Below are 574,165 nucleotides of genomic sequence, written 5' to 3' on the forward strand. Positions count from 1 at the left end.
AGCTGTCCTTGGCCCCACTGGGAAGTGCTTATAAATGGTGTCTTCTGTTGGATCAAAGGTTTAATGGGGTCGCTGTAAGTTTCATCTATCGAAAACATTTCCAAAACTCAAACCTGAGTTTGCTGGTGGACTTTGCAGGTGGAGACACTCAGCGTTTACCAAATCACCACTGGGTCCAGATTGCTTCCGGTTCTACAAACAGTAAGTTATCAGGTGAGAACGGGGAGAAGTGTGCACGTCGCTGGCAGGACTGCGAGGAAGCCGCTTAAACTACCGACCAGTGTCTGCAGGAGGAGATCACCCTGTGTGTCCATGACTCGGGCCCTGTGTACAGCTATTTAGAATAAGATATTTCCCTGGCTTAGGGCCGGGTGCCGTGTCTGAGGGCAGACGCTGAGTGAATCTGACTCCTGCTGGGAAATGTAAGCCTAAACTTTACTCCATAGCTGTCCAGTGTATAACTGCTATTTCAGAGCATAGCCATGATAAAAGAGAGGGTGCACTGGGGCAAACAGATGACGGCAGAAGTGAACACGTGACCCTAATTAGTAAACATGCTTATGTTTCCTTCTTGTTTCTCGAGATCAGTTCCAACTTGTTTGCCTTGATGGAGCCAAAGATAGGTGGGGGATTATACAATCATTGGATAAATTTTGGACTTTCCATTGGAACGTCTCAGACAGTGAAATAAGACCATCATTGTCCCAACATTTTTTAATTCAACCACCAGCTGAAACCTCTTTTAGTGCAGCCCCATCTCATAGTACTAGCCCTGTCCCTTGTCCTTTTGCCCATATTTAAGGCCACGTGTTCCCCCCTAGGCTTTTTCAGAATCAAATGTGTACAGTCAGTAGACGCAGAAGTCAGAGCTGCACTGGACCTCAGAGAGCCGTAGTCTACTGGCAAGAACCCAGGTGAACATCCAGACAGACCAGGTAACTTACTAAAGTGTACACGGCTGGTCAGTGCCCAGGGTAGCACCGTAATGCTGGCCTCTCCATCCCAGGAGTAGCCTTCTTTCCATGGGGACTCAACACTCCTAGTTTAGTTTGCAAGGACCCTTTGGTCACTTCCAATATTTGATCAGTCAAGTCGGAACCAGCAGTTTTGCCACTGGTCTAACAGTCTAAGATGGACACTCTGGAAAAGTATCTGTGTGATCTTGCCAATTACACATGAAGCTGCATCTACTGGCAGAGGTGATAAGCCGCCCACTGGGGGATGGAACCAACGCACGGTTCTATGGTCGCAGCTATCCCTGGAACTACACGTGGTGTTGTTTCCACAACATTAAGCGTTCTCACCTTCTGAGAACATGAAGCAGATTGCAGTTAGCGTTCTCCCCACCGGGCGTCTATAGAAACACAACTTGCTAACCATTCCTGAAACCCAGTTCAACTGAAGTCCAGGGACAAGAGATGAGAGAGGTTTAAACAAAATTGCTGCCTGTTTTTACAGCATAAGGAACTTTGGTTTATACAGGACCTTGTCAAGAGCCAGGCAGAGGCTGGGTCTGTAATAGACATGATCCCAAATACTGGGGCGCCATTTCTGTCGGATTTGTGTTTTGAGTTGGTTATCAGTGTGGTTTGGTGCCCCTTGAAAAAGATGGTTGTTCTTGGGGTCAATCACTCAGGAAGGAAACTGGAGAGGGGATCTATATGTCTCTCACTTTTCACCTCTTATCTCTGAGAAGTGGAGACATCCAGGTTGTGGGACTCAGGTATCAGGGCTAACGTGGTACCTACCACTTGGGGATATAAAGGCACCTTTGAGAACCTCATGAAAGCTGTGGACTCTGTCCCCAGGAAAACGCACAGGCACACGACCCTTCAATTCAAACTTCAGGGCATTGGTAAACTTCGTTGAAATTCATCCACGAACCTCCCAACATCCACCCAGGGTCTGACATAGCCACAAGCTGGGGACTAAAAGGAGTGCCACCTCTGCAGAGCGACACAAGAATAAACTGAAACAAAACAAAACAACAATAAAAAAGCCATACTGCGTACCCAGACTATCTCACTTGTGGTTCCTTTCAGTGTATATTTCCATTTTATGATCCAGAAGACTTGGGGAAGGTTTCCTTGAGGGTCAGACTTTTTCAATCATACTGTTAAGGGGAAGCGATGTGTCCATACTGAGACCAGAACTTGAGTGAGAAATCTCCAAGAAGGAAGTTCCTTTGGGGAGGACGAGGTGTGGGCTGTGTGGTCCAGCTACCCCGCACGTGGAGAATACTCCCCTTGGACAATCCTGGTTTTGTCTATTTAGGAAGATGCCCGTGTTTCACAGTTGACTATGACATCTCAGGACAGCAGTGAGGATACGCATACAGTGCAACCCCCATCACCAGAGGCTGCAAGAGCATCCTGGTACTGCGGTCTCACTCGCCTGAACAATCTGCCTCTCATGCAGGGAGACCTATCTTTGCTTCCAGATCTTGTTTCAGTTTCACTCACACAGAGTGAATAGAAGCTTGTGTTGAGTCAGACAGAGAGAGACAAATAGTGGATGGTGTCACTTACAGGTGGGATCTGAAGAGAAAGAAGAGTCGAACTCATTGAAAGAGAGAGTGTGGAGGTTGCCAGGAGCTGGGCTGGGGGCGGGGGGAGAACGGGGAGGTGTTGGTTAGAGGGTACAAAATTTCAGTTGCAAGATGAGTATATTCTGGTGATTTCTTGTGCAGCATAGTGACTGGAGTAATAACCCTGCGCTGTATACTTGAAATCCGGTAGGAGAGTAGATCTGAAGTGATCTCACCTCGAGAAAGGTAACTATGTGAGGTGACGGAGGTGTTAATTAACTTGACGTATATGCGCATCGAATCATCACTTTGTGTGCTTTAAATACATAAAAGTTTGCTTGTCAGTTATACCTCAATAAAGCTGGGGGGATAAAAGAAGGAAAAAGAAGGTGTCATTGGAAAAGCCCCTCCCCCCCGAGGGCAACTCTTCAACCTGCACTCGGGTCCAGGCAGCAGCAGCCTGAGTTAGTCACCCTCCATCTCTTGGATCTGAGGGGTGGAACTGAGTCACCTAAAAAAGGCTCCTTTTGAAGGAGGAAGACTCTCCCAGCAGCTGCCCTCAGACCTGCTGAGGCCCATGACATGCTGAATGTCAGAAAAGTGGCTGAGAGCTGAGGACCCAGAGTGACACCATGAAGGTGACATCCGTTCTGTGGATGCTCCCACCGGAGCGGACGGGAGGTGGTGACACTGAGTCACAGAGGCACCAGAAAGGCCTAGACGTGGGCTCAAAGGCAGGGGTCTAACATCAGCAGGGATCCTGCAAGGGCAAAGCTGGCTTCTGGGCCTTGGAGGTGAGGGGGGCCAGTCAGGTCACCCGGCAGGGACTCCACGACAGGAGACACGTGTGCACAGAGGCTCTGGGCTCCGAGTGAGAGCCGAGCTGGTCAGAGACAGCCAGGGAAACCTGAGAGTGTGCCCAGGAAGATAAAGGCAGCTGAGAGCCCTTCAGGGGGCAGAGGAGGAGAGATGCAAAGCTGGGAACCGGGGACCACGTGAGACACGCAAGGAAATGAAAGTCTCAGTGCCATTATAAAACGGGGATGGGTCTCAAAACTAGACTATCCCCTCAGTAACCTGCAGCGACCCCCAGTGAAAAAGAATATGAAGACGAATGTATGTGTGTACGTGGGTGACTGAACTGGGATGCTGTCCGCCAGGAACGGACGCAGCACGGCAAACCAACTACACTTCAATAAAAAAGAACACAAAAAAAAAAAAGAAAGAAAAGAACTAGACCATCCTGTGTATGACATCCTCCTTAACAAGCACTCCTGGTCCCAGGAAAGGTCAAGGCCCCATGGTAGACTTGTCATCAGCTCGACTACAGGCCGAAGTCAAACATCCACCGGAAAAGACCCGAGAGAAGCAGAGCGGGCCCCACGTGCGGCTCCCTTTCGAGGGCCGTGTCTCAGAGGTGCCCAGGATTAGCAAGCACCGTTGCCTTCACTGAGTCTGCCCTCCAAGCAAACCCCAGACTTTATTCTGAGCTTTGAGGCTATTTCTAACAATAGAAATCTGTGCTGCACTCGTCTTCCCCACCAGGAAAGATGTGGGGTGAACGTCGGTGGGGTCCCAGCGATCAAGCGCTCGGCCAGGTCTCGTGAAATCTTGACCCTTAGAGCAAATGCTGTCCTCTCCGTCGGACCTGGTGCAAATGGATAATCGCATGACATTCAGTACACGTCAGATTCTTCTGGCTTCCACTCAGAAGTCACTCCGCATGGCACTTCACCTGCTCGAGGGCTCTGCAGGTGGCCGGCGAGGACAGGTGAGCAGACAGGCGCCTCCTGGGAGTGCCTTGCCCCGTGTCTCTTCTTCTGAGGGTGGGTTTGAAAATCCTGCCTGGGGGATGTTGCACTGACTTTCCTCCACGCAGCTTCCTGCAAGGGACACTCAGAGCCACTCACACCAAAGCCCCCCGAGCGGGGTCCGGGGTCGCCGGGCTCCGCAGGAACCCTGCGCTCATCCTCAGCAACCTGTCCCCTCCGGCGGCCTGGCTCTTCCCGGACGCTCGTCTCCCACACGCCGCAGCTCTAATCGGGTCCGTGATTTTAGATCCTTTACCTCTTGATCTTATTTGCCAAAGATACGCTTGATGTTATGAAAAGCATTTGATTGCGCTTTCTGACCTGCGCCTGAAGGTGGAAATTTCATACGCGCAGCTCTTGGCAGGTGACGTCTTGGTGAGCGGATGGCCCCAGTTTCTACATCTTTTGGACTGAATTCCACCCAGTGCTTCCAGCACCAATGGCAACACAGCATTTATCAGGAAAAGCAATGAAACTGGAAACAAGTGAGACGAAGTTCAGCTAGGAAACGTCGGTCTGGGAGGAGATTTACAGGATTTTGAAAACTTTGTTCAGAATTTTATTTTTTCCATGTAGAAACTTTTAAGTTTCTAAAAGTCACTACATACTACAGAAAAGCAGGGGTGGGGGTCTGGGTGTTACGGGGGAAGACACACAAAAAAGAAGGGTCTCATAATCCTACCATCCAGAAGTAATACAGTTCCTTTTGGCCTATTTCTTTCCTGTCATTTTTCTATGTGTTTTGAGCACAGTTGAGAGAAAACTCTGACAGCATTCACCATTGTGTGAATATTTATGTAATGAACAATTTCCTACATCATTAAAAGTGTAACATAAACAGCTTTCTTAGGGATCACATAATACTCCACTGCATGGATGCTCCCTGACTTCCTTAACCACGACTCCAAGGACAGGGATTTACATTTGCAACTTCTCACTTTTATAAATAAACCTGCCATGGCCTTTTGTTTTGTTTTGCTTTTGGATCACTGGCCGTAAATCTGGGCTGTGTTTAGGATTATCTCTTCAGGAAATATTTCTAGGAAGAAGTTTACGGGGCCAAAGGAAGTGGACATTTTTAAGACCGCTGACACACGCTGTTAAACGGCTGAGCAGCTTGCTTTGGAAACAGACAGCCAGCGCGCGCAGTGTAACCACCTTGACTCCTAACAGGCAGAGCGGCCTGCTACGCAAGCGGGAGGGCAGGTCCCCATCCCACGAGGCTGACTCAGGGGAACAGTGAAATCAGTCAACAAACAGAAGCTATAATTATACCTTCCTGTGTTTTCCAAGTTTTATACAGAAAGTTGATAATCAGAAAAATGGCTGTGATTTTTTTAGAGCTGCACAGTAAGGCCGCTGCCCAGCGCGTCTCCAGCAATAAACAGAAGGAGCAGCAGCACTGCCCGCCTCCTCCCAGCACAGCTTACTGGTTTGTAAAGCCCCCTCCAGGGCATTTCCTTAAGGGACCCTCTCCACGACTGCTTGATCTAGGCAGCTCCGGTACCAGGTACAGATGAAAGGACTGGGCTCCCCCAGGTTCCAGCATCTTACTGGGGAATGGACAAGAAAGCCTTGTGGACATCCAGGGTCTAGATGAGTTGACATTCTTTGCTTTCGGCTCCTTGAACTTAATCTTTTTCTGGTTCTTGTTTGTGTGCAGTTTACACACTGCTATGGAAACAGAGCCCCGTAGCCCCCGGGAGCAGAAGTCAGAAAGAACAAGTGCGTCTTGCTCAGTGCCCCACTTGAACGTCGCCTGGGAAGGACCAGCTGCGGTCTTGACCCTCCTTCCTTGAACTTGAATAGCACGAGGGTGGACTGCTCTTTGCGGCACGTCCTTTCTCCACGGGGGAGCAGCAGTTGTTGGTATGAGGGCAATGGTTGCTGAGGGCTGTATAGAGAATAGCCTCGGGGAGGGGCAGTGGCTAATCACTGCCCCTTGTCCACGGGGACGCGAGAATGATGGTGACAAGTGTCCGTCATCCCTGGTATCTTTCTCTGCTGGGAAACACCTAACATGGGTAAGGTTCTGTCAACTCCTTCAGAGATAAAGACAGCTTCTTACATTTGACCCTCACTGCTCCCTGGTGAGGCCAGTATTGTTGTTACCTCCATCCGCAGAGAGGAAATGGGGCCCTGTGTGGCAGACACTGGCTGGATGCTCTGTCTCGGTAGTCAAGGCGACTGCCTCCCCCAGACTCCTTTGCGATTAAGAAGAGGTCACATGCTTGGGTCTTGGCCAGTGGGTCATGGGCAGAAGTGACAGAACTCATTTAAGGCCACACTGTGTGACCTCCTGGGCCGTCCTCCATGCTCTGTTCCTCTGCTGAGAGGCCACTTAATGAAGAGGACACAGCACAAGATTCCAAGGAGGCTCAAGGAGATGGAAAAGCCACCACGTGGAAGGAAACGGGACCCCCGGGTCGCGATGGGGAGGACAGCCTCCTGAGCTTTGCTGTCTGTAACGTGAGTGAAAACTAAACACTGATGGCACCACGTTGTAAGACGTGAAGATCTGTCTGTCACTGCAGCATTGCTTAGCCTAGTGTAACTCGTACAAAGGGACCAGCTCAAGATCATCTACCCGTGACACTCAATTTATACCACCCTCCTGTAACTCCTGCTGTGCAGCCCTTAAATAGGGTTAGGAAATTTTGTCTCCAATTTCCTTGCAGCTCATCTCCGCTTCATGCTGCAGTGGCCTGAAGGCTGGAAGCTAGAGTCATCTGACGCTCACCTCCACATGAGGGTGATGCCGGCTGTCGGCTGGGACTTCAACCATGGCTGTTGGCCAAGAAAACCTAAACGTGTCTTCTCCACATGGTGTCTCTACTTCCCCACAACATGGCGACCGGGTCCACACACAAGCATCCTGAGAGGACCGGATGGAAGCTGTGTCACTTTTTATCTAGCCTCAGAAGTCACACAGTGTCACTCCCAATACATCACAAGCCCACCTGAATTCGAAGGAGAGGACCACAAACCCCACACCTCAGTCTGAGGGCCGTCTTAGAATTGCAGCCATCTTGGGAAAATACAGCGTGCTGGGCCTGGCTGACGAGACCCACGGCAGCAAGAAAAAGCCTGGGGCAGGAGCTCTGATCAGCTTTCCCTTTTTTAACAAGAAGAAAAAGTGTGTGTGTCTAGAAAATTTTTGTACGTTTCACAAGAAACAGTTGACAATAATTTCCTCCAAGGAACGAGACTGGAAATCCACATGGAAGAAAACCTAGGTTTTCACTGCACGTCTCTCGACTGTTTGAATCATTTATCATGTGCTTGTGTTATTTTCATAACACTAAATAGAATTTTAAAGTGACAAAAGGGGATATTCTGAGTTGATTATACACATTTTCCTTTTTTCTCTATTGAAAGCATTAGATTCTTTTGGAGGCCAACCAAGTGATGCAAAGGAGGAAAAAGAATTTTCTGATTTTCAATCAAGACATCAATTTCCATTTTGTACTCACTAGATGACAATTTGGCAAAATCAGAATCACATTTGCACATGCAAGAAATTCTTAATTTCTCACAGCAGTGGTTACCCATCCTGGCGCACGTTCCAGTCACCTGGAGAGCTTCACAGAACGAGATCCCTAGCCCTGCTTCTGACTTACTAAATCACAGCTTCCGGGGCAGGCAGCCACGAATCTGTCCTGAAAGCTCTCCGACCTGATTCTGATACCGTCAGCCCAGCCCTGGGTTTTTGAACTTAGCTTTGGGAAGAACACAACTGGTGGCCCCGCCTCTAGGCGGGACCCGCATGGACTCCAGCCCGTCGTTCCCGGTGTGGGCCCCGAGGCTGCTAGGGGTGCAGAGTCTCAGGTCCCAGCCCAAGGCTGCCAAATCAGAGTCCACAGCTTGGAACGACCCCTCGAGGACTCTCATTCACGTGAAAGTGTGAGAAACGCTGATGAAAAGTGTGTAATCCCAGAAACAGGGAACAAAACCAACATCCTCATCTTCATGAAGCTTATTTCACTTGGGGAAGAAGAACAGTAAATAATAATGGGAATAAGTATTATCTATGATATATATATAATGATACTGATACGTCTATTTATAGAAGTTACATACAAATTATATGATATAAATATATTATATATGATGTGATATGTGTGTATATGCTAGCTACATACATCATATATGTATATATGTAATATAAATATAATTTGTTTATTTAAATGTTGTATGCAACACTGGTGATTTTGAAAATAACCAGTGACCAGTGGCTTGTTGGCCTTAAGTTAAAAATAGCATGTCAGATGTTGATAACTCAGTGCTAAGGAAGAGGAAAGGAGTGTGGAGGATACACCTGCATCTCTCAAGCAGTAAATGAGACAGCATGGAAGGGGGCAGGGCACAGCCATTCAAGGAATGACACAGCAACTGCCACCAAAATGGTGAGCTTCATTCTACGCTCATTGTAACATATTAGCATGGTGACTAACATGCCCACAGGTGCCATGACAGCCCCAAGGCCGACCACAAAAGGCCAAAAATGGGCGGTGGCCCAGTTCCTGGGAATCCCAGCCCCTTCCCCAGGGTAGTGGGAATGGCCCCACCTGTAGGCGTGTGAAGGTACTGAGCCCATAAAAACTGGCAACACCACGCCTGGCGGCCCTTTGTCGCTCCCTTCCCTTCGGCAACGGCCCACACTCTGTCTACGGAGTGTGTGCCAACTTTCACTTTAATCTGAGCACCCAAGCCCCACACCTCTTTCCTTGCCTTTCTCTTGCCTTATACACTAAGAAGTATGTATCTCTCTAAATAAATCCACCTTTACTCAACTGTGGCTCGCACTTGAATTCTTTCCTATGCGAAGTCAAGGACCCACACTTGGCGGGGCACATCCCAGGGACTCAAACCAGACCTGGGACACAGGCCAGCCCTCCACACACTCCACATCCATGTTTCCTGCATCAGAAAGACAGCACTAGAATAAGAGCCTGGAGGAGGCGAGGGCAGGGGTCCTGCAGAAATCCAGTGAAGAGAATTCCTGGCAGAGGGAACAGCCAGTGAAAAGGCCCTTGCAGGGAGCGGGAGCCGGGAGCGGGATGCATTGTAACGCCTCTGTCTTCTGCTTGGAGTGAGATGGGAGCCTGGGTAGGCTTTGGGGAGCAGTGACCTGGTCTAACTGAAGTTGTCAAAGCATCTCTCTGGCTGCTGAGTGAGAGCTCACTGTGGGGCAGCTGGAGACACGGGGAGCCCAGCACAAAGCTACTGCGGCAAGCTGGGGGAGAGATGGCGCGGCCCAGAGCGGGGGCAGCCTGGGGGCTGCGAGAGCCGATCCGATGCCGCAGCCTGCCCTACGGAGGCCATCTGTGACAGCCCCCTCTCCCCATGTCGAGGAGCTAGAGAAAAGCTGGCATTGTCTGTGTCACGTGGGCCACGGGGGGAAGCTACACAAAGCACAGGTAGTCAGTGGTAAGAGAGCCGAAGCTGTGTCTCATTTGCCCGTGTTTGCATCAGAGGGCCCTGCTCACGAAGGCGCTGTCTGACTGCCATTTGCAAAGGTTAGCGTGCCATGTTGTTTCACTGTTCTATATAAAGCACCGTAATGGTTGCCAATGGGGAACATTAGAGCCCCCGCAAAGCACAGGAGTCGTAAAAACACCGCCTAGTTCCCACCCAGGTTTGGCAACCTGGGTGACGCACACGCAGTCGCTCTTTTCACTCGTTCCCCAGCTGCGTGACTCCCATTCATCTCTACCAGCGATGGCAATTAAGTAGCACGACTGCGGCGGGGAGCAGGCCTGGGGGGGAGGCAGAGAGAGCGGGGTGCGGGGGCAGCATCTCCGTTAAGCTGTGCCCACACCGCCAGACCGCCTCACTGCCCACGCAGGCTCATTAAAAATGTTCTCTCCCTCGGGATCACCCTGGTCCAAACTCGACATCTTCCAACCACTCCAGCGCATCCCGGCAGTCACTCCCCTGCGTCTCAGCAGCATGAGGTTGGTGTGTGAGTCAGCAGGAAGAGCTCCTCCAGAGAGACTCCAGGGACAGACAGACGCTGCCATTGCTCGGGGAGAGGTGTGCACGTCACACCGTCAGTGAGCGAGGTTGTCCAAGACGAGAGGGAAGCGCAGGCTCACAGGTGCTCCAGACGGACCAGCTCTGCTCCCTGATTTCACCGCCAATGAGGAACACAAAGCCTGGGGAAGCTGAGGGACGGGCTCAAGGTAGCACATGGGTTGGTACCCGAACAGTGAATTAAACACGGGGCCCCTTCCTCCCAGCGCCAAGTGGCCCTTCTGTGTTTACGATGCGGGATGCGCTTACTTAGGTGCTGATCTGGCGCGGCTTCCTCCGCCACCTGTCAGTTAGTGCTTCCCCGGGGAACCCTGGCCGCCACCCTGGCCTCTACGGTCACACCCTCACTTTCTATCAAGAAGTATCATGAGAAAATCATAGCTGACGTCCAGGTTCCCACCTTTTTCTCTGCTACAACCCCCTTCGGGCAAGCTTGCTTTACCTTCCTCGAGGCCGCCGGCTGCCTCTGTCATCCTTGCCCCTTCGTCTCCCGCCTTCCCGCTTCTCCTGGGGAGGCCAGTGCGCAGAGAGACGGCAGGAGAGACACACGTTTTCATAAACAGATGAGGGTTTCGCTTGTCCCCGTTTGTTGGCAAAGCCTCTCTCCTTGATCAAACTTCCCGCAGGCTCCTCCGAGCCCTTTTCTCCACTAGGCCTCGGCCTTGGCCCCTGTCCTCACCTGCAAGAACCCTACTAAGTCCATTTAGAGAGAATCCCCCAGGCTTGCTATCTGGTCGGCGGGCCTGCCTCCAGCGAGAATCCAGTTAAGGCAGTTTAGCAAGAGCCACTCCCCCACCTTGACTTCCCCTCTTAGTAGCTCTCCCCGCACTGGCCCCGCTCACTCTGCTTGCTGGGCTGTAAATCCCCACCTGTCCTGGCTGCACTTGGAGTGGAGCCCAGTCTCTCTCCCCTACTGCGACAGTCTTGTCACCTCTTGCAATTGTCCTGAATAAAGTATGACAGCTTTGACAAGTGTCAGAACAATGTTTTCTTTACCAGTATATATATATATGAGGGAGGTTGGAAGTAAATCCACCAGAATATGAAGAATGATCATCTCTGGGTGGTACCCGATTTTATACTTTTTGGAACCTTTAAAACTTTGTTGTACATCAGTACAAAAAAAATTGGTTTCTTTATCATAAAAAAAACAAAAAGAAATGAAAGTATTATCATGTGGAGTTTGAGGAAGTCAACAGCTTCAAATAGCTCATAGCTATTGAATATTTTTAAATTTATTCTTAGCTTTTTAAAAATAAATTCTATTATTTTACACAAAGAAACACTCTGCCCACAGGGATTGACTGTGCGTTGAGCCACTGAATGGAAAGACATCAGCCTTTAGGGTCATGCTTGTCCAGAACCTCTTTTCACACGTCCCCCTGGCCGGTGACAGTCCTGTATGAAGGATGAGTCACCTGGCCAGAGAGCTGAGTGGTCAGGGGCAGCAGGAAGGGGGCAGGAGACACCGTCAGGGAGCGAGTGAGGCAGAGTCTTTGGTTGGGGAATATACGTGAGGGTCGATCAAGCACGTAAAGCAGAAAAGAAATGTTTCTTAACATCCCCGAAGCTCACCCGCCCAGTCATGACACGTCTCCAGCCTGGACGTGTCACATGCCTCGCCCTCTTCTACGCCGCCGTGCAGTTAGGACGGGGCCCACCACGGAGCCGTCCACCTGAGCCTCTATCTGAGATGGAACTGAACACCTATGTGCATCCAAATTTTAGTCATACTTCAAAGGGATCCTTCACTTCATGATTAGAGGAAAATGTCAAATTCTGTCCTTTTCTGGGCCAGAATTGAAGCTGCTTTATAAAAAGAATAAACACACCTTGGCTTCAAATTGAAAAGGACCCAGGTTCACGTAACATGACAGAACGTGCATTCCTAGGAGCAGATGGACCTTAAAGGTCACCTCACAGAAAAGGAAGCCAGGGCCAAGGCAAGGTAAGAATTCTCATCATTTCCTTTCGTTTTCTTTATACTGTTTGTAAAATTATATAAGCAATACAGCAAAGTCGACTTTCTTTAGAAATTCATGTAGTAGAAAGGGTATCACTTCTGATACTTGTCCACATCGGTAAGAGTGTGTGCAGAAACCTGTAATTCTGCTGTCACTGAGGCAGCCAGATAAATGAGGTCACACTGTACTTTGTACATGGTTTTTTCTTTAATGCCTGGTCTTGGACATCTTGCTATTCTAAAACATGGATCCACTTCATTCTGTTGTACCTTAGTTTACAGAATCACTCCCCTATAGAGAGGTATTTAAGTTATTTTCAACTTTGAGCCATTGCCAAAAAAAAAACAAAAACGAAAACAAAAAAAAAACCTTTCATCTCTAACCTCTTATGTTCAAAACTCAACTCTGGATGGCCTTCCCCCACTCACCCCAGGGGGCCCCAGGGAGGACCCTGCTCCACCTCCAGTGTCCCTCATCCAGGTTGACAGCTGAGGAGTCAGCCTTGATCCCAGGTTCAGGGTCGGGAAGTCACGTGGGTTCCGTCTGCAGACACCGCAGGCCCTGAGCCCCTCTCAGCCCTCCTGCTGCCGCCTGCGTCCAGGCCAGCAGCAACACAGCCTCCACCTGGGGCCCTTGCTTCTGTCCCCTGGCCCAGACCACATATCCTCTACACAGCCGCCGTCGGATTCTGGGAACACAAAATTCAGGCGGTGTAACCTTCCTTGCTCAAATTCCTGCAAAGCTCCCTTGTTATGTACAGAGTCAGCCGAAGTGCTTACAGCGTCCAGCAAGGCCCCTCGGGCTGGTGCCCCTTTACCCACGGTCTCCCTTTCCTACCCCTCATCCCTTGCTCCAAGTACACCAGCTTCTTTGCTGTTTCTCAGACATGCTGAGCACGCACCCACCTCAGGTCTTCGCCCTGCTGCTCCTGCACATACCTACACGACACCTTCCCTTTCCGCCTCAGGCCTTTGCTCAAAGCCCACCTTCTCAGTGAGGCCCACCCTGTCCCCCGCTTCCACCTCCCCCCGGCCCTGAGTACTTCTGCTTCTCCCGGCGGCGTTCAGGACACACTAACCCCAAACATGGCACCTTGGCACATTGCGTGGCTTCAGCTGAAGGCGTTTGAGAAAATGGCAGGAGCAAGAGGGTCATTCTGACCTCCTCCCCACCCTCTCCCCGGAAACAGGTCATAAAACCCTCATGTGAGAGGTGCCCTCCCCACACCCAGAGGAAAGGCATCCTTATCTCTGAAGACAAGGGGGGACCAGGACGAATCCTGACAAACGGGCCTTGCTAAGCTCCCCCCAGTTTACTACAGTTTCCTCCCCATCCCTAACCTGTCACATCCTCGCAGGGCTATGTCCTCACCAAACCCAGCATAAAAATGCTCAGGTCTTCAAACTATTCCTTCTGGTCTTCATCTCCTTACGAAGGTTCCTGTGTCACATAAAATATATTTTAAATAGATGCGTATGCTTTTGTCCTGTTAATCTTTGTTTAATTTTCAGGCCCAGCCAGGCCCTGAGAGTGTCAAGGAGAACGTCCTCCTCTCCTGTGCCCCCTGGTGCTTACTGCTGTCTAAAGTCCTAGAGAACTGACATGCTCCCTAGGTTCGCTGCTCACCGTCTGTGAGCTCCAGCGAGAACACAAGCTCCGTGAGGGCAGGGATCTTTGCCTGGCTTGCTCATTGATTTATCACGAGTGTCTCTGAACTCGGCACACAGTAGGCGCTTTATGAATATTTGGTGCATGAAATAATGATGCTTTCATGATTGTCCATTTGCACGTTTGTGAATACATTTCCTTAGGAGCTAGACCTTAAGTGAAATTGTTGGGCCAAAGAAGTTCGCATTTGAAATTTCAACAGACAGCACCATCTTGGACTCCAGAAAATGTGGCCAGTTTATACTTCCAACATCGGTGCAAGGGCGTCTGCTTCCTCACCCCGAATAGTAACTCATACAAAGGCTTGCGTTGTTTTGATACGGGTCCCGCCCCTCTGCTGGTGAGGTTGAGCGTTTAGTCTCACATTTGTTAGCCATTTATATTTCCTCTTTGAACTTTTTATCTTTCAGTATCTGTAACAGGTTAAACTTTTTAAAAGAATATTGCAATTTTTTTCAAAAAACAAAATGTCCAAGATTTGAGAATGAGCGAGGGAGATCCCCGCTGGCGACCTGGGTGTTGCCAGGTGACCGTCCAGGCATCACCTGGCTCCGCAGACGCGTGCGCCTTTCACTGAGTGTGCGCTGGCGGGGCTGTTTCACACCCGGCAGGGGCAGCAGCGAGACTGAAGCCAAGTGGCAGCCGTGTAAGTGGTTCTTTTGTCCCAGACAGAATATAACACTCTGTAACGCAAATTCTGATTTGAATCTGTTTCAGCAACCGACTGACTTCTTCAATATTTAAGGAGCTAAATAAAATCTCAGGCGCGTGTTCATTTTATATTTGTCATGATTCTAGCATCTTGAAAATTACACCTTAGCCGACTCTTCCCTAGTCAACGTGAGGAATCCAGCTGCCCTGGGGGTTGGGGGCGAAGGAGGCATTTTAGAATTATCCACAGTGGTGATGCCAAGAGTTAACACTCTGATTCTGACACTCAGAATAAGGTTTGAGTGAGATGATGGTCTCCGAAGGCAGGCATTGTGCGGAGAAAAAGGGACTGTCTGAACTCCTACATCTCCCTCCTTTGCCATTTCAGGAGCCTGGAGGAGCTTGGAGATGCAGAAGGACATGACAGGACATCCAGGAGTCAGCCGAGAAAGGAGGGTGCCTAGCTTAACTGCTCTGGGTTGGAGGAGTGGAGACACATCTGTAAATTGGGGGGAACATCAAAGGCAGCAGAGCATCAACCTTCTTCCCTTCCAGACGGTGGAAGGGGACGGCCTTGCGCTCACCCTCAGCCCCAGGAGCGGCGGGCACAACCAAGTCAGCCCAGTGTGCCCGGCGGCAGGAGGGCCAGGCAGGAGAAGGGAGGGCTGCAGGTAAACGCTCCCAAGCAGCCCTCGGCTCCCATGGGGCTGCTGTTGACAGATTTAGCAAATAAAAGCATATGCTGTCCAGTTACATTTGAATTTCAGATAAACAAGGAATAATTCTCTAGTTCAACCATGCACGATACAGTTTTTGAGACATGCAGTATATGGGGCATATTTATACTGAAAAAAAGCATTATTTGTCGTTTATTTGGAATTTGAATTTAACTGGCCGTCCTGAATTTTACCCGTCAACCTTACACGTGGCACTGATAGAACTCAGGGGAACCCGGCTGGCCAGCGGGGGAGCGTGCCGAAGGCGAGGAGGACACTCCGGCCAGGGGAAGCGGCTCTGGGATGGGCCACGTGGCTCGAGGACACAGGCCGACCTCGGGGCGGCGGGAGTGGGGCCCGGCCAGCCAGAAGGGCTGCAGGCACTGACCAAAGAGAGAGGCCGGAACCCAAGACATCAGTGCAGACCCGAGCCGCAGACGCCAGCGGGCAAGGGAGACGCAGGCACTGGACCCGTGGCATCTGGAGCGTCATCAACCCAAGGACTGAGGCAACACGAGGGAGCATCCAGAAGTCAACAACAGATCCTCTGCTTGTCCTCAGCATCAGAGGCCACACAGGCCCCACCTCACCCACACACCCAGCCGCACCTGAGGGAGGAAGCGGGCCGGGATGGAAGGAAGCCTAAGCATTTTATCCAGATGAGGCTGGCATCTACCTAAAGAGACCACGCGGTGTGCTGGTCCACAGAGTGTCTTGATTCACCGACTAGAGAGGACAAAATCATGGGGTCCCCACAGGAGCAATAAGATCAGGCATCGAGAAATAAAGTGGAGTGTATTTTGGCTACACTTCAGAGTACATGGTAATTTTGTGGTTAAGCCATGCTCATTTTTGCGGAGCATTGTTTTAGCTTTTTAAGGTTGCTCTTTGGAGCGCTTTACACAGTAAGTAATCATTTAACTGCTGTATGTTACAGATATTTTCTGGTCATTATATTGTTGTAATTCAAAGGTTTTATGCCACCACTTATGCTGAAGTTTTAATTTTGACATAATTTATCAAAATCTATCAATTATGCCTTATGAATTTTGTGTCTTGCTTAAGGAAATTCTATCTCAAGATTATTAACAATGTTCCCATATTTTCTCTAATACTTTTATAGTTACTTGTACATTTGGCTTCTAAGTTACTGTATATGATGTATAGGATGATGTCATGATTTATTTTATAGCTGATAAGGCAAGAACTCTAGAATACACTTCATCATATGCTTTTTTTTAAATTTTGTTTGTATTTTATGGATTAATTTTGTGAGAACTGAAAAAGAGATAGTCTAGAAACACGGCAAGTCCCTTCACTTACTCAGCTCTCTGCTGGTGATGTTTAATAAGGATTTGTAATTCTTTTCACATAGATTCTGCACGTTTGTTGCTACATTTATTACTAGATAGTTTTTAGTTTTGTGGCTATGGAATCTCATTCAGTATTACATTTTCTCGTTTATTATTGCTAGGGTTTAAGAAATCTTTTGATTTTTCTATGTTGATCTTATATCAGAACACTTTACAGAACTCTCACTGGTTCTAATAACTTGGTTTTCTTTGATTTTCTAAGTTATGGTATCATTTCCAAATGTCTCATTTTTACCTCTCGTATCGTGTTGGCCTCTAGTGTAATGCTTACTAGTATTGCCGATTGTGCTGTCCTTGTCTTGTTCCCAGCTTTGATGGAGATGCCCCAGGTATTTGGTAGATACTTGTAACAAGCTGTTATGCTGACGTGTCAATAGCTTGTCAGCCCGTAATATCAGCAGCTACCTGGTGCATCACCCTCCTCCCCAAGTACCCATGCTCCCTGCTCCCACCTGCCTGCTGCTACTTACGAAGTTAGGTGGCAGCCCACTTGGCTGCTCGAGCAAGACCCCATCAGTCACCTGGACAGATGACCCCAAGAACCCTTCCCCCCGCCTCCCCACCCGCAAGCTCGGCGCTCTGCTGGAGCCCCCCTGCAGCACCCCTGGGCTGCTCCCACGTTGAAAGAACCCTCACCTGCACATGTTTTGATTGGTGACCTTCACTTTCAATCTGACTTCATCTCCTTTCTGACTTTCATGCATCGCTCACAATTTCAGGTCCATGTAAGGTAATACATGCAATCTTACAGAGGGGTAGTGGATGTGTTTTATGTCTTTCCTGGAATTTCTAGAGATCTGGTGCAAAATGGGGCATGGTTCGCTGGTGCGCTCACTCTGGCACCTTTATCCAACCCTCTCTTCCCCAACAGAAGTCACGTTCACCCCTTCATCAAAGGCTCCCGCCATCTCAGGGGAGGACCCTTTCCCCTTGTCAGCATGTCATCCAGAACTTCCGGTGCTGGACACGTTTTCTAGTTACCCCCTCAATAAGCGCAAGTCCAGAGATAATGTGGAAAGAAATAGGTAAGATTCCACACTGACAGCCGTGACCGTAAAGGTCTGTTTTAGAAGCTCAGACAAGCTGGCATGTGAGCTCAACTCGGACCTCACAGAGGGACCCATCACTGGGACTAAAACTGCCCAAGAGAAATGCCCTCACGGGTCTTCTGTCAATTGCGCCACCCGAAGGGCAACAGAACTGGTACTTCTGGTTATTTAGAACCACTTTTGATCTTAAAAATTCATAATTACATACTGCCTGACTTTTGATATACCTTTGCTGGTTTGTAGGTCCTCTGGCTTGGTCTGATCTGCCTACTTGGGGATCACTTACCTGAAATCATTTCAGTCCCACTGGCTTTCCTCTCTAGGGAGCCACGGGAGAGTCAGGCTCAGAAAGAGAAACTCAGACAAGGGAGCTAATAAATTACTTTTACTCACATGCACCAAAAATTGCTGGTCCCAGGTGTGCAGACAAGTGGCTTGGTAGGATTTAAGAGTCCTCCCTAATTTGCTTTAATTAGATTCATTCTTTGCTGGCTTTACATTTTCCAACTTGCCAGGGTGAAAGTTTCAGAAACAAAGTAGCTATGGAGGGTCCTGGGTTCCAGGATGGGGATGTTAGCTTTTTGGAAAACTGAGTCATGGCTAGAAAAAGACTTTCAAAGCCCTGAAGCAGTGAGCCTGAAATTCATCCTCAACACAGGAGGGACAAGACGAGGTTAGGTTCCAACAGATATGACCGAGGCTTTGTGCCGCTTACCCCACATCCCTGGATCTGGCTTTACCTCCAAATGCTGCGCGGCAACCATGCACCCTCCACCCACAGAGCCGCCAAACAGGGCAAAGCTGGTTCTCACAGACTGTCCCTCCCTGCACTTCGTCCCGGCTGACAGAACCCCGACGATGCCACAGCACTCAGAGGGAACGCAGTGGCCCGAGCAGGCGTGGGACTTGGGGGACGTCCCACAGCAAGCCACTGGTAACTTACTTGCAGCTGGACAAGCAGACCCAAGGTGGACTCAGGCTCCAAAGAGCAGTGAATCCAACTTGCCTGATGCTAAAGGATGCAGGATATCAGAGGATCTGGTTTTGATTGATTCATCTTGAGTTGGGATCCCCCAGAAACTGACCCTGACATGAGAATTTGAGTGTAAGCAGTTTATCTGGGAGGTGGTCCCAGGAAGTACCATGACAGGAATGGGGAAGTGAGGCCAGGAAGGGAAGCCACCTGACAGAGAAGGTGGGACGAGTCAGGACACCCTGTGGGCAACCGAGATCAAGCAGGCTGAGCACTCGGAGGCAGCGTGCCACTCGGCGCAGAGCTGTCCCACCTAGGGGACGGGGTGAGGACGTGGGGTGCGTCCATCAAATACCATCATGGTTGGTTGAGGGCTGTTCCCAGGGGACGTTCACTTCTTCCTGCCCACCTTGACCAAGCATGCAGGAGAGGGCCCTCAGGTGGACAGCTGGAGGCACCTGCAGTGAGAAACCCCCAGCATGCACTGAACAGTGGCCCGGAGGCAGATGGGCAGGGCACTGGCCCACATGCAGCCCTGCGAGGTTTCCGCGCCTTGACAGCTGGGGTTCCCGAGCCCTCTGAGTGATGTGACTACCCTTGTCCTCTCCCCTGGGTGGACACGGCCCGACACTGTTTCTTGGGCCCTGCAGTGGCCTCGCTCAGGCCAGGTTCACTCGCTACTGCACGGCCTCCCCAGGCATGCCCTTAGTCACTGGGGGTTTTACAAAGGGTACTGGCATGTGTAAGGGAGGAAAAAGTTTTCCTCGACTCTCTTAGGGGCCCCATCTGGGTCCAAAAATTAAACTGACCAAGACAGATCAACAGGAGCAAAGCATACAAGTATTATGGAATTTTTACACGTGCACAGGAGCCTTCACAAGAGAACGAAGACCTGGCGACGTGAGCAGAGCAGGCAGCTTTGATACCTTGTAGCTGAAGAAACAATACATTTGTGAAGCACTGACAAGGCAAAGGGTTTGGGCTCGGGGAGTAAGTGGTAGAGAGAAGAGTGAGTGTAATAAGGTTTGTCTGTACAGGTTTCTTGGCTCCCAAATTCCCCGTCTCTGGTGCTAAAGACGTCTTCCCTCCTCCTGGCACAGGGAGGGCATCTTGCACACGGGAGTCCTATGGCCGATTTCAGGGAAGAAGGGAGAGCGGGTGGGCCACGGTGGCCTTCCTGCTTCGGCCGTCTTCTCTACTCCTCCAGCTTGGGCTAGTCCGTATGCCAAGGGGCCATCTTTGGGGCAGTGTGCCCTGAACCCCATCACGTCAGATAATAGAATCAGTCCCCCAAAAGAAAACCCTGCCCTGAAGACCCGGGAAGCAAGATGACTGCAGATTTCCAACCACAGCTTTTGTTGGCAGATCATTTAAAGAGGGTCCTGTCACTCGTTAAAGTACCCAGCACTCGCCCCACGCTGTCAGCTCCTCGTGGGCTCAGCTTTATGGAGCTGAGTTTTAAATAAAGCCACTCTTTATTCCAAAACTTGCCGCGGCTTACCATTCCCTGAAGAGCAAGATCCAGCCCTCTGAGCCTTCCAGGCCCCCACAGTCCACACCCAGATGGGCTTCCCAGTCCAGACGCCAGTCAGGCTCAACTGGGTCACCTTCAACACGCTCCCCTGGGAATACCCTCCATCCCTCTCTCTGCCCAACAAAAATCTCTCATCAAAGGGACAAGTCAAGACTTGCCTCCTCAGTGAAGCCCTCCCAGATCACTCCAGCCAACCTAGCCCGCCCTCTTGAGCCCCAGAGACAGGGCTTACCTGCACCACCTTCGTAAACTTGGGACACGCTTTGTGCTGGAGCCTCTCGTTTTATACAAGCTTTCTTAGCCCGCGGGGATGAGGCGGCCCTGGAGGGAGTGAGCACTGTGTCACGCTTCCTCCTGCCTCGTCAAGCTCCGAGCAAAGAGCAGCCGGGCACGTGGCCTTCTGTTGACGCTGCTAATGGAAGACGAGGCTCTACCAGATGCACTGGGCAGAGCCTGTGTCCCACACACGCCTGGACTCCCTTGGCCGGGTTAGCGCCAGGGCTCAGCAAGCACGGGGTAACCACCTGCTTGGTGAATTAGTCTGTGAGTCACCTCTGCCCTTGGCACTGATGGAATCTTAAATAAAAGCATAACTTGGCCTTCGTCCAATCCTCTCAGAGCTTTAGTCATTTTTGTGTTTTGATGTGGACCTCTCCACCTGCTCAAAAGGTCAACCTATGTCCCCAAATCTACCTTACAAAAAAGAATTCTGTGACCTTGATTTTACTTTTTCCTCCATAAAAAATAACCTTTGAAGGGAGAAAGCAAATTTAGGTGGCTTTTTGATTTTCTTCTTTGGTACTAAAAGCATGGAAATTTGGTACACTCGGGACCTGGCATCCATGGTTGCCATGGTAGCTTGTCCTTTGAGAGGGTGCAGGATCTTCCCACAATGCATTTTTCTGCAGACTCACAGGGACTGGGCAGATGGAGCACAGAGCAGGCCCCTGTGCTGCTCGTCTGTCTCCCCTGAAACTAGCCAAGAGTTCAGCAAACACGGGTAAGCATCATCCCAGATCACAGCTCATGGCTCATTTCATGTCCACAAATCGAGGAGAGTGACTGGGAAAGCAGGTCTGTACGCGACAGTGTGGTGGAAAATGACAGAAATGGACTCCAGCTAGCATCAGTCACACAGGAGGCTCGGCACTAGGATCCAGGGGGTCCCAAGCAAGAAAGGTCAGGCTGGGAAGGGCTGGAACAGAACCCCGGAGACCCGGGCAGGATTTCTCTCCACCGCCAGCCCCTGCTTCTCTCTGCGCGTGGCTGCACCCTTCTCTCCCCTTTGAGCCATAGGACCTTCCCGCCTCCCCACCACCCTCTGAGACAGACAGTTGGGACTCGGTGCCCCTGCCCCCATTCTCACACTCACATACCCCCAGGGTGATCTGCCGTGCCCTGAGAGGTGGGGTCGTAGTGGGCAAAAATGGCTGATAGAGGTCACCACTGTGGGTGAGGGAGGGCAGTTTAACAAGCTCACTGTGTGCTGTAAACATACCCCTGAAATGCATCTACAGCAGACCCCCTGCAAAGGCACACCCAAGGGGCAGCTTCAGAGCAAGGAGCACCAGGGCACGGGAGCGCACGGCCCAGACCCCCGAGTGCTAGGACATGAACCTCACCACCCGAGCCCGTTTCTAAGAGGATCAGCCCATCGAATTCCGTGGCTCCACTGAGGACACTGGAGGAGCCGGGTCTCTCCTGATGGCTTCTACACAGAATCGAACACTGCTGAGTGGTCAGCATGCCTTGTTTTTGTGGCATGTATTTTCCCCTGGCCTCTGAGTGCTGCTGCCGGTGGGGTGGGACCGCCCCAGAGCAGGGCGAAATGGCAAAGGGTGGGCGAGCAGTTTCGGCGAGGCCTCCCCGTCCAGCTGCGGCAGGAGAGGCTTGCGTTCCGTCTCTGTCACCCTGCGTTTCCTGAGTGCTGACACTCCCAGGCCTGGGAGCGCCGTTGGGAGCCTCGTGTGAGCCAGCGAGAGAGACCTTTCAGGGTAGGTGCCCCAGTTCTCCATCGCTGCTTCAGGAAAACCGTGACCTAAAACAACCACAAATAACTGTTCTGCTCACAAGTCTGCAGCTTGGGCGGGCGGCGCTGGGGCAGCTCCTCCCTGGAGGCCGGGGGGGGGGGGTCCACGCTGATTATGACCCGCTCCCCTCGTTCCCAGGTGGGGCTTCTGCCAGCTGGGAGCTCAGCCGGGGTGGCCGGTGGCCTTGGATCCTGTCCCCGGGGCCCCTCCCAGGCCACTGGGCCTCCTCGCAGCCTGGCAGCTGGGATCGGAAGGGCAGCCCCCAAGAGACAGGGAGAAGAAACGGCCTGGGTCAGAGAACTGGCAACACATCACTTCGGCTGTGCTCTCCTGGTCAAACAGGCACAGAAGCAGGAGCAAGGGAAGGGAGCTCAGACCCTGCCTCTCAGCGGGAGGAGTGTCAGAGGACTGCGGGCCTCACTTTAAATGACCACAGCTACGTATAGATGTAAGTGTGGGAAATTAACCTTGGCAGGGTGAAAGGTCAGCCTTCTCCTTCAGACCCTACTCCCCAAGGTCAGATGGGCCTCTTCCCCCAACCCCCCCCCCCGGGGACGGCAGCAGTCGCCCCCCCCTCCCCCTCCCCCCAGCCCTCGCCAGCCCCGGATTGGGGGTGAACGTCTGGACACACCCCCTGAAGTTTCAGCACCGAGGAGGGCTGGTGGGGCTGGCGGGGGGGGAGCGGGGTCAGAGAGGTGAAAGTTCAAGGAGTCAAGTCAAGGGTAGGGAGAGTCTTCTCAGCCATCCCTGGCGGTGCAGCCCAGCTCAGGGTGCCCCCAAGGGCCCCAGATCCGTCACAGGAGCTGGGACAAACCACAGAGCAGAAACCTCGCAGACTCCATACGGCTTGGATCGGGGATCAGAAACGTTTTGAGCTCTGCAGTAAAGTCCACTCTTGGCCTACGTCCCACACAGGACACGCCCACAGCCCCGGTTCGGCCCCCTCCTCTCCAAAGTGTGGTCCAGGGGCCCAGCAGCTCATTAAAGTGCAGGCCCTCAGGTCTGCTCCAGGCTTCAATCAGTCCTTGTTTAGGTGACGACGCCCCCAGCTGCCTTCTCCTGTGTCCCCTGCGAGTCGGACAGGCCAACAGGAAGGCCTCTGCTGCGGCCTGGACCGGGCCTCCCTTCCACCACCAGGAGCGCAGCCCAGGCCCCCCACAACCAGCAGGGGAGGGCTCTTCCCCTAAACATGACAAAAGTAGAGTCTCGCACTTTTCCACCAAAACATCTATGAAGGCACAGAGAACATGGAAATCACGCCACCATCATCATGGCTCGGGAGCGTGTCTGCAAACTGCTCAGCACCCCTCCCTCAGAGCTGGGGTCCGCTCCCCTGCCCTCCAGTGGGCTCACCCCAGGGACTCACTTCTTATTCCGCAGAGAGGCGGAGTCCCTGCCAGGCCAGGTGGGAGAAGTCCTGCAGCCCCTCAGGGTCCTCATGGGATGCTCGCCCTGGGGAAGGGGGGAGTGGGGACAGCTGCCGGCTAACAAGCCATCTGCCTGGAGACCACTGAGCTGCAGAGGCCTCCCAGAGGCACCCCGGCCGCCAGCCCAGCTGAGCTCCCACCTGGCGGCCAGGTGAGAAACCATCTTGGACTCCATGCAGAGAAACCCCACGTACCTGTGACCCCAAGTGACATCTGGGCTGGGGGGAGGACAGCGGTGGAGGGGGGGGAGGACAGCAGTGGAGGAAGGGGAGGAGTTTCCTTTGTGCTGCAAGCGAGTGTGTGAAGACAATGGCTGCAGAGAGGGAGAGGTGGTCACACGCTGGCAGCCACGTGCCTCGACCTCCAGCTGACAGAAATGGGCCTTCATTTGGAACCGACCTTGGTAAGAGTTACGTAACTGCAAAGCCAATTCACCAGGCTGTGGTGAGCTGGGCACAGCGTTCATGGCAGGGCTGAGTGAGGACTGTGGTGGCTGGTGCTCAGAAGACCCCATCTCCCCAGTGGCTTTCGGGGAGGGTGGAAGACAGCTGCCGTGGCCATGCAGGGCCCTCAGGTGCTGGGACCTGGGAGGGAGGCCGAGCCTCTGTGCTGAGGGGACAGGCTGAGGCGCTGGCAGCATCGGCCACACCAGGGACGATGGTTTTAGGAACTGACACTGTTAATCCAGGAGCAGAGAAGACACAGAGGCATGATCTGCAGTCAGGAAATTCCATTTGCTGGACAGGCCACTTCATTTCTCTGAGCCTCAGTTTCTGCAGCTGGAAAGTGTGGGTTAAAAATAACCATCTCAAGGGGACAGTCTGAGGAGTAACAGGATGTTTGGCCAGTCTCAAAGTATCTTCCACAAGATACTTATGAATTACAAGGGGCAAAGTAGCCACTTCGTAGGGGAGAAGCCTGGCAGACGCCCCCTTAGCTGAGTGACCCACGTTATCAGCCCCTCCCCCTGTAATGAGACAGATCGGAGCCCGGGGCTTCCTGGCAGCGCGCGCCTCTGTGAACTCCTGCTCACAGCGCACAACCTGAATCACATCGTGGGGAGACATTGGAGAAACTCCAAACGAGGAACAGGCTACAACAGAACCGGCCTACACTCTTCAAAAACGTCAAGGCGATGAAGGACAAAACGTTCCTGACTGTGGGAGATTTAAAAGACCTGACAACTGACTGCAGTGTTGGAGCCAGGGTTTTTTTTTTCCCTGCTGTAAAGGACTGAAATCCAAATGATGCCTATATGCAGGGCAGTATTCTATAAACGCTTAATTTCCTGATGTTTATGACTGGGTAACGGTCCTCTAAGAGGATTTTTGTTTTGGAGAAATATACTCTGAAGATTAAAGGGGTAAAGAATAAAGGAGCAGAGGGAGAGCATGTCTGTGACTTATTCTCAGTCGGGAAAAATATTCTTACATGTTTTCTGTAGATCTGAAATTGCTTCCAAAGTTTTAAGTTAAAAAGAAATCAAGCACCACCTCATAGCATTGCTGTCATTACTTTAAAAGGTGAAGCTGTCGCAAGGCCTCCGTCTCCGGTGTGTCCCCACCCCAGACTCCTGCATCCCTTCCTCCTGCCACTCTCCTCCCCCAGCTCTCCCAGGACCTCTTCACCCTCTCCGGCCAGCTGCTCTGCCTCCGTGTCCCTCCCACGCTCCATCTCCACCATGGCCCAAAAGATGTTTCTAAAAGGCAAAGCTGACCTTATTTAAAACCCTTCCATGCCTCCCCCTGGCTTACAGGATAAATTCCAGATGAATGAGAACGAGACCCTCTGTGACCGGCTGCAGCCCATCCCTCCACTCCCTGCCCTTTCTCGAGATCAGGCTTCTACAGCGTGAGGTGACCAGATGACTGGATGACCAGATGGCCAGATGAACAGACACTGTACCGTCCTCTGGACTCGCCATGCTGTTCCCGCTTCCTCTTGGCCATGCTATCTATTCTTTCTGGATGACTCTTCCTCTCTTTTCACCAAGACCCCCCTTTAACATCACTTCCTTAGTCTTCCTGACCCACCAGCCCAGGCCCCAGACAAATCCAGTCATGCCTTCTCCCTCCACAAACACACCTGGTGCAGCACTGACAAGTGTTAGAGGCTAATTTTTTAATATCCCAGCTCCCTTTCCCCTTGAGTACACTAACCCTTCTAGCCTCTTCTAGCCGTCCCCAGCAGACTCAAGCCCTAGGTGCCCACAGTGGTGGCTGAGTTGATGGCAAGCCCTCTCCTGGTTGCTTTCCCTTCCTCGCACCCTCTCCTGACTCCTCTCCTAGGGTTCCCCCCGCCACCCAAATAAAGCACTCGAACCCTTGTCTTAGGCTTTCCTTCTAGAGGAAATAAAACTAAGGTAGACAGTATATCTCAGCAATGTCAGCCCCATCCTTTTCCCCTTTGTCCACGTGAACCGATAAACCACACGGGCCGGCAAGCCCCCTCTAAGGCGTTAACCTCGTGGCGCAACACCGGGTGACCGTCATCTCATTTCCCTCTCCAGCTCTCTTCGGAACACTGACGCATAAAGGAAAGTACGTGCTACTGTCCTCATATGTGGGGGTGTAAACATCTTTCAGATTTTGTATTTCAAACTTGAAAATATCAAGAACAAGGTATCAAGGAGAAAGCGGAGGAGAGGGATAAATCAGGAGTCTGGGATTAGCAGACGCAAACTCCTACACACACAATAGGCAAACAGGGTCCTACTGCAGAGCACAGGCAACTGTATTCAGTATCTGTAATGACGTATAACTTAAAAGAATATGAAAATGAATACAAATATGTATAAATGAATCACTATTCTGTACACTAGAAACTAACACAATGTTGTAAATAAACTATCTCTCAATTAAAAAAAAATTAGGTACAAGCCTTCTTCACTCCAAGGGCAGAGATAAAGCACTGTTAACATGGTGCGTGAGTTCATTTTGGGTGATTTTTTAAAAAATATACTTATATTTTTAGAGGAGTTTTAGGTTCACAGCAATTGAGTGGAAGGTGCAGAGATTTCCCGTACAGCCCCTGTCCCTGCACACGCACAGCCTCCCCGACAATCAACATCCCCCACCAAAGTGGTACATTTGCTACAACTGAAGAACCCAAATTAACACATCATAATCACCCGGCATCCACAGGTGGTGTACATTCCATGGGTTTGGACCAATGTGTAATAACACGTCCCCACCATTACAGTACCACACAGAGCAGTTCCACTTTCGTAAAAATCGTCTGTGTTCTGCCGAGTCACACCTCCCTTCCCCGTAACCCTTGGCAACCGCTGATCTTTTTTTTGTCTCCATATTTTTCCTTTTGGATAATGTCATCTCATTGGAATCATACAGTAGGCAGCCTTTTCAGATTGGCTTCTTTCACTCAGTGATATGCATTTAAGTTTCCTCCATGTCTTCTCATGGTTTGATAGCTCATTTCTTTCATTGCTAAATAAGATTCCTTTGCCAGCATGTGCCACAGTTTATTTCTCCACTCACCTACTGAAGGGCAAGTTGGTTGCTTGCAAGTTCTGGCAATTATGAATACATTTGCTATAAACAGCCATGTGCAGGTTTTTGTGTTCATGAATTTTCAGCTCCTCTGGGTGAATACCAAGAGTGGGAGTGCTGGACTGTATGGTAAGAGTATGTTTAATTTTGTAAGAAACAACCAAACTGCTTTCCAAAGTGGCTGTACCACTGTGCATTCCCACCAGAAGTGAGAGGGACTTCCTGTTGCTCCACATCCTTGCCAGCATTTGGTGTCGTCAGCGTTCAGGATTTCGGTCATTCTAACAGGTGTGTAGTGGTGTCTCACTGTTGTTTTAATTCGCATTTCCCTCCTGACGTATGATGTGGAGCATCTTTTCAGATGCTTATTTGCCATCTGTACCTCTTCTTTGGTGATGTGTCTATTCTGATCTTTGGCCCATTTTTAATCTGGTTGTTCATTTCCTCATGAGTTCTAAGAGTTCTCTGTATGTTTTGGACAATAGTCTTTTATCAAATATGCCTTTTGCAAATCTGTCCTCCCCGTCTGTGGCTTGTCTTCTCGCTTTCTTGACAGTATTATTCACAGAGCAGAAGTTTTTAGTTTTAATGACTCCCAGCTTACCAATTATTTCTTTAACAGATCTTGCCTTTGGCGTTGTATCTAAAAACAATAGCCCTCCAACTTTGTCCTACTCTTGAAAAATTGTGTTGGCTATTCTGAGCTTTATACCTGTCTACTCCCCATGTAAACTTTAGACTCCGTTTGTTAGTATCCACAAAATAACCTGCTGGGATTTTGATTGAGATTGTCTTAAATCTATGGATGAATTTAGAGCTGACAGCTTGACTATACTGAGCTCCTACCTGTGAACATGGAGTATCTCTCCATTTCTTTCATTCTTTGATTTATTTCATCAACTTTTCCTCCATCCTTCACTGTGAGAAACTGGTAGAGTTTCTGGAGTTGAAATTCTCAAGTGTGAGATCCTCCCCAAGACTGCCTTCTCGTGAAGTTCTTACTTCTCAGAATTGTCCACACCAAGCTGCCAGAGGTTCGTCAATTACAGTTCAGGTTTTCCTACCCTGGAGTCGGTTCCCATGGATATTTCTGCTCCAGTAAGCTGTGGTTCTCTGTAGCCACCTCGCCATCTCTCTAATTTAAGGGGCAGCAGGTTGCTCTGTGAATCACTTCTCTGTTGACTCTAAGAAGAGTTGTTGATGTTCCAGTTTGTTCAGCTTTTTACTAGTTGTTAAAACGAAGTGATGACTTCTAAGCTCCTTGCATACCAGACCAGAAACCAAAAGTTAAGGATAAATTTTTTCAAAGGCAAAATTATCTCATACAGTTATAAAATGAACACATGTCAGAGATTTACTGAACTCATCAATTATGAACCATTAAGATACTGTAATCAGCTCAAAAGAGAATTCAGCAAACATCCATATATGTAGACAATATAAATCCTGAAATGAATTTTCACAGAGGTGCAAAACTGGCCAGTACCCTTTGGGCAATGATTAATTGCATCTCCGTCAGGCACAATTTATTTATATTTCTGTGGACAAGAATCATTTGAATTACTATAGTTTTGCTTAACTTATAGTAAAATAGCTCAAGGACAATGAAAGGCAAAGATAGCCTGGAAGGGTGCCTCTCTAGACAGGACACCCAGTGAGCTTTTCCCCCAACTCCAAAGGCTTCCCAATTTCTCCTGGCACAACTGAGCAGACAACAGTTTCTATTTTTCTATCACTTGCATTAATTTCTATTTTAAGTCCCACGCAGCTTAGATAGTAAAAACCGCAGTCAGCTGGGATTACCTCCTCTTTCCCAGTGTCTAAGTTTTAGGAGTTAAGGTTAGTGCCACTACTAGGGAAGTGGTCGTCTGGCCTTCAGTGTCATCTCTCCGCCCTGAAGGGCACTGCGGTGGGTATCGGACTGTGCATGTTGCCATGGAGACATCCCTTGTTCCCACCAGTGGCTCCCTTAGGTCTAGAAGTTCTTGATGTTATTTCAGGTGCCTTTTTTAGGTACATTAAAGTTCATCCTCTGGGACGGTGCCACGCTGAAGTGCAGAAAACACCACTAGGGCATCCAAAGCATGGCCTGCCCAGATGCTAGTGGGACCATTTCTACCCTGGCGACTTTCTGAGGCTCTCCCTGGCAGCAGAGTCCAAGACCACCCTGCGCTTATGGTCCACACAACCGTCTGGAGGCTTGGTCACCTCCCTAGGACGTGACCCAGGAGGCAGGACCAAGAAGCCTCGCCTCCTGCAGTCCATCACCGTCCCTCTCTCCTGTGATAGAAATCCTTTTCTGGTCTAAGGAAAGAGTGGGAAATAATTGCTCCTCCCATGAAGCATCTTCCTAAATCTTTTCTCTATGCTGGGTGTCCTTCCCATTCCCCCAAAGTATCTAAGGCTCCAAAACCCAGGAGCCAACAAGACAGACTCTTCCTCTTTTGTGTTTTCTGCTGCCCCAGTCCTTCCCTGAGTGCACAGGGCTGGCTCGGTGAGGGAGGATAAATACACTGGGGAGAGAGAATGGTTATTATCTCAAGCACATGGCTCTACCACCCGTGCGTGACTCTCAGTACAGGGCCCGTAAGGCATCTCCGATTCCCACAGCCCCTCGCGGTGCCTGCACATGGAGGGGCTCCATGTGGGCCAATGAATATGTGTCTAGCTCAGCGGCATCTAATGATGTCAGTTTCCCAAAAGGAAACCCATGGACATCATAGCTGACAGCAACAGCTGTGGAGTCGTGTAAACGCAATTCAAATCTTAGTCCTTCCATTTTTCAGTTGTGAGACTGTGTGCCCTTACTAGGTCTCAGCTGCTTTACCTTAAAATGAGTGAAGCAGCCTGAGTTCACAGCGCTGTTGTGAAGACTAAATGAGATGTTGTATGTTATGCTCTTAGCACAACGCCTGGCATCTGGCAGGCACTCAGCAATGCTGGTGATGTTTACTGTTAGCACCATTTCTCGGACTCTAATTATTTTTCCCGGGACCTATGCTGCTCAGATACCCAGTGATAATAGGTCCCTGCTGTGAAGTGGTGGCTCTTGCTGTAGAAGGAGGCCTGGGATGGCATCACTGTATCATCTGTCCCCCGATCCAGGAAAGGCAAGCCTTTGGTGGACTCCGGAGGGGAGAAAGCCCAACCTCTACCGTGGGGTGGCAGCAAGGAGACAGAGAAGTCTGTACCCCAGTCTCACCGTGGGGCTCGGACGCAGGCAGCCTTGCCAGCTGGTCGGAGGTCCCACGCAGCAGCAAACTGCAAAGGGCACAGCCACCACAACGCAGGACCGTGCGCCTGGAAGCATTCGCCGGTATCTAGAGAGAAGGCCAGAACCGGGGCTCTGCCCAACCCGAAGTGAAGGGAAACGGATAATGAGTTACTCCGTTCCAATTTGAGAGAAATGTTGGGCACAGGTCTCAGACACTTCTTGCTAGTACAGTCCAACCTCTGAGCCATGACTAGAGGAGAAGTAACCCTTTCCTAGGTCAATTGGACGAGACGGGAAGCTGAGACCAGAGCAATGGCTTTTAAGCGTCAGGCGACATCAGAGTCCCCGGGAAGGCTTGGAAGCACCTTCTGCTAAGCCCCAACCCCAGAGTTTCAGATTGCGTAGTTCTAGGCTCTACGCTGACCAGATTTGCTAATAAAAATACACGACTTTAGATTTGAATTTTGGCTAAACAATAAACTTTCAATATTTAGTCCCAAATGTCACACGGGGCATTAGACTAAAAAAACTCGTTGTTTATCAGAAGTTCTCATTTAACTGGACTTCCTGTGTTTCTTCTGGCAAACCAGTGGGGGTGGGGCTGGAACATCTGCACGTCTAACAAGTTCCCAGGTGACGCTGTCGCTTTGGTCTGGGAACCACACTTTGAGAACCACTGGACCACTCAGACACTCGCTTCAGCAATTTCCAGTTCAACTCTGAGCACTCCTGGTTGGAGCTTCCCACCCCGGAGGCAAATACATAGGTTTCATGGACACCTTCACGTATCGTGTATTCGCCTCCAGGGTGGGAAGCTGGCGCCAGAGGACCAGGTAAAGTAAGTGCCTTTAGCAGCTCCTGACAGTCTTTTTTTTTTTTTTAACATTTTTTATTGATTTATAATCATTTTATAATGTTGTATCAAATTCCAGTGTACAGCATGATTTTTCAGTTATACATGAACAAATATATATTTATTGTCACATTTTTTTTCCATGGGCTACCATAAGATCTTGTATATATTTCCCTGTGCTATACAGTATAATCTTGTTTATCTATTCTACAATTTTGAAATCCCAGTCTATCTCTTCCCACCCCCTGCTCCCTTGACAACCCCAAGTTGTATTCTATGTCTATGAGTCTATTTCTGTTTTGTATTTATGCTTTGCTTTGTTTGTTTGTTTGTTTTAGATTCCACGTATGAGCGATCTCATATGGTATTTTTCTTTCTCTTTCTGGCTTACTTCACTTAGAATGACATTCTCCAGGAGCATCCATGTTGCTGCAAATGGTGTTATGTTGTCGGTTTTTATGGCTGAGTAGTATTCCATTGTATAAATATACCACATCTTCTTTATCCAGTCATCCGTTGATGGACATTTAGGCTGTCTCCATGTCTTGGCTGTTGTAAATAGTGTAGCAGCTCTTGACAATCTTGATCACTGAGAGCTGGATCTCAAAAACTCACCTTTCACCTGAATGATTATAATAATTTCAACAACAGAGCTCATCCTCAAGGGACAGTCCAAACTTGATTCTTCTTGGCTGAGTCTGGGCAGACTACCCTGGAAACTGGCCCTGCTGGCTTTGAGAGGAGATGCTGGCTTCCTGGTAACAAGGATCTGCTCCTTTGCATTTGGAAGTCAGTCCTCATCTCAGTTTCCTGCAGCAGGGCCCCTCTGATTGGAGTCTGGCTCCCCCGCCCTCTGCTCAAGATCACTGGTGCTAAGAGACACACACGAGCCCCATAGGTCCTTCTGCATTTCCGCTGGCCAAGCGGTCATTCGCTCTCTACAATCACATGATCTCCTGAGAGCTGCAGCTTGTTACGGGGGTACTTCTGGTCCATTACCTTCCAGGTGACCCATTGTTTCCCACTGACGGTATGTTTTACATGCACAAACCATGCATAAAGATAAAGAGGGTAGAGCACTGAATAAAAAGAACCCCAAAGAACACCTTCAGGCGAAATCAACAACTGTTCATTGCTAATACACAGGCCTGGGATTGTCCCGTCCTCTGTCCTTGTCAATGACTGTGGACATTGGCTTTTTAGACCACTGTCCCTGGGTCCCCCTGCCAGAGGTCCTAATTTAATTGGTCTGGGTGTGGCCTGACCCAGGAGAGTTTTAAAAGCTCCCCTGGTGGGACAATCACTTTAGCAAAATGTCGGACAGTATTTATTAAAGTTGAACGTACGGTAGCTCTGGTCTGTGAGGTCGTGACAAACACTGACGTCACGACTCTGGAACCTCTGCTCCCGGGGGAGATACAGGCCGGGGCTCCCACAAGCCTCTGGTCACAGCATGCCGCCAGCCGACCCATACATCACCCTGTCCTACGTGTGTCTCTGTTTCAAGACACCTTAGCCTATAGAAGTAGTTGATTCATCAGCATCGAACTCGCGGCCCACGGCACGATCACTCATGCCTGAACGAAGCTCCTTTGATGCACGTGCTTTCTCCACGGGGCACATCACAGCCTCTTGCACTTAGGAACACAGACAGCACTTCAGCATTAGGCTTGCGGCCATTTTAAACACTGAAATCACCACCAAAAAGCATGAAATGCAAAAAAAGAAGAAGAAAAATGTGGCACTAAATGTATGGTTGGACAAGGACAGTTGTTTCTGGTCTGAGAGCTGAAATAAGAAAGCTGAGCATTGCGTTGTCAGACCTCGGCCAGGAGGACAACTCAGCAGGCCTGCTGTTCTGCACATGCCTGCAGACAGAGGCAGACATCTGTCTGAGTACTGACTTCTGGGACCACAAATCTATTTTAGCAAATAGGTGAATTCACAACACAGAATTGACGGATAAGTAGGACTGTATGCCGGCCCTCAGCCCCAGCAGCCCACTCCCCTGCTAGACAAGAGAGAGCAGATGTCCACTCACAGGCAAGCACTGAGCGCTCACAGCAGCTTCCCTCACAACAGTGCAAGCCTGGAAATCCTGAGACACCCACCCGCAGCAGGATGAATGAGGTGTGACATAGTCACACAGCGGAACACTAATCAGCAAGCTAAATGAGCCAGCTACCAACGCACAAGACAACCCGGATGCGTCTCAAAAGCATTTGAGCAAAAGAGGGCAGACACAAAGGACGACATATTTTATGTGAAATTCAAGATCAGGTGAAATTAATCCGTAATGATAGAAAACAGAACAGTGCTTACCTCCGGGGTACTGATGTGAAGGACATAAGGTCTCCCTCCGGGACTAGAAATGTTCTCTCCTGATTAGGACAGCAGTTACCCAGACATGCGTAAGTAACAATGCCTAAGCTATATGCTCTTTTCTGCAGGTCTGGTATATCTCTACTCAATTGAAAAAAAAAAACTGCCATGGTACTTCCAATGTGCAGCCAAACCTGGAGCCACTGCTTTAAAGAAATTTCTGAGCCCCAAAATATGTGCAGTGGATTGTGTACATGTATTTACATGCAACATATGGTATATGTGTAGTCAAACTGTGACAATTCTACCTAATAAAACTGAAAAATGAGGAAAAAAGAAAGACATTCTTGAGCCCCTGAGTGCCCTGGGCATCCCACGTTATGCTGCCAGTTCCACCTGAGGACCCTAGCAGCTTGCAGGGTGCCCCCTACCCAGTCCTGAGCTTATAAAATCAGAGATCAAAGACTAGCAGAGCTGGAAGAGAACTCAGAAACCATCCAGTGCCTGGACGACTGATCGGTTTCACCCTCAGTGCCAACTCCAGCTACCCCGTCAAGGCTGAATGGCGTTCTGGACTCAGAGTCCGAGACTGCACCAAACACAGCAGGGGAGAAGGTGCGCCCCCAGTCAGCGATGCCTGGCCTGTGCCCAGGTGAGCAGAGATGCATGTACTTGCCCTGTATCTGCCTCCTTTTTCACACGCAGATACTGGCACCCGGAGAAATGACTTACCCAGCTCCACACTGTGGTCGGTGCCAGAGGCAAGCGTAAGCCCAAGTGTTTTCTGAGCAGCCAGCATGGATGTAGGCTTCCCACTGCATGAGGTCCCACGGGGTGGAGGCTGGGAAGGATGGGCATTACGAGCGAGTTCAGCATGACTTTAACCAGACGAGAGATGCAATCGTCTGTGGGCAAAGACCTAGAAATTGCCCTTCTGAATATTCAGGGAGTTTGAAAGGACTCTAATACAAACATCCAGCTTCTGTTTCAAAGCTGCGTGTCCATGCAGTTATTCATAATTCTTCAGCAAGAATCTCAGCAGAAAGAGGATAAACATAAACGTTCTTTGCAAACCATAAGGTGCTTATAAATGTCAGCCATTTTTGATCAAATACTCTTTAACAATCACAGTAAACATCCCCCATATGCCCAGTCTTGTCCTAGAAGTTGTGGAAAATGTCACAAAAGTCAGAGACACAAGGAGTAGAGTAACAGATTGTAACCGTGGGACCTGGATGTGGGCACGATGCCACTCAGCAGTGAATGAGGTTGGGCTATGCACCACCACCTGAATCTGCTGTTCCAGTCGCCAAGTGCTAAGATCATAAGATCATGGGAGAGACTGAATGAAACATGAAATTACTTTGTGCAGCAGAACGACACTTTTATAGACAGAAGGTCCCAAAGTCAAACCATTTGGTCACATCACGTAGGGTTACAACTGGCTGAAGGGTGCTAAGTGTCAGTGACTGCTTGCCATCCCTTAGAGGGGCTGTCTTGTGCCTCTACTGCACTGGCCAGTCCATGGCCCACCAGAGAGAGTCCGGCCACAGCCAGATGGGAGGGCCCAGGGCATGTGGGTCGGGCTGCCTCTGGGTCTCCACAGCCTGAAAATTCTAGCTTGGAGAAACATAAAGTTTGGAGAAGTAGTTCTCGATCTTTAATCACCCGGACAGCTTTAAAAGACTCGTGTCTGGGTTCCACCCAGTGTCTTTTAAAGTTCCCAGGTGACATCCAGCGTGCAACAAGGTTGAGAACAACTGATACAGCGGATCTGTAGGAAACTGTGACGAAGCCTAACAGTATCAATTACACGGGTGAGCTGCGCTCAAACCCAGATTCCTTCACTCCCAGTGTGGGCTTTTCTTTAATTATTGCCATTAACAGTAATAGATACAGTGTTTATTGAGTATTTATGTGTTCCAGGTACCAGCTGCATTTTACATCAGTTAATGTCATCTTATCTCATATTACACAAGAAGGAATGTATTAAAATGACCACTTTACAGATGAGGAAACTGAGACTTAAAGGTTTAAGTAACTTGTCCAGACTCACATGGTAGTCTGCTAAGAGTGGCTGTGGGCAACACTGCATTAGAAAACATAGAGACAAGGAAGCAAGATGGTGGAGTCGAAGGACACTTGTAGCTCATCCTCTCCCACAAACACACCAAAACTCACATCTACAGACCCACTCAGCCAACCAGAGCACCTGTCGAACTCCGACAGAACATCGCCCTCTTCGAAAGACAAAGACATCAAAAATCTGGTAGAAAAAAGGAAAGAAGAAAGAAGAAAAAGCAAAACAGTGCGGGACCGGTCCCGCGGGGAGGGAGCAGCTAAGGAGGACTGGCGCTTGTTTGCTCGGTCTCCCCTCTCCAACAGAGAGGCCAGTGAGATGGAGGGGGAGCCTCCGAGGCTCAGATCTGCCCCGAGCACCCCTTGACCGACAGAACTGAGTTAAACGGGCACAGAGGGTCCCCGCGACACCCGGCCCGAGACGCGAGGTGGCAGCTGGGGCCGGGCCGGGCCGCCCGAGCCGGGTGGAGGACGGGGGCGGCTGCGCTGAGGTGGCCCCGGGGATTGCGGGGGGCTGCACGCCCTAGCTGGGAGGGGATACGGAGCGGGACAACCTCGATCCCCCATAAATTGCGAAAAATGCAGAGTAGCACTGCTGGTGTGCCCTAGGGGGAGGGGCGCCATAGCCTTTGTCTCCTCAGACCCGCGCCGCCATCACCGGCGCTTCTCGCGAGAAAAGAGGCGGGGCGGGGCCACAGCCGCCACCTCCTCCTGTGCGAGCGCCCGGGCGGGGGCGGGGCCGGGCCTGAATCCGCACCCGGGGCTCCGCAGCCTCCTGGGCTGGGCTGAGACTTGTTTACAGCCCGAGGCAGAGAGGATCTTTCTGCCCTGGCACCTCAGAGAACTCGCGCCGCCAAGACAAACAAGGAGCTGAGATTTGGCACGGAGCAGGGGCAGGGCCTTTCCATGGTCTTCCCCGAGCCCGCCTTCGGGTGGAGCGGGCAGCTGCACAGAGCAGTGAAGCAACCGGCGCTGGGAGAGGGCGGGTGGCAACCCGCTTTCCTGGCAGGAACGCAGCACCTGACCAAGGTGCCGGGAGGGGGCGCGATCTGCCCACCTGCCTCCATCTGACTGAGGCATCAGGAGGGGGAGTGACCCACCCGCCCACCGGATAAGAGTTCAGCACCTGACCCAGTGTTGGGAGGGGGTTGCGATCTGCTAGCTACTGGGAGCAGCACAGAAGAGAGCTCCAACAGAGGGCCTCTGGAAACAGCAAGCTGAGTTCGTGAAACAGGGCAAAGACACAAAGACCTCTCAATAAAATCATTAAGAAGAGCACAGCGTCTCCAGGAGAACTAGATAACTGATACTCCTTAAGCCACAGTGCTGGAGAGATATGCGCAATATGAGGAAGCAGAGGAACCACTCCCAATTAAAAGATCAAGAGAAATCCCCCGAAAGCACGATCAAGGAACAGACGTGGATGGCCTCCTAGATCAAGATTTCAAAAAAGGACTGACCAAAGCACTGAAGGAACTAAAAGAAATAGTGTTTAGAGATATAAAGTATGTCAAAAATGAAATAGAAGCTGTAAAGAAGAACCAAGTAGAATTGGTAAACTCATTTGCTGAGATGAGAGCTGACCTAAAGGCTGTGCAAAGCAGGCTAGATAATGCAGAGGAACAAACAAGTGACCTAGAAGACAGGACAACAGAAAGCACCCAATAAGAACAGCTGAGAGAAAAACCAATAAAAAACAATATAAGGGACCTCTGGGATAATATAAAGCATGTCAATCTACGCATAATAGTGGTTCCAGAAGGGGAAGAAAGAACAAAGGGGATTGAAAAGGTATTTCAAGAAATCATGACTGAAAACTTCCCAAACCTAAAGGAATCAATATCCAAGTACAGGAGGCTCAGAGGGTCCCAAACAGGAAGAACCCAAACAGACCCACACCAAGACATATCATAATCAAGATGGCCAGAGTGAAGGATAAAGAAATGATCCTAAAGGTAGCAAGAGAAAAACAAAGTGTGAGTTACAAGGGAACCCCCATAAGGCTCTCTGCTGATTTCTCTACACAAACACTACAGGCCAGAAGGGAGGGGCAAGATATATTCAAAGTCTTGAATGAGAAAAAGATGAAGCCTAGGATTCTCTATCCAGCAAGGCTATCCTTTAGAATAGAAGGAGAGATAAAGAACTTCACAGACAAGCAAAAACTAAAGGAGTTTAGCAACACTAAACCCATGCTAAAAGAAATATTCACAGGTCTACTCTAAATAGAAAAGAAGTAAGATGCTACAAAAATGAGAAACTCTTAACTGGAAAGGAGATAGCTGCCTGAATCACAAAAAGAATAAACACAAAATTGTAAAAGAAGACATCTAAATCATTAAGAGTGGGAGAGGGAAGCAAGGAAAGCCATTGTGGATAACAGTATGGACATTCCTCAATAGACTAGGAATAGACTTACCTTATGACCCAGGAATCTCGCTCCTGGACATAAATCCAGAAGGAAACTTACTTCAAAATGACACCTGCACCCCAATGTTCATAGCAGCATTATTTACAACAGCCAAGACATGGAAACAGCCTAAATGTCCATCAACAGATGACTGAGTAAAGAAGAGGTGGTATATTTATACAATGGAATACTATTCAGCCATAAAAACCGACAACATAACGCCATTTGCAGCAACATGGATGCTTCTGGAGAATGTCATTCTAAGTGAAGTAAGCCAGAAAGAGAAAGAAAAATACCATATGAGATCGCTCATATGTGGAATCTAAAAAAAAACAAACAAACAAAGCATAAATACAAAACAGAAACAGACTCACAGACGTAGAATATAAACTTGTGGTTGCCAAGGGGGCAGGGGGTGGGAAGGGACAGACTGGGATTTTAAAATGCAGAATAGATAAACAAGATTATACTGTATAGCACAGGGAAATATAAAGAAGATCTTGTGGTAGCTCATAGCAAAAAAAATGTGACGATGAATATATATATCTGTTCATATATAACAGAAAAAATGTGCTCTACACTAGAATTTGACACAACACTGTAAAATGACTATCACTCAATAAAAAAAGTTTAAAAAAAAAAAGAAAGAAAGAAAACATAGAGACATAGCAGCCAGAATGCCAAGTCTGTAGGCAAAGAAGCTAACACCTGCATGGAAGCACAGAGCCACAAGATGTGGGAGCAGGGTACGTCTCAACCAGCGCTGGGTGAACAGCCCTGCTGGAGGGACACAGCGCCACCGTCTCTACCCCATATCCCCCTTCCCCAGCTTCCTCTGAGCTGAAGGCCCGGGGAGAAGAGCAGAATTCTCATCCTACACAATCCCTGAGGCCGGGGCTCATGCCTGCCACGTGGGCCAGCCCATCACCTTCCACGTGCGGAGAGCTGCCCCCAAGGCAGGAATACTCTACATGGTGATGTGAACGGGAGAATGTCTAAAGAGAAACTGGATTCCACCCAGCTAGGGCACACTTTTTTTTTTTTCAAATTAAAGTAGAGTTAATTTGCAATGTTGTGTTAGTTTCGGGTGTACAGCAAAGCGATTCAGTTATACATACATATATATGTATATATTATTTTTCAGATTTTTTTTCCATTAGAGGTTATTACAAAATATTGAATCTAGTCCCTGTGCTCTAGAGTAGGTCCCAGCTGTTCATTTTATGTGTAGCAGTGTGTATCTGTTAATTCCAGACTCCTAATTTATCCCTGCCCCTCTTACCCTTCGGTAATCTTAAGTTTGTTTTTCTATGTCTGTGAGTCTATCTCTGGTAAATAAGTTCATTTGAATCATTTCTTAGATTCCACATATACGTGTTACCATATGATATTTGTCTTTCTCTGTCTGACTTACTCCACTTGATATGATCATCTATGTGTCCTTCCACATTGCTGTAAATGGCATTATCTCATTCTCTTTTATGGCTAAGTAACATTCCACTGTATCTTCTTTTTCCAGTCACCTGTCGATGAACATTTAGGTGGCTTCCATGTCTTGGCTATGGTAATGAGTGCTGCTGTGAACATTGGGGTGCATGTGTCTTTCTGAATTAGAGTTTTCATTTTTTCCAGATATATATGCCCAGGAGGGGGCTTGCTGGATCATACGGTAAGTCTATTGTTAGTTTTTTAAGGAACCTCCATACTGTCCTCCATAGTGGCTGCACCTGCATACATTCTGAGTGAATCCTCACTTAACAGAAGACACAGAGCCCCTACTTGATGGCTTCCTCTTAAGTTCCTCCTTTAAGAAACAATTGGTCTTAACATCACCAACTGTGGAACTAATGGGCATCACTTCCCTCGTGATACGATGCACTGGTAGAGACACACATCGCTTCTGGGGTATTCCTGCCAGAAACACATCAACAAATCTAATAATGAGGAACATCAGACAAACCCACACTGAGGGACACTCTACAAAATAACTGGCCTATACTCTTAAAAATACAAGGTTATGAAAGACAAAAATAGATTAAGGAACCTCTGGTGGGGAGGGTATAGCTCGGTGGTAGAGTGCATGCTTAGCATGCACGAGGTCCTGGGTTCCGTCCCCAGCACCTCCTCCAAATAAATAAGCAAACCTAGTTAGTACCCCCTCTCAAAAAAAGAACTTCTGCAGATTAAAGATTAAAGAGACATGGCAGCTAAATACAGTATATGATCCTGGATGGAATCCTGAATTAGAAAATGTTTTGACTTTTGATGTAAAGCATATTATTGACAATTGACAAAATTTGAATAAAATCTGTAAATTAGCAACAGTATTATACCCACATTAATTTCCTGATTTTGAAAACCATACTATAACTATGTAAGAGAATGTTCTTGGTTTTTAGCAAACACACCCTGAAATATTGGGGCTGAGAGAGAGAATGATGCAGCAAAAAGGATAAATGTTAACATTTGGGGTTAGGTGATTTTTTCGTACTAATGGGACTTTGGGCCTTTATGGGTAAGCCTGGCAGGATCCTCAGTGCTGCTGGGGAACTTCAGAGTCTGAGTTGCCTCAAAATCATACCAGTGAGAGGGGAAAGGAAGCAGGGGTATTAATCTACCAACTCGTATTCTGTGTTGGATTAGGGCTGCTTCTGGGGTATGAACTCCCCAACCCTCCCAGGCTGCCCCATTCATGGACAGAGCACACCAGAAGCCCTAAGACAGAGACTCACAAGAAGCCATGATCATCCACGAATGTCTGCCAGTGACCCCCAGGGTGGGCTGAGGATATGGACGGGGTACCTACAGTGTCCACTAGAGGGACCCAATCTAACTCCTGCCCTCCACGCAGAACATCCTCCACCCAGCCATCCGTCACCCAAAGGACATCCATCAGGCACAGAACCCATGAAACACACAGAAGCATGAGGCTGAGCTGACATAGATGTTCTCCTGGCAAACAAAGGCTCAGGTGCTGTGCAATGAAGAATCAGAGAGCCGCAGTGAATGGAGGGGATGTTCCAGTGTGGACTCTCCCAGGCACCGTTTAGGACATTCCAGCTCAAATAACTGGAATAAAGGTGTTCCAGGTGGAACAAAGGTGTTCTGACACAAGACACCAGCTTCGAGAGTTAAAGCCAGGAGCGAGGGTGGGGCTTCCAGGCGGGCTGCGCAAAAGAAAGAGCCCCCTGCCGCCTGAGGGGATGGCTTTTATCAGATGGAGGAGGACTTCAATCCGGTCTGATTCCAGGAGCTGAATGAAGCCACCTGCTCCCTTAAAAGCAGACAGGTCACCAAAGAGGACACACAGATGAAAGCACACGTCGAAACGCAGATGCTGCAAAGCTGCTGGACATCTTGCCGTCAGGGAATGTAAACCAGACCGACAGCAGACACCACTGCGAAGCCCCCAGAACGGCCAGAACAAAAATGTGGCAGCACCAGATGCTGACAATGACGTGGAGACGCCGGGCCGCCCAAGGGAACGTGAAATGATGCCTTCTTTCTGGAAAGCACTTTGACAGCTTCTTATAAAATTCATACACAGTTGATTCCGGTCAGGCTGGCAGAGTGGCAGGACCACGAGCTCGCCTCTCCTTGCTGCTACAACAAAACCACAACTGGCTGCTAAATAACCAACGAAAGAAGCCTGGAACCGAGCAAGAAAGATCTTGTGCAACTGGAAACACAAAGCGGGAACCGCAGCAGGACGGTAGGAAGGACGTGCTCATGATATAATTGGGCCCCATGCCCCTCGGGTGGGCGACCCACCAGCTGAAGATTTGTTATGCGGCAGAGGCCCCCCCACAGGAGTGAGAGCTCTGAGCCCCACGTCGGGCTCCCCAGCTTGGGTCCCGGCACTGGGGAGAGAAGGAGACCCCAGAACATCCGGTTTTGAAGGCCAGGGGGGCTTGGCTCTGGGAGCCTCACGGGCCTGGGGGAAACGGAGACGCCATTCGCTTGGGAAGCGCACACGGAAACTCACGTGCACCGGGTGCAAGGGCAGAGGCAGTGACTTCACAGGAACCTGGGCCAGACCTGCCTGCTGGATTTGGAGGGTCTTCTGGGGACGTGGGGGATGGCTGCGGCTCACTCAGGGGACATAAAAGCTGGTGGCGGACATTCCGGGAATGTTCATCTACAGGAGCTTTTCCGGAGGCTGGAGTCTTGATTGGATCATTAGCACCAAGACCAAGCCCCACCCAACAGCCTGTAGGGAAGCCTCAGGCCAGACGACATACAGGCTGGGAACACAGCCCCACCCATCAGCAGACCTGAGCCACAAAGGCCTCTAGACACAGCCCACCCACCAGAGGTCCAGGACCGAGCTTCACCCAGCAGTGGGCAGACACTGGCTCTCCCGCCAGGAAACCTGCGTAAGCCTCTAGTCCAGCCTCATCCACCAGGGCAGATACCAGAAATAAGAAAACAACAACCCCAAAGCCTGTGGAAGGAATCCACACACAGAAAGACAGACAATATAAGGTGGCAAAGGAGTATCTCCCAGGCCAAGGCACAGGATAAAATCCCAGAAGAATAAGAAATAAGCAAGGAGGAGATAGGTAATTTATCTGAGAAAGAGTTTAAAGTAATGATGGCCAAGATGATCAGAGAACTCAAGAGGAGTATAGATTCACAGAGTGAAGTTTTTAGCAAAGAGTTGGAAAATATAAAGAACACCCAAACAGAGTTGAAGAACACAATCACGGAAATGAACAACACACTAGAAGGAACCAAGAACAGACTAAATGAGGCAGAAAAACGGATCAGTGAGCTAGAAGACAGATTAGTGGAAATCACTACTGCAGAAGAGAAAAAAGGAAAAAGAATAAAAAGGAATGAGGATAGTTTAAGAGAACTCTGGGACAACATGAAGCACTCTAATATTTGCATTATGGGGGTCCCTGGAAGGGAAGAGAGAGAGAAAGGACCTGAAAATTTTTGGAGAGATGATCATTGAAAACTTCCCCAACTTGGGTGAGGAAACAGTCACTCACGTCCTGGACGCGCAGAGAGTTCCACACAGGATCAACCCAGAGAGGAGCACACCAAGGCACATGGTCATCAAATTGACAGCAACTAAGGATAAGGAGAAAATATTAAAATTAGCGAGAGAAAAGCAACAAATAACATACACAGAAACTCACATAAGGTCATCAGCTGATTTCTCAGCAGAAACTCTCCAGGCCAGAAGGGAGTGGCACAACATATATAAAGTGATGCAAGGGGGAAACTTACAACCAAGAATATCTATCCAGCAGACTAGATGGAGAAATCAAAATCTTCACAGATAAACAAAAGCTAAAAGATTTCCGCACCACCAAGCCAGCTCTGCAACAAATGTTAAAGGACTTTCTCTAGAAAGAGAAAAGAGAAAATAAGAAAAGAGAACAAAAAGAAGAAAGAGGAAAAAAGAGAGAGAGACCTTCAAAAGACTGCTTTGGCTGTTCGGAGTCTTTTGTGGTTCCTTATAAATTTTGGAATTGTCTGTTCTAGTTCTGCGAGGAATGCCTCTGGTATTTTGATGGGGGTTGTGCTGGATCTGTGGGTTGCTCTGGGTAGTGTGGCCATTTTGATAGTGTTGGTTCTTCCAATCCAAGAGCACAAGAAATCTTTCCATTTCTTTGTGTCATTTCGGTTTTCAGAGTATAGGTAACTTCCTTGGTTATGTTTATTTCTAGGTATTTTGTTGTTTTTGATGTAATGGAAATGCCTTTGCCAATAATAAAATTCTGGTTTCTGAACTGAAGAAACAAGTGAATGAAGGGCTGCAAATGGCAAAATATCCTTCTTTCTTATGGGTGAGATGTATTCCATTACCTATATATATGCTGCATCTCCGTTATCTATTCGACTACTGATGTGCACTTAGGATGCTTCCATATCTTGGCAATTATAAATAATGTTGGTGCTAATAGCAGGGTGTATGTATCTTTTTGAGTTAATTCTTTTTTTGTGGTTGGCTTTATTCCTTTGATAACTATGTAAGTTTAAAAAGCTAAAACTCTAAACGTTCTTAGAAACAATAAATAACACATATATGTAAATTTTAAAATATATGTGCAGTAAAAAAAATGATCTATCAAGACATGAAAGACATGCAAGAGACTTAAAAGACATATTACTAAATGAAAGAAGCTGGTCTGAAAAGGCTACAAACTGTAAGATTCCAACCAAATGACATTCTGGAAAAGGCACAGCTACAGAAACAATAAAAAGGCCATGGATCCCAGGGGCTTGGGGAGAGGGAGGGAGGGAGGCAGGAATGAATCGATGGAGCACAAGGGATTTTTAGGGCAGTGAATTTATTCTGTATGATAGTATAGTGGTGGCTACATGTCATTATGCATTTGTCAAAGCCCATAGAATGTACAACAGCAAGAGTGAACCCTGATGTAAACGATGGACTTTGGTTGATAATAATGTGCCCATGTTGGTTCATCAATTGTACCAAATACGCCACACAGATGAGGGACGTTGAGGGAGGGGAGTAGATATGTGTGGGTGGGGAGGGCTATGTGCGAACTCGCTGTATTTTCCGCTCAATTCTGTTGTGAACCTGAAACTGCTCTAAAATAATAAAGTCTATTTAAAAAAAAGAAAAGAAACAGTAAAACAAACAAACAAACAACAAACTCACCACACAATCACCTTCTGTTCCAGAAAATGTCCTCTTGGGCGTTTATCCCGGTATTGGGCTAAACTGGGCTAAATACATGAAAATTTATGTTCATACAAAAACCTATGCATGGATGTTCGTAGCAGCTTTATTCATAATGGCCAAAAGCTAGAAAGCACCCCGCTGTCCTTCAGCAGGTGCACAAACTGTGGTGCATCCAAAGTGTGGATCGTCCTTCCAGTAAAGAAGGCTGCACGACCGATACACTCGTCGACTTGGGCAAATCTCCAGGAAATTGTGTTGAGTGAAGAAAGTCAGTCTGAAGCTTATGTACAGTGTGATTCCATTACAAAAATGGAGAATGGACTCGTGCTTGCCAGGAGTTGAGGACTGGGGGGGGGGGGCCCAGGGGGAAATGGGAGAAAAATGGGAATTGGTATGAAAGGGCAACACAGGGATCTTTGTGGTGATGAAAACGCTCTGTGTCGTAATCGTGGTGCTGGACACACAAGCCTTCACGTGTGCTAAAGCTGCATGGAACTAGACACACACACAAAGGGGTACAAGTAAAAGTCAGGGAACCTAAGCAGATGGGTGGGGGGCTCCACGCTGCCGGGATCCCCATGTAACACTGGACCATCATTGTGCCAGGTGTCGTCACTGAGGGAAACTGGATGAAAGGCACACAGGATCTCTGCATATTATTTCTTACAACTGCAGGTGAATCTACAGTTACCTCAAAATTAACCTTTGAATTTTAAAAATGATACAAAAAAGAACAGATGCGTACTTAAAGACTGATTCAAAACCTCGGAAGTAAAAAATACAGCTGCGGGGGAAAGCAACCTTGCCCGGAGTCAAGGGGCTGAGTGAGTCTGAACCGTCAGGGACCAGGAAGAACATCTGGTCCAGGACGTGACGATTCGGGCGTCTGCGCGATACGGAAGCGTCACGGGGAGTGAAGCGGGAGGACCAAGGGACTGCAGTGAACGGGGGAGGACACGCCCTTTCTAAAGAGGCACCCACTGCTCACCTCCAAGATGGTTTTGCCAAACAAGGCAGGAAACCTAGTGTCACTAGATTTTCCAAGTTTTTTAGAAAAAGTAAAATCTGAATTTTAATAAGAAATCTTCCCATTTTTCAATGTTGGCAACTGATCTAAACATTCCAAAATGCTATGCAGTTCAAATAAACTTAACTGTGAGTCAAGTTCAAACTTTAAGCAGCCAGTTTCTGATGCTTCGTCTAGTCCAGCTCCCTTCGCTCCCCTCCATCTGATTCTACTCGTTATCCAGGCTTGCGCTCCCCCTTGGCCCAGCTCCGAGTCCCCTAAGCGCCTTGTTCTGTACTCACACAGCCCGCAACGCCTCCTTACCATTTCATTTCTCAAGTACTCATCCCACTATACTGAAATGTCTGCGTGCCTGAGAGCTCTGTACAGCCAGCTACGGCCACAGTAATGCAACAGACAGGTCAGCTAGGAAGGGGCTGATCTGGGCTGGGGGCTTTGCTGGCCTTGGCGTGGCTTGGCTTGCTTCTGTGTCTGTGTGTTAACCAGGGGGGCCGGCTGGCCGAGGTTCGCCTCGGCTGACGTGGCTCTGCTCAGTGCGTCTCTCATCCTCCTCCAGGAATCAGTGGCCTAACCTGGGCGTGTACTTCTCATGGCAACAGCAGAAGGCAAGAAGGAAAGCTACCGAGGCCTCTCAAGGCTTGGAATTTGCACACTGTTATGCCCACCATGTTCTATGATCCCAAGCAAGTCATATGCCCCAGCCCAAAATCAAGGGCTGGGGAAATAGACCCCTTCCCCGCTTCTTTAGTGGGAAGGACCACAAAATCAAAGGCAAAGAGGGTAGACACAATACAGGTGGGATGAAGAACTGGGTCGTCAATGCAATCCGCACACGGCCCTGAGGTGAGGGGCCTGGCCTGCTCACTTTGTGTCCCAGAGCTCATCCCTGTACCAGAGACACAGGAAGTGTGTGCAGGGGAGAAAGAAGGGATGAGTAAATAACCTTTTCTTTTATAGATGAGGAAACACTTTCAGTGCGATGGAAGGACTCGCCCAGAGGCACCCAGTTCACAGCAGACTCACCAAGAGAATCCGTATCTGCTGTCTTTTTCCACCAGCACGAGATGCTTGGAGATGAGACGTCGCGGCGTGAAACCCCCGTCCACACGTGGGTCTGCCGAGGGCTGGGGTCTGGGGCGGGCCTCTGCGGGCCAGCCCGGGGTCCCCTCGCACACGGCGGGGCCCTGCAGGTGCCGCTGCTGTGCTGCGAGCTTGTCCGCGGTTTGGGGCTGCCAACCCCCGCCAGCCTCTTGCATAAAATGGGAAGAAGAGACACTCGCTCTGCCAGCAGGGAGAACACAGAGCCAGGTGTCTCTGGCACCGCCGTCATCTCTCCTCCATACACGCTCGTCTCCCACCTCGGGGTGAAGGGGGCCGCTATTTCTGGGCAGTTTCCCGCAGTTTGATGCTTGTGTTTCTAACCGCTGCTGCCACTTGCTGCGTCCCTTTCGGTGTATTAATGGTGTATTAACGGTTTAATCCGTGTAACTTTCCTGTGCTTGCATCCTGAGGCTGCTTAAAGGGAAAGGTGGGATTTTATTTGCCTGGAAAACTAAAGCCCCCTTCTCCTTTCAGAGGAACTGGCGGCAGTGGCTTTATGGGGGAGGTGGGAGAGGTGGGAGTCTGAAATGTTCTGAAACTCCCCTTGGCAAAGGAGAGGGCCGGCAGCCAAACCTCTCCCTGCCTCTGCTTGAGGAACAAGGAGGAGTGACCAGGGGCCCCAGCTCTGCACAGTTTCATTTCTCTTGGCTGCTGCTTCAGAAAATAGGGTTCCAGCAACTGGCTATTTCGTTAGAGAGCTGTGTCACTTTAGAGAAGCTCCCCGACTCCCCTGCCACTCAGTCTGTACAACAAAGGGGTGACTAGAGGTATGTTTCTAGACAAACAAAACAAAACCAAACAGGCTCAAACCCCCCAGAGGTTCACCTGAGCGCCCCGGGCTGCGGGAGGGGCAGGGGTGGAAGGCGGCTGGGGACCTGGGGCCTTGAGAACATAGCCTGGGACCCACTGCTGCTCGCTGGCTGCTTCAGGCCACGCCCCTTGTTCCCAAAGTATGATTTTTCCACTCTTCTAACATTGCAGGGACTTGGTAGAAAAGTGTGAGAAACTCCACCATCCCCACCTGCCCTAACGTTATGAATCGAGAGACAAAGAACCACGGCCTCCCCCTGGAAAGGGAAACAAAGGCAGTCATTTTGGAAAACGGCTTGGCCGTGTCTTGTAAAGTTAAACGTGCATTTTCCGATAGCCCACCAAGCCCGCTGCTCGTTAACCAAGAGAAAAGCCGACAGATGCCCACACAAGCACTTGTACCTGAATATTTATAACAAACAGCCCAGATGTCCATCAACAGGAGAGTGAATAAACTACAGTCCATCCCAGCGTGGAATTCTCCTCAGCAATGCAAAGATGGAGCTAACAACACGTGCAGCCACTTGGACGTTGTGGGCTGAAGGACTGCGTCCCCCAAAATCCCTGTGTTGAAATTCTTAATGGCTGGTGTGATGGTGTTTGGAGACAGGACTTTTGGGAGGTAATTAGGTCATAAGGGTGGAGCCCTCACTGTGGGATTAGTGCCCTTGTTGGAAGAGACATAAGAGAGATTGCTTCCTCTCCCCCTCCCTCCCGCTGTCCCCACCCCTCGCCCTCCACCCCTCAGACACAGCAAGAAGACGGCCCCTGATCAAACCCTGATCTCAGATTTCCAGCTTCCAGAACTACGAGAAATAAATTTCTGTTGTTTGAGCACCCAGTCTATGGTGTTTTTTACAGAGCAGCCCAAACTGACCGAGACAGTGAATGAATCTCAAAATCATTAAGTGAAAGAAGCCAGATATGGAAGAACACATGCCGTATGATTCTATCTGTGTGAGACTGCTCAGGGCCATACAAAGCCACGATCGTAGAAAGCAGGAGAGGGGTTTCCCAGAGGGGGTGGTGAAGGAGAAGCGCATGAGAAAATGCTGGGGGTGGGAGACGTCTTCTACCGTGATGGGGGTGTTGGTTACACGGGCATAAACGTTGGTGAAAATTCGTTAACCTGTGCAATTAAAATCTGTGCCCTTTTACTGCATGTGAGTTATACCCCAGTTTAAAAGAAAACAGAACCCTCTCCCTCGCTGTGGGACAGAGACGCCCCTGGGAGTCTGAGCTGGCAGGGTCCCTGGAAGCCCAAGGAGAGCAGCAGTGTGCAGACGTCAGAGGCTTCTCGGAACTCCCACCAAACAGAAGGGCGATTTGAGCCGGAGACCTTGAGCCCAGGACAAACCCCTGTGTCTGGACCCAGCAGAGAGCCCGCCCAGCTGAGGGTCATGATGGACACATAACGTCATGGGTAAGGTCACTGTTAGCTGGGTTTCCTGGAAAGCAAAGTCTGGCATGAAGATTAGCTTGCAGGAGGCTTTTCAGGGCAGGCTCTTGGGATCAGTGTTTTGGGGAGGGAAGGGAAGGGAAGGAGAGGGAAGAGAAGGCGAGGGAAGGGAAGGGTGCCAATTTGAAAAGACACCTGCACCCCAATGGTCATAGCAGCACTATTTACAATAACCAAGACATGGAAGCCACCTAAATGTCCACTGACAGATGACTGGATAAAGATGTGACGTTTATATGTGTGTGTATGTGTATGTGTGTGTGTGTGTGTGTGTGTGTGTGTGTGTGTATACATACATATATAAATAATGTATATATACACACATTTTATATATATATATAAATAAATATATATAATGGAATACAACTCAGCCATGAAAAAGAATGAAATAATGCCACTTGCAGCAACATGGATGGACCTAGAGGTTATCACATTAAGTGAAGTAAGTCAGACAGAGAAAGACAAAAATCATATGATATCACTTATATGTGGAAAATTTTTAAATGATACAAATGAACTTATTTACAAAACAGAGACAGACTCACAGATGTAGAAAACAAGCTTATGGTTACCAGTGGGAAAAGGAGGGAGAGATAAATTAGGAATTTGGGATTTTCAGGTACTAAATACTATACATAAAATAGATAAACAACGAGGTCCTAGTATACAGCACAGGGAACTACATTAAATATCTCGTAGCAATCTATAATGGGAAAGAACATACGTATGTAAAAGTGAATCACTATGCTGTATACCAGAAACTGACCCAACATTGTAAATCGATTATACTTCAATAAAAATATAAAATATAAATAAATTTGAGAAAGTAAAACTATCATCAGTCAAAAAAATAAATACAGTTGTAACAGTCTGTGAGCAGCCACAGGAAACCAGAAAGACCCTCGGTCTCTGTAGAGTCATCACGTCTTTGTAGGACGCTCCCCTTCCAGTTACACCTTTTGAAGACGTAAGTAAACCCTGGCCAGCACGTGCTGGGGAAACACGGCTGACTTCTGTGTCCACCTCCCCCGCCTACTCAATGGACATAAAAGAAAACCTTGTCCTGCTTATTCTGACTCAATCCGAAGGGTGTTTTTTAACTGTCCCCGATGAAGCAGTTGACTTTCAAAGCCAGAGCCTGTTCCCAGGGCAAGTTTCTGTTTTCATTTACACCCTATCATGGTGAAGACACTGCCAACCCCTTCTTCTCTTAATAAAGTGAAGCCGCAGGGGCCCAGTGACACGCACACGCAATCAACAGTGATGTTTCTGCAGAAAAAATAAAGGCCACACAGGAGTGTTGCCCTTCAAGCCTGCAGGAACCTGGCTTGGATGCTGTTTGAATTTCCTGCAGCAGCCGATCCCATCCCTGCTCATGGGCCGCTGTGCTCTGGCGCTGGAGAGGGAGAAACAAGAGGCAGGGAGATCATGGCTGTCACCTCTTTTAGAAAACCAATCAGATCATCTTTTCCCTGAAAGATGAAGCCATTCTTATCCTTGGAAACGTCTTCTTACTATCCTGGCAGGGATCCATGGCTGTGCAAACTGGTTCATCAAACTGCCCGTTGATCGCCCATGCAACTAACCCGGAGCAGCGTTCCTTCCGAAGCTGATGCTTCCGAGCCTCCTTTTGCCCGGGACAACACACATCCTAACTGACTCTTTCTCAACTCTCTCCTCCTCCTGCTTCCTCCCTGGAAAGATACATTCTCATTTGTCAGAGTCTGGCCAGTCAACTTCTGCTCGCCCAGAAGCCGGGCACCAGTAATACAAGCTGCCCAAATGCCACCATCCCTGCGCAGGGGAAATGTCCATCCTTGCTCGTCAGAGGAGAGAGAGTCAGTCCTCTGTAGGCAGGGTTAAAGAAACACTGGTTTACCTGGGAAAAGCCCGGCTTATGCCTGTAGTCCCTGCATAGTTATTAACAGTGTCCCCTGAGAGGGTGAGAAATATGCGGTCATTCTGCCTAGAGCTGTTCTCTGAGGTCTTGGTCTGGTGAGACGGTCTGCAACAGCACCATGCTGGCAGCGAGTGCAGGCTCTCCACCGGGGCCCCACGCCCAGAGGACGCCCAGGCTCCAGGCAGCACAGAGCTGAATCTGATTCAGCCTCTCAAGATGCCACAGTGCTTGAGGGCAGCTTTTTCCAGATGCCTGCCCAGGAGGTATAGAACTGTGACCCCACTGAAGTATCTAAATGCCATTCCCTAAAAACAAAGTTATGTTTCTACTTTATAACAGACTCCTGAATAAATTCCAACGCCTTCAAGAGTTAGATGTAAGAGAAATAGACTCACAGACATAGAAGACAAATTTAGTTACCAAATGGGAAAGGTGGGGAGAGACAAATTAGGAATTTGGGATTAGCAGATATACATTACTATATACGAAATAGATAAACAACAAAATATTCAATATCTTGTAATGACATATAATGGAAAAGCATCTGAAAAAGAATATATATATTTATAAGCGAACCACTTTGCTACACACCTGAAACATTGTTAAATCAACTATAGTTCAATTAAAAATATTAAAAATATATTTTAAAAAAGAGTTAGATGTAAGAGATCAAACTACAAGATGATGAGCAGAGATCCTCACTGTCTCGAATAGAGAAGATTCCTCTGTGCACTAAAAGAAGAAACTGTGAAGAAAAGATAAGCCTGATTGCATCAAATTTAAGTTTTCTGAAGGACAAAAAAATCCATACATACCAAGCTAAAAAGTCAACTTCGATCCAGGAAAAGAAGATGTGCACACAGAGGAGAGACAATTAATAGCTTTAATATTGAAGGGTAATCCGACTGGTAAGAGTTTCCTGCTAATTGGCGCTGCCAATTAGGTGTAGCCTGTGGTGCAAAAATAATAACTAACACATACTGAGCCTTTAGAAATCCATTTTTCCTATAGGGCCTATTGAATAATGTCTGGGTTGTGAATCATTTGTATAATAGAGAAGTAAAACTTTGGAGACATTTTGAAATAAAAATAGACCTAGGTTTCCAAAAAATCAATTTTAAAAAATCCCAAAAGCAAAGGACAAATAAATAAACAATTTACAAAAGGAGAAATATAAATATCCGAACGAGCATATTGCCTTGGTCTGGTCATCAAAGAATGAGACGCAATCTGACACCGTCCTCCATGCCTCATCTCCTGGTGGTTCCTAGTGGGATGAAGAGTTGGGGAATGTCTCTCCCACACCCAGAAGACCGGGCATGGAGTCGACCTTCCTGTAGAGTGCAGCTCAGAGCCCTGTGTCTCTGCACAGCCGCTGATCCTTCATTTGGGTCATTAGAGCATTAAATAGTCACACCAGTGCAAATCAGACAGATCTCCAAGAAGCCAGGCACACCTCAAGATTGCCATTAGCACATAAGAGATTGCCTCCAGAGCAGTCTAGCTCTAATTTGAAAAGGCACTGAGTTCAGAACCTCCCAAGAACAGAAACTCACAGAAAAGAGAACTCCTCCCTGCTTGCCTCCAGTCCCACCCCCTCCTGTGGAGACCGCGGTTACAGGCTGCCTCCCCCTCCCGTCGCCCTCCCTCTCAGGGTTGGTGTTAAAAACAAGTTTGTTTGTTTGTTTTAATTGAACTGTATATATTGTATGTACACATGACCCAAGAGCCCTGGACTGTACCAGTTACCTCTTAAAAGAGAGACCCAGTTCTGCCTTCAGGAAACCTACAGCCAATCAAGAAAGATTGAAATAAATGTGTAATTACTGTGAAATCTGGAGGGAAAAGACAGTTTGCAGGTTCACCAATCCAACACACACTGTCGGCACACACCAACCTAGGTCGCTCCCCTGTCCTTGGATTCACGCTAAGGACACCCTATGGACCCAGGATGTGGATTCCAAGAGCGGTCATGTCATCCAGGAGAGGAGGCATGGCCAGTGGCGAGTCAGCCCGGGTTCGCACCATCCTTTCCTGGAGGACCGCCTGGGCTGGATCTCCCGGAGCACAGGGGGATGGATGCCCTGGCGAGCCCGCCCAGCCCTGTGGCTGGGAGGATGGTGCAAAGAAGCCAGCAGAAGCGTGTGGTAAACAGTCTCCAGGGAGGATAGAGGAGAGGAGTCTGCGGGGCAGGGGGACAGAGAGCCTGGGCTCCGCGTCCCCAGGGATTCTCACCTCCCTCCATTCATCGCCTGCCTTGTTCCTGATCACGGTTTTCGCTCCTGTCCACCTCACATCCTTACGTTAATTCTTCCAATTTGGGGCAATTTTATCATGTTGCATTTGCTAATTTCCCATTTAGAGCCACACGGAGGCAGGTTCCCACTGCTTCCTGGATGGCTCAGAAGCCAGCTGGACAGTCAAGACATGGGAGTTCTCTGCTACTGTCATCTGTCTTCTGTGAACAGTGTGGGCTTTGAAATGCAGACACACCAGAAGCAGGGGGCAGCTGCTTCCATAGAAAAAGCAACAGAGGAGTCAGGACAGAGGAAGCGGTGTTGAGACGGCTGATACCAGATAAACTACTAATCTGGGCTCTCAGCTCAGAGACACGGAGGGCAGAAGTAACCGCTCTGCTACTGCCCTCTTGCTCTTACTAAGCCCCATAACAAACGGGTTTGTCTCCATTCCGCCCACAGCAAGAAGTGATGGGGGCTGTGAACAGCCTGATGTGACCGCCCACCGTGACCTCGGACGGCGTTGCTGGGCTGCCCCAGCGCGGTGTATCAATTAGCTACATCTCCGCGACAAGTCTCTCTAAAGCAAGACCAGCTTACTTCGCTCACAATTCTGTGGGTCAGAAATTCAGGCCAGGCTCGGCTGGGTGTTTCTTCTGACCTCAGCTGAATGTCCTCGTGTCTGCAGCCCAACGCACAGGGCTCTGCTGATCTATCTGCCCCGCCCCCCACAGGCAAAGCCTCAGCTGGGACAACCTGGCTCAGGTGCAGTGGCCTCTCCTCCCCCAGCAGGTCAGCGCTGGCTCATGCATGGTGGGGTAGGTGTGGGCTGCAGGGCTGGGGAGCAGGGGTCTGAACAAAGCGAGCAGAAGCAGACGCGGCCTCCTGCCCCGGCCCAGAACTGGCCTCCCACCTCCTCCACAGCATCCCACTGGCTAAAGCAAGTGGAAGGGCCAGAGTCAAGGGTATGGGAACAGACTCCCCTTGTGATGGGAGGAGCTGCAAAGTCACATCACAAGGGAGATGGATGTAAAGGTGTGGCTCTTTCTACAGTCTTGACACGTTCCACAGCTGGCCATGAGGATGCTTTGTCTGGTCTTCACACAGTGCAGACCTATGAAAACGGACTCCAGATCTTTCATAAAACAGTTTTGGTCAAAGAACACCCAGGACTGCCCCCTCTGCATGGGCTTAAACTCAAGGCAGCCTTCACTGGGTACCCGCAGGGCAGCGCTCCAGTCTCAACACCACCACCTGGGCACACAGCAATCTTGCGAGGCCCACGTCTGGGCAGAGATGTGCCCTAAGCGTTCAGCAAAGCAGGGAACAGACACCATCTTCTAATTTCAAGAAAGGAGTTTATCAAAGTTGGAAAGATTAAAGGAATAAAGATAAGGCGTGTGGAAGCACCAGAGACCAGCAGTGGCAGGAAGTCACCACCATCCTGGGCCTGAAGTGGAGCCCAGTGAGTGCTGGAGCCTCCGAGGAGGGACCACAGGCCATGGAAAGACTCTGCCCCGTCCAGGCACAGCCCCAGGCAGACAGGAAGGAGGGAAGAAATACCTTGACCTCTGTCTTCTTTCCTTCTCGTGCCACCCAGTGACCAAACCCAGCTGGAAACCTGAAGGCAGGAGAGCCCAGTGGTGTGGCCCACAGTGGTCGAGACCTCAGGACACCCGTCAGGACAGAGAGGAATGGTTTGGAGGGGGGCAGGGAGTGAACAGCACAGCGCCACTGCTGCCACCCACCACACGACAGTGACACCAGCCACAGAGGACCCTGCTGTTGAAACTAACTGATGAGGGTTCTGTGGCCTCAGGGAAAGGGAGAGGTCCCATCACTGCTGCCACCACCCTTCCAGGATGGACTCTGCCCAGCTTCTGCCTCTGTCGAGCACCAGCTCCCAGGCCAAGGTTTGAAACTGAAGGTGGTAATGTGAGCTGACAGGGTCTAAACGCCCATGCCCTGGATGCTAAGGAGCATGGGAACCCAGCATCCAGCATTCAGCATCCGGGGTTAGGTCCTGTGTTCCACCGAGAGAAATAAGGTGGAACATCCTCCAAACCCAGAAAGGAGATGGTGACCGTGCTGGCCAGCCAAGAGGAACGGCCTCTACACAAGCCCCTGGGACACCCGTTCCCTCCTCCTCAGCCTTGAGACGTTGCAGGGACAGTGGAGCCCAGGATGGTGGCTCCTGAGTCATAGCCCATCTGCAGACGCCCAGGTCCTTCTGCTGCAAGAGTCTCCCACTTCCTCACAGCACGGAGGTCACTCAGGGTGCACAGGCGGGAACGGGGCTGGAGGGGCACCAGGAGGGAGCAGCCACCCTTCAAAGGAAGCTTATGGTGCCTTGGTAGGAGAGAGAAGGCAATGCGAGCGATCGGCAACGTTCTGCGAGGGCGAGCCAGCCCCCGGGAAAGCAGAGCACGGTCCTCCTCCGCCCGACGCGGGTCTCCTGGGAGCGCTGCCCTCCGTCGACCAAATCCCGGCACAGGGCTCGCCTCCCGCTGCCTGCCCACCGCGCTGGGTGCTCACATCAACCTCCCAAGAGGAGCCAAGGGTCCCTCGCCTCATCCTGACACCAGGCGTCAGCAGTGAGGGCTGACTCGTGGGCAGGGAGGGTCCACTTAGGGTCTGACCTGGAATAAGCCGTTTCGCGCATTTACTCCTTTGCACCCGACCTGCCCTACCGCCCACGGCAGACGCGTAGCTGGGAGCACTGAGTGCTGACACGTACCCCACCTGTTTAAGGGTTTACCTACTCACCAGAGTCAGCTTTTACAACCACTCTGTGCAATGGACACTCTCATCATTTGCCTTTTGCAGATGAGAAACTGAGGCTCAGAGGGGTCAGGGACTCGCCCAAGGTCATACAGCTGGTAAACGGCAGAGCACAACCTTCCCACCAACAGCCCCTCCTGCCCACGGCAAACGGTGGTCCAGCCCCACCCTGGGGCTCCGGAAGGTTCCAAAGTGTTTTCCATGTCACCGCATGTGCTTCGGTCACATTTACCTGGTGACAGCCTATTTTGAAAAATGATCATTTATATGTAATCATACAAAAAATTAGAATATTTTCCAGAGAAAAATATTTGCTGTTTGTCAGGGAAAGATGTGTTATTTACTGTCTAGCTTCCTATCTGTGTAGAATTTTGACGTTCGCCACATTAATTACACATGCGTCCCTCCCAGCCCCTCCCCGGGTGCTGAGACAGGGCCCTTCCTGCCACCGTCTTGGCGAATCCTCATGCCCGGGAGGTAGATGATGCTGGTGGTGATGATCCCGCTTCAGAGATGAGGAAACTGAGGCTCACGTGAACCCTTCAAGTTCATTACTTAGTGCTGTGAGGGCCCAAGGAGGCAGCCCACGGAGGCCCTGAGCGCCCTTATCGCGTGGGGCTTTCCCTCCTCTTTCCCACCCTCCATCCTCCCCGGGCCTCGGCCTTCTCACTGCCTCCTTTCTCCACCTTTCTCTCTCTCTCACCCCCAGGTTCTGCTCCCTCCTCTGTCCTCATCTCAGTCCTCCCAGCCAGCATCCCTGGGTATGGTTAGCCCCGAGGTGGGTGTCAGGCCCAAACAGCCAAGACCTCGTGCGCAAGGGCGCCGTTCCTGCTGGGAGCGCCCCAGGGGCTCTCGGCCACCGCGGTGACGAGCAGCAGGGCACGCGTCCTCCCGTCACCCTTCGGGAAAATGACCACCCCGACAACCTGACAGATTCAGACACAGAGATGCTGAGAAGCCCTGATACTTGTTCCAAGCTCCTCATAGACCATTATCTCAGCGGATCGAGGCAAAAACCACCCCGTGCAACAGGCAAGGCCCCCTGGGTAGGAGCTGTGCTGGGACGGACATTCAGAGTGCTGCGCCGGCCGGCTCTGACTGCACATTTCCTCCACACGCCATCGCGCCTGCACGCAAGGCCCCCGGCAGCGGCGTCCCCGCCACGGCTGCTGGTCAGGCGGCAGCCGTGGCACTGCTGTCCTGCGGGGCTTGTGTGAGCTCAGTCACGGCTCCTCATACAAAGGCCGCTTCAGCTGTGCATTGCGGGTTCTGTGCCTGTTGGGTTCAACTTTCATTTAAAATGTAAACTAAAGGGCACGGAAACGGGCAACTCAGCCTTTTCCTGCCTTCGCTGGGGTCTCCCTGCACTAAATGACTCAGAGGGTAGAGCCTGCAGCGCGTGGTTCGGCAGGCTTCCTACTCAGGGATCCTGTCTCACTGACAAGAAATTTCCGGGACTGTGGCAACAGGACATCCCCAAGACGAGCCCGGATTCTGACGTCCGTGTGTCTTCACGCGTGTGTTAAAGGAGGAATGCCAGAGAGGGCTGCTCCAGGGCCGCGTCACACCGGGAGGCTGTTGCAGTCTACAAACCGACGCCGTTAACAGTTACGCTCCTGGCAAGCCTAGGACACCTGGGTCTTCCGGTTACAGAGCAAATAAATAGAACAGTCCTGACCTCGAGTCTTTTCTAGAGGTGACCAGGACACGTCTGATCTGATCTCCCTCCCTAGATGGGGTCAAACTTCAGGAGATCAGTCTATAAATAAGCCTGGGAAATTGCTTGTAATATTCTGTTCAAAAAGTGTATTCACAAACTTTTTGGCAGTACCAGAGCGTAGACACACTCCATGACTCTGCAGTTCCAACGCCAGGTACACGCCCAACAGAAACGCACACTGATGTTACCAAAAGACATGCGCTGGAATGTTTGGCTTTTACTATTAGCCATAAACTGGAACTAACATCTGTCAACAGAACAATGAATATATAAATTGTGTTGCACCCATATGACCACAGACCGTGAAGCAACAAGAATGAGCTACATGCTACAACTATACCTACAACCACACACGACGACATGAAAGAACCTCACAGGCAGAACGCGGAATGTAAGCACTCACACTGTACGATGGCACTTATGTGAAGTATGTTCTAGTTATCTCCTGCTGGGTAACAAATGACCCCCAAAGTTAGTGACTGTAAGCAACCACGGTATTTGTTTGCTCACGAGTCTGAATCTGGGCAGGGAACAGCTCAGTAGGGAACAGCTCATCTGTGCTCTACGCCAAAGCAGTTGGGAAGAGCGGAGAGCTGGAAGCTCCCTGCCCACAAGTGCGGTGATGGCTGCTGCCTGTTAGCTGGGACCTCAGCGGGGCTGGGGTTGGAACACACACACACACACACACACAGAGCCCTGCCTGGGGCTGGGTCCCAAGGGTGAGCAGCCCCAAAGCGTCAGGGATGCTTTTATACTTTAGCCTTTTATAACTTAGCCCCAGAAGCCACATGGCATCATTTCTGCCACAATCACAGGTCCACACACATTCAAAGGCTGGGAACAGAGACCCCGCCCCTCAGTGGAGGAACGTCAGCACCACTTTTTCAGAAGAGGCGCCATCTTTGGAAAACACACCTGCCATGAGCACAACACAGGCAAAGCTAACCTGTGATCCTGGCGGGGACGCGCTGTGGTCGCCCTCAGGAAGGGGGTAGTGGCCAGAAGGGAACAAGAGAGGGCTTCCTGGGGTGCTCGTAATGGTCTGTATTCTGGTCTTGTGCTGGTTTGCTTTGTGAAATTCAGCAAGTTGTACCGACTTGTGTGGCTGTACACTATAATTTAGTAAAAGATTTTTTTGGAGAATATTAGCAACAATATTTTGCCATATTTGGTGAATTCAGTAGGTCCAGTCTGAAACTTCCTCAACAATAGCCCCCATCACTTCCGCTGGGATATGATGAGAGGTGGAGGGAGGCTGGCTGCTAGCCCTCTTCTTGGAAACTTACAACTTGCCAACATGGACCAAATGGGCTTCTAACCCTTAGGACCAGAGAAAGATTAAAGGCTATTTTGATGGTTAATTTTATGTGCCAGCGTGGCTGGGCCACAGTACCCGCATATGTGGTCAGACATTATTCCGGATGTTTCTGTGAGAGTGTTTTTGGATGAGAGTAACACTTAAATCAGTGGACTTTGAGTAAACAGATGGCTCTCCATAACATGGGCGGGCCTCATCCAGTCAGTGGAAGGCTTGCCTGCAAGGAAAGACTGACTCTCCCCAGCAAGAGGGAACTTTGCCAGCAGGCTGCTCCTGGACTTGACCTGAAAGACCAGCTCTTCCCTGGGTCTCCAGCCTGATGGCCCACCCTGCAGATTTTGCACTCACCAGTCTCCGCAGTTGTGTGAACCAATTCCTTAAAATATCGATAGACAGATAGACAGACAGACAGAAAGACAGACAGATACATACATGTATGCATGCATGCATACATACATACATACACACATACTATTGTTTCCTTTCCCAAAGCTCAGAGCATCTCCTCAGTGAAAGTGGATCTCTCCCGACACATCTCCAGGGAGCTTGCTAGGAAAGTAAATTTGTCCAAAACCTACTGTACGCAAAAGAGGCAGAGCCCCTCAGTCTGTGGCTGGCTTGTGACCGAGCCATGCATTTGAAACCGTAAAAAGAAAAATAAGCGTCACCTTTCCACCCTCCAGACCCCTTCCTGGGCAAGCTCTGCGGGCAGGGAGATAAATATTGAATCTCCAGGCTCCCAAGCCATTGAAAACAAACAGCAAAGGTCCCCTGGGCAATCGCCTGAGCCTTTTTCTGAATGAACCCGTGTCCAAAAAGCAAACAGACTTTCTGCAGGCGTCTCCAGGCAGCGCTTTACTGAAGCCATGGTGGAAAACAGAGCAGCCCTCCACCAGCGCTGAGTCAGGTTCCTGCGCAAACTGGGAGAAGTCAAGCCGGAAATCAGTCCATCTTGTCTCACAGGCTGGAGGCCTCCGAGAGTGGGCCTCAGAGCCGGGGCTCACCCTGCAAAGAGGGCCAGCGTGAGGGAGGCCGGGGGTGGAAGCGCGAGGCAGCGCAGACCCTCCCGGGACCGCTTGAGGCGGACTCTGTTCGTGACCAGACAATGAACACACCGGCAGCTCTCCCGGGTCTGAAGGCTGATGTTACTTCTACATTTTGCTCCAGAAAAACCACTGAGCTGTGTTCCTAGGTTTACTTTGGAGGGGTGTGGGGAGTGGAGCCATGTAATCAGTTTGCGCACAGTATTTCCAGAAAAATGAAGCAAAACCAAGTGTTCAGACACAGGCCACAATCTGTGCGCGGGCAGCGGGCCTCTGGAAGGTCCCGGCGCTGGTGACGGCAGAGCCGGCCCACAGGCAGCTGTGGGGCTGCGGAACTGCGCCGAATCTAAGACACACTAGTTTTCCCCTTCTTAACAGCTCTGAAGTTGAGCTGCATCTTATGATCAAAGGTTCCTACATCACCTCCCCCAGGCAGCAGTCATGTAGCAGCCGCGGCGTGTACACGCTTGACCATCAGAAGTACCAGCCTCAAAACCTGCGTGGGGGCCGGGACGGCAGAGCACCTGACTGGGGTGGGGGCGAGAGGAAGGGGGGTATGTGTTGGGCAGCCCTCCCACAGCGGGAACTGGACGCGGGCTGGCTTCCCGTAGCTGCAGAGCCAGCTGAGGAGCCCCAGACCAGTGGCCGTTGGCTCTCGTGCGGAGCACACTAAGAACTACTGCAGCAGCCAGGCTCTCGGCGGGCCTGGGACACTGCTGTCCGGGGGGCGGAGGGACCACAGGGCTCCGCGACTCAGTCGGAGATGGATCAGAGAACTCAGACTCTGAATGCTAAGAAATAGGGCACATTAACCAATATGTTTTGCTTGTATATTTTTATGTTCACCCAAGAGTCACATATTGTAAAATCTTCATGTAATTAAGTTTGAAAGCCCTCTCTCAGTAAGTTAAATTCTAAATGATAAGAAAGCAGGATGGCACCTTCTTTTTTTTTTTTTTTTGATGATGGGAGGTAATTAGGTTTATTTTTTATTTATTTTTAGAGGAGGTACTGGGGGTGAACCCAGGACCTCATGCGTGTTAAGCACGCAGTTTGCCACTGAGCTACACCCTCCCCGATGCCGCCGCCTTAACTGCAGTGTCTTCCCTCCCTTAGTGAGTCAGCATGCAAAGGTGCCCCTTAGACTTAGTTTGGGTTAAAGAAAGTACTATGTACTGGGCTTTAGCAAATCCAGTTGTAATCTCCCACTCCAGTCACAGTGCCCAAACTGGGCCGGAGGCAGGGCAGAGCAGAGCAGAGTCTATGTCAAAGTCCACACCCTTGCTTTCTGGCTTTTCCTTCTGACACAGAAAACCTCTTCCCTTAGGTACCAAGTGTCACTGGATTCCTGGTCCAGGTCAACTCTCAGAAGTCTTCTTCCCTTCTTCCCCCTGGACAACAAACGACATAGACGGCCCAAGAGAAAATGCCTCCCGGGTGCTTGCATTTTAACAGTGAGAAAGAAAGAGCCTCCAGGAGTGGGCTTCAGGCACCAGCAGTCAGAGGGAAGGCCCTTACCCACCACCCCTTGAAATCTGGCCAAGTGAGTGAGAGGCTGGAAGAGCCAATGAAGACACATGGGCAGCGTGGGCAGCCGGAGGAGAATGGATTTGGAAGTACAAGAGAAACACACTTCTTGCCCCCAGTTCTAAGTACAAGTTTTAAGAATTTCGGACAATGTCGAGTAATCTGCATGCTGGGGGAGATCGGCAGATGGGAAGCAGATCCTCAAACTACTGCCGACTGCCGAATGGACAGATAAACTTCAGGAAATTCACAGAATGAAATACGGCGCAGCAGAGAAGAGGAAGTTGCCCAAACGTGCACAAGAAACTCGTGGGCTGCACAGAGAGCACGCCGAACCAAAGAGCCCAGACGTAAAGCAGGCAGAGTACATGATTCTGCTTCTACAAAAAGCAGAAACTGTGGACAGACTAAACAATGGCAGTTTAAGTTGGAAGTTGTGGTTTCCCTGATGGGGAGTCGAGGGAGGGACTGGGAGGGGGCACAAGCGGGACGCCTGGGGTGCCTGTTTCTTGACCTGGGTGTTGGTTACACAGATGTGTTCAGTTTATGAAAATTCACTGAGCTGCTCACCTAGGACGTGTGCTCCCTGCATGTATGTGTGTGGTTTGTCAATGAAAAAAGAAATTTTTTTAAAGGAAGACCCCTTTGGTTTCTGAGAGCAGAGAGAAACCCAAACAGGCTGGCTACACTGACTGATGAGCTTCCATCAGCCTTTTATCAGCCTGCCTAAAATACTGCCCTAAACAAAGTACTCACTGTGTGTCACCACAACGCAGCGAAATAAAGCTTGGCAGACAAGGAGCTCCCCTGTGAGCCCCGAGAGGCAGGTTTCACACACATCAGCTGAGGCCTGGGAAGGTGTCAGCTTCCTTTTCTTTTCTCCCAGTTTACTGAGCTATAGCTGACGTATAACGCTGTGTTAGGTTAAGGTCTACGCACGACGATCTGACATACGTACACACTGCAACATGATTGCTGCAGTGAGCTTAGTTAACATCCATCACCTCACATGGCCACAAATTTTTTTTTCTTGTGACAAGAACTTTTAAAATCTACTCTCTTATCAGCTTCCTTTTAAAAGGAAGATCTGAAGTGCACACACAGCGCACTCAGTCACCTCTGGGAGCCGCACTTCGCGGCCTCAGCTAAACCATAGCTCTGTTGCAGTCGTTGCATGTGCCCGCTATGCGGTCCCCTCTCTCTCCCAGCCAGCGTTTACCCACTTCCTCCCGCACTCTGAGCCAAACTTAACAGTGAGCGGTTAGTTATTCGATCAACGTGAACTGAACACCTGCTACAACCCAGGCATGTGCTACGTGTTTGATATAATGTGACCGCAACCACCAGAAGCTGAGAACGGGACCGTTTTACAGATGGAGAAGCTGAGGCCCAGAGGGGTCACAGGGCTTATCCAAGGTCACAGACTGGGCAGCAGGTGGTGGAGCTGCTATTCACCCCTGAGCACCATTCCTTGCTAGCAACTGCAACCTTGATTTCCTTCTTATCTAATACTGCATAATGAGCTCCCCCCGCCCCAACCAAAATGGCTTAAAACAATCATTTGTTTTGCTCAGAATCTGGGGGTTAACTTGGCTCGGCTGGGCAGGCCCAGCTCAGGGAGATGCAGTGTCTGAGTTCATCTGTGAGGACTCCTCGCTGGGAACCTGGGGATCCCCAAGCACCTCTCTGGTCTCTCCAGGACTTCTGGAGAGATGGCAGGACTTCTCCCAAGGCCTGAGCATGTGCATGAGACACTGGCAGAACCCTAGAAAGTCACACTGGTGACTTCTGCCGCATTCTGTTCATTGAGGCAGTTACAAGGGCCCAACCAGGTTCAGAGCCCAGGGATCTAAATTCTACCCCTTGATTGGAGGAGCATTGAAGAGTTTGCAGGCATGTTTTGAAACCACCACAATCTGTCCATCGTAACAGTGGATAGTGACAATAGTTATTGTCCCAACATTTCACACGCTTCCCCCACCTCTGACCATGGAATGCACTTCTCTACTTCTGGTCTGGGTTTGGCTCTGCGACTCGCCGTGGCCAAGGGGATGTTAGCCCAGTGATGTGCACAGGACTGAACGGGCTTGTGTGGTCAGGTTTGCTCTCTGTGTCAAAACACACCCAGCTGGACCAGCCTGCTGGTCTGAGAAAGAGGAAGAATGGATGAAAGATGGAAGGGAGCAGAGCCAAGTTACCCCAGCCTAGATGAAGCAGGCCCACAGCCCACCCGCGGGTCGGGAGAACGAACAGCACCACGTCCAGCCGGAGCGCTGACATCGCTGTGAGCGGTGTGTTTGCAGCTATATGTGAACGGTCCGCTGCCCCGCAAAACAGGCATCGGGCTCACCTTCAGAAAGAAAACTTGGGAGAAAGCCTAAAGCCTGACCGGGTGTGAGAGTGCTGCTCAAGATGAGGAAACCATAAAGATGAGACAAGCTAACACGTAGCCATGCTAGTCAGTGACATTTCAGAAAGATTTCCAAGGTCCTGTGCCCGCAAACCCCACAGAATGGATCTCTCCAGTGACGTCCATCAGATCCACTGGCCGGGTCCTGCCCCGGACCGGCTGCCTTGAACCAGCAGGTGGCTGCCTGCGTCCCAGAGGGTGTGCGATGCTCGGGCAGAGGCGAGTGCCTGCTGTGTTCTGTGTGCCACGTGGGTAGGAAGGTGGGAGGGCACCTCTGAATGACTTGTAACCAAGAACAATTATAGGCCATCAGTCCCTGGTCAGTTGTCTTGGGCTCCGATACTGGCTATGTCTTTTATAAAAAAAGAAAAGAAAGGAAAGAAATTTTTATTTGCTCTTTATTAGATAAACTTCCCTTAGAACAGTGATTGCTTCTGCACTCCTGGTTCACTTACGCCACCCCATCCCTGGGGGGCCTGCCCCCTTCTGGTACCCCAGTTTCCTCCCAAGAGACGTGGGAAGTAACTCGGTGAGAAGAGGCTGGAATCAGAGTTAGAGAACTTTACATCTTGCAGGAGTGTGAGAGTACACCTAATCCAACTCATCTGAGTCCCTGAGAGAAGTGCGACTGGAGCCCAGAAAGGGCAAGGGACCACCTGGTGGTCACACAGCAAGGCTGGAAACAAGCTTGAAAGAGAGCTCAGGTCCGCCTTTAGGAGTTTCCCTGGAAAACTGGTGAAGCCTGTGGAATCACAGCAACCGTGGCCTTGTGTCCTTCAGCTCTCTGGATTTCAGTTTACTCTAAAAGGCAAACTCTGGATTAGGTGAGCTCCTAAGTCCTCTCCAGCTCTTGGGTTTTTGGTTTTCTTAAACCATTCTATGGGAGGAGGTCAAGGACACTCCACCCCTTCAACAAGCCATTTGGGATCAAACAGCTCTGTTTTCAAAACCCCCCTGACCTTGTGCCCTCGTGTGCGTCACTTGGCCTCTCCTACCCCCGATGACCCGGTGGGCTGAGCGAGTCCCTCCCACGGCCACACGCAGTTCAGAGGCATTCAGTGCAACTCAGAGGCCCTCGGGCTTTCTTTTTCCAAAATAATTTCCTGCGTGGCAGTGGTATTTAATGGAAAGATGCTTTCCTGAAGACCTCGTGTAAATCCCAGCTCATGTAAGTCAAGACCAAGCTTTCTGTCGTTTTCACAAAGGATGGTGGGTTTTCCCTTTACCAGATGAGTGTGGTCCCCTGGCCTGGACAGTAGCTTAAATACAGCTTACAAACCATCCTATCGTGATGGCCTTGAAATTCCCAACTATCTTTAATTTCTTGGTATTTCATTTTAAAATTGGGTCACAAAGTGTTATTATCCTTGTATTAAATAAACTATTTCAGAATCACATCATTCAAATCACATTTTTTGAAAACACACCAAAATGGTATATAGTAATATTTAAAAGACATCAAACTAGTCGTCATGGAGAAAAACCCAGAACCTGGTTGGTCTATCTCGCACCTGATTTATGGTTTAGCGCAATATTTATTTTCAGTTACGTGCCTTGGAAGTGGCGGGGAGGGGTCACTGCCATCTTTCCTGGCCTGGACCTTGGCAGATCTTCACCCTCCCAGAGGCAGTGGGAATCATTTCAGGACCTCTCGCAGCGGAGGTGACAGGAAATGAGGTGATGCACGTTAAGCGTGTAACAGTGGACATTTATAAAGGGAAGTGGGGGTCAGCTGGGGTCACGCCCACCATCATGGGGGTTGAAGAGGAAAGGATGGCATCACAGGTGTGGCTGGTGGTACAACCAGGAAGCCTCCAGCATCCCCTGACCCTCCCACCTGCTTCCCACTGCCCCAAGGGGCCAGCCTGCCCACCGCACACCACCGCCTTGCCATGCATTCACCATGGCCTTGAGATTCCTTTAGACTTGGAAGGAAAGGTGGTGCCACAGAGGGAACAAGGGCCTTTCCTTCTTCCCTCAGCTGTTTCTCCTCTTGAATCTACTTAGGGAAACTTTCGGCCATGGCCTGGACAAAGTGAAGCCCTCGGCTTCCTGGAGCAGAGTCTTGGGTTGAGGTCCTTTGGTAACTGTCCCTTCAAAGATGTCATAGAGCCACCTCCATCAAGAGCTTGGAAGAGTCTGGAGTCACAGATCTCAAGATAGGGGAAAATATTAAATCCTCCTGGAAATCTCAGATTTTCAAGTCTTTGGACCCAACTTGGAGAGTGCCATCCCCCAAACCCAATATTCTCTTCCAGAAACAGATAAGCCTGGCTGGCACGGTGTCCAGATCTTAGCAGGCACTGCCCAACCTCAGATCATACAAGGATCACAAGCAAAGTCCTGTCCCCAAACTAGAGGGCCGTGCGCAGGCTGACCCCTTTGCCCAGCCTTCTGCACTGTCTAGCACCGACTGCTGTGCTCCAGCCCCAGTGGCTTGGTCTTCTGTTCCTGGAATTTATCCTGCTCTGCCAGCCACAGGACATTTGCACATGCTGTTTCCGCTGCCTCGAATGGTGTCAGCTCTGTCCCACTTCCCACTCACTCCCCTGATCTCATTCCTCAGGAAGCCTGCCTTCACCCCATCTGGTCTACAAGGATCCCTTCAGCTTCTCCTTCCGAGCCCTCACCACAGGGTGTAGCCAGGTGCCACACTGGAAGTTCCCTGAGGACCAGAGGGGTCCGCTCTGCTCACCACTGCATTCTGTATCCTGGGCAGGGGGCCGAGTGGTACAGGACAGTTGTTGCTGATGAACGAACACACGCTCAAGGGATGACACCACCAATAGGTTGTCCCTTTCCTCGTGCAAAGAGCAGGATTCCAAAGGAAGGGGCAGTCAGGGAGGGGTGCTGTCCCTGGACTGTCTTCCTAACTCCAGACTTGTCCTCAAAGTCCCCTAGAATCCAACTCACGCTTCGGATGCACTTCTGAAAAGACACCTCTGTTTGAAGGGAGTCCTCAGGCTTCAGAGGAGTTCTGAGATCACCTGCCCTAAAAGGCTCTGACCCTGCTGCACAAGCCTCTGGGGTCTCAAATAAACCTGCTCAGCTTAAAAACCAGGGACTCCTTTGTCAAAAAAATGCCTTTAGCCACACTCTTTACTGGTGAGAAGACAGACAAAGCCCGCAGCTCCACCCCTTACCGGATAAAATCCTGATTAATACATGTAGTTTCCTGGAAACAAGCATGAACATCTCCAGAAAAAAATGTGCTATTAACTGCACTTAAACCTCCTCGAGCTACAAAACAACAAAAAAAAGCCACTTAGAGATGAGGCACTTTCTGATGAGTTCTTAAGGGAAAAGCTTTCCTCGGGAGAAAGTGTCCCAGGGGCTGCCAGACGCAGGCATGGACATAACCACCCCCCACCTGCCCAGTGGGCCAGGCAGCCCTCCACCGCACGGTTCTCCCGGCGTCCCCTCCGAGCCCCTCCAGGTCCCACCCCGCCAAAAGGCTGAGGGGCCATGCCCCGGGCCCCTGCACATCTCACCCTGGGCTTGGGGAGCCTCCAGCTGTGCTCAAGAGTTAACCAAACACAATTTAATTACACCGCGGGGCTATATAAATATTGTGCTCCACAAAATGGCACAAAGCGGATATTTTTAGGTCACAGATGTTCCTTGTGATTAGCCAAGTCACAGGTCTGGAAGAATCTTTTCCCCGAAGAAAAGTAAAAGAGGAGCTCCAGCAGCCGCCACGGGGGCTCCACGCGGTGGGTAAGCGCCGGCTCGATCCCTTCCTGTCGTCAGTTTCCTTCTGAAGCCCACCCCGTGGGCCCAAGCAGACGGAGCAGGTCACACACCAAGCAAATCAGATGCCCAATCCCAACAGAGGCTGTTTCTCCACCTCTGGACCCGCCCTGCCCCCGACTCACCTACAAACACTCGTGGAGCACCTACTGCGTGCAAGGTGCCACAGGGTGGCTGTCACTGCAAACTTGGATAAGACACTGTCACATACTAAGTGACAGAAAGGGACTTCTGATCACACAGATGCACAGGAAGGGTCACAGCAGCCCTGTCTGAAATAGCCCCCTGCCGGAGACAATTCGGATACCACGGAACAGCAGCCGGCAGGAAGATGCATGAACCATACGTCCCACAACAGTGTGCACGGGTCTCAGACACAGAAGGAAGAGGAAGAAGTCGTTTACATAAAATACAGAAGCAGGCAGATGTGATGTCAGAAGTCAGAAGAGTGGGAGTCCTGGAGGAGGGAGGACTGGGAGGGCAACCGGGGCTGCTGGTCATGTCCTAGTCCTCAGGCCAGGTGCTGGTTACAAGGGTTTGTTCCATTTGGGAAAGTTTGTTGAGCTGCACGCTTAGGGTTTGCAGGCTTCTCTCTAAAAGAAGTGCATTTCTAAATAAATAAAAGCAACGTGCCCAAGGTCCCACAGCTAGGAAGTGGCCGGGGCAAGACCCAGCCCCAGGCAGTCTGGTCCCAGAGCCCCAGCCCTCAGCCCTGGGTCCTGCTAGGGTGGCTAGAAGTCAGCACCCACGAGGGTCTGTCTCGGGTCTAGCAGGGTCTACTGCCTCCTCCCGCTGACCTCCGCTGCCTGAGGGCTTCCTCGGGTGCCCTCGCCCACTCTGCCTGGGAGTCAATCTCCCCGTCTCAGGAGCAGCCCCCTCCCCAAGACTGCCAGGAGCCCCCTGTCCTTGGTGAGGTGACTCTTCCGTATCCCCCCAAATGCCCTGTGGGACTGAGCCCCACACTGATGACCTGCTCAAATACAAACCCTGAATCTCCTGCCTTCCCCGCCCAGGACCACCCCCTAGGTGCACTGCTGCCCCCCACCCCCGAATCTCTGCCCGGGCTCTGCTCCTGAAGTGCTGGATCCTGGTGGCCCGTCTCCATGAGGCCGCCCCGGCCACCCACCACCCCTTGGCCGCCGTCCCCGTGTTCTTCTCTTTCCGTAGCACTTTCTGCAGTCTTGTTGGGTTATTTACTGTTTACTGCTTGGCTCCCACTGTTTGAGCAGGCAGAGAGCTAGATGTGAACAGAGAAAGGGGACACAGGCCAAAGGGCAGAAATTGGGCAGAGAGGAGGGCCACAGGCCAAACGCAGGGAACCTTGCATTACATAGGCACCAGGGGTCCCCGGGCAGAGCAGGAAAAGCAGGAACCTCTGGGCTGGTAAGTGGTCACACCTTTGGGGGCGATAAGTGGCCCAGAGGCTGACAAAGAAAGGTGAGAAAAGGCAGGACTCTCCAGCGTCTCAATGTAACCTTTGTCTCATTATGTCCTCATTACAATAAAATTAGCCTTGCAGATTAAAAGTACCCATCATGCACCGACGCCATGAGACTTCCGATCCAGACTAAAAGAGGACAAAAATCCCTCCTCCTTTTGGGAAGGTGGAGTTGGGATGATAATCAGGGAATATGACCCCAGACCCTTCCCTCCCCAATGAATATTCTGCCCATTCTAACACCCTATGTAACTAACTTGCCAAAGAAACTCAGGGCAGCCGCTCGCCCGAGCCTGCCCGCTGTCCCCTTGAGAAGGTACTATCCATCCTTTAACAAATTCTCACTTTACTTTTTTAACCACTGGAACGGGACAAGAACCTGGAACACTGGTTACACCACCAGCCTCACATGCCCCCCGAAAATAAAACCTCTGGGAGAGGGGGACCCTCAGCTTGCTCGCCACTGTCCCCCAGCAACTGGAACCAGCAGAGATTCCCAGGAAGTTTGATGACGACTGTGGTAAAGGAGAAATGCCCCAGAACAGGGTCTGACCAGTCGGGGCAAATCCTGGTCTCACGAATAACAGTCCACAGCCCTTAACACCATGAGCGCCCAGAACATGTCAGATGACCTTATGTGATGAATGCGTCAGTCAGTCAGTCAGTGAGATGCACAGTTCAGTGCAAAAACCCCAAGCCTGCCCCAACGCAGACTCTCCTGAATGGACAGCTTGCCCTCGTTGCTGGTGCCATCCTGGATCTCATGCCAGAAATCACATGAGTGGACCCACCTGTGGGAACTGAGACCACCCGGTTCCCATCGGAGGAAGGGAGAGACCAGGGAGGCCCTGACAACTCCCAAATCTCGGTCCCAGCTACACACTGGCAGAGGCACCTCAGAGAAACCCCCTCAGGCCGTGAGCCACTTGCTCCGCCCCGCCAGGCCCAGGGCACAGCCAGGTCTCCCTTCCGCAGAAGGAGGTGGAAGCTCTTTCAGCCCAGGCCCTGCCCTAACTGCCTCCACCAGCCTGGCCTCGCTGCGCTTTTAGCCCCCTGAGCCCCTTCCCACAGGGATTCGCCTCCTTGGTGCAGATGGAGTACCTCTTCACTGCATCTCAGCGCTTAGCACGGGGCCCGCTCCTGGGAGATGGACTGCAAATGTTGGCTAAGTGCACAAGCTGTTCCATCTGTGAAGCGGTAACTTTTCAATAGGCAGTTGTACTAAGTTTTCACGGCGTGCCGGCCTTGTACTCAAGACTTCCTGAGTACTTTCCACCGAATCAGAGGTGCAAGTCCCTGAAAGTGTAAAGGAGGCAACGGACGATGAAGGTGGTGAAGAGTCATCAGCGAGGGCGCCCAGCACGTGGGCTGACACCCACCCCTGAGGGCTGTCCCCTGAAGGAGCCCCTCACTTCTGCCCCAGGGGACCACAGCCGTCACCTGGGGCTGACTGCCCTCCTCCCACCCCTTGGCAGAAACACAAAAAAACTCCGAAGTGTGGGCTTCATTAACGCCCATATAAAACTGAGGGGCGAGGGGGCACTCTCCCAGGAGAAAGATTCCTGTGCCTCTAACAAAAAAATGATCAAAAACAAATCCTTCCTCAGAACACATTTTGTCTCCTTTCCTGCTCAGGCAAAGGATGCAACAGCCCTGGCCAGGGCGAACTCAGGGCTCCTGCTGGAGGGCCGGGGCGCCTCGCTCTGCCCTGCTCCCACGTCTGCCTGCCACAGGCACGCCTGATTCTGCAGCTCTCCCTGGCGATTCCTACTTCAGAGCTGGGGCTACCGCTTAGGGACCACACAACCCTCGTGGTCGCAGAGGGAAAGGGCCCAGGGCCTGGCAGGGACCCCAGCATCCTCCATCTAGGGCCCATCACACCGGGCACCCTCGTGAGGCCTTGGGCAGACAGGAGGGTCAGGAGAAGCCATGGGCACAGGCATCTCCCAGCCCCGCCCATGGCTCTGGGAACACGGAGGATCAGCTGGCAGGACTGCTCACACAATAAGCGGAAATAAACCCCCCCTCCAAGAGGGGCCATTCCGCACCCTTCACTTGTGAAGCAGCTCGTTGTGAGGTTTTTCCCTAAAGGACTCAGGTAAGCGTGAGAAAAGTTTCAGCTGGGTGAGATCTGTGTGCAAGCTTCGGAGTTGAAGTGCAAGGTGGAGAACAGCATCTGAGATCACGGGCCGTTGCTGTAAAAAGAGAAAAGGGAGGGGTGGGACCTGCACGGTGGGGGGCGCGCAGACCAGGAAGGACACACAAGCAGCAGTAACTGCGGGCACCCGCAGGTGTGAACACAGGAGCACAGGGTCAGGAGACACATGAAGAACTGAATTTTCTCTGTGTGCTCCTCTGCAGTATTTGGATCTTTTTCCATGTGCATATTTTTCAAAAACAATGTTGAGTTTTTTTATTCATTCAACAAGCAATTTTGGAGGGTACAGTGAGTTTCAAGCATTAAGAGAACAAGATAAGTAGAAAGCAAGTGAGGCACTGACTGATCCCTGTCCTCAGGGGTACTGGGGGGGGAGGTGCACAGGTGAGCCATGTTGTAACCTGTCATCCAAGCTGACACCCTCTGAAGAACGGGTACCACTAACTGACAGCAGTGTGAAATGAGACTGTCCCGGGCAACCAAGATGTTTGGTGGCCCAGACAGGACAACACTCATCCACAGCCAGGACCCAGGGCTAGAAAGCAGGAGGGACGCCAGAGCCATGGGGAGATGGCAACTGAATCAGGGCAGCTTCCCGGAGGAGGATCTGAAGGGCAGGCAGGACTTAGAGGGTAGACTCAGCCGGGGAGGTAGGCAGAATTATGGCCCCCAGGAAGATTTTACAGCCCAACCCCCAGAACCATGGGTAGGATGATACCTCACACCCACGGATGCACTGCCTGACTCTGTCAGCTGGGGCTGCCGTAACAGAGGCCCACAGACTGGGTGCCGTACACAGCAGGCACTTATTTCTCTAGCCTGGAGGCAGGAAGTCTGGGATCGGGGTGCCACGTGGCCAGGTTCTGGTGAGAGCTCTCCTCCTGGTTGGGAGGGAGAGGATCCTGGATTACCGGGCTGGGCCCAGTGTAAGCGTCCAAACCCTTCACCCAGTGGCAGACAAGAAGGCGGAGAGTTCAAAGAGATCTCAAGCCTGGAGGACTCCATGTGGCTTTGCCGCTTTGCGGAGGGAAGAATGCAGGGGGCTTTCCGGACCTGAGGGCGTCCCTGGCTGACTACCAGCAAGGAAACAGGGACCTCAGTGCTACAACCACAAGGAACTGAATTCGGCCACAACCCAAGTGAGCGGGAGCAGATTGTCCCCCCAGGCCCCCAGGTGAGAGCCCAGCCTTGATCTCAGGCCTGCTAGACGAGACGGAAGCAGAGGAGCCAGCGAGCCCCGACACTCCCGGCCTGCAGACGCGGTGAGAGGGTCTTGTGACGCAGCTACAGGAAACTAACCTGGGGCCACTCCGTTAGGTGAGAGTAAGGCCAGTACTGTGGGGAGCTGGGGTCACGAAGGCAAATACTCACAGGAGCCCCCACAAAGCCGGCCCAGCTGGAGAAAACAACAGCGTGGACACGATGGTGGGGGGCCACCAGCAGAGCCTGGGAGGCAAGCAGGCAGCGCACAGGGCGGGCCTGGCCCTGCGGGAGAGCCCGCCGCACGCCCCGTCACCCAAGCCTGGCAGGAATAGGGCCCAGTGCGACCAAATATTCCAGCTCTTCAAGAAAATCGACATCCAATTTTTGTATAAAATATTCTCATTCAAATTTTAAACACTGCTGGCCAACCTTGTGCAGCCTAAGCCACACAGAGATGTGGGTCTTGACCCAGATGTGACCTTCTGAGTGTCAGAGAAAAAGCAGGAGGTCCGGGGACAGTGGAAGCCCCAAGTGTGGACTTTTTCAGGAGGCAACAGGGACCCAGTGCAAGTGCCCCTGTCCTCCCTTCCAGAAGAGAAAGGGAACTCACACACGCGGAAGACCCACCTCCCCCAGTCACAGTGCAGGTCACCTGCTCCCAGCTCCCCAACAACCTGACGTTGTCAGGGCTATGGGCCCCTTGTCACACGAGCTGTGGAGGCCAGAGTGGCTCAGTAACTGCCTGACATTACACAGGTGTGACCTGGTGACTCTGGCTCAAAGCCGTGCTTCTGATTCCCAAACCTGCATCCTCCCAGCGGCCCCACGTGGCATCCTGGCATCTCGTGACTTGGTTCTTTTCATTGCAAAGGGGTTTGCTGTCTAGTTTCCCGGGCCTGGGCTCTTCTCCCCTCACTAGCGAACCAGCCTCTCTCCTCTCTTAAGGCTCGGCTCTCCCTTCCAGCTCCCACCACAGCCCACCCCTGCAGCGCCTCCCCACCCCCTCCACCCCAGCCTTTGGGACTCCATTCCTACTGCTCACCTGTAGCCCAGTCTCTCAGCTTCCCAGTTCCAAACTCCTAAGAAAGGAATCTAACTGGTCAGAGTCATGTTTCTGTCCCAAGTGACAAGGGTCACAGGTCCCTGGTCAGGCTATGGGGTGGGCCTCCCTGTGGTCAGATGCCAGCCCATCTGTGACCCTCGGTAACCCCTCTCCACCCCCTACCCCATCTCTAACCCTTGCCTCAGGGTCAGTCCCCAGAAGACCAACTCAGGGTATGAGCAGGACGACTCAGGGAACAGGTTGGGCAAGTCATGTCCCTAAAAGCAGCCCCCAAACGCCGGCTCCGCCATGCCTGACTCTCATAAATACAGCTTGAGCACAGGTGTCTGGACCAGGCAAGGTAAGGGCTCCCAACAGTATCCGAAATCAGTCTGAAGCCGCCGAGACACACCGCACAGCCACAGGGCGGGGGCACCGCCAGCACCACCACACCGATCGCCTACTGCACGACCCAGGTGAGCCAAGAAACCAGCAATATCCCCGTGTCCCACTCCCAGCCCGACCGCGATTCCCGACCACGGAGCTGAGCGTCAGCTCAAGGACGGTCTCTTCACTGCCCTCGGAGAGAATGAGATTCTGTCAACAACGAGCCCTCGCTCTGCCTTGTTCTGGAGACTTTAGGAAGTCCTCTGCAGAGGCATCCAGATCAGTGAGGGGGAAGGCGGGCGTGATGAGGTCAGAGGAGCAGGCTGAGAGAAGAATCAGGTTTTAAAGCCCCTTTATAAAGGCTTCATTTTGAATGGAGAACAGCAGACTTTTAAAATAGCATTATTGAACTTACGCTGACTCGTAACAAACTGCCTACGTGTGCGTGAAGTGTACAACGTGGTGTCTGACCGACACACACACCTGTGAAACCACGCCCACGATCAAGACGACCAAGGTACCCACCGGCCCCGAGTCTCCTCCCGGCCATTTACAACGCCCCTTCCCAACCCCCTCCCCTCGACTCCCCGTCCCACCTCTTGGCAACCACTGCTCTGTCACTGCGTTTGCATTTTCCACTGTGACATGAATGGGCTCGTCCGTGGTGCCCTCCGGCTTCTTTCACTCAGCGCAGTTCTGACGCCGTCATGTTGTTGCGGGCACATCAAGAATTCACCCTGTCTTACAGCTGAGTAGTGCTCCAGGATGCGACAGACCACAGTCCGCTCACCTACCGATGGACACCTGTCCTATGTACAGTTTGGGGCGATCACAAACATTCACGTATAAATGTTTGTGCTTGTGCATATGCTTTCCTCTTGGGAAAACACCTAGGAGAGGAATGGCTGGGCCCTTTGGTAGGCATGCGCTTGAGCGCAGCCATTTTAATGAAGCCTCCACACGGGTCTCAGTGGGCCGACGCTATGTGTATTTAACCTACGCTGATCACGTGGTAACGAATGACCTACACACTCACCCATGAGGAGGCCACATCGGGCGGCAGCTGCTTCATTCCAGTCCTCCCCACGCGTGGAGAGGGTTCCCAGAAGGGAAAATCTCCCAGCATGACCTTTGATTTTGTAAAATGCTCAGTACACAAGCTCCTGACACTCCAGAAACGGCCCCCAAGAGGGCTATGTCATCTGTCTGCAGGAGGTCCTTTAAAACTGGCAGCATCTTACTGGTCTAGAGCAGAGTGGTTATGATCAACACTGAGGCTGCGGACGAACCAGAGCGGGAGCTCTGCGAGGGTGGTCCCATCGGCATCACCCGGGAACTTGCTGGGAACGTGTATCTCCTGGGTCTACACCCAGAGCTAAGACTCTGAGGGGGCCCCGCAGTTTGGGTTCCCCCAGCCTTCCAAGTAATCCGATGCATGTTCTGGATTAAGAACCAGTAGCCTAGAACACCTTTCAGGCCCTTTGACTCCCCTGGAATTAAACCCGTCAGAAGTCATGCTGCGCCAGGAGCGCAGGCCCTCTATGGCCCTGTTCCACCCACACGGCTGGGGCGCACCCCCTCCGAGAGCCGCGCAAGCCCGTGTTAGAGTCTCCTCGAAGGACCGAGCTACCAATGGGAATGCAGACCTGCCCAAGGACGGTCACCACTTCCTTCCCAAAGCACCCGACTGAAAACGAAAACAAAACAAAGTTTCAGGAAATCAATCATCGGAGCATTTAAATCCAACTGTCAAAACCACCCATTTCTCTAACTGGGGCGTTGACCCTACCACATGATGGCATAAATGAATCTAAGAAAAGAAAAAGACAAAGATTTTGGGTAATACACTCCAACACTCTTTACTGCTCTAGAACCCTCACTCCAAATTTACATATCAGCAGGAAAATTAATCAAACTTGAATAGGAAGAATTTGAGTAAAAATATTGAATACTTTTTGTTTTAATCTTCAGTTTAAGCATGACTTCTGCTCAACATTCTGATCAGAGAGAAGTTCTGATCACTTCCTTGGTAGTTTTGCATGCTTAATATTTAGCCCAGTCTTTGAAAACCCTCTCCAGCTTCTGGCCAAGCAGAACTTTGCCACTCACTTTGAACTTGCCGGCAAGGAAAGCCTTCTGAGGGTTCATTTTGCCCAAAACCAACTCCATAAAGACAGGCTCCGGGATTGTGAAGACAGTGTCTGCTGGGAGCCTGGCGGGTCCTAGGTACATGTCCCCAGAACCAGTCTTCAGATCGATGGTCCACTGCAGGATGATCTTCCCATCCTTGGTGATGTCCAGCTGAAAGATGGCATTGACTTTCTTTACCAGTTGGGCCCCCTCCTCTTTGATGTGATGGCTGATGTCCTCGAACACTGAGAAGCTCTGGAATTCTGACAGCTTGAGAGGGTGTGGCACGGCAGGTTCCTGAGCTGGACCCAGTTCCTTGAACTGGCCAGCCTGAGGCCCATCCCCTGCTTTGATCTTCGGTTGATGGTCAGTTCTCTTCCACATCTTACTGTGGTGGGCCTATTGACTCTGCCATCTGGTCTGTGAGCAGCTGTAGCCAGATTAATATCCGCAGGTCAGATTGTGACATCAAAGGTAAGGCCAAGTGGGGAATGAGGCCGGTGTGTGTGCTGCAGCCTTACTGGCCAAACAGATGCTAAAATGTGACATGGGGTGAGAGCTCAGACAGGTCATTGTGAGGCAGATCCACACCACCCCCCCCCAAAGCACAAGGTCTCACAAGCCCAGAACGGTCTGGACTCCATGCTGGGAATAAGGGAAACTGGCCACAGAAAGTTCTATGGTGACATGAGCTCTGTCTTTCCAACAATGCTAAGTGAGAGAACAGTTACTCTGATTCCTTCAAGAGTGGACGACCCTTAAGGCACGGGTGCTGGTGCTGGTTTGGCTTCACCTGCCTGCTGGTGGGGTGGGAAATGCTTTTAGAGCAAAACAGCTGGTTGGAGGAGGAACCAGCACCAGGGCCTGCATCAGAAAGCTTCCAGAAGCACAGTGAGAGGGGAAAAAAAGAAAGAAAGAAAGAAAATAGCCCTAAGGTCAGCAGAAGATGCCGCTGGTGTCACATGGAACCACATGTAACAGCACAGCCCTTACTCTGCACCGAGGCCCCGCTGTGGCACTGTGCATGTATTCACACTTAATCAACTAAATTAACATTTAATCCTCATGATAACCGTCTGAGCTGTACACCAGCTGGGTACCTTGTTTTACAGACAAGGAAACTGAGGTAAGCAGAAATGAGGTGACTTTCCAAAGTCGCACAGCTGGCAAGCAGGATGGCCAGGTATGAACAGAGGCAGAGTGACCCCAGAACCCACTTCCAGTCTGCCTGATGCTTTCTCACAATTAGGTCGAGGCTGTTTGGCAGGAGTGATCTGGTGTCCCGCTCAGCGCATCACACCGGGGCACTTGGTGCCAGCCGGGCCCCTCACTGGGGCCGCTGCCCTTGGCCACATGGTCGAGGTGCTGCCCACCGGGCCTCTCCCCCGCAGAGCTGCTGCTGCCCTTTGTAACGAATCAGCGTCTTGAAGGGAGATACTCTGAGGCTTTGCAAATATCCTGTTTCGTGTCATACTTCACTCCACAGCCTCTGCAGCCACCCGTGGTCCATCAGTGTGATGTGTGCTAAAGGTCATTTTCTAGTCCAGTCACCCCCTTTAGCCTGAACAGCTGGAATTCTGCTCTAAGGATGAGCTTTCACTTCCACCTCCATTTCTGTCTCTGTTTAATCACTTATTTATCTCAGCATGGACTGATGGATATTTATTTTATTTTCTGGGTCACAATCTATTACGATGACTATTTTCTTGCTCGAAGTGTCCCAGATCGAGCCACTGGGATCTCCATCAAGTTGGCACCTGTGTCCTTTCCAGACCACACTGCTCTCATATGTAAGTGAAATTACATTTAATAGAGCTGCCAGTAGCTCTGTTCTCTCTGGGAGTATCAGAAAATGCAACAGGCTTCCCCTGGCACGTGATGGATGAGCTGGTACTGCTAACGCGGAGCAGATAAAACAGAACCCAGCGGGCTCCCAAACCCAGGCTTACCCTGAGGCCAGCAGGTATGGGCAACAAGGGCACTCAAAGTTCAAAATGAAGAAGCAGGCACTTCCCCAGTGGGCACGCTGTCAGCAGCCAAGAGAGAACCGAGCCCCGGGGCTGCCGGACCCGCTTTTCCCGAAGGGCAGATTGTCCCTTCTGAATTGTTCAGATGAGTCCCCAACTGGGCTGCCGCTCCCGCCTCAGTGTGTCAGAGGGGAATGCAGCTCCACAGCCCACGCACGTCCCCTTCCTGAGTTTCCATCTTTACCATTGAAGGAATCCCACTATGAATGGCCAGCACGCACATGGGAAGGTGCATTCTCCCATCAACATCACTAGTCCCTGGGACATGCAAATGAAAACTATGATGATACATCACACACACACACACACACACACACACACACACACACACACACACACACAATTGTAACTGTGTGCGGTGACAGATGCTATGGAAATTTACTGTGGTGATCATTTCACAATATATACAAAAACCAAACCAGTATGTTGTACACCTAAAACTAATATAGTGTCAATTATACCTTAATTTTAAAAGATGAGCAAACATGAATTAGAAGAATTAATTTTGTTAAAATGGCCATACTATCCAAAACAATCTACAGATTTAATGTGATCCCTATCAAATTACCCAGGACATTTTTCACAGAACTAGAACAAATAATCCTAAAACTTACATGGAATTACAAAAGATCCAGAATTGCCAAGCATCACTGAAGAAAAAGAATGAATCTGGGAAGAATAACCCTCTCAGACTTCAGACAATACTACAGAGCTACAGTAATCAAAATAGCAAGGTATTGGTACAAAAACAGACATATGGATCAATGGAACAGAATAGAGAGCCCAGATATAAACCCACAAACTTTTGGTCAATTAATCTTCTACAAAGGAGGCAAGAACATACAATGCAATAAAAATGGTCTCTTCTGCAAATGGTGCTGGGAAAACTGGACAGCAGCATATAAATCAGTGAAGTTAGAATACTCCCTCACACCATACACAAAAATAAACTCAAAATGGCTTAAAGACTTAAACGTAAGACAAGACACTATAAGCCTCTTAGAAGAAAACATAAGTAAAACATTATCCAACATAAATCTCAGCAATGTTCTGCCAGGGCAGTCTACCCAAGCAATATAAATAAAAGCAAAAACAAACAAATGAGACCTAATTAAACTTATAAACTTTTGCACAGCAAAGGAAACCATAAGCAAAACAAAAAGACAACCTACAGAATGTGAGAAAATATTTGCAAAAGATGCAACCAACAAGGGGTTAATTTCCAGAATATACAAACAGCTCATATGACTCAATAAGAAAAAACAAACAACCCAATCCAAAAATGGGTAGAAGACCTAAACAAGCAATTCTCCAATGAAGACACATGAATGGCCAATAGGCACATGAAAAAATGCTCAGTAACACTAATTATCAGAGAAATGCAAATCAAAACTACTCTGGTATCACCTCACAGCAGTCAGAATGACCATCATTCAAAAGTCCACAAATGATAAATGCTAGAAAGGGTGTGGAGAAAAGGGAACCCTCCTACACTGCTGGTGGGAATGCAGTTTGGTGCAGCCACTGTGGAAAACAGTATGGAGATTCCTCAAAAGACTAAAAATAGACTTACCATATGACCCACCAATCCCACTTCTGGGCATATATCCAGAAGGAACTCTAATTCAAAAAGACACATGCATCCCAATGTTCACGGCAGCACTATTTGCAATAGCAAAGATATGGAAACAGCCTAATGTCCATCAACAGATGACTGGATAAAGAAGTTGTGGTTTATACAATGGAATACTACTCGGCCATAAAAAAAGAATAAAATAATGTCATTTGCAGCAACATGGATGGCCCTGGAGAACATCATTCTAAGTGACGTAAGCCAGAAAGAGGAAGAAAAAAACCACATGATATCACTCATATGTGGAATCTAAAAGAAAAAAAAAAAGACGAACTTATTTATGAAACAGAAACAGACTTACATAGAAAACAAACTTACGGTTACCAGGAGGGGAAGTGGGTAGGAAGGGATAACTTGAGAGTTCAAGATTTGCGGGTACTTACTACTATATATAAAATACATAAACAACAAATTCATACTGAACAGCACAGGGAGCTATATTCAGTATCTTGTGGTAACTTACGGTGAAAAAGAATATGAAGAAGAATATATATATGTTCATGTCTGACTGAAGCATTGTGCTGTACACCAGAAACTGACACATTGTAAACTGTATTTCAATAAAAATAGATATTAAAAAAAGAATACCTCTTTTATAACTGCTGTCAGAAACAAAAGGCATATTCTTTTACTGCCCTGTATCATTCAGAATGCTTTCAGCTATGAGTATCAAAAACAGCCACAACTCAAAGGGCTTAAACAGTAAGGGGAATCATCTCCCATTAAAGAAGTCCTGAGGCAGGGCTAGAAGGGACCATTGGCACACTCAGAACCGAGGGTTTTCCCAGGACACAGGACTTTTAGTACTGTGAGTGAACGATGCTGCCTGACATGTCAGTAAACAGTATCAAGCCACTATGGCTGCCCTCAACGGCGAGCCCTGGGGAACTCCGGATGGAGAAAAATGGGCTGCCTGCTGCCAAGCCCTCAGCCATTGCAGTGACCCCTAACGATGCACCCTGAGGGGACACAGGATGGGAAAGACAGGACACTGCCCCTGGATACAGGGTGTAGCAAAGGCATGATTTCAGTGAGCCCAAACTGTTGCACCTGCCCACACACAGAAAAGGGCTGAATTCTTTAACTTGAGATATCTGGTTTTCTTAATTAAAGAATTAAACAGTAATTAAACAGTAATCTTTTGATGTTCCAACTACCTAGTCTGCGTTATAATAACTATATATCCTGGCTCCTCCCTTACCTCTTTGGAGCAGTCCCTGAGAGCTATTTGAGAGGCTGTTTTCCTGCGCTTCAAGTCCTCAGAAAATCCACAGAATAGAATAATTACCAATTTTTAAGTTATGCATTTTTTTCAGTGGACAGTACTAAAGGCGAGAAGTCCCAGGCAAAAGGGAGGGGTTAGCTACTCCAGGGCTGGTTCCTTGAGCAGCCCAGTGAGTCTCCAAGGACCCAAGGTCCCTCCTTCCACCCTGCTGCACGTTCCTCTAAGGCCAGTGACCCTTGTGACACAACACCGTGGGGCAACATTCAGTAGAAAAACAACAGAAAGAGCCACTTTCTCCTACACTTAACTCTTTACTGGAAGGGCTATTCTCCCCTTCAGTGACTTCGCCCCATCTCACTGGGCAGGAGGGTGGCCGTTACCCTTGCCAGGGTCGGCTCAGGTTCACCAAGTCACCGTTGGGGCCAGACTCGGCCAGCTCTCCCTAATCTCGCTACGTGGTGGAGTGTGGAACCGAACCAGGATGCTGGGAAGGAAAAGGAGGAGCCAGCAGCCAGAGCTGCACACCCTCTGAGGTGAGCGTATCCACTCAGGGTTCAGGCGAGAGGCAGCACAACGGGGCACCTGCTACAGGGGTGCGACCTTCCGCGTGTGCGGGAGGAGGCTGGCGACACGCTTATGCGCGGCTGCTGCCTGTGTCAGCGGCCGGGCCCAGACGTCGGGGGAGCGGACGGCAGCCGGACGGAGCCCACCAGGGACGCCGCAACCACCAGACAGCACCCGGTCCCCGCACTGGCCCTTCGCGGGGAGGACGACGCTCGTGTTGCGTCACTTCCGCCCTCCAAGGATCGCGAGAAGTCCGCGCCGCGCCAACGCGGAAGTCCACGGGGAGAGGGATTCTGGGAGAGGTAGTTCCTGCTTCTCTACTTGTCCCTGAACGCAGGCGGGAGCTGAGTGTGGCTTTGATGTTTAGAAACAGCCGAGGTAAAAACTGCAAGCTAAGTGTAAGTGGTTGAATAGGCTGAGCACTGGCATTCAGCTGCTGTGGAGGAAGTGTCGTTTTTTTCTTATTTAGTTTTGTGAAGGAAAAGCTGGGCTGGTCTAACAAGATAACTCACAAATCTAAGTATTGGAATACTGATCTGAGTTCTGCTGGACTAACTTGTAAATCTGGGTTAATTAGTGTTGGTTTGCTGTTCATGTTTTTTTGCTAGACAGCTGGGTTTTCAAAGATACATATCTGGCTTTGGAATGTTGGTTTGCTGCCTCCCCGCCTCCACTTTTGTGATGATGATGCTGCTAAAGCTGTTCCATGCCTATTGGCCAAATACCCCAAGCTTGTACTTTACCCTATAAAACCTCATGTGCACGTCTTGAAGGTGCTCAGAGCTTCGGAGCAGAAGCCCCCCTGAGCCCTACGGTGTAAATCTGAGTACTCCAACTCTCCGAGTGGTGCTTGTTTCTTGACTGGCCTGTCGTTTCCGTAACAGTTTCATTTTTTCCCACTCAGTGCTGTGGACTCCGGTCGCCCAGGCTGGGCAGAGCCAAGAGGAAGGACAACGTGCCAGGCCTGGCCATCACTCCCGCTACGTGCCCGCGGTGTGGACGCCGTGTTATGAGGCCTGTGAAGGATAAACCACTGACGACCCCTGGAGAAAAGTCAGATGCCATGAATCCTAAGAGCTGGGTCAGCCCCTACATTTTACTGAACTCAGCAAGTCAACAGCACTGTGCCTATGGGATAAATCTTGATAAATTTCCTCGGCAATTTTGAAAGATTTATCAACCCTAAACCGGGGGAAGGGCAGGGATGAAAACCAAAGAACAAGTTCTCTGACAGACAAGCCGTTTCAGAAGGATGATTGGTACAAGTGTATTATTCAGCAGTGGTTACTTTAACTGTATACACATCACAGAAGCCAAAATTTTGAAGGTAAAGAGAGTCTGCAAAGATGTTGTGTAATTATTCATTTAAATATGAGGATCCTTACTGATAGACACAACACGGATGAATATCAAAAATGTTATGTCAAAAGACTACATAGTCTATAACTCAATTTTAAAAAGTTAAAAAAAAAGACTACATAGTGTATAATCCATTTATATGAAGTTCTAAAACTGGCAAAACTAATCTATAATGAAAAAAATCAAAATAGTCTTTACCCTGAGGTGTAGGGATGAGATTAACTAGGAAAGGACATGAAGAAACTTTCAGGGGTGATGGGTATATGTATTTGTCAAAAGTCTCCATGTGGAGAAGTGTACTGATAGCTGCAATCTGTTTTGAAATGTATTTTAAAAATAAGATAGATTGGTGGATGGATAGAAGGATGAAGAGGTAGACACATAACAAAACAAATATAGCAAAATGTTAATTTTGTAGAATCTAGTTGGTGGGTATATGAGTGTTCATGGTTCAGCCCAGTATTGAATTGTAGGTAGATGTCAACATACTGACCAGGGAAGAGATGGGGGGGGGAAGCCATTAGAAAAAAAGATTCATTGGGAGAAAATTTTTGCAGGTGAAACCGACAAAGGCTTGATCTCCAAAATATACAAGCAGCTCATACGACTCAATAAGAAAAAAATAAACAACCCAATCCAAAAATGGGCAGAAGACCTAAACAAGCAATTCTCCAAGGAAGACATACAAATGATCAAAAAACACATGAAAAAATGTTCAATATCACTAATTATCAGAGAAATGCAAATCAAAACTACAATGAGGTATCACCTCACACCAGTCAGAATGGCCGTCTTTCAAAAATCCAAAAATGACAAATACTGGAGGGGCTGTGGAGAAAGGGGAACCCTCCTACACTGCTGGTGGGAATGCAGTTTGGTGCAGCCACTATGGAAAACAGTGTGGAGATTCCTCAAAAGACTAGGAATAGACTTACCATATGACCCAGGAATCCCACTCCTGGGCTTGTACCCAGAAGGAAATCTACTTCAGGATGACACCTGCACCCCAATGTTCATAGCAGCACTATTTACAATAGCCAAAACATGGAAACAACCTAAATGTCCATCAACAGGTGACTGGATAAAGAAGAGGTGGTATATTTATACAATGGAATACTACTCAGCCATAAAAACCGACAACATAATGCCATTTGCAGCAACATGGATGCTCCTAGAGAATGTCATTCTAAGTGAAGTAAGCCAGAAAGAGAAAGAAAAATACCATATGAGATCGCTCATATGTGGAATCTAAAAAACAAAAACAAACAAACAAACAAAAACAAAGCATAAATACAGGCCAGAAATAGACTCATGGACAGAGAATACAGACTTGTGGTTACCGGGAGGGGGCGGGGTAGAGGGTGGGAAGGGATAGACTGGGATTTCAAAATTGTAGAATAGATAAACAAGATTACTAGATAAATAGATAAACACTGTATAGCATACGGAAATATACACAAAATGTTATGACAAATCACAGAAAAAAAATGTGACAATGTGTATATGTCCATGAATGACTGAAAAATTGTGCTGAACACTGGAATTTGACACAACACTGTAAAATGATTATGAATCAATAAAAAATGTAAAAAAAAAACACGAATTTATGAAACTCTTTTAAGAATTTGTGAGAATGGGAATTATAAAAGTTGCTGCTGAATAAAATTCTACTTTCAAATAAAAAAAAGAAAAAAAGATTCATGAAAGTTACAGTTATTAAAAGGATGACATCAACAGGCAGGGAAGACTTTCAGATCATATGGTGTGGTTCACTCTATTCTTTTTCAAATATATGAAATACAATCACTCTGTTAAATTCAGTTCCTCTCATAGTTACTGGGTGCTTGCTATGTGACAATTTCAAGCCGAACACTTTTGTAAATTTTGTCTGCAGCACACCAAGAATCTCTCTCTACCTATTTTCCATTCAATGGCCCTGTATCTGTCAGCTATAACATAACGTGCTGCATAACAAACCACCACAAAACTGAGAAGCTCACAACAATAAGCAAATGTTTCTTGCTTACATGGTGGCAAAGAGGCTAGGGGTTAGCCAATCTAGGCAGGGCTCCATGGGGCGAGGCTCCAGGCCGCAGGTGTCCCTCATTCTCCTTGACCAGCAGGCCCCCTGGGGCATGTTCTTCTCATGCCAAAGACTGCAAACAAGAAGGCAAGAGCTCCTGCACAAGTACATGTTGCTCACGTTTCTGCTAGCCGAAGCAAGTAACACAACTAATCCAAATAGTCACAGGCCTCCGTACGCCGAGATCTGGAAATGGAGGAGTCACCGCCAGCTCTTTCTGTATCACTGCAAGAGATTCTGGGGCTGCCTTGGTCCCAGGGCCTAGTGACGTGAAACCTCTGTCTACTTGGCTGGGCTCTCCACGTCTCCCGCTGCACAGTAAAAACCATCTCGCGTGTGTGACTAGATCCACGCAAGTGAACTGTTCTGTTTTGCCTCCTCAGCTTCCCTCAAGGTAGAACCCAAGGGGACAGTTATAAACATTGGGCCAAGAGAAGGAGTACAGGCCACTTGTTTCTCTGCTTTTGGAGAAGTCAATTAGAGTTTCAATTTTCACTGTTAAATGTCACCTTTTTACAATATCCTGGGGGAGAGCTGGCAGCTCTGTCATTAAGGGAGGAAAAAAAAACTCTTTCAAGGAAAGGCTTATTGTCTAAAAAGACACAGAAGGGTCCAGAGATTAAAGGACCCTCTCAGGCTGGCTGAGTTTCCCAGAGCTCTCAGTTTCTATTTTGAGCTGAACATTTAGCTTCCCCTGTAGCCTCCAGTGAGCCTTTTCAGCCTCCCTGCACCGCTCTCCTACCATTTGCAGAAAGCGATAATAAGCCTTGTTGTTGGGCGGTGCATACGGAGCGCTCTGGGGAGCTCGGAGGGAAGGTGGGCTTCTCGAGGGGAAAGCTGTCAGCATGCTTTGTCCTGATCTCCAGATATCCTCGGTGTCTGGTACCCCTCATTAGAGCATCTGGTCCTTTCTCAGAGAAGTCAGATGAAACCCAGAATAAATGGAGCAAAGAGGCTCCCTCTTCTCGCTTCTGCCGCAAAAAGAGATATGTCAAGCTGAGTGATGAACGGTTTCTCTTCTTCACTTGCTAACACTTTGTACCCTATTTTCAAATTAAGGAGCACATTGTTGGCACGCGGGAAAGGGTAAACACTCCCACTTCATCGCTGCAGCCACTAATTGGTGCTTTATCACATTTTCTGTGCAGGGAACGTTTTGTCCACAAAACCCTTCCTCCACAGAGCTGAGTGAGATTTTGAGAGCATCTCATGTTTCTAAACTTAGATCACAAATCAGTCTCCTGCCTGTAGGGTGGTGTTGCCCCTGAAAAGACCCCCATCTGTTAATTGCCTGCAACCTACTTTGAAATGCATCAAAAAATAAGGACTGGTGCGTTTTTCTTTTTTTTTTTTTTATTCTTTAAAAATGTTTTCCCTTTTCAACTATAGAGGGACCCATTTTCTCCCTCCCCTGGTATTTCACCCTCATCTACAGGACATCAGAGTATTAGGAGGCGGGGAGGAGGGCAGCTGGGACTCTCACAATGTGGCCAGCGGGAGCTCCAAACGGTTCCACTCTGAAAAACAGTCTTCAGTGTCTAAAATCGCTAAGCATTTTGGCGGCTGTATCTCTAGAGGTGGAGTAGCTGGGGCCCAGAAGATAGCTCCAGGGACATATCAATCAGAAATACACATATTAGAATGGTTTTAATCAGCCAAATCTGGCAGCCACACATATGCCCATCAACAGTAGAATAGGTAAGTAAATCACAGGGTATTCACAGAGCAGGATACCAAACAGCAAAGAGAATTAACAATCTACATCTATACACAATGTAGGGAAACTCACAATCACAATTTTGAGCAAAAGAAGCCAGACCCAAAGAGAGAGGGGGAGGGGGGAGAGAGAGAGAGAGATTCATGCAGCTTCTAGAGAGCTGGTAATTTTCTGATTTGTGATCTGGTGTTTTATATGCGTTTTTAATTTGAGGAAAATGTACTGAGCCACACGTTTATGATGTGTGCTCTTCTCTATAGGTATAGTTTGCTTCAACGAGAGGTTTTAAAAATACATGCATACAGAAAAAGTGCCCCCAAATCAGAACAGAAAGTATTGGAGGAGAGCTTCCACCTAACCTTGCGTGCTCCGCCGCCTCACTCCTACCCGAGGGAAGAGCAGGGCCAGAGCTGCCTGGTGGTGAGGAGAGGAGGGAAGGAGCCACAGGCACACAGAGCCCGGGAGCCCCTCTCCCCGTGTGCCCAAGCCCTGCCCTGATCCCTCTGACATCCATGACCTCAGATGTGAGAGGCGACAGTGCTCCTTCCGTCTGGCCAAGCCAGCGGACCCGCTCTGCAGACCCAGGTCCCCGCCACGGGTACCCCAGGCCCTGAGAGGGAGCGGCAGGGAGCCGGGTCTGGCCGCAGCCCAAACCACAGTCCCTGGTCCAGGGCTGCCCGCACCGGAGCTGCTATTTTGATCTCCAGTTCCCATCGCTTGCATCTATTTCTCAACTGATTCCAAAGATGGAAGGGGAAGAGGCATGATTAATTATCACCCCTTAAAACTCAGCAACATCTTCCTCAGCAGTTAAGAAATGAAGACAAGAATAAACGTATTGCTCCTCCTTGATGGAGCAGTAAGACCAGAGGCTGTGAGTTCTTGACGGATTCGAGGAGATGATGGCTGGCCCTTTGGAACAAAACCAACTGGGTAATTAGAAGAGAGGAATGAGATTATCTAATCTCCTTCCTGTAATATTTCCCTGCATTAGCAAGACATTGCTTTTCTGAGTGACCCTGGAGATGGAGATTTAGAGGGTTTTTTTAAATGTAATGTCAGAGGTTATCCCGTTGCTGAGTTAGCTGTCGCAGTCACCAGTTGCCACAGGTGGAGGAAATGTGGTCACAGTATTTTTCAGCTCCTTCCTTCAAGAAGTGGAGTCCATTTCTCCATCCCTTCAACCTGGGCCTGGCCACGTGATATGCTTTAGACTCCCTCCACCGATTCTGACATGAAGAGTCTGACTTCTGGTCTCAAACATGGAGCACAAGACAGTGAATGCAATTCCTGTGTCTGCAGAGGATGAGATGCTCGGACCCGAGCGGTTCAGGATGTGCCTGTCCTGCTCCAGCCACTGGGTCCCGAAGGGTCCGGTTGTCAGCACCAAGGAGGGAAGGAAAGGAGACAGGAATGTCGACATGATGGACTATCCAGAAGCAATTTATTTGGTTCTTTGGAATGAGTGACCTCACCCTGCCTCTTTCACCAGCCACCTGGCCCTCTAGCTCCCCACCCCCACCACACTCACACACACACACACACCAGCAAACACAACACAACACTGGGCCCTGGTCTCTTTGTAAAAGGATTTCTCTGAACGTGAAGCATCGTGTGCTGAGATCGTTGCCTTGGACAGTGAAACGGGAAATTTCCCAGTGGATGAAGGGCTGTGCTGAGGTCAGACTCCAGCCCTGGCAGGTGGGGAACACTCATTTAGCTTTGCAACAGACTTAGGGGTCAGGGAGGACACTTAGGGGAAGGGTGGAGGGAACAGAGCACGGCTCATTAACAGACCGAGCTGGCAGTGGTTTCAAATTAGCTCAGTCTCCTGAATTGATAAGAATTCCACCAAGGCCGTTAATTAGCTGCTAACCATATGCCTCTTATCTCTGAATGTGCTTCCCAATTCAACATGAAAATGACGGCTAAATTACAGACCAGTCGTGGGACCGAACTTCTACACCTGAGCCACTTTATGCCTAGTCTCCTCCCACATTCAGAGGACAATTCAGGGATACGAAGCCAGTTTCTGTCACTTGTCCTGGATGGATGAGGAGACAGCTCCGTGCACAGTCCATTCGCCCATCCAAGGAGGAGACGGGAACGTTTAGGGAAGCTACCCACAGATTCGGAGAGGTTTTTCTAGTTTAAATCAAATAATACCTTGAAGACTTTCCTAAATTTTTCATCTGTGACAGGTCCCAAAAATGAGGAGCTGGACTCAAAAGACCGAACTAGTGTTAATAAGAAACATGCTTTTTGAAAAAACTACAATGCAAAGTTTTTCAAAACCAGTGTGTGTGTGTGTTAATATCTTGTCTCCCACCCACAGGCACATTATGATATTGGATCAGTTTTTAAAAATTATATTGTTTCTTTTACCAGCATCAGTAAAGTGCTCACAAAACCCGGTGCTGGCAAGAGGACAAAGCAGCTGCAGTTCTCACACACTGCTGGGGGAAGCACACCCTGGCACAGGCTTAACATTCACACCACAGCACTGGGGGAGCGAGTGAGTGTGCACATCAGGCAGCGTTCTTAGTTGCAGACAACAGAATCCACTCTAACAAGTTTAAGCAGAAAAGGTTTATTCCACTAGCTGTCTCACAAAATAGCCATGGGGCCAGGAAGCTTGGCTGCTATAGGGCCAGGAGCGATGCAGCCAGGAGATAACTCCAACCTGCCCACGGGAATGTTCTAGCAGACACCCTACTGCTGTCACCACGCACAGCCTGTGAGAGGCTCCCACGCTGCCCCAGAAGGACCAAAAGCCTCTGACACAGACACAGCGTCCACACACCACCCGTGTCTCACGTGGATGGGCCTGCTCGGAGGGGTTCAACCAAGTGTGGCTCCCCAGCTGCCCGCGAGTTTGAAAAAAAAAGTCATTTCTGTCTTTCCAGACTCTACAGAACAGGGAGACATGCATAAGGGGGTTGAAATTGATGCCGAGGGAGCCACTGTGTGGTACCTGCCACAGTACGTCTTGGAGGGAGAGCAGGCTGAGCCTAGTGGACTTGGGTGGAGGATTCTCATGGGAGGCTGGACATGGCCAGTGCCAAACGGAGGAGTCACCTGCAGGGAGGGGAGGCCTGACATCACGACAGGGGCTAACCGGCTCAGAGAGGATACTGAGAACAAAACAGGGCGAGTGACAGAACCGTTGGGAAAACTTCCATTTAAGAAGTTACGTCCAGTGAGACAGAAGTTGACCTAAATTTACATTCTGCATGAAATGTAAAAGTAAAAAAAAGATTTTTAATGATTGTTTTTAATGATTGGGGTAGGGGAGGAAGCGGAGGCACTGAGATAAAATGACGTTGTTCATACATAAGTCACTGTCAGGCCCCAAAGATCCAATTAAGCTCCCTCAGGGAGTGACTAGAAGTCAGTAGACAACTGGTATTTCTGCCTGCCTCGCACCTCTCCCAGTTTTTACACAGCACCTCAGCCTTCCTCTGGGATGCCACCCCAACCCCACTCCATGAGGGCCAACCAAGGTGCCCTGCCCCCACCACCCACCCAAGCAGTGGGAACATCTCCCAAGTCAGCTCCCCAGGGAATTTGAACCTTTTTTTAATTGAAATATAGTTGATGTACAATACAGTTAGTTTCAGATGTACCGCACAATGATCTGACATCTGCATACGTATGAAATGATCGCCACAGTAAGTCTAGTAACCGTCTGTCCCACACTAAGTTATTACAGCACCACTGACCGTGTTCCTTAGGCTGTATATTACATCCTCAAGGCATCTGAATCTTGAGCCAAGTGACACAAAGACCTCCCCCCACCCCAAAGAAAAAAATCAGATGGAACAAAGTCATCCCAGTGGCAGTTCCCTATGAAGGCTGTCCGTCAATCCCTGCTTCGGAGACCCCCAGGGCTGCCGTCTTCCCATCACTTCTGAGGTCTCATTGCAAAACGCTCCCATCAAGTCGGGGAGCTTCCGGACGCCCGTCTGCTGTATGAGTGTCTGTCTAAGTTAGCTGAGCCTGTTTCTGTCGTGCACCGCCGAACAACACCAGCTGATATGCAAGTGCTGTAAGAGAAAAGAGTCTTGCTTTTTCCTTCTAGGGCATGTGCTGGCTCATCCTTGTGGCAGATCGTTATCAATAATGGTCCCCAGTGAGCCCATGCCCCTCTGCAGAGGGACACTGCTGCCCCTCCCATCAAGACTCCATCTTTGAGGTCCATTTCTCCACCCCTTTGAATCTGGGCTGGCTTTCTGATTTTGACCAATAGAATATGATGGATGTGATGTCGGGTGCTTTCATGAGTCTAGGTCTTAAAGAGCCTTGCAGCTTCCACCTTCACCTTCTTGGAACCCTGAGGCTGCCAGGCTGTGAGGAAGCCCAGGCTTGCCTACTGAAGGCTTAGAGGCCACTTGGAGGAGAATGGAGGGGTCCCACCAACAACCAGACATAAGAGTGAGGGCATCTTGGGCTCTTCAGCCCCAGCCTCGTGACCAGATGATCACCACCGTGTGCGTGAACCCGGGCAAGACCTTCAGAAAAGCTGCCCAGATTGCTGATCCACGGAAACATGAGAAATAATGATGGCCACTGTTCTAAGCCACCAGGGTTTGGAGTCGCTTGTTACGCAGCAGTGGACAACAGATCAGTGAGGGAATAAAAGGAGCAGTGGCCCCTGCAGCTGTTGAAACGCGGGCAACTGCAGCAGCAACACCGTGCGAGAGGCTTGGAGTGGGAGTGTGCGTGTCTGGAAGGAAGGCTGAAGTTGAAATGGACTCCAGCTGTGAGAAGCAGTCAAACCCTTCCCGCTTCCGCCTGCCACTGGAAGAGGGGTCAGCCAGCTGATGGCACACGTGCGCCCCCAGCTCAGCACGGGAGGCGGTGGGGCAGGGGCCAGAGGTCCCAGCGAAACCAGGAGGCATGAGACTTGGATTCCAGTCCTGGCCCTGCTGCTGCCTGGCTTGGAGAAGCCACTTAACCTCCCCAGTTCCAGCTCCCTTATCGCCAAAATGGGCATGATAATACCTCCCCTGCCAACTTCACAAGCTTGTAAGATAAATGAGATCATGAACGTAAAAGCCCTAAGTAAACTCAGGGCCAACCCGCTATGGCCAATGAGGCACGCCACATCCAGAAACCACTGGGTCTCAATTTCCTTCCAGAATGTTAGCAGGCATGGGAGCAACAGTCAGCCACACCGTGAGAAGTGCTTCTGTCAATGTGTGGGCGGCCAATTCTGTCCCCTGGGGATGCTCCATGGTACAGCATGACCATGTTGATGTCTGTTTATGATTCTCTTCCTCCATCACATGACCTGGAAAGTATCTATGTCCATGGTGGTCTCACAGTGAGCCTTGAAACTTCTTTCTATTTTGCTTTCCAAAAACCAAGAGCAACACCCTAAACCCATTTCTCATGAGATCTTTCTAAGGTCTCTAAGTCTCTTCCGCATTTAACTGCCACCTCTGGCCTCACTTATATTCATTCCTCCCCCTCTGCAATCCCAGTAAACCGAAGCTTCCCTCTGTGACCTCTTGTCAGCTATTCACAGATGTGACTTTCCCTTCCAGTCCACCCCAAGTTCTCTTTTCCTGCTCCTGGACTCATGGTTTGCTCAGCCTGATGGTCACCCCATCTCCTTTGGGAACCAGCCAATGACCACACCTTATTCACAACCCTGTCCCTTCTTAGCACTTCAGTCTGCCCCACCCCAATAGGATGCAGTTATATGATCTTCTAAGCCTCCCCCCTCAGGGTTGTAAAGCGTCTCAAATGTTAGGCAGGAGAGAAAGATGGTAGAGAAATGACCAACTCACAGCTCTTTAATAATGCTCCGTCACACCAACAGCATCACTGCCACACATGAATCATTTGGAGTTTAAAGCTCTGACCCCTACAGTCCAGTTAAAAGGTTCACTCAGCCTGCCCACTGTGCATCTTTTTGAGTGAGTTACTCCAACCTCCAGAAGAGAAAATGTTACACTCCATTTTCTGCCACTTTCTACCAGGCACATGAAATGGCTCCCCCATTTCCAATATGGTGGTTTTAAAACATGACTCTAAAACTATTTGATACTCCCTTCCATGGCGAGTGGGGACTAGTTTCTCTTCCTTTGAATGTGGGTGGGCTTATGACTGCTTGGCGCAATAGACAGTGTCAGAAAAGATGCCATGTGACTTCCATGGCTGGGTTACAAAAGGCCATGCTGCTTCTCCTTGTTCACCAGGACACCAGCACGTGGAGCCTGAGCCGGCCTACGGGAAGGTCCGCAGGTGGGAGCCGCCATGTTCTGAGGAAGCCCAACCACGTGGAGAAGCCAGAGGTGAGTGTCCGCTGTCTTAAGTCTTCAAGCCTTCCTGTCTCAGGCACTCGACATGAGAGCAAAAGAGCGCTGGGAAGATTCCAGCCCCCAAGTGTGGCGTCACCCCCGGCACTGAAGCCTTCCCAGAGAAGACTTTGGAAACTGGGGAGCAGAGGCAGTTATCCCCGGCACACTCTGCCCAGCTTGCTGACCAGCTGAGTTCTGTTAAACCTAGTAAGATGGTTGTTCTCAGCGCTGATTCTTGGGTAACTAGTTAAACAGCAATACTAGACGGAGTGGCAACCAACGCATGCAGAGCAGGGCGGGCACTCTGCAGCTGCCCTCTCGCTGCAGGCAGAGCACTGGGGAACGGAGCCTGTGGCTCCTCTCTGGAACATCTTGCCTGTGTCTGGGGCTGAGCCTGGGTCTCAGCATGTAAAGGAAGAGGACGGCCGCCCTCCTCTGGCATGTACTGCCCAGTAAGAGCATCAGTACACAAAGTAACAGTCAGCGTGCATGTGTCTGCAAATCACCAGGTGAGATCAAATAATTATAAAATTTATGTGGAACCACAGAAGATTCAGAATTACCAAAGCAATCCTGAGAAAAAAGAACAAAGCTGGAGGTATAACTCTCCCAGACTTCAGACAATCCTACAAAGCTATAATAAGCAAAACAGTGTGGTACTGGCACAAAAGCAGACATATGGATCAACAGAACAGAGAGCTCAGAAATAATCCACAGACCTATCGTCAATTAATATTCAACAAAGAAGGCAGAACACACAATGGAGTAAAGACAGTCTCTTTAGCAACTGGTGTTGGGATAACTGGACAGCTGCACGTAAATCAATGAAGCTGGAACACTCCCTCACACCATGCACAAAAATAAACTCAAAATGGCTTAAAGACTTAAATTTAAGACATGACACGATAAATCTCCTAGAAGAAAATATAGACAAAACATTCTCTGACACAAATCTTAGCAATGTTCTCCTAGGACACTCTACCCAGGCAATAGAAATAAAAGCAAAAATAAACAAATGGGACCTAATTAAACTTACAAGCTTTTGCAAAGCAAAGGAAGCCGTAAATAAAACAAAAGACAACCTACAGAATGGGAGAAAACATTTGCAAAAGATGAGATTGACAAGGGCTTAATTTCCAGAATATATAAACAGCTCATATGACTTAATAAGAAAAAAAAACAATCCAAAAATGGGCAGAAGACCTAAACAAGCAATTCTCCAATGAAGACATACAAGTGGCCGATAGGCACATGAAAAAATGCTCAACATTACTAATTATCAGGGAAATGCAAATCAAAACCACAATGAGGTATCACCTCACAGCAGTCAGAAAGGCCATCATTCAAAAGTCCACAAGTGATAAATGCTGGAAAGGGTGTGGAGAAAAGGGAACCCTCCTACACTGCTGGTGGGAATGCAATCTGGGGCAACCATTATGGAAAACAGTATGGAGATTTCTTTAAAAAATAAAAATAGACTTACCCTATGATCCAGCAATCCCACTCCAGGGTATATATCAGAGGGAACTCTAATTCAAAAAGACACCTGCACACCAATGTTCACAGCAGCACTATTTACAATAACTAAGACATGGAAACAACCTAAATGTGAATCAACAGATGACTGATAAAGACAGATGACAGATAAAGAAGTTGTGGTATACTTATACCATGGAATACTACTCAGCCATAAAAAAGAATAAAATAATGCCATTTGCAGCAACATAGATGGACCTAGAGATTGTCATTTTAAAAGAAGTAACCCAGAAAGAGAAAGAAAAATACCATATGATATTACTTATCTGTGGAATATAAGAAAAGAGAAAAGGACACTATGAACTCATCTACAAAACAGAAAGACTCTAAGACATAGTAAACAATTTTATGGTTACCGGGGGGAAAAGAGGTGGGAAGGAATAAATTCGGGAGTCTGAAATTTACAAATGTTAGCCACTATATATAAAAATAGATTTTAAAAAGTTTCTTCTGTATAACACAGGGAACTATGTTCAATATCTTGTAATAACCTTTAATGAAAGAGTATGAAAATGAACAAATGTATGTATAGGTATGACTGAGACAGTGTGGTGTGCACCAGAAATTGGCACACTGTAACTGACTGTACTTCAATAAAAAACAAACAAACAGACACAAAAACTCTGTTTCTCTGATAGTTATATATAATACTCATGGCTTTGAAAATCTATATAAAAGTGACAACTAAAACCTGGTTTGGGCATTTGTGATTAGATGAAAAAGCTTTTGCAGTTTATACATGCAAAATCAAGCAGAGAGGCAGTAATTGCCCTGCCAAGCAAGGCCGCAAGCTCCTTTGCACAATTGCTCAGATGGTAGACTTGTAGCAAGAGAGATTCTGAAGGCTGCGTCTTCTGGGTAATTAATTGCTCCAGCACCCAACTTTGTCCCGATAGAATGGTTCAAACTGGATCTGAATTCTTAGAGTAGCTTGAACCATAATTATTAGTTGATGCTAATGTACCAGTGGGGCTCCGGGAGCACCTCCTCCTCCCTCCTCCCTACGGGTCTGCAGGAGACAATGGCTCCCGCGGTGGCGGGCCTCTGGGGGCCTCAGCATCCTGTGTGTGCTCTCGACTCTCCCTCACCTCTGTAGGAAGTCCTTTCATTAAAGTCTCTTGAATCAGCTAAGATGGACTCTGCTTCCTCACGGACGCTGTTGGTCAGTGCAGCGTTAAGCCAGATGGTCTTTCTGACAAGATTCTCCACGAGCATCCCCATCACTGAGACAGCTGGTTCTTCAAGAACAAATGTCCTGTGGATTGGACCACACATCACCTACGTATTGTGTTCAGCTACAAGTAGGGGGGAAAAGCAATGGCTTAGGCAAAGCATTGGCAAGCTTCCTCTTAAAGGGCCAGGGAAGACAGTAAGTCTCAGGCAGTGGGCCACAGCCTCCATCACGACACTCACCTGTGCCGCTGTGGAGGGAAAGCAGCTGCAGACAGTATACAAACAAATGAGTGTGGCTGTGTGCCAATAAAATTTTATTTATAAAACACAGGCAGCCAGCCATGAGTTAAGAGTTGGGCAACCCCTGATTAGACAAATTAGTGGTTTATTTTTCTCATGTAATGAGAAGGTCAGAGGCGCGTAGTTGTGACAGTTCAGCAAGTTGCTCGCTGATGCGTCATTCTTCTGAAGGCTCGCCTGGGGCTGGAGGATCCATTTCCAAGGGGGATCGTTCCCATGAGCGGCAAATTGGTGCCATAGCTGGGTCCTTTCCTTGCGGGGAGCAAGCGTGCACACTCCAGGTTTGGGTGTCCTCATAACATGGCCCCCAGCATCTCCCAGAGCAAGCAGTCCAAGAAAACAAGGTTGAAGCTGCAGCGTCTTTCTCACCTACTCCTGGGAGTCCTCCATCATTAACGCTGCTGTGCTCTACTGATCACACAGGGCAGTGACAGAACGGACCATACGAGTCTGAACACCAGGAGGTGACAGTACTCGGGGGCCATCGTGGAGGCCAGCGGCCACGCCACCTGGGAAGGCGGCAGGACATGCCTCGCACCTGGACAGCAAGCAAAGTAGAGCCCGGAGGAGCCCCAGCAACTGGTGGGGGAAGACCTACTATGTGTCAGCTCCCAGTGAGACCCTTTTCTAACCACCACGGTCATCCCCAAAGCCGACAATCTCTTGGCATCTTTAGCGAAAGTCAGGAAAGCCCAGGACCAAGGAAGGCCCCCCGCCCGGCACGTGGAGCTGAGCAAGGTTAAGTGCTCTCTGAAGGCCCAAGACTAAAGTGAAGTAGCGGCTTTGGGAGGCACCTTTGGGCAGAGCATGCTGGTGTCCACTCGGCCTCAGGTCTCTCCCGTGAGCCAGGCTGACCCTGGGAGGCCCGGCTCCTCATACTCTCTCCACGCTGATGCTCAGAACCACCTTGAACTTCACTTCTGCAGCAACTACCACCTACCTGTGAGACCTGCAGTTCTCAGTCCCACTGCCATTCCCAGCAGCGATGGCGATGGACGAGGCGGTGAACGTTGTCTTCACACCTGATAGCACAACATCTGTTCCGCAGCCAGTGGGTCAAGGGGTCATTTTGATTTTCAGGCCTCATACTTCTCAATGTTATACCTGCCATCGACAGTGATTCCTCTGATGGATCTGGGCAAAGTCAGTTAAAAACCTCTGGAAAAGATTCACCAGGTGCCATTAAGAACGCTGGTGATTCAGAGGGCGAGGTCAAAATGTCACCATTAACAGGGGTCTGGAAGAAGTTGATTCCAAACTTCATGGGCGATTTTGAGGAGCTGGAGACCTCACTGGAGGAAGTCACTGCAGATGTGGTGGAAACAGCAAGAGAAGCAGAATCAGACGTGGAGCCTGAAGATGGGACTGAATTGCTACAATCTCAGGATAAAACTTTAATGGAGGAGGTGCTTCTTCTGGACGAGCAAAGAGAGTGGTTTCTTGGGATGGAATCTGCTCCTGTTGAAGACGCTGTGAAGGTTGTTGAAATGACAACAAAGGATTGAGAATGTTGCATGAACTTAGATAAAGCGGCAGCAGGGTTTGAGAGGACTGACTCCAATTTTGGAAGAAGTTCCACTGTGGGTAAAATGCTATCAAACAGCACTGCCTGCTACAGAGAGGTCATTCGGGAAAGAGTCAACTGATGCAGCAAACTTCATTGCTGTCTGATTCTAAGAAATTACTACAGCCACCCCAATCTTCAATAACCAGCACCCTGATCAGTCAGCAGCCGTCAGCATCAAGACCCAGGCCTCTACGAGCAAAAAGGTTACAACTTGCTTAAGACTCAGAAGATGGTTAACATTTTTTTAGCAATTAAATATTTTTTAATTGAGGAATGTGGTTTTTTGGACATAATGATATCACACACTTAATAGCCTACAGTATAGTGTAAACATAACTTTTATATGCACTGGGAAACCAAAAATTCATGAGACTTGCTTTCTTGTGATTTATAGCTTTTTTTAAAATCCCTTTATTGCAGTGGTCTGGAACCAAACCCGTAATGTCTCCTTGCTGTGACTGTACACACTGGAGTTCCAGACGAAGAGGAAAGGGAAAAAGGGCCAAAAAAAAAAACAAAACATATTTAAAGGAAACCATAAGCAAAACAAAAAGACAACCTACGGAATAGGAGAAAATATTTGCCAAATATGAGACTGACAAGAGCTTAATTTCCAAAATATATAAACAACTCATACAACATAATAAGAAAAAAACAAACCCAATCCAAAAATGGGCAGAAGACCTAAACAAGCAATTCTCCAATGAAGACATACAGATGGCCAATAGGCACATGAAAAATGCTCAATATCATTAATTATCAGGGAAATGCAAATCAAAACTACGAGGTATCAGCTCACAGCAGTCAGAATGGCCATTATTTAAAAGTTCACAAATGATAAATGTTGGAGAGGGTGTGGAGAAAAGGGGACCCTCCTACACTGCTGGTGGGAATGCAGTTTGGTGCAGCCACTGTGGAGGACAGTATGGAGATTTCTCAAAAGACTGAAAATAGACTTACCCTACGATCCAGCAATCCCACTCCTGGGCATATGTCCAGAGGGAACTCTAATTCAAAAAAATACATGCACCCCAATGTTCATAGCAGCACTATTTACAATAGCCAAGACATGGAAACAGCCTAAATGTCCATCAACAGATGACTGGATAAAGCAGTTGTGGTATATTTATACTGGGCCATAAAAAAGAATAAAATAACGCCATTTGCAGTAACATGGATGGCCCTGAGAATGTCATTCTAAGTTAAGTAAGCCACAAAGAAAAATACCATCTGATATCACTTATATGTGGAATCTAAAAAAAAGAGAAATGAATTTATTTACAAAACAGAAGCAGATTGACAGACATAGGAACAAAAATTGTAGTTACTGGGGGGAAGGAGGTGGAGAGGGATAAACTGGGAGTTTGAGATTTATAGATACTAACATATAGAAAACAGATAAACAAAAAGTTCATATTGCTATAGCACTGGGAACTATATTCAGTATCTTTTAGTAACTTATGGTGAAAAAGAATATGAAAATGAATATATGTATGTTCATGTATGACTGAAGCATTGTGCTGTACACCAGAAATAGACACAACATTGTAAACTGACTATACTTCAATAAAATATATATATATATATCCCCCAAAAAAAGCACATTAAAAGGATCACACACCATGATCACGCTGGAATCATCCCTGTGCTGCAAGGATGATTCAACATACATGAATCACTGTGATACATCACATTAACAAAATGAAGGACAAAGTCATACTATCATCTTAATAGACATACAAAAAGCACTTGACAAAATTCAACATGCTTTTATGATAAAATCTCTCAACAAATTATATAAAGAAGGGATACACCCCAACATAATAAAGGCCATATATATGACAAATCCACAGTTAACATCATATTCAAAGATCAGAAATAAGACAAGGGTGCCCACTCCTGCCACTTCTATTCAACACAGTATTGGAAGTCCCAGCCAGAGCAATTAGGCAGGAAAAAGAAATATAAGGTATCCAGATCAAAAAGGAAGAAGTAAAGTTGTCTGTTTGTAGATGATGTGATCTTAAATACAGAAAGCCATAAAGACTCCACCAAAAAACTGTTAGAACTAATAAACAAATTCAGTCAAGTTGCAGAATAAAAAGTCAAAAAACAAGAATCAGCTGTCTTTCTATACACTAACAACAAACTATCAGAAAGAAATTTTTAATCCCATTTATAATAGTATCAAAAATGATAAAATACTTAGGAATAAATCCTACCAAGGTAGGTAAGAGAGCTGTACATTGTAAAAGACACTGACAGAAGAAATTAAGGAAGACACAAATGATTCAAAGAATAGCCCATGTTAATGGATTGGAATGAACATTCTTAACAAGGCCACGCTACCCAAAGCCATCTATAAATTTAATACAAAACTCCACTGGCATTTTTCACAGAAACAGAAAAAAACAAAAGAATGTGACAATGAATTTGTGTATGTTTGTGTATAACTGACAAATTGTGCTCTACACGGGAAATTGACACAACATTGTAAACTGACTATAACTCAATTAAAAAAAGTTTTAAAAAAAGAAAAAACAATTTGCCTGGGACCACAAAAGACCCCAAATAGTCAAAGCAATCTTAAGAACTAACAAAACTGGAAGCATCACACTTTCTGATTTCAAATTACACTACAAAGTAAACAGAATGGTATGATACTGGCGTAAAAACAGACACACAGACCAAAGGAAGAGAACTGAGAGCCCAGAAACAAACCTAATTTATGTTTATAAATTATGTTCAACTAACATTTGACAAGGGAGTCAAGAATACTCAATGTGGGAGGGGGGCACGTATAGCTCAGTGGTAGAGCATATGCTTAGCATGCACAAGGTCCTGGGTTCAATCCCCAGCACCTCCATTAAGATAAATCAATAAGTAAATAAAGAAAGAAATAAAGAAACACAATTACTCTGCCCCCACCAAAAAAAGAAAAAGAAAAAAAATTTTTAAAAAGAGTATTCAATGGGGAAGTTAGTCTCTTTAACAAATGATGCTGGGAAAACTGGATAGCCACATGCAGAAAAAGAAACTGGACCTCTGTCTTATACCACTCACAAAAATTAACTCAAAATGGATGAAAGACTTAAACATAACATAATACCTGAGACCATAAAATCCCTAGAAGAAAACAGGAAAGAAACTCCCTGATACTGTTCTTGGCAGTGATTTCTCGGATGACACTGAAAGCACAGGCAACAAAAACACAAATAAATAAGTGGGACTAAATCAAACTGAAAGGCTTCTGCACAGCAAAAGAAACAATCCACAAAATGAAAAGAAAACCCACTGAAAGAAAGGAAAGTTTGCAAACCACATGTCTGATAAGGGATTAATATTCAAAATATATAAGGAACATAGATAACTCAACTGCAAAAAATAAGTAACCTGATTCAAAATGGGCAAAGGACCTGAACAGACATTTTTCCAAGGAAGATATACAAACGGCCGACATACAGGAAGAAGTGCCCAACATCACTGATCTTCAGGGAAATGCAAATCAAAGCCACAAGACTTCACATCACACCTGTTAGGATGGCTATGATCAAAAAGACAAGAGATACCAAGTGTTCGTGAGGGTCTGGAGAAATGGGAGCCCTTGTGCACTGTGGATGGGGATGTAAACTGGTGCGGCCATAGTGGAAAAGCTATTGCGTTTCTGGGTATTTATCCAAAGAACATAAAAACTCTAAATAGGAAAGATGCGTGCACCGTGTTCACTGCAGCATTATATACAACAGCCAAGATACGCAAGCAAGCTAAGTGTCCACCAAGGATGGATGGATAAAGACGATGCGGTGCATGGACAATGGGACGCCACTCGGCCATGAAAGAGATGGAACCCTGCCATTTGCAGCAACACGGATGGACCCTGAAGGTGTTATGCTCAGTGAAGTACGTCAGACAGAGGAAGACGTATCTGGTACGACTTCACTTACACGTGAATCTGAAAAATAAATCAAAACCAAACTCACAGGTACCGAGATCAGATCAGTGGCTAGCAGAGGGGAAGGAGGCTGGCAGGTGGGTGAAATGGGCGACGGGGGTCAACTGCACGGCGATAGGTGTGACTGGGCTCGCGGTGGTGACCACCTGTAGAGAACACAGATGTCGAACTGCAGTGATGTACACCTGAGACGTATACAGATTTTTTTAAGGGGCACAAGCCTTCAGCTATGAGATGAACGAGTTCTGGGGATCTAGATACAGCAGGGTGACTATACTTGAAATTTTCTAAGAGACACCTGGGGTGTCGCCATCTCTTCCTTCAACTGAGGGTGCGTTTCAGAAGAGGAAGGGGGCCTGGGCTCTGTCTACACAGCAGGACAGCGAGCGTGGGAATGCAGGGCCTCCACCAGGGACTTTTAGGTAAGGGGGGCAGGCGGCCTGGATAAAGCTGTTACACAACACACATGACACAGAAAGGGCTACAAAGGAGAGACATCCCCGTAATTTTGCAAAGAAATGACCTGGGCGCAGGCCACAGCCCTCATGACTTCAGTCTCGGCCGGCGGAGCACGTCACCAGGACAGAAGCCCTGTGACGGTCGCAGCTGGGAGGCCCTGGCAAGTCCAGGACACAGGTGACCCTCAATGCTGGCCACCACCAGACCGTGGAGAGTTAGAGGGGGTGGGTCCAGGAGGGGGAGACTTACCTGGAGCTACAGAGAGGGGAGCCGTCACCACCCTGTAGAGACAGAGGGAGCAGAGCCTGGGGAGTTGGGAACAGCTGGAGGAGGCCTTCATCCCCGCAGAGGAAGGAGCGAGGAGCCACACCTGCCCTGGTCATTCAGTCCTCGGCCACCCGCGCACGCCCACCCTGGTCCAAACCCGACAGAAGCAGGGAGCAGGGCGCACAGCAGTCAGCCTCCAGGGAGAGCAGGGCGGAGAGGGCGGAGCGGGGTCTGGATGGGCAAACAGGATGGAATGAAAGAGTAAGGACGAATGGGGTCAGAGCGAGTGATGCTCAGAGCAAGTGGTGAGTGAGTGAGCCGCTGTGTGACCAGGGCCGCAGCTCAGCGCCTCCCCTTCCTCCTCCTCAGGTGGTGGGGCAGCCGGGCGGGGCGGGGCCGGGGGGAGCGCAGGCTCTGGGGGCTGCTGGCCTGGCTTTGAACCCTGACTCCACCACCTCCTGACGGGGTGACCTGGGTCAAGTTCCTGCTGGGCAACAGTTCCCGTGGTCCCGGGTGCTCCCGCACATCTTGTGAGCAGAGGAGCAGCCAGCCTTGGCTCGTGGACCCTGTCTCCCAGGATGTTTAAACAGCACACAGCCATGGGAGAGAGAGTGTCTCTCTCCAGAGCAAAGGTCAGAAATTACAAAAGACTTGGGTTCTCAGGGTGCTTCTGCTGCACGGCCCACTGCATGTGAGGCGACACCTGGGCCAGCATGTCACCGGGGGAAAGCGGGGCTCAGGGAGCCGGCACAAACGCTGACACCAGCTTCACTGTCACCACAGGTAGGAGCTCAGTCCTGCCGCTGACCCGGGGGCTCCTGAGTTCTGCCGCCCCCAGGAGACTGGCAGGCTCGCTGGTTCCTCGTACACATCCCCATTCACAGCTCTTGGCAATCACCTCGCCCTCCAAGTCTCAATGTGCTCAGTTGTAAAACGGAAACAATAAAAGCGCCATGGGCGATTACGAGAGGTGAGATACGTGAAGGGCTCAGAATAGCTGCGGTCCCGGCTAAATGCTCGATTTAAGGAGTCACTTGTTTCAAACTCAATACAGGCAACGTGAACACGGTAAAAGGGGCTTGGGGCCCACGGTACGTGAAGAGGGACAGACCCACTAGGTTCTCGGAATGAAGTTTTGAAATTCTGAAATAACTTACAAGACGCAACTGAGGAACAGACTTACCACTGATAACCTTGGAAAATATTCTGAAAAGAAAAGAAGGGATAGAAAAACCAAACATGTCCAAAATTCCAGTTGCAAAAAGACGGATTCCAGACATAGCAGGAAGGCCAGTTCAATGTGGATTCCTGAAAACATTCTAGAACCATGATTAAACAGATGGCCTGTGAGCCTGTGGAAAAGAACACAGCCGTCCCTGGATGCCAGTATGAGCTCAGAAGTAACGCGCTGTGCTGTACTGTTTTTTATGACAGGATCACTGGGTTAATCACCAAAATACTGTGAACATACTATAGCTTGATTTCAGCAAGAACTGTGACGTGGGGAGGAGGGCTGTGGGCCGAGTGACAATGTAACTAATCCATCTGTTGAGCTGTCAGATTTCTAACGGGTGCATCATGTTTAGCCGAGACCTGGATGAAGACACAGAGAACACGCCTGAAGGTGACACAGAGATGGAGGAATGGGCAGCAGGACACTGGGGCCCGAGAGGACCAAGCCCAACAGCAACCAATTGAATTCTTCATTTGGGATCCTCACTAGCCAGACACAGGTTACATGGGATACACGTCAGGTTTCAGGTGCCTGCAGGTTCAGCGTGAGACAAAGATGTGATGCAGCCACTGCAAGAAGGCAGCTCCCACCCCTTGGAGCTGCATCACTGCCACACCGCGCCCGGTGTGCCCCGCGGGCGCCACCATGAGGCGCTGTGCTGACGCCTGGTGCACATCTCTCCCTGAACCCTTACACCCAGGGTCCCTGCAGGGGGATGGAAGCTCAGAGAACAAGCAAAGTTCCACTCCCAAACAAGAGAGATGAGCGTTTCTGTCCAGTGATGTGTCAGATTTCTGCCCTTTTTCAGCCAGGCACTTTTAGAATTCTTAATTTGCAATTCACTGCTGATTTGGGTCTTTTAAAAATAGAGTTAAAAAACCTCATCTCAGAAGACATGGAATAGTGTCGAAGGCAGAGCCTGCCGGTGATGGGTGTTAGAGATGGAGACGGAAATGACAGCTTTGAGGGGAGTTGCTGCTAATGTTTTTGTTCTCTCCTGGGGTACAGATGCTAGTGCCTTCAATCTGTAGAGGTTCTGGGGGAAAACCCACCTTAAATTCTCATTTTTGGAAAGTATCTTTTAGTGATGGTATTTCAGATTTGTTAATTTTTGAGAATATATTTCATATTCAGTAGGGGGCCCTGAAAAGACTTCTCTGTTTGACTCTTGCCTGGGGGGCGGTGGGTTTGAGACTCGGGCATCGAGCAGGAAATGTGTTGGGGTGTCTGTTGGAGGAGCTTCGGGTGAGAGCCCCCTGCAGCAGGAAGACGGGCCGGGCCGCCCTCCAGAGGGGTTGAGATCTGCAGGGCAAGGTGGGGCTGGCCCGGGGGAGGGAGAGGTGACAGGTGCAGCACCTCGAGGGGTGAGAGATGAGGGGGTTCAGACAACTGCCAGCAGGTGGGTAGGGCCAGATTCAGGGCAGGGCATGTGGGGACACGGGCAGAAACCAGACTGAGCAGTGAGCAGGGGCAGGACCCTCGGGGGCCCAGGGACGTCCCGGCCGAGCGCTCAGCCTTCATCACGTGTGCCTGCGTCTTCTCCAGGCTGACTTGTTCTCGTTCTTCAGCAGTTTCTCGTGAGACGTGGCCTTGAGCGTGACCTTGAGGGTGAGTGCAGCTCTGCCCACGCGGTGAGCCCAGGGCCTCTCGTCTGTGTCCCTGCTCAGCAGCCGCTGGGTTGGGTCCTGGCCATGCTGCTCACTCGCTGCATGACCTCGGCGAGTTTATCTGTTCCCTCTGCCCGTAGGTGTCCACCTCCGCTCAGGCTGTGGCCGGGCAGGGAGGATGCCTTCCCCGGGACCACCAAGCACGAGGCGATGCTATGGAGTGTCCAGCCCCAGAAGGCGTCTTTATTTGGTCTACATTTCTACATTTTATGTCTCCAGAAGAGCTTGGTCTCCTATAAAGTAAACCATGGAAGGCAAGATTAAACGGCCCCTGCTACCAGTGTCATCGGGCAGTGCTCTGTTTAAAGTCCCAGGCCTGCGGTCTGCCAAGACCTCTCAGAAGAGCCATACATGGTACGATTCCCTCTCCCGTCCTCGGTCAAATGATGTTTTAATGGGCAATAAACAGCAAGCTTTATAAATAAGCACAAAGGAGGAGCCGGAGATGGGGGGGGTGTAAAGACTGGGAATTTTATACTCTGCAAGTGGAACTGCACCCAGAATCCAATTGTAGCCATTAGCCCCGCAGTGAGACTTGGACATGACCTTCAGAAAGACAGGGAAGGGTTGGGGAAGGCAGAAGTTAACCACCTCTGTGATGCCGCTGTGGACGTCACGGGGTTTCTTCTTCATAACCTTGCCTTGTGGTTGGGTTTGACCCCTTCAGCCCGCCTTCGGTGTACACACTGCTTCTGCTCTGTTGCTGGGAGCTGCAGGTGACCTTCAGGATGATGGAAACGCTTCCTTCCATCCAAGGCTACAAAAGTAGCAAACATTTTCTGACATTTACCCTGCTCTTCATACTGCCAGGGAGGGAAGATTTTTAAATTACAGTTGGCCCTCTGTATCTGCAGACCTGAAGCTGCAGACGAGGGCCGACTGGACGACGTCATTTTCTATAAGGGACTCGAGCATCTGCAGATTTTGGTATCCAAGGGGCGTCCTGGAACTTTTATTAAAACAAGTAAAAGATCTCCCCACACATAAGGAGGCTCAGAACTTCTGCTCAAACGCCCCCAAAGTCGCCATCTGCTTTTGAACTGCGTTGTTAGAAAGCTTTCATATTTCAAGCCAGCATCTATGTGAATGCAACTTAATGCCATTGCTCCTAGTTTTCTTCCTGACCCAGTGTTTCCTACATGTCTTTCATATATTCAGAGTTTTGGTTTTTTTCCAATTCAGCTCGTCTCCCTTTATGGTTTGCAGACCCTTCAGCAAGCTGACCACGTGATCCTGCTCACAATGGGATTTGTCCAAGTCCCTTGGAAATGGGATCCAGGACAGGATTGTGAACTACAAGGCTCCCCCACTTCACCACCATCTAAGTGTTGAGCCATCGGTCCTGGTCTCTGCCATCTTCTTGCCCGGTACCCCAAGGACAGGCTGCCGCTGTCAGTGAGCGTGCGTCGGCGGGGATAAAACAGGGCGGTGGGGAAATGTCTGACAGGTCTGCCCAGCGAGTCCATGACTCGACAGCCGATTTTACAAAACTGGGGTTTCGAGTAACTTTAACCTGAATTTGAACCCACTCTGTAAAAGCCGGCTCAGGCCACTGAAACAGGTGGCCTGGACCTCACCGCTCGTGAGCTGGGGCAGCTGACCAGGGATCTGTGCCTGGGATGTCATGATTTTCCCCTCGACAGGTTTATGCCATCGTGGATCCTCCTGGACCATCTGTATCAGGTCAGAATAAAGCAATGTGGCAGGTCCCTTTCCACCTCTGTATTCCAAGTACTTGTATGTGCAGAGCAGATGTGATTTGAGCTTTTATTCCTTCATATTTGCTAACTATGTCTTTATTTGAAGTAGGACCACTGGGTCAGACTACAGGGACGCGGAAGTGATTATAAAGGTCATGGGTGCGGCATCACAAAAATGCCAAGTACGGATGCATCTTCTATAGATGGGCAAGAAGTGTTTCAAGAGAGGATAACTCTTTATATAAGCATTAACGTATTACAGATGTCACACAAATGTACACTACGTATAGTAATATACATGCATATTACTTCTGACATCATACAGTGCCTGAAAATGATCACTCTGGTTGAACCAGTAGATTAAAACTAACTGAAAAACTGGTTGGCAGAACATGCTTCTTTCTTCACAGGACGGTGGGGATACGGACTTGGATGTACAGACAACCACATGGCTCCTGGAAACGGGGCATGTGTATGGCCTTCTTCCCACGTGCCAAAGGTGGACGGCTCAGAGGCGGCGGCCACCGGTGGTGTCAGCCTTCTGGCCTTCCTGAGACTGGATTCCCCTCCCACGTACACTCCCCTCTCCTGCCTTCTCATGGCCACACAGAATGTCATCAACTGTAAATGACCGCAGACAGAATCTCACCACAGAGCCAGGGGTCTGTGTGGACCCCTCAGGGAAGGCCTCGTGCAAAAAGGGTTAGTGAAGTGTAAATAACGTCAGATACATCATGTTTCTACAGACAAAATCCTTACAGAAGAACATAGCGGGATTTGTTTAATAAAGTGGTTTGTTGAGGTTTGGAGTTTTTTATTTATTTTTAGAAAAAAGAGAAAATGTACAAGATGCGAAGGTCTCACATAATACATTATCATTGGTGACTGTTCTCTGCACCGTAACGGGAGCCCTGGCTTAGCCAGCACTGGGGAAACACAGATAGCATAAATGCATTTAAGACTCATCACGGACACGCAGAAATACACCACAGTGTGAAAGGACTCGATGGCGAACGACGTTGGGCCAGCCTGTTCCGAAAGCAAGTCAAGACATCAGAGGCGCCAACACGGCCCTTCTGTCGGGGGGGCGTGGGTGGAGCCTCGCTGCCCCGGCGTGGGGCGCATCCCCCCACGCTGGCAGCACCCACTTCCTCTATTAAATCACAGCAGTGACAGCAAGCGTACGCTCCTTTGGTGTTCTGTTTTTGTGTTCGTTTTTTGTTTTTGCAGGGCTAATCAGGGTCCCAGTTTCTTACTTCCATCTTCCTTTTCAGGATTCAGTTCCAAATCCTTCAAGTACTGTAGGTGCCTAGCATCTTTCATGAATTTTTCAGGATCCAGTTCTGCCCAATGATAATGCACTAAAAAGAACAAAGATTAGACACGTTACTCAGAAGAGTCCCAAAATCTGCCTTCAAATTCTATTAAAATATGTGACCAAGCATAACAGAATAGCTGGAGACACCCTTTCGCGTTCATATCACAAGAGCACGACATGGTTTCACTTTACTGTAAGAAAACCGGCTGTGTTGTCATGTATAAAGCCAGATACCTGTAAAATGACTGTAACTCAATAAAAAATGTTAGGAAAAAAAACACATTACAAAAAAAAAAAAAAAGGCCAGATACCTTCTCACCAAAGAGACATCAGTTTACTAGCACTTCGCTCTTAGAGCTCACAAGACACCAACCAAGTATCTGGGAATTAAACAGCACACTTCTAAATGGCCCTGGCATCAAAGAGAAGTCACATGGCAAATTAGGAAACATTTTAAAGCGACTGAAAATGAAAATACAACAATCAAAATTTGTGACGTTCACCCGTGGCAGTGCTGAGAGGGAAATTCATAGCATTAAGTGCTTACATCAGAATAGAAGAAAGATTTCAAGCCAATAATCCTGAGTTTCCACCTTAAGGAACTAAAAGAAAAAAAGCAAAGTAAACCCAAAATGAGCAGGAGGGAAATAATAAGAGCAGGAAGTAATGAAATTTCAAACAGAAAAACAAAAGAGAAAATAAATGAAAAGATTAATAAAACTGATAAGCTTCTTGCCAGACCTGCCAAGAAAAAAGAGAAAATGCAAGTGACAAATGTCAGGAATCAAAGAGGCCACATCAGCACAGGCTCCACAGACAGTAAAAGAATAAAAAGGATGTATCACCAACAACTTCATGCCACAAATTAGACAATACGGATAAAATCCCTTGAAAAAAACAAAAGTCTCATTTCCAAGTTCTTTAACGACGAGGGAAGGCAGAGGGCGAGGCAGCCTACAGGAAGCACAGGGACAGGGCACAAAGCAAAACTTGTTCGTGGGGCACTTTTAGTCCTGCTCAAAGGACGGCAGCTTCTTCAGGATAAAATGTCCAAGCGTCTTGAGCTTCTACTTGTAATTCTGAGCTTACGCCAAAAACCAGCCGGGCCTGCCAAGACTTGTGAGGCAGGCAACTGTCATAAGTTTAACTAGATTCCAGACTTAACGGAGCAGTTTCTACTCCCTCAGATCTAAACTCTAACTGGATGAACTTCGGTAAAGCCAAGATGACCGCAGCTTGCACGTGGTGACGCCGCATCTGTGAGCTTGCTTCCTGATGCACCCAGCACAGGCCATGTTCTTGAGAAACATGCCTCAGTGGAATTACCAGCCCTCCATTCCCCAGCCCAGCTTGACACCGAGGTCCCCGTGCTCCCAGGAGAAGCGCCAACTGGAACTGCAGCTAGTCCACGTTCTTCGGGGCTATTTGGACCCAACGAGGGATCAGAATTTGCCCCAGACCTCCCCTCGCGCTCTGAACCCCCCGGCCACATTCTGCACTCCTCCCTAAGAGATACCTGAAACCCAGCGTCATTCCTGGAGACCGTATACTGCCACCTTAAAGGCAAGAAAAACAACCCATTTGCTCCTATACTTTAATCGAAATATTAACCCAAACTTAAGAACCTAGGGCCTTTTGATACCTCTTTCCACACCTGCAGTACTAATAACTGAAATCCTGAAACTGGTTCCCACTTTCCACCTTTGGGGAACAACTGTATTTTCTTGGCACAGATTAAGACCTTTATTTTTTAATTAAAAGTGAGCTTTGAGATTTTGCTTGAATACATTATTCTTCTATGTTTACTCCAATTAAAGATTCTACATATTTTACTGCATTGGGATAAGAAATTTATGCTTCAAATGTTTGATGTGCAGATAGAAATTATAAGGTTTACTGCAAAAGAATAAATGATCTAAAAATATCCATGGTATTCTGTTAGATGATAAAAGCAGTATACATTATACATACAGATGTCTCTAACTTTCTGAAATCAGAGAAAGAGACACAGAATTATCTGCTTAGAGAAAATACCAGAAAAGCATTATGTTAATAATGATTATCTTAGGATAATGAGATGGTAGATGCCTTTCAGTCTCTTCACTGAGCATTCTGACATTTCTGAAATTTTCTATAATGAGTGAGCATTAATTTTGGAATTAAAAAATGGCTTTCCAAAGAAAGGTTTTAAAAGAAAGATTGTTTAGGAATTCCAATTTCCTCCCAGAGAATCACAGAGCTGACAGGATCCGGAGAGGTTCCACCCAGGGGTTCTCGAAGTTTTTAGGTGAACCACCAGGCACAGGGACTTTATAAAGTTATAAAGCATGAAACCTGAAGGGCGTATGACTGAGGGCGCCTTCAGAATTAACTGCGCCACTACGAGGCGCCGCGTCAGGCAGCACGACTCACAGCATCAGGTGAGCGCCGTGAGCGACCGGCTCCCTCGCTGACGCGAGAGCCTCTGGCCCGCAGCAGACACGCTCCCACCTGGAGGCCTCTGCTCCACCACGAGACGTGGACGGGTCAAGAGATGCTGCTTCTCATTTCCAACCTCACTTTTGACAAATGCTCCTCTTTTCCTTGAACACAACCGCAGAAACACCGAGAGGCAGGTTACGGCTGTCAACTGGAAAAGCTGGGGAGCATGGAGCTCGCACGGCAGAGGCACGAACGGGGAGGTGGGAGCGTCCACTTGCTGTGAGGTCCACTCGCCAGATTAGAAGCACCAAGCAGAAGTCACGTTCAAGCTGATAAACGGTCCTCCAGGAAAAGGGGGACCACTGAGGCTTGAGATTGAGAAACCCTGGAGGAGGGGCAATGTGCCCACCCGTGAGAGCCACTGAGAGGACGATGTCCATTTCCAAATGCATTTTTGGATGTCCCTGTAAGCCAGGCGAGCTGTTTCAGGGCCCACGTGACCTGTAGGCGGGGGGCATCTGGCAGGTAGTGGGAAGAAGTGTCTGATAACCTGGCACCGCAATTTCCCAGCCTTACGAAAGAAGCTGGGGGGTGGTTCTCTCACTGCCTTCAGACTTCGGGGAAAGTGGGGAACAGTCAAGGATCCGGAGCCAGGAATCCCTCAACAGCCTGGTTAAACACCGAGTCTCTCAAAGATGCTGACTTCTAGCTCATGTGTCAGGCCATTCGAGCAACCAGAAGATGTGAGTGCCAGAGTCAGGGGACAAACACACACACACACACGCGCGCGCGCGCACACACACACACCACAGACCTGCTCCCCAAAGCACCGTCAAAAGAACGGATTATTATTTATTTATTTCAGGTCACGGCTGGGAACCTAACATGAGCTCATTTACACGGAAAGGCAGGCTGTTCATGCAAAAACATGAGTCGCTGGGACGCTGACGTTATCAGTGAAGGCTTCACACGGCCCTTCTAGCACCGCAGAGACTCCACTGGACTGTAAGAGGAGGGACTCCCTTCCTGTGCATGAGCACGATGGTCCTGACTTGGCGACGGGAACGTGAGAACAGCGATGCGATTTCTGAGAAAGGAAAGCCTGGTGTGAACCAATAAAGCAAGAAGGAAACAAAAGGCTGACGTCACCTGATCATGGAAGGAACAAACTCTGACAGCAGTTAGTTTTATGTTTTGGCTTAAATGCTACCTCATGTATGTCTAATGTGTATTTGTATATATTTAACCATGCTAGTCTTACTGAACTTACAGAGGTCCAGCTGCTGGTCTCAACATTTTAATTTGCTCCGTCTAGGCTAGGCTGTCCAAGTGAATCTTCTGCAGTGATAGACTGGTCCCTGTCAGCTCTGTCCAGGATGGCAGCCACCAGCCATACGTGGCTACGGTGACTGAGGAAATTAAGTTCAAATCCGATTTAATTTTAATTAACTCGCATTTATATATCCACACGCAGGAGTGCCTACTGCGTTAGCAAACTCTAGGTTATCGGTACTAGCTTTGTACTTCATCAACAAACAGAATCACTAACTGTGGCCAGCTGCCTGCCAGCTTACTTTTAATAATCAGGCAGCTGAGGTACAAGCCTGGGCACGGAGCGAACCCAGCCTCGCTGCCGGTAAAGGAATAGAGTGCACGCCTGTACCAGTGAGGAAGCAGACCGACCTCCTGCCTAACAAAGCCCAGAACAGCACCTACAGGTGGGGAACGGCAACCGCCTCCCAGTGAGACAAGGGAGAACAGGGCAGGAAATAGTGTCGGGAGAAAGACTGCTTTAAATTTCCCACGTGTATTGAAAGACATACGTTTACAGATGCCAGAAGCTCAGAAAACCCAAGCGGTCATCAGAATGAGACTTAGGTATTTAACACAGATGTTGGAATTAACAGGCAAGGAAAAGTAACTACCGTTAATATGTTAAGGGCTCTAATGGGGAAAGTAGACAACACACCAGAACAGATGGGTGATGGAAGCAGAGACGGAAACTCCAAGAAAGATTCGACAGGAAGCAGAGGATGCTTTTGACGGGCTCATCACAGACTGGACACAGCCAAGGGACGAGTCAGTGGGCTTGAAGACAGGTCAGTACAAACTTCCTAGACTGAAATGCAGAGAGAGAAAGGAATGGCGGGGTGGCAGGGGGAACAGGCCAGCCAAGACCTGTGGGGCAACTGCAAAAGGTATAACATACACATAACTGGAATACCAGAAGGAGAAGGCAGAGAGAACAGAGAAGTAACAATGGCCAGGAATGGCCCAAACTTAATGACAGAAGACTCCAAATCACTGATGCAGGAAGCGCAGAGAACGCCGAGCAGGAACCACGCCTAGGCAAATCATACTCCAACTACAGAAAAACAAAGACAGCATCTCGAAAGAAGCTGGGGTGGAGCGGGCGTCGGGGAGCATGGCTGTGAACCCAGGTTACCTGCCCCAAAACAGGGGTGAGAATCACAGAGGACTTCTCCAAAGAGACTATGCCAGTAAGAAGACGGTGGGGTATTTAAAGTTTTAAGCCAAATACCAGCACCCCCAATCTAGAACTCCTCACCAGCAAAATTATCCTTCAAAAATGAAAGAGAAATAAAGGGTTTCTTCGATCTACAAGAAATGCTGACACAATACAGGTCAGAAACTTGGATTCACATAATGAAAGAAAGAGCATCAGAGATGAAATTAAGGTAAAATACAATCTTTTCTTTTTCTTATTCTTTATTCAACTAAAAAATTATTTATAAATTAATAATGGTAACAACCCCTTGGGTGGCACAGCATATATAAAGTGACATGGGTGCCACGAGGAGCAGGAGGGACGAGAAACACTGCTCATGAGGCGGCTGCACACATGGGAGGCGGCCGGGGGATTTGCAGGGGGGCTCAGATCAGTTAAAAACGCAGATTGCAAACTCTAGGGCAACCACTAAAAAAGGCCGTCCAGAGTTAAATAAAAAATAAAATAAAACACGACCTCCAGGGCACAGCTGGTTTCCTATCATGAAATACCAGCACAGGGGCTTGGAAAAGTGACATGAAGGTTGACACAGGGAAGCAAAGTGAAGCTCCAGAATGACGAGGATCCGGCCTTCATCGGGGGGAGAAAAACCAGCGAGAAGTGACGGAATATCCTTTTACCAGAAAACAGACACACAACTGCACGCACAGGCACCCGAGCCCGCTAGGAAGAACCGTGCTCAGCTGGGACGCGCCGCACTGCCCAAAGGTCAGGCTGAGAAAGCAAACAGACGGCAGCTCCCAAACACGCCCCTCGTTTGGTTTCGAGTGCTGACATCTGAGGACAGGCATGCGAGGTGCTGGTCAGGAGCGGGCCCCTCGCTTGCACACCCTAATGACAGCAGCCAAGTTAATCCTCAAATGAGGCGACACTCGAACCTGCAATCAGAAGCAGACAGCACCCGCCCAGGCAGAGGCGGCCCCCGGGCCTTCAGCTGTGGGCCCAAAGGGGGGCCAAGCTGCAGCCCCACAGAGAACCGGGAGTGCTCCCAGCAAGGTGAGGAGCCTGCAGGAGGGCGACGCAGGACAAAAACGGGCGCGAGCGTTAGCGGCTCGGGTCCATTCGGTAAAACAAGAAACGTCTGCAGTGTGAGCGAGACACGGCGACCCCCCGGGACTTCCTCTGAACCGAAGGCTTTGGACTTGTTTTCAAAGAAAAATACGCCCAAGATCATGCAGTTTCTCGTCCCATTTTCTTTCCGTCTCATGCCTTCAGCGCTCAAAGCTGCTCCCCTTGGGGCCTGGGAGGCTCCCGAGGGGCCTTTCTGTTGTTCAAGAACAGCAAGTGAAACCTGCAGCTCCCTCACTGGGCGGGGTGTCACCACCTAATGCGTCCTCACAGATACCTGAGCACTGGGTGGCGGCTTCGTGGGTCTCTCGGGATGGCAAATTTCAGCAGAAGGGGCGACAAAAGTCCGTAGGCTGCAAAACCCTGAAATATATCACTGGAGTACCGGCGGCCATTTAGTCCAGCCCCTTGGGGCCTGCAAATCCGGGAGCATGGCTCAAACCCCACCGCTCCCCAGTCCTCGCTGGCTGGGGTGTCTCCGAGGGCCCCTCACTGCCACCCAGGCCTGCGCGCCTGCACCAGCCCCCAGCCCTCTGCTGCCGCCTCTGCTTTGAATAATTGCAACTGGACACCTGCCTTAAACTGTCAACAAAGAACGATTTTCTTCATGCTCTTGGTCCAAAAGAGCCCAGACGGTACTACATAAATGTGCAAGGAAAACATGGCTCCTGCATTTCTGTGGGCCCATCCAAACGTCCTTGGGAGCCTCCATCCCACTGAGCGGCAGCAGGCAGGATCCTGAAGGCACAGGAAGTCTGTCTCGGCTTGGTGTCAAAACAGCCGCGTCCTCAGAGCCTCTGAGGCTCAGCACCGGGGCCCTGCACACGGCACCCAGGGACACGCGGCTGCTCAGGGTCCAGAGGCCCCAGCTCACCTGGCCTCCCCTTGGGGCTCACTAGCATGCCAGAGCCCCACATCTCAGCCAGAGGCCACGTGGAGGGCACGGCTGAGACCCGCAGGCACCGCCAGTGTTATCTGAGGGCTGAGGCCATGGCCCCCCTGGCCTCTGTGTCTCACAGCCTGGAGGGCTCACCTCACCCATCCCCCCAAGACCCATGGGCAGCCCAGCGGGCCCAACGCAGCCCCGTTCCGCGCCCCCGTGGGCCGGCCAGGCCTTCCCTCCCTCCTCTGCCCGCTGGCGACCGTGTCCTGCCGCCCTTTCTACTCACAGGGGGGACCGTGGAGCGGGGGCTGCCCGCACACGGTGTCCATCCACAGCCCCTCTGCCTGCCCCCGCCCCGGCCCGCTGGGCACCTCGTGACCGCCCGCCTCTCCCAACGGCACTGAAGGGCCTGAGTTTTACTCGCTTGGCTAATAGACGGAAAACCAAGGGAGCAGAAACTGAATAACTTCCTCACTGCCATGCAGAAATGGCAGGATTCACAGAAGCACTCGACGAGTTTCTGAGTTACTGCCAGACCCACTGAACTAGCCTAACTACAAGGCTGACTTCCAGAGCCACTCTGCGCACTGCCCTACGGCGCACTCTGCGCCCCCGGACTCGGGATGTCTGGACAGGCTGTAAGTCGGGAGCACTAGCAGTATTTCTGGTGACAAAGCTGACCAGCTCAATGATGAGCAAATCCTCGCAAAGCCTTGGAGGGGGCGGGAATGGAAGTCTCATGTGACACAAATGCCACACAGAACGTTACTGTGCATTCATGAATACACAACTGATTTATGCACCAAATACCACATTTCAGGAGACTCTCCCTAACTCATAGCAACGGTTTCACCTCATGTAAGAAGCAATGGCTTCAGGCAAGCACATCAACATGAAGAAAAAGGTGGGGCTTGTGATTGTGGCCAATGAGGCTGAGGGTGAAGGGGCGCCCCGACCCCTGCTTCACTGTCACGTGAGTGAGTGAGACACGTGAGGCCAGACCAGTAAGTGCAGCTGTCACCTCCCTGCAGTGCCACCCGGACAGAAACAGTGACCAGGGGAAAGTCAGCGGGACACTATAGGATTTATTATCCAGCACAGCCCCCCCTTAAAACTGTGACTCAATGACCCCATCCTTCCCAAGACCCCCGTCCTGCCCCGTGGCTCTGCTCAAGGCTGCAAGCTGGTCCCCCTGCACCCAGCACGCTGTAGGTTCTGAGATCTGTGTCAACACCAGGCTACATGTGACCCAGCATGGACTGCTTTCTTAGATAGACCCCTAACCCCACCCCGTTCTCAGGGCGGAAACCATCCACGAATGCCCTCTCACCATCTGGCGCCGCCAGGACGAACCCGTCGGCTGACCCGATTTGGACCGCAGTCTACGAGCTGACGGCTCCGAAATGCATGCCCAGCTCTCCTTTGATTTCTGCAACAGCCTTGCAACTGGCCTGTGGCTTCCAGCCTGCTCCCCACAGCTGCCGGACTGATCTTGTTAAACTTTGGATCAGATTCTGTCACTTGTGCATTTAAAAGCTTTCCAAGGTCCCTCATCACCCCAGGACAAAACCCAAATGTCTCAGAGCTGCACACCAGACCCTTTATGACCCGGAAACTTCTTCCCCCGCCACCGTCAGAGAAGCTCCCTAGACAACACCTGCCTTGGACCACTCTTCACCGCCTCCGTTCCAGAACTCGTCTGTCCTGCGTTCCCCCCCGAAGTCTGCACCTGCTCTTCCCTGGGCTTAGGCAGCTCCCTGCCCCCCCCATCTCCCCATTTCTGTATGTCCTTCCTGGTCCCGTTTCAGGCTCCGCCTTCCCCGGAGCCTCCCGGGCGTCCCTCTCCACCCTGCCCCACCCCCCGTTGTGGCAGAATCACTTCCACACTCCTCCCTGAATTTGTGAACTCCGGCAGGTGGGAGGTTCTCCAGAATGTGTTCCCTGGGGGCACGGACTTGAGCAAAGGGCCACCAGATGGCTGGGCCAAGCTTTAGAGGCCTCTGACTGCCAGGCAGGGAGGTGGAATCCATGCTACAGGGAACCAGGACACACACCTGGGAGGGACAAGAATAAAGCCCAGTTTCAGGAAAAGTCAACTGGTCGCCCCATGCAGGACGAAGGGGGGGTGGGAAACTTGAGGCAGGGAATGACGAGAACAAGACTGGACGGGGCGGGGCTCCTGGTCTGGACCACGCGCCTGCGAACACTCTGGAAACGCCGACAGCAGCAGCGGTGGCCGCGGACTCGGGCACACACAGCCGTCTCTGGGCAACCACCCCCGCATCTCAACTCTCCCTCCACCCCGAAGGCAGCAGATTTAAGGAGGCCGCGAATGAGGGTCCACACAAGGACTCTGACCCCAAAGCCGGTCTCTCCTCTATCCATCACTGTCGGCCTGGAGTGTGAGGCGTCGAGGTGGCCCTGCAGGGGGCGCCCTCCTACCTGAGTGCGGGACCCGCGCCTACGGCTCCCGCTCGGAGGACACGTCCCCCTCGGCCCCGCTGCTGGCGCTGCGGTCCTCTTTGTGAGGAGCGGCTCTTTCCTTGCTGGACTCGGAAGGCCCTTTGGCTCTGGTCTTCTCTTTCCTCTGCTGCTGTTTTTCAAGCTTGGACAGCTGGTTATTAAACGAAAAGAAAAAAAAAAGAATTCTTTTACGAACATGAACGTGTGCCTGTATACCCCAAACCCCGATCACCCCACAGGCAGCCACCGCCGAAAGGCTTTCTGTCCGATAACCTGTGCCCCCCGGGCTTCCCAAGTGCCAGGCGACACACGGCGGTTCGCAGTCGAGCAGCGAAGCCTTCACACAGACACCAGGCGTGTGGTCGCCCTCGCGCGTCCCCCGAGCTCGGCCCGCCCCGCGGTGTCCGGGGTCGGCCCACGGACAGGCCTCCCCAACAGGCCGAGCGGAGCCAGGGAACGAAGGGCCCCAGTCTCTTATCTCCCTTTGATGTCTCTATAGCTTTTTCTCACCAAGTTGTCTTCCCACTGACTGTTTTCCAAAAAGTGATCAAGACACTCCACTCTTTGCTGAAGGTAAGAGAGAAGGCTGCTAGCAAAGCGCGTGAAGCAGGGTGAGACAGCGTCCCACCTCTCCGTCTGTTCCCTGGGACTGAAGCCAGCAGGCTGCGTGGTGGCCACACGGGCCACTGGCCACCAGGCCTTTGCCGACCTCCTCCAGGCCGCCCGGGGGACAGGCCTCTGGCACCCAACCCCCAAGGAACCTGGGGCCACTTCTCCCCTGGCGGCCTCCCCAACCTGCTCAGAGACCACAGGCTAGACGGTGGGGAGACAGATCAACCGACACCCTGGGCCCCGGTGCGGCCACTCCAGAAAGGCCTCTGAGAGACTGGTCAGGGGAGCAGGCCACGCTGCGGCCCGTGGCACCCTCTTGGACCAGAGAAGCCACCTGTAACAAAGCCCGACAGACAGCGACACCCCGTCTCCTGCGCCTCCCAGGCCGGGTCCGTGGGCGTCCCCCACTCCCCTGGAAGGGGGCGCTCAGGCAGGCTGCTGCCCACGTCCCGAGACGAGAAGAGCCACTGCCACCGACCTGCCAGGTCACCGCTTGGCTACAGGCAGAGCTCAAGCTAAACCTCTAGACAGACCACCAACCAGCTGGTCCAGAAAACCAAACTTACTAAAGACTGACTGACTCTCTTCCCCACGCCCCCGGTACCGCACAGCTGCACAACGAGGCCAGGTAACATGCTGGTCAGACTTTGCAAATTAAGACTTGCCTTCACCTGGGACCGAGTGACTCTTCCCAGATAAGCCCCCTGTGTGCACAGGAAGGGCGCCTGGGGGTTTGTGTGCCGCAGTGTCGTCTGAATCAGCAAAAACCCAGAAACAGCCCAGATGTCCACTGATAGGAGGACAGGCAGCTACGGAGTGGCCGGTCACACAGGGTGACACTACAGAGCAGATCTACATTACCAACATAGATAAGCCTTTAATCCCATGTCGTGCAAACCAAATTAAGTTTCAGCAACTATCATAGTAGGATTCCATTTTCACAAAACCCTACATGTCGCTAATGGGCAGATGCAGGACAGAGCACACGAGTTAACTCTGGGGAGAGAGAGAAGAGAATGGGGCCAGAGAGCGATGAACGCATCTGGGCTCCGACTGTAGCTGTCAACTTCAGCTTCTGTAGGAACTTCCAGAGTGGGGCTGCTGACCACTGCCACGTGTGAACTGCTCGCTGCCGGCACGTGGACCACCGGCAGGAAGACGCTCGTGCCAGGATGTAACCCGGCACACAGCTTCCTTCATCGGAAGAGTCTTCTGTGAAAAAGTATCTGTGAAAAAGTATCACCACTGAGGTTACCCGTGGGGGAGGGGGAGGGGGAGATGGAGGGGGAGGGTGACGAGGGACAAACTGTCAGGTATGGCATAAGCCACTAGGAAGTACACACAGCATGGGCAGTACGGCCAGTATTTCACAGTCACTGTGAACGGAGTATAACCTTTAACAGTGTGTGAGTCACAACATTGTATACCTGTAACATACAACACTGTCTTATCAACTATATTTCAATTAAAAGTATGATACTGTAAAATAAATACATAAGTAAATTAAAAAATGGTTAAAAGAAAAAAGTATCACCACCGATCTGTGTGCCTCACGGCGAAGCTGAGCTCCCTGCGGCCCGAGCTCTCTGGCTCGCCGTGGCCGGGTGCCACGCCGCCCCTGCCCGGCACTCTGAGCAGGGACGCCCTTGAGCAAAGACGACGAAGGTTAGCGCTGATTTAATCGAGATGTGACTGGTGTACGACATGATGTCGGTTCCAGGTGTACAATGTGATGACTCGACCCTCGCACATCCTGAGAAAGGAGAACGTGAGCACTGGTTAAATCTAAGTAATGGGTACACAGAGCTCCTTGTTAGACTCTTCTCGGCACTATTATTTTTCCGTGAACAATGATTTTTCTCCATGCTATTCTGCCACACATTCCGGAGGAATTTCCTTCATCTAAGATGCCAGCCTTCTTTTCTTGTTTCCCTTTTGGTGTAAAAAGCTTTCTTTTATGAAACGACTGGGACAGTAAATCGGGCTGCTTCCATCTTGCTCTGTTTCTTGCAAAATAAGCTTGGACTGCATAGTGTGAAGGTACTTGACCTTACTGGGCTGTACACATAAAAATTCGTAGGATGGTAAACTTTGTTATGTGTTATTTTACAAAAGATTCTCATTGAGATGTAATAGACATATAACAGTATATTAGTTTCAGGTGTACAACATAATGACTCAATATTTGTATATATTGAAAAATGATCACAATAAGTCTAGTTAACATCACCAAAAAAATGTTTTTAATATCTTAGAAAACGTGAAGTTGGCAATCCATGCTGTACCCCTTCCTCCTTTATTTTCTGTGCACCTAGCTCATGAAATCAAACATCTGGAAATCGACGCTCTGCAATGAGCTGCGATAAGTTGTCCTCTGCTGCCAGCAGTTTACAAGCACGGCAGTGTCTGTCCGTGTGCTTACACGCCGTGTGCTTACGCGCCATGTGCTTACACATGTGCATCACATGCACAGGTACCTGTAGACACACACACCTTATACACACACACACAATCATGGGCGCGTTCCAAGTTAAGACGCTGAGAAAGCACAATTTTTATTTTAAAAAGAGGCCCTCTCAGCTTTGTTTCCCCTCTTTGGAGGTTAAATACTACAACAATGTGAGTATCACTAGTGACAGAACCAAACCAAGGCCCCCCCACTGCTGGGCGCCAGTCGCACACAAAGGCCTGCTTGTGATGCAGCCAGTTATTCACTCTCTACTCTTCCACGCTGTTGAGAAGCCAGGTCCTGGGAGGGTGATGGGGAATAATTCCCGATTAAAACAGGCTTCCCAGAGGCTTCTCAAGTCCCCGCAGCACCCATCAGATTCTGCACTGACCTGGAGGTGCCATCGACACCGTGCAAACCTGCACACACATCGACATGACCTTCCACCCCAGCCCCGTCCGTCTCACCATGGACCGTGCTTGTAAATCATGTGTGAAGTAACAGGCACAGCCCGACAGAGAACACTGATTCTCTTTTGTTATTTATCTTAAAACAACCCCAACCACATGTGGTTCGATGCCTCCAAGTAAAAGTTCTCAGTGAGAACACTGTGAACTAACCTAATAAATTTAAGCCTTTTCTCGGAAAACTTGGAATCCGATGCAGCTAAAATGTGGAATTTACATCTCAAGTCAAGAAAGCAGTTGGATTTGGGGGGGGGAACAATTGGAAAGAAAGAAAAGGAGGAAGGAGAGAAACTGGTGCTGCATGCGGACTTGTGCAGAATGTCGTCAGCTTGCAAATGCAGGTGTCCGTGGCGGATGAAACCACTGCAGGTCCGTGAACGCAGGACCTATGGACACCGAAGTGGAGCGCTTTGGGGTTTCTGTCTGTTGGCTTGTTTTTTAACCAACTGAGCATGTCCACATGGCAGAGGAGACAGTGTCCAGATCGTACTGGCTCTGGGGCCTTCAAGAGCAACCCAAACCTTCCAAAGGCAGCTCTGGACCCTGGACAGCGCAAGGGGCCAGGCGACCATCCCATGGCCGGCCTGCACCTCTGGTGGCGGATCTCTGGAAGGGGAGCCGAAGCAGGAGGGTCTGGAATATCTAGATCCAACCTCCCTAACTCAGGCTTAAGTCCACTGAGAAAAATAAAGGATTTTCTTCTTAATTGAGATGACCATGCCCTAACTGCCCAATGTAATAAACTAGCTGAATACAAAATTACCATGCTCTCCCACAGGGCCTGCAAATTTAATGCCTTGAGGGACCAGGCAGAAGCAAAGCGAGTGAAGTAACTGTATAAGGCAATAGGGCATAGTGGAGACTGCGGCCATGCTGGAGAGGACAGCTCCCCCTGGGCCCTACCAAGGCATTCCCATTTCTTTTTAAGCATGCAGCCAACAGGGTAGGTGTGGCCCCCACAGGAACCCCACTTTGCACTTCCGCCTGCATCATCCCATTTGCTCGGAACAATCCAGTAACAGTTGTATTCCATCAACATCTTGTGGAGAAGCCGCCGTCGGCTGCCTGCACCACACAGTCATCCTCCTGGCTCCTCCTTCCCTGCTGGCACAAGCAGCTTTGAACTTCAAAGGTGGCCCTGTCTGATACAGGACAGCCCCGCACAGGGGGCAACCCAGGAAAGCGGTTAGCATCAGAGCATCGTAGCAGGGAACACGTGGAGGCCGGAGTGCCAGGGTGGGCCCTCTGGGAACACCCAAACCAGCAGGCCGACGGATCCTAAAGCAGTTTGGACGGGTTCTAGAAAAGTTATTTCTTTGCAAGTCATTTCAGAATAAAACAGGTGCTCAGGGACCCCTGATGGAAGGGTCACTCAGAGTGAGATGGTGTCTTAAACCTGCTCCCAGCACAATTTGGGGAAATGATGTGAAAAATTACAGCTTCCTGTAGGTGTTTCTGTACGTTCTCCTTCCTAAGTCCAACAAAAACCATTTCAGGTCTTTCTCTGTTTTAGACTATAGTTGACTAAAAGGAGCATCTCCTTCCTCAAAGGGCTCATGCACATAACCTGAAATTCTAATTTCGGCCCTGTAAAGTCTGTCTTCACACTAGGGAAATTAATGACCCCTTGGATTGCGACAACCAATTTGTCACCCTGAGCATTCCGAGAAGTCAAGCACAGATATTATTATTCCCAGATTCCTTCTGAGCACGATGGAGGTGGAGGCAGTTCAGAGAGAGCTCACGGCCACGGCCAGGCCTCCAGACTCCTGGTAAGCTTCCAGCCAACCTGGCTCCTTTGGAGCCAACGCTCACCTGGACAGGGGCTTTGGAGGTCAGCCGCAGGTCCGGGGCAGCCAACCCCGCTGTGTTCTTGCCAGGACGATGCCGGGTCCAGCCCTGTCTTTGAGTTATTTTAATGCCGGTTATTTCCTGCCAGACTGTTCTGTCCCGCATATAAGCAAAATCTAATTAGAGAGGGAAGAAAATAACAAAAGAAAGGCTCGAGCCCCATGAAGTCAGTTACGAGGATTTTTATAGAGCGTGGTGTAGATGGAAAAGTTCTGTTCCAACCAACCCCTTGCAAAGATTCCAAGCAGTCTTACGGTGCAAGTCATAAAGATCCAATGACTCTGTGCAATTACGTCTTAAAATACCACAAGGTGTTATGACTCTGAGGGTGCTGGCCCACACCTGCGGCCCTGCTGATGTCAGGAGGCACAAGTGGGCGACCACGGGAATCTGCAAAAGGAAGGACATGCCTGGCTCGTCCCCTGAGAAGGACGGATGGGAGTTAAACGACAAAATGCCCCCAAACCCATCAGCCTGTGAATCCTTTTCAAGAGCTTTAGAACCTTCAGTCCACAATGCTCACTGTCTTTCCTGTGGCCACCAACTCCCACCACCAGCAAAAGATGCCCCGACTGCATGGAGTCATTTAAACTGGCCGGTGCGACACCCCTCACCCTGCAGAGAATCAAAACGAGCTGACACCAGATAACCGTCTGTTGAAGAACCAGCACGTTCAAGGCAATACCTGAGCAAAACGTGCTGCCAAGCACAGAAATGCTCCAGCGACGGTGAGCCTCCCCGGGTGTGGTGAAGCCACCAGACTTCCCTGCGCCCCGTGTGCTCTGCTCAGCCCCGCACACCGCGGGCCACCTTCCAGCACCGCTGTGAGACGCAGGAAAGCCTACAGGTCCCAGCACGGCGACCAGAACAGACCACTGCCCCTCCTCGGTGGGCCGGGACACCCTGGGGACGGGGGCGGCGTAGGGACAGATGGAGACCTGCACCCAAACTCCGGGAGGGGCACTCCCACCCCGGTCCGATGCTCATGTCGCCCCCTTCAGAAGCCGGACATCTCCTGAGCTCTTGGAAACCCCTGGCCCATGACCTTTTGCTCCTCCCTGTGTCTTTCTGCTACTGATGGGCCAGTGTGGCCGAGGGTGGGGAGGGGAAGGAAGAGAAGGCAAAGTCCAGTCAGCAAATGAATTTTCCGGCAAAAACCTGGGAAGACGGGGAGTGACTCCACTGCGGAACTTTAAACAAGCTGTGGAAATCTCCTTCCACAAGATAGTCTCTAGTTGGCCGAGCCATGTTTTAAGACTGGAGTTTGTGTTTGGGCGACCTGTTTTATCGAAGTGGAACTTGATACGATTTCATACTATGTGATAATTCCGAAAGCTTCTTTTAAAAAAATATCCTCGTGTAACGGAAAATCCGACAGAATATTCGGAAGAGGTTTCCACACACCGAAGCGCCTGCCGCTAAGTCAGCTGTCGTGTTGTGTTATTTTTAAATCAGCTGGCTGCTTATAAAACATGACGAAGCGAAGTCACACGTGGTACCCAGTTTCCATACATTAGTAGCTCCGCTTGAGGTTTTTGTGGGAATTACAAAAGAAAAATAGAGTCAAGCAAGCAGGCCTCTGTGCCCATCTGAAATAGTGCAAGCTAGTTTTATTTTCCAATTCCCCGTTGTTCACACAAACCCTCCGAGGCCTGCAAAAGCAGCAGGGGAGGGCAGGGCGGTCAGTCGTCTTCCACTTTCTTCCTACTCCGCGGCATCTCCCCTCGTCACCTCTGCCGTGCGGGCACAGGCCGCGCGGCTCCGGCCTTCAGGACCCGGTGTGGCTTGTTCTAGGCCATCCTGGGACTGAGGTCGGCCCAGGCCTATTTCTCCCAGGGCAGCTGCCTGCAAATCCCCCAAGTTAGCGGCTCACAGCAGATGCTGTCAGGGCCACTGTGTCCCCTAGCCTGGGGGTCACCCGCGGTGTCAGCGGACAGCCGCCTGCAAGCCCACGATTCTGGCCTCCTCCAGCCTGAGCGCCTGCACCTTCTGCCTGAAGATGCCAGCTGGCCTGGGCACGGGGCAGGCAGAGGCGTCCGGAGGCAAACACCTCTGGAGGTGACCTCGGTCTGTGTGAAATGAGGGTTGAGGGGTTCCAGCTCCAGCCTCCGTGGGCCACACTGTGCCACCTCCGAGCTTTGTTCTCCCCGGACCCCAGAGGGCGCCCAGGGATCAGCACATACCCTTTGCAAGGCACCCCCCACCACTCACTTCCACTCCCCATGTACCTGGGAAGACTTCTGAAATAAACCACGTGTACCTAAATCCTCTCCCTCCAGGGGAGATCCAAGCCAGAGGTATTTTAAATGCCTTGAAGTAAAGCCACATCTTAATGTGATCAGGGGTTACGCGCAACTTGTTTGTCACTGGCCCTTCGCTGACCAGTGTTCTACGCTGGGCACCAGGCCTGGACACTGGAGGACAATGGCGATGTTTAGGATGACACTGGTGCTGAGAGACGCAGCAGAGTGGAGGGACGCCGGGGCAGAGCTGAGTGAAACCCTGTGACTTGTCATCACACATGCTAATGCTTAGAAGACTGGCCCCCCCCAACATACGGCAAACTATACACTCCAGAGAGCGGAGTCTTACTCTGCGGAACTCCACTCTCTAGCCCCCCACTTCTGCCACGACGCCCCCCCACACACCTGTGGCCTGGGCTCTTCCTTCGCTGGGGGTAACTGGGCGAGAAGCAACCATTTCCCTCCCCTGAAAGAGAAGCAGTGGCCGTGGCACCTGGGAGGCCAGAGTCCGGCCTCCTTCACTGCCGGCGCCGGGCTCTCCCTCCTCCCCGCCTGCTTACACCCGTCCTTCCGCGCCCATGAGCTGCCTGGAGGCAGCAACAACAGGCTCCTATTTAGTCAACGTCCACCTCTGCCCTGCGCCACGATCGCCCTCGCGGCTGGCACATGTCTGGTTAATAATCACGGTTGCGGTAACGCTGAAGGAGACACAATCAATTTCAGTCTTGGTATTCCAGTGCGTAATTGGTAACAGAAAACTGTTCATGGGCATTTTAAACTAATAGTGTTCTTTAAATGATTCAAAATGTTCCTTTAATTTCCAAGAGTCTTAAAAAAATGGGGGGGGGCTTTTCTCTGCCCCACTTGGTCTATACGTTGTATAAACGCCAACAGAGCAGACTTGGAACCATGAAGAATTATTGTGCAAAATAACACTAATCCAGAAAGGAGGAAGACATGAGATAGAGAAAAACTGCACATGACCTGGGAGAGAAACCAAGGCCAGGACGCTGGGCAGCCAGGGAGCGGCCGGCGTGAGGGCCCCGGAGGGTGGGCTCCCCCAGGAAGGGCCTTCAGAGACAGTGTCTGGGAAACAGAGGTGTGGGAGCAGGAGGAAAAAAGACAGCACTTCCAGGGAGAGTTCAAGAAGAAAAGACACGTCCATTCCCAGAAAAGCAAAAGGCTGCACAACAAAGAAAAAAATCACAGGACACCACGGGGCTCTGCGGTGACCAGAGTCACAGAGTCACAACAATACAAACACTGCTTAGTGATGCAGTTAAAATAACATCAAAACAGAGGAGAGCTGGAGGGGGTGTGGAGTGAACACTTGGGGGTGCTAAGTCCTCATCTATAATAGCACGAAATAAATAGTGTCAAAATTTAATACAGTACGAAATAGTAAAAGTTTATTACATAGGGGTAGATGGAAAAACGTACCCAAAGAAAATAGCTTAAAATATGTTAAAGGTGCTTGCCTGTCGGGAAGAGGACAAGGATGAGGGAAAACAGGCAGAAAAGATTACTTTTCATCACAAGCCTTGGTGTGTTATATGATTTTTAATTATGTACATAATTACTTTAATGAGCAATTTAAATTTCATTTAAGAAAGAAAACTCAGATAGTCAATATAGTTAACAACAGATTCAATACTAGGGAAAAAATAATGATTCAGAAAAATCAACTCATGTAATCCTTCCCACACGGAGAGGGAAAGGTGATAAGCAAAAAGAGCAGAAACTCAGAAGTCATTTGTAGGACAGGAACTTCAACAGGAGAGATCAGAGCAGACACAGAAAAAGCAGAGACTACAGAAGGACATCCCATGGGCTCAAGCACATCCCGGAAGGACCAACCATCGGGGAAATTTAAGAAAAGAAATCCACACGGAGGGCACTCGTCCTCTCTTCCATACCGCTGAGTGCCAGGACAGAGCGGGACACGGTACAACACCAGTGACCCGGGTCCTGGGTGAACGAAGGAGTGACCGCGTGATGCAGACAGACATGCAGACGGACAGAAGGAAGCCAGCAGCCAGCCCCCAAGGCAGACCTGCAGGGCCTGAGGGGCCCAGACGGCGGCCCAGACATTCCCTGTCAGCCAGGACATGCCCAAACTCGCAAGCATTCCGAAACTGTTATGGCCATTCCCATTCTTAAGAAAACAAATGCATGAGTAAATTACTCACAGAAGGACTCCAGCCTCTTGAGAGAGTAATGAAGAAAATTGCATTAAGTAATGTAACCCATAAAACTGAGTTATACGAGTCCCAAAACTAATTGGTGAAGAAAATATAAAACGCAAAGGAGAAATTAATCAAACTTTTCAGGATCTAAAATCCAGATTCACAAGCAGTTTTTTTAACATGTGAAAAAATGTAAATGCCTAATAAGCTTATGAAAAAGTCAACTTCACAGCAATTAAACTGACGCAAATAAAAACAATGAGATGTAACTTACGACGCATCGAGTTGACAAGGGTTAAACAAGATAGCACTCAGCCTTCGCAAGGGTTTCGGGAAAGGACGTTTCATGCTGGGGATGGAGAGTGAATCTGGAACTCAGGGACGCAGTTCGGCAACGCACGTTTCAAAGCGCTAAGTACATGCACATGACGACCCAACAACTCCACCTCCTAGGATTCTATCTTGTGGAAAACCAGTGACTTAGTGCACAAAAACCCCGCAAAAGGGAGTTCACTGCCCTGGTTTTTACAACAGTAAAAACTGTGGAGCAATCTAAATGTCTACAATAAAGAGGATTTAAATAAATTATGAGATATTCTCTGACATTCTGTGCCGACTGATTTACCATTTGAAATGTTGGTATGGAAAATGTATGCTTGCAATAATCAAAACCTAGGATTCCCATCTCTTCACCAATTCAAAAAAGAGGAGGTTTGGGGGAACAGTGTAAATTCAGCTCTGAAAGCCTGTCTGGTGCTGGAGGCACCACGACAAGGCCGAGCCGGGGGATCCGTCCGAGAAGCCCTCCAACAGGAAAGCCAGGGGCACACACGTGTGCTGAAGCCACCTGGGTGAGGGGGGCGGGGGACCAGCACAGGATGCAGGACAGGGGCGTCTCTGGGTGGGGGATGGGGGGCTGTCGGGGAGGACACCTCTGGGTTCGGCTGGGGCTCTGGTCTTAAAGTCGGAGGCGGGCCTTGGTTGTTTACCTTAATGTTACATTTTTTACATATATGTGTGTTATATACATTTTTTAGTGATCAAATATCATGCAATAAAACCTTTCTCGAACACACACGAGTGATGACACCGCATCTTCAGCCATCGCTCTGCCTAAAACCTCCAACCATCTGACCTGCCTCCAAAGAAAGTGTCTAAAGAGAAAAAAATCTGTTGATCACGGACTTATAATTCTCGAGTATGGAGGCTGTCAGAGAAGACAAAGTGCTCTTCAACAGGATTACTGAGACACTTCTGCGAATTTAATTTCAAGCTCAGCTCTGGGCGCCCCGGGCTCCGATCCGCGTGGAGACAGCCACTGGGAGCCAAGAATGTAGCAGGAAAACATTCCTAGAAACCTAATGTCTGCTATCACTACTATGTACTTCTAAGAAGAAATGTGAGCAAACCACCACAGTTCTCCCATGAATGCCGTCTGTGTTGGGGAAAAACGTATTTACAAAAGCACCCACTATGGTTTCGGTATAAACAGAAGCTGCCCACCCCACTCTGAGACACCTGTCGTTAGTCACGACTCCTTTCTCCGGATGCTACCAGGACGTCTCACCTCCTGGGAGGCGGTTTGCTAACGTGAAATCAGAGAACAGAAGTAATGCTCAGAGCCATTTTCCTAGTGTGATTTTCCTTCCTCAAAATGCACGTTACTAGGCAGCCCCGCGGGGGTCAGCACGGCCGTGAGCTGTGAGGAAGAGCTGCTGCACGCCCGGGGGCCTGCGGTCAAGGTTCTTAATCAGATAAGGTCCCCAAAAGACTTGACAACCTTAGGGCCAGATCGCTTGGCTATTCTGCTCCCCTCTGCTTTCCTGATTCCCACATCCAGACACCAAAACAGGGCGGCTGAGCGGCAACAACTCATTTGGGAAAGGGGCTGGTCCCTTGCTGCTCCAAGAGGCCCCAAGCCCCTCCTGGGAGCAGCTGGAAAGGCAGGCGCTCAGGCCCACCCAGCCCTGCAGGATCTCAACCTGCGCTGTCACAGACCCAGGGGTCCACGTGCACCTTCGACTTGGAGAAGCGCTAGGCAGGATGGCTTATCTGAAACCGAGGCTGCAGAGGGAGCACCACGTTCAGTCAGACTGCAGTGAGCGGCCTGGGAGCCCTTCCACCAGCTCATCCCACCAGCCTTGCAGCCAGGGCTTCCTGCGGGCCTGCAAGTGGTCTAAGCCAGACGGGGAGGCGGAGGGGCCAGGAAAGGGTCATCAGTGGAGGAGCCAAATCCGAGCCCCTATACACCCATTATACGCGTGACCGCACGCACACGCGCACACACGCAGACGCACATGCATGCACACGCACACACACGCACACTGTTCCAAACTTGTGCTTTCCTTTCCACGGCCCCCTTCTCTCATCTGGGCCAACAGGAACCACTCCCCAACACACACACATAGTGAAAAGGCCCCCGTTCCAGCATTAGCCTCCTTCTCTCTCGCCTGCGGCCCCCTCTCCCACGCTGACACTGTTCCCAGAAGGTGCCCCAGTACAGAACCTTCCCTCTGCCACCCCTCCTGCTTCCCTCCCTCCCCGCGCTGTCCCAGACACATCACAGGCTGGGGCCATGCCACCTGTTTCCCCTCTCTGACCTCCATGGAGCCCTTGTCACGGTCTCTGGCCCTGGCCTCACCGTCACCCTGGGCAATTTCCCTTGATGGGACTATTTTCACTCAAGCTCCCACCAGCTCCCTCACTCACAGTCCTCAGGCTCCTCATCCAGCATCACCCCCACCACCCAGAACTGCTCGCCTTCAAGGAGGGAAATCCCGGCACGCCACTCTCTTTGCCATCAGCTCTCAACAGACCTGGAGGCCCAGGATGGCGGAGATTCGACCTCCAGGGGAACTTGAGCTTCATTATACACATTGTGATGTCCTAGCCGGACGAATGACCCGCCCACAAGCCCCATGCCAGTCCCAAAGCTAACCACGGAAGGTCAGACAGGGCAGAGGCCCAGTTCCTGGCATCCCCACCCCTGCCCCAAAGCAGCTCCTCTCACTTGTTAGTATATAAAAACCAGCAAAACCGCCCCCGCCCCGTCACACTCTCGCTCTCTCTCGCCTTCTGAGAAGGCCTGCACTCTGTGTATGGAGTGTGCATCTCTCTAAATAAATGTGCTTTTACTCAAAAGAAAAAAAAAAGAAAGAAAGCAAAACCCACAACAGCCCTGAGGAAGGGGGCTGTGGGGGCGGGGATTCCAGGCCCCCCACACCACTGTCTGGGGGGCTCCATTTTATGTTTTATACGCTTGGGTTCTGCGAGGGCTTTGAGCTAAAACACAAAATTCCACGTGCAAAGAAGGGACCACTAAACGACCTCATGGCGCTCCCTGCCTCGTCGCGTCCCCGTCACATCCTTCTGGCTCAGCAGAGAGAGGTCGCCAGGGCCAGTTCCGAGGCCCCTAAACCCCGCCCCCGTAGCTTGGCTCATTACAGCCAGAAAGGGGCAGCAGCACAAATGCCACCAGCTGACAGCGGGCCCAGCCCTGCAATGCAGACTTACTCGGGAATAAAAAGGACCGGCGTGCCAACATCCCACCGCGCAGGCGACCACTGAAAACGCCATGCTAAGTGAAAAAAGCCAGGCACAGAAGGCCACACACTGCACGACTCCAGTCACCAGAAGTGTTCCGGATCGGCCCGTCTGCAGACACAGAAGAGGCTGGGAGGCTGGGGAGAGGGGGCGCGGGGCTTCTTTTGGTGGTGAGGAGAATGTACTAAAGTCAACCGTGGTGATGGCCCCCAACGCTGAATATCCTAAGAGTCACTGAATGTGAGCGAGTGTTTGGTCTGTGACTGACACCTCAGTAAAACCGTTTACAAAATAAAGTCATTCCTCAGGCAGAATCTTCAAGGGCTCCCCTGGCCTCAGAGGACCGAGCCGAGACTCCAAGTCATAGCAAGGGCCTCCCGCACTGGCCCCTGCTGTGCCGGCTGGTCCCAGCCCCTCACCCGGCCTTGCATGCTCCGGGCTTTCCAGTCCCCCACCCCACCCGCCCTCCTGCTTCCTGTCCGACCCACCTCAGGGACCCCTGTGGCACCTCACTCCTAATCACCTCCCCTGGTCCCCAGGGCACAGCCTCGGCCCCGCCTGCACCCACAGTCTGGGGCCCCGCAGAGCTCAGGGAGTCCTGGGCCCGACAGCACCCCCTTGCCACGGCATGTGAAGGGCCCCCCACCACCCCGCCTGTCCCCCCCTGTCTTGGGCCCCAGCATGTAGGCGTCCTCACACCATCCCCACCAGCTCTTGGCTGGCCAAGCCAACAGGGTCCTGGGACTGAAGATGACAACGCTTCCGCCTCGTCACCAACATTCCATTTGCTTCTCTGGGAAAGGTAAAGTCACTTCCAAGTCTCCTCTGCCACCCCTCCATCCCAGCCCCACGATTAACATTTTAGGAACACACGGGTCGTCACCTCCCTTTTTGGACTGAGAGCAAAAGTATGACAAATAGCATTAAATCACATCCAAGTCCCCAGGACTGAATCTAGATCTGCCTCAGTGACCAAAGGAGCCACATTCTCTTCTGAGACCGACTTCCACCAACAGGAGTAGAATTCCCCAGTCACTCCAAAGGGGCTCCCCCAAAAACGTCTCCAAGACAGTGGCCTCTTCACGTCCATACACAGGCACCTAACTTTGGTGACAGCAGCCGACGTTCATGCTGATGATTAACTGGCTGAATTATGCCAACAATCTGGCAAGGACAAACCTGGACTGGCAACCCCCTCCCCATCCTTGCTGGATTTTTGGTGACAGATCACCTGCACAGTGTAATTTCATGATGAGAACCAATGTAAATACCAGAGGCCAACAAATAAATTGCATGATTTCCAATTATTAAATCAAGATCGGGAACATTTCTGGACAAAGAGATGAGGAATGAGTTTGATAAAGCATGAAAAGAAAATGCCTCCGCTGTCACCAGGAAGGTCAGACCGCAAGATAAATGCCTACATTTCAGGTCCAGTCAATTATTCACAGACCTACGTGAATGCCAGAGGCCTTCCTGCCTCATGCCTGTACCTTCGGAGACATTCCTGAACCTGTGAGGACCTCACACAAGCAACCCTGAGGACAGTCCCAGTTTTGGCACAAAGCGACCTTCTCTGCTAAAACCAAACAGCCCAGGTGGAGGGAGCAGCACACAGAGATGCCGGCTTTTCAGAACCAACCACAGCATCATCTGCCGGGAAAGAGCCCGAGAGCAGAGTGGAGGGAGGGGCCGGCAGCGCCGGCCGGGGTCTGCCCCAGGCCACCTCGGAGGCCGGTCTGGCTCCTAAGGTATAAAAGACCGCCGCGGACACAGACTAAGACACAGGAGTGAAAGACACCGCTGACTGCACCTTGGAGGTTTCCTGCCAGACACGTGCTGACGCACAGTCAGACCAGGGCCTGAGTCTGAGGAAATGCTGGTGTGGTTGGGACGCTGACCACTGTCACCCAGAGAGACGTGGGCACAGTGGGCACAGACATCTGCCAGCAGAGTGAGACTGAGGCTGGGACCCAAGGACTAGCCAACCAGAGAGCTCCTTGGAGGGGTGGCGGAGAGGCTGCCATGGCGTCTTCTAGACAGAATGTCATTAAAGGGGGGCTCAGCCGAGTTCGATGCACTGATCAGATCAAGACCCAGGCCCAGCAGAACCAGACCTGACAGAAGCACACTATTTGAAACTTCTGACTTCCAGACAGAGGGCCGAGGGGTAGCTTCGAAACTATTTTCTCGTGAACAACAAATACAAATAAAAATCCATTTACCATCCATTTCTACCACTGAAAAAGCAAGAGAGGGGGGCATGCCAGTCAAACTTCAATTAGTTAAGGGCCAGCTTGCTCTGGGAAGGCCTGCGACAGGCCCCTGACCGCATGCAGACGTCCTCGCTGGAAATCTTACACAAAAACGAAATCAATCCTCCTGTGTCTGGAACTAACATTTTCAAATACTTTAATGAATCTTGCCAGGGGAAGGAGAGTTCTCTTTCTTTCTTAGGACAATTTGGAGAAAAATGAAAATATATATATTATTGAATGCCCATTACAGATCCCAAACCACATTGGAGGTTAGGAACATATAAGCTATGGCTAACTGTGATGTTCACACGTTACAGTGCATTTTTATAATAATTAAATATTTACTGATGGAATTTTGAACTTTTTGTTATAAAAAAAAGTCAAACGCTGGAAATGTGATATTGCTTAGTATGAACCAACCTGTTAAAAACAATCAGGAATCACAGTAGAAGAACGGAGGGATTTGGCCACGGAACTCTCAGATACAGATGAGGACAAATCACAGACAAACCACGAAGACTCAGATAACACAAGTTCTGCACCCTCACCCACCTCTCTCCACCAGCCTGCTCTTTTTCCAGCACTCACAAGCCTACGAATCCACTCCTTTTAGGTGCCCGGGTCTCGCTACGGATTTCTGAACACCACGAGGCTGTCCGGACCGAAGCAGGGTTTGCTCCTTGGAGTTTAAATTTGTATCTTCCTAAATGGAGACCAGTCTTTTCTCACAACCCCCTAGCAGGTGAGGACCCGTGGCTGGCAAGAGGCAGGGGGAGTCAGGTGACAAAAGAACATCTCATCCCAAACCCTATCATTTTTTTAATTTGCATGACATTTTCCCCCAAATTTTCCAACTTGAGGGCCTCCTGGAGAAAAGAGAAAAAGCTTTCTTCCCTGCCTACTCCAGGTTCACATCTCTAAGCTAGAACTGTCTAGATGAAGTCAGAAGGCTTGAAGCTGGACCATCCTCGAGGCACCTCCTGCCGGGGCTGAAGGTGCCCAGGAGGAAGCACAGCGAGCGCCACCTGCCGCCTCTTTCCCCTCCTCCACCCCTCGCTTTGCCCCAGGAGGAAGGACTCTGACAGCTCAGAATTCCAGGCTCCTGCTTGGGCCCAGTTTACTAGCAGGAAGGGTCCTGGGGCATTAATGTACTGAGGCCTAACCTCTCAACGTGGTGTTATGTCATATAATAAATGTCCTTGTCATTCAAGCCACTTTTAATTTTTTTGATACCTATGGCCAAAATATCCAAACTCATAGAACCATTCAGCATAAGAAGCAATAAGTTAAAACCCTTTTTCTCTACAATAGAACTACAGCATACATGCATTTGTGTATATGAATTCACCTGTAACGATCCCTTGTGTTACAAGTAAGTCACAGACTCATTATTATACACTGCACCTTACTCTGCACACTCCACACTTACACGTGCACATCACCATGTAGAAGTGTGGTCACAAGCCAAGTGCACTGCAGTGTGAAACCAAACCGTGTGCTGAATATCTGAGCTGACTGCAGAAAATAATGTGTTTGGAATATAATGATCATTTGCTCTTGAGATCAATGTGGGGACAGGCTCCATTCCACTAATTAACATTTTAGGGTTCACAGCAGCACTGCTTACAATAGTCAAGACATGGAAGCAAGCTAAACATCCAAACACCCATCAGCAGATGACTGGATAAAGAAGCTGTGGTGTATTTACACAATGGAATAGTACTCAGTCAAAAAAAAGACTAAAAATGCCATTTGCAGCAAAATGAATGGACGTGGAGATTGTCATACAAAGTGAAGTAAGCCAGAAAGAGAAAGAAAAATACCATATGATATCACACATATGCCGAATCTAAAAAAATGACACAAATGAACTTACTTACAAAACAGAAACAGACTCACAGACATAAAAAACAAATTTATGGTTACCAGGGAGGAAAGGGGGTGGGAAGGGATAAATTGGGAGTTCAAGATTTGCAGACACTATTATGTGTAAAATAGATAAACAGGTTTCTACTGTATAGCACAGGGAACTATATTCAGTATCTTGTGGTAACCTATAATGGAAAAGAATATGAAAAGGATTATATGTATGCATGTGTATGACTGAAACATTAAGCTGTACACCAGAAATTGGCACAACACTATAAAGTGACTATACTTCGATAAAAAAAGATACATGCACCCCAATGTTAATAACAGCATTATTTACAATAGTCACGATATGGAAGCCACCTAAGTGTCCACCAGCAGATGAGTGAACAAAGAAGATGTCATATATTTATACAATGGAATACTACTCAGTGATTAAAAAAAAAGAATGAAATTTTGTCATTTGCAACAACATGGATGGACCTGGAGGGTACTATGCTTAATGAAATGAGTCAGACAGAGAAAGACAAATACTGTATGTATGTTATCACTTACATGTGGAATCTAAAAAATAAAACAAACCAGTGAATATAACAAAAAAAGAAACAGACTCACAGATAAAGAGCACAAACTCACAGTAACCAGTGGGGAGCGGGAAGGGGGACGGGCTGGAGAGGGACAGGCGTTAAAAGGTACAAAGGACTATGTATAAAATAAATAAGCTACAGGATGTATTATACCACACTGGGAATATGGCCAATATTTTACAATAACTATAAATGGAGTATGATCTTTAAAAATTGTGAATCACTGTTATATACCTGAAATTTACATAATATTATAAATCAACTATACCTCAATAAATTTTTTAAAAATCATAAGATTGAGTAATTAATTAATTAATTAATTAATTAATTAATATGTCTTTAGAAATAAAATCTGGTCCAGGAAATAATTAAATCATACTTTATGTATTAATAAACTTTGTAAAATAACCTATTGGGAGTAGAAATGAGAATCTGCTGATGAAATACTAGAAATGCAACAGAGAAGAAGAGAAAAGATTGAAATAGAATAAATTAAACAAATAGTTCCTGGAAAATCTTACAGGTAATTCAGGGGGAAAGAGCTAAGCTTATCCTCTCTTAGAAAATAAGCCTCCTTTCTTTTTTTTTAAATACTTTTTATTAAAGTATACATGCAGAAAAGTGTGCAACCCTTAAGCATAGAGCTCAGTGAAGCTTCTCAGTTTGCAAACACTGAATAACAGGTACACAGATCAGCCACAAAAGAATCCCAGAAGCTCCCATGTGCTTCCTAATCTCCCCGTGTCTCCTTCCCAAAGGCAACCACTGCCTGACTAATACCAAGGATTAATCTTTCCCTTATAAGGGAAGACTTTCTACATACATTTTATATGAATGGAGTTATATGATGTACACTCTTGAGTGTAGCTTTGACATACTTTGGAGGATGCAGTTCATCCACACTGCTACACGTAAGTGCAGTCTGTTTTCCTTGCTGTGTAGAACTCCACTGTATGAGCAGACTATGGTTTACTTATCCATTCTACTGCTGGTGGACAGCTGGACTGCTCTGAGGCTGAGATTATTACAAACATGCTGCTGTGCTCCATCTCCTATCCGTCTTTTATGCATATGCACACACCTTGCTGGGTCATACAGTATGTGTATGTTTAATGTCCGCAGACACTGCCAAGAGGACTGCCTTCGTGAAGATTTCCTGCAAGTAGGTAAAGTGAGGTTACCTGATTTACGTTAAGTACGTTTTATGTCTGATCTGCATTTGTGTTGTTAAGAAAAGTTCTTAACAGTTAACGGTAAGAAGCCTGCTGGCCGCCTTCCTTACTAAGCCAAACAGAAATGATTACTGGCATCACCTGAGTTTGGCGTATGTGCCGTAAGATCTGACACTACACAAACCAGGTGGGTCTCCACGCAGATCAGAGGACACTCAGACAGGGTTTACGCAGAAGACGCACAGCCAAACGAGTTCTTCTTTCATGGCTGTGAGGCTCATGTCCGAGCTCTAACAGAAAAGCCTCACCTGCTTGTTCTACAAGGAATCTTAAAAGCTGCACTCCTGGCTGTCTCAGCCTTTGAGTCAAGGTGGCTCTGCTTTGATAAATGGTGAGAACAGCAGAAGACTCAAGATTCAGAATTCCGGAATGTAATAGATTTCTTTTTGTTTGTTTGTTTTTGCGGGGGGGGGGAATTAGGTTTATTTACTTATTTATATATTTTAATGGAGATACTGGGATTGAACCCAGGACCCCGTGCTTGCTAGGCATGAACTCTACCACTGAGCTGTACCCTCCCCAACAGATTTCGATTTCATAAAATGTCCCACTCTCTATTAATTTAACAGAACGATTTTAAATGCTTTGCTTTACATAAAAATAAGCGTCTGAAGTCACAGCAAGGGCGAGGCTGGCACATCCCTTCCCCCCACACACGCCACCAGGAGGCCTAACTCCTGGCACACCGGGTCTCCACAGCTTCTCATCTTGAAGAAACAACCCAGTAGGGGGAGAGTATAGCTCAAGTGGTAGAGCAAATGCTTAGCATCCGTGAGGTCCTGGGCTCAATTCCCAGTACCTCTCCTAAAAATATACAAACCTAATTACCTCCCTCCCAAAACAAACAAAAATAAGTAATATAATAAATAAATAATATTTTTAAAAAAGAAAAGAAAAGAAAAAACACCCCAGTCCATCAGATGCTGTGCTCCGGTAACCACACCTGTTCTCACACATTCCATCCCAATAATTATTAGAGGTGTCAGAACATGATGTTCTGTGATACCCACTTTCTGTAATGCTGCAGCCACTCCAGTTAGGGGGAGATTTCAGCAGCAAACTCCTCAAAAGCCATGTTTTAAGGAACCCCCTGCAAAAGTGGTCTAGGAGATGTCTTTAGAAATGCAGAAATAAGAGGAACTCTGCCGAACGTCCTGTTACAAAACAGGTGAGGCAGGGGCAGGAGGTGTGGAGAAATGCACAGATACTGACAGTACTCACCGACGGCAGGCCTGCCCGAGAGGGACCAACGCTGGCGGCTCCCTGCTCACGGCAGAGCGAGGGCAGGTCCTGCGCTGCTGAAGAGGAGGGAACTAAAACACCCCCATCCCGCCTGACCCAGCGTTCCACACAGCCCAGGGAAGCACTCAGGAAGCCGTCCTTCACTTGGAGAGGACTGGCTACAAGCTAGCGTCTTCCTCTTCAATCATACGCCAACTTCTTTTTGAGGATTTATGAATTTATATATAATGTTAGATTGAATCATATAAAACTGTAATATTTTTCACACAAAAATGACCAAATCTCAACAAGTCCATCCGGTTCGACCTAACATAACCTGCAGCATATGGTGTTGTACATTACACATTATCCAACTTATCTACTGGAGATAATATAAGGATGTTATTACATAGGTTACTGTTCCCCTGAAGGTAGCTCTTTGCTCCGTATTTCTGATTTTGAAAAATGTAAGCATTTCTGCCTCAAATCATCCTGTAAGCCCTCCCTCTGGAATCTCAGGCTGCACCACCCAGCTCGGCCACAGCCTGAGCAACTCCAGGGACCACCGTCTCGGGGCCCATGCTTGCCCCCGGGGGGTCACGGCCACCAGGTAGCAACACCCTTCAGCCACGCAGTACCAGTACTTTTTTCCAAAAATATGAAAAGGATTCTCCAATCAACTTTACTCCACTAACTAATAACCATGGATTTCCAGCATTTTATCCAAAATAAATCTCTTTATTAACGTGACCTGAACCATCAAAGCTCATCACTCTTTCTGAATATTTGTAAAGAAGTAGACTCAAGATCCAGTGGGATAAACTGGGAAAGAAGAAAAATCAAACCCTGGTCCTGAACTGAAGCCCCCGCAGCTCCTCGCCATTGGTTTTCTTAGGCTGTTTCTTGAGAGGTTTACAAACGAGTTTCCTACTGACCCCAGACAGAGTCTATCTTCTTCTCCTAGCCCTCGGGCTCTCTGCCTTCTAAATCTTTCCTGCTGGACTAGCAAATACCATATTTTGCCCAGTTTGAAGGAGAATGCCACACTAATTTCTCCACTTCCTTGGCACCCCTCTGCACAGGGAGTTTTGAATCAACGTGGTGCGGCCTGTTAATTTACAGTCCTGGCTGGTTACATTCAGCTTAAGCTCTAAGTCTTCTAAGGAGATAGAAAGACAAAGTAACAAGAACCCTGGCAGTCGCAAACCCAGAAGGAGATAAACTAGTTTTATTACAAAAGATGAACAAACAACTCTTTTATCTCAATCAAAATTTATAAGATCACAGTTTGGCCTGTTATATTGTTTTTAAAAGACTGAAATCTTTCTACATACCTTTCAGAACAAAGAAAGATCCAAATATGCCAGAAGGGTAATGTCTACTCCTTCTAGGAGTCAGAAAGCAGCCCTTGGATGAGTCTCAGGCCTCCCCGAGACACTGGGTTGACCAGGCAGATGTCTGTGATGGGTGTGTGTCACCGAGAGCGTCTGGCCTCTGTGCAGAGTAGCCAGGATGATGTGAGGCTGCTGCCCCAACTGGCAGGACCCCACGTGTCACCAACCAGTATCTGGACACATTCAGAGCTCAGGTTCCTTCTCGGTCTTAAAACACTGTTTCTCCTTTTGTGGAAGCAGAAAAACACTATACCCATTTTTTTTAAAAGGTGGGAATCTAAGTGCTTCTGGGATATCAAAGGGTTCAGATCCTGAAACAACATTTAGATGAACTGAGTGAAAAGAATCACATGGATTATGTTTGCTCCAAAAAAACAGCATGGTTTTGAAAATGGATGGAGAAGGCATCCCTGAAACATGCTGGGTTTACTGAATGTCAGTCACCTGAAGAACAGTTTGAAACATCCAAGAAACCAAGAGCACGGCAGGGCTGGCCTCCCCTTAGCAGAAACTCAAAATATAGAAGGTAGGTCCAACCGCAAACCACTCAATCTGTCTCACATTTGACATAAGCTACAACAGCGAGAGTCAGCGCCAGTGACAGACACCAAGCACACTTGGAATATCTGTGTACCAGCAATTTAACATCAAAATTCTCCCAAGGAAAAGCAGTGCAGAAAACGAACCAACGATGTCTGACCCCATTATCTGCAAAGAACATCAAGCAGGTGAATTAGACCTGATACACTGATCTTTAGAACTTTGGGACATTTTACAGGGAGTCCAAAGAACTTGCAACCAGGGGAGAGAACTTTGCCAAGTTTTGATTAGCCATCATTTTACAGATTATATCCACAGAAAATGCTACAGTTTCATTTTAAACATGGCTTCAACCTCTCTCCCACCAAAACAGAGGTTCCAGAACGCCTGCCTCCTTGGCGACTTGGTTTAGCTTAGCCTTTCCTTCCGGTGTTCGCAGGGCCAGGCACAGCTGCGGGGACACGACAGGACAGGAGGCCTAGGGAGAGGCACACCTCAAGATGAAGCAGACGTGCAGGGGAGCTCCCCAACTTCTGGGGCGAGTGGGCTCAGCACCTGCACGGAAAAAGGGAGCGATCTGGGGGGCAGGCTCTCTTCCACCAGGAAGTCCCCCAGGCTTCAAGCCGGGAACAGAGCTTGCTGTGTTCACGCTCCAAGGGGGTGTAGGGGGTGGAGAAGGTGTGTGGCAGGACCCAGCTACGTACCCAAGGTGCAGAGCAGACAGCCACTATCACAGCCGGGCCAGCGGCAGGCACGGTGAAGGCAGAAACAGAAATCCCGAAGGTTACGGTCTGATGGGCATTAACCGATTCGTACTGACCTAAGTGACCGCATTCCATCATTCTGTAGCTGACCCCTCACTCTCATCTCTCTCACAGCTCCCCCACCGCCCTCCAGCTGGCTCTCTCTGATGACTTAAGAAACATTTGACACCTGCTCTCTATACATCTGAAAGAGAATTGGGTTTTAACTTCTTAAAAATTGTAATTTGACCATTAATATGAAAACGATTCTCCCCTCTGACCTCTCTCCACTAAGAAGCTATGGATACATCTTATTTACCCAAACGGTGGCATAAAATTATCCACAGAACAAAGAGGAGACATCAAGGATCTCTGAAACCCCATGCGCACCTCATTCCTCCAGCGACCTTAGCTGGGAGCAGCCACACCTCAGCAGGCAGAGAATGCTCTGTCTTCCCCTAGCTCCTGGCCACTCTGTGCCAACCCTGCTCGCTCACAGTCACTGTCAGCCAGATGGCTGGGCCTGTACAGGTGTCCCTCGAATCACAACCCTCACATAGACACATTCACCAGGAACCAGTTGTAGGGTCCCTCTGCAGCAGGGGAGGCATGTCCAACAGGATTAACAGGTGATGCCTGTGGAGGCCTGCATGTGAGCAGAGGGCCACTTTTCTCCTTGAAGAAGCCACTGATGCTCCATGGTGAGTTCTGAGGCCACTGCACTGCACCGTGCCCTACAGCCAAAGGGGACAGCGTGTCCCCAGGACCCTGACTGCCCGGTTTGGTATACTTGGTAAGACCAGATGCATGTATGGGGAAACAAGTCAGGTTAGTCCCAGACAGGGAGGATGCAGGGAACCATCTGTTCTGCTGCATTCAGGGTATTTTCCTCAGTCAGCAACTCTGTGTGGTTTTAAACAGCTAACGAGGTTGTTTAAATGGAAGGACGTGAGCGGAGACCAAGCGGGGCTCTCGTTTCCCCTAATCAGTCACCACGTGTTTACTTAGCAAAGCTCTGTCCCGCAGAACAGAGCGGAAACCCCGGCCGTGTCCGAGGGAGCTAAGACAGGACTCACCTGAACCCTGCATCTGGCTGTAAAGATTGGAGCTGCTCAAAAGGAGGAGCGTCAGGCGAACAACGTGGCCTCGCGGGGCGGGGGGGAGGGGTCAGGAGGGAACAGGGGCACAACGAGAAGGGTTCAAGCGGCTGGGTGTCTGGGAGGACACGGACCCGAACACCGGCCAACAAGCTGAGGACACCGTGGGCCACGGGAGCCAGCCCTTCCGTCCTTGGAACGTCATCCGGTTCCAACAACGCCCTGTCCTGGGGCGTTTTCTCTCTAACATCTCCACTCTCCCTTCTTTTAAGTTGTTTATAAAGTTTACAAAAGAGCCGTGTCTCTGTCTTGCCCAATGTCACCTCTTCACACAGGTGAACGGAGCTGGCGGCTCATCTCTGACTGCGTCATCCTCACACAGCAGATCTGCTAGCACACAGTGATCGCCTCAGGGAGCTAAATCCCTTCCGTCCACCTCGGCCCGCCCACCGGGACCCCTGCGTCTGAGTCACTGCTGTGTTAGAACAGGGCTCGGATTCTCGAGATCCTTTAGGGAAGACGCTGGAACTCACCCTCCACTGCAAGTGTCACGGCCCTGACTCACTCTCAGGTGCACCCCCCCGGGAAGCAGCACTTCAGAATAAACGCATCATTTCCAGTAATCGGTGCTTTCCTGCATTACCACTGATTGGTTACCGATGGTTTAAGAGGCCTTGCATTCACTTCCCTTGTCTCGGGTGCTCACTCTGACTCCCAGGCCGACATCTTGCTGGCACCTGCATGCTCCTTGAGACATGTTCTAGAAGGCCACCCTACCTCACAGACGCCCACCTAGTAAAAGACGCCAGGATGTGACATCTGACCCCAGAAGAAGATCCAAGCCAACAAGACATCATGGACTCAGACAAGGGTGGGATTACAGTCTCAAGCACCCTGGACTCCGCGTGGAACACCTTTAACCTGGGCCTTCCTGGGGAACCTGAACAACATTCAAAGCTGCTCTCACTCCCTACCTACTTGAATCCCATACCTCATCTTCCAGTGACTGTGAACCAACGGTGAAGAAAGGGTCTGACCCGGGGGCAGAGACTGCTGTGGGTGTGTGAGTGGGTCTCTGTGTTGGGGGCGGGATTATGGATGCATATCTGTGTGTACAGACACAGACAGACTCTGATCATCTGTTAAATTCAGTAATTTCACATTGGTAATCTGCTTCAAACCCCGCTGACAACCAAAAAATGTCTCCAGACCATGCCAAATGTCCTCGGGGTGCAAAGTGATTGTGAAATAGAAATAACTTTTAAAAACAAACACAAACAAACAACAACAAAAATGCCGTTCCTGGAGTTTCTGTAGGTCTCAGTTTAGTTCACAAGGCTCTCCTGTATGCTCCTGGTTAAGTGCCCTTTTCTCCACCCCTTGCACGCACCCCTTCAAAACTAGGTCATCCAGGGCTCCCACCCCGGCTTTCTGAGGTGGGGGGCCCAGCTGTCCTCCTGTTCAGGGGAGAGGCCTACTGCAGACCAAACGACCTACCTGGAAACTAACTACCCACCAACTACCTGTGTTAACCCACGCCCGCCAGCATTCTTAGGTAAGGACGGCCAGCCAAAAACACCCGGGCATCCGAGGGAACAGCATAGCTCAAAAGAGACGGATCAAGCAGAATAAGCAGAACTGACTCTGAGCAACAGAGGTAACTCAGCAACTAGAAACGGACATTTAAAAATTCCAGTTAGTATTTTCAGAGAGCATCAAGAAAAACGTAATACGCCCCAGAGGACCCTAAACAGACATTTTTCCAAAGAAGACCCGAGGTGGCCAACAGGCAGTGAGAAGGTGCTCTGCATCCCCAACCCCAGGGAAATGCAAATCGAAACCCGTCAGGATGGCTGTTACCAAAAAGACAGCAAACAGGAAGTGCTGGGGAGAATGTGGAGAAAGGGAACCCTCACACGCACCGGTGGGAATGTAGACTGGTGCAGCCACTGTGGAAAGCAATATGGAGACCGCCCAAAAAATTAAAAATTGAACTGCCATATGATCAAGCAATTCCACTCCTGAGTATTTATCCAAAGAAAATAAAAACAGGAATTCAGAAAGATACATGCAGCCCTACGTTCATTACAGTACTACTTACAATCGCCAAGACGTGGAAGAAACCTAAGTGCCCAGCAGTAGATGAATGGATAAAGAAGGTATTATACACACACACATATGCACACAGTGGAATATTACCCAGTCATAAAAAGGAATGAAATCTTGCCATTTGCAACAAGATGGATGGACCTAGAGAGCATTATCCTAAGTGAAATTAAGTCTGACAGAGAAAGACAAATGCTGCTTGATTTCACTTATATGTGGGATATGAAAAACAAATGAACAAACATAACTAAACAGAAACAGAGTCATAGATACTGAGGACAAACAGGTGTTTATGGAGGGGAGTAAGGGGAAGAAAGAAAGGTGAAGGAGAGTAAGAGATGCAAACTTCCAGCTGCAGAATAAATGAGTTGCAGGTATGAAGTGTACAGTGTAGGGAATACAGTCCATAATTATGTAACATCTTGTGTGGTGACAGACTATCATGGTGATCATTTCAAAATGCAGTGAAATATAGAATCATCATGTTGTGTAACAGGAACTAAAACAGTGTTGTAAGTCAATCACACTTCAAAAACAAACCCATAGAAAAAGACTTGATCACATTTGTGGTTACCCGAGGTAGGGGCTAGGGGGAAGGCAGTTAAAATGTACACACTTCAAATGAGAAGATCGATAAGTACCAGGGATGTCACGTACAACATGATAAATACAATTAACTCTGGTGTATGTTATATACGAAAGTTGAGAATAAATCCTAAGAGTTCTCATCACAAGGAAAAACATTTTGTCTACTTCTTTAATTTTGTATCTGTATGAGATGACGAATGTTCACGAAACTGACTGTGGTCATTACTTCATGATGGACTTAAGTCAGATCATTATGCTGCACACCTGAAGCTCACACAGGGCTGTGTGTCAACTATATCTGAATAAAACTGAAAGAAGTATAATACCCCTAAGAGCAAAATAAGCAACCAAAGCAAAAACAAAAAACGTGGCTGCTATGAAGCAGCAGCAATTAGAACAACAGAAGAAGAGTTTGTGGATACTTAAAATATGATTACCAAGAGTAAAAATCCAGTAGAAGGGCTGGAAGATAAAGTTCAGTAATTTTCCCAGGGAGAAAAATAATAGAAAAAGACACAGAAAACACAGAGAACGTTTGAGAGGAACAGTCTATGAGGACGATCAGTGGCCTCCAGGCTTTCCAGAAAGAAAGGGATGTGAAAATAATAATAACAACAGCAGCAGCAGCAGCAGCAGCAGCAGGAGAAGGAGGAGGAGGAAAGTTCCCAGCGCTGAAGAGAGCTAGAGAACTGAGATTTAGGAAACCCTAGATTATCGTTAAAAAGAATAAAAATTGGACAAGTCTTCATGAAATTTCAGGACACCAAAGAAAAACACAGGTTCCCCCAGGATCCCGGAAAGGAAAAAGAAAGGCTGCCAGCCAACCAAGGGATGAGGATGTGAGCAGCAAACATCTCTGCGGAGACACCAGATGCAGGACCAACCCCTGGGAATTCTGAAGGAAAGGATTTTGAACCTACAATTCTATACTCATCCAAACTAACAATCCAGCATAAGGACAATATATATATTGCACATTTCTTAAAAAGTTAAGAAAGTTTACTTCCAAATGTTCTCAGAAAAAAAAAAAAAACGTTCTTTGAAGAGGAACTTCAGTGCAAATGAAAAAGAAATCCAAGAATTATGAAGGTGGGGGGTGGGGGGTGATCCAGAAAACGGCCTCGCCCAGAGTATGGGGAAGGAGGCTCGGTGCCAACAGCCCCAGTACAGGAAGCACGACCTGCAGGGAAGAAAGCCTTAGGGATACGGCAAAGATGTGCTAAGAAAAACATCAGTCTGCCGATTCTTTAAAAAAAAAGTTTTATAGACAATTCTCCTTTTTGCCTTATTCCGGACATGATCGGTCCTCCAACAGAAGCACTGATGGCTCTTCAGGCCGATCCCCGTCCCCCATGGCAGGCACCAGTCTTGCAAGCAGCCCTGGCACAGGGACATCTAAGGCTGTCCTGCTGCTGGCCACCAGCACGGGCGGACCGCGGGAAGTCGGCCAGGCCTGCAGGGGGTCGCGTCTCTGCGAGCTCTGGTGCAGACACCAGTTGGCTCCTCCAGCCTGCCCCGGACTCAGGTCTTCCTCCTACACCACTTGCTAAATTTGCCCAGAGGACTGGATTCAACAACTGCCCCGTCTGGGAAGTGGGAAAGGGGGCATTTAAAACACAGAGACAGATGACAGCACCCATGCAAAGGATTCAATTGCCGAGAAAATTAAAATCAAGGAAGGAGAGCTTGTTACAGAGAAGGAGGGAAGGAGAGGGGTGGGGGCATCACGTGCAGGTGAGGAGATTCAGAGGCTTCGGGGTGGAAACCAAACTTTCCTTGCTTTTGAAAGATTATCAGCCTTTCTCGGTCTTGGCTCAAAGGACCAATGAAAGGGTCTCTCCTGTTGGCATTCCTGCTTCATCTCCTTCGTCTGTTTTGAAGAACGTACAAGTAGATGGTTATTCTGAACCCTCTGGTACGGAAGTAAGAGGCCCTCTAAACATTTATTATGCAACAGATTAAAATGATTACAGACCAATGTCTCCTATAACAATGATAAGATTACATAACTGGACTTTAAAAAGGGCCTTGGGCGCTGCACTACATTAGCTCTATGCAAAATGAACAGCTCTAAATGATACTTTAAATCAACCAGAAATGAGTTCTGTTCCTACTCAGGATCGTCAGTTCACTTTATGCATTTTATCTGATAGACAGATGTACAAATCAGCAATTGGCAAGACTTACAAATGATTACCTAAAAGCCAAAGCCGAAGCAGGCAGGCAGAACGTCACTCACTCAGCAGGCATTTATTGAAGGCCCAGTCTGCTGCGTCTCCGGCACTGGGACAAGCCGGATGCTCATTCCTAAGTGACCAGTGTGCAGCCCTGCGTGGGGCCATCCTAACTGGTCCCCTGGATGCTCCAGGCCAGAGGCCTCCCAGAGAGTAGTGAGCTCGCACAGGGTGCGAATCCTGCTCCACTGCTCCAGCCTCCCGCAGATCGCATGTGCTGAAGGGAAGCTATAAAGTCTTAGGGCTAAAACTCAATCACTGTAAAAGCCTAAAAAGCTCAAAGAATGTTGCCAGGATCTAGCCAGTGACATGATGAATTCATCAGCAACTCATCTATTCAGAGAAGGCCATGTGTACTGTTTTTCGAGACACTTGCTGCCCACTCCTTCCCAGGGAATTTCTCAGGAATTCGTTAAGCCAAGTCTGTTGGTGACATCGTTCCTCTCTGGCCCACTGGGCCCACAGTAGACAGGGCTGTGCTCCTGTGCAAGGCACAGGCAAGGGACAGATCCCTGCTGCGCCCCACCCCATGACAGTGACTTGGGGTTCACGACCCCTGATGAGAAATCCCTGCACCTGGGAGTCATCTCGTAATGAATGAAAAAAAGACCAATTAACCTGTGCTTTACGGATGTACTGCCCTTTGTCAGCAATGTTCTGGGAAACATTATGGGAAAACAGAAGTAGTCGCTTTCTCACCTCTTAGCATTACGCACTACTTAATGCCTCCTTTCATCTGTACAGTGCTTTGTGCCGAGAGTGATTTTCCAGCCCGTCTGCACACACCCTGCTGCGCTGGGAAAGCCCTCCTTTCTCCCTGGCTCCTCCTCTGCACCCAGTTCCCCGGCGTCTCCGTTCACATCGCAGGCCCTGCAGCCCTGACTTCCACCCCTCACGCTCTGCAGAAACCAGGTCCACAATGGGCACCAAGATGTGGACAGGACATTTTCTGGAGCGATGCACAAGGAGGAGGGTTTCTTTTTCAGTTCTGTATCGTCTGAATTTTGTAACCAAGTGCATGTTAACTTTTAATTTTCTTTAATCTATCAGCAGAGTTTATTGCAGATGGTCCAATGATGAGCCATTTTTCAAAAGTACCTGTGTTTCTTAAAACACACCACAGAAGTGTTCTCAGAAGTGAATGAACAAACGCCACCTCCCCAGCCTAGTGGATGTCACCTCAGCCAAGGGCGGGACTGGCCCTACAGCACCAGTGATAAGATGCAGCAACACCAGGAGCCCCGATAAGAGGCGCTGAACGGGGCTCAAGCGCGCTGCTGGGCTGTTCCTGCCAAAATGCAGAAGCCGCGTCGCGAGGGACACTGAACAAGCCCCGACTGCGGGACACTCCACGAAGCAACTGGCCGGCACTCTGCAGAACTGTCGGCATCATGAACGACAAGGACAGAGGACCTGTCCCGGGCCGGAGGAGGCTAACTGCCACGTGGGGCTCTGGACGGGACCTCAGACCAGAAAAAGGACATCGGGGGACAGCTGGAAGCTGAAAGGGGGCAGTGGGTCAGTCCACAGTACGGGGTGACCTGCTGGCTCTGATCAGCCACAGGCATGAGAGACGTTAACATCTGGGGAAACTGAGCAAAGGGTGTACAGAGAAGTCTTTGTCCTATTTTTGCCACTTTAAGTCTGAAGTTATTTCAAACATAAAGTTTAAATATACATGTGTGTGTGCATTCATGTACACATACACACACACACTCACACACCCATAGGGAAGTACATAACAGCCCACTGTTGACTGTGTGGCCAGTGAGTCCAAGGGCACCTTCCAAATGTCGGCTTGTCCTCACAGCAAGACCAGGGAGCTCCCCTTCTGGAACTGTCTCCCACGCCTTCCACACCAGGCTCATTCCTGGCTCCCATCCGCTCTAACTGCCACCCGCACACAAGGGCTACTCCCTCCTCCCACACCGACCAGGTGAAGGACCCCCTCCTCACCCGCCCCTCACCTGCACTCCTCACCTGACCCTGCACGCCCGCCCCCCCGCCGGGGCACGCCCAGAGGGCTGGTCACACCCCCAGGTCCGGCAGGAACTGACACCTGAAGTGGCCCCAGGGTCAGACCTGCATCTCCTGCCTGGCGCCCACGGCCATCCCGGGGCATCACGCAGACACCCCAAAGCGGATGTCACCCCAGCCCCGCCGCCTGCTCCTCCCCACAGCACGCCTCCAGCGTCACCTTGGGCACCTTCTTCCGCTTTTCTCTCTTCCACTGCCTTTTCTATTCTACAGCTCAGCACCCGCGCCCTGGCCTCCTGCACAGCCCTTCAGGGTGACGTCTGGGGAAAAGAGCAGTAAACTCAGATCAGCATGGATGCTAGGCCCAGCTCTGCCACGCCCTGCCTGTGACTTCAGAGAAAGCTCTTCTCCATTTGGTTTTTCCTACGTGTAAAGCACCAGCTCCCTGGAGACTTCCTGCACAGGGACCCGGCTCTGCCAAGAGGATCTGAGAGAGAGAGAGCGCTGGGGCACCGCTGAGCAGGACTTCCCTTCCTGCCAGAAGGAAGAAAATGAGAGGAAATGCCTCTCCTCCTGCCTGCGCTGGACACAGATGGAGGGTGTGAGGGCACTGCTGTGGCAGCCACCTTGCAACCATGAGGCACCAACAGAACGACAGAGACGCTACCAAAACGCTGGCACCACTGAGCTGCCAAATTAATCAACCTTGGAATCGCCTTCCTTGGGAGTTGTTATTCTGAGACATTAAATGTTCTTGCTGTTTATGGAATTTTAATGGAGAATTCGGTGTGGCTGTTACTTTCAGCCAAAGCAGGGCTCAACTGTCAACACTATTCATAAGAGACAGAGAGAGAGGATGACCTGTGGGCAGCAGCGGCACAGACTGAGGGGCGGATGCAGACGGCCAGCGCCTCACTTCCCGGTCTTCCACATTAAGCATCCTGCAGAGAGCTGTGAATTCACTCCGTAAAGTGCATTTCTCACCGGTCTATCCTCCTTCTAATCAAAAAAAGTCAAAGTATGCCCACAGGAGATACTTAGTGTGTGTGTGGGTTATTAAAGTAATGATTTCAGATAAAAATCTAGATGTGTTAAAAAAAATCACTGACCATACATAGATGAAATGATTCTGAAGCAAATGCTTCAAAATACCACTGCAGGTCGGAGGGCTGATGCTGCCAGAGGTGCCAAAACCGGGGGGTGGACGGCCTGGACGCTGGGTACCTGGGGTGCCATGTACTCTCCGACTTGTTTAAATTTTTCTATAATAAAAAGTTAGGGTCATTCCCAGTTAATAATACAGAACTGAGCTATATAATTACTGTTAAAAACACACATATCAGCAGATCCTGGAAAAGCCAACAGAGCAGTGAAATTCTATGTGTGCTTTGAGAAAGTTTTACTGACTTGCTTATATGCATAAGACAAACGTGTTCATACCGATTTCTTAGAATTTCTCTTAAGTCAAAGAAAAACATCATCAGAATAAAGATGTTCATGGTGGTATTACTTACATTTGTGAAAGAATTAAAAATAACCAAAAAAAATCTAGGTGTCCAACCACAATGGAAAGTTAGTACATTATGGGAGACTCGTTTAAAGACTAATATACAAACATAAAAATGATAAATATAAAAATTAGTCACCCTCACTGAAGATATTTAAGAAAAGTTCTCATTGGAAGAAGCCCGTGATGATTACAACAAAATAAAGATCATGTGAGTATCTGGGTAAGACTATAAAGAAGAAATTAAAACAGCTACATTAAGATGAGTAAATTGGTTTTCTGTATTTGATGGGGTTTTGTAATGTTGTTTAATCATTTTTAAAAGGTTTACCCAATCTTAAGTCCAAGATTTCCTCTAGTTTCTCAGTTTCTTTTTGAATGAAAAGCAATTTAAAAACAAAAGTACAGTTCACCTACGAGCACAGTAACTCTTCTCTAGACCGCTAGAACATGTTGTCACACCCAAGAATCTCCTCACTGAAGTGCATTCCCATCACCCACCCAGGACCCGCGAATCTGGGGCGGGCACCTGGAGACAAAGACGTGGAGACCACAGCACCATCTCGGCACCTTTCCTCGTCTCACAAGATGCTGTCATGTCCTTACGGCCTGTGACCCCCACAAGGTGAGGCTGTCCCAGCAGGTGACCTGACTTGCTCAAGACTCGCAGCCCTGAGCGCTGGGGAGCCCGCACTGGGGCCACATTCTGCGCACGCTGGAGAATTCTAAGGCTCACGAGCAGCGATGTGCTCTTTACACAGCGGAGCCCAGGTATAAATAACAAGATAACATCTATAAAAACGGGCAGAACAGGAGTCTGCAAAGCATCCCGTTGCACCAGGGACTTCACAGGCGCGCCCTCTCGGGCCGTGCAGTCATCCCTCACGGACGGGGGGGTGCTGCGAGGTGGCCGCACCTGACCCCGCTCCTCCTGTTCCCAGAAAAGGCCTCCCCTCCCACCTGCTGAAGTGGCTTTTTAAGCTTCTAAACCATTTTTATGATGGAAAAGATTAGAGTAATAATAGGTTCTATTAAATGCTGAGTGCTGAGCACTGGGTTTTACAAAGACCTTTTCTCTGAACCTTCCCCGCTGCTCCACGGGGCGGACTAAAAGCCCCGCTACGAAAACGGAAGAAAATGAGGCTCAGGGGGCTTAAGAGCATGACGACCAAGCACACACGGGGCCAAATTTCTTTGCGCTAATCACTCTCCTCTTTGGTAAAATATGCTGCTTAATTATCTTTCTTCCCTGCTGACGAGAGGGACAGTCCCAGTATCCCCCGTGGCCCCAGGGAGCAGCGGACACAGAGGTACTGACGCATTCCATGGGGATCTCTGGTCTGGCCTCTCGCACTGTGTCCCTCGCTGCGACGGTGGCTCTGTGAGTGCCAGGTTCTTCTTGTTCCTCACGGTGTCCCTGCGGTCGGAACAGGGCTGGACAAGGAGATGCCAGCAGTATCTGCTGACTGGAGAGACGACACTCATTCCGAACGTGTCCTGCCTGGTGCTGTCCCACTGGCCCTGCTGTGGGATAGAACTGCCCCAATCTGTGCTAACACAGCAGCCCCTGGACACAGGGCCTCCTGAGCACTTGAAAGGTGGCTGGTGGGACTGAGGAAAAAGCAGTTTTTGTATTGTCATCCTCATTTTATTTTTTAATTGAAGTAACACTGGTTTATAACATGACATAAGTTTCATGTATACAATATTCTATTTCCAGCTCTGTACCCCCTACAGCATACTCACCACCACTGCAGAAAACCGTCTGGAGGTTCCTCAAAAAGTTAAGAATAGAATCACCGTATGATCCAGCCACCCCGCTTCTGAGCATTCACCCAAAGAACACGGAAACACGAACTCAAAAAGACATCAGCAGCCCCGTGCCCATCACAGCATCGTTCACAGCAGCCAAGACGTGGAAACCACCTGTGTCCATCATCAGACAAACGGGTAACAGAGATGTGGTGCAGATACACAACAGACTACTGCTCGGCCATAAAGAAGTAAAGTGTTTTTATTTTATTTAATTTTCATGAATCTAAACTCCATAGCTAGGGGTGGCTGGGGACTGCCCCCCGGCCAGCCGGCTCTAACGGATCCTGATTCTAACACGGCACCGGGCCGTCCTGCCGCACTGCAGACCTCTTCACGCACACCACGCTGGCGCTGAACACACAGTGGGTGTTGAGGTTGGTACTTCCAAGGTGCTTAGCTAAGGAGCAAGAGGAGAAGCTAAATGAACCGAATAAACGTGACTCGTGCTGAAGACACAATTTCTGGACAAAAGCGGGCAGAAAACAACGACGTCATTCACTGGTCACTTTCTCTTCACTGATACAAGTGAGTCATGAGGAGGAGCAGCCCCTCCCTTCCCACCTACCACCGCCCACCACATAAAGAGTCAGGGAGGGTCACCAAGAAAAGCAAAGAATCATTCTGCTACCAAATTTACCAGTTATCAAAAAAACTGAGTCGTGGTTACTCAGGTGCAAATTAGAAGCAGAAAAGATGAACTAACACCCATGTCACGTTTCTAGCAAATGTTCAAATGTACGAGCAGCACATATCGAATCAAAAGAGTTCAGGGTTTGAGGTATTTTAAGAAAAAAAGAGTGTTGGTTAATCCATACGCAGGTCCAGCCTACTTGGCAGAAGACTACCAGGTGATTTCATAAAAGTAACTAACTTCTAGGCTGGTGGTGTCAGCTGCTAAGAATGCCATTCGGAGCCCCAGTTCTCTCTTCCAGCCTAATGGCCTGCCCCCAGGACGTCCCTTTAGGCCACGGGCCTCCCAGACAACCAGATGAACGGTTGGCAGAGCACCTGTTCTCTCCCCTAAATGATCCTATTTACTCGTAGGGGCTGGTTCTCGCCCTGGTGAAACCAGTGAACTTGGCGATAAAGGCAGGGGAGACGACCCCTTCTTCCTCCAGTGGCCCCAGGTGCTCAGATGCACGGCATTCCCACTGGAAAATGGCCAAAGGAAATAAAGATACAAAAAGTCTGTAGCTGATAAAAATATCCACATGCCACACAACAGAGACTTTCCCCCAAGAAGTCAGAAACAATTTCAATACCTCCATCACTGATAAACAAAGCATCCAGTCTGCAACCATCAAACTCGTTTGTCTCAGGCATCATGTTATGATTTAATCACAGATGAAGAGGGAAATCTCCATTGAGTCCTTCACTGGCCAATGTGCACACAGGGTGCAGAATAAACTCTGGAGGACAGCACAGTTTGGATGTGGCGCACATCTGTGGTATACAGTAGGCACTCACTAAAAGTATGTGCTTTTATTCACTCCACACTGCATGTACCTTCAGTTGCAAGCAAGGTAGTAACATCCAACAGGGGCACACATCGCCTGTCTCCTGCCTCTGTTCATGGCGCTGATGCCGAAGATGAGTGGCAGCCCGAGAGCCGGCCTGATGTCTTGTAGGCGGGAGACGCTCCAAGCAGCGGGGCCACAGGTGGGGTGGGAGTGATCCACCCTGGTGTGGGCATCGGGGCAGGGCTCTGTCTAGCCCTGAGCTGTCCAATATGGTAACCCCTGGCCACACGTGGCTCCTTAAACTTCAACTTAATAAAGGTCAGTTTTAAGCTCCACAAGCACACCAGCAGCATCTGAAGGGCCCACTGGTCACAGGTGGCTAGTGGCCACTGTCCTGGACAGTGCAGATGTAAAATGCTTCCGACAGCACAGGAAATCCCACTGGACGGTGCCAGCCTAGACAGTCTGAAAACAAAAATGAAACTGACTAGAGGTCACCCTGGTTTCTACTGTCAATATGCACTGGCAATTCCAAACACTGTTAGTGACAAAAGAGTCCTCCCTGTCCCCTGTCCCCCACCCGCCCCACATGCCACTGTCCAAATAAACCTCCCTGGAGACAGACGGTACCTCGAATCCACAAGCAAATGGAAATCTCAACTGCACCACTGCTCAAATGAAAATTGGAGGGGGGGGCTAATGTGTATTCCTTTCCCTTCTTCTGTCCCCAACAGAACGACTCTAAAGAAAATCTATAGTTGGTTCTACAAAAGTCTGGAGAGAAGACTGGCAAAAGAATTTATAATTGCCTGCCTGTGTGTAACCCCTGTAAACCGCACAAAACATATACACAAGGGGGAGGGGTGGAGAACACGGAGCAAACCGTTCTTCTTCGGTCAAATGGACATCTGCTCACACAGGAGAGCAAGGGCAGCTCAGACCTCAGGCGCTCGTTCCACGGTAGGTAGGGTCCAGGTGCCAAAGACAGGCCTAAAATAGACCCCGACACCTTCCCTCTGGACACGGCTGGAACCAGCGAGGCCACAGAGGGCTGCTAGCTGGCTATTCCGGTCCACGCATTAAACATTAATGTGGCTACGGTCTTTTTCCTAGCAGAATATTAAAAATGCACACAATGCTTCTAATTTCAAATCCCATAATGGTCTGTAATGCTTTCAGAGGGTTCTGAATTTTTGATTTCTCATTCGGTCATCCCCTCCTGGCTGCTGCTGACCCCAACTGCTGCTCCACCTCCCACCCCGCTGCCCCCGTCAAGGGCCAGGACCCCCGAGCTCTCCAGCACAGCACTCTGCAGGCACTGCCCGACTCAGCACCCCTTCCAAGAAGAAAATCTTTGCTCGGGAGAATGCATCGTGGCTAAGAGGCCAAACGCCAGGACTTAAAATAAGCAGACAACAAAACCAGCATTCGGCCACCTATTACAGGAAAGTAAACTGTTTCAGAAAGGGGTCCTTCAGATGCTCAAAGGTAACTGTTTATGCCCCGAAACGTATTTAACTACATCTAAAGACTGTGAGGCATCTCCCAGCTGTTATATCAGAACGCCCAGTCACGTGCCCTTTCTCAGGACCTTTGAACACGCTGCTCCTGCTCCTGGATCGCTTTCCTGTCCCATTTCATCTCATCAGTGCTCCTCATTCTTCAGCTCAACTTGACCTCCTCAGGGCAGCTTTCCTGACACCCCAGATGAGTCCAGGACCCCAGACCCGCTCTCGCATGACACCCTGTATTTATTTACACTTCACGACGTGTATCAGTTGATAGTTACATACTCATTTGTAGGATTATTTCGAGAATGTCTGCCTTACCCCCCCCAAGTCTGAACAACCAATGAGGAGTGGCTCTGTGTCAGTTTTGTCCCAGTACCATGCATGGGACACCAGGTCACCAACAAATATTTGGAAGACGAACAAACAACTACTGAATGAACAAGTATCTTTTGAAAATCAAGGAAATACGTTCTTGTACTCAAATGTAACTTCAGCTTCAAACACAGATGGTGAATGTATGGGTTTTACTAACTCGAACAGACAAAGAAATAGTCTGTTTCGCTCTGTGAAACCAGCCCCTGGCCCGAGATTGCTCTTTTGGGAAAGGGCCCTCCGCCTGAGGGCAGAAACAACTAACTGAACAACCTCAGACATAGGAGATGAGGTCAGGACGCCTTGCCTAAGGATGAAGGAAGAAGAATTCAGATTAAACAGCCTCCTGCATACAAGCTTTCTCCATCTCTAGAAAACTACCTTCTTGCTGTCAAAAGTCTGTGAATGCATCTTTCAAAACACTACATTTATTAATTCAAACATCATGCACCCTTTTTTTCTCTATTCCAGTCTGACCTAGGTTACCAGCACTGGGAAGTGCTTGCTTCTTAGCAGAAGGCCCTTCTGTGATCCACGCTCCTGAATTCGACAGCAGTTCAGACTTGGGGTCTTACGTCCACTGGCCCAGCACCCACCCATTCCCTTTCTCAAGCTCCCCGGGCACTGGCCCTCTCTGGGACCACACTGGCTGTTCCCTCCACCTGCAACGCCTTTCCCATGACCTCCGCATGGCTTCTCCCTTCCTCATGCCTTGATGCAAACAGCTTCCCTAAAAACGTGGCCCACCAGGAACTGCGTCCTTCTGGCCTGACTTTCCTCCGTCACATTCAATGCCACCCGACACACTCGTGCACGTGGGCACTGTTTCCCAGGGCTCCACACACGCCCCGACACACCCGCATAATGCACGTTCCATGCAGGTTTTTTCTCTTCGCTGCCTTATCCCAGGTGCCAAGGAGTACCTGGCACAAAGCAGGTGCTGAAGAAATATCTGCAGGACTGTGAGAGCCAACTGACTTCTCATGAAGCCTCTTCCACAAAACTTTCTGCTCTCGCCTGGTCTACGAGTAGCCCAGGACAGGGTCCACTGCAAGGACGGAAGTGCTGGAGAGAAGGTGAAACGAAAGGCAAGGGGAAAGAACATCTTGGTTTAAAAACAGAAGAAGGGGACAGGCAACGCGCACCCACACAAAACGCCGATAGCCAATAAACGCGTTTTAAAAGATTCGGTCTCACCTACGAGAGAAGATGTGCGAATTGCACCCAGACCACTTAACATCTACAAAACTGACACAGATGTGAGAAGCGCACACGATACTGGCAGGAACACATCGCTGTCGGGAATGTAAATCATAAACGTTCAGAGGGCAAACTGGCAATACCTAACAAAACGTATAAACAAGACAACAGAAATGCTGCTTCTGGAAATTCATCTAGACTGCCCTCCTGACTGGCCTCCGGGAGCTCCTGCTGATGAGTGTCTGCAAGCCTGGGGCCCCGTGTCTCTCTGGAGGGGTGTCGGATGGTTTACACTTACAACGTGATTTGTGGGGAACCCGCTCGCCCTCCAGGGGGCTGGAGCTTCGGTAACTGAGCTCCAACACAAAGCCCGGACGCACAGGGTGGGGCGGACTTCCCCGGTGGGCAGCTCTCTGCACACATGGTCGCACCTCATGGCTGGGGAACTAAGCACCGGGGGGGCACCTGGAAGCTGGCACCTGGCTTCCCCCAGACTTCAGTCCACGCGCTTTTCCCCTCCCTCGTTTTAGTCTGCATCCTTTCACTGTAACAAACCGTTAACTGTGACAACCTCTGGGTCCCGGGAGTCCTTCCAGCAAATCATCGAGGCTGAAGGTGGTCTTGGAGACCCCAACACAGAAGCGGGGCTCACTGGAACGACTCTGACCCTCGGAACTATGGCAAAGACAAACCAGCCTCTGACGTCCCCTGGCCACCGAGTCCTCACAGCAAGACAGCAGCTGTGCTGTGATCGCTGCCGGGGGCGAGTCACCAAAGGAATTTAAAACTCATGGGCCGAACTCCCAAGGAACTGGCCCACTGGACACAAAGGAATGCAAAATAATGAGATACAGGTGGCCTGCAGACCCTTTGGTTACTGTCAGCCATGAGGACTGGAATAAAAGTAAAGGACAGTGTTGGGTCACATGCCGGCACTGCATCAAGGTTGAATTTCAGGCAGTCCGAGCTATGGCCACTGTCCTTGCGGCCACTACCAAATGGAAAAACTGTGCTGGGACTACAGAGAGCACTGCTGTGACCTGGTCGGTCACAGAGGAGGCAGCCCGGGCAGCAAGGGGTCAGGGGATAAAACCAAGAAATGGCTGCACCTGCATCCAAGGGGTGTACGGTGATGGAGCCGTCTTGTCTTGGGAGCTGATACCGCCAGCTTCCTGAAGAGCTTAACTAAAAGTAGTTCTCTGGCTGTGAGCACCGCTGCTCAGAGGAGCAGTCTGGGTGGGTGCTGGACCCGGAGCTCACAACAGGACAATCACAGATGAGCTGACGTGATGCACACACACAGCGGCCTGCCCCTAAGGGGACAGCCAGCCTGGCGGACTGGACACAGGCCACTACTGACACAGAAGAACGCTCCTCCTCCTCCTTCAAATGCGAGATACGGCCCCTCAGACAGAGCGGTGGATACGCGGCACGTGCAAGCCACCCTGGCCGGTGTGGGACGCTGTATCAGATTTGTCGTCTCAGCTTCCCCTTCCAGGTCTTAAGGATGCTAAAAACAAATTAAAGCAATTCACAAGATGACAGGGAAAGACAAAGGGGGTGGCCAAGGAACTCCTCAACACGCAGAAGTCTTTAGATGGTTATTAAGACTCAGGTGAGTACCCTGGACACTGATAGGGTCGACACAAAGGTCTTAACGTAACATGACTGGAGGCTGGGCCAACCGATGCCCCAAACACTGAAAGGACTTAGACAAAACTGCTCTGTTTACTACAGTTTGGAGGAATTTAAAAGCCAGAAGTCAAAGATGACAATGAGAAGTCTGACCCTGATCTCTGGGGGCGACATTATGACTCATTAATCAGAGTAAGGACTGACGAAGGAGCCAGGCTCCTGGCCTGACCCCTGGCTGGGGACCCAAGGCCATGTGCACATGTGTGCGTAAAACTGCCCACGAGTGAAGAAACTTTTTTGAGGCTCCCTGACACAGGAGCCCAACGCTCTGTGATTCCAAACCTGCCAGTGAGATCCCGAAAGGGGATACAATCAGACAGGGAGGATTCGGGGATGTAGCAGCTGGGGGGATTATGATAAAAGCTGGCATGAGAATTGGAATGTGGGACAGACTTGATGTGACCTGACTGCCTCTCCCTTACCTGAATGTAATGCTGGGACGGATATTATGTCTGACGGGGGAACACACTCCCCACACAGGATCCATACTGTGAAAGAACACAGAATTCCTCGTGGACAAACAGAAATTACTGCCCTAATTAACGACATGTTGAAGTACCAGCACTTGCTCTGTGTAACAGCCCCGTGTAGCCTGTGAAAAAGGCAGATGGCTCCTGGAGACTAAAAGGAGATTGTCGCAGCTTGAAAAAAGTAGTGACACGGATCGCATCAGGAGTCCCGGACACGGTTCTGACAAAGAAAAAATACAAACGTAGGAGACAGTCATTGATCCTGAAAACGCATTCTTCTCAAGAACCACCGCCGAAGAGCCAGCTGTGGTCTGCCTTCCCATGGAAAGGATACCCGTCTGTATTGACTGCATTGCCACAGAGCAGTCTGAATGCACCAGCTTCCTGTTACAACCCGGTCAGGAAGCATCTGTACCTCACGCGGGTCCTGAGTGTGCCGATTCTCTGCAGTGATGCTACTGTAACAGCAGAAACTGAAGAGCGGGCCTGGACTGAATAAAGCAGGGCCGCCACACATGACTCACAGCGGCGGCTGGAAGCCCAGCAAACCTCCAAGGGCCCGACCGGACAGTGAAGATCTTAGGAGTCATTTACACGGGAGCCACCTGTCACACACCACCGACACCAAAGGTCAAGGGTGGTCCTTCCTATCCCCGCACCTAAGCACAGCGCCCGGGCAGGCTGCCTGGGCTGGGAGGACACACACCCCACATCTGGGGATACACCCAGCTCCCGACCACTAAACTCCCCCAAAGGACACGTGTGAATGGGCCCTATCTGCATGAGCTACGTCAGGCTGTGTCTGAGCTGCAAAAGCAGAGGCTCGGTCAGCGCCTTCGGGCCCGGGGGGTCCACTGGGGCTCATGGCAAAAGCCCACGAAGGCCACCATGTGGCGACCGCTGGTATTCTGGAGAGAAAATTTCCAGACATGGTAGAATGGCACACAGCACTTGAGAGACAATTAATACCCAATAGCAAGACAAGTTTGACTTGCTATTGGATATTAATGAAAGTTGCCCCTACAACTGAAGGACATAAAGTAATCTTGAAATGTGAAAAACCCACTGGGTGGTGTCAGGGAAACACTGTAATAAGGAAGGCCGCTCACAGAGGAGGGCCTACTACAACGGGAACAGTTCAGACAGACATACACGCCCGGAGGAACCCAAGGACTTACTCACTGTATTCAGGAGCTGGGAGCCCGTTTTCCCCCGGGGCCGATTTGGATCCACATGAAGAGTTGCCAGACCCTGTCAGGACCTGGGCAAGGCCCTGTGAGGCCCCCAGGTGGCCAGCAGCTCCTCGCTGCACAGCTGGTATTCCAGGGCTGCTGGATGGCTTTCTGCTGGGAAGGCTTCTCAAACCACAACCGGCTGAGAGGGAAACCCCGATTAAAGAGGGCTAAGGGTAAATCAGCGGCCTAAATCGCATACTCTTTTCCTTACAAAGATGGAAGAATGAGACAGTAAGAGTGTTGAAATTTGAGTGTTTACAGACTCATAGGCCATAGCCAATGGACTGCCACACATTCGGACAGACGGGCAAATGGAAAACTGGGCAATTAGAAGGACACCCGTATGGGGCTCAGACCTATGGAAGCCCCCATGGGAATTAAAGGGGCTTAATGGACATGTTAGTACCGGTGAGAACCCTCTTCCAAGATCAGGAGGTGCCTGAAGCCGACAGGTGGGCACCCTGGTGTGCTCACTGGGACTAGCCCCCTAGCTCCAGGAAACGAACAAGCACTAGGGAGCCACGGTCATGCAGAGACGGGAGGGACATCAACACAGTCCTCTTGTCCCCTCTGAGGCACAAAATTCCAACAGACTGACCTGTCTGCTGGCAAGTGAGACCGCAGACAGGTACGGGGCAGATTCCCCGGGGATGGTCCTGTGTGCAGCCGCCAAATGGACAACACGGACCGCTGCCTGCAGACCCAACCTGACTGTTCCCACACGCTTACTCCAGACTGGGCTTTGCAAACTGGCTGGTAGGTGCTAATGCTCAAAGCACCACTGAAGAACTGAAACAAAAGAGAGAGTGCCCCTCGGGACCACTAGGTTACGTCTCTTCAAACCAAGCAGCACGGTTTCCAGCATACAGAGTCCGACAGCGGGCAGAGAGACAGCACATCAAATGGACACATATCACATCACACATTAATCCATCACCCTCGGAGGAGCTGTCTGATCAGGAATATAAACAGGCAACTGAAACACGTGGTACCTACAGCAGAAGAAGGCAGACGCGCCTTCACAACCGTGTGCTCGCTCTCTCCATGGGTCAATTATGCTTCGTTTTGAAACCTAGTGATTGCCCTAGAGCTCACAACACGCACTCTTCACCGACCTAAGTCTACCTTCAAACCCCGCAGAGCTAACACTGCCGTGCAGGGCGCGCACAGGCGCACGCCCCACCCCTGCTGACGGAGCTGCCCTCGTCTCACTCACCCGTGTGCTTTCATCACCCAGTGCATCACCGCTATTATTGATTTAAACGGTTCGCTTTGGGACCAATTAAGAATAAGAAAAATTAAAAATTCGATCTCGCCTTAGTTTACTCTTTCTCTGGGAGTCTTCTGTTCTTTATGGAGATCCAGGTTTCTGACCTCCATCATTTTCCTTCTGTCTGAAGGACTTCCTACAAGTCAGGTCTGCTGGCAATGAATCCTCCCACTTTTGTTTGCCTGAGAAAGTCTTTATTCCTCTTTCACTTTGGAAAGGTCACTTCAATGCGTACATTTTTCTAAATTGGTGGATTTTTCTTTCACCACTTGAAATACTTTTCTCCCTTCCTGCTCATGTGATTTCTGACAAGTCTGCTCCAATCCCCATCCTGCCTCCTCTCTAGGTAACTATGTTTCATTTTCATATTGAAACCTTCCAGTAAAACACTTCCTCCAAAAACAGAGACGTTCTTTATGGATTCCATAAAATTCCCAGTGAGGTAAACCTGAGCCATACGTGGCATCCAGGCAAATCAATGAGGCTCAAGCCGGTGACATCTGGTCTTATGAGTGTCTGTGAACGGCCTCGCCTGATTGCTGCATTGTAACGCTTAAAATAATTCCATGCCTTGTAAGCAAACCAGACTGTAAATGAATCGGATTGCTTACACGATGTCCCAAACTGATGGACAGCTCAGCACGTCCAGTAGTCTCTGCCCGGAGATGACGAGCCCACATCCCCGTCAGGAGGCCTGACAGTGTGGGGCTCAGCGCTCAGGACCACTTAGCCACCAACCACTCACCAGATTAAAAAAAAAAAAAGGTCACTGGGATAAAGAGTAGAGAAAGCTTACCTCTTGCAGCTGGATGCTTGTCAACATCATGGAAAGAACAGTTAAAAACTATCGGGAGTCCAAGAAAGTACCGACACACAGTTTAAAGCAGAAGCCCATCTGGTGGTCTCAGGGGCGAGGAACCAGCTGGAGGATTTCCACAGGGTAGAAAATTGACCTTGGGGTCAACTCACTAATTCAGAAAACCACTTCAAGACAATGCTGCCAAAGTTTAACCCACCATCCACTCTGAACCGGATGCACTTTGTACCCTGACCCCAGAAGTACGGGCTCCCCATTTGCTTGAGATCGCCTTATGAAGACGGCTGTCGCTGCCACCGAAAGCAGCTGCGTGGCTGCCGCGCCGCCTCCCCAGGCAAAGGCCCCGAGGCCTGGCCGCACGGCCTGTCTGGCGCTGACAGCGCAGGAGGGTTCTGGTCAGGACCATGCTCCAGAGGCAGCAGCGCCGGGGGCTTCGTGATCCCCACCTCGAGACGGACCGTGTGCTACAACACGAGTGACGGAAGTGGGCATCGGCAGCAAGTCAGTGACCTGTTCATCAGCAAATCGGGAATCAGAAACGGGTTCTGACAGGTGACATGAGTGGTATTCATGAGATGGGGCGTGGCTACAGTACTTGAGGCCAACCCCCACCCCTGATAAACGGAGTATAAGAACCCCCCTAGGTGCGTAGCCTCTGGGCCTGGGCAAGGTGCCCCAGGCTCCTTTGCCCGTGAGCGATCCCTCCCACGCTGACCCAGGACCAGGATCCTGACGCGGACCCAGGGACCTAGTGCAGACCCTACAGGTAACAGTTCCTGCCTCTGAGTCTAGCAGATGCCGCACCTGTTTGAGCACGGGGGCTTCAGCAAGCTAACAGAACGTGGCGCAGAAGCTGCTTCATGCTGGCTGTTAACACGCTTCTCTTTAATAAATCTCACGGAGCAGGATTTGGTCTGATGACTGTTTCCGTCTCATCTTGCAGGGAGGTGACGGGGCAAATAACTAACCTCACTCACCTCGAACATTCTGGAGTGATTATAACCCACCAAAAAGAAGCTGAGAGTGGTCACGGCCAGGTTGGTAAGGTCAGTTTCCAACAGTTTATTCATTTTCTCTCCTGTCCATCAGACAGGTCGGTGTTACATATAAATCAGAGGGTTATTATTTAAAATCTCATTTTAATATCTGTTCTTCAAAAAAAAAGGGACCTCAAGTTCCAGACTCTTCAAAAAATTAAAGACAGCAGTGGCCAATTACAACCACCACCGCAGCTGGGGTGTATTTCCTGTGGATCCCAGATCATCAGATAGAAAGCACAAGGTTAGGGCGAGTCACTGTCACATGCGTTGTAGCAGAGCCTCGCTCCACACCGTGAACAAAGAGGCACCTGATGCTTCTGATAGACTGCCCAACAGCACTAACCACACGTATCATCTCCATAGCAACTGTTGTCAGGCCAACAGGCCTTTTCAGATGCAATCAAAGAAAATGTAAATCAAGAAATGCTTTCACCACTCAAATGTTTGATCTCAGGAAAACCAGAAATAAGGCCGGGCTCATTCTTGGACAGACTTCATTAAGAATGTGGCTCACCATGAGTTTAACTCTGGCAGCAAATCAGACATTTCTTTAATATTCAAAGAATACCCATGACATAAAGCCTGGGGTCCTTCCACTCCTCGTAATCCATCCTCTGGCCAAATACGGAGGAAAAAGCTCTCCTGGAAAGCCAAGGGACAGGACAGCAAGAAGACCTGCGTCTGGAAGCGTTTACTGATTCTGAGTCCAAAATATTCTGAAAATATAGGAAATCAATTCTCTGTGGGGATCCCGGGTGAGCAGGGGAGAGAGGTGGATGCAGGAGGAGGGATGGGGTGGCGACAAGGAGCAGGATGGGGAGGTTGAGACAGAAAACGAATATGACACCAAAAAAGTAAGGCGCTGTCCTCCTGGGCGGTAAAGAGTTCACCTGGACAACTTCATCTCAACATCCAGCATTTAGAGCCCGTGCATTTTAAATCCTGAAAGTTTATTTCTCACATACTTATCCCATCTCTTCATTCAAAACAGATCTCAGTTACAGTTTGTCCTCACCTGTCATCAAGTTTCAATATATAAATTCCTTGAAACGTATTATAATGAGTTTGCAGAAAGTGGCAAGTGTCAGAACTCAAGAGATAAGACATCTCCAGTGAGTAGGAAGGCAGAGGGTTAACCCAGGAGGACGCAAATTCCAAAGAAAGAACAGCTTCCAGGCAGGCAGTGCAGGGAATTACCAGCGGAGGTGCTAACAGCCCACCCCTCACCTAGAAACCTGTAACAATCAGCTCTGTCTCCTCCCACCGGGTGACGGGGCTTGGGACACCTGCAGGTGCCGGCCTAGAGGAGGCTCCCGGCCCTCCCGAGACCCCCTCCGACCAGAGGCTGCCTGTATCAGATTCGTCCCCAACATAAGCAGTCTCCACTCCCTTCTCTTGTTTGCTGTCCTGTCTTGGTCCTACTGACATTTGAGTTTTGAGCACCTCTTGGTTTCAAACTCTTTTCCTTGCCTTTCTTTTATATTTCCACCCAGAAAGCTCTCACATCATCTCAAAAATCTCGGGGAAACCTGCATGTATCATTTACTACACCAGAGACCAGAGCACCCAGGGTGCAGTGTTGTAGAATCAAGCCCCTCTCTTCCCTCTCACCAAGCCCATTTTAGGAAGATCACACCTGTGTGGCCAGCACAGAGAGCAGAAGTTTAGTTTTTAAAAAGAAGCAACTCTATTTCTCAAATTACAGCTGGAGACTTTAGCAGCGTGGCTGCTCCTGAATGTCACCTTTGTTTGTAGATGTATCTGGACAACAGTGTAGTCAAGCCAAGGAAAGGGAGGAGGATAAGAGGGTGTTTGGGATCCGGTTCTCGTCTGACTCAGCCCCCCAGTTCTCCGCCCTCTCCAGCAGGAAAGCTGCAGCAGGTCTCCTCTGGGATGCGGGGAGAATTTCGCAAAACAGTGTCCACGGAAGGTTCTGAAGCTTGGGGAAGCAGAACACCTTCGTCGGGCAGTACTGGCTGGACACCGGGGGCCCGGGGCCCAGGGCTACCACGGGCCTTCGGAACAGCATCCCCGGGGACAGGTGTCCTCCAGAGCGGCACCGGAGCACTGGGTGGACACTGCAGTCACCTCAGCCAGTTTCAACCACCTTCCCCCAACCCCGTGTCCAGTGTTCTGAAGTGATAGGAAACAGCTCCATGAAGATAAACAAAACACTAAAACACACCAGGAACAATTTGTCACTGAAATGTTCCCTAAGTCCTCAGAGTGGCACCAGGACAACACGGATTCTTCAGCAACATTTTCAAAGGTCAGGGCTCCAGTTCACAAAAAATGCAACGTGCTACCACCTCCCCAGTGGAAAAATCTGTGTCTTCCTGAGGTTTACAGAAGCAGCACACTGAAACCTCAAACCATGTAAACGCACGTGGGCCGGGAAGGGCTGTGAAGCCCTGCGTCCAGGCAGAGCAAACAAAAGCCGCAAACACGAAAACACTCACTTGCCCACAGAGTTCACGTGGAAGAGAAATTTTAAGTTGTACGTTACTTATGACTGTGATTAACTGCATTGTCGCCTGAATAAAGTAATGTACACTAAATGCCTCTTTCTGTTCCTCCTTTGGAGGCGGGTACGGCAGTGAGAATAAGACCAGAGAAAAGTGCGGAACAGGGGCCGGGAGGTGAGCAGATGGTAGTTCCCTTCACCCTCCTGCCCTTCTGGGGCCCGAGACAGACTAATTCAAAGGGCCGCCAAGTATGTGTCCAGCGCACCCAAGCATCGGACACCAGGCTGGGATCCAAAGGTCTGTCCATCACGCAGCCCTGAATCAACCAACACAGAAGCCAAGGATAAGTGGACCAAATGCCATCCCAGGAGCCAGCAGCAGCCAGCAAAGGGGCACTGGACACTGCCCCACCCACGCACTGAAGCCAAATCCGTCACTCTGGGGATGGCCCCCAGCCCCCGTGCTGTTCTCTCTGGTCTGTTCTGCAGCTCGGCAGACCCTTCCGATTAGGGGTGGGCAGAGAGAAATGAGGGGTGAAACATGAAACAGTCACTTTTCCCATCTCCTGGCTACAGTGCAGGTGGAGAAGCCAGGCTCTCGCGGTGGAGGCTGCTGGAGCTTCTGCCTGAGTTGCTCGGCAGCGCATCCCACGAAGCCAGGCCCCTCCCCACCTCCTCTCACGGCCACCACTCAGTTTCTTTGGGCAATTGGGAATTCACTGACTTTTCTTTAAGTGAAGCATGCTCTTACCTTCTCCTATTTTTCAATCCATCAAATTGGCAAAGATTTACATAGATGTGTCGAACCCAAAGCTCGGGAAGGGACTCTGCTAAAGACATCACAGTGTGGGAGGGTACAGCTCAGTGGTAGAGCCCATGCTTAGCACACACAAGGTCTTGGGTTCAGCCCCCAATACCTCCACTAAAAAATAAATAAAAGAACAGTGTTTGAATAAAATGCATCTACCATGCATTCAGCAAGGAGGAAGCTTTTCTCTATCACGTCCAGGCAGCCACCTCTGCAGCTTCCCAGAAAAGGATTCATGATATAGTTTCCACACTCAGTAAGCATTTTGTTCACCTTTAAGCTCATGATGGAATGACGGGGTGGATCTTACCAACTAGGAGGTACGTTTGGGATGGTGTGGCCAGCCTTCAAGGTTCCCCAGTGACTCCTGCCTCCTGGAACTTGTGACCTTGGGTGGCCACGCCACACAGGGCTGACCTGTACAACGCCCCAGATGCTGCAGAAATGACAGCGTGTGATTTCGGAGGCTAGGGCTCCAGGGGAAACCAGCTGTCAGGTTGGGAGGACATCCCAGCAGCCCTGTGGCAAAGTCCATGTGGCAAGAAACTGAGGCCCCCTGCCAGCAGCCAGCACTAGTTCGCCAGCCCCCGAGGGCCACGAGGAAGCAGGCCCTCCCACCCACCCTGCCAACAGCATGGCTGTAACCTAACAAGAGACCCCTGGCCAGAACCACCCCTGGTTCTGACCCACACAAACCGTGTGGAAATGTTTATTGTTGTGCTGAGCCACTGAGTTTGGGGTAGTGCGCTACGCAGCACTAGGTAACTAACACAGGTGGTCTGACTTAAAGTACGAAGCACGGGACCCACGCAGACTTCGCTTTGAGGGGCCTAGGGGGGTCCTTACCCCCCGGGGCTGCAGGCGAAAGCTGGGCGCTCCCCCGAACGGAGGTGGGCATGCATTTCTGCCACCACGTTCTAGGGCTTCTCCGGGACACCTGGGAGGCCAGCAAACCGCCAGCCGTGCTTGGTGAACACTCTAAATGGGGCAGCAGAGGAGGGGCACCAAGTCCCCTAGAGGAGACGGCATCTGACCTTGTCAACAAAGAGCTCTGTGAATCACTCTGGGGGGTCACACAATCCTACACGTGACCCCACATTGCAGGCAAACCCACAGCACAGATGACCCTCCACAAAGTAACACTTGAACTCGTGCACGCTATCCAACATTCCTCTGATGAACTTTTAACTCATCTGGACTTCTTGATTTTTTGCTCCAAGTTCTTCTACGAGCAAAATTATTTTTAACTCTCAATATTATGACCATATTTTAAGTGACGGGTTAACTGCCCTCCCTATGTAACTGCTACAAGCAGTTTTTAATTTAAACAACATTTTTTCCATTCTCCATCTTTTTTTTTGGTCATAAACTTTTGGTAATGATCTCAAGGCTGTCAGTTGCTTTAAACATGGCAGTGCAAACCACCACTGGAAATCAAGGCAACTCGGGTTCCAAGTCAGTAAAATTATTATCACTCAGAATATTTCAGTTGCAACAGTTTCCGTGTATATTTGTATCATCAAACCAGTAAACTGGAAAAAAAAAGAAAGAAAGAAAGAAATTGCCAAAGTATGAGCAAAGTACCTCTGATATAAATCTACATGGAAAAATCGAAACTGAGCAATGCAAATATGGAAAAAATGTGACCCAGAGACATTAACTTCGTAATTTAAGAAAAGAAACTAGGCGTTTTCTCCCCTTTATTACCAATATTTTTGAAAAAGTTCCGAAATGGTTGGCATCAGAATAGGATATAACAAAATGTATTCACTGAGACTTCTAACCAGAAAAATATCTCAATGTAGGGTTTTGTTTCATTTTGGATACATTTTTATGGAGGAAAATGATCAGGCAGACTTTGCCAGAGTGGTGCAGCAGGACACTTGGCTGAAAAATACTCTAGCTCCACTTAGCCATCAAAGACTTCTGTGCCAGCTTCCCTGGCGTAAGTCAGAAATACCACTCCTCCTACTCTGCAAAAGGGAGGCTTTTGGTGTCAATTTAGATGTGACCCCGGATTTAAAGAGTAAAAGCTCTTCTGAAGATGATGAGTGATGCCACTGCAAAGAAACCACACTTTCACTGTTCTCATCAATTGGGATAAACGTTATTCTATAAAGGTCAAGGACCATAAACCTGACAAGAATAATCTTGATCACTCTAGACTTTTCCCTTTTCATTACAGAAGAGTCAAAATCTGCAAAGAATTAAGTCCCTCCCACTCCTTCCCACAATAACATGTAAAAATGAATAACAACCACAAAACAAAAGGTGTCTCATAGACGTGTTCTACCATGTGCTACGATTTGTAGCATCTTTCACACCAGAAAAGGTTTGACATTTTATAAACCATAAGGTGCTTAGGTGAGTACCAAAAAAATGCGATCAATTGATCTCAAATGGTTTAAAACATCCCATAAAAACAGGAAAAAAATCATATTAACATCCAAGAAAAGCTCAGAATTTCAACTTAGGACTTGAAGGTGCTGGGCAGATTAATCAGCTTGGCTATCAGTTAACACTCACAGATAACAACACCTGGAGACCAGCTGGCACTCCACCAATAAGCCACTCCCTGAGGACAAATGACATCTGGTCACCTGTATACTCCCTGGCAACCCATCAATCAGACAGGCAGTTACTGAGCGCTTGCTGCACACCCAGCGAGCACCACGCTTAGTGCCTGCGACGGCAAGGAAAACACGGCAGGGCCCAGCTGGACAACACAGGCGAGAGACGTCTACACCTAGACGTCTGAGGATGGGCTGGGTGGTGTCTGTCGGACTTTCCATGAAGATATTTTCCTCACAATCATACAGGTAGAGCCCCAAGTCAGCTAATGTATCAATTAACTAGAAGGAAACTGCCGGCCTACAGGATCCGTCATGACCTCTTCCACTGACACAAGACTGCCTTACTAGGCGTCTGCTTTAGGTTTCACCAGTGGCGTTCCCCCATCCACCCAATCGTTTTAAAGACAGAGAAGATGATTTAGGTAGGGTAAAAGAATGAAGAACATTTAAAATAATCCTTCTATCCTTAGAGACTTTTTCTGAACCTAAAATTCTTTTTTTTTTTTTTGCCAATAATAAAATTTTTTTGTTTTTTGTTTTGTTTTTTCGGGGTGGAGACAGTAATTAGGTTTGTTTATCTATTTATCCATTTATTTATTTCTTTATTTTTAACCCAAGATTGAACCCAGGATCTCGTGCATGCTAAGCACATGCTCTACCACTGAGCTCTACCCACTCCCTAAAAATTCTTTAAAATCCAGAGTTATGATCTTATTTTACAAACATTGCTATGAAATGAAAGTATATTTTGGCCCAACAATGGAAGAAAACCTTTTTTTGAAAGTTACCATTGATAAGTTTTTCTGTGAATGCCCAGATCTAAAAACTAACCAGTGGATTACTGGGCTGTGCATCTGAACCAAGCTCATATCTGAGCTCTGAGCTGAAGTCAGTTAGGTACTCTGCGGAGGTATCAAAAGCCTTAATTGGCTCATAAGCTCTCTCCAAACAGGCTTAAACTTTCTTTTTAATTTGGCCTCTGCTTTCTTAAAAGACATCTTGCAAGGCGGTTTGACATTGGCTTGCTATGGGATGTTGCACCGACTGTAAATGGGGACACTTCTCCTTCTGGCCTAGGTTTTCGAGTTTGTGTTTCCTTCGTGAAGACCTCCTCCCCAGCAAAGCTCACCCCAGCAATCTCATTATCTCCCTCCAGGCCCAAAGGGCCAATGGGTTGCTCTGCTCCCATGGCCCACAGCTCTTTTTTTTTTAAATGTAGGAATAAATGCCCTGCAAGTCATCAGAAATTAAATAAGCAAATACAGTCCCGCCAAAATATTCCTTTTAAAACATCTGTTCTAACAACAACCAATAAAGCAATGACAGAGCCTATAAAAAATAAAACAGATGGCCACGTGGACACCGGTTTTAATGCTGACTTTAATGCCAAGCGCAGCGCACAGCACAGGAGTGAGGGCGCAGCTGGCAGGCCGCAGCCTCTCAATGATGAGGTCAAGGCTCTGAAAGAAGCATCACTCAGCGTGCGGCCGGACAAGCCCATGAAGCTGTTGTGCGCTGATGGGGTGGGAGAAAGGCCTCGGGAAATGGTGAAAAGGAGGCCACTCCCCAGGGAGTCATGGGAGGGTCTTCCGTCCACCACAGGGATCAATGGAAACCTCTGCATGACCCCAGATCCTTCACTGCAGCCATGCTCTAAACGTTTTTTCATCAAATGTTCTCAATTAAATAAGCCCTGAAAGTTAGAGAAGGAATTTTAAACTGTAATGAAACCAAGGTCTCAGAATGAAATAAATACTAAGGAAGGAGCGAGGAGCCCCCGGGCCTGAGGAGGCCACGTGTGGGGCCCCTCCCGCCCGCCTGCCTTGATCCAGCGAACAGAGGCCCTCAGGGTCTGAGGATCCCAGCGCATTTACAGCGTGGAGGAGACTCGTAGAGAGCTGACCAGCTGACCACAAAGGGACAAAGCAGCTTGCGTCCCCGTTTCCATGAGGCTGTCACCATCTCCAGCCAAGAATCCCCGGAGCAGGGCCACATTGAAAGCATTAGGAGAAGTGGTGCAAAACGAGCAACCACGAACGCGCCGACCTCCGCCCGGCGTTCTGCTACAAGCCCACCCGGGGCCGCTGCTGCTGCTTCACTGTCCCGACGCTCGGAACCCCGGGGAGGTCCCCCTCCGCCGGCCGCCGCGCTCTGCTCGCAGGGAACCTCCCGCGACCGACGGAGAACAAGACCGAGGCACAGGAGCCCGTGTCCTCGCCCAGCCTCTCATCCCGAGGAAGGGCATCCTTCAAAACGGAAAGCAAGCACCTGTCTCCTGCCTGCTCGGAGCGGTGACGGGTGTGCGGGGACGTTCACGCTCTGCTCCTCTCGTGGAAGAGTCTGTACTGTAACGCAGAGCAAGGAACGAGCTCCTGAGAATTCAAACGGAAATGACCTGCATCTCCAGACCACGAGCGCTGACAAAGGGCCACGCGTGTCAGCGTGCACGGATGGGCGGGACTCGCCGATGAGAGGACACGCTCCCGCAGGAAGAGGGGGTGCAGGAAGAAGTTCATAGAGGTGAAACGGGTTTGAGCACAGTCTTGGGGGTGAGGAAACATGTGTGCTTCCACAGATGCTGTGGAATCCCACAGGGAAGAAGGGGGAGACAGGCCTGGAGGCCCAGACCGGCCTGACCTTCTCCCTCAGGGCAGGGGAGCGGTGAAGACTTGTGACCGAAGTGATGGAGAACGATTAAGCGGCGAGCCCTGGTCCGCAAGGCACAGCACAGAAATCCTCGGCATGCAGACCAGTCGAGGGCAATTAGAATCTTCCCGGTTTGAACTGTGAAGGCCTCATGTTCAGCAATGATCCAGGAAGTGGAAAGGATGGGTCATGCGGGCGAGGGGAGAGTGTGGCACGGGGAGGCACTGATCACAGGCCGGCGCAGCGGGGGCTCCCTCGGCCTGGCCACTGATGCTGTTTGAATCTTACCCACACCCTGATGAACAGGCCCCGGTTACTGATGAGAAACAGGAGGCTGGGGAAGAGGGGGAGGTCCCAAGAGCCTGAGCCGACGACAGATCCTGAACGTGAAGGGGACAAGGATCACAGCACAGGAAATGCAGGGGCTGATGTGCTTCTGAGCAGAGGGGTCCGGCCTCCAGCGAAAGACTGGGCCCAAAGTCAGAGGGAGGTGGGTGACACCCAGGGCAGGCCCTCAAGGTGTGCGGCGACCTGCCCACAAACGCCTGACTCGAGGGCTCAGGGGAGGGGCCTCAGGGACACCTCCCCTCACCACCTCCTGCAGCGCCCAGCCCTCCAGGGCCTCACCCTGGCCCAGCTCCCACGCCACACAGCACACGCTGCTGGGGACATAATCACATGTCTGCAAAGGGGTCCCCTGCTAAGACATCTGAAAACAAGGGGTCCATGGTGTATCCTCCCCTAACCGCTGAAGAAAGACAGCTGAGACACGAGGGCCGAGCCTCTCCAGGACTCCTAGGGACTCTCTGTGCCTCCAAGATGCTCGTGAGCCAGAACCACAGGAAACAAACATCTGAAAACAAGGAGTCACAGCTGCAAAAAATGCTCAACGCGGTAATGTGAAAGCCGAAGAGAAAACCTTCTGGTGACCTCATACTCAGCTATAAAAAGGAGAAGCAGAAAAATCTGGAAAAGGGCAAGTGAAGCTATTTAAGTTTCCCCATAAAAGAACAGTGAGCACTTCAGAAGAGGCTGTGGTCTGTGAAAAAATGAGAACTCTCAGCTCATCTACTCAGCGATTCCACTGCGGCTCCAGACACGAAGGGCACCAACCCCTAGTCACACCTCATCATCGTCACGGGAGGGCTCGTCCCTGCACCGCTGACCACACCAGTCGGAGCTCTCGGCCGGGCCACCCTCAGGACGGGCTCTGTGACAGGCGTGGGGCAGGCCGACTTTACCAGAGCGGGGCCACTGTCCCTGGGCCCAGCCCCCAGCTCCCCGCTCACAACAACGCAGGACTCAGCTGTCATCCTCCCGGGCTGACGTCTTCCCTCCCGAATCCTCGCCGAAATTATAACGGCCTGCTCTTTTTCAGGGCTGTTAGGAACTGACCTCACTGTTTACAATTTGCGTGTTTAACATGCTGGCATCCCATAAACAGAAATTCAAGAAAATTCAAAACTCAAAGCAGCTTGCCAACGCATAACCCACCATCAGGTAGCAAACAGCACTCATCTCTACAGCAACATCCCAAAATGTGTTTTTAAGTTTCAAAACATACTTCAAAACCAGATAATAACTTGTACTACGGACATCTGGTAGCTTTAAAAAAAAATATAAACACACGGACAAACATATGTTGTTCTGTTCAACAGGATTACAAGGCCAAGCACAGACATGTGTGACACCTTCAAGAAGTTCCTATGAAAAGCCATGCTCCGTATTTCCTTGTGAAAAAAGAACTGGCGGTGACCTCAGACTAAATTTTAGGACCTGCCTGTATTTGCAGGTATTTTAACGAGTTGCCCTGGGCACCTCTGTCCCTTTGTAAACTTTCCCACTCAGAAGATACAAATAAACACAGCCTGACGAGGGCAGGCCAAGGACTGTGTCGGGTGGCAGAGACGGGACAGCCAAGAAAGACCCCTCCAGAACAGAGGCAGGGGCAGCCCCGTCCTCATAGGGAAAGCGACAGGCCGTTGGATCAAAGGGACCAGAGCCAGGGAGTGCTGGAGGCTTTCAGTGGAGACAGGGCAGGAGTCAGACCCCACAGTTCAAGAAAACAGATTTTAAGCAAAGACAACAACTGACTGGCGTTAACACAGAAGGCGGAGTGGGTTTAGCTAAGGGAGACTGCTCCGTGTCAGAATTACTGAGTGTTATCTGAATACGTGGCAAAGAATGAACGCCCTACTCAATGGACAAACGTTTAGTAAAAACACCTACTGTGTGCCGGGCAGGCTCTCACCTTCAAGGGACACATATCCTCTCAAGTGCATCCTTGCACTTGAGTGCAAGGTGAGTGTCGGCGGGGCGGAGCCACACCCAGCTCACCAAGCTCCAAGCCTCCTCGCCGCCCGGCCCACCAGCGGTCCTTCAGGCCCGAGAAGGCTCTTCTGAGCCCCCGGGACAGCAGGCCTCCTGCCCAGGAGCTGAACCACCTCTGAACTCTGCAGTCCCTGGCCGCTTCCTGGAACACTTCCTGCTGCTGAAAGGCAAGGCTTGATTTGATGGGGACCAGCTACTGAGCACGAAATGCCGAGGTCCTGCCGCTTTAACGAGACACAGCATGATCAGACGGGCGAGGTGCACCCCAGGGAAACAAGACGTCTGGTTTTCTTCTAAAAGTGCAACCACACAGCTCTCTTTGGCGCCCCCAGCACCCCAGCCTGCTGCCTTCTCCACCCCTCCGCCACCGAGTGAGCGTTCTCTCACACCTGCCACCGGCCGGGGAGTTTCACAATCATGGGTGCCTCGTGCGGCCATGGCCAGAGGGATCCACGTGCCTGGCGCCGCTTAAAGAAGCATCAGCGTCCTCCTTCCTGGCCCCTCCCACAACCCACACATGGAAACTCAGCACAAGTCTCATTTCCTTCAACTCTGGGTCTCATTTATAGGGGCTGGGAACTAATGTGCTTTTTGGCTCATGTAACGAGAAAAATCCTTTGATTAAATACACACACACTAATTCATCTTCAGAAGCAAACAAAACTATTTTCCATGTTGTTCTAAAAGAAAATTAAGTAGACAAAGTGCAGTCACTTAAGTATATCAAACTGCCACAGCATGACAGAAGGTGGGGAGAAAATTCTAACAGGAAGACGATGGAATCAAACTAGAACTCAGATGCAGGGAGGGAGAGACTGCTTACTCTCACAGAAGAACTCCGAATAATGAGTTGCCAGATTTAACAAAATACAGGATGCCCCGTTAAATCTGAGGTTCAGATATCGCAAGGGACAGATACTAGAAAATTATTCACTGTTTATCTAAAAATCAAAGCCACCCTACACATGACGCAAGGAGATATTTCCACGTCCGGGAGGCGGAGCTTACTCTTCCCGGAGCCCCTTCCAGGTGGGCTGTGCTTCAGGATTCCCACAACAGAGCAGGGAATAGGGAAAACAGGAGCCCTGCGGTGGAGACCCGGCCCACAGCCAGCTGCTCGAGGCTCACACCACCGGGGTGTCACGTGCATGTCACAGACCCCCGAAGCAATGGGGCATGAGGGGCACTTGGCCTCTGCGGTGCTCTTTCTAAAAGCCCACAACCCCAGTCTAATCACAAGACAGGCAAACCCAGACTTGGGGACGTTCTGCACGGCGCCTGGCCAGGGCTCCTCAAGGCTGTCAGGGGCACGAAAAACGCTTCATTTTTCCTCTGTTAACAGAGAAAGACTGAGAAACTGTCCCAGACAACAAAATACAAAGTGGTGCCTTGGACTGGATCCTGGAACAGAAAGAGGACATGAATGGAAAAATTGGTGAGGTCCAAATAAAGTCTGGAGTTTGGGTATTGGTAATATACTGTCAGTTTCTAGTTTTGACAAATGTGCCACGGAAACATAAGACAGTGACAATGAGACAGGGCGGGTAGGAGGTATTCGGGAACTCTCCGCGCTCCTGGCAACGTTTCGGTGTACCTAAAATTATTCCAAAATAAAATCTTACTTTAAAAAAATCAAATGTTAACAGATTGAGAGGGCATCAGGGAACAGCTTCAAAATTCTCCAGCAAAACGTAGGAAGGAGGTTGATAAAACAAGATTAATGAAGTGTTGATAACCATAATTTTTAAAAGGTTTTTTCAAATAAGGATTTCTTTAAGAAGGGACATGAGCCAATGGCAGAAAGCGGTGACCAGAAACTTCATACATAGGATCTTTCAGGTCCCACCAACCATCATTTTCTGACCCAAGAAGGTCCTTTGCTGTTTGCCTGGGACTGTCCCAGTTTTAGCACTGCAGGTCCCACATCCCAGAGGACCTCTCAGCGCTGGGCAAACCCAGTCCTTTCCAACTCCGTCTCTCCCCGAGCACGTGGCTGTGTATGTCTGTCTGTTTAGCACACTCACACACACGCGCACACACACACTGGGATTCTTGAGTTAAACACACAGAAAGTTGAGTACAGCTCCAGAGTCCAGGTAACTCATTTGTACAGAAAACTCCAGAATAAGACGCCGTCCCTCCTCTCTGCCGTCCACCTACTACCACTACACATTTACACCCAATATCCATCAAGCCGGTTCTGTAAACACAGTGCCACCTTGCACATACCTTCCACACGCAGCCTCGGAGACATTTCTCGAGAGCCCCGAAAGTCTCGGGAAAGGCCCCCCTCTGAGCAGTCCACCACCCAGAGGAAGAGTGGTCCGCTGTACACAAACCTGAACAGTGAGGCCAGGGCTTTCTGGGGCCTTGCCTGGATCAGTCTGCGCACGAACGTCCGTAACAGAGAAGCAGGTCACCCTCGCCACCGCACCTGGCGACCTGTGCCTGAAAACAGGCACTCCGGCCGCACAGGCCAGGGCGCTGCCCCGTCTCACACCTGCACTTGGAACGTGAACTTGGGTCTACTGAAAGCATTTGTCCACAGGGGCCGGGTAAGGAGTCTGATGACCAGCTTCTCCGTACGAGAGTGAAGGACGTGGTTGCACAACAGTGACTATGCCTCACTTACATTCAAACGATGGCTGTCGTTTACTGAGCAGTTATTATGTGCCAGGCACACAACTGGCTGGGAGCCAACCGAAAATTCAAAGGATTTCTTCCAACTCAGACGTACACATTTTCAAAAAGGTAACATGAAGACCGAGGCACTGTCCAGAGTGGAAGGGACCCTAGTGGGAAAACTGGGGAGATTCAAATAAGGGTGGAAGATTCGTTCACGGTATTGTGCCAGTACTAATTCCTCACTTGGCCTATGTTCGTGTAAGATGTTTACACAGGGGAAGCTACATGAAGAAACTTATTATTTTGCAACTTTTCTGTAAGTCTACAGAACTCAAAATAATAAGTCTGAAAGATACAATTTTGCAAGTAACACACAAGAGATTATAAAAATAAACCCGACAGACCAGATGCATCCTTTTGTAAAGATCTTTCAAAGTTACTGAAAAAACTATGGAAATTTACTTTTATTTCATTTTTTTAAATTTCAGACTACAAAGTAACCCTTGCAAACAAAGGCTGCAAGGATGTTTGAAGCTCAGTGTTTGTAGTTCATCAAATACCAGACTGCTTCTCCCCAGGAATATGGGTCCCAAATGCTAAGACACTTTACTTTGTTATCAAAGCTACTTGTCACGTGTGGAGCTCAGGGGCACCATCCAATGGAATGTGTGTAACCAGGCTGGGAAGGCCAGCATCTTCCTGGAAGTCAGTGTGTCCGTGGGCCCCCAGGTCCTCAATGAGGGGATCGTGGCAGCCCCCTGGGATCCCAGCTTTGGACACAGTCAGGAAGGAGTCTGCAGTGTGTCCTGGCCTGTTGTGTGTGACGTGGGGTGTGCGAAGGCAGAAGAACTCCGCACATCAGGACCTGCAGGAGGCCCACCCTTGACTGTCACACCAGGAATGGTCCCCAGAAAAGCTGAATGACCTGTCCCGGGCAGACCTACCACCACTTCTGGAGCCTGATGTGAAGGCAGGTCTGACCCCGCGGCCAGCAGTCAGCACAGGGGTGTCCACAACAGAGGACGCCTGAGGATGGCTTCCTGCTTGTGACCTGGGTCACCAGGTGGTCACCAGGGGCTTGTGGGCAGCCCGCCACCACCAAGGACACCCTGCCAGCACAGGCCTTCCGAGGACAGTGCTGCAGGCAACCAGGGCCCTAGTGAAGCAGCCAGTCATGGACGGAGACACTGGGCACGCCTGCCCCCCACCCCCAGCCCCGCCCCCACAGGACCGGCCTCCTTCTCAGCAGTGGTCTCCAAACTCAGCAAGCAGCCACTCCAAGGGGAAAAGGCAGGAGACATGGCCCCGATAATGCACATTCACTGACATGAATTATGTCTGCCTTCTGTGGTAGATATAACACACTAAGAACATTATGAAATAGAATTTTTTTAAATTAAGGTGCCTATAAACAGGAGTGGTGGTACTTGCTTCCCACACTCCAAACGGCTCTTCCCCCCACAGCCCACTCTGGAGGCCACTGGTTGACTAGGTCTCCAGCCCCAGCCGCTGCGTGCTCGTCTCCCACGGGGGGGGGGGGGGGGGGGCGAGGAGGTGGGATTTGCAACAAGCGGGGACTCTAACCCAGCCCCAGATGTCCCAGCGAGGGCAAGGGCCAGGCTTCTACACACGCCGCCACCAGCCAGCCTTGGACCACACACCCGCCTCCCACCCCCAGGGTACTCCAGGTCACCCCAGAGTCACAGGATGCAAAAGCAAACTGAAATGACATCATCTCCCTGCTGAAAATCCTTCCGGGGCTCCCAAGACTTTGAAGATAAAATGCAGAGTGCTTACAATGGTGTCCTGGGCCTGTACTGAGATCCCCAGTCACAGCTGCCCCCAGGCACAAAGACAGCTTGGAGGGTGCCTCCACCCTGGACTCCACCTTGAAGTGGCTGCAGGGCCAGAAGACTATGCAGAATGATGGCCAGGACTGGCCTAGGGGGTCCACACCGCCCTTACTGCTCTCAGCAGGACTTCAACAGCCTGACCATGCCAGGCACAGGGCCTGAACAAGGGAGATGCTCAAAGAAAACTGAATCAACAAAGTGCTGCCGGGGAGGGTATAGCTCAGGGGTAGAGTGTGTGCCTAGCATGCACAAGGTCCTGGGTTCAATCCCCAGTACCTCCATATAAATAAATAAATAAAAACCTAATCACCTCCCCCCAAAACAAAATTTAAAAAGACAAAAATTTTTAAATGTGAAATTATTTTTTTACAAAGGGATGCCAAGATGGATAGATGGATACACGGGTGGATGGAGGGATGGACAGACAAACAGACAGATGGATAAGTGGATGCATGGATGACAGATGGATGAAAGGATGGATGGGGGAAAGGGACCAGGTCTGGATCCTGCACTGCCTTGCTGGCTCACCCAAGGGTGTCAGTATTGCAGGATCCTTGGCAAGAGCAGGGGAACAGCTTCCTACAAATCTGTGTTAAATATTAAAATTCATCTATGAAGACATCACAAGAAGCCATTTTCTGAGTCTGATCCCCTGGCCTGGTCTCTTTCCCAGCCCTGCATCAGGGCAGAATCCGAGCCCTGCTGCGGAATCTCCCATCACAGGGGCCACCACAAGAAGTGGCACAGAGCTGAGACCCACATACCAATATTTAATCAGAAGGCCCTGGCACAAGGGACCTAAAATTGGCAGTCTGCCCTTCACTGGAACATCTTCAAGAATCTACAAGTAAAAAGAATATTTTCTTACACTGGGAAGTAGATATACCAGTGTTTACTGTCCTACGCCTTCTTATCTGTCTTAAAGAATCCACAGTAAAACATCCTTAGTTGGAAAAGAACATACAGAAAATGAGCTTGGCTCACAGAAGCAATTCTGTTCTGAAGTTTTTTTGAAAAAGTAAAATTTGTGATTTACTAAATTAAATGTACAATCCATTTTGAAAGGCGTATAGGTCAAGGCATTAGTCAACTAATGCATGAATAGTTTTGATGAAACTTTTCTCCCCAACTGGATCATGAAAACAAGACTTTTTTAGGACACCAGCCCTATTAAGACCCTGTCAAAGGAAAAGCCATTTCTCAGAGGGGTTAGCAATGCCCTTCCGACCCAAGTAGGATGACAAGGGGCCAGGGAACTGGGAGGACCAGACCACGGGGCGGAGCCAGAACACACCGTTCCTGCAGAGGCATGACCCCCTCCCCCAAGCCCTGGACCTTTATTCCCCACTCCCGGTACATAACGAAAGCAATAAAAATGATTTCGAAGTAAGAGTCATAAAAAGAAAGTAATTTAGCCTCCCTAAGCCACAACGTTATTATCTGAAGCAGCCGTATCACAAGAGAGTCAGAACTGGCCAGATGGTTGCTTTATAACCGTTTGAAAGTAAAACCGAAAAAGGGGAGAAGGGGTATAATTTGACTTCTACTCTTACCTAATTTGAGGTGCCTCAAAGGTTGGCTTGACTTTTTAACTGATGCACAGTATCTTACACTACAGATGACACACAATTTGTCTAGCCTTTCCTCTACGCTGAGCACTTTGGTTGTTCCCCAGCACTGCACTGAGCACCCCTGTACCGGTACCTCCGTGCGCATGTGCACAGACTTGAGGAGAAGCTCAAAGCAGTGGCCCTGCTCAGTCAGTTATGTCTAGTTCTAATTTTGATCAACATTGCTAAATGCCTTCTAAAAACACTTCCCCAGCGTGCTCCCACCAACAGTGCACCACACGCCCACTTCCTTGCACTCTCATTAATTGCTGCCGTCAACTTTTCATTTCTCCGTCTAAAAAGACAGAACAACGGCATCTTATCATTTGCGTTTCCTGCATCACCAGTGAGACTGAGCCTCTTTTCACCCCGAGTCACCATTTTCCGTTCTTCCGGGAACTGCCTGATAATAGCCTTTTCCAGGTTCCCATGTGTTTTGGTCCTTGTTTGTTACTGATGTTACTTAGAATAGATTCTAAATATTAGCTCTTTATTTTTAAAAAAGAAAATGTTTCAATGAATTCTACCGAACATTTAGAGAAGAGTTCATGCCTATCCTTCTGAAACTGTCCCAAAAACCCGCAGAGGAAGGAGCACTTCCAAACTCATTCTATGAGGCCGTAATCACCCTGACACCAAAACCAAAGAGATCACAAAAACAGAAAATCACAGGCCAACATCACTTATGAACATAGATGCAAAACTCCTCACCAAAATACTAGCAAACCAACTCCAACAATACATGAAAAGGATCACACACCACGATCAAGTGGGACTTATCCCAGGGGTGCAAGGATTTTTCAGTATCTGTAAATCAATCAACATGATACACCACAGTGACAAACTGAAGCTTTAAAACAACAAATTAATCACCTCAATAGATGCAGAAAAAGCTTTTGATAAAATCCAACCTCTATTTAAAACAAAAACTCTCCAGAAAGTGGGCACAGATAGAACATACCTCAACATAATAAAGGCTGCATATGACAAACCCACAGCTAACATCATGCTCACTGGGGAAAAGCTGAAAGCATCTCCTCGAAGGTCAGGAACAAGCAAGGGTGCCCCCTCTCACCACTTTCATGCAACATAGTTTGGAAGTCCTAGCCACAGCAATCAGAGAAGGAAAAGAAATAAGAGGATTCCAAATTGGAAAAGAAGAAGTAAAACTGTCACTCTTTGCAGATGACATGATACTCTACACAGAAAATCCTAAAGATGCTACCAGAAAACTACTAGAGCTCATCAAGGAATTCAGTGAAGTTGCAGGATTCGAAATTAATACACAGAGATCTGTTGCATTTCTATATGTTAACAACAAAATATCAGAAAAAGAAGTTAATGAAACAATCCCATTTACCATTGCATTAAAAAGAATAAGATACCTAGGAATACACCTATCTAAGGAGGCAAAAGACCTGCACTCTGAGAACTATACAACACTGATGAAAGAAGCTGAAGCTGACACAAACAGATGGGAAGATGTACCATGTTCCTGGGTTGGAAGAATCAATATTGTTAAAATGGCCATACTGCCCAAGATAATATACAGATTCAGTGCAATTCCCAACAAATTACCAATGGCATTTTTCACAAAACTGGTACAAAAAAAATTTTTAATTTGTATGGAAACACAAAAATCCCCAAACAGCCAAAACAAGCTTGAAACAAAACAGAGCTGGGGGAATCACAATCCCTGACTTCAGGCTACACTATAAAGCTACAGTAATCAAAAGAGCATGATACTGGCACAAAAACAGACACACAGATCAATGCAACAGGATAGAAAGCCTAGAAATAAACCCACACACTTACGGTCAATTAACCTATGACAAAGGAGGCAAGAACATACAATGGAGAAAAGACAGTCTCTTCAATAAGTGGCGCCAGGAAAACTGGACAGCTACCTGTGAAAGACTGAAATGAGAACATTCTCTAACACCATATACAAAAATAAACGCAAAATGGATTAAAGACCTAAATGTAAGACCACATACTCTAAAACTCCTAGAGGAAAACCTAGGCCTTAAAGACTCTCAGACATAAATCACAGCAATGTATTTTTTTGATCTGGCTCCTAGAGTAATGGAAATAAAAGCAAAAATAAGCAAATGGGACCTAATTAAACTTAAAAGCTTTTGCACAGCAAAGGGAACCATAAACAAAACAGGAAGACAACCTACAGAATGGGAGAAAATACTTGCAAACTTTGCAACCAACAAGGGCTTAATTTCCAAAATATACAAACAGCTCGTACAGCTCAATAACAAAAAAAAACCAAACAACTCAATCAAAAAATGGGCTGAAGACCTAAATAGATATTTCTCCAAAGAAGACATACAGATGGCCAACAAGCACATGAAAAGATGCTCAACATCACTAATTATTAAAGAAATGCAAATCAAAATTACAATGAGGTATCACCTTACTCTGGTCAGAATGGCTATCATTAAAAAGTTTACAAATAATAAATGCTGGAGAGGGTGTAGAGAAAAGGGAATCCTCCTACACTGTTAGTGGGAATGTAAATTGGTGCAGCCATTATGGAAGACAATTTGGAAGTGCCTTAAAAATACTAAAATTAGAATTACCATATGATCCAGCAATCCCACTCCAGGCATATACTTGGAAAACACAAAAACTCCAATTCAAAAAGATATATGCACCCCAATGTTCACAGCAGCACTATTTACAATAGCCAAGACATTTAAGCAACCAAGATGTCCATCAACAGATGACCGGATAGAGAAGATGTGATATACAGATACACTGGAATATTACTCAGCCATACAAAATGAAATAATGCCACTTGTAGCAACACGGATGGACCTAGAGATTACCGCATTAAGTGAAGCAAGTCAGACATAGAAAGACAAGTATCATATGATATCCCTCATATGTGGAATCTAAAAAAAATGATACAAATGAACTTATTTACAAAACAAAAATGGATTCACAGACGTAGAAAACAAACTATGGTTACTGAAGTGGAGGGGGAGGGATAAATTAGGAGTTTGGGATTAACAGATACACACTACTATATATAAAAGAAATAAGCAACAAGGTCCTATTGTATAGCACAGGGAAATATATTCGATATCTTGTAATCACCTATAATGGAAAAAAATCTGAAAAAGAACATACGTATTTATCTGAATCACAATGCTGTACACCTGAAACTAACACGTAAATCAACTATGCTTCAATTTTAAGAAAAGAAACTATTTCATGAATGGAGAGACATGCCATGTTTATGGACTAGAAGATTCAACAGAGTAAAAAAGATACTTCTCTGCAAATTGCTATAGAGCTTTAATGCAATTCCTATCAAAATTCCAGCACAGTTTTCATAGACAAAATAAGCTTATTGTAAAATTTGATATGGAAAGGTCTGGGTCCAGAAAAGCTGGAACAAGTCAGACAAAGGAGAATAAAGTGGGAGGAGTCCCTGTTCCCAGCACTGAGCCTGACTACACAGCCACACTGATGAGGAAAGTGTAGTAACGATGGAGGGACAGGCACGTGGAGAACCCAGAAACAGACGCACACGAGTAAGTCCGACTGATTTTGGACAAAAGTGTAAAAATGAGGGAAAGACAGCCTTTTCAACAATTGATGCTGAATCAACTAGACATCCATAGGAAAAAAAAAAAAGAACTTTGACCTAAAGATGGGTGGATTACATCAATCTCAATGTCCTGATTGTGCTACTATACTATTCTCTGCAAGATGCTGCCATTAGGGGAGAATGGCTGAAAGGTTCACAGTATCTCACTATTATTTGTTACAATTGCAAGTGAACCTATAATCACCTCAATAAAAAAAAACTCAATTAAAAATGAATGGAGGTGGAGGGGGAGTATAGCTCAGTGGCAGAGTGCCTGCTTAGCGTGCATGAGGTCCTGGGTTCATTTCCCAGTACCTCCACTAAATAAATAAATAAACGTAATTACCTCCCCACAACTAAAAATTAAAATGTTTTAATTTTTCAAAATTAAAGTTTTTCAATTTTTCAAAATTAAATTTTTTTAATTTTTCAAAATTAAAAAAAGAAATAAAATGTAATACACATGCACAGGAATATCATTTGGCCATAAAAAAGAAATTCTGCCATTTGTAACAACGGGTAACTAAGTGAGGTAAGGCAGACCGAGAGAGATACTGCATGATCTCACGTATACATGGAACCTAAAAAAGCCAGACTCACAGGAACCGCGATTACAGTGGTGGTTGCCGGGGGTGGGGAGCAGGAAAACCGGGAGAGGTTGGTCAAAGGGGTCAAACTTCCAGTGACAAGACGAGTAAGCGTACAGCACGGGGCTGCAATTAACCCTACTGGACTGTCTACTTGAAGGTGCTAGGGGAGTGTATCTTGGAAGTTCTCAACCAGCAGAATAAAAAGAAAAAAACACCTAGCAATCATGTGAGGTGAGGGGGGATGGTTATCACGGTAACTATTTTACATGTACATGTGTGTCAGGTCATCACACTGTGCACCTGAACTCACACAATGTTACACGTCAATTATATCTCAATAAAGCTGAAAGAGAAAATTAAAAAGAAAAACAAACAGTAAAGTCGTGAATCTTCCTCTTCTTTTACTCTTATTAACCACATCCCCTGGGTATCTGGAGTTGAATCCAAGTTACAAATCACTAGTTATCAACGAGAAATGGAACAGGACAGCACAGTTCCTTCAGTTCAGAAAAGAAAGTCAAATTTCACCGACACTTTCGCCTGTTAACACCTACTGCAGAGACACAAAGCATGACCAACATTTAGCTATTAGAAATTAGGTACAAATGGAAGAAAGACTGGCTACGTTTGACATTTAGACCTATAGTTGAATCTTTAAGAAAACACACAGACACCTCAAGCCTTCATGCTCTCTCCCTGGGACGTTCTTCCCCCGGGCTTAACGAACAGTAGCTCCCTGCAGACAGACACAACACTAACGAGAAAATCTTATTTAAAACACTAGACAAGGATAAATAAATAAATGTTTATTTTTTAAGCTTCTCCCACCTACAAAGTGAATTCTCAGAAATCTCTGCCTGGGGTTTCTCCGAGGTCTGTTTTCAGATCTCGGGGATCATACCCCAGCACGCAGCCACAGACCTCATCAACCACGGTTAGGCTGAGGACCCTCAGCCAGTTCTCCTCCTCCCACAGTGGAGAAGCCAGAGGGAAACCTGAGGCCTGAAACACTGATCTACGGAAAGGAGTCAGAGGCAAAAACTCAGGACTGGCCCAGGGGAGACGGCCACAGGTGCAGGTCCCAGCCTAGACGGAAAGGCTCCGAGGAGGCTCCGAATGTCAGCATCACCTGGATTGAACTTCCTTACAGAAGTGGGAAGGCTCCGCCTGCCAATCCCACACCTTTCACTTTGCAGCAGCTCGGGACAAAGGCACTTGTGGTCACCAATCTCTTTATCCAGCACAAAAAAACGTTAAGCTGAATCCTCAAATACTGGGTCTGAAAAACATACTCAGCTGAGATACTGAACAAATCTCACTCATTTGAAAAGCCTTCCTCGTTATCATAATAACATTCCCACAGCACACTGCACAATTCGTGCACGCCTCACACGCGACTTCATCCTTCACAATAGCCCATGAGATCTACAGGCACAAACGGTCATCGCCCTCCGTCCGAGGAGACGCCGAGCTCCCTCCGTCACGGCCACCCTGCAGGAAGCAGAGGTCAATGCTGGAATACAAGCCTTCTGACACCAATCTCCACTTCTGCCCACCAAACCTCAGTGCAACGAGGCCCACCTTCTGTTGGTCTGGTTTTTCATTAAAATACAAGACACCACAATGGCATGTGGCATAAGCCAAACTTCTACTGTTAGGTAACTGTAACTAATGCTACCTTTCAATAAACGACAAGTTCAGCATCATGGAGCCTGGTCACTTCTACCTCCCACTGTGATGGTCAGCCCCCACGGTGGCCCCCAGGTCCTCGCCTCCTGGTGTTCAAGTCTCGTGTGCTCCCCTCCCACACTGAATAGGGCTGACCTGTGTAGCCAACAGGACACTGAGGAAGCGACGGTGTACGACTTCCCTTGGTGGGCGAGGGCTTCAAATGCTTGGACACGCGTTACACGGGGCTGGAGGCCAAAGGCAGTCAAATATACGACGTCCCCTTCTTTGTTGGCTGGAGGATGGGAAGAGACCCTGTGCTCACCCAACATCCAAGTGCACCCCAGAGCTCCTCCAGGAAGTGAGTAACGCAGACAGAACCGTGAACAGAGGTGACATATAAGAGCTGGTAAGGCACCTCCACCCTCTCTTCTTCTGCCCAGGAGGCCAGTGTTACAAACTGGAGGGAGCCTCGATCCCTGAATCAGCAAATGGAGTAGACGCCTACCAAACCAAGCTGTGCTTTGGTGACATTAACTTTCATTGTGTTAATGAAACTACATTAAGCCACGGAGCTCTCTGAGTGTCTGCTGCGGCAGCTAGCATTTCTTAAGCTAACCCCTATAAAGATAATTTCATTGGGAGAATAATTAACCTAGAAGTTCCAAGAAAAGAGCAGAAAGTGCTAAAAATTTATCAGGTTATAGTAATATCTTCATAGGGGAGAATGAAAGTATCCAAGCCTGCTTCATATTTAGATGTTTCCCCCATTGTCCCACAGAAATACTCACACAAGTAGACCAAAATTTACATACAAGCATGTTTACTGCCACATGGACTGCGTTAGAAAAAAAATTTTAAGCAAACGGTGCCCATCAAACGGAAAGAATACAGTCATTCAATGAACTATGAACTATTCTCTGTGGTTCCCACACGTTACCCCAATGTGTGCTCCGCCCACACTTCTCTCCAGCTGGACTCTCCACCAACAGTGCCCATAGCCACGCCGTGCACTGAGACACCCAACAGATGTGACTTTTCTGTGAGGGATGATAGTCACCGGATACAGGATGATGACTACATAGTGATCAGTTCCACCATCCTATTTATGAGTTCGATGTTCCCTATGACACAGTTTAAAAAATGTGTATTTCAGAAAAATTGCCACAATGAAACCAACTAACCCTTTCAATAAGCAGAAATGGTTATGCTCACTCAAAGAGTCAGGAAAACTAACCCAGGCAGATAAAGCAATTGCTCTAGTACCTCCGTGGTTGGAATGGAAGCTGATTAACTCATCAGTCTACTAAAATCATGCACATTAATTCAGTGGTAATCGAAGCTATCTGCGTCAAGATTAACTTAAGGGAGTTCGTGACCTTGTTTGAGAAACAAAGATATTGAACAGGAAGCATTCCCAAAGGACCCACACTTTCTAGATTATACTGCAGACCCCAAGATTCAGAGTTCTTGTTTTGTTATTACCAAAATTAAATTTAAATGGAGTATCATAACATAGCGAAACATTCTAATAACTAAAAGCACTCTTTGAAATAACTTTAAATTTTAAATTATAGATTAAATTAAAATACAGAAGCATGATCCATAAATATTCATTTTCCACCTCATGATTATTTTTTTAAAATAATAATGTGCCAAAACTAGTTATTTATTCTCTTTTTGATGACAGCCATTGTGAAATGTGTGAGGTGACATCTCAGTGCCGATTTACAAACCAGTGACTGGTTTTTTTTTTAATCTTTTTTTTTTCAATGGAGGTACTGGGGAACCCAGGACCTCGCCCATGCTAAGCAGGTGCTCTGCCATTCCTGCCCCTCCCCCTGGGGCTTTGATCTGCATCTCCCTGATGATTGGTGATGTCGAGCATCTTCTCACGTGCTGTTGGCCATTTGCATGTCTTCTTTGGAGAAATGTCAGTTCAGGCCCTCCACCCATTTTTTAGTCAAACTGTTTTCTGGATATTGAGTTGTGTGATTTCTTCATATAATTTGGATATTAACCCCTTATCAGATATATCATTGTAAATCTCTCTTTCCATTCAGTAGGTGGCCTTCTCATTTTGCTGACAGTCTCCTTAGCTATGCAAAAGCTTTTTAGTTTGATGTCATCCAATTTGTTTATTTTTGCTTTTGCTGCCCTTGCCTGAGGAGACAGATGCAAAAAACATTGCTAAGATCAATATCAAAGTACTGCCTGTTTTCTTCTAGAAGTTTTATGGTTTATGATTAAGTCTTCAATTCTTTCTGAGTTTGTTTTTGCCTATGGTGTAAAAAACTGGTCTAGTTTCATTCTTTTCCATGTAGCCGTCAAGTTTTCCTAACATCATTTATTGAAAAGGCTGCCTCTCCCCACTGTATATTCTTGCCTCCACTGTGATAGATTAACTGACCATTTAAGCGTGGTGAGGACGTGGAGAAAAGGGAACCCCCAAGCACTGCTGGTGGGAATGTAAACTGGTGAAGCTGCTATGGAAAACAGCATGGAGATTTCTCAAAAAATTAAAAATAGAACTACCATAAGATCCAGTAATTCCACTTTGGGATATTGACCTGAAGAAAACAAAAACACTAATTCAAAGAGATACATGCACCCCTGTGTTCAATGTAGCATTATCTACAATAGCCACTATATATAAACAACATAACTGTCCACCAGTAGATGAATGATAAAGAGATGTGGTATATATGTGTACAGTGGAATATTACTCAGCCATAAAAAGAATGAAATCTTGCCATTTGACACATCATGGATGGGCCTAGAGGGTATTATGCTAAGTGAAATAAGTCAGGAAGAGAAAGACAAATACCACATGATTTAACCTATATATGGAGTCTAAAAAACAAACAGAGCAAAACAGAAACAGACTCAGATACAGAGAGCAAACTGGTGGTTTCCAGCGGGGGAGGGGTTTGGGAAAAATAGGTGAAGAAGATTAAGAGGTACAACCCTTTAGGTACAAAATAAGTCAGCGGGATGTAATATACAGCCTAAGGAACATAGTCATGAATACTGTAGTACTTTGTGTGGTGACAGATGGTTACTAGACTTATCACGGTAATAATTTCGTGATGTATTTTATTTTATTTTATTTTTGTAAGGAGAGGGGAGGTAATTAGACTTATTTATTTATTTACTTTTTTATTTATTTAAATGGAGGGACTGGGGATTGAACCCAGGACCTTGTGCATATTTAAATGTCGACTCCATATGTCATATACCTGAAACTAACATAATATTATACATCAACTATATCTCAATAAAATAAACGGATAGATAAATGTGATCTTACCAAAAAGAACACGTTAATATCGATTAATGCTCAAGAAAAGGAGGTTCTTTCAACACGGTAAGACACTTTAATTTGCATATGTATCCCTTATTAACCTTTTTACTCAACAAAATTTTTTTCCAGCCTATCAGACACAGACAACGCTTCTAACTGTGAGATACACAGGTTCTGCAGAAGGGCAGCGATGCCCAGGACCCAGAGAAATACAACAGAACGACCAGCTCTGAGGGACGGCCTTGCGGGCAGGTACTGAGGGATTCTGATCAACACCACCCAGCTTTGCAGGAGAAAAGGAACCCACGGACCTATAACCAACCCCACTGCAACTATAAGCGAGCTGAAGGTCAATGCAGGGACATGAATCCACCTCTGGAACAGCTCACTCCTGGAGGACCAAGAGCCACCCACTGGTCTGAGAAGTCTTGAGGCTTTATTTGTGTAGAGAGACCATATTATAAATCAGAAAGACGGCAGCTAAGGAAGTTCAGTCAGAAGAAATCTGAGGCAGTACAAACTGAAAGACTGTCTTCTGTTGGAACCCAGCTCACTCACTTAGTGGCCACATCCCATGATCTTGAACAAGTCAATTAAGGAAAACGAAGCCGCTTCCCCCTCGTGGTGGTTGTGAGGGTCACAACACGGATATGCAACTTCGAAACTGTGAGTTCTCAGATTTGTTTTTATTAACAACGACAGCCTGCTATTTATTACAATTCTCCTTCAGGTATAATAATTTCATTTTTCAAAAGCAAGGTTTACTTTTAGAGTTACGTATTTCCAAAAAAGCCAAGTTTCTCGACATTTCATTTAAAAAAGAAAAGAAACTTTTGGAAAGAACACCAGAGCTTCTACGCAAAGAGAGGAGGCAGATTAGAAGTTTATGGATTCGCATCACTAACTTTTAAACGTGCAGACTATTTGTCTGTTTAGCTGATTTACTTCTCATAATATCATAATCCCCTGATAAGTGAAATTATTTGGATTCCATAAGCTGCTTTAATTTGTTAGTGTTTTTATTTTATTACACTCAAAAAACCAAACTCAACCTCTACTTTCAAATATTCGTATACTTCAGATCAATATTTAAGTTCAAGCAAAGATAATTTATGAAGCTGGACACTGTTCTTTCCTTAATATTAGGTGACACGGTATTCAGGCACCATATACTTAAAAGCCACATTCGCAGCTGTATGACCCCTTTTTGCTTCACACACCAGCACAACACCTGCTCCAAGCACCTTTCCACTGACCCCGTGCCACTGTCCCTCCCATCTGGGCATGACCACAACGGAAGGGGAGAGCGCCCTCTCAGAAGTGAGGCCCACGTGCCCGAGGGGGCTGGGAGCATTGAACCTGTCAGGCAGAGCCCCTTGGCGTGGCATCCTGACCCCGTGTCCTTCTGGACTACTCACAAGACAAGGTGCCCGCACAGGGACACATTTCACAAAACTGGAACCAGGAAGTTCCCGTGTGCGTCCCTAGAAGGGTGCTCCGCCCACTCCTTACCCCTTGCCACCTGCTAAGACCTCCAGGCTACACCTGGCTTGGTCCAAAGGCTGGATGGGCCCCTCCGAGCTCAGCCTGTTGGTCCCCGAACAGGAGCCAAGCAGGAACCAGAAAGAAAAGGCGCTGCCTAAAGATCTGATTACTTACTCTCCCTCGCAGCTCTTCCATCAGACTGAAAACACAAAGCAGAAATGAGGCTTCCCTCACTGCTTCAGAGAGTATTTTATTCTTACAACCATAATTTAAGAAGACCCCCAAACTCCTAGAAGAGCACTTAAAGATGGGGTGCATGAGAATATGCAAAGACAGACGCAGACCCTTGTGAGTGCCCGCGGCCATCCTGCCCTGGGACCCCCACCCTCAAGCAGGCAGAGTGTCTTTTTGCATCGGGGCCTTCTCAGAAGCCAGGGGAGCCCGCTGGCCTGCTTGGAAAGGCAATGAGGGCAGAAACCAGTGGCTAAAGGCCCATCTCCGTCCTCTGGGCAGATGGCCCTGGCGGGTATTCCGCACTTTAATAAATGGGCTGGGCAGAGGTACTGCTGAGGCACGTCTCTCTCTGTCTCTGTAAGAATCTGGTGAGCCCTGTGCCCTAATCCTTCCGAGGGGCTCTTGGCCTGGATCGTGTTAGGCCCCAGGAGGAGGAACTCTTGCCAGATCCAACAAGAACAGAGGTTTTCAGCATCAGCTGCACACTGGAATCACCTGGGGAGTTTTGAGAAGCCTTGATGCTCAGATCACCCCCCAGAAAAATTACACTGGTCAGTCTCAGGGTGGGGCAGGCTGCCTAGAGAACACCCTTCCACCAGGACCCAGGAGTCCCAACACTAACCAGGACTGCAGCCAGCCGAGCCCCGCAGAGCATCAACAGATCGGTGGTTGCCAGAGGAGCAGGGTGGGAGACAGGCGAAATGGGGAAAAGGGGTCCAAAGGTACAAACTTCCAGCTATAAAATAAGTAAGTCCCGGGATGTAATGTACAGCATGGTGACCACAGTTAATCACACTGTGTTGCATATCTGGAAGCTGCTAAGAGAACAGATCTTAAGAGTTCTTATCATAAGAAAAAAAAAAGGATAACTATGTATGGTGATGGGTGTTAACTAGATTCATTGTGATCACTTCACACTATATACAAATATCAAATCACTGTGCTGTACGTCTGAAACTAATACAATGTTTTATGACAATTATATATCCATTTCTTAAAAAGATAAATCCTCTCCTTACCAGAATGCATCAGGCAGCAGGTCCGTGACCGTGGGAGGCAGGTAAGTGAGCTGCACACCAACAGACGGCCTCTGCTTTCACAAAACCGGAATCGCGCCGCGCGTACTCTCTGGAGGTGTGCGTGCTTCACCCAACAACACAGCCGCTGCGTTTCCCGCACAAATGCATCTCCCTGCTGCAGTCAGGTTTTGAAATTAACCAACTGTCTTAACACCTTTGATGAAAACCAACCTCTTGCCCTGATGTGAAACGCCATCTTTAGTACGAACCGAACTTCTCGTAACCAATGGGGCTCCTTTCAGGTCTCTCATCTGGCCCGGCAGGAGGCTGCTCTCTTGCTCGGCCAGCACCATCTGTTTTTGTAACTGTTTGTTGGAATACACTTTCTACTTAGGAAGGCCAGTATGCTCTGCGAGTTTTCTTTTTTAATTACATTTATCTCTTTGATTCCACTGGAATTTATTTTAAGGTCTAGTAAAAAGGAAGGATCTAAAATGATTAATTTTTCCATAATTGTCAACCTGTTGCCCAATTACTGCTTATTGAGAAATCTTTCCATCTGCCTTTAATGTGTAATGTCTACTTCATAACATACTGTTTTCTTACACCGTAAATATCAACTATTTAATTCTGAAAATGCCTTCCCTTAACCGGCCTAAGATCGCTGCCCTTGGGGAGCTTATATTCTAGTCGGAGAAACAGACAGCACATTTGATTAATGCAGAGACAGATCAACAGCGTGTAAGAAACATGAACGGCCAAGGGATCCCCCAAGAACCTCTCCTGTGCTGGCCCTGCCCACCCAGAACATAATGACACAGAAGGAAAAGGGAAAAGGGAAAACAAGGCGACACGGAGTCCTGTCCTGACTTGTCAGTAAACCGAAGGCAGAGTGCTGGCACTCGCGTAGCGAGAAACGAACGGAAGCAGGTCAGGGAGTTCTTCACTGAGTCCGCACACAAGTCAAGTTTGCATTTTAAAATGGCACTGGACAATATACACAATAAATCCATGTCGACAACTTAAATTTTTAACTTGTCTTTGGTGAGAATGATATTAAATAGCAAATGAAAAGCACCGTGCAAGTCCAGAGACCATGGATGAAAGGAAGAAGTCTCACATGGTAGTAACTTCAAAAGCATTTTTCCTGAACAGAGTCTGGTATTGTGCCTGCAAGTGATCTAGCGAGCTCTGCGGATGTCCCAGGTAACAGGCTCCCGCCAAGGCCGGGCCAGGGCCAGGGCTGTCCTCCCGGGCCCTCCCTCTACAGCCCAGGCCCTTGGTCCTACCCTTGGCTGCAGACCAGAACCACCTCTGGTCCCACCCCGGGAGATTCTGGTGTCTCTGGTCTGGGTGCAGCCTAGGCAACGGGAATTCTCACACCGCCGGTTACTGTAGTGCACATCTGAGGGTGAGAACCAGCAGCTTAGACTGTGGCCACCAGGCGCCGGGCACAACTGCCCACCCACGGCCACCGATCCTGCAGCTGGCACTCAGCAAGTGATGAGCAAACTGCACCAGCTTCCTACAGCAAGTGACCTGGTCCTTGATCCATAAATACGAACCAACATCCAAGGGTCACTAGGCACTTGAGGAAAACTGAGAGCAGCAGAGAGAAGAGATAGGCGTACAAACAGAGCTGGTCCTGTAGGACCCACAATAACTCTGGGAACAGAAGAGATCTTTTAGAGGTACGGCTTCTGACGAGGGCCCCGTCCAGGACAATGACTCCACCATCCCCTAGTCACCTCCACCAGAAACCCAAGCTATCCCTGACCACCCCCATCCTCCACTATCCACCAGTCCCCCATTCTCTGCCTCACCATCACCCCTGCCGTCTGGTTCACACTCTGCTCCTGCCTTGCTGGACTGGGGCAGGGCTCACCTCTCAGGCCCACTGCCTCTCCTGTCCTGCCCAGTCCCATCTACCTGCCACCCTGCTGCAAGAGCAAACGTGACCTTCTCATCCTGCTGAACTCTCCACAGTGGCTGCCCCCCGCCAGAGGACCCAGCCTCAAGTCCCGACCGGGACACTGCCCACCGACGTCATCCGCCTGCCTCCCCAGGCTCGCCAGCCTCCCCACCACACACAGCATTCCTGCCCCACCAGAATCAACCGCTTATTACCCCACCAGGCAGGTTCCGCCTCCCTCCACTCGTTCGTGCTTACAGCTTCCGCCCCACCTCTCAAGACTCCTCATTTCTCAAGATGCAACTCAGATGTCTGACATCTGCTCATAGACACATTCTGACGACCACTCCCCACCCAAGGCTCTCTGCATTCCACTCTCTCCCTCCGCACCAGGCCAGTGATGTCCCCTCAGAACTTCATTAAAATGCAAGCCTTCTGAAGACACCAGGCCTTACTTCTCTTCCTTGTACCCATGACTTGCAAGGAATCCAGCACCTGAAAAGTGACAGCAAATATTGGTGGGAAGGAAATAAGGGGAGAACACTGAACCAATTTTGACACACAGTCATAGTCGAGTACAGAAATCACCCTCCTACACAAAGCCCCAAAAACTGCAATGCATTTTGGAAGACAGATATTTGTAATGCAAATGTCACTTGCATTTGTTATTTCTGAAATACTTGGCCTTTGAGACTTTTGGATTGACTGATTAGAGAAGCAGAGGAAGACAGGATTCCGTTCCCCGCTGGTAGGGCTTCGCTTTGTTCCACTAAGCTGAGGTTAGAGCCCAGTGCAAGTGGTCCGTTTAAGAGGGGCAGGGCTGACATGGAGCACTGACGCGCCCTCCTCTGCTGGCATCTGATTTCCATCAGGGAGCACGGGGGAGGGTCCAGCTCAGTGGTAGAGCACATGCTTAGCATGCACGAGGCCCTGGGTTCAATCCCCGGTACCTCCATCTAAATAAATAAATAATCTGATTACCTCCCCCCTCCAGAAAAATTAATTAACTTTTTTTAAAAAAGGGAGCCCAGTTCCTAAGAGTCCCCGGGGGAGACTGTGAAACTGTTCTGAGTGTGAGCCTGAAAAAGCAAACGAACAGTGTCAACAGAGAGCCAGGGAGAGCAGATGAAGGAGGTCCCACAAACGGCCAACTCTCAACAGTTCAGAATCACGCATTCCTAGAGCCAAAAAGGCCCCTGACCTGGCCCAGAAAGACACCAAATCTGAGGGGCTGGGTTATGTGGCCAAGGTCACCCGGCAGCAGTCAGGCCAGAATTCTCTGGAACCCAAATGCCAGCCCTGCTGAGGACTCTTCCTTCCTCCAGACTCATCAGGGGCCTTCGGGAGGGAGAATCAAGGAAGGACAAAGCTACACTCTGCATTTCGGGTATCGCCACAGGCTTTGATAGAGAGGCAGACAGGGTGAACAGTAGACCTGGGCCACAAGAGGCCTGGAAACCCTCCCTCCCTCCCCACCAGATGCTGACCACAGGCTCACCCTGGCGCGTCCGCAGCCTCACCCTGGCGCGTTCGCAGCACAAGCTCACGGTAACGTTCTACCGCCAAGGGCACTTCAGCCTCCTAAGGAAAAAATGCCAGACCAAAGCCAGCTACCAGCTCATCCTGGGCCTTGCAGCCATAAGACAAGGTGAAGGGGGAAGGTCAGACATGGCCTCCCTGCTCTCACCTTTGCCCAGAGAGGGCTCACTTCTGCCTTGGTCTCTTTTCAGCCTTGGGGACGAACGTGAGCTGGTCCCCCTGACACGGCACCTGCCGGCCTGCAGGCCCGCAGCAGCGGTCTGAGGCCCCAGATGGCACCACTTCAAATGCCAAAAACGCTGCACCCCAGACAGCGGCCAGGAAACCCTCAGGATTCCTCTGCACACTGGAACCCCACTGCGGCGACCGCCCGGCTGGATGTGGAACACTGCCATTTCCTATTTATAGCCTTAAAATATACAGAACTTCAAACAGTACAGCGACTCCCCAGAAGCCCCAAACCAGCTGCTGGTGCAGTTACTGTCGCTGCCGCAGTCCTTCGGGCTGGAGCGTCTTCCCTTTTTTCTCCCCACAATCCAGGCAGCATGACTTAAACAGTGAAAGCCAAATCGCCACCAAACACCACTTCAGCCAGGAGCAGGGCTCCTCTGCAGCTTCAACACTAAGAGGCCTCCGTGGTTCCCGTCGCCCACCGTTACCAGACAAGCTGGGGGGCGCTCTCCTAAGGATGTCACTTAGCGTTAAGACCGACACCCAGGAAACGCCCAGCGACAAGAGGTGGAGACTTCACCGCTAGGTCCTGAGCCCGCGTCTCCACAGCCCGTCGGAGCTGCTGTTTCAGGCCATCGCATTTCTCCACTTCTGCGGGGAGACACCCTTGCCGGCCGCACGCCCCGCTCCTGGCCGAGGGCTGTGAGCGGTCCAGGGCTCTGCGGACCAGCGCGACCCGCAGCGTCTCTGGCAGGTGCGGGAATCAGGAGGCAGGAGCCTCCTTCTCCGTGGTCCCATCTCCTCAGGTGACAAGTGAGACGCCTCAGCAAGCTCCAAGGCGGCGCCTGCCCCCACTCCCCCTGCCGCCCTCCGAGTCCTGAACTTACGTGCTCATTTCTCTTTGGAGAATCCCACGGGCCGTGGCTCGTGGCGCAAGCTGGGCTCTGACCGGATTCCGTCCTTCCTCCTTCCCTTGATTAACCTGACATCACATGTGAGTGTGGAACTGACTTCTCACAAATCTACCCTGGGGACGGAAGCCGGCGTGCAATGGATTCCTGAAGGCACTTCTCACTCGCCTGATGCCAGAGCCCTGGAGGGGATCCAAGCTAAGAAACAGCCTCCCCAGGCGCCAAGCAAGTCTTTCAGGTCCATTATTCTTAACCTTCGGTGAGTCCTCCTCCTGTTTCATTTTATTAAATGCTATTAAGAAAGACACAAAGGAAGCCTAAGAGAAAAGCTGGCTGGGCCTACGTGGTATTTTATTCATGGTTCACATCTGGGTGGTAGGCCTTCACTTTCTGGTTTTTAAATCGACTTCTTTTCCCAAAATACCTCTCCCTTAAAAAACTTACTTCTGAGGCAATTTCATCACTAACAGTAATTCTCACTCCGTGAGACACCAACGTTGAGCGAGTCTCAGTAAAGCCCCCATGTACTGAATGGGGTGACAACTTCACCAACTGAAAGATCTTAGAGCCAATGTTAACATCTGCTGCAGTTCAGTGCGGTTCTGTCACCCTCCGTACCTTCAGCATGCTTGAGACAGTTCAAATTTAAAAATGATAATAAAGGTCTATTGCTTAGAAACTCTACATCAACAAAAGAAATGTAAACAAGGACGATTTTCGCATTGTTGTTCGGAACAGCAAAACACCGCCACAACCCCTGAGGCCGTCAAAAGGAGAACAACTAATCAAAAGCAGTTTTGATATATGCATGTATCTCTGATACACTCGGTATATTCACATGACCGAATCCTATCTTGCAGCTAAAATGAGTGAAACAGCTGTAGATGCAACACTCAGTGACACTGCTGGGTGGGGAAAGAAGCACGATCCAGGAAGTAAGTGCAGTGCAGCACCACCCAGGTCAAGGGCATGTGCACACATGCACATACATACACACACTTCTACATGTGTGCACATGTACACTTGCATACGCATACATGTGCACACATGCACATACACACACGTATGTGCGCACATAATGCATGTGTGCACATGCACACACTTGTACGTATGGACACATACACACACGCACCCTAAATGTAATCCTAAGGAAACCCAAAATGAGGAACATATTTCAAAACAACTGGCCTGTACTCTTCGCAGGAGTCAAGGTCATGGAAATGAAGGAAAGATTAAGGAGCTGATCTAGAGTGAAGGAAACTAAGGACGTCCGACAACTGAGTGCAACACGTGATTCTGAACCACCAGGAAAGCCTAGCTACTGGGATGACGGCTGAAATGTGAGCGGGGTCTGAGGATCAGAGGCTATTAAAATGCCAATGATAACTTTCTGATTTTAATGGATGCTTTGGACTTCTGTAAGACAATGTCTTTGTTGGCAGGAAACACGCTCATGTTCTGGGGGTGATGGGGCATCAGGTGAGCAGCTTGCTCTCACACGGCTCCAGAACAAAGTCTGTGGTTCTGTTCCTCCAACTTGTCTGCAAGCAAACAAAACCTCACAAGAGTCATTTCACACCACACACAAAAATTTAGTGAAAATAAACATTAAGAGCTCAATTACAAAACTCTTGAAGGAAAACATAGGAGAAAACCTTCATGACATTGGGTTTGGCAACAATTTCTTGGTTATGACACCAACCACACTGCCAACAGAAGAAGTCCATAAACCGGACTTCATCAAAACGTAAAACTTCTGTGCATCAAAGGACACAATTAAGAATGAAAAGACAACCCACGGAATGGGAGAAGAGATTTTCAAATCATATACCTGACAAAAGGTTAATGTCCAGAATAGACAAAGAATTCCAACAACTCACCAACAAAACAAACAGCCCAGTTCAAAAATGGGCAAAGCACCCGGATAGCTATTTCCCCAAAAAAGATGTAAGAAATGGCCATTAAGCACATTAAAAGATGCTCAGCATCACTAGGCATGAGAGAAAAGCAAATCAAAACCGCAATAAGACATCACCTCACACCCATGAGGGTGACTACTGTTTTAAAAAAGCAAAACCAGGAAATAACAAGTGCTGGGGAGGATGTGGAGAAACTGGAACCCTTGTGCACTGTTGGTGGGAATGTGAAATGGTACGGCCACTGTGGGAAATGATACAGCAAGTCCTCAAAAAATAAAATGAAGAATTATGAATATAATCCATTTCTAAGTATACGCCCAAAAAATGGAAAGCAGGGAGTCGAACAGATATTTGTACACTCATGTCCACAGCAGCGTTATTCACTACAGCCAAAAGTGGAAACAACCCAAATGTCCGTCAGTGGACCAACGAATCAACAAAATGTGCTCTATACATACAACAGAATATGATTTGGCCTTGAAAAGGAATGAAATTATGATACATGCTACAGCATGATGAACCCTGAATACATTATGCTAAGCGAAAAAAGCCAGGCACAAAGGACAAATATTGTATGATTCAACTTACTTGAGGTCTCTAGGGAAGTCAAATTCATAGAGACAAAAAGACTGGTTACCAGGGGCTGGGAGGAGGGGAAAGGGGGTTAGTGTTTAATGGGCAGAGTATCGGTCTAGGAAGATGAAAAAGGTCTGGAGATAGAAGGTGGTGGCAACTGCAAAACAATGTTAATGTCCTTAATGGCACTGAATTGTACTCACGAAAACAATAAACTGATTAAAATGGTAAGTTTTATATTATGTATATTTTACAGTTTTTTTAAATAATATAACATAAGCACATAAACACACTCAGAGATACCACGTATATTTTCTATCAGTATGTGTAAGTAAACGTATTTTTATAAAGTCTAGAAGAAAACGCATAAAGCTTATTAATGGTATTAGCTCTGGGAATGAGAGAGTACAGTCAAAAGCAACTTGAATGTAACTTAAACTTTTGCTTAAACTTCTAATTTTTTAAAAGGTATTGATTTTATGTCTTATACATAACAGAAAGTGATACAAAAATGCTATTTTATAGCTCATGAGAAAAATAAAAGACAGGAAAAGAACCGTTTCTACAAAAATATCTTTCTACCCAGGAATATTATAAAAACCTACTAATGAAAAATAACATTTCTAACCTGGTACTTTCCAGGTAAGACAATAATGGCATGAAATTTTAAAAATGACAATAAGAGACTAGTCCCAGGAGAAAAAGAAGGGGCAAAGGGGCAATCTGAAATGAAAGAAAAGAAAAAAAAAAAGACTCCACAGAGCATAAGGCCAGATCTAGTTTGGATTTGGAAACAAAATTTCATAGAAATTGTACTTATTCCCCGAAGGTTTCATGACCCAGCAATGGCACAACAGTCAGCAGTGGCCTCTGGCCTCAGTGAAATCAAAAGCGCTCCCAGGCAGAACCACGGCTTGGGGTCCTCCATGTCAGACACATCACTCCCCGGAGCTGGGGACGCGGAAATAAAAACAAGGCCACCAGTGAAGACAAACAGACGGCCAACAGGCACATGGAAATATGCTCAATATTACTAATTATCAGAGAACTGCAAATCAAAACTACAATGAGGTATCACCTCACACCAGTCAGAACAGCCATCATTCAGAAGTTCACAAATGATAAATGCTGGAGAGGCTGTAGAGAAAAGGGAACCCTCCTACACTGCTGGTGGGAATGGAGTTTGCTGCAGCCACTATGGAAAACAGTGGAGATTCCTCAAAAGACTAAAAATAGATGTATCATATGATCCTGCAACCCCACTCCTGGGCATTTATCTGGAGGGAAACTTAATTCAAAAAGACACATGCACACCAATGTTCATAGCAGCACTATTTACAATAGCCAAGACATGGAAACAACATAAATGCCCATTGACAAATGACTGGATAAAGAAGCTGTGGTATATTTATATAATGGAATACCACTCAGCCATAAACAATAATAAAATAATGCCATTTACAGCAACATGGATGGACCTGGAGATGGTCATACTACATGAAAGTAAGCCAGGAAGATAAAGAAAAATATCATATGATATCATTTATATGAGGAATCTTAAAAAAAAAAAAAAGACAGACGAAATTACTTGCAAAACAGAAACAGGCTCTCAGACATAGAGAACAAACTTGTGGTTACCGGACAGAGGGGAGGAGAGAGGAAGGGATAAATTGGGAGTTCAAGATTTGCAGGTACTGACATACATAGAATAGATAAACAAGTTCATAGTGTATAAAGCAGGAAACTATATTCAATATCTAGCAACTTATGGTGAAAAAGAATATGAAAATGAATACATGCATGTTCACGTCTGACTGAAGCATTATGCTGTACACCAGAAACTAACACAACATTGTAAGTTGACTATACTTCAATAAAAATATTATGTAAAAAAAAAAAAAACCCGAGGCCACACACTCAGATCTTTCCGCTCCACAGGAAGTGGGGCTGCCAGACTTCACTTTCATGATTCAAAATAGAAAAAGAAATTGACTTCACATTTTATGGAAAGGAGTCAAAGGAGTGCACTTTCCAAGAAGAATCTTCACAGAAGAGCCATTCTTTTGCGGTTCACATTGGCAAAAATAACGAAGCTGGTGGAACCAGGCCAGTGGAAAGTGGCCACTGTGAGATTCTTGATCCACCACCAGCGAGGGGAACCTGGCCTCCGGGCACCACCACCTCATCCAGCCCTGGGTCTGCACTCCACCCCTCTGACAATCACTTCCACAATTTCCATGATCAGTGAACACCAGGGAATAAATCCTTTCTTTTCTCTGACAAGCTCCGAACACTTAGATTTAGAAACTGCCCTGACAACGTAAGCTAAATGGTATACATAAATCAAATTCAATGTAAATGTTGCTTCTTGGGCTTTTTACAATTTCTTCTTATAATTAAAGTTTCTTGCACGGAGGGAAAGCTGGGCAGCCATGAAACACCTGTCTTTACACTGACCTGAAGAAGGGGAACGGAATCCCTAAAGTTTGCTTTTGTTTTAACCCCATCAAAAAGAGGTTCTGGTTTTACGTCCCGTCTGTGGCCAAGAATGACTCAGGACCAGGGTGAGCATCACACCCCTTGACGTCTAATGTCTGATCTTACCATAGAAACTCAAAGGAACTCGGAACCCCTTCACATCCCGCACTGGAGGCAGGAACGGGGTCCTTCGTATAGTGAACTCTGGGAGGCCAGACTTTGCACGGCGTCCTAAGGCTCAAACCACGGTACAAAAAATTCAAACATGAGTCTTTTTTAGAAAAACTCTCTGGTGGGAGGCAGAGCAGCAGCACAGCTGAGAGCCTCCAGAGTGTGTCCGGATTCCACCCACAGCTCCCATCCACCTGCTGCAGGGGCTCCACACTGTACCCCCACCACCCCTTCCCCGGCCTGCACAACAATCAGGGCTCGTGTGTGGTTAAACATAAAAGACTAGTCCGCTGCCCACGAAGCCTCGACATCCATGCATTTCATTAAACTGCAATTCTCCAAGCAAAGACTTCGGTGTTGACCACGCTGGGTTTTTATCCTAGGCCAATCACTCAGTCGACCAGTAAGTCGATCAATAATTAATGAGAAAGGCAGTCCATGTCTGGTACCCCAAAAAACAAGAGAACTGTAAGTTGCTTTTCAACTAAAACCTGCAGGAGGCTGCACCACAGCCGTCTCACCCAAGCGCAGGGCTCACCTCCCTTGAGAAATAAGTCGTTCCGCAGCACATGCTTCGTGCCTCGGTGTCACTCAGCAGAGGGGCCGTCATCCGTCACCGATGTGTCGAGCAGCTGCTGCTCAGTCGGCTTCTCCCTGACACACGTGTGGCTGTGCCGAGAAGGCTCCTCGCTCTGGGAATGTTTCCATCTCGGCTGAGTATGCCGAGGGACCGAGGGGCACTGATGAATGACAACGGCCTCACGTGTGACCTCAATATTCCAGCCCAGCCATCCTGCCTCCTGGCAGCTGCAGTGACACAGGTTATAATGTATTTTCAGGCATTTCAGCGGCTTGGGGGCGGCAGGGGGGGATGGTCCAGAAGAGACCAACGCCCAGAGCAGATAAGACGGCCACCTCGGACTGTCTGGCCGCCTCCCGCCCCACAGCTCCGAGACGCTGGGGAGTGTGAGGCGCTCGGGGGACCTGGTTAAGAGCGAATCTGCTACTCGTCTGCCTCCCACATCCAGACACGCCAGGAACTCTGGTTCAGAAAACCTGGGGGGGGGGTCCAAGGCTCTGCCTTTTAACACGAACCCCTGGAGGCATCGAGTCAGTGGGCCTGCGTGTAATCCCTTCACACAACAGCCCCCAGCCCCCTGGCATCTTCACTCTGCTGGGGCCTTTGGAGACTGAGGAAAGCCCCGGGCCCTCCCAGCAAAGGCGCTGGCACAAACAGACACACCGAACACCTGCAGGGCGCGCCCAGGGCGGTCTGTGAACCCCTGAAAGTCCGGTGACCCAACTCACACCTTCTCTTCACCTTCTCTTAAAGAGCAACTGGATTAAACGAGATAAACCCTTGGTCAGTCAGACTGACAAATGTTGGCCAAACACCTCTGTGAAGTTAACAGTTTGAACTATTGAGCAGTCCTTTTAAAAAAATTATAGGAAGAGCTTCATTTTTTATTTCTATCACTTCCAGATCATTCTGTCTCTCCATTGGTAACACAGATGTTCGAACGAGGCTTTCTACAAAACACCACTGACTGGCCGAACATTTTCTGTAATTACCTGGGACTGTAAAGTTCCTAATAAATTAGCTGAAAATCTAAGAATTTCCAATTATTACATTACTGCTGTGCCCAGTGTATAAATCGCTGGCGGGATAACTTTACCTCCGTCCCCTCGGAACAAAAAAGATGTTAGTTCAACTCTGGCAGGTCATGTCAGTAACGTAAGGAGTTTGTTTTTTTAACACATCCACAAACGAGATTAGAAGATTAAAATAACTAAGAATCTGCCCAAAACACATACACAGGAAGACCACAGAAACAAAGCCCTTAAACCGTAAGGGCACTGTTAGTGCCCTGAGAGAGCTGTTTAAAGCAAAACAGATGTTTTGCTCCAGCTGGAGATTAAGAAATGTTTTCTGCACCAAGGTAGAAGAGGAGACGATCACAGTTTTTAACTTACCAGCCATATTCCAACAGCAGAAAACAAACCCTTTTCAACTTTTGCAATTTCGGTGACATGTTATGGATTTGAGACAGTAAGACGAAGATCAACCAACTGATCAGTTAATCAGTGAGTCTCAGGCAGAGTCACGTATCTCTTGGAAGGGCTTTTTGTGAACCCTACAGTGTACCCATTTAGGGCAAGCATCTATATGGAAACAAATTAAAATGGTAAAGCAAAGGTCAGCCCTCGCAGCTCCCCAACTCAGAGCCAGCCTGCATGGAAACTTCCTGCGCGGTTCCTGACCTCTCCGACCAACTGTCACACAGGCCCCGGGCAGGGTGCCCCGGGCCGCCGGCCACCGGCAGAGGCCTGGACGCTGTGAACAGAGGAGCCCACAGCCTTCACCCGAGCCCTCCCCAGGGAGCCATCTGTGTCCTAACGCAGGAAAGGGGATGTTCACCCTGAAAGGACGGGAAAACTGGGGTGATTCCGCAGCCCCAGGGGTCTGGCAGGTACCCATGGAGAGCTAGTGACAAGGATTAACAGGAAGAGAAACAAAAACTCTGTGACAAGGACGCTCTTGCTAAGCTCCCCCTTTTGTCTGAATCACACTTCCGTATAAACAAAGCTGGCCCCTCAGTCAACATCTGTCCTATAAATCACGTGACAAAATGACCCCATGACTGGATGAAGGGCAGGACCTGGTGCCCTGGAGGCAGCCTCTGCGGCGGGTCAGCTGGAGCCCGGCTCAGGCTCAGGCCCCGCAAAACCTCGAGCTGAAACCAACAGACTGGGGAGTTCGCATCTGGCGCTCAAGCCTGGAAAAGGAAGAAAAAGGGAATACATACATTTCAATAAACGTCCTTCTGCGAAGAAATGCAAACCTGTGGGCATCAACAGAGCTCTTCCTTCTGCTCAGAACGCTCCTCGGAGACAGCCCCTCCGACAGCCGTGCGGAACTGAGACCCCTCTTCCCGCACCCGCAATGGGGCTGCCGCCTGGGGCCTGGCCTGTCCTCCGCTTCACCTTCTGCCACCCGCGCCATGTGCTACTGAAGAGGCACCCCGTCCCTGGGAGTCCCAGTAGTGAGGCTGGATGGCGCTCTGTCCCCACCCCCTCTCCAGCCAACATGGTTCCCTCTGACCCTAAAGAAGCCACCAGTGTCTCAACGCAGACCTCACACGGTTTCCAGGCTGAGGGGACGGAGACAGCTCTAGGTGAGGTGAGGGTGATACTCAGAGAAGCAGAAAATTAAAAGCTCGGGCACCGTGTTTCACTGGTGAGCTCATCCCATGATTTGTCCATAAGCAAGTGCACCAATTCAAAGATGTGCGTTTGAAGGTTCCTTTCTTTCAGCTCCTTCCAGCATTTCCACTAAGTGAGGTTCACAACCGCGCTAAAACACATGAAACTATAAATAATTAATGGCCACACCACGAACTGGGCGGGCCCTGGGTCCCGGGAAAGAGCCCCCAGGTAGGGAACGCCCCTCCTCACCAGCAAAGCCCCGTCTGCTCTCACCCACGTGCAGACCCAGGCCCCGAGAGACTCAGGGAGACACCCGCACGGAGGGGAAGCATCTGGGATGAAACAAGAGTGACAGTCGGTTTCTACGTCAGGAACGGCTGGCCCGGGGGCTGAAACCTCCCACGCACCAGCCGCCTCCTCTAGGTCATACTCGGATGTTCCTCACAGAACTGTGTCCTTCCACAAAAATACAACGGGGAAACTTCTGCTGGTGCTTCTGCAGCTGCTTCCACACCCCGTTCCCCCAGGAAGGATGCTCCTCAGGGCGAGAACTAAGGCTCTGCTCCCACCTTCTTGTCTCCGCCAGGAACATCATGGGACCCGCACCACAGCCCCGCCCTGCACTGGGTGCCAGTGCGGCGAGGGAAACGGGCAGGGGCTGCCGCTTCCGACACAAGCAGAGCCCCGTGAAGGCAGGCCAACAACTAGCCGCCCTTACCAGCCCAGTCTCCACCAGCACAGCTGCATCACCCGTGAGCAGAGCACTGGGCTCTGAAAAACAAGAATCTAGCCCTGCTGGAAAGAACCACTGAGAATGCCTCCTGAGCAGCCCCCTTGCATCCTCAGAGGTCAGCTAAAACCGCCAGCCCCAGGGAGGCCAGGCCGGCCCGCTGTGGCATCAGCCTCCTTGGAACCCAGGACACTCACAGACACGCAGCTCCCGGTCTCAGGACACATGATTCCAAAACAAACTGCGCCCCAGGCTCACCCCTGGGCCCTGAACATGACCCGGAGAGCTGGGGTTTGCAGAGTGTGGTGGACACACGGGAAATCAGGAACCAAGCAGACAGTAACAGACGGAGCTCAGTGCTGTGAAATACATCATTGGAACAACAGAGTGGCCAGTGGGGGCTCACTTGGGACTGCAGGGTCAGAGGACACCCTCTGCAGAGGAGACAGAGTCCAGTGCCCAGAGGCAGGAGGAGGTGAAGCGTGGGGACAGAGGAAGAGCTGGTGCCCAGTAGGTGGGCCGGAGCCACAGCAGCCCGGGCACACAGCGTGGCAGATGACTGGAGGGAACTCCTGCTGGAATCCAGAAGCATCTGGAAGGCACCGAAGGCATTTAAAGGAGGAGAATGAGATGGTGGCCTTGTATGGTGTCCTGAACTGTCAGCACTGTTCCTTACCTCTGAGACTGTTACTAACCTTCCAGGTTTACGCCCCCAGAATCTGCCCCTGGGAGCAGGGCCGGGGTCACGGCACACCCTCCCCATCCCCACAGGGCCCAGCACACTGTCACACACTAAAAACACACTTGATGCATAAACACACAAACACGTTCATTTGCTCAGATGGTTTAAAGACCCTGCATTTTAAAACACAACACGGAAGCAAACTAATTAGCTACATGTCCAAAGAGGAAGCCTGTTCCAGCTGAGAAGGAACAGCAGAGACAGGCCACGGGCAGAGCCAGTGCCACCAGCAGGGCCCTTCCGTGCCTACTCTTTGTGGTCTACTGGAGCTGGAGATGGGGGTCTGGGCAGTTTCTAGGGTCCGAGACTGCTGGAGTCCGTTAACTAGAACAAATAACTCAATCTGACACTGGACCATTCATGCATCTGGAGAGAAAGGGCCTAAAAAATTCAAAATTAACAATAAAAGACTTCTTTATCCTAACAAGCTAGCCTGGCTTGTTAGAGGTTAAAAAGTTCTTTTTATGATAAAGAGGAAAAGAAGGGGTACTTCTTTCCTGCAAAGCGGTTGAAGACCCTAAAGATTTAATGCATTATTCTGTGACTTATAGAAAAATATTTAGAATGAAAAAAACTCGACTAAAATTTTTTCTCCAAATAGAGTTAAAGTGGAATAATACCAAAACCAGAAAACAGTGATTGAATAAAAGCAGAGGGAGCTGCGGAGGCGGGGGGGGGGGGGGGAGTGGGCAGGGGGGCGGGCAGCGTCCCAGGAGAGGACGGGGTCCAGTGAAACCAAGCTGAAGACGGTGGTTTTCAGGGATGAGTCTGTCAAATGCACAACCTCAATGTAACCACAGAAAACCAGACTGAGGGACATTCAACAAAACAGCAGACTGGTACTCTTGGAAAGTGACAAGGTCACGGAGGACAAGGAAAGGCCGAGGACCTGTCACAGCCTGGAGAAGACGAAGGAGAATGACCACCAAATACAATGTGGGATCCCAGATCATCCTGAAACAGAAAAAGGACATTAGAAAAAAACCAGTGAAATTAAAAGGAGGTTTGTAGCGGAGCCAACAGTACCACGTCAGTATCAATGCCGACGTTCTGAGGAGCGGACGACGGTTATGTAAGACAACGCACCAGGGGTGCTGGGGAGAGAGCGCATGGAAACCCTGAGTCTTTTCAACTTGTCTGTAAAGTCTCAAATTACATCAAAATAAAGTTTAACTTCTCATGTGGATTTTTCCTTTGTGATTTTCTTTAATGTTATCAGTAATTCCAGGAACCTCAATTATCACCTTTGAAGTCCAGCACGGCTGCGTCAGATATGTTTCTGCTTCTCCGTCAATCCAAAGACTCAGCAACAAAAAAGGAAGGTTATGTTCCCCTTAGAAATGATGGCTGTGAACAGGTCAGAGCTTTAAGTTTACACAAGGCTCCCCGCACTCATTCCACTTCACGGAGTCCCAGAAAGGGAGGGAAAGGGTGGGGAGGAAGCCCAGACTGGCCCCTCAGCGCCCCCCTCCACCTGCCCGCCTGCCTCTCCAAGGCCATTAAGTGGGTGCATTAATTAAAGCCTTCAGAAGTGCTAAGCGTCTATGGAGAACCACACAGCTTACAAGGACTAGCACAGACTTCTTTCCCAATTTTAATTAAATTTTTTCCTGAAAGCTACAGAGTTGGCAGCAAATCCAGGTCAGACACTGCCTTAGAAAAATGAGGATTTACAAAGAACCTCGGGAGGCATATCTACCCACACCTGGATAAAACCCACTCCACGAAGCCGGGTCCATGGCCGAGGGGAGCTGTGCCGCTCCTCTGCTGCCCCCCAGCGGCGTGTGGGCGCCAAGGCGCCTCCCCGGGAACAGCCCGGACCAAGAACTGGGGACACTGTGTCTGCACCCAGAGTCAGGAGGAGGCAAGGCAGGAGTACAGTCGCTGCCTGTCACAGCACTAAGGAAATACAGGGGAAGCAGCAGCGTTCTTGAGGGGGGATGTATTAAAATAAATTTGAAGTTACTGCAATGAAGCATTTTCTCCACCTCAAACTGAGAACTGCTCCAGGGACTAAACTGAAGCCTAAAGATGTTACCAGCTCCCAGGTGACAGAGCCGACACCTGACTTCCAGGCTTACCTGCTTTGGGTCGGAGGTCGCAGCACCGGGGGCCGGGGATTCCAGCTCTATGGTCACAGGCCCATCGTTCTGAATGTGGACTTGCATGTAGGCACCGAACTTGCCATCTGTAAGAGCAATTCCCACGGTTACGAGAGCTGGAGACCTCAGATTAAAGCGCATCTGGATCAGTGTGGTCAGAAGCCCGGGGGAGGGAAATGCAAAATCAAACAGCAGGGGGCCTCTGCATGCCCCACAGGCCGGGCAGAATGAAGAGCCGTGTAAACCGAAGGTCGGGGGAAATGTAGTGGGTTCGTTCACAGGACACAAACCAGCAAGACGGTAAACTGGCGGAGCCACTGTGGAGGGCATTTTGGTGCTGTATTCAGTACAGTGCGAGTCGGACAAACCCTGCAATCCTAGGATCACACTTGGGGAGGTCTACCCTGGAAACTCTTGCACGAAAGGAAACACTCAAGGGTGTTCACTCTGGCAGTGTTTATAAAAGGAAAAGTGGACCCCAAGTGACTGTCCCTCAGAGGGGGAATGCTGCATAAACTCTGCCTTCATTCCTCAGCAGAATACACGGCAGATCTCAAACACATAATGTGATATTTAAGAAGTTGCCTGCAGTGAGGACACATCATTATGACTTCATTTATATGACAGTTTCAGATACTCAAAACAAACCGTATCATTTATAGGGAAATACATACATATGGAAAAGCATGGGCAGGAAAGATGAAAGCCAGACACAAGCTGGAAGCAACGTTCATTCACGTGAAGAGAAAGCGGGGTGGGGGATCGGACAGACATGAAGCAAACGTGACCACCGGGCTGGCGAGCACACCGATGTCTGCTATCTGCATGCTTCATAATTAAGACTCTTAAACATACTAACTATAAAAGGCAGGGGAGCTTAGACGTCCCCCAAGGAGAACCTCATACACTGCCCGGGGGTGGCCCGCAGGCCCCTCAGTGTCAGTGCGGAGAGAGGGCCCTCACCGTGAGGTCAAAAGGCAAGTGCCACCCACCCGGCTCCTCACAGGACAGGACTGCCCAGAGCAGGGGCCGCTCAGCTGCCCCTGCCCCACGGCCCTCTCCCCAGTGAGGCAGCAGAACCATCCTGTCCCCCAGGGCATGGTGTCAAGGTGGCCACGGGCTGCCCTAGTAGAGTGCCTGTCTATGTCCTAGTCCAAACCTTCTAACACCCAAACCCACTCCAGCTGTCTGATCAACCCCCAAACGCTGACACTTACAAAGAAAGCCCTGCCTTCAAGAGCTGACGCTGCAGAACCACCAGAAGGCCAAGTCTGCCCATCCGAGCACCTCTACGCCACTGGGACTAAACGCTGCTGATGACACGAGCCGACACCTGCTCAAGTGAGCGGCGCGGAGGGCGACCGCACACCACGCCTGATGGACCCAGAAGGAAGAAAGGCGCTGGGTCCGCGGAGTAAAGACAGCCCGAGCCCCGAGAATCGGAGAACCTTCAGGAACTCTTCTGCTCCCTCCCACATTCAGGCGCAGAGGGAGCGTGAGACCCACTCCCCGCCTAAAAATCACTCACTGCTTTTCACTCAGCAGCTAAGGGCCAGGCGTGACGCTGGAGACGGAAGACCCCGCTCAGAGGTGCAGACACGAACCCCAGGGCCCAGTGGGGGACAGGTGGGCACCCGGTGGTGACTGACAAACAGCAGAGTAAGACCATGAGGAATTCCCACCCTGGAGGCCAGAGACGGGTCAGAGTTCCCCGCTTAGGGGAGGGGGAGGGAATCAGAAAGGCCCCGGGATGGGGCTACACTGGTCCAGGACTCAGGCCCAGCCACCAGTCAGCTCCAAGGCCTGGGTGGGTTTTTTAACCTCCCCACGGCTCAGCTCCTCACCTGCCCCACAGGGATACCTGCGAGTGGACCCACGTTGTGGTGAGAATTCAAGGAGACCGAGCACATCTGTGGACAGCGGCAGCACACGAGTGTGCAAAATCAGCGTCTGCTCGCACCTTCATAAAAAGGCATGTTCGAGAGGCAGGACACAACCAGAGCAACGCTTCCCAACCACGGGCCGCCAGGTGCTCCCTGAACAAAGATGCCACATCACAGACTCAGGCAGGGAACCCCAAGCCTGCCTCACCGTCCCAGGGGACCAGGCTCGCAAGACCCTTGAGGAGAGAAACCTACTTCGCTCTTCCCTCTGGTGGTCCCCAACCCGAGGGCAGGGGGCCCTCGTTTCACATGGAACATCCTCTCTGTTGTGGACTACCCTGGGGAGACACGCTGAGGAAGAGAAATGCTTCCCAGGGTGGGCCTGGATCAGGGCCCCCTCCAGCTCCCTCCCCGAGGGCAGCTCAGCCCCGGGTCCCGGACAGCAGACCCACCGCAGTGAGGGGACCTCCCCGAGCCTCGACTCCTCCCCACCTGCTCCAATGACCCTTAACCTCACGGAGGTCTTAGCAAAATGGGCACACCAACCGCTGGCTGCTCTCAAGCACAGACAGCAGCACGGAAACTGTCTGTGAACCCAAGCTGCTCACCATTTTTCGAGGCCAGGTTAATCCAGTTCCCACCGGGCGGCCAGTGTGCTCAGATGACAGTGACTTCCTATCAAGTTAAAGTGGCCGTTCAAAGCTTCAGAGCTTTGGTTTTATCCATGTCAGAATAGCTAAAAAGACATCAGCTGAGAAGGAAATCGTGTGTTTAATTACAGGCTAAAATTATGGCTACAATTAGTAGCAAATTTCAACCCACTGCACTCCTCAGGGAAGCCACAGGCTGACTTGGGAGGAAAGGAATTATTTCCGACCTTGAATTTCTGTTGCCAGGACACACGGCATTATGCTTCACTGTGTTTATCTTTCCAAGTAGCAAGAAATTTATCTTCTTTTCCTGTTTTTCTTCAGTTAGGAACAGAGCTATTATCTGCATTTCCATTTGTACAGACAATAAATCCAAAGACATGTTTTAAGAGGTCTTAAAATGGTAACATTTTTTCCAGCCCAGATCAGAGAGTAAAAGCCCCCAGAAAAATGATACTGGCCAGGGAAAATAAAAACATTTTTAAAAATAATCTTAAAAGACAGAAACATATCTACAAAACTACATCTGGGCTCCAATGGTGATATAATCAAGTTGTTTTTAAATATAAGCTCCACATGTTTCCAGCAGGAAGACTCCCCACTGGGGCCAAGCTTACAGGGTCCGAGGCCCCTACCAGCCCCAAACCAGAGCGTCCCATTTACCTGCAAAGGCTGAGGTCCACGCCCCTTTGAACAACGCCTGACTGCCTGGTACCACCCACTGAGGAACCGTGCCCGCATCTCTGCCACTGGCTGCCCTAGGACAACAGCAGCATGGTCACCACGAGGAGAGAGTACATGCCTTAGTCCAGGCAGGGCACCAGCCGGGAGCCTGCCAGCCAGCGTCCAGGAAACCTGAGTCACATTACCACGGTCACTCCTACCACGGTGGTAGATGGGCAAGGGGAGGGACAGCATACGGACAGATTGGGAGGGTGGTAAATTGCGGTGGGTGGGGGCAGGAAACCAAACCGAAGCAGCGTGCTATGGAAGAAAAATGGGGAGAGCAGAAAGCTCGTATTCTCTGCTCTCCGGCGTCGGCCCGGTGCAGCTGTGGCCCAGCTGGCGCTCAGCCTCCCACTGCAAACGGGTCCCGGACCCCAGCACACGCCACAGAGCCTCAGGCCAGCCCGTCCAAGATCCCTCCACCATCACAGCGCGTCCTCCCCACCCAGGATTCCTCTTGGTTCTACTTGCAACCTGTTCTGAGCCTGGGCAGGCAGGGAAGAGGGTGTGACTGATGGAGACCCCAACAAGGAGTTACGGGCTGGGAACCAAGAAATCAAGCAAACATGTGGAACTGGGGGGCTCAAAATAAACATGTGGCTTAGACCAGTCGGCTGGAGGAGCCTGGTCCCCGCAGGAGTGTGGCCCCGGCAGGCACAGTGCTATGACAGCTCTGTCCCTGCTACAGAGTCAGAGCACTCCCTGGCCCCCAGCTCCCCAGCTCCCCAGAGGGCTCAGCCCATATGGCCACCACCAAGGATGCCAACACAGCAGCCGACCCAGCTCAAGGGGGCCAGGCAAGCAGAGGTAAGGGCTCTGGGAGCTTCAGCAGAGACCGGGCTACAGGAACAGCAATTCCTAAGTAACCTGGCTGGTGAAATACTCGGTTGTCAGAAACAGGGTATGTTCCAGGCCCTTACAGCCCCGGCAGCCAAGTTTCTCAGAAAGTGAGGGCCAGGCCCAGGCAGGCAGGTCAGAACCATCCCACATTCAGGACCGTGAGAACAGCAATCCTCGGAAGCTGGCGGCTTCTCCCCAGGCCCAAGTCCCCTCTGACTGCTGGCCTCTGCTTGGCTCTGCAACAGTTCAGTCCTCAGAGGGAGACACCTCCTCCAGGCAGCAGCCACCCTGGGCCTTGGACTCTGCAGTCAGAGACACTGGGGGACAGGCCCTGCGGCCGAGGGTGGAAAGTGCATCCTCACAGGAGAGTGAGGGCACCCGCCACCAAAGTGGCCACCCCAATTCCGTATCAAAGACCTAAGACTAGGGGGCAGCTTCCAGGGAAACGGATGGTAAATGTCGAGGACCAAAATCAACCTCTCGCTGGGAGGTTAAATGCCCGTCTGAGCTGATGCCTGAAGTGGTGGCTTCGAGGCAGTTGGTGTCACCCTTCGTGTATAAGAGGGAGGCTCCAGGCAAGGCTGTCCCTAGCATCAGCCTCGCTCATACTCCCTGGGCTCCTGCTGCCGGGGTAGCTGCGTCGAAGGCTGCCTGGTCTCCTCAATGAGGCACAAGAGAGCAGTGGGTGCTGGAGGCCCGAAGGGCCCAAGCGGACCTCCGTGCGACAGAGCCAGGACATGGCTGCCGAAAGAACCCGGACTTCCCTCCCCGGGAGCTGCCGAATGAGAAACCACAGAGGGCGGCTTCAGGCCATGGGGTCTGATTTCAGACTTTCATTCCTTAGGACTTGAAAGTCTTTGAACTTGAATATGGCACAGAACTTAAACCTGTAGCTTTTCTGTGACCACGGGAGAAGGCTAACAGTTAAATTCAGTGCATCTCCGTGTTGTTCACATTTTACTATGAGTTTCTCACGTGTTTTATTATCAGAATATATTAATATCGTCACTTAACCTCACTGCAGAACTTCTGGTGTGCTGTGCTGGGCCTGGCTGGACACAGCTTAGGACACAGACTAGGGGAGAAGACCTCACCCTGGGAGCAGAGTGGTCCTGGAGGCGCTTCACAGAAAGGTTCTGACCCAGCTCAGAGCCTCTAGGGACAAAAGACACACAGCAGAAGCAGCCTTAGAGTTTAAGGGTGGATCCAAATCGCTGAGCCTGCAGACTCTGACCCTCCCCTGAGTGGGGAGCCCCCGCAGCCAGAGGGAGCCTCTGCTCAGGGCCCCCCGCCACCAGCTCCCGTGCCCCCCAGGGCCAGAGCCCCAGTCCTCAAGGTGGCATGCACCACACATGTATACGTATATACATATTGCTCTTACAACTATTGCCGGGAAGACAGAGTGATCCTGAAAGTCTTCCAGACTTGAAAGTACATTATCACCTTCAGATCAACATCACTGGGGGGGCGTGACCCACTCGGCTGCCATGGAGGCAGGAGACCCACGAAGAGGCTGTCGTGATCACTCAGGTGAGAGGTGATGACAGCCTGGCCGGGGATGCCGTGTAGCGGCTGGATCCTGTGTGTCTGGATTCTGTGTGTCTGTCAAAGGTAAGGCTGACAGGATTTGCTGACAGACCAGAGTAGGGGGAAGAGGAGTCAAGCAAAGCCCTCAAGTTTTGGACCTTAAATGCATCTATTAGAAAATGAGAGTAAAGGTGAACAAAATAAGGAACTAGGAAAAGAAACCAAATAAACCACACACCAAAAAAGGTGTACAGAATTTTAAAAGTGAAGATTAAAGGAAAATACTGAAATATCAAACAAAAAATATAACTAGAGTCTATGAATTAATTTAAGAGCCAGTTTTCTGGAAAAAAACATTAAAAAAATCAGAGAACAAAAGGGGAAAATATATCTAATAAATCACAATGAGAAAAGGGTTATGACTCTAGATACAAAGGTCATTCTAAATCATCAAAAGAAAACATATGTACACTTTCTTCCAAAACATTTGAAACTCCATCTGGAAAGGAGACACAGGAAATGAACTGTCCGCAGGGTTCCAGGTGCTGGGATCCTGACCAGGGTGGGGACTGAGGAAGGCTGCTCAAAGGGCTGCACTGACAAGTTCTATTAAAAGAGATAATTCCTGTTCATTAAATTGGTCCAGACCAACAGAAGACAATTAAAAGCCTTCCAATTTATTCTGCAAGGCTATATTAGCCTCATAAAAAAACTGGACATGAATATACCAAAACGAGCACAGGCCACTTTCGCCTTTGAATGCAGAGACGCAAACTGTACAGCAACGCCCGGAAGACGTTTCGCAGGCATGTGCTGGAAGAAGACTATGCAGTGACCAGTGAGGCTGAATCAGCACAGCTCACGACTAGGAAACGCATTCACCGGGTTAACACTAAGAAAAAAAGACATTGGCAAAAAATTAACTCTCCTTCCTACCTAAAAATGAAATGCTGCCTTGGCTAAGCAAGAGAAGCTCACTTCTTTTAACTTTAAAAAGACGGCACAGTGACCTCCTTCTTCCGCAGTCAGGTAACTGAGGCACCCCGACGACATCCCCTGCCTCCCAGGCAGCCCAGCATACCTTTAGAGAGATGGGCTGATTAGGCAAGCACTCAGATAATTACTGCTGGCAAAGACCGCAGGTGAGGCTAACGTCAGTGGGTGGAGGGTGCCGACTATCAGGATACTTGCACAGTCTCACAGCATCTCCACACACGACACCCACCACCACAAAGAAGAAAGGAGCGACCTGACCGACGGAAACCTGGCAAATAAGGAGACATATTCAACCTAATGGGGAGAAGACGCCAGGCAAACGCACGCTGAGGGACACTGCACAAAACTGACAAAGTGAGTTGCTCTTCAAAAGTGGCGAGGTCACAAAAGACACAGGGAGACTCCGGAACTGCCACACCCTGGAAGAGACCAAGGCGCCGCGATGACTAAACACGACGCCGGTTCCGGACTGGCTCCTGGGACCAGATGAAGGACACCAGAGGGAAAGCTGGCGAAATTCAAACAAGGTCTGCAGTTTTCTCAACAATATTTTGGCAATGTTAATTTCCTGGTTTTGATAACTGTACTGCGGCCACGTAAGATGTTAGTAACAACAGCTGGAGGAAATAGACTATTTGTGTAACTCTTCTGCTGTCCAGATTTATTTCTAAGTAATTTAAGTCAATAGAAGGTTTAAAATACAAAGACTTTCAAAAAAAGTTCCGTCCAGCATTTCTTCTGGCTTAGTCAAGAGGCTTTCTGCCCGAGCCACGGGAAGGCTAGGACCACTGCCCCCTGAAACGGGGCGCCCACAGGTGACATGGTTCGGGTCAAGAAACCGGAAGGAGAGCTGAGCGCTGGGCATCCTGAGCTGGACACCCCAGTGAGGACGCGTCCAGGAGGCGGGCAGGCAGACAAGTCTGGAATGCGGGGTCGGGGAGGCCCAGACCGGAAGGAAAATTCAGGAGTCACCAGCACAAGAGATGGCTTTTAAAGCCAAGAGATCGGACAAGATCCCCAAGGACTGACCGTAAATGAGAAAAGTTCAAAGACTGGAGCCCTCAAAGGTCACGAACTTAAGGAAGCAGGAAGAAGTACCCAGGAGAACCGAGAAGGAAGAAAAGTAGGAGAGCGCAGAGCCCTGGATGCCCAGGGAAGACCCGTCGTCCACGGAGGAGCGAGGAAGCAGCAGGGCCAAATCCTGCGGACGGGCCCGCTGAGCTGAGGACAAAGACCGACTCACCAAGGGGAGGGCAGGGCACCTCGCCAAGAGCAGGTAGTGTGGAGGGGAGGGCGCAGGAGGCCAGCTGGAGTGGGATGGGGGTGGGTGGTGAGGACAGACATCTCTTCAGAGAGTGTGCAGCCGAGTAGGGCAGAGAAGCGGGGAAGGGGCTGGAAGTAGGGCTAATAGAGGCGTCTCTACGTTTGCAAGTAGGTGGGGATGACCCTGGAGAAGGGAGCAAGAACTGACTCAGGAGACTGGGGAGGGGGGGGTGGGCAGGAAGAATGTCCTGGAGAGAGGAGGGCACGGGGGTCAGCCATGGAGAAGGAAGGAGGGCCGGTGCAGGTGCTGGCAGGTGGATGGGATTTCTCTTCTGAGGGCTTCAATTTTCTCAGGAAAATGGGAAGTCAGGTCAACAGCCAAGGTGAAGACAGAGGTTTGAGTGGAGTGAACAGTCACATCGGGGAACAGACGCGTGAATGAACAGGTCAACATATCACAATGCTGGGCCAACCTGCAGGTCAAGGTCAAGAACAAGACACCAGCCAAGGTGGATGTTTCCTCCAGCCACACTCAGCTCACAGGCGCAGGGCAGGCTGAGGGCTGGCCTTTTGCCAGGGCTGCATTTTTTCCAAGCGAGAGGGACTAAGACACTATGCCACGTACGCTATTCATCTGCTTAATAAACCCCTTGCCTAAAGAAAATAAAAAGAGCCAACTAACTTAGCAATGTTTCTGACTTTGCAGACCCTGAATCAGTATGGTTTTAAACTCCACCTGTGTCCCTGTGGAAAGATTCAGACTTGACCTTTCACCCTGAGTCATTTCATCTCTTCGGATGGTGACAGGAGGGAAAGGAGTTTCTTTTCACCCATACCTGTATCTTCTTTTTTTAAATTGCCTTTATTTCTTCAAGCTGAAGCGCTCTAAGAGATTCCGCTGGGCAAGAGGAAGAGCTGGCCTGAAGTTCATGACCAGACATATGGAGGAAGCTCAGGAAACGAGACAAAAGGACAGAGGAGAGGAAGAGCAGGATGTAGGAATCGGGAGAGGAAGAGGAGGGGTGGGACAGCCAAGCCACCAGAAGGAGCCGCCTTGTCTTCCTGGACCCAGTGGCACCGCATGCACGGAGTAACTGAAATCTAGGACATGATACCTGAGGCTGTGCCACCACGTCACAGAACCTGGTCTCAGGGGGACACAGACACTTATTTAAGTGGGAAAGGAGTGCTGGTAAAATCATGCTGTTGTTCACCTTGGAAAATCAACTAAGCAAATCCAGGAAATCACAAAAAGCTAGGCTGTAAAAGCAAGAAGGTACAGAATTGGCCATTTGGGCAGAGGTAAATTACTTCAGCCACAGAGAAGACATAGCGTAAGTGTAAACCAAGAGACAAACAGAAATAAATAAGGAAGTTGATCAGCAAAATACTGAAGAGAATAGAAGAAAAAGAAGAACAGAAAATATTTAGGGATTTGTCCAGAATCAGGTGCATCTGTCTGTGAAACTCCTGCACGGGGCAGTCGGCCTGGCCGCCCCTGTGAGTTCCTGAGTTACTGCAACAACGATGCCTCTGGCATCACAGCCCTCGCCAAAGTCTGCCAAACAGGTTTCCACTCAAAGCTCACTCATGCCGCCACTAACATGCTTTCAGTAGTAAAAAGAGAAGGAAATTAAATCCATAAAAATTAAACACCAACCGTGAAGCAAAGACTAGATGTGTGCTTCCTCCTTCTGGCCCCTTCTCTCTGCACGACACACCTGTGGGAGACTGCGACGCCACAGTGTCCCCCAGAGTGAAGAGCCGAGGCCATCAGAGGGCTGCTGCACCCCAGAAATGTCTTTCCATATTTCTCTAGCTTTTTGCCACCCACGATAGATCAGACCCGGAAGAGAATACATAGGTAGCTCTTTCTAATACTGTGAAAGCTGTTGATTTGCTGAACAAACTGACAGAACGGAAGTTCTGGTGTAACATTCATGTTTTTCATAACTATAAAAGCAATGCATGCTCAAATCTCAACTTGGAGAGTGTTAACGACTCCCTCTGACCAGTGCCTTCAGCATTCCCCTGAAGGACAGAGCTTCGGGGAGGGGGCGGGACTCGCTCTGCAGGAGAGGGGAGAACTGATGAATCTGTGTGCTTTTTTCCCCCTGAAACAATGATTTGAAGAGGACCCAGAGAATGGGAAAGCCCTCGGAGCGCGTGGAGCCATGGGCTGTGCAGGAGTGACGGTGGCCTCAGACCCTCTGCTCCTCCTTCTGCTGCAGGATGGGTCCGCACTCTCCCCTCGAGCCTGGCTGGCTCAGGGACCGCTCTGCCCAGCGGCAGCGATGCTGGGCCACTTTCCAGGCTGGCTCAAGGGGCCGGCACGTCCACTCCTGTCTCTTGGGGCCTCAGCTCTTGGTCTGAGGGAAGCCAGCCACCATGTCAGAAATCCAGCTACCCCAAGATGAGCAGGCTGGGAGAAGCCAAGCAATGTGGGGGGGCCCTGCAGGGTAAGATGTGGTGGGGGAAAGGAGGGACAAGATGCACAGAGGCCACCAAACCCCCCAGCCCAGCCAACAGCACGTGGATCAGAGACCAGCGCCCAGCCAAGCCCCTCCTAGATTCCCATCCCACAAAACTGTGAGGAAGACACAGGACTATTTTTAAGCCACTAGGTTTGCGAGCAGTACGTTACACAGCAATAGACAACCAGAGCCTACGGCAAGGTAGGCGAGTTCTTGGGCAGAGAAGACACCCCGACAAAGCCAAGGCCAAGGTGCCCGCAGAGCCAGAGCAGCGTGGGGAGGAAGGTGACGGCAGATGCAAAGGCAGGGCCTTCCACACAGCGCAAGGGAGCTGAAGTTTCCGGTCACGTGTGTGCAGTGGGCCAGCTCGGTTTAAAGCACCGAGTCAACGCCAGCTGGAGCAGGATAAGCCCCAACGTGCATTCGGGGTAATCATGCCACTCGCCCTTCCCTCCCAGCTGCCAAGAAGAGACACCAGGGAAAGTGACACCCTTATCAATTGCACGCACATGTGTGACAGTCACCCCCTCCCCGCCCACAGGCAGGCGGGGTACTCCGGACTGCCTACTCCCCCGTCCACACCCGTTCTATGTACCCTACCTCCCAGCGGCTGCCAACAAGGCAGGTCAAGGTCACACAAGTGGCACTTTCCAGCAGCCCCTCCAGCGTGTACTTATCCCCCTCCTCCCCAACAGTCCAGACTTCCAGGGGCTCCAGGTAAGACCCCGAGGCTGACTCCATGCTTCTCAAATCCATGACCTGAGCCACACAGTCCTTCCTGCATTGGGTAAAGGGGGATGTGCGACTCAAGCTGGCCCAATCATGTGACCTTCAGGACTTCTGCTTGGAATGCAGAGGCAAGGCTGGTTCTCTTTCTCGGGACGGCAGACTGATGAGATGGCATCGTCGCCATCATGAGCAAGGCCAGCCTGAGAACAGGGTGAGGAGACGGTCACAGCGGTGACAGCAGAGGGAAGGAATCCAGCTCAGGCTGGGTCTGACCTCACCGAACCTCTGTGTGTTTCAATCATAAAGCCACAAGCCCTCTGGTACGAAGACAACTGGACAGGCCTGTTTTTTGCACCAGGAGCCACTCCATCCATCACAGAAGCTTCAGCTCCTGCAGTAATGACCTGGGACCCCCACTTCCAGTCCATCCCAATTCTGACCCCTTAACCCCGGGGACCAGCACAGGCCCCACGTGGACACAATGTGCCCCACTCTGATGCTCACTGCTCCACTGGGGACCAGCTCGCACACACCCCTGACCAGTCCTCTCCTGATGCCCAAGTGCCCCAGTCAAGGGCCCTCTCCCCCAGGGCAGTCTGGGTCACTCCCTTGAGCTGCAGGTCGCTCTACACTCACTTTCCCAGTGTCCTCCTGGATGTTCACTTTTAGTCCATTTTCACCTACATAAAAATGTACGTGTGTGGACACCCAAGGGCCTCTGTCCCTGCAGTTTATCCTCCAAGGGGATGACTGACCACCTTGAAAATCCCAGCTCTCCCCTTCATCCAAAATGTGCAGCAAACTATTCAAATGCAAAGCAGGCTTCCTGGGGCTGGGGCTGGGGGAGGGGCTGACTACAAAGCGGGCCACAGGGGCATCTGGGCGGTCGGGACTGTTCTGTGTCTTGATGCTAATATTGATTACAGAACTGCAGGTATTTGTCAAAACTCATAGAAATGGACCCTAAAAAGAGTGAATTTTCACTGTATCCAAAAAAAAAAAAAAAGAAATATTAGAAAGGGAAGGAAGAGGGGGGAAAGTGTAGCTCAAGTGGTAGAGCACATGCTTAGCATGCATGAGGTCCTGGGTTCAATCCCCAGCACCTCTTCTATTAGTAAATAAATAAGGAAACCTAATTACCTCCTTCCACCAAAAAAAAATGAACAAATGAATAAATATATAAATACTTTAAAAAAAAAGGGAGGGAGGGAGGGAGAGGGAGTCAGAGACAGGGAGAGAACAGGAGGAGAAGAGAGAAGGAAAGAGAGAAAGAAGGAAGTAGGAAGGGAGGGAAGGAAGGAGGGAGAGAAGGAAAGGGGAGGGAGGAGGGAGAGAGAAAGGTGTGCAGCCCTAGGGAGACAGCTGGGTCACACTGCAAAAACACTTTCTGATACTACAGTCTGCATCTTTTCTTATCCTCTTGGTCCCAATTTAAATCTCTCTCCCTATTGCTTTTGCTGCTAATAGATGGAAGCAGGCCAGTCCACCAGGTGACCAAGTTGGTCAGGCAACGTTTTTCTGCGTTCTGGTGTTTCTTCCACACCTCCATCCAAGTCTGGCCCTGAACCTCTTGGATCCTGCTGGACCGGTCACACACGTGCCGCGAGCTGGCAGGAGTGTGCACCTTTCCTGGGGACTTGGTCAGGGCTTGTCGTTCCTCCAGCCCAGGTGACATCCTGATGGGCATCCTCAGCCCCGCCTCCTCCCCCATGCTCAGAGGACTGCATCTGCGCACATGCACTGGGACCCCACCGGGCTCAGGTAGCTCTGGGCACCTCCCTGCTGCATGGCTGCTTCTGGGGGGACCAGCTGCCCCAGTTTGCCCAGGACCAAGGGGTTTCTGGGGATGTAGGATTCTCAGTGCTCAAACCAGGAGAGTCCTAAGTAAACCTGGACCTCTGTCCAGTGCTGTGCGTCATTACACCAGAAGAAGAGGCTCTCAGAGACTGGGGAAGAGAAACCAGCGGGCGTGTTTCCAGTGTAAGTAACTAGCATGCTGCCTAGAAGCCCAGCACACGCATCGAGAGTAACAACCTTGCAGATGGGAATCAGCGTGATGGTCCAGAAGGTGCAACTCACGCCCCAAACAGAGCAGTCAGAAACGAGCCCACCCACACAAGCCACCACTACCTCGGCCCCAACCCGTTACTCACCCCCAAACACTCCTCCAGGGCCTGCAGCACCCCGGCACTACAGACGGTTCCAGCCCGACACCTGTCCCCGTAATGAGACCTCACTCACAGGCAGCTGGCGCCCAAGGGAGTATGCGACACTGCAGAGGCTGTGTGAGGTCGGGGTTTTCTTGGGTAAAGACAGCGGGGACAGTGGAAGGCATCCAACCGCCTTCGGCAGGAAAGCCCCCAGCACTGGAGGCAGCCGTTCCTTCGGCTGAAATTTTTTTTTTTTTTTTGGTTTGGTTCTTTTGAGTTTTTTTTTGTGAGGGGGGAGTTAATTAGGTTTGTTTGTTTATTTATTTATTTTAACAGAGTGTCTAGGGATTGAACCCAGGACCTTGTGTGTGCTAAGCATGCACTCTACCACTGAGCTGTATCCTCTCCCCCTCTGGCTAAATTTTATGAAAGCGAAAAACAATGTGAATTCCCTTCAGGCCCGGCTGTAGGTCGTCACTGGTTTGCCAGGATCCCTGGTGTCAGAGGGGGTTTTGCAAAATGAGGTTCTTCAGGAACATGCCTCTTGCTCTGGCAGGAACAGCCGTGCCGCCCAGCCTCTCTTCCCCCTGGCCTGGGAGCTCCCTGACAGCAGGGACGGCATCTCCCCTGCTCAGCACCACACACCCAGAACCTGGTGCCAGGGCCAGCAGATACAGTGTGGACAGAGAAGGCACAGAAATACGACCCGAAAGAACCAGTAAAATCTCCCCAGACAGAAACAGGACTAAAATTCTGGATGTACATCATTGCTCCGAGATGAAGGACCACCTGGCCTCAAGCCGTGCTGCTCCCCTCTGACTAGACCCACCTGAGGTCCAAAGCCCCTCCGCTGATTTCCCCGAGCCCAGCAGAGAAGCAGGAACACCCACAGATGTACTGAATTCAGAAGGACAAATAAAAGGCCAACAAGTGAAGAGGGTGTGAGTTGTAAGGTGTAGCGTGAGCTCTGGAGACGGCTACAGGTTCCGTGCCGGCCTTTGTCTCTTACGTGCTAGTGACCTTCCGCACATTCCTCTGCTGCACCTCAGTTTTCTCATCCGCAGAAAGGGCGTAATCCCCGTGCCCACTGGACAAGGTTGTTGTGAGGGTTCAGTGGGAGAAAGAATGAAGAGTGTTCACTCCGCGTGGGGCCTGGCACTTCAAAGTTCTCAGGAAAACAAACTCTAACTGTGAGGCGGTGGGGTTTAACTCGTCGCGGTGATCATTTCAGCATACGTGCGTCCATCCAATCACCACGTTGTACAACTAAAACTAATAGTGTTATATGTCCATTATATCCCAATAAAACTGGGGGGAACTTTTTAATTTTTTAGGGTTAGGGTTAAATTTTTTAATGATCAAATTAAACTGCTTTAAGTCTTAAGGTCACTAAAGTAGTGCTGAAAATCCTACAATATACAAAATGTATTTAGCAGTTTGTTTGTGTTCCATCGGCCCTTCAGCTCACACAGGCCTTTCTGTATTGGAGCTGGAAGCCAAAAATCTCAACATCAACCAAAGGACAGCAAGCCTGGAAAACACGCTCCCTGTACTTTGTTCCACTGAAGACCATAAGAGAGAGAAAAGGCCAAAAGAGTGAGTGAGGCACTGTGAGGTCGCCGAGCGCCTCTAAAAGGCCAAAGGAGCTGGAGATAAATCCTGACTAGCACCCTTGGCATGTAGAGCAAAAGGAACTATATTCAATACCCTGTAATAACCTTTAATGAAAAAGAATATGAAAACAAATGTATGTATGTATATGCATGACTGGGACATTGTGCTGTGCGCCAGAAATCGTCATTGTAACTGACTATACTTCAATTTAAAAAAAGAAACACCCTTGGCATAATTCATGTCGATTTTCATCAAAATGATCAGATGCATCATATCCCATGAGCTTTAATTCTGATCCACTATAAAATTATACTGTTTACAGCACATTGCTTCAAGCACTTCATATAATTACCTGGATAAAATACAGATCTTTTCAAAAAGTTAAAGGTTTATAGGAACACAAAGCACCTAATGATGCACAAAACATTCCTCTTTAAGGACTGGGATGAAAGCGGTTTTGTTTTCACTCAAGCACTCCTTAACCGCATCAGTGTTCTCCCACGGAAAGCACCCTCCCTTATGCTTTTATGATATTCCTCGTGCTCATCCTTCAAGGGGCTTCGGTGCGTTCTAAAATACATCTGCCATTACTCAGAAACGGGATGGTTCTACAAACAATAAACGGAGAAGACAATGCTGGTGGCAGTTAATCTTTGACTCGGCAAGAAAAATAATTATTCAAAGCGGTTAATTGCTTAATTGCTAATTCTGGGAAGAAACTTGCTTGCAGCAAAGCCATGATGGACAGGTGACCCCAGGGGACACAGGTGGGAAAAAATACTGGAGACAACCATGATCAGACTTGGGAATGGAGTTCTAAACTTGGATGTTTACAGAAGAGGTAAATATATTCTACTGGGACCCTAAGTAAAGAGCAGGATGCGATTCAAGGCAGGAATGTTCTGATAACATAGAAGCCACTTGTCCTTTTGGCAAATGGACACTTGACACAAGTATGAGGACAATTAGCACAAAAGGAAAGACCAGAGAGGGCTGGAACATGAGCCTCTGATAAGCTGACAACCTTCCACGCGGGGCGCTGCTGGAGCTCCAAAACCATGTCACAACTTGTATTACTTACTGCTGAAAACAGGTCCGGTCAAAAAGAGACCTGGATGGGGAGAGTGCAGCTCAGTGGTAGAGCATGTGCTTTGCATGCTATGAGGTCCTGGGTTCAATCCGCAGTACCTCCATTAAAAAATAAATAAATAAACAAACCTAAGTACCTCCTCCCTCCTCAAACCAACCAACCAACCAAAAAAAGGAGACCTGGGTTTGTTTAATCCAGAAAGAAAGTTAAAGCACAGGAAACACTGCTGAGTTAACTACTAACAACTATTAGGTGTCTGCAAAACAGCATGCCAGCAGGAGCTGCAGTCAGACTAGGAAGGAGACAGTTTACTCAGAAAGGTCTTATTACTCTGAGGTGCGTCACCAAAGGAGGCAAAACAGGCTCTCTTAACAACTTTGAAGAAAGGCAAACTAGGACGCCTTCAACACAACGTGCCCCTGAAACATGAGAACAGACTAGAAATGAAGGGCCCTCTTAAAAAGATTAATACTTTCAAATTCATAATTCTCCCACAAACCTATACTGTCCAAATGCCAGCCGAAAGCCACACATGGTCACTGGCCACTGGGAAAGTAGCTGGTCTGAACGCAGATGCTGTGAGCACAAACTACACGGATTCGGAGACTTCAGTACAAAAAAGAAGTGTGAGTTATCTCACTCACACTGATGACACGGTGAAATCAGGACGTTGTGGATACACTGGGCTAAACGAAACAGTTTGAAAAGCAATTTCGCTTGCTTCCTTACCCAAACAGAGTTGAAGAATAAAATCACTGAAACGAATAATACACTAGAAGGAACCAAGAATAGACAAAATGAGGCAAAAGAACGGATCAGTGAGCTAGAAGACAGGTTAGTGGAAATTACTATTTCAGAACAGAAGAAAAGAAAAAAGAATGAAAAGAAATGAGGACAGTTTAAGAGAACTCTGGGACAACATGAAGTGCTCTAATATTCGCATTATAGGGGTCCTAGAAAGAGAAGAGAGAGAGAAAGGACCTGAGAAAATTTTTGAAGAGATAATAACTGAAAAGTTCCCCAACCTGGGAAAGGAAACAGTCACCCATGCTCAGGAAGCACAGAGAGTTCCACACAGGATCAACCCAAAGAGAAACACACCAAGGCACATAGTCATCAAATTGACAATTAAGGATAAGGAGAAAGTACTAAATTAGCAAGAGAAAAGCAACAAATAACACAAGGGAACCCCCATAAGGTTATCAGCTGATTTCTCTGCAGAAACTCTCCAGGCCAGAAGGGAGTGGCATGATACACTTGAAGTGATGAAAGGGGAAAACTTACAACCAAGAATACACTATCCAGCAAGGCTCTCATTCAGATTTGATGGAGAAATCAAAAGCTTCACAGATAAACAAAAGCTAAAAGAATTCAACACCACCAAACCAGCTTTACAACAAATGCTAAAGGACTTTCTCAAATCATAAGAAAAGAGAACAAAAAGAAGAAAGAGGAGGGAGGGGGTGGGAAAGGATAAACCAGGAGTTCAAGATTTACAGATACTGATTGGTGTATATAAAATAGATAAACAAGTTTATACTGTATAGCACAGGGAAATATATTCAGTATCTTGTAGTAGCTTATGGTGAAAAAGAATATGAAAATGAATATATGTATATCCATGTATGACTGAAGCATTGTGCTGTACACCAGAAACTGACACAACATTGTAAACTGACTATATACCTCAATTAAAAAAAAAAAAAAGAAGAAGAGGAAAAACCAAAACAAAAGACCAGGGTCTTTTATGGTTCCATATAAATTTTGGAGTTGTTTGTTCTAGTTCTGTGAAAAATGTGCTTTGACAAAGGTTACAATGAATCTGTGGATTGCTTTGGGTAGTGTGGCCATTTTGATAATGTTGATTCTTCCAATCCAAGAGCACAAGATATCTTTCCATTTCGTTGTATCATCTTCAATTTCCTTCATTAATGTTTTACAGTTTTCAGAGTATAGGTAACCTCCTTGGTTAAGTTTATTTCTAGATATTTTGTTCTTTTTGATGCAACGGAAATGTTTATGCCAGTTATAAAATTCCAGTTTTTGAAATGGAAAAAAAAAGTGAATGAAGAGCTGCAAATGGTAGAACATCCTTTTTTTTTATGGGTGAGTTATACTCCATGACATATATATGTTGCATCTTTGTTATCCATTCATCTGTTGATGTGCTCTTACAACGCTTCTATATCTTGGCGATTATAAATACTATTGCTGTTAATAGCGGGGTGGATGTATTTTTTTGAATTAATTCTTATTTTCTGGTTGGCTTTATTCCTTCAATAACTATGTAAGTTTAAAAAGCTAAAGCTCTAAACGTTCTTAGAAACAATGAAAAGTGCATATATGTAAATTTTAAAAATATGTGCAGCATACTGTGTATATGTAGTTACATGCAACATATGGTATATGTGCAGTCAAACTGTAACAATTCTACCTAATAAAACTGAAAACTGGAAAAAATTAAAATAAAAATAAAATATATACATATTTAAAAAACGAAAAACAAAATTTCATTTGTTTCTTTAACCTTCCTTTTAAAATGGCTCCTAGAAATTCAAAATGACACAGGGCTCCCACTTGTGGGGCATTTCGGATGGGGACAGAGAATGAAGATAGGTAGACGGGATGGGGTGTTCAGAGGACGCGCACAGCACCGGGCAGGGTACAGTCAGTGGTAGGGCATACGCTTTGCATACAGGAGGTCCTGGGTTCAATCCCCAGCAGCTTCATTAAAATAAATAAGTAAATAAATAAACCCAATTACCTCTCCACAAAAGCAAAAAAACAAAAAACCAGAGGACAAGCACAGGCGGGCACAGCGGCCCAGCGTCGTCCTGAGTAAGCAGCGCGCTCAGCGGCGACCCGCCCGGGAGAGCCGGCGGCGCAGCGGCGGGCGGTCCTCCCCCAGCCCCGCAGCGGCCGGCGCCCCTCGCCCCCTACCTTTGATGAGCTCGGGCCTGTAGGCCCTGCGCAGCTGCTCCAGGAAGCTGTTGTAGAAGCCCTCCGCCTGCTCCGCCGGCATCGCCAGGTGGAAGTCGGGCTTGTTCCCCTTGAGCACGCACTGCAGGGTGAACTGGCTGACGCACAGCACCTCGTACTGTTTGTCCATCACGCTCTTGGACCAGTGCTTCCCGCCCTCGTCCTCGAACACACGCAGGTTTAAGACCTTCCGGACCCTACGGGGGAAACAGCAGTGAGGGCTCCCTGAAGGGTCACGAGCCCCCGGCACACCCCATCCCTCCAAAATGTCACCAGCATCCTGCTGAGTAAGGACACTGTGCTGGCTTCGTCGCTTACAGGAGAGGGGACCTTGGGCAAGGTACCCGATGCCTCAGTTTCCTCATCTGTAATAGGGTGATGACAGTCCAACCTCATAGGGTTGATTGGCGAGTTCCTTTTTTTTTTGTTTTGCCAGCCCCTCTAGTTCACAGCAGCAACTGGTGAGAACCAGAGCTAAGGCGACAACCCCCTATTACACACGCCTTCAATCTGGAGGACATGTCAAAACATGCCCAATTCTGATTTTTTTACAGAAGAATTCAAACTTCACACTGGGATAAATGATACCCCCTTTATACTCTTTCTTGGAACCTCAGAATGAACAGTACAGCAAACATCCTGGAGAACTCACGGTTCTTGAAGATATGCCAAAAGATCTAGGGAAGGACACCTGGACACCATGTCACATGCTCCTTAAGCCCAGAGGGGCTTTCCCTATACACATGGATGACAAGGCGCGGCCACCTGGGCAAGGAAGGGGACTGAGTAACAGTTGTAAGGGCAGATCTGAGACAAGCGACCAAGCACCACCTGCATGGAAGCTGCAGTTCCGCCATTTGAGAGCCACCTTTTCGGATGATGCTGAAGACATGTTGAAGGGCTCTACAAACACTCATTCACTGACACCGTACAGGGTGCCGTCTGCGGGGCACTACTCACCACCCCTCCTCCACAGCCGCGGTCTGCCTCATGTCGAGTCCTATCTCTTCACCACCAAGTTAAGTACCAGCTCTCCATTTTGAGCCAAAAAGGGGTTCAGACCAGGGCCCCAGCTTTTAACCACTAGACCACTCCACCTCTTTGCATATCCAGCGGACAGCTATTAAGATACCAACGTCCGTGAAGCAGTGCTAAATTGTCCTTATCAGTCATCAACACTTTAGCAGGAATTAGGTTCCGAGTCTGGATTTAACTCAATACAAAAGGGACAACTGGGCGTTGTTACACCTAGGCTCTGGGCACCAAGGGGCAGAATACAGAGACCCAAGCATCTGAAGTAAGTGGTGCTGGGGGGAGGGTGAACTTGAGGACGGGGAGGGCGCCTAGACTAGCAGAGCCAGTCAGGTCACAGCAGGATGAACCTCCCATGGTGGTAGAAAGAGCGCCAGCTTCCAGGTCAGGCAGCCTAGGTTCTAATTTGGAGTCAGGCTTTTTGCTAAATACACATGCATGACCTTAGCAAGTAATGTAACCTGTCTGAGCTCCAGATTCCCATGTGTACAGTGAACAACTGGGCATTTGTAAAATGCGTAAGGAGTGCCCAGATCACAGTGTTCAAATTGAAAACGTAAAACACCCATAGGAAAGGAAGCCTGGCTTCTGCATCAAGAGAATGATTCGAGGGTGAAGCAGCAAAGAGGGACAGAGGCTGGGCTGTGCTCGCGCCCCGCCGCTGCCTCAGTGGGTGACGTCTCCTCCTCGCTCTCCTCACCTGGGACACGAAGGGAAACAAGTTACATCGAATGGGATGCAGATAAAAGTGATAGGGGCTCACTTTATAGGAGCAAAATACTATGGAAGTTCCCCGCACAAATATATATATATATATATAATTTATGTAAATAGAAAGCCAGCCAGACAGATGACCACCCACGCCCCGCTAAAACAGCAATGACGCTGAAACCTGCACTTACATGTGCTCCAGTTCCTTCTGCGTATCTTCCAGAGAAATCCCCAGCAACACACAGATGCCTCGTCCGATAGCACTTATCTGCTCTCCTCCAACTGGAAAGGAAACAACAGGGAGAAGAGACTCAGAACCAGATAGGTGCCATGCGGCACTCCGAAGCAACCACAGGAAAATTTAAACATCACACACACTTCTTGTAACTTCTCTGGCAAAGTCAATAGAGACTGAAATATGAAAGGAGTTCCATCAGTGCGGTATGATGATCATAAATTTATATCCATTCTGACTTTTCTTTTTAAGTAGAAGTGCTGGTGATTGAATCCAGGACCTTGTGCACGCTAAGCACACACTCCGCCACTGAGCTATACCTCCATCCTCTCCATTCTGATTTTATATCTGGAATGAGTGAGTTGTGAAGTGAACAAGCATTAGGCAGGATTTCAGAGCGTGTTCATCTGGTTTGCTTGGTAAGACGCGGAAACTTTCCCTGCTGGAGTTTGCCCATCTGTAAAAATGGCAGTTCCCTTCTCCAAATCCAGCTCAGCTATATTCGTTCTCAGAAAGGAGATGCCTGCTTTTCTTGGAAATCAGCTAATCTGGTAACACAATACATAGTGCAAAACAGAAAGCATTTATGTCATAAAAATAAACGATTTCTCTACTTACTGCAGAAAAGATAGGTACATCATACATAAAAACAAGAGTTTAAAAGTTAAACTGCAAGTCAGCAAACCTCTGTTATTTCCCAGTTTTTCACTAAAGTTGCATTCTCAGCCCATAATCTCCACATTTTTTTGAGCGATATACCCCATCCATAAAAGAAAATCTCTAAACATATACTCCTATTCCAAGTGTCTGCATATGGATTTAGAGTCAAATGTACACTCTACTACCATAGACGGTATCTTATTGCTGGCACAGTACTTAGGCCAAGAAAAATCATTGTGGTGATGAAACTAAATCCATATTTCAAATGTTGATCTTCATAATTTTCAACTTTTCGGCTAACTTTTTGCCAAAGCTCATTAGATTATTGATGTCATTTCATGGTGCACTGACCTAATGTTCCAATCAGGAGAAGGGTCAACTCTGCCATTTTCTTGTTGTTTGTTTCTGCTCGATAATGATGGCCATAAATACACCTGACATGGCATCACAGACTGTACTGTGTGGCCACATCCTGCAGGCTAAGGAAAGAGCCAGACACTCCTCTTCCTTCAGGCATCTGACAAGGACTTGACAATCAGAGACCAGGGGAGCAAGCATCAACTGATTCCTGAAATAACTCTTATTAAAGCTTAATTTCTCTTATTTTTATGCTAAAATAAACAAATATTTTAGTATTTTCTAATGTGCTGCTTTTTTTTTTAATGAACTACGAGCAATTTACTGTCCTTTGAGCCACTGACTCAAAAGTTGAAACTGAAATCATCTATCTTGACAGAAGCGTAAACACTGGGCTGTCTGCTTGTCTGCGTTGCTTTAGAAAAATCTGGCTTTATTTGTTCTTTAAGTAAATCAATATTATTTTCTTACAATGTCACTATATTTTTTTAATTTTCCCAGGGTATATTTTATTTTATTTTATTTTATTTTATTTATTTTAATTTGGGGGGGTGATTAGGATGTAATTTATTTTTAGAGGAGGCACCGGGGATGGAACCCAGGACTTTGTGTATGCTATGCATGCGCTCTACCACTTGAGCTATACCCTCCCCCAAGAGTATATTTTAAAAGCATAAAAAATGATTGAACTATGCCCACCATTAGAGTATTGCATAGTCATTTGGAAAAGATAAGAAACAAAAAAGAACACCCAAAGACAAGCACTTTAATATGTTACTGATTTCCTTTTTTTTCCTTAGGGGGAGGCAATTAGGTTTATTTATTTATTTATTCAATGCAAGTACTGGGGACGGAACCCAGGACCTCGTGCACGCTGAGCATCTGCTCTACGACTTGAGCTATACCCTCCCTCTGATTTCCTTTTGATGTTCCCCATTCATAGATTTTACTTCATATTTCTTCTCAACTGCCATAATAATACTGCGTATAAATTTTTGCGTCTCGTCTTTTCTCTTAGCATTGTGTAAGGATTCTTCCACGTTGTAAGCGTTTCCTAAACATCTTTTCATAGTTGCATCCCATCCAGTGGAGCAGATGCATTCCACCCCCAGAATGACTAACCATCCTATTTGGCTGGATATACGGCTTATTTCAAAATTTTCACTTCAATAAATAACACTGTGGTGAAAATCTTTGTAAGCTAGAGGGTTTTTTTAATACTTTCCTGGATAGAGTAGTTTTAGGTTCATACCAAAATTGAACAGAAGGTAGAGGTTTCCTATATACCTCTTGCCCCACAAGCAGTCTCCCCATTATCACTATCCCCCACCAGAGAGGTACACTTGCTCCAAATGATGCACCTACATTGACAGAGAATCACTCAAAGCCCACAGTTTACATGAGTTCACTCTTGGTGTTGTACATTCTGTGGGTTTGGACATACGTATAATGACATGTGTCCACCATGACAGTATCACACAGAGCAGTTTCTCTGCCCTAAGAAATCTCTGCGCTTTGCCTGTTCATCTCTCTAAAGCTTTGTCTATAGTTAAAATTACCTTTTTAGAATAGATTCTCAAAAGTAGAATCACTATTTGAAGTAATTCAAATCACAATCTGTTTCAGTTATACATATATATATATTGTCTTCATATTCTTTTTCATTATACCTTATTACAAGATAACCATTATACCTTAATTTTTTTTAATTTTAAAAATTAAAAAATAAAGTAAAATAAATCACTATTTAAAGAGTTTCAACATTTTTATAATGGAGTTTTGTCCTAATAAGAAATTATGCATCGACGCCTTTTGATGACACTGTTCACGCTCTTATTTTGGGGCAGCTTTGTCCCTCCTTCAGGCAGAAGTAAAAGTAGGAGGTTCAAAGAGATACTTTATTGTAGACAAATGGATTTCCAAGGGAAAAACCTGAGAATCACCATTTTAGACGAAAGATCACAAGGCTAGAAAAGAACTGAGATGTTTGGTCAATGTTTATTTGATGCCATATATTGGCATCACCCAAGAACTCTCCTTTGAGAAGAATCCACCACCTCTCAGATTAACACACTCAAACCCAACCAACCTCTTCCCAACATTCTATGATTTTATCCAGATTTTAGCTGATAATGCTGAGTGATGGGCAACAGGGGTTACTGTACCATCAATCTGTGTAACCAAAGGAATGTGTTTGAAATGCCCCGTCATAAAGCTTTCAAAATTAGATTATTAGATTATCACAATAACCATGCTAAGGCATCAAAACACGCCTGACCAAGCTCACAAAGTGCACCTGCCACATAATAGGTGACGCCTAATATTCCACATGGGCCCATTCATAACATCAGAAGTGACATGTTAGAACCCTTGAAATAAAAGATCATCCGCAAAAGGCCACACTGCAGTGAAGCCAGCCACATCTTAAAGAAATCAGAAAATCTCTCTCCATCCATTACAACTCAAGTAGAAGGCCTGGCTAACTCGAAGTTTCCTCCAGCACTGTGAATTCCATTTTATTGACATCTTCCCACAATTAAGAGTCTTATCTTTTGTAATATGCAGGATGGTTTATTTGTTGTTTCTAACTAAAAGCATACAATTTAAATAGTAAACTAAAATAATTCAAACTATTCAGCTAATCTCAAAGAATCAGGTTTTCAATATTCCAGATTATCAGAGTGGAGAGTTCTCCATTCTGATCAAAACTTAAATTCTCCAAAGTTTGCTCACTGTTAATGACCACCACATAGAACAGACTACAAGATTCTTCTCAAAAAAAGCAAAAAATCTTTTCATGGATGAATTTTTCCAGCTTCAGTGAACTTACATATTAAACAAAATGCTAAAAAAAAAAAAAAAAACTTCACACAAAAAAAACCCAAAACAACCTTTGTTTTAAAATTCCATAAATCCCAGAGCTATTCTATTCCCTATTACTCCAGGACCATATTCAAAATCAGTTACCAAAACAGCTTAGAATCATTAGGCAAGATTGAAAAGCAGAATGTCAGATCTAAATATATGGTTTTACTGGGCTTGGTTGTTGCTTTAGGGGATCTTGTCGTTCTGCTTTGAGGCAGACACTTTCGTGGACACAAAAGCACGTATTTGCTATAGACTGGCTTGCAGGAAAGGGCATGAAGAATGACTTGAACTGAAACAGTATCAGAATTCTGGCAACAAAAATAGGAAAGACTAGAAGCCAATCTAAAATGAACCATTTAAAATTTTTCAGCATCTTTATTATCTTGACTTGAGTTTTTAAAAGGACTATATATGAATCATCTGGACCCCTGATGTTCCAACTAGACTACAGCGATCAAGGGATGACTAACAGCTTGGTCCACGAGAAACTGGGGGAAAAGAGAAACACTGCGCCCGAATCCTTTAGCCTCCGGGCCGGCCCTGAGGAGGGGGTGTGGGCGCGGGGATCTCCGCACCCGGACGCGCACACGGTTGGGACGCAAGCTCATCACGACTGTGCCTCCTCCTGGGAGACAGGCTCCATGGAAACCGGGCCAGGGAGGGAATGGGCGACAAGGGGAGGGTAGAGCAGAGGCTGGAAAGGGGGATTCTCGCTCCGGAAATGCGTCCTGCACGCCGTCTGTGCGACAGTCCTCCGAGGAACGCGCCGCGGGGATGCTCGGAGGGTCGCCACCCGTGCTCAGGACAGAAAGAAGCGCCGATGAAGACGACGAGGAGCCCGAAGCGGAGCCGTGCAGCCCGGCGGCGCCGGGGCGGGCACATGGACGGCGCCCGGCCGACGGGGACTCGGGGCGCGGGGGCACCCCCCCGGGGACCGCTGCGAACGGCCGGCGCGGGGCCGGGGGCGGCTCCTCCCGCCCCGCCCCGCCCCGCCCGACTGACCTGTGACGCTGGCCCGGGTGACGCGCTGCACCACGGCCTTCATGGCGGCTGCTGTGGCGAGCGGGGCGGCGCAGCGCGGCTTCCGGTCTCAAGGCTCTGAGGGAGGCGCGGCGGCCGGCGCCCTCTCGGGGTGACACCAGGAAGCTCGCCCCGGCCCTGCCCGACCCGCCTGAGGATGGCCCGCGCACGCCGGCCACGCCCACCACAGGTTGGGCCCGCCCACTCCGGTCACACGAACCCGGGGCTACTGTAGCTCCGCCCCGCAGAAGGCCCCGCCCATCATCGGTCCTGCCCCACCCACCGCTGAGACAGGACCCACCTGATGGCTAGGATCCTGCAACCCCCTGTCCGCTCCCAGCCTCTGCCACCTCTGCCAGACTCACAGCTGCCCAGACAGCAGTTTCTGGACCGGTTTCTTCTCACATCCCCTGATTTACGAGCCAGTCATGCCTAGATCCCAGCTTTGTCCCAAATCCTAATCTTGTCTTCCTCCTTCCATTTTTCCACCCCCAGATCCTCCCAAATTCTTTTTCCATTGTCTTTCTGCCTCAGTGGCTCCTCAGAAACCAGACAGAAGATCTGCTGCCTAAAATAGCCGTTTAACTGTTGAAGTATTCATTTGACCTAGCCATGCCCTGGTCGTACAGAGACACGCGATCCTGTAATTCTAATGCCTCCTCTGACACTAGTACTTAGCCCTCTCACGGGGCTGTAACGAGATTTTAATAAAACGGACTATGTAAACGTGCTTAGAAAGCTACAAAGGACTGTATAATTATTACCCTAACAAATTACTGTCACTGATAAAAAATAAGCCTCGCTCAGTGTGTCTTCTAACAGTCTAATACTACTGGTGGGTTTAGAACCCACTACTCCAAATATGGCACCTTGGCATAGTGAGTATTTTTGTAACCAAGCAGAAGCCCATTTTCATCACTGGTGACCATCTGATATCTGTAATGGCGTTTGTACCTACTTAACTGTGTAATAGTTTAAAGGGTTTTTCTCGTGCTCTTGCTGACCAGGGTTGGGCTAAAGAGGAGGGAGTCTTGGGTGGTTGACCCAACCCTATCATGGTGCTGTGTGCAGGGATCACGCTCAGTGCCTTGCTCTCGCCCCCAGTGTCCTGCTCTTAACCCCAATGCCCTGCTCTTAACCTCAGTGCCCTCCTCTTGACCCCTTGTGGTTTCCTTGTATCCTGTTGTTTGAGCTGCAGGCCTCAGCCTGCAGCAGGAGATCCCAGGGCTCAGCCTGCTTAAAAGGTTAAAAGGATTTATCAACCTGACTTTAAATTCACAAGTTTTTCTCTACAGCTCTTTTCCAGAGCACCTTCCTCTGCATCCTTTGTTCTAGGCACAAGAATATTAAAAGAGTCCCAATGCCAGAGGTGAACTTCATACCCAGCAGAGGGAAGGGGATTGCTGCCATCTGCAAAAACAAGAACAACTTTGCAACAGTTTGTTACCTTATATATATGCGATCTCTGCGATCTCTGCAGAAACTAGCTCCGTCCCTTGAACACTTGGACTTTTACTATAAAACCTCTTGCCTTCTCTCCCCAGCAGGCTCACAGACTTAGAGGAATTAGCCCACTGTGGCCTCTTTAGCCTGGCAAAGAAATAAAGCTGCCTTTTCTACTTCATCCAAAACTCTGTCCTCAAGTTTCAATTCGGTAAGTGGGGTTTAAGGACGTTAAGAAAACAGCAGAAGCAGGAAAGTCACTCTGACATCCCCCTGTTAGTGACTCGGGTCCTCGGACCCTTTAATAAATAGAAATTGATGAGAGGCCAGATGAGGAACTCAGGCAAGGCTTTATGAGGATTTGTGCTGTAATGCAAGACAGCAAGAACAAGTGACAGTTGCCCTTGCTCGCTGGTGGAGGAGAGCAGGCTGGTTTCTTAAATGGGGTGAGGGTTGGGGCAGATGGGTGGGTCAAGCCAATCAGGGTTCTTTTTTATATTTATTGACTCAAAAGGTCAACATCAGGAGGTAAAATCACCCAACAGCACCTCGTCTGGTGGCCTCCTCCTCCCCTGTACACGCTCTCGCTTGACGTCTAAATGGCCACTCTATCCTGAATTCCCTCCTTTCCCCGCTCATCTCCACCCTACTTCTGAGTGTGAGGTTCCTTCACGGCTCATGGTCCTCTGCTCTCTAGCTTAACTCTCCATCCTCATCTTTTTGAACTACACCTTCGCGTTATTGAGTCTCACATTCTCACTTCCATTCCCGACACCTCCTCTGTGCTTGTGCTTCCAAACACCCCCTTGGCTTCTCCACTTCCATGAACCACAGACGTCACCAAGTTAACAGACTGAAAATGGAATTCAGCATTTCCACCCCTGCTGTGTGACAAAGGACGGGTCTGGTCTTTGCTCTGGGTTTCTGGCATGGAGCATCTAAAATCCTTGGAACTTCCCAAGCGATAGGAGTGTCTTTGTTAATCATGCCCCTAATGAAATGGTTCAGGATGGGAGTGGTCACCAAAAAGGCCAATGATGTGGTTAAGAGGGTTGGGACTTTGAAGAGATGGGGGCTGGGGACTTAAGTTCAGTGATATGGCAAATGATTCAATCCATTGTGCTTATGAGATGGAACCCCCAATAAAAGCTGAGGACACTGAAGCTTAGCAGAGCATCCTGGCTGGTGAATACACTGGGGAGCTGGAAGAGGCTGCACCCTATTCCCACAGGGAGAGAGCACAGAAGCTCTGCACTGCAGACCCCACAGATCTGGTCCCTTCACCTGGCTGGTCCCGATTTGTATCCTTTACAATAAAGCTGTCATTGTAAGTAAAATACTTTCCTGAGGTCAGTGAGTCACTGCAGTAAATTATCAAACGTGAAGGAGTCATGGGAACTCCCAAATTTGTAGCCGGTTGGTCAGAAGTAGAGGTAGCTTGGGGACCCCCGAAGTGCCCCTGGCATCTGAAGTGAGGGCAGCCTGTTCGGGACATGCCCTTAGACTTGCAGAGTCTGTGCTAAATCCAGGTAGTCAGTGCCAGCTAGGCCATCCTGATTTAAATCAATAGCTCAGAGGGAGGGAACAGCTCAGTGGTAGAGTGTGTGCTTAGCATGCACGAGGTCCTGGGTTCAACCCCCAGTATCTCCGTTAAAAAATGAATACCTCCCCCCCAAAACAACAATAACAACAAACAAAGAAAGTGGTTGTTGCTGAAAAAAAACTAAATTTAATAAATGGCTCCACTGTTTACTCATCCATGTCACCCATAATTGCTCTTTCCGTCTCCCCAAGAATCTAGCCCATCAAGTCTCCTCCCTCTCCAAAACATACCCCAGCCTGCCGTCTTCTGTCCAGCCCGTGTCACCCTTCTCTGCGCCCTTATCAGCTCTCGCCTGCGTGTCTACAACACCTGTCTCGCCGGCCTCCCTACAGCCACTTGGGTCTCCCCCAGTCCATTCTCCACAGAGAGACAAAAGTGACGTTCCTAGAGTATGCAGTCTTCACATCCCAGACTCCGGTCTTCTTTAAATTGCTCAAATAATCCATGTTCCTACCGCAGGACTTCAGCGTCTGCTGGTCCTCCAGCTGGGATGCGCTTCCTCCCACCGCTCTTTGTCCACCTCGCTCCTCTCCTTCTTTTAAGTTTGCAGCCTCCTCATCAGAGAGAACTTCTCTGACCACACAGACAAAAAAGGCCTCTGGTTCCCTGTCATAGTCCAACACTACCCTGGGTTTTTTTTCCCTCATCACCTTCTGGAGACTTTCAATCATTCCAGCGCCTGTCCCGCTGAGTTCACCATCATATCCTAAGTGTCTAGCAGTGCCCGGAGCTCAGAGAGTACTGCTGAAGGAGTAAATGTTGTGCGAACTTGATTTTGGGGTTAAAAAAGTATCATAGACTTACGGTATGGCTGTGGCCATACCAGGCATCCTATCCAGGCACAGCGTCCAGAGGCACAGGAGACCGTCTCGTCCTGGTGCCTCCCCTGCAGCTAGGGCGTCCTGTCCAGAGGCCCTCATGCTTCGCTAGCCAGAAGGAGACCACATGACCACACTTAACCCCATCACTAGTGAGGGAGATGGGACACACAGCCCGTGACTGCCTCAGACAAGAGGTTCTCACTGCGGGGATACAGCCCCCCAGGGGGGTTACTGGAGATATGCACGGGGAGGGGGTCTGAAGGTCGCTACTGGCATTTGGTGCCCAGGGATCTTGAAATGCTAAAGCTCTTGCGACACCTGGGGCAACCCACAGAACGCACTGTCCCATCTACAGAGCCTGCGGTGCCTCCTTCAAGAAACAGGACTCGGACCAACCAGGACCTGGCCGCCGGGACTGGGCCGTCGCCCTGAAGCACGTGACGGGATGGGTTCAGGGCTCTGCTGTGAAAGAGGAAGGGGAGCCCCGGGCGTCAGGAAGGCGGCGAGCAGGGTCTGCCAGAGGGCTGTACTGCTCACGGCCATGCTGAGCGAGTTTTACTGAAAAGGCTTCTCCCTACGTCTTTTCAGTTCTCTCTTAAATTCTTGGAAGTGGGATTGCTGGATCAAAGGATGAGCCACTTTCCGTTTTGACACACACTGCTAGTCTGCCGTGCCGAAGACAGGAGTAAACGGCAGTGTGAGCCCTGCTCTCAGAGGCCTGGCGAGCGTTGGTGAGAGAAGCAGGCGCCACAGGGACGAAAGCAAAGCAGTGGCAGGACCAGAGGAGGGATTGGACTTGTAAGAAAGAAGGCATTTCACACCTGATTCTCAGGAATATCTAAGACGTATTTCACTCCTAAGAATAACAGCACGTGCACAAAGCACTTTCTCATTTGAAAGTCAAACCCTGTTAGTGCACAGGATAGAAGAAACCGAAGCTCAGAAAACAGGGGATTTTTCTATCATGGAATGTTAGGGTTAATTTTTTTTAAAGAAATGAAGGGGCAGATGTGATTTGCTTAGAGCTACACCTACTGTAACACAGACCCAAGCAACAATGGCTTTAATTTTATAGATGCTCATTCTTTCTCGCATAAAACCCTGGGCGGCTGTGGTCCTCCGCGGGGCCAGAAAAGCGAGTTCCTTTGGTTCTGTTGACCTTCCATCCCTCAGGAGCTGTGTTCTTCTAAACGGTCCACGGAGGCTCACGGCCACGTTCCCGCTCCCCCGGCGGGAGGGGACGTCAGGAAGGGGAGTACAAGGCCAGGAGGTGGCTCATCGCTCCCCTGGGGACTTGGCCCCAACTTCCGGTCAAAGAGGCCACAGGCTTTGGCGAGTTCTCCTGTGGAAGAAAAAGACAAGAGTCTGCCACCAATTCCAGACAGGAGGACTTTTCTGAGGATAACCGTGCTGATGAACCAACCATTTCCAACATTTCAAATGGTAAATATCACTGACCTGATACAAATCCGAGACAAGGAAGTGACTGTCCAGCCCGGCCCTGTGAACGTGAACTTGGCAGCTACTCTCACGTTCCCTGCAGGGCGAGGACTAGCGGCACTTCAGATGCGACAGGAAGAGATGAACAAACAAATGAAGGAAAATGAGGGGAAGCGAGCTGGCTAGCTTCTGCTTCCGAGTTGGTCGTACTACGGGAAACATCTGTGTAATACCACTGTCTGGCTATAACTTTTTTTAGCAGCAGAATAAAATAAAGCACACTTCATACTAAAAACTCTTTGCATATTCGGCCCTTGTGCGATGGCACAGGACGGTGCTTTGTCCCAAATCATCAGCCATCATCTGTCAGACAGCAGATAAACAATAGCTGACGGCTACCATTCGTGCCCAAACTGCAAACTACCCCACATCCACTGAATTTAAGATTTGTTTTCACTCGATCCCTGACAGGAGTTTTTTACTTGTGATCTGGTGCTCACAAAAGCATGAAACATTCTGGTAATTTGAGTTTTCTCGCACTTGGGGTCTAGAAAAGTAAACATCTGTATTTCTTTTCGAAGCTTGTGCTCTCCATCTTGGCTTTACAAGAGGAAGTTGGTATGATGCCAAAATCTTCAAACTTTTGGTTTCTGTCCAAGCTCCGCCATTTTCTCTGTGACCATAGGAAGTAAGGTTTAGCCTCAGTCTTCCTGTCTGAAACACAGGGATAATACCTTCTCCTCAGGACTGTGGCGAGGAGGACACGGCACACAGGGGCTCTCGGAAATGGTCTCGAAGCAAACGACCTATGCATAGTTTCACGACTGTATGTTACGTTGGGCCGTACCTGTCATTCTGGAAACGATGATAGACTGTATACTTAACCTTCAATAGTCTGATTCGGGCATTTAAAGCAGAGTTCGCCAGAATGTTTGAAGCCCAGCAGGAAAAAATACATGTATTTTAATTTCTTTTTATGCATAAACACAAACTTCCACTCTGATGAGACCAGGGGCCATCTGTCTACCCAAAGCACAAGCTTTGATAGAGAGAGCAATCAGATGGAGAAGTGGTGACTAACCCAGTGGAGGTGAAGAACCAGAAACCTAAAGGCTGTTAAAGAAAAAAAGAACATTCGAGGACCCTCGTTAAAGCACGGCAGGGCGCCTCCTTCGGGGCAGGGGCTGTGGGGATGGCGCGGGGACCTCTGCAGTGGGATTCCAGGCTGAGGGAGAGTGGGCTCAACTCCAAGCACAGCCCGGGAACAGGAGCCCTGGGGGGAACGGAGCGCCAAGGAGCAGGGTGGGGTCAGTGGACAGGAAATTATTAACAGGAAACATCAGGGAAAGAGGGGTTCTGGCTAGACTGATTCAGCAGGATTCTGGCTGAAGACAGGCCTGGGTGAGCAGAGACCATCTGGGAGATGGTGGAAGATGAGGAACCAATCAGGTATTGGGGGGGGGGTCTGGTTAAATGATGCAGCAGAATTATTACCAAAACTGGATTTTACAAGGTGCACAGATGGGCCTCGGAGGAGGTTCAGGCGCTGGACTGAAGTTTGGTTGAGCAAAGAATCTTTGGCAGGTTCTGCGAAGGGGACGCTGATGAGAAATCAGGTACTGGCCACACAGAAACTTGAAAAGGTTCAGGAACTGGCGGCCACAGGTACCCTGGAAGCGGGGTGGAAGGTGGGCTGAAAACAGGGCCATGTGGGTCTGTGAGAAAAGCAGATGGGACCCCGTGCCCACGCCCGCTCCAGGGCCAGTGACCTCCCTACGCTCTCTCAGGAGACTTGCCGTTTCTGCTCGGAGTTACTTACGGGTCCCACCAGAGGATGGGGAAATGGCACTGGATTGCCTCAAATTCTTTATTCTCAGCAAGCCCCAGCCCCTCCTGCACTCAGCTCCCACAATCCCTACCACCCACCCCGAGGCAGAGAAGCCGTCTCTGGGGAAACTGACCTCCAGGGAAAGTCCAGCTTGCGGCCCGGAGTGGACATTTGTCGGGGTATCTGCCTGCCCATCGTGTTGTGAACATCCTTCCTACATCCGTGGAACATCTCACTTTGAAAGTCAACACATCCCTAACCGAGCAGCCAGAAACTCACTTTTCCAGTCTCCTTCGCAGCTAGTGCCTGGGCGTGTGACCAAGACACCGTCGGTTAAGTATCCTGCACAAAACTGAGCCTCAGAAGTGATTGATGACAAGCAGGCTGCTCTGGGAAGCCACTCAGAAACCCTGCAGTCAGAGGTCCCGGAGGCAGGATGCCGGCAGCAGTGGCCTGCCCCCAGCATCACACTGTTCCCAAAGAGCCTGTACCGCAACCCAGCCTTACATTTGGGGCTCCAGTCCCAGCTGCACCGTCTCCAGCTAGGTTCCCCTGAATTCTGGGAGTTCTCCACTGTCCTTCCCCGAGTTCCTGGCCAGCACGAGCTGGCTCCAGTTCTCCGTGTCCTGCTAAGCCCCACCAGGGTGATCTAACGTAAGATGGCAAAGGAAGTAACACAGAAAAAGACGTGCGGAGCAAAAGCAGAGGCTATCAGTCCAGATCGAAGACAAAGGACAAAGCACCCCAAGGTTAAAAAAGAAAAAGAAAACAAGTGTTAAAGGGGTTCGTGTGGAAATTAGATGCAGAGGTTGGAGGGTGCACAAAGAACTGGAGGTAAGTATAAAGGGAAATAAGCCAATGGATAAAAGGATGCAGTTAACTCCAGGAAGAGAAGTTACATAAGGAACTCATTTAGAGCTTATTCCTTGGCTTAGGAACAAACTGTATTTGCATAGTTAAAACAAGGGCAATATGAATGACTCAAACAAAAAATCCAATTAGCTTTATTGGGAAGACAGCTGGAAAGGAAGTGTTGGGGAGGATCAAATCCTCATTAATACATCCTATGTGACTGATAAATCAAAGATATTAGTAAAAGCTTTTCTTTTGAAATATGGAGGTAAATATCAGAAAAAATCGCTAATAGTTGAAAAGTGGTTACTTTTACGGCACAGGACGGGGATGGAGGGGCAAAGCATGAGACTTTTTTTGTTATAAGCTTTTGAGCACTATGGGAATTTTTTAAATTATAAACATTTGTTGCTTTGATAAAAATTTTAAAGTTCATTTCTAAAAAGTCATGCTGAAAAAAAAAGAAAAACAAAGTCATGCTGGCTAACAGTGTGGGACCAACTGGAGGGACTAAAAGCAGAGATAAGGGGACTGTAAAGAGCTGAAGCCACATAAGCAAAGAAGGGGAGGCCAGGGCAAAGGCAGTGCGGAAGTGGGGGACGGAGCGGAAATGCCAGGCCGTGGGGGCTGGACGAGCGAGAGGGAAAAGGAAGGGAGAAGTGTAAAATGGTGGGGTTCTGATTTGAACCACCGAGGGAGGACTCCCTGGGGCAGAGCAGGAAGAGCAGGCTGGTGGGTGAAGACAGCGACTTCAGTTCTGAATGAGTTTCCCGCGGCCAAAGGACCTCCACGTGGCCATGCCAGATGGATACAGATCTTGAGCTCAGGGGAGTCCTGGGCTGAAATAAGAGAGGACGATGAGGTTCTATTTACCAAATAAACCCAGACAAGCCCCAAGGAAAGCTAACCCCCAATCCCTGTGGCCCCCACCAGTTTATGGATCCTGGGTAACTGTCTGCCAGGTGAGATTCAAGTCTAGCTGTGTATCTTAACGTGTCACCTATTCCCTATTAGCAGCTCTCACCTGCCAAATGCCACACATCCCCCAGTCCTCCCCTTTCCGTGTATTCCTGAGTCCCTGAAGTTGGGAAATGTCTTCCGAAAGGTTCACGTCACTGTTACCCTTCTCCCACACTTGACTCACTCGCCTCTCTCATCTCCCGTCCACCACAGCATCCTGCTTCCTGTTCATGTTTGGTCACAGGACCAATCACAGGGGCCAACTGGGGCATCCACCCTGCTGGCACTGACCCATTTTTTTCCCCCTCAATGGAGATACTGGGGATTGAACCCAGGTCCCTGTACATGCTGAGCACGTGCTCTATCACTGGGCTACACCCACTACCCCCCCGCCCCGACCTTTGACATTCCTTGAAGCTCTGCTGCTGGCACCTAAAGCTGTTACTTCCTATCGTGGAATCTGTCACTCAGGTTGACTGCACCAAAGCACCACTCAGGGCATCAAGGAGAAATCAAGCCAAGGTTTGAAGGTGACAGTACTGTAGCAGGACCCAGAAATGCTTAATTCCCCTCCTACCAGGCATCCCTATTCCTTGCAGGATCCCAAATAACTATGAACAAGAAGTGCAACCCACATAGGAAATGAATGCTTTTCTTATTAACAGACTTAATTTTTTTAGAGCAGTTTCAGGTTCACAGCAGAGTTGAGAAGAAAATACAGCAAACTGCACATAGCCTTCCCCACTCACACATATATACTCCCCGACCCTCAAGATCCCTCATCAGCGTGGCATATTTGGTACAATCGATGAACCAACGTGGACACGTTATCATCAGTCAAAGTCCATCGTTTACATCAGGGTTCACTCTTGCTGTTGTACATTCTGTGGGTTTTGACAAATGCATAGTGACATGTAGCCACCACTTTAGAATCCTACAGAATAATTTCATTCCCCTAAAAATCCCTTGGGCTCCATCTATTCATTCCTCCCTCCCTCCCTCTCCCCAAACCTCTGGAAACCATGATCTTTTAAACGAATGCTAGTTTCTTAATAACCGAAGCAGAACTCAATGATCCACAGGGCAGGGCTGGCATAAAGAGTGAACCGAGTCTCTCACAGGGGCAGAAGCCAAACTCTGGGCTGGGAGGAGGCTGATCAGACTTAGGCACCACAGCTGGGAAGCGATGTCTTCCAGAGCTAGCTCTGTTACTGCAGAAATAACAGAGCAGGAAAACAGGGGTGCAGCGAGAAAGGAACAAGGCAGACAAGCCCCAGGCAGCTGCCAGGCCCTGCGAAGACCTCAACATACTCCGCCTGAGCTGTCCATGCGCAGTTTCAATAATCGCCCCTTTCTGATTTGAGCTCACTTAGGCGGGTTGGTTACTTGCAACCAGACAAGACCAGTGGAGAGAACACTGCAGCACTCTAGGGCAGGAAGCACGCCGTGCTGACTGCAGCCCCGCTTCTGGACTGTACTGGGAGCCACAGCCGAGGTTCAGGCCGTGCCTGCTGAAGGGATGAGGGTCTCTGTATTGCTCCTAAAGATGAGATCGAGTCTATTTAACTCAGGAGTTAATAATCTAATTCATCACATACTCACCAAGCACCCAACAGTGCCCAAAGGACTGCTGTAAGTCCCGAGCTGACCATGGACATTTGCTGAATCTAACCCTAAGGAGACCACAGAAGCTGTGTCTGACAGCAACGTGAAAGCATAGTTACATGAACTAGTCTCAGAAAACTGAGTTTATGGAAGCTTAATATGAAATTTCACTTCAATCTTACACTCCTCTGAGTACAGGACACCTCTTAAATATGCAAATTGACTTTTCCTCAAGGAAATCTTTATTGTATACTATTTGTGATTATATATTACAGCAAAATTAAATCAAATGTATATACTTTTCACAAACATTAAACGGAAATCAAGGTATCTATCAAATTTGTATGCTAAACCAGTCTTGTTTTCAGAATCCAGCAGTCGATCATGATTCTGGTCCAGGGCCACCAGTCCATGACTTCAAATAGTTGATGATCCTGGCAGAAAGTGGAACAAAATCTTCTCTGTATGTGACAATCGTTTCCACATAAAACCCTTTTGGGGACTCAGATATTTCAGTTGTTAAGACATCCTTCTGCTCTACTTCACCGCCTTAGAAAAAAAAAAATAGAACACCTGCATTACTAATTTTTAACTTAGACAGCACCCATTAAAAATATTAGTGAAGTCTTGAAAATAAACTAAGTACCCCCGCCCCCAACAAATTCCTGACACTACTTTTCTTTCTTTAAAAAAGAAAAATTTTTAAATGAGCACTAAAGAGACTGGAATGTTTTAAAATGCTCAATACTGGAGGTGCGTACTGTCAGGCCATCAGTAATCTTCAACACCAAATGTAATCTTCAGCACAGTTTTTACATAAAAAGCTTTACTGGATATACTTATCATACTACTAACTCACTTAAAATATACAGTGATTTCTTTAGTACATTCAGATCTGTGCAACCAGCATCAAAATAAAGTTTAGAATATTTTCATCTACAAAAAGAAACCCCGTACTTTTTAGCAGTCGCTCACCACCAACTCCTCCCCTTCAGCCCCAGGCAACCACTAACCTAGACGACCCCATAGATTCCCTGAAAATTTTTGAAAGCTCAGGGCTTTCCTTTTCCCTCAGTCACTGGAAAGGCTTTACTACTCCTTAGCTGGTAGAAGTGCTGCAATTGTTTGCTCTCTCACGAGGGCTACAGAAGCGTCGCCTCTTGAAATCACCGACCCCTGGAACCTCATACAGATTCTCCGAATTCTGAGGATAGGGACAGTCTCGTTCGGCACACAAGATTTAGTTAAGAGGATCTGGAAGGTCGTTCCAGGCGGATTGCATGATAACACACGGCCCTGAGCAACCGCCCACACTACTTTCGCAGAATAAACCTGGGGGTGCGGCACAGCGAAGCCACCGCTACGACCTCCTGGATTCGCCCCACGTAAGGCCGCGCGTCCCGCGGAAGGTCCTGCCAGAGAGACGTACCTGGCGGCGTGCTCTTTCTCTTACCCCAGAAAATCAATGAGCCCAGTACGGTCCAGGCGCCCAAGCCGTAGACCACGGACATCCGCCGGTACCAAGCCAGGGCCTGCTCCGGACGCATGGCGCCGCCCGGGAATACCCAGCTCCTCCGAGACGCGGGGCGGGGGCGGGCCTTCCGGTCGGCGCGTCAGACCCGCCTCCGCCGCCTCCAGTGGGGAGCCGTCCTAGGTGGCCGCTTCCTGCGCTGGCCGCGATGCATCCTGGAACCTGTAGTCCAGCGCGTCGCGCCGGGCTTCGGACTCGGACGGCCTTACCTAACCACGTGAGAGAACAGAAGACAATTTCTCCCAAGCAAAGTTCTCTCTAGTAAAATTGTAACGCCTGCCTTACATAGACTTCAGATGGCACTTGTAAAGGTTAATTCCATTCCTCCTCAAGCTCTCAGATGTTTGAGGGTACCACCTGTCTACCCCGACAGCTCATCTTCCATATTCTCCTTCCTGGACCCTATCTAGGTGAATCCCCTCCGCGTCTCAGCTAATCCCGCCACTGGGCTGTGGGCCCCATTCCTTGCTGCCTCATCAGGAGACTGTCCTGTCAACTACGCTCTAACTCTCCTCCATCTCACGCCCTTTTCATTCTGTTGTTTTTCAGTCTTCATCATACAAATGAGCACACACCTCAAAAACAAAAAATTTCTTTCAACTCTATCCACTTTCAACTTTTCTCTTCTCTATACATTTTTTCAAAGCACGATCTACCCCCACTCCAATAAGCAAAAAAAATTGAGAGCAGAAGTGATGTGTTTGGCACAGAGTAGATACTCAGTAAATTGCCGTATCCAGTAAGTACTTTTCACCCGTAATTTTGATAGGGGAGAACAAATCTGGCTTTTGGACAGAGACCATTCTGGCTATTAAGCTCTTGTCAGTCACTGTTTGCAAATATTTTTTCCCATTCTATAAGTTGTCTTTCTATTCTGTTTACAGTTTCTTTTGCGGTGCGAAAGCTTGTTAAGTTTAATTAGGTCCCACTTGTTTATTTTTGTTTTTATTTCTATTTCCTGGGTAGACTGCCCTAGGAAAAGATTGCTAAGATTTAGGTCACAATGTTTTTCCTATGTTTTCTTCTAGGTTTATAGCGTCTTATCTTATGTTTAAGTCTTGAAGACATTTTAAGTTTATTTTTGTGTATGATGTGAGTGTTCTGACTTCATTGATTTATATGTGACTGTCCAGCTTTCCCAACGCCACTTGCTGAAGAGATTGTCTTTACTCCATTGCACTCTTGCCTCCTTTATCAAGGATTAATTGACCATAGGTCTGTGGGTTTATTTCTAGGCTCTCTGTTCTGTTCCATTGATCCATGTCTGGTTTTGTGCCAGTACCACACACTGTTTTCATTACTGTAGCTCTGTAGTATTGTTAAAATTTGGGAGGGTTGTTCCCCCAGCTTGGTTCTTTTTCTTCAGTATTTCTTTGGCAATTCTTCATCTTTTGTGATTACATACAAATTTAAGGATTTCTTTTGTTCTAGTTCTGTGAAAAATGTGCTTGGGATTTTGATAGGGATTGCACTGAATCTGTAGATTGCTTTTGTTAATATGGGCATTTTGACAATGTTAATTCTTCTGATCCATGAGCATGTGGTATCATTCCATTTATCTGCATCTTCTTCGATTTCTTTAAACAATGTCTTTCAGTTGTCCACCTCCTTGGTTATATTATACTTGTGGGTATTTGATTCTTTCTGCTGCAATTACAAATGGGTTTGTTTTCTTAATTTCTCTCCTAGCTCACTGTTAGTGTATAGAAACAGCAGATTTTTGTATATTTGTATATCAGTTTTGTACCCTGCAACTTTACTGTATTCATTTATTATTTATAAGCTTTTTTCTTGGGATGGGAGCTTTAGGGTTTTTACACATAAAATCATATCATCTGTACTGTTTTACTTTCTTTCCAGTTCGGACGACTTTTCCTTCCTTACTGGTCCCTAGGACGTCAATTACTGTGTTCAGTGAGTGGCAAGAATGGGCATCATTGTCTTGTTCCTGACCTCAGAGGGACAGCTTTCAGTTTTTCACCACTGAGGATGGTGTTCGCTGTGGGTTTGTCATATATGTTGAGATATGTTCCCTCTATACCCATTTTAGTGAGTTTTTATCATAACTGGATATTGAATCTTGTCAAGTGCTTTTTATCCATCTATTGAGATGATCATATGGTTTTTATTCTTTATTTTGTTAATGTGGTGTAACGTGCTGATTGATCTCTGGATGTCAAACCATCCTTGCAGTCCTGGGATAAACCCCACTTGATCATGGTATATGATTTAAAAAACAAAACAAAACATTGTAGTATTTAGTTCGCTAATATTTCATTGAGGATTGTTGTATCATCAGAGAGGCTGGTCTATGTTCTATATTTTTCTTTTTGTGTGTTGTCCTTGTCTGGTTTTGGTACAGGGTAAGCTAGCCTCATGGAATCAGTTAGGAAGTGTTCACTCCTGTTCGATATTTTTAAAGAGTTTGGGAAAGACTGGTTTTAATTCTTCTTTAAATGTTTTCTATAATTCAGCAGTGAAGCCGTCTGGTTCTGTTTCTTGGGAGCTTTTTGATTGCCGCTTTGTTTTAATCTCCTTACTAGTCATTGGTCTATTCACATTTTCAATTTCTTCATGATTCTTATTTGGAAGACATATCAAGCTAGCTATTTACCCAGTTCTCCTAGGTTGTCCAATTTGTTGTCATATAGCCAGTCCTGGTAGTCTCTTTTAATCCTTTGTATTTCTGTGGTAGTCACTGTAAATTTCTTCCCTTTTTTGTTCTGATTTTATTTGAGCCTTTTTTCTGAGTGAGTCTAGCTAAAGGTTTGTCAGTTTTGCTTATCTTCTCAAAGAATCAGTTCTTAGTTTCCTTGATCTTTTCTATTGTCTTTTCAGTCTCTATTTCCATTGATTTTTTTCTTACAGAAAAAAATTTATTGGAAATCTCTTGAATACATTGTAAAGTATAGCTCCATATTTCCAAATAAAGTAGGCTGGAGGAGGGGGAGGGGCTCCCCACCTGGACACAGATGGTGGTCCCAGCCCTGTTCTGGGGGCGCTGCGGGAGTCAGTCTAGGGCTCATATCTTTCATTGTACAGGGCTGAGGGGCAAGGGCCGGCCTTGACAGTTGCTCTGCTCCTCCCAGGCTCAGCACAGAAGTCAGGGCTCAGCCTCCCTGGCCTCTCACTGATGGGGTCCTGAAGAAAGGCTGCTGCCTGCAGAGGCCAACAAGTAGGAGTCAAAGAGGAAAAGGGCTAACAGGCCTTTTCACACTTGGCCTTGGAAGGAGGGCAGTGGCTGAGATATTGGGGTGAGATAGGGGTGGGGGGTAATCAGTAACTTACCAGGACCTTCACCCTTCTAGTGCTGAGGCCTTGAGTGTAAACCTGGATTGGATTAGCAGGCCATGGTGTGCTGTGGCCCAAAGACAGGAGGGTCAGTTGGACACCACTCCTGGGAACACTTCTTCGCGGCAGCAAAATGTGCAGAGGTAGGGCTCAGCCCAACCGAGACAGCATCAGAGCGGACCCCCGCCCGCAGAGATCAGCCTCGTAGGTGGGAACAACGTCACAAGCATTTCCTAACAAGCAGCTGGGGGCCACCTGCTGTGCTGCAGAGCAGCTGCTGCCGGTGAAGACCCCAGGTGGGCTGGGAGGAGGTGGGGGGCCTGGTTTTCCTTGGCTGCGACCACCACTTAGGCTGCGAGGAGCAGATGGTCAGTGCGTGAGGCTAGGCCCTTGACTTGCAAGTAACAATACCTGATGGGTTAAATCAAATGTACGCCCAGCTCTGGTTTCTCAACAAGAAACCAACCCAACCACTAAACCTCAGGGCAGCGTACAGACCCTGGGGTTAAAGGTGGTGGCCAGGCCCAGGCGGGGGGGAGGAAAAGGCCCGTAACCCGAGAAACAGGAACAAGTGGCCCAAGAGGAGGGGCCTGTCTGGCCTTCCCCGGGGCCACAGCGGGACACACGCAATGCCCCTTTAGCACTACACGTGGCACACCTCTGAGGGGCCATCACATGTCACACCCAAGGCTTCCTGGGCGGCCAGAGAGGCGTCAGTCACACGGCGAAGCTGGGAGGGATTCCAGGCTCTCACCGGGAACACGGACGCGTCCAGGGCAGAGCCCGCTGTCAGCTCAGGTGCAGCGATTCTGGGAGGTTCTGCTCCCTGAGCCAGCCCCGTTCTTGGATCCCACCTTATGTATATATATATATGGGAAGCAAGGTCCCCGAATCTGAGGAACCTCCACGGGAGGAGGGGCTGCCCCAGGAAGAGGCCCCCCACTTTCCCCAGGTGAAAGCATCTAACCTCAAACCTATTTTCTCTGTAAAATATCTGATTTCTCTGAAAGTAATAAATATTTACCATGTTCTGTAACCAAGGAGCAGCATCAGGGGGAGGGAGAAGAGAGAGAACCTTGCTGAGCCTCCAGTAACAGAATCCTAGAGACTCAGGATTCTGTTTCTATGTAGCCAAGCACAGGCAGCCGCCAGGGCTGCTCGGGACGGGCTGGCACAGCCTTCAGGGTGGGAGTGGCTGGCTTTAGAGTTCCCATCACCTTGGGCAGGAGGCCTGCCATATTGCCAAAACACAGGCACGGGGCAGAGGGAGAAAGAGAGAGAGGGGAAGAAGATACCAGAACCAAAGGAGAAAAGAAAGACCTAAAGGGGCCCTTCCTCCCTCCCTCCCCCCAGCACTGTCTCCTTCCTCTTCTGCGTACACACGAGCCCCTGGGCCACCAGCTGGAATGTCAGATGGCCGATGGCGAGGGGCCGGCTGCAGGGCAAACCCAGGGCAGGGGGCCAGCAGGAGGAGCAGATTGACAGCCTTTGTGAAGCAGTTGCCCAGGGCGGTGTAAGCAGAGGGCCCACCCTGTTGAAGGAGGCCAAAGGGTGAGTCCTCTTAAATAGTATCACTGGCCTTCACTGCTGCTATGAGTCTCCAGGAGGTGCACGAGCAAGGACTTCGGGGTCACTGTGGGGGAAACCAGCCTCCTTTCCATCTGGCTTGGAGCAGGAGGAGGGATGGGAGCAGCTGATGAGTGGGAGGCTCTGTCTCCTGGGACCACAAAAAGGGGATGCTGCTGGTACCTGAGGACACCAACTTTTACTGCAGGGTTTCTACAAAGGCACCAAATTCCCGGACCTTCTTCTCGTGCATAGCCAGCTTCTCTGGGAGTGAGTCCAAGCCCTTAGCCATGGACTGTGTCCCGATATCTACGGAGAGGCTGCTCAGCTGAGAGGGGTCCTGAAATTCATTATAGAAGATCCCCAAGTCCATTGGAAGAATGTCGTCTTTAGAAGAACCCGGTTTGAAGTCGATCGTAATAAAGTCGTCCTGGTGTTGCCACTGCTGCCCCGCCCAGAGCCATCAGAGTAGGCTGCCCTGGAGAGGAGATGCAGTCCCTGGGGAGTCTGGAGGATTCACCATGCAATCGGCATCCTCCAGCTCCAAATTCTTAGGAGCAAACATGGCAAAGGGTATGTCCAAACTGGTCAAGGTCACCTGGTTGATGGGTTTGTTGACAAAAGCCCCCACTTTCTGGACTAAGATTGTTTCCAAGATGTCGTCGGGGGGAGGCCCATCCCTCACTGCTGTTTGATAGTTTCAGTATCCTTGCCGCTGGAAGGCGTGGCAGCACAGTGGGCCCCATCTAAAGGAGTGCAGGTTGCCAACTTCTCCTGGTCAGCTTGGGTACCATGGGCAGGCTGGTTGGGAGCAAGGGATACTTCATCTTCCTTCCTGGGAACCATTAGCTGGGATGGAGGGGAGGTGGAAAAAGAGGTGGTACACACTTCTTGAGAACCTTCCGCAGAAGGATGTGTTACTGCAGGGTCCTCACTGGTGGCTCTGTAACTGCAGGAGTGCGTGGGCGAGGGGCCGGGATAGGGACGGCCACAGAGTGACCAGTGATAGTCCCCATGATGGGTGGGGGCCTCTCAAAGTGCCTGGTGGACTTGAATGCCAAGTTAATTCTGTAAGCACAAGAAAGAGTTATGGTGCCCACAGTCCCAACACGAACAGTCTGGAAACATTCTCCTAAGCCATTCAGCTGAACTTCCCCAGAATATATCCTGCACAGCATGACACATTCGTGCCCTTGCTTTCTGGAGAGTCTGTAAGCTGATGCCACCCTGGTTACAGCAAGGAGACACTTCAGCAGCAATGACAGTCTGCTGGACACTGCATGGGAACCTCTGATTTCTTTATCACACTTTTCATTCATTTCCAGACACCAAATTTCTAGCTCCACAGAATCTCCCTCGGAAGTCTTGAGCGAGATCTCCACACACACAGATCTCCCGGTGGCAGTAGCTGCCCTGCCAGCGCCTTCTTTGCTTCATGTGTAACCTCTGGGATTTCTCTGATTGCTAGAATGAACCAATCTGAGCCCGCTGGTGATGAAGATGAATGAGTACAAATCTTGCCCACTCGAGCCTGGACAACCACTTGGACAGTCTCAAGGGCAATAAACTTAATGAATTTGTCCAGGTCCTTTCTGTCTTGGGAATTGCCTCTAGAAGTCTGTGAAGTTGTGACAAGAGAGTGGCTCGTGGCTGTCATTACAGAGGCCGGGGCCTGGGGCCGGCCAGCTGCGCCTCCGGGCGGAGGGCTCGGCGCTCCGGGGCCGCGGGGCCAGCACAGGTCGCAGATAACACCGTACACCTCAGGAGCCTCGTGGCTCGCAGGCCCCGAGCGGTTCGCTCCCAAGACCGCGTGAGCTGTCGCACTCACGTCTACAGGCGCTGGTCAAGGCTTCCCCACCACTCAGGCCATCACTCCTGCTTTAAGCCCAGCGGCCGGTCGTTTCCCGGTGCCACCATCGTGAGCGTTTGTTTTCCTACTTCCATTGATTTTTATTATTTCCTTCCTTCTACTGATTTTGAGCTTCACTTGTTTTTCTTCTAGTTCCCTCAGGTGTCAGGCTAGGTAAGAGATCTTTCCTCTTCCTTGAGGTAGGCCTGTTTGCTATAACCGTCCCGTAGCTGAGCTTTTGCTGCGCCCACAGGTTTTGTCACGTCGTGCTTTCATGTTCATTTGTCTTCAGGTATTTTATTTCTCCTTTGATTTCTTCATTCACTCAACAGTTTAGTAGCATGTTGTTTAGTTTTCACATATTTGTGATTTTTCCAGAAGGCTGGAATTTCTTAATAGAGAACAGAAATCTTCTCTCAACAAAAAAATTAGACACGATCAGGAAAACAACAGCAAATTTAAGAGGCCAGAATCCGAAACAGAATCAAACTTACCTGCGGGAAGCCGGAATGTAAGAAAAGCGACTGATCTTGTCATTTGCAATGTTTTCCTTCAAATGATGGGCCTGGGACAGGAAACCCTGGAGGAAGATCAGCCACTCCCTGACTCATATAAACAGTATTTACATTATCACGACTGTGTAAATGCTCTGTCAGCCTCCAACTTTCAGAATCAATTTGGAGATGAAAGACGTTAACTATGGTTATAGGTCAGAATGTAAATTTAACCAACCTTGAAAATATAAAAATAAAGATATATTTGCAAAACTGGATGGTAGAGAGAAAGCTCTTAGTATCTTCATTTTTTAAAGCAGGAACTGAGCAATACTGGCTAAAACTGACACAGCAACAAAAAGCTAATAAGGAGGCTGAAAGCAGTTCCCGGGGACAAGCAGGTCTACACTTGGGGGGTGCAGGGAACTGTCATTGTTTCTTATGAGATCTTTAGGATAACTTTTTAAAAACTACTGTACATATATTACTTTCATAAAAAAATACTCAAAGTTATTTTAATTGATGCACAAGATAAATGTGTTGTCAAAAAAAGAGTTGTCACTGTTAGAGCCACTTATATGCCCATCAACCATTCTCTACATCTACTGGGGTCGGACTGTTTACGTGGAATATCACACGTGAGTTGGGGATGGTGCCACCCCAGACCACTCTGCCTCAATAAAGTTTCACGTATTTCTTACTTTTCCTTGTCTGTTAATATCTAGACAGTAAATGAGGATTAAGTTCAGGAATTACCTCTTGGAGAATTTACTCAGAACACACACAGACTTAGAGGCCTCAGAGATCAAATCTGTATTAATGTTAATTTAAACAGTGCTTTCTTCATCCAGATTTATTTTCTTTCTGATCATTACGATTTTCATGTAAGCAAGCTGCCAAAATACATTAGCTCTGATTTTATATAGACTCTGAAAGTTAGGGTACAAAAAGATACAAACATCTACAAGCACCAAAAGGTTTGTGACCTTATACGGATTTTATGGTGTAAAGGACACAAGGAAAACAAATAAATTATAATCTGAAGAGTTACACAACACTTCCTTTGATTATTTATTAAAATCCATGAGAAGATTAAAAGGAATGCTAAGCCTGTAGAGACCACCGCGAACACAAGACGACAGGGCTTTCTTCCGCCTGCTGCTCACATCCGCCCTCAGCAGGCGCTGGAGACAGCCAGTTTCTTCAAATGATCCATGAACACCTGCAGACTGACGTCATCAGTTAGGATGGGTGCTCCCGTCTCCTGAAATTTAATGAAAAAGGTGTCCTGGCAGGTACCTGGTTTAAAATGCTGGTTAGAATCCATGAATTACTGAAGACTGTTGCCCCTTAGAAAATTAGCAAGTGCCGTCCCCTCCGTCAGGAATACTCCTGCCACCCCCACCCTCTGGCTAGCTAATCCTTTCAAATCAAGCAGTTTCCTCACAAAACCCTCCCTGATCGGCTCAGAGCAGCCCATCCCTGCCACTGCAGATGGCTTTGAGCATCCGCCTGCCTGCTTTACCCGCTGTGCAGTTCTCATGGCTCACCGAGTCTGGCTCCCCACCAGGCACAAGCTGCTGGAGGCCCACACGTGTCTCTCGTGTTCCCCACAGCTCTGCCGGCACCTAGCCTGATGCTCTTAAACGTTCTGCTTGCAAGAGACGTTTGATAACAGTGTATTCCCAGTGAGTGAATCAGCATCTCCACTAAGCAGGTGGATATCTGCACTATCAGGAAATGCTTATGTTTTAAATTAATGCCAAAGGAAAAAATTTTTAATAGAAACCTCGATTTCTAGTAAGATTCCAATTTGTTAAAAAAAAATACACACACAGATATTCATGATGTATACCTTTTATATTAATTAGAAAGAAGCCAGAAGTACTTAACTCTAAATAGTGGCATTCTAGGTGATTTAAATTTTCTTGGTATTTTTTTACATACACAACTCTTCTAAAAAAGAAACTGTACTACTGTTATAATTAGACAAATATAAGCTTGATTAAAATTTTATAAGAGGACTTCTCTGGGAAGAAGGAGTAAGTGTATTTTTCCTTTTTCCTTCAACTAATTACAACTAAAAACCCAATTTATATAAAAAACGTAAAGAGACTTTTTTTTCTTTTTAGAGGGGTTAACTTTTTCTTTTTTTTTTTTTTAATTGAAGTACAGTCAGTTTATAATACTGTGTCAATTCCTGGTGTACAGCATCATGTTTCAGCCATACATGAACATACATATATTCTTTTTCATGATAGGTTACTACAAGACCTTGAATATAGTTCCCTGTGCTCTACAGTAGGACTTTGTTGTTTATCTGTCATAAGGAAACTCTGTAAGGTGGAGAAAAGAGAACAGACTAACTAGGGACCCTGGGATGAAAGAAACAACACAATGGTGGGTTCCTTGGGGTTCCTTTTTGCCTCATGCTTGCCAGACCTGGAGCTGAAAAAGCTGACAACAGTCATTGAGCAAAGACAAAAACTACAACAAAAAGAGCCTAGTCTCTCTAGCCAAAAGACCAGGGCAGCCTAGCGAGACAGAAAAATATTAGATAATAACCATGCACTACAGTCAAAGACGACGGGAAAAACTGTGGTCCCAAACAACGCCGGCAAAGGCTGAGTGGGCAGCTTAGACTTACACTCTCACACGGCAGTACTGAGGGACCCGGCAATCCCAGCAGGGTGGTGCTGGAAAAGGCCAGTATGGAACCAGGAGTTTCATCCCCAGTGGCCAGTGCGAAGTCTCCCTACCCCCATGTGGTCAGTAGAGACCAGAGCCTGGACTTCCACCCCGACCTGGCAGTAATAAGATGTCCCTCGCCAGCCCACTGGGGCGGTGTCAGAGGAGGCCCAGCGGGGAGAGCGCACTTTCACCATCACCCAGCCGCCGTCTCCACCGCAGTCAGAGACCCTGTGGGGGGGCTGGGACTCCCACCCCTACCCAGAGGTAACAAGAAACTGCCCTCCACATCAGGTGTCAGTGGAGGCTAGTGGACAACCTGAACCCCTGCCTTCGCTTGGCAGTAATGAAACAATGTAACTTCCCTGCCAGAGCAGCGTGACAAAAGCCAGCTACAACAGCAGGTTTAAATGGACCCAGGGTCTCATAATAAATAGGAAAATGTCCATGTTTCAATTTAAAAAAATCACTTGTTGTATCAAGAGCCAAAATCTCAACATGAATGAAAAAAAAAAAAGGACAGTCAACAGGTGCTAACATCAAGTTGACAACTGTCAGATTATCTGACAAGGACTTTAAGCAGCCATGCTTCAGTGAGCTATTAGGGACAGACATGAAACAAACGAAAATACAAAGCCATAGCAAAGACATGAAAGACATAAAACCAAATGAACATTTTATACCTAAAAAACACAGTAACATACAGAAAGCTCAGTGTATGAACTCAACAGCAGAAGGGGAACAGAGAAAAGAATCAGGGAACTGGAAGATAAAATAACAGAAATTATCCAACTGAGGAACAGAAAGAAAATCGATGGCAAACAATGTTAGGGCCACAGGGTGTGGAACCATAAAGGACCTAACATCTGCGTCACTGGCGTCCCAAAAAGAAAGAAAAATCCAGGCAGGCTGAAAATATATTCTAGGAAATAATGACAGAAGACCATCCACCTTTGGCAAGAGACATACATACATATATAGAATCAGTAAGCTGGACAAGTTCTAAAGAGGAAAAATCCAGAGAGATACACACAGAAATGCATGGCATTTAAACTACTGAAAACTAACAACAAAGAAAAGGATCTTGAAAGCAGCCAGAGGAAACTTACATCGTTATTTTTCAGCTACCTGAGAGAAAGGACCGTCACCAGAGTCTATCACCAGCAGACCTACCCCTAAAAGAATCGCTAAAGAACAATCTCTAAACAGACAGGCAATGATAAAAGAAGGAATCTTGGAATATTGAGGAATAAAGAACATAGTAAGCAAAACTATGGACAAATATAATAGGTTTCCCAGCTCCTCTTAGATTTATAAATCATGCTTGGTGGTTGAAGAAAAACTAACAATGTCTGATGCAGGTACAGGAAATATTTTATTACATTATAAATGGGAGAGAGTAAGGGACATAAGGCTGGGGTAAGTTTGATAAGCTATGCACACATAATGGAATGTAATGCTCTAGCATCCAGAGCAACCACGAGTAACTGACAAAAAATGCTACCCAAAGAGATCTACTCAAACAACACTATGAATAAGCTACAGCGGAACTGTAAGAAATGTTCAAGTAAGCCACAGGAAGGAAAGGAAAAGGAAAGAAAGAACTGAAAAGCAGAGAAAACGAAAAAGAAAATAGTAGACTTAAGCCCCGACATATCAATAATTACATCAAATGCAAATGGTCCAAACACACAAATTTATCATGAGTTTAGCAGAGCAGGTTAAGAACTGTGACCGCAAACATAAAGACAGAGCAGGCTGAAAGTTAAAGGATGGAAGATATATCACCCAAACATTAATGTTTTTGCTAATAAGTAAGAAGAATAAAGGGAAGTGTGGGCTTTATAAATACCAGATAAAGTAGATACGAGTGCAATCAAAATTACCAGAGACATCAGTTCAAAGATGGAAAAATCAAAAGTCTAAATGCACTCAGGATGCCTGTGGAAGAACACGACGGCACTGGGAACTAAATCCAGGATTTCCTAGCTTACTACCCTGTCTACTAAGACACTAGTGCCATCTTTTGTGAGACTCTTTCCAAGAAGCCTTTAGCACATAAGAGAGAAGAAAGAGGATCACCTCTCACGGACACAACTTTTGTAATCCTGGGTCCTTTTATTGACCTCTAGCATTTGATAGGAATAGTAGCCACATTCTTCACTGGCTTGCTTCAAGTATCTTTCATTTCTGCAAGAATTGACTGTAGCTCAACACTGCCTCCTTGAGGGCATCTTTTGCTGCTCTCTCCCAACACCAGAAAACCAAAGGATGCAAGTAACTAACCTCTTGCTGCACTATGATACATGTAAATCTCTGCCCACTGTCTGGCCGCATCTGGCCAACCACACAACTAAACGATACTGACTTAAAAGGCAGGGGAGACATGTCTCTTTCTAAGCCCTCACTGCCCACTCCACTTTTAATCCCTCTCTGCATGAGAACTAGTCAATCCTACTTGTTTATTCACTGGTTCCATTTCTTTTCTGTTCACTCGTGCCCCAGTTACAGCTGCAGTTTTTCACGTCTGCCTGTCTCTTTTCCCATACCCGGATAAGTAATGTTTTCCATTCTTTTATTCCCCGTTCCGTTCGGTCTCCCCCACTTCCCTCCCCCACCGTTCACTGCCCAAACACGTAAGCCTACCGGCTAAGCATTCCTGGCCCTGCCTAGTGGAGCCCACCACATCTGCAGACTTGGTCCCTCATCCCAGGCTGCTGCATGCCACCTCACTGGTGAGCTGGCCATCAAGAAGGGCCATTAACAGATGTAAATAGCAGCATCCCTGGAAAGCACATGCATCACCCAGACTCAATCGGGCTAGTGTTCACAAGCTCTGAGTGCACATTCCTCAATCTAATTGCACATCCACTGTAATCAGGCTGGTGAAGCTTTCCACACAGGTATTTGTGATTCTCAGCATTAAGAAATATACATATGAAACACCCACAGATAAATATAAGCTATTTAATATTTTTTAAAAATTACCAGAGACAGAAGGAGACATTATATAATGATAAAAGAGTCAGTTTACCAAGAAGACACAGCAATCTTAAGTGTGTGTGCAACAAACAACAGAGCTGAAAAATATGTGAACAAAAAGTGATAGAACTCAAAAGAGAAACTTACCATCAAGAGGCAGAAACCTCAAGATCCTCTCTCAAAAACTGACAGAAGGACACAGATAATCAGCAGGGATGTGTAAGAACTCAACATTATCATCAACTGACAGACCCTTACCGACACGTGTACAACACTCTATCCAGAAACGGCAGAACACCCATTAAGTAACCATGGAACACATGCCAAGACAGAACTTACCCTGGGCCACAAAACAAACTTCAACAAATTTTTAAAAATTGAAATCACACAGGTGTATTCTCCAACCTCAATGGACTCAAAATAGAAATCATTAAGCAAGAAAATCTCCAGATACTAAGTGACACTCTGAACAATCCAAGAGTCAAAGAACAACTCTCACGGGGACTTTATACGGGCAAGGGTGCAGAGAGACTGGATGGATCACACTGCTAGTGGAGATACAAAAGGGTACAGTCACTCTGGAAACCAGTGTAGCAGTTTCTTAAAAACTAACTACGCAACTATCACACAACGGAACAAATGAATTCCCAGGCATTTATCTCAGAGAAATGAAGACTTATGGCCACAGGAAACCTGTACAAGAATGTTTACAGCAGCATTATTCCTAATGGCCAGAAACTGTTGACAATCCAAATGTTCTCTGACGGGTGAATGATTAAATAAACAGCAGTCCAGCGATAACATGGAATACTACTCGGCAAACAAAAAGGAACTAATCACTTACACATCCAACACCCTGGCTGAATCTCTAGGTAAGTATGCTGAGGGAAAGAGCCAATCCCAACAGGTTACGCACCATGTGCTTTCATGTATGTAACCTTTTAAATGACGAAACTATGGAAGACAGGAGAGGAGTTGCCAGGTGTTAAGGAAGGGGTGGAGGCGGGAGGGAAGAGAGTGTGACTATAAAAGGGCAACATGAGAGATCCCTGTGGTGATGGAAATTCCTGTCTCGACCTTATCAACACCAGCATCCTGGTTATGATCATGTGTTACCATCACAGTTCTACAAGATGTTACCACTGGGGGAAACTGGGTAAAGGGTATAGGGGACTCTCTCTGTATTACTTCTAACAACTGCATATCAATGTACAGTTACCTCCAAAAAATGTTACAAGAAAAGATGAAAGAAAAGACCCATCAGAGGGAGACACAGATGCTGGGGATAATTAGGTAAGGAAGGAAGCAGGAGCAGAAGGGCGAAGAGGAGGCAGAGCCAGTGGAGAGCAGGGGTAGGCATCTGAGCCTGGATCCTGGGAGAGAGAAAGCAGGAGGGGACTTGAGGTGATGCTGCTGTCCACGAGGAGAGCCAAACAGTGTGCTGTCCCCTGGCCTGAACCTGTCATGTGATGCTATGTCATGGAAGGGAACCCAGGCAGAGCATGCAGCCTATGCAGTAATCCCCCCTTATCCACAGGGGACAGGCGCTAAGACCCCAGGGGATGCCTGAAACCATGGATGGTGCAGACCCCGATGTACACTATGGTTCTCCAATACAGGTACTAACGGGCAGGTAGCATTTTCAGTACGGATGCACTAAAACAAGTGATAATTTAGGATGGAGCAGGAAGGTGTGATATTTCAACATGCTGCTCAGAATGGCGCTCAATTCAAAACTTATGAATTACTTATTTCTGGAATTTTCTGACCACAGCTGACCTCGGATAACTGAAACCTTATAAAGTGAAAATGTGGGTAAGGGGGGGATTATTCAGTTTTTTAAAAAAATATAGCCTGGCCTCCTCCCCAAACACCAATTACTTACCTGTCCCCAAGCATACAGGTTATTGTGTGTCTGAGATGGGTTCACTTTGGACAGAAGGAATCGAGCCTTTAAAAAAAAAAAGGGCAGAGATTAAAAGTGGTGTTAATATTAGTGTTATAGAAAAATATTTTCCACTTCTTTTGTTAAATTAGGAATTTTTTACACGTAGAAAGCCATTTCTTTAGTCTAACCCCAACGATTCTCCATTTATTAGGTTCCCAGAATGTAACATGTATTTTATCTTGGCAATCCTCTTCTTTTACACCAACATATTTTGACCAGTCATTTAAAAAGAAGTCATTATTTGGAAGTCTACTTGCATGTCAATTTACATTACCACATTAAACATTAACCACGCTGTTGGGATTCAGAGCCGTAAAAATGCAGCACAAAACCAACAGAGCATCAGAGCTGGTGGTGGACTGGCTCACCTGACTGCCTCCGTGCTCCGTGTTGATGTAACGTGGCATTGGGAAGCGCGCCTGCAGAATTTCTTGAGCATCATCCAGTGGCGCCTGCAGAAGGTGCTTGAAGTTTTCGTACTCAGGCATGTCCTGGTACCCAGCTTTCTGCCACTGGGCTATGGTCTGCACCAAAACAGACGAACCACAACTTCCGTGGAATCACTGTGATGAAGGTCTCCTTCGACGCTGACGTTCTAACACTACCACCCCGCCCCCACGACTTGTTTCCAGCTACGAAGTCTTGTGTCAGAAAGACAAGTTTCAGAAGGGAGCAGAGCAGAGCTGACTAGTCAGCAAAGAGGGGCACCCAGGACACCGCCACCCACTCGGTTCTCCCAGAAATGTTTCAGTCACATCTCCCCTCTCCCTCCTAACTGTAACTGAAAAAGAAAACAATGCAGAGAGAAAATGCAGTAAGAAGGTGTAACGAGAGACTGATGGGTCTTACAAACAGAACCGTTATTACGACCCCAGGAAGAGGCGTCCCTCTGCAGCCTGCTCTCCGCCTTCCCACGTTTTGCTGTCCAGCTCTTGATTTCTGACTGACTGCGGCTTGGAGGAAACGCCCATAAACTCACTTGGGTCCAAGAGCCCACAGGAATGCCTACAACGCGCAGGCTTAGGACTTCTGCTGTTGTTGTTGTTAATTTTTCTTATTGACGTATTATCAGCTACAGTGTGTCAGTTTCTGGAGTGCAGCATATGTCCCAGTCATGCATATGCATACATGTGATTTTCATTCAGGTTATTACAAGACATTGAATATAGCTCCTTACGCTATACAGAAGAAATTTGTTTTTTTACCTATTTTTACATATAGTGGTTAACATTTGCAAATCTCAAACCCCCAAATTTATCCCTTTCCAGCCCCTACACATAGGACTTCTGAAGGGCAAGAGTGACATCATTGGTCTTTGTCTTTACGACCTGTAACTTGCACACAGAAGGTGCTCAATAAATGTGTGAGTGAGCAGGATGGGGGCTGTGGTCAGGGACGTCTACACGGGATGAGCTGAAGGCAAAGGAAGCCCCTAAAGGAGCCTGAAGCCTCGGGAGCAGCAGGTGCCCTGGCGTCGCCGGCAAGCGGTTGGCAGGGTGGATGTTAATACGCTGAAAAAATTGTGTTTAAAGTTGTAAAATGCCTGTTAGTATAAGAAAATCATTTCATCCGAAGGTATTAAGGAAAGTCTGAAACAGAATTCCTAGCTTTTCAGGACATGTGAAATCACTTCTAAGTTACAGACACTCAGAAGTCAAGTCAATTGCCAAAACAATGAAAAAAACACACTAATCAGAAAAGATACGTGTACCCCAATGTTCACAGCAGCATTATTTATAACAGCCAAGACATGGAAGCAACCCTAGTGTCCATCCACAGATGAACAGATAAAGAAGATGCGGTGTATGTATACAATGGAATACTACTCAGATATTAAAAAACAAACAAAACAAAAACACAAAAAAACTCCGAAATTCTGCCTGTTGCAGCAAGATGGATGGACTTGGAGGGCATTATGCAAAGTGAACTAAGTCAGAGAAAGACAAGTGCCAAATACTTCATGTTATCACTTGTATGTCCATTCATGTTGCTGCAAATGGCATTGTTTCATTCTTTTTTATGGTTGACCCATATTCTGTTGTGTGTATATACCACATTTTCTTCATCCTTTCTTTTTTGATGGACACTTTTTTGATGGACTCCACGTCTTGGCTATTGTAAACAGCGCTGCTGTGAACACTAGAGTGCGTGTATCTTTTATAATTAAGAGTTTTCTCCAGATATACGCCCCAGAGTGGGATTGCTGGGTCACAGGGTAAGCCTATTCTATTTTAAGGAACTTCCATGCTGTTCTCCATAACGGCTGCACCAAACTGCATTCCCAAAACAGTGCAGGAGGGCTCCCTTTTCTCCACACCCTCTCCAGCATTTGTTATTTGTAAACTTTTCAATGATGACTATTCTGACCTGTGTGAGGTGCTATCTCATTGTAGTTTTGATCTGCATTTCTCTAATAATTAGCTATGTTGAGCACCTTTTCATGTGTAGCAAGTAATATTAACATTGCTAATTATACAAATCCCCCCAGGGATCTGAAAAAAGATTTTATTCACTAGCATAAAAGCCAGTGTACTCATTAAAATAAACTGTGGGTTTTCTAAGGCCAATTTTTTTTCCAAATGTCATAAAAACCTAGATTAATAAAAAATGAAGAACAATAGTAAAGAAAGAGACAGCACCATCTTACCTCACCAAGATAAATGACGATCTGGAAGAAGGTATCCATCAGCAAGATTCTGTCAGGCAGAATGCTGCTGCTGTCCAAGAGCACCGGCTGCAGAACAAGGGCCATGGTGTGGGTCCCCCTTGGTCCCACGCGGCACCCCCGCCTCCCCCACATTCAATGTGTTATTATGTGACATAAACTGAGTATTTCTTGGATTACTTCCTTTCCTACCTTTCCTACCATTGAACATTTAGATTGTTTTCTAATTTTACACCTCCTGTGACTTCTTCCTATGTCTATTTTTTAATACTCAGAAAAAATGTTAAATTACTATAAAGACCCAACTTTTTTTTTTTTTTACAGTTTTGCTCTAAGATCGAACATGCTGAAAACAGTAACACATGTTCGGTGGTTCCGAGGTGGGAGACGCTGTACCTCTGGAGGCCCGTGGAAGGAGTAGGAGTAGAGGATGGGCTGGATCATGATGAGCGACTGGGTGAGGTCCTGCCGCGCAAAGTGGTGGCGGTAACACGACGACTCATCGGGGCTGTTGTTGAACACTTGAAGAAACGGAGATCTTCTAAGGTGGAACATGAACTGAAAAAGAGATGAGCGCGTGCAGCCGCAGCCTTCCCCGACCCCGACCCCGACACAGACCCGCCATCAGTCCCTGAAGCAGGAGCACCCAGACTTTCAGAACAAGGCCTCTGGGGTCTCACGAGCAGAAACACGGTGGTACCAGGGGCCAGGGAAGAGGGGCCGGGGAGCTGGTGTTTACTGGGTACGGAGTTCAGTTTCATGAGATGAAGTTCTGGAGACTCGCTGCACAACAATGTCAATGTACGTTTAACTAAACTGAACACTTAAAAATGGTTAAGACGGTTGATTTCACGTTAAGGGTTTTTCACAATTAGAAATAAAAGTGACTTTTAAAAAAGAGGGGGCGCTCCTGGGTATGTCAAAGCTTCCACAGGAAAGGGGCAAGGCAAAGCCGCATTTATTCCTGGGGTCACGGGGCCGGGTCACGGGGCCAGGTCACAGAGAGGGGGTGCTGCTCTGAAGAGGTCACCGCCCGGGGGTTAAAGGCACACCTGGGGTGGCATGTTATGAGCCCCAGTACAGAAAGCACAAGGATGATGGGGTGGGGGTGGAGGGGCAGCAGGCGGCTCCCCAAAGCCACTGGGGTGTAAAAGATGTGCAAGGCGAAGCCAGGAGCAGGGGAGAGGCCAGGGGGCCCAGACACAGGCAGGGAGCCGGGAGCGAGGAGCATGAGGGGAGGCGGCCAGACACACGGGGGGGGGGGGGGGGGCGGGGTGGGGGCGGGCTCCTTCCGATCCGAAGGCCAGGGGGAGGGCAGGGGGAGGGCGGGCTTCTAGCTCACGGTAAACAGCTGCCAGGTTGGCCAGGTGAAAACGAGCTGCCCTGAGGACACAGCTTCCCGAGCTGCTTTTGAATACAGTGAATCACGGGTTCCTCAGCAACCCCACTGACCTTGATGCCTCTTCTGTGCAGGGCACAAAGCCCTTGACAAGAATGATTTAACCCTCCTGATAACCCGCCCACCACCCAGTTTACGGGGGAGGACACCGAGGGGCCGGGCCGGCCCTGCTTCAGGCAGCCTGGTTGCAGACTGGCTCTGGCCCTCTCCCCTAGGTGCCTCGCAGAAGCAATCATAGAAACCATCTAACTTCAGTTTGAAACCGGGCTCTTCGGGGCCTTAGTGGATCCTCAGGCCCGGGGCGGGGGTGGAGGGTGCCGCGGTGGGACCCAGTGAGTGGACGGTGGGTGGGCACCGCCCGAGCAACACCAAGTCTGTCCGCTCTCCGTGCTGGCTTCGGAGGGGGTCTTCCTGAAGAAAGGATCCCACGGCTGTAAAAAGGCTGCCAGTCTGCCTCCAGGCTTAACCACTGAAGTTAGATGGCTTCTCAGATTCCTTCTGCCTTTCAGTCACTAGTGGCCTGGAGCCACTTTTCAGACCAACTCCCTCCCTATAATGTAGGAACCGAAAACCACAAGGGTCTGGGGCCTCATCCCTGCCAGCAGCAGCAGAGCCAGCGCTGGACCTCGGCCCCGACTCTGGCCCGTCCAGGCTCCTTCCCCAAGGCCAGCCAGCCTCAACTGCCTGGGCACAGGCCAGAGGGGCACATATCAGGGACTACTGAGCCTCACCCTGAGCCAGGGATCAAGGGACGTGACCTCTGAAGCCCCTCTTGAACCCTGGGAGTCCAAGCAATACAAGTTCATGACTGAAACCGGTGTCCCCCTTCCGGATCGAGCATTCAAAAGGACAGACACATTTGTGTACCTCAGTCTTAGCAAGGTCACTTAAAAATGAAAATCTGCTTCTTTCTACTTATCCTTCACTGAGGCATCCTTGAGAGAAGGGGGAAAAACATTGAGTTTGCCTCCAATTCCAGGAAGGCTGCACCCGTGAGGGCCCCACCTGACCACCCCGGGCTGGCCTGGGAGCTGGCTCACGCTCGCGGGCGGGCGCAGGGCCCGCGGAAACCCAGCACCAGCCTCAGCTCGCGCAGCTGAGCTAAGCCGCGGCCTCCTCGCCGCCGGACGGGGATGGGGGTTCAGGACAGAAGCACCCAACCCCACGCCGTGGCCTGACGCCGCAGCCACGCCTCCCCTGCATGACACCCAAACACCTGGCCACACGAGCGCGGGGACCAAGGGGAGCCGACTCCCGTGGTCCCCAGTCCCCACGCAGCCCGTCACGTTAGCTGCGGTCATGTGCTCCGCTCATCTCCTGTGGCTGCAGGCAGCTGACTGTCCACCCAGAACGGCTACAGCCACGATCCTGTCCTGCTCTCTGCTCGTCACCTCTGTCTCCCGCGGGGCTTGGGCACCGTTGGGCACAGAGACATGTCCTGAGGTGAACAACCTCCATCACCGACAGACAGAGTCTCCAAACACAGCAAGTCTCCACCGGACCCCGCGAGCAGCGAGGTTCATTTCTATCACACTTCATTCTTCCTCAGTTACTTAACGAAGAGATTACTTACCTGAGGATAAAGAGAGAAGGAATCTGATAACCTAAAGGAAGTGGGGTCTTCTTTGTTATACTGTCCAAACTTCTGACACTGTTGAAAGAAAATAAGAAGGAAAAAAAAAACTTAAGTGAGTGCCACCTGAGAAGTCCTTGGCGTAGGACGCCCCACGCCCCACGCCCCACCCTGCCCCTGCCCGCCCGAGTCCCAGACGAGCACCACTTGGCCCTGGTCACACAGACACGACACTCAGGTGTTGTTAAATGATTCAGCAGCTCGGGGGAGGGGCCGAAGAGGCTGCGATTCTAACCAGCTCCCAGGCTGCTGGCCAAGGACCACTCTGCTTGTGAGCGGCTGGGGGGCTTTCCCAGGCACCTCTCCCGCTAGAAAACCCTCTAAGGCCACGAAACCCTTGCAGTCACAGAGAACCCTTGATGCTCTGTCACTCCACCGCTCAATTTTCCTCCTTTCTTTGAGGCAAATTTCTGAACACTTTCTCTTTGTGCCTTTATTTCCTCTTTGTTTCCCACGTTCCTCTGGTCACTAGAAAATCAGGCTATCTGAAAGAAAGTGCATCTCTACAATGACCCTCCTTCCTAGCAAAGCCCTGCAAAGGCCTCACCTTCCCAAACCCCCCGCCACCACGAACGAAGTGACTTCCCACACTTCCTGAAACTCTCTCCTTCAGCTGCTAAAACAGCACTTTCCTAAACCTTGTCACCTCTCCAAATAATCCTCCTTTGCCTCGTTCAAGGGCCCCCTCCCCCCACCACCTCTGAACTCGCTGCGGGCTCCTCCAGGGTGAGTTCTTGGCCCCACGCTCCCACCCCCACTGCCTCAGCGACAAGTAACACGAGCCAGACTGGTGCCACCTGAACCCCTCCCGCGTCCAGCGCTGGCCTCTGACCTGAGCCTGTCAGGGCTTCTCCGGCACAGGGCAGCTTTCCTTGGAAGAGTGCTTTTCCAGTTCACATTCAAGAGAAATCAAATGATTGCATTAAAAGGGGTGGGGTCGCCTCCCTCCACTCCGAGGCTGCCCGCCTTTCCCCTGTCCTGCCCTCAATTCTTGCATTTACTCACACCTGAAACTCGAGTCAACACTGATTTTTTCATTTTTGAGTCCACATATAGTTTGACCGAATTTTACCACTTCTTCTCTCAGCATACATCCTGATTCCAAACCTCCTCTTCCCTCCAACTGTGCTGCCACCACCCTGGTCTCAGCCGCCTGGAGCCTGCAAAACCCTCCACTGTCTCCCTACCAGCAGTCTTTCCACCTCAAACTGATCTTAGACAGTGACAGGCAGTGTGAACACAGGAGTCGCGCTGGTATCACACCCCTGCTTGAGAAGCACACTTCAGTCTTCCCCTCTAACGCCGAGGCTGTGACCTAACTCTAAAGTCAAGGCTTGGCACGATCAATCTGCACCTTCACTGCTGCACCCCCACCGCACAGGCTGGCCACCTGTGACAGTTGTCCCTTCCGTGTCCCCAGTATAAACAGACGCACAGCTACATCCCTAAGGCTGGCCTGTGCTGAGCCCTCCACTTGGTAAGGCTTGCCTCCTACTTTTTAAAAAGACTTGATTTGAGGCTCACTTCTCACATGAAGCCTTTGCCAACCACCTGGACCCGCTGCTTGATTTCAAATTGTTTAAACGTTGACATTCCCTGAGAAAATGGTTCCACAGGACAGCAAGGGCACACGTGGGCTATACTAGGTTAAAGAGGTGCTGTTACTGGGTCTCTCAGTGCCTCTGATCACTAATCCGTGCTGTGAATTTCCAAGATGGTAAGATCACATGGTATGTCAGCTACTGACTTACTCCTTCGTGGCTTCAAACTTACCCTTTTTGCCTGCCGTGAGATGGATGCAGGCCCTTCCAATCTTCCTCCTCTGCCAGCTGCCTGGTGCTGGCAGCTCCCCCAGGGCTGAGCAACGGCAGCCCCCGGCCCCCCTGTGCCTCTGGTGAGACACTCCTGGTGAAGGGTTTCCTTGGCACCATAGAGGGTTGATTTCCGTCCAGTTCTAGAAGGTGAATTTCTACCCAGTCCCTCCTGCAGGCCCCCCGGCAACGTCTCTGCCCTGAGAGACTCGGTGGGCCGTGGCCGTGGCCCCGGCCGAGTCTAGAGCGGCCCTGAGAGCGGGGCGTCTTCCTTGGGTGCTCACCTCAGCCCAGAAGTAGTGCCCCTTGGATCTGCTGGTCCTACGCTCCCCAGGCTTCTCTTTACCTCTGACCAGCCGACTCCTCGTTATTCTAACCCCTTGTTGCAGCAGTAGTTCCTTACATACGACTTCCCCTGTTTAAATCACCATGTGGTTTCTCTCTCCTGATTCCACAAGAATGACACATTAGGCAGCTCCTTACATTCACTGGGCCGTGGACCATTTCCAAAACACCCTTCTACGGTCTGGAGGGAAAATACAGACCCACAGCATTCACAGTGACTCATCTAAATCAGCTTTCAACACACTCAGATTTGCATTGTTATCCACACGGCCTGTGAGTGTTGTCTCTCCCCAGCTGTAACTACGCCCTCATGGGGAAGATGCACATTTAACACTTCCTTCACATCATGCTCAGAAGGTCCAGCGTTTGGCATGAGGTAAGCAACCAATAAAATTCTTATTTATTGACTGTATAAAATAAGTTTAAATGACAGTTTTCCATTCCCAAAGGTAGAGCAGAGACCAAGACTGAACGCAGGGCCACTGTTCCCAACTCACCAGTCGGATGAGCTGTCGGTCCAGCCACCGGAGCACGTCCGGGCCCTCCTCCGACTCCGCTCGGAACACCCCCAGCCGCGCCATCAAGACCGCTGCGGCCTCCTGGTCAAACGCTGCCTCGATGTGCTTGAGCTGACTCTGTGCATCTGCCCAACTGACAGTTCCAGAGTTAGTGCCCCATGTGCGGCCAGGAAAGGCCCGAGCCAGCTCCCCGGTGCAATGCAGACAAAGAGTGACTATGAAGATGTGTGTGTGTGTGTGTGTGTGTGTGTAAATGCACACAAGCATACACATGCGTGCGATGGAATATTACTCAGCCACAAAAAAGAATGAAATTCTGCCATTTACAGCAATATGGAAGGACCTGGAGAGTATTATGTTTAGTGAAGTAAGTCAGATAGAGAAAGACAAGTACAAAACACTCCACATTATCACTTATAAGTGGAATCTAAAAAATGAAACGAATGAATGTAACAAAACAGAAGCAGACTCACAAATACAGAGAACAAATTAGTAGTTACCAGTGGGGAGAGGGAAGGGGGGAGGGGCAGAAGAGGTTAAAAACGACTATGTATAAAATAAGCTACAAGGATACACTGTACACCACAGGGAATACAGCCAGCGTTTTATAATAACATTAAATGGAGTACAACCTATAAAAATTTCAGGGGAGAGGAGAGGGTATAGCTCAGGGGAAGAGTGTGCGCTTAGCACGCTTGAGGTCCTCGGTTCAATCCCCAGTAACTCCATTAAAAAAATAATAATAGTTATAAAATTTTCAAACCACTATGTTATTCACCTAAAACTAATATAATATACTAAATCAACTATACTTCAAAAAAGAAACTTTTTTCAAGATAAAATAGAATGAATGAGGGAGCGGCTTTTATGCACTGACATGGAAGGTGTCCTCGGCACGTGACTGAGAAGAGCTAGGAACACGCTGCTGCGAGCCGCCGTCACGCAGACAGCGCGCGCACGGTACCCGCGGGCCTGCGAAGTTCAGTGCCACTTTGGTCACAGCACTTTACCTCCGTGGAGAGTGATGGAGACCCATTCTTTACCTAATTATGTGCTGCTTGAATCTTTTACCTTAGGTGTATTTATGGGTTACTTATTTGATAAACACAATAATGAGAAATAATTTTTAATGAACAAATTCCTATTGAAAGAAGCCTCTTCGAGGCCAGGGTCTACAGGCCTAACTGGACTGGCCAACAATGCCTCTCCCTCCTCCTCCTCCTCTGACCAAATAGCGGGGGCTGGCGAGAGCCACCCAACGCGATTACAAAGATAAACCAGTGGGTCAACAGAAAGGCAGGCGGGGGTGCTCACTTGCGGGCGACAGTGGTGACACGGATGCGCCTCTGGGTGCTGGAGTGCTGGTAGTGCGTGACGAACTGGACTGCGCCTCGGCCTCCCTGTGGGATTGGGGCATTGTGCTGCAGGGCGAGAGGCCATGCACCCCGTTACTGTCACAGCGAGACACTCACACAAGGTCACAGGGCCCACGTGCTCCTCCAAAGGCGACCCACACGGCGGTGACAATAAGGCTCCTGGTGCATCATGAATGGTGCACTTAAGACCCGGGCAGTTCACTGTGTGTGACTTTTACCTCAAAAAAAAAACCATGTTCAAATAAATACTGAACTCAAGTTAATGATACACACGCTTAGGTGTTTAGGGATGGAAGACATTGACGACTGCAATTTGCTCCAAAATACGTCACAAATACAGGGAATTGAGGGACGGACAGATATGTGACAGAGCAAATACGGCAGAACGTTAATTACAGAACCTAAGTTGTGGATAGACGCGTGTTCACTGCACAATTCTACTAATTTTTCTGTATGTTTGAATTTTTTTAAATAAAATACTGGGGGAAAACTGACACACTCAAAAATTCACCAATATTATGATGGCTGATAAAAGCCACTCTTCTTCTGAAGACTATCAGTTTAACAACAAGGTGACAAAAAATAGTTTGCTGTCTGACTCCAACCAAACACTGGAAGAAGAAAAGCAGATCACGCCAGACTGGTATCGAGCCTAACACAAGCACAAAGGAGCATCAGTCTGCGGAGAAAGAAGCCACCAGTCTGTGATAACCGGGAACCACCACACTGGGGCAGGACCGTTCACGAGGAAACCCAACCCACCTGACTGACCACTTCGAAGTAGATGCCGAGTGTAGAGGTGGGGTCCAGGCCACAGATTTTCCACTGACTCGTGCCACCCACACCAAGCTCCTGGGGGTGAAAAGAGGAATTAAAAAGAAACGAAGAAGATATTCCTGTGGTTAACTGCTGATACAAAGTGCCGACTCTGAGAAGGGCAGGCTCCGTAGAGTAACTCAATCCAAATGAAAACTTCAGTTTAACTGAAAAAACACAGTCACGGACCAGAACAAAGCTTAACATTTATTCGAGTACTTTAATATTAAGCTTTTTTATATTGGTACTGCGATCAGTTTTCATGACATCATTGAGACACATCTTTATACACACACACACACACACACACACAAAGTACCTGATGTCAGCTGAGACAATCAAGGCAGGGATGGGGAAGAAGTAAACAGCAGAGAAGAAAAAGAATGATCGACTTGGCCTGAAAAACTTATGTCCTTCTTCCATCATTATCAGAACAAGAAATAATTACAGAATGTCAGCTGTTAAATACTAATTTTTAATCCAATTCCTTTATGTAAAAGTTACATGTAAATTCTTGGTAAGAGAATTGAGATTTTAGTCTTGGGAAAGCTGCTTTTTATTGACTAGCTGACTGGCTCCCAGTGATAAATATGAGGTTCACTAAAACGTGAAGAGTACCAGTGCTTTAAGCATGGCATCTAGAAAAAGAGGCTGCTGGTGTCAAGTACCCAGAACCATTAAGACAGAAGATCACTAGCCTCTGAAACATACACTCCAGAGACAGTGACTAGACACATTTTAACGTCTCATGATGGTACGGAATACCGCCCTTAGAAAGGAACGTGACTGTGCATTAAGAGAGTCATGGCATCTCTTCTGTGTTACTCTGAATCCACCCAAACTGTACACTGTCGGCTGAGTACAGCTGACATCAGTCTGGTCTCTACAAAGCCACGCCAGGAGCTGGGCCAGAGCCAGCAACCTCACAACGGAGGCGGTCGGAGGGGAAAGGGAAGGGCCTTAGGAGAAATGACAGCACAGCTCTAAGGTGGAGAGTGGGGAGGACACCCTGTGTTTCATGAGTGTTTCCTACGCAAGATCATGAGGTGGATGGATCTGAGTGTTCAACTTCCCTTTGGGGACATTTTCTAAAAGATTCAGGTGACATCTGCTAGAAAGTGAAGGCTACACCCAGGAAAAACGGCAAAGAAGTAAAAGGAGCTTGCCTGCCTCCCTTCCTTGCCTTGCTAATCCCTTCTCTCGAACCTCTCTCCACATCTACCAACTCCATTATTAACATATGGAACTTCTTAAAGTTTCACATCAAGGGGTTCAGAACAGGCCACCCCAAAATACACTGCGCTGGCAGAGGGATCACTTTAAGCTGAAGGTAAGGTTTTAAAAGCAGACGTGAGAAAACTCCCTGCGTCCCTCCTGCTGGGAGGGCAAGGGGTTCTTAGTCACCGCAGACAACTCTACACACTCGTCAGCCCGCAGGTAGCGCCACAGGACTCTCCGCACCAACTCCTGCTAAAGCCGCCGCGTCTTCCACCAGCTCGCCCCAGCTAGCTCCTTTTCCACAATCTGCCCTTGCCTGGTCACTCTTCTATTAATTCACTTTTTGTTAAGATGCAACATAATCCCAAGTTCTAACCACTCCTCTGAGTTACTCATCACTGAGTCTGTATGTTTTTCTCTTTGTCAGTCTAATTTGCAGGGTCCAAGCCAATGAAACTAAGATGGGTTGAGGAAAAAGATAAATTTTCCTCTCCTGTAGCACCAACGCCCAGGTGTGGCCACAAACCCGCCAGAGCCCCATGTGTACATTTTCTTGCTAACACGCAAATTCCTTATGCAGCAATTCACCCTGCCTTTATCAAAAGAACTGTAAAAATGGAATTAGGAAATCACCATTTTATTGCAATTCAAATACACTGATTCAACGGACGCTAAAATCATCAGGTGAAAGGCTGTTGGCAAACAAGCCAACAAGGTTGTTCAAACAACCTTGAACAATCATGAACGGATTTCCCGCTCGTGGCAAAAAGGAAACGGCCCCTAAACCAAAAGATGTGCACAGCCATCACCTCACCACAACCACTCAGCGAAACTGAGATGAGGTACACAGCCCACTCAGGGAGCGGGTCATGGGGGACAGAAAGGTTTAACCGAATCCAATTGTTAATCTAACCTCCACTTCACAGGAAATACGGGGGTGACAGAAACAAGTCAGAAAAGGGAACAGACGTGCAGGACCTGAGACACTTGATTACAGAAGACACCTGGCACTTGGCGCTATCTCTTCAACAACCAAGATCATCAAACAAGACAAGCAAAAAACTATAAACGAACAAAATGACAGGAAGACCATTCTAGGTTTTAAAAGCCTAAGGATGTATAGTATCAGACACAACGCTGCTCAGAGGGGGAAAAGCCACAAAGGGCACCTGGAGGGGAATCAGGGAAAGAACATGATCAAATGCTTCATGATATCAGGAAATCAGTTTCCTTAAACTTGATAATAACATGGTACAAGGGGGGAGAGCCGACTCAGTGGTAGAGCGCATGCTTAGCATGCACGAGGTCCCAGGTTCAATCCCCAGTGCCTCCATTAAAATTATAAACAAGTAAACCTAATTACCTCCCCCACACACACACACAAAATAACGTGGTGGAAGACCCTTGTCTAAAGCAGGTGCACACTGAAACACTGAAAGATTGTCAACATGCCTGCAACTTGTTTTCAAAGGCTCTGCAAAAATATGATGAAGAGAATACGGCAAAATAGAGAATATCAGAAAGATAACGCATACGTGGCAAAAAAAGAAGACAGAGCAATTATGACAAAATGCCAGCACTACTGGCTCTGGACGGCGGGGACACAGGAATTCACTACGCCCTTCCCTCAACTTCCCTGCTGGTCTGGAAACTGCACTTCCCTCCTCTTTGCATCCTCCATCGTCCCTGCAAAAATCTCAGTCATCCTTGCTGGATCCCAGAACAGTCAGTTTGTACTAACTTATAACACCTTCTTAGGCAGGTTTTAAGTCTATGGAAAATGTCTGGACAGGGCAGCCTTCCAGTGCCCCGCCGAGAAACAGCACAGCCCCTCAGTGCACGGGCAGCACGAGGTATTCATCAGACGGGCCTGGGGCAGCACCCCGCCCCACCCAGGGGATTACAGGAATGTTCTTGCCTCTGGCAACTTGGACAAAAACTTAATCCAAGTGTAGTCACTAAGTGAACAGTCACTGCTGCTGAAAACAAAGATGACGATGTGGAAGATGAAATCTAGAGGGGGGCCCCCTTGTGCCAGGCACCGCTCTAAGTGCTGCCAGGGAACTACTCTGTTAACCCTCCGGACAGTGCTGGAAAGTAAGCAGCCATTACTGTCTCCATTTCCCAGATAAGGACGCTGAACCCCAGAGCGATGAAGCACCTTGCTGGGACTGCGCGGCCACCAGGGGGCAGACCTGAGCCAAGTCCACGTCCAGTGATAGTGTCCACTCACTTGTTGAAGACGACACTCAGGGGAGGATGTAACTGTGCTAATCCAGCCCAGAGCCACCCCGGACGGGCCTCACTGGACCCAAAGGTCTGCCCCTTGGCAGCTAAGGTGTCATCAGAGGAAGTGGGCCATCAGCCAAGCACCTCCCCACCTCATGTGAACTGAACTTTGTTCCCATGGACTCAAAACCTGTCACCCAAGGAACACTGATGCCTGCACACACCACAGCGTCACCCACTGCCCACCAGGCTCAAAACAGTCTCTGAGAATTGAGACAAAGGTACCCCTTCCAAGGGCAACAAGCCCACGGACCATCCCTGAAGGGTTTCGCTGAAGGTCTGCCTTGTGCTGAGCAGAGCACCCGGCGGCGCCCTGGCGCAGGGGGCAAGGGGACCTGGGCTCCAGGTCCTGTGTCAGCACTGACCCTGAGCAAGATACTTAGCCTCTCTGAGCCTCCGTTTTCTCCTCTCTGACCATTCAGACTCGGGGGTGGAAAGATAGGAATGACACTGCCCCTCGGGGCTGTGGTCGTCAGTAAGTCAGCCCGCCCCTCCTCACCGCAGACGCATACCCACAGGTGACACCACGCAAGGTCATCCATCCCCAAAGCATCTAAGGGGTCAAGTCCGGGCACAGGAGGTGCGGGTGATGGAAGGGTTTTCCTTACGTTTTCTGACACACACGGCCCTTTCACGTTCAGAGATACACACGGCCCGATGGCTCCCGCGATCTTCAGTTCCCGCGAGGTCTGAAACAGAATTTCATGAGAGTATGCAGTTAAAAATCACCAAAAACCACCCGATCACAAAGGACACAACTAAAACTTGGGGGAAGACTAGGGCAGGGTTATCATTCTACCAAGAAAATCCTACAGGTATTACAGTATATGAACGGCCCCGTACAAGCTTCCCCAGGACCCTGCGAGCTGGTCAAAGCTTTCAGGAAACCCTCCTTTGGAAACAGCATTATCTTTGTTCCAAAGATGATGCAGCATCTTCCGCGTGCTCGGCTGTGAAATCGTCGTGCACACAGAAGGCAGCAACTCCACCAACGGCACTGCCTTCTCCTCCAGTTCCACGAGCCTCACACAGTTCGTGACAATTTTCAATCAGCAAATGTGCTGCTTTGTGTTGCTTTAAAAATACTCAATTCATGAACTCCAACGCAACGACAAGGCCAACAACCCACCGAGAATTTAAATCTGAATTCATTTCAGCAAAGTTCACTCCTCTTCATCTTTCTAAAAAAAAACCCTCAAATGTTTGACACTGGTTTACAGTTTAACCTAAACGATTTAATAATGATCTCCAGTTGGCCAAGTAGTATTTCCAATCATATTTTCTAACGGCCCCTTGAATGTTTTCTCAGATGACGCAGAATCAAGCGTGCAGGGCGATCAGCCCCGACGTGGAAAACAGCCCCCGAACTCACGACGCTGCCCTGTGACCGGGCGCACTGGCTCGTCTGCAGGCAGGCACTACATGCAAACCACAGTCCTGCGCGTATGGCGGCCCTCACCGACGGCTGGGTGGACGCCCGGCCCACCACCCGTCTGGCCTGCTGTCCTAGAGCAGAGCAGAGCCTCCCGGGGAAGCGGACACTCTGTTCACAACACTGATAAACACACGGGCCACTCCCAAGAAGCAAAGGGATAGAATGAATACACTTTGTCGGGATATTTCGCTGGGACCCTTTTAACTAATCTTCAGATGCCTGGGTCCTGCAGGCTGAGGCTTCCCAAAGTCTATACTACTCTTTCATTCAAGTTTTAGAAATTTATTATACCTTTACTTCCAAAGTAGCACCAAATGCCATTCGGAAATGTCCATTAAAATCTTTACTAAAAATTCTTTGGAATGTCTGCTTGAAGAGAGAAGTGTTGAATGAATCTCCCATCACCATGTAGCCTCTAGGAGAGAAAAAAGGAAAAAGAGAGTGAGCATTTAGGATGACTGAAAGCCATTCAGATGCTTCCTTGGCACGTATGAACAATTACTTTACAGAAGAACAAAGCAAGCACGTCCATAAAAGCGCTTGTGATGAGGTAAATGGAAAAGAGCCAGCTCAGTTTGTACTAAGGAAAGACACTACGTTTAAACATTAAACACAGAACCCTTTAGAGCAGTGCTGTACTCTGATCACTGTGATGGCCATACAAACCCACAGAGAGGATAAAATCTCACAGAAGTATACAGACACACAAACTTTATAAACAATGCCACTCCTGGGCATATATCTGGAGAAACCTCTAATTCAAAAAGACACGAGCACCCCAATGTTCACAGCAGTAATATTGACAACAGCCAAGACATGGGAACAACCTAAATGTCCATCGACAAAGGACTGGATGAAGAAAATGTGATGTATATATACAATGGACTACTACTGAGCCATGAAAAAGAAAATAATGCCACTTACAACAACACGACTGGACCTGGAGACTGTCAGCCTAAGGGGAGCAAGCCAGAATGAGGAAGAAAACTAGCACACGATACCACTCATTTGTGGAATCTTAAAAAACGGCACCAATGATCTTATTTCCAAAACAGAAACAAGATCTACAGGCATAGAAAACAAACTTGTGGTTACTGGGGGGTTAAGGGGGTGGGAAGGGATAAATTAGGAGCTTGAGATTTGCAAATACTGCTATATATAAAATAAAAGTGCAAGGGTACAGCTCAGTGGCAGAGTGCACGCCTAGCACACACAAGGTCCTGAGTTCAATCCCCAGAACCTCCATGAAGAAAATAAGTAAACAAGTAAACCTAATGCCCTCCCCTTGAAAAAAAAATTTTTAAATAAATAAATAAACAACAAGGTCCTACTGTATAGCACGGGGAACTATATTCAATATCTTATAATAGCCTATAATGAAAAAATATGAAAAGGAATATATATGTGTATAAATGAATCACTATGCTGTGCACCAGAAACTAACACAACATTGTGAATCGACTATACGTCAGTAAAAAAATAACTGAGTGCACATAAAGGCTGGTGAGAGCACGCACGGCCTGTACTGTAGAAACTACATTGGAGCAACGCCAACTTCCTGGTTCTGACACCATGCTGTGTTTATGTAAGATGCTACCACGGGGAGCTGCGAGTTGAAAAGTATGAACAGACTTATTTCAAAATAAAAAGTTGAAAAAAAAAGGTGCTACAACTGGATAAGGTGTGAGCAGCACCAAGGAAACCGAGGCTGTGCTCCTCCTTGAAGGCAACGGGCTCCTGCAGCACAGCCCAGGCCACCCTGCCTTTGCTGGAAGTCGTCCCAAATGGCTGGCTCACTTCAAGCCATCAACGAGAACCTCAAAGTCTTTTTTTTTTTTAATGTCACTGTTAACATCTTTCCCTGATACTGTACTTGTGCGACAGGTGATGTGACCTAAACATAAACAGTGAGCTGTTCAGGAGTCAGACCCCACAGAGGACACGACAGGAGTGCTGGGCCCTCTCCACAGAAGTGTGCACACACGTGAACCCTGGTGTGTAAGCTGGGGGATGCTCACAAGCACACTGAAGCTGTCCTGTGATGTTCCAAGACAAGAGCTCCTGGATGGCACGGGGGCAGTCCACCTTATTAAAAGAACTCACAGGCATAGCCATGTTGGTGTCACCAAGATGTGGGTCCCAGCTTCCACCCTCCCCCCTCCACTCAGCGAGGACCAGCAGCACCACCTGGGAGCCCAGTGGACACGCAGGATCCAGGGTCCACCCAAGGCTCTAGGCCAGTGGTTCTCAAACTAAATTGTGTTTGAATGATTCCCAGGGAATTTGCACACAAACGCGGGTTTTGAGACAAGGTTCAGCTGAGGCTCAAGATGCTGCCTGTGCTCAGCCACGCCGGGAGCAGGAAGGGCCCACACCAGCGGTTCTCAAACTCTGCTCCACATCGGAAACCCTCGGGAACCTTAAACCTGCTGATGCCCAGGCCATGCCCCATGCTAACAGCCCAGAATCTCTGGGGAAACAAGACCCGAACCAAGAGTAGTTTGTAGGGTTCCCAGGTGATTCTGATGTGCGGCGGCTCAGCCCAGCACTGCACATCAGTGGTTCTCCAGCTCTGTGTGCACCAGAATCCCTGGAGAGCTTGTTAAAACCGACTGCCAGGCTGCATCCTCAGTCTCTGATTCGGGAGGCGTGGGGTGAGGCCCGGGTGTGCACATGTCTAGTCAGCCCCCACAGGCCCTGAAGGCAGCTGGCCGGGCACCACTCCTGGGCAATGAGGACGTGGGCTCCAAGCACGCCCCGAGCAGCGCCCTCCGGGCCGAGCATGTGCGGCTGTTAGCAGGTGCGGTCAGTAAACCGGGCGAAGGCGCTCCCAGTTGCTCTGGCATTTAGACCTATTCTCCCCCATTCTCACAAGGCAGTGCTGAAGGCCAGGCCCTCCACACCTGCCTTCTTGCCCTGCTGTCTGTAACAGCTCTAAGGGAGAAGTCAAGTTACTGAGACACGACATGTTCACAGTGAACCCTGACCTCCAGTTGATCACAGCTTCTCCCTCCAAGAGGCCCACACACCCTCCCCGGCCCCTGAAACCCAACCCGGAGCCCGTGAGAGCACACCCAAGCCAGCCTTGCCCACTGCTAGGGTTCCGTCACTCACTTCCCTTTCCTTCAAATGACCACTCTCACTTTCCCCAGGTATTCGCCGCCCACATACCCAGTAAGATTTGTGCAACACTTCATCTCCAAAAGGCCAGTCTGATCAAGGGCACAGGCGTAAATATCAATGCAGTGACCGTTCGCAGCTGCTCGGTTAGCAAGCATCTCGTAGTGCTGGGAAGACAGAAGAGCCATCTTGACGGAGCGGCAGCGTTACTCACCAGGCAAGCCTTACTACACCGAAGGGATGCCATCAGAGGAACACGTGGACAATTTTCTTTGTGACATCCAAATAAAATAAAAGTGTAGTTTTCAACCTCAAAATTGTTTAGTAGTTTTAAGGTCACACTAACTGAGGTCTCAGAACGGGGACAGACACTAACATCTGGAAGGTCATCTTGGCAGGAGCAACACACCACCCACAGGGCACGGCCTCGGAGGGCCAGCTGGCCCCCAGCGCGGCCTAGCCCCGGCCCTGGGCCACCACCCGAGTGCCTGCGGCCGGGAGCACCTACCTTGGTCGCCTTCTTCATGAAGCGTGCGTTATCTTTCTCAATATCGTGCCAGGAACGGATGGGGACCTTTAACTCATCTCCAACCACCATGCCAGGCCCTTGGGTGGGGGGACCCCCCATAAACAGCATAATCCGGGCGCCCGTGTTTGGGAAAGTGCCCTAAAGCAATAAATGGCAGCATTTTAGAAACACACAGCCCACCCCAAGTGTGTTTCACTTCCCCCAGAAGTGCTCCCAATGTGAGTTCTCAGCTGCCGTGAATACCGACGACACTGCAAGACAGCTGCCCCTCTCTTCCAACCAGAGGGTCTGGCACACCTTTCTTCATTTACTGGGAGCACTTCTCAGTGCCCTAAAGGCCTTTTGTTTCTCATGAAAACTCTGTAGGTTCGAAACATCGAGGGCCTCTTTGGTGGGGAAAATAATAATGATTGAAACACATCCTGATAAGTCAACCCTGTCAGCTGATTTACACCACGACTGGTTTTCAAACAAGGCCCACAGAGACACCTTCTGCGAGCAAGCCTGCACGGTGCGCGAGGGCCCGGTCAAGCCTGCGTTACCTCCAGCAAGCCGACAGCAATGGACACGGCCACACCGGTGGACCGCAGAGGCCTCTTCCCCTGAGGTACGGGCCACGGGTCCCTCTGCAGCTCCCCGAGAAGATCTGTGAGGTTCATGTCGATCTTGTGCACGGGCTGCAGAAATCTGCATGATTTCGAATGAACACATGAACCCTGGTTTAATCAAGCACGCTGGTCTTCAGTCCCATGGGACACATGGTTACTGCTCTTCAAATTAAGTATCAGGGTAGAAAAAACTCACAGCTGTTTTTTTCCTCAATGTTCTCTCTCACTACAAACCCGAAACAACTCAAAACAGTTTTATTCGGGGATATAATTTAAAGCCTAATGTGTAGCAATTTACACGTGCAGCATTAGAAAAGAATCAATTTAAATAGAAGCAAATCAACTTAATTAAATTTTAAGCAGCAAAGAAATCCCAAACACATGCCTAACATGAACTCAGTCCACATAAAGCTCATGTACGCGGACAACTTCATCATTTGAAAGATTCAATTTGTTTTTCTCCTGAGTTGTGACAGTAATACAGAAACACCCATTTCTTACTGGAGCGGGAGGCTGTCCCCAGCTTCTCGGGCAACGCACTTTATCATGTTTGCTGACTGTTAACCCAGCCCCGGGCAGCCCTAGGAGAGCAACGGGCCCCGTGAACCCAGTGCCTGGTCTCAGGTTTGCAGGAGGATGCCCAAAAGAAGCCTTTCCAGTTTCCCCGGCTTTACTTAAGAACCAAAAAACGACAACAGCGTGTGTGTAAGAGGGGAGTGACTGCATAAAGAGGTCTCAAAAGACCTGTAATGACACTAAGAGGAAAACCATTCTGAGCAAATCTGCCACCCGTGTACATATACACGTGTATTTATGCAGATCATATATAATAGTAATTTAGTCATAAGTTTCAAGTATATGCTGATGCATCATGTTCATTATTAAACATTAAATACAGGTTAGGCTTATTAATCTTTTGTTTCTCCTCCAAAAATAAGAAAACAAACCCTCCCGCATCATCCTCCCTCTCCCCCAGCAAGCACCACGCAGGCTGGCTGCGGGCGTGCGGGGCTCCGGGGGTCTCACCTGCTGGAGACGAAAGGCTGCTCGTGCGGCTGAGCAGGTTGCACCGGCTGCACAGGCACGGTGGGCTTGGTCAGGCCCAGCATATCCTAAACAGACCACAAAGATTCATTTCCCATAATGCTAAAGGTGAACGACTAATTTTTTTTTTCCTTTTTCCTAACCAATTTTTCAGAAATCTCCTCGCTCCGGCCTGGGTACAAGCAAGGCCCAAACCTGTATCTGCTTTGCAGTTAAATCCTTGGTGCCCCGGAAGACGTAGCTCTTGGAGATTCCTTCGCAGCTGAGTTCGTGCACCTGCACCATCCTCCCAAACGTGATCAGACCCACCAGAGAGTCCGGAGGAAGGAGACTCAGGGACATTTGCAGGGATTCTTTGAGTGCTTGAAGGTCATCCTCTTCCAGGCACGTGTCGACCACGTAGAGGAAGATCAGAGGGCACTGAGGACCCCGCTTTATGCAAAGGAAGACAATACAATGGTCATTGTACATAGACCCCACCAGCTCTTCTGAAAGCAAACCAGGTACGTCAACAGCAAGTCCTGATTTATGTGTAGGTCAGAGACGAGGACACCTCAACACACCTCTGCTTACCTCTGCTTAAACGACAGGTTCTAGCAAAACAAACTGGGTGTAAAAGCTGTTTGTATCCAGTAACTGATTCCCCGTTTCTGAAGGCCAGACATTGCCCCAGGCCCTGCCATCCGTGAGTGAACTAAGAGGACACAGGCCCATCTGCCAGGGGAGCTAGCTCTCTGGAATGGAAACAGGAAAGGGGGTTGTGAATGCCAGGAGGGAGGTGGGGGCTGGCTCCACCAATAAATGGGACGTCAGGGCAGCCTTATTAAGAAAGTAACATTCGAGCAAACAGCTGGAGGAGGAGAGGGAGAGAGCAATACAGACACAGGGAAAGAGCCCCAGCCTGAGGGGTAGCCGGAGCAAAGGCCCAGGGGCACGTCTACTCCCGGCACCCTGAGCAAAGTCAAAGAGGCCCCCTGGAGCTGAACGAGGACACTGAAGCAGCTGAGGTGGGGTGATGAGGGGGCCAGCTCACACAGGAATCTGAAGGCTGTTACTCTGGGTGGAAAAGGAGACATTTTCGCCCTTGGAGGTCCCTGAACACAGATGTAATGTGGTATGTTTTTAAAGAGTTACTCTGGCTGCTGGGTTAAGGATAAACTATAAGTGGGCAAGGGTGAGATCAGGGAGAAGGGTTAAGAGACTCCCCTAGTAACTCACGTGGGAGGCGGCACCGGCCCAGAACAGGAGAGGTGGGGAGAAAGAAGCGACTGGGTTCTGGGTCAAATCTGACTATAGACTGGGATCTCCTCATGGATTAGACGTGGGGTATGAGAAAGAGAGAAGTCAAGGATGAACCTAATGATTTTATGCTAAACAACCAGAAGATGGGGTACCAACAGCTGAGATGGAGAAGACTGTGGAGGACAGGGTTTGAACCCAATTGGTGCTGCGTTTTTTGTGGCCTTCTAACGAGACCCGAGAACAGGGCCAGACATGCACACGCACCATCAACAGAACCTAGTGTTCAGGACCCTCTGCCCTCACGGCTTAAATCCCCCACACAGGCAAGAGATGCAGAAGACAAAGTGTTTCAAGAGAAACTCAGCTCTTAGCAGGGCTCATTAAATGCATGATTACCTGAACAACGTACTCGATTGTAGAAAACTGCGGCATGAGTTCAGCAGGCTGATTCACCTCGGATATGCCTGCGTACGCTGGGGGGAACTGCAGACACAAAACAATGCTCTATGAGGCTGAAAGATACAGTACGCCTTTTACTTTCCATTTATAAAAACAGTTAATGACCACGTTACTAATTCTGAAAGCACAAAACAGAGAACATGTTATTAAAATAGAAAAATCAGGATTTAAAATCTATAACCCTATACTTTGATAATAAAATAATAAATAACATCTATACCCTGCTCTATGTTTCTACCATATTGTAACTTTTCTTAAATGCAGCTTTAGATTATGTTGTAACTTCTAAATGATTAAAACACACACTATTAAAAACCATTTCCTAAGTGTTGCCTTGAAAGTGAAGGGCTGAGATTTTAGCCCTTCATCAATAGTCTACGTGGGAGACTGAAGCTTCCCCTTGGGTTTATTAGTCTAGCTGTCATCAATAAATACATGTTCATTGCAGAAAAACTGGCAAGTACAGTATATTTATAAGAAAAGAAAGAAGAAACCCCTTACACTCCTATTACCAGGAGGCAGCTACTGCCAACATCTCGGCCGATTCCCATCCACACTTTTTCTCCTTAAGGACAGCTGAGATCATCTTCTACCCACAAATTTGCAACCTGCCTTTTGTGCTTCACATAACATCATAGGTGTCTTCTTTTGTTTTTAAAATTCTGCAAATGTTTTAAATTTATAGCTTGTAGGTTGATTTTTTTTTTCCTGCAACGTTTTAATAGCAGTGTGACACCACAAATTTTACCATTTTAATTTTTTTCAGTGTACAGTTCAGTGACGTTAAATACACTCAGAATGTTGTGCAGCCATTTCCACCATCCACCTCCAGAATGCTTTTCATCTTGCAAAACAGAAGCTCTGCACTTATTAAACAGTAGTGCCCCATTTTTCCACCTGGCCCCTGGCTGGCAACTAACACTCTATGTTCTGTCTCTGAGAGTCTGACTCCTCCAGGCATCTCGTATAAATAGGATCACACGGTACTCGTCTTTCTGTGACTGGTTATTTCACTCAGTACAGTATCGTTAAGGTTCATCCACACTGCAGCATAAATCAGAATTTCCTTCCATTTTAAGGCTGATTAATTTTCCTCTGTACGTGCAGACCACACTTGCTTGCCCGTTCATCTGTAAGCATCCGGGCACGTGCGTGCTTTAGCCATCGTGAATAATACTGCTACGAACACGAGACTACAAGTATCTCTTCAAGACCCTGCCTCCAGTTCTTTTCGGTATGTGCCCAGAAGTGGGAATGCTGGACCATTTGGTAAACATCACTAGTACCTAGTGATGCTGAGCATCTTTTTATGTGCTTACTGGCCAAATATACATCATCTTTGTAGAGATATCCATTCAAGTCCTTGGTCCATTTCGGAGCTGGGTTTTCTCTTTGCTGTTGAGTTTTAGGGGTTCTCTATATACTCTAGACATTAGTCCCTTATTAGATATATGATTTGCAAATATTTTCGCCCATCCTGTGGGTTGCCTCTGATATGCTGCTGACATTGTCCTTTGATGCCTTAGAATTTCCACAATAAATTATATTAAACACAGACACCAATTCTGAATGTAACAGGGTGTAGGAATGTTTTTAAGATTTGCATATCGCTCATGGAGATAAATCTTGAACAGTATCTGCTTCTAGTTCCCAAGTCTAGACTTAGTCATCAACCGCACACGGGTCTCTTTACCACTGAACTGACAGTGCGCTGTATCTGAGAAGGAGACTGTTAATTATAATTATGACCAAATGTATGAATAAATAAGTGCATGTTACATCTTAAGATCTGCTAGAGCACTGTACATTATGTTGGGCATAATTATTTTCTAACAGTTTATTAAGGTATAATTTATATACCATTTCAAATGTACAATTCAATGATTCTTAGTAAATGCACAGAATTGTCCAATCACCATCATAACCCCCTTTTAGAACATTTCTTCACAGGCACAGTTCATTTCAAAGAGAAAATCTCTCTGATCATTCATGAGCTCCTAGCCTAGTGGTTTTCAAACTTTTAAATCAAAACAATATCAACACTGACACTTAACCCTAAAAGTCAGAAAGATAGGAAAATAAAAATTCAGTAATATACTCTATGCAACTAGAATAAACTGAAGTCAAATGAAATAATAAACATCTTACCTGTTTTCTAGGGTACCATACTCACTATCTATAGAGAATCTGTTAAAAAATAAAAGGGTTATCCCCATTTTCCCCTCCACAGCAAAGGGCAAAGACTCAGATAATGAAACTGAATGGCCATTCAAAAGAAAAATCATGTATGTACAACATTCAATATTATGCTTGACAAAATCCATCGCCTTGACTACAGCAGAAACTGCTGACTGCCAGGGCAGACACAAATTCAGTCTCACTTAATTTTCTTCAGAGTAGCACAACTAAAACAGAACAGACAGTATTTCTTCCAATAATTATAATTCACATACCTGATTTCTTTGGAAACAGAAATTACAGGCCCAAAGTCTTGCTCGATAGTCAACCTGACTGTGAAAAAGATGAGTGTTACAACCAGGCACCATTTTCATTTTTAAGGCAGAAAGCACTCAAATATAAACTTCAGGTTCAGTAAATCACATGGAAGGGGGTTCTGCATACGTCCATCAATGAATGAAGGTATGTGAATCATTCACTGCAGCCAGGTTCTGGCAATAAGTACACCCACAGTCTCCTTCACACAGCAACAATGAAGAATTTGTACATCCTTTCTCTCTTTTCCAATTTCCTAGATGATATTTTAAAATTCATGGTTTATATAAATTACAAGTTATTTCCTTTTGCCCTGTTACCTAAACACAATCTTAAGGATTTTTCTAACATATTTATTGTTCGGATATGTGAAACTATTAACTTTTAATACTAAAAGTACACTTTACACACACAGGAAAGACTTCTCAGCACGTAACCACACTTAGTTCACTTGAAGAAGTCGGGCAGGCATGCTGCTGGGTTGATACACTTCCTAGAATTGGTTCAAGATAATGCTTTGGTTGCTCCCCAACTTTCTACATTTAGAATCAATCAGGGGCTGTTATTTTAAGAGAGCAGTAGCATCTTATATACGAACATCAAATAAGAGCAAGGAGAATGAAAATTAGAAAGGTCCCTCATATAAAAATGTTATCTTTTCAAGACTAGTTATGGCACTCTTCACTTGTTTAAAAGTTCTTTCAAGTAGTGCCACATATAAGAGAAGTACCATAGGTCACCATCTCATCTTGGGTGCAGAAAGTTACACTTATTGGTAAAAATCAATAAGAGTTAAAATTTCTTCTGCTTATTACTTCTTCCTGCCAGGCAGCATCACCCACCAGGCACGTACACCAAAACTGTCTAAAGTTTTTGGATTTTCTCGGAAAATGCTTCAAAAGGCACCAAGAACATCAACAGCGAAGCCAAAAGCAAACTGCAAATCAGAAAAAAAAAAAAAAAAAAAAGGAAAGAAAGAAAAGAAAATTACGAATCTTTCCCTCTACCTCCACCTCATTCCCGTAAGTTCTAATTTTTATGTGGAGTATCAGGCCAGGGAGATGTCCACAGGCATTCATCACCTAGGAATTTCATGATTTACTACTCATCTCAAATATGACAACTTAAAAAAATTTTTTTTATTAATTATTGTATTATTTAATTATTTTCATTTTAGCAGGGCTGGGGGAGGCAGGGTAATTAGGTTTATTTATTTGCATGCTAACCAGGTGCTGTGCCACTTGAGCTATACCGTCCCCCCTCAAATTTGACAACTTGCCCAAACTGAATCATTTTTATGAGAATCACATGACAGTCGTACACCTTATATTCATCATTTTCAGTAGTTTTTAAAAGAATTCCTACCAAAGTGGGTTGAGAATGGCTTTGCATGTTGGCCTGCTGCAGAGCACAGGTTCATACTGCACGGGAGGCAGGTCTGGACGTTCTTTCAAAGGAGTGAGGAGACAAGCCAGGGGAACAACCATCCTTGTGGCCTCGAGACGGCTGGACGGCCACACATTCCAACTAAAACGCACGCCATCGCGTTCTTCGTTCTGCTGAATGAACTCCAGATAGGTTGCCATTGTCTGAAAAAAAATCTAAAGATAAAGCTTGAATTGTACGTGAAATTCTCCATTGAACTTGAGAAAAGGAGATAACCACCTACGCGACGTCTCCTAGACGCTCAGTCTAGAAGGACCTGTCACTGTAGGATGACAGCATCTCACTTCTCTCTGACCCCAAGAGCCAATCAACATCACAGCCACCTTTTCCGTTCCTTTCTCAACCCACCTTCCTAGCACTTAATAGAAGTAAAAGGAGCATGAGGTTCACCATCATCTGATCATCTCTAAGCTGCATGTAGTTAAATAACAGTAATTTAAACCTCCTCACAGATCATCTCAGCCAAGCCAATTTCAGCCCCTCACTCAAGAATAACTGTCAAACCCTGCTTCAGCATGCAGCTACCCTCCTCTCTGATCCCCTTTCTTCCTTGCTCTGTCTGAGTAAACACTGTATTAAAATTGACATTTCAAGTGATCTTGGTTTTGTGCCCTGTCCCTCCTTCCATTGCTAACTGATGTGCAAATCCAATTCACAGTGACAACAGCCACTGTTCTAAGCCAAAGTAGTCCTACTTGGAATCATCAAAATTATGACGGGAAGCCCGCTGTTCTGCTAAGTGACTTCCTCACCAGCACCTCTCTCCTCACCACAGCTGCTTAGGCTCGTGCCTTGAAAGATTCTGGCTAATAAAATAGCCACTGAGACTAAGTAAGTTTTTCAAACCCAGATAATGCCAATTCCACTGAGTGTTTTATACATTCTGTTTACGTTCTAAAACCTATGCTAAGACACACTTCAGCTACTGCGGTTCAAGGGAACAAAACTCCCAAGAACAATGGAAAAAAAGCAAATTAAGGGATCTAAGTGGACTCAAGTGCTCACTTTTGCAATGTTGAATAACGACCTCCCCAAGTTATTTTGAAACACGCCACCATAGTGCAAAGAACTTGGACTAAGGAATAATAAATGACTATAAATGCAAAAGATTCAATTACTCTACTATACACAATGCGGGCCACAGAAATTCCAAATGTTTGCTCCAATGGAAACTCTAAGGCAACTGTTTGTAACTTCTGGCAAAAGCGGGAAACTGAAGCACTGCGTACACAGGAAACACTTCTGCAGCTTCCTCGGTAATTCAGGTGTGAGTGAAAGCAACTTCTAACATCCCAATTTCAGCAAGCACCTCAGCAGACTTCATTAAATGACTGTTCCCATTCTCAAAACAGTTCATTATTAAAAGGCACTACCTCCATCCCTCGTCCCCTGCTCTGTTTCCCACTGCCTCTCCTCCTCTTCCAGAGAATGGATTCTTAACTCTGGACACATATTCACAGGGTCAATAAATTTTCTGTATCTATGCAAATTGTGTGCATGACTAACATCATATTTTCAAAGAGGAAGGGCTTCAGAAGAGGTTAATGGCTGAATGGATGAATTAATTAATGAATAAATGAAATTGTAAAGATCTTTTATAAGTATCTAACAACAACAACAACAACAAAATCTGTGTCCTTCATCCCACCGAGGCATAACTTTTCAGGACACGCTAAATTTAAGCAAGGTTTAATTCCTAAAGGGAGTCTGAAAACCTGGATTCTAGTTCCAGCTGTCACGAAAAGTAAGTCACTTAAGCTGAATCTCGAGCTCCTCAACTGTAGAATGTACTTTGGATCCTTCCGGCCCCCCGCGATGCCGAGGGATCCCGCGCCAGAAGCAGCCAGCAGCCCCAGCTGGCTGCGACCCGGTCACTTTCGGCAGACCCCTGAGTCATGGATCCCCTCAGTTCCCCGGCCCTCCGGGAAAAAGTCTCGCCCCAGGAGCAACCCACTCGCCCCCTGGAGAGACTCTAGTACAGGCCATTGGCCTCCCATCACCTGTGCTCCCCACTCACCTGGCCGGAGCCGCTCACCTGGCCCCACTGCTGTTAAGAACCCGGCTCCGGCTCCTAACGCTAAGTCCAGCTCAGCTCTCAGCCGATTGGTCAGCTCCCCCGTGCGTCACGCCACGGCGCCGTCCCTGGCCAATCAAAGAGTACCACCCCGGTGGGCGAGCGGAAGTAAGACACTCAGAAAAGCTGCGTCGCCATTTTGGAAGAGGGCAAGAGTGGTGCTTCGCTCTTCAAAAATCACAGTTCCTCAGAAAACAAGTCTCTCCACGTTCACCGCTAAACGCTTCTCCTTCAAGAAACACATGGGCCTTCCGGACTGCTTCCTAGGCGCAGCCAGCCCGCCTCAGGAGTTCGCTCTACTTCAGTAACACGTCCGCTCGCCTCAGTGGGGAGTCCCCCTCATCGCCTTAGTTACCGGGAAGCGGGAACGATGACGTGTGACCCCGGAAGAAGGCGCGGCTCCTCGCGAAGGAAACCGAAGCCGGCCGGAAGGAGGCGTCAGAGCACGGAAAGGGGCGGGGCGCAGGGTGCTTGGGGACGCATGCGCGCAACGTTCGACAGGTATAGTTACGCGTCTTCCCGACGCAGGGTTTCTCTTTCCGGCCGGCCCCAGTGCCTTTGGGCTGTGTGCAGATCCTGGCGGTAGCGCACAGTTCCTCCCTGTCCTTGTCATCCTTCGTGAGAAGGTGAATAATGGGGAACTGTCGTGTTCAAGCGTTTTAAGGCTAACAAAACTGCTAACTACACAGAGCACTACTTTCTTCGGCCACTGCACCTTATTTACACCTTATTATAAGTGGCAAAACTGGGCACTTCTATCAACCTGACGTAGAGATGTAGCCTCTCTACAGCATATAAAAATAAACAATATTATAGAAACGTAAACGTATGCTTAGAACATACCTAGGTATCCAGGAATTACCATTAGTTATCTCTGTATTAGTACCAACTTTAAGATGACTAACAAAGAAACTAGTTTTAAGTCGATGTGCCGTGAAACTTAATTGCTGTTAATATTTTAAAATTGTTGAATAATGATTTAGTTTTGTTGAACAAGTTTACAGTTTTTCATATTCCTAAAACAGTACGTTAGAGTAATGTTAGGTTTTTTTGGTAATTAAACTCGTATAAGTTTAGGAAGTTCAAATCAATTCTCTCAGTAAGGAAACACACTCAAAATAAAGTTCATGTTCGTATTATACTTGACAGTGAGAAAAGACATAGCTGGGTGTTTGGTGTTTTTCTTATACCAAATGTTAAGCGAATATCAGTTGCTAAAGATTTGCTTTGGCTATTTGAACGTGGATTTCTTTTGTAGTAGAAATGTCTGTAATAAGGATTTTTTTTAAATCTAGCGCATGTAAAATATTAGAAGTTTAATTTCTTTACTTTCTATAAATTTTAGGAATAGTTGATTTATGTTACTGTATCGTTATCTTGATAAGTTTTGGGGAGAAATAAATTTTTCTCTATCCTAGGTTCTTCTGGCTGGCCTAAGAATTAAATTGACATGAGACAGTTTAACAGAAGAAAAATCAAATAAAAATTTAATAACATATGTACATGGGAGAGACCGAGGGAAACCGAGTTACTTGCCAGAATGTTTAAGGCCCTCACCTTAACTACCATCCTCAGCTAAAGACAAAAGAAGATACTGAGGGTAGGGAGTCAGTTATGGGAAATCACCAGGAAGAGTACAGTAAAAAAAAAAGTGTAAAATTGTTAGGCAGACTTAAGTCATTGTCTTCTCCACTGATAACTTTCTAGAGATTTGATCATCCCCCTCTTCCAAGTATAGGAGGGAGACACCCTACATAGGGAAATTTCCCTTACAAATATAAATGTTTCTTACAAAAGAGTAATTCCTACTTGGCTCAGAGTTTTTTCCATGCATGCAGTTTCTTAGAAAATAACCAGCTTAAAAAATTAATATGCCAAGAGACATATTTGGGGGTGGAAAATTCTTCCCTACATAAGTCATTTAGAACAGAGTTCCTTTAAGAGTTGTAATGATCTCATTTATTAGAATTCTCCAAAGTTAGTAAACCATTTCGCACTCTCACAGCAAGAGGTGAAGGCCTCTTTAGAAACATCTGCACTACCATCAGCCTTCTGTAAGTTAGTTTCTATCTCTACAGAGTTGAGAAGTAAATCAGTCAAAGACAAAGGCAGACACCCCTTATGATCAGATGACACCAAGGGGTTCTTTAAGAAATGCCCAACATTCCATGGAAAGTTCACTTTGTAATTTCTCTTGATTATTTCAAAACCTTTTGCAATCTTTCTGACATATCATCCATCATCTATAATCTAAATTCTGTATTTCTGGCTCAGACATCTCTAACCAACATGACAGTCATATATTCACCGACCTGCCGAATGTCTCTGGGTATTCTTGGGCACCTCTGTCTCAAATATTCTAAGTGGAAGTCACATTTCTCCTTGCCCCTGAACTAACCTCTGCCACTTATACTTTCTGTTTCACTTGGAGATACCGTTCTCCTCCCAGTTTCTCAGCCTAGAAGCCATCCTTGGTTCCTCCTTATCTCTGATGGGGTTCAGAACACGCTACCCCAACATATGGCACCTTGGCATATTGAATATTGTAAACGAAGGGGTCTGAGAAATGGTAGATGCAAGGAAGGATTCTCTGACCTCCCCATCTCCCCTGAAGCATGTTGTAAGACCTTCATGTGAGAGATGCCCTTTCTTTACCATGAGAAAAGGAGCAGCCTTACCTCTGAAGATGCAGGGACACTCAGGGGAATTGGAGTCATTCCTTGCTAAGTTTCTCCCAGTTTAATGCCCTAAGCTCATATCCATTTGTCCTATCACATTTCTCCACGACTTTCCCCTCTTCACCAAACCTAGAATAAAAACAATCAGGTTTAACTGCTCTTTGGGTCTTCATTTCCTTAATGAAGGTTCCCCTGTCGAGTTATGTTAGAGAGATGTGTGTACTTTTCTCTTAACCTGTCCTTCGAGCCCCAGCCAGCGGCCAGGAAGGGTAGAAGGGAAAGCTGCTTTCCTCCCTTGCATCTCTAAGCCCCCAGTCCTGAAACTGACAATGGATCTTGGTTCTGCTGACTTGTGATTCTAAATATTTCTCAGTTCCATCTGCCTACTTGGTTCAGAGCCTCATCCTCTCTCACTATATTTCTGCATCAGCCTCCTGAATGATCTCTTTGTCTGAATATTGCCAAATCCAAATCTCACGTTGGTTTCCAGATAGATTTTTTTCCTCTGATTCTCATACTCCCTTGTTTAAAATGCTACATAGTTTCCCCATCACTCACAGGATAAGGTAGAGGCCCCTTGCTGTGGTGCCAAGGGCCTCGGTGAGGTACATACCTTGATCCTGCGGCACTGAGATACTGTCTTTCCCAGCCCACAGGTTCTGGGTCTTGCCTCTGTGCCCACTTTCACGGCCTTCTCTCTACTAAGGGAACCTCTTCACCTCGCTTCTCTTCCAGATGAGCTCTCACACGTCCTTCAAGACCCCAGACAACTTTTGCTTTTATTTCCCTTTCTCCTCAAGGTGGGTAAAATGTATGTATGTGTAAAAGAAATAGAAAAGTAAACACAGAAGAGGGGAGAAGGCCAGGACAATGAATTTGAAGACTTAGTTAGATACACACAGCCTACAAAAGAGAGCCTGACCTGAAAAGCAAAGTCTAGGAAGAGGACGGTAATTCAGAAGAAGGGCCTCAGAGGAGGGTGGCCGAATCCCACAGGAAAACCAAAACTGTCGTGGCAAGTGCTGTTGAGAACCAGTCTTTCAGTTTTACAAACGATGTAGCAGACCTCAGTGTGCGTTTTCAAATGAAAAAAATTTTTTTCATTAAAATGTTGATATTTTAGTTTTGAAACCAAGCTATTCCTTCTCAAGTTTAGGGAATGCTTGCCCAAGAGATAAAAAGTGGAAAAGAAAGCAGAGTGGATTCACGTGTAATTGTATCATCTCTGAGATCACCATTGACATAAACAGCCCGAGAAAGGTGAGAGCCCGGAGGAGAGCTGACCACCGCGTGAGTGAGGGTGAAAGCGAGGGCAGCCAGCAGCTAGATCCCTTCGACTGTAACGCGCTTACTAAATCACGGCCTGCAACCTGCCTTCACTGACTGAGCTTGTTTTAAATTATTCTTGAAAACTGCATACCCTCCAAGCTTCACGTAGCTTAGGCAACACGTCACAAGACTCCTCAACCACCTCCTATAGATAACACCTCTGGATATGGGTCGCTATAGTAACCACTACTTAAACTACTTTTCAGGGACTAGTCTTGCTCAGTTGCCCAGTTGAGACCACTGACCATTCAGCTGTGCTGTGCAAGTGCTAACAGGTGACCTTTTGATGTCAAACAACCCAAAACTCCACCCTTGGATTAGGCCAATACTGCCATTTTCTGAACAGTGGCCCCATGAGGAAGCCTGTAACTCACACACCTGCACAGAACACCGACGACTTCACCTTTTTCTTGCCTCCAGTCCTCTTGCCCCACACCTCAGACCACTCAGCCTCTTTATCTCATACATACCCCAAGCCCTTCACCTTCGGGGAGGCACATCTGAAGCTTGTTCTCCTGTCTTGAGCATGGCTGCCTGGAGAATAAACCCTTCCTCTGCTGCAAATCCTGGCATCTGAGCATTTTGTTTGCAGCATGTTGGGCCAAAGAAACTGGTTTGGTTACAAGAAGAAAGACAAATCTTAAAATGAATCTTAAGGAAAAATAAACATCTTAAGGAAGGGTAGATCTTTTTTCAGCCCACAGTTTCTGTTAAGGAAGTAGTATTGTTTCCTCAACTAAAACCCACCAAGCAAACAGCCACTTGGCTACAGGAATACCTCTGCATGTTTTAATTTATTTTAAAAATGTAAACAGCTTTGTTGAGAGGCTGTTAGTGGGTACAGGGACCTCTAAGTTAGGAAGCCCATCAAAGTGTGGGTCCTGTGAAAGAATCCAAGCAGTAGAGGCAGAGGGGCAGAGGGAGCAGCCGCTTAACTGCTCAGAAGAGGGAAAGGAAAGAAAGTGCTTGAGCCGGGAAAGGTCAGCCAAGAGGGCCGGCAGAGGCAGGTCCGGCTGCTGCCCAGGCCAGGCCGACTGTTATGGGAGGCCTCCGCCATCCTGTACTCTTCCTGGGCGTGCTGGAGCCAGTCGCCTTTCTTCTCCACCGTTGTATGCGGGCTTTTCCAGTTGTTGTCATGGCACTCGTCCCCTGTCACAGTACTGGTGGGTCTGTCACTTAGCATGCTAATGCATCACAACGAACATACACGAGGCTCAAGGTCCACTGGAAGGCAAACCCTCCGCCATCCTCGGCTTCACTGGTTCTACCCAGTTCTTGCTGCTTCTCTTTGCCTCTTGAGGTTTAAATAAAAGTAATTGGTTTCTACTCGAGGGAGAAGCAAGGATATGATCCTGGGGGCCACAGTCTTGGTAACCAGGACCCTGCCCCAAGGCTATACTATTGTCTCTTTCTGATTTTTTTTGGGGGGGGGGCAGGGGTAATTAGGTTATTTATTTATTAGTGGAGGTGCTGGGGATTGAAACCAGGATCTCCTGCTCGTGCAGTCTACCACTGAGCTATACCCTCCCCTGCACTATTGTTTCCTGATTGTCCCTCCCTTATTAATTGCTCAACATGAATGAATCTTAAGACATGTCTATATTAATTAAACCAGTAAGCTTAAGCTAGCTTCAAATACCAGGTATAGATTCAGTGCTGAATATTTTTTAGATCACATGAACCTGATTTTAATTCTAATCAGTTTCTTTTATATTTCTGAGTATTTATATAAGCATTTAATTTTCCTTAAGCCAATTAAAAAGAACTTTGGCAGTGCCACGTATCTACAACACACATAATGATACATACAAACACATATAGACTTATCAGTTATAAGATACTGGATTCAAATTGGATTTCTGGCAGGTGGAACAAATCAAACTTGCCTGTCTAGATAGCCAAACATTTTTGCTAACTTCTTTCTTTTTATCTCCTGTGGCATGTTTCTCCTTTTTGACAAATTAGCCTATTTTGCTGGGTTACAGTTTTGTGAACTTCTTCCTGGAGTACGACTCAGAAGCCAAACGTGATTATAAATTTTAATTGCCAGAGTAAAGTAAAGACAGTAAAATCAATAGCTTCAGCTTTAACAATGAGCCTGGGGCTGGTAGCAGTGACCAGTCGGTCAGGTTTGCCGACTGTCCTAAGAGCAAGCAGCAAGCATAAAGCCAAGAGTTAGTTAGCCTAAGTGCGGCCATTGTATTATTCCTCCTTCAATATGACCCTTATAAGATCAAGAAGGAATGATATCTCTTAAGAAGTTGTCTTGTTGGTGCTAGGAGAGGGTTGCTCTTTATGGCTGAACAAGGATTCCTCCCAGTGGGGAGGTTTTGTTGATACATGATGCAGATACACTGCACAGTGAGGGGAGAGAGGAGGCCAAAGTGAGACAGGAGGGAAGGGGGCAGGGCACAGCCATTCAAGGAATGACAGCCATTAACACCAAAATAGCAGAAGGTTCAACTCCCAGTTGGCCTTGAGGATTAAGATGGTGGGAGATTTGACTTCTACAAGACCTTGAGCTTCATTATATGCTCATTGTAACGTATTAGCATGGTGATTAACATGCCCACAGGTGACATGATAGTCCCAAGGCTAACCACAGATGGTCTAAGAGTGGACGGTAGCCAAATTCCTGGGAATCCCAGCTCCTTCCCCAGGGTAGCTGGAATAGTACTCCTACTTATAAGCATGTGAAGCTACCAAGCCCATAAAAACTGGCAACACCGTGCCTCCTGGCCTCCCTTTTTGCTTCCTCCTCTTTGGAGATGGGCCCGCTCTCTGTCTATGGAATGTGTACCTACTTTTACTTTTACCTGAGCACCCAACCCCCACACCTCTTGGCCTTTCTTGTGCCTTCTGAAACAGCCTACACTCTATGCGTTATGTATCTAAATAAATCTACCTTTACTCAACTGTGGCTTGCTCTTGAATGCTTTCCTGTGCGAAGCCAAGGACCCGCGTGTCCCAGGGACTCAACCAAGACCTGGGACATGGCCCTCCTCACCCCCCATATCCATTTTTCCTGCATCAAAAAGGCAATGAAGAATTTTTTATATTTAAATTTTTCTTGTCTTGCCATAAAATATGAATTTTATTTCACAGAAGTGGTATTTGTCTTTCACGGACTTCGATGATCATCTCGAGGTCCATCCGTGTTGCTGCAAATGGCATTATTTCATTTTTTAAAAAAAATGAGTAGTATACTAAGAACTGTTTTGAAATCAAAAGGAAAAATCATAAGGATTCCAGGAGTCCTCAACTAATGAAACGGTTTGTGTTCTGCTTCTTTGAGAGCAAAACACACTTTTCTATAGACGTATCAGTAACTCCAGTAAAGAGATAACACATTCTGGACAAGTCGCTGCCCATCCTAAGTCTGGGAGGAAAAGAGAGCGCTGGGAAGAGGCAGGTAGAAGCTGATTCACACGTGATAGCATCTCCCCTGGCTTGTTTTCTGCGGTCCCGTGCGGTACGGAGTCCCGCGGGGGACGCATGCGCGGTGGGCGCCCCGGAACTACAATTCCCGGAATGCCGCGGGGCACCCCCACCTGGCGGGGATAGGGCTCCGGGTGCCTTGGGTCAGATAGGCTCATGGCTTCTCCTAGCAAGGCTGTCATTGTTCCAGGCAACGGCGGCGGGGATGTGGCCACGCAAGGCTGGTACGGCTGGGTGAAGAAGGGGCTGGAGCAGGTAAGAGGCGCGCCTCGCGCGCTGGGAGGTCGGCCTGGCGCTGGGGCGGGGCGGGGGCCCGGGGACTGAAGTTTGAACGCGCGACCCCTCCCCGCACCCTCCGCTTGCACGGAGCCCTGTGTGTTTTCCTTCCTCCCCTGGTGCCCTGGCTTTAACTACGACTAGTGGTCAGAATTGGGTTGGTGAAACTGCCTGGTGGATTTGTATGAGGGCTCCGAGTACAAGGCGCCTCCTCTTAGAGCTAGAGGCGAGCCCCCTCCCCATATGTCCTGCGGAGTCAGATTTGGGACTTCTAGGTAATTCAACATGTTTCTTCTGCTCCCTGCTTCAGATTTTTAAAATTTCAGTATGTAATATTAGTATATACAAATAACATAAGTAACATTTATGTACATTCTGGAGCATAATGTAATGAATCCCAGAGAATCCATCACCAAACTGAAATCTAGAAAGAACATTATTACCAGTACCTTCGAAGCCACCTATGTGTCTGCCCATCCCATTTCCCTGCCATCTGAAATGTGTTTTTTCATTTGCTCCGGTTTTAAAAATTAATGTACTTTTGCAACCTGTGTGCGTATCCTTTAAACAATGTGTTGTTAAATTTGGCTTCTTTGTGAGAGTTGTAAAAATGACATCTTACTCAGGGTTGTCTTGTGCATGTTGATTTTTTTTTAATCCCGCTTCCTTAACCAGGCAATACAACTGCTTCCTGAGTTGCCAACCTTTAGAACTCTAGAGTTGATCTCTAGAATGAAATTGCAGGCTTGTGGCTAAAAGCCATGGCCAAAGCTACAAACCAAATCTCAGGGCTGGAGCTGTCCGAGTGGATGGGGTTTCCAACTTTCTGTAGCACGTTTCTGTAGTTCATTACCTACTCCCTGGAGCACAGTCTGATTGGCTCCAGGTCAGTTTGTCTAAACCCTCTTCACTCATGCCCTCCCTAAACGTATATGCCACTGGCGATAAGAGTATATGTGCAAGTGTACGTACACACACACACACACACACACACATCCATCTGCAGAGCTGGCTAGATAGAGAACTCCAGACAGATGGAGGCTGTGAGGAGGGATTGTATATTCATGTGTAATCCTGTTGCCCCTTGACCCACTTCATTTCATTATATAAGCAAATACTTACTGGATTGATAAAGATCATATCAGATGTCTCACTTCTTATTAGCAAAATATTAGTTGTAATTAAGCTCTTTATTATAGCTTTTTTTCCCCCTCATGTCATAGATACCTGGTTTCCAGTGTTTGGCTAAAAACATGCCTGACCCAAGTAAGTTTTTTAAACGTGTTTTTGAAAAGCCTCCTCTTGTCGGGTTTTGATTTTGCCGTTTTACAGGTAGAGAACAGGGATAGCCCAGTAGAGAAGCCAGAAGGAACACGTACCTCAGTGAAGGATGGCACGGATTTGGGGGAGGAGGGTGCAAACCAAAACACATTACAGAAGGTTCTAGTAAGGATCAAGAAGAGGACCTGGGCTTGGTAAAACTTAATTTTCAACTCTGTAAGCAACTTGATTTTCCGTTCTATAAGTCAGATATTTTCAGGCAAAATTGATGGGTAGGGGGAGGGTGCAGCTCAGTGGCAGAGCACATGCTTAGCATGTACCAGGTCCTGGGTTCAGTCTCTAGTACCGCCATTAAAATATAAATATGTGAACAAACAAACAAACAAACAAATAACACCTAATTACCCCCCCCCAAATTTATGGGTTTTTCATTTGAAGCAGGATAGGATAAAACTTTGCCTTATCTCTATGAGATCCTCATTTTAAAATGTAACACTGCTCCTTTTGTTCTAAGTATGTCTGTGACTTGTCTCAGGAATTTACTTTTCTGGGAAGAAAGAATATATATGGCCGTGAACTTGAGTGATAGTATTGTTAAGAGTTTTTTTAAAAAACTTTTTTTTAAGTTGGAAAGTTTACATTAAAGCTTCAGATAAATGCTTTATTATTTCCTTGGTTTATTCTTATAAGAGCATAGTTTAAAAAAAAATAAAAAAACTATATACCAGAACTACAGATTTGAGTCTTTTGAACAGCAACACACAGCTTCGGCTCTGTTAAAGCAGCCCCGTGTCCCCCTGTGGTCCTGCGCCGGCTGAGTGTCCTGTTAGGAAGGCGGGGCAGCCTTAGACTAAGACCGTCCCTATCAAGTGACAGACTTTCTTTCCCCTGAACCTCAGTCACAGCTCGGGAGAGCATCTGGCTGCCCTTCATGGAGGCGGAGCTGCACTGTGACGAAAACACCATCATCATAGGCCACAGTTCCGGGGCCGTCGCAGCCATGAGGTGTGGTCCCTGTTGAATTGTCATCTGCTCTGTGGGCTCCGGCCGAGCTCGCCTGGGAAATTTGGGCACATCTTAAGTTTCCACTGCAGAGGAAACAGTGCTGACCTCACAAGTGGTAACGTAATCTGTCCTAATTCCTTCCAGGTTCAGTTAATGGATTAAAAAATACTTTTGCTCAGACTGGGTTACAGTGATCCTTCTGAAACAGAAGAGCCTCCCATCCCCAGCGGCTTCCCGTCACCCTCAGAAGAAGTTCTCAGCCTTCAGGGCCCCCTACTTACCCTGATGTCATCTCTACTGTCCCCCCTCCGCCGCCCCCAGCCTGGCCTACACAGCGCAGCACAGGTCCTCGGACGTGCCGCGCGTGCACCAACCTTAGGCCTGTGCTTGCCCTGTTCTCCCTGGGGCTCTCTGTCCCTAGATACCTGCACAGCTCTCTCCTTTTTGTCTCTCCTCAAATGTCCTCTTTCAGTGAGGCCTTCTGCAATCACTCAGTGTGAACCAGCAGCCTCACCCCGTTGAGTCTCATCCCCTGTATAGCTTATAATGCCCTTTATTATCCATAACACTTCTCCCAATCTGCTATCCTGTTGATTTCTCATCTGTCTCCTGCCAATAGGATGCAAGCCCCTTGAAGATGGGACTTTGTTCACTCTGACCCTGAAACCCTGGTGCCTACAAGAGTGTCTGGCACATGGTGGGTGCTTGATAAGTATCTGTTAGAGGGTGGACGCTGTTACCCCACCCCCAGCCCTCAGTCTCAGAATTCACAGCACATCCCTGGTGCTCTCCACTGGAACATCACCTCTCTCCCTTTAGGCTTATGAGGCCTAGAGGGTAAGGACTTAGCTGGCTGAATAAGCCTCTTAGGGTTGGGTTTCTTCCATATTTGCTAGGCTGGATGACAAAGGATTATAGTTTTTGTCTAGCCTGTTGTCCCAAGCAGTCCCTCAGGATGTCACGTGAACTGCTTGTCAGAGAAATCTTGCCAAATTCCATAACCTTTCAGCCACACCAGTCAAAGCGATGAGCATGATGCTTTCCAATGTGCACCTACAGAATTAGGGTACAGTCACAGTGTTTATAAGCTGCCAAGGGTTATCTGGAAAATGAAGAAATCCTTTTATGTGGAAATCTGTACCAACTCAAGGCCAGATGAATTTTTCTCAAGCCACTGACTATTTACGATGTGCCTTCTTTTAAAGACCCATGGAATGCGGGGAGGGGATAGCTCAGTGGTAGAGTGCTTGCCTGGATATATGGGGTCCTGGGTTCAATCCCCGGTACCTCCATTAAAATAAAATAAATAAACCTAATTACCTGCCCCTCAAAAAACAAACAAGACCCCTGAAACTTATTGCAGGATTGCATCTTCTAAAAATTAACTTCTGAAGTTAAGGTAGGCAAGGAGAAACCAGATGCCAAAACCATGGGGTGTACTATCACAGGGCAACAGGATATTGACACAACCACAGAGGACCACCCCACAGATTACTTATTTATCACAAAGGGGAAATCATGCCTTTGCAGTGGAGAGATCTGAGGGGTATCACTTTAAGAAATCAGACAATCTCACCAGTGATGTGACAGCCTAGCTCCCTGGGCCCTGATGTGAGGGAGTGGGAAGGACCCAGCATTGCCTGTGTAATGGTCCTGCCCAAAATGTTTAACTGCAGCCTGAGCCTGAAGAAACAGACAAATTCAGTTTAGGGGGTAACGTGCAAGATAACTGGTCTTAAACTCTTCAAAAAGTCATTGTCATTTAAACACAAAATTTAAAAGTGACGGAAGAGTCCTGAAACCAAATGCATGATCTTTGACTGGATCTAGGGTTGAAAAGCAGTTTTAAAGAACATTTTTGGTACAGGTGGCAAAAAACAAATACAGGTAATCTCACTGTCTCAGTGTTTCATGAACCAGATGTGGTTTTATAGGAGAATGGCCGTGTTCTTGGCATACGTGCTCAAGTATTTAGGGGTGAAATGTAGCAAAAATGAATGAATCTAGGCGCCTGTTGTTCTTTTTGGTACATTTGAAATTTTTCAAAACAAAAGGTTGGGGGAAAAAGTTTAGGTCCAGGAACAAAACATCAACCGTAAATCTTGCCTGGCACGAAGGCCTCCTGAAAGTGTTAGCGTTCTCTGTCCTTCCGTAGCCTGTCTGCCGAGTGAGGGAGCTGTCTACACGTGGTTAGCTGAGTGTCTACTTGCCAGGCACTGTACTTAGCATCAGGGTCACCAAAATCAAGAAGGCTGAGACCTGCCCTTAAGGGATGCCCTTGGGGGAGACAGATACAATAGGACACAAACAAGTAACACAGTGCAACCCGGAGTGTGCGGAAAAGAGGCACAACTCTGGGATGGTACAGTCACAGACCACTCGCATCCGTCACCTGGATTGGGGGAGGGGTCCGGCCTTACAGTGCAGGTTCCTGAGCCTCGCTCCCTCCCAGTCATCTGGATCAGATGCTCTGGGGCAGAGCCTGGGAATCTGCACGGTAACCAACCAAGTAGTGTCAGTGCACACTCAAGGTAGATTAATGCACGCGTGGAAGAATGACTACACTTTGTGTGTTCATTCAGAAAGGATCACATTAGAGGTTTGAAAAACGAGAAGAAACTCGGGTAGCCCAGGCGAGCTGACTGCCGGGCTTGCCGCTCTCCGGCCTCCGAGCTCTTTCGCGGTGCAGCCTCAGCAGCGCACGGCACGCGCCCCGTGAGCGTAATCGAGTGGGCTCTCGGGAGGCTTGCTGACTTCCTGGTGATCCGATTCAACACTAAACACCAGCCGCCACCGTCCCTCTCCCTCCAGGTACGCAGAAACCCACCAGGTGTACGCCATCGTGTTGGTGTCCGCGTACACGTCCGACCTGGGGGATGAGAACGAGCGTGCAAGCGGTGAGTCCGAAGGCTGAACCCCCGGGAGAGCCCCTCGAGTCACGGGGCTGCGGGTTCAGGTCACTAGACGCAGGCTCAAAAAACCTAACAGCGTCTGAGCAATGTTTGCCGCCCAGCTTTAGATATGTCAGGTGCTTGCCGGTGGTGGGCCACTTCCTAAGCCACAGTCTAGACCTGAACCCCAGAGGCCTGGCTTTACTGGAGCCACGTACTCGCCCTTCACGGGGAGCTATGGTATCAAGCCCCACGGATTCGAAAACTAGAGAAAGGCCTCCAGCTGCTCTGAGGCTCGGGTTCTTTGTGTCTCGGCTGCGTCTGCACCGGCGCGGCTGGGGTGGAAGTGGCCGGGGCGCTGACAGCTTCTGTGTTCTCTCACAGGGTACTTCAGCCGCCCCTGGCAGTGGGAGAAGATCAAAGCCAACTGCCCTCATATTGTGCAGTTTGGCTCCACCGATGACCCCTTCCTTCCTTGGAAGGAGCAACAAGAGGTGGCCGACAGGTTGGAAGCCAAACTGTACAGGTTCACCGACCGCGGCCACTTTCAGAACACGGAGTTTCACGAGCTGGTCGGCGTGGTCAGGGCCATGCTGAGCGCGCAGGCGTAGTCGGCGTGGCGCCTGCTGCCGGGCACGTGGGCGTGGGAGCGGGGCAGCGATCAGACTAGTTACAGACCGCCGTTCTCAGGTGACTGCTGGACACACAAAGCAGGTCAAATTGAGTTCCAAAGAAGCCTAAAAAACACACAAGTTACCATGTTCAAACTAAATTAAAAACAGCATTTTCATTTTCCATAGTTCTTCATCACCTTGAATTGCTATGACCTAAAGCAGTATTTTTCCCATTTGATAAGGGACATGGGACGGCTTAACCACCCTTATCTGTCCAAAGTGAGTAAGACAGAAATGAAACCCAGGTTTCCTGACTCCCAGTGCAGACTAGGTCACAGCCGACCTGGTCAGTGTAAGACCAGACTGGTGAGGATTAGGGCGACGTGGAGAGCTCCTGCCGTGCGGTCTGGATTGTTGCCATGTGGGAATTCAGCAGCGTATTGCCAATTTCCTGATTTTTCAAGGAAAAAAAATTCATATGGTGGTTTTTGTATTTAGGGTCTGTGAGTGTATGTATATATGTATAATCCATATGTACATGAATTATGTTCAGTCCATAAACATATGGGGTCTGTTAGTTGGCAACTACAGTGCAAGTACAAAGTTTGCAAACACCGCAAGGCACACAAAGTCCAAGCCATCCTTTTGTGACATCTGCTGCTTTGCTTAGACAGGAGCTTAAATGGTTCTCTGTGAAGCCGAGAAACGGACACAGTGTCAAAGGATGAAATCATGGGAACAATTTGGATTTTGCTACGAAGTCTTAAATATTTTTCAAACTCATCTTTCCATCCCTCAAATTTTGTTCTGTGAATGTTCTACCTCTGTAACTTCCAAGGCCTTTTAGAGCTTTCAGCATCATTCCATGATTTTTTCTCTAATCATACTCCCTCAGAAAAACCCTTCTTTATTTCCTAACATTTTTGGGCTGTTATGATCCCCAGTATTGTCTCTAACCATCCCCCGCGAATTCACACCTGACACTTGCTGTGACGTGAATGCCCGTAACTGTTCACACCTAACGAAGATTTAGAGTCATCACTTTAACCTGAAAAGTCTTCTGATTTCTAAATGTGCTCAAAGCCAGGAGAGCTTCTCTAAACTTCTAGCAGTAGTCCTTTTAGGGGACGGGAATTTGGGAGGCACGGTGTGGTGGACATCTTTTTCACGTTATACACCTGAGGGTTATTTGAGTTTGTTGCACTCAATGTGTATTACTTTTATCATTAAAAATAAAGATAAACAACTTATTTGACAAGTTAGTGAAACATAAAGTAGATAAATCAGTTGAATAATGTTTTTAGAGAGGTTGTTTTTTAGCATTGATTTGACCACGCCTATAATCAAAGTTTGATTTTATTTGAATTATTTGGGAATAGTAATTGTTCTGCTTATTCTCTGCCTTTTTTTTTGTTTTTGGAGTCCCTTCTTAAAAAAATCACAAACTTATACCAATAACAGTTCATAATACTTTGTTGTTTTCTTCCTCAAAAAAAATAAATACATGTAATTGAGAAATAATTAATTTCGATACTCTTCATTCCTTTAAAAATAACTTGAGTACAGAGCTGTGTGATTGTTGAGTTGTGCCGCCTAGTTTGGTAGGCAGTAACCACAGGGAGCTATAAAACATTCTGTTCTTCATTCACAGAAGCCGCGTTTCAGGTGCTCACCAGCCAGGGGTGACTAGTGGCTACCTTACTGGGCAGCAGATACACAGCATTCCCATCCTGATAGAACAGCACTGGTCACGTGTTTTATTCTTCTCTCACCCACCATCAAAGTAAAATTAACTCAGTGTGAAATTACTTTTGTTTCATGGAAGAATCCCACATGAACTGTTCATTTAAACCATCAAATCATGGCCCCTCATGATTCTGTTTGACTCTCTACAGATCATTATAAAGCAGAGAGGGGCCTTGATAGATGCCAGGGAGTATCTGTTTTCAGGAAAGCAAAGTACCTTACTCTAAATGGAAGTAAACTGTAAGGGTTAGGATTTCACTTGGAATCTGATTTTTTGGTGGTGGTGTAAGTCTAGAGCCCGCAATTTGTTCTGGTCACGATCTTCTCCTGTAGGGGAAATATCCATTTAACTGCCATCAGAGGAGTTGTATTTTTAAATTATTGTCTCTTTTCTTCTTCAGTTAATGCTGAGAATGAAAGACAAGCTAATGGAAAAAAATTTAAAGGGGCTCTTCATTCTGGTAGGCAAGGAATACTTTTGTTTTAGCCATTGATTGTAAGCTTTAAAAAATCTCTGGTTATTAACACATAATGCAAAGTCTGTATTTAAAACATAAACGAGCTCCTTCTTTCCGCTTCTAACTCCTTCAAATTCAGTTTTCTCCTTACACAAGGCTGCGCCTCTGCGGCAGGCTGGGTCCCAGGAAGGACAGGTGTTCTTCGTCCCGGCTGTCACGGAGGGTGGACCGGAAGCCCTCCGTAGCTTCACGCTCCCACTCTTCTGTGTCTTACACTTATCCAGCACTTGAAATTCAGGGTCTTTGTTTCAAAGCACTAGTGTCACCAAATGCTAATTCTGTAGAGCTGGCCACAGAGTTTATCTGGTTTTTAAAAACTGGTTGTGGGCTGAATTTTATTTTACTTACCCCATTTATCTCAAAATAACCCTTATGCTCGTTCTCCAAATTGGTGTTTGAACTCAGGCCCCAGGAGAAGCCTTGCTTTCCCTTGCTTCCATGCTTTTGGCCTGGACACAGAAACTTAAGTGGCGTTATGAAGTGGAAATACAACAGCTGAGATCCTAAAACGCCCTGTGGCTATGTTCTGTGCAACAATACATCAGGGAACCTGTTGTTTTCTATGCAGCTGAAGACGGACTGAAAGTGTTACTAGAAATGAGGACAATTATAATGGCTTTCTGCTTAGTTTAGACCTATTACACCATGATTTTTGTAACAGAATAAGGCAGGGAGGGTATAGCTCAGTGGTAGGGTGCACGCTCAGCATGCACGAGGTCCCAGGTTCAATCCCCAGCATCTCCATTTAAATATATACACACATACATACATACATACCCTAGTCCCCGCCTCATGCCCCCCAAACAGAACACAATAAGGAAAGGAAACGAATCTAAAACAGGATAAGAAAAGAAGAATTTCCCCCCAAATAGAGTGAGTGGAGAGCAATGGATTATTTTTAGTTTTAATTTTAATTAAATAAGAATCTGGGGGGAAATTCTAGCAAATAATACAGTTGAGTTACAGAGTGAAACCTGTAAGACGAACAAAGAAGGACAAGTCAAAGTATTCCCTTTAGGATGAGAAAGATTAATATTTATGCACCGAAAACATATCCTTGACAACGGTCGTCATTTGGGTGTGAGGTTAAGTACAGAGGCATAATCTTCTAAAGGATTATTTCTGACAAAAAAGAATCCGGTGTGTGGAAAAGGGGTCTACACTCTCTCTCCCACTCAGGCTCCAGGCGTGCGTGCTCCCCCGCTACTCCTGCTCTCACTATTTTAAATTTTAAATTTCTTCTCAATGAAACCACTGAGAACGTAGAAAACAGAAATGGTGAGAGTGAGCCATTATTCTTATTTATAAAGAATAAATAACTTTGAAATGGGTATTTAAAGCTCTAGCCGTTAGCGCGGTACTTGGCGAGCGTGGACTTGCTGGCTGCTTTTCCTGCGAATCATCAGAAGTCTTGACAGCTTCCGAAGGTGGTCTTCCAGACGTTACAAAGTATGTTACTCACTGAAGAATGGATTTCACTACTAACCTTACCTGCTTCACGTTCTGTTCTCTACTCTACCAATACAAATTTAGTCTTCATAGATAACAAAATATTTTTTCATGGCAGCAAGTCTGTATCTTGAAGTTTGCTTTCAAGGCAATTTGATGTCCCAACATGAGTTAAATTACGTGCTCCCAAAGGAACTTCATTTGCAAAATGTCACTAAAGTTTGTAGCTCTCTGTTAAAATTCGAGCCACTCTGTCATGTAGACACAGTTAGATGGTGAAATCTCACCCCCTTCATGGCAGTCGTCAAAAACCTTTAAAAAGGAAAGAAGTTTATATTCAAATTGGAGTTTTAAAATTATTAATCATAGGTAATGTCTTAAATATCAGCTACAACTAAAATTCCTAACGAAATATCCAAGACCCAACTGTTTATTTATAAGCAACATTAAAAACAAAGCTTTTTAACCAAAAGAGGTTAGGACTGTATATGAGAACGTACTGTGATGAGACCTGCGCTGGGATCACACAGTTAGTGAGGGACCTCCTACTGCAGCATTAAGATGACCACGTTCACCTGCCTCTTGGGCAAAAGGCCACCAGCAGGTAACGGGGACAGGAAGGGACATCTATACACACCAATGACTCAATCTAGACTAGTAAACATTTCATGTTTAGCTACCTCCTTTTTGTGAAGGATGCTGAACAGAATTCCCAACAGGTTAACCTTTTTCCTAGGAGCTGAAACCAGGGCATAGAGCTCGTGCGTGCAGACAATAAAACGCAGACCTGCGGCCGGAGAATACAAACACCACGAGGGTTGGGGCAGCGCCCGCAGCGCCCAGGCAGCCGCGTAAACTACCTGGGGTGATTGAGGGGAGGTGCCGAGGCACAGCCCGGGGGAAAGAGCATCATCTGGGTGTGAGGGTGGGAGTCCTGGTCCTATGGCTAGGCTATGCTCTGAGGTCTTCCATGGGCTAAGTTCCCGCAGGCTTAACAGGAAATTACACCACTAGCTCCAAAGAGCATGAGGAGGATTAAATGAGACGCATAAATCTTCAATAACATGTCTGGCCCATTGTAGGTTCTCAACAAATCTCCTTTCCCTCCCTACTCAGGTTAAATGATTAGCCCTCATCAAAAATTGTCCATTTTGGGGCCAAGAGCAGAAAACAAATTTCCTTAACCTGGTTATTCTAAGAGTGCAAGGTGATGATTTGTTCTTTAAAGGTCTGCCATCAAGGTGACATGGGGCTTGGAGCAGCTCTTGGTCAACCCTGAGTTTGAGCCAACCAGGGTGTGCTTGCTGGTACATCACGTGGCATCTTCCCTTGGTGGTAGGAAAGTGTAAAGTGAAGCCACTTTAACTCACGGGGCAGAGTCCGCAGGGGGCCCGGACCAACCCCGTGGGCGGGATGACTGGGTTGACTGCCCTGTACAGTTTCATGTGTCCATCCACGCTGCCGACGGTGCCTTCCTTTGCAGCGATGATAGTCATCTCCACTTTCCCATCATAGATGAGTGTATTCAAGATGGTTTCAATGTCCTCCATGGACAACTCTACCTAAAAACGGATTATGTTAGAAAGGGCACAAAAAGGGCAAGGAGACATCCTTTCGGAGGGTGTTAAGAACAGTGAAAGGTCACAGTTCCTTGGTGAAATGGGAAGCATTATGCTAGAGAGCAACTGAAAGCAAAGTGGCTGAACGGCGGCCCAAGTTCGCACAGACCACTGAGATGCAGCGAAGGACTCGGAGCTCAAGCCGAGCTGGACACCTGCTGATCCCCCCTAAGTAAAATCTAGATGGTTGTTGAGTAACATTTCTTTGGCAAGAATTGGATGGAGATTTATAAAATGCTTAGGCAGAAAGGTACTTTAGACATCAGATAGTCCAAATTCCTGGTTTTTCATAAAAGAGATCTGGAGGCCAGGAAATGAAGATGATGTGTCCCCACGGCTACTTCAGTTCTTATCTGATGGTGAAAAGCACCCAGCTCAGTGTCTGCACACATCTGCAAAAGAATGTGCTGACACGCCACTTACATCTCGTAAGGAGGAGAGTAGCCATAAATGACAACTGATATGGTGACTGATGTTTGGCACATAAGTTGAAATGTCCCCAAGAGAGTCAAGAACTTATCAGAACAGACTTGAGCCTTGGTTGTGCAGTGCACTGCCAGGCCTCCCCTCGGCTGCTCTGTGGCCTGGGCTCAAGTACGTCCAGTTCAGAAAGTGCAAACAGCAATGACAGCCTTTGCCTAACTGCCTTCGGACAGTACTTTCTTGAAGTGGTTTCTTCAAGGAGGTACACAGATATCACCTGAAAAAGGGTCTGGGACAGATGTGTTTGGAATACACTGAAATTATATCCCTGTCATGAAGAGTAAGTTTTAAAAACGTAAGATGCAGATTGGACACTTCTGAGTTCCCACCTTGCTGATCCCCAGTTCACAGATAAACTTCCACACTTCATGTGATGACGCAAACGAACTGTTCCTTTGTATCATCGGATTCTGTTTGCTTTCTCGTGCTGTTTCTGCCTGTAAGGGTAGAAACATAAATTTCAGGAAGAACACTGGTATTTTCTGAATACAACCTATACAGAGTGAAATCAACAGCAGAACATACTTTGTCTGGTAAAAATAACCCATTTCAACATTTTCAATTCCTATAAAATATGATACTCGAGATTAATCAATCTTTATGAAGAAACTTAAAAAAATATTTGGGGCATTGTTTCCTCAGTGATGCCTCACCTTGGTTTGTAGGAATTTAAAACACTGTTGGTTAAGCACCTCTACAAATTCGGATTCAAAATCCTGGTCACTGTACCAGGCTCCCCCAGTCACAGACCGGTCTGGCTGCAGGTTATAGAGCATATATACCTTCTTTTTTGAGGCCTAGGAAAAAACATCCACAGCAGACAGTTAAATCTCCCAGAAGAAAAGACTTAAAAAAACCCAAACATCACATCTCAGAGCAGTTTTAGATTTACAGAATTACTGGGAAGACAGTACCGCGTGCACGTTCCCTTGTGCTCGGCTCCCCCGTTATTAATGTCTTACGTTCAGAGAGTACATTTGCTACAGTTAATGAGCCATATTGATGTCATTATTGACTACAGTCTATATTTTATTTAGATTTCCTTAGTTTTCCCCTAATGTCCTTTTTATGGTCCAGGATTCTATCCGGAATACTGTATTACACTTACTTGTCTTGTCTCTGGAGGCAAATTTTGCTTCTGACAGTTTCTCAGATTTTCCTTGATATCAATGAACTTGCCAATTTTGAGAATTAATGGTGAGGTATTCTGTAGGATGTCCCTTAATTGGGATTTGTCTGATTGGACTGGAAGAAAGACATAAATGCCCTTCTCATCACTTCATCTCGAGGAACCTGATCATCACCAGGTGATGACTGTCATCATTACCCTTGATCACCTGGTTTGAGGTAGCGTTTCTCACTTTTATTCATTGCAAAGTTGCTTTTCTTCCTGCCCTTTCCACATGTGGAAAGAAGCCACCACGAGCAGCCCACACTTAAGGGCTGGGAGTTTTGCTCAGCCTCCTTGAGGATGGAATACGTACATAAATTATCTGGAGTTGTTCTGCATGGGAGGTTTGTCTGTTCTCCCATGTCTACTTATTTATTCAAGCATTTATCTACATCAGTGTGGACTCATGAACATTTATTTTATACTTTGGGTTACAATCTAATACTACTTTAGTTTGAAACCTTGAAAACGTCATGCTAAGTGAAACAAGCCAGACACAAAAGGCCACATAGTGTATGATTCCAGGTACAGGAAATGTCCAGAACAGGCAAATCTACAGACACAGAAAGTGCATCAGTGCTTGTCAGGGCCTGGGGCTGGGAGGCTGGGTGACTGCTGGTAGTCACATTCTGGGTGATGAGAATGCTCTAAAATTAGAAAAGTGTGATGGCTGCACAGCTCTGTGAATAAACGGAAACCCACTGAATTAAATCTCAGTAAAGCTCTTACAAAAATTAAGACGCAGAAGCACGACTATCACAGCGAGGCCAGGCACAGGTATGTGGGGACTCGTTCTTTTCTCTGTCTTTTGTATTTGAAATTATCTTTGTAAAATATGGAAGAGAAATAATACCCTAAATGACGGAGTGGTAGTGATACGGCATACATATCACTGGTAAGTAAAATCACCATGAATATAAAATTCTCACACGTGAATTCTGTGCTCAAGCACACGTTAGTCTAGGGGAATCACAGCTCCTCTGATGCCTGAATCAGTGAAGCCAGCGGCAGTGTCCCTGATGGAGCCGCTCTGGAGCCCTGCAGGATGCGGCCGGGGAGGGGCAGGAGGAGGAGGAGGAGGAACACCGTGCACTGGCACAGACGCTCCCCCAGGCGGAGGCCTTCCTCTGACTTGTTCACTAATGTGTTCCAAGCACCCGGAACAGTGCCTGGCACATAACAAATGCACAACAGGTATTTGTTGAGTGAGTATCTAAAATACCTGGTTGAAGTAAATTATCTTACATAGCCCAAAATCCAGGAAAAATATTAGTGATTCCAAACAACCTGGGTTTTTTTTTTTCCCTTCATAAATATGAGCAACATCTAACAGTGTGCCATACAAAGCCACTTTTTAAAAAAGAATTTCTTTTTATTTAAATTGGATTTTATTTTTATTTTATTTTTTTATGGTGGGGGAAGTAATTAGGTTTATTCATTTACTTTACTTTTGGAGGAGGTACTGGGGATTGAACCAGGACCTCGTGCATGCCAAGCACGCACTCTACCACTTGAGCTGTACCCTCCGCCCCAAACATTCTGCATTGAAGAGTAAAGCAGCCTTAGTTTTTTTTGTGGGTAAGACAGTGAGAGTTAACTAGTAGTGACATGTCTAAGCAGCATCTCCAAACCATCCAGCAGGAACTAAGTTTTTAAAAATCTTTGATCAGTTGTTTTAAATCATGACATAAAGTAGAGTAGAGCGCATGCTTAGCATGCACGATGTCCTGGGTTCAATCCCCGGTACCTCCTCTAAAAATAAATAAACCTAATTACCTCCTCCTCCTGCCAAAATAAAAAATAATTAAGTAATGTATTAATAAATAAATAATATATTTAAAAAAATTTTTTAAAGGAAAAAAAAATCATGACATAGCTTAAAGAACAATAGAACCCCTGAAAGATACTTGGAGCAATACATGCACAGTGAACATTCAGGAGAAGAAAACAGAAGACTACTCACTGCCACAGACTTAACAGCTTTGATGAGCTTTTTACTTTCCAAGTTCTTTAGGATTTTGTTAATTTCTGTTAATGGCAAGTTGCTTTTGTATCGAATATCTCTGCTCCATATTCCTATAAGAAAGTAAAGTAAAGTAACTTGAACACTGTAGGATTTGTGTTTCTTTTCCCATTGCATATATCGCACTACAAATCTAGCAAAATACATGTATATGAATATATCCTAGAGCGAGCGTTGCTACAGGAATAATGACTTAGAGGCACAAATCTCCGATAAAGGAACAAGAACATGCAAATAATACAAAAGTTATATGTTCTGTTTTCTAACTGGAAATTTCTTGGACTGCTAATGTGGCACCTTTTAAAAGTCACATGAAAAGGACATTTTTGTAATGGAAGAAAAATCCTGAATGTAACTGAATTGACTTACATTGTCTTTTCCAACCCTCCTACATCCCAACTGTTTCTCTGTAAATTTCACTTTAGATTGTGATGGGAAAAACATACTTAAGTTTGGGCCGGGGTCAGCTGCCATCCTCCATGCAGAGCAAGAAAACCCCTTTATGAGAGCATCAGTGTGCATGGATTTACAGAGGTATATTTGGAAAACAGATTACAGTTCTTGGAGACAAGAAGAGCCTGTGTGGAAAGCTATGACTTTTCTTTCAAAGAAGGAAATAAGTGTTATATGTAAAAGTATTTTGCCTTTTTTTTGTTCCCAACATAGAGGCATAATAATGAGATAAGAAGGTTTTTTTTTTTAATAGAGAATGACTTCTTCATGTTTATTTTTAAAATGTTCATTTAACTTCCTAACATTAAAACAAGTATATGATTTCAGGTTACATCATAATTGTCCGAGCTGGTATCAATGACTCAGATAGATCCTAAACTGTAATAAGACAGCAGTTCAGCTTCAGTTCTTCAGGGGCGACCGGAGAGGAGCAAGCAGCTGCTCAGGGACCTACAGCAGATGCGGCCACGCTGCACAGGCGGACCTTGGGTTTTTGCAAAATCCAGAGAGATGTTACTGCCCACAGTTTACAGATAAGAGCAGATAAGAGCAAGGAGGCGTCCAGTAAGGCTTTTGAAACTTAGAAGGTGAGGATTAAAAAAAACCTTAAGTTTTAATTTATTCATTTTGAATAGATATTACATTCACATGGCTGAGAGTTCAAAGTTTCTTTCCCTCCCATCCTACAGCCATCTAGGTCCTGCCTCCCTGGAGGCAGCAGAGGCACCAGTCCTGGGTGTCCTTCAAGGGTGTGTACATATTGTGTGTGTGTGTGTACGTACACACAAAGGATATGTATGTTATCTGTTATATTTTCTTCTCCTTTTAACACAAATGGCAGCATCCACTACAGACTGATCTATATCCTGGGAAGCCAGGAGCTCCTATATCTTGTCCCAGGGACAATGCTTTTTCTGCTTGTTCCTCCACATGCTTACCTTTATTTCCTGCATCCTCTATGATTTGATATACTAGTTTTTCTTGGTTATCTGATCCTTTCATTTTACTGCAGGGGAATAAAGTCAAATTAAAAAGGCAGAGAGGTACAGGATAATCTAATAATCTACATGACTACTTAAATGAATTCACAAAGTCATCACATTGACTTATTTACTAAAAGAAGGGCTTACCTTAAAAAGAATGAGACAGGGCTGTATGTACCAGAATGAAAAGATGTCCAAGATACAGTAAGTGAAAAAAACAAGTTGCAAAACAGTATGGATAGCATGATTCCATTTTTGTTAAAAAAAAAAAGAAAAGAGATTATATATAAATATATGGTATATAAATATATAATCACCTATCTGTATTTATACACACCTATAAGAAAGGAAAGGATCTATACCAAGGAAGAGCAGCTGCCTCCGGGAAATGGGACTCACGATGGGAGGTGAGATGAGGCAGGACAGGGTGATGTGACGCAGCTCTGTATCGGCTTTTTTCCCCAAATATACATTACTTTTATAATATTAAATTTTTTCTTAAAATAAAAAATTAGGTGCTTACCCAGCATTCTGAGAATCCTTTATTCTATACAGAAGGCCTGTATTGCTCCTTAAGAGATCCAACTGACCCTAAAGTTTGTTTTTTTAAAAAAGAAAATAGCAGTGAATTATTTTGGAGATATATCAGATCCAGTGACAAACATGAATGCATTCTTCAATATTCTATGCAAACTAAAATATCCTACCTTCCATGGTTACTTATCAGTTCTTCACTGGAGACAAGTTTTTTCCTACATATCACGTGATGCTTTTTTTTTTTTAACTTAGCTCTTTATCTCATCATTTCCCAAAATATTAATACCTAACAACTTTCTACATGCTAGACCCAGCTTGGTTATATGATCAATGCATAAAGAGGTTTAAACAAGCAACTTTAGAATAATAAATAAAAATCCATATTCAATTCAAGTAAATTCAATAAAGACATATAATATAAATAAATATAGTAAAATATAATTTTTCTAAAAAAGTTCAAAAGGCTACACATGCAAAAATGTTTTATAGCACAATGACTAAATAAAATTTACACCGTTAACAGTAACATTTACTGATAACGTGTGATTTCTGCAGTGTTACGTGAAAATTACGCAGAAAGGTCAATCTACAAATAAAAGGCCTGTGGTAGTTTTGTTTTTACACAGATCAGAAGTAAAATAAAGCACGTCTGCTGCGCTCCTGCGTTTCCCTGGGTCTGAACTTAAGTGACCCCAGCTGGCTGTGCGGCGGGGCTGCACGCAGCTCAGGAAGCATGGCTAAGAGAGGCCCCATTCCCGAGGGTTAAGGCTGGGCAGACCCGTGACTTGGAATCACGTTTCCATGTGGACGAACAGCAATACTTTCTCTCCCTCCCCTGACCCCCTAAGTGGCAAATCTGAACCACAAAGCCCAGTTTGGAGGCTCCATTCAGTTGTTCAATTCAGCCGATGAACATTCACTGAACACCTGTACTGTGATAGGTGTTTGGAGAGGACAAACAAGAATTCTAAAAGAGAATGACACAGCTAACTTGAATTCCATCTGCTCGGCGTTAAGACAGAGGTAAAGGTAAATAAAGGGCGGGATGGACTTTCCGAGAGCGTTAGCCCATCCTGGGGGTTCAGGGAGGCTTCCTGGAGACGACAGCAGAGATGAGTCTTGAGGAAAGGGAAGAAGCGCCCTCTAAGCAGGGGAGACAGCAGGAGCAGAGGACCTGAGGCATGGAACAGCACGATGTGCCACGGAACCGAAACCACTCTTCCTGCTGTTCTGATTGGGTGATTTCCATTATCCTTCGAGATCACGTATGTGTTCTTCTGTGCCCCTGGTCTTAGCTATTACTAGCTTCTAGTGTGTTTTTCATCTCAGTTATTGCATTCTTCAGCTCTGACGGGATCCTTTTATATTTTCTAGTTCCTTGTTAAAATTCTCACTGTGTTCATCAATTCTTTGCCCAAGGTCAGTTAGCATTTTTATTATTAATGTTTTGAATTCTGTATCTGGTAAACTATTCATCTGTTTCATCAGATGTCTTTCCAGGTTTTTTTTTTCTTGTCCTTTCACTTAAAACAAGCTCCTGTCTTCTCATTTTGTTTAACTTTCTCTGTCTCTATGAAATTATGTGAACAGTTATCTATTCCAGTCTTGAAGGGATGTCCTTGTGTGGGAGTGTCCCTGTGCAGTCTGTGTGTGCTCGGTGGCTTTGGTGGGAGAGCTGGATCTGAAGCTAGCTCAGGTCACGCCTTCCCACAGGTGTGCTGGCAGCTATCACCTCGGTGGGAGGCAGGGATGGAGATGGAGGGGCTAGAGACAGGGCCAGGTGTGAGCCAGGGCTTCTCCTATGCTCAGTGGCTGTCACTGCCCTATCGAGGATGGGATCACAAGTCTGGAGGGTCAGGTTTGAGCTGGTTCCATTCCTGTTAAGTGTGCACTCTCCCCACTCCTAGCCTTGGTCCCTTCGCCCCAGAGCGAAGCAGTGCTGAAGCAAGAGGGGCCAGGGCATGCGCAGGGATGGTCCTGGCATGCTAGTTGGAGCTCCAGACAGCTCCCGGTCTGCTGCCTCTTAGAGCACCAGCAGTGGCTGTCCTTATCCCATCCAGATGCAGTCCAGACTTCCCCTGGATTTCCCCTCCACATGCGCCCTCTCCTGTGCAATGGCAACCTTGGCCCCAGTGCGGAGGTGTGCCAGAGCTGGAGGGGCCGGGGCCTGCCGCTGTGCAGTAGTGGGACACCAGCCAGAGCCCTGGGCAGTTTCCATTTGCCTCCTCCACTGGATTCATGGAGGGAAGCAAGTATGTGCATGCTCTTCATGTGACACATCTTGGTTTCTTACAGCCCTCGTGTAAGTCCCACTGGTTTTCAAAACAGCAAAGGGGACTTGTTTTCCTGGTGATGGATCCCAGGGCTGGGGTGCCCAACCTGTGGTTCAAACCAGTTCGTCTTCAGAGAGGATCTCTAAGCCCATGACATCCCCCTCCTCTTCTGTGTCCCCTCCTAGGCGCGCAGGTCCTGACCTGATCACTTCTCCTCCCTTCCTCCCTGACTTCTGTGGGTCTTTCTCTACAGCTTCGGTTGTAGCTGAGTCCTCCTGGCAGTCCCCAGTTTGTTTTCAGTGAGAGCAGCGCCACAAGCACGTGTATTTTTGATGGGTTTGTGGGAGAAGGTAAGCTCAATGTCCTCCTACTCCACCATCTCCATCTCCTCCCCAACTGCGTGTTTTTATAGTTATAATAGAACACAGCCACACCCATCTATTTCTGTGTTGTCCATGGCTGCCTTCCTGTAGAGCTGAGTAGTGACAGAAACCATATGGCCTGCAAAGCCTAAAATATATCCTGTCCGGCACTTTGTACAAAAAAGTTTGCCAACCCCCGAGCTAGAAGGTTGAAGGGAGTGGTTTAAAAGAAGGTTCGCCTGTCCTCAAACCTCCATACCCAGAGCTCTTAGAAATCCAACAAAGCTGGTTGATTTAAAAAGCAAATTAGTCTTCAGATGAGCCCTTCATGCAGAAATCTTTTACCCAGTTGCTACTAAGACCACACTGAACTGCTCTCAAGACACGGGAGTTTTGATGATGGGGGAAAAGAAAGGAGAAACAGGTAGATTTGGAGTGTGAGGTACCACTAAGTGGGGTGTCTGGGGACAGCTGGAGAAGAATGATATTATGGCCTCAGGGTCTTAAGAATAGAAGAACCAAGAGCAGGGAGAAGAGCTTCACTAAAAATCCTACTGCAGTGTCACTGCGGGCTGGGCCTGCACGTCCTCCCAGAGGCCCAGCACCGCTGACATTCATCTGGGCTCATTCCTGCCTCTAAAATGCTCAGAGAGAGGCTGTGGAGAGTCAGACCCTAACAAACTGGCTCTGTGATGAGTCACAGAAAAATCAAGGCAAGGGGATATTTCACAGGGAATGGCCAATACCAGCAGTAGGAAGCAAACAGAAGGTGAGGACAGATTATGCCTATATGTAGATGTGTGCCCTTGTGTATCTTAGTGACAATTAGGTTAATAAATTTAAGTTAATATACATTTATTTCATTTGTCTTGTAAAGTGCATAATTATTTCTTCTTTCCTCAATTCAGGGAGTCCAGGCTGCTTCCTGGTTTGGAGTCTCATCAGTCACAACACAACACATGTCTGAGAATGGTTTCATGACTACATAGCAGGAAGTGATAACAGTCACGACATATAAGTAATTACATGAACTAGTTGGATTCACCTTACCATGGACAACAGTCTATTGATGGCCACTGCCCGTTGCTGGGCTTCAATATGAGGCATTTCATTCTGAATTACTTGGTCTGTGATTCCATGAGGAAACTGGTGACATAATTCTATAATCCTAGGAACAAAGGCATTAATGATAGTCAAGTTTTTACCTATTTCAAGAGGCATTAGAGGAAAAAAAAAAGCAGAACAGTTTGAAACTGTGTCTTTTTTCCACAACTGGCAGATAATCTGCGTTTCTATTTCTACAGTGGTTCTGAATGAATGTATGTTAAAATTGAGGAAGATGCTTCTGAAATACATATTTTCATTATTACTGTATTTAAGAGAAGCAGTTCTTTCCCTTACTAATATGAACTTTAAAATAGAACAAAAGTCAAATGAAAACACAGAAAAACATATTACTGAGGCTTCAATTTTCTCAGATGGAACAGTATGACAAAGTTAAGATACAGAGCCTTAGGGAGCCGGAAGTCTGTAAGCAGGAGGCAAATCAAACACTTCTGGTGGGAAGTCAAAATTTGTTATGACAATTCATCACAACTGGGGCCTGCTTTTGGAATTAGTGCTACCAAACAAAAATAAACCGAGATCTTCAACTTGCCTTACGTGTTATTTATAACAGTTTGAGAAAGTTGGGGTGTTTTAAAACTACGTGGTAACCTAAAAATTGCAGTGCACAGGTAGAGAATATAAAATGGGGAGAGGCTTTGGGTGCTCTAAAATCTTCACTTTAACAGCTCACTGAAATCATCTGGCCTGTGTTGCTTCACAATCGAAAACTGCACCTTAACTTCGGTCAAACGTTCTGTGGTGGGAGTTCCCTTGGGGACAAGGGCGATCCTGGATCCGAACATGTATCCACAGGTACTACAGGGGAAAAGCCGAGCGTTCACTCTGAACAACCATCGCCTTCATGTGGGAAAGAAGTGCATCAGCACAGCTTTGCGAACAGCACTAGGTTAAGGTCAGCTATACAAACTTGCACACTGTCAAACTCGTTTTTAACTTACTGAGATTCCTGCATCCCAGGGATGGGAGGAGGGTTCCAACCCCCTGAGCGCTCACCGAATTTGCGCAGGTGTCTACCGGTGGTCCCGGAGAAGGGGCCCAGCACCTTGCCCGGGCTCCGGAGCCGGGAACCAAACCTAACTCACTGAGTTACCTGTTTTCGATTTCTACCGGGTCCGCGTCGGGCGGCTGCACCTTGACCTTCACCTCAGCCATGGGGGCGCAGTTCCCGGCCCCTTGGGGAAGAGACGCTGGGAGCGGCAGGACAGAGAGCCGCGGGATCCGAGAACCAGCGAAGACAGCGCCTGGCTTGGGCAAGGGGCCTTCTTCCCCGTGTCGCAGCCGGTCCTTCCTTGCCTGTCGCGCTGAGGTGGCCAAGCCGCGCCTGCTCCGCCTCCATCACGCGCGCCCCGACGTTTTCTTATTCTGTTTTTTCCTGAATGTCACTGTCTGTCGGAACGACGGGCCTGGTTCTCTCATTCTGAGTTGGGACTTCACCTTCTAGCACTTTCCAGCCTCTGTGAAAGCCCATTCTCAGATGCCCTCGGTGAAGCCTGACGGAAAGAGCTCGAGGCGGGTACCAGTCTCCGAGCCTAGCGCAGGGGCGGGGCTAGTTGCTAAGAAGCCGGCTCCCCGCCAATCACCTGCCCCGCTCTCAGGGGGCGGGGCGCGGCTCGCAGCGTCGGTGGTAACCCGGACTGCAGTGAAGGAGAAGGCCAAGGGCGGAGAGCGGTGGGCTCCCTGGCTGGCGGCGGCGGCGGTACCTCGAGGGTCCCAGTCGGGTCTCGGTGATCGGAGGAGGAGGAGGGGGAGGACATCCCTCACATCAGCTGAGAAGAAGCGGGCGTCCTTGGCTGCATCTGAAGGGCGGGGACGGGCACCAGCCGGGGTTCCGGATCCGGGCGGTGAGGGGGTAGTCTGGATGGAGGGATTGCGGGGTGGGGGATGCTGTTGACGCCACACTGCCATTTGGGCCTAGCGGATCGGTCTGCTTCTTGATCCTCTGCGCTTGGGGCCCACTGGCCTGTCCACTGTCAGCCTAATAAGGGCAGCTTCTAGTGGTCGCGCGAATTTATTATTCCCTTCTCAAAGGTTTTATTTTGAACCAATTTTCAAGTATTTTTATTTTAACTGCCTCTCACTTAAATGAAAATGTAAGGATGGGTAAGCTCCAGAGTCCAGCCACCCTGCGGTGGCGATATTGTTCTACTCTCTGTATCTGCAATTTAAATTCTTGGCCTCCGACCTGGAGCTATCCAACCAGGCATTAAGAGCACTCTTTAAACATTTGGTTATCCTGCGTTTGGGAACACAGAGTGTGACAAAATGCAATCACAAAGATGTGCATAGCCATTATTTAGAATAGCAACAACCGAAACTAAAAGGAAACTAGTAATAGCCTAAATGCCCAATCACAAATTGATAAATTATATAAATACTTGGCAAATTGTAAGTCATAGCCGAGGAGGCAAGAAGTACACTGTAAAAATTGAGTTTTAATATAGGTTTTCATTGAGTACAGTCTATGCATCCATTATCATTGAAATTTGAAAAGGTCATTGAGATGTAGATGGTTGCTGTATTAAGGTGCACAGGTTTTTTTTTTTTTCCTTTGAATCCTTTATGGATTAAAAATTATGACCCCCACCCACTCCCCTACTAGGGAAGAAAGATCAGTAAGACATCTATGCTCATACTTACTTATAAATGCAGTAGATGGAGTGGGAGACTTGTGTTTGCTGCTCACTGTTTATATCCACGCCAGCTTTCTTTTGGTTGAGGCATGATACTCTGCTGTCCATCTAAAGTTTCTCTGCAGCTTTCAAATGCAAGAGCCAGTTGATGACCACTGTGGGGCTTTGAACCTGGAGCTGTCCCAGAGGGGTTGGCTCTAAATTAACATTTCATGCTACATGCAGAGTTACTTCTGTTCCTCTTGTGTGCTGACTTGCCCCGATGCCAAGAGAGGTGGTGCACTATTAGGAGGCGGGAAAGGGTGGTCATGAGGCAGGGGTTGCTCAGGTCAGATCATCAGTGATGGTCTCTGCTCTGAAGCATTCATTTAATTTGCTCACTTAAAATAATTATATTCCCCCATCTCATACATTCATGCTTTCCCCCCAGAAGTGAGGTAAATATTTAGATAATCAAAATCCCACACAAGACCTCAACAGCAAAAATACAGCTGAAAGAGGAGGAGGATAATAGCTCAGTGTCAGAGTGCATGCTTAGCATGCACGAGGTCCTGGGTTCAATCCCTAGCACTGCCATTAAAAATAATAATAATAAATAAATTTTTAAAATGCAACTGAAACAATAGTTATTTCAATTAAAAATAACGTTTGTAGGGGGAGGGTATAGCTCAAGTGGTAGAGCACATGGTTAGCAGGCATGAGGTCCTGGGTTCAATCCCCAGTACCTCCTTCAAGAATAAATAAACAAATAAACCTAATTACCTCCCCCTACCAAAAAAACTATAAAACAAAAACCAAAAACTAAACAAAAAAAAAAAAAGAAAAAAGTTTGTAAATGATATATTAACAGTATTCTATTTAGTAGTTACTAGTGTTCCTGTATTTGAATGAAGTGCTTCTCTTCAGTTTTTGTGTTCAAATATAGGTGCCCGTTGGAATTTATTTTCATCCACTTTTGTTTAAAGTAAGGAAGGAAAATGACTGCTGGTTCAGTGTGTGTCCCTCAAATCATCCCTCTGCGGGTGCCTCAGCCTGGAAAAGCCAACCATGAAATTGATAACAATACCCTTTTGGAAATGAAATCAGGTAAGAATCAAATGTACTTGAAATCGTATAAAACAACACTGCTGTCCCCTTTATGTTCATCTGGTTGTTGATTTCCCCCTTTGCAGGCTTTCTATAATCAGGATCTTGGGAAGTTTGAAACAATGATAGCTTTTGGGTGGTATTTATATAGATTAAAACAGTTGTCTCTGACCAACCTTCCATTCCCGGAGCTTCCCCAGACTTTCCCAGAATTTGCATTATTTTTCCGGGATAGTAAGTTTGACTTGCCAACACAGGCTTTCCAGTCACACAGGCTGGAGAGTGAATCCTGGCTTTGACAGCTTCTCGTGACCTTCAGTACATCCCTCAGTCTTTCTGAGTCTCAGCTCCCTCACTGTAAGATAGTGATAACATTGTCTTCCATTTAGAGCCATTGTGAGGATTACATGAATTGATATGTGATAAGCAAAATCAATCTTAGCTATTTTTGCAGAAATAAAGCAGTGAATATATTTCCTACTAATGCCAGGAGTACACACACACACACACACACGCACGTATGTGTATATATAGTTAACATAAGGTGAAGAAAAAGTTTTTACAGATAGAATATATGAGCAAAGACGTGTTTAAAACAGACTTCCAGCCTCTAGTTATGTATTTTAATAACTGATATGAACAAAAACTATTTCTCTGTATTTATGGTAGGACATATGTGCTTCTTGACTGAGAGTTCCAACTAAGAATATATTACATTACTCTGTGCCTCCATTTATCTTCAAAGCTAATATTATTTAAAAAAAATCCTCAGACCAAAATACAAATTTTAATATATGTGCTCATAACCCTGAGAATGACAGGATATCCAAATTCTCTACTACTTAAAATGTCTAATAAATAGTAAGTTCTATAATTCAATGACAAAATAATAATAACCCAATAGAAAAATGGACAAAGGGTGTGAAAGGACACTTTATAGGAAAGGAAATATGAATGTCTCAGAAATGTATGAGAAGATGCTTCTGTTCATCTTTCATCTGCTTGCTGAGCAGACCTTAACTCCTGTTTTATTTCCTCCATTGCAATTAATCACCACTCAATAGATTGTATATAATTATTTGTTTACTGTTTGTGTGTTTTTCCTAATATGGAAGCTCTATGAGAACAGAGACTTTGGTCACTGGTGTATCCTCAGTGTCTAGAAAAGTGTCTGGCACATAATAAGGTATTTGGTAAATATTTGTTGGATGAAAAAGTGATTCGTACTCAAAATATAAGAAATGTGAGTTAAAAGGTGTGGGAAAAAGGGAACCTTCCTACACTGTTGGTGGGAGTGTAATTTGGTGCAACCACTATGGTAAAAAGTATGGAGATTTCTTAAAAAGCTAAAAATAGACTTTATGATCCAGCAATCCTACTGCTGGGCATATGTCTGGAGGAAGCTAATTTGAAAAGATACAGGCACCCCAATGTTCATAGCAGCCTTGTTTACAATAGCCAAGACACAGAAGCAACCTAAATGTCCATCGATAGATGATTGGATAAAGAAGATGTGGTATATATGCACAATGGAATAATACTCAGCCATAAAAAAGAATAAAATAATGCTATTTGCAGCAACAAGGATGGACCTAGAGATTATCATACTAAGTGAAGTAAGTCAGACAAAGACAAATATCATATAACATTACTTATATGTAGAATCTAAAAAACTCGTACAAGTGAACTTATTTAGAAAACAGAAAGAAACTCACAGACATAGAAAATAAGTGTATGGTTACCAAAGGGGAAAGAGGAAGGGAGGGATAAATTAGGAGTCTGGGATTTGCAGATATAACCTACTATATATAAAATAGATAAACAACAACAAGGTCCTAGTGTACAGCACAGGGAACTGGATTCAATATCTTATAATAGCCTATAACGATAAAGAATATGGAAAAAGTATATATATGTGTAACTGAACCACTATGCTGTACACCAGAAACTACCACAATATTGTAAGTCAACTATACCTCAATTAAAAGAGAAAAGCAAACAACAACAAGAAAGAAATGTGAGTTAAAACTATAAGATACTTTTTTTAAAGCTAGGAAACTGTGAAAGAAATATTGGAAAAAGATAAAAGAAAAAATGATCACACATTATGTGGGTGAGTCTGTGGGTGAACAGGCACTTCCTCGCGTTGCTGGTAGCAATGTGAATTGTTTCAACATCCATGGAGGGAAGTTTGGCAACATTAACCAAAATTACAAATGCACATATTTTTTGACTCAACAGTACTGGTTCTACATATTTTTCTGATATACTTATAAAAATAACTCTTTACAGGTTTATTCATTACAGTGCCTAATGGCAAAGGAGGAAAAAAAAAGAAGGCAAAGGCAAAGAAAACAGTTTAGGTGTTCATCTGTAGGCAGTGGCTATTTGCCAGTAATTCATCTATCTAAAGATAGAGTACAATGCAGCCATTACAAAGAATGGGGATGCTTTTAATGTCCCAATCTAGGACAATATCCAAGACAGATTGCTAAATGAAAAGAGAAATATGCAGAGCAGGGTGTGGTATACCACCATCTGTATAGAGGGAGGGGGAAATAGGAATGTGTACATACATGCGTGTATGGATGACATAAATATGGATATAAAATGCTTTTGGAAGGATGGTCGATATTATTGGTTGCCTTTGGGCAGCTGACGTCAGGGGTGGGAGGGAGAGTTTTAACTGTTAAGTCTTTTTTTGACCTTTTGAATCTCGGCTCACTTGAAGCTTATTCCCTTTACAGATTTTCCAAGAAGTGCAGGAATCATTTACCACATCCAAATAAAATATGACAAGAACATTTCTTACCTAGTGCTCAGAAAATGAAAAATTAGCTTCTGCTTTCTAAGTTGACATTGTAGTTTTGAAATTCACCTCTGCTTGATTTGTCTCAACGCTCTGTTGGGGGAGTGAAATAGCATAGTGGTTCAAGCTTACAGGCTATGGCTCCAACTTCCCATAAGTCAGACCACAGCTCTGCTGCTACTTAACAAGTGTCTTAACCTCTCTGGGACTCAGTTTCCTCATCAATGAAGTGGGTATAGAATAGGACCTATCTCATAGGTTTGTACAAATAAAATGAGCTAATTCGTGTAAGGCACAGTGCCTGGCACAGAGAAAGAACTCAGTTATTGTCATTGTTATTCATTTCTACCGCGTGTAAAAACTCTCATTCAATAACTGACGCACAGGCATTATTCAGGGACTTGCTACTTTGGTGCTAATTCAGTTATCCTGTTTTGGGTTTTTCAGACACCCCAGATGTCAACATATACTATACCCTGGATGGCAGCAAACCTGAATTCCTGAAGAAAATTGGTTATGGTGAAAATAATACATTTAAGTATACAAAGCCTATTACTCTGCCTGATGGGAAAATACAAGTCAAAGCTATTGCTGTCTCTAAGTAAGTTCAGAGCACAGTGATTAAAACCATTTAGATTTATTATGTTTTAATTTTATTTATTTCAGTGAGAATCGGTGCTGCATTAAAGGTGCACTAAAGAAAAGGTTATCTTAATTTAAGCATGTATCTGTAACTTTTGTGTTTTCTTTGTCTGCTATTGAGTTACTCTGTAAAGTGTACAAATGAAGAGGGTACAGCTCAGTGAAGTGCTGTGTACGTTAAAACTGTTTTTAGTTTGAATCCCACACTGGGATTTGGGGAAGGAAGAGCCTTTTCAGGGTTTGGGGCCTCTGAAGAGATTAATCTGACTCTGAAGAAAACACTGTTTTTAGGTTATGGTCTTTTATCCCCCAGGATGTGGCCTGTAACCACCACGGCTCCCTGTCTGATTTTACATTGACTTTATTGGACTTCAAAGCTGCGGGCAGTCCAATTTGTCGGACATAAACTACTTCATTCTTTTCTTTGTCCTCTCTTTCCTAGTCAGTAACTTTTTTCCATTTTCAGATATAAAAACACCACTTAATTTGGTACCTTCACCCTGTGTTGTAGATTTAAAAAAAAAAACAAGTCGAAATGCTTTGCAAGTCTGTATCTGTGATAGAGGAATTATTTTGTGCAGCAAGAGAGGTTTGGCCACATTTCTGAAACACCTTTAAGCCCCATACCAACACCTGGCCGGCCCAGGTACTTTGCAAAAGACTCTCCGGGCGCCCCCTGCTGGCCAAACTGCCACATGGCTTTTCGAAGAGAGCTACGAATTCTACACCATAGGTTTAAATGCCAAACATTTAAAGAATTTTTTAAATAATAAAATAAAACAAAACAAAACAAAACAACCCATTTACACATTAAATATTGGAATCTCTGGCTTTCTCCCATTGTCCAAACCATTTCTATCGAAACAATTCATTTCAATTATTAAAAATTAAGAAACTAATATTGGCACATATCGACTTGGCCCTGACCCCATCCAGGTGAGCTCTGCTCACCTATGAGCTCTCTTGAACTCACTCCACAAGTGAAAACCACTTTCCTGGACCTCACAGCCACATTCATGGGAGCAGCCTGCTTAAAGTCTACCCAGTAGGAACCACAGCAAGAGCTCAAGGTTGCAGCAACCAGAGCATATATTCAACAAGACATGCTCGCTTATTTTTGACTAAGGAAAGTTTAGTAATTGGTCTCACTTTTAATAAAGGCCTATTAATAGAAGACATTGTATCCAGAAGACCAAATTATTCCAGAAATCTGGAAGTATTTTTCCTTGTGTTTTTGGTTAAATTTCTAGATATATTTTTCTAGCACCCTAGTTTCCTTAAAATAAAATCGGTGCGCTCAAAGAAAAAATTTACAAGCTAAATACTCTGGTGCCTAACGTTGTAAGGCAGGCTCCTTTATCAGCTGCAGGTGGTGGTAAAATGAAGTGGTAATTAATGACTGTGCAGTTCAAGGGAGTTAATAAAGCTTCCACAGGAGTCTAAAAATAAGGATATTGTTTATACCTCTCACCATCTTGCTCTGTGCCCACTAAGTGTCTGCTCTGAAAAGCACTATTAGTATTTTAGATGTGCTCAGCTTAGGGAAATTATCTATACAAATTTTTTTTTGAGTTTTCAAGACAGAAAAATTAGTGCTTATATCCATTTGTGATAAAATAGTTCTTTGGGGAAATTATACTGCTTCATTCGAGTCTCCGTCTCTGGGTTTTTAAGGTCATTAGTTTCTTTACAAGAAGAAAAAAGACTTTAAATAAGACTGTTAACAATTAAAATTCATTGGGGGGAGGGTATAGCTCATTGCTAGAGTGCGTGCTGAGCATGCACAAGGTCCTTGGTGCCACCCTTAGTACCTCTATTTAAATAAATAAACCTAATTACCTCCCTCCCCACCATCAAACAAAAAAATTTAAGGTCTTTAACATATTAAGAAGAAAAACTATGTTCATGAAGCTTTGAATGTAGAGGAAAATATAATCTAGAAAGTGAAAAAAATCAGCATCTAAGATGACTCTACACTATTTTGACACTTTAAAAATGCAGAGACAGGACTAGGGAAGGGCGATGACCAGAGCTGACAAGGTGGGGCTGACACTGGCCAGGAGCGAGTGGTGGGCAAGGCGACCTCAGGCACAGAGCCAGCAGCCTCCCTCTCCCCGGAGCCAGGCTGCTCGGGACGCTCTGGATGTCTTTGGCCGGGATCAGGTTGAGGGGCAGCCCCAGTCCCTTTCGGTCCCAGCTCAGTGTGGAAAAGGCCCTGACATCCTTCAGTGTGCTTTCTCTGTTGTAGATTCCCCATTTAGTTTGCTTCTGATGGCTAAGTCATTTGTAAACAAAACAAACAAGCAAACAGCAACAACAACGAAATTCCAAACTTGAGCACATGGCCTCTGGTGATACGATGCTTTTCTTTCCCCTTCTTGATAATTCTGGTAACTTCCAAAATTTAACAATGGACATGACTTTTGTCATAAATAAACATAATAAATGAAGGATCTCCAGAGTTATCATGTCACCAGTGCTTCTCAGCCTTGGCTGCTGAATCAGTGAGCTGTTGCGTCATAACAAACTACTGGGAAACTTAGCATCTTAAAAGGACAGTCACTTTCTTTGCTCATCGTTCTGGGGGCAGCGTTCTGGTGTGCTTTCACGGGGTAGTTCTGCTGCTGGTCTCGCCTGAGGTCAGGTCTGGGGGCGGCTGCGGTCATTTTTTGGCTCCCCTTGAGCTGGAATGTCTAAGAAACCCTGACTCATGTTCCTGGTGGTTGGTGCCGGCTGTTGGCTGGGCGTGTTAGCTCCATCAGGCTAGTCTGAGTTTTTTTGTTTTTTGTTTTTTTTTTTTTACATGGTTTGTCAGTTCCAAAAGCACTAAGGTCAAACCCTGCCACTCAGATGCTTTTCTAGTCTCCGCTTGTTGCATTTGTTTAATTGGCTGAAACAAGCCATACGGCAACACCCCAGGTCAGTGTAGGAGGGGGTTCCACACGGGCACGGGGGCATGGATACAGGGAGACCTGATGCGTTAGGGACCGCTCTTGTAACAGTCTACCGCAGATGCACGTTGGAATCACCCAGGGAGCTGTGCACACACTCTGTGCCCAAGCCGCACCCTAGACCAACTAAATAACCATCTCATGGGGTGGGTCCCAGGGATCAGTATGTTTAAAGCCTCCAGGTGATTCCAATATCCAGCCAAGGATAAGGCAGCTGACATAAATGAATGGGGGGGAAAAAAGTTTCCATTTAGAGAAACTTGACCACACATTTTGGAAATATATTTTTATTAAAGTGTGATATTCTCGAATGAAAGGAAATGAGCCTTGTTATATATGTGCTTTCATGTGCCAATGTGCACGTCTGTGACTTTCACATCAGGGAATGTCTGTAAAGCACACAGGTGGACAGGAGGGGCTGGGGACTCGGGAACACCTCAGCAAAGGGAGGCTGCTGCTGAGTTTTGATGGTCCCTATTGATGGTCTAGTCCAGGGTCTGCAGACTTTCTGACATCGGCCTTGATTCTTTTTTAGTTGTCTTGTTTTGGGGGGGAGGTAATTAGGTTCATTTATTTTTAGAGGAGATTCTGGGGATCGAACCCAGGACCTTATGCATGCTAGACATGTACTCTACCATTTGAGCCATACCCTCCCCTCCAATTGCTTTGATTCTTTAAAGTCTTCCTTTGTGGTCAAGGACTACCTGTCTCCAGTATCACCATCCTGTAGTGTTTTGGCAGTGAACTTGCATTGTTCTCCCTTCTTTGTCAGTGTCCTTATATGGTGACAAGATGAGTCAAGCTGGCCTGAGGTAAAAGCTGCCTTCAACTGAAGGTGGGTGGTTGGGGGAGTCAGAGTCCCCTGAGAACAATCATTTTTCTTCAGTAGAACCAAGAAGGGCTTCCCACTTTCACAGCAACGATGAATAAAGTACACTTACGGCCAGGTTACCAGGGCATCTCACGGGCACCCACCTGTAGCCCGTCGGTGTGTATAATGCACCCTAGACCCCCACGTTCATGTGGAGGGCAGATCCAGATGCCATCTGCACAGGCAGCGCGGCTCGGAGACCGGTGGCTTGAAGTGTAGGGGGAGGACAGAAGTCACTGACCTGCAGATGTAGATTTAGTCCCAGTTCTGTTGCTTCCCCTCTGGGTGACCTTGAATGAGTTGTGTGGCCTTTGGATTCTCAGTTTCTTCATCTGTTAAATGAGGTTAATGGAACATGCTTGACAGCCGTCATGAAGGTGAGACATCATACGCTTGGCATCGCGCACGTGGTAGCTGCCATTATTGTTGCTTGCTCTTTTTCAAATTCTTAGCGAAGGGCTAACAGATTGCTGTGTGTGACCCAACTCAAAAGGCCTCTGTTGCATTTAAAAAGTGTATGCCTGGGTGATAAGTACCTTCCACTCAACCCTTTCATGTTCCTAAACCAGAGGTTCTCAACTGAGCATAATTTTGCCCCAAAAGGTACACTGAGTAATGTCTGGAAACACTTTTGGTTGTCACCCTGAAAACGAGATTGTGCTAGTGGCATTTGGTGGGTGCTAGCCAAAGATGCTGCCAAACAGCCTACAAGGTGCAGGACAGCCCCACAGTAGGGATTATCTAGCCTTAGATGTCAGTAGTCTCCAGCTGGCTGAGAAAACCTGGCCTGGACAAGGTGCAGAATTCTTGCAGATCCAGCTTCTCCACTCCCTCGCCTTCAAGTACTTGTGGCGTATTATTGACAGCACAGTAATCCTTGTAAGGATACAGCTGTAAGTAATTTTTTATGTCCAGTGTGCCTTATATTGGTATTCCTAAAGATGCATGTTTATGGCCTCTGATTCCAGTCTTAGCAAAAATGTGTGTGTGTTCCAAGGAGGTTTGGGCTTTGAGTAGAATCTAGCTCCAACCCCAAACCCCGGCCTTTTTTGGATTGCAGTCGGAAAATCCTTCCACCCCAAAGGCAGTCTGAGCTAGCGTCTGGGCTCCTCTTGGTGCGGGGACAAAGTCCATGGGTGACAGCCCTTGCTGAGTCCCCAAGGAAAGGGCCAGCTATGATGGGGAGACAGCCTGGACCTTAAACGGGATAGAGCAAGTGGGTGGGAGGGAGGCTTCTGCCCGGCATAACGGGGCCTGGACACGCACATTCTGGAGGCATGGCCACCAGTCAGGATCTGAATGATGCCTGGATGGAGATATTTGTGACGTCCAGGAGAAGAAAACATTCTGAGAAATGCACAACTGATGTAAATGGCCACCACCTATCAGTGAGCGGCAGTATTTAAGAAAAGCGTGTTCACTAGTCAAGCTCTGGGGAAGTCGGTGCGAAGTCGAGGGCACAAGAAGTGTGGCAGCTTCTGCCCTGGTCTCGGAACGCACACACCGTGGGAGGCCAGCCGCTGTGTGGAAGTCTGCCCTCCCCGCGACGTCCATACTGGGAGGAAGCCCGGGTTCACCGCGTGGAGAGGGAGACAGACAGACAGACAGACAGACAGACTGAGAGATGCCTGCAGCCATTCAGGCTCGGCACAGGTGGACAGAAACCACTTAGGCCCCGGCTCAGCTGACCTCGTAGCTGACTCCAGCCTCAGCCACACCTGACTGCAGGCATGCGAGGGGCCGACGGGAGCACGGACGGCAGAGCCACAGACTTGGCTTTGGAGAGACAGCACGCTTTGGAGTGGCGGTGTCGTAGCAGTGGAAAGCCTGAATGAGAATAAGGCCAGGAGGGGCCGTGCACGTTGTGTCTTGGTTTCTCCGATGTAAAACACAGTAGGTTTAGCAGTCAGACCAAGAGACTTTTAGCAGAGTTGTCTCAATTGCTAGGCACCTTTTCTTTGAATCTTTGTGTCTCATACAGACTTTTTCTGTCTTGAACGATTTTCAGAGACTGCAGACAGAGCGCTGTGGTCACAAAGGTCTTTCAAGTGGACTGTGTACCACCAGACGCAGTCGCTTCAGAAGACAGCGTTGAAAATGCTCTCAAAGAGGCTTCGAAGCAGGCGAGTAATGAGACCGTAACTCACCCGGATCATCGCCACATTCTTGGTCCCTCTTCGCAGTGGTCACATCTTCCCCTTCGTTTACACCATCATCATTCTGTGCATAGTCGGGTCCTTGTAGTTTCAGTCAGTATCAACCACCGCCGAGTCTCTTCGCTGATTCCCACGCTTTGGCCAGTGCCCCCTCGCCCTGCCCATTAGACGTTCCCAGCAAGCGTCCGTGTCCACAGCCCTGTGTCCTCAGTGACTCCCCTCGGCCACCAAAGGGCCTGGCATCCCAAGCGGTCAGTTCTGGCCTCAGGCATCCCCTCCTGCTTTGTGACTCCCCTGTTTGTATTCTGTGCGCACTGTGTGCTCTCACTGCTCCCCCAGGCCCAGGCCTTCTCTTACAAAAGGGCTTTGGTTATGTGAATGCTTTCTCCATGTGTAAGCTCCAAGGTGGCAGAGAGCGTGTCTGGCTCACTCAGTGTCTTGCACGGGGGCAGGTAGGAGAGGGCGGTGGGTGTACGTTTGTTGAATAGAAACATCAGACCAGTGGAAGCCCTCAGTGGGCATGGCCTTCATCCCCAGATAGCTGCAAAGCCTCACCTCTTTGGAGCACGAACTAGACCTATCCAGAAAGGACATTAGAAACTAGTCCTTGGGTTCTGGGCATCAGTGAGACAGGTCTCAGGTCCAGAGGACAGGCCAGCCCATGGTAAGTCATCCAACCAAAATTTCTCAGTCTGGAGGTCTTGTAGGGGGTGACAGGAAATTTTGGGGGGAGTCCCTTCAGCCCAGTGGTGGACTGGAGGCCAGAGAGGAGGCTGTGGGAGCAAAGCAGTGGGTGCAGGAGTTGTGTGGGCCACGTGTGATCAGGGCAGGGACAGCCAGCAGGGGCTGAGCCCGCATGCACCAGCAGGTGCTCAGGCTTGAATCAAGCATAAGGGCCTGAGTCCAAGGAGAAGAAAGTCCAGAGAAAAGCATGTTTATGTTTCAGGACCGTGGGTGGGCAGGTAGTGGACACGGGTCCCATCTTGGCCTGACCCCGCCCTGTCTTTGCCCCCTGGGTTGGGTGGCCCCCGCCATTACTCTGACTCCCATGATCGCCACATCCTGCCTGCATGGGCTGCTCCCTGCCTCTGGCCCTGGCCACTTGACCTGGTGGGGCCACCCAGGCACACATGCTGCCAACCAGGCAGCCCAGGTTCAAAGCTGTGTGCTTCCAGAGAAAGGTGAGAACAGAGTTCACTTTGTGAAAATGACTGTAAACACTTTCAAATCGGAAGCACAGGCTACGTCACTGTCTCTACCTAGTAACTTTTATGTTTCGTATCTAAATGGACAGAATCAAGTGGTGGATATGTAATCTCTTCATCCGCAGGAACTGAAGAATGGATTTGTTGAACCAAAACTGAGGAAGAAATATAAGAATGCCGAAAACAAACTGGATTGGAATGTTAACCTTAGAAAGTTTCCAGGTACGACACGACTGGACTGAGATAAGGTTTCATATTCTAAGCCCCCAGCCAGGTCACTGCTTGTTTTTTACCTGCGGAAGGGTTGGGTTAGAAACACTGGAACTGGAAAGTAAGCTGTAATTGGAGTTTCAGTGCTGTCCTAGATAACAGCTGAAGACCATGGGGGATATTCAAGCATCCAGCCAAGTCAGAGTTATCGACTCACTGCAGTGCAGGAGACCGCACAGCATGGGAGCCAGGGGGCATCTCATTAAACAGAGGCACAGAAAACAGTTACACGCAGGGTTTGGGGGAAGGTGGTGTTTAGGTGAAACTGAAATGAAAGCAGAGTTTTGATAGGCTCCAGCGAAGCGGGGCTCGGTGGGAAGTAGTCACTATGAGGTGTGGACTGTGAAGGGGACCTGGGCTCTGTTACCTTGGAAACGACAGAGATGAGTGTGGAGTGCCGTGCTCAGACCCCGTTCTCGGAAGCTCTGCACCGCCGTTGGAAGTTGAAGCTCTTTTCCATGTCAGGGCGACTCGGGTCCTCTAGGCAAGAGTTAGAAGCTTCATTCTGACGTGATTTCAGACAGAAAAGTTTCTGATAATCTGATTTTAGAGAACAAGGTTTCTTGGCAAGTAAAAAACAGCAGTCACTCAGAGTGGGGGCTGTTCTGAGGTGTTACAGCTGCAGGGTGACCGTGGGAGAACGCACGTTTCCCGCTAACCTTGCAGCGGGATTTACCTGTCTCCCCAGCCTGGTTTGGGATGTTGTGGACTGTTGCAGGGCAGTTTTTACTTTTCTCAGCGTGGGAAAATTCTTTTCTTTCTCAACGTTAATTCAACTGAGTGGGAGCTTCTTTAGATAATTACTACTTTAGGGAAAGCATGTGACGACAGTGGTCCCTTATTAAAAGATTTCCAGCTATGAAAACATATTTGCATGAAGATGCATATAATTACGGATATTCACGAAACAATGTTTTTGATGTAATTTTAGACGTGGGTGAAAGATCTGACCCCAAAACTTTGAGAGATCTTCGCTTCTCAGAGAGCCCATGGGAAACCCCAGCCTTCCGCGAAGAATCAGCCTCTAGGCCACCCACCCACCAGGCCCAGGTAACTTCTAAGGAAAATCTTTAGGGCACTGAACACCTGCTGTGTTGGTAATGCTTCCCGTGAAATACTTACTTCAGGGAGTGTCCCCCTGCCTTTTTACCACACGCCAGCACTGTTGCAGAGCTAGGATTACCTGTTTGGACAAGAAAGGGTCCTGTACTGATGGAGCTAAAATTTATTGGGGGTGGGGGCAGGCAGATAGTAAACATGTGAATAATCAAATAAAAAATTAACAGTAGCAATGGGTTCTGAACGTGATAGAATTGGGTAATGAGAGAGAACGGTGATTCTCAAAGCTGGGCCCCCGGACCGCTAGCCTCAGCACCACAAAGGGGCTCATTAGAAGTGCAGATCCTCAGGCCCCACCCCCGGCCTCCTGAACTGGGGACTCTGGGGTGGGCTCCGTAATCTGTTTTAATTAGCCCCGCTTCTGATGTGCACTCACGTTTGAGAACCCCTGGGACAGAAAATGACCACAGAAGGACAGGATTCTGATTCAGGGGGTAAAAGAGGGCTCCCTCGAAGAAGTGATGTTCTAACAGAACCTTCAAGGTGAACAGGAGCCCGCCCCGCCGCGGTCTTGGCAGCAGGAACAGCAAGTACAGTGAAGTGAGGGGTCGCACGGAGGCTGGGGTGATGGGGCCTGGTGAGCAAGGTGGGAGGTGAGGTGGGAGAGGCAGCCGGGGCCGGGGCTCCGAGAGCTGGGGTTCTCTAGCGTGACCGCACACGAGAACCACCCGACGGCCTTCCAGCCAACACTGGGAACCCAGCCTCAGAAATTCTGATTGAGTTGGTCTGGTGTCAGGTTTGGGCATTCTTGTATTTTAATTAATTGATTAATTAAATCAAAGTATAGTCAGTTACAGTGTGTCAGTTTCTGGTGTACAGCACAGTGTCCCAGTCCTGCATATATGTATACATACATTCGTTTTCATATTCTTTTTCATTAAAGGTTTTTACAGGATATTGAATATAGTTCCCTGTGCTATACAGAAGAAATTTGGTTTTTCATCTATTTTTATATGTACTGATTAACCTTTGCAAATCTCAAACTCACAAATGTATCCCTTCCCACCCCCTTTCCCCCGGTATTTTATCTTTTAATTCACTGAATAAATGATGCTAATTGGCAGGTGCGGTTGGGAATCACAGACACTGGGGTGAGTCTCAGTGTAAGGAGGTGAATTTTCTTCTGATTGTAAAGGAAGCCCATGTGGAGGGTAAGGCGTGATCTCATTTATGCTTGAAAGCTTTGTCTTTGGCCACAGTACAGAGATTCATCTGTAGAGGAATAAGAGGAGTATCACTGATGAGGCTTTTGCTCCAGGTGAGAGATGAGGGTAGCTTGTATCAAGGTTGTAGACGTGGTGAGGATAGGAGACGGTGGGAATCCAGATATGTTTTGGAGGTAGGGCTGACAGGTTCGGCTGAGGGGGCAGATGGATGGGATGAAGGAAAGGAAGGGGCCAAGGATGACTCTCAGGGTTCTGGCCTGAGCATCTGGAGATGATGGTACCATTTATTGGGGGTGAGGAAGACCAGAGCGGAGCAGGAGCTCAGGGCCTCATTAGACATCCAGGTAGAGGTGCAGACGATTGGACATACAAGTTCCAACTCAGGGGAGAGGTCAGGGCTGGAGATACATATTTAGAAATATTTAATATATAGATGGTATTTAAAGCTTGGATCTAAATATGGCTTTCCAAGCATGTACAGAAAATGAAGAAAAGGAGGCACAAGACAAAATTCTTGACTTAGAGGTTGAGCAGAGGAGGAAGAACTTAAGAAGTAAGAAGAAAGCTAAAAAAAAAAACAGTGGTGCCATCGAAGCCAAGAGAAGACAGGGTTTCAAGGAGAAGGCAGTGGGTATCTATGCACATGTGGCTGAGAATTCAAACTGGACAAAAATGGGGATTAGCCCATTGGATCTGACAAGATGGAGGTGACTTACGACCTCAGTAAAAGCCACATCAATCCATTCTTACTGTATGACACAAGAAAGATGCCCTTACGCCAGGTGTCTGCTACAACTATGGTAGCACTTGGGTCTTCCAGTGTTTATAGAATCCCATTTAGACTTTTGGCATCAAAGGGCCCTTGCTCTCTTCCTCCAGTTCTGAGCCCCAAGTAGACAGTTCCTGGAGTCACTCTTTCTATCCAGCCACAACTGCTTCTTGTGTACCCGTCACTCCAAGGCTGTTCACTCTTAGCACCAAGTATAAGGGAGGTCAGAAGCAGTGTTCCCAAATCTGGTTGCACGTCGCAGTCATCTGGGGGGAACTTTAAATATATATGGAGAGAGAGAGAGAGAGAGGGAGAGAGACTACCTGCTACCCGCTCTTGCAGTCCTAGGCGGTCTGCTTCTGTAAGCCTGAGATGGGGTCCGTGGATGACCGGTGGTCAGTCCAGTCTGAGAATCACTGGCCTCGAAGACCAGCTCTCCTTACCCCAAGGTCAAATCCTCTCCTTCATTTCCAGTCTCCCACGCTGTGGTATGATTCAGCCTGCTCTCCTGGGTTCTCCGTCTGCCGCCCACTGCGTTTTCTGGAGGACCACAAAGTCCAGGCCCGAGGCCCGCAGACCTAGTAAGGCCTGCTTGCAAACCCTGGCCAACGGAAGGACAGCCACCCCTGCAGCGGGAGCCTGTCCTTCCCAGACTCCGGAGGGAATGACCGCCTGGCTTCCGAGTGCGCTAACGAGCGCGCACGACTCCTGTGAGCAGTGCTTGCCAGGGCCGCCCCCCATGAGATTAAAAACATCATTTTGAAGAATGGATGGTGTATTCCTTTGTGCACGAGTACTTAGATTTCCTCGCCCACCTAGTAATTTAAGAGTTGTTTCTAAGGAAAAAGTAGAGGGGGAGGGTATAGCTCAGAGTAGAATGTGTGCTTAGCGTGCAGAGTCCTGGGTTTTATCCCCAGTACCTTTGTTAAAATAAATAAATAAACCTAATTACCCCCACCAAAACAAAAACAAAAACAAATCTAAAGAAAAGGTAGAGTAAAACAATACGTTAAGATTCCAGGACTCAAAACAACAAGTTTATTCTATAGAGCACAGGAAACTATATTCATTATCTTGTAGTAACCTAGAATGAAAAAGAATATGAAAACGAATATATGTGTGTACATGTGTGACTGAAGCATTGTGCTGTATACCAGAAATTGACACGATGTTGTAAACTGACTATACTGCAATTTAAAAAAATCCTAGATCTAATAAGTGAGTTTACTAAGTTGTAGAGTAGAAAATTAACATAAAAACTAATGTATGTCTGTAGACTAGAAATTAGCAAATGGAAATTTAAATAAATAAAATAGCACATATATAGGATGAATGTATAAAATACTAAGCAATAATTTTGAAATATGAAAGGTCTGAATACTGGACACTACAAAATCTGTCTGAGAGAAACTTTTAAAAGATCTACATAAAATATCCCACATCTGTGGTTTGGAAGACTCAAAAAAAAATTCCAAGATTCAGAGTCCCCCAAAACTAGGACCATGGGGGCAAATTTGGGGAATTTATTTAGAGTTCAGAGGACCAAGGAGGCCAGAAAAGGGCCACAGAACTTTTATCTTCCGCTCTTTTTCTCCATATCGGGGAGAGATTCTTCTCAGCGTTCCAGCTCAGTCCTACCTGAAGCATACTGTTTTGGCAAACCTCAGCGTTAACGATGCTGGTGGTTCTTACAGCGGGTCAACAACCACCTGGGAGACAAGGTCCCTGAGCTGAGCCTCTGTCCTGGGGGCCCCATCAGGGGCGAGGCAGCAGAGTGAAGGCATGATACAGCCTGGCGGGGAGATAACTGACAGCTGACACCCAGCTGCAGGTCAGGGCGAGTTGTGGGTTCTCTAGGCCATGCGGGCATGAATGCCCAGCCAGTGAAACCGGCCCTCTCTGCTCAGCTCCAGCCAGCCGTTGATGAGAAGGTCTGCAGGGTCAGTGTTGCCACCTCTGATGAATTCACAGTAGAAGTCACACACCTGCACACCTTTGTGTGTTATAATTGAATTAACATTTTTTTGAGTTAACATTTTTAACAATCAAATTAAATATTGATGCACTGGGGGGACCAATACACATGGGCCAAATGAAGCTCAGGCAACAGCAGGCCAGATTTGGCCAACAGACCACCACTTTGCGACTTTGTCTGATCTTAGCCATGACGAGTCTGACCCAGAAGCAACTTCAGCCCCCTGACTGCTCCCCACTGGCTGCAGCGTGAAGTCTGGAGACCAAAGCTCAGCCCACGCAGGTGGGTGGACACAGAGTCTGCGATGGCCAGAGAGGTCTGAGGATGGAGATGGTACACGCGCTATGGACTGACCCCACGCGAGGGACTCAGGCTTTCTGAGACTCAGCTCAAAAATGGGGATTATATATGCCTCCTGGCGTAACGCAGCCAAAAGGACATGGTGTTTCTCTGGTGTTTGTGCCAGAACGCGTGGCTGAATGCAACCACGGAGGAACGTCAGACAAAACCAGATTGAGGGAGATGTTGTAGATTGAACTGTTACTCTTCAAAAATGTTACGATCATGAAAGATAAAGGCAGACTGAGGAACAGGGTCCTACTGTATAGCACAGGGAAATATATTCAGTATCTTGTAATAAGCTAGAATGGAAAAGAATCTGAAACAATACACGTATCATGTGTATGTACTACTGAAACATTATGCTGTACACCAGAAACTGATACAACATTGTACACTGACTATCGTTCAATATAAAAAAAAATCAGAGGGTGGAAAAAAAATTGAATGATTTACTAGCAAAATATATATATAAAACTAGATCACTTTGCTGTAGCCCTGAAACATTGTAAATCCAATGTACTTCAGTTAAAAGAAAAAAAAAAAAAAGAAAAAAGGCAGACTGAGGATCTATTCCAAATTATAGGAGACAGAAGAGACGGGACCACTAAATGCAAAGCGTGAGTCTGGGCTGGATCCTGGCCCGGGAGGAAAACACAGCTGTGAAAGGGCGTCCTGGGCACGGCTGCCAGAATTAGAACGGAGACCTGTGGATGAGGTGGCCGTGTTGCCTCACTGCTGACTTGCCTGGCTGTGGTATTTGCACTGCTGTGTAGGAGGACGTCCCTGGTCTCGGGAGACACGTTTAGAAGCAGAGGGACGTCACAACGGCAGCTGGTTCTCGGGCCTCAGAGGGGGAATGAAAGCACTTGGGCGGGGAGGTGGGGGTGTAGCTCAGTGGTAGAGCGTGTGCTTAGCATGCACAAGGTCCTGGGTTCAATCCCCAGCACCTCCATTAAAAGAAAACTAAAATTACTGTTCATTATCAGATATGTCTATTTCATTAAAAATAAGAATTTATAAGAAAAGAGACCTGGAAGTACCATCAGACAGACCAGGTTTTAGAATTTAGAAACCTAGGTGAGCATCCATTTTCCTCAAAGATTAAATCCCCAGAGAAAGGACTCACCCAGAACAGTCGTCTGCTGTTGTCCAGAAACACTGAACTCACTTTGATGGATTTTTATCTGAGGCGCTGTGTGCCAGGCACTGTGCTGGGTACAGGGAGGGGGACAAAGATAAATGTTATGTGGTCCCTGGCCTCAAGGAGCTGGACCAAGGTCCCTACAAAGTACTGAGACAAGTGGCCTCCGGGTCCCAGCACAGCTGTGTTGAGTCCCACGGGAACCGGGGGGAGGTTACAGTCACATTCACTTGCCCCGGGGAGAAGGGCTTCCCAGGGCAGAGTCATCTGAGCTGGGCCTGGGAGAGTCAGGAAAAGTCTGTCAAGTGGATAGAGGACAAAGGGGACTCCTAGTGGGGGAAACCCATTTGGTAAGACACAGTGCAGGGCAGTAACGGCCCGCCCTGGCCCGCAGGTGGGTGGATGTGGTCTAGAGGTCAGAGTGGCAGGAGAACAGAACAGAAAGGAAGGTTGGAGAAGGAACACGCAGGGGAGAAGCCGACACTTAGGGAGGGTCTGACAGTGGTGAAACGTAGCCGTTGTCTCCTTGACATTTTCAAGTGACCTTACGACGTAGCCAATATTATCCCCATATTATTTTATTTTTGCAACGTCTCTTTCTGATTATAATTTCAAACTTAGGGAAAAGTTTCAGGGTCAGTATGACTAACTCCTGTATGTCCAGCCTGACCAACTGTTCACATTAACAGCCTCCAACTGGTTTTTTTTTAGTATTTACTTCAGCTTTATAAAAATTTATTTTATTTTATGTGTAGGGGGAGGTAATTCGGTTTGTTTACTTTTAGAGGAGGGGCTGGGGATTGAACCAGGACCTTGTGCATGCTAAGCACATGCTCTGCCTCGGCGGTATTTCCCTCCCCTCGGCACTTTAATCTTGTTAATGTTGGGTACTGGGGTCGTCGCTACTGAAGACTTTCCTCATCATGGTTTTTAAAAGATGGATGCTGGATACGGCAGCAAAACATTAAAATGAACTTTTAATGCAATTTTACTCTACCATAGCTTTTACCGTGATTTTATATATATTCTTAATTTTAGTTCCCTGGTTTTGCACACATAACTGGCCACAAGAGTTTGACAAGCACAGAGATCATGAGAATCCAGAGGCAGACAGACTTTCTCAAGTGAGTATGACATCTCTTCACCATTTCTTAAGTCCCGCTGAGACACGTTGTGGTCAAAAAGAATTTGAGATCAAAAAGAATTTGTTTGGGACATAACAATGGTGTTTGCCCATCCTCAACTGTTTTTACAAACCACACACAGTAATGACCCTTACTTGAAGAGTACACTTGACTTACACATATAGTCTGGAAACCATCATCACAATCAAGAGAATGTTGTTGCATGTATCAAACGTTTATTTCTTTTCAGTGCTGAGTAGGATTCCATTGTGTGGATACATTCCAGGGTGTTTATCGTGTCTCCTGATGATGGACATCTGGGTAGTTTTCAGCTTTCAGGCGTTACAGATAAAGCAGCTGTGAATGCTTGTGTACAAGTGGTCCTGGGCACGTGTACTTGGATTTCCCTTAGGTGAAAGCTGGGAGAGGAAGGGCTAGTCATATGATAGGTGTGCATTTAACTCTTAAAGAAGATCATCAAACTTTTCCTAAGAGGTTGCACCATTTTACATTCTCATCAGCCATGTATGAGAGTTTCAGTTTCTCTGCATCTTTACTAACACCTTGACTTTTAATTTTGGACTTTTTAGTGAGGTGCTGGTTGTGGTTTTAATTCGCATCTCCCTGGGGGCTGGGGGTGGGGTGGGGTGAAATGGGTGAAGGTGGTCAGAAGGTGCAAACTTCCAGTTGTAGAATAAACAGTCCTGGGGATGTAACGTGCAGCATGGTGACTAGAGGTGATGCTACTGTGTTGTGTATTTCAAAGTTGCTAAGAGAGTAAATCTAAGAAGTTTTCATCACAAGAAAAAAATTCACTGTATTTGGTGATGGACGTTAACTAGACTTAAATTGCAGTGATCATTTTGCAGTATATACAATTACTGAGTCATTTTGTTGTACACCTGCAGTTAACACAATGTTGTATTGCTTAAGTCTTCTCTGTCCTGACTGATTTTGTCTGTTGTTTTATCAGTTATTGAGGAAGTTATACTGAAATCTGTGACTATAATTATGAAGTTGTTTCTTTATCCTTGCATTTCTGCCAGTTCTTGGTCGATGTGCCTGAGGCTCTATTATTTAAACGTGTAAACCTTTTGGATTCTTACGTCCTGTTGCTGAATCGACCCCTTTATCGTTACGAAATAACCTTTTTTAACCTTGATAATATTCTTTGCTCAGAAATCAAATTTGTCTGATATTAACAGCCATTCCTGCTTTCTTTTGATTAGCATTTGCCTGATGTGTATTTTTCACCCTTTTATTTTCAGCCTATTTGTAATTTTCTGTTTAAAGCTGGTTTCTTTTAAGCAGCGTATAATTAGGTCTTGCTTTTTTAAAAAATCAAAAGTCTCTGTCTTTTAATTGGGGTATTGAGAGTATTTATTTTTATTCTGCTTGTTTTATGTTTGAATTTAAGCCTGCCATCATGCTGTTGTTTTCTGTTTGTCTTATCTGTACTTTGTTGCCCTTTTTTTTTTTCCTGCTTTCTTTTGGATTAATTGGGTATGTTTCATGGTTCCATTTTATTTTGTGTCCTTTGTTGGCCTATTAGCTGTGTGTTCTGTTTTAGTAGTTGCCGTAGGGTTTGTAATACACATTTTTACCTTATCACAGTCTGTCTGCCAGTGACCCCATGCCGCTTCCTACAGAGCGTGTGTGCTTTATGACAGCGGCTTTCCAGGAACTGCGTAACACAGCCTTTGTGCTTTTGTGGTCATTTATCTGACTTCTACAAATATTGTGAACCCCATAATACTTTATTACTTTTATTTGGTATAATCAATTTTTTACCATACTATATACTTTTATTGTGCTAAAATTTATGTGAATGAAAGTTACCATTTTGACAATTTTTAAGTATACAGTTTAGTGACGTTAAGTACATTCACAATGTTGGGCAACCATCCCCATGATCCATTTCCAGAACTTTTTCGTCATCCTAAACAGAATTCAGTTCCCATTAAACAGTAACTCCTGGTGACCCACTCCCTCCAGCCCCTGGTGACCTCTGTTCTGTTTTCTGTTCCCATGAATTTGCCTGTTCTAGTTACCTCGTGTAAGTGAAGTCAGACAACATTTGTCCCTGTGTGTCTGACTTATTTCACTAGCTTAATATTTTCAAGGTTCATCCATGCTGTAGCATGGATCAGAATTTTATTCCATATTAAAGATAAAAAATATTCCACTGTACGTATACGCCACGTTCATTTCGTTTCTCCATTCACCTGTTGATGGACGTTTGGGTTGTTTCCACCTTCTGACTATTATGAATAACGCTGCTCTGAATACTGGTGTCCAAGTATCTCTTTTTGTTTTTTGAGGTTAATTTTGTCTGTTATTTGCCAGCGTAACTTAACTGCAGTGACTTGCAAACTTTTTTGACCTAAAGAATACATTTTACATCACAATCCAACACACATACACGTATATAATATATGTACATAACTGAAACCAAAGCTTTGCCCAAAATGTTTACCCTGAGTTTTCTTGTTTTTAAGACTTTTTTTTTTAACAGTTTTAGGTTTACAACAAAATTGACAGGAAGATACAGAAATTTCCCGGACTCCCTCTCCACACATGCTCATAGGTGTTATTTTCATTGACCAGAGTGGTACTTTTTTTTTTAACTAAGTATGAACGTACTTTGACACATCATAATCACCAAAGTCCACAGTCCACCTTAGTTTGGACAAAAGTATCATGACACAGGTCTCCATCGTTGTAATGTCATACAGAGTATTTTCATTGCTCTCCAGAATGGCATGTGGAATCTCTTTTTTCCCTTGAAAAGAGATTCAAAGCCTTCATGTCTACAACACCACTCATGGCCCACCCGCACGTGGACCCGACAGGCTCTAGGTGGCAAACTCCCCCCGCTCAGTACCGTGGCTTTTCTTCCAATACTGAGCTCTGTCCCCCGGGTCCTGCCCAGCAGCCACGTGGAGGTGCAGGGGGACGCGTGGAGGGTATGTGTTCATAGGAAGGCCCGACAGTTTGTGCCCCTCATCATGATGAACCCAGACTCCTGTTGGGTGTGTTGGGAACAGAAAAGCCATTTCTTCAGGCCCCCTGCTCTGAGCACACCCCCAAAAGCGCCTCTTTTAGTTTCTATTTGCAGTTCTTTTGGGTTTTTACCCAGGACTGGAATTTCTGGATTACGTGGTAATTTTTTGTCTGACTTTTTGAGGAACTGCTGAAGTTTTCATAGCAGCCGCCCTTTCCTCTCCCACAGAAGTACGCAGGGGTTCAGTTTCTCCACATCCTCGCCAGCACTCCCCTTCCGTTTTCCTAACAGTCATCCTAATGGACGGAAAGTGCCTTTCATGTGGGTATGATTTGCATTTCAATGGCAAGTTTTGTTGAACATCGTCTTTGGAGTAACAGCCAGTGACTTGACTTGGGCTGTTTGTTTTTATTGTTAGTTGCAGGAGTTTTTAATATATTCTGGATGTTGATCCCCTAACAAGATTCACGATTTGCAGAAATTTCCTCCCATCTCTAGGTTGTCTTTTAAATCTCTTGATTGTATTTTTTTGATGAACAGATTTTTATGATGTTCAATTTGTCCATTTCTTTTGTTGCCTGTGCTTTTGGGATCACATCCAAGAAATCATTGCCAAATCCAGCGTCATGAAGCTTTCCCCTTAGGTGTCCTTTTGCGAGATTTATAGATTTACCTCTCACATTTAGGTCTTTGATCCATTTTGAGGTTTTTTTTTTTTTGCTGTTTTTTATTGAAGTATAGTCAGAAGTATAGTTAGTTACGGTGTGTCAGTCTCTGGTGTATATGTCCCAGTCATGCATATACATACATATTCATTTTCATATTCCTTTTCATTAAAGATTATTACAAGACATTGAATATAGTTCCCTGTGCTATACAGAACATTCAAAAAATATTTTGGGGGGTAATTTATGTTTTTATTTATTTGTTTACTTTAATAGAGGTGCTGGGGATTGAACCACGGACCTTGTACATGCTAGGCACGTACTCTACCACTGAGCTATACCCTCCCCCAAGTTAGTTGTTGTATATGGTGTAAGGCAAGGTTCCAGCTTCATTCTTTGCATGTACATAGCCAGTATTCCCAGCACACTGTTTGTGGACTCCAGCACAAAGGCTGGTAACTGTCGAGAGGCCATGGTGGAGACTGGTGTAGGCAACCAAGCCGTCCAGTGCCCTAACATCAGAGCTGCTGAGCAGCAGTCCGGGTGGGTCGGAGGAGCAGGGCCCCCGCCTGCCTGGAGAGGCATGGCGGCAGCAGTGGCAGCCACAGGGAAGCCCAGTCCCAGGGGCCCTGCCGCTCTGGCTGATGTCCAGAACCAAGTAGGCGGGCGAAGGCTAAAGGATCAAGTGCCCAGGAAATGGGGCCGGATGTCGCTGGGGCGGGGCCTCGGGCTCTGCCCAGGTGAGTGAAGACGCAGGCAGGGACCCTGCAGAGCGCCAGGTGAGAGCACCGCCACTCAGCCTGGCCTCAGGGCTCAGGTCGGAAGCCAGAGAAGTTCAGGGCGCCATGACGAGTTCCCAGGGCCGGCCTCACACACGCCCAGTCCGACGTGGGGGGACAAGCCGGCCGCGCTGGGAAGCGGGGCCAGGGCTGCTGGCGGCCGCCTGCTGCGCACAGGCAGTGAGACGCGCCTGGCCTCCGGGTGGCGGGCACCGTGCTTCCAGCTGGGAGGCCACTTGGTGATAAAGTGACTAGAGATGCATCTCGCGTCTTGAGTTTGTTCCATAGCCTTTGAGAGTGTTCTGGTTTCGTTTTATCTTGTGTAGAAAATGTTTGAATGCTCTCAGGTTTTCGCTTGCCTTCTCAACGTGCCCTCACGGCCAGTCGGGAACCTCTTTTGTCGTAGGTGTGCCAACTGCCTCGTGCCCCGCCCATCCGACCCCTTCGCTCGCTTCTGTCTGGAGTGTGGCTCTCCTGTGCCGCCCATATTTGGCTGTCGTCTCCCGCCCCCGGAAGGAGCGCAGGTGAGCAGCAGAATCCTTACATTAAAATCCTTTGGTTCCTCTGGTCTTTGCAGCAGCAGCACCGCGCCTGGCACACGGGAACCACAAGCACAAACGCTTGTTGGAAAGGTTACTGGCAAATGAATCTCTTCCAATCCAGACTCCCACTTCGGACTGAAAAGGCTTGTCTGCAGTGCCCTTGCCTTCATGTGGCCTTGAAGAAGCGTAGGCTCAGAAAAAGACTGAAATCTTTTCATTTCAGTGACGCACGCTCAGATAAATTCATGTGTCCTACTCATAGGACACTTCTGTTCATAACCTGGGGACAATAAGGAAATATATTCTAGAAATAAATGATAAGAAGTCCTAATCACAAGTCTGGGTACCCATGAGATACATCATTCCGCCCAAAAAAGCTGTTTATATAGGCTGTAGATTGATCAGTGTGTCTAAATGGGAAAGTTTTAGCCGAGTGTAGATCATGATCAATACTATTCGGTCTGTAGTTAGTGAGAAAACGTACTTGGCTTACTGAAAATCAAAACCTTCACCAAAATGTGTTCATCTTTTATGCACTTGACACTCTGGGGTTTTTTGCACTAAGGTTTACAAAATGAAGTGAAAGGACCTGTGGAGCTGACTGGAAAATGACCATTTAAAAAAGACAGCCACCAAGAAAAAGTCACTTATTCAACAATTTCAAAGTCTAGACTTTAAGAATTGAGTTTCGCCTTCAAGCAAAGGGTTAGATAGTAAATGGATATGTTGTAGAAATTCGTTTATTTCTGTGATAGATTTTGAACTCCTTGAAGAAGGTAGCACAGCAAATAAATGTGAGCAGGTCTCACTGGTTTGAGTTTTCCCTGCTTCTATTTGTTGGTATGACGTCAAAGTTAATTTTCACTGGCCTGAGAATAGATTTTTCAGACCTTTCTTTGCTGTTACTGGGAGAAAAGCTTATCAGAGATGATAAGTATTTAAAATGATGAACTTTGAAACACGTATGCTGCTTGTAACTTTATTAACGTGCCCTAATGTGTAACAGCTTGTCACTTAAACTGCTACGTCCTTAACTGTGCCCTGCTCCCCTCTGGGTTTCTGGGATTCAAAGTGGGTGGCTCCTGCTTCTGGGATCTCAGACCCAGGACACTCAGCAGAGATGCAGAGGTGTGCCTGTCAGCTCCAGATCCTCTCTCCATCATCCTGCCTTGTGGTGCTGGAACTGGACCTGCAAGCGTTTCTCCCTTACCAGCTGGCCCGAGGTTCATTTCTGTCAGGAGAGGCACATCGCTGTGGAGGGCACGGCAGGAGCATGGGCTTGGCTCCTCCTGTTTCTGGCATGCTTCCCCTTCTCTTTGCTCTGAGGGTGCTCGGCTAACCTGCAGGTCACCTAATTGTGCTGGACCCCGTGAACTGCTTCTCAGGATGCTGTGGGGTCCACGGGTACCCCGCCAGCTTCCAGACAGTCTCCCAGTGGGCGGTTTCCTGGCAAGTTTCAGCAGCAGCCCTGCCAGCCCCTCAGAGGGAGATTCCTGATGAGTTTCGTAGGACCCCTGGGTCGCGTTCTGCCTGCAGCTCTGGTCTGTGTCACCCCAGTGAACGTCTCTGCCAACCAGAGGGTGACAGAAACACCCAGTTCAGTAAGATTCCATCCTCTTTGGGCGTCACGGCTCCTCTCTGTCTCGGGCAGTCCTGTGTTCTTCAGAATTTGCTTTACGCATTGGTGGCTTATCCTCTGTTATTAGCTAATAGCTATTTATGTTACACTTGCCCTGTTCAGACTATCCTGGGGGAAATCCGTACTGTGAAGTGGCATCACAGCAAGTCAGGCTGCCACGTGGGGCTGGCAGTGATGCGGTGTCAGCTGAAACGAGCCTCTTGAGCGGCCAGGTGGCTGCGGCATGTGACTCTAGTGGCAGTGGTGATGACCAGGAGCACCCGGGTGTGGATGGAGTCCCCTGAGCACCTGGGAGCATCGTGGAGACTGACAAGCACAGGACCTTTAACTCACAGTCTGAGACCCAGAGGGCTCCCATGGCAGCCCTAAAAGAACCCATTTCTTATAACTCCAGGGCCATACTGAGGAGATCAAACACGAAATTTAATTGTATATGTTGGTGAGTTGCAGCATCAGCTGAATTCACATCAGCACCACATTTCTTTTGTGAAAGTTAGAGTATACACTGGGACAGAGTGGGATCCTGAAACTTGACAATGGTGATTCCTGGAATTGCTCTGCGCTTCAGGCAGGCGGATGAGCTTGCCCTCCTGGCTGAGGTCGCTGGCCTGCCTTTCCTTGAAATCTCGGTGCTAACCTCACCTGAGGCAGTGGCCTTGAAAGGAGATGTGGATTCTCCTAAGACTCACCACAGCCGCCCTGAGGCATCCCCATGGCCCAGTCCCATCCCAGCGAGCTGCAGAGGGACAGGTGCACACTGTGATCCAGGAGAAAAGCTCACACATGAACAGAAGAGCACAGTTTTGCTCATATATATTGGCAGAATCTTGGGGAACAAGTGTGGGAGTAGGTTTTAAATGAGTCAGAACATAGCACTAAATTGGGCTAAATTCATTGATATGCATGCACCTTCTGTGGTTTCTGGACTGACTTTATGTGCTGGCTGCTGACGCTGGAGGCGGCTCCAGGCTTTTTTGGTTGGCTGGCTAATACTTGGACTCAACAGGAGCCTATGTTTAGTGAGACAGGGACACCAGGACTCCCCTGATGTCATGTTGGAGTTGGTTTATCACATGTGCCCTCTATCCCCACCAACTCTCACCTGCATTTCACAAGAAGGCCCAGAAGACACTTCCTTCACTCGGGCGTCAAGGAATACGTTTGTGAAAGGAGCGCCTGCACCCTGGAGAAGCTCCCTGGCTGCTTTCCTTCGGTGGTCAGACGTGATCACTGAGGGGTGCTGCCACTGAGATGGGCTCCCTGATTTCGGGTGGCTAGTGGGATTCCAGGGTATCAGAGGTCAAGGGCAGCGCTTACCTGCCAAAGACCAGGTGGGCGCATGTATTGTTAGAGGCAGCGGTGACGTATCGGCAGTCAGAATCTGATCACGGTATTCCCACGAATGAGCTAGATGGGCAGTCTACTAGCGTGTTGCTTGTTTTATATGATAGGGAAGAAAAAAAAGACACGGTTTATAGCCAAAAGCATGACTTGAGTCTCCACAATGGAACATCCAAGTCTGTCATCCAGTTTCAAGACTTAAGTCAACTCGCAAACCCACAGCTCCCTGATCGAAGGGAGGCTGGGTCTCCTTGAGGACAGACCCTGCGTCACTGCGAGTACGTGTCATAAATCATCCTTGAAGCCTTTTCCACATGGACCTGTTGCCTGCACTAGGGTGACTATGCCTTGGAGAAGAGGAAATGCCCAAGCCTCTGGGGAATTACTAGATATCAGCTCTGAACTGATGCTAATTCTCGGAGATCCAGAACACCCCTGTGGTCCACCGGCAGACTGGTCAGATGATAAATGGAGTCTGAAGCTCAAGGCTGACTCATAGTTTTTGCTTGGTGTACTCTGGGGACTTAGGTTCGTGTACTTTTACAATTGCTATGTCTTCCTGATTTATTGACCCTTGTGTCATCACAAAATGTCTTTGTGTCTAGCAATATTTCTTGTTTTTTAAGTCCTTTTTCCCCTTGAGATTTATGTAGCTACCCTGGCTCTCTTACGGTCACTATTTGCATCATGTGTCTTTTTCTATACTTTTACTTTCAACCTACATGTATCTTAGAATCTAGGGCATGTCTCCAGTAGACAGCGTATATTTGGGTCTTGCAATTTTACCCAGTCTGACAGTCTCTGCCTTTTAAGTGTGGTGTTTAGTCCACTCACATTTAATGCCTTTATTGATGTGTTGGGTTTACATATGCTATTTTTCTGTCTGTTTTCTATTTGTTTCATGTTGTTTTGTTCCTTTGTTCCTCCTTTGCTTCCTTCTTTTGTGTTAAATAATTTTTAGTGTGCCATTTTAATTTGTATTTTGATTTTTAAAAATATTTTCTAAAGTGATTTTCTAATAGTGCTTCAGGATTACAACATACACCTTAATTTCTCAGCCTATTTCAGAATAATTTAACTGAAATCCAGTAAAATGCAGACATTTTGCTCCAGTATATCTCCTTTTCCTCCCCACTTCTGTATCTTTTGTATATTGTCATCTACATTACATCTATTATAAGCTGAAAACACAGTGTTAAACAATCTTACGTCATTTAAAGATGAGAAAAGATGTTCATGGAGTCAGTTATATTTACCAACATATTCATTATGTCTGGCCGCTCATTTCTCCACTTCTTTCCTGGGAACTCAGGTTATCTTCCAGCGTGACTGACTTTCAGCCTGAAGGACTTCCTTTACTCCAGGCACGGCTGTGTTTATCTGAGAATGTTTATTTTTACCTTCACTTGTGAAAGATAGTTTTACTGGATGTGAAATCCTTTGTTGGCCAGTTATTTTTCCTTTCAGCCATTTGACTGTGTCATTCTACTGCCTTCTGGCTGCCATAGTTGTTGAGGTATAAGTAGTTTCTTCTCTTGCTGCTTTCAGCATTTTCTCTTTGTCTTTGGTGCCCACCAGTTTGACTGCCGTGTGCCTCGGTATGGCTCCCTTTGTGTTTATCTTTCTTGGGATTGATTGAGTTCGTTGGGTCTGTGGATTAATGTTTTTCTTCAAATATGGGAAGTTTTTGGCCATTGTTTTTTCGAATTCTATTTCTGCCCTTTTTTCTCCCCTCCGCTTCTGGGACTCCCATCACACGTATGCTGGCATTCTTGATGTTGCCCCAAAGGTCTTTGATGATCTGTTTATTGTCTTCAATCTTTTTCCTCTGTTCTTCAGATTTGAAAATTTCTGTTGAACTGTATTCAAGTTCGCTGGTTCTTCTGTCACTTTTTTTTTTTTGATGGAGGTACTGGGGATTGAACCCAGGACCTCATGCATGCTAAGCATGCATTCTACCACTAAAATATACCCCCACCCCCACTTCTGTCATTTCTGATCTTCTATTGAGTCCCTCTGGCAGTTTTTTTTTTTTTTTTTTACTTTGGTTATTTTCCTTTTCAGCTCTAGGTTTTGATTTGTTTTTTTAAAAATAATTTCTTTTTATTGAGAGTCACTATTTTTCAGATCACTGTTATCATACCCTCCCCCTTTCCCTTGTTTTATTTTTAAGCCTGGGATGACCCCTGGGTGTGCATAGCTTGGTGTTCAACTTGGCCAAAAGATTGTGCCAGAAGTTGTGCTCAAACACCTTGGTCCTTAGGGAGGTGGGCAAAGCTCAGTGGTAAAGTGCATGCTTGGCATACACAAGGTCCTGGGTTCAACCCCCAGTAACTCCATTAAAAAGAAATCTTAAAAAAAAAACCACCCCCAAATCCAAACACCTTGGTCCTTTAAGGTTTCCACTCTCTGCTGATGGATCTATAATGGGCTGGCTGGAACATTCAGACTTCATGCTGTTTTCAAGTCTGCCCCAGCTCTGACTTTATGCTGAGCTGTCTTGCATCTCCAGGTGCAGCTGGGGATGTGTGGGTGGCTTGGACCCACTCAGGTTGTTGCTGCACAGGTGAGCATCCCCCAGTCAAGCAGGGGCATGTGGGGAGATAATCAACCCCTCTATAGATTTGTCGACTTCCTCACTCCATCAGGCTGTGAGCTATTCTTTCTTTATTTTTCCTTTCCTTTTCTTTCTCTTTACACTGATCTTTTCTACAATAAACATGTTTTTACCTTAATAGGAAAAAAAAGTTTTAAGATGGTAATTATAAAAAATTTTTTTACAAGAGCAGATTAAACCTTACATTTTAAGATCTACTTACACCTTCAGTTTTTGCATCCCAACACGAACCTGACCTCTTTCTCTGTGCAGATGGGCCTGTGTGTGGAGTGTGGAAGCCTGGTGCCCATGAACACTCCCATCTGTGTGGTGTGTGAGGCCCCGCTTGCTCCACAGCTGCAGCCACAGGCCAGCCTCCGCTTGAAGGTAATGAAACGCGATTCCGTAAAAGCACGAGGAAGATAGATAGAAATTAACGTTTGAACAGTTAAATGTCTGTCTTCAGCTGTTGGAATCAGCTCACCATTGATAAGCTAAAAACCGTTGGACAAAATCCACTCTCATTTTTGGAAAGGCACACTGTCCAAGAGTTTAATTTGCCGACAAGATCTAAAGGTTAAGGGAGATACATAGAATGTGTTCCCTGAACATAGATTTGGAGAATAAATTGGGCCACAGCTACCGTAGATAATTTCTTACTTTGTCTATTTAAACTTGAGCATTGTAATGAATATTGACCTTTAATCTTGTCCTTAAATTCACTTCATGCTTTTGTTTGCTTTGTTTGATTATGGGTCTCTATTACGTAGAAAAGAAGGAATGCAGCTAGTCACATGGATAAAAAGTATCATCGTGAACATTCAAAAAATCTTCTTAAGCAAATGACATCATGCGTTAACTTTTTTTGTATGTTTGTTACTGAACATACAAATGTATCTTTTCTTCATTTTTCAATTTCCAGTCCATTCGCTCCTTTTATTTTTAATTTTTTTCCAAGACAGTCAATTTTTTTGTATATATATATTTTTATTAAAGTATAGTCAGTTTCCAATATTGTGTCAATTTCTGGTGTACAGCACAATGCTTCAGTCATACATGAACATACATATATTTGTTTTCATATTCTTTTTCACCATAAGTTACTACAATATATCGAATATAGTTTCCTGCACTACACAGCATGAACTTGTTTACCTATTATATATATATCAGCTAGTATCTGCAAATCTCTGGCTCCCACCTTATCCCCTCCCACCCCTTCTCCCTGCTCCCCGGTAACCACAAGTTTGTTCTCTATGTCTGAGAGTCTGTTTTTTTTGCAAATAAGTTTGTTTGTCTTTTTTTTTTTTTTAGATTCCACATATAAGTGATATGTGGTGTTCTTTCTCTTTCTGGCTTATTTCACTTAGAATGACAATCTCCAGGTCCATCTATATTGCTGCAAATGACATTATTTTCTTCTTTTTCATGGCTGAGTAGTATCCCATCATGTAAATATACCACAACTTCTTTATCCAGTCGTCTGTTGATGAACATTTAGGTTGTTTCCATGTCTTGGCTATTGTAAATAGTGCTGCTGTGAACATTGGGGTGCATATATCTTTTTGAATTAAGGTTCCCTCTGGATATGTGCCCAGGAGTGAGATTGCTGGATCAAGACAGTCACGTTTTATTAAGTCAGAGAGTTTAAAAGGTGTGTCATAGGGGTGGAGCAAAAGGAGGAGGGATTAAAAATTAATATAAACAAGTAAACTCGATGTCGCTGGGACCAAGATCAGTACTTGAAAGTCCCCCTTCATGCAGAGGGAGAAGTGAACACCTACTGAATACAATTAATACAAACAGAGGCAGGAGAGAGGAGATGCTCACACAGGAAAGTATAAATGGGCTGGGGGTGGGGTGGGGGTAACCACCTATCCAGGACCCAAAATCCAGCTGGTGGTGCGATGAGGAAATCATCTCCAAACCTCACAGTTCAGACCCCACGATTCAGCATAAATGCGGGAAGACGTCACTCCCAAGCTCCACAAGCCAACCGCCAGCCGCGGATGGGCGGCTCGGCGCAGGGAAGTCAGGGCTCGGAGGCGGGTTCCCATCTTCCCAGGCTGGTGCGTGTGAGCGGTGCGCTGTCCTGACAGCCTTCTCCCCCTTTATCTCCTTTTAACTTGACCTCAGGTAAAGGTCACCAGAGGATGAAATAGATCTAATAAAGACAACTTTGGGGGTAAAAAAAAGCAAGAGTTTTTAGTGATAAGGGAAGTGTGTGGACTTCGCATACAATTGGAACTGCAACACTCCTAAACTGGCCTGGTGGATTCCCTGTGGGCAAAATGTATTGAAGTTTATGGGGGAAACGGCAAGTCCACTTTTTCATGCACGTTCCAGCTACCCCTTCACTGTGAAAAGTCCTTAAGTGTCCCAGGTGGTGCAAACCTTCCAAAGTGAGATTTTGAAGAACTGGCTGGGCCAGAGTCGGGTGGATGAAACTTTACTCATCTTTTTGTTGGATGACTATCTTCAATCATAAGAAACTTTCAAAATCACTGCAGGAAGCCACCAGGCAGCCCTGGAGCCCTGTCTCCACACTTCTTACATGTGAGGGAGAGAAATCAGCTTCTCTCTTTAAGATTTCCCTTCATTGAAACTAAATCACTGTTTTATGTTGATCTGCGTATTTCTGTTTGTCATGATAGTGCTTGCATTCTATTTGATGTACAAAGCAAATAAACTTTCCATTTTAAACAAACAAGCAAGCAAACAAACAAACAAACAAAAAACAGAAGAAAGAAGAAAAGCCCTGAGTACCTAGGGCTCACCCTTGGAGGGACAAGGCAGAACCTGGGGAAACTGGGTGAACTTGAAGGCTGCCCCACGCGAGGGAGGACTTGTTTAAATATTTAGCATCCTCATTAAGGCAGTCTGATGGTGGTCTTAGTCCCAGATCATCCCTAGGAACACATATGAATCTGTGACTGTAGCGTTTCTGTGGGTCATGGCCACTGCTCTTCAAGCAAGTGAGCCATGATGGCATGTGTCAGAAAGCCGCCACCGGAAGCGCTAGGAAAGCCTGTTGAGCAAGGAGGCTGTGCCTACTGGGCCTGATACAGTGAGATAAACGGCTACTCTGACCCCTGGTATCACAGAAGGGAGAAGACAGGGAAGGCTTTCAGTACTGCAGTTGGGTGATTTTAAAGAGAATTGGACAAGAGTGAACCCTGAGGTCAATTATGGACTTTGGGTGATGATGTGTCAGTGTAGGTTCATTGGTTGTAATGAATGTACCATCTGGTGCAGGACGTCGATAGCGGGGTGGGGTGTGTGTGTGTGTGTAAAGGGAATGTATGGGGACTCCCTGTAAATTTTGCTCAGTTTTGATATGGACCTAAAACTGCTCTAAAAAATAAAGTTTATTAATTAAAAAAATTTAAGAGTGTTTTGCAAGGCAGGATTAAAATTGGGCAGAGTTAGTTTAGATTGGGCAAAGTTATGATATGCTAGTTTTAAATTTTTATTTACTTCAATACAGATTTTACATCTTTAAGGTGGTGAGGTTTTGATAGACATATACATGCTGAAATGACTCCTGCAGTCAAGCTCATTGACATACCCATCTTTGTATCCTGGAAATGTGCTTAGAGAGTAGATGTCAAGTCTGCCACCACACACACATAGACACAGACACACATGTGCACACAGATGGTTCTGGACTGTGGGTCCTGCAAGCTGAGGGTCTTGAGGTGGACCACTGGGGTTAACAGGGGGGCAGTTTCACTTGGTTTGCACTTTTCTCTTTCCCAGGTGAGTATCTCCGGCAGCAAACAGCTAGATTGTCTTGTTTGATCTCACCATTATTTAATACAGGACCAGGAAATTTGTTTCGCTTCTCAGTGGGTCGCTGGGTTTCACCACATCAGGAAGATCACTGCCCTAAATCTCACAGAAAAGCTCTGACGATTGCAGGTTATGCGGTGGAGACTGTAAGCAAGTGTGAAGAAAGCTGGACCAGGGGGTCAGGACCCACTGAGTTCAAGTCCATGGTTCTCTGCCATTTTGGGTGGCGGTCAGTCGGCCTCTGCCCTCTAGGATTTCTCTGGGCTGGGAACTGTGGTTTCCTGGGTTGGCTCAGGTTCCTAGAAGGACCCTGGAGTCGACTACGTAAGTGGGACTTGAGAAAGACTTGGCAAGACCAGGGACTCCAGTAGCCTCCCTGGTGGCACTGGGACAGAACCGCCAGGAGTTGGCCTTTCTTTTTCCTGATGGCCTCCTTTACCTGTGCCAGATGCAGAACATGCTACATCAGTTTCAGGACACCTGGGAACACAGGTACTGGAGTAGAAGGGAACATCTGAGTGTCGCAGGTCATTGACAATCGAAGGAGATCGTGCCCTGGGAGGGCGGAATAGTCCAGCGACTGAACAGCTGTTAGCAAACCCTGTTAGGCTATTTTAACCATCTTTTCTTTTTCTCTGTTTTTTTCTGGATTGCAACTTAGCCCCAAGTTCCTGACTTGGAAGGTTGCATTTACCACTCACTAATAAGGTGGTCTTTAAACTACAGACCAAACCCAAATTCATGTTTAATGTAAAGCCCCACGGGGGAGACCCCAGTCCGAGAACTAGATTGTGTGTAAATGTATATTCTCTTGCTGCTCTTGGGTCTTCCTATGTATTGTTCAAGCCAGGAGATGGAAAACGTACTGATGAGCGTGTTTTCCGCACTGAAAAGAAGAATCACGCCTGTACTCAGCACAAAATACTCAGTTTGCCTTCCTGATGCCAAATGAATTCTCTCTTTCAGGTTTTTTCATTTTGAGGTTTATTTCTTTTAAGACTTATTCATTTGTCTGATGCTGTTTGTTGTAATAATTCCTAAACCAATCCAGTTTCAGGGTCTGAGTGTTGGCATAGGGTCTGTAGCTGGCTGATTGGCTGGAAAGACTGCTTAATGGCTTTTTTGCACAGCAGTTTGCTCAGAGAAACACGTATTTCTTGTTCTCTGTTTTACTTCTTCCTTTCCAGTTTGAATTCCTTTTATTTCTTTTTCTTCTCTACTGTGGCTAGAACTTCCAATTCTACGTTGAGTAAAACTGGCGAGAGTGGGCACCCTTGTCTTGTTCCTGATCCTAGAGGGAGTGCTTTCAGCTTTTCCCCGTTGAGTATGATGTTAGCTGTGGGTTCATCGTGTATGGCCTTTGTTATGTTATTATGTGCCCTCTATACCCACTTTCTGGACAGTTTTTATCGTAAGTGGAGGTTGACTTTTATTAAAAGCTTTTTCTGCATCTATTGAGATGATCATACGGTTTTTATTCTTCAGTTAGTTAATGAGGTGTATCACACTGACTGATTTGCAGATACTGAAAAATTCTTGCATCACTGGGGTAAATCCTAGTTGATCATGCTGTATGATTCTTTTGATGTTTTATTGGATTTGGTTTGCTAATATTTTGTTGAGGATTTTTGCATCTGTGTTCATTTATTCTCTGTTTTCAAGGAGAAAGTGATCTGCCGCACCTGTGGCACAGGGAATCCCGCTCACCTGAGATACTGTGTCACCTGTGAGGGGGCCCTGCCGTCAGCACAAGAGGTAGGTTGGCTGCATGTGCCAGTTCTGTATTTTGGTGGCTGATAAATGTCGTGTTAATGATAACAAAGAAATATAATCTGCAGAGTGGGGAGGACGGCTGGTGGGGGAAGGTAGTTTTGTTTGTTTATTTGTTTGTTTTGTTTAATGGAGGGACTGGGGATTGAACCCAGGACCTCATACACACTAAGCACGCGCTCTCCCAGTGAGCTATACCCTCCCCCAGCTTTGGGGTTCTTTGAATACTTTTTAGAATTCTATTTTAACTGTCCTATTAGCTTTTTAGCTGTATTTCTTGGCATTATTCTTTAATATTTGCCCTTGTGATTAAAATATATATCTTTAAAATTTCAGTCTAATTCGTTGTTATCACACCACATCAGGTGGAACACAGAAACCTTACAACTGTACAGGCTCGTCCTTCTCCCCCGTCCTTCATGGCCTGGTTACGTACATCATAAACCCTTCAAGAATGTTGTGGTTTCTGTTTTAAACAATTATATAGTTTAAAAGAAATTAAGAGAAAAAAGCAAAAAGCTCAAAACTTTTTTTTGAATTTACACAGATATTTACCATTTCATTATCCTTTTCTGAGGACCCGAGTTTTTCTCTACTATCATTTCCCTCCAGACATAACTCTCTTTATGGTTTCTTGTAGTGCAGGTCTACTGGCAGTGAATTCTCTTACTTTTCTTTTGTCTGAATAAGGCTTTGTTTTGCCTTCGTTCTCCAAGGGCAGTTTTGATGGGTGCGCAGCTCTGGGTTGACAGTTACTTTTCCTTCAGAACTTTACGGATGTTCTGCTCTCCGTGGTTTCTGATCAGAAGCTGGATGGTAATCAGACTGACGTCACCATGCATGTGATGTGTCATCTTTCTCTGTTGCTTTTAAGATTTTTAAAAGAGTCTTTGGTTTTCAAAGATTCGGCTATACTGTGCCTCTGTGTGAGCCTCTCTCTGTGATTACTTTCATTGTTCACTGAGCATCTTTTAACTGTAAACTTCTGTCTTTAATCAAATTTGGGAATTGTTTAGCCATGATTTAATGATTTTGGGGGGCTCTACTCACCTTGCGCTATTCTTCTTGGATTCCATGTTCACATCTCTCGAATTGCTGCTGAGATTGCCCATCTTTTTGTTCATTCTGGGAAGAATGGATGCTGTAACATTCTGGTTGCTAGTTCCGGCCGCAGATTCCTCCTGGAGTTGGGTTCAGTTGACCTTCTTGTCTTTTGAGAGGCGTTCGTCCTAGTTCATTCCAGGTAGTGCGTCCTCCAAACCAGGCATGTTTACTGTGACCTGCTAAAGTAACGTAAAGCAAAACAAACAACAGCAAAACCCCAGCACTCATCAGAGAACGGTCACAGAATCCAGGAGCACCACAGTCTAACGTGTGTGATGCCAGGATTCAGTCGAAAATTCCTCAACATCCTAAAACTAAAAGCCAAGAGAACCGCATGGTTTAGAGGGGAGGGGAGCGGAAAGCCTGGTCTCTGCTGAGATACTTTGCCTTTGGCTGAGCTGCTTCGAGTGTTCCGTGCGTGTGTCATTCAGGGGTCCATAAGAGATGTGAATACACAGAATTTGGGGATCCCCCTCTCTTTCACTGTCTTTCTGGGCATGCCCCATCTCCTCAGTAACCAAACATCCCCTAGCTGCAGTTTTCTGATTGTCCTAGCCAGAAATACTGCCCTTTACGCACCACTTCACTGGCACTGCATGGACCGCCCTTAGCCCCGGGCGAAAAGCCATGAAGATGCGCACTGACTTTGTATAACCGCCCTCCTCCGTGCGTGGACTTGCTACAAGAGTCCGTCTGCTTCTGTTCATTCTCCAGTGCCTTCACATACCATGAGAAGATGTTATAGGTGTTTCTCTGGATGAGCCGTTTGGTATGGCCTTACTCCATTATCACCAGGAGGAAAATCTGTATGTTTTTAAAAGGGTTATTTCTGTTACATAACATATGTTTCTGAGACTAAGGAGCTGACACATTTAGTAAGAAAATGCATCTCTTCCCAAAGCAAATTTGATGTAATTGTAGGATAGTCTTCTTGTTGAAAGAGAGAGAAAAATACTGAGATATTCACATACTCAGTTATCAACTGAATCAATTACTCACTGATTAGTTGATTGACAGGTAACTACTTGAATGACCCCCATGGTGCCAAGGCCACGGGGCTGAGCTAGTGAGGGGAAATGTGAAATGCTAGTCCTTTCCCTTAAAGAAATGAGGATCTGGTGGCAAGTACGGTGAGGAGGGCAGGAGCCCTCCCTGTGCTGAGCACCCCTATGTGCCTCACTGCAGTTAACTGTCCGAAGTCCCCCCGCAGACATCCCCGCCGTGAGGAAGCTGTTGTAGTGAAGAGGCTGCATGGAGTCGTGGGTAAAAGCCAGGCTTCCGAGCCGGATGGTCTGGGTTCAACCTGGGGTCTCCCCTTCTGGGTGCTTCAGGTTCCCTCCTCTGTAACACAGGATGTGGGGGTCCCGGGGCGGTGCTCAAAACAGCGCCTGCACCGAGTGGGTGATCAGGACTGTCATCCCCGCGGGTTTGATGGGAAAACCTCTTCCTAGGCAACAGCGAGTTAGTAGCAAGGAACAAAGATTCTAATCCAGGGCTACCTGACAAAGTCTCGGAAACCCTCACAAAACAGCCCCATCTCCCTCCCCCCAAATAACATAATTCTTCTCATGGGTCAGGAGTGGAAAGTAAATTCACATTTCTAGATCGAAACCAGACTCCAAAGGAGAGAGGCTGAACCTCACTTTCTCTGCTAATCCTGTTGCAGTGAACAGCAGTGGGCATGCTGCCTTTGGTGTTAAAGGTCCTGGGGCATCCAGCTGTGTGAGGCACCAGTTTCACTGACTTCCCGTGGAGCGCATGTACTAACTTGTACTAATTTCTTAACTGGTGAAGCTCATCATAGTTTTACTCTTTGGGGCAAAAATACCTTTTGTCCTTGCACTGCTTGGGGGCTTTCTTCTTTCCCAATTGGGAGGGGGATGGAGAACGTGGGGCTGACCTGCCTGCACATGCGGTGTGTTCACCAGTCCACCTGCTGAGCAGGGGAGCTCCTCCCCTGCCCACTCGGACGGAGACCATTTCCTGCTCGAAACGTGGTTGCCGGAGTCGCCGGGAAGCTTGCTTCTGCGATTGGTGTGAGCCACAGTCGGTGTTTTTAAAACAGCTTCTTTGTGCCTCCTGGCCACCCCAGAGCCAGGCTCCTCCTCTGCCACAGCCTTGCAGAAATCACTTCTTGGGACTGGGTACTAGCACCTATTTATGTAAGAATCTGGAGAGAGAGATAAATTAGTTCTTTTAAATTGAGAAGGTCAAATATCCATCAACAGATGAATGGATAAAGAACACGTTATATATATATACATATATATATGTAATATAGTGTATACACACACACACACACACACACACACACACACACACACACACGAAATACTACTCAGCCATAAAAAAGGAATGCAACAATGCCATTTGCAACAACATGGATGGACCTAGAGATTGTCATACTAAATGAAGTAAGCCAGACAGAAAAAGACAAACACCATATGATATCACTCATATGTGGAATCTAAAATACGACACAAACAAACTTATTTACAAAACAGAAACAGACTCACAGATGTAGAAAACAAACTGATGATTACTTTGGGGGAAAGGGAGGTAGGAATAAGTTGGGAATTTGGGATGAACAGATACACACTACTATATATAAAATAAACAAGAACCTACCGTACAGCACAGGGAACTACATTCAATAGCTTGTAGTAACCTGTAATGGAAAAGAAATACGAAAAAGAATATATATGTAACTGAATCACTATGCTGTACACCAGAAACTAGCACAACATTATAAATCAACTCTACTTCAATTAAAAAAGAAAAGCTGCCTTGCTTGCTGTACAGTCTGTATCTGCAGGTTCCACATCAGTGGATTCAACCAACTGTGGACTGAAAATATTCTGGAAATAATAGTTCCAGGAAATTCCAAAAGGTAAAACTTGAATTTGCTGCCCATGGCCAACTATTTACATAGCATTTACAGTGCACTGGCTACTATAAGTGATCTAGAGATGATTTAAAGTATACAGAAGAAGCGGGTGGGAAGGGATAAATTGGGAGTTCTGGATTTGTAGATTCTAACTACTATATATAAAATAGGTAAACAACAAGTTTCTTCTGTAGAGCACGGGCAACGATATTCAATACAATATCTTGTGATAACCTATAATGGAAAAGAATCTAAAAAAGAATATATGTCTCTATATACATATACATATATACACATATATAGGTAACTGAATCACTTTGCTGTATACCTGAATTATTGTAAATCAACTATACTTCAATTAAAAAAAAATCGAGGTCTCTCATTGTGTTAATTTGCATTTCTATGAGGTTATACCTTTTTACTTATTTAATGACTATTTGGTATTTCTTCTTTTACGAATTACCTGCTTACCTTTTTAATAAGACACTCAGAGTTATTTATCTGAATAAGTGTCACATGTAAATAAGCAGAAGGTTTTGTGTGAAGGGTTAGTCTCCCTGCCCATCCTAGTCCCACAGCCCCTTCCCCCAGAAGTCATCCCTGGTACCACTTGCTGAGGTCTTCTTTCGGCCATTCGATGCATTAATAGGTAAACTGGTAGTTTAGTATGGACACTGACCCAGTTCTTTTCACCTGGCAATGCACCTTGTTAGTAACCTCCTCATTCTTTTCAGTGGCCTCACGATACCCCACTGTCTGTGCGTACCGCGGTGTGTCTAGGCCATCCGCTAGTGCTGGGCCTTTAGGCTGTTTCCAGTTATTTTTTGTAAAACCACAATCCTGCAGGGCGTGGTCTTGAATATACTTCTTTGTGTATTTGTCCATCTGTCGGATAAATTCCAGAAGGCAGAATTGCAGGGTCAGAGGGTAAAGGCCCTCTTTTGAGGGCCTTTAAAATCTTTTGATGGCCGCAGACTGTATGATATGGGAATCACTTGCACGGGAAAGTTGTGTCTCTAATATTCATGAAAACATAAAAATGTTTTCTGTCCTCCAGCCTGGCGCTCCCGCTGGCTACTCTGTCTGCTCTAACTGTGGGGCCAGCAACCACCCGTCTGCCCGATTCTGTGGCTCCTGCGGGATTTATGTGAAGTCCTTGGCCAGACTCAGCATGGAGAGCAGCGCAACTCCAGCTGCCAGAGAACCCGGCGCCTTCGCCGAGGTGAGGCCTCCGCGGTGGTGAGAACGGGTGCCCAGGAAGCGGCTGTGACTCTGGATTCGTGTCCTCTGCCCTGTGAACCAACCCAGGGGGAGAAAGCCACCACATGGAGACCTTCCACAGGGACTTCCGGCTTGGGGTTAAATAACTTCAACCCATTTGGGTTTTAAACACTCGAGTGATTTCCCCAGGATTCAAAGATGTAAATATGCATTATCTACAGTAATCGAGGACTAACTGCATTTGCAAGGAAGCAGGTGTAACGTCGTTAGGAAGATTTAAAATACGCGGGACAGGTGTACTTCTCATCCCTTCAATTTCTTCTGTCGCTCACTGAGAACGTCCCCCTTCTCCTTTCCATTTTAGGAAACTTACATCGGGTATATGACCATTCTTAGCAACTGGGGATAGTTGAGAAGAATGTCCCAAGGTTATTTTAATTATTTTTAAATTTTTCTTCTTTCCCATTTTAAAAAATTAAAGTATAGTTGATTTTCAATATCGTAGTAGTTTCTGGTATACAGCATAGTGTTTCAGTTGTACGTATAAATATATATATATATTCTTTTTCATTGTAAGTTACTACAAGCCATTGAATTTGGTTCCCTGTGCTGTACAGTAGGACTCCCAAGATTATTTTTAGAAGGACTTAATCTCTAACCAGCTTCGTGTTAGCCTTTTATGAATTTCTCTAAGCTACAGAAAGGCATTTTCAGGTTTCTTCTTATTCCTTCATTAGAAGAATCTAAAGATTGATAATTGTTAGAGAGAATGCACGTGCATGCAGCAACTTTACATTCATTTTTAGGGAGTTGACACCTTAACCCAGATGGAAAGGCTTAACAGATCTTGGGGCTGACTGCCAATAGCCCAGGTGGCCCCTTCGTGCAAATGAGACAAGGTGTTTTTCCCGCCATCTGTTGGAAATTGATTGTAATATACTAATTTTGTTAGACATTTTCATCCATCTACCAGAAGTATTGTAATAAATGCACAAATATATGATGTCCGCCATGTCGATGTTATGCCTTTAGATGCAGTGCTGTTGTGCTGTGCACAACATACACCACCTCCCATGGAGGTCCTCTCAGGTCCCCGGGCCCAGGTGCAGGAGAGTGTCTCAGAAAATGTTGGTGCCCAGTGGTTGAGTGTGGATGGAGAGTAAAGTCTATGTTCCGCTGGACTGTAGAGCTGAGAGCGTAGATTTCTTCCTAGCCTCAGGCGGTAGGACAGGGACCAGCAGTCGGTTTGTGGGTTTGTGAATCTGAGATAGTCCGTGGACGAGGAGGTGGGGCTGGCTTCATGGATCAGGCTGGGAGTGGCCGGGAAAAACTAGCCAGGAGGATGAAGCCAGGGCTGAAAACCCCTCTTTAGTTGAAAGTATAGCTTTTTGGAGATCCTTTTACTTCTGATTAGAGCTGTTTTCAGTGAGTAAAATGGAGAACTAATTATATTATGTTATTTTATTATTATTTTATGTTTTCTGCCTTGCTCATAGCCTCGATCTGCCTGGCAGCCCCTAAATGTTCCTTCGCCCAAACTGGATGCTGGGACCAAGAAGGATACAGGCACACAGACCACCGGCCTGTTCTACCCATCTGGGACGCTTCTAGCCAAGAAGGAGCTGGAAATGACTTCCCAAAAGCAGAGGCAGGAGAAAATGAGTGACCACAAACCTCTCCTCACGGCCGTCAGCCCAGGACGAGGTGAGACACCCCCTCTTCTCAGGAGCGGACCCACTCTCTCTCTGAAAGAAAATTTCATTTTTTTTCCTCTCCTTTTGATTTCACTTTTATGGACAAGAAATAGATGCCTTTAATTTTCTTTTTCCTCCGTAGTTTTTGCTAGTATGAATAATAGCACTTCCTTAAGCTTTTAGCGTGTTTTGACTCATAGCCTCAGATCTAGTTTGTAAATCAAATAGCGCGTAAGGATTCCTGCTGTGAATGTAGAAACGCTGTGAGTCTGGGTTGTTACACAGTCTGCCGTTATCTCTTTTTTCATTGTTGTCAGATTCACATAACATAAAGTTCACCATCTTAACCCTTTTAAAGTGTGCAATCCAGTGGCATCTGGTACACGAGCGATCCTATACAATCATCACCACTCTCTATTTCCAGAACACTTTCATCACCCCAAAGTAAACTCCATATGCTTTAAGTACCACTCTTTGCATCTCCCTCCCAAGTGCTTAGTAACCACTCACCTGCCTTCTGTCTTCGCGGACTTGCTTATTCTGGGCGTACAAGTGGGAGCACATAACATGTGGTCTTGTGCGCCTGGCTTCTTGCACTTAGTGTAATGCTTTCAAGCTTTGTTCATGTAGCATGTTTTCAGTACTTCATTTTTTTTTTTTATACTGAGTGATATTCTGTTGTATGGATATAGGACATCTGTTTATCTGTTCATCAGTAATGGATGTTTGAGTTGTGTCCACTTTTTGACTGTTAGGAATAATGCCGCTCTCAACATTCATGTAGAAATTTTTCTGTGGTATAATGTTTTTATTTCTCTTGGGTGTGTACATAGGAATGCTGTTGCTGAGTCAAATGGTAACATTGTGTGTAACTTTTTGAGGAACTTCCAGACTGCTTTCCAAAGTGGCTGCACTGTTTTACATTCTGATCAGCTGTGCACAAGGGTACAGATTTCTCCATATCCTTGTTAACACTTTTCCATTATAACCATCCGATCTGACTTTCTCATTATAACCATCCTAGTGAGTGTAGCATGGGATCTCATTATGGGTTTGATTAGCATTTTCTTGATGACTAATGATGCTGAGCATCATTTTGTCTGAGTTATTTAATTTATTAGTGTATAATTATTCACAGGATTCCTTAATAATCCTTTTTATTTCAGTAAGGTGGGTGGTAATATTCCCTGTCTAATTTCTGATTCTAGCAATTTGAGTCATTTCTTCTTGTGAGTCTAGATAAAGGTTTGTTAATTTTTAAAGAACCAACTTTGGATTTTCATTTTTCCTACTGTTTTTCTGTTCTGTCTTTCATTAATTTCCACTCTAATCGTCATTATTTCCTTCTTTCCTCTTGCTCTAGGTTGAGCTTGCTCTTTTTCTAGTTTCTTAAGATCAAAGGTTCAGATCTTGATTTGAGATCTTTCGTCTTTTTTAACATAGGCATTCACAACTATAAATTTCCCTGTGAGCACTGGTCTCACTGCATCCCGTACATTTTAGTGTGTTGTAGCTTCATTTTCTTTCAGCAATTTCCCTTGTGGTTTCTTCTTTGACCCATTGGTTGTTTAAGAGTTATTTAATTTCCAAATATTTGTGAGTTCCCCCAAGTTCTGTCTGTTACTAATTTCTAATTTCCTTCTATTGGGATCAGAGACACGCTTTGTACGATTTTAATCCTTTTAAAACCCTTTTCATTGAGACTTGACACGGCCTAACACACGGTCTGTCTTGGAGAATATTCCATGTGCCCTTGAGAAGAATCTGTGTTCTGCTGTTTGGGGGTAAAATGTTCTGTAGACGTCCCGTAGGTCCAGCTGGTTTGGAATGCTGTTCATGTGTTCTCCTCCTTGTTGACCTTCTGCCTGGTTGTTCTACCCATACTGAAAATGGAGTATTAGGGTGTCCAACCATTATTGCCGAACTGTCTGCTTCTCCCATCATTTCCATCCGTTTTTGCTTCAAGTGTTTTGATGATCTGTTGTTAGGTGTATACTTACAATTGTTATACCTCCCTGATACCCTTTTATCATTATAAAATGTCCCTCTTTTTATCTAGCAACATTTTATTTGGTCTTAAAATCTATTTTGTCTGGTATGAGTATAGCCATTCCAGCTTTCTTATGGCTGCTGCTTGCATGATACATGTATGTCCATCGTTTTTACTTTTAGTCTGTACCTTTGAATCTAGAGTGTGTCTTCTGTACATAGTATATAATTGGGTCTTGTTTTTTCTCTGGTCTGACAGTCTCTGTTTTTTTGACTGGGTTATTTAATTCATTCACACTTAATGTGTTATTATTGATGAAGTTGGATTTATGCCTTCCATTTTGCTTGTTCTTTCCTAGATGTTTGTGTCTTTCTGTTCCTCTGGTCCTCCTGTACTGCTTTCTTCTGTGTTGCGTATTTTCTAATGTAACATTTTAATGTTCAGTGATTTTTTTCCCGTACATATTTTGAGTTATTGCCTTAGTGGTTGCTCTAGGGCTTACCTTATACATCTTAGCAGAATATGTTTCAGATTTATAGTAACTTAATTCCGATGAGATATGGAGAAGCTACCCTTATACAGCTCTATTCTTTCTTCCTGGTTTTATCAGTATATATAAGAATAGTGGCTACCGATATGTATTATGTCTGTGTATGTTTCAAACCCAACAAAACACTCTTAAATGTATTAGTTTATATAACCTCATTTCTTTTAAAAAAGAAAGAATTGCAGTTGACCTTTGAACAACATGGGTTTGAACTATGTGGGTCCATTAATACACATATTTTTTTTCACCGAGTATGTACTACAGTACTACACAGTGCACGGTGGGTGGCATCCACAGATGCAGAACCATGGATGGAGGCCAACTGTAAAGTTATACATGGGTATTCAGCTGCATGGAGGCTCATTTCCCCTAACGCCTATGTTGTTCAGGGGTCAACTGTATTATATATTTATGGCTTTTTAAAAAATATTAGCCTTCTTTCTTCCCATTTCTAGTTCTTTTCATTTACTCCTGTGGATTTGAGTTGCCATCTGGAGTCATTTCCTTCGCCCAATAAATCTCTGCTCCCATTCACCGCCTTTGTGCTGTTATTGGCCAATATATTACATTTCTGTATGTTATAGGCCAAGTACTACAATTATGTATTATTTTATGCAATTTCTTTTTATATTCGTTAAGGAAGGAAAAGAAATATGCGTTTACAATACCGTTTATAATTACGTAGCTACTTTATCAGTGCTCCTTGGTTTTTTGTGTGTCTGGATTGACATGACCGTCTGGGGTCATTTGCTCTGAGCCTGTAGAACTGTCTTCAGTGTTTCTTATAAGGTGGATCTGCTAGCCATGACTTCTCTCAGTTTTTTAAAATCTGGTAATGTCTTCATTTTGCTGAAAGATAGCTCTTCTGGGAATAGGATTCTTGTTGCACAGGGCTCCCCCACACCCTCTTTGGATATGTTGTCCCACTGTCTTCTGGCCTCATGATTTCTGGTGAGAAATCCACTGTTAATCTGTTGTGGATCCCTTGTGCGTGATGAGTCACTTCTCTTGCTGTTCTCAAGATTCTCTCTTTGTTTTTGTCTTTTGAAATTGTGTCTTGGTGTGGGTCTTTTGTTTGTTGAGCTTCCTGGATGTATAAGTTCATGCCTTTCACCAAATTTGGGAAGTTTGGGGCCATTGTTTGTTCAAATATTCCTTCTGCCTTTCGCTCTGTCCCTGCTCCTGGGATTCTCTTTATGCATATATTGCTTTGCCTGATAGTTTCCTGCGGGATTCTTAGGTTCAGTTCATTTTTCTTCTTTTTTTTCTCTCTTCTTTGCATTGCACAGTATCTGTTGACCTGTTTTGAATTTGCTAATTCTTTCCTCTGCCAGTTCAAATTTACTTTTGAGCCTCTCTAGTGAATTTTTAATTTCAATTATTGTCCTTTTATGCTACACAATTCTGTTTGGTTCCCGTTACGTATAATTTCTGTGTGTTTATCGATATTGTGTATTTCACAAGGTACCGCTTTCTTCATGCGGAGTTTTATTTAATTCTCTGGATATGTTTACAACTTACAATGAACATGTGATGAAGAAATTGTGCTAAAACTGCTTTGCTTTGAAGTTGTTATATCTCTAACATACTCTCACAGCTTCTGTTACCTGCTTTTATCCCCTGTGGATATATCAGAGTTTTTGGGGATTTTTTGCATGTCTCTTAATTTTTTGTTGGAAACCGGACATCTAAAAAAATATATTGTAGCAACTCTGGATACTGCCCTCCCTCCAGGCTTGTTTCTGTTCTTTGCTGGGCTGCCTGTTTAGGGATCAGCTGGATGGTTCTCATGAACCCTGTTTCGCCCCACAGTGGGAAGCCTCTGATGTCGCTCCTTGGAGGAGGAAGCCTTGGTCATGCACCCCGTTGTCCCAGGCTGACAGTGGTTTTGGCGAGGCTCCCTTTGACCGTCTCATTCCCTGACCGTACCCAGCCGTTCAGTTCCGCTTAGTGCTGGCTGATTGCTTTATTATTTCATCCATGCGCTGGGGGCAGAAGTTGTCCTACAGACTGATCCAGTCAAATCTGAGACTCTTTACAGGGATAGTTTTGAGGTCAGTGTTTGCGATCTTCTTCAGACTTCAGGAGAGCTCTTCTTAGCTGTCTGTTTGCGTGGTTCTCTGGTAAACTGCTCAGCCATGTCTATTCTTCTTTTAATTGATTTTTTTTTACCACATCATTCATTGTTTATCCTTAGGCTTGAACTTCCCCACACTCTTGCAAATGGAGTTAAGTTCCTATGGAGATTGAGAGCACTCTGTCTTACTTTCCTTTATGCAAAACTTCTGAGCCAGTGCTCTGGATCGGGGTGGAGACAATGGTGTGTTCCTCTGAGAGTAAGACCTCTGCTTCTGAGCTGATCATTCAGGGGAGGAGGTGCAGGTGTTACTCCTGGTCTTCTTGAGCTGCGTCTTCTAGTGTGGGACCTCCGCTTCCCAAATAAGCCAGGACAGGGGTGATCTGGACTCGTATTCTCAGTGTACTAGAGCCAGTGCAGAGCTCCACCCCCTGAGTGGTGGCCTGGCAGAAAAAGGGAGCCCCTGCTCTTGACTGCACGTGCCCAGAACTTGGTCTCTGCAGTAGGTGATTGCGGGCAGGATGAGAAACACTGAGATCCTGTTCCTCCTGGGAAGATCCCGTAGCTCTCCAGCTGGGAGCGGGAGGAGAGGGAGCCCTGTGTTTGAGGCTGCACCACGTGGAATGACGTTCTCATCATTTCCGCTGAGCGGGAAGAGGGAGGGAGTGGGCCATGGTTCAAATACCACAGTCTCGCTGTTCTGAGTTTTAGCACAATTTCTTCATTATACGTTCTTTTATTTGCTGTATGTCCTTAGAACCATTTCCAGACACTTTAAATGTTTGTTTATTTTATTCTCTCCCTGGGGATCGGATCCACTGAGCGCCCCAGGTGCTGTGCTGGAAGTTGGTCCGTCCCAGCTCTTCCCTTCCCCACTGGACTTCCCAGCTGGGAGTCAGACCCCATCCAAGTCTGAGCTCTTCCAGGCGTGAGTGTGGTACCAGTCCTGTGTCCAGTGGACAAGCCTGAGGCATGTTCTGCCTGGTTCCTCAGAGGTCCCCAGCAGGCTGCCCCTGCTGCCGCGTGTTGCCCCAGCTTTTAAGACGTTCTTAACTGGCTTCCCTCCCTTCCCTGTCCTGCTGTTTCCACTCCGTCACTTGTGCTTCCCAGGGTCACCTTCACAAGAAAGCACCGTCCTAAGTCTCAGGGTGTGCTGTCAGCAGAACGCAAACTAAGACAGTGAGGTTCTCTTACTTGGTGTCACAGTAACGTATGAAGTGAGAGGCATCAGTCCCATTTTATAGGGAAGGAAAGTAAGTCTTAGGAAGATTTAAATATCTGCTGAAGTTCACCAAGTCAGTAAATGATGAGTTTAGGGTTTCAGTGCAGGCTTGTCTGAACTCCAAATCATGTGCTCTTTCCACTAAGCCATGCTGGGTGACCTTGCAAGAGCCACCTGACTGCTCTCAGCTTTAGTGTCTCCATTGGTGAAATGATGAGGTGGGACCCAATGCAGGTGTGCAGACTCAAGTGACCATGGGGCCGAGCCAGAAGGTCAAGGCGGGCAGCTGGGCCTGCAGGGGTGGTGACCGGCCGGAGGGCCCGTGTGCTGCGTGAAGCGGGCAGCCGAGCCTGTGCAAAAGGGCGGGCCCAGCATGCTGTGTCTCCCCCGCCCCGGCACGTGAGGAGCCAGACTCGTGTGAAATCCCTCGAGTCTTATATGGTGGCAGCGAATTCAAATTATTTTAAACCCTGTGCAGATGGAAAGAGGGCACAGGGAATCTTTTGGAGTGATGGAAACATTCTGCGTATTGATTAGAATGTATACACTTGCCAAATCCCAAACTGTACAATTAAAATATTATAAAAAATAAAATATTTTTATTAAGTTCTTTCTCAGTATGGTTAATTTTTAAAGAATAAAAAGAAAAAGACCAAATATGTTCCTTTGGAATTCTGTAACATTCTGTGATTAATCATGTGCAGAAGAAAAAGCTGGGAACAAAAATGGAGCTTATTCCAGTACATGGTCGAGGTTCAGTTAAGGACAAACTGTCACGAAGTTTAACAAAGAAAAGCTAGCTCTCTGCGAGCGCCCTCAGCCTCAGAGGGATTGATCCATGCCCGCGGTTTCTCTCCTCCTTCAGGCTACTGGCGCAAACAAGTGGACCACATCGCCGCTCACCTCCGGTCCTACGCTCAGAACAACCCTGAATTCCGGGCCTTGATTGCAGAACCCAGGATGGGAAAGGTGGGTGGACTCTGAGCAGAGCTTCTGCTCCAGGATGTCCCGTGGGATCAGGCTGAGCTTCCTTCATGGACTTTCCTGAAACTGCACTTTGCTTGCCACCTTTCTTTTTCATTTAATTTGGGGGGGGGGTCATTAGGTTTATTTATTTATTTATTTATTAACGGGGGGACTGGGGACTGAACCCGGGACCTCGTGCATGCTAAGCACGTGCTCTGCCCCTGGGCTGTACCCTCCCCACCGCTGGCCTCCTTTCTTTTTCCAGCCCTGCTTTCCACGCTTCCTCACTGTCCTCCCCGCGGGCGTGGCCTGAATTAATCACTTGCGTGTGCGTCTTGTCTCAGGGGCTGCTCCTGGGCACCTGACCTAAGACGGCACACTGAACATCTCGTGCTGTTAGGTGGCACATGCTGTGGGACTGATGGTCAGAGCTAGGAGAACAGTTTAGTTCAGCCACACTGTGCCTAAATCCTCCCCTGTATTAACAGCACTAGCAGTCATCAGAGTTACCAGTTCACCGTGCCCTCAGGATCTGCGTCGTGTCCATCATCTCTAGTATTTCTAACAAACCTGCAAGACAGAAGTGTCACCTCTGTGGGAGTTCTACAAACACACCCACAAATGCTCCAGGAGCCTTCCCCTCAAAGGGCAGAGTCTGTGTCCCCTCAGCTTAAGCCCGGGTGGGCCTTTGACTGTTGGACTAACAGACTCTGGCGGAAGTGATGCTGTGGGACCCGCGAGATGTGGCCGTGCAGGCCACGTGGCTTCCTCTTGCATAGCATGCTTACCTCCAGCATTCCTTGGAGCCCAGGCTACATGCAGTGGCCACACAAAGGGGCACTTGTCCGAGCCCCAGCTGAACCCAGTCCTCGAGTCCTCTGGGCTCCGGAGCCAGGCAGATGAGTGATGAAACTCTAGGTCACCCCAGCCCCCAAACAGGCAGCCTCCTCCAGCCATCTGAGTCCTTCCAGTGGAGGCCTCAGACGTCCGCTGACCCTGCTGTGCCGGTCGGAACACGTGAACATACACAGTGGTGGTTACTGGATGCCACTGAGCTGGGAGGCTTTTACACCACAGCAGACAATCAGAACGAGCCCTGTTTGACACCCAGGAAAACTGGCTCAGAGAGATCTGGTGGCCTGCCCGGGACTGCACCCTGGGTCCTGGGGGATTAGGGATTTGAAGCCCATCTGTCAGACCCTGAGGACACTGCTCTTATAAGAGACACATCTGTGAGGAGACCTTTTCCTCTGTCATGAGGCCAGAAAGAACCTTTGGAAGGCAGCCCATCCACTCCTCTGCCACCACGCAGGCCAGCGCTGAAACTGCCATTGTCAGGAACTGCTCAGTTTCCTTTGATTGTCTGTTTTGGTGGTTTAATATTTCTTTGGCCTAATCGAGGGATCTACAAACCGTAACCTGGGGGGCGAGTCTGGCCTGCCACCCAGTCTTGGAAATCAGGTTTTACTGGACCCCAGCTGCACGCATCCATTTACTTACTGTCTGCACCTGTTTTTGTGCTACAATGGCAAGGACCCTTTGGCCCGTGGAACCTGAAATATTTGCTATCTGATCCTTAAAGCACTTACTGACCCTCATTGATTTAAATTCCTTATGCTACTTACAGAGACAGCTGCTCACCTGAATACTTGGCCCTTGTTGCCAAGGCTTCCCCCGACCCCCACCTTTTTCCAGGTGATGACATCCTGCCATGTGGCTTGATTAATCTTAAAGTGTGTCTCCCGTAGAGAGTATAAATTTGGATCCTGCTTTTTTATCTGGCAATCTCTGCGCTTTGCTTGGCGTATTAATTTAGTTCATTTATAGTTCATGGAATTGTAGATGTGGCTGGATTTGTGTCTGCCATTTTGCTATCTGTGTTCTATTTCATCTAGTTTTTGTTTCTTTTTTCCTGCCAGCTTTTGTGTTAATTAAATATTTGATTAAATTTCTTGGCTGTGGCTCAGAGCACTGAGTCCTACACCCACGGTTGTGAATTCTCTCTAACACTTTTTTAAAAGCTGATCTCTGCCACTGTCCATGAGGATGGCTATGAAGTTAGCATCAGGCTGAATTATATCCAAGTCTCAAACAAGGTGAGTAAAACTGTCAGAAGGTATTCACTTGAGAATTGAAATCATAGCTCATAATTTATTGAAATGAATTTCAATTTATTGAAATTGTAGATCATAATTTATTGAAATATTTGAAAGGAAGAGTTTCAGATATTAGGAAACTTAACTGTATGCCAGCCGTTCCATAGAATCTGGTAACTGAGCTAACCCTCGGTGAAGCCAGCCCTCCAGGCACACAAGGATGTAGTCAGAACGGGAATTATCACCCACCCCACTGATCTCCTGTGGTTCTCAGGCATATTTATAACTCACTGAAGTCCGAATGTAGGCAAAAGGCTGACAGAAATGTTTGCTGATATGTCCTTTGACCTCTTTGCCTATAAATAAACAAAACTTTGTGGCCATGTCTCTCTTGATCTGCCCTCTTATTTGGTGACAGGAACATTGCCACAGAGCTGGTAGGTGTGTGACAAACATTAATTGGTTGAAAATTGGCAGCTTTAGTTTCATTGGACAAGAAGTCACAACATACAGAAGAAGAATTAACGGACTGAGAAGATGAGTGAAGAAGGCAAGGAGAAGTAGGGGAGCTGGGTCCTGCTGGTGACCCGGCGGGGTGCTAATGGCGTCTCTGAGACAGGGATAGACACCTGGGCCCTGCTGGACTTGGAGGAAGGCTGGGAGTGTCCCGTGGGAAAGTGCACAGGACCACGAAGCACTCAGTGCTATGTTTTTGGTCATGTGGCTGGAGCAGCGCTTGGGCCAGGGAGGTGCTTCAGGAGACGGGCCTGAGGGATGTGGGACAAGGCAGGGAGGGGCTGAGTGACAGGTGGTTGTAAGTAAAGCTGAGCTTTCGCCTGGTCCACAAGGAGCTCTGAAGGGTGATGCACACCACACAGTTGTCCCCTTGGGGCAGGGGGCTGCAGGGTATAACCTCATGGGCAAGTCCGCACCCATCTACTGAGGGCGGCCGGAGAAGAGGGTCAGCCCCTATCCCAGGGGAGGCTGATGGGTTCAGGGGAGCTGGGTGGGCACCCAGAGCATCTGCGTGTGTCAAGTGCAGGTGAAGGAAGTGTCCCCAGGTTCGGTGTGTGTTTTTCCTTAGCCTGCATGTTCGAGTAAAGCAGCAGGTGGTTCCCTGTGGCAGGACCATGCAGGAAGCCGTGCTCTGGAATCGGTGCAGGGGATACAGGAGTCCGGGTCTGGCCCGAGTGGCATCTGTCCTCATTTTACAGACACCTACTTGACCTCGGTTTACTTTCACAACATCTCTTTGAAGTAGGTCATAATATTCCCACATTACAGATGAGGAAAATGAGACTCAGAGAAGTCAAACAACTTGCTTCTTCCAAGGTCCCTAAGCTAGTAAGTGCCAGAACCAGGATTCAAACTCTGCAGCCTGAGCCTCTCCGGCAGGCCACCCTAATTCCAAGACACGGAAGGGTGTTAAGCTGGGGAAGGACACAGTTACTTACACATCATATAGAGGTGCTGGGATGGTCACATGGAAGGCGGGCTGGCAGGAACCTCCTGGGAGGCTGTTGCAGGATCTCGGTGTGAGAAGAGGGATCAGGCAGAGGAGCGGTTTAAAAGGCAAAATGGACAGAACATCGCGGTGAGGTGAGGGAGGTGTCCGGAAGGATGGCCGGGCTTCAGGCTTGGCTGTCTGGGTAGACAGAGCTGTCATGAACAAAAGAGGGGCAGGTTAGCAGGGAGATGGTTCTTTCTGCTGGGGCGCGGCAGCCTCCTCATTCGTGGTGCTTGAACTTTTCCCTTGGCCAGAACCTTTACCTAAACAAGGCGGTGAATTTCAGCGACCACTTTCTGAGCAGCGTCACCGAGGGCGGAAATGGGCTGTTCGGCAGCCGGCCCAGCTTGGGTGAGTTGCACCCCTCCAGGGATCTTAAAACAGTAAATCTGAGAGTTCTCATCACAAAGAAAATAATTTTCTTCTATTTCTTTCATTTTCTATCTCTGTGAGATGATGGATGTTCACTAAACATCATGACGTGTGTGAGTCAGATCACTATGCTGCGCACCTGAAACTCACACAGGGCTGTGTGTCAGTTACATCTCAGTAAAACTCAGAAGAAAAAATAACACTAATGAAAAAAAGAAAAGCAAACAAAAACCAGTGGACGAAAAACAACACTCCGAATTGGCAAGGCCGGCAGAGAATTGCTTAACATTTGCCAGCCCAGCCCTGCATCTCGCTTCCACGTCCCAGCCAGGCTATTCCTCAGGCCTCACTTTTGAAGTCTTTTGCAGGGCTTGGGAGATAAACTGGGGGAAGGGGTGCCCCTTGGGCCTGAAAACTGTAATCCCTTTTATTTCCCTCCTTCCCAGCCATCCCCTGGTTCTGGACTGAGGAGAGCCGCCCTGAGTCCTCCCTGCCAGGTTTAATCAGACAGAAATGTCTACAAAAGCCTTTTTCTCCTCCTGACCTCTTGAGGGCTTGGCAGGACAGGGGCTCTTTACGGGAGGGGAGCAGCGGGGAAGCATTGTTTTGGTCCTCGGCTCTTTAATGACTCTTTAATGACTCTTTGTCCTTCCAGTGACCGACTACAGCCCGGGCACCTCAGACCCCACGGAGAAGGGCATGAGGACCAAGAACTTCAAGGCCCAGAAGTTTCAAGAGAAGAAGCAGCTTACGGTACGTGTACTCCTTGGTCCTTACAGCTGTCTCCTTCAGCCCGTGTACTTAATGTCTTATTTTGAGATTTTTTTAATGGAAGAATACTTCTTCATTTCCTGATCCTTATTTTATAACAATGTGTGTGTTTATGGAGGCAGAGCCCTTTAAAGTGGCTCAAGACTATTAATTGAAATATTTTTAAGTTCTCATCAGTTTCAGGAATCACCTCTGTTTCCTCTGGGGCCAGTTCTATCTGCTCATCTCTCTCTCTCTTATTTTCGGTTTGTCTCAAATATGTGGCGATCCTTGCTTGTTGGGTCATATTGACAAACGAAGGGCTGGCCTGGTGAGCACAGGTGCCCAGCATGGGTCTGTGACCCGAGGGCTCTGTGGGTGGGTGGGCAGTTGTGGGGCAGAATTTCTGAAGGGTGTGTGGGCTGGGAGCAGGAGAAAGCTGGGGGTGCCTGAAGTTGCTTGTGTCAGAAAGCCTCTCCTCCGGTGGTGAGAGTGGTGGTGTGAGTGCCCTCGTGTTTTCCGCCCTTCCTGGCTCTCCAAACCCTTCCCTTCTCTGCCGTAGCGGCCGGGGCTCTGCGCTCTCCCCTTCTTGGGCCTGTGTTAGACAAGTCGTGGGCTCTCTGGAAAGCGGTGTCAGGGTTTGAGCAGAGAGCAAAGCCCCCACCCTCCTGCACGCGAGGGAACTGGGGGCATGGGCCAGCCCAGCCTTTCGCAGGAAAGCCCCGCAATAACCCGCTGTGAGTCCATCTGCCCCCACGTCCGCCCTCCCGCTGACCCCCCACCCCCGCGCATCTGCAGGGCTCCCGGGGGAGAACCGCGCACACCCGCCCTCGGGGGCTGCAACTGGTTTCCTCCTCGGCTCTGAGTTCCCCGGCAGTCCGATTCCATCTGCTCTCGGTCTTTGGGATTCCTCGCAATTTCTGATGCGCGGATGGCACCCTTTCCGAGTTTCCCACAGCTGTTACAGTTCTGTTTTTCAAAAATATAGATTATGAATAGTTTGGGAGCTTTGGAGAAAGAGGCAATGGATGTCCCGCTCCCCCCCTCCTCCCCTTGCCTTTCAGCCGGTGGCCCTCTGGCCGCGGGAGGGAGAACAGAGGTGCTTAGCGACAGGGGCAAAGCCGGGTCTTCCCTCCAGGACCCCCGGGCTTCTCCGGGCGCGCACAAAGCGCCCAGACTGCAGCGTGACTTCTCCCCACGCGGGTGGTTCCCCGCCACGTGTTTGCGTGTCATGAGCACCAATAAATCTGGGAGGGAGACCTCGGGATTACTTTAACTTTTATTGCTTATGATTCCTTGCACTCTCCGCTTCCCCCAGACTGAAGTATTGGTAACGAGCCTAAGAGAAGTGCAGAGTTCCATAAACTCCACGACGTGCAGTTTTGGAGATGTTACCCATTTTTTCTGTATGTGACCCGAATTTGCCACTGTTACGTGCCTTTATTTCCTCATCTGTGTTTAGGGGATAAGTATCAGAAACCATAACATCCACTCACTCGTTCACAGACACCCGGACACCAGGCATCAGCCTGGGTGTTGCAAATAAAACATACACCACGGATGTAAAGGGCCCATGGGGGTGACACCCTAGCGTGTCCTAGTACATTTCCCACAAGGAACGGAACTGGGTGCAAACAAGCCCTCCCCCCAGGCTCCCCGAGGCTCTACTGATAGGAGCACCTTGCTCCAAGCTGCTCACCCTGGGGTGGGGGCACAGGGGACAGGCCCGAACCCGGCATCTTCTTCTGAAAGGCGCAGAGGCCTTGGCCAATGTCCTCGTCTTCTCAGCTTCCCAGGAAGCCAGAAGAGGTGGCAGGTATTGTTCCCACTTTATAGACGGCGGTGAGGGTCCCGGGACCCCCCGCAGTCGCCCCTGAGTCGCAGAGGCAGAAACGCACTGAAGGTAGCGTCCCCTGCGCCCTAGACCACGTCCTTCAGTTCCAGCACCAGCAACTGAAATCCCTTATAAATACAGATGAATTTCATGGCATTTTGAAAATATAAAGGATACATTCTTTAGATTTTTGATGACACATAAGAGCTTCCCCCACCCCAGTGAAAGCTGAGTTATTGGTTCACTGACGCCCCAGGCGAGCACGTTTCCTGAACTGCCATCATTACGCGGATTTGAACACTTTATGAAACGTACAAACTTAAATTTTAGGATTCACCTGGTTGCTTTTCCTAGAAATGCTCCTAATAAAACTAGTGTGGGGCTTCTGGGATTTTGTGAGGTTTCTCATTGCATTCCTGTCCTTAATAACAGGAAGCAAGGTCAGTGTGGTGTCCTTCCCCGAGGCAAGGCTTCGGAGACCAGCACGATTTTCCTGCTGCTGGCTGTTGACCACATGTATGCACACACACACAAACACACCACACGCGTGTGCACACACACACACTCAAGCTCACCTGTCCCTGGGGCTCAGAACTCACCTGGGAGAGAAAACGTTTGCCTGGGCAAGTGGGACTTAACAGACTTGCGAAGGTGGAAGTGACCGCGTTCTCTAATCCTGCAGCCTGAAAACAGGCTCCTGCTGAAGGAAGTCGGCCCAGCGGGGGAAGGAAGAGCCTCGGTGATGGAGCAGCTGCTTGACGAAGTGAGTGCAGCCAGGAGAGCGAGTCCCTCTGAGGGTCTCAGCCTGGCCTTCCTCCTCCGTCTCTTTCCCATGGAAGTTTTGTTCGATATTGTGATAATCACAGTGCCATTTAATTAAAAGCTGTCTGGAAGTGGGTTAAATGGCTAGTCAAAAACTTTACTTTAATCATTACCTGCCTCTAATTTTTATAGCTAAGAAAAATGCACATAGTGGGGAGGGTATGGCTCAGAGTAGAGCGTGTGCTTAGCATGCACAAGGTCCTGGGTTCAATCCCCAGTACTTACACTAAAAAATGAATAAGTAAATAAAGTTTAAAAATAATTTAAATATACAAATAAAAAAGAAAAGAAAAGAAAAATGTGCATAAACCCAGAGAACATGTGGGAGTGGTCGAGTGTGGGGTTTTGTGGCAAGTCTGTCCTCTTCCACGTGCCGCAGGGAGCAGACCCCAACTGCAGCGACAGTGAGGACCGGCCCGTGCTCAGCACGGCTGTCGTGAGTAAGCACCACGAAGCAGACGTGGACCAGCAGTGGGGACCGTAAGTGAGACACGAGGGGGCGGGTTCTGGCGTGGGGTCAGCTCAGGCCTCCCCGGGCTCTGCCGAGCAGAGTCGGTGCACGTGCCCTGCTCCGTTCGGACCACTTAAGAACCATTTTCACCCATGTTGGCTTAACTGCTTCTATTTTCCAGATCCGGGTAAAACAAACTTTTAAGCAGACCATTGGACTGTCTAATTTTTAGTAGCTTTGAGAAGTGATGATACATTTTGTTAACTCATGAATTTATACTTTTGTGGGGCTTCAAGTCCTTGGCCTTTGGGTGTTAAGCAGTGTTTTCTTCACCATTTAAAACGGTAAGATTGATAAGAGTGGCCCCAGAGTGTTCCCCATGGGAATATACCCGTGAAATTACCGCAGAAAGAAAACCTTATGGAGGCGTCTCCGGATGCTAACAGCATGTCATCGCCTGGTGCCTTGGTTTCCCTAGCTGGGAAGTGGGCGGAGCCCCTTTGGATGGTTTTGTAACTTTCCTGCTGTTGGTGCTGTCCCGCCTCTTGGCCTCACTCAGCCTTGTGATTCTGTTGTTCTCCTGCAAACTTCTTTGGAAACCTGGGGCGGAAGGTTTCTTGAGGCTAGGACTTCACGTGACCTCTCGCATCCCGCTGACCACGCTGATGAGCTACAAGTCGTGTGGGGGCACCGCAGGTCCACCTCTGCTTGAACCGAGACGAGGCTGGGACCCTGTGACTCGTGCTGCTGAGTCTGGGAAGCCGGCCCGGCGGACAGAAGTTAAATAGCTCAGCTTCTGTCTTCCTCTGTTTCAAAACTTCCTCTAGCATCTTTATTCAGAGTATATCCCTCTTCATTTTCCTATGTGCATTTTTTTTAAAGTTTCTGCCCAAGAGGACCCCTATGTCAGTTGACACGACCCCTTTTTTAGTTTTATTTTATAACAGAATGTTTGGCATATTGGTGTACATACTCGATGGCTGGAATTTACTTTCTCAAGGTTTCTTAGGGTTCACGTTCATCATGCCTTTCAGTCTCTTCATTTATCCTACAATTAACATTATTGACAAAAATAATGCCGCCTTACTGTGTTAAGGTACACTCTATGCTTGTATAATTCAGATAGGATTTTTCTGTCGCACTTAAGTACAGTGCTTGTGGTTGATATAAAACCCTCTTGAGCACATTTTGAATTGCTGCTTAAGTGTGACGAGGCCTGGCTTTCTGAGAAGTCCAGCTAAGGGGATGAAACTTCTTTAGACGTGGACAGATGACCTACTTCTCCCTGGTGTTCCTCAGTTTCCGTTTTTGCTTCGTTACTAGTCTGTAAGTTGACATTTATCCACATGTGATCTCATTGCATTTCTACTAAGTCTAACACTGTGGTTAAATGTGGTCTGTCTAAATGGTGCCTAATAGCCCTTTGTCACTCCCACTGCGTTGTCATGGTACTATTAGTAGGGGGCGGGGCAGGTGCAGTGAGGATGGTCGGGGGTGGATATAGCTCAGGGCAGTGGAGGGGTGGGGAGGCCGGGAGGGAAAGCGAGACCGGAGGCCCTCCCTTCAAAATAGAGCCCAGAGATCTCTTCATTTCAGTTTATGCCAACAGAGGAAAGCAGGTGTTCCCACCGAGGGCCAGTTCTGCTGAGTCTGCTTGTATTAGTTAGAAGTGTTTGTGCTGGGGTCAAGCTGGCCTCTGCCCCACGGTGAACCCCTGAGATCCAGGAACGTGACCTCAAGACCCTCCCATCCTACCGCTCCTCAGGCACAAGCGCCCCAGAGATCTGCCTGTCCTGTGAAAGAGGCTCAGTGAACTGCTCCTTTGCAAACAAGGCTGAAAATGCCCTCTCCCACCCGACGCTTGTGGGCCACCCGAGAGGAGCAGCCTAGGTGGTGTCTGCACAGGCGACTTCTGCCAAGTGGCTGGGCGGGTAGCAGAAAGCCCCTCCCTGGGGTTTCTGGTTCCCGTGTTTGTATCTTTTTTACGAGAATAACCTCATACGCTGCAGATGGTGGGTCGCCAAGGAGAAATACACACTCTCTGTCAAAGCTGATCCCTCTTAACCAGCAGATTTCAGAAACCCAGATGCAAGGTCTCGCCAGGAGGGGGACACAGAGTAACACCCTCTCCTTTAGGACAGTTGCAAACCTTGAGTCTCTGAGCTCTGCCCCCGGAGCCATCAGTTTGCTTCGAGGTTCGTTCAGGATTTACAGAGAGAGATTTAACTCCCCTTGATACTTGGATTTGGATAAACAGTTTGAGTTGTTGGTGCCTTAGTAGAAAAGTTTCTCTGTGATACAAATTCACAGAGCACAGCAGTGTACCTGCGGTGCAAACCACCTTCTAGAAGGTCTGATGAGACAGACAATACCAAGCTACTCAGAGACGCAGGCTCACAGCATGGGGTTCCAGCAAGGAGGTGCCTTCCACCTGGTGCCCTTGCCCTGCTGGAGTTTGTTTGAGGAGCGGTATATAAAAATAAGAGTTAGCAGAATCACGATTCATCAGTTTCCAAAACTGAACTGTGGTGACACAGGAAATAACCAACTTGGAAGACCTAGCCATCAGCAGACCCCATTATTTAGCAGGTAGAACACACACTCTGCTCCCTGTCTGGGGAGAGCTGTGAAGGCAGAGGACTGTGACCTTACTTCGGAGATGCAGCAATGCTGGGACTGTATCTTAAGTTCAAGTGATAAATGCCTGATGAAGTCCCAAGGAAGTTGAGGGAGTGAAGTGCCAGTTAGGCCTTTGCCACCAGGGAGGGAGGACAGATGGAAGGTAGGAGGAGACGGGTGTCGCTGGTGTGGCTGGGACCTCCGTTGTCGGCGCTCCCACAGCATGCTGCGAACCCCTTGATCCCAAATCGACAACCCAGTCCTCTGAGCGCCACTGTGTGACGGTGACCTGGTGGCCCTGGCATATTTGTAGACACCAGGCTGGCACTCAAACATGAGCTGAACACACGAACAAATAACTCAAGTGACTTCAAGCCGGGTAGAGGTCATCTGAAAGACCTTGAGAAATTTAAACTTTTTATTTCTCCTTTTAAAAATTTTTTTAAAAATTTTATTTTCATTTTCTTATTTTTTAATGGAGGTACTGGGCATTGAGCCGAGGACCTCGTGTATGCTAAGCACATGCTCTACCACTGGGCTGTACCCCTACCCCGAGCAATGTAGACTTTGAAGGTGACCTCTGGGAATTTTGCTAAAGGAGGTGGGGGAGGTAGACTCCTCTCTGGTGGCAGAGGACAGTTGGGAGGCAGGAGAGAGCAAAGCGTGGAGAAAATGAATGTATTCTTGCTAGGTCTTCTCATCTGCAAAATGGGGATAATAATGCTTATGTCCTCGGGTTAGTTGGAGGATGACATGATCGTTGGTCAGTGCCTGTGAAGAGCCTAATAATCAGACTTTAGAGTAGCCGTCGTGATGCTGTGATTATGAAAATGGTGGGTTCCCGGGCTTTGAGTGGGAAGTGTCAGCTGCAGGATGTGGTGATGCGGAGGAGCGGGGCCTGGGGGAACAGCCACGTGGGGCCTTAAGTCATAGAAGCCCAGGGTGGAAGGTGTTAGATCTAAGTTCTAAGTTCCCACACTTCACAGATGTCACCGAGTCTTCCCAAGCCCACACTTTCACGTTAAGGAAAGGGCACATGCATTCTTTTGATGCTCCAAACTCTAAGGAAGTGAACGTGATCAGTGCCCCTCATACTTTAACTTGCACATAAATCACCCAAGGATCCTGTTAAACGCACATTCAGGACATCTGGGCGGGGCTGGGGTTGAGATTCTCCATCTCTAACAAGCTCTCAGGGGATGCGAGTGGTCCAGGGACCACAGCGTGAGTAGCAAGGACCCAGAAGCGGCTCTTAAAAACACTGAGATCTGAGAGCAGCCCAGCGTGGCCCTTGGTGAGGAGGTAGCTCGCCAAGCTGCTGGACACGGGGCTTTCGTCCTGTCCCTGACAGGTCAGTTATGTTGATCTGATCAATCTAATGGCAACCATACCACCACCATCAGCGGTAATATGAAGGCTGATGCCCAAGTCTTAGTTGCTTGGAGGAACTGTTTGTACTGAACCAAAAGGCAGATCTTTGGAAATTCGTGGACAGTCTGTCATAAGGCACATGGTCCTGCAATTTTCACGTACTGTCTCTGGAGAAATACGAGGCTGATCACACCACTTATATTTACTTGATACCAGGAGCCTTGGCCAGTAAGCTAGCTGAAATTATGTGCATGATAAGATCTAAAATTAGATCTAAAACCATTAGGGTGGTTTGACGCTTAGAGTTCTGATGCAGCGAAAACCAGTGAAAGTACTCAGTTTCTCATTTAGTTTGGAAAATGGAAAGCCTTCTCATGAACTGGACAGTTTCAATTCTGGAGCCCAAATCAGGCAGAGGATTCCCCTCCCACAGTTGCCTGGAGAAGTTCATGGTCACGTTTACCTGAAATTCTTGCAAGTCGTATGGGTTTCAATCTTGGAGGCCATACCCCTTCCCTTGATTTGTTTGTCTGTTCATTCTTTCCATTGATGTATTCATTTCACTAGTGGTTACTGAGCACCTACTGTGTGCCAGTCAGCGTTCTAGGCGATGGCGATACAGCAGTGACAAAGACGAAGTCCCTTCCCTCGTGGAGCTTACAGTTTAGTGGAGGAGACAGACAATAAACAAGTAAGCAAATGAATAAGTAATCTCAGAGAATGATAAGTGCTCCGAAGAAAATCAAGCCAGGTAAGAGACTGGAGGATGGTGTGGTCAGGAAAGGCCCCACCTCTGCCCGCCGGGACCAGAGACTCCCAGAATGAGTCTGGGACAGACCTGCTTTAGGTGCAGAGCAGTACTGGGAGATTATTCACCAACTTCATCACTCATTTCTGGTCTTGTCATAGTGACATTGCCTTATTTATGGCTAGTCTGGAAGACAGATTTCTTTAATTGTGTATATTTATTGAAAACATCTCATACACACCAGATACATTTCTGATTTTATCGAAGTAAGATGTACACATGATTGAAAAATCAACTCCTGTGGAAGGGCTCAGGAGTCCTCCTCCACCTTCACTTCATCCCCAGTCCTCGCCCCCGGGGACAACTACGCTTCAACTGGCAGTTCCCGATGTAGCATGCCTGGAGGGTACCTTGACCCTTGCCAGATACATGGTTTTCCTTGCTGACCCCGCCTCATTATTTCTATCCCCACCTTCATGTTTTGGTCATTCTTTTACTGTTTTTGGATCCTTCATTAATGACTGTTAAAATATTAATGATGTGCCTAAACGTCTATATTTTGGCTGTCATCTTTCAATGGTGCCTCCTGCCTGACCTGTACGTCAGTGCAGATAAGTGTAATTCATCTTCCTGCCTCTACCTCTACCTCCCCTTCCCCTTCCATCTCATAACTGCTGTTGGAATATGCTTACATTTTACAGGGCTAATCACAGTTACATTTACTTGTGTGAACATAATGAAGACTTCCATTCTTTGTCTATCAGTTGATTACAGTAGTTAAAAAACACAAAGGGCAATTTTCATTTATAATAGTTACATAAATATTGCCCATGGGTATGCTCTGAGTACATTTCCTTATTTATGGGTTCAAGATAATGACCCCTAGGCTACTCAAAATCAAGTGTTCTTACCAGAAATGTCAAATGGATTCTCTTTACACATCATAAATTATTCAAAACCATGTTGTGTTTCATTTTCTCCTGTAAACTGTGAATAACTTGTACATTTTTTGTGTGTATTTGATTTTCCTGGAATTTCTGATCGTCTTTGTTTTTTCTGGTTTGAAAAAGAACATGCCTTTACCACATCCATAATCCTATCTGGTTCTTTGCATATTCAGTGCCTTCCTTCTTAGAGACATTCTTCTTGGAGTATACTTACTGCTCAGATTTTGCCTGACAGCTCTCTGGCCCTGATGCACAGTGGTCACCATGGAATTTCTTTTCACTGGAACCCACCTGTAGTTATTGCTCACGCTTTCCTCTTTCTTGGTTTTGACCCTTGTCAAGCTAGAATGTAAACTCTTCAGAAAGGGTGTGTAGAAAAAACTTCTGAGTCCTTGAATGTCAAAAATGACTTTTTGTCTTCACTTTTTTTCCCATCTAATTTCTCAAATGTATTTATTTTACACTATCATATTTTAAAAATTGAAGTATAGTTGATGTGCAATATTATATGTTACAGGTATACAATATAGTGATTCACAATTTTTAAAGGTTATACTCCATTTACAGTTACTATAAAATACTGGCCATATTGCCCATGCTGTACAGCACATCCTTGTGTCTTATTTTATACCTGATAGTTTGCACCTCTTCATCCTCCACCTCCATCTTGCCCTTCCCCCTGCCCTCTCCCCACTGGTAACCACTCATTCCTTCTTTACATCTGTGAGTCTGTTTCTTTTCTGCTATATTCACTAGTTTGTTGTATTTTTTTAGATTCCACGTGTAAGTGATACAGTATTTGTCTTTCTCTGTCTGATTTCACTTTGTCTTCACTTTTGACTAATACTTTTTTTACATCTCTTTTTCATTTCTTTTTTTGTTTTTCAATATTTTTTATTGAGTTATAGTCATTTTACAATGTTTTGTCAAATTCCAGTGTAGAGCACAATTTTTCAGTTATACATGAACATACATATATTCACTGTCACATTTTGTTTTTGCCGTGAGCTACCACAAGATCTTGTATATATTTCCCTGTGCTATACAGTATAATCTTGTTCATCTATTCTACATATGCCTGTCAGTATCTACAAATTTCCAACTCCCAGTTTATCTCTTCCCACCCCCAACCTTGGCAACCACAAGTTTGTATTCTATGTCTATGTGTCTGTTTCTGTTTTGTATTTATGGGTTTTTTTGTTTTTTTGGTTTTTTTTTTAGGTTCCACATATGAGCGATCTCATATGGTATTTTTCTTTCTCTTTCTGGCTTACTTCATTTAGAATGACATTCTCCAGGAGCATCCATGTTGCTGCAAATGGCGTTATGTTGTCAGTTTTTATGGCTGAGTAGTATTCCATTGTATAAATATACCACTTCTTCTTTATCCAGTCATCTGTTGATGGACATTTAGGCTGTTTCCATGTCTTGGCTATTGTAAATAGTGCTGCTATGAACATTGAGGTGCAGATGTCATTTTGAAGTAGGGTTCCTTCTGGATATATGCCCAGAAGTGGGATTCCTGGGTCATATGATAAGTCTATTCCTAGTCTTTTGAGGACTCTCCATATTGTTTTCCACAGTGGCTGCACCAAACTGTATCCCCACCAGCAGTGAAGGAGGGTTCCCTTTTCTTCACAGCCTCTCCAGCATTTGTCATTTGTGGACTTTTGAATGATGGCCTTTCTGACTGGTGTGAGGGGATACCTCATTGTAGTTTTGATTTGTAGTTCTCTGATAATTAGTGATATTGAGCACTTTTTCATGTGCCCAATGATCATTTGTATTTCTTCCTTGGAGAATTGCTTGTTTAGGTCTTCTGCCCATTTTTGGATTGCGTTGTTTGTTTTTTTCTTACTAAGTCGTATGAGCTGCTTATATATTCTGGAGATCAAGCCTTTGTCGGTTTCATTTGCAAAAATTTTCTCCCATTCCGTAGGTTGTCGTTTTGTTTTACTTATGGTTTCCTTTGCTGTGCAGAAGCTTCTAAGTTTAAATAGGTCCCATTTGTTTATTCTTGGTTTTATTTCTATTGCTTGGGTAGACTGGCCTAGGAGAACATTTTTGAGATGTATGTCAGATAATGTTTTGCCTGTATTTTCTTCTAGGAGGTTTATTGTATCTTGTCTTATGTTTAAGTCTTTGATCCATTTTGAGTTTATTTTTGTGTATGGTGTAAGGGAGTGTTCTAGCTTCATTGATTTACATGCTGCTCTCCAGTTTTCCCAACACTATTTGCTGAAGAGACTGTCTTTATTCCATTGTATATTCTTGCCTCCTTTGTTGAAGATTAGTTGACAATTGACTAATACTTTTGATGTTAATTTCTGTGTTCAAAATAATTTTTCCTCAAGTCTTAGTAAGCCTTGCTCTCATGATTTCTAGCATCCAGCATAGCCCATGAAAATTCTACAACAAGTTCTTATTCATTTGTGACCTGTTTGTTCTTTCTGGAAGCATTTACTCCTGATGTTCTGAAATTTCACCAGGGTATTTTTTTGATATGCTGTTGTTCATTCATCCACTTGGCCCTTTCAGTCTGAAAAGTCCTGTGTTTCTTCAGCTCAGGGACAATTTCTTCTATTAGTTCTTTGATATTTTCTCCCTTCCATTTTTTCTGTTCTCTCTTGACAGAATTCCTAGTAGTTGGATGGTGGAACTCTTGACTCGATCTCCTCTGTGCCTTTCTTTTTTCTTTTCTCCCCCATATTTTTTAGCTCTTTTTTTTTCTGTTTTAAGAGATTTTCTTGCCCCTCCCACTGAATACTTTTTATTTCGGCAATCGTGTTTTTACTTTCTAAGAGCTCCTTTCTGTTCTGATTGTTCTTCATGGCCTTCTGTTTTTGTCTGACACTGTCTTCAGTCATTTTAAATTGCTTACTTTTGTATGTCTCGGTTTTTCTCTTTGACGCTGCAGGCAGTTCTCAGATGTGTGTGCCCCTTTGCTCTCCATCCATGTTTGAGAATGGGCAGTGGTTAGACAGGCTGGAATTCTGTGTATGTGACCGGAGCTTATTGGCTGGGGGTGGTTTGTGGGAAGATGAGCTGCTTTCAGGCTGGGACAAGTGGAAGGCCTCCCTCTGAGTGTGCCAGCTGCCTGCCTGGTTCTCACCAGAGGCTCCATTTATCTTCTTCAGAAAAGAGGCCACCATACTTTTTCTCCATTGGGATGAATTTATGGAGGCAATAAATCTGCAGGTGCAGGGGATTGGACTGTGGTGTCAAGGGAAGGATCAGGGGCCAGGAGAATGCAGACCTTCAATTGCTCATCTCATTTCTGTCCTCAGCCCTGTCTCACACTTTCCATCACCACTGCCGCCTCTGATCCAGAGCCTTTCATGAGTTCTAGAACGCAGGGACCACTCCAGCCTCCGTTTCAGCCATCCTCTGTGCCTCACTGGGGCAGAGATGACCATGCAAGGTGGAGAGACAGTCTGGCGCACAGTGAAATGTGCTCTCTGACCTCCCAGTCCTGCCCTCTGGGTTCTGAGACTGCTGTTTATTTTCATATCACAAAGCCAAACTCACTGAAGCCCACGTGATTGTCCCTACACAAGAAGAGGAGCCTCAGCCCTAAAGGTTATTGTCCCATAGATGTGTCCGAGGGGTCCAAGTTAAGGGTGAGATCGCGTCCAGTATGTTCCTTACGCTCTTGTAGGAAATGTACTAACATAGGATTTATTAACATTTAATAAACTGACTACAAACCAGATCCTTACTTTAAAAAAATGAATATGTTTATAGACTTTTTACTTTCTATGTGGCATCAAAGCTTACCTTCCAAATCCTCTAAGGAAAGGAGCAGAGAGGGGAGAGTCAAGAGATTTTTCCCAGGTTAATTAAATAGGTCAGTGGATGAAACCGAGGCCCCTTTGGTCGCCTGCTCCCTCTCCATCTTCTTGAAGATGCTAACCAAAGGTTTAGTCAGGATGGTTTTTTCCCCCTAAACAGGCTCCAAAATACAGCTCTTCATGAAGCAACTCTGCTTGGCCTGGCAGGAAGGGAGTGTGTTGCTGCCTTGCTGGGGTACGTTCCTTGGCCTCTGAGGGACGCTTCCGGAGGCCACAGTGAGCTCTCTGTTGACCTGTGAGGATTTCAGAGGGTCCTGGCCCCTCAACAGCTGGCCCAGCGAATGGGGGCCGCCCTCCCACCATGGCTCCTAGGGCACTGAGGCCTTGTAAAAGCTCAATGAAAATGTTGCCCCCTTGAACCCACTTGATTGTGGGACCCTGTGGCCAGGACTGGAGTTGGACGTGAGATCACAGAGCCCCTCTAGAAGTCTCAGGGTAGCGCCGCCCTCAAGACCTGGGTCATGGTGGCCTCACAGGGAGGGTCTGGGAAGGGGGCCCGGGGCTCCCAGACTGGCTCCGTGGCAGGGAAGAGTCAGGCCCTCAGGTTCGGGCGTCCGAGCCCTTCATTTCACCCCCTTCTCCTTTACAGATGCAACGCGAGCATCCAGAAGAAGAACTCAAGGGGCCAGACAGCATACGACCTGGCCCTGGAAACTGGCGACGACCCGGTCACCTCACTCTTTGCTGCGAAGCTCGGCCTGGATGAGGACCGTTAACCCCAAGGGCCCTGTGGGTGTCACTGAGAGCAACCGGCCAGCCCTGGCTGTTCTTTGTTCGTTTCTTTCTGAAATGTGTACTTCAGATTTGGAAATTGAGGTTGAGAGGCACTCAGAAGATTTAAAAAAAAATTATATGACAGTATAAGCCCCTAATACCACATGAGTATTTCCCCATATGCCCTGGATGGCGGTGAACTTAGTGTATGTCTTCAGTGGTTTATTGCTGCTTGTCTTAGAATTTGCTTTTTAATTTAAATTTATTTTTCAGTAGATAATAGTTGCAGATGCTGCTAAGCTAAAAAGTATAAAGTATTATGTCGTGAAGAGTCTCCCTCTGGTCCCTGTCCCACTGTCCCCTGTCCCTCTGCAGAGGCAGCCAGTGACATCAGTGTCAATTGCGTCTTATAGAAGGATTATAGAAGTAGGATTATAGAAGCACGCGTACGTGATCTGTGTGTGTGTTCGTGCAAAGTATATGTAAAACGTAAGTAAGGCGATGCACATATATTCTCCCCCCTCTTTTAAGACAGACAGTGGGAAACCACGTGATGCTCTGCATGTGCTTTGCTCAGTATATCTTGTAAGTGGTTCCAAATTAGTCTGTGAAGGTTGAGTGTATTAAAAACTGTTTTCCTCATGTTGAGCTCTTCACTATTCATACTGTTGTGGTTTTTCTTTTGTTGCCAGATAAGCTTTGAATAAACCATCCGCAGGCATGTGTAATTTTGACTCATTTTTTCTTTCGGATTGTCATCTCGGCCTTTGAGTGGTGATGCTGAGTCCCTGAATTGTTTCTGTTAATGTATGTAGGCAGGATATTCATTAATTTAGAATCACTGATTTAGGACAGTAAGTAGGACTCTGTCGGGGTGGCTGCCGGCGTCACTGCCTGCACTTGATTTCCCCCGGGTGGGTGACCGTCCGCCTGGAGGACGGGCGCTGTCGGATCCGAGCCCCCAGTGGGAGTGGAGGCGCCAACACTGGCTTCCCAGGTCAGAGCCTGGCAGTCTGCGTGAGGGGGGCCCTTCGAGGGTACCCGGTATCTGGAGAGACCCGTGGGGTGTGATCACGTGGTTTGGTGGTCTGCACTATGTCTATTTAGCTTAGCCAGGAAGACCTTTCCCAGGGTTTTCTTCCTTGGAGGCTTAGTTCCAGATTGGCCACGAGAAGAAGTACACAAGGTTCGAGACTCGGGTGGCGGAAGTGCAGTGATGGCCACCCCCCCGGGAGGGGGTTCAGAGCACTGGACGATACTATGGCTCGCATCCCACGGGATCCGGAATCAACAGCTGGGAGGAGGGTACAGCTTCAGGGCCGTTTACCCAGACCTCGGGAGCAGGGAGGTCCCCACGGCCCGTGGGCCCCAGAACACCCCCTGGGGCTCCTGGGCAGAGCTTTCTCACCCCGCGGGCAGGAACCGCGTTCCTCGGGTTTTCCGTACTTCCTGGGGGCCGTCTTGCCCCCTCCCCGACATTCCACACTGGGTGCCTCTCTCTCGCCAAAGCCCACTGCCCGGCCAGGTGAACTGCCCTTGCATTTCACTCCTTCAGAGTCAAGCCTCATTTAAAAAGTGAGCAGGTAGCTTAACAGTTAAGATGCAGGAACACAGGTTCAAATCCAGGAACTTTCTTGATGAAACCCTGAACTAGAGATTTCGAGGAAAATTAAAACTAAACCTATGTTTTAAGGCAGGCCTTTCTGGTTTTAAAAATCAGTTTTTTCTTGTCCTTCCTGAAGCCTTATTTTTCTCTTCCTAAGCATGCTGGGGCTTGATAAGTAAGTGGTAACAAGTGAGGGGCTTACTGAGGGAGTGGATGGTGTGCGGCTGCGGGAGGGAGGGGGCTGATGGTGGCTCCGCAGGGCTGTGGTGGGGAAGAAGGGGGCGTGATGTGCGCATGAGTGGGGACACGTCTCCCTCCCTGTGGTCACAGGCGTTCTACGGGAGACCCCAGGGCCCTTCACGTGGAGCCGCTCTGGGCCGGGCGCTCCAGAAGCAGATACTGAGACCGTTTGCACACAAGAGGGTGCGTGTTTGTTGAGGATCAGCGCTTGCGAAAGGAAGAAGCGGGACTGCGCAGAGCGAGAAGTCGGCACCACGCGGCCCCAACGAAGCCCCAGCCACCCCCGGGTGGACGCTGGGAAGGCGGCTGCCTCCTGTGTCCCTCCGCGCCTTGGCCACCAGCTGAGAGCTACCGGGAAGGGCAAGTCCCAAGTCCTCGGGGCAGGCGTCAGGAAGCGCAGGCCGGCACGTCTGCTCAGGCTCAGGCCGAAGCCGCCTCCCACCAGCGGAAGGTCTTCTCCAGGGAAGTCTCAGTTCTGCACTGAAGGCCTTTCACCTGATTGAATCAGGCCAGCCCAGCCCCCGGAAGGCAATCTCCCTTTCTTAACGCAGCTGATTATAAACTGTAACCACAGCTGCAAGGTACCTTCCCAGCAACACCTATGCTAGTGTCTGATTGAATAACGGGGGCGGGGCCCACAAACAGACCTTCCCAGCCCCCATCAGCGTCATTGCTTGTTAACTTCTTTCCCCTCCCCTCCCCACTTGAACAAAATCGGTAACACACACGTGCAGTTTTTTCATTCGTTGTATAGGGCTATAACTTTCTTTTTTGCATATAATTTTTGGCAGTTGCCGTTGCCAAAATTAGGTTTTTTGGTTCATATATATTTAGGTTTGGGAGGAGGAAATTTTTTTCTCTTTGGTTTTGATAAAATGGGGTGTGAAGAGTTTTTAAATGCTGTGTCCAGGCCTGTCCCATTTGGGACAGCTTCTTAGGGGGGGTGTCCCATCAGGCTGGGGGCACCTCCCCCACCCCCGGGACCTCCCTTCCCTCTGGCTCCTTCCCCTTTTCTGTGAGGAATTAATATGCTGTAACTTTTGGGGAGGAAGGGTCTCCCTTTCCTGTGTTTATGTTCAGACTTGATGGCTGCCCTCGCGTTTGCCCACCACTCTGACATCTGAAAGTGAAGCTCGCCCATAGTGAGCAAGCCCCTCGCCCGCTGCAGATGAGGAGGGGGTAGAACACATTTCCACTCGGGCGAAGCCGTGTTCCTTCCCCCTCCCCACCGTTCTAACGAGTCTTTTGAGGAAGGCCAGAGGGGTCTGAAGTTCACATCTGCGTCAGGCCACTGCCCCACCCCCAGGACCCCTCACTTACTTCTCACCAAGAGGGGCAACCCCAGGCTTTGATTCCAGCCAAGCCCCACCCACCTCCTGTTGGCCCTGCCTGCCCCGGGCTTCTATTTGCACACCTCACACGTGCGCTGGGAGTTAGGCAAAATCTCAGCATATTGGCTGGGACTCTACCTTCTACAGAGAAATGTAGCTCGCACGTGGCTTCCCGTTGCCCAGTCTCAGCTCTCCCTGCGCCCCCCCCCCCGCGCGCCCCCACCACACCCTTCTTTGGGGAAGCTGCTTGTGATGGTTAATTTTCTGTGTCACCTTGCCTGGATCACAGGGTGCCCAGATACTTGGTTAGACTTTATTTCTGAGTGTGTCTGTGAGGGTGTGTCTGGATGAGATTAGCATTTGAATTGGTGGACGATTCAGACATAATTCCCCAGTGCGGGTGGGCCTCAGCCAATCTGTTGAAGGCCTGAGAAGAACAAAAAAATGGGGGAAGGAGAATTCACAGTCTCTGCCCGACCACTGAGCCGGTGCCCATCTCCTGCTGCCCTCAGGCGGGGCTTGACACCATCCGTGGGTCTCCGCACACGCTTTCGCCCGTGGGCTCTGCAGGGAGACCTTCCTGGGGAGGGAGGCGGGGCATGAACCCTTTCTTAAGACATAAACCCCTGCTGGGGAGAGGACTCTGCCCTCCCTGCTGGCTACCCGGCTCGTGTGCCTCGGACTGCAGTTGGTCTGTCCCCCTTCGGCCCCTCCTGCCTGTTGGGCCTGGAGACACCTGGTTCCTCCTGCCTCCCATCTCTGCAAACACCCCTGCCCGTACGGGGTTCACTGTCCCCGGGGGAGCCAGTGCCTCCAGTGGCAGTGGCAGTGGCATCTCTGCGCTCCGGGCTTCCAAACAACCCGAGTCCCTTCCTTGCTCAGGTTATTACTCAAGTGCAAAATCCTGTCACCTCAGGATGCTGGCACCCGAGAGTCACTGTGTTCTGTAACTTCCTCCTCTGCATGCGGACCGGCACTCAGAGCGCCTGTCCTCTCGGGGGGGGGACGGTGTGCCAACTGGTGACTTCGCCGTCTTCACTCCTGTGTCTCCTCTTTGCTGGAGCCTTTGGTTGGACGCTGATGGGCTTCCTGATCACTTTGCTCAGCAACCTGCACATCCTGCCTGGGGTCACCGGCACATCCCGCCTTGGGCCTCCCACTGCCCCTGTGCCCGAAACACCCTCAGCCGCCCGGCTGGGATGACACCTGCTCGGGGTCCCGACCCTCCCCTTGCTCAGGCCTCTCCTCCCCGTGCGTCGCTCAGCCTCTTTCCTCCCATCCTGCCCAGGTCCTGTCCTTCACCACACGGCCCACAGCTGACCTCATGAGAAATCCAAACACCCTTCCCAGTTGGCTGGGGACTCTGGGATCAGAGGCCATGGCCATCACTCCAGCCTCTTCTCTTGTTCTGCTCCTGAGATCGTACCTGTGTCGGAAAAGTCTACCTGGCCTCTCTCAGCCATGGGCCGGGCGGGTGTGGCTGCCCCCCTGCTCCTCCACCGCCTGCCCCGGCCACCTCTGCCTCGCCCTCCGCCTCCCGCAGAGGTGACCAGTCCATCTGGTACCGCCCTGCTCACCTGCCCGTCCCCCGAAAGACTAAACATCTGTAGGCACTGAATTCTGGCGCCTAATCCAGTTTCTGGCATGAGGTGAAACTGTGGGTGACTCATTAGTCACATCCATTTCACCTGCCGTCACCCATCAGGGTGGTTTTAAGACTTGCACGTCCAAGCAGCACGGAGCCTCAACAATAGGATGCTTGCCGGAGCTGTTTTCCAGGAACTTGGAGTCTGGTTTGAGTCAAGTCTGGATGGGGCCACCGCCCACCACCCCGGCAGCTGAGAGACCTTTTGAAGAGCCCTGTAGCTGAGTTACAGCTGATCAGAGCCTTTCCCCCGCTCCCCACACTCCACACGCCTCACATCGCCCTGCCGCTTGATTCATTATCCATAAACACCCCGCCCCTTGCCCTGGGGAGGCGGACTTGAGGTTTGTTTCCCACCTCCTCGCCGGTCTCTTTGCTGCAAACCCCAGCGTCTCTCGCTTTTGACCTGCTGCACGTCGGGCAAGACCAGCCTGGTTCGGTAACAGAAGGTTCTCAGCAAATAGCTGTTGAGAAAATTCACTGCAGCTTTGGGGTTTGGACAAAGGAATTTTCTAGCCAACTTTCAGGCTTTGCAGCAGGGGAGGTCTAGCTGTGAAGTTTGAAAAACATGTATCTTTCTATCAGCTAGTTCTGAAACAAGGTTGTAGATAAAGGTTGTAGTGTGTCAGTAGACTAGAAAATATTTGGGTATCAACTCTTCTACAGCCTAAACATTTTTCAAGATATTTTAAATTTCAAGTAATATCCTGGTTATGTGGGCTTATGTATTGCTATAAGACGGGTTGTGCTGCAGTATGTTTTGTCGCTTAGACACATTTATAATTGAGGTCGATATTTAGGCTTCATCAAATTTTGACAGACTAAATGACTTATTAAGTCTCTTAATCTTACTAAATCTCTTACTGAGATAATTTATTGTTTTTGCAAACCATTACATGCTTATTGTAAGAAATTAAAACAATGTCGAAAATTCAAATGAAAAGGGAAGAATTGTACCATCCAGAGATACAGTTGTCTAAATGTCTCTCTGCGTGTAAGACTATTTTACATAAATACTTTTGTTCACTAACACACTGAAATTTATTTCCTTGTTTAAAAAAACATCCTGACTTTTTTGCTCCATATACCAAGAAATGTGTTACCTGCTGTGAAAGAACACCTGCTTCTCCCCCCTCTCTCCTTAAGATTCCTGAAGATCAGGATCAGCTTTCACAAGGAGAGTGAAGTTACCCAGTCCGAAGGTGCCAAGTGAGCATTTTGTGTGTGCCTGCCCTCTGGAGATAGAAAGCGTGAGCATTTGCCGTTTGGAGAGAGGATGCTGGACGCGGAGAATTTAAGGTGCACACATATCAGCTGCTTCGTCCTCTGCCCAGTGGGTCATGAAGGCCCCCCAGGGAGAAGGACACCGAATTAAAACCACAGCCAGGTCTAGGCACCTTCAACCTCTCAACCTTCAGCCTCTCAACTGTCTGATATTGCACGTCTTCCAATGTCTTCTCTCTTTAGTGGGAATTGGGTGGGGGGGGGTTCTCCCAACTGCTAGACGACTTGCTCGATGGAAAGCCTCTCTCTGACAAAAGCTGACGTTTCTCCCTCGAGCCACATCCTGCGTTTCCCACACGTCCCATCTCAGAGTTCTGAAACCGCACCTTGGCTTCCCCTGGGTTGAAGTGCACAGTACACACGTGCTTGTCACCTCTGTGCCGTCTGGGTGACCTGGTTAGATGGTAGCCCATCCAGTCTGATTGATGCTCCCGTGTTCCTCCATCCTCCAGGGAACAGAGCAAACAGCACCACGGGGTCTTATTGTTTAATGGTTTTATTGTTTGTTGTTTTTTGTCTCAGTTACATCCCCAGCCCCAAACATCGCAGCCTCGTAGGAGCAAGTGCATGACTTCCCACCCAGGGAGGCGGCTCGGGAGGCTGCTGGGCGAGCACAGCTCCTGACCTGCTGCTGGATTTCGCCCTGTTGGGGCAGTGCAAGTCCTGCATCTAAGTCGGGGGTGCATTCATTATGGCGAAAACTGTACAGCTGTATTTTCAGTTTTTCTGCAGTTAAACCAAACTGTTCCGAGCCCTTGGGAGATCTTGGAGCGAAACCGGCTACGATGTGGCTCACTCGGCTGTGCTGTGTCCCTGGTGGGGCGGCGGGGGCAGTGCTGGTCCTGCGGCTTTTTCTGTCTCAGCCGGTAGCACTCGAGATGCCCGAGGATCAACTCAGATCATTGTTCTTAATAAGCTTTTTCTCAAAACTGTTCAACTGAGGAGCCAAAAGTGACATAAGGATATTGGGTAGAAAACATGCTCAAGGACTTTGCAAACTGAGATCCTTTATGCAAACTGAGATCCTTTAAGCCATCTGTAACTTAGAATAGTTTTACTTAAAATGGTGTCCGCTGGGGTTGGTGTCCAGGTGACTGTGCCCATGGTGTTCCAGAACCTTCTGACTGATGTAACAATACACCGAGAGGTCACTGCCTCCTGAGTTTGACGTGGCAGCGATGCCAGGAACACAAACTCTCCAGCCTGACTCTGCCTTCTGTGGACAGTGGGACTCTCTCTGGCGTGATCCAGTGATGGTGGCTTTCCTAACTGGAGCCAGGACTTCAGGCATCCTGACCTCGGGGCCATGAAGGTAACAAGTCTCTTGTTGGAGTGTGTCCCAAACATCAGTTTTCATTTTTTCTTTTGAATTTACTTCTGCAAGGAGACCCAAGAACTCACTCCAGTTGCATTTTTTCCCATTGCCTATTGACAAGTGCCTCAGACCCAGGCTCCCGCTCGTCCCTGGCCAACTGCAAAATTGATGAGACTTAGTTTCTTCTGACACTCCAGTCCCTCGCCTACATTCACAATCGCTTGAGGGCTCCCGATACATCAAAAACAGGGGCAAAAAATCTCCTTACTCTGCTCCTCCCTCCTCCGTTGCACCTGGAAGTGGTAGACACAGGGCGCAGACACTCTCAGGCTTTAATCATGCACGGAACTGAGCAGTCTCTGCTCCTTTCTAGGGAAGGACTGGACACCACAAAGCACTGGTAGTTTTATCCCAGGAAAGGAGGAGGGGACTTGGGGGTGGGGGGCAGCGGCGGGCTAATGCCCCTCTGGTGAAGACCCTTTCCTCGGTGAGCTGGGAGGGGAATCTGCATGTGGCGGGCTTCCCTGGCTGGGGGGTGACCTTGGGCTGGGCAGACAGGTGTGTTTCTTAAATACATGGATTGGCTAACGATAAAGGAAGCCTAGAATTGACGTATTTCTTAAAATATGCCTTTTTGTTTGGGGTTTTTTTGGCCAAGCTTTTGATTGGAATGAAAACCCAGTCAAACACGTTTCCATTTCGATAGGGCCTAAGAGAGGCCTTTGTGGAACGGGCTGAGTGTGTTGGACTCTGCTTTGCTTCCTCCTCCCCTGAGACTCCCTCCTCATCTCTTACTCCAGCTCTCTCTCCCCCTCCCCTTCGCTTTCACTGCCCAGCATCCTCCTCCCCACCCCTCCTTCCTCTCCTGCCTACATTTCTCAGTGTTACCCCCTCCCCCCACTTCCCCAACCCCCGAAGGCAGTGTTTGGTATTCACCTTAATAAATACAGAAAGGGATAAATTAAGGCAATTAGTCTTTCTCAGTGAGGACCTATAACCACGTTTCATGGAGAGACCGCCTTGTTGATTTAGGGAATATGAATTTGAACCGGCATGCTGACCTCATGTACATATAAACTCACTCTCTTTAACAGAAAACCTATGTACATTTTCCCACAGTGCAGGAATCTACATCCAAGAGTAAATGCGGACGGTGTAAAGAAGTTTCATTCCTGGGGCTCTCCCTCATCCATCTGTTCCCCAAGGGAACACCGGGAAAGCTCTCTCTTCTCTTAAACCACATGGACATAATCAAATACATGTGGACCTGGCCGCTGGGCGTGGTGACGGGCTCACGCACCCGTCTGTTGTGTGGAGCATCACGGCTGTTGTTCGGGGGCCGGCGGGCCTTTGCGTGTGGTCCATATTCATAAGTGGCTGGTGACTGGTGGCAGGATTCGTAAGTGCAGGCACTTCCTCCTGTGCGCAGCGATGCTGGGCCTGAGTGCAGGCCTCATCTCCCAGGCTTTGCTCTAAGGAGCATGGGTGTGGAGCAGGGAGGTAGTGGTCATCCCCGATTCGGGCCTCCTGAGTGCGCGAAGGGATTTAACTTCCTTCCCCCAGGGCAAGGCTGACTTCCTTACTGTCATCCGATCCTGGTGGACGCTGGTGGCCCAGAGGGCCCTGTGCTTCATCTCTGGGCCTCTGACATCTGTACATTCATACTAGACTTAAAAAATTTTTAATTCTATCTCTTTACTTGTTCAGATTTTCTGTTTCCTCTTGAGTCAATAGGTCATCATTTTCTAGGAGTTTGAACATTGAGTCTAGGTATCTAATTTGCTGAATAACATACAGTTGTTCAAGTATTTCCTTACATTCCCTTTTATTTTTGTCAGGTCAGTAACAATGTCCTCACTTGAATTTCTGATATTATTGCCATCTTTCTTCTTAGCTTCCCTCAAGGTTTGTCAATTTTGTCAAACTTCTCAAAGAACAAACTTTTGGATTCACTGATTCTATTTTTTTTTAATTGAAGTATATAGTCAGTTTACAATTTCGTGTCAATTACTGATTTACAGCATAATAGTTCAGTCATGTATATACATACATGTATTCGTTTTCATGTTCTTTTTCATTATATGTTACTACAAGGTATTGAATACAGTTCCCTGTGCTGTACAGAAGGACCTTGTTGTTCACCTATTTTATACATACTAATGTGTATCTGCAAATCTCAAACTCCCAATTTATTCCTTCCTTCCGTCTTTCTCCCTGGTAACCATAGTATGTTTTCTATGTCTCTGAGTCTGTCTCTGTTTTATAATTAAGTTCATTTGTGCCTTTTTTTTTTAAGATTTCACATATGAGTGGTATCATATATTTCTTTCTCATTCTGGCTTCACTTAGAATGATGATCTCTAGGTCCATCTATGTTACTGCAAATGGCATTATTTTATTCTTTTTCACAGATAAGTAGTATTCCACCACAGCTTCTTTATCCAGTCATCTGTCGATGGGCATTTAGGTTGTTTCCATGTCTTGGCTATTGTAAATAGTGCTGCTGTGAACACTGGGGTGCATGTGTCTTTTCAAATTAGAGTTCCCTCTGGATATATGGCCAGGAGTGGGATTGCTGGGTCATAAGGTAAGCCTATTTTAAGTTTTCTTTGAGGTGAGTCTATTGTTTTCTATTCTGACTTTCATTTTTCTCCATTCTAATCCCCATTTCCTCCCTTCTGCTAGTTTTGAGACATATGGACCAATGGAACAGAATAGAGAGCCTAGAAATGAACCCACAAAATTTTGGTCAACTAATCTTCCACAAAGGAGGCAAGAATATACAATAGAATAAAGACAGTCTCTCCAGCAAATGGTGTTGGGAAACCTGGACAGCAGCATGTAAATCAATGAAGCTCCCTTACACCATACACAAAAATAAACTCAAATTGGACTGTAGTTTAATTCTTCTTTTCTAGTTTCTTAAAGTGGATGTTTGTTGATGAGATCTTCTTAAATGTACGCATTTGTGGCTGTAACGTTCCCCTGAGTGCTGCTTTCATGATTTCCCATACATCTTGGTATTTTTCCATTTCATTCATTCCAAAGTACTTCCTAACTTTCTTTGTGATTTCTCCTTTGATCCATTGGTTATATAAGAGTGTGCTGTTTAATTTCCACAGATCCGTGACTTTTCCACTGTCCCTCTGCGAGAGCTTCCTGGCTTCGTTCCACTGTGGTTGGAGAGCACACTCCCACTGCTGTCACCTCTGTCCAGCCTGTCATGGTCCAGGAATGGTTTGCCTGGAGGATGCTCCATGTGCACCTGAGCAACATGGATCTCGCTGTGTGTTGTGCTCTGTGAAGCTATAGGGCCTGCTGGGTCTGGCTGGGCTGCCATGGTGCTCAGTTTCCTGCTTCCCTGCTGATTGTCTTACCCACTACTGAAAGCAGAGGATGGACACCCCCAGTGATCACTGCGGAATTATTTCTCCTTCAGTCCCGTCAGTTTTGCTTGTGCGTTTGGAGGCTCTGTGGTTAGATGCCTATTATGCTTACAGAAAGATGTTTGGGGCAAGTTAATCATTCTCTTTAATTTTATCTAAAAACTCTTTATTGAAAATGCCAACAATGACATAAATTAAAAACTCGGGAATTTTGGCTGAAAGCAAATCCTCACTGGTGCCAGTCCCAACTTGAATTACTCCTCCATCATTTGTCAGACAGTCTTTTTCTTGGGAATTGTATTCATGTGGTTAGTTGCCACAGATGCCCCCTTACTGCCTTACTAACAGGGATCCAAAACCTCCTTCCGTGAGGGTCCACGCATTCTGTGTTTCAGGCTGTTTGAATATAAGGAGCACAACCAGCCCAAGTGAAGGCTGCCTCTGGAGAGGGTGGTGTGACTTTTTCCAGCTATAATTCAGTAACTATGATTCCCTCAACCTGTAACAAATGTTCCAGTCAAATATCCTGCCTCCCTTTCCTGTGACAGTCAGGGCCTCTCCTTCTAGAGTAAACTGCCAGCGCCATCACTCAGTTCTCCCCTGAGATGTCTTTTTAGCAGGTGTGACTTCGTACCTTTTAGTAGCACTAAGAACTTGCCTCCCAGAATCTCCGTTGGGGAGGGCGATAAAGTAGGCAGCCTGCCTAAGGTTTCCCAAAGGAGAGGCACAGCTTGCCCCAGCGCTTTAAACACCTTTCCTTTTAAACCAGAAAATTCACACATATGCTGTTGAACAACCAATGGGTCAACAAAGAAATCAAAAGCAAAGAGATACCTTGAGACAAATTAAAATGGAAACACAATGTACAAAATCTTAAAGGATCAGCAAAAGCAGATCTGAGGGAAGTTCACAGAGATAAATGCCTACCTCAAGAAACAAAAATCTCAAACAACCTAGCTTTACACCTCAAGGAACTAGAAAAGAATAAAACCCCAAGTTAGTAGAAGTGAATAATAAAGATGAGAGCAGAAAGAGACCAAAAAAAGAAAACAAACAAACAAAAAAGAATCAATGAAACTAAGAGCTGTTTCTTTGAAAAGATAAACAAAATGGACAAACCTCTAGCTGCACTCACCAGGAGAAAAGATAGAGGGCTGAAATAAAACCAAAAATTAAAGACATGTTAAACTGATACTATGGAAATACAAAGGATCATAAGAGACTACTATGAACAACTATATTCCAACAGACTGGACCACCCAGAAGAAAAGGACAAATTCCAGAAAGAGACAACCCTCCAAGACTGAATCCTGAAGAAACAGAAAATCTGAACAAACTGATTACTAGTAAGGAAATTGAATCAATAATCAAAAACCTCCCAAAAGAAGTTCACGACCAGATGGCATCACTGAATGCTCCCAAACATTCAAAATGATTTTAATACCTATGTTCTCAAACACTTTCAAAAACTGAAGAGGAAGAAATGCTTCTGAACTAACTTTGAGAGTAACGTTACCCTGATATCAAAACCAGACAAAGACACTACAAAAAAGAAAACTACAGGTGAATATCCCTGAAGAATGCAGATGCAAAATCCTCAACAAAATATTAACAAACTGACTATAACAGTACATTAAAGATCACACACCATGATCAAGTGGGATTTATTCCAGGAATGCAAGGATGGTTCAATGTGTGCAAATCAGCCAGTGTGATGCACCTCGTTAACAAAATGAAGGGTAAAAATCATGATCATCTCTAGATACATAAAAGGCATTTGACTAAATTCATCTTATTTTTTTAAAAATTAGTGCTCAAAACAGTGTGGTAATGGCATAAAACCAGACACCATCATTTACTCAGCAGTCTGAGTTTCCCCTTCATTCTGTTACTGTGGTGTATTATATTGACTGATTTTCCTCTGTTGAACCAGGAGCCCACTCGGTCATAGGGTAAAATCCTGTCAGTAGGATGCGGGATGGGGTTGACTGCATTTTGTTGAGGCTTTCCCCATCTACAGCCGAAAGGGATACTGGTCTGTAGTTTTCTTGTGTATCTCTGTCAGGCTTTGCTACCAGGGTAACACTGGCCTCACAGAATGAATGAGGAAGAAGGGTTTTTTTTTTAAGTTTAAGAGGAATTGGGTGTTAATCCTTTAAACAGTAGAATTCACCAGTGAAGTCATCTGATCCAGGGCTTTACTTTGTCGTGAGGTTTTTGATGACTGATTATAAGCTCCTTAATCATATTGATCTGTTCAGGTTTCCTATTTATACATGATTGAATTTTTGTGGTGTATTTCTAGCTATTTGTTCATTTCATCTAAATTAACTAATTTGGTGACACATTTATTCCTGGTATGCTCTTATAATCCTTTCCATTTCTATAAAATCATTAGAAATGGCCCACTTCAATTTTTGATTTTAACTGTTTGAGTCTCCTCTCTTTTGTCTCGGTCAGTCTAGCTAAAGGTTTGTCAGTTTTGCTGATATTTTCAAATAACTTTGTTTTTATTTTTTCCCCCCTCTATTAGTTTCTATTGTCTACTTCTTTAAGTTCTACTCTGATCTTTATTCTTTTATCTTTCCTTCAACGTTGAGTTTGCCCTTTCTCTAGTTTCCCAAGGTCAAGGCTCAGGTTATTGATTTGAGAGCTTCCTTCTTTTTTAAATGTTACAGCCATACCTTTCCTTCTGAGCACTACTTTTGGTGTGCTGTTCTTACTTCACCGCAAAGCAATTTTTAATTGAATAATCACTGGCTTGCTTTTAATCTAAACTAATTTTGATCTTTTAAGTTTTTAAAGTGGAATCAACCAGAAAGCAAGGGTGTAAGGGAAGCAATATACCAACATTTCTAAGGTAAACACAAATTTTAGATTCCTTAAAAAAATTCTTTTTGGAGTAAACAGGCTCTGCTGTTTACAAGGCAGAGTTGAAGAACCGCCGCCCCTCCGCGCCCCGCGGCCCCTGCGTTTCCCCGCTCGGTTCCCACGGTCGTAATCAGAAAGCCACTTCCTTGCAGCTGGGGTGCAGACCTTGGTGGCGGCAGTAATCACTCCACTTAGACTAACGTTTTCCAGTTTCCCTCGTGACTTCTTTTCCCCATTGGTTGTTCATAAGTGTGTCCTTTTCCACATGGCTACGAAATTTCCAGCTTTCCTTGTGATTGATTTCTAGTTTCCTTTCATTGTGGTCAGAGAAGATACTTTGTATGATTTCAATCTTTTTATATTTATTGAGAATTTTTCTATGGAACAACGTATTTTGGAGAACACTCCCCGTGGACTTGAGAAGCACGTGTGTTCTGCTGCTGTTGGTTGGGGAAGCGTTCTTTCTGTCTCTCTGCTCTAGGAGTGCTCGAGCGCGTCCTGTTTCCTTCTTGACCTTCTGTATAGTTTCTCTATCCTTTATTGAAGGTGGGGCATTAAAACCTTCAACTGTTATTGTAGAACTAGCCCTTCCTTCAATCTTGTTAAACTTTCTGCTTCATGTATTGTGTGGCACTATTGTTAGGTGTGTATACATTTATGATCGTTCTCGATGGATTAACCATTTTATCAACATAAAATGTCACTGTCTCTTGAAACAATATTTGACTTAGTTATTTTGTTTGATATTAGTATAGCTGCCCCAGCTGTTTTGGTTATTACTTGTGTGGAAAATCTTTTTTCCATTCACTTTCAACCTATTTGTGCCTTTGGATCTAAAGTGAGTATCCCTGAGATAGCATATACTTGGATCATGTGTTTTTTTAATCTACTCTGCTGGTCTCCCTTTTAATTAGTGTTTAATTCTCTTATAATTATCGATAAGGACATACTTACGCAATTTTGCTATTTGTTTTCTGTATAGCTTATAATTTTTGTTCCCCAATTCCTCTAATATTGCCTTCTTTTATGTTTGATTTTTTTCAAGTGTATCATTTTGACTTTTTCTCAAAATATAAATTCTTTATATTTCCATATGTACATATTTCTGTACATACTATATTTCTGTGTATTTTTTCTAGTTATTCATAATTATCCTGGGGATTATAATTGTCATCTTAATTTTCTAACAATTTAGGGGGGTTTTGGTATATATATATTGATTGATTGAAGTATAGTCAGTTTAGAATGTCTCAGATTCTGGTGTAATTTTTTAATTTTTCTTTGTTGAAGTATAGTTGATTACAATGTTATGTTAATTTTTGGTGTACAGCATAGTGATTCATTTATACAAATATATACATATTCCTTCTCATATTTTTCCATTATAGGCTATTATAAGGTATTGAATATAGCTCCCTGTGCTATACAGTAGGACCTTGTTGTTCAGCTATTTTATATATAGCAGTTAGTATCTGCAAATCCCAAACTCCCAATTTATCCCTCCTCACCCCCTATTCCCCTGGTAACCACAAGTTTGTTTTCTATGTCTGTGAGTCTGTTTTGTAAATAAGTTCATTTATGTCCCTTTTTTTTCCTTCTAAATTCCACATATAAGTGATATCATATGATATTTTTCTATTTCTGGCTTACTTCACTTAGAATGACATTCTCCAGGTCTATACATGTTGCGCAAATGCCATTACTTTATCCTTTTTTATGGCTAAATAGTATCTACATATACACCACAACTTCTTTATCCAGTCACCTGTCGATGGACCTTTAGGTTGCTTCCATGTCTTGGCTGTGTATATAGCACAGCTATGAACATTTGGGTATCATGTATCTTTTCAAATTAAGTTTCCTCCAGATATACACCCAGGAGTGGGATTGCTGGATCATAGGGTAAGTCTATTATCAGTTTTTTAAGCCTCTCCATGCTGTTTTCCATAGTAGCTGCACCAAACTACATTCCTACCAAGAGTGCAGGAGGGTTCCCTTTCCTCCACACCCTCTTCAGCATTGATCATTTGTGGACTTTTTAATGATGGGCATTCTGACCGGTGTGAGGTGATACCTCGTTGTAGTTTTGATTTGCATTTCTGATTAGTAATACTGAGCATTTTTTCATGTGCCTATTGGCCATTTGTGTGTCTTCATTGAGGAAATGTTTGCTTAGGTCACCTGCCCATTTTTGCACTGGGCTTTTGTTGGTGGTGGTGGTGGTACTGAGTGGTATGAGCTGTTTGTATGTTCTGGAAATTAAGCCCTTGTCAGTTGCACTGTTTACAAATATTCTCTTCCCAGTCCACAGGCTGTCTTTTCGTTTGTTTTCCTTTGCTGTGCAAAAGTTTATAACTTTAATTAGGTCTCATTTGTTCATTTTTGCTTTTATTTCTATTGCCTCAGTGGGATGCCCTAGGACATTGCTATGATTTATGTCTGAGAATGTTTTTCCTATGTTGTCTTCTAGGAGGTTTATGGTGTCATATGTTTAAGACTTCAAGCCATTTTGAGTTTATTCTTGTGTATGGTGTGAGGGAGTGTTCTAACTTCACTGATTCACATGCAGCTGTCCAGCTCTCCCAACACTACTTGTCAAAGAGACTGTCTTTTCTCCATTGTGTATTATTGCCTCCTTTTGTTGAAGATTGATTGACCATAGGTGTGTTAACAATCTAGTTTGAATACCAACTTCAATAGTGTACAAAAACTCTCCTGTACAATTCCATCCCCTCTTACGCTGTTTGTTCACTTATCTTTATATATTGTGCGCTCATAAATATGTTTAGAACTATTCATTAATTTGTCTTTAAAATCACACAGGAAAAAAAGTTACAAACCAAAAATACAATGCTGACTTATACTTAACTCTGCAGCTACCTTTACTGGTATTATTATTATTTATTATTATCATTATTACTAATTATTAGTGTGGCTTCAAATTACTGCCCAGTGTCCTTTCACTTCAGCCGTTAGCATTTCTTGTAGGTTATGTCTATTAGTTATGAACTCTGTGTATCTGGGAATGCCTTAATTTCTCCTTTAGTTTTGCTGGACATAGAATTCCTGGTTGACCTTTGTCTTTCAAGTACATTAAATATCCCATCCTGCTGTCTTCTGGCATCCACAGTGTCTACTGAAACACTGGCTGTCAGTCTTACTGGGGGTCTCTTGTATGTGACAAGTCTCTTTTCGTGCTTTCAAGATTTTTTCTTTCTGCAGTTTGACAATAACGTGTCTTAGTGTGGACTGAGAAATTCAGCTAGCACACACCACCAGTTCCTAATGTTCTGTCACTGGAGAACTGTTAAGTTCTAACTATTCAGGGAGCGTGGCTAAGGATAGCAGATGGTTGGCATGAAGACTGGCCTGGAACGGAGTGCTAAGGAGCGTAATTGACACCTCTGACCCCTAGTGTCACAGGGTTGACTTGGGACTGCAGCTTCAAGAGTCATCCCTGTTACTAAACTGAGGACAGCGCAAGGTTACATGTTGTATCATCAGAGGACCGTGTTCTTGGTGGTCTCAGATGGGTGTCGCTGGAGACCCCAGGTTCTGAGACTAAACAATTGCTTGGTCATAGCTGAAAGGCCAGGCCCTGCGACTGGCGTGCTGGGGACAGGACATTGTTCGGGGGGGGAGGGGGCGAGATGGTAGGACTAGGGCCAAAAGCCTGAGAAGAGGCAATGAAGGCAGGCAGGGGATAATTCAGCAAAGCAGCAATAAGGATGTCTGAGAGCCAGGAGGAGAGAAGCAAGAAAGGGGCTGTCACAAAAGCCAAGGGACGAAGGTAGCTGCAGATCCAAGTGAAACACTCCAGAAGCCATATTTTCTGGAAGAAACCTGGAAGATTCCTGCCCTCACCAATCTGAATTCCCTGAACACAGTCCTTAGATTCCCTGCCCAAACAAAAGAGCAGACTTCCCAATACATACAGAGTGACTCCGGCCGTAGGTCTCCCAGGGACCTACATTTTTGTGGAGGAGCAGACTCAGGAGCTAGGGATGTGGGTGCTGCTCCTCGGTCCCTGTCTCTACAGATGCGTGAGTGAGGAACACAGCCAAAGCCACAGCTTTGTGAAGAAGCAAAGTTTATTAGAACAAAAGGCCACAAAGCATGAAGATTTAGTGTGGAGGAAGTAAACGAAGGCAGATATCCTTTGACCACTTACGGAATGCATTATTCTACTCCATTTCATGAAAGCGTACAAATTTTGATTAGTCAGTCCTCAACACCATCTTCACTTTCAAAGACAGTGTAAGGGGTCGGAAGGTGGCCCTAAACAGGCCTCAGAGTCAGACTGAAGTGGTAGTTTGTGGTGGGCAGGCTTCACCCTCTTGTGTCTGTTGAGGTGAGACTTCTGGCCAAAGCCTTGGCCACACGTCTTGCACACGTAAGGCTTCTTCCCCTGGTGTGTCACCTGGTGCAAGACGAGGTGTGACTTCTGGGTAAAGCCTTGGCCACACTCCCTGCACAAGCAAGGCTCCTCTTCTGAGTGCACCCACTTATGTGCGGTTAGAGCGGACTTACTGCCAAAGCCCAGCCCGCACTGCCTGCACGCGTACGGCTTCTCCCTCGCGTGCTTCCGCTTGTGCCGGATGAGGCCGGCCTGGTGGCTGAAGCCTCGCCCACACTCCCTGCACACGTACGGCTTCTCCCCTGAGTGCGTCCTCTGGTGTGCAACGAGGTTTGACTTCTGGCTGAAGCCTCGCCCACACTCCTCACACACCATGGGCTTCTCCCCTGAGTGCGTCCTCTGGTGTCTGATGAGATTTGACTGCTGGCTGAAGCCTCGCCCACAGTCCTTACACACAATGGGCTTGTCCCCTGAGTGGATGTTCTGGTGTCTGTTGAGATGGGACTTGAGACTGAAGCCCCGCCCACACAGCCCACACACGTAAGGCTTCTCCCCGGTGTGTGTCCGCCTGTGTGAGATGAGGGTCGAATTCTGGCTAAAGCTGTGCCCACACACCCCACACACATACGGCTTCTCCTTGGAGTGTGTCCTCTGGTGGTTGACGAGGGTGGTCCTCTGCCGAAAGCACCGCCCACACTCCTTGCAGGCGTAGGGCTTCTCCCCTGAGTGTGTCCTCTGGTGCGAGATCAGGTTGGACCTGTCACTGAAGCCCAGCCCACAGTCACCGCACACGATGGTCTTCTCCTCCAGGTGTGTCCTCTGGTGTCTCACAACAGCTGACTTCTGGCTGAAGCCCTTCCCGCACTCCTGGCAGACATAGGGCTTCTCCCCGGAGTGTGTCCTCTGGTGTATGATGAGGTTTGACTTCTGACTGAAGCCTCGCCCGCACTCCCCGCACATGTAAGGCTTTTCGCCCGAGTGTGTCCTCTCGTGGATGACGAGTGTTGACTTGCGGTTAAACCCGCGCCCGCACTCCCGGCACACGACCGGTTTCTCCCCGGAGTGGGCCTTCTGGTGCCTGGCCAGGCTCTTCTTTAGACTAAAGCCCTTCTCACAGATGCCGCACATGTACGGCTTCTCCCCTGAGTGGATCCTCTGGTGGCTGAGCAGGTTTGTCATCTTGCTGAAGCCCAGCCCGCACTCGCCACAGCTGACTGTCCCAAAGCCGAAGACCTCTATCCTCTTCAGCAACCCGTCTCCTTCCTCGGGGCTCCCCGCCCGAGCGGGGCCGGTCTCTATTTCCAGTCCTCGGATGCCATTCAGGGAGCTGACCGGCTGCCTTGCGGGGGGCCTGGGGAGCGCTCCCGAGGTCCTTTTCTTTGTCTTCCCAAACGAAGGCTGGGCCCCTTCCCTCTCCTGACCTTCAGCTCCATCATTCCAGGAGCTCCCGTCAGAGGCTTGCTGCTGCGGCTCCTTCTGGTCCTCTGGGCTCAGACTTCCCGGCTGGACGGGCTCTTCTGCATACAAGCACGTGAAGAGCCAGGGCGGACGGCGGCACAGCACGTGCTGCACGCGGAGCCTCTGACTGGAGAAACCCGGGGGGCGGAGCGGACTGAGGTGCAGGTCTGGCTTTGGTTCTGCTGCAGGAAGAAAAGGCTGAGTCAGGATGGAGACGGAGCTGCCAAAGCCGCTCTGCCTCGTCCGACGGTAAGACTCGATTCCCTGTTCTGCAAAATGCTTAGAACTCAAGGCCTTTACAGCACCCACTTTTCCAGCCCATCACGACTCTTTCATTACAATCCAGAAAACCCACACCTCAGCCTATGCTGTGTATCAGACTACAAAAACGAAAGCATCACAGGCAGTGCGTCTGCAAGGGGGGCCGGCACGCTCCAGACTGCCCCCACCGCAACGCCTTCGAACACACAGCCACGCGTAGTAAGGTAAACTGTATCCAAAAGGATGACCTCTGAGTGGGAGCTGACCAGATGACCCATGTGGAACGTCTCTGCGTCTTTCCCTAGTTCCCTGTGAGATGAAGGATGGATGGAGGGCCCCCCAGCAGAGGACGCGGCACAGCGGAGAGGTCAGAGGTCAGGTGTGAAACAGCTGAACTGCAGTTTCCCTACCCACTAAGACGTGTTTATTAGAGGGTTTCTTCGTATCAGAATTTCTCCAGGGCAGCAGTGGGCTTTCAGCAACGGACATCCCATAGTCTGGGCCCCAGTGGCTGGTGCCCCTGGCCAACTCAAGCCCTGTTACATTTCTATAATTAATCTAAATAGAAAATTCCCCAGAAATCAATATAAAGATTTTTTCTTATAGTACCTCTTGTAAGGAGATGTCAGCACTGAATATACTGTTTCACCATAGCTGGTTCGAGTCAGCTAAAGGCAATAAATGACCACACATCTGAGAAACCAGGTCCAGGTCCGAGTGGGTCTGCCCGGACACTCGTGGGCCAGTGTGTGCACACATCTGCGTTCTAGAATTGCTCCATCCTGCATACAGAATGCTGCTGTATTTGGGGACAGGGCCTTTAAAGAGGTATTACGGCTAAGAGGTCACAAGGTGGGGCTCTAATCCAGCATGACTGGCGCCCTCCTTACAAGATGGGGAAGAGCAGGGGCAGGCGGGCGGAGGGAAGGCCAAGTGAGGGCACAGCAAGCCAGGGAGAAAGGTCTCCTGAGTAACCAAGCCTGCCAGCAACTCGATCGGCCAAGTCTGCACCTCCACACCTTCGAACAGTAAACCTGTGTATGCCACCCACTCTCGTATTGTTTCAGCTGATGGAGCTAAGATGGATGCTCCCTTCCTCTGCCCTGACCTTTCTCCCCATCACGGCAGTCAGGCGCCTGTGCCTCTGCCCCAGTCTGCCCCACAGTCAGCCCCGTGCAGTGGAGCAGTCACTACAGGAAGTGTGACAGCGCCCAGGTCCCCATCCCAGACAACAACAGTTGGTTTGGCATTATATGCGGTACCAGCTCCATAGCACCCAAATCACACTTTTATTTAAAAATAAAAGGATGAACACAGAAATACCATACCACGCCAAGAAAGTGGATGCTAAAACTAACAAGAAATAGACAAAGTTAGAGAAATATCAAGTGGAGCAAAGAATTTTAATGTTAAAAACTTCATGAATGAATGAGAGAAAACGGTCACGAACCTTTACGTGCCTAACAGTACACTGAAGTGGAAAACAAGGCAGAAACCTAAGACAAACGGAAGACGTGATATAAATTACCACGACACTCGGGGAGCTTTACGGCTCTTCCTAGCAGAAGAAACACAAGGATATAAACAACCTGAAACAGAAACCACTTGTTACAGACGCTGTAGTCCCTTGATCCGAAGGCAAAACTAACGAAGCTCCTCCTTTAAATGTAATAAAATTGAGAAACAGAAAATACGCTTCTCTGTGTGTGAAACGTTTCCGAAATTGTCCGAAGTATTTTAAAAACTGAAACACACACACACAGTTTCTTGAAGTTACCTACAGCTCTGCATCATTTAAAAATAATGCCAAGTAAAAAGAAGACTCTCAGAAACCCTTTGCTCCACTCTCCCGTCCTGCCCCCACCGAGGCCCCCGCTGGCCATGGGGAACAGTAACGCAGTGGTCTCTGCTCACAAATACACTGCTGTACAGCCTTGCACACCCCTCTCTCATTTAATAAAAAACCGAATTGTGTAAGAAACAGTTTTGCAACTTTTTCAATTAAAAATGTATCAACCAAGCACCTGAATGAACCTGTTAGAGAAGGTCAAGGAAAATCTGCTCTTCACTGGTGAACAGTTAGGAGATACCACCACGAAAATGGAAAATTGTAATAAAAGTAAATGTAAATGGCAAAGCTGAAAAAGAAAACACAGCATCTAAAATGAAAAATTCACTGGCCAGGGCTTAACAGCATATTGGAGATGAAAGATCAACAGAAATCATCCAATCTGAAGAATAGAGAGGGAAAAAAACCTAAACACATGGGCAGGCTGAAAACCCTGGACAGGGACAATAAACAAAGAGCCAACACAGATATTGCTGTAGTCCCCAAAAGGGGGAGATGGAACAGAAAAGAATAACATCCAAAAAGCATCCCCCGAATTTGGCTCCAGCCATGAATTTACAGATTCAAAAACCTCAGCAAATCCCAAGGAAGATACACACAAACTCATGCCCACGTGGTCATTTCACAAATGGCAGGCCAATAATAAACAGAAAACTTTGAAAGTTTTCTGTTTGAGTAGCCAGAGGTTTAAAAAAAAAAGTAATAAAAAACCAGGGTAACAATTGTGGAAATGACAGCTGATCTCTCAGCAGAAACAGCGGGGGCCAGAACAGGGGAACAGAGTCTTTAAAGTGCGGAAAAATAAGCCCACACAGACGTCCACATCCAGGGAAAACGTCCCCTGAGAGTGAAGGTGAGACAAAGACAGAAAGCCAAAATTTAAATGGATACGCCGCTACCTGCATCACAAAAACCGCTAAGCAACGAAAATGCTACCAGGTAGAAACTTAAATTTCAAGGGCAAAAATGAACACAGAAAATGGTAAATTACAAATATAAAAGAATATTTTATCTTTTGATTGAAAAACATACTTGAGTGTTTAAAACAAGTATTTTAACACTGCATTAGGGCCTTTAGAAAGGATGGGCGGTAACACGAGTGCCAACCGCAGGACGCGGCGCGCTGGGGGCAGGGTGTCGTCGGAACTGGCCGCCGTGACTGCAAAGCCACACTTTACGCGAAGTGGTGCCCAAGGAAGTAGAACAGGAAACGTTCGTTAAGGCTGTTGGTTGTAGCCCCTGTGAGCAGGGTCAGCAAGCCTCACCTTACACGGACAAACAGCAAATAGCTTAGGCTTCAGGGCCAAGAGGCAAAACGGAGGGTGACACTGGCACTCACACGACCAACGGAAACTTCCCCTCCCCAGCCTCATAATTTTTTTCGAATTCCATTTCAGTTTCCCACCTGGCTTTTCATGGCCTCCCTTCCTCCCGCTGGGCTTGCCTCTTTTCTTTAGATCACTGTTTTTCCCCACTTTCTTGCTTGGACCTTTTTAAAAACTAACGACAAGAAGCCCACGAAGGCGGGAGGGAACCGAGAGGGAGAGGCCGACCCAGCGGAGGAAGGAGGAGAGCCGGCAGGGCAGCTGGAGTGAGGACGGGGTCCGGCGGGGCGGCCACGCCAGGCCCCGCACACAGCAGCCCGAGGCGCGGACAGCGGCCTCCCCGCTCCCAGCCCCCGAGCCGCCCAGGGCTGGCTCCCCACTCACCTGGGCAGGGGGCCGGCGGCCCTTTCCTCTCTTCCTTCCAGGTTTCCCTCCCTTGCTCCAGCTGGGTGATGAGTTTGGGTTTAGAAAATGGAATTCCTACTCAGAGGAAAAGAAAACAACATGGCTGGAGGTTGCAAGCTCAAAGGCCAGGTCCTGACTCGGAGCCAAACCAGGCGGGGAGTTTCACAGAGTGACGGGAAGGCCAGGAATGGGGAGAGCGACTGGGGGAGGTGAGCCAGGGCCCAGGGAGTGCTCTGCTCCCTGCTGGGTAGGTGGACACCACCCCCGTTTAAAAGAAAATGGTCAGGAAGAGGCATCCCGCTTCCCAAGAGCCTGGGGGGAAAGGCCTGGAAATGCACGGTATCACACACACCCCACACAGACACACACTCACCACACACCACACACAGACACACACGCCTCTACCCATTTCAGCTCTACAAAACCAGACCTTCTGGGGCAAGAGGGAACAGTGTCTCTGCTTTTGAGTCCAACCCGAAGGCAAAGACAGAAAGCACGACGGCTGCTTCAGCCATCGACTAAAACGCCCAGCAGCAGGGACACGGCCGGAGATGCCAGGCTTACCCAGGGAGACCAGGTTTCTGTAGTTCTCCAGCATCACGTCCCTGTACAGGGTCCTCTGCGCAGGGCTCAGCAGCCTCCACTCCTCCTGGGTGAAGTCCACGGACACATCTCTGAATGCCATGTGTGCCTGTGACAGAAACCGCAGCCCTGCTCAGCCAGGAGCCAGCCTTGCCCAGGACCCAGGGTGAGGGGCAGGGAGAAGGCCTCCAGGGGAGGCAGGTGAGAGATCGAGACCCTGCCTTCGACCCTGGCGCCCTGCGTTCCGAGACCTTTAAACCCGTGTCACCATCTGTGCAGTGGCGCTTGTGAACCTGCACATTCAAGATCCTGCTGGGCTGTTTTGGAGAATACCTGCAAAAAATGGAGTCTGGAACTTTAAATCTAGGCTGAGGGAAGAGCAAACAACGTAAAAATGAAACAACAGTAAAGTAACAGACTTCTGACTTTAAAAATTTGAAAGAACAGTCCAAACAATGGTATCAGTGTTCAAGCAGCTGAATGACAAGTTCATACAATTCAACAACAGCGAGGACCAGACTGCAACTCAGCGCTTCCCCCCAACCCCCAGCCCCTTCCGCCTGCTGGGGCCCGAGAGGCACCCGAGGGAAGCGCTGAACACGAACCTGAGCTGCACGGCCTTGGTGTGGGGCCCACCCCTGCCATCCGCTAGCGGCTCCGTTTTCTCACCTGTGACACATGGGTCACAGCCCATTAAACTCCTGTCACACACTGCGGGTGCTCAGGATGCACATGCTTGGCTCCTCAGTCTACAAATTCATCTCTACATGCCACTCCCATCCCCCTGCCCAATTTTACTATTTTTTTTGCAACACTATTTCAAAATGGAGCGCACACTGGAGTACAGACATCAGGAATGGTTTCGTGAGAGGCCCAGGAATTTGGTCTTGAATGAATGGCAGGACTCAAGGGAAGACTAAAGTGCCCAGATTTCCTGATGAAAAGCTGCTCGACATCACTAGTATCAGGGAAATGCAGATCTACATCACAACGAGACACCATGTCACACCTGTCAGAGTGTGTCACCAGAAAGAACACAACAAATGTTGGCAAGGACGCGGAGAAGAGGGAACCCCTGTACACCGCTGGTGGGAATGTAAACTGGTGCAGCCAGTATGGCAAATATGGAGGTTTCTCAAAAACCTAAAAATAGTACCAACACACGGCCCAGCAATTCCACTCTGGCATACACACGAGAAAAACAATTCAGAAAGACAGACACCCCGCTATTAGCAGCAGCATTATTTATAATTGCTGAGATACGGAAGCATCCCAGTGCACATCAGCAGATGAATGGATAAAGAAGACGCAGCATATATATGTAACAGAGTACAACTTACCCATAAGAGAGAAGGGTATTTTGCCATTTGCAGCCCTTCATTCACTTTTTTTTTTCCACGTCAAAAAGCAGGATTTTAAAACTGGCATAAACATTTCCACTGCATGAAAAACATCAAAATATCTAGAAATAAACTTACCCAAGGAGGTCACCTATACTCTGAAACCTGTAAAGCATTGATGAAGGAAATTGAAGATGATACAAAGAAATGGAAAGATATCTTGTGCTCTTGGATTGGAAGAATCAACACTATCAAAATGGCCACACTACCCAGAGCAACCCACAGATCCAGCGCAACCCCCGTCAAAATACCCATGACATTCCTCACAGAACTAGAACAAGTGACTCCAAAATCCACATGGAGCCACAAAAGACCCCAAATCGCCAAAGCAACCTTTTGTAGGTCTTTTTTTTCTCTTCTTTTTGTTCTCGTTTCTTATGTTTTGATGACTAGAGAAGGTCCTTTAACATTTGTTGTAAAGCTGCTTTGGTGGTGCTGAATTCTTTTAGATTTTGTTTATCTGTGAAGTTTTTGATTTCTCCATCAAGTCTGAATGAGAGCCTTGCTGGACAGAGTATTCTTGGTTGTAGGTTTTTCCCTTTCATCACTTAAAATAAAGTGATGAATAAAGGCCACTCCCTTCTGGCCTGTAGAGTTTCTGCCGAAAAATCAGCTGATAACCTAATGGGAGCTCCCTTGCATTTATTTGTCACTTTTCTCTTGCTAATTTTAACATTTCCTCCTTATCCTTAATTGTCAATTTGATGACCATGTGCCTTGGTGTGCTCCTCCCTGGGTTGACCCTGTGTGGAACTCTCTATGCTTCCAGGACTTGGGTGACTGTTTCCTTTCCCAACCAAGTTAAGAAAGTTTTTGGTTATTAGCTCTTCACAAAACTTCTCAGGTCCTTTCTCTCTTCTCTTTCTGGGACCCCTGTAATGAGTGTTAGTGTGCTTCATGTTGCCCCAGAGTTCTCTTAAACTACTGTTTTGTTTTGGTTTTTTCTGGTGGTAGTTGTAGGGTGCCTTCATGCCAGGGTTCAAGCTAAGGTGTTGACTTAAGGTTTTCTCATGTCTTTTCTGATCCTGTGCCTTTTCCAGGGGTAATATTTCTAGAGGCGGTAACTTTCTAAATCGACAAAGTCAAACAGGCTGCAGGTAACGTAAGTTACACCAGAGCCGGGATCTGCCAGGTACCCACGAGGCAGTCAGGACAAGAGGCAGGGCTGTTCCGCCCTGCGGCAGCCAGCGTGGAAACGCAGGGAACACTCACCATCACCCTGGCTCTCCGGGACCCTGTGGCCAATTTTCCTGGTATCCCTAAAGGAGGGTATCTCAGAAGGCAGATCTGGGTGAGGAAAGCAGAAATTAGAGGGTGTAAGCTGGAAATGCCCTCCAACCCTACAATTAGGGGAGGGGCACGGTGGAAGCACAGCCGTCTGGTTCTTCACCAGGGCGCAGGGAGAAAGCTGCGAGAGCCAGGCCTTTAGCTGGTTCGGTCCTCAGCTCTCCGATCCCAGCAAACTAAATGGAGACAGAGGTCTTTGAGGCCACCTACTTACAGTAGGTGTTAACGCATCATTATTAATGTGAGGGGTTGTGAAAATGGTATTAGTGTAGTTGTTTTTCAAAGAAATATATCCTGAAGCGCTTACGGATGAAAATGACCCGTGGGGTTACTTTAAAAACACTTCAGAAAAAACTGGACAACTCCTCTGCGCCGGCCCAAGACTGCTGCATGGTGATTACTGTTAAAGCTGGGGTTTTATTGTATTATCCTTGCTTCGAACATGTCTGAAATTTTTCCATTAATAAAAATTATCTTAAAGTTCCTAAACGCCACCAAAACACCCCCACAAAACACAAAAACCCAGATGCAGCAAATACGGCAAAATACGAACAAGTGTTACATCAAGGTGATGCACATGATGATGTTCACTGTGCTAGCGTCTCCTTTATTTTTAAGAGTTTTCATTAAAAAAGTAAAACGTATACAAGTTTTAATTGACTAGCCAAGACAGAGAAATCATTGCCTTGAGAGCAAAACCAGTGAAACCTAAAGCAATAACGAAGGCCAAAAACTGGCCAGAAAAATCAAAGATCCATTTTGAAATAATGAATTATGATGATGCAGGTTAAACTAAGATGTATGATGATTTGGACTAAGTGGTCAAGAAAAGTTTTTTAAAATGGCAAATCACTCATAAAGGGATATCAAAAGATATCTGAAAGGACATTTATTTTTGTGGTTTAATTTCATTATATTTAATTATACATGTGACTGTTAGAATTGAGTGCAGTCTGAAGAGTATAAAGTAAAATGTTTAGTTCTCTTTCTGGATTTTGCCCCAGGCCCACACCCTTCCCAGGGTAACACTGTTCGCTGTTCAGTGAGTACTCGTTTATTTACACCTTTATCTCTTAATCTTCCTTCATATTTACGTACATGTGCAAATAACGTTATTTTCCCCAAATAAAAATCATCTGCCCTGCTCTTTGGCTTGTCTCCATTTAGGATCCTGGGGCTATCTGTGCTTGCACTCACAGAGCTGACTCCACTCCTTACTAGCCACCGGCAGACTACGTTTTCTCTAACCAAGTGTTCTTCTGTCAGGTGACAGTGAGCATGCGGTGTCTATCACCAGCCAGCTCACGAGCCACAGCTCTCCGCACATCTCAGTAATAACAGAAGAGCGGGTCTCTGGGCTTAATACCGAGCGCATGCTTACGCTTCTGAATCGCCCTCCAGAGGCACAGCAATTCACCACCCCAACGAGCACTTGACAGGGCCCTTTCCACACCTGTCACAACACTTGATTCCATCCATTTTTTAAATTACCAATGATTTGGGTTTAAAAAAAGACCAACCAACTCATTGTTTTCACTTGTCTTCAACTCTAGAAAGTAGGAAAAAAAGTAGAAACTAAGAAGAAATGAAAATGTTTTTAAAAAAAATGTACCAAATTAGTACATTTAAAACTAGTAGCATTAGATTCTTAGACTGACAGAATAGCTTCTATCTAATTAACCCTCTTGCTAATCACTATAAACCCTAATCAAAATACAAAGAGCACCTATTTGAAGACAAAAGCAACCAAGAGCATCCAGAAACTGGAGGGGACATGACCCTTGAAAGGAGGGACACACTGAGACCTGTATTTAACCCCGTTTTCATCTGAGGGCGCGTCCTAGTCTGGGTGGCTTCCAGACTTCCTGGAAACTGCGCAGCAGGACGCTAGACAAGTGCGAGCAACAAAGGAGCCCCAAATCTGCATGTAACCCCGCTAAAAACTTCTAGCTGAATACGGAATGTGTAAACACAAAGCGAGGCACCAAGGAGCTGGGTGGATCAGGGAAACTGGGAGGCTGACTGAGTCGCGCAAGGATTTCAGCTACAGGAGAGGTCAAGTCGAGAGTCTCAGTCAGTCAAGTGAGAGCAGACTGCTGGATACCTTAATTAAGCTCCCACTGAAACACAAGTAAACCCCACAAAACATTATCCTTTCAACTAGACAGAATGCCCTAACTTCAAAATGCCTGTAAATACATTACCTATTAAAAAAAAGCAAAACCCTAAACCAGCGAGCTGTCTCCTGCACCCCCAACATCAAGCCACGGGGAGCGCCACAGCGGCCGGGGGCGGGGGGGGGGCGGGTAAGGGGGAAGAGAGGCAGTAGCGGCAGGTTTAAAGCTGACTGAAAGCCACCAGCAGAAAGAAAGGCCGCACGATGAGAAAATACTGAGGAAGTGCACTGATCAGAGCACTTACCACCGGGAAGGGGTTTGAAAGTGGAGGCAGAATGAGAACGGGAGGTCTTGGAAAGATAGAGCTCTGGGGAAAAGGGGATTACAAGCAAGGAAGAGGCGCCCCTTGGAAAATGCAAAGTAAAGGGAGAAATTTAGGGTCTTGCAAAACAGAAGGGAATAAGAAAAAAATAAAGACATACAGCCTCTCCCCCCTGCAATCCAGTAAAGTCGTACTTGCCACACTGATGGAGTTTTCCTGCGCTAGAAAATTTCACAACCACTGGAATCTGAGAGCTGTCTACAGAAATGCGAATGTGTAGTCTTCATCTATAGAAAAGCCAAAGCAAAATATAATAATTCAAAATTCAGCTAAGGAAAACTCCACAGAAACTTTTTTTTTTGACAAAGCCTTAACAGGATACTCCAAGCTGAATTATGTAGCCTCAAGCATTTGGGGATATGAGAAATCATCTTGAATCAAAAATTTAAATGTGTAACTATGTGGGTGATGAATGTTAGCTAAACCTATTGTGGTAACCATTTTGCAACATACACATATATACATCCAATCATTATGTTGCAAACCTTAAACGAATACAACGTTATATGTCAATTATATCACAGTAAAACTGGGGGGAAAATTCAAAAGCCAAGAGTGGACAAAGAATGGACAAGTAATAGAGAAAAAAATTAAACAAAATGAGAATTCATTGAACTTCAGGAAAAAAAGACACTACGTAAGAAATGAAGACTAAATTACAAGAAATCAAGGAAGAATAGATTGAAATGAAACATGATGGGCACTGAAGAACCGCAGGAAAACCACTGAAGAGAATTACAAGTGAAATCTGCTGACATCTCCCAACATACTGGTTGGCCTCATCCATTCCTCCCGAATTAGCTCTATCTACATGTGGCTGGGTTATTCACTCATTCTACTCTTACTGTGTTACAGATACTATTTCAGACACTGGGGAACAGAAGCGGACAGAGACAAAAACATGCCCTCACGGACATGACAGTTTAGAGGGGGAAGATGGACATATTACATTAAGAAATAAAACACACACTCCATCTTCAGAAAGTGATGAGCGAGATGAAGAAAAACAAGCAGGGAAGCCGAAAAGAAGTAACAGAAAAGGGGGTGGGGTTTTGCTACTTTAAATAGTGGTTAGGGAAGACCTCTCTGAGAAGGCGACTGAGTACAAAATCTCTGAAGGGTGCCAGGGAATGAGCCAAGTGAGTAACTTTGAAAAGAGCAAGAGAACAGCCAGTGCAAAGGCCCTGAGGCAAGAGTCAGCCTGGCAGGGTCAAGGCACAGAGCCAGTTCACTGTGGCTGGTGTGCGTGCCTGACAAGACATGCGGAGACTGTACCAAGTTCGACTTTGACTGAGATGAGATGCCACTGGCAGGTTTTCAGCAAAGGTGTGACATGATTTGACTGACATTTTAAAAGATCCCTCTGGTCGCTGTACTGACTTCGGGGGACAAGGGAGGAAGCAAAGAGATCACTTAGGTGAAATGGTGGCCTGAACCAAGGTGGGAGCAGCAGTGGGTGGAGAGCTGGGGTGGAGCATCAGAGCAGGAGAAGGGAGTCGAGGCTGACTCTCAAGGCCTGGGCCTGAGCACTGAAGCTGAAGGAGCTGCCACGGCCCCTGCTCCCTTTTACAGCTAAATCCCTGAAAGAACTGTCTACACTCCACGGGAATGGAGCATGTTTCAGGGGGTGCTGATCAGTTTACTGTTGGATATATTAGGTCTGGGTGCCCATGAGATACCCAAGTGGACATGTGAGGTAGACAGGGGCCTGGAATTTGGAGTGGAAGGCACAGGTCTAGGCTGAACCTCACAGGCCCCTGAGAGTGGACGGGGCCACCAAGGAGAGACGCAGCTGGAGATGAGAGGTCTGAGAGCTGGCATGGGCCTTCCGCAGTGTGGGTGCAGGAGCGGAGGAGCAGCCCACGAGGCACGAGGGAAACTGGGAACCAGGGACAGTCACATGGAAGGAGCCTAAGAAGGAAGCAGGCCGCTGGAAGACAAGCCGCTGGATAACAAGCAGCTAGAAAACAAGCCGCATGAGCTTAAAACCTTGTATTCATTTCCATGAGCTTAAAACCCTGTATTCACACTTACTTGCTTAAAATGCACATGCTCACTTTGTTTTAATGTTTTATGCAGTAGACGACCTATAACATGTATTATGCTGAAGAAAACTTGTAAGGAGAAATCCTAAGGTTGACCATAAGGACACAAAGAGGGCAGTTATCTCCTTAGGGTAAAACAATGGATGGTCCTGGGAAGCCAGATCATCCGCCAACAGAACCTGGTTCTGGCGTGAAAGCATGCGGTTTAACCCAGGGGGACTATCTGCTATCTCCAGATGTCCCAGAGGCAATCGCAGGATAGACTCAGAAGTGTCGCACACCCCAGGAGGGGGACTGTTCCTGGAACGGACAGGCCTGAAATTAACCAGCTAGCCAGCAGGCAGAACTTAGTGCTTATCTCTTGAAATATCTAAAGCCCCACCTGTTTGATCGCATTTTTTTCTGAGCTGTATACTCCTAATAAATATGATGTCGACCAGGTTTTCGGCACTCTTGAGCCATGAGATCTTGAGTCCCCTGGTCCCATCTTCGCTCTTTACCTTGTCTCTTTGTTTCTTATGTCTTGTGTCGCCGGTCCTCAGACACGGTCCTGGCTGCACTGCAGGCATAGGGAACCACTTAAAAGGCTGCCTGGGTGCTGACTGACATTAAGCCACAGGGAGCTCACCGGTAACTTACACAAGAATTTGTTTTTTTAACTTTTTTTTTTTTAAATGGAGGTACTGGGGATTGAACCTGGGACCTTGTGCATGCTAAGCACACACTCTACCACTGAGCTAACCACCTCCCAGACAAGAATATTTTTTAACGGGTAGAGTTGAAAAAGCCTCCTTGGAATATTTAAAAGGCAGTAGAAGGATATTAAGGGCAATGGCAAGAATAAAGAAGGCTTTCAAGGAGTTTCGCTCTAAAGGGGAGGAAAGACGCAGGGCAACAGCTGGAGGGAAACCATGGTAACTGCTCTGCTCCAAACCCTTTCCAAGGCCCTCCTGCCCCAGATCAGGTCCACACTAACTTGGCACCTAGGCTCACTCCAATAATGCCTGAACCACACTTTCCAATCAATTTCCCACGTGAGCTTCCGCTCCCGCCACAACCTGGTCCTCATGGTGCGTTGCACACTTAGTCTACCCAGGTGCCAGGAACTGGATCAGTGACTCAAGAGACACAAGGCGCCCGACCCTCAAAAAATCACCCCCAGTCCAGCGGGACAGCGATGACGTAGCCTGAGAGCCCTAGGGCCCTGACGCATCCAGCATCCTGCCCCAACAGGGGGCCCGGGAGCAGGAGCTGACACTGAAGCCGAGGGGTGTTGGGAAACAAAGGCAGACAATGGGATCTACTTCCCGGCTGCTGAAACCAGGATCTGAGAAGGGTGCTGAGTAGAGGAGGAGACTGAAAAGGGGACTTGGAGGAGAAGCTGGAGGTATTCATAATAACCCCAGTTAACAATGACTTAGAATTTACTACATACCAGATCTCTAACCTCATCACAAGTGTTACTGCGGGAGGGTACAGCTCAGTGGTAGAGTGCGTGCCTAGCATGCACAAAGTCCTGGGTTCAATCCCCAGTCTCTCCTATAAACAAACAAACAAGCCAGCCAGCCAGCCAGCCAGGCTAATCACCTCTCCCCTCAAAAAATAAAAATAAATAAATATGTAAATAAAAAGAATTTGTCTCATTACAAGTGTTATCACACCCAACATCCCTGCAAGGTGGGCACCAGTATGATCCTTATTTGGCAGATGAGGAAAAGAAGGCTCAGAGAGGTAAAGTAACATGCTCAGGGCCACACAGCTAGACATGTGAAACTGAGGTTTGACCCCAGGCAGTCTGACTTGGGGGTCGAGACAGAAGCAAATGATTAGAAAGGTCTCAGGCTGAATGGCAAGATCAGTATTTAAACCTCAGGTGCCCAACTCAAGGGGGGGGCGGGGTGGGAAGAGGGACAAGAAGGTGGAGAAGAGACAGGAAGCAAGGACAGTGCGCGGCGCCCGCGCCGGAGTGGAGACCAGGGAGGAAGAAGGAATCCAGGGGGCGGCACAGGCGCCCTGAGAACACGGCAGCCAACCGCACGGGAGGTGCGTTCGGAAAGAACGGCGGCCAGGAAAACGCATGGGGCCCAGCTCATGCCAAGGGCAGAGGTTGCAGATGTTAACCTAGGTCTGCAAGGCCAGTAGAAATGGGAGACAGAATGGCGGAGACAGGGAAAAATCACCCCACTGAATTCTAGATCCACCCCCCTCTCCTGCCTCTGACCAGAGCTGTTCTGACTGAAAAAAGTTTTAAAACAAGTGGAGAAAGAACTCTTGATTCCGTTGGGTGTAACAGCAAAGTGGTGGTTTTGTTAAAACAAGCAGTCCTGATGTGTTAGAGCTGCCTCCTGAGGTGTCTGCGGGTGCAGGGCTGCTGCCAATATTCTGGCAGGACAAGGACGGGACGGCGTGGGACCGAACAGGGACACAAGGCTGAGGCCGGCTGAGGCTGTTCATAGCAGGCAGCCGGCAGTGAGAAGGCCTGAACAAACGCTGAGAGGGGACACTGGCGCGAGGATGGCGGGGCTGTGAAGAGGGTTGCCGGGTCTGAAGATGAGTCTCGGGGAAAACGGTCCCCCGACAACAGGCCTTGTTTCCTGCGGAAGGCAGTGGGGGCTCTGATCCCCAGAAGCGGCGTTATAAGGCACAAGATGTCAAAGATGAGGGAAGGAAACCCACCCGTGGTTCGGCATGCAAAAGGCAAGCGGCGCCCACCTGAGGCTGGGCTGTCGGGAGCCCAGGAGTCCTCCCCCTGCCCACCAGGCAGTCCTCTCTGGGCAGGCAGGAGCCACAGCGGGCAGAACAAGAACCAGAAGGTTCAGCAGAGTCACTGGAAACGCTCAAGCTCCAGCAGGGTAGGGTTTCCTCTCCCTCAAAGGCATCAGGAGTGGTCCTGCCATAGAAGAAAAGATTGCGGGCGGCTTGCTGGGCACAGAGCCAGGACGTAGACTGTGAACCCAGTCTGCTCCCACCCGTTGCTGACACAGCCTGAGCTGATCTCTCACCTGTGATCTTAATAAGGAAAATGAACACTCACTGGACACTGGAATCCACCAGAGACCATTCCAGGCGCTGTATGAGTTTTACCTCGTTCTGGCCTCACAGTAACACAGTGAAACACAATTTATCTTCATTTTACAGATGAGAAAATTGAGGCACAGTGAGGTCAGTCTCTTGCCCTAGGTGACACAGTTCTAAAGTGACAAAGTCTGGATGAAATCTGGCTGTTGTTAAACAGGGCAGTCACAGCAAAACCTCGGTGGGTTGTAAGGATTCTCAGTGTATCATTTTGAGATGAATCAAGGTTGGTCATGGGGTGATAAGGGTTAAATCTGGGTGATGGGTCTACGGAGTTGTATTTGTTTGTTTGAAATTTCTTCGTAATAAAAATTTTAAATGGAACTCAAAGTCCCCAAGCCCAGCCACACCAGAGGTGTGTAAATCCATGATTCCTGTGACCAGTGATGGTCCCCAGGACTTCTAAAAAACTTGCCCAGTGGGCCCCAGACGACCTCCTCATCCAAGGCCATAACCCAGGGACGACCAGTCAAACTGAGATCCTAAGATCAAGCCAAGATGGCCACTCCACACCCAGCCCAGCCCGGGCACGTTTGCCCAAGTCCGATCGCCCCTCCGCGGGATGCCTTAGCAAAGCCGAGGGGCAGCTGGACCCGAAGTAAGACTACCAGCCCCCACCCACCAAAACACCAGACACCTGGCCCCAGGGGCGGCCCTCACCCCACCACCTAGGAAACATCAGGCCCCCCAAAGCTTACTTACTCAACGGGCCCCTAAACCCGGGGACTTGTGGCATGAGCGACGCCTTCTCCCAATATTGCTATTTAGGCCAAGGCCGAACATGTCCTCACCCACAGGATCCCTAGGACGAGCCCGGTGCCCAGCACCCATAACCACTGGCTATCAAGGCTGAGCTTCGCCCACGTTCCGCGGAGATGCGCGCCCACATCCCAAAATGTGACATCCGGGAGGCCACGACAGCGCGTCCTCGCCACCACCCCCACTCCCCGCCACCCGCACCGTCCCCAGCCACAGCCCATAAACCAGCCTTTCAGGACTTACCTTTCCGCGCGGGGAAGGGCACGGCTGCGACGAGGGTCCCTCGGGAGCCTCACTCACCAGCGCCACCAAAGAACAAGGGGTCACTCCAGCCACCAGCTAGGCATCTACTCCAGGAGGAAGCCGGGACTACACTACCCAGAATCCCCCGCCCAGCGCCAGGACCACAGCTCCCAGGATGCTCGGTGTTCCCCCAAAGTGCGCCGCCGGCCCCCCCCCCCGTTCTCACTGGTCCCTGAGGGAGCCGTTTCTCGGTCTCATGCTCTGGCCACCGGAGAATGGCCACTATGGCACCTAGATTCCCTCTCTCTTTTCTTAAAACCAAGTAGATAAAATACACAGAGGATCCCGGGTGATGCTTCTCGCCGTGCCCTGATCCCTTCTCTAAAGCCTCCTCCTGAAAGACTACACTTCCCAGTAAATCCTGCGGTAGCTTCCGCATCCGGTGCCGGCAGGCACCCTAGGCTAGCGGAAATGACGTATTCGGGGACCTGCCCTTAGGCTTCTTGGGTGGGCGCTCCTGCGGGGCGATGGGACTTGTGGTCTCAGCTCCAGTTACCAGTAACAAGCCTGTGTCAGTGTTCTGTGAGCGCTGTGCAGGCGAGATATCTTCCAACTCACATAATGGTTTAACTCACTTAAACCCCTGGTGGGACTGAAACAGAGAGGCAAAGCTGTTTTCCCGCGATCTCACAGCTGAGGGAGGGAGGCGGGACTGCGCTCCCTGAGACCCTTTCCCTTGCTGGGAGTCCACAAACCTATGGGCAATCTATCATCCATCTCCTGGGGGACAGGAGCCTCACTGTTTGACCATAGCTTGGGGCTAAGGCCTTGGTCGTCTTGGCTCTGTCTACTAAAAAACACGACCTAGAAATTGAGAATTATATTTTATTTGGTGGCCTGGGAGACAGCCTGTAAGCTGGCTCTGAGGCACTGTTCTAAAGAGGTAAGGGAGGAGCCAGGATATATAGAAGTTTTTGCTGAAAAAAGAAACGTAGTCAAATGTCAAAATATTACTGCTAATCGCAAAAGAACAGGCATCTTGATTTAATGATTTTAGTGTATGAACGAAAAATACTGCAAACCATATCAGTAAACAGTGCTGAAGCCATCAACTCATCAACAGCTGCCGACACCCCACAGCGAAGACAAGCCTGCAGCCCAGCCTTTGCAACCACTCACAATGGTGCCCTCTGAGGGGACTCAGAATAAGAAAGGACAGGATACTGGCCTTACATAGCTAGGTGCTTGTCAAAGGAATGAATTCAATGAGCCCAAATGTTTGCTTCCTACCATACATAGAAAAGCACTAAATTCTTTTAACTTGAGATGCCTGGTTTTCTTTAGACAACAAGCAATCTTTATTGTTCCAACTACCTGGTCTTTGTTGTAAAGCTCCTGTATGTCTCTCCACATCCCTCTCTGTCCTACCCCACGACTCAGTCCTTCACCAAGAATTTAGCCGTGTGGACAAAATCGCCTGCCATATCAGTAAACAAAGGATGTTTAGGCCATCAAGCCATCAGCCACTGTAGCCACCCCCAGCTCTGCACCTTGAGGGGATTTAGAATGGAGAGAAACAGTATACTGGCCCTACGTAGTTAAGGTGCCTATCAAAGGAATGATTTCAATAAGCCAAGAGTCTTTCATCTTCCCATAGATAGAAAAGTGCTAAATTCATTAACTCGAGCTATCTGGTTTTTCTTTAATTAACAGTAATCTTAAAAAAAATTTATTGAAGTACAGTCAGTTACAATGTGTCGATTTCTGGTGTGCAGCTCAATGTCCCAGTCATGCATATACATACATATATTAGTTTTCATATTCTTTTTTCATTAAAAGTTTTACAAGATATTGAATATAGGTCCCCGTGCGATACAGAAGAAACTTGTTTTTTATCTATGTTTATATATAGTGGTTAACATTTGCAAATTTTGTGAATGAAAAATACTGCAAACCATACCAGTAAACAAACAATGCTGAAGCCAAGTTATCAGCAGCTGCTGCCACCCCACAGCGAAGACAAGCCTGCAGCCCGGCCTCTGCAGCCACTCACAATGGTGCCCTCTGAGGAGACTCAGAATAAGAAAGGACAGGATACTGGCCCTACATAGCTAGGTGCTTGTCAAAGGAATGAATTCAGTGAGCCCAAATGTTTGCTTCCTCCCATACATAAAAAAAGCGCTAAATTCTTTAAGTTGAGATGCCTGGTTTTCTTTAGTTAACAAGTAATCTTTTAATGTTCCAACTACCTGCTCTTTGTTGTAAAACTCCTATATGTCCTAGCTCCTCCCCTACCTCTTCGGACCTGTCCCTCAGAGCCATCTGAGAGGCTGTCCTCAGAATTGTCCACCGAATCAAACATAACTCTCGACTTTTAGGTTGTGCATTTATTTCAGTCGACAATCTCAAAAAAAAAAGAAACAAGAGGACACTAATGACTCATCTACAAAATGGAAACAGACACAGACAGTAACAATCTTATGGTTACTGGGGGAAAGGGGGTGAGAAAGGGATAAATTTGGGAGTTTGAGATTTGCAAATGTTTGCAAACAGTAATCTTTTAATGTTCCAACTACCTGGGTTTCCTGCCGCCCCCTCCCCCCCACCTCAAAAAACTCCTTTATATCCTGGCTCTTCCCTTACTTCTTTGGAGCAGTCCCTCAGAGCTGTTTGAGAGTCTGTCTCCCAGGCTTAAGTTCTCAGTATGTCCACCTGAGACAGGAGGGAAGAGGGCAGGGCACAACCATTAAACGAATGACACAGCAATTAGCACCAGGATGGCGGGAGAGTCAACTCCCAGTAGAACTTGAGCTTCGTTATACACTAGTTGTAATATGTTAGCATGCCGAACGGCACTTCCACAGGTGCCATGACAGTTTCAAGGCTGACCATAAAAGGTCAATAAGTGGGTGATGGTCCAGTTCCTGGGAATCCTCACCCCTTGCCCAAAGTAGTTGGAATAATTCTCCCACTTGTTAGCATATGAAATTACTGAGCCGGTAAAACCTAACAAGCCCACACCTCATGGTCACTCTCTCTTGCCTTCTGAGAAAGCCCACACTGTCTATGGAGTGTGCATCTCTGAATAAGACTACTCTCACTCTAGTATGGTTTGCTCTTGAATTCTTTCCTGCACAAAGCCAAGGACCCTCACTGAGTGGGGCACATCCCAGGAACTCGCCCAAGACCTGGGACACGACCATCCTCTTGAGCCATTTTCCTGTATCACACCAAATGAAACATAATTCTCAACTGTCACAGGTTTTGCATTTTTTTCAGTCGACAGCGGTGCCCAGGGATGTTGGAGCCCGCTTTGAAACTGGGCAGAGAGGTGGCTGTGGTTCTCCAAGGTATCACTAGGCAACGATGGCTTCCCTTACAACTTAAAGTGTAACGTACTGAGCAGCTTAAACCTACTGTGCAGAAAAGGCAAGGGAGGGAGAGCTCACCTTTGCCTCAGCACTGGGTCTGACAACAAAGGCTTTTCCACGTCCCCCAGGGGGAGCCTGGGTGGTGTGTACAGTTGAGAATAGGTAGATTGGTGTTTGCTTATACCTACCTGTGGCCTGTGGCTTCAGGTCCTCTCCCCAGGCTGGATTCTCTTTCCAGATATTCTTGCTTCAAACAGGGGAGATTTTTATCCACCCAGCAAGGAGTAAACATACTGTGCTGTCTCGCTGATCTGAGGTTTCTTTCCCTAATTCATCTGCTTTTCCCCTGCTCAGAGGTCACTCTTCAGAGGTCCTTTATGCTACGCTCTAGGCTTCCCCACCCTGTCTACCTCTGAGTTCTGAAATGGCACCTTAAGCACATATCCTACAGTCACCACCTCTTTTCCTTTCCCTACTAGCAAGAATTCCATTTTCCAAACCAAAACTCATCACTCAACTGGTGCGGTCCAGGAGAAGCCACATCTGCTGAGCCCCTATCCAGGGGACGGGGGCTGGGTTGACAGCGGTCAGCAAGTCAGGAAGGAGGAGTCATCACTGCGATGCTGTGGAGAAGGCTACTCACCGGGCTTCCTAGGCTTCCGTTTAGACTGCCTGGCCCTGCCTCCCTGCCAGCCTTTCGTCTTTACCCAGGGGAGGGGCTTCTGGCACACTTCGTCTTCTGGCCCTGCTGAGAAACCAGCCTTCCTCTCACTGGGCTTACCCTGTCTTCCCTACTCATGCTCTTCGTTCCGTCTGCCTGATCGTAAATGAGCACCCGCCTTGTGTCCCCAAGGCTGCCCAAGAAATTGTGTGTAGAGTGTCAGAGGGATCCAATAAGTACCTCTTCTCTGTCCCATCTGAATTTTTGTGTGGTGAGCCAGCAGGTTTGGCTTGAGACATTCGGTCCCAATTGGCTATGTGATCGTGGGCAAGTGACTTGCCCTGTCAAGATCAAGATCATGGTTCTTGGTGCATGAAACATAAACAACGGAAATTCACTAACGTGCCCTGTGAGGAGATGAGAAGCCCCACTCTTGACACGTTGTCATAGCTGTAACTTTTATGTACATTATGAGCCCATATCTTACCGCATTAAGAGTTAGTTGTGTTATAAGGAAATTAAGAGAAGAAAAAGTAAGTTATATACCGGCACACCCTATTTTATTGTGCTTCACAGATAGTGCGTGTTTGTTTTTTTAAATTGAAGGTTTGTGGCAACTCTGTGTTGTCAGGTGATGGTTAGCACTTTTTAAGCAATAAAGTATTTTTAAATTAAGGCATGTACTTTTTAAAGGCATAGTGTTCTCACAGACTGGATATACCACAGTATAGTGTAACTTTTCTATGGACTATGAAACCAAAAAACTCATGTGACTTGCTTTATTGTGATATTTGCCTTATTGCAGTGGTCTGGAACCAAACCTATAATATCTTTGAGGTCTGACTATATCATATACTCTAAAATTTGTTAAGAAGGTAGATCTCCAACATCTGTTCATGATAATAACTCTTACCAAAATAAGTATAGGGGGAATATATCTCAACATAATTAAAGCTATTTATGACAAACCCACAGCTAACATAATACTCAATGGTGAAAAGTTGAAAGCTGTCCCACTAAAATCTGGGATAAGATAAGGATGCCCACTCTCACCACTTCTATTTAACATAGTTTTGGAAGTCCTTGCCACAGCAATCAGACGAGAAAAAGAAATAAAAGGGATCCAAATTGGAAAGAAGAGGTAAAACTGTCACTATCTGCAGATAGCATGATACTATGTCTAGAAAATCCTTAAGATTCCACACAAACACTACCACAGCTGACAAACTCATCCAGGTAGCAAGATACAAGATTAACATACAGAAATGTGTTGCATTTCTTTACACTAACAATGAAATAATCAGAAAATGAAAGTAGAAAACAATCCCTTTTAAAATTGCATTTAAAAAAAATTAGGAATAAAGTTGACCAAGGAGGTGAAAGACTTATACACTGAGAACTGTAAAACATTGATAAAGGAAACTGAAGATGATTTAAAGAAATGGAAAGCGACCCTATGCTCTTGGATTGGAAGAATCAATATTGTTGAAATGGGCATACTACCCAAAGCAATCTACAGATGTAATGTGATCCCTGTCAAATTACCCATGACACTTTTCACAGAAATAGGAAAAATAATCCTAAAATTTATATGGAATCACAAAAGACCCAGAATTGCCAAAGCAATACTTAGGAAAAAGAACAAAGCTGGAGGCATAACCCTCCCAGACTTCAGACAATACTACAAAGCTACAGTGAGCATAACAGTGTGGTATTGGCACAAAAAACAGTCACATGGATCAATGGAACAGAATAGAGAGCCCAGTAATAAACTCACACACCTACAGTCAATTAACTTTTAACAAAGGAGGCAAGAATACACAATAGAGAAAAGACAGTCTCTTCAGCAAGTGGTGCTGGGAAATCTGGAGAGCCACATGTAAATCAATGAAGTTAGAACACTCCCTCATACCATGCACAAAAATAAACTCAAAATGGCTTAAAGACTTAAATACAAGACAGGACACCATAAACCTCTTAGAAGAGAACACAGGCAAAATGTTCCCTGGCATAAATTGTAGCAGTGTTGTCTTAGGTCGGTCTCCTAAGACAAAAGAAATAAAAGTAAAAATAGACAAATGGGACCTAACTAAAATCATAAGCTTTTGCACAGCAAAGGGAACTATGAACAGAAAGAAAAAAAGACTCTTGAAAGCTGAATAAGCTGGAGTAACATTATATTTAAAATTAATAAATGATTGAAATTATCTCAATCCTTTTCCTCTCAACGTTTCATTATGGAAATTTTCTAACATAAAAAATTGGGAGAATCATATGGGAATATCCGGATGCCCACCACAGTTAACATTTGCTCTCTCTATTCTTTTGACACACCCCTCTCTATCTGCCCATCCGTTAGTCTGTTAGTCCACTGAATTTTTGGATACATTTTACAGACACAGACATCAGTTCACCCCTAATCACTTCAGCCATGCATGTCATTAGCTAAAGTTCAGCATTTGTTTACAGTCCATTTTTAAAGTAAAATTTACCTACAATGAAATGCAAAAGTCTTAAGTGTACCATTTAATGAATCTTGACAAATGTAGCTGCCCATGAAACCCAAAGCCTTCTCTAGATATTGAACGTTCCCATCACTCCAGAAGGTTCCCTTGTGCCCCTTCCGACTAAATCCTTATTCCCATGGCCTCACAGACAGTCAGTAAAAAGTGATTCCTGTCCTGGAACTTCACATAAATGGGACTAGCTTTTTTTTTTTTTTTTTTTTTTGAGTAGCCTGTGGTTTTAGCAAACAGTTGCATATGTTTAACACACCTTTACGAGACTCCAGATAAAGATCTGTAAAAGAGTTAGTTTGCAGGAGACGTCTGTTTTAGCTGAGTGGTGAAGTTTGGAGGGCTGCGCGGGCAAGCCCTTCATACCGAGGCAGACACATCAGCACACAAGCCCAAGGAGCATCACAGTCCCCGTGGGAGCAGGGAGCTCCCCAGGGCAGGAGGGTCCTGGACGGGCGGGCGGATCCTGCCTCAGGCTCCTAGGGCCCGGGTGTCCCCAGATACCTGTGTCTGTGTTTGCTGTCGAAGATACCGGTATCTTATGAACCCTTATGGGGTTTTTTTGTTTGTTTTTAATATTTCAAAATATCAAATAGAAGTGATACCCTAATCTTCCACAAGGCAGCACAGACTGGCAAAAATACCTCTTCTCGCCTTGGCCTTTGGCTGTTTTTATATGATCCTAATAGCTAACATTTCCAGAATGTCTACACTGTCTCAGACACTGTTTAAGTGCTTTACACATCGAGTTTCACTTCCTAATATCTGTCAGGAACGTAACATCTCATACAAAGCAGTTGGGTCTGTGCCTTTCAAAGTGAGAAAACACACGTTTCCTCTAAATGTGCACTTTGTGAAAAATAAAACAAAATAAAATAAAATAAAATAGATCTTACCATAAGCAAAATAAAATCTTTGTCAGACAAAAAAATAAAATGAAATAGCAAAACGTGTACTTTGTTTGGCAGATTAAAAACCTCAAAACATGAGGCCTACAGAGAAAGATAATGAAAAAATGGCTGGGCCAAAAAGAGACCAGCTCCTATTTAATTTTTAAGGAAATCCATCCCTGGGGAGACTTGAGGGCTCAAACACAACTAATGGTTTTTTAAATCCTGTATTGAAAACATGAATAATTCACATTATAGGAAGTTGAAGATATAATCATAAGAAATGGGCTCAATAAATTTATGATTAGTTATTCTTAATTTTTAAAAAGGCAGAAGAGACTGGACTTGTGAGCTCAGTTTCCCCTTGATGGGAGGTACGGGTCAGGAAATCCAGCTTTTAACCAGCTGTGTGACTATGGGCAAGACGTTTGACCTCTTTGGGCCTCAGTTTCTCCATCTGTAATAGGTGGGTTTCAACTAATCACCTCGAAGGTCCTTTCCAGGAATGTCCGCTGTTCTCTGACCTTTGACCTGAGATGCTCACCCATTGGAAGACCGCCCCTGCCTCCCCGTGGCCTCAGCACCACTGAACAGCAGGGGGCGCCCTCCACACAGTGAGCCATTCCCTCCCCCATAGGCCCTTCTAACCATCCAGGTGGAGAAACAGGCCAGCTTCTTAAAAATCAGGGCTCAGCTGTGCAGAGCCAGCCTTTTCCCCAGGGCTTCAGAGGACTCCACTGATTTCGTATCTTTCCAAGTGTTTGTGAGGCTGAAACATTTAATGGTATTTTAAGTGTGTACATCACTGAAGATGATGAAAAAAAAGACACACAATTCCATGGCAATTTACTGCTCCAAAATCGAACACAGATATGTAATATAGCCAGTCCCTTTTTTTTTTTTTTAAGGGGAGGTTGTTCCATGTGATGTCCCAGGGTTCTCAAAGCAGGGATCCACTCATTCATTCATATTTATTGAGGATCTACTGTGTGGCAACTCCTGTTTGTTTACAGCGTCAGCCAAACAATAAACAATGCCCTTGTCCCTGGTAAGGCTTGTAATGTCAGAGCATTTAAAGATGAGGGCTGGGAGGCGGGGGGGCTTCAAGAGAGCAGAAGAGAAGGACGTGGAGTTCAGCCTCTCCCACAAACACACCAAAAATACCTCTACGTGTGTGACTGTCCTCACAGAACACCTACTGAACTCTGGCAGACAAGCTCACACATCAAGACGGTGGGTGCAGTGGGGGCTCAGACCTCAGAATGCACACGTGCAGCCATGTCTGATAACCGTGAGCGTGGCCCTTACACACCCCACGGAGTGTCCAGATGAAACTGCTCGGAGGCTAGGAAATCCGCTGTCTGTTCAGGAGTTTTTCCACCAGCAAAATAGGGTAATGGGGAAAGTGACTGCCGAGTGAGTTAAATGTACAGATACATCGTTCTGGAAAGAAAGTCAGACAAGAAAGCTGGCTCAGTTTGTCTGCATTTATCAAGCAGGAAAATGGGCAGAAGGATATTGATGTTCACGCTACCATGCTGAATTGCCTGTTGTGCTGAACCTTACCTACTGCTGAACGGTGCAGTTTCCAGAAATAAGCTGCCCATTTAAATGCCAGCTCTGCCACTCCCGATTTCTTCATCTGCCTTCAGCAGGCCATGTGAGGATTCAATGGGTCCACATACTTAAGCCATTAGGACAGCAAATATATATATATATTTTATTGAGCAACTACTATGAGCCTGGCATTGTTCAAGGCACTAAGGTTTTGGCAATAAACAAGACAGTGCCTTCTTAGGGGCTTACAATTTCCAGAGGGGTGGTAGCAACAAATACACAAAAAAGTAAACAAATTGACAGTGTAATGGGGGAGGGTATAGCTCAAGTGGTAGAGCGCATGCTTAGCATGCACGAGGGCCTGGGTTCAGTCCCCAGTACCGCCTCTAAAAATAATAAATAAATAAATAAACCTAATTACCCCCCACCCCAACACACATACACAAAAGTGACAGTGCAATGGATGTAAGTTGTATTCCTTTCTTCGGAATTAATTTTAGCATTAAACTATCATTTGTGGTATTCTCGATGATATGTTGCTATACACTAAAGGCTTGTGTCCTCCCAACATTCATATGTTGACATCTCACCCTCAGTGTGATAGGGTTTGGACATGGGGCCTTTGGGAGATGCCTAGGTCATGAGGACCAAGCTTCCACGAATGGGATTAGTGCCCTTATCCCAGAGACCCCAAAGAGTTTCCTCAGCCCTCCCACCACGTGGAGACTCATAGAGAAGACGGTTGTCTGTGAGCCCCGAACGGGGTTTTCACCAGACATCGAATCTGGCAGTGCCTTGATCTTGGACTTCACAGCCTTCAGAACTGTCCAAAATGACTTGCTGTTTAAGCCATGCAATATCTGTATATTAGCAGCTCAAACAGACTAAGTCACGTGTTCACGTAAGAAAATATCATCCCCTCAAGGAACTGATACAAGAAACTCGCAAAGAAATTGAGTCAAGGAAACTTTCGGCTTCCTTCTCCACTTCCACAAGACGTGAGCAGACACTGCCCATTGCCTTCTGGTGGAGGAACACTGCATGCGACTGTAACAAGGTTTTAGGCCTGATTATATCTTAAATCGTGTTTGTTCTGGCTAAAGGCTGAATTCCAGGCTGTAGGATGAACGTTGAATATGTGTAGCATGATTCCAACAACTGGAGAATGAATGGCTTGTTTTTCCTCTTGACCTTCCAACATCTGGGTGAAAAGAGCATGTGTTGCTGTTCTTGCCCATCTCACCAGTGAACCGTCTTCAGCAGGGAAGCAGAGCTTCTGCTAGCCCCAGTGGCATTTTTGTGCAAATTAGAAAAAGATGCCCCCTTCCTTATGGCATTTTGCTTTTCCTGAAATTTTCCCTAATAGATAGATATCCACTTTTACAAGGTCTCCGATGTGAACTGCATTCCTTAGTTTTGTTCACACCCTGCACAGCGGCATCAAACAGCTCCCCTGATAGGGCCAATCAGGAGAGAAGCAGAAGAGCAATGTATTTCATAATCTTATTTTGTAATGGCCTTCTTCTCCCCTTTCCCCTCGCCACCAAAACTTCTCAACTAGAGCCAAACATAAATGTCAGCAGTTAATAAGGCTATACCAGGTCCTAGCAATTAAGCACGTTCCCGGGAGAAGACAGTCAGCTCACGTCTAGATGGCCACAGCAAGCAAGCACATAAAATTGCACACGCACTGTCAAACAAACAAACAAAAACAAGCCCAGAAGACACCCCAGTCCAGTCTGGCATCGAGCCATCTTTTCCAGCGGCCAGGTTAGCTCCCGTGTATTTATCACATCTCCTGCGCCTGTGTTTGGGGATTCTAGTGGTCTGCGACCTCTTGCATCAAAAATCAAACTCTGTCTGTAGATGCGGGAGAAGGTAAGATCCATCCTTCTGGAGCTCCAGGTCTAACCTCCAATGCCAGGCGGACATCTTTGCCTGGATGACCGTCAGGATGACCGTCAGGATGACCGTCAGGCACCTCAGGCTTAGCAGGTCTCAGGCTCTCCCCTTTCCCTTCCTTCCCACTCCTCTTTCTCCTCCTTGGTCCTTTGATCTCCACCAACTTCATTACCCAACTCTCAGTTTCACAAATGATTACCCACCTTCTTAGAGTCTTTCTCAACATCTCCCTTTCTCCGACATCAAATCAGTTACCGAGCACCCCCTCCTCTCCTGCTCAGGGTTCTTAGACCGTGAGAGTCTCTCTGCTGCTCTGCATCGGCCTTGGGTGCGGCCTCGGGCCCTCTGTCCTCTCTCTCCGGCAGCGGCGCTCCAGCCGCTAGCCGCGTCCGGCACTTGGAAGGCGCCTCGCCGCCATCCAAACTTCTGCTCTCCTGTTACTGAAATAGAGCTCCGACCATTTACCCGCAGCTGCTTATCAACCTCCAGCGGCTCCTTTTGCCTTAGGGATAAAATCTCCACTCTGGCCCACTCTACCCCACCTCGTCCCTAGTTTTAACCACTCTTCACTGTCCTCTTTTCCGCTTCCCCGTCTGCACCTCATGGCATCCTTGGCCCCTTCAGGCTACTTAGAACTCTCCCCATTGTGTTCCTGCCCCTCACCTTCCAGCCCAGCGGATTGAACAATACTCTCCTTCCCCCGCAAACTCTTATTTATCCTTCAAGGCCCCGCTTAAGGGTCACCTTTTCTCTGAAGCTCCCCCCAACCCTGCATTTGACTTTCCTAGTGTATCTTACAAAACTGTCTCAATATTTTTTTATCATGATGCAATGCAGTGTGTTTCTCACTGTTTTCTCTCCCATCAGGAACGAGCTTCCCCGAGGCAGGTGCCAGGTTCTCATTTTAGCATCTGTCACCCTCAGACGTCCTCGGAGCCGACACTCAGAAAGCACGCAGGAGTTGGCTGAACCCTTGAAATGGAAAGATAAGAACAACAGGGTGGTCAGGTGACTCCGTGTTGGGCTAAGCAACTTCTGATGAGCTTCGAGGATAGAAGGGAGGGGACCGCTGTGGCCTTGGTGGGCCACTGGTTGTGCAAATGCTAGAAATCTCCGATTGTGTAAAATCAGAACTTGTGCCAGAATGTTTTCCTGTTCTGTCCACTTGACATCTCGGGGTTCTGTGGGACTCCGGCTTTATAAAATGAAATCAAAGGATCTTTGTTCTTGAATATAGAGTGATCATCTTTAGAAAGACAGACATGAAGAAAAAAAAATCACTGTATCAGCAAATTGAAAGTTCAGAGTTCTAGGATTGATTTAAGGGCCCCAGCAAGGGGTCAGATATTTAATTGTGAACGTAAAAAAAATTTTTTTTAATGGGGGAAGGTAATTTTAGGTTTGTTTGTTTGTTTATGTCTTTAAAGGGAGGTACTGGCAATGGAACCCAGGACCTCGTGCACGCTAGGCATGCGCTCTACCCCTGAGCTCTACCCTCCCCCAATGGTGAACTTTTTTAATCTTCTTGCAATTCGTTGTTCAAAAATATTACAAAAGCTAAATCAGTCTTGCTTATAGGATGTATTTTGAATTCTACTGAAAATAAAATATGAATGGGCCTCATTATCTTGCCTGCTTAAATTCATGGATGAAATGTCAAATTCATCTCTTTTTTTCCAGAGAAACAGGCTTTTTCAGAATTTTTGTACTTAAGAAACCAAAAAGATCATCTTAGATTACGAATATTTAAGTAGACTAATTTAAGAAATATTTATCTCCTACTAGTATATCCATTTATATGAGTTTGACACATTAGCTGTAGGTCTGTATTAGTTTAATAACACGCTACAGCATGTAGACAGCTGAGCCGTGCGCTGGGTCCCTACTGGGCTGCTGGGACTCGAAGTGGGAAGCCCTGCTCCTGTAGCCAAGGCGTTCCCAGCCTCAGACGGGGATGAAGTCAAGAAACGTTCACGTCGGTGCAGACATTCTGTCGGATGAGATAGTTCTCTGGAGATGCTGGGGTGCCCGTCAAGGGGGAACACAAGCTGACTCCAGGTGTGGCCAAAAGAAGGGTAAAGTCTACTCAAGCAAATTCACGTGTAAGCAGGTGGGAGCTCAAGACAGGGGCTTCGGAAGCCTTCCGGTTTGGGCCTGTTCCTTTACAGCGAAGGCTTGAGGCCCAGGGCCTGGGGTTGGTGCAAGGCCCCCAGGTCACCGCGCAGCGCCAGCCCTCCAAGCCGGGTCTGGTGCCTCATCCCACTGCACGAGGGGCCCTAAGTCTGGGGGGGCATGCCGGGGGAGCTCTGTGCCACCGCGCCAGGTGGAAACCAGACTCTGAATTCAGTGCATTAGAGAGGTGCTTTCGGTTTTATTTGAAAACTGTGTTCTGCTATAGTTTTAGTTAACTAACTCTTCTGACTTTGGAAATAAGCCTCCTACTCACAGTAGGCTGGGAGACTTTCAGCTCAAGGGCAGACATTTATGTCGACCACATGGGGTCATGGGTACATGACGTGTGCTGGGGGTGCAGGCAGTAAGGGGGAGACCCCGGGATACTTCAGATTCTTGGCTGTCACTGAATGGTACACCACATAGGAAGAAGACTGCAGTGAATCGGGGGAAAATCTGATGTCTTGTAAAGGCAAATTATATCGATGTATTTCTCTATTTTTGATTCCCTCTCTTGCGAGTATCTCAATGGGCTCCAGAGAAACCTCCCCTCCCTTATGTACACTATACTCTTCAAAGGAATGTTTCTTGATTCCATCTCTTTATTCATATTTCTTTTCTTTCTCTTCTGTTATTTTCACAGTGTGACCCTTGGAAGACCCAAGTGCTTTTGGCATGTGTGTTAGCCAGAGATGTTCTACGGTTTCTTTTGGGGACGTGTTAGAATCTTTTTTGTTTCCTCTTTTGAAGAGTGTTTCAGACCCCTCAGGTTTGACATTGCTGTTTTTAATATGGGTGGCAGAGCGCTGATGCATCCTTGCAAATATGTCCTTGGTGCTTTGTGGCCAGTGGCAACAAGCTCTGATAGGTCCAGGACAGAAGTGACAATGGCAGGACTGCGTTTCTAGTCTCATCTTTACGGCCAGTTTTCCAGGTAATGGTGAGACGGTCCTCACTGCCTGGGGCATGATCGGGATGGTAATAGCCCACCTATGGATACATTTGTCGTATAGATAAATGAGGTCATGTCCTCAGAGGACTCTTGGCTCCTTGGGAGTAGAAATTATGGCGCCCTGGTGATGACAGCAGTCAGGAGTCTAACTGCTTTAGTGAAATCCACTCTCATGTACCCGGTCTCTGTCTGGCTTCATCATAACCAGCAGCTTTCTAAAGAGGTCACAGTGGGGTGTTTAATGAGGACACAGAAGGGTAAGAGAATTAAGAATACCAGTCGGCATGTAGGACAATGTGCTACAATGCTATATTTTCCTTATAGCTATCTTTAAAACCTGGTACTCTCCAAAAGGCACTGCGTGTCCCAGGGCGGTCATTCTGGGGTTCAGCAGTCGGCTTCAGAGGGCCCTTGGCTCTGCAGCTGGCATCCAGGGTGGGTGCTCATTTCCACTCTTGGAAAGTGGCAGACAGGATAGTAAGCATGGGCCAAGGATGCCGCAGTGTCCACTTCCGCCCTCGGAGACTCTGACCTCAGCAGCTTGGGACCTTCCGAGCTGGCCAGGCGGTGGGGTGGGCTTCAGGATTCCCACCAGGCTTCTGGAGAATTCGAGGTGGGAGGGGCTCAAACAAAAGCTTCCTGCACTTGGGAGTCCTTTTTGTGGGTTGATCGATTGCCATCCTCTGGAAGACCACAAAATCCTACAGGCTGCTCAAGCAGTCTCTGGGGGAGTCAAGGCCAATGCCACGGAGGAGACTTTGTTAAAACCTGCTCAGCACTGTGGGACCCTGTGGTCAGGTCCCTGTTGCAATTAATATTAAGTAAATCCCTTTTACTCTTGAAATGAAATCCACAGATAATAAACCTATGCAATTAAATAATCATATATACACACATTTATACATATATCTATATATACACATATATATCAAACCATAACAAAAAGAAATAGAAGAAAAGTAATTTATAAAGAAGTAATATGTAATAGATATTTCAATACGTAGCTGCTCCAGCATGACTGTACTAGAAAACATAATAAAATGGCAAATATTTGCACCTATATGTAGAAGTTAGTTATACCTACTTATAATTAATAAGTTTGGATTTAAAAGTAAGCAAGAAGTTCAGAGGTATTCTGAGAAGTACAGAAAAAATAGAAGAGGTAAGGGTGGAGGATAGAATTAAAAGAAACTAGTGTTCAGGTAAGATAGAACATACTTATTTCCATATGATAAGAGAAATAGGGAAATAATCTTAACCTGAGCAGGGACGACCTGTTAGGACAGACAGACTCCTAAAGAGGGGGAAGAGTGTGTGTACGAAGTACCAGCAGGCACCCCAGCAGGAAACAGAAACGCACAAAGGAGGAAGCGACGAATGTTCCGTGAAGGCAAAGGCGGGCTTAGGGAAGCCATCACGGAAGGCTGAGGCTCTCGAGGGGCTAGCAAAGCTTCCAGTAGCTGCAAAGGGAGGGGGCAATTGATGGAACTCAGTGAATGGCGGAGCTGAAGGAGAGGGTCCCCCACCAGAGCTGCAGAGGGGCAGAGGGACTTGGCCACTGCGGACTCATCGCTGGGTGGGGAGGAAACCAAGAGTCAGTACCCTGACCTCTCCCTCCAGCCTCCACTCTCCTCTCAGGGCCTCACGTTGTCAGGTCCAACGGAGGCAGAGAACGTTTGAAAGCTAAGTGGGATGTGAGCTGGCTCTTTAGTCCGCAAGACTGCCCTGCACACCGCTGCGTTCTCTAGGGTCCCTGGCTGCACCCCAACCACACTTCCAAAAACTTCCAAAAGACCCTCTGGGTATGGTACTCTGTTGAGAATCACTGCTTTACTTTACCAAACTGAAAAATGCTTTTCTTATCTAGACCCCTTGATGGCCTCTGGAAAACCCATGGATGGCAGTCATCTGCAGCCTGTGTCTAAACACAGTGAGCTGGTCTGACCATGGCATTGCTGTAAGATGCTCTAACTCGTCCCAACAAATGGGCGACGCTGCTTATCTTTTCCTGGGTACCCAGTTACACCAAACCTTGGTGGCTTAAAGCAACAGTAATCACTTCTTGTTTCTCACAGTTTCTGGGGGACAGGAACTCAGGGCGCAAAAGGATGGTTTATCAGACTTGAAGTTATGGGGCTGGAATCATCCAAAGACTTGTTCACTTACGAACAAGCCAGGGGGAAGCTGTATGACCTGGTCTCAAAAGTGACAAGCCATCACTTGTACCACGTTCTGTTTATTAGAAGCAAGTCACCAGGTCCAGCCCATGTCCAAGGACAGGGGCAGGGAGGGGCCTAGGTCTACCTCATGTGGGAGGCACTTTGAAGATGTGCGGACTTATTTTAAAACAACCACGTTGACCGTCTACAAGATCCAGCTCCTGCTCTCTTCTGTCCGCAGTGGTAGCAGCTCGGCTGTAGAAGGTCACTCTCTGCTGAAACCCCACCCTCCCCCCACCGAGAGCAACGTCAGAAGACCCCTGCTGGGAGAACACCGAGCCCCCGCCAAAGCTTGTGGGCGCGCGCACCTGGCAAGCATCTTTAACCGGCCCTGGCGCACCGTGTGTCCCTGATAAAAGTATATGATGGTAAGCTTGAGCTCGTCACTTATTGACCCACTGATCGATCACCTACCCTGTGCCGGGCACTGTCTTACTTACTCCTCACAGTCATTCTGACAGATGCGGGTGGTTAGACCAGTTCCACTGATGAGGAAATTGAGGGCTAGGTGAAGGAAATAAAAGTGCAGACATCCCTCGGTATCTGCAGAGGGTTGGTTCCAGGACCCCCAGGGATACCGAAATCCGTACGTAGATGCTCAAGCCCCTTATATAAAATGATGTAGTGTTTGCATATAACCTACTCACATCCTACCCTCCCTTGTACTTTAAATCATCTCTAGATTACTTACAATACCTACTCGAATGTAAACGCTCTGTAAGTAGTGTCAGTACAATGTGGTCCAAGTTTCACTTTTTCGAACTTCCTGGAATGTGGGTGGGGATGTGTTTGCCCCACTGTTGGTTGAATACTCAGATGCGGAACCAGGGGTGCGGAGGGATGACTACACGCTTCTCCCACAAAAACGGATGTGCTGTCCAGGGAAAGCCAGGACTCCTCCGATCTGGGGGCAGGGCTCTCCTTGCTGGTGCACGCGCAGCCTGTTCTCCCTGTTTCACCCCCGGGGTGAAAGCTGCTCCTCAGTACGCCTGGACGTAAGTGGGACTCCCAGTCAGTGCTCGGCCCAGCCATGCACAGGGATAGACCTTCACACACAGCAGCACGGAAAACCCAGACCAGCCACAGAAGCCTTTACATTAATGGGTTAAGAAACATGCTGAGGGCACCAGTTAGTTGTTGGGACTAAGCTTGAATTCAAATGCAGGTCTCTGTGTAAAGGCATTTTAAAAAATGTCCTTATATTTTAAAATTTGTTTTGATAGCCACCAAAAAGACTGCTTCATATTCTTTCACTGACCTTGTCCACCAGTTTTGTTGGCCTTCAACATCACCCTAGAAACACAGATAAATAGATAACCATACATTTATACACACATACACACATTCTAAAGCACTGTGAAGACATAGACTAGGCTTTCGCACAACTGGGGGCTGCTCAGAGGTCACTTAAAAATGATCATTGGTTTGCTTTACACAAGACTTTCAGTGGCCTTGGTGTGGGCATTAGTCCCCAGTTCCCAGAGAGAAGTTTGGATGACAACATGGGACAGCGTCTTTAGAATGAGGTCAGTACACAAAAGCCATTTTTAAACTGCATCTCGTTGCTTCCCCGAGTAAATGCCAAGATGAGAATGAAATCTTAAATTTGAAGTTTGAAACCTAATTATTTGAGTATTTCATATCTTGCATTTTAATCTAGATTTAGTTTATTTTTTATCATGGCTTGAGGAAGATATTCTGCCCTAACAGTGATACAGAAAGAGGAACTAAGGGATAAGTAACATAATTACTTTAATGCTTTTAATTAAGCCTTTTATAGACACTATAAAATAAGCACTAAAAGTACTAACATAGCACAATGAGCTCATTTACCTTAATTCACTGCAGGTCAGGGACCAAACTTGTGTAAGGATTTAGGCTTTTTGGTACCTGCACACTAACCATCTCTTCTTCTCTATTCTACTTATAGACAGTAATCTATAAGATGTATGTAAATATACATTGAATGAATAATTTCATCTGAAATTAAATCCCTGTCTGCAATTTATTTAGTGGAATAAATCAGTCAGTATATTCTTTCTTTAAAAGTATATGCATAGGTAACCAAGATGATGGAGTAGGAGACCCCAGCTTCCACCCCCCAACAAAGATCAATGATGAGACAGATATCCACGAATGAAAACAGCGCTGGGAGGGCTCAGAAGTCCACTTAAGAAGCTTCAGCAACACAGTGGAGCAAAAAGCCTGAAATTAACTGCATCAAAACAGCAGAAAGGACTGCTTCTTGTTGTTACAACATCCCATTCCCCAGGATGGGATGCTCAGGAACAAAAGAACTACAAAACAGCCAGAAAATAATGAATAAGACTGCATTAGGAAGTCCTTACTTACCAATACTTACTTTAAGTGTAAATTAATTAATTTATCCAATCAAAAGGCATAGAGTGGCTAAACGAAAATTTTTTTTAAAAAGCAGGACTCAACTATATGCTGCCTGTAAGAAGCTCACCTCAGCTTTAAAGACACATAAGCTCAAAGCAAGGAGATGGGAAAAGATATTCCACACAAATGGAAACAAAAAGAGAGCAAAAGTAGCTATACTAATGTCAGACAAGATAGACTTTAAGTCAGAAACTGTAACAAGAGACAAAGCAGGTCATTATATGATAAAGAAGTCAGCTCATCAAAAGGATATAATAATTGTAAATTATATGCACTCAACCTCAGAGCACCTCAGTATATTAAGCAAATACTAACAGATCTGAAAGGAGAAATATGTAACAATACAATAATAGCAAGGGACTTCAGAACCTCATATTCAACAATGGATAGATCATCCAGACTCAAAATCAACATGGAAACATTGAACTTGAAAAATACTTTAGACCATTTGGACCGAACGGCCATATAGAGAACGTTCCGTTCCTTTCAGTAGTGGCAGAATACACAGTCTTCTCAAGCACACATGGAACATTCCCCAGGAGGGATCATATTTCAGGTGACAAAACAAGTCTTAGCACATTTTAAAAGACTGAAATCATACCAAGTATCTTTTCTGACCACAATGGTATAAAACTAGAAATCAATAACAGGAAGAAAACTGGCAAATTCACAAATATGTGGAAATTAAACAACACATTCCTGAACAACCAATGGATAAAAGAAGAAATCCAAAAATAACTAGAAACAAATGAAATTGGGAAATACAACATACCAAAACATATGGGATATAGGAAAAGTTTTCAATAATAAATGCTTATATTAAGAAAAAAGAAAGCTCTCAAATAGACAACCTAACTACACCTCAGAGAACTATAAAAAGAACAAACTGAAGCAAAGTTAGCAGCCAGAAGGAGATAACAAATATCAGAGCAGAAATAAATGAAATAAAGAATAGGAAACCAATAGAAAATATCAGTGAAAATTAGAGTTGGCTTTTTGGAAAGATAAAGTTTTAGCTAGATTTACCAAGGAAAAAGAGAGTACTCAATTAATAAAATTATAAATGCAAGAAGAGACATTACAACAGACAACCACAGAAATGCAAAAGATTATAAGATACTATTATAAGCAATCATGCACCACAAATTGGACACCTACGAGAAACTGGCATATTCCTAGAAGCATAAACCAGGACTGAATCATGAAGAAATAGAAAATCTGAACAGATTAATATGAGTAAGGAGGTTAAATCAGTAATAATAATAATAAAAAAACAACCTCCCAACAGAGAAAATTCTAGGACCAGAGGGCTTCACTGGTGAACTGTACCAAACATTTTAAAGAAGAATTAATGTTAGTAGTTCTCAAACTTCCAAAAATTGAAGAGGAGGGAATACTTTCACACTCATTTTAGGAGATCAGCATTACCCTGATATCAAAGCCAGATAAGGTCACTACAAGAAAAGAAAACTACAAGCCAATGTTCCTGATGAATATAGACTTTAAAGTTCTCAGCAAAATACTAGCAAAACAAATCCAACAGCACATTAAAAGTATCATTCACCACGATCAAATAGGATTTATCAAGATGCAAGGATGGTTCAATACTGGACAGTGAAACAAGGATAGTGCACTGTTGGTGGGAATGTAAACTGGTGCAGCCACTACCATTTCTGCTATGGAAAACTGTATGATGGTTCCTCAAAAAGTTAAAAATAGAGCTACCACATCATTCCAGCAATCCCACTTCTGTGTATACACCCAAAGGAAATGAAAACAGGATCTTGTAGAGACACAGACACTTCCATGTTTACTGCAGCATTATTCACAACAGCCAAGACATGGAAACAACCTTAAGTGTCCATCAATGGATGAATGGAGAAAGAAAATGTGGCATATATATAATGGAATATTATTTGGCCATAAAAAGAAGGAAATTCTGCCATTTGCAACAACATAGGCAGACCTAAGGGTGTTAAGTGACTGGCAATGGCTTTTAGATGCAACACCAAAAGCACCATCTATGAAAGAAGCAGCTAGTAAGCTGGACTTCATTAAAATAAAAAACGGCTCTGCAAAAGACACGGTTAAGAGAAAGAAAAGACAAGTCACAGGCTGAGAAAATCTTTGCAAAACATAAAGCCCTAATAAAGGGCTGTTAGCCAAAATATGCAAAGACCTCTTAAAACTCAACAGTAAGAAAACAAAGAACCCAATTTTTTAAATGGGCAAAAGATATGAACAGACATCTCATCAAGGAAGAAATACAGCTGAAAATAAGCATATGAAAAGACGCTAGACAGCATATATCACTAGGGAGTTGTAAATTAAAACAACAGTGAGATGCCCCTACAAGCCTGACAGAACGGCCAAAATCTAAAGCACTGACAACACCATATGCTGGTGAGGATGTGGAGCAAGAGGAACTCGTAAAGTTGCTGCTGGGAATGCAAAATGGGACGGGCACTTTGGGAGATAATCTGGCTATTTCTTATAAAACTAAACATACTCTTACTGTGTGATCCAAGCATCCACTCCCAGGTGTTTACCCAAATGAGCTGAAAACATATGTTCACACAAAAATTTATACCACATTTATAAATAATCAAAACCTTGGAAGCAACGAAGATGACCTTCAGCAGGTGATAGAACACCTCCCTCCACGGGATGGCATATCAGTCAGTGATAAAAAGCAACGAGATTTGACACAACATTGTAAAATGATTATAAATCAATAAAAAATGTTAAAAAAAAATCAGTGAAGTATCAAACCACAACAAGGCATGAAGAAACCACAAATGCATATTGCTATGTGAAAGAAACCACTCTGAGAAGGCTACATACTGTATGATTCAAACTATACGACATTCTGGAAAAGGCAAAATTAGAAAGAGAAGGTCAGTTGTTGCCAGAGATTTGGGGTTGGGCGTCGGGGTGAACAGGGTGGTGGTACAGGTGATTTTTAGGGCTGTGAAACTACTCTCTTTGAAACTGTAATGGTGGATACATTTCATTGTGCATTTATCAAAACCCTATAGTTGTATACTGTGCAACACGAAGAGTGAGCATTAATGTAAATTATGGACTTTAGTCAATAAAAATGTATCAGCAGAAGTTCAACAGTTACAACAACTGCACCATACTAGCTCAAGTTGTTAAAATATTGTATGGATAATAAAGACTGTGTAGGTGTGTGTGGTTGTATAAGATATAGAGATGTGATACTTAAGACAATACCATAGGGAAGGGGAGGGAATGGACCTATATTGGGGTAAAATGGATATATTTTACCAGAATTAAGTCAGTATTAACTTCCAAAATTATATATTATTATAGTAAGTTAAAATGTATATTATAATACCTAGAGCAGCCAGTGGGAAAAAAGCTTTTAAAAAAGGCTAGAAGAGCAACAGAGTACTTAAAATGACACACTAAATATTTGTTCAACACAAAGTAAAGTGGTAATGGAGGAAGAGAGGAACAAAAAAGACATGATACACACAAAAAGGAAAAAGCAGTTGTAAACCAACATATGAGTAACTTTCTGAAGTATAAACTAAATATTCTAAACAAAAAACAAGGGTGGAAGGTATAGGTCAGAGGTAGAGTGCATGAGGTCATGGGCTCCATCCCCAGTACCTCTGTTAAATTAAAAAATTAAATAAATGAATGAATAAATAAATAAACCTAATCACACCCCCAAACAAAAAACAAACAAACAAACAAAACTAAAGACAAAAATTGTCAGACTGAATTGAAAAGGAAAGAAAAGAAAAGAAAAGAAGAAAAGAAAAGAAAAACCTGACTTTATGCTTTCTGCAAGAAAAACATGGAAGATTCAGAGACACAAATAGGTTGAAACAATTAGTCTGCCAATTTTGCCTAAGATGGAGTAAACTCACTACAGTCTATCTCATTCAGTGACTCCAACCAAAACTTCTGCACACACACAAACACACACACAAAAACAAACAACCAAAAAACCTACTTAAGTACTCTTAAAATAATCAAAAACAGTGTTATAAAGATACACGGTGATTTTGTGAGTGGATAAAACAAAACAGAAATTCCATCTTTAGGACCAAAGCATCCATGAAAAGGAATGCCTGTTGTCCAAAGAGCATGGAAGAAATTACCATTTCCCTTTTTCTCTTTCATGGCTTAGCCCTGAGGACAGTAACCCAGTCACAGAGCTACAAAGTGGTGTGGGAATCTAAAATTCTGAGGAAAAACACTATTTTTCAGGTGAAAAAAAAAAAAAGCTGGAAAGAGAGTCCTCTTAAGGCCAGAGTCTGTGTGTAGAATTCAGAACTATAGTGAGGTGGAAAAGGGGAGCCCTTAATTCTGTGTATGAAATGGCGCAAACTGAATGTCTAGAGAAGAAAAATCACAATGTCTGAAATGAAAAATACGCTGGGTAGGACTGACAGAAGATTTGACATTGCTGAAGAAATGATTTGCAATCTTGAAGACACAGGTTTATAAACTATCCAAAATAAGACACACCAGGGGAAAAAATGGAACAGGAATGGAGCATCAGTTGGCTGTGGAATGACTTCAAACAAATATATATGTGATTGAAATCTCTGAAGATGTAGGAAGATAATTAAAAAAAAAGAGGGACCAGAAAAGCTAGTTGAAGAAAAAATGGCTGAAATGTTTTTCAAGGTCAATACAAACCGTAAATCCACAGATCTAAGAAGTTAAGCAAACTCCAAGATCAAGAACTATGGAGAAAACACCACCGAGGCACAACATGATCAAACTGTTTAAAAGTGATCATAACAAGAAGAGTTAAAAAGAGCCACGGGGAAAAAAAACAGTATGAATAGAGAAACAAGTGTGCAAATGAAAGCCCTCAGGAAATAATACAAGACAGAAGGCAGTGAAGGAACATCTTTGAAATGTGGAAAGAAAAAAATTCTCGATCTAGAATTCTATATCTAACAAAAATATCTTTCAAAAATGAAGGCAAAGTGGGGGGGTATAGCTCAGTGGTAGAGGCATCCTTAGCATACACAAGGTGCGGGGTTCAATTCCCAGAACCTGCTCTAAAAATAAATGAGTACACCTAACTACCTCTCCCCCCGCAAAATGAGGTAAATCGTAAACATGTTTTTAATTAAAAAAAATGAAGGCAAAATACTTTCCCAGCATACAAAAGCTGAAAGAAATCACTAGCAGACCTTGTACTGTAAGGAATATTTAAACAAAGATGTATCAGATGAAAACTGGATCTACAAAAAGAATGAAAAACACAGTAAATGGTACTTAATCAAGTAAATATGAAATACAGTTTCCTTATTTCTAATATCCTTAAAAGAAAAAATTGAACTGCTTAGAGCAAAAATAATAAAAATGTACTGTGGTTTTAATAAACTTAACAAGCAAAGGCATGAAAACATCACCACAAAGATGGGAGGAGGAAGTGGACGTATGAAGTTTTATGGTTCTAATATTATACATGCAACGGTGTAGTATTACTTAAAGGTAGATTGTTACAGGTAAAGATAGACAGTTGACCCTTGGACAACATGGGATCTGGGTGCTGACCCCTGCACAGTTTAAAATCTGCATATAACTTTATAGTTGGCCCTCCGTATTCATAGTTCCATATCCACGGTTTCAGCTGCAGATTATGTAGCACTGTAGTACATATTTATTGAAAACAATCTGCGTATAAGTGGACCTATGAAGTCCAAACCCATGTTGTTCAAGAGTCAACTGTATGCCATCCCCCTAAACCAAATGATAAAAACCAGATACAACAAATCAACAAAGGAGATAAAAAGGACTCATAAAAGTACTCAATCCAAAGAAGGAAAAGAGGAAACTGAACAGATGGAATAAAAAATATCAAGATGGTACATTTAAACCAAGTGATATAGGCGATCACATTAAACACAGATGCTCTTAAGTTTCCAACTTTAATGAACAGAGATTCTCTGACGGGATAAAGAAGCAAGACACAACTATATTCTGCCTACATGAAACTCACCTGAGAAATAGAATTTCTCCTAGTGGTGTTTTGTAGTTTTTCAATAGAATAGTCCTGTACTTCTGCTAATTTTTTTCATAAGTATTTTACTCTTTTTATGCCATTGTGAATGCAATTATTTCATAAGTTCATTCTTGGATTATTCATTGCTAGTATATAAAGACACTATGAACTTTTCTTTATTGATTCTTGTGCCCCGAGATCTTGCTAAACTTAATTATCCTCATTTTGGGGTAGATTTCTTAGGATTTTCTACCTACAAGATCATGTAATTTGCAACATAAGGTAGTTTTACTTCTTCCATCCTAATTATATGCCTTTAATTTCTTTTTCTTGATTTATTGTACTGGCTAGAAATTCCAGTATAACCTCTACTAGAAGAGGTAAGTAGGGAAGTCTTTACCATGTTAGTACTCTTACATGGAACTCAGCCAGTCTATCACCGTAAGTGTGATGTCAGCTATAGGCTTTCCAAAGATGCCCTGCATCAGGCTGAGGTTTTTCCCTAGTTTGTTGAGTTTTTGTTTTCTGTTTTATTTTTTCAATGAATGGGTTTTATCAAATGCTAAATGCTTTTGCTGCACCTACTGAGATGATTATATGTTTTTTCCTTTATTCTATTGATATGATGTTTTGCATTAATTTCTTTTCAAAGGTGAAACCATCCTTGCATTCCTAGGAAAAACCTCACGTGGTCATGGGGTATAATCTTGCATTAGTTATCTATTGCAGTGTAGCAAATTACTGTAAAACTTGGCTTAAAATACTAAATACATTATCTCACAGTTTCTGTGGGTCGTGAGTTTGGGAGTGGCTTCGCTGGATGGCTTTGGATGAAGATCTCTCACAAGGTTGAAGCCAAGGGCAATGACGTCAGTGGAAATGGCAGAGCAGACAGCAACAAAGGCCTGTCTCTCCAGAGAAATGCTGAAAAAATGAGCAAAAGCTATCAGAATCAACTGTTGGAACTCTGGAAAATGTTCAAACCACCATATTGTTGGATTTGGTTTGATAATATTTTATTAAGGATATTTTTACATCTATGTTCATGAGGGATATTTGTAGTCTTTGCTTGTGATGTCTTTGTCTAGCTTTGGTGTCAGGGTAATACTGGCCTCATTCAATAAATTGGAAATTGTGCTTTTCTCTCCTATTTTTTGGTAGAATTTGTGTAGGACTGTATTATCCCACTCCTTTTCATTAAGTGTTGGATAGATTTTACCAGTGAAACCAGTTGGACCTGGTCTTTTCTTTGAGCAAAGATTTCAAATGACTAATGCAATGTCTTTCCTTGATATTAATCTAATCAGATTTGATATTACTTTGTGAGTCAGATTTGGTAATTTCTTGCTAGGAATTTGTTTCATCCAACTTGTCTTGCTCTTTGGCATACAGTTGTGAATCATATTTCCTTGTAATTCTTTTGATATCTCTAGGGTTTGTAACGATGGAGCCTCTCATTCTGGTTTTGAGAGTCTATGTCTTCACTCTTTTTTTTTCTTGGTCAGTTTAACTAAACATGTATCAATTTTGTTGATTTTTTTCCAAAGCATCAGCTTTGTGTATTTCATCAGTTTCTGTATTTTTTGTTTTCTGTTTCATTGGTTTTTGCTCTGATCTTTACCATTTTCTTCCTTTTGTTCACTGTGGGTCTAATTCCCTCTTCTTCTTCTAGGTTCTTGAAGTGTAATCTTATGTAATCGATTTGTGATCTTTCTTCTTTCCTAATGTAAGCATTTAACGCTAGAAGCTTTCCCCTCTAAGCACTAGTTTAGAGGCATGCTATAAATTTTGACATACTTCTTTTTAATTTTAATTCAGTTGCAAGATATTTTCTAATTTTCCTTGTGATTTCTTCTTTGATCCATCAGTTATTTAAAAACATGTTATTAAATTTCCAAACATTTGCAGATTTCCAAGATTCTTTCTGTTGCTGGCTTCTACTTCACTGCGGTTAGAAGAAGTAATTTTCTGTGATACAAATACAAAATAATTAAAGTAAATTAGATCAGTGTTTCCTAAACTTTAATGTGCGCATGAACCATCTACACATCTTGTTAAAGTGCAGGTTTTGACTCTGGGGTAAAGCTGAGATCTGCTTTTCTCACACAGACTCCCAGCAGCCTCTGCTCTTTGGACCACACTTGAAGTGGTAAGATTTAAAGGATGATAATAATTTTCAAGATACTTGTATTTAATTTCATTTATTTTATGGTATTTTCCAACTTACCGTCTTTATTATTTATTCCTGGAAATAAGAGTGTCTATTATCATAGCGCTGTACATTTTTCAGAGACCGTTTTTGCACTTTGCCGCACTCATTTTTCCCAGCAGTAACGCCAAGTAAGGCACGCATCTCTTTTATCATCGTTCCGGGAGTGAGGAAAGAAAGTCTCCGACAGGTTGAGACTAGCTTGAAGTCGGTCACAGTTTCAACCTTAGATCATGCTCATTCCTTTAATAACACTATACGTTTGCAAAGCTGAGTTTTCAGTGTTTGCTGTGATTAAAGAAAAAACCAAAACAAGTATCATGTTGAGGATCAGCGTGGCAGAGGAAGTGAAGGTGGAGTCATCCAATCTGGTTCCAAGGCGTGAGAAGTGCAAATGCCCAACAGGCACCTTAATAGTTAGTTGATTTCAGGATATTTATTTAGAGAAGAAACAAAAGATATTTTTTCAAACTATATGTATCATTTTTTCAAATGGCTACCAAATACTTACGCAACTCGTGTTACTTGAACCTAATAACAGGAGTTTGGAGGATTCTAGATGGCCTGGGGGCACCATGAGCAGATGACTGAGATGCTCAGGGCCCTGAGCAAAGTCTGGGGACCGACCGCTGCTGTAGTGATTAATCCCACCCTCTCTCTGTGCATATGTCTCGGGTTTTGCTTGGGAGCTTGTGCGTTTCTCCATTTGCTCACTGTACTATAGTGCAGATGAATACACTGTTTTGGAACTGAAGCCTGTGTGAGGAGAGGAACGTGTCTCTTCTATGGTTTTGCAGGTGCCTGGTTGAGGCCCGTGTTGCTGTGGGTGTTGGTCCGTGGGTGTGGTGACCTTCACTAATTCCACTGCTGGGAAAGCCGAGAAGAAATTGCTAAAAGCCACAGGGAGAATCAGCAGCTGAACGCAGGAGCACATGAAGAGCAGGTTTCTCCAGAGTCTGCCACACCTTTTTAGGGACTTATTAGGAGGGAAAAAAGTCCTCTATGTCCTTGTAAACCTTGTTCTGTAGTTTACTTTGGGGCAGGGAGAAGATGAAACAAAAACTGTCATCAGAATTTAAGGTGCCAACCTAACTATCACAGTTTCCAGGCATTACATCTAATTTGTTTAATTATTTGGGGATTTTCCAAACCTGTCAAACACACTGGATGACAGCTAGCCCTCCGGAGTGCCTGATTATGTGCTTAAGTTGGAATCAGTAAGGTGGAATCTTCTTGAATGTTTTTTTCCTCCCAACTTGAAGCTCTCCTGTACTTAAATCTTAAATTCTTGGTCTGAGAACCATTTAATGAGCAAGGTTTTTGAGCTCTGATTTAGCATAACATGTGAGTAAAACGAGGTCGTGAAAGCTAACAGTTGTGAAAGTCCTTTGACATAAAATGTTGCTTGCTGGTCTCACAATGTGCACTTTCTCTCCTACCAGGGTCTGGGCTGACAGCCTTGCAGGCCCCTTCCCCGACGGCCGTTCCGGGAGTGACAACGACATACAGATGCCCAGGCCCTGCCCCGCTGAGTGCATCACAGCCTCGGGGTGTGGAGCTGGGTTTAAGTATTTTTAAAAACTCCCCAGATAGCTCCACCACGCAACTACTGGCATAACGTTCTTAAGTGTTTCATTCACTGAGTTTCTCGTCTTCCTAAAATTTCTCTTGAAGTCACAGTCCAGAGGGCCCTGGTAACACTCCCCAGCCTTGAAAAATAAATCTTAAATTTGGATCCACTGGTGAATTCACTCATGAGTCAACATGTGGAAGGTTAATCCTATCAAAAGGGAAGAAATGGAAGGTTTTTTTCTTTTTCAAGAAGTCCAGCTCTTACCTCACATGGGAAAACGGTGAGAGATGGTGTCTGCCTTTTCAGAATTCTGCACACCCAGCCTGAGTCAGCACTTGAGCATGAGATTCCATCATCCTTTGGGTTTATAAATCAAAGTCATCACCAGGAGGGCCTTATCTTGGTCCCAGATCTCCTGGTTACCTCCTTCCCCATTATGCCTGGGGGGGGGGTGAAGGCCAGGTGGCCCCCACCACTCATCCTCGGGTGGCTGCCCTTGGGAAGGACTCATCCTGCACAACCTGACCCTGCAGTCCTGCTGGGCTCCAGCGAGTGCTCCATGAGTGCTCGTTCACTCACGAGAGGGTTCAACACACACCTGCAGCCTGCAGATTAGGTGGGGCAAGCAGATTGCATTTTCCACATTATAAACACTTCCCAAGGCTCTCCTGTCCTCTCACCCCACAGCCCTGTTCCTTGCTGAGGTCCTCATCGTCTCTTACCCGGAGGTTTGCACTGGCTTCGTAATCAGACTTGGGGCCTCTAGCCTCATCCCCTTTGAGCTCAGCCCATACCTGCCCAGAGTCATCTGTTTAAAACTCAGATGAGGGGATGGGGGATAGGGGATGGGGGTGGGGAGTATCTCCCTGGTAGAGTGCTTGCTTAGCATGCACAGTGTTCTGGGTTCAATCCCCAGTACCTCCATTAAAAAGAAAAAAAATATATATGCATATATATATATAAACAAACCTAATTACCTCCCCCCACCAAAAAAATAAAAAATAAAACAAAGTAAAACTCAGATACAGCCAGCTCTCATCCCCGCTCAACAGGCTCCAGAGGGGCCCACCACTAAGATCACAGCGCCAGAGAAATGCACTGGGACGGGCCCGAGCCGGTCTCTGCCCACTTCGTCGCAGCCGCCCCGCCGCCCCAGCCTGGCCGGCCCTCCAGCGCTGCTCATCTACGGCTCTCTGTGCATATCCCTTGTGGGCATCGTTTAATTGCCTCCTATTCCTCCTACTGGTGACAGAGGAATTCCCGCCCTCGGGCTGGGGGACAGCTGGACACTGGGCACCGGACAGGTGAGACTGACAACGGTTCAGCAGTGACAGGTGCTCACAGCCAGGGAGGAGGCCCCTGAGCCACTCAGAGCCACATAGGGGCTGTGCGTGCAAACGAGGTGAACGGCCTGATTCCTGTGGAGGGGGGCTTGGCAGTATCCAGGGGAGGGGGTGACCTCGGGCTCACGCGGGAGGATGTGGTTGGCTTGTTTGAGCAATTCCACGGGCTAAAAGCCGCTACTCAGAGATAAGCAGGAACTGCGCCTGGTGCCCTTGACAAGGAGGGTTGTCTGGGGGGACCTCATCCTGGGAGCAGGGTCGGGAGGAGAGCCGACGGTGAGGGCATCTGAGGCTCTGTGGGTTTCATCAGATGTCAGGGTGGCACGAAATCCTGGGCCTTAATTTTAGGCTTTGCATCACAGGCACAGGAACTTTGCCAAGCAAATAAAAGAGGAACTTTCCCCATTAAATGGAATCAATCAGTCAAGAATCTAGGCATGACCAGGGAGTGGCGCCCTGAGCCCAGATGACTTCAGGAGGGGCTGCCAGACGGCCTTCGAAATCCAGAGCTGTCTGAGTGTGGAGCCAGGCACACAGCCCCTGGTCCTGCCTTATGGTTTTACGGGCATTGTGCTTTGGAATAAATAGCTATGGCTTGAGGAGGTTTTTCTGAGATGACAGAGTCGAAATGCCAAAGAAGCTGCTGGCGTGGAGCGTTTCCATTGCCACATTTACTAAACAAACGCACCGTGGGCTTTCTTGGTGACTAATGCCCTAAGCATGCCCCACAGGGAGAAGCCAGAGGGCGCGCCACTCTCCCATGGTTTGCAATCAGTACCTGGAATCTTTGGCAGAGACATCAAGACTTGGAGGAGGAAACTGGGATCCTGTGCATCTGGGAAGACAGACAGGACCCTCGGTGCCTGCTCTCAGACTGAAGCTGGTGAATCAGCCAGCATCTCCTGGTGAGGATGGAAGGAACAGGAGCGTTGGGGCAAACCCGGAGAGGAGAGGAATTACCTGGGGCCTCCCTAGGACCTCTTAGTCTTACCATTATGCAAAGATGTTTTTATATGAACAACATGGCTTCTTCCAAGCACCTTGAGGATGTGTACCCATTTCACAGGAGAGGAAAGTGGAGGTTTGTGTCACAGTGGCACATGACTTTGGATGTGAACTACAAAAGTGCTATTAAAGCTCTATTTGGCCATTTTGAAATTCTGAGTTCCTAGCTCAGTGGATTAGGTGCAGCCTGAATCACTTAGGGCTTTGGCAAACAGATGCTCAAGCTACCTATGGTGGAGTCTCGTCATTTTGCAAACGTAGGCTGGCTCCAGAAGTGCTTAAGAGCCCGCGGGACATCAGGATGAACACACAGCAGCATTATTATTGTAATAACAATAAGTAGGTTTGTTGACCACCTGCATTAAGCGGACACAGCCTTTGAGAAGGACAGAACTGGAAGATCCTTGCACAGCCCTGTGGTGAAACCCTGGAGGAAAAGTGAATGTGTGATTAACTCTTTGGAGAAAGTATCATAGTGACATGACTTATAGTGACACGACTGTGCATCTGCGAAGCCCAGGAGAACTGCCTGACAGATGAGTAGAAATAAGAAAATTCAGTAATGTGGCTAATTATAAATATAATATACAAAAAGCAATCACTTTTTGATGTGCAAAGAACCTGTTAGAAAATACAATAGGAGAAAGATCCCATTTACAACACCCACAAAAGGTAGAATATCTAGGAACAAATGCAATTCAAATGAATTGAAATGAACCAAAACCTTAAAGCTCTAGAAAAACTTTCAAAAACTTGAATAAATAGTAAGGCATATCTTATTTTTGAGTAGGAAGAACTGATAGCATTTTTTTCTCCCTAAACTGATCCAAAAATTTAATGCAATCTCAATGAAAATAGGTTTTAATTAGACAAACTGATTCTAAAGTTCATATGAAAAGTGAAACATGCAAAAATGGCCAAGAAATTCTACAGAAGCAGCCAAGAGAGGAGGCTATTCCTTCCAAATAATAAGTGTCATTAGAAAACTATACTTAACTAAGGGAACTTGAAATAGCAATATGAATGCACAGCTAGATCAATGCGACAAATAAGAGAGCCCAGAATTAGACCCAAATACATATGGAAAGATGGCGTTTCAGAGCAGTGAGAAAAAGACGGATTATTCGGTAAGTGACTTTGGGACAGCTGAGTCCCAGCTGGAGTCATACCTTGCTCCTTACACCGAGTCAATTCCAGATGGATGAAAGTAGTTTCAAAAACATAAATGTAGGAGAAGAAACTTGAGGGTTCTTTTTTTTAACAATCATCTCCGAATACGGAAGATCTTTCTCAGCAGGACATAAAACCCAACAGACATGAAGGAAAAGACTGCCAGGTTTATATACATATAAACCTTATTTATAGGGGAGGTACAAACTATTATGTATACAATGAGCTATAAGGATGTGTTGTACAACACGGGGAATGCAGCCGATCTTTTATAATAACTATAAACGGAGTCTAACCTTTAAAAATTGTGAATCACTATATTGTACACCTGTGACTTATATAACACTGTACATCAACTATACTTCTAAAAAAAGCAGATTAGCACTCTAAGGGAAAAAGTTTATTTAGGGAAAAATATTTATTTAAAGAGTTTTTTTAAATGACAAACTTGGGAAAAACATTTGCTGCTTGTACGACAAAGGCCCAGTTGCTTTAATATTGAAAGAAGTGTTACTTAAGCACAGAAAGAGTGGGTAAATATCAACAACCCAACATCCAAAAGAAAAGTGAACAAAAGACAAGGACAGGTAATTTATACGTGAAAAGGTGCTTGACCAAACTTACAGTGAAAGAAATGGAAAGTCCAATGTGACAATAAAAATGAAACAGACGGGTAATTCCCACGGCAAGCACGCGGGAAAGAGGCGCTGGTGCAGATTTCTTTCCAGGGCGCTCTGGTGTTAACTGTCGAAACGAAAATCCATGTACCTCTTCATCTGGCAATGTCTCCTCTACTAGGGAACCACCCTACAGATAGATACACCCGAGGCAAAAGTCAATAAATGAGAATGTTATGGAAACATTGTTTACAAAAGCACTGAGTTGGAAACAATTCAAATGGCCTTTCCATAAGCGATTGGCCAACTGTGTTCTAGAATGGGGCTCGGCAAGTTTTTTCTTAAAGGGCCAGATAGTATTTTAGGCTTTCTGGGCCAAGAGGCAGCAATATAGACTTTAAGTATGAAGACAGGTAGCTTTGGTCTCAGGTCTAGAATATCCCCACGATGAAGCGCTATCCGGAGTATGATGAGGTATGTCTGAATATTAATTGTGCGAACAAGCCCTAATGCATACATTTTGAAAAGTCAGAGAGACAGCAGGATACAAAATCAACACACAAATATCACTTGTGTTTCTACACACTAACAAAGAACAATGCGAAAAGGAAATTAAGAGAATAATTTCATTTACAGTAGCATCAGGAAGGAATCAAATACTTAGGAATTAACTTACCCCAGGAGGTGAAAGTCTGGCTACTGGAAAGTATAAACCATTGCTAAGAGGAATTAAAGAAGACACAATAAATGTTAAGACGTTTCATGTTCAAGGATTAGAAGTCTTAAAGTCATCAGGATATCACCCACAGTGATCTACAGAGTCAGTGTAATCTCCATCAAACTACTAATGGTATTTTTTTTTGCAGAAATAGAAAATTCATCCTTAAATTAATATAGAATTTCAGGGGACTCCAAATAGCTGAAACAATCTCGAGAGGAAAAAAAAAACAAAGTTGGAGGATTCGTACTTCATGGTTTCAAAACTTACTTCCAAAGCTACAATAATCCAAACTGTGCGGTCCTGGCATAGAGACAAACATGTAAGCCACCGGAATAGAATAGACAGCCCAGACATAAACCTCATCTGTAGGGGCAAATGATTTTTGACAAGGGTGCTGACACCGCACCATGGGAAAAGGACAAGCTTTTCAACAAACGGTGCTGGGACAACCTTTCAACAAGGAAGATGCACAAATGGCCAATGAACACATGAAACAATGCTCAGCATCACTAATCATTAGGGAAATGCAAATCAAAGCTCCAATGAAATACGATCTTACACCTATAAGGATGGTTACTACCCCAACCCCCCCCCAAAAAAAAACCCCAGAAAATAACAAGTGTTGGTGAGGATGTGGAGAAACTGGAAGGCTTGTGCACTGCTGGAGGGAATGTAAAATGGAGCAGCTGCTGTGGAGAACAGTATGGAGGTTCCTCAAAAGCTGAAAAATCAAATTGCTGTATGATCTCAAATTCCACTTCTGGGTATACATCTAAAAGAATTAAAAGCAAGGTCTTGGAGAGATTTTTATACACTCGTGTTCGCAGCAGTATTATCCACAGTAGCCAAAAGGCTGAAGCAACCCAAGTGTCCGCTGACAGATGAATGGACAAACAAGACGTGAGCTATACGTACAATGGAACTTATTCAGCCTGGAAAAGAAATGACATTCTAACACACACTACAACATAGAAGATGTTATTCGACTGAAACTTGAAGACATTATTTGAAGTAAAATAAGACAGACACAAACAGACAAATATTGTATGATTTCACTTGTATGAGGCAGCTGAAACAGTCAAGTTCATAGAGATAGAAAGTAGAATGGTGGCCACCAGGGGTGGCGGAGGGAGGTATAGGGAGTTACTGTTTAACGGGTACAGGTTTCAATTGGGGTGATGAAAGAATTGTGCACAGAGACAGCGATTATGGTTTTATAACACTGTGACTGTCCTTAGTCTCAGTGAGCCATATACTTAAAAGCTGTTAAAATGGTAAATTTTATATTCTGTATATTTTATCAGAATAAAGAGAATATTATTAAAAGTTTTTAAAAAGCGAAGGATATAATAATGAGCTGCCATTTGTGCTGATTTATGTGTGCACATGTGTGTGCAAAGGAAATTGGTGGGTTTCTGGGATGACAGGGAGCCTTACTTTTTTAATGAAAACACTGGACCCAGAAAGAAATATTTGCCATAAGACTATAAAGAGTTTTCAATACTCATTGATCATCAAAATCCCTTTTGCCACACCAGACTTGTATTTCCTAGTCTGCTCCTGGCACCAGTCACACCGTACCCATGGTCAGAGCCAACACTAGTCTGTTCAGCACCTTTGTGTCATTAGAATAAGGCAACCATCCCTCTTGGTGGAGATGACACCACAGGCATGCAGCTTCGAGAGCAGAGGAGGATGGATTTCAGCCCCATTAAGCCTTCATCTGAGTGTCTTTTTTTGCAGTGCACAACATGCACAACTGTTCATGGTGGCCTTGCCTGGAGTCACTTTTTCCCTACTTGACCAGTGTTACTATTCATAGACCAAGAAGGAACATATAGCAACTTTGTTAAAAATACAATTTCTTTAAAAATAAATGTTTCTTTGAAAAGCATACAAAAGGTCAAAAAAGGGAACATTCCACTCTTTTCTATTGTTTCGTTGATACACTACAAAAGGCACCACCCAAATTTTGTGCTAATTGTTGGTTACTGTGATTTTCATAACCATAGTGATTTATAAAACTTTCTGGTTACTGGAAATTTGCTTTTTTTTCTCTCAGAAGGTCCTAATTGTTTAGATAGTTGGGAAAAATCTCTTGTTCTGTGTTTCTTCCCATCAGTTGGGTCCCTGTAACTGAAGCATTAAGGGATGCGGTCTTTCTGGGTGTGATCTGAAGACTTCAGTGCATGAATGTGAGGCCAGGAGAAGTCATAGGGTCAACATGACATCTGATTTCAGGTAAACAAAATTCACACCAAGTGGTTTTTATATATATTTTTTTAAAACAAAGTATTTTATAAGCCACATCACCCCTGCAAGGAATATGTAATACTTATGAGCCAGGAGTTTGTTTATACAAATCTGGAAAACCAAAACAACCTGGAAATACCAAGTCAGTGAGAGCAAAGCAAGAAGGAAAGTCTTAGTTACCCTGACAGTGTTTCCAGAGACACACAAGTTTGCATCTCCCGATGACCCTGAGTCCATGATAAACAGGTGCTTTGTAAAACCAGACCATTCTGAACCTAAAGGTAAACCTTTTTCTATGAAACATAAAATAGACCTACTTTCAAATGTATTTTGTTCTTTAAAAAGTTTTTTTTATACTTAGAGAAAAATGCATCACTGACCCTTACTCAGATTCTCCTAACGTTACTATCTAGCACAACCATGTAACATTAAGGAACGGTCATGTGTACAATCCTGTTAACCAATCTGCAGGCTTTCCCTGGACTTCTAACAGGTTTCCCGCCACTACGTTTGGATGTCATGTAACCGTAATCTCCTCGAATCTGTGACAGTTCCTGTCTCCCCTTGACTTTCATGACCTGGGCAGTATTTAAGAGTACTGCTCACTTATTTGTAGAGTATCCTTCAATTTGGGTTTGTCTCAGCATCCAATGCAGGTGGTGCGTTCCCTGGTGGGGCTGTGCCCTTTCACCAGTGCAGGTTTCAGGGGAGAAATGTGGTGATGTTAGCTTTTTATAGTGATGTTGCCTTTGATCCCTTGGTTTTGGTGCTGTCTCCTGGATTTGTGCACCATAAAATTACTATTTTTCCCTTTGTAATTAATAAACATCTTGGGGGAGGTATCTGAGACTGCAAATATTCTGACTTTCTTCAAACTTCTGTTGACTACTTTAGCATTCGTCAGTGGCTCTGACAAATGCTGGGTTTTCTAAAGGTGATTTTCTGTTTTCCTCTTTCTACATTTATTAATTAGAATTTCTCTGTCAGGAAGAGCTGTCTTTTCTCCCTTATTTGCTTAATTGATTTTTAAAAATGTATTTACTTATATCAGGTATGTACTAGCGGGTGTTTATTTTATTCTATGGGTTATAACCCAACACTATTGTTATTTATTCAGTGCTTCAATTTTTCAGCTTTGGCCATTTGTCAGGCTGTTTCCTGAGCCTTTTGACGTGTCCCCGTCCTTTTCAAATACTTCCTTTCTTACTGATACAAGACGCTTCAGGCTCTTCATAGCAGCATTATTTACAATTGCCAAGCTAGGGAAGCAACCTAAGTGCCCATCAACAGATGACTGGGTAAAGAAGATGTGGGGCTAGACAGATACATAGATACACACGATGGAACACTACTCAGCCATTCAAAGGAATGAAATGCTGCCATTTGCAACAATTTAGATCAACTTGGAGGGTATTGTGCTTCGTGAAACAAGACAGGGAAAGACAAATACTCTATTACATCACTTCTATGTGGAATCTAAAAAATAAAACAAACTAGTGAATAAAGCAAAAAAGAAACAAACTCAGAGATACAGAGAAGAAAGTAGTGGTTACCAGTGGGGAAAGAGAAGGGGGAGGGGCAAAAAAGAGGAGGAGGATAAAAAGGTACAGAGTACTATGTATACAGTAACCAAGCTACAAGGGTATACTGTGTAACACAGGGGTGTACAATTCAGCTAATATTTGATAATAACTATAAATGGAGTATAATCTTTAAAAATTGTGAGTCACCATGTTGTATATCGGAAATTTACAAAATATCGTAAATTAACGATGCCTCAATTGAAAAAAAAAAACTAGTTCAGGCTCATCTTGTACTTTCCCTGGCCCAGCTGTGGAAAAGAAGCCCCGTGATGTTGCTGTCTAATTAATCATGAATAAAACAAAATATAACCACGATATGTGCAGCATAGGACTAAAATCAAACCCCAGACCTCCACATCACCACCATTTAGAAACACTGTAACTAGTTTAGATACTATAGTCTTGTTTTATTGTTGTTCATGTAAGTAATATCTAGAACAGCACACAACACACAGTAGGTCACAACATAATATCTCAGAGGATGCATGTGTCACAAACACACTTTTCTTTTTTAGCCTCAGAAGAGTTATCCACTTGGCTGAATTTGGGTTTCTCTTCTTTCAGACACGGGAGAAAACAAATGTATCGCATCTCTTCTCAGCCCAGGTCTTATGCTCAGAACAGCCCTCAATTCCAGACCTTAACTGCAGAACCCAGGATGGAGAATGTAAGGGAAAAGATGGCAGGACACAGTAGGGATTCAAGTGAAAGTCCAAAAGTCACCACCTCCAGAGGGCCTCTGAGCCTGCCAGCCCGTTTTTCAGGTTGTTATTGATGTTGTTGCTGTTTCCCCCTGAATCTGCTGATTCTCAGCACCAGCAATTGTTTAAATCTTGATGAGAAAGAGCAAGAAAGCAACATAAGCAAACAGAAGAGTTTTTCTCTGCAAACACTGCCTGGATATGCTGGCTCTGGCATCCAGCCCAGAAAAACACAGAGGCTCTAAGGATCATCACAGTCAGCCAGGCCCTGCCACCCTTCAGCTCAGAGTTTTCTATTTTGCAGGCGGGGCTGAAGGAGTTAGAGGGTGGTTGAATCTCAGTCCCAAGGACCCTCAGCTCTGCCTCCCATGCACTTTCAACCTGTCTGAAGCATGAGACAGGGTACTGCCGGGCACACCTCCCTGGGAGCCAGCTGAAAAGCGAGGTGGTATCCAAGAGCAAGCAAAGCAAATTAAAAAACAGAAGACTGAGGTTCAAGAACCGTCTCCATGAGTCAGCTTTGGGCTCAGCGAGGGTGCAAAACCAGGCTGATGCAAAGACACCACTTACTTCCTAGGTTCCTGAAATTGATATTTTTTGGTCCTGTTGGCTGATCAGAAGTCCCATAGCAATGATGGGAATTCTGAGGATCAGGCCAGATTTAGAGCTGACTTAAACCTGCGGCTTCTGGCATAGATTATTTCCTCAGCATTGAGAAAGCCTGCTGCGAAAGAAGTATTAATTTTTTTTTAAGGAATAGAACTCTTGTGTTTCCATCTCTATAATCTTTTGTGTCTTCATTTCCGAGAAGCTGGAAATCAGATAAGAAGAATGTATTGAAACCACTGGAAGTGCGAACAGCGGATATGGATTAAATTGTGTTCCCCCAAAAAAGATGTGCTGGGGTCCTCACCACACCCTACTCTGTACCTCAGAATGTGGCCTTATTCAGAAATAGAGTCTTTGCAGATTAACCAAGTTAAGATGAGGTCCCTGTAAAAGGGGAAACTTTGGATTTAGACACATAGAGAGGGACAGTGACGTGAAGACTCAGGGAGGGTGCCCTGTGGAGGAGGAGGACTAGAGTGACAGGGCTACGAGCCGGAAGCTCCCGGAAGCCGGGACAGAGGCGGGGAACGGTCCCTCCCCTAGAGCTTCATGGACAGCGTGGCCCTGCCGACGCCTTCGTTTTGGACGTCTGGCCTCCAGAACCGGGAGAGATCAGTTTCTGCTGTTTGAAGCCGCCCAGTGTGTGGTGCTTTGTTACAGCAGCCCCAGGACATGAATGCAGCGGTGCCAGAAGGCGGCAAGCTCACTGCTGTGAGGCTGTATTTGAGGACTGCGTGAGAGTCATGTGTTTCCCCAGCGAGTTCTCAAGATGCAGCCAGGGAGACACGCGTGTGCACATTCCCTGGGTGTGTGATTTGTTAGCTGTGTGACCTTGGACGAGCTCCTAAACCTCTCTGAAGGTCTTGATTCATCCTTAGAATGAGGGCAGTGAACCTCTGAGGGCACCTTAAGGATTAAACAAGGTGTTTTTAAAATGATCTCTCATGGGGCCTCACGCATGGTAGTCTTTCAAACACCTTTGCTAACCAACGGGAAAGACGACCCCCCCTTCTCGGGGGAAGGCTGGTGTTGGCTGAGAGCCCACTGTCTATTCAGTAGGTGACATCAGTAAGTGTAGGAGCGCCCGGCAGGGCTCCGCCCAGATCCCTCTGGGTCCCTTTAACTATTTCTGATGTCGGCTCTGGAATGTGCCTCCAGGTTCACACCCGAGGCTCTTCACTGGAAGACTGCTCCTGGGTTATAGGAGCCACTTTTGCCAGGTGGTAAAAAGTCAGTAGATGTGCCTGGGAGTTAATACTCCCCACTGAGTGCAGCCCTTGAACGAGCCCTGGAGGATGCCACAATTCCTTTGTTTCAAATCAGGGAAACTCATGACTTACACTCTTGAGTTCCCCCAGGATGAAGCCAGTGGACTTAACTTGAAAGCCCAGAATGTCTTTGCCCTCCCTGATCTGCTTCTTACTCCCACACCAGTCTTCCCAGCGAGCACATCCTTAGTGAATCACTGACACGCAAGCCCTCAATCCAGAGTCTGCTTCTGGGGCACCTGGCCCAAGATAGTAAGCTTCAGAACAGCTCATGCAGAAAAGACTGAAATTCTGACGGTCAGAACTAGAAGCACTGACCGGCTCCTGCGCCCCCATCATTCACTGTTTTAACAGCTACAAAAATCAGACTAGCGACCACTTACTCATACGCTAATATCTGCATTATGTTCAGCTCTAATCCTTGTCATCAACCTATAAGATAGATTCATTCTTTGTGGCAGTTTTTGGAATGTATTTATCTTACAGTATAATATTTAAAAAATTGAATTATAGTTGATGTACAATATTATGTTACAAGCTTACAGTATAGTAATGCACAATTTTTAAAGGCTGTATTCCATTTACAGTTACTATAAAATACTGGCCATATTCCCCATGCTGTACAGCACATCCTTGTGGCTTATTTCATACCTGATAGTTTGTACCTCTTAATCTTCCACCTCCATCTTGTCCCCCCACCCCCACCCCGTCCCCTACTGGTAACAACTTATTTCTTCTCTACATCGTGAGTCTGTTTCTTTTCTGTTATATTCAGACTCCACATGTAAGTGATCTCTTACAGCGTTTGTCTTTCTCTGTCTGACTTATTTCACTTAGCATAACGCCCTCCAAGTCCAGCCATGCGGTACGCCAGAAACTAATACAACATTTTAAATCAGCTGTACTTCAATTAAAAAGCAAGCAAACAAACAAACAACCCATTTAAAATATGGGCAGAAGAACTGAATAGACATTTTTCCAGAAGAGGAAATGCAGATGGCCCACAGGAGCATGAAAAGCTGCTCAGCATCACTAATACCAGGGAAATGCAGATCAGAATCACAGTGAGACACCATCTCACACCTGTCAGAATGGCCGTCATCAAAAAGGACACAAGTAACAAATGTCGGTGAGGATGTGCAGAAACCTTTGTGGCAGTTTTTTTAGAACAGCTGCACATGTCTGACTCTCTATTAAGATCTTTTGTTCTCTCCCCTTAATCCTACCACGTTTGGAGAAACCGGCTCTATTTTGATAACTTGTTCCTTAGTTCCCTTAACCGGGTGAGGGCATCCAGCCGTGGGGGCTGATTAAACGTCAGTTGCACCTCTAGTGGGCTGCACGTGGTTAGGTCTTGCTTTTACATTTCTAGCTGGTTCTAAATAAGTACCTAAAGATTGAGCCTTTTCTGTTACTTTGAATTAATATTCCTATTTGCCATGGTTTGTGCTTCGATTTGAAAACTCAGCTCTGAATAAAGCATTTGCAGCCGTCTTTTTGACTTACTCCTTTTCAGACGGTTGTGTCGGCCTTTGGCGGGCTGTGGAATCCACGAGTCCGTCAACTGCTCCTGCCAGTGCACGTGAACACTTAGCACAGCCCGCTCTGCCGAGGTGGTGCCGGCGTCACTGCCTGCACTCTTTCCCCCAGGGTGAGCGACTCTCTGCAGGGAGGACAGGTGCGGGGTTGGGATCCAAACCTCCCAGGGGGGTTGGGTGGTGCCGGCTCTGAATCCAGAGACTGGTTCTGTTCCCAGACTTTGAAGGCAGACTGCCTAGATCAAATGCTGACTCCTCCTCCACTGACCTCCTGTGCCTACCTCCGCACCAATAAGGTGGAGATGCTAACGGTGCCTACTTCCCAAGGCGGCTGGGAAGAAGTAGGCGGTATACGTCAGAGTGCAGAATAGTGCCTGGCACGGAGTGGTCACTCAGTAGGTGGTACCCACGATTACCTGCAGCCAGCAGCACTGACTTGGATGCAGGGACTAAGACAGGGACAGCTTCTATTCTTCTTCTCCTCCCACTCCCTCTCCTCCTCCTCCTCCTTCGTCACACTGCTGCTGTGTCTGCTGGAGACAGAAGTTTGTCCGGGTGAAATAACTCCAGGGTCACGTGCTCGTGGACGACTACAGTAACAGAATCAGGTCCCAGACTCAGGTGTTTGACCCCCATGCCGTGCCTTTCTCTGCAGCCCGGGGCACTGGAGTGGAGCGCGCCAGACAGCGGCCAGGAAGCGAGGGCCCGTCCAGGGTTTCGCTGGGATCGCCTTGTTCATTTCCTCACATGGCCTCTCTCTGTTTCTTCATTTTCTGACATAATTCAGAACTCCCGGGCCCCACCAGCAAAGGTGGGGAGGTCATCAAGCTACATCAAATACACTGTTAATGAAATCCAATTAATCCATTTTCCCTTTATGGTTAATGTGTTTGTTTTGTTTTTACTGCAGCATGTTGGCCTTGCCCATAGTTAGTTCCCAAAGAAGTTGTGATGAATGGATGGATGGATGGATAGACGGATGGACGGATGGACGGATGGAGGAATGGATGGACCCAGAGGCTCCAGGCTGTTCTGCTGCTCAGTGAGGCGGTCTTGCCTCGGCCTGGCCTTCCCTCTCAAAAAGCCGCTTGGACTGGAAATCAAGGCCAAATGGTGAATGTTCTTTGCCTGTCTCAAGATGCTCTTCTTGAAGCTTTATTTTTTTGCCTTTACATTTATGTCTACACTCCAGCTTGCGTCGATTTTTGTGCATTTGTGTGCAACCTGCTGTGTGTGCAGGTCTCCCCTGCCCTAACTGCACTGCTGTGTGAGAACTGGAATGTGAAGAACTGGGTAAAATGCTGGTATTCTGGTGACCGCCATCGCTGAGAATAAACTACCCTTCACCCCTGACCCAGAAGACACATGTCTCCTGCCAGCCTCCAGGAAACTGGATGGCTCACTTTGTAACTTGGAAAGAGGATAGCACCTCAGACCTTCACGGGCTTGGACACTGATGTGCGAGAAGACTGTTTCTGGGAACGTGAGTTTGGGGACGGCTTGCTGCACAGCATGACTGCGGCTGTGTTACCAGAGCTGGGCAGACCTCGTCCAGGGCTGGCACTGCTTTCAAGCTCTTGGTACATATTGCCAATTTGCCTTCCGGAAAGGTACACTTGCACAATGTACACTGGCACCCCGCAGTGATATCTGAGCGGATTTTTTCCTGCCGAAACGCTAAGGTCTTCTGTCCTCCTCCCCCCGCACGCCTCCCCTCATGTAAGCTTTGCCTTTGTGCTGGTTTTTCTGGCAGCAGGAGCTGGGAGATGGGGCGAAGCCATCCAAGCCTGTGAAGGCGGTGGCCTGTTAAGTGAGCGTGTGGCCTGTGTGCCAAGTGGGTCTGTCCCCAGGAAGAACAGGGAGTCTCGGCAAGGCCCTGAGCGATATCCCAGTGAACCCAAGGCGTGCGAAGACCAACCTCAGATTTAAACAATAAATTAGTCTCATGATCTACTCTCTGGCGCCTTCCTGACTAATGTCCAAGGCAAGCTTGGTGGCACATGTGGAAGGGAATGGCAGGCCTGCCAGAGGTGAGCCCAAGGCCAACACTTAATCACCCTCTTCAACAGGACTGTTCTGTGACCGTGCCCTTTGTGGTTGGAAGGAGCCAGCTGTCCCCGTGGGTGGAACCTTAATTCCCAGAGAGCGTGCCTGCTCCTCCCCCCTCACCTTGTCCCCACCCTTAGAGGTGATATATTTAAACCCACCCACTTACCCTCAAAATAGGGCCACCAAAGGCTTGGCCCGCAGGGGCTCCCGAGGACCAGGACAAAGGCCGAGGAAACCTTTGGGAGTCACGGAGGTTCGCGCAGAGAGGGCAGTTGAGGGACTTAAACGTGCAACATTCACAGAAACCACTTTTCCCAGGTCAGCGCAGTTTGCGCTGAAGATACAGCAAACCCTTGTTCATGCTGGTTTGAGAAAACTCAGGACAGAGGTCGGTAAACTCACTCTAGAAAAGGCCAGAGAGTAAATGTTTTAGGCTCGTGGGTCTCTGCTGCGAGCACTCAGATCTGCGGCGTGAAAGGAGCCTTAGGCAGCGCGCAAGTCAATGAGTGTGGCTGTGAGCCAAGGAGCCCTTACCTACAAAATCTGGTGCGGGGTTGCCGACTCCGACTCAGGAGCTGATGGTCAAAAACCAGGGCTAGGCCTTGCCCTCAGCGGCTCAGGTGGAAAATACTTTTTTTTTTTTAATGTCTTCATTTAACAAACACATGAATAGCCTCAATATATCCTAGACATTTGGAAGCGCTTTATAAATACTGACGCGCTCAGTGATCACAGTGTCCCTCTGAGGCAAGTGCTATTACTCTCCCTGGCTTGGAACAGAGAGGCTAGGCAAGTTGCCCCAGGTCACACTGTGGTAAGCGAGGGCGTAGGACTGCGTGCAGGCAGCCTGCGCTCTGACCCGCCGCCCTGCGCTGTGCGGAGGCAGGCTGGCCTTCATGGAAGGAACGTCCACTGGGTGCCCTGCTCCGTGTTAGCCCGGAGGTCAGGGGAACGGGGACAGAGGTGACTAAGACCCATTCTCTGCCAGGGGAGAGACTGGTGCAGGTTAACAGCGAGCCCAACCCCAGAAAGGATGCGACGCAGGATGCTTCCAACCGTCGGAAAGTCGGGAACTGGCAACACCCGTCCGGGGGATAAAGGTCAGACAAGGGGTGGCCTCAGAGGGCAAGGACCAGGGGGAGCCGTCCTGCGGGACTGGAAAGGGCGCTGTCTTCCGCTGGGCATCCCATACAGCTTGGTAAAAAAGTCCTCAAGCTGACCCAATAAAATACACAAGCAGGTGGGGGTGAGGCTGCTGCTCCCCGAGGCCCCAGCTGGGAGGCCATCACAGCAACCCCTGTGGGTGCCGGGGGGGGTCCCTCGGCCCCAATCCCACCTCCTGAGTTCTAAGGGGAGGAAGTGGTGCTACGAACAAGGGCCTGACGAGCTGTGAGCCGGGGGCAAGACTGATGGCCCCGGTTGGCAGGCAGCCCCAGGTGGCTGGGGGCAGATTCCGGACCAGAGTCAAGACCTTTCCCACAAACCCCCTTGGACGGGCTGGGACACCTGACATGCAGCCTGGTCACAGGGTGGGATCCACGGTGGAGGCACCCAGGTGAGCCACCAAGGGGGACAAAGGCCTGTATGGGCCCTCAGCCAGGACTTGGGCCTGTGGACGGTGCCCTGACCTCGCCCGGGGCCCCATGAGGAGGCTCAGGCTGTAAACGCCTTGAAGATAAGAGTCCTCCAGGGAATCCCAGGGCCTCGCACAGGGCTAGAGCCTTGGAAAACATTCAGCCCACAGCCTGGCACTGCACACAACCCACTAACATTCACTCCGCGCTCTCCCTCCTCTGAAGGAGGGAAAATCTGCACCCACGCCCCAGGTCAGAGGTCCAGAGTCACTCACGTCTCCCTGCTTGGAAAGGCTGTCTCATCCCAGTGTGGACCCCACACCCTAGGCCTTCAGTCTGAAGGTCCCAAGAAAGGCCAGCTAGAGGCGGAGATTTCTCTATTTCCTGCCTCTCAACTTCAGCGAAACCCAAGCAGGGATGAGGTGAGAGCTGTCCTCAGCCCTCTCCCATCACCTACCGGCCAACAACCCACCCACCCGTACAACTGCCCAACCGTCTGCCAAGCCATTGGTCCGCAAAGCCCCGCACACCGCCTCCTCCTTCCACCAGGCACCTCTCCTCCGAGGGGCTCCGGGTCTTTGGAGATGATTTTCTCCTTGAGGTTGACTGTGCGTGCCAGGGATTTTCAGAGATGGTGAGATCTTTAAGGGTGGTCTCACAGTCAGGAAGGCTTCACAGACACGGACACACGGGAGAGGGGGCTGAACGTTTAGGTGCCGGTGTCTGCCTGCCCAGGGTCCGATCCACCCACCACCTGCTGGCTTTGTGAGCTTGGGTGATTTTAAGGAACGTCTGGGTTCCTCACTCATCTGACCTACAAAAGTATGTTAGGTAAACTCCCACAATGGCCACAGACCTTCATGCCTACAATCCACGCTCTGGGCAATGAATGGATGGGCGCCTGCAGCTCCTCCCACCCCGATGGAGCTACAGTCCTCCCTCCTGAATCCGGGCTGAGCTTCTGACTTGCTTCAGCTGACAGGATGTGGCAGAAGTGATGCTAGCCAGTTCTGGGGGAGCCCTCAGCCAGCCTGGGCTTCCTGTCTCTCTCCTGTCTCCTCACCTGTCTCCCACTCTCACCCCCACCCCACCATGTAAACAAGCCCCAAGCTAGCCTGTTGGAGGAGGAGACACTACATGGGCCAAAACCTCCATTGCTCCAGCCAGCAGCCAGCCAACTCCCAGAAGCCGAGCTGACCTGCAGGTGACCACGGCCCCATGAGGGAGCCCAGCCGAAATCATTCACTCACGGAATCAGAAGCGAATAATTGGTGGCTGTTTTGGGCTGCTAAGTTTTGGGGTGGTTTTATGCAGAACTACTGTGGCCACAGGGGAAGGGTGCAATAGGATCACACGACTCTTGCACCTCAAGCTGAGGAGGGAGTTCAGCGAGAGGCTCTATCTAAAAGTGCTTAATGAATGTTAACTGTCTTTCTCGGTGTGAGACACGGTGTCCCTTGTGAAGATCAAAAGTATGATCTCAACCAAATTACTTGTGCCTGAAGACTCCACTGGCGCTCCAACCAGCCACCTGTGGGCCATATGTGGCCCCACCTACAGAAGCCTGGGCTGTGCCTGAAAGTTCTAGCAAAACTTTTTTGAAGTTCTGTAATCCGCAGGTGCATGAAGTAGCCAAGGAGGGAGGTGCAGAGTCTGGCTGACACGTGGGAATGCTGGGTTCACGGGCCACAAGGCTGGCTGCAAGGGTCTCTACATGCCCTAAGAGAAGTGCGGTGTGGCCAGCTGCCCAGCGGCCAGCCCGCCCTCCCCGGACGTGGGGTGTGAGCAGATGGCCTCTGGAGACCGGGCGTACGCCCGCTGTGTGACAGATTTGAACATGATGGATCTCGAAGCGTTTGTGGTGCTACTTGACTCCAACTGAAGTTCTAATTTCAGAAGTGAGTCATATAAGCTCTGAGGATCCAGTACACAGTGTTGTGAATATAGTTGGCAATACTGTATTATATACTTGAAAGTTGCTAAGAGAGATCTTAAATGATTTCACCTCAAAAAAATGGTAATTATGTGACGAGATGGAGGGGTTGGCTAGCTAATGCTATGGTGGTAATCATTTTGCAGTACGTGTGTCAAATCACCACGTGGTGCATCTTAAATTTACACAACGTTATATGTCAATCATATCTCAATAAAGCTGGAAAAAATAGTAATCAACCCCTTCCAACCCCACAAAAAAAAAGAAGTGAGTTACAGATTCGGCGCCATGCCATGGGTTAGACACAGAAGGATGGGTTCTGCTGCCTTGTTCGTGGTGACAGAAAACTGGAAACTGCCCGAATATTGAACCACAGGGGAAGAGCTGAAGAAACAATGATTCTTATACACCTATGGGATATGATGCATCTCTGCTTAAAAGTAAATTAAACAGATGTCTTTTGACCTGGAAGGATATTTATGATATAGTGTTAAGAGAGAAAACCAAGTTGCACAATAATTAACACACGGAGAAGAATCCCATTTTAATACAACAACATCTCATCTAAGTGCATAAAAATTAGGACACGTTTGCATGGGTTTGGAGAGTGTACGGAGGGATACACAACCTGGAGGAGTGGAGCTGGGTAGATTCTTAGCTTTTCTTTTCTTTTTTATTCGAAGATCATTTCAAAGTGATAGAAAAGTTGCAAAAATAAAATAGTACAAAGAATGCCTGTATATTCTTTGTCTGCTGTTAACATTTAACCCTTAAGCTTTATGATTTGTGCATGTTCCCTGCCTGACCCTCCACTTCCTTGCGATTCCTACACACACACACACACACACACACACACACACACTTGTTTCCTGATCCATTTAAGGGTAAGTTACATACATCGTGGACGTTAAACCCCTGAATACTCCAGCATGTATTTCCTAAGAACAGAGACGGTCCACCGCACAACCTGTGGCTTAAGAAGTTGGACACTGATACAAAGTATGTTCGCTGATCATAAAAGAATTAAACTAGAAATTAGTAACAGAAAGAAACATGAAAAAATATTCCAAGATATGGAAATTAAATGATTCACCTCTAAATAACCCAGGGGTCAAAGAAGGAATCACAAGAGAAATGAGAAAGCATTTTGAATTTAACAACGGTAAGTGATACAATCACACGCTGTTCATAATCTTTCATGTCCTTTGCCCCGTGACTTGACGCCACCGCCCGCTGGTGTGAGTAAGCTCATGTCCCCTCCTGCTGGAACTGGGCTGGACGTGGGACTTGCTCGGGCCCGAGGAGAGGGAGCAGCGTGAGAGCGTGCCAGTCCCTGACCAAGGCCTTGGGCTTCCCACCGTCCTGCGAAGAGCGCCCCCAGTCCTGCTGCCCGGGGACCCGGAAGGAACACGTGTGGGGCACGTGTGTACAGACTGAATTGGACGGGCCCAGCCCAGCCCTGCCAACCTGCAGACACACGAAAAAAAGAAATGCTTACTGCTGTGGACCACTGAGAATTTTCCGTTTGTTGTGCAGCAAAGACTGATCAACATGGTAGCCAACATCTACAAAACACTTTCCTTACGTCAGGGGTTAAGACCTTTACTTATGCTAACTCATCGCTCGTGCAACCATCCTTCTTCACAGATGAGGAGACTGAGTCTAAGCTGCTTGCCCAGGCTCACATAGTTAATAAGCTAATGGTTGTGTGACCACGGGACACACTACCTCCAGACATCTGCTGGGTGAGACAGTAACTGCTGGTCGTCTGGGCCGGGACGTTTTTTACGCGCAGCCGAGGGCATCCTGCCGAGGACACCTGCACAGCCCTTCCCTTTCTCACCCTCCAGCCCCAGGGAACCTCTTACAAGCCTGGGGAGACAGGCTTTTCCCAGACATTAGCTATTACCCTGCTGATGCCCCGAGGGTCTCAAAAGTCAGCTAGTCCACTTTTCTGTCTGTAGATGTACAGGGAGGAAATGAGCAAACAGCAAAATGCGCAATAGAAAAAGTGGTCGGACAGTAAAATGGAATTAAACACTGGGTCAGGACAGAGGGCAAGCTCTGTTTCTGCTTCATCGGGGCGGCTCAGTTACCGAAGGCTCGGGCAGGCCTTCGGGGTTGGGGGAGGAACGCATTTTGGAAATTGAGGTGAGGAACCTCCCACCTGAGGGCTCTTCAAAGGCCGGGGATGAGAGCCAAGGGGCAGGACTGCGGGGGCGGGAGGGGCAGGAGACACAGTGCGGATTTCCACCCTGACTTCTCCCTCCAGCCTGTGGGTCTCAACCGTGGCCATCATTAGAATCCCCTGAGCCGGGAAGCGTTTTAAAATCCCTGTGCCTGGACCTTACCGCAGATGAACTACGTCAAACTCTCCAAGGACGGGAGCCACGTCCTGACGTTTCTGTGGCCAAGGCTGAGAAACACCAAGTTCCGGCTTCCTTTTAACTAGGGCTCCCTCCACTCCGCTCCGTGCCCGCCGGCTACCAGGCAGTGTGCCGGGTACTTGACATCCTCTCACAGGGGCTCCTCACAACAAATGACATGGTTTAAACAAAGAGGGAAACAGAGGCACAGCCAGTAAGCAGCAGGTGCAGGAGTCAGGCCCAGATGGTCCAGAGGCCAAGCTTTTTACAGCCATGCCACACACCTCTGTGATTCAAAAGCCCTGAGAATTAAGAGACAGGACAGAAATTTCCAAGGGCTCAGAAGCGGGTCCAGGCTGGGTGGACAGAAAGAGGAATTGGCTTTTGGACTCCGGGGAGCCCAGAGAGGGAAGCGGGGTTTCTGGGAAGGCCGGGATGGGAGAGGCCAGGCCTCCATCCCCTAATGGGAGCAGATGAACCAGGGAACCAGGCTGAGCAGCTGGAGCAAAGGGCCCCCAGAGACAGCCCTCCTCCCCGGACCCAGGGAAACAAGCGCTGGGGTTGGCTGAGGACCAGCTGAGGGCCTGGAAAAAATGCCCACTGGGTTGTTTATTTTCACCTTGGTCCCTCCCTTCTCCCATGCTCCCCACCCCACCCCCCTCCTCAATACGGCACGAAGGGGACTGTCAAGGGTCCCTCTCCACAAACTCCCCAGGTGGGCCCAGCTAGTTAGACTCGGTTCGGAGTCATCACTTCAACCGTGGAAAGATCTATGAATAAATGATCTGATACACAAAGATTCCCCTACACCCCTGAGATTAACAGACAAAGGACACAAACGATTTATAAAAGAAGACATGCTGCTAGGAAGCGAACAGCGGCAAGCGTCCGCCACACTCACAGCTCCTAACATGGCAGGCACGGGGCAACTTGGGGCTCCAGGTCTCGGTGGGGGCGACACGCTGGAGAGTGAGCGGTGCTGCTCCCTGAGCTGGAAAACACAGCAGGCGAGGAGCTGGAAGCAAAAAGGGCCTGGGGTGTCTCCTTTTCTTGCTCCCTCCTCTTCCTCTTCCTTCTCCTTTCTGTTTAATTATAATCTGCATACCATAAAACTCTCCCATTTCAAGTGTATGACGCAGTGATTTCTGCAGCCATCACCACTATCCCATTTTAGAACATTCTGGTAGGAACCCTTGTGGCTGTTCCTACCCCCACACCAGGTGATCCCTAATCTACTTTTTCTGTCTCTAGTAACTTGGCTCTTCTGGACACTTCATACACAAGGAATCACACAATATGTGTTCTTCTGTGTCTGGCTTCTTCCACTGAGCATGCTTTGAAACGTTCTGAGGCTTGGTGCTTCATCCACGCTGCAGCATTTATCAGCGCCGCACTCCTTTTTATTGCTGGGGAGTAGCACTCCATGGTGCGCACATGTCACGTGCTTATCCATTCCTCAGCTGATGGACACTTGGGTTGCTTCCATCTGGAGGCTGTTGTGAATAATGCTGCCATTAACATTCATGTCCAAAGCTTTGTGTGGACATACGTTTTCATCTCCCCTGGGAAGAGCTGCTGAGTCACATGGTGATTCTGTGCTGAACATTTTGAAAAACTGCCAACCTGTTTTCCAACAGGTCTGCATCATTTTACGTTCTCACCAGCAATGTGCGGGGCTCCGACTTCTGCCTAGCCTTTGCCCACATTGGTGACGTCTTTTTGATTCTAGCCAGCCCTGTGAATATAATTCCAATTTCCCTAATGACTAATGATGCTGAGCGTCTTTTCATGTGCTCACTGGCCATTTGCATATCTTCTTCAGAGAACTGTCTATTCAAATCATTTGCCCGTTTTAATTGGATTATTTTTTAACACTATTTTTCAGAGCAATTTTAGGTTCACAGAAAAATTGAGAGGGTACAGAGATTTCTCACTCACATAGCCCTGCCCTCACATATAGGCAACCTCCGCGTTACCAGTATCACCCACCAAGGCGGTACACTTGCTGCAGGAGAACCTACATGGACACATCACTATCAGTGTTTCCATTAGGGTTCCTCATGGCTGCGCATACTATGGGTTTGGACAAATGCATAATGACATGCCTGCATCATTATACTATCATACAGAGCACTGTCACCCCCTACAACCCCTCTGTGCTCCCTCCCTCATCCCCAGAATCTGGTCCTTCCACCGTCTCCACAGTTTTGTCTTTTCCAAACTGTTATGTAGTTGGAATCATACAGCATGGAGCCTTTCCAGACTGGCTTATTTCACTTAGTAATACGCATTTAAGGTTCCTGCATGTCTTTTCATGCTTGATAGCTTGTTACTTTTTAGTGCTGAAAACTACTCTGCTGTCTGGATGTACCAGTTTATTTATCCATTCACCTGCTGAAGGACACCTTGGTTGCTTCCAAGATCTGGCAATGATGGATAAAGGTTCATGTGCAGGTTTGTGTGCAGACATACATTTTAATATCATTTGGGTAAATATGAGGAGTGTGATTGCTGGATCATACGAAAAGAGTGTCTGTTTTTGTAAGAAGCTGCCAAACCGTCTTCCACAGTAGCTGCGCTCTTTCACGTTCTCGCCAGCAGTGCGTGAGCGTTCCCGCTGCTCCGCTCCCTCGTCAGCGCTCGGTGCTGTCGGTGCTGCGATTTCAGCCGCTCTTAGAGGTGTGCAGAGGTCTCTCACGGCTGTTTCCACTTGCAGTTCCCTGATGACATGCGACGTGGGGCATCTGCTCGTCCGCTTGTTTGCTCTCTGTACATCTTCTTGGTGAAGTGTCTGTTTAGGTCTTTTGCCCATTTTAAAATCAGGTTGTTCATGTCCTTATTAATTTCTTGAGTTTGAAGTGTTTTCTGTATATGCCGGATAAGTCATTTATCAGATGTATGCTTTGCAAAGATTTGTGGCTTGTCTTCTTAATTTCTCGACAGTATCTTTCATACAGCATCAGTTTCTAATTTTGATGAAGCCCAGCTTATCAAGTCTTTCTTTCATGAGTTGTGCCTTGTGTAACTGACCAGGACCCCACGGGGCCTTCCTGGGACAGACCCCTCCCCCACACCCTCTGCTTTAGCCCCTCTCTGAAGCACCCAGATAACAGTATCTGACGCACGGTTCCTGAGTTGTTTTACAGATACTAAACCACCACCGATGGGAGACTTGATAACCATGAGCACAGGTGACCGTGACCTACTGGGGCCTAAGGATTGATGTAAACTCCCGTGACACCGACCAAGCAGAGGATTGTGCGAGAGCTGCTCACTTACCCTGGGACTCCCCTCCGTCACCTGGCCTTTAAAACGCTTTGCTGAAACCCACTGAGGAGTTCAGGCTCTCTGAGCACAAGCTGTCCTGGGCTCCTTGTATGGTACCTTGTGGATGCGGCTCGTCCATCACTGTTAGCTGGAAAGACTGTTTTCTCCATGGTGGTGCCTTTGCTCCTTTGTCAGAGATCAGTTGGCTATATTTAAGTAAGTGTATTTCTGGGCTCCCTATTCGGTTCCTTTTATCTGTTTTTCCCCCAATACCCCAGCACTGGGCTTACCACAGCTTTGTAGAACATCTTGAAGATAAGTAGGGTCACTCCTCCAACTTTGCTCTTTTCCTTCAACAGTGTTGGCTATTCTGTGTCTCTTGGCTATAAACTTTAGAATCAGTTTCTACAAACCTACAGAATAACTTGCTGGGATTTTGACTGAAATTGCATTGACTCTACAGATCAAGTTGGGAAGAAATTACATCTTGACAATGTTGAGTCGTCCTGTGCCTAAACATGGAATATCTCTCCATTTATTTAGTTCTTGCTTTCTTTCTTTCATCACAGTTTTGTAGTTTTCCTCACATAGATCTTGTACATATTTGTTAGATTTATACCTGCTAATGTAAGCAGTGTTTTGTTCTTCATTTCAAATTCCACTCGTCATTGCTAGCATCTAGGAAAGCAACTGACCTGTGCAGCTGTGTATCCTGCCACCTTGCTGCTCACCTGTTAACTCCACTTTTTTGTCAGTTCTTTCAGATCTTCTACAATCATGTCACCTGAACACAAAGCCAGTTTGTATCTCCCTTCTCAATCTGTGCACCTATTACTTCATTTCCTGCATTAACCAGAACTTCCGTGCGATGGTAAAAGGAGTGGTGAGAGGGGGCACCCTTACCTTGTTCCTGATCTTAGCCAGAAAGCTTCTAGCTTCTCACCACTAGCATGATGTTTAGGTGTAGGTTTTTGTATAAGCCCTTTATCAAGTTGAGGAAGTTCCCCTCCATTCTTACTCTGATGAGTTTCCGTTATGAACGGGCGTTGGATTTTTGTCACGTATCATGTAACCTGATCGTGTGATTTTTATTCTTCCACCTATTGACATGATTGCATTAACGGGTTTTTTCTAACATTGGCCAATTTAGCACACCTGGGACAAAGCCCACGTGGGTCATGGTGTATAATTCTCTTTATAAATTGTTGGATTTGAGTTGCTAATAGTTGGTGAGGATTTTTGAATCTATGTTCATGAGAGATACTGGTCTGTAGTTTTCTTGTAATGTCTGTCTGGTTTTAGTGTTAGGGTAACGCTGGCCTCATAAAAGAGTTAGGAATTATTCTCTCTGCCTCTATCTTCTGCAAGAGATGGTGGGAAATTGGTATCATTTCTTCCTTAAATGTTTGGTGGGATTCACCAGGGAACCTGTGTGAGTTATTTTTTTCACTTTCTAGATGGTGTCTTTTGAAGTGTAAATGCTTTTAGGTCTGATTTATCAATTTTGTTCTTTTATTATTTGTGCTTTTGGTGTTGTATTTAAGAAACCCAGTTTCTTAGTTTAGGTAATCACCTAACCCAAGACCATGAAGATTTACTCCTGTTTTCATCTAAGAAGTTTTATCATTTTAGTTCTTAAGTTTAGGTCTGGGACATTTTTGAGTTAATTTCTGTACAGTGTGAGGTAGAGATACAGATTTATCTTTCGCATTTGGACATCCAGTTGTCCTAGCACCATTCCCTAAATTTCTCATCCGTCAGCTGATTATAAATATAAGGGGTTATGGCTGAGCTCTCAGTCCTGTCCCATTGCTCAGTGCTGTCTGTCCTCACACTGTCACCACGTGGCCTTGATCGCTGCAGCTTGTACAAAGGTTTGAAAATGAGAAGGTAAGTTCTTCAACTTTGCCCTGGAAAACTACTTCATGAACCTCACAAGTTGTCTGTTCAACAGTAACAAAAGTAGGAGCTGTGGGCGTAATACAAGGGGTTCAATTATAAACTAAAAAAAAAAGTTTTGTGGTTAAAAGTAAGGGTTCTGGAGCCAGACAACCAGGCTCTGCCGTCACTAGCTGTGACATCTGGGGCAAGCTACCAACATCTCTGTGCCTTTTTTTCCCCATAAAGAAAAAGGAGAATCCTAAGAGTACCCGTCTCAGAGAGCAGTTGTGACTAAGTTTCTGAGTTGCTCAAGGCTCTTCGAATGGTGCCGGCACATCAGACACACTCAGCAAGCAGGCATCTCGATGCTCACTTCCAATGACACTTCAAGACACCGCGCATCCCCTCCCCCCGACTTACGGGAGTGTCCCCTAAAGGAGCAGTCATGGACGTGAGTCCAGACTTAGCTTCAGGAATGTTCAGGGCAGTGTTGTTTACAACAGAAAAACTGGAAATAGCGGGGTATTTGCTAAACTGGTATATTCCTATAAGGAAATAAAATTCTACCATACATGATTTTTAAAAAACATTTGATAACTTAGAATGCTGTTTGTGATCACTTAAAGAAAAAAATAGAAAAAAAATCAGGTATCTTATAGAACGAGGTATACAATATGATCACAGTGCATTTTAAAAATTAGTATATGGAAAAAGATTGGTACATGTGACGGTGTGTATGTGCATCAAACAAAAGTCCCTGGAGGATTTATACCAAAGTATCTAAAGCAATTGTCTCTGCTGGGTTAGAGAAACCTGTCTGGAAGCCAGCTTGAGGTAATGTGAAGAAAGGGCATTTCACATGTAATGTTTAGAAAAGGCAAATATACAGGGACAGAAAACAGCTGGGTGGTTGTCTGGAGCTGGGGAAGGGGTGGGGACTGACTGCAAATGAGCACCAGGGACCTGTTCGGCCCTACATTCCAAAACTGGATTGAGTCACGGTTGCATAACTCTATATACATCTCTATAAAAATCACTACATTGTACCCTTAAAACTGGCAAATCTTACAGTATGCAAATTACACCTCAACAAAACTTTAAAAGGAGGGAGGGATAATTTACTGTAAAATGGGATGGATATAAGGGGAGGTCTTCCCAGATCCTGGGGGAGCCCAGCCGAGACCTCTGGGGGAGGCCTCACCTGAAGTGTCCCTGAGACCGTCTCACCCTCCTCTTCTCTACAAACTGGCCCACAAACCAAACCAAACCAAAGTCTGCGGCCACCCAGAGCTCTGCACCCTGGCCACTAATCACACTCTCACTGCCATTCCTAGCGTGGATACAGTGTCCACCAGATACGGGCCACCCAGCTGCCCCAAAGGGGAACAGTTCCAGCTGGGCAGCTGCCATGTGGGTGTCAGCACTGCAGGGGCTCTGCCTGTAATGGCCTTCTGTGCGTGAGTCTCCTTTGGTCTTGGTGGCCCCCTGGGAACCACGCATCCCGGCACTCATCCTCACGAAGCCCTCCTGCAAGGTCTAGGAGCTGGGCTACGTGGCTGGCTCCGGCCGATGGGCCAGCAGTGAGCACGATGTACGGAGAGGCCCAAGAAGCACTTGCAATTGGGGTCTGTCATCCTGGAACGCTGGAAGAATGTTCCTTCTTGGAACCCTGCCACCAGGCCACGAGGTTGGAGGCAGCCATGTGGAGGGGCCCACCTGGAAGAGAACTGAGGCCCCTGGCCAGCACCCCAGGTGAACTACCAGAGGACGGCTGCTGCCCCCATGCCCCAGCCGGCACCCCGTGGGAAGAACCATCCAGAAAACCCTCAGACACCCAAGAGAAAATAAATAGCGATGGTTTTAAGCTGCTAGATTTGATTTTGTGGTGGTTTCTTATGTAGCAATAGGTAAGATACCCTTCATTCTCTTTGTCAGCAGAGAAGCTCTGGTAAATGCTAAGATGCACAACCTGTACCCCCAAGTGACGGGCCCCACCCAGGCCCCTGCTGCTCCTGCGGCGGTGCTCAGAATGCAGAACACTTGTCGGCATTACACTGAAGGGTGACGGACGCAGAAGACCTACTTAACGAGCTTAACCTAAGCTCACGGTGCTGCAACATGGAGGGCCGGGCATGGCTGGGATGCTCCAACCAGCAGTGCAAGGCTGGAGGAGCAGCAGGGTGTGTCTGCACAGTCGCAGTGAGCCTCCCCACAAGGTACGTATTTGCAAAGAAGGTTCCTCCCGCCTTAACTAAAGAGCGGAAGCTAACTTTGCCAGATCAGAGATGGGACTCAGGGACAGCATGTGCTTCCTCAGTGGTGCGCTGAGAACTCAGTGGCGTGTCCACGGCATTCCTGCCCAAGTGCCTGACAACTGAACAGGAGGAAACAGCAGACGTCCCTGCATCCCGGGACATCCTACAAACCAACCAGCCGGGACTCTTCAAGCACGGCCACATTAACAAAGACCGGGGCCAGCTTCTGATCACAGGAGACTGGAGAAGCACGACAACTGCAGGCGACAGCCGGCCTTGACTCTCTCTTGCTGTCAAGGGCAGCACTGGCACAGTCAGCGCGAAATGCAGCAGGTGCGTACGTTAGAACAGCGGCACGGGGTCGAGGCCACCGTCCCCGATTTTGGTCATTACGCAGTAGTGACGTAAGAACGTGCCTTACTTTCAGAAAGGCGCCCCAAGGTATTAAGGGTAACAGGGGTGCAGTGTCTACAATCCACTTTTAAATGGTTCAGGAAAAAAGTGCGGGTGTGCACACACGCAGATGTGTGTAAAGGAGGGTGTGAGTGTGTGAAATATTAACATCTAGGGAATGGGAATGAGGGCTATCTGGCTTTCTTTGTACCCTTTTGCAACTTTTCTTTTAAGACGGAAATTATGTAAGAATTAAAATAAAACATTTGAAAGATACTGTTTGGTGAGTCATTCCTTTTGAACCTTTGTTCCGACCACCCGGCTGGCTCTATAAAGTTCCTTCCTCCAGTCTGAATAGGGCTGAGTACTGCCTTTTGGCTCACACATCCCTCGGAACTGCGGGTGAAGCTTCGGGACCCCCCACAAACACCCACACTCATACACACCTGCCTTTCTACACGACCACCTCAGGTTATGAACCCTGACCTGGGAGACCAGCAAGGAAAACACCGACGGTCAGAGGTCCACGGGCAGAGCACGTGGGAAGAGAACGGCAGTCAGCCCGGGCCTCGGGGGGAGAGCCCCCTCTACTCGCACACCCTGCGGGCGGGCGCGGGGCGGCCGGGGCTCCTGCCCGCTGCTTTCCCTCTGCGTGCCCCGGGCACACAGTTCTGCAGCCTCTCAGGCCCCTTTCCTCTTCCCTAAAAGAGAGGCAACCACAGCACCAGCTCAAGGAGCCGCTGGGAGAATCAAGGGCTCAGGAACGGGGGCTGCCATGGTTTCCGACTTCAGCACCCGGGAGCTGGTCTGCGGGGGCCGCGCTGCCTCCGCCCGAGCCCACAGCCGAGCGCTCCAGGGCGCGCGGGCCCCGCCTACCGCTTGCCCTGCAGAGGCCCCAGCTGCCAACAATTCTTGTTTGTCCAAGACCCTCTGAGCCTCTGCTTTCACTCCCTGTGGAGCCTACTGCCTTTGGCTGGACATATCTTGGTATTTAATTTAGCCTTTGGCCACATTCAGGGTCACTGGAATGCTGGACTTTTGCCCGAACGTGAACACGCTAGCACAATACTCACTTTTTAGTCACTGCTCATCTCCAGCTTGAAATTCTCTCGCTGAATGACATGAGTGGTGAGGGGGCACAGAGTGCAGCCAAGTCTGCCCGGAGCCCTGGAGAGTTCGCCGCTGAGGAAAGGACGAGACTCAGGTCCCTACGCACAGACACACACCTGGGGGCTCATATGTGCAGGGGCTCCAACCACCCTCTCCCTCCAGTGCCAACTCCGCCTAGAGCTTTGGGGTGAAAAAAATCCATTAAACATTGAAACAGATACGCTCGGAGAGTAGGAGACAACGTGTCTATGATCTTAAGAACCTAGCCCTTAAGGGCCCTGCACGTGAGACAGTGACAGCTGGTCCCTCCCTATCTGTTGGGGTGCACAGTTTTCTAGAGAGTATTCAGCTTTCTTTGGATTCTCAGTGGGATTTGTGTCCCCAAAAGTTAAGAACCACTGCTCTTATACAGAGTTTGAAAGCAAAGTGATAAGACTGAAGCTCTGGCCACAGCCTGTCACAAGAAAGATTTTTATTTGTGAACACTGGATACGTCTGGATATGTTCCTGCTAAATCCAAAACCACCTGACTGACAGCCCATCTCCAACACCCACAAACACACCAACAGCTTCGCCCTGCAGACGAGACGGATTCTGTCCACGGCGGGTTCTACCCCACACCGCACTCCTCTGTACAGGGGCACGATGGAAACGGCAGCTGCATGGCTGCTCCAACCCCAAGCCCACTTCACAGGCCGGGAGAACGAGACCGAGTCCCAGGCCACGGCCCCGGCGGGAGATGCTCGTGTGAGAATGGGTGAAGTGACTCAGACACAAACACTGGGTTTATTTTGATTGTGACCAGAGTCAGGGAGAGACAATGGAGCCTCCGTGCCCTGGGGTCCTCCTGGGTCAGTGACAACGTATGACGGCTGGGAATGGGCTGGTGTCCCACCACGTTACCATCATAATCGCTCACCACCCCAGGACAGCACGGTGCCCTTCAGGCACATTTCTCACACTTCAAATGCGGGTAGATGCTTTCCCCTCAAGATGTCAGTCTAGACAATTCCTGCTTGACGGCTGTGGGTGATGGAGGCCAGCACACCGTGGTCTTGCCTGATGGCGGAGTCTCAGGTGTGGGGCGAAGGCCCGTCCAGAAAGGGCTGGACAGTGACTCTGAAGGGGCGCTCTCCTCGTCCCGCTGCCCACGCCTCTCATCTCCGCTGGGACGTGGGGGTGGGGGTCCCATCGCAGAGATCAGAACCCACAGGGGACGGTACCCGCCGTGGGTCCCCTGAAGACCCTTCTTGCTGAGTGCATGCGCCTCCCTGCGAAGAGCTGCACTCACGTCAGCGCCGGAGCCTCAGAAAGAACGCGTGTTTACACTCTGTGCTCTCCAAGGGGTAATATTTATCATAAAAATCTAAAACATACTCTTCAGTCTTGAATCCAAACTTCTGGTAGAGCAGCATGGCGGGGTTGCTTGCTGAGACGTGAAGGGTCACGTCCTTGCCCATGCAGGTCTGCCGAAAGAGCGGAAAAACACAAGGTGAAAACGAAAAAGCCGGAGGGAAAATGAGTGGGTGAGGAAACTCTTTTAAGTGTCGGGAGTCAGTTATGGAAACTGGTGAGATGGGGACTGAAGATGAGACACTGTAACGCCCAGCAACCGCAGGACACCCAACACCGCTCTGCTGCCAAGCACAACCCTCACCGGAATGCACATCGAGACTAAGGAGGTGGATGGTAAGCTGGCTCTTCCTCTTTGAAGCAGAGCCAAGGGGAATATTTCGTTGTCAACTGTTTTATACTTCAATTACATTAAATATATCAAACAAATCAGTACCAAACACTGTGACAATCTTGAAGAAACAGAGAACAGGAGTTCTGCTTTTACAAAGTAGGTCTCAGCTTACAAGGGAACTGTGAAAACCCCTTCCTAGACCCACGAGGAAGGATGTTAAACTATGTGGTCAGAAAGGAAATATCAAGACTTCCATTTAGTGCTACAACCCGACTACTCCGTGTGGACCTTCTGAACCCAAGACCACCTCTCTTCACTCCCAAACGGCACACAACTGAGGTTTCCACGTTCAGCATCGGCCTGTCCTCGGGCAAGACAGCAGCACTGGTCCTATCAACTCCAGGCAAGCCCTGAGGTTCTCATGTTCACCAAGGAGGATAAAGCATGCAGAAGGGCACATAAGTTCAGAACTCGGTCTTTAGTGGGGTGGCGTTGAGATCCTGGACTTGATCCTTGAGATTTTATAATCCCAGGATCCTCAAGGCTTCTATACTAAGAGGACTCGCCCCCGTCAAGGGTAGACAGATACCGGAGGGTGGGTATGGCTCGGTGGTAGAGCGCACGCTTAGCATGCACGAGGTCCTGGGTTCAATTCCCGGTACCTCCACTGAAAAAAAAAAAAGTAGACAGATCTCTTCTCTTCTCTGCTCAACTCACATTTTGCATCCAAAGGCATTTTTAGGACAAGGATGAGCCACCAGCACAGGGAGGACAAAAGCGTGCACTCACTGCAAAGGCACAGTCCCAGCAGGGCCACCCTGAGACGGCTGACGACCAGGCAGCACCGCGTCTGTGTCTGCGTTTACGGTCTGGCTGGCTGGGGGCCAGGCTCCCACATACAAAGATGGACACTCCTCCCAGCGAGGCTCAGTAAGGACCAACTGCGCCGCTAAAATGTCATCCCTGCCCTGCACGCAGGCCCTTGCAGTGAAGAAAGGAGACGTCCGTGGCCGTCCTGCCAGGATGAGGTGAACACATGGAGGCTGCCTCTGTGAACAGAGGGCAGAGACACAGGGGGCGGGGGACACGGAGGTAACTGAGAAGGTCTCAGGTGAAGACAACACGGGGCAGCTCACACTAACTGCCAGGAGAGGAGAGGAGAGAGCAATTTCTAAGAAGACAGTTCTCAAGGTTCTCGCCAACACTGGGGAATTACTGAGCTAGTTTCATTAAAAAATTGGAAAAAAACAATGCATCATCTCCTTTCTCTATTTAAGGCATCTTGCCCACATGACACACAGTCCTCCATATCAAATGGTACGGGACTTAGAAAATCAGTTATCAGAAAAGTTCTGGGGAAAACAATCCTTGCCTGTTTTTCTGTTAGGAGATAAATATATGGTCTACTTTCTTCAAAGTGATACAAAGAAAAAAGAAGAAGTGATACAGAGACCAAAGGACAAATTACTTAGAAGGTTCATATCAATGAAAACAACGGCAGTAAAACCAAAACCAATCAGCAGGACGCAAGTACTACTGATGGATACAGTTTTGTTGAAATGTCTGCAAATACTGAAGAACCACACATCGCAGCTCCACCCCAGTGTCGGCGGCTCGGCAGCTCGGTGGTGGGGGGGCTCCCAGGGCAGCAGCAGCTGCAGCGGGCGGCTCACGCGCTTTGGGCTCATCTTCGGTGTCTTCCTTACTTCATTCACTACACATGCTCACAAAGTCCTTGAAACCTGGGTCTGCGGAGTGACCTTCTCAGGGGTGAAGGTTTCTGTCTGTGTGTCAGTAACCTCATGGACGACAGAGACCGGCTCCTCTCACCTGGCATCACCTCCCCGGAAGCAGCCTCAGCCCTCGGCTGGGCCCCTCAGAAGCCCGAGGTGGGGGGTGGGGGAGACAAGGAGCAGACACAACATACCTGAATCAGGTGGTAAATCATGAATGTCGCAATCCCCGCTCTTCTCCACTCAGGATGGACGAACAGAAATGAAATGTAAGCCTCGTTGTACTTCACGTCGGGAACCATGAAGCCAAAGGCGATGATGACCTTTTTATAGAGGACCACGACACTGAAGTCAGGGTACTGCAAGCACTCGGACAGGTCAACGCCTGGGGGGGACACGCTCAGAGTCACGCCTGGGCACCGGGCTTAGCAGTGCCACCTGCACGCTGAAAATACCCAAGCTGGAGACAGACGCTACCACAGACACCACACATTCAGATCAGACAAGAAACAGCGAATTTCAGAAAATATCAAAATTAGCATTGACTCGTCTAAACACATACGTGAAAAGAAGAGCAGCGGGAGGGGTGGGCACGGGAGCACACGGCCCAGAGCCAGCACACCTGGCTCTGAACTCGGGCCCTGGGCCACATGTGTCAGCCAGCACATCCCTAACGTCCCCGCCCCAGTGCCTGCCTCGGGTGAGAGGGGCACACAGCCAGACCACAGGGCTAGGGAAAGACCCCTCTGAGACCGCCCAGTCACTGTGTTCTTAACCTCACACACAGACAAGTGATCAGCTCTTTGGTACAAAGGCCACATTTTAGTTTAACAAAGGAGTTAAATATAGCATGATCCCATGCTTAATGTATGGAAGGCATCCTGAGCAGGGGCAGGAGTAGCAGGCCCTCCCAGAATGCTCCTTCCTGCTCCCGTCCCACTCCTCCCACCACATGCATGGTGACACGATTTCAGACAATAAAAGCAACACAGCTCTCATCCTGACGAAATCTCATCTAACATCTGGAAGACCTGTTTTATTTCCTTTACAGTTCAAAGCAGTGCAGTGAAACAGGTCCACAAAGAATGTGCCTGTAATTAGCAAGGAAAATGTGTTCCTTTAACTGGTGGCTCTGATCTTCAGATAAAATGTTAAGGCTGATAAACTGACGAACCACATTGGGTGGTTCTTATTTTCAAAGTCTGTGGTTGGGGTATTTGGCTTTTTAAAAACAACTTTTGGCTGTACTAACACTCTCTAAGGAACAGCTAAATTAACAAAACATACAGAAATAATTGAACAAAAATCAAAAGTGTCCAAACATGCCCAAGCTGCCAGCCTGTGTGCTGCTGATGGACATAACCTGGTATCTAAACATATACAGAAGCAAAACAGGGTGAACTGTTTATTCTGGAAGTGGGGACAAACAGGGAAGAGAAACAAACAAAAACACTGTGTATTAACTGCTGGCTGCTTCTTGATCTTAAGAAAAAACGGTGCTTATATTGTAATATTTTGGTGTCAGTAGAGACAAACGGAATGAAATCACATGAGTAAAGGTTCTGGGGTCATAAGACACAGTCTGATTTTAAAACCTGCAGAAGTGAACTGTACAGAAAATGGACTTGCCTAGTTGGAGAGGAGAGAACATACCAGGCCAGAAGAACTCCTGACACATGGAGTTTATCGTTGGGATGTGGTTCGGCCGGACATAGCAGTAATCAAGAGGCGCGTCGGGCTCCGGCATCCAGTGAGGGTCGTCCCTGTGCAGGTGGGAACGAATCTGTGACAGCAGCTGCAGTTTGGGCGGCTTTGTCTCATAATCACGCCTCCAGAACCCAGAAAGTAAACAAACCGAAGTCAAGAAAAATACCTATTGTTCCTAGCCATTTGATTCACACAAACTCTGTGAGCTGCTTGAAATTTTAAATCAATTTGTGCTACTTTTTATGGTAGCCAGCTTAACAGCTACAATACTTCTCTGGTATGAAATTTAAAATTCACTCTATTAATATTTGTCAGACTAACTCCCTCTGTACCTTCCAGGAACTCTACTAGTGCTGGCGAGCCTTAAGAACAGAGTAGGGAGACAGAAACAGCATCCTAATTCAACGCTTTGAGTGCTCGGACCCAGGACAGAGCCCGGGGACGAAGGTCCAGCAGCTATGGGGACGAAGAGAGTGGGGCCCGCTCACACGTGTCTTCAGGGAAGGGCAGTGCGGGGCAAGGAGGATCACATGACTTGGGGCTGCAGAGACAACTGTCAGTCAGCCGCATGCAGCCCAGAGCTGGGGCCTCTCTGGCCAGCTCAGCTGCCACGGCACTGCCCACACAAGGACACTCATCATTAGCCTGGACACAGGCCCAACTGAGACATGGCTCCCATTTCTTCATTTCACAAACTGCTAAATATATACAGCTTTAAAATTTAAAGCAAAACAATGAATATGATAATCACAATGGACAGAGTTAACTTAATCTTATCTTTCTTGTTTCTTTCAAAGGATCATCCTTTGTGCAGAAAAGTACAGTTGAAACCAGCCAAGGATGAGACCGGACATGGAGCACAGATCGGTCCTTGCCAATGCCAGCTCACAGGTTTTGGTCTTTATTCACTCCCATAGGGGAACAGGGCTCGAAAACCACAAACGTTACCCCCATGACACGCAACGTGACTGCGCCTCTCTGTACACCTGATGTAAGGTTTCAGGATCCGAGAGGTGTACGGGCTGACAATACTCTGGTCCACAGCCATGTCTTCCGATCCCACCAAACGGTACAAAAACTTGGTGGTCTGGTGCCGAAACCCTTTCCTGGACGGCAAGGCAGTCTGTGAGAAAGACACACGAGTTACATAAAAATAAAACTACTTAACAGATTGGTTTAACTTCTACAGATAAGCAGTATAATGACATTTTTGTGTGTCAGAAAGTAGGTCTTTCTACGTTACTTATTTGGAAAGCTCGAGTTTCAGGACAGACTTCGTAGGCACCTTTGGATAAAACTGGAAATAAAAAAATAACCCTGGTTGTAATCGTTTAAAAATCAAAATTAATTTTTAAGATTTTAAAGTTATGTAAAAAATTTAAAAGACATTTAAATGAGTGAAATGCAGAACTGATTGGATTTACAGCTTCTCCAGTTTTCATTTTGTCCATGTCACACCTTGAATCCATTCATCAAATATTAACCTGCACGAGCATTAAGCAGGTAAGACACACACGGCTCACGTTTTGGGAGCCATCTCTGTTGTCACAGAAGCATTACTGCTGTGCTCATGTGTGGGTTCATTAAAATATGTCTCTACTGAGTAAATCAGACGCTAGCAGGACCGAGGGAGATGACTGGCCCTAAAACAAGTCACGATGGGGGAGAGCCTGCCTGGAGCGCCATGGAGGATGTGGCCTCTGCTCCTCATGAGGGCCCAGCAGAACGGGCGGAGACGCCTGCTCTCCAGAGCTGCTCCAGGGCCCTCAGTCATGTTGTAACAGAACACGGACAATTAGGGTTTTATAGCAAAGAGCTCAGATGGGAGATTAAAAGGCACATCTACAAAGTGGTTTGCCAAGGGCTGGATGAAGTTTAGAAACCTAAGGTGTTTTTGTACAGTTTGCTCTCAGCCTAGAAAATAACTTAGCTGGAAGGAGAGCAAGAATTTCTTCTTTAACGATTTGCTCTGATTACTTTCCCAAACTGGACACCAACACTTTCAAAGGCCAGCCCTGAAATTCTTTCCAGACTTTAAGTTTCAAACTGAAATTCAAAGTTGTGGTATAGTTTCCAAATGGGCCCAACACTTCCTCCCATGCCTGAAGGTACATGTATCTCCTCTCATCAAAAGGCAGAGCCACCTCCCCTCCCCGGGTGGGCCCGGGACAGGCTTGCCCAATCAGAAAGTGGCGGAAGTTAACATCCTGGGCCTCGGAGCCCAGGCCTTAAGAGAACTGGCGGCTTCCACTTTCTCCCCTTTGAGCCCAGCAGCCACGGTGTCCAGGCTGGACCACTGAGTGACGAGAGGCCACACGGAGACAGGCTCCGGAGGAAGAGAGGCCACCCTGGTCGTTCCAGCCTGGACCCAGCCCCAGCAGAGTGCAGTCACAAGGCTGCAGCCGCCTTCATTTAGCACAAGTGGGAGAATCACCCAGGTGAGCCCGGTGAACCCTCAGACTCAGAAGAAATAGGAAATAGTTACTGTCTTCAGCCACTAAGTTGTGGGGTGGCTTGTAACGCAGCAAGAGAACCAGAACACCAGCCACCGAGCCCAGGAAACAGCCTCTGGTTAATGTGCCGGGGTGAGCCTGCGAAGCCCCGTCGCTGCCACACGGTCCCCACCTTCCTGCCAGCGCCCCTGCTTCACGCAGCCAAGGGCGCCCTCGGCGTCTGCCGCGACCACTGCCCCTGCTCCTAGTGGTCTCCCTGCCGCCACGCTACCCCACGCTAGCCACCTCCAGAGTCAGATTCTTCTTTGAAAACGAATAAATTCACATCCTTCGACTAAAACTCCCACGTGGCCTCCTGCTGTACGTTTAGAACACAACTCAAGGCAAAGGAGGGTTTAGCTCCGCAGTAGAGTGTACGCTTTGTAGGCACAGGGTCCTGGGTTCAATCCCCAGTGCCTCCATTAAAAATGATAATAAATAAGCCTAATTACCTACCCCCTCAAAAAAACCAAACAAACAGAGTTTAAAAAAAAAGGTAGGGGAGGGTATAGCTCAGTGGTACAGTGCATGCTTGGCATACAGAGGGTCCTGGGTTCAATCCCCAGTACCTCCATTAAGATAAATAAATAAATAAGCCTAATTACTCCCCAAAACAAAAACAAAAAGCCCCACAAATAATTTTTTAAAAGATAGGATAAAAATCAGGGGGAAAAAGAAGACTACAACTCAAACTTGTTTCCTGTGACCCGCAGGACCAGGCCGGGTTCTCTTCAAGGCATATCTCCCACCACCCCCTCCTCTGCCATCAAATGATCCAGTGCCACACGCTGAACAACTCCCACCTCAGCCCGGCTCCTGCCTGCGGATCAGGACATGGTTAGAGCGTCACCTCCACAGAAAGTGGCGTCTACTTCTGCGCTCAGCACAGCGCTCACCTTGTGGGAGGTGCTCCTGCGGGTAGGCTGGTCAGTACTATCATCTCCCTGCTCACCTCCTCTGTCTGAATTCACTGCACACCCCCTGCTAGACTGGTGCTTGGCACATGTGAAGTATTCAACTTCCATTGGTTGAATGACAAAGTGGTGGGGGAAAAGTGTCTCAAAGTCAAATAAGTTTGGAAATTTGTTAAGTGAGTTTCTTCAAACTCCTAGTTCTAAACAAAATGGAGCACCACGTGGGCTGCTGGGTCCCTACCTCAAACCTAACCTGACAGATGCCTCAAAAGTGAAAGGAAGATGGGACAGAAGGGCTATGAGAACCCCCGGGGGATGGATGGGGGCTGGTACCCGTGAGGGCAGCCAGGGCGGAGAAAGGCTCTGCCCAAAGCTGGGGACAGGCCCGGGGGTCAGGCCACTCCCCCTCCCAAGCTCTGCTCTGCTAGACCTCGGCCACCTTCCCCAGCAAGCATCAACCAGAGCAGCAGAGAAACTTCCTGAGGTGGGTACCCCAGTCAGCCAGCCCCAGCTCCCCACGACCGCAGGCAGTAACAGCAGAGGGAGGTACCAAGGAGCTCCAGGCCAGACACCCCGGGAGGTTCCCTGAGGTGAGGGTGCGGATTCTAGAGAAAGGTGACGATGGGAATGGCTGAGCCCTGAGTTTCCCATTTTGCAAAACTTGTCCAGAGAGGACAAGCCAGGAGCCAGGCTCCTGCCCTCCCTCCAGGTGTACCTGACCAGCAAGGGCGGCAGGTGAGACAAAGGGGAAATGAGTTGACAGGGAAAAGACTCAAGACGTGAATACGGATCACAAGACAACAAAAGAAGGATAAACTAAACAAACCATACTGGAAAAAGGCAGAATTAACTAACTCGACAGACAAGGATTTCAAAAAGCACACCAAGCAGTCATCAGGGAAATGCAAACCAGAGCTACAATGAGACAGCACTTGCCGCCCACCAGGCCAGCTAGAAGCCAAAGACAGAAGATGACACGCGAGAACTGGGGATGCGCGAAGGAACCAGAGTCTTCACACACTGCTGGGGGAGTATCAAATGGCGTGTCACTGCCAGTCAAGCCAGCCTGGCAGTTCTCCAACAAGTTAAACACAACATTGTCATTTGACCAGGCAACTCCACTCCTGGGTACACATGCAAGAGAAGTGAAAACGTACGTCCACACAAAAACTCTCACACAAGTATCCACAGCAGCATTATTCGTAACAGCCAAAAGGTGGAAACCCAAATGCCTGTCAACTGCTGCATGGATCGACAAAATGTGGCATATCCATACAATGGAATGTTACTCGGCCACAAAAAGGAATAAATCGTTACTAGCATACGCTACAACGTGGATGAACCTTGAGAACATTACGCCAAGTGAAAGAAGGCATCAGAAAAGACCATACCTCATGCGAATCCATGTATGTGAAATGTCCAGAAGAGGCCAAAGGACAGAGAAAGTATACCTATGGGGGTGCAGACAGAGGGCTGAACTGCAGCGAAGGGCAGAGTTTCTTTTTAGGGTGAGGAAAATGTTCTAAAACTGATTATGCTGGTTATACCGCTGTCAACAGACTAGAAACTACTGAAGTGTACACTCTGAATGGCTGAATTGTCTGTTATGTGAATTGTACCTCAATAAAGCTGTTACCAAAAAAACAAAAAACAAAAAACCAACAACCCAAAAAGCATAATAAATAGGCACCAAGAATGACGGCATCCAGAAGCAGGAACGAGCAGTTACGAGTCATCTCCTACTCGCTCCCAGATACTAAACATGCAAGCTCTGAGCAAGCTCTGAAATACACGCATGCCTCATTTTCTTCAAGTCTGTTGGTGACATTTTTCTAAAAGTGATCGCTTACTCTGTGTCTCTGTGTAACATTTTGGTAATTCTAGCAATATTTCAGACTTTTTCAGTATTATATTTGTTATGTGATCAGAGGTCTTTGATGTTACTACTGTAATTGTTTGGGGCGCCATGAACTGCACACTTATAAGGCAACGAACTTAATGGATACATGCTGTGTATGTTCTGACTGATCCAGAGACTGGCTGTTCCCGTCTCTCTCCCTGTAATCCAGCCTCCCTGTTCCCTGAGACACAACAACAGTGGAATTGGGCCTTAATAACCCTACAGTGGACTCTAAGTGGTTGAGTGAAAGGAAGAGTCTCATGTCTCTCACTTTCAATCAAAACCTCAACACGATTAAGCCTATGAGGAAGGCATGTCGAAAGCCAAGACTTGACTGCCAAACAGTCAAGTTGTGAAGGCAAAGGAAAAGTTCTTGAAAAAAGTGCTGCTCCACTGAACACACAAATGATAAGAAAGCAAAACAGGCTTGTGGCTGACATGGAGAAAGTCCAAGTGGTCTGGACAGATCACACCAGCCACCACAATCTCTTAAGCCAAAGCCTCATCCAGAGCCAGACCATAAATTTCTTCAGTAACATGAAGGCTGAGAGAGGTGAGGAAGCTGCAGAAGAAAAATGTGAGGCCAGCAAAGGTGGTTCAAGAGGTTTAAGGAAAGAAGCCGCCTCCTTGACATCAGCGCACAAAGTGAAGCAGAAATGCTGATGCAGAAGCTGCAGCACGTTCTCCAGAAGATCTGCTTAAGATGATGAATGAAGGCGGCTACACTGAACAAGACTGTCAGTGCAGACGAAACAGCCTTCTGTTGGAAGAAGATGCCATCCAGGACTTTCATAGCTGGAGAGAAGTCAGTGCCTTCAGAGCTGCAAAGGACATGCTGACTCTCTTGTTAGGGGCTGATGCAGACGGTGACTTAAAGTTGAAGCCAGTGCTCATTTGTCATTCTCGAAACCCCAGGGCCCGTAAGAGTGACGCTCACCCACTGTGCCTGCGCTCTCTAGATGGAGCAACAAAGCCTGGATGACAGCACATCTGTTTTCAACATGTTACTAAGTATTTAAAGCCCACTGTTGAGACCTACTGCTCAGAAAAAGATTCCTTTCAAAATATTACTGCTCACTGACAGTGCACCTGCTCACCCAGGAGCTCTGATGGAGATGGACAAGGAGGTGTGTGCTGTTTCCATGCGGCTAGCACAGCATCAGCTCTACAGCCCCTGGGCCAAGGAGTCATTTCAACTTTAAATTATTATTTAGATTATTTAAAATCTTATTACAGATTTTGTGAGGCCACAGTTGCTATAGACAGTGATTCCTCTGATGGATCTGGGCAAAGTAAACTGAAAACCTTCTGGAAGGGAGTCAGCATTCTAGATGCCAGTAAGAACATTCATGATTCATGGGAAGAGGGCAAAATACCAACATGAGCAGGTGTCTGGAAGAAGCTGACTCCAACCCTCACGGATGACTTTGAGGGTTTCACGATCTCAGTGAAGGAAGTCCCTGCAGATGTGGTGGAAACAGCAAGAGAACCAGAATCAGACATGGAGCCTGAAGATGTGACTGAATTGCTACAATCTCATGATAAAACTTTAACGGAGGAAAAGGTGCTTCTTCTGGACGAGCAAAGAAAGTGGTTGCTTGAGATGGAAACTACTCCTCGTGAAGACGCTGTGAATGTTGTTGAAATGACAACAAAGGACCGAGAATATTGTACAAATGTAGTAGATAAAGCGGCAGCAGGGTTTGAGAGGACTGATTCCAATCCTGAAAGAAGTTCTACTGTGGGTAAAATGCTGTCAAACAGCACTGCCTGCTACAGAGAAATGGTTTGTGAAAGGAAGAGTCCATCGATGGGGCAAACTGCACTGCTGTCTTACTTTAACAGACTGCCACAGCCACCCCAACTTTCAGCAGCCGTCACCACCAAGGCAAGACCTCCCACCAGCAGAATGATGACAACTCCCTGAAGGCTCAGATGATGGTTAGCATTTTTAGCAATAAAGAATTTTTAAATTAAGGTATGCACATTGTTTGCTTTTTCAGATAATACTATTACACACTTAATTGACTACAGTATAGTATAAACAGAACTTTACATGCACCGAGAAACCAAAACATTCACATGAGTTGCTTTACTGTATTTGTTTTACTGTGGTGGTCTGGACCCCAGCCCACAATATCTCCGAGGTCTGCTTGTAAAGCACTGAACAAATGATGTTAAGAATAGGTCACTTCAAAAAAACAAAAGAAGAGAGAAAGAAACAAATGGTATCAACATCCATATTAGGAGTCCAGAAGGGGAGGGGAAACAATGCAGGAGGAATGCATGTAAAGAAGCAGTTATGAGGAATTTCCCAACTTTAAAGATGTATCAAAGGACTTCTGGTTTCCACGTAAGCAGCTTAGAAGTCATCACTTCATCCCGACGACAAACTAAAAATTAGCAGCTCTTCTCAGATCCAGCAGAGAAGCAAGGTGACAGGGCAACCCATCCCCTAGCCTGGAGACAGACAGGCGGGTACACAGGCTCACAGCCCAAAGGAGCAAGAAGCCTCAGGAAGCAGTGCTGGGGTAGGAAAACCTCAACTAAAACTGATGTGGAGCTGGAGGCTCGGCGTGGACAAGTCTGAGAACGAACTCCAGGGAGGCCCCATCTGTGTGGGTGTCCCCTCCAGGAGCTCCACCACAGTCCTCACCCCGGAGATGAAAAACTCCCGTCCTGCTTCCGTGGGAGGAGGGGCAAGTGTCTGAGCTGCTTAACAGGGCTGCCCTCAGGAGAAACTATTTTGCCACAGCCTGACCCACTGTGGACTGATCAGAGCCTAACCTGCTCTGGGAACCTGGGAAGGGAATACCCAAGCCACCCTGTCCTACCTAAGCAGGGAGGGGAAACAGAGACTTCGTGGTGAAGCCACAGCCCAAGAGCACAGCTCACTTTGAGGCTGGAGACTGACGCCAGGGCTTTAGAACCTCCCCCAGCCTCACCGCCACATCGCTTACGGCCTATCTCCCACAGTCTTTTTACCCAGGACCTTGTATTTGGCTTTCAACAACAAATCACAAAGCGAGCTAAAAGGCAGAAAACACAGTTTGAAGAGCCAGCAAGCATCAGACCCACACTCAGATAAGGCAGAGATGTTGGAGTTATTAAGCTGGGAATAACCATGATTACTATGTTAAGAGCTCTAATGGAAAGGAGACAACATGCAAGAACAGATGGGTGATTTATGCAGAGAGATGGAAATTCTAAGAAAGAATAAAAAAGAAATGCTAGAAATCAAAAACACTGTAGCAGAAATGAATGGCTCTGATGGGCTCATCAGGAGACTAGACACAGCTGAGGAAAGGCTCCCTCAGCTCGAGGACGTGTCAAGAGAAGCTGCCAAAACTGAAAAGCAAAGAGAAAAAGGGCCAAAAAAACCCAGAACAGAACAGAATTTCAACAACTGTGGTACAACTGCAAAAGGGGAAATGTATGCACAATGGGAATACCAGAAGGAGAGAGAAAGGACAGGAGAAACACGTGAAGTAATAATGACTGAGAATTTCCCCAAGTTAGTCAGGCACCAAACCAAAACCACAGATCCAAGCAGTTCACAGAACACGCAGGATAAATCCAGAAATATGTCTGACACCTGTAACTGAGAGGAGCTGTCAAGCAAGATAAATGAGAAAAAAAAAACCCACTTAAAATGCATGAATATAAATAAAGATCAAAAACAAAAAGAAAACTCTGAAAGCTTCTGGGACATGGGAGACTAAAAAAGGAGGCCACCAATCAACAAAGAAACAAGAATAAGATTGACACTGAGGCTCTCAGGAACAACACTATATGCAAGACAATAATGGAGTGATAATTTTACAATGTTAAGAAAAAGCAAAACTACAATTTTATATCCAGCTATGCTATCATTTTACTGCAAGAGTGAAAGACCTTCTTAGGCTACAGGTTTTTCAAATTAACCTCAGAAAGCCCATACTTTAAAGAACTCTTAGAGGAAGCACTTTAGCAAGAATTTAATCTAGGAAGAATGGGAAGTAAGACTGAATAAACAATTTACTGAGACTCACTGTTACCTAAATAAGCAACACAAAAGACAAAAGACGGATGAGTGCATGCAAAGGTACCTCTGTGTCTGCAGGGGAAGATCACACAACATTCAAAAAAAAAGAGAAATAAATACTCATCTTAAATTAGGATCATGAGAAGAATAAAAATAGAACATATAATTTTCTTACTACAGCAAAGAACCAACATCACATTAAGACTATTTTCTCTGACTGCACTGTAATTTGACAAGAAGATAAATCAATTACTAAAAGATACCTTAAAAATTTCCATGTATCTGAAAACTAAGAGTTATTTATTGACCAGAAAACAAGACAGAGAATGGACTGAACAAACACATTCATAGCTGCTCCCCTGTATAACTGCATTAAAATGACACTGAAATTCCAGGGGGTTAAACATAAACATCCAATTTTACTCCCTCCCCAAACCCCGTGACAACTATAGAAGGCTTAAAAAAAGACAAAAGGCGGGCACACAAGAACAAAAAGATCAGAAGAAACAAGAGTAACTGGGAAGCAGATGGACAAAAAATAACAGATTTAAAGCCAAAATCCCTAGCTGGCTTTGGGTAAAGTGAGAACCAGCCCCATCTGCTCTGCAGAACCCTCCTGAAGCCCAGGTGGCAGCACCAGATTTCTCTGGAACTGGGAATAAACGAGGCAGCAAAAGAAGGACCAGGTAAAAGCTGTGTGCGGGGCAGGAAGATCCCCAAGTCTCACTCCCGCCACCTGCTGCTGGGGGGCTGCCCCCCCACCGGGGTCTGGAGGTCCCACCTCTAGAAGGTGGAACTGGGCTCTGGGTGGGGCAGCTCACGGAGCGCTGAGGTCTGAGCGCCCAAAAGGCTAAAGGCTGAGACCCCCTTCCCCAGGTGGCAACAAGGGTTCTGAGACCGAAGATCCTTCTACAAGGACTCTGACTAGTCCAAGAGGCCAGATCTGAAGGATGTGACCCTGGGGGTCCTCAACAGAGGACTCACCTCGCTAACGCGGCTGTTACAGAGGTCCAGGACCAAGCTCGTCTTCCCTCATAACTTGGAAGCACTGCTCCACTGCCGGCTTCCTTCCAGCACCGCTGTGGGGTGGGCTCTCAGCTCTACCCACCACTGGCTTGGGATTCTGTTCAAGGCCTTTCCAGACACACAACGTCCCATACTTTACTCCGCAGGCAGCTTTCCTCGGGGAGCCACTAGAATGTGCCTCACGAAAAGAAAGGAGTAACCCTACAAAAAGGTAAAGATGGGGCGCAGGAAACAAGAGGCCCAACACATGCGGCTCTAGCGAGGGGAGATCCCAGGGCCACAGTGGGTGGCCAGTACAGAGTGACGAGTGTGACTCAAGGGGCAGACACCCTGAAGCTACTGTCATCAAGTCCCTGCCGCGCTGGTCCGTCTGGTAAACCATGGAGTCTTGGCCCAGGACCTCGTCTGTGCTCAGCTTGGTTCATGGAGCACTATGAGATCCCCCACTCCCCCAATGCACTCCCTGGCTCAGCTGAGGACACTCACCTCGCGAATAACCGCCCCGACCTCCCACAAGCTGGAGGGAGGCACGTCAACCCTGAAGCAGAACAGGGACCCCACGGCCCCGACCGGATTTCTGCACGTCCCCCGGTACACACTGCAGCCCACTGGTCTCGGACAGTGGAGGGCCTCGTGCATCCCAGGACTTCCTAATGACCTTGACCACCAGCTTCCCCAGGCGGGGTTCATGGCAGCTGAAGCCAGAGCGGGACTGTTTAGGCTGCTTCATCGACGCTCCACAAACAGGATGGCTCGAAACCACAGAGATTTATCCTCGTACAGTGCTAAAGCCAGAAGTCAGAAATCAAGGTGCCAGCAGGGCCACGCTCTCTCTGAAGCTCTGGAAGACAATCTGTTCATCCTTTCTCTTGGCTTCTGGGACACCTGGTGTCCCAGCTTTGCAGACACATCAGTCTAGCTGCGGCCTCAGTCACCACATGGCGTCCTCACTGGTGTGTCTCTGTCTTCTTTTTTTATGAGAACACCAGTTACATTGGATTAAGCCCTGACCCCTCCTCCAGTGTAACCTCACCTTAACTACTTACTTACACCTAAGAAGGCCCTATTTCCAACCAAGGTCACATTCACTGGTACCGGGGATCAGGACATCAACATAAGCTTTTGGGGACACAATTCAGTCTACAGCAGCGGCACCACAAAGCCTGTCGTGCCTTCAGCAGCAGCGATTTCCTTACGCAGCTCCATCTGTGCTTTCTACTTATTTTTTGGGAAAAAAAAAACAAACCTGGAAGTATAGTTTAGGGGATAAAGACATTAAAAAGGCAGAGGAATGATTAATGCTGAAAGTCAGAGGGTGACTCCCTCTGGGGGGAGCAGGGAGTGCACAGAAGGACCTCTGTCCTGAGTCAACCTGGGGGCTAGATTCGTAGGTATTTACCTCATTAACCTCTGAACTATACCCATGGGATCTACGCATTCTATGCATTCTTCTATGAGTGTGACGCATTTCACAATTTAAAGAATTAAGTATTGAGATTAAAAAGACAAACCTATGACAACAAAGAACAGGTGAGCAGTTGACTGCAACAGAAGCATATGAATAAACGGCAAATGACTCAGACCACAGAGAGCCCAGAGCTAAGGCAGCAGCGAAGACTGGCCTGGAGCCAGCAGCTGACGCACCAGAGCTGGGGAAGCGCAGCCCGGGAGCTATCAGGTCCTGAGCTGAGGGAGGGCAGGAGGACTACGGGACTCAGTGTCTATTTAGTTAAGAGGTTAAAGCTTCCTCTCACATGTCTGCTGCCCGCAGTCAGAAGTAACCTCCTCCTCCACAGGCCGACTAGACTCTGGAAGCTCCAAAGAGAGATTGCAGCTAAAGGTGGAAGTCGTGCCCTGAAAATAGGGAGACTCAGAGGAAGTTTGACAACTGAACGGTCAGCTCCTGGCCCTCCCTACTGGGCTCCTAGGATGTAGCAGGCAGGTTACTAATTCGCAAGAAAGGAAAGTTGGGAAATAGGGGGAAAAAGAAAATTACGGAGATCTAGCTAGAGTAAAGGTCTTAGGCAAACTGTACAGCCCAGAGGCCAAACCCAGCCTGCTTTAGTGAACAGTTTTACCAGCGCACAGCCACACCCATTCATTACACATCATCTCTGCTGCTCTCACGCTGCGAGGCAGAGCTGGCCGGTGAATAATAGGGGTGCTCTGGACAGACAGAACAGAGAAAACAGAAGATAGGAAACCCCAGAACTCAAGACGGAGCATTTCAAATGGAAAGGCCCACACGCCAAAGGCCCGGCACCCGGAAACAAAAGCCCCACACGGGGAACGTCACTGAGTAACATCAGCACGCTGGCAATAAAGACCAAACCCCCTCATTTCCGAAGAAGAAGATGGGAAAATAAGCAAAGAATCTGAACAGGAAATTCACACAGAGAAACAACCAAGAAACAGGAAAAATGTTTAACCTCACCTGTAATCAAAGAAAAGTAAGTAAAAAACAAGATTTCATTTTACAGCCATTAGATAAGTCAAAAGGGCTGGTCAGTGCTAGCAAAGTCAGGGGAGAAGACGCATTCCTTCTGTGGGAAGGCGGAGTCTCGCTTCTGGGCAGAACTGACCGTTCCGGGAGCACAGACCGGGCTCCACTGAACATCCTTGAACCACGCGGCCCCTGGCTGCTATTCCCACAGTGTGTCTCCTACCTACACAGCTGTCCACACCTGCTCAGCACAGTGTCCAGTACCCTGTATGCCCTCAACAAACCCATCAATCAAGGTCTACACAAACCATGTACAGCCACCCTCAGGGACCAAGAGATGCAAAGAAAACGTCTAGGTTCTGCCTACAATTCCCAAAAGGAAAACAAAAAACCAAACCCAGATGTACTGAGGGAGGTTCACAGTGTAAACACAGCCCAGCAATTTCTGTACTTCGGTCCCTTGCCATTTTTCCCCGCAGCCTCTGCGCAGCCCTAGGAGCTGGAGCGCGTGACTCACACTCACCTGGTAGCGATCAAGGATTCTGAAGTCCTGACAGGTCGTCCTGTACGTGGCTTGTCCAGCCGGAAGCCTGGAAACGCCTCCTTCTTTGGCTCCATAGACCCCATCCACTAACAGGAGCGCGGCATTGACAACCTGATCCAAGTCGAAGAGCGGTAAGCCGCGGTCCCTCTTCGCCTGCCTGACAATCAGTTTCCGCTTCAGCCGCCGAGCCTCCGGCGTCATGGCCACGGCCCCGGGGCAGGCTTCCAGCCTCTTGAGGAGCAGCTTCTCCTCGTAGATGCTCACGGGGGTGAACTTGGGCCCCCGGGGCTTCCGGTCCTTCTCCAGCGCCGGCTTCCTCTTCTCTCGAGACCTCGTCTGCAGGGATGTGTTGGAGTCCGTGTCTTCGCTGTCGATGTCCAACCGGTCGGGCTTCTCCTCCTCGCTCTCTACCTCCTGCTTTATCTGCTCGGGGGCTCTGACCTTCTTTCGGCCCCCGACCCCGGCCCCCGAGGCGGCCAGCCCTGCAGGGGGCGGGACGTACTCCATCCCAGGGTCTATGACGCCATCGCCGTCCATCTCGTCGTCATCTGAGTGGAGCACAGAGCAGGAGAGGACGTGGGACCCACCGCCCACCAGGGAAAACCTCCACGCTTCCGTCGGGGCCCACACACACGAGAAAAGACCCGAGAAAGTTCAGTCTTACCGTGAAATAAGGCTTGCGGCGGCATCACGTCTGGAATGAGGTCAGCTTCGGAGAGCAGGCTGGGCGTGGCAGAGTGCGAGGCGGGGGTGCCCGGGGCAGAGAAATCCAGGGATGGGGAAGGAGACGGGCTTGTCAGCGGGGTGCGGTCGGAGGAGCTCAGCGATGAGAAGTCTATCACTTCTCCTTTTTCCAGAATCACGTCCGGCCTGCGGCCTCGGCTCACGAACTTGACGGGCGTGGAAGAAGTGCTCCGGTCAAGAAAGCCCGCCGCCTCCTTCTGGGCTCTCCTGATGTCCTTCGCCTCCTGAGTCCGAGACCTCTTCTCCTTCAGCTCCATGGCTGACTCCACGGGATTCCGACTCGCCCGTTTTCTAAGTCCCTCAACCGTAATGATGGGATCTAACGTTGGTTTTGAGGCTGTGAGGAAAGAGTAAACATCCGAGTTTTAAATATCCACTCAACATTAGCTTCTTATTCATTTGAACCTACTAGCATGTTCGAAATACAGAAATGTTCAATGAATGCCCTGAACTAAGACTCTGATGTCTCTTAACCAGGAAAAAGGCATTATAATGCAAATGTAAACAATGAGGTACCATCCTTCACCTACTGGAATTGGTAAACATTCAAAGTGTATTAATGCTTAGCAACCACATAGGGAAATGGATATTTTCATGACTTTCTGGTAGGGCAACAATTTTATTACAACTTTCTGGAGGGTAATTTGGCAATATGATTAAAACTTTGAATGAATATGCCCTTTGATACAGCAACTTATTTCCAGGAATTTACCACACACACAAAAAGGCAAACATGTTCAACTGTAGTACTGTTTAAATAACAATGAAAAAGGGTAGGAATTACCAAAATGCTCATCAAAAGGGTAATGGTTTATCATCATACAGCCATTCAATGGAATGCAATGAAATAAAAGAAAATAGGGTGGATCTACATGTACTGTTACGAAAAGATGTGCAAGGTATACTGGTAAGTAGGGAAAAAGCGGAGAACGGTACGATGGTATGAATCAGTTCATGTTTTGGTTTTTTAATTAAAAAAATGCTTAAAGATGCAGACACGACTGCTAAAAGTGTTCACAAGCGACAACAGTGGCTCCCTGGAGAGTGAAACTACAGGCAGGGTGGGTGTAGGGGGGACTCTCAGACTTCATATCTTCAGTACTATTTGATTTGTCCCAATTATATTTAAAAATTCTTTAAAACTCATTAAAAACTTTTTAGATTAAAAAAATCAGATCAATATGTGATATAATGAGTTAGTTATTTTTTTTTAACTGTGAAAATGGCATTATGGTTGGGCTACAAAAGAGAGTCCTTGTGGCTATGAGACACGTAGTGAGACATTTAAAAAGGAAACAGTTAACACCTGGGAGTTGCTTCTAAATAATCCAAGGGTGGGGATGGGTGGAGGGTTGGAAGAAAGTACCCAGGGGTCTGGATAAAACGAGACTGCCAGCAGTTAACTGATGGAGTGAAGACAAAGGTACCTGGGGATTCACTACATTACTCTCTTCACGTTTGCATAGAATTAAAATTCTCTACAATAAAAAAATTAGAAACAATCAGATTGAAAATAGAGAATCTTTCAGACACCAAAAGAAATTTATAAAACTGGTAACCTAATTGTACAGTGATAAAATTTTTTGTGTGTAATATTTATTTAGGGCATAAAAAACTGTCAGAATAAAACTGCAGCGCAGAGCAGCTCCAGGGAGGCAGGGCGGACTGTCTCTGCACTTGCTTGGCCTAGGTCTGGCTGGTGGCGCCCACAACAGTACCTTTCACTTTCAAAGCGGAGGCAGACAGCTTCTCTCCCTCAGGTTTCATTGTCGGGGGCCTGTTGTGCACCAGTTTCCACCACCCTGGTTCTCCGAACTCCTGAGCACCCGAGCGGAAGTACATGGGGCTGCCCACGCTGAGGCAACCCGCCACCGTACTCCACCAGGTTGAAGTCTTCTTCCTGCCGAGTCCAAGGTTGTACAAGTTACTGGCTTTTCAATTCTATCCTTATACAGAAAATGTACTCACTGACTCCAAATCCGTGATCACTAGGGAACCTCCCACACCTTTGTAGGAAAGACTGTATCAGATGAGAGAGGCTCTGGGTAAACACTGCTATGTATAAAAAAGGTAACAAAGTCCTGCTGTAAAGCGCAAGGACCTATATTCAGTATCTTGTAATAATCTTTAATGGAAAAGAATTTGAAAGAATATATAAAAAATTGAATCACTCTGCTAAACACCTGAAACTAATACAACACTGCAAATCATCTATACCTCAATAGTTAAAAAGTATCCAAAACCTTAAAAAAAAAAAAAGGCCTCACAGAGAACACATACAACTCAACATCAAAATAAACAAACAACTCAACTATAAAATAAAAATGGGCAGAGGATCATCTAAACAGACACGTTTCCAAAGAAGAAATGCAGATGGCCAACAACACATGCAAAAATGCTCAATATCACTAATCATTAGTGAAATGCAAATCTAAACCTTGAGGTATCACCTCACATCTGTGAGAATGGCTATGATTAAAAAGACAACAAATAATGAATACTGGCAAGGATGTGGAAAAAAGGAAACCCTCATGCACTGTTGGTGGGAATGTAAACTGGTGCAGTCACTATGGAGAACAGTATGGAGATGCCTCAGAAAATTAAAAATAGAACTACCGTATGATCCAACAATTTCACTCCTAAGTATTTATCCGAAGAAAACAAAAACACTAATTCGAAAACATATATGCACCCCTATGTTCACTGCAGTGTTATTTACAATAGCCAAGATATGGGAGCAAGCTAAGTGCCCATTAACAGATGAATGGATAAAGATGTGGCATAAAAAAAAAAAGATGTAGTATATACACAGTGGAATATTACTCAGCCATGAAAAGGAGTGAGATCTTGACTTTTGCAACAACATAGTTGGACCTAGAGGGCATTATGCTAAGTGATATAAGTCAGAAAGAGAAAGACAAATACAGTATGATTTCACTTACATGTGTAATCTAAAAAATAAACCAAATGAACAAACATAACAAAACAGCAACAGAGTGATAGACGCAGAGAAGAAACAGGTGATTGTCAGAGAAGAGAGACATGGAGGCGAGGAAATAGGTGAGGGTGATTAAGAGGTACAAACTTCTAGTTGCAAAATAAATGAGTCACAGGTATGAAGTGTACAGTGTGGGGAATACAGTCAATAATTAAGTAATATCTTTGTATGGTGACATACTTATCATGGTGATCATTTTGAAATGTAGTTAAATACTGAATCACTATGTCGTGTAACAGAAACTAACATAGTGTTGTAGGTCAATTATACTTCAAAAACAAACTCATAGAAAAAGATCAGATTTGTGGTTACGAGAGGTGGGGGAAGGGGGAACTGAATGAAGGTAGTCAAAGAGTACAAACTATAAGATAAATAAGTAGTAGGGATGTCACGTACAACATGATACATATAATTAACACTGCTAAAAATTATATATGTAAGTTGCTAAGAGAGTAAATCCTGAGAGTTCTCATCACGAGGAAAATAATTTTTTTCTGTCTCTTTAATTTTCTAACTATATGAGTTGATGGATGTTCACTAAAATGACTGTGGTCATTTCACGACGTATGTAAGTCAGATCATTATGCTGTACACCTGAAACTCACACAGTGCTACATATCAATTATACCTCAGTAAAGCTAGAAGTAAAAAATACATAGATGGAATCATACAATAAAAAAAAAGGAAAGAGGATTTCAGATTGCCTTTCTAGGTAATGGGATCCAGCTACAAGTCAACAGCATTGTTTTATTTTTAGCGCACATATTTTTATAGTTTCATTCTATTTATGGCAAATGATATGGGTTTTCCACTTATCATGGTGGTGTGAAGTTTCTTTTAAAAAGTAATGTATTTTTTTAAGTGACTTGATTTAAGAAAGTAAATGATAATTCAAGTGATATACTATTGTGCCCCAAACCCACTAGTTTAATGGTTAAACTACAAGAAGCTGGAGAGTAATTAATGCCTTTCAGTAGGAGTATTAAAAGAAAAAGACCCTTAGCTGACGCCTTTCAGAATGTGTTCTAGAAATGAACAACTGACAACCGAGCAACTGCTGTTAAAATACGGCAACATCCTTGAAACAGGCAGTTTAAACTCAGTTCCTTCCAGAAGACAATCCACTAAGCAGAATAGCACTGATAGATCATGAAAACCTTCCAAGATCTAATTTTATCGGTTTATTCTCCTTTTTTGTCCCTTGTAAATGGGGTCTATTAAGCTCCATAAATAGAGCTAAATTATTAAACTAAGACAACAGATTTCCATTCTTTAAGAAAAAGAACCAGTTATACTGTCAACTCTTTTCTTAGTACCACTAAATAACTCAAGGACAAAAATAACTCCTTTTGTAAAAATGTACTGAATCTATTCTATTCTCTCCGCACAGCAAGCCTTCAGAAGCTCACGCCTCCCCGATTCCTCAGCAGCTTTAGCTGAGCTGTGACTTCTCAGCACCCGAGTAAACAGGCTGCAGTGAGTTCAGAGTAAGGACAGGTACAGACTCCTGCTCTGACCTCTACTGAGTCCACACTGACCCAATCATGCAAGATTTATGAATCTCACCAAGACTTCAGAAGGCAACTAACAGTTAGCATCTCAGACAATCCACCAATGCAACTGCAAACACGCTAACCCCTAATAGCGGTAGAATCTTGTTAGATCCGCATGGACAGTTAGTTAAGACATCTGGTCGGGATGTCCATGCCCCGGCGTCCCTAGGTCAGATGAGTGAAGGAGGGGTCACGGAGGAGGGGAGCTGGGTAGCAAAGGCACACAGCATCACTGTGAAAAGAGGAATGAATGAATGAACTGCAGTGTGCTGATGTACCCAGACCTGGCGAAGCACGGAATACCAAAAGCAGACAGCAGTTTCTAGCTTCTAGACTTGATAAAGATAAATACTAATAATTAGTGAAGGGGAATTTACGTGAGTGCAGTTACTAGCTGCCATTACTTCTCTTCTGCTGACCTCCTAAAAGCACTGATTTTAAAAGGACATAATAACCCTCCATCCTCAAATTAGTTACTCATCCAACTATTAAACAGCCCCATGCAATCACACACTCTCTATTTTTTAACATTCTAAACATCTATGTAAATGTCTTCTTGCTCTGTAGAAACCAACAGTTTCCTCTGGAAGTAGAAGTACAGAAAGCTGCACTTGTAACTGCAAACACTTCCGCTCTGCTAACTTAAAGTAACAACATTTTCTGGATTAAAAAAGTCTCAGCAACCGCCACAAGTAAATAATTCTCTAAAAGCCTGCACTAGGCTGTCCCGAGTCTCGGATGCTTTGTTCTTTACATTTTCATTCAAGTGTAAGATTTTTTAAAATACCTGCTCCCGAGTAAAAATGCCCAATGCTTCTCAATAAAAGCGCAGATATCTTCCTTCCACCTGAAGTAGCCTTGCCGTCCACTTCCCTCCAGGGACAGGTTGTACATGGCCAACATGACCACCTGAAACACAAACGAAACGAAGCTGGTAGAAAAGCAGGATGCAGGACGCGGCCCTTCGGGGGAACGTCTGTTCTTGCGTATTGGAAGAGTGAGGAGTGGAGGGGAAGAGGAAGGACAGTGTCCTGGGATGTCCTCAGTACAGAACTGTACCTCCTTCTTCACTTTCAATGGATGAATCTATCACTAATCCTCTTAATGACATGCGGTTGTTCCTTATGTGTTCCATGGGCAAGGCTGACGTGTGGCTCAAAGAGTTGTAAGTGACTACTGCCCTAAGCAGCCCCACCCGGTCCCCCATCACTCACAAGGCAGCACTCATGACATGTTAACTCCTGGTATCATGAGGCTCCACCCAGCACTTCTGACGGACAGGGCTGACCTGTTTTAATATTCTGAACATCACCCCTGCAAATACACTTTTCTAAGCTCCTTAAAGGGCAGAAAGAAAAGTCTCTCAGAATTTCAGAGCTGAAGATGATGTGAGGCACCACCCACTCCGAGTTTAGCCTTTCTCAGCTGTGGGAACCTTTACTGAGACGCAATCAGCATAGACCCAGGGGCAGGGACCTGAAAGGCCCGGCTGCCCGGCCCACCCTCTGAGAGCAGGACGCCACCCCCCCAGGCCCCCGCCCCAGCTCCACAAGAGACTCCGTATCTCTCATTTTACAGGTAATGAATTCATGGCCCCAAATGGGGAACTATTTTCCAGAAATATAAATAACACACGCTCACCATAAAAGACTTCAATGATAGAAGGAAAAGGAAGTAAAAATCACTTTAAATCCACCATCAAGAAATAACCCTTTTTAACATTTTCAGTGACTGCCCTCTCAGACATTTCTCTTTGCATCTAAATGCAATTTTGTAATTGTAAATGGACAAGAAACTCTACAAGCTATTCAAAACCATGTTTTCAAGCTGATAAAAGTGATGACTAATTTTAGGCCAAGGAAGTTGAAAAGGGGACAGAGAATCTAAGAAGCTTTAAATAATTCTTCTTCCCATAAGGAGCGTTCCAAAGCTGTCAGGAGTCTATACTGAAGTTCACGCTCCCCAGCATCACTGTTCCCAGCACCAGGTCCCAGAGGTCCGGTCTGACAGGAGGGCCCACAACTACAGCCCCATGGGGCCCGGGGAATTCTGACGCTTCCGCTATCCGTCTCAGCTCCCTCCTCCTTAAACTTGTAAAACCTGCAGATGGTCTGACAAACAACTGGTCCCATGAACAGACTTTGCAAATTCTTCCACTTACGTCTGCACCAGGTCTACATCAGCCAACAAACATGGCCCTTAAACAGTTACTGTTCCTGGGGAGTTACTGTTTAATGGACACAGGATTTCAGTTTGAGATGAGGCTGTTTGGAGATGGATGGTGGTGATGGTTGCAAAACAATGTGATGTTAATGCCACTGACTTGTGTGCTTAAAAAATGGTTAAGATGGTAAACTTTTACAGTATGTATATTTTACTACAATTTTTAAAGCTACTGTTAAAGAAATACTTTAAGAAAAGGATGGAACGGGCTCTTCTGCCCACATTCAGACCCTACCGTAACTCGGAAACGTGTTCACTATTCATCTCAGTGGTACAGACACAAGTGTGATGTTTCATTTCTGGTGCTTTTTCATATTTGAAATATTTCATGACTTTAAAAAGTTAAAATCCACATATTTACTTGAAAATAACTTCTCATATTATCACCCAATTGACTGGGAAAACTACAAGCCCAGTACAGGAAGGACATGGTTTTCCCCTCTCCCGGAACCTGTAATCTTAAAGAATGAATCCCAGTTTAGTCTTCTGCTGTCACACCGCCAGCCCAAGGTCACAGTAACCGGCCGGCCTCGTGGACCGGCGCCTCCCCAAGCCCCCGCTCAGGGCGGCACTGCCCAGTGGGCACCTCCCAAGTACCCGCTGAGGACAACCCGGAAAAGTAGTGAGAGCCCAGGACAAGAGTGTACAGACTACCCTAGCCTTCCCAAACACTCGACAGTGTCCCCTACGTTTCAAACTGATGTTCCTGAGTCACCAAGGAGGAGGAGAAGACACAGGGAGGGCAGAGAAGAAAGGGGTCTCTTAGTCAGGAGACCACACCTCTCTCCTGCTGGTATTCTGTAACATAAAAGAGCATTCCTACTTATTACTTTGATAAATCAACAAAGTTTAAGATTTAAAATGATAGAAAACCCACATTCCAATTAGAATGTGACGTCAACAGAATCTACTCAAGACCAACTGATCCACTTCCAGCTCCTGCACGAGACACAGGCTGGAAGGGGAAATGGATGTGACCAGAAAGCGCGGTCAGCACTCCTCCCCGGACCAGACGTGTCTGGCCCCAGTTTACAGGTCACCATCCCAGGGAACTTGCTACCCACCACCTGTGTGTCTCTTGGAAGTAAAAAAAAAAAAATAATCGAGTGATGCTGGCCGATTAAATGTGCAAACTGAGCCAGCAGGGCACAGTCTTAGCAATATAATCAAAAGCCAGTTTTTCCTTGGAAAAGAACCTCTGCAGAGACCCCTGTTACACACAGTTGCTCTTCTTCCATTTTACAGCTTTATGAGAAACTTCTTGCAGGCCAAAAGCAAAAGCGAATCTGCCTTGCTGCACCTGTCAGAATCATCTGTGGACGTCAGTCTGACCTTGCCGAGACACAGTATCCCACGGACACTTTGAAAAAAAAATCCCAATTATAATGTTCATGAGACTGTATGCTCAACACAAACTTCCCTGCATTTTCTTTTTTTCCCCCTTTTTTTCTACTTACATATTTTCAGGCAAGTCCAAAGAGGCTCCCCGACTCACCACTGACAGATTTCATTAGGAGATGCCCTAATAAAGCACTGATGATTAAGGTAACAGTCCAAGGCTGCTCACACAGCTACAATTTAACACCTTAAGTGGCTTAGAGGGTATAATCTAAAATCTCTTACTCATTATCCTGTTTATTTCCTTCATAGCAAGAAGTGCTGGAGGCAATTAACTTGTTCATTTGTCTGTTTACTGTCTGAAATAAATGTCTAGAATGTCAGCTGCCAGGGGCAGGGGGCTGGGCTGTCCTGCTCCCCCTGAAGAAGAGCGAGCTGAAAGAGAATCAGCTGGTCTTGAACAGATTCTACTTTCCAGACCTGGAATAGTGCCTGGTTCATCACATGCACTCAATTTTTGTAGAATAAATATAAAAACCAAATGAGCAATGTCTAATTCATACATTCTTAGAACTCAAAGACTGCATGTATATTTGGTGCCTTGTTATAACATATCACTGTAAAAACAAACCAAAAACATGAAGACAACAATCAGTTAAAAGATGCTGTTCAGGCCGCAGCTGGTTGACATCAGGGTGGCCATCTTTTCTTTCCTTTTTTTTTAAATTGAAGCACTGTTGCTTGACAATATTGTGTTACTGTCAGGTGTACAGCACAGTGATTCAACATCTTTACATTTTAAAAAATGGTTTTAGTTTTCTAAAAATAGCTATAAGAAAAAATGTGAACCTCTTCAATTAAAATCAGAGTTTGGTATTACACATAAATGAAACCGTGTGGGCTAGATTCTCAAAAATCACTAAGTTAGCAGTGATGGGTACTTTTACCCACAACTCCTTTCTCCACATATTCGTGTATGATTTTCACTGTGAAATGAAGTGACCCTCAAAACAACTCCAAAGCTCCTACGTTTAGTTCCTCATTCTCTAGACACTCACCCCAATACATTCCCGGGGGACCAGCCTCACGAAGTGCAGGGGAGGGCTTTCTACTCACTTGCTGCCACGTCAGCTTCAGTCTCTCGTACTGCTCCTTGCCGTCGTCTGAGCAATCGGAACAAGTAAACCTAAAAAAATTATCACCCTTAAGGTAACTGAGCTGTTCCCTCAGCTGACCTAGGAGAAAAACAAAAAGGCACGTTACAAGTCTGTCCAGAGCAGAGGTAACCCAAAGGTTCAATTTATCCATCATATTCCAAGTTTCCCAGGCTGTTTTCCTTTTTTTTTCAGCCAACCCAAGACGGCAGGATGGGGTGGGGAAGGCAGTACAGAAGATTTGTATTCTTCCAACATCAAGTGCATGCCAGCTGAGATCTGTTGTTCCCTAACTTTCGGGAGACACTGGAAAAGCAGGTAGGATTGCTCTCACTGGCTACCCAACTGTTAACTTCCCTGACTCCAACAGGTCTCTTCCCACATTCTTCCAAAACATCTCTGAGCTCCCACTGAGCCAGGCACTGGGAACCGGAAACACAACACCCAAGACGACACGGTGCCACTTCCCAGAGGCTCACAAATGCTGTGTGGGCTGCACAGGAGCAAGAAGGTAGTCCCAGCAGCACAGGGGTTCGCTTCCTCACCGTGGGGGGTTGTTTTTTGCTTTAAATATGGCTGAGCTGAGCCCACGTGAAATAAACCAACCTCTAGAAGCAGGGCATTTTGGACATTTCCCGAGTGATGCTGATGCTCTGGGAGACGTGAAAACCACTGGAGTGGAACGTGATGGGCGCCGCAGGGCAACGTGAGGGCACACAGAGGTGCCTACCACGGCAGGGAGACAGCAGAGCTAGAGAAAGTGGGGTGACGGGGCAGGAAGGATGGCTAGAATGGCCAGGTGAAAAGAGGTGCTTGTGTGTTGTGATGGGGCTGGGGAGTGTGGAGGCCAGAGGACATTTAAATGCACTGTCCTAGGGACGAGAAGTGCTTGTGGAGAATTGTAAGTTCACCTGTGCTGCAGCCACGTTGTGTCTATGTGTGGGGACAGGAGGACACTAAGGAGAGAGGCTGGAGAGGCAGCAGGGCCCTCAGGAAGTGTGCTGTGAAACGTATGCTGTGAGGAGTGGGGAAGCCACTGAGACTTTAAGGCAGAACCCTGAATTTATAAGCAGAGACAGCTCGGAAGCAAAAATTAGCTAACATGCAATAAATTTTAGGTTTGTTTTCTGTGAAAATAGTATTAATGTATTAAACTGGTAAGAATAGATACTACATTTGATCTTAGCTGAGAAGTGATTGGTATTCATTTATTAAAGTAACTGTTAATCTGAAGAGTTGAATCCATCTTAAAAACATCCTTACATACCCGAAAACGACCCACTTCACAGTAATATATACATATGTACACATACGTAAATTTCTCTGACCTAGTTACAAGTTCTATTACACAAAATATTCCTCTAGTACATATGTCTTTACTAGTCTCTGCTTAATGGAAAAATCCTGTTGGGTAAGAGTCCTGGTGCCCTGAGAGCTGGAAGCTGACAGCGGAAGAGACTGAGCTGAAGAACTGCGCTGTCAGGAGAGCGCGCGCGTGTGTAACTACTGCCTGCAGATGAAGGAGGCAGCAAGCAGCGAACAGGAAGGGCCCTAGGGCACAAAGCACTGTCACCTGCTAACTCCGACCTTACATCAGCATACCATGCAGTCATTTTCCATGTGAGTTAAGTATCACCAGGGTCATTTTTATGAGCCTAACCTTCAGTTCTATGCTGGGCCTAGAATTTGGCCCCAAATCCACAATAACGTTATCGTGATAGAATAATGTGGCTAATTCTTTAAGTAACACAGGATTTCCAATTTTCTAACTTTTATTGGGTTACAATCAAGACTGTTAATTTAACAAGGTAATGGAGGTTGGCAGTAATATTTAGCAGTACAAATGTGTCTATGTTTTATATAATTTTGCAGTTAATCAACTAAACTAACAATAGATGTAACAGTTATCTTTTTATTTAGGTCTATTTTACATTCGTGTTTCTTTCACAGGTTGCAAAAACAAACCTACACATAGGAACTGACAAAGCAAAGGAATTGAGAGGCTCCTTACTGGCCGGGATCCACTTCTGACACTTGTCACAGAAGTAGGACAGCTGCTCCTCCATCCACGACACATCTCCCTCGTCACTGTTGAGCGAATCCCCGCTCTGGTCATGGGACAAGTCCACGGACGCTTGGTCCTCCGATTCAACAATCAGGAGCGTCTCCCCCTCCACCTCGCCCTCCTCCAGCCCTTCCGAGGTCGACGTTCTCGTGGCTTCGTCATCGTGCCGGCTGATCAAGCTGCTCAGGTGGATGTTACTCTCCATCCCTCCTTCTGCAGGTCCAGAGTGCTCCTCGGGGACAATCCTCAGCTCTGGACACCGAGCTTGAAGGGCTCCTAGCAGGATCCTACAACTGCTTCAGAAGAGCATGTGCCCATCTTTACTCAGGGGCTCTTAAAACAACTGTTTAGAATATATGATCCACTGTCCTTTTTTTGATCAAGTCTAAAAGGATAGTGACCAAAAAAAAGCTGAAGATTTCACTAAGCTGTTCACCAACACTCACTCACACACACACACTCAACGCTGTCTGTTCCATCGATATTTCACATTCATTTCAAGTCATGTTTTTTGAGATCCTTTTGCCAACACCACCTTCTCTCTTTCTGCTTCAAGTTGCTCAGTCAGAATAATCTGTTCTCCCAAAAGACGAATGTTTTCTTTTTTCCGATTTTGCCTTTCAATGTCTCTGATCACTCCGTCACGAAGCCTCTAAAAACGTAAGAAACAGATTTCAGTAACACCCTGAACAGGTGGTTCCCATCCTGGTGCCACTGAAATCCAAAAAACAGTGTTACCAAAATACACTTAAAACTTTTAGATTCCAAGTACCCAATCACTTTTTAACCTTCTGTATAAATGTAAATGTAATAAAGAAACCATCAAATTAATTTGGTAGGGTGCTACAATTATTACTGAAATGACTTCTACTTTAAGAAATTCCTCATCATTTAGTATAATGGGAAATAACAATTAAAAAAGAAAAAACTGCCACTACGCTGCATTTTAAAAAGTTTAACTGATACACGATGCTTTTAAAAACTTGAGTCACCTGAGTAACTGTGAACTACATTCCTATCAGCAATTGTCCTAGACATAATAAACATGAGAGAAAAAAATTATTAAAATTTGAACAAACTGTAAGGATGTAAGAAAGTAAAGAACCCGGCTTCTTGTAGCATGTAAGGAGAAAAACTAAAAATTACACAGAATTCCTATCAATTACATAACGGGGAGAGAAGAGGGGGAAAGAATGTTACTAGCAGAGGAAAAAATAAAAGCCCATCAATGGTAGTTACTTTGATAAGCACCAGTGACAGGCAGAAAATACCAGAATATGGACCTGGTACATAAGATGAAACTTTTTAAAGCATCAGTTCAGTCACTACTAATAACTAACATTTTATAGTTATAGGTCACAAAATTATAACTTTGGGGGGGTAGTTAGGTTTTTATTCATTTATTTTTATTTATTTTTAATGGAGGTACCGGGGATTGAGCCCAGGACCTCATGCATGCTACACACACGCCCTACCACTGAGCTATACCTTCCCCCTGACAAAATAAATTAACTTTTAAACAGGCAGCCTTGTTTGACAGAATAATGTGGGTAGGGCATGGGTTATGTTTTCTTTTAATTACCATTATGTCTATCTTTAAAAATCACCAAGTACCTACTTGCTGGACCTTCTCTAGATCTAGAGGCTCATTCCCCATTTCGGGGGAGCTAGGGAACTTAAGAGTCCTGGGACTGAACGAAACTGAAAACCAACTTTCCTGAAACCCACACTCTTTCAGAGATTTCCAGACAGAAATGGAGGCGCTCACTCCTTGCTTCCCTACCCCCAGCTCTTCCTGTCTCCTACTCCTCACTACACACTCCACCCAGTCCTTGAAGCCCACACTGTCCGCTGGAATCACTCTCCACACTCACCTCTGAGGTCCTCCCTTCCTTTCTCAGACTTGAGCACGTGGCACAGACCTTGTTCTCCAGCCACTGCTTGCTACCTTCCTCCAAGTTTCAAGGTCTCTGCTGACTGCCTCACACCGCACATCCTTCCTGGGACACCTTCCTAACGGCCAAGACCTCTAACACCTAGAGCTCTGGCTCCTCGTGCAGTACTGCAGGTTTGGCTGAGTTCCTGTGAGGATTAAAGATGCTGTGTGTACAGTGCTGTAAGTACAGTGCCTGGTATGTGGCAGTCAACAACTGAAGGCAAGAGTCATCTTATTTCTCGCTTCCTTGAACCTTCCAACACATCCACAGTGTCATACCCACTTGACCTACTCGCTCCCACTACAAGAAAGGAAGCCCAAAATGAGTGACTGGGTGTAAAATAAACACAGGTTACTTTGGTTAATCTTCACCTCTAATTTCCAGGTGTCTAAATCTTCCTGTTCTTGCGCTAACTGTGGTTCCCAACCCTGGCTGCATGTTAGAATCCCGGAGCCACTTTTAAAACATACCTAAGAGGAATTTCCATCCCCAAGAGATTCTCGTTTAACAGGTCTGGGGCAGGGTCCAGCCTGTTACATGGTAAAAACTCCCCAGAACAATCGAATGTGTAGCTAGAGGTCAGAACCAGGCTTTTAACCAACCCTACACCACACTGAAAATCCCGCCACTGCCTTCAGAGCTACATCCAACATACTATTCTCTACCTCATCTCAAATTTTCTCCCCATCACCACCATTTCCTTCTTAGAAGAGGAAGTCTCCTGTGTTCCAAAAGCTACCCTGAGAACCTCTACTTTAATCCCAAATCTCCAATCTCTTTCAGGCCCTGTCATCATTAATCATTCCGTTTCCCCCTAAATTCTTTGTATCATCTAAGGCTTCCTTTCCTCTGATTTCCACAGTGTGTCCGAGGACAAAGACTACACACCAAGCGCAGGGCACAGTGCAAGGCGACACACGCCCGTTTACTACTGATTCATGACTTCCACCGTCCGCAAACCAGGCTCCACCCTAACACCCGCACCCACCTGGCTGCCCCTTCTCACGCTCCACCTACAGCACTGTTTTCAATCATTTACAGTCTCAGGAGCAGCTGCGCCTCCTTTTGTTTCCCAAAGCGCCTAGAGTGGACCCTGGTGCACAGAGATCGGCCATTAAACGTTTGCCAACTTGAAAAGGGGAGAAAGTATGAACCGAGAGACACAGCGTGGATGGTCAGCCCACTAAGCAGTAAGTCACGTATATTTCCAGAAATAAAAGTACCGAAAAAGGAAAATGTGGAGGCTGGTATCGCTACCGTTCCCAGAATCTAGTTTCCATGGCAAACTGTTCCTTAAAAAGGAAGAAAGAGAGACACACACAGACAAGTATCTCACCAAGTACCTTGGCCAAAGGCACGAAGAGGGATGCGGGGCTGCCCTCTTTATCGCGGGATAAAGTCTCACTAGCATCTGAACACGGGAGAACCCAACCTGGGCGTGGGGGTGGGGACAGGCGGTAACCGGCCGAATGCAGCCACCTCTCCGCCTCTACTTGCCAGATGCTCAGGGGGCCGTATTCCTGCAGGGGGGCTCCGACTCGAGAAGGGACCGCTGGCGGCCCCTGGAGGGTCCCCCGGCCTCGAGGACACGCGGCCGCGGAGGAGGGGAGAGGAGGGGACGGGGAGGCAGGAAAGGCGAGGAGGAAGCGGGGAGCCACGCGGAGTCAGACCCCAGGCCCGAGGTCGAGGTCGCCGCGGCCGCGCGGGGCCCGGAAGAAGCGGTCACGTGACACCGACCTGCTGGTCCTGCCGCTGCTTCACATGCACGCCAGCCACGGTGGCCGCCGTCAGCACCACCGACAGGCCCAGCACCACCTTCGAGCTCCTCGACATCCCCGCGCCCGCCGCCGCGGCCTCCTGCCCGCGCCTGAGGCCCCGCGGCCGCCGCCGGGCGCGCGTCGCTGCCGGTGCGGGCCAGGCTCGACCCCTCGAGCGCAGAGCCCCAGCCGCCACGAGCGCCGCGCGCCGCCGCCAGGCAGGAGCAATCGAGAGCCGAGCGCCGATCGGTGTCCCTGCTCAGATGACAGCGCGGCTCCGGGTGGGGCCCCAGGACAGGAGGGAACCCCTCCCTACCCTGCAGGTGGTCGGGGAGGAACACTCGAAAGTCAAAGTCTAAGGGGTCCTGACCCAAAGCTGGCCCCAGCACCTTCCAGGCAGGGGTTCCAGGCCTGGAGGGTCCGCGGGGTCGAGATTCCGGACCGGGTACCTTGCGGACCTCTCTGCCACACGCGTCCCTTCTGAGCACTTTGCTGCTTTGCTCAATACCAGCTTCACCAAACGCAGGTGCCTCTTTGGCGGGCGAGGTGCCCCTAGGAATGGAGTTTCTCGTGTAAAACATTGTCACCTGCTTTCACCTTGACTCTGTAGGGTGGCTGGTCAGGGTGTGGTTTTTCTTGAAATTGAAACGCTTCCTGGCTAGAGAGCATGCTCCCTGGGCAGCGGGACCCCCTTGCTTCCTGATACGGAAAGCGCTGGTCACCTTGCTGCCCACGTAATCCTTAAGAGATAGATCACTTCTACACCAGGTTCCCGCCGTCACTAAGGCAGGGTTCATGCCCACGTGACTGGAAACATACATGATTGAAGTAGCGAGTGGGGAACCGCGTAAGGCAGTGTGCACGGCGGAGACAGACACTTGGCTTTTCAATGAAGAGGTATTATTATTAAGTCATTCTTTCCCTCTAAAATTCACAGAGAACGAACTCCTTCCTGTGCAAACAACTATGGACGCTGCTGATTTGGGCTCTGCCTTGATTAGGACATTCATCTCTATAGTGCTTGGCTATTCCAGACATGAGGTGAATGTTGCTCTTAAGAAATGTAGTAAGATAAAAATGATTTTTAAAATGTAAATACCCATTTCAAATGTCATTTCGTCTGCAGCATTTTTCTCAGCAGAGAAAGTACTATTGAATTGGGGAACGGGGTCCCTGCCCTAATAGACCTTGGAGTTAGAAGCAATTTAATTCAGGGCATATTTGCGTATTTCTGTAAAGAAATAAAAACTACGTTAGACTGCTTCTTACTTGTGGTAGACTCCAGACATTTTCCTCCAAGTCAGTGAGCCTTCAATAAAGCTGCATGTCCTTAGAGAGAGTTAGGTAGGCCTTTATTCTATCAGCCTTTGATTCTATCAAGACTGATTTTTCAATTTGTCTTCTTGAAATGTATTGTTATTCTATTTTTTGAAAGTCCTGTATGTGTTAACTGTCAAAGTCGGAAATGGATTATCTGTTTAAATATTTCTAAACCTAAATAGGGTGTTTTCTGTGGTTATTGTCACATAAATTACTGGGTGGTGAGAGACTGCATACCATCAAACACTGAAACCAACTTTTTTTAATTTCTGGGGGATAAGTGGGTATTGCTCAGTGGTAGTGCGCATGCTTGGTGTGCACAAGGTCCTGGGTTCAATCCCCAGTGCCTCCATTAAGGGGGGAAATTTTTTTTTATAAAAAATAAAAAAATTTCCATCTGTTCTGAGTGTATTTTTAAGCGTGTCCAGTGTGTTTGAACGAAAGCAGTTTTCTGAGACAACTTGAAGAGTTTTTACTAACGAATACATTTTCAAAAAGGAAGGTCTAGATTGCTGATTGATGGCTCTTTTTTTTTTTCCCAACAAACTTTGACTGAAGGTGCCAGGAGCAGTGAATTCAAGGTAGTCCCCATCCCTCAAGCAGCTCAGTGCCTGGAAGGAAGACAGGCTGGTCCATCAAATAGTCACAATACAAAAGGCAGAGAGGAGACAACTGATTGTTATCAATCAGGTAGCAATTCTGTTCTACATGTTTGTGTATCCCTCATTCTTATGTTGAAATTGTAACTGCCAATGGGATGGTATTACGAGGTGGGGCCTTTAGAGGTAAGGAGGTTCCATGAGGTCATGAGGGTGGGGTCCCCATGATGGGATTAGCATCCTTCTAAGAAGAGTAAGAGCCTGGAGCTTGTTGTCTCTCCCAAGTGAGGACACTGCGAGGAGCTGGCACCTGCAGACCAGGAAGAGGGCCCTCACTGGAACCTGACCAGGCAGGCACCCTGATCTCAGACTTCCCAGCCTCCAAAACTGTGAGAAATCAGCTTCTGTTGTATAAGCCACTTGGTCTATGGTGTTTTTGTTATGGTGGCAGAACTAAGACAGCAATTAACTGCTCCCCAAAGTTAAGTGTGGGTGTGGATCTACTGCTCCAGAGTCAGTATCACCCAATACAGGAGAAGATTCAAGACCCACTTCTCGGTTACAACCTTCCAGCAAGTCTCCTCCAGGATCCAGGTGCTCGCTTGTCTTGAACTCCTCACTTGCCTCCTCTCCGTGGTGAATCATCACTATGCTGATTAAGTGGAAAAGACCTGCTTAACCACTGGTGACTCCAGGTGAGAGGTGCTCCTGGTATAATCACAGGGTTAAGTACAGACAGTCTCTACTACAACGTGGAAGCTTTAAAATTGAGGACCACTCGCCCACAGGGAGGATAAAAAATGTCTCTTCATGACATGCAGACACTGAGTATGTTCAGGCAATGTGCACTTTTTAAAGCTGTTTATCCTTTGACCAGTATTTCCCCCATTTCCCCCACTGCCCCTACCCCAGCCCCTAGCAACCACCATTTCACTCTCTGCTTCTTTGACTTCAACTTTTTTTAGATTCCACATATAAGTCAAATCGTACGTTATTGTCTTTCTTAGTCCAGCTTATTTCACTTAGCATAGTGAATGTCCCAGCTTCATCCATATTTTTGCAAATGGCAAGATTTCCTTGTTTCATGGATGAATAATATTTCGTTGTGTACATATACCACAACTTCTTTATCCATTCATCCAGCAATGGACACTGGGTTTTTTCTGTCGTGGATTCAATCCCCAGTACTTCTATTAAAAAAAATTACTATATTGTATACTTGAAATTTGCTGAGTAGATCTTTTTTTTTCTGGGTGATATCTCTTTTTTTTTCTTATATATATATGTATTTTTATTGAAGTATAGTCAGTTTACAGTGTTGGGTCAATATCTGGTGTACAGCACAATGCTTCAGTCATACATGAACATACATATATTCATGTTTTCATATTAAGAAAATAGATCTTGGGGTGAGGGTATAGCTCAAGTGGTAGAGCGCATGCTCAGCATGGACAAGGTCCTGGGTTCCATCCCCAGCACCTGCTCTAAAGACAAGTAAGTCTAATTACCTCCTCCCCTCAAAATAAAAAAAAAAAAATTAAAAAAAAAGAGAGTAGATCTTAAGTGTTCTCACCACACACAAAAAAGGTAAACTATAAGAAGTGATGATATGCTAATTAGCTTGAATATAGTAATCATTTCACAATGTGTAGGTGTACCAAATCTTCACGTTGCACACCTTAAGTAAGTATGCATGATTTTTTTGTGCAAGTTAAACCCCGATAAAGTTGAGGAAAAAAGAAATTTTAGGAAATTTTTTAAAGCACCAAGAAGAAAAAATTAAGTATATACATATACACACATACACTCAAAAAAAAAAAAGAGAGAGAGAGAGAGAAACGCAGTGCTGATACCTGGCACAACGTGGGGGAACCTCGACATCTTAAAAACATTATGCCAAGTTAAAAAGCTAGTTTTGAAAGACCAGGTATTGCATGATTTCATTTACATAAAATGTCCAGAATAAGCATATCTATGGAGGCAGAAAATAGATTACTGGTTGCCAAGGGCATAAGGGGTTGGGAGATGGGGAGTACTGCTCATGAGTTTCTTTTGGGGGTGATGAAAATGTTCTAGAATCACATCATGATGATGGGTTCACGACTCTGTGAATCGACTAAACCCCTGAATTATGCACTTTGAAAGGGTAAATTTTAAGGTATATTAATTATAACTTCAATAAAGCTATCAAAAGAAGGTGAAAAGGGTAAAGTTGATTATATGCATCAACTCATTTCATCTTCACAATAGGTACTGTTATCATCACCATTTTACAGATGAGGAAACTGAGGCACAGAATGGTAGGTAATTTGCCCAGAGTCCACCACCTGAAAGTTGCAGAGCAACCTGATTAGTTTTTAGTTTTGTTTTCAAAAGACATAAAAGATTAAATTCACCTGGTTTAAAAGTTTAAAATAGGGAATATATATCTTGTCGATAGACAAGGAGACTGTGTATATGTAGAATCTTCCAGTTGCATGGTTCAGCTTGACGAGAGAGGCAGGTGAGACAGGAAGGGGAGGAGAGGGAGGGGGCTGAGACCAGACACAGGGATGGGAGAGGAGAGAGAGATACACAGAGAACAGGAAACTGAGACGGGGATTCTAGGATCTAAGGCCATAGCATTTGCCTCTCCAGATGTTCACTTAACTTCTGACAGCTGCCTCATTCATGTGGCCCCTTGGAGTTCAGTTTTGGGGTCTCCTGTTCCTCCCTTTATAGGAGCACTTGCAGCCCTCCAGCGGGATGTTGTTCTCAGAAGGTGGCCTTGGTGAGCAAGGCTCTACAAAGGGCTTCTGGCTTCACGGGGGACAGTCCCTGACCTTCTGGGACCTCAGTTTCCTCCTGTGTACTGTAGGGACAATGACATATCTGCTACCTCCTGGGCTTGCTGGTTGAGATGATGAATTAGTAGCATGACTGTACCAAGCCAGGCACGTGGCAATGACACATGTTGCACCCCGGCCAGTGAGTGGTCCCCCCATGAGTCATAAGAGTGGGACCCTCAGAGGGGAGAAGAGATCTTTGTCTTCACACAGTCATGAGAAATCTGTTCATTTGCAGCTCTCAGGGACTTTTGGTGACACTCCAGCTGGCGGCAATGTGAACCACCCATCCCCAAACTGGATGAGAGTTTGTGGTTTTGGAATACTTGATGTGGCTGAGTTCTTTTGGATTCAAAATCCAGTCACATTGTCAGAAAAAAATGTCAAGGTTACCATTGTTAATGGAAGAAAAGAGCTGTTAAGGCCTTTAAATGTAATTTTGATTGCTGTAAATTTTATGAATCATTGTTAAAAAATAATGTCTTTAACTGACAATAGCACATGTTTACAAGGACACAGAACAACTGGAACACTCTGTACTCCTGGTGGGAGTGTCCCTTGTAACCACTTCTGCTGTATCTGCTGGAGCTGAACGGGTGCAAACCCCATATCCAGCAGCTTCAGCCCCAGATGGAGGCCCAGCAGAACTATGTACATGTGTGCACCCAAGGACATCCGTATCTGGATAAATTCCATTTGCAGAAGTTGGCATGGTGGTCACCTTGCTGGGGGCGGGGGGTGGGGGGCAGAGTCTTTGCTGGGAGAATGGGGTGTGAGTGGGGATTCTGAGATGCTCATGTCATTCTGTTTCTTGATCTGGGTGTTGGTACTGAATATTTGTGAAGATTAATCACATGGTCCATGGATTTTGTGCTCATCTCTATAAGCATGACCTAAGTTTGTACAAAATCTTATGTAAAAGTTTGAACCGAAAAAAATGGCTTTACCATTTATCATCTTTATCACCGCTTCTTGCACCAAGAAAGTTTTTCCTCCATGATGAATATCAAGAATTAAAGAGATTATCATTTAAAATGTATGGATCAGCAATGAAGACATACAAATGGCCAATAGGCACATGAAAAGATGCTCGATATCTCTAATTATCAGAGAAATGCAAATCAAAACTACAATGAGGTATCATCTCATACTGGTCAGAGTGATCATCATTAAAAAGTCCACAAATGATAAATGCTACAGAGAGTGTGGCGAAAAGGGAACCCTCCTACACTGCTGGTGGGAATGCAGTTTGGTGCAGCCATTATGGAAAACAGTATGAAGATTCCTTTTAAAAAACTAGAAATAGATTTACCATATGTTCCAGCAATTCCACTCCTGGGCATACATCAGGAGGAAACTCTAATGTGAAAACATACATGTTTCCCAATGTTCATAGCAGCACTATTTACAATAGCCAAGACATGGAAGCAACCTAAAAAGTCCATCGACAGATAACTGGATAAAGAAGATGTGGTATGTATGTGTGTATATATATTTACACACACACACACACACACACAAACAAACACACAGTGGAATACTACTCAGCCATAAAAAAGAATGCAATAATGCCATTTGCAGCAACATGAATGGACCTGGAGATGGTCATATGAAGTGAGGTAAGCTAGAAAGAGAGAAAAATACCACATGATATCACTTATATGTGGAATCTTCAAAAAATTATGCAAATGATCTTATTTACAAAACAGTAACAGACTCACAGACAGACATAGAAAACAAACTTATGGTTACCAGGAGGGTGGAGGGATAAAGCGGGAGTTCAGGACTTGCAGATACTAACTACTACATATAAAATAGATAAGCAAGGTCCCACTGTACAGCACAGGGAGCTATATTCAATACCTTGTAATAGCCTATCATGAAACAGACTGTGGAAAGGAATATACATATGTGTAACTGAATCACTATGCTGTACATCAGAAATTAACACAACACTGTAGACTAACTAAATTTCAATAAAAAAAATTTGAATGTCTGATTAGGAATTGTGTGCATTTTATTTTACTTTTAATTTAATTTTGTTTTGTTTTATATTATTTTGTTTTATTTTACCCCACTCCTCCCCTCCCCTCCCCGGGACTACCTCTCCTGGTGGGCAGCAGCAGAAAGCCTATCATCTCAGCATCTTCCCTTAACCCAGTTGCTCTGCTTTTTCATATTCTCTGTCCGGCAAGCTCACGCTGGTTACTGTGGGTCATGGCAATGGCAGTGGGTCCCATGTGCAGACATTTTGAACATAAAACTTGGTATAAAAAAATTAGATGCAGAGAATCATGCTCTAGTTTTTCATTAAAGAAAATCACACAATTGTTACCAAATTTAGATTTACCCAATACTTTGTTTTTATTTTTCTTCTCCTAAAGTATTATAGATTTTTAATTTTTATTTTCACTTTTTATAACATCATATAAAGAGAATGTAAATAAATATTATCCGCAAAGCTCCATTTAGAATTAGCAAGGCTCCCTCACATTGGTCCCAGGGAGCTGTACAAACATCTTTTTTTATGTTTATTAGACAGGACAAAGATTAGGGAGCATGGCTAATTTAACACAGTTTGCTTTGTAGGCTGGCACTTGGGAACCTTGTGTATCTGCTTTTATTCTAGTGTCTTGGTGTCATGCGATCGCATTGGCTCCTGCCTCTCTCAGCTTTGTGCTGATCCAGAAGTCCCCTCCAGGAGAGGTGCTCCATTCACAGCTCCTGTCCCTTCGACATCAGCTCTGATTAGAACAGAAGAGGCCGGTGGTGACATGCAAACACGAAGCCTCAGGAACTCAAGCTCAGGTGCCCTGGAACCTGGGGAGCCTCAGGCTACCCCACCCTTGCTGAGTTGTTTTCAGATCTTGAAGTCCCTTTGAAATTGATTGCTCGTGTGACACTTCTTCCTACGTAAAATCAGTGGGAGACAGAACCACTGTCATCAGATTGAACTTACTTTCTAAGACAAAAATACGAATCTGCCCATCTTAAAAACCTCTCAGTGGCCCCCTACTCCTATAGGATAAAGCCCCAAACTCTTTAGACTGGCGTACTACCCTCTGCCCTCTCCTGCAATCTCTTTGAAGAAGAAACATCAAAAAGAAATACAGTTGGAAATCAGGGGTTTGGAGAAGAACCAAGAAATGAAAACTAAGTGGAGGGGAGTACAGTCATCGCCCTGTGTTTGAACAATGTGGTCACCCAATGCCTGTTCCACCTTCACTCACACAAAGGCGAGATTCGAAAAAATGCCTTCACCACTGACTGTGTAATCTGGCGTCTGTTATGTGGGCTTGAATCAGGGCCAGGTCCTCACAGCTATTGTGGGAGAGCTGGATTTCCAAGTGACTTCTGACTTAGGGAGTATTAATCATCAACTTAGTGGGAAGTATTAATAGGGAGGCACAGGTTCAAAGTGGAATGGAGGGTGGACACGAATGGAGCAGGTGAGGGTGGAGGCAGAGGGTGGTGAACTAGAAGGTTGTGTGGGGCAGGGCTGAGAACGCAAGAGGAGGCAGAGAGGCAATGGTTTGTTTATGAAAAAGGTGGCAGGCATCAGCTGAAATGGCACCCGTGACCATCTTCTGTGTAAGTGTTCCAGTCTCAGCACCAAATGATTTTGGAAACATCACACCGCATGGCACCCCATAAAGCACCACTAGGACTATTTAAAAAGCAAACATGTATTGTAAATCAACTACATGTCAATTAAAAAGAAAAAAAAAAAGTCGGGAAAGAATAGGACCGAATATCAATGGTGCTGTTCCTGTATCGACAGGAACTTATTATGTTGCTGTACGGCCATTTCATAAAGGTAGGTCTGTATTACAATAATAAGTTTTGTTATTTAAATAAATATTAAAATTGGTTACTCAATGGAGCACTCTTCATCAGTGAAGTCAACTTGAGAGGCATTCTATCTGTTTCAATTTCTCTTTTGGAATTTTCTGTAAGGCCAATTTCCTGGCCAGAAATACACAAAATTTAAGATTAATTTTCACTAAGATTTAATTTTGGACCTAAAGTAAACTGTCCCATCTTGCTGGCAAAACAAAACAAAACAAAACAAAACACAAGCATAAAGCCCTGGCTCGTGTATGGCCCTAGCGGGCTCTAACAGGCAGGTAGTACAATGTGGCCCTGTCTCCTTTAGACTCCTAAAGTCAGCCATCAGCCGATTCTCCTGTCATAGCCCGCATTCTTTCCTGGGATATTCCAAAGAGTATTCTTTTTTTTTTAATGCCCTTCCATAAACATCACAGAATTAGCATAAATCCACTCTCCCCACCACCCAATTAGAGTCGATGCTGTTTTTAAGCTTTACCTTTATAGCTTTAAATACATGTAGATCTCTGCGCTTCATTTATCAACTTCAGATGATGTTTTCCGACTGCCAGCTCTAAACATTGAAGAAATCAGAGTACTTACTCCACTTCCCACCTTCTTTTTCTTTCTCAACTTTTGTTAGTTATATCGTTTCTTCACTGCCAGAGTTGATAATATTTACATTCTGTCCTGTAATCATAATTCCCACATTTGTTTTCATCTTCATCCCACATTTACATGATTCAGTGGTCATTTCCAGTACTTTCAATGTTGTTTCTCCATTTATTCCCCTCCTAGCATCTGTAAGAAAGGGTTATAAAAACTATGTTTCCTGAATTCTTGCACATGCAAAAATGTTTTTGTGTTAGCGGTGTACCTAAAGTATAGTTTAGCTGGGTATAAATTTATCACGCCGTGTTGTCTTTCCATGAGGAGTATGTAGATTTTACTTCTCTGTCTTCTAAAATCAAACAGCGGTAGAGACCTAAGGGCTGCCTAATTTCAGTTGTTTAATTATTTTATATGCTTGTTTAAAGTACACTTTCCTTATCTTTTAACTCCAATCATGTTACTAGAATATGTTTTGAGTTAACTTTTTTTGGCATGATGTGCCCATTCTTTTGGTACACTCATATTTCTTTTACTTCTGGAACATTTCTTAAATTATATCTGTAAATATGGTATTTTCTGTTCTATTATTTCCATTTTCTTCTTTGGGGACACCAATTATGTGTATATTGGAATTTCTCTGGCTGCCTATCATCATTTTCTTTCTAATCCTTTTAGACTCTGGACATTTCAATTACATTTTGCCTACTTTTCTCAACTCTATTTTCTAGATCTCTCACTTGGCAGCAGTGTCTAGCTGACTCTGAGAGTAGTGCTCAGAGGGCCACTCCAGAAAATTTCATTTGGCATTGACTTCCAGAATACCTTTGAAATTCCACTTTTTTCTCAACTCTACTAACTCATACTTCATCTTTTTATTGTGGAAAAATACACACAACGTAAATTTATAATTTTAACCATCTTTCAATCTGCAATCCACTGACATTAAATACACTCACAGTGTTTTGCAACCATCATGATTATTTATGCTAGAACTTTATCACCATCTCAAACAGAAACTTTGTAACCACTAAATAATCATCCCCCATGCCCCCCCACCAAAGCTCCTGGTAACTTCTGTGATAACTTTCTGTCTCTGTGAATTTCTCTACCCTAGGATCCTCATATAAGAGAAATCATATCATATTTGACCCCTCATGTTTGACTTTTTTCACATAGCATAATGTTTTTAAGATTCATCCATATTATGGCATGTATCAGAATTTCCTTCCTTTCTAAGACTCAATAATATTCTATTATATGTACACATCACATTTTGTTTATCCATTCATCTGTCAGTGGACATTTTGGTTGCTTTCACCTGTTGTCTATTGTGAATAATGCTACTGAGAACACTGATGTACAACTATCTGTCTGCCTGCCTGCTTTCTGCTCTTTTGGGTATATACCCTGACGTTGTATTGCTGGACGATATGGCACGTCTATATTTAACTTTTTAATGAATCACCACATTGTTTTTCATAGTAGCTGCACCATTTTACATACCCACCAGCAATGCATGAAGGCTTGTGAGGGTTCCAGTTTTTACATATCCTCTCCAACACTTGCAAACCACCCACTCAGAGCCCTTACCCCAAACAGCCCTTTATCTGGCGCTCACCCTCAGGCCAGGTGTGAGGAAACTAGGAACAGCCCTATGCCCTAGAGCCCACTGAGATGATCAAACTAGCCAATCTTTAAAAAAATTTTTTTTCCTTCTAGTTTTATTGAAATATAATTGACATACAGAGCTAGAGAAGTTTAAGGTGTAAGCATAATGATGTGACTTACATATGTCATGAAGTGATCATCACGGTAAGTTTAGCAAACACTCATCATCTCATACAGATACAAAACTAACAAAATAGAAAAAACTTTCGTGTGTGTGTGATGAGAACTCAGGATTTACTCTCTTAACAACTTTCATATATAAACACATCAGTGTTAACTGTATTTATCATTTTGTACATTACATCCCTAATACTTATTTATCTTATGACCAGAGGTCAAACTAGCCAATCTTTCTATTTGAAATGGATTTTTTTTTTTTGCATTTTAAGGACAGACTGATGTACTTGGAGCTTGGGAAAACATAAGTGTAAAAATCGTATCAGAACAACATTCAAAGCTAATGTATGTAAATAACCTCCTCCAATAAATGAGTCAAGGTTTCGTATTTTTCTTGCAAGGAATGGACTTACATTTTACCTGGGGACTTTTTGGGAGGAACATGAAGGCATAAGGCAAAGAGCATAAATCAAACCCATGTTGGGACAAAAGGAAAGAACAGTGTGTCCCCAGGAAGTTCGTCAGAATGTAGATGGCCCCAGCTCTGCGATCACGCTGATCTGTGCTTGTCAGAGTCCACGGCCAGCCTTCCCTTGGGGAGGGGACTGCAGTAAGTGAGGGCTCATCTCCTCCCAATCCCACAGTGGGGTTATAGGTGCTTTTAAAAACCTTTTTCCTCTTGAGGAGAACAGTCGCTTGTTCTTCGGCATCTGCATTTTCACCAAGCCAGACAAAAGTATAATCCTGAATTTGGTGGATTCCAAATACTATCATCCCTTTTGTTATTGAGAGCAAATATTTGTCTAGGGTAGGGACCATGCCTTTGCTCTTGTGTCCCTGGAGCCTAGCACGGTGCCCTATCTGTGCTGGTCAAGCGGAGATAGGAGAACTGCTCCCAAGGAATCAACAGCTGACAGTGAAACTTAGCCCTTTGCACACCACCACCTAGAGACGTGGACAAATCAGACTAAAATAATATAAAATTGTTAAGCGTTTTAAAACACTGGGGTATTATTTATACAAGTAAGAATACAAATCTTAAATATGCAGCTTAATGAAATTTACAAATGAATATGTTCACGAAGCCACCACTCAGATCAGAACTGAGCACGTTCCAGCACCCCAGGAGCCTTCCGCGCACCACCCCCGAGGGTATGACTTGTATCCTCTTAGATTAATCTTGTCTGTTTTTGAACATTATGTAAATGGAATTGTACAATGTGTTCTCTTTTGTGTCCAGCCTCTTGCACTTAATGTTCTGTGAGATTCACCCACATACCAGTAACGAGTTCTTTTCCAGAGCTGGGTGAAGGTTCATAGTATGAACATACCGCAAATTACACGTCCGTTCTTCTGAGTGGACACTAGGGAAGCTCCCAGTTTAGGCTGCCATAAATATAGTGTTATGGAGATTCTTATACGGATCTTTCTTACAAAAAATTCTTTTTATTTATTTGTTGTCTTTGTGTGTGTGTGCCATTTTATGAATTTTAACATGTTGGTAGATCTATACAATCAACATACAGTCAAGATACAGTCCCATCACCCAAAGAACTTCCTCTGATCCCTCACCCCTCATCTCTGACAACATCCCTGACATCCCTGACAACCGCTGATCTAGTCTCCATCGCTGCAGTTTTGTCCTTTGAGAATGTCATGTAGATAGAATCACACAGTATGGACCACTGGAGGCTGGCTGCTTCCACTCAGATAATTACTTTGATGCCCATGAAGAGGACTTTCCTTTTTATTGCTGACATGTTAGTTATCTTTTTTGTTGTTGTTTTTCTTTTTGGGGGGTTAATTAGGTTTGTTTATTTGTTTATTTTTAGTGGAGGGACTGGGGATTGAACCCAGGACCTCCTGCATGCTAAGTGCCTACCACTTGAGCTATCCCCTCCCCGCTGTTACTTGTCTTTTGATGGACATAAACACTTACTTCTATTGGGCATATTTGCAGGAGTGGAGTTGCTCGATCAGTTTCTTTGTATGTTTAAGTTAGTAGGTACAGCCAAACATTTTTGCAAAATGGGTGAGCCAGCGAGGTAAGAGTCTTCACTAGCTTGTGGGAAACATTGTACATTTTAACCATTCTTCTAGGTATGTACATAAATTAGATTTTAAAGTTTGTCATAACTCATAGAAAGAATTAGTCATCTTCTGTAGCAGATGCTCTTGGTGCCCTGCCTAGATCCCCTGGGGTCCCTTTTACTGTCCCACAGCTGCTGCAGGTGCTGTTGCTAATGGCTCACACCTGCAACTTTATCCAGGGCTTGCCTTTGGGCCATTAGAGATGCTGCAACGTTTTCATCCCTGCCCCCCACCCCCAACACACATACACTCTGGGGTGGTCGCAGCCAATGACTGGCCATTATGGGGTGCAAAAGTCTGACTCCCTTGCCTCGAGGCAGACAGATTCACAATGGTGCAATGTATACTTCAGAGCTCCCCAGGGAATCAGGCTGAGACTGACTTCACCTGAAACCACACGCATGCTTGTTTTTCCTCCTGCTCCTTGCACTCCCTTACAAGAGCTTCCTCTGAGCACCCCCCAAGAAAGCAGGTGGACAAGAACCCCCACTTTCAGCACTGCTTCTGCTTCCAGGGACCCTGACCCAAGACGGATTTGCAGCAATAATTTCTCCATCCTCCACCTCCAAAGACTCTGCTTTCTGTGTATATTGTCCTCTTGGAAAAACTAGCCATTTGACTGCAACTGACAGAAAACTTGATAAGCAATAGCTGAAACAAACAAGTGTTTGTTTTACCAAGCAACTTTAGCCTCGATGCGACAAGTGCCAGTTAAGTTGCAGGTTTCCAGGGAGACTATGAGATGACTGAAGTCACCCTTGACCCCATCCCTTTTGCTCCCCAGGACTCCCTGCCTGTCTCTGTCCCTCCTACTCGCTTTCCCTCCACATGTCCAGTGATCTCTGAATGCTCATCCCATTTTCCAACAGTACCCCCTGAGGATTCTGAGGTTCTTGGGATGCTTCAAAGACTCTGCTCACAAGAATTAGTATCTTACGCCAGCAATTGCAATTTTTTAAATCCTGAGATTTTTAGCAATCAGCAAATAAATAATGAGGCAGTGAATTTTACTAAAGTTTTCAAGACATCCATCCAGTTATTTCTCTTCATAGGAAATGATTAAATAAATTCATCCATGCTCAGGTATTAATGACATTCATTGATGCTTTGGTTCAATTGGTGTTTATAGAGGGCCCAATCCAAGCTCTGAATTATGTGTGGGGTTACGAATATAAATAATATATGGCTCCAAAAAAATAAAAATAAAAAATGAATTTGGTACTCCCCCAAATGAATAATACATTGGCTTCTTTTTTAAAGCCCCGTCATGCACACAGAGCATTACATTTTTCACTCTACGCTAATAGTTGGTTTGCTAGTTTATCTTGTCCATTAGATTGTGAGCTTCTTGAGGTCAAAGACAGTGTTTATCTCTGTGCTTCTATAAATAGCATAGTGTCTGGAACTTCCTGTACATGTCTGTTGAAAGCAGAGTTGCAGAGGATGAGAGAGGACAGAGAAAGAAAGGCAGGAAGGGAGAAGAGGAGGTGGATGAAAGATGGTCACCAATTCTTTGTGCTTTCCCCCACTGAGAAGCAGAGTCTCTTTCTGCTCCCCTGAAATCCCCTTTGTATATGGGGTGGTCCTGTGACTTGTTCTGACCAATAGAATGGAGCAGACATGATGCACTTCTAGGCCTAAGCTTGAAAAAGTTCTGGCAGTTTCTGCCTTTGCTCCCTGGGGGAAGCCAGCCCCCTGTTAGAAGTCCAGCTTTCCTGACACTGCCATGCTGTGAGGAAGCCCAAGATAGCCTCATGGAGAGGCCATGCAGAGCAGAACTGGGGAACCCAGCCAACAGCAAGGGCTACAGCCTAGACCTATGACCCCAGTTGTTCCAACCAGACCTCAGCTATATAAGCCATTCCAGCTGCAGTCCCAGATAACACAGAACAGAGATGAGCTTTGCTCAGGTTTGGGGATGGTCTGTTGCACAGATAACTGAAACGGGGAGCATTCACCATTAAAAGGACAGTTTACTGTTTCATTAATCTCAGTAGCTTTCATTAGATTTAAGATATGCCTGGAGAAAGAAAGCAATTCTTAACACAAAGTTAAAGTTGTCATACTGGGGATATTTGGGGGCAGAAAAATGTTTTTGACACATTCCTCATATCCTATGAAGAGTAAGACATGCCTTAGCTGGCCACGTTGGATGTCTTGATGGGGGCTAGGAGGGAAGCTGGGGGGCCCACTGCACATGCGGAAACTCAAGTTACCTCCTACAGTCAGGGAGCAACAGTAAATGAATGGAGCGGGTCAGTGATGGCAGGTGGGAGTGGTGGGAACAGTGGATTGGGAACCACCAGCCCTCAACTCTAGCCAGTTAAGTCATGAAGGAACATGGGTCCTGTGTTGCTGGCTTTTCCATCTTTTTCCAGAAGCAAAATAGCTAGACTTTCATATGAAATCTCCAGATTTTATACTCAGGCTATAAAATATGTTGGGCTGTCAATTGGAGCTCCCTGGTCCAGTGAAGGAGAACTTTCTCAGAAGCCTAAATGTGGAGAAGGCAAGGGTCTGCCTTTGACCATGCAGGTGGCAGGGGTGGGAAATCCTAGGGGATGAAAGAGCCACAAAAGGAAAAGCAAGCAGGTTCCTGAGTGACCCTGTGACTCAGAAGCTCCCTGTCGTCCGGAATGTTGAATTTAGAGAAATGAAACTCTTTTTCATGTAAGTTGCTCTATTTGGGTGAATCTCTTTGTTACAACAGCTAAGCATCTTCCCTTTCCCAGACATTTCATGGTGAAGCTGTCGCCACACACCCACTAGCAGCAGGGACTTGGGGATCAGGGGCTGCAACGGTGGAATTGCCAGGTCGTCTGGGCCCTTCGCAGCCATGACTGTAGAAGGAGTATTGAAAGAAATGCGTTATTTTAAATTCCTTTTTTTTTTTCGGTGTGGGGGGGTGGTAATTAGGTTTATTTCTTTATTCTCTCCCCTTTTTATTCTGTTTTTAGTGGAGGTACTGGGGGTTGAACCCAGGACCTTTTGCACTCTGAGCATTTGCCCTACCACTGAGCCATGGACTCCGCTTTCATATAAATCTGCATCTGTCTGCTTGGGGCTCAGATATTCCTGCAAGAAAAGCAGAGCTTGGCTGCCTTTGAATACCACCCGAGCTAAGACTGCAGTGTTCAAGGGAGCTGCTGGCAGCTGGTTCTATTCTGGGTTTGGAGTGCCTGGAGGGGGAGCCCAGCTGAACACACCGGCCATCCCGCCTTCCCCTAGGTGAACCCCCTCGGCTGGGGGTGCCCGGCCCCTCCAGGACCAGGCGGCCCAGGGGGGTTTCCCTCCTGGGGAAGCAGGGGCCAGTCCGCCTCCATGCCTCTCTGCACACTGCATTACTCTGTGGTGTCTGGATCTTCCGTTTTTTTTTCTTTGGGGGGCTTCAGGAAAAAAAAGCTTTTCTTTTTTCTTTGCTTTCCTTTATTTTTTCATGCAGTAATTTGTATAACCTGGGAATTTGCTGATCTTTATAATTTAGACACTTGAAGGATTTCACTGGTAAATTATTTGGCCTAAGTCATTTTTCAAAGTATTTAGACGTTTAAAAATGTTTTTAAGTATTTAAACCTAAAAAAATTTTTATTTCAGATGTGTCTTTTTGTGAGGAGTTTGTACTTGAGTTAGAAATAGAGTACTTGTCTTTAAAGCAGGGGCTTAAGTTTCAATTCTTATTTTTTAAAATAATCTTTTTAAAATAATCTTTATTCTTTAGAGCAGTTTTGGATTTATAGAAAAATTACAGAGATAGTACAGAGGCTTCCCATTTACCCCACACCCAGTTTTCCTTATTATTAACGTCTTATATCTGTGACACACTTGTTATAATTAATTAACCAATGCTGATACGTTATTGCTAACTGAGGTTAGTGCTTTATTCAGATTTCCTTAGTTTGGACGTAACGTTCCCTTTCTGTTCGAGGATCCTGCCTAGGACACCCCGTTACATTTAGCCATCAGGTCTCCTTAAGCCCCTCTTGGCTGTGACGGTTTCTCAGACGGTCCTTGTTTTTGGTGACAGTCTCAGGACTACACGGCTTTTACATATCATTACACATCATGGCTTTTATGGGGGGCTTGCATCTGACTTTATTTCTTCTGTTTGTTTTCCGGGGGGAGATAATTAGGTTTATATTATACATTATAGATCTATATTTTAATGGACGTCCTAGGGATTGAACCCAGGACCTCGTGCACGCTAAGCACACGCTCTACCACTGAGCTCTACCCTCCCCTCGGCAGCCTCAGTTTTGGGGATTACGAGCAAGTATTTTTCAGAATGGTCCTCGACTGGAAATTATGTGGGTTCTTCTCAGGATCGGGCTGCGGCTCTGTGTTTCTGGGGAGGTAAAGTGTCGTTCTCATCACATCACATCGAGAGTGCAGCTTATCCACCTGACGGGTCACACTTTCCGCCTGACTTATCACGGTTGAGGTTGCTCTTGATCACCTGGCTGAGATAGTGCTTCTCAGGTTTCTCCACTAAAGTTACTCTTTTGTTTTCCTTTCTAAACTGGCTTGTTGGGAAGCAAGTCACTGTGCAACCCACACTGGAGGATGGAGAGTCAGGCTCCTTGAGGCTGGTGCAGTAGCAGAATAATACCCTCTCCAAAGATGTCCACGCCCTAGTCCCTGGGACCTGTCATTATATTTCACTGCAAAGAGGAATTACGCTTTGGAGTGGGGGGTTGAGAGAAAGGAAAAATCAAGGATAACTCAGGTTTTCTTCTAGGGCTGCTGAGTGAGTGCCATTGATTCACGTGGGGAAGCCTGGGGCAGGGATTCGGGGAAGGAGAGATTTAGAGGAAAACTTCAAGACTTTTTCAGACTTCTCAGGGATGTTTAGGAGACATTCATGTGGAGATGCAAAATTAACAACAGGATCCAGGGGAATCCGGAACTCTAAGGAAGGTGTGGGCTGCACCTATGACTTTGAAGGGCATGAAATTTAACAATAAGAAATTGGTGTAGGCCTCCTTGGGCACCAGTGCAGGTAGGGAAGAGGAAAGGAGCCAGTACCAGGCTCCAAGGAAGAGCCGAGAACAAAAGCCAGGCTGGAGGGAGGAAGAGTGAACAGAAAGTGGAGAAGTGTAGATACACATCGTAGAGCACATGCTGTGGTTCGCAAACTCAAATGATTATCAGAATCACCTGGAGAGCTTGTAAAACCCAAATTCCTGGGCGCAGAGTTTCTGACTCAGTGGGTCTAGGATAGTGCCTGGAAATTTGCATTTCTAACAAATTCCGGGATGTTGCTGATGCTGCTAGCCTGAGGACCACACTTTGAGAACCACTGGCAGAAATAAGACTTTTGATATGCATGGCTGTGAATGGGCATCAGAAAACTGGAGGGCAGGGGGAAGAAAGGAAGGGTTTTTAGAGACAAAATGACAGCACGTTTATTTGCTGATGGGAGTGATTCGTAGAGGGACAGAGATGGACAGTGCAGAGGTGCAGAGGGGAAGGGGACACATGAAGAGGCAGAGCCCTTGGTTATGCAAAAAAGCCTGGATTTGGAGCATCAAGAGGGCTTTGGCCTCTGGTTAGAGCCTGGACATGCACCCCACGGTAGCAAGTGTGTGTAGGTTTAGCAGATTAGAGGTGGGACGTTGAGCAACTTGTGCCAGGGAGCTTCTATGTCCTCCGTAAAGAATGAAGAGTTTACCTGGAAGCTTCCATATTCTGTATTCTCAAGGAAGAATAAAAGCAGAGTGGATAAAGTGATGGAGGAGGTTTGAGGCAAGGGGACAACATATGAACTAGTCATCTTGGGAAACAGACAGCCAACTTTCTAGACCAGCCTAATTGAACTTTCTGAAATCAGGAAGACGCTCCACAATCTGTGCTGCCCCATACGGTAGCCACTAGCCAATAAGACAATTTATGTTTCACTTAATTTAAATTAAATAAAGGTAGAAATTTATTTCCGTAGACTCACTCGGCACATCTTATGCCCCAGCGGTGCATTCTCAGAGAAGCAAGAGTTGGGCTGTGGAATTGTGTTGAAAGCATGGGCTTGGGGTTTGTGAGATCAGCCAGCCCTCGCTCGTCATTTTTCTTCAGCGGTGCTCGCCAGCTCAGCCGCAGGCCCAGAGAAGGTGGATCACACAGGCCCTTCAGGGTGGGGTTTTTCAGATGAGTAGGAAAAAGGGAGAGAGGACCAAAGCATCACGGGTATTGGGGAGGGAGTGACTGTGATGCAGGACTGTGGAATGTCCAGCACAGGACACTGGACAAGAAGAGCACTGAAGGCAGGGGGACTCTCGAATGTGTCCCCACTGTTAAAAAGATCCTTCATTTTAATGTATTCTTTCACAGTTACAGAGGCCCGAAATCAGAAATCAGTATCCCTGGGCTGACACCAAGGTATCGGCAGGGCCACCCTCCCGCTGGAGACTCCAGGGGTGCTGTTCCTGCCGCTCGCAGGTCTGGGCGCTGCCGGCATTCCCTAGCTTGTGGCCCCACCACTGCCGTCTCCGCGTCTGCACCTGCATGGCTCCTCCGCTTCTGTCTGTGTGACTCCCCTCCTCGCCCCAGGCTCTCTCCTGAAGCAACACTTTTCATGACACAAACCCCTCTTTTCCCCCAGAGAATCCAGGATAACTCCTCATCTCAAGATCCTTAATTCAATCATGTCTGCAAAGGCCCTTTTTCCAAATAATACCACATCCTGGTTTCTAGAGATTAGGGCATGAATATCTTTGGGGGAAGGGGCATTCTTCATCCCAGGAGAGGACACTGAAATGTCAGAGAGAATTAAAAGGGGACTAACTTTCTCACCTGGGGTTTCCACGTTAATGGTTCCCAGAGGCCAGTAAACATATCTCAAACGGCCGCAGAGCCTTGTGCTGTTGACGGGCAACAATGGTGACTTTAGTGTTGGGAAGCCTTGCGGTAGGAAAATTATTGATACTAATTTGTCCTATATTCAAGCAGTCAGTTTTCCTCCATCAGTACCAATCAGGTAGACGTTCCTTCATGCCTTCTAGTCTTTGGGGAAGTCTGGGTTGAAAAAGCCCAGTCTTTTGAGGGCGTCTCTCCTGCAGTCTTTATTGAAAGCCCAAACTCATGAGTCGGGGAGAGGGAGGTGTGGATGTAGGGAGAGCAGGGAGGTTGTTCAAGCTGCGGAGGGAGACAGAGGCCCAAGATCCAGAAGCAGTGAGGACCCTCATGCCCCTCACTGGCGGCAGGATCTCGAGGGGAAGGCGAAAAAAGTGGCTTCATGGCAAACCCACCACATTGGGATGGAACCTTGGAGTCAGATTAAAGAAAATAAAATCATGTGATGTTGTCCACATACGTGAGTTTCTGGATCTGGGCTCATACACACGTATAAGCATCGTAAGAAAACTGAATTAGTAACTCACCACGGTAATTAACTCACTCCCAAGCTATCTGTCTATTTATATTTCTATTTTTATGGTGCCCAAAGTGATGGAGGTTTGTTGTTTCACCTGCATGTCCTTAATTTGCAGAACCATGCCCTTTATCTCATAGGAGGAAGCTAATAAGTAACTGGTCTGCTGGCCTTCGGAGACCCAGATTGTGTTTCACTGTCTTCTCCATGAGTCACGGGAGAACAGAAAAGTGAGCAAGTGTCATTTTTTTAGGTATTTAGTTGAAACTCTTGGTAGCAAGTGTGAAAGCATAATGCCCACTGGCTTGAGCAAGAGAGTGAGAGAAGAATGTATTCAACAGTTCCAGGGCTGGATCCAGCACTGCCATGAGGACTCAGGCTTGCTCTCTCCATCTCTTGGCTTTGCTTTCCTCTGTGTTGGCAACATTCTCGGGCAGCTGCTGGTGGCAAAGGTGGTTGTCTGCCCCGGGCTGGTGTCATATCCTCTCTCCACCTCGGGAACAGCTCCTCCCCAGCGCTGGTGCAGTTTGGATCTCTGCCCTTGAAGCAATCAGTGTGGCCAAGTTGAAGGTTCTAATTAGCCAGGATAAATGCCCACCTCTCCCAGGAAGGGTGGGGTCAGCCTGTCCAGAACTGCATGTTCAGTTACTGGAAGATGGGGGATTGGAGGCCGGAGGGCAGGTGAAAACACCAGGTGGCCTTAACAGGTAGACTCTGCCCTTCCCCAGATACAGGTGCGCCTGGAACAGGGAGAGCTCATTACTGTGGAAGAGACACTGAGATCTTGTTCTTGGAAGATTCTGAGTGTGTTTACACCCTGAGGAGCCCTCAGGCGAAGGAGTCCCCACGTGGCTGAGGGCCCTGATGGACACACTGCTGGCCTCCGCTGAGTGTAGGACGGACGTTCTCGGCATCTGGTGCATTCCTAACAAGGGGCTCAGGAGTAGGGGTCCTTGACGTTACTCAGCCTTTATTTTCTCACTTGTGAAATGGGTATAAAAAGACTATTTCTCTCCCACAGAGGGTTGCTCAGTGAAACAATGTGGCTACTGCATGTCACCCAGTGTCTAGATTAGAGGAGGCACCCGATTACAATAGGAAAATGCTTCCTACACGCATGTTCACAAACATGATCTCAATTTATTCTCACCGTAACTCTGTGAAGTAGGTGAGAGACATATTATTGTCCCATTTTAGGGATGAAGACACTGAGGCTCCGAGGATTTAAATGATTTTGCCAGGTTCCTGGAGCAATTAACTGGCAGAGCCATCCTTCAAAGTCAAGTCCTTGGCCTCTCAATGAGACCTCATTTTCACCAAATCATATCACCAAATCATAATGCTGACCAGGAAAATGTGGCGATGCCAAGGGACAGCCTTCCAGAACCATACAGGCCCCTCATGCCTGCCATTAACAGTCTAGACCAGCACCGTCAGGCAGAATTACAACTTAAACCGCAGATGTAATGTTAAATTTTCTAGTCCACATTAGAAAGTAAAAAACAAAACCCAAACGCTGAAATCTATTTTCATAATACATTTTATTTAACCCAATGTATCCAAAATATTATCATCTCAACATGGAAATCAGTATTAATTAACTATAAATGAAATATTTTGCGGACTTTTTATTTCCTTGTAGTGAGTCTTCAAAATCCGGTGTGTGTTTTACACTTATAGGACATCTCAGCTTGGACTAGCCACCTTTCAGGTGTTAAGTAGCCACATATGACCAACTGGTGGTCCTCGTTTTTGACGGTGCAGGACTTGAGGCAGGTTAGTTATCAATTTAGGGCATCAAAAAGCGAGAGCCATAAGAGGGGATAAGAGGAGAGAGAGAGAGAGAGATTTTGCCTTGATGAATTTAACCTTATTCTAGAAAGAAGAGATTTAAAGTAAGTGTACCTCTTTCGTGGTTAATGTTGTTTTCATTCTGAGTTACAATAGCATGAGGACAATGAGACACCATAATCTTGTCCTTGATTGGAAGACAACCTAACGAGTCCCTGGAGACAAAGCCAGTTGCAGAATAGATGGCCCAGATGTGGCAGCAGACTCCACTCTGGCCTGTTTAATCAGAAAAGGAATTTATTAAAGGATGTTAAGCAGCCCATGAAATCTCTAGGAGACCATAGCCTCAGTCTCAGAAGGGAGTCCCCTGAAAAGAGGCTCAAATTGCAGTTCCAGGCTTCTCCAGCAGAGGTTCTGTCGCCCCTGTCTCTGTGCCCGGGCACCTCAGCACCTGCCATCCCCGCAGAGCACAAAAACCCATTTCCAGGACCCAGACCTCCACTCCTCGTGAAACGTAGTGTGTGGGTAAATCCCAGTCGTAGGTCCCGTGTCACATGCTTGCCCTCGGCAGCAAAGGAGTCTTGGAAAGCAATTTTCTGGTTCCCTTACGCAGAGGTGAGACTCCTAAGGGGAAATTACCCAAAAGTAAAAGTGTGCAAAGTCACTGTGTTTCCTCAGGCAGGGTGCACACCCACTACATCGGCTGGTTTGGTTTTCTGTTTTTAAAAGTATTGTCAAATATGTAACACAGACAAGAGTGTATACAAAATGCATACATGGTTAAATGGGAACAGCAATTATTCTCACTTTCCCGGTTGAGAAATTACCAGTCTTACCAGAACTTTAGACCTCTCCTCCTTTTTCCCTCCCTAATTTTACACCCATTCCTCTGTCCAAGTGGGCAGCATTATTCTGAATTCTGTATCAATCATTTTCTTGCTTTGCCTAGTGTTTTTTTTTTAATTGAGATATAATTACATATAACGTATCAATTTTAGGTGTACAAGATAATGATTTCGTATATGATGTATTGCAAAATGATGATTACCACAATACACTTCGTTAACATCCATCACTATATGTACTTACAATTCTTTTTCATGTGATGAAAACTTTTAAGATCAACTCTCTTAGTAACCTTCCATTTTTTTTTTAACTAGACTTTTTCTTTTCAGATAACATGGGTTCACATGCAGTTGTGTGCCCTTTGTCCAGTTTCCCCCAACAGTCAATTTTACAGAGCTGGAGAATGGTATTACCAGCAGGATTTTAACATGGAGACAACTGACAGGTCTTACTCAGATCTACCCAGTTTCATTTGTGTTCATGGACACGTGAGTGGGTGTGCACGTGTGTGTGAATTCCGTACAATTGTGTCACGTGTAGATTTGTGTATCGGCTACAGCAGACACTGAACAGGTCCATCCACAAGGCTCCCTTGCGTTGCTCTTTTACAAATCCTTAACTTTAAAAAGGATATGTATTTTATTTATTTTTGCTTTTGTTTTGTTTTGAGGGGAGGTAATTTATTTACTTATTTTAATGAAGGTACCGGGGATTGAAACCAAGACTTCATGCACGCTAATCATGCGCTCTACCACTGAGCTATACCCACCCCCCCAAATCTTTAACTCTTGACAACTGCTAATCTTTTCTCTATTTCTATGATTTTGTCATTTCAAACCTAGCAAACCAATACAAAATATAAAAGTAATAAAAAGATAGAAAAAACATTTTTTTTTTAAAGAAAATAACTAATTTCAGAAGGATCAGAGAATGAAGAGGGATTGCCCTAAATCCTCATTTTCCTTTGTAGGATATTAAAAGATAATGCAAGAAACTCAAATATTATAGGCGTCATTCTGAGCATATTTACTTTCTAAACTAAACAAACAAAGCCAGAAGAGACGTGCTTGACTCTAAGAAACTGCCAAGGGTTACAGTGTCACAGGCAGGGCCTGTCTTTTCAGTAAGTCTATTAGAACAACTGAAAGTTTACCTTCTTATGTATTCTTTACTATAAATAAAAATAAAATTAAAAAATAAAAATAAAAAGATAAAAAGTAAACAATAAAAAGAATGTTATGTAAATGGAGTCATACAATGTGTAACCATTAGGATTACTTTTTAATTTTTTAAAAATTTTATTATTTTGGGGGGGTTGGGAGGGGGAGATAATTTGAGATTGCTTGTTTATTTATTTTTCACTTTATTTATTTATGTTCGGGGTGGGGAGGGATTGCTTTTTTAAACTCAGCACATTCTGGAGATCCCTCCAAGCTGTTGCTTGCTTCCTACTAGTTTTAACAGGTGTCTGTATTCCTAAACCAGACACTGCTTGCTTTGATCTGTTTTTTAAAATCATTTTAATCTTATAGTACAATTCTTCTATAACTTGCTTTTTTCATTCAGCAATATGTTTTTGAGATTTACTTTTGTTAATGTGTGTGGCTGTGGGCCATTCATTTTCACTGTACAGATTTATCACAGAATATTAATCCAGTCAGTCACTGATGGTCATTCAGGTTTTGTTGATATTTTTATTTCTTTGTGACAAATGACAATACCATGAATATTCTTGTCTGTGACTCTTGGTGCAAAAGTGCAACATTTTTTATAGAATACAAAACTTAAAGTGGAACTTCTGGGTCATTTAATATGTGTATGTCCACTAGATAAAGTCAAACTCTTCCAAAATATTTGAATCAATTTACACAGCTATTAGCAATGTTTCAGTAGTCTCATCAACACTGAGTATTGTCAAACTTTTACGTTGTGCCAGTCTGGTAAATGTGAAATAGTATTTCATTGTCATTTTAATTTGCATTTTCCTATTTACTAATGAGATTGATTATCTTTTTATATGTTGATGGGCCATTCATGTTTTCTCTTCTGGAAGATGCCTGTTCGTGTCTTGCTATTTTTCTATTAAGTTTTTCTCTTTCTTATTCATTCATAAGAGTTCTCTGTATGTTCTGGATTCTAACCATTTGTAAGATAAACGTGTTGCAAAATGTTCACTGTTGTTTAGCTTATCATTTTCTCGGTTGTGTGTTTTGATACATTAAAAATTTTTCTGCAGACTTACCAAATATTTCTTTTACGGTTTTTGTTTTGTTTCTTAAAAAATCCTTCTCTGTCCTGTGATTATAAGTACATTATTCTACATTATTTATCTATCTATGTATACATGCATATTTTGATGTTTAATCCACCAGAAATTGTGTGTGCATGATTCCATTTATTTTTCCCCAAAGAATAACCAATTGTTCCACCTCCACATATTGAATAACAAACACATCTTTCCCCGCTGTTCTGCAATGCCTTCTCTCATGAATCAAACACTCACATGTGTGTGGGTCTGTTTCTGGGCTCTCTGTTCTGCACTGATGGCTTACCTGTGCACCAGTGTCTACCTGTGCACCAACACACACTATTTTAATTACTAGTGATGTCTCATAGATTGAGTCTACATCCTTTTTTTTCCTTCAGGAGTGTGTTGGTTATTCTTTCATATAAACTTTAGAACAATTTAGTCAGAGCCCACACAAAAAAACTTTTTCTCAAGTATTTTTAAGAATTGTATTAAATCTACAGATGAATTTGGGGATTTTTGACTTCTTTTTGACTCAGAGTCATCCACTCCACTAGTATGATACATTTTTCCATTGATTAGTATCTTCTTTAACATCTTCGAATAAAAAGTTTTCAAATTTTATCCACAGGGAACTTGCACAATATTTAAAAAATTATTTCAGGGGACTTTATATTTTGGTTGCTGTTGTAGGCAATTTTTTTCATTAGACTTTTAATTTTTCTGACTGTTACTGTATGGAAATGCAGCTGATACAACAAATACCCACTCTCTCACACACACACAGATTTTCCTATACGACAACCTTGCTAAACTCTCATTATTTTTAATAATTTATCTGAGGAGTCTTTTGAGTTTTCCACATAGGCAATCATACTGACTACAAATAGTGATGGTTTGTTATTTATACCTTTATTTCTTCTTTTTTGCCTTATCAAACCTGTGAGCAAGCTGATCTAATGTTGAATGGAATGGGGAGGGCAGGCAGCTTTGTCTTGTTCTGGGGTGCTAGTTCTAAAGTGAATTCAGTTTGTGAATATCAAGCTGTGCACTTATGATGTGTGTATTTTTTTTCTAACACCAGATTATATATCAATATAAAGTTAAAAAAATTTAAAGGCATATTTCCCTAACATCCTAACCTCTCCTTATAACTATATGCTCTAAGGATGCCACTGAGCAGGTTTGTACCTGTCGACTTCAACCTGACCATACATTACCGGAGAAAAGAAGTCTTAAGTGAGAACTCTGATGGTACTTCCACAAGGTTGAAGAACTACTGGGGGAGGGGTGAAGCAGCCCCTGAGGGCAGAATGGGGAGGAGAGATGCAAATGCAGGGACACAGATTTTCTTGAAGCAGAAAGAAAAGCTCTCTAACGTCTTTGTTGTCTAACCAGAGAATAAGCTACTTTATTGAAAAATGTGCTCTCCAGCATGGGAGGTATTCAACCAGGGCTGACTCCAAACCTACCAAGGACACTGTGGGGCCACCTCCTCCGTGCAATATTGGCTGAGCTGTGGACTATAGATTTCTGTCTCTTCCAACTCCAAGCTTTGAGATTTTTAAAGGATTGGGTTCATTTCTTGTTTTTTTTTTTTTATGTCATCCTACTTTTAGGCAATGCTCTATCAATAGCTCTCATGATACTTAGAAAACTGAACTTACAATAGAGAAAAGTCATCAAGGGCAAAATCGGTTCTTTGAAAATGTTAATAAAATTGTGGATAAACCCATTTCAAGTCTGATCACACACACACACAAAGGTAACACATTACAATTCTTTTCTTCCAAGGAAACACCCACAAATATCAGAACAGGCATGCATCCAACAATCCTTTGAATAAAAGTGTAATTATACCAGTTATTTTTTCCCCCAACCCCCTGAATGTTGCATTGCATTTTGAAGCTTCTAGCCTCAGATCCTATCATTCTGTAATATTTTCAAATAATGGACAACGTGGTTCAGGCACTCAGTGATTTGAAATCCAGTAAAAGGAGGGGGAAAAAAAGCCCTGTTAATGGGGTCTTTTTTGTAAAATAAGACATTTCGAATGAAGTGAAGTTTTGAAGACTTTTGTGAGATTGGGGGATACTTCCGTGATTTCACAGTTTTACGCTATTTTTACTTTCATTCAAACAACCTCCTTCTTTCCAGCAAATCTCCAGTTTGTTGGCAGATATAAATACATTTGCAGAGTCTCGCAGAAGCTGCGCCATCAGCCTCATAGGCTAGAAGGAAGCCTGGTTTTCTTGTGCGGCCATGGAGATGTCTTCCTCGTCCTCTCCGCCTCCCCCGGCTCAGTCTTCTTCCTTTTTAGTCGGTTGTTTTGAGAAGAAATCTGGAGTCCAGACAGGGTTGAGCCCAGAGAGGGTGACCCGCTGAGGGCAGACCTCCAGGCGGGGCGCGTCTGTACCCTCCGCAGTCCGGGCAGAGCTGCGCCCCCTCTCTGTGCGCCGGGAGAGTATTCCAGCCAAGCCGAGAAATCCGTTACCAGGCTGCTGTGTCCCCAAGGGCCATTCCAGGGCGGAAGAGGACGGGGAAAACCGCTGTGTTGATTCTCCCGCCCTGTGGGCTGGGCGTGCAACGGGTCAGGTTGCAGACAGGTGAGTCTGGCGGATGGGCGAGCTGCTGGCGCCAGGGCACCCCTGGCCAGCCGCGCCCCCGCAGCCCCCTGAGCTGGCACAGGTGTGATCCCCCCGGGAAGGGACTGCCGGCCGCGGCGGTGGAGGCAGGGCGGTGCGCCCCTGGGCACACCCGAGCGGTGGCGGTAGAACCCGCAGCGCGGCCCCCCAACTCTCCAAGGCGGGTACAGCTGCCCTTAGGAACTTGACATCTTTCTCTTATCAACTCCCCCCACCCCCCACCCCCGTGTAAAGGTAGATAGGAAAAACCCAAACCAAAAAGAAATACAAAGCTCTCCAGCTACCTCCCCAGTAGGGGCAGTACGGAGATGTAGCCCATATTCACTTTACTGGCTTCCTGGAAAGTATTTCCCAGCTTCAGAATTTGGCGAGCAAACGGTTAGGGGAGACAATAATGGGAATGGGCGAGGATAGGATTTTTTTTTTCGAAGCTACGTTTGCATAACCTGCACTTGGCTTTTGTTTCCATTGTGTTTGTTTGGGGTGAGGGGGCTCCTGGGGTGGAAGGGCTTGAGGTGGAAGCAAGCGGACATGTACTTCTGCTGTATGGCACAAAATGACGTGCTCGAAAGATGCTGAAATTTAAAATTTATTTTTACTGTATTTATTTGGAGGGGCTGCTGTAGATGGGGAACTGAAGCCCCCGAGTTCCCTCTTTACCAGATCAGAATCCTGGGGGAGGTCTCCCCGCAACCTCCCATTTCCGCCCACCGAGATTTCAACAAACCCCGGGAATGATGCACAGAGTCCAGAGGAACTGAGCCATTTTCTGGTTTGCCTGTTGGAGACAAATCCACTTGGGGCGGGGGGTGGAGGGTGGGCAACTCGGCGGGGGCTCCAGCTCTCGGGAGGGAGGGATGCCCTGCGAAGCGGACGTGGGGTTTACCTCAAAGAGTTCGCCCCGAGGTGCCGGTGCTGGGGAATGGGGCAGGGGGTTGAGTGAAAAACGTTCTTCCCTTTTTAAAAAGGGGAGGGGGGAGAAGCAGACGTTAAATTCTTTTGCAAACATTCATGCCTAAGGAAGGGCTGGAACAGGCAGCCCCGGCCGCCGGAACCGGTCGGACAGGTAGCGAGCTTGTTGACACCGTTATGTTGCAGGGCGCATGCTCACTCCCAAGTTTCCTGGTGCCTTTTCTATTCCACCTTATGAAACTTTTTCCTCGGCGTGGTCTCACCCGCGATTTAAGGCATAGGTGTAGCGGAGCCGGGAGGCTGGGAGTCGCCGGGCGTGCGGGGGAGAGGCCGGGCCGCGCCGCGGCGGGGGGCGGAGGGAGAGGGCAGGCCCGGCGGGAAGGTGGGCTCCGGCCGCCAGGACCCGGGGACCGAGCCACCGCCGCCGCCCCTAGCGGGGAGAAGCCGGGACGAGGGGGCCGCAGTCCGGGGAGGGGGCTCCACGATGCCCAAAGTCTTCCTGGTGAAGAGAAGGAGCCCGGGGGTCTCGGTCCGCAGCTGGGATGAGCTCCCGGACGAGGAAAGGGCAGACACCTACATCCCAGGTGAGCGCCGCGCGGGGGACGGGCCTGGGCGCCGGGTTCCCGGGGTGGGGGCAGGGGTGACTCCGTCCCTCTGCTCTGTGGCCGGGGCTGGACTCCCCCACACCATGCCCCTCTTTCAGGGGGAGGAGAAGGTCACTGAGGCGCGGGAGGATCAAGAGAGGCTCGGAACCCCGGACGCCCTGCTCCCCCTTCTCCCTAGTGGGCGCCTCTAATTGCCCGGCGGCGGGACCGTTGGCTGCAACGCGGACGGCGGTGGCCCAGGAAGGGGGTTGGAGGCGGGTAGGGGCAACCCCCAGTCCCACGTCCTCATGGGCTTGTACAGGGATCCGTCAACCTTTCTCGGGCCAGGGCAGCCCCCCCAATCCCAGGGAGAGGAAATTCGGCACACGGGGTCCCCAGTGCCGCATGGCCCTCCGTTCCTCGGGGGCGAGGGAACTGGGACCGAGGAGCGGCCCCAGAACCCCAAGCTCGCTCGGGAGGCCGAGTCGGGGGCTGGTCGCGCACCCCCCGCGGCGTTGCCCACTTTGGCGACGTGCCCAGGTCCGGGGCGGGGCGGGGCGGCGACGGCACCGCCCGCAGGTCAAACTGCCGCGGGCGCCTGGGCCTGACGCCGCGTGTCTGTGTGTCGGGGCGCGGCCCTCCCTCCGCAGTGGGCCTGGGCCGTCTGCTCCACGACCCCCCCGAGGACTGCCGCAGCGACGGCGGCAGCAGCAGCGGCGGCGGCAGCAACAGCGCGGGGGAGCCGGGAGGCGCCGAGAGCAGCTCGTCACCGCGCGCCCTCGAGCGCGAAACCCCCGAGTCCGGCGACGGCGAGGGCCCCGGTGGACATCTGGCGGAGAAGCAGCGCCCAGTCGCCAGGTCGAAAATCAAGGTACAGTGTCGACTCTGCCCCCGCCGCCACCTGCACCACGCCCTGGCGTCGGGCTCCCGCGGCCGGCGCCCCTCCCTGCCGCGCCCGCCCGCGCACCCCGGCACCGGTGCACGCAGCGCGCCCGCAGCGCCGCTCCTGCACCTGCCCCTGGGCGGCAGCCAGGGCGCCTCGGTGCGTCGTCCCGCCTGCCGAGTAGACGGCTGCCCGCGCGCTGCGCCCCGGAGACCGGCTCCCGGAGCGGCCCGAGTCTGCCCGCGTGGCCTCTGGAACTGCCTAAAAGGCGCAGGCCCAGCTTCCTCCCCGCAGCAGCCCATTCTGTGAGCGAGGCCTGAGGAACAACCAGGCCATCGGAGCTCCCGGGGTGGGAAAGGAGGGACCCCAGGCTCCGAGATCCCCACTCTGGGGCGCCGTTCTGAGCGCTTGGTGAATTCTGAGTTTCACCCCCTTCTTCGCGTTCTGGAGACAGTGGCGGCAGCTTGGCACACAGTGGGTCTCTCACAATAACAGACTGTTCCCAGAACCAATTATACAGTGCCCGTTAGACACGAGGTCTGTGCTGGGCACTTTAAACTTGTGTTGGTCAAAGCTTCTCGAATTGACGGATAAACGGATTCAACTGCAAATTGCCCCGTTGCCCCTCCCCCCGTGGTTTGGAGTGTTTGTTTTCCTCTGTTACCGCTCTCGGGCTCCCACCCCTACCTGGCCTCCTAGAATTGTAGGCCGCGTCTTATCTTATCGGGACGCCCATCTGTGCTTTCCTAGGTGGAACTTCCATGATTGCCTGCTCAAAGGTATCCGCTACCTGTAAGATTAAACAGTCCCATTCCACTGACTCACAGCAAGCTGGAGCCAGGGAGTGGCGTTTTAGGAATCACATGATCCCAGCTTCTAGCCAGGTGGGCCTTAGTGTGAGCCTTTGCGGGCTCCAGGCCTTGGTGTAGGTGTTGATTCTTGGGCGCTCTAGGGCGATCCTGCAGCCCCGCTGCCCAAGCAGGGGGTGTGTGGGAAGGAGAAACCCTAGGATTTGCTGTGGATTGAGAAAACCTCCGTTACTTTTCCTGGGAGAGGTCATCCCTCCCCTATGCATATTTCTGGCTCTGGGGTGGGCTGGGGTGCATTTGGTTATGAATTGAGGCTAGAGGCTTGAGCAGGAATCCTTAGGTAAGACCTCTTTAAAGGGTGCTCCAACTGGGTGTGGGCATCCAGCCTATTGTTAAGTGTGCTGCTGAGGTTCAAAGTCAGCTGGCTGGAGGCTTTTCTGGGCCAGATGGGGTTAAGTGGGAGGGACAGTTCGCCTGAGGCTGGTAGCTCTGCCCTCCGGGAAATTCTACACATTGTCCCACTTGCATATTTATCGCCAGGCTGGAAGGGCAGTTGCTACCTTGTTTAGCGATCATCTATAGCTAGTTTACCCTTCTGTCCCCCAATTGCCCGTATTACCCTGAAGAGAAAGTGGCAAAGGAAAAATATCCAGTCCCTTAACCACCGTTTTAGGACATCTCTTTGCTGCCCCAAGGCAAAGAGCAGCATTGGATCCTTGGATTAAGGGAGTGAGTAAACCAGTCTTATTTCCATGATCCTTGTCTTTGTGCTGCCCCTAGGGGTGGGGGACGAGGTACAGACTTTGCTCAACTGTTAACAAAGTTTCCAGAGAAGTTTTTGTTTGTTTACTGAGAACTAAATTCAGGCTCCTTCTCCCTCTGCTTCCACCTGCAAATAGGCCACATCTTGGTGTTAAGATGCTCCAAGCCTGCAACAATTCTCAGCTGTGGTATTGCCATGTTCAAATGACTGGTCAAATTGCCTGTGACTTAGCACGATGTGTAACTTTAGAATTCTATGCAAAGCACGCTGAACTGTCTAAGAAATTAGTTCCCTAACCCTAAGAGGGAGAAAGCCACTCAGGCATGACGCATTGTTTTAATGACTTGAAAACACTCACTAGGCAGTTGGTTCTTAGGGCCAGAGGAAGGACAGATTTGAGCCAGGGACCTGCAAAGAGAGGCGGTATCCCGTCCCCCACTATGTAGGTGCCTGCTGTGTACGAGGCAGCCCAGCCCCAAGATAAAGATGCCACTACCCAGGATCATGTAACTGTAGCTGTTAAGCCTCTGAGCTCTGGCTTCATCACTTCTTAGCTGTGTCTGACCTTGGGCAAGTTGCTACTCCCTCGGCCTTGATTTCCTTGTCTGTGAAATGGGAACAGTGATGATACCTCACAGAGTTCTGAGGATAAATGAGCTAAGTGTGAAACACGGTACCTAATAACTCTAGCTAGAATTATTTGGGTTGGTGGGGAGACACAAATACCGTATTAATTATTAACTCAATTACAGGAAAGTGAACACTAAGCCAGAACCACAAGCAAAGATGTGATAAATTCTGAGCAGAGGAAGGATTTCTTGGTGTGGATTTGAGGGCTGTTGGAGAATGGGAGAGACAGGTTCTAGGGTGGTGTGGGAGGAACCCCAAGCTTGAGTAAGGATAGGACTCAGCTGTGGTGGCCAGAGGGAGGATGGGTAGCATGTCTGGGGTCTGGGGAGTCCAGGGGAGGGGTGAGGAGCTAGAAATGTAGCCAGGACAGGCTGAGGTGGTAAAGGGGCTACGCCTGGACGTGTGGATACTTCTGTGGGAGCGAAGGAGGGGCTCTGGAAGGTTTCTGAGAAGAAAAATCTCTTCTGGGTCTATCTTACCAGCTGCCGTTGGGGATATATTATCTGTTCTGAGCCTTAGTTCACTGATCTGTAAGATGGAGAAATAACAGAATTGGCTTCTCAGAAATACTGGGTAGATTAAATGATATAATGGGTGTAAATTGTTGAGCAATTTTGTGCATGTACAAACTGCCCAGTAGGGAGTTAGCTGATAGTGATGAACAGCAAATTTTGTTAACGTCCAGTATTTTGTTGCCTACGGTAGGGACAAGGGGTTTGCCCTGGATGTGAGTATTTTTAAAAACTCCATCCATTTGATATTCAGAAGGGAACATAAGCCCCATCCCTAACTCCTTGCCTTTTGTCTTCTATCTCCCAAGACAGAACTGGATGCCTCAATTCCCCCACCAATATTGTAACTCATTGGCTATCTCCTTGGCTGACCAGACTCCTTGATTCGAGACCCATCAAAGTCAGGGAACATTCCTACAGGGCTTGTATTTCCAGCACCCAGTGCAGTAATGCCTGACTCATAGGAGGACTTAAGTCAACACAGAGGAGAAACACAGGCAAGAAAGGAGTCAACAGTCCCTAGACGTAAGTGACAGCATTTAGGGAAAAACAGGAAGCAAGGAAAAAAAGGGAAAATGCTTGGAATGAATGCCTGAGAAAGCTTAAATTAATTTAAAGGGAGAAAAAAGGAGGAATAGGAGAACAATATCAGTGTTAACTCCACCAGCTTTTAGTTGGAATATAGGCGAAATGGGTTTTTGTTGCTGGAAGGGACAGCGTGGATTTCATTGCAGAGACGGAATCCAATGCCTCTAGCTTAAGCAGAGAATGGTTAATTATAGGGTACTAAGTGGACTACGGAAAGACCAGGCTAAGCTCCCAGGAATGACTCCCAGAGCCAACACTGCAGAACTGGGCCATCTAGGGAGCTGCTGCCTCAATGGCTGCTGTTCGTGCATCACAATGCTTCTGCTAGTGCAGAGTGTGAAACAGTTGCCATGGAGCTGCCTCTGCTCAATTAACTCAGGCACAAATTCAAATCTCCTGACAGTGGCATGTAACTGGTGGGGCCCAAGTCACATCTAAAACCCACAGCTGCAAGGGATTCTGGAAAATGTGTCTAGCTTTCTAGCTTATGCCGTACAGCAAGGCCCACCAGAGGAGCAGGAATAGAGGCTGAGCGTGTCCACCCATAGGATCTACTACAGGGACCCTTAAAGTTTCTGTGGTCCAGTCACCTCGTATTTAACGGGAGGAAGATAAAGCCAGAGAGGTTTTGTTGAGTTCCTCACGGTTGTTAGTGCCAAAGCCCAGCCGAGGCTCCTTATTCTGTTCGCGTTGCTGGAAGGCATCCTTGACACTTCAGCCATTCGCAGTAACAATCTGACATGAGGGAACCCAAAGCTATTTCTCACCACGATATGAGGCAAACAGTAGGGCTCATCCCCTCCGTCTCCCCCACATCATGCCCAGACCCGTGGGCCTGTCCCGGGGAAGTGTAGCCACACATTTCGCAGATAACCGGCCCCATCAAAATCCCAGTGTGGGCGCCTACGAGTCATGCGGCCACAGGCTGGCTGGTTACAGATCTTTGAGCCTCCGTTTCTTCTGGACTATAGGGATGTATTCTCTCCAGCCTCTCTGCATTTGAGAAGGTTCTGCATTCTGCCATGTAGTGGAGTTGTGAAGCTTAAGGAAATGGTTCCATGGGAGCAGGAGGGGAATTTTTATCCCAAAGAATCAGAGAAATATGCTTAGCATGTTTTGAGTGTTCGAGCATAAGCAAATGTGTCAATGGAGATCTTGTCCAAATGGCTGCCAGAAGGTAGCCTGGACTCACAGTCACCTCCATTAATAATAGGACCATTAATTTGAAGACTCTTCTGGTAGAAGCATCCACAGAAAATAAAGGATTTTTTTTTTAATTGAAGTGTAGTTGGTTTACAATGTTAATTTCAGGTATAAGGATTTTTTTTTTTCCTTTCCAAGTTGGCAGGTGAATGACCTTAGTCAGCTTTGAAGTTGGTCAGAGGGCTGGTTGAAGTCCCTACCTCCCCGGACGCTCCTGAAGTCTTCAGCAGCTCTGATACAATGATGGGTTTGTTTCTGCCGCAGAGGCCTGTGTTTTAGAAGAACTAGAGGAGAACTTTGTGTGTTTTTTCAAATGAAAGGCGAGATCCTGTAGAAAGCAGGACAGCCAACAAGAAAGCGCCAACCTACCGGGTTGGGGACTTACTCAGTCTCTCTTCATCTTCCTTGCCCGGAGTTTGGCTCCAGTTAATTAATTAATCTCCACTTCGGTAATAAACCTCTTGGACAGTGTTAATTTTGGATTGAGAGAGAGAGACTATTACGCTTTTCCAAGAGGTAACATGGTGTCTGGAGCGGTAATTGAACCTGTAATTGAACACATGAATAGTTCCCATATCAAAACGTGAACATTTTCCCCAAATGGGTAGCTTCCGGTTTTGTTGCCAAGGGAGATAAGAGAGAATGTTGGTTTCCAGCGCTTTTCGGATTGCAGTTCCAGATGAAGGACTGGGGGCTGGTGACCCACGTTGGAGGTTAGTTCCCTTCGTCCATCAGCGAGAGAAAACCTCAAAAGACAAATGGAGGAACAAGGGGTTTTGACCAATTACCTTTCTCTGGTAATTAGGTTTATTTATTTATTTTATTTATTTATTTTTAATGGAGGTACTGAGGCTTGAACCCAGGACCTTGTGCATGCTAAGCACGTGCTCTATCACTTGAGCTACACCCTCCCCCTATTTGTTTATTTTTAACGGAGGTGCTGGGGATTGAACCCAGGGCCTCATGCATGCTAGGCATGGACTCTACCGCTGAGCGCTGCCCACCCCTTCTTGACCAGTTACCTTTTATTTAGGGGTCACAGGGTTTTGGGAGCTTGTCAAACTTTAAGAGTTAGCTAGGATTTATCGAGCAAGCAGTCCTTTTAAAGTAGCTTTCCTTAATTCCCTAACAATCCAAGAGGCAAGTATCATTATTGTCCACATTTTATGTGACGAAATGAAAGCTTAGGTTCAGTAACTCGCCTTTGCCCCAGACTGCGCGTGGTGGAGCAGGATTTGAATTCAGCGAAAGAACTCCTCTAACTCCATTTGATTATTTTCGCACGTGGGGAAGTGTGGGCCAGGGATTCTAAATAACATCGCGCAGCAGCCAGGTCTAGATTTTTATTTGATCCCCAGCATTTCTTGTCTCTCCATTTGCTCATTTTGTAACCGAGATGACTATAAGCTGTAACAAGTTTTGGTCTACCCCTTGAAGAGTAGAGTGACGAGGTATGTTGGTTCGCCCTATTTTGAACTTTTCGGGGGTAGAGTGGTAGGTGTGCACCCAAGTAAACGTAACAAAGATGGCCCCAGTGAGCAGACAGCTGGGCCGAGGAGGGATGGCTGGTCCTCCAGCCCACAGGGCATCATTTCAAGAATCACAGGTGCCTTCTGGACCACGGAGCCCATCCTGGGAGAGACAGCTCAGAAATGTGGCCGACCTGGTGCTGATGATACATCGATCACCGTTCTCGTTGTCTATTGCTGTCACAAATAACCCCCCATTTAGCATCTTACAGTAATTTATTATAATATCTTCCAGTTCTGTGGAATGATTGGGTTCAGCTAGGTGGGTCTTGCCTGGGGTTTCTTTTGAGGGTGCAGTCAGGTGACAGCTGGGGTTAGACACCCAAGGGGGCTCACTCATGTGGCTGGCAGTTAGTTGGTCCTCTGTCCATGTTCTGGCTGCTTTCATTATCTGATTCTACCATCTTTTTAAATGTTTTTTTTTTTAACAAGTCCCTGTTGATGGGCATACAGGTAGTTTCCGCCTTTGCTATTACAGAACAAATTTCAAGGCACAAGTGAAATACACTCTGTGGGATAAACTTCATGTTGAGGAATTTTTCCTCCAAATACTTTTCTGAGGAGTTAGAGACTGTCTCAGGAATTCTGAGGAATTTCTCCTTTCTGAGGAAGGAATTATTCCTTTCTTTCTGAGGAGTGAACTAGTCTGACAGAGGATGGCTTCACCGTCCACGATCCTTTGTCATTTAATTAACCCTATATCTTCTTTCAAAAAGCCTCTCTTCAGAGGCTCTGAATATAATTCATACATGTCTGGGGGCTGGATTGGTCCAAGATGCATATTTAGGTGGCAAGCCACACTTCATGGGCTGGAAGGATGCACCTTATGGGAATTCCCTAAAGGAGCACTTTGTGGTAACTCAGTTTTCCATGCTGTGAAATGGGGATGTATATCATGGAGAAATGGGAACACTGCCTTTGCTTAGGCATTTTGGAGAACTTCCGTTTTTACTCTGAGAAAGCCAGAGGAACGTTTCCAGAATGAAACCTGAGGAAATGTTCGTGTGTAATGGAAGCGTCTAGAATGAGTTGGAATAAAGTATTGAACTGTGGGAGGGCCAGTGCCTCACATCTGAAGTGCGGTCCATGGACTGAACGGTGGCCTCTCCTGGGAGCTGGTTACAAATGCTGCATCCAAACCCCACCAGACATCCTGAATGAGAACCCCCGTTTTAACAAGAACCCCAGAGGATTCATGTGCACAGTGGGATCTGAGGGGCACTGGTCTCAGGGGTACAGGGATTAGTTTGGGCAGGGGCTGCAGCGGCTGGAGAAGCTGCATCAGGGAGGGGACAGTTGAGCTGGGTCTCAGTGGAAGGCAGTACTCACGGTGGGTTGAAGGAGGAGGGTGTCTGAGACTAGAAAGGAGGTAAGTCAGGAAAGGGCCAGCTCTTCTTGCTAAAAAGATGCTTGTCGGAAAGTAAATTTTCTAGGTCCTTTTATGAATAGAATTTTGGCAGAACAATTGGATCCATCTTCCAAAGGATCTGATAACTAGGACCAGGTAACTAGGAAACCTTTGATGAATACATCTGACCTGGTGTTTTTCATCACACAGTTGGAGATTCTGTTTTCTTCCTTTGAGGCAGCAAACACGGTGGAGAGAATGGCCCAGGCAGTCCAGAACTGAGATTTGGTGATAGTTTTTCTGATAATGAGGCTGTGGGATCCTGACCCACTCACTTCTCAAGATGACTGTTCAATTTGTTCATGATTGTGGGTCGGGAGCTGGGGCACGGCTGGTCGAGAGGGTTGTACTCTGGGCCGAGTCTGTTCACTCTGGTGGCTGCCCTGGGTGGGCCAGAAAGCCAGTGAGTCCCCTCATACGTGGCACCTCAATGCTCCTCCACGCGGCTGCGTGGGCTTCCTCACAGCATGGGGGTCTTGGGCTCCTTCGCGGCAGCTGGCTTCCAGGAGGGAGGATGTAGAAGCTGGAAGGTCTCTCAAGACCTGAAACTGACACAAGCCTGCCCAGATGCGACAGGAGAGGAAACAGTGTCCATCTCTAAAGGATGCAGGCACCGGGGGAAGGAATTGATTGTGGCTGTCTTTGGAGACTCCAGGATGTTATTGGGACCTAGACTCCTCTTATCCTTCTGTTTCTCCATCCTCAGCACTGGCTTCCGCCTTAAGGTCCAAGGTGGCTGTTGGAGCTCCAGCTACAGGAAGGAGTCAGGGAGGGAGGGGGCACCCTCCTTCCCCTCAGAGTACATTTCATCAGCCAGGTGGTCTCACCGCGGGGACCTGCTGTGAGGCTGGGGAAAGCCGGGGTTTAGCTGGGTGGGTGTCCCCAGCTAGAAGTCAGAGGTTTGTTCCAAGAACAAAGGGGAGAATGGAGGTGGGGAGGAGTTGCCCTGGTTCCAGCTTTTTGACAGCCAAATTCTGCTTGGAAGTTTGAGGAAGGCAGAAGCCCAGCCAGGCCAAGCCTGGAGCCCAGGGAGGCGGGCTGTCCTCACGCCTCTCTCTGTCCAGTTCACCACAGGCACGTGCGGGGACGCGGCGCTTCACAGCTGTGACCTGTGCGGCAAGGCCTTCCGCCTGCAGCGAATGCTCAACCGGCACCTCAAGTGCCACAACCAGGTGAAGAGGCACCTGTGCACCTTCTGCGGCAAGGGCTTCAACGACACCTTCGACCTCAAGAGGCACGTCCGCACACACACAGGTGAGGGAGGCGCGGGGCTGAGCATCCCTGTTCTTTGCCCCCAGAGAACCAAGTTGGGAGCCTGGAGCTGTGCTGTGTTTCTGGAAAGATCGCAGGGCGCAGCATTTGGGGCCCGGCCTCCTGGCTTTACCACCGGCCAGCAGTGTCTCTGGGGCCAGGCAAACCCTTCTGGAGGCCTGGTCTTGCCCCGTCAGAGGGGGATAGTGGTGCCAGTTCTGGCGGTGGAGACATGACTGGCCGCAAGTGGCCAGGGAGCTGTGATGCCGCCACGGGGAGCGGGGTTTCCTGGGGCAGCCCTGGGGCCGGGCTGACGGCTAGCGTGTGGTTCCTGTGGTCCCACTGGTGGTATTTTATGTTCCTCTCTTGGGAAATGAGCCTTTCTCAAAATAGCATCGCTTTCCTCCCGAGAGCTCAGAAAGAGAAGGACCCGCTGGCTTAGAGCTGCCCGAGCCTCCTACAGGGGCTGGTGGGCAAGTGCCCTCCTCCCCTGAAACCTCCTCAGTGTCTCCTTGTGAAGTGCGGGTCTGGGTCCTCACCAGCTCCAGCCCACAGGCAGGCCTGGGGGAGCCCGTCGGCTCTCTGCCGGCCCTTCTGATTGTTAGTAGCCTCCTTAGTTTTATGTAGGAAACATCTGGCCCTCAGGCTTCTCCTTGAGGTCCACCATCCACACCTTTGCCAGAGTGATCCCTTGAGGAGAATTGTAAGATGCCACTTCCCCGCTAAAAAATCTCTGGCAGGATGAAATCCAAACTCCCCATCTTGTCGGGTTTTGTGTAAAGCCCCTCACAGTCTGGGTCCCATTTTCAAACCCTATCCTAACTCTCCCACCTCATCCCATCCCATCCCATCCCATCCCAACCTCTCCCACCCCATCCCATTCCATCCCCCATCCTACCCGATCCCATCCCATCCCATCCTAACCTCTCCCACCCCATCCCATTCCATCCCCCATCCTACCCCATCCCATTCCATCCTATCCCATCCCCTCCCACCCCATCCCATTCCATCCCCCATCCTACTCCATCCCATCCCATCCCAACTTATCCATGCAATTCCATTTTATCTCATTTAAACCATCCAGTCCTAACCATTCAGTCTCATCATGGTCATCACTCACTCTCCCTGTAGCCTCATAGAATTTACTATTTATAGTTTCACTGAGCGCTCAAGCTCTTTCAGGGTTTAGTGGTTCCCCTGGCATTTAGGTGGGGATGGGAAAATGTCCACGCCTCTCTCCCAGTGGGGCTCTGAGTTCCCTCGCCCCAATCCAGGGCCCTTCTCAGATCCTCTGTATTCAGATTTCTTTCATAGCTCTTATCACACTTTTTTGTTCTTAGAATACTGGCCATAGGCTGCCTTCCTGGCCTGAGAAGGGTGTCCTCCACCTTAGAGCGTGGACTGGTGTACTAAAAAGTTTTTCTTTTTTCCTTTAAAAAAAACTTTCCTAAAGGGAAATTTTCATTTAAATATAACAAACATCCAGCAAAGCACACAAATCATAAGTACATAGTTTGAGAATGTGGGAATTTTTACAAAGTGAACTCACCCATATAAGGAGCTGGAATATTTCTTTTCCTCATTAGTCACTGCCCCCTCCCTTCTGCCCCCTCCGGTCACCATCTCCTTCCCTCTGAGAGGCTCCAGTAATGTGACTTCTAACAGCACTAATGACTGTTGCCTGGTTTTGAACGTGACAGAAATGCAACCCAGTAGAATGCTTCGGGAGTGGTGAGTGGTGGAGGGTCCTACAGATGGCGAAGGGTCCTGTGGGTGGTGGTAGGATGGGGGGACCCAAGGCTATGGTTGGACCCAACAAATGGCTGCAAAGCTGGGCTTGTAGACAACTGACCCAAGGGCTGGAGGAAGCTGGGGAACCACTCACTCAGTCATTTGTCGTGGATTGTCCTGGAGCGTTCCTCAGCTCTTCATCTCTGTCTGAGGACAGCCTTGAGGGCATGGCCCTTTGCTTCTGAAACTCCTTGCCTGGTGGGCTCTCTCATCCTGGCCTTGAAGACACAGTGAAGGGGGCTTGGGAAGCATTGCTGGCTGTTGGTACCTTCAGTTGGAGCAAACACTGCGCTGCTGGAGCTGCCTCATTTGTGACTGAGTTAATTCTCCATTAGTGGAAGTATTAGTCACTGACTGCTCTCAGGGAAGAGTTTGCAAGTTTAGTAGTTAAGAATTCCAGATCTGAGCTAGCTGAGTGTGCTCTTGTCTAAATTATTTATCTTTTTGCTTTAGTTTGTCCATCTCTAAAATGGGCATGTTTTTATTACCTATCACCTGAGTGATGGTTGTGAGGTTTCAGGGCAATAATGGCTTATAAAGTGCTTCATACATTGTAAGCACTTGGTAAATATTAACTATTTGTGGTGGTAAATGTTGAAACAGTTGGCAGAGTTTTCCTGAGAACCTGCTGTGTGACGGGCCTGAAGACAGCTCTGTGCTTGCAGAGCTCAGCCAAGGCAGGGAAAAGAACCCAAACACCTGACTGTGACCCAGGAAAACCAGCAGGCATGCCAGACAGAAGGAAAGGGGGCGATGCTAGTGGGGAGGCCTGGAAGGTGCATTTTTTCTGAGGAGGCACCAGGGATACTTCTCAGAGGAGGTGTCCTTTTGGCCAAGCCTTGAAGGATAAGCAAGATTTTCACATCTGGACGGGAGTAAGAGCATTGCAGATGAGAAGGTTTTAGTTTGGGTTGCCCCCAAAACAGAGCCTGATGCAAGGATTTGGGTGTAAGAAATTTATTAGGGAGAGGATACAAAATAAGAACGTTAAATATCTCCATTTTAAATGTTGATTCCTTATTGGAATGGTAATCTTTTGAATGTATTGGGGTAAACAAAATATACTTTTAAAATTAATTTCACCTGCTTCTTTTTAGTTATTTTAGTGAGGCTACTGGACATTTTAAAATTACAAAGTGGCTTGCATTTTAATTGCTGTTGGACAGTACTAAGATCATTGACTCTACAGATAATTATTAAAATTTTTTTTCTATTCTTTATTTTTTTGGAGGTGGGGAGGGAGGTAATTAGGTTTATTTATTTTTAGAGGAGGTACTGGGGATTGAACCCAGACCTTATGCATGCTAAGCATGCACTCTACCCCTATTTACAATTTTTAAATTATAATTGACTCTCAAAGTGACCAACAAATAGAATTATGGAAATGTCTTGAACCTATTTTCCCTGCTCTGGCTTGTTTCCTGATGGAGGTAATACTGGATCAGAATGAGGAGCCAGGGGCTTGCTGACAAATGAGTTCGTGGCAAATGGAAAAAGGGGCACCAGCTCTTGGGATGCTGTGCGGTCTGTGGAGGAATTGGCCTGGCCTCCGGGTGCGAGAGGCCTGCCCTACCAGCTCTGAGCTCTGTACAAAAGGGAGAACCAGTAAAAAAAAAAGAAAATTTGGGGTTCTCAGACCTTTTTGTAGTTCATGTGAACCACCTCACTGGCTCCAAAAGATCTTGCCAGAACTCTGTTTGGTTTTGCCTTTGGTTGAGACAAGAATATGGGGTTTTTGACAATTACAGTTAAGTGTTGTGTTAGGACCAGAAGCAAAGATGTGGACATTGTTCTCACAAATACTGTAGATAGTTGAGTGAAGGTTATGGTTGCTTCCAGTGCGGTTAGGCCATGACTAATTTAAACTGATCTGGGATCCCAGGGCCCTTCTTCTGAGAATTGTGATGACAATATTGACAAGGTGGGCCAAGACAGTGGGACGGGGGAAATCAGGATTAGCCCTCCCTCCCTCCCCCACATTCCCTCCTGTCCTCTGCAATTACTGAGAGCACAGGGCATCTGAGGAAAGACTCAAAATACAAGGAAACATCTTGGAAAAGATCCAGAGAAACCAGAGACCGAAAATGTCTTACCTTAATATCCAAGCAGATGAAAGAAAAGATAAAGACTTCTTTTTTGGATGTGACTTCACCAAGGAAAGAGTGAATCAGAGGTGTGTGTGTTTGAGATGGGGGAGGGGGGATAGTCAGATAACACCTGATTCCAGACTAGAAGAGAGAAACTGGTACAGAAGAATGTCGGTTAAGATATATCGGCAACGAATGGCTATTTTCAATTCAAATTGTCTTAGGTCGGGTTCCCTAGAAGCAGATTCTGAGATGGCGACTCATAAACCAGTTTCTTGAGGGAGGTCTCTCAGGAGAAGCCTGTGAGGGAGGGGAGCAGGGCAGGGGAGGAGAAGCACTGAGCAAGGAGGTGGCCTCAGCTGGAGTCTGGCCCCAGCCTGATGCCACCAGGGGCCCTGGAGTGTGGATGGTCCTGTCTTTGGGCGAGCTGGGGACCTCTCTGCACTTGTCAGTCAGACATTGGCTAGGAGCTGCCTTTCTCCTGGGCAGAGAGGCCAGTTACTTAGTGTCCATCCCTTGGAGAAAGGGACAGCAGGGAGTTGTCAGCTGCCAACACAGATGGCAGCTGAGGAGTGAGGCACTGGCCCAGAAAGGGGGGTCTGGACTGGGGACCACCAACATCCACTACACACTTAATAGGGAAAATTGCTGTATTTAAGTGGGGTTGACAGATCACTGAGGCCTGTTCACTGTAACGTGAAACATTACAGCCACTGACTGGTCTCAGGTCAAAATAGAGGGAGGGGAGCCATGAGCTTTCAAGAATAAATGTAGCGGGGAGGGTATGGCTCAGTGGTAGAGCACATGCTTAGCATGCACGAGGTCCTGGGTTCAATCCCCTGTACCTCCATTTAAAATAAATAAAAATAAACAAAAAAATAAACAAATCTAATTACTTCCTCCCTCTAAAAAAATAAAAAATAAAAAGAAAGAAACGAATGTATATTCGGTCCCCAGCCCGTGAGAAAAACGTCATGGGCCTGTTTTTAGAGAACATTCTTTTGGATTTCTTTAAGTGTTTTCAGGTTGAACCAGCTGGCCATCCGTGGAAGGAGATGACTGGCTTTTGGTTGGGGGAGAGCCGTCGTTTAGAGTAAAATATAGCCACCAGCACTGGCGTGTGCCAGACTCAGCGTGGAGTGTCTCCACCTTCGCTGCTGGCAGGCCCCCAGCACCAGCGGCCCCCCGGGGGTGGGGGGTGGGATGCGGGGAATCTCATTTCTCTAGGTGTTGAGGGTGGTCTGGGTGTGGCTCGCTAGCATGACGGGGGTGCCAGGCTCATTGGACAAACAGCATTTATTGAAAGCATTTTATTTTTCTTGTTTATAAAGTGATGATTTATTCTGTAAAAGACTTCAGTCAGTGTAAAAGCTATAGAGCAGAAAGCACAAGCTGCAATAACCAGTTGAAAAGGGTACGCATCTGCGGGGTCCCCCACTCAGTCTCTGTGGGAAGGTGGTGGGGAGCGGTACACCTCGTGTTGGTTGTACCTTTTCCTCTCTGACTGGAATAAAGGAGTCAGTTCAAGGTGCCTGCCGTTCTTGTGGGAGCTTCAGAGTTCCCGGGAGGGAGGCTGAGGAATCCAGATCGGAGGTCAGGGAAGTGTGGGGGGGCAGTGGCCAGAGCTGCGTCTCTGCCCGCTCCCTGCCCCACCCCACGCCCTCTGGTCTTCTGTTCCCTCTGGGCCACACTGAGAAGGAGGAGAAGGCAAACAAATCCTGTCTTGACTGAAGAAGGAACAATGGTGTCTGTTTGGAGCCTAAAGGGAAAGATTGACTGGATTGGGATAAATGCAGATTGGGAGAAGTTTGGGGGGGGGAGGGGCAAGAGGGGGAAGGGAATAGCGCTCCCTCCCCCCAGGGAGTGGAGTGCCGCCTTGTGGGGCAGCCTCCTTCCCTCATCAAACTCCACCAGTAAGGAACTGGGGACTTTTTTTTTTTTTTTGGCTCCTTAGTTTCTTTCTTTATTTATTTGATTTTACTTTTTATTGAAGTGTATTTGTTTTACAATGTTAGTTTCAGGTGTACAGCAAAGCGATTCCGTTATACATATACATACATATATATTTACATATGTTTTCAGATTCTTTTCCGTTATAGCTTATCACAAGAAATTGGATGTAGTTCCCTGTGCTATACCGTAGGTCCCTGTTAAGGAACTGGGTACTTTTAACTTGAAGAGGAGACATGGTGAGGCTTGGCTGCCTCGGAACCCCAGGTGCTGTCCTAAGGCTCCACCTGGCATTGCTTCAGACCTGTGACTCCGGGCATCAGCAGCCTCCATATCACCTGGGACCCTGTTAGAAATGCAGATTCTCAGCCCCACCCCAGAAGCAGAGCGTCAGGGGTGGGACCCAGGATCTGAGTTTTAACAAGCCCTCTAGGGATTTTGTTTCTGGCTCAAATTTGAGACCCAGTGCTTCGCTTGAATCTGGAAATCAGAGGTGGGGCCCGAGACCCTGCATTTCTGAGAAGCTCCTAGGTGATGTGTTGGCCAGTGGACCACCCGTTACCGCCAGGTTGTACAGGCAGCCTTTGATGGGAGCGTGTGGCTGGAGCGGTGCTTCCTCAGTCTCTAGTTTTTAAAAGATGCAATTTGGGTGCAGCTGTACAGCAAGATGCAATGGTGCTGATAAAAAGAATGAAATCAAGCTATAGGCACAAACATGGCAAAATCTCCAGGAATATCGTTAAGCCAAAAAAGTGGAGTTTGAAAATATCTTTTGATAGTTTGCTTCCATTAAAGCCAGGATAGTGAAAGCATAATAAATTCCATTATTATATAAATAAAATATTTAAGCATTTTAGAATGTGAAGTTTAATATATCTACTTTTCAACTTTTCACTATTTTTTCAGCAACGCAAACATTCTGGTGGGAAAAAAATAGCCATTAAAAAAATAAATAAAGTGGGGAGGGTACAGCTCAGTGGTAGAGGGCATTCCTAGCAAGCACAAGGTCCTGGGTTCAAATCCCCAGTACCTCCGTTTAAAAAAAAGAAGTAAAACTGTAAAACCCTAATTACTTCCCCTCTACAAAAAAAAGTATACAGTGCTAGATGTCAGTTATATCTCAATTTAAAAAAAACTGGAAGGAAAGACAAAGAATGATTAAAAGAAGTTTTTTTTTAAAAGGGAAAAGATCTTGTTCATTATTGGCTGCTTTGGGATAGAGAGAGCTGACTTAAATACATACATGCATGCGTACATACATACATACATCTATATGGGGACATGCATTTTTCCTTTCGCCTTAAGCTCCAGTATGACTCCATGCAGCCCTGGTGGGTCCTGTCCGTATTTAAAATTTTGATAATTTGTTCATCATGGGCTTTTTTTTAGTATGTATTTTGATTTTTAAAATATTTGTTTTGATTGATGCATTTGGGTCATACTCTTAAATTTTGTGCCTGAGGCTTTGGGGAGGGCAATGGCCTTCCTGGCCTCTGGGCTCTGAGATGGTCTGACTGGTGGCTGCCCCATCTCTACTCTTGCACCCCGAGCACGGTATTCCCCCTCTCCCGGGTTTCCATGCCATGGGACGCTGTGCTTCCTTGACAGCCAGTATCCCCCCCCCCCGCCCCCTTTATAGCCTGAGATAGACCTATTTCCATTTCCTTACCTGCCATCCTCATCTCACACAGTCAGGGTTCCCGTGGTGGGCACAGGAATGACTGGGATGTAGTGAGGCTGAGCTGACTGCTCTATATGGTGCGTGTGACTTGTCCATCTGGAAGGCAGTCCCCACTCATATTAGCCTGATGCTGAAGCCAGCACAAGAGCTAGGTTGGAAATGCTTTCCTAACTGTAGCCGACACCATCAGTGTCCTGCCCCTGCCATTTCTGGGCACATCTGTTGATGTTGCAGCTGCCCACACCTGCAGCCCTGCCTGGGGGTGGTCTTGTTGGAGCCCACCCTACCTATGGGCAGACCGGAAGTGCTGGGGAGGGAGCCAGTGCCTCCTGGGGCCGCCCTCCACAGCGCTGCCGGAGCACAAGGAGCAGGTGGACAAAGAGCCCCGCTCCCGAGGGGCAGGGTGACTCGGAGGTGTGTGTGCTACAGTTTCCCACCTTGCCTGGCCCATTGGGCTCTGGTCTCCCAGCAACTGGCAACTGGCTGGATGACTCCACCCCCATTCCCCCCCATCCTTCTTACTTCTCCCCTCCCCTGAAGGTGGGGAGTCACCTCCCACTTTTCCTGCATCACCCTTCCTGGGGTCACCTCCCAATAACTCCTTTTCCAGGAAAACCCAGACTAAAATAAAAAACAAGGTTTACTTTGCCCACTGTAAGACCAAAACAGTAGGGCGTGCACGTGGGAAGACAGAGTCCTCCCCCCGAAGCCGGGTGGCGGTGTTTTGCTGTGTTTGCATCCACTTTTATTATGTTTGCTCATGTGGATGTTGGGAACCTTTGTGGACAGTTTTGTCTCCTGCCTTAATCATTTTCCTCATGCTAATCCTCGGTCCTGGTGATCTTTTCTGTCTCCCTGTTTCCCCCACCCCTCAGCCCCTGCCAACTATTTTCCTGTTGTTTCTGGGGCTTTGACTTTTCTGATTTGTAAGTGATAGCACACAGGTTTTGTCTTTGTCTGGCTTATCTCACTGAGCAAAATGGCCTTAAGATCCATCCATGTTGCAAGTGGTAGGATTTTCTTTCTCCTGGCTGAATAATCCAGTGTGTGTGTGTGTACATAGTCCACGTTAAAAAAAAAATTCAAGTGTAGTTCATTTACAATGTTGTGTTAGTTTCTGGTATACAGCATAGGGATTTAGTTCCATATATTTTTCATATTCTTTTTCATTGTAGATTATTATAAGATATTGAATGTAGTTCCCTGTTGGACCTTGTTGTTAATGTATTTTGTATATAGTAGTTTGTATCTGCTAATCCCAAACTTCGAATTTATCCCCCGTGCCCCCGCCCTGTCTCCATTTGGTATTCGTAAGTCTGTTTTCTATCTGGGAGTCTCCTTCTGTTTTGTAAATAAGTTCATTTGTATCATATTTTTAGATTCCACATATAAGTGATATATGATATTTGTCTTTGACTTACTTCACTTGGTATGATAATCTCCGGGTCCATCCATTATGTACCACATCTTTTTTTAATCCATTTAATTTTTTAATCCATTTGTTAAGAGACACTTAGCTTGGCTTGTGTGAATAATGTCTTGGCTACTGTGAATAATGCTACAGTGAACATGCGTGTGGAGATATCTCTTTGAGATCCTGTTTTCATTTCCTTTGGATAAAGACCCAGAGTGAGACTGCTGGATCACGTGTAAATTGTACCTTTAAGTTTTCGAGGACCCTCCATACTGGTTTCCACATTGGCTGCACCAGTTTACATTCCCACCAGCAGCGCACAGGGTCCCCTTTTCTCCACGTCCTCACCAGCCTTTATTATCTCATTTTTGTAATGATAGCCATTCTGACAGGCGTGAGGTGATGTCTCATATCTATGTGTTTCTGATTTGCATTTTTCTGATGATTGGTGACAGTGAGCATCTATTCATGTGTCTTTTGGCCCTTTGTCGATCTTCTTTGGACCAATGACTATTCAGATCCTCAGCCCATTTTTGAATCGGGTTGTTTGGTTTTTTGCTGTTGGGTTGTGCATGGTGATTTTTAATGGCTTCATAGGCTGGAATCTGTGGCTTGGCTGGGACCAACCGGTGCTATGCCTGCCCCTCCCCCTTGCAGGCATTCGCCCCTACAAATGTGATGTCTGCCACAAAGCCTTCACCCAGCGCTGCTCCCTGGAGTCCCACCTGAAGAAGATCCACGGGGTGCAGCAGCAGTATGCCTACAAGCAGCGCCGGGACAAGCTGTACGTCTGCGAGGACTGCGGCTACACCGGCCCCACCCAGGAGGACCTGTACCTGCACGTGAACAGTGCCCACCCGGGCAGCGCGCTCCTCAAAAAGACATCCAAAAAGCTGGCAGCCCTCTTGCAGAGCAAGCTGACATCGACACTCCAGGGGAATGCCAACCTGAGCGAGGAGGAGGAAGAGAAGTGAGGACAGTGGGGAGGGACGCCAACGCTGCCACGTTGACATGGATTTCTGGTCTTGAGGGTCCCCCACCTCACCAGCTCTTTCTAAGTGTTCTGTTAAACTCTCTGTCCTTTGGGGGGCCTCAGTGGGGGGCTCTGTTCCAATTATAACAGAGTCTAAATGTTAATGTCAATTATAACTGTGGCATCCAGCCTCCTGGAACCTGTGTCCCAGTGAACACAGTCACGTGAGTGAAAGTTTGTGAATGGCTGTCATCACTGTGTGGTTTTTTTTCTTTTTTTTTAGGATTTTTACACATGGAGGCAGGGTGTTCTTAGAGAGACACCCATAGAAGAGATTGATACGGTGCCTTGAAATAAAAGTACTTCTACTTGAAATGCTACTCAAGCAAGGAAAATGAATTATGTTATTCCAAAAGAGTTCGCAGGGGTTGTTTTGACAAATGAAACATCCTTGTGAAGTTTTCCTGATCAGGATGAAACAGGAGAGCCCCCTGTAGCTCCCTGTTGAAGGCGTATCGTGTGACCTTCAGCTTCAGGTTATTTGGGAGTTGATACTTTGTACTAGTGGTTGGGTTTGAAGAAGCAAATCTTGAGCGTTGGGTAAACAGACAGCTGCTGGAGAGACGCCACTGCTTGTGGCTGAGGGGCAGGGATGCCGGCATGGGCGTGGCAGGTGGCTCAAGGCTGCTCTCTCTGGCCAGGACAGAGATGCTCTGGCCTCCAGGGGCTGGAACCTACTGGCTGAAGGCCGTCCTCCCCTCCTTGAGTCTGGCACTGGGGATGACGTGGGGTCAAGGCTGGAGCAGAAGAAGGTTGGCGGGCGTGCACAGAGCCCCTGCAGGAGGGACGCCTGCGTCAGCATCTGCTTCGGGGCATGTGACTGCTGCGTGCCGTGACCTTTGGCCACCTGCGTCTCCCTGCCTGGGAGGTTCACAAGAAAGCCGATCTAAGGCTGAGATGGGGCAAAAGGGAGGTGGTAGGCCACAGGAGACGGGGTGTGAGGTGGTTTCCTGGGTCCCTCGTGCCTGGAAGGGCCGGGGGAAGGGCCCAGAACTCAGGGAAGCGCTGTGACCTGGGAGAGATTTACCCCGGCTCGGTGAGCTGCCTGAAGCGAGGAGGCAGTGCTGCGCTTCGTCGGCCGTCGCTGCCCCTTGTCCCCTGGGCACTGCCTGGGCCGAGTGCCGCAGGTTCCTTTCCACCCTGGAAGAGCAAGAAGATCTTGCACTGGGACTGGGCCACCTTGGTCTGAGGGAGCATTTGGTTGATGAGGCCATTTTCTTCTTTCTTCCCTTCTTCCATCCTCCCCCTCCTCCCCTCCTCCCCCCTCCCCCTTCCCCCCTTTCCCCTTCCCTCGCCCTCCTTTCCTCCCACCTTCTTTCCCTCCTTCTCCCCACTCCCCCGCCACCTCCGAGGGCCTGGCCTCATGCCAAGATCAGGCAGCTTAAGTGGTATATCCTATAACTTAACATTTCTCTGCCTTTGAAAGGAAGGAAATAGACCTTGTTAAGTGTCCACAACTTGCTGGGCACAAGACAGGCACCCCTTGAGCTGCACCACGTTACCTGGAGCAATCCTCGGAGCGCTCCGGGGGGCTCAGCATCCCTGTGCCCGAGGGGCACATGAGGCGACCGCAGAGGTCAGTGGCTGGGGCTGGCAGCTGGAGGAGGGGACCAGGAATCCTGAATCTGGTCAAAACCCCTTTTTTCCTCTCTGTCCCCACCCTCCCCTCAGAAAGGAAAGACACGGCCTCAGGTTGACCGTGGACTACACGAGGGGGAAGCGTGAGACTAGAGCAGGCCTTGAGGGGTCCTCACCCCTCCGGCTTCTCTGGAGGGCAAGGCTCAGTGCTGGAGGGTGGGGGGGTGCAGCCTGAGGGGCCGCTGTGGGTCCTGTCCTGCTGCATCTGAAGCTCTGGGTGTTTGGGCCGATGCTGCAGTGCTGCGTGGTCTCAGTGGCCACACTGGGGCATCAGCAGTGGCCAGGGTTGCCCTTGGCACACACAGCGGCACGGTGGGGTGTTGTGGGGGCTGCACGGTGCAACTTCCTGGGACGAAGCCATTGCTGAGGGCTCAACCCTGGCTCCGTGGGCAAACTGCGTTGTGTCTCAGCACTTAGTACAGAGGAGAGCGAGGCTAAAGGCGGCTGATTTGCTTTCCTCGGCTATCTGGGTAATTTAGGCAACAAAAATGAACATTCCTATAAGGGAATCTAAATAACTCTGGCTGGGGCAGCTGGCCTGTGGCCTATTTTCCACAAGGAATTGTAAACTAGCTGATGTGATGTCCTCTTTGGGGTCTGATTTCCATTAGACAAATGCTTGCAAGTGACAGAAACTTGGTTTAAAATGACTTTAATGGAAATGAGAACGTATTAGCTGTAAAGTCTAGGGTTGTGCCACCTTCAGGAGTGGCTGGATCTAGGTGCTTAAATCATGTCATCATTGTTTATCTTTCTGACTTTTATCCAGTTTCTCCCTCACGTTGCTTCTTTCTCAGGCAGGTTCAAGTGGGGCCTGGATGGCCACCCAGTGCTGTAGACATCTGTCCACAGTGCAGCAGCCAGCAGCCCAGCAGAAGGCGGGATTATCTGCTACCAAAGATGCTACGCTGAGGTTTCTTGTCTTTGATTGGTCTAATTTGGCTCTCAGCTCCCTCCCACCTCCCGCCCTGTCCCGAGGCAGTCACTGCTGGGGAAGATACAGGGCCCAGGCCTGAACCAGGTGATCCTGTCTCCTCTGAAGCAGGGCTGGAGAGAGCAGACTGGCTACACCTCTGGCCTGGGAGGGGTGGGGAGGTGCTTCCCAACAGCAAAGCAGGGCTCTGTGACCAGAGGGGAAATGAATGTCGGGCAGGTCTACCAGCGAAGAGAAGGCACCGCTGCTGTAACAAAGATTTCCAGCATGTTGTGTGGCTTAAAGAAGAGAGAGGTTAATTCTTCCTCATGTGGCAGTTCTGGGTTGGTGGGGAGTTCTCCTCCAGGCCATCATTCAGGGACTGGACTTCTTTCTTTTGTTGCTGTGTCATGCCCTGGGATGTTGTCACCCTGTGTGTGGTCAGAGCTGGATCTCTGTGGGTTTCAGCCAGTAAAAGGATTGTCTTGGTTTGGGTTCCTACAAGAGCTGATTCCGAGGCAAGACTTTAAGTTGAAGTCAGTGGCTTAGGAAGCAATCCAAGGAAGCATCTGTAGGGCAGTTGGGAAGTGTGACAGGAAAAGAAAGACAGCCCGTAAAGGGACTGTAACCTAGGACGTTGCTGCTGCGGACAACTGGAGGCTTATCTGGGATTTCTGGCAGACAGGACAGACCTGCCTCAGAGTTACCCGACTTGAGGGGCCTAGGAAGCCATTGTTCGCTAACTCCCCATGCCTAGGGGTTTAGTTGAGGGCGCTGGCATTGGGAGCATTTATTTCTGGGCCCTTCCAGCTTGCCCTCTGAACCAGCCAAGCACGCTTCCTGTGCCAGGCAGAGCAGGCAGAGCTGGAGGGCTTGGCCACATGCGGCCTTCTGCACTTAGAGCCGATGCTGAGGGGACCTGGGCGCGGTGGCACCGAGTCTGGTGCAGGTGTGGAGGGGGTCACACCCACTCTCTGAAGGTGATGGCCTGGATATGGCACGTAGTCCTTCCCACTCCCGTTGCAGGGTGAGGATTTCAGAACGTTCCCCGGGGCTGGGAAAATGCAGCCTTCTCAGCCACACACTCTTGTAGGCCAGAGTCGGGGAGCGGGTTGTGGGACAGCTCGCAGTCTCCACCACAGCAGGCAAAACCGGCTGACGTCCGCCTGCGCTTCTGACCCCTCCTCCTCCCGACCCTGTTTGCCCACCCTGCTCTCAGCCGGATCGTCAGGGAATCCAGCTGCAGTGTCCAGGGTCATGATTTTGAGCACTGGTTCGCAGGCTGGCAGCCCTGGAAACTTAAGCCCATAGGGGATGAGCTTGGAGGTAGATGAGCTATTGTCAATGTTTTGTATCCCTCACTGGAAACCATCTGTCAGCCTGTACGAAGCCCATCCAGTGATATCTTTGCTTTTGGTCAGTGTTAGTTCCGCACCTAGCATGGAAACTAATTCTCGTGCTCGTCAGAAGTGCCTCCTAAGGCTCATTTTGGAGAGAGGGGTCTGTTGTCAACCCGTGGGGTTTATTTAGTTGATGTCTTAGGTTGGGTTCCTTGGAGCAGAACCTGAGACAGGGAATCTAGGATAAGAGATTTACTCTGGGAGGCGCTCAGGAGAAACCAAAAAAGGAGGTGAAGGATGCAAGTTACAACAGAAGGAAACCAGGCAAGGATGTGGTCGGCTGGAGTCTAGCCTCAGCCTGATCCCAGCGGGAGCTCGAGTCTGAGACGCCACAGACGTTGTCCCACCTTGAGGCCTTGGGTCGGCCACTGGCTGTGGCTTATTCGTGGGAGGAGGGGGAAAGGTGGGACCACTGGGCTACTTAGCAGCCAGCACTCTAAGAAGCTGGAGGCTGGTTCACTTGGAGGTTTCCAAGGTAAAGGAGGGAGAAATCTCAGGACTAGATTCCTAGGCATGAAAAAGATTGAGGTCCATGGGCTGGGCAGCTTCTCTGTGGAATATTTCCGTTTTGATAAGGGACCGCTTTTGGAGCTAAAGGAGTGAATCACTTTTTGCAAATTATGTGTTGTTTGGGGGAGAAATGAAAAAAAAATTTAATATATGCAAATAAAAGTCTTCCCTCCAAATCTGTTTCTCATCTGCTCAGCCTTTCTTGTACCATCGCAGTCGGCCGCTGTTAGCTTCTTCTGTAACTTTGTCAAGTTTCTTTATGCAAATAGAAGCAAGTAAGAATATGTGTATTCTTATCTTCCATTTTTTTTAAATTAGTGGGTAGCATTATGGATGCTCTATGGAACCTGGCATTTTCTTCTAAGTAGCTCTTTTCATCAGAGTACAAGGAAGTGACCTCATTCTCCTGTACAGCTGTTTGCTCTCGTGTGATAGCATCGTGCTATACCATCACTTTGGTTATTGGTCCTCTCCTGATGGACGTTTATGTTGTCTCCAATGTTTTGCTACTATGAAGAATACTACAGTGAGTAACTTTATACATACGTCATTTCGCATATGTGCAGACATCTCTGTGGGATAAATTCCCAGACATGCAATTGTTAGGGCTAAGAATAGACTCACTGTAGCGTTGATACAGCCCAATTCCCAGGCACAGAGACGTACCAGGTATCTTTTTAATTTTGTTTTTTTATTGAAGTGTAATTGATTTATAACATTGATTTCAGGTATACAGCAAAGCAGTTCAGTTATTCATATACATACATGTATATATATTTTATTCAGATTCTTTTCTGTTATATGTTTTTACAAGAAATTGAATATAGTTCTCTGTGCTATACAGTAGGTCTTTGTGGTTTATCTGCTTTATACATAGTACTGTGTGCCTGTTCATCCCAAACTCCTAATTTATCCCTCCCCTGCCCTTTCCCCTTTGGTAACCATAGTTTGTATTCTATGTGGGTGAGTCTATTTTTGGTTTGTGAATAAGATTTGTATCCTTTTTTTTTTTTTAGATTCCATGTATAAGTGATACCATATGATATCTGTTTTTCTCTGTCTGACTGACTTTACTTATAACATGGTAAGGAAATGTACCATTTGATTAGCAGTTTCACCAACAGTGTGTGAGACCGCCCCCTCTGCACTCCCTGCCGGCGTGGTATTGCGTGGTTTGGGATTTGGGCCAATCTGATGGGGAGAAATAGTTTCTCAGTGTAATTATATTTTAATATTTTTCTTATCATTTGTAAGAGAGAGAGGTTGCCTGGTCTTTGATATGACGAAGGGCTGTTTGCCGTTCGTTTTTCTGTGAATTGCGTGGATGCCCGTTTCTCTTATCGGGGCCGCGGGTGTTCTTCCTGCCCAGCTTGTAGGAGTTTGTTATTGACACATCAGCAAGTTTTATTCTTTGCGATTGAAGTTGCAGGTTTTTCTCCCAGATTGCCATTCATCCTTCAGTTTTACTCAGGCTGGTTTCTCCCAGCCCAGCAGAAGTTTTGTGATTTTTGAACTGAACGATCTTTTTCTTTTATGGCTGCTGGAGAGCGAGTCGTACTTAGAAGGGCCTTCCCACTCTGAGGTCGTATCTGAATTCTCTTGTGCTTTTTTTCTAGGACTTTAATGGTTTCATTTTATCACGTATAAATCTTTGATCCGTTTGGATTATTTCCTGGCGTATAGTGGGAGGTAAGGATCCAACTTTATCATTTCCCAGATGGCTGACAAGAGATATTTTTTAGCAGGCAGCCGGTCCAAAACACACCAGAGAACGCTTTCTTCAGGAAAAGGTCACATGCCTCAGCAGAAGGTACCGTGAATTATAGTAAGGAGCGGTTTTCTTTAATTAGCAGAGATTCGTTTCTTCAGCGAATGTTTACTGAGTGCCCGGTGTGTGCTCGGTACTTTTCTAGATACTGAGGCTGAGAAAAATAGACCCAAGTCCCTGCCTGCCCCCAGGGCAGGCCCCTTCTCTTGGGGGCAGACAAACAAGTGATAAGCAGGTAAAAGATACACTGTGTCAGCTACTATAGAAAAAATCAAACTTGGTGGTCCACTTCCTATGACTATAAAAGTTCTGCCAAAACTCAGGGGCTCTGTGGGGCAGGATTTTGGACAGGGCACAGCACGGGGGCAGAGGGGATGGCTTTCCTCTGCTCCAGGACGTCTGGGGCCCCCACCAGGAGACTTGAAGGCTGGAGCCTGCAAACCATCTGTAGGCTGGTTCACTCGAGCATCTGGTGGTCAGTGCTGGCTCTTGTCCGGGTCCTCTCCTGATGGTCCCTCCCTGCGGCGCTGGGTTCCCAGGGAGGATGTTTGAGAGTCAGGCTGAGGCTCTGTCTCCTATGAAGAGCCTGCCTCGGGGGTCCTGCAGGGTCATTTCTGCCTCGTTTCATGTTAGGAGCGAGTCCCTAAGGTGGGTCCATATTGAGGGAAGGGGACATGAGTCTCCCTTCCAATGGGAGTGGTGGTTCTATCATTGCTAATGGGACTATCCGTGTTGCTATGGCCCTTTTTATAATTTGGGATCTGCCACACAAGGCAGGGAGGGCTGGGATGAGGATGGATAGACAACACTGGTGGGATTTTGGTGTTTTATTTTATTTATTTATTTTTAAAAAATTTGAGGGGGTACTTAAGTATTTGTTTACTTGTTTATTTATTATTATTTTTTTAATGGAGGTGCTGGGGATTGAACCCAGGACCTTGTGCATGCTAAGCACGCACTCTACCACTGAGCTATACCCTCCCCCAGCCCCAGATTTTTGGTGTTAGGGACTCGCGGCCTGGAAGATTTGAAGGGGTGAGCTGGGAAGTGTGCCAGGCAGACGGAATGGGAGGCAGGAGTGTGCTCGACTCGCGTGAAGAACTGGGGAGTGAGAGCAGATGGGGCGAGTGTAGACGAGGTCAGAGAGGTGGCGGGTGGGGGCAGGCGGCCATTGCAGGCTGTTGTAAAGACCTCAGCTTTTCTTCTGAATGAACTGGGAAACCGTGGAGAGTTCTGAGCAGAGGAGGAACATGGTCTCACTTATGTTTTCACGGGCTTGCTGTGGCTGCTGTGGGAGCAGATTTGCAGGTGGGAGGCAGGGGTGGAGGTGGGGAGACCAGCTAGGAGGCCACTGCAGAAAGAAAGGCAGGACACGAGGAATGTTTGGACCTGGGTGATGGTGGCGGAGGCGGCGAGGACGGCCGGGGGCTGGAGATGTTTTTGAACATGGAGCTCCCTGGGTTTGCTGATGAACTGGATGTGGGCTGTCGGACAGACTGTACATCTTTCTTCGTCTGGGACAGTTCCAGTGTCTATCGTGAATGACACGATCACCCTGGTTATGAGAAGGAAAGAGGGGTCAAGGATGGCTCCAACGGTTTTAGGTAAGAGGCAGGGACGACCAACCGTGAGGAGCTGGGTCCGGGGAGGGGTGAAGTCTGGAGTTCTGGGTTTGGATCTTTTCAAGTTGCTGAGGAGACATCCAAGTATCTGGGAAGGTGGGAGCTCCCGCCCGAGGTCTGAGGTGGAGGCGGAAAGCACGGATCCGCAAGGCTGGATGCCACCTTTCCAGCGCAAAGAAGGGCCGTGGCCTGTGGGCACATAGGGGTGGAAGTGAGGAAGCGAAGGGGGCCCAGTGAGGGCGACTCAGAGGAGCTGCCACTGGAAGGGAGGTGCGCTGTGGGGGCAGGGGGGTGGGCGCACCTCGACAGGTGTGTGCTGTCCCCGGTGGGCCCCGGCTCATCGCTTTGAATGATAATCTTCTCAGATACGTGTGCTTCCTCATCTTAAGCTGAGGACACTGAACACGATCAAGCAGTTAAAAGTGCCCTAGTTGTCATTATAGACATCACCTGCTGTCGCACCGTTTTTAGGTATGACTTTGAGAGCTGCTGTGGCCCACGGGCCCGCTGGTGCCCACACCTGCCACCCGGGTCCCCGCACCTGCCACCGTGCTGAGTGCCCTCCCCGTGCTGGTGGTGGCTGTCCCTCTCCTTCTGGTCCTCTCACAACCCCTCCTCCTTTAATCCAGGACTTTCCGGGCTACCGTTGTCCGATAACCAGCTTATGGGACAGACTCACAGGTGAAGTGAGGGGCTGTCCTGTGACCTTCAGTTCCTGCTTCTGCTGGTTTGAAGATGTCTTTCCTTTCTTCTTCAATTTCCCTGAGTAATTCCTTACTGGAAGGTGACTTCTGGTTAAGCGGAGTGGAACTATAAAAGTTATTCTCTTGCCACATTAATTTAGTCTTTCCTGACTTACCAGGCACACCCCCCAGCCCCACCGTATCCCAAATGTTGTGTTAGCCCCTGGTGGGGCTGCAGGGAGTGTCTGATTAGCTCACTTGTATGACCAAGATTAGCTGTGGGTCTGCAGATGAGGCAGACAAATCCCTTGCCTGTGTGATGTTTGCATTTTGATTTGACAAGGGGTGAGACATAGATATGATAAATTAGTAACACATCTAGTGTGTAGGGGGTGCTGCGTGCAGTGGAGAAGTCATCTAGCAGAGAAGGCGTGTGTGAGTGCCAGGGAGAGGAGGCTGTGGGTTTTAGGGTCATCCTGCAGCCTTGATGAGAAGATGAGGGGGAGTCTGGACCCAGAAGCTCAGGATCCAGCAGCATGGAGATCAGGTGACCGTTGTAAATCAGGCCAGTCCAGTGCTTCCCGTCCTGCCGGGATCAATTCCCAGACCCCCTCCCATGGCCCGCAGGTTGCCTTCCTCACGCTGCCCAAGCACATTCCTGTCTCAGGGCCTTTGCACATCCTCAGTTGCTGCACGTGTCCCTCCTTTACTTTATCCTGGACTCTGCCCAAATGTCACACAGTCAATAAGGCCTCCTGGGTGGCTGGCCCCCAGTTCTCTGGCCCTGAGCAGCCCCCTCCCACCTGACTGTACTGGCCTCGTGACTCAGTTTAACCAACACAAAGTGTCAGAGGTGACGCTGTGCCCACTCTGAGCCTAAACCTTAAGATGGCCTGGCAGCTCC

The 574,165-nt window shown here is 47.3% G+C and overlaps 11 protein-coding genes, 10 long non-coding RNA genes, 2 other non-coding genes and 2 pseudogenes across 57 annotated transcripts; 14 read left to right on the forward strand and 11 right to left on the reverse strand.

Moving 5' to 3' along the window:
- Nucleotides 1–75,964: 75,964 nt before the first annotated feature.
- On the reverse strand, nt 75,965–76,756 carry SCP2D1 (SCP2 sterol binding domain containing 1). Its single transcript, XM_072943549.1, has one exon. The coding sequence runs from the start codon at nt 76,633–76,635 to the stop codon at nt 76,165–76,167; it is 471 nt and encodes a 156-aa protein (XP_072799650.1). The 5' UTR covers nt 76,636–76,756; the 3' UTR covers nt 75,965–76,164.
- Nucleotides 76,757–81,801: 5,045 nt separating this feature from the next.
- On the forward strand, nt 81,802–84,605 carry LOC116278900 (uncharacterized). The gene is made up of 3 exons (XR_012061597.1): nt 81,802–82,078; nt 82,605–83,027; nt 83,617–84,605. It is a non-coding gene; the product is annotated as an uncharacterized lncRNA (long non-coding RNA).
- A 19,197-nt stretch (nt 84,606–103,802) lies between these two features.
- LOC140687358 (uncharacterized) lies at nt 103,803–107,831 on the forward strand. Of its 4 annotated transcripts, XR_012061601.1 has the most exons (5): nt 103,803–104,045; nt 105,227–105,263; nt 105,403–105,676; nt 106,529–106,723; nt 106,966–107,831. It is a non-coding gene; the product is annotated as an uncharacterized lncRNA (long non-coding RNA). The 4 variants fall into 4 exon arrangements; XR_012061600.1 differs by having other exon boundaries at nt 105,224–105,263; nt 106,529–107,831; XR_012061598.1 differs by having other exon boundaries at nt 106,529–107,831.
- On the reverse strand, nt 107,813–234,524 carry DTD1 (D-aminoacyl-tRNA deacylase 1). The gene is made up of 6 exons (XM_072943767.1): nt 234,356–234,524; nt 229,425–229,515; nt 227,452–227,687; nt 208,549–208,655; nt 117,685–117,856; nt 107,813–108,383 (listed from the first exon to the last, which is right to left on the reverse strand). The coding sequence occupies exons 1-5, from the start codon at nt 234,396–234,398 to the stop codon at nt 117,704–117,706; spliced, it is 630 nt and encodes a 209-aa protein (XP_072799868.1). The 5' UTR covers nt 234,399–234,524; the 3' UTR covers nt 107,813–108,383; nt 117,685–117,703.
- On the forward strand, nt 215,631–218,127 carry LOC140687234 (uncharacterized). Its single transcript, XR_012061408.1, has 2 exons — nt 215,631–216,467; nt 216,809–218,127. It is a non-coding gene; the product is annotated as an uncharacterized lncRNA (long non-coding RNA).
- On the forward strand, nt 234,480–237,155 carry LOC140687359 (uncharacterized). 2 transcript variants are annotated; one of them, XR_012061602.1, is made up of 3 exons: nt 234,480–234,563; nt 235,709–236,027; nt 236,947–237,155. It is a non-coding gene; the product is annotated as an uncharacterized lncRNA (long non-coding RNA). The 2 variants fall into 2 exon arrangements; XR_012061603.1 differs by lacking the exon at nt 234,480–234,563 and adding an exon at nt 235,157–235,251.
- Nucleotides 237,156–245,144: 7,989 nt separating this feature from the next.
- Nucleotides 245,145–246,534, reverse strand: SMIM26 (small integral membrane protein 26). The gene is made up of 2 exons (XM_031674397.2): nt 246,355–246,534; nt 245,145–245,474 (listed from the first exon to the last, which is right to left on the reverse strand). The coding sequence occupies exons 1-2, from the start codon at nt 246,470–246,472 to the stop codon at nt 245,308–245,310; spliced, it is 285 nt and encodes a 94-aa protein (XP_031530257.1). The 5' UTR covers nt 246,473–246,534; the 3' UTR covers nt 245,145–245,307.
- Nucleotides 246,535–250,900: 4,366 nt separating this feature from the next.
- Nucleotides 250,901–253,934, forward strand: LOC140687357 (uncharacterized). The gene is made up of 2 exons (XR_012061596.1): nt 250,901–251,298; nt 253,541–253,934. It is a non-coding gene; the product is annotated as an uncharacterized lncRNA (long non-coding RNA).
- On the reverse strand, nt 251,513–252,970 carry LOC102525039 (autophagy-related protein 13-like; annotated as a pseudogene).
- Nucleotides 253,935–254,688: 754 nt separating the features above from the next.
- Nucleotides 254,689–289,891, reverse strand: SEC23B (SEC23 homolog B, COPII coat complex component). Of its 5 annotated transcripts, none has more exons than XM_072943746.1 (20): nt 289,756–289,891; nt 287,640–287,875; nt 286,235–286,292; nt 283,719–283,805; nt 282,276–282,512; nt 282,063–282,148; nt 280,971–281,115; nt 280,408–280,566; nt 279,951–280,066; nt 277,071–277,194; nt 275,953–276,033; nt 271,784–271,873; nt 270,960–271,066; nt 269,625–269,778; nt 266,912–266,989; nt 264,336–264,497; nt 263,922–264,008; nt 261,643–261,798; nt 261,212–261,277; nt 254,689–254,920 (listed from the first exon to the last, which is right to left on the reverse strand). In XM_072943746.1, exons 2-20 carry the CDS (start codon nt 287,858–287,860, stop codon nt 254,831–254,833), a joined length of 2,304 nt encoding a protein of 767 aa, XP_072799847.1. In that variant the 5' UTR covers nt 287,861–287,875; nt 289,756–289,891; the 3' UTR covers nt 254,689–254,830. The 5 variants fall into 5 exon arrangements, with proteins under 5 accessions (XP_072799847.1, XP_072799848.1, XP_072799846.1 ...); XM_072943747.1 differs by having other exon boundaries at nt 287,640–287,863; nt 289,756–289,887; XM_072943745.1 differs by having other exon boundaries at nt 287,640–287,863; nt 289,738–289,876.
- Nucleotides 289,892–290,164: 273 nt separating this feature from the next.
- Nucleotides 290,165–304,836, forward strand: RBBP9 (RB binding protein 9, serine hydrolase). Of its 6 annotated transcripts, XM_072943751.1 has the most exons (7): nt 290,321–290,420; nt 291,213–291,394; nt 293,122–293,272; nt 297,430–297,494; nt 299,696–299,801; nt 302,613–302,698; nt 303,077–304,836. In XM_072943751.1, the coding sequence occupies exons 3-7, from the start codon at nt 293,208–293,210 to the stop codon at nt 303,301–303,303; spliced, it is 549 nt and encodes a 182-aa protein (XP_072799852.1). In that variant the 5' UTR covers nt 290,321–290,420; nt 291,213–291,394; nt 293,122–293,207; the 3' UTR covers nt 303,304–304,836. The 6 variants fall into 6 exon arrangements, with proteins under 6 accessions (XP_072799850.1, XP_072799853.1, XP_072799851.1 ...); XM_072943752.1 differs by lacking the exons at nt 290,321–290,420; nt 291,213–291,394 and adding an exon at nt 290,173–290,295; XM_072943750.1 differs by lacking the exon at nt 291,213–291,394 and having other exon boundaries at nt 290,318–290,420.
- A 1,624-nt stretch (nt 304,837–306,460) lies between these two features.
- Nucleotides 306,461–319,569, reverse strand: POLR3F (RNA polymerase III subunit F). 2 transcript variants are annotated; one of them, XM_031674413.2, is made up of 10 exons: nt 319,142–319,569; nt 317,974–318,091; nt 314,275–314,342; nt 313,899–313,919; nt 313,707–313,774; nt 312,256–312,368; nt 309,775–309,918; nt 309,451–309,558; nt 308,390–308,581; nt 306,461–307,331 (listed from the first exon to the last, which is right to left on the reverse strand). In XM_031674413.2, exons 1-10 carry the CDS (start codon nt 319,201–319,203, stop codon nt 307,254–307,256), a joined length of 972 nt encoding a protein of 323 aa, XP_031530273.1. In that variant the 5' UTR covers nt 319,204–319,569; the 3' UTR covers nt 306,461–307,253. The 2 variants fall into 2 exon arrangements, with proteins under 2 accessions (XP_031530273.1, XP_006206236.1); XM_006206174.4 differs by lacking the exon at nt 313,899–313,919 and having other exon boundaries at nt 319,142–319,567.
- On the forward strand, nt 315,128–318,579 carry LOC140687356 (uncharacterized). 2 transcript variants are annotated; one of them, XR_012061595.1, is made up of 4 exons: nt 315,128–315,553; nt 315,663–315,707; nt 316,815–316,911; nt 317,832–318,579. It is a non-coding gene; the product is annotated as an uncharacterized lncRNA (long non-coding RNA). The 2 variants fall into 2 exon arrangements; XR_012061594.1 differs by lacking the exon at nt 315,663–315,707.
- Nucleotides 318,819–388,953, forward strand: DZANK1 (double zinc ribbon and ankyrin repeat domains 1). Of its 12 annotated transcripts, none has more exons than XM_072943743.1 (20): nt 318,819–318,943; nt 321,647–321,767; nt 325,024–325,177; nt 331,049–331,163; nt 332,527–332,623; nt 333,603–333,721; nt 340,222–340,307; nt 345,162–345,279; nt 351,147–351,260; nt 356,328–356,420; nt 361,484–361,648; nt 363,144–363,351; nt 370,043–370,146; nt 372,165–372,239; nt 374,001–374,097; nt 374,774–374,871; nt 377,385–377,465; nt 377,904–378,004; nt 387,612–387,686; nt 388,101–388,953. In XM_072943743.1, the coding sequence occupies exons 2-20, from the start codon at nt 321,659–321,661 to the stop codon at nt 388,225–388,227; spliced, it is 2,136 nt and encodes a 711-aa protein (XP_072799844.1). In that variant the 5' UTR covers nt 318,819–318,943; nt 321,647–321,658; the 3' UTR covers nt 388,228–388,953. The 12 variants fall into 12 exon arrangements, with proteins under 12 accessions (XP_072799844.1, XP_072799841.1, XP_072799833.1 ...); XM_072943740.1 differs by having other exon boundaries at nt 318,820–318,943; nt 321,588–321,767; XM_072943732.1 differs by lacking the exon at nt 318,819–318,943 and adding an exon at nt 319,636–319,892 and having other exon boundaries at nt 321,651–321,767.
- Nucleotides 338,923–338,994, forward strand: TRNAA-AGC (transfer RNA alanine (anticodon AGC)). Its single transcript has one exon. It is a non-coding gene; the product is annotated as a tRNA-Ala (tRNA).
- LOC116278904 (small nucleolar RNA SNORA11) lies at nt 343,265–343,394 on the reverse strand. Its single transcript, XR_004188251.1, has one exon. It is a non-coding gene; the product is annotated as a small nucleolar RNA SNORA11 (small nucleolar RNA).
- A 6,530-nt stretch (nt 388,954–395,483) lies between the features above and the next one.
- LOC140687354 (uncharacterized) lies at nt 395,484–399,246 on the forward strand. Its single transcript, XR_012061592.1, has 2 exons — nt 395,484–395,643; nt 398,769–399,246. It is a non-coding gene; the product is annotated as an uncharacterized lncRNA (long non-coding RNA).
- Nucleotides 399,247–405,647: 6,401 nt separating this feature from the next.
- Nucleotides 405,648–423,625, reverse strand: ZNF133 (zinc finger protein 133). 4 transcript variants are annotated; one of them, XM_072943721.1, is made up of 5 exons: nt 423,449–423,625; nt 422,084–422,261; nt 412,123–412,249; nt 411,538–411,633; nt 405,648–407,897 (listed from the first exon to the last, which is right to left on the reverse strand). In XM_072943721.1, the coding sequence occupies exons 3-5, from the start codon at nt 412,241–412,243 to the stop codon at nt 406,150–406,152; spliced, it is 1,965 nt and encodes a 654-aa protein (XP_072799822.1). In that variant the 5' UTR covers nt 412,244–412,249; nt 422,084–422,261; nt 423,449–423,625; the 3' UTR covers nt 405,648–406,149. The 4 variants fall into 4 exon arrangements, with proteins under 4 accessions (XP_072799822.1, XP_072799820.1, XP_072799821.1 ...); XM_072943719.1 differs by having other exon boundaries at nt 405,649–407,900; XM_072943720.1 differs by lacking the exon at nt 423,449–423,625 and adding an exon at nt 423,149–423,301 and having other exon boundaries at nt 405,649–407,900.
- A 27,492-nt stretch (nt 423,626–451,117) lies between these two features.
- LOC140687236 (uncharacterized) lies at nt 451,118–452,036 on the forward strand. The gene is made up of 2 exons (XR_012061411.1): nt 451,118–451,244; nt 451,744–452,036. It is a non-coding gene; the product is annotated as an uncharacterized lncRNA (long non-coding RNA).
- A 1,004-nt stretch (nt 452,037–453,040) lies between these two features.
- Nucleotides 453,041–461,571, forward strand: LOC140687235 (uncharacterized). 2 transcript variants are annotated; one of them, XR_012061409.1, is made up of 3 exons: nt 453,041–453,178; nt 458,853–458,971; nt 461,131–461,571. It is a non-coding gene; the product is annotated as an uncharacterized lncRNA (long non-coding RNA). The 2 variants fall into 2 exon arrangements; XR_012061410.1 differs by lacking the exon at nt 453,041–453,178 and adding an exon at nt 456,406–456,483.
- Nucleotides 461,572–482,277: 20,706 nt separating this feature from the next.
- On the reverse strand, nt 482,278–512,260 carry KAT14 (lysine acetyltransferase 14). Of its 2 annotated transcripts, none has more exons than XM_031674432.2 (10): nt 512,002–512,260; nt 509,953–510,071; nt 506,063–506,184; nt 502,443–502,624; nt 500,645–501,061; nt 499,960–500,528; nt 487,624–487,760; nt 486,584–486,759; nt 485,125–485,315; nt 482,278–482,976 (listed from the first exon to the last, which is right to left on the reverse strand). In XM_031674432.2, the coding sequence occupies exons 1-10, from the start codon at nt 512,258–512,260 to the stop codon at nt 482,803–482,805; spliced, it is 2,346 nt and encodes a 781-aa protein (XP_031530292.2). In that variant the 3' UTR covers nt 482,278–482,802. The 2 variants fall into 2 exon arrangements, with proteins under 2 accessions (XP_031530292.2, XP_072799823.1); XM_072943722.1 differs by having other exon boundaries at nt 482,802–482,976; nt 485,125–485,253.
- Nucleotides 511,010–511,188, reverse strand: LOC116278903 (U2 spliceosomal RNA; annotated as a pseudogene).
- A 297-nt stretch (nt 512,261–512,557) lies between the features above and the next one.
- On the reverse strand, nt 512,558–515,864 carry PET117 (PET117 cytochrome c oxidase chaperone). Its single transcript, XM_006206176.4, has 2 exons — nt 515,730–515,864; nt 512,558–512,707 (listed from the first exon to the last, which is right to left on the reverse strand). Exons 1-2 carry the CDS (start codon nt 515,823–515,825, stop codon nt 512,558–512,560), a joined length of 246 nt encoding a protein of 81 aa, XP_006206238.1. The 5' UTR covers nt 515,826–515,864.
- An 822-nt stretch (nt 515,865–516,686) lies between these two features.
- Nucleotides 516,687–518,279, forward strand: LOC140687355 (uncharacterized). The gene is made up of 3 exons (XR_012061593.1): nt 516,687–516,790; nt 517,628–517,759; nt 518,202–518,279. It is a non-coding gene; the product is annotated as an uncharacterized lncRNA (long non-coding RNA).
- Nucleotides 518,280–544,634: 26,355 nt separating this feature from the next.
- OVOL2 (ovo like zinc finger 2) lies at nt 544,635–565,047 on the forward strand. 4 transcript variants are annotated; one of them, XM_072943723.1, is made up of 4 exons: nt 544,635–545,195; nt 545,846–546,066; nt 554,585–554,774; nt 564,352–565,047. In XM_072943723.1, the coding sequence occupies exons 1-4, from the start codon at nt 545,096–545,098 to the stop codon at nt 564,666–564,668; spliced, it is 828 nt and encodes a 275-aa protein (XP_072799824.1). In that variant the 5' UTR covers nt 544,635–545,095; the 3' UTR covers nt 564,669–565,047. The 4 variants fall into 4 exon arrangements, with proteins under 4 accessions (XP_072799824.1, XP_072799826.1, XP_072799825.1 ...); XM_072943725.1 differs by lacking the exon at nt 544,635–545,195 and adding an exon at nt 545,332–545,474; XM_072943726.1 differs by lacking the exons at nt 544,635–545,195; nt 545,846–546,066 and adding exons at nt 546,768–546,857; nt 549,101–549,317.
- The last annotated feature ends 9,118 nt before the right edge of the window (nt 565,048–574,165 follow it).

The sequence above is a fragment of the Vicugna pacos genome, chromosome 19 (genome assembly GCF_048564905.1).
Source record: "Vicugna pacos chromosome 19, VicPac4, whole genome shotgun sequence".
Lineage (NCBI taxonomy): Eukaryota > Metazoa > Chordata > Mammalia > Artiodactyla > Camelidae > Vicugna > Vicugna pacos.

Bases quoted from the DNA above. Each gene is read 5' to 3' on its own strand.
- SCP2D1 (XM_072943549.1), bottom strand. From the start codon at position 76,635: ATGTGGAAGAGAACTGACCATCAACCGAAGATCAAAGCAGGGGATGGG.
- DTD1 (XM_072943767.1), bottom strand. From the start codon at position 234,398: ATGAAGGCCGTGGTGCAGCGCGTCACCCGGGCCAGCGTCACAG. The intron at 227,688-229,424 runs GTAAGTGCAGGT...TTTCCCCCGTAG, and splicing joins CAGAAGGAACTGGAGCACAT to GGTCCGGAAGGTCTTAAACC. The intron at 208,656-227,451 runs GTAGGGGGCGAG...TTGCTCTTACAG, and splicing joins CAGGCCCGAGCTCATCAAAG to ATGGCAAGTTCGGTGCCTAC.
- SMIM26 (XM_031674397.2), bottom strand. From the start codon at position 246,472: ATGCGTCCGGAGCAGGCCCTGGCTTGGTACCGGCGGATGTCCGTGGTC. The intron at 245,475-246,354 runs GTACGTCTCTCT...TTTTTTTCTAAG, and splicing joins GAGAAAGAGCACGCCGCCAG to GCGGTGAAGTAGAGCAGAAG.
- SEC23B (XM_072943746.1), bottom strand. From the start codon at position 287,860: ATGGCAACCTATCTGGAGTTCATTCAGCAGAACGAAGAACGCGATGGC. The intron at 281,116-282,062 runs GTGAGACCCCCG...GAAATCATGCAG, and splicing joins CAGCCTTTCGTCTCCAGCAG to ATTTCTGCAGCCCGTGCACA. The intron at 264,498-266,911 runs GTAAGTAATCTC...TCTCTTTTTCAG, and splicing joins CCTTCTCTCTTTATCCTCAG to TTCATGTTCCACCTTAGAAG.
- RBBP9 (XM_072943749.1), top strand. From the start codon at position 290,165: ATGACGTGTGACCCCGGAAGAAGGCGCGGCTCCTCGCGAAGGAAACCG. The intron at 290,296-297,429 runs GTATAGTTACGC...TCATTGTTCCAG, and splicing joins ATGCGCGCAACGTTCGACAG to GCAACGGCGGCGGGGATGTG. The intron at 302,699-303,076 runs GTGAGTCCGAAG...GTTCTCTCACAG, and splicing joins TGAGAACGAGCGTGCAAGCG to GGTACTTCAGCCGCCCCTGG.
- POLR3F (XM_031674413.2), bottom strand. From the start codon at position 319,203: ATGGCTGAGGTGAAGGTCAAGGTGCAGCCGCCCGACGCGGACCCGGTA. The intron at 312,369-313,706 runs GTAAGCATGTGG...ACTTTCTTATAG, and splicing joins AGAGGATGCAGGAAATAAAG to GAATATGGAGCAGAGATATT. The intron at 307,332-308,389 runs GTGAGTTAAAGT...TCCTTTTTAAAG, and splicing joins CCCCCTGCGGACTCTGCCCC to GTTTTTGACGACTGCCATGA.
- DZANK1 (XM_072943743.1), top strand. From the start codon at position 321,659: ATGACTGCTGGTTCAGTGTGTGTCCCTCAAATCATCCCTCTGCGGGTG. The intron at 356,421-361,483 runs GTAGGTTGGCTG...TCTGTCCTCCAG, and splicing joins CCCTGCCGTCAGCACAAGAG to CCTGGCGCTCCCGCTGGCTA. The intron at 378,005-387,611 runs GTAAGTGAGACA...CCCCCTAAACAG, and splicing joins GTGGACCAGCAGTGGGGACC to GCTCCAAAATACAGCTCTTC.
- ZNF133 (XM_072943719.1), bottom strand. From the start codon at position 412,243: ATGGCATTCAGAGATGTGTCCGTGGACTTCACCCAGGAGGAGTGGAGG. The intron at 411,634-412,122 runs GTAAGCCTGGCA...TCCTCTGAGTAG, and splicing joins CAGAAACCTGGTCTCCCTGG to GAATTCCATTTTCTAAACCC. The intron at 407,901-411,537 runs GTGAGTGGGGAG...TTCTTCCTGCAG, and splicing joins GCCGCCGGCCCCCTGCCCAG to CAGAACCAAAGCCAGACCTG.
- KAT14 (XM_031674432.2), bottom strand. From the start codon at position 512,260: ATGGAGAGTAACATCCACCTGAGCAGCTTGATCAGCCGGCACGATGAC. The intron at 501,062-502,442 runs GTACTGTTGTGG...CTTTCCTCACAG, and splicing joins CTCCGCTTTGAAAGTGAAAG to CCTCAAAACCAACGTTAGAT. The intron at 482,977-485,124 runs GTATGTTGTGTC...CTCTTTCGGCAG, and splicing joins TGATTTACCACCTGATTCAG to ACCTGCATGGGCAAGGACGT.
- PET117 (XM_006206176.4), bottom strand. From the start codon at position 515,825: ATGTCGAGGAGCTCGAAGGTGGTGCTGGGCCTGTCGGTGGTGCTGACG. The intron at 512,708-515,729 runs GTCGGTGTCACG...TTACGTTTTTAG, and splicing joins AGCAGCGGCAGGACCAGCAG to AGGCTTCGTGACGGAGTGAT.
- OVOL2 (XM_072943723.1), top strand. From the start codon at position 545,096: ATGCCCAAAGTCTTCCTGGTGAAGAGAAGGAGCCCGGGGGTCTCGGTC. The intron at 545,196-545,845 runs GTGAGCGCCGCG...CTCCCTCCGCAG, and splicing joins GGCAGACACCTACATCCCAG to TGGGCCTGGGCCGTCTGCTC. The intron at 554,775-564,351 runs GTGAGGGAGGCG...TCCCCCTTGCAG, and splicing joins GCACGTCCGCACACACACAG to GCATTCGCCCCTACAAATGT.